This window comes from Hemitrygon akajei, chromosome 4 (genome assembly GCF_048418815.1).
Source record: "Hemitrygon akajei chromosome 4, sHemAka1.3, whole genome shotgun sequence".
Lineage (NCBI taxonomy): Eukaryota > Metazoa > Chordata > Chondrichthyes > Myliobatiformes > Dasyatidae > Hemitrygon > Hemitrygon akajei.
In genome coordinates this window covers 170,858,943-171,414,420 of record NC_133127.1, presented here as the reverse complement: position 1 = coordinate 171,414,420, position 555,478 = coordinate 170,858,943, and the positions used below count along the sequence as shown (strand labels likewise).

The 555,478-nt window shown below is 40.9% G+C and overlaps 10 protein-coding genes across 24 annotated transcripts in view; 3 read left to right on the top strand and 7 right to left on the bottom strand.

Annotated features, from left to right (window-relative positions):
* gpr143 (G protein-coupled receptor 143) overlaps positions 1-2,602 on the bottom strand; it is an 84,456-nt gene extending 81,854 nt beyond the window's left edge. The window contains exon 1 of one of the 2 annotated variants that reach the window (XM_073043998.1): positions 2,320-2,602. In XM_073043998.1, the coding sequence (XP_072900099.1) occupies positions 2,320-2,578 (259 nt within the window). In that variant the 5' untranslated portion in view covers positions 2,579-2,602. The remainder of the gene's footprint in view (positions 1-2,319) is intronic. The other variant, XM_073043997.1, reaches the window with a different exon arrangement.
* A 9,963-nt stretch (positions 2,603-12,565) lies between these two features.
* On the bottom strand, positions 12,566-47,988 carry LOC140726948 (transmembrane protein 272-like). Of its 2 annotated transcripts, XM_073043992.1 has the most exons (5): positions 47,687-47,988; positions 31,027-31,134; positions 27,436-27,495; positions 25,049-25,131; positions 12,566-17,615 (listed from the first exon to the last, which is right to left on the bottom strand). In XM_073043992.1, the coding sequence occupies exons 2-5, from the start codon at positions 31,082-31,084 to the stop codon at positions 17,253-17,255; spliced, it is 564 nt and encodes a 187-aa protein (XP_072900093.1). In that variant the 5' UTR covers positions 31,085-31,134; positions 47,687-47,988; the 3' UTR covers positions 12,566-17,252. The 2 variants fall into 2 exon arrangements, with proteins under 2 accessions (XP_072900093.1, XP_072900094.1); XM_073043993.1 differs by lacking the exon at positions 27,436-27,495.
* Positions 47,989-90,957: 42,969 nt separating this feature from the next.
* LOC140726037 (copper-transporting ATPase 2-like) lies at positions 90,958-182,252 on the bottom strand. The gene is made up of 20 exons (XM_073041932.1): positions 181,964-182,252; positions 163,483-163,704; positions 160,573-160,700; positions 154,461-154,622; positions 152,737-152,813; positions 152,476-152,647; positions 147,560-147,793; positions 146,095-146,186; positions 133,689-133,816; positions 128,173-128,327; positions 127,185-127,319; positions 124,578-124,772; positions 122,799-122,981; positions 115,500-115,677; positions 115,164-115,310; positions 113,499-113,641; positions 109,112-109,315; positions 108,819-108,936; positions 92,477-92,579; positions 90,958-91,071 (listed from the first exon to the last, which is right to left on the bottom strand). The coding sequence occupies exons 1-20, from the start codon at positions 182,250-182,252 to the stop codon at positions 91,029-91,031; spliced, it is 3,108 nt and encodes a 1,035-aa protein (XP_072898033.1). The 3' UTR covers positions 90,958-91,028.
* Positions 182,253-214,896: 32,644 nt separating this feature from the next.
* LOC140726945 (copper-transporting ATPase 2-like) lies at positions 214,897-328,716 on the bottom strand. Of its 3 annotated transcripts, none has more exons than XM_073043983.1 (21): positions 328,652-328,716; positions 290,286-291,513; positions 286,748-286,975; positions 280,753-280,913; positions 278,819-278,980; positions 276,511-276,587; positions 276,250-276,421; positions 269,888-270,121; positions 268,496-268,587; positions 262,653-262,780; positions 254,347-254,501; positions 251,909-252,043; positions 238,827-239,021; positions 235,823-236,005; positions 234,810-235,011; positions 234,005-234,151; positions 232,866-233,008; positions 225,124-225,327; positions 224,886-225,003; positions 220,133-220,235; positions 214,897-215,540 (listed from the first exon to the last, which is right to left on the bottom strand). In XM_073043983.1, exons 1-21 carry the CDS (start codon positions 328,706-328,708, stop codon positions 215,276-215,278), a joined length of 4,389 nt encoding a protein of 1,462 aa, XP_072900084.1. In that variant the 5' UTR covers positions 328,709-328,716; the 3' UTR covers positions 214,897-215,275. The 3 variants fall into 3 exon arrangements, with proteins under 3 accessions (XP_072900084.1, XP_072900083.1, XP_072900082.1); XM_073043982.1 differs by having other exon boundaries at positions 328,209-328,706; XM_073043981.1 differs by lacking the exon at positions 328,652-328,716 and adding an exon at positions 302,346-302,681.
* Positions 328,717-328,816: 100 nt separating this feature from the next.
* On the top strand, positions 328,817-338,853 carry alg11 (ALG11 alpha-1,2-mannosyltransferase). Its single transcript, XM_073043991.1, has 4 exons — positions 328,817-329,028; positions 335,081-335,314; positions 336,357-337,282; positions 338,385-338,853. The coding sequence occupies exons 1-4, from the start codon at positions 328,991-328,993 to the stop codon at positions 338,660-338,662; spliced, it is 1,476 nt and encodes a 491-aa protein (XP_072900092.1). The 5' UTR covers positions 328,817-328,990; the 3' UTR covers positions 338,663-338,853.
* Positions 338,854-339,185: 332 nt separating this feature from the next.
* LOC140726946 (serine/threonine-protein kinase Nek5-like) lies at positions 339,186-386,726 on the bottom strand. 6 transcript variants are annotated; one of them, XM_073043984.1, is made up of 22 exons: positions 386,633-386,726; positions 378,639-378,779; positions 377,353-377,449; positions 376,426-376,523; positions 368,190-368,273; positions 367,285-367,355; positions 365,023-365,109; positions 362,529-362,583; positions 360,931-361,131; positions 360,482-360,566; positions 359,761-359,885; positions 358,223-358,407; positions 357,629-357,707; positions 357,418-357,528; positions 355,404-355,487; positions 353,128-353,232; positions 350,294-350,368; positions 350,088-350,153; positions 346,575-346,716; positions 343,557-343,709; positions 342,118-342,235; positions 339,186-341,355 (listed from the first exon to the last, which is right to left on the bottom strand). In XM_073043984.1, the coding sequence occupies exons 2-22, from the start codon at positions 378,753-378,755 to the stop codon at positions 341,076-341,078; spliced, it is 2,418 nt and encodes an 805-aa protein (XP_072900085.1). In that variant the 5' UTR covers positions 378,756-378,779; positions 386,633-386,726; the 3' UTR covers positions 339,186-341,075. The 6 variants fall into 6 exon arrangements, with proteins under 6 accessions (XP_072900085.1, XP_072900086.1, XP_072900088.1 ...); XM_073043985.1 differs by having other exon boundaries at positions 386,637-386,700; XM_073043987.1 differs by lacking the exon at positions 353,128-353,232.
* A 1,343-nt stretch (positions 386,727-388,069) lies between these two features.
* nek3 (NIMA related kinase 3) lies at positions 388,070-426,194 on the bottom strand. Of its 4 annotated transcripts, XM_073043979.1 has the most exons (17): positions 426,034-426,043; positions 424,578-424,616; positions 423,063-423,193; positions 420,445-420,538; positions 415,845-415,942; positions 414,520-414,603; positions 414,194-414,261; positions 412,051-412,137; positions 410,334-410,388; positions 405,957-406,157; positions 405,777-405,855; positions 405,621-405,682; positions 402,874-402,985; positions 402,195-402,350; positions 401,982-402,116; positions 391,180-391,306; positions 388,070-389,460 (listed from the first exon to the last, which is right to left on the bottom strand). In XM_073043979.1, exons 3-17 carry the CDS (start codon positions 423,180-423,182, stop codon positions 389,391-389,393), a joined length of 1,548 nt encoding a protein of 515 aa, XP_072900080.1. In that variant the 5' UTR covers positions 423,183-423,193; positions 424,578-424,616; positions 426,034-426,043; the 3' UTR covers positions 388,070-389,390. The 4 variants fall into 4 exon arrangements, with proteins under 4 accessions (XP_072900080.1, XP_072900077.1, XP_072900081.1 ...); XM_073043976.1 differs by lacking the exon at positions 424,578-424,616 and having other exon boundaries at positions 426,034-426,194; XM_073043980.1 differs by lacking the exon at positions 424,578-424,616 and having other exon boundaries at positions 426,025-426,064.
* Positions 426,195-431,176: 4,982 nt separating this feature from the next.
* LOC140726943 (cytoskeleton-associated protein 2) lies at positions 431,177-454,661 on the bottom strand. The gene is made up of 9 exons (XM_073043975.1): positions 454,333-454,661; positions 454,070-454,160; positions 448,278-448,344; positions 444,097-445,064; positions 441,265-441,451; positions 437,260-437,430; positions 434,545-434,617; positions 432,969-433,515; positions 431,177-432,619 (listed from the first exon to the last, which is right to left on the bottom strand). Exons 1-9 carry the CDS (start codon positions 454,391-454,393, stop codon positions 432,376-432,378), a joined length of 2,409 nt encoding a protein of 802 aa, XP_072900076.1. The 5' UTR covers positions 454,394-454,661; the 3' UTR covers positions 431,177-432,375.
* A 3,142-nt stretch (positions 454,662-457,803) lies between these two features.
* Positions 457,804-519,573, top strand: vps36 (vacuolar protein sorting 36 homolog). 2 transcript variants are annotated; one of them, XM_073043974.1, is made up of 14 exons: positions 457,804-457,947; positions 467,420-467,488; positions 473,442-473,512; positions 486,059-486,173; positions 495,088-495,177; positions 496,233-496,319; positions 503,123-503,155; positions 505,322-505,399; positions 507,343-507,477; positions 509,731-509,796; positions 510,371-510,435; positions 515,814-515,898; positions 516,730-516,806; positions 516,889-519,573. In XM_073043974.1, exons 1-14 carry the CDS (start codon positions 457,852-457,854, stop codon positions 516,980-516,982), a joined length of 1,161 nt encoding a protein of 386 aa, XP_072900075.1. In that variant the 5' UTR covers positions 457,804-457,851; the 3' UTR covers positions 516,983-519,573. The 2 variants fall into 2 exon arrangements, 1 of the variants encoding a protein (XP_072900075.1); XR_012098764.1 differs by lacking the exons at positions 516,730-516,806; positions 516,889-519,573 and adding an exon at positions 513,147-513,456.
* Positions 519,574-533,265: 13,692 nt separating this feature from the next.
* Positions 533,266-552,566, top strand: thsd1 (thrombospondin, type I, domain containing 1). 2 transcript variants are annotated; one of them, XM_073043972.1, is made up of 5 exons: positions 533,266-533,412; positions 534,028-534,182; positions 542,168-543,118; positions 544,633-544,800; positions 547,830-552,566. In XM_073043972.1, the coding sequence occupies exons 2-5, from the start codon at positions 534,113-534,115 to the stop codon at positions 549,320-549,322; spliced, it is 2,682 nt and encodes an 893-aa protein (XP_072900073.1). In that variant the 5' UTR covers positions 533,266-533,412; positions 534,028-534,112; the 3' UTR covers positions 549,323-552,566. The 2 variants fall into 2 exon arrangements, with proteins under 2 accessions (XP_072900073.1, XP_072900074.1); XM_073043973.1 differs by having other exon boundaries at positions 533,266-533,419.
* Positions 552,567-555,478: the final 2,912 nt, after the last annotated feature.

The window sequence follows — 555,478 nt, the reverse complement described above, 5'->3', positions numbered from 1 at the left end:
AGAAACATAGAAAACCTACAGCACAATACAGGCCCTTTGGCCCACAAGGTTGTGCTGAACATGTCCCTACCTTAGAAATTACTAGGCTTACCCATAGTCCTCTATTTTTCCAAGCTCCATGTACCTATCCAAAAGTCTCTTAAAAGACCCTATTGTATCCGCCTCCACCACCGTTGCCGGCAGCCCATTCCACGCACTCACCACTCTCTGAGTAAAAAACTTACCCCTGACATCTCCTCTGTACCTATTCCCCAGCACCTTAACCCTGTGTCCTCTTGTGGCAACCTTTTCAGCCCTGGGAAAAAGCCTCTGACTATCACATGATCAATGCCTCGCATCATCTTATACACCTCTATCAGGTCACCTCAAGGCCAAGTTCACTCAACCTATTCTCATAAGGCATGCTCCCCAATCCAGGCAACATCCTTGAAAATTTCCTCTGCACCCTTTCTATGGTTTCCACATCCTTCCTGTAGTGAGGTGACCAGAACTGAGTACAGTACTCCAAGTGGGGTCTGATCATGGTGCTATATAGCTGCAACATCATCTCTTGGCTCCTAAATTCATTTCCACAATTGATGAAGGCCAATACACCATACGCCTTCTTAACCACGGAGCCAACCTGCGTAGCAGCTTTGAGTGTTCTATGGACTCGGACCCCAAGATCCCTCTGATCCTCCACACTGCCAAAACTTGAGCCATTAATGCTATATTCTGCCATCATATTTGACCTACCAAAATGAACCACCTCACACTGATTTAGGTTGAACTCCATCTGCCACTTCTCCACCCAGTTTTGCATCCTATCAATGTCCCGCAGTAACCTCTGTCAGCCCTCCACACTATCCACAACACCCCCAACCTTTGTGTCATCAGCAAACTTACTAACCCATCTCTCCACTTCCTCATCGACGTCATTTATAAAAATCACAAAGAGTAAGGGTCCCAGAACAGATCCCTGAGGCACTGCACTGGTCACCGATCTCCATGCAGAATATGACCCGCCTACAACCACTCTTTGCCTTCTGTGGGCAAGCCTGTTCTGGATCCACAAAGCAATGTCTCCTTGGATCCCATGCTTCCTTACTTTCTCAATAAGCCATGCATGGGGTACCTTATCAAATGCCTTGCTGAAATCCATATACACAACATCTACTGCTCTGCCTTCATCAATGTGTTTACTCACATCCTCAAAAAATTCAATCATACATCTGCATCGTCATCAACTCCACTCCACCCCAGATTCTACCACTCGCCTCTACACTGGGGGCAACTTACAGTGGCCAGTTAACCTACAAACCTGTACCTCCTTGGATGAGAACTGGAGGAAAGGCACTCAAACTGAAATTAAGGTCAGGATTAAACCCATATCTCTAATACTGTAAGGTACCTACTCACTGTGATGACCAGTGGGTAAAATCTAACAGCTCCATTCCCATGTAACCTCCAAGGCTACTCATCTTGGACCATCTGAACCATCTGATAACTCCATCACTGAACAGTTCCCATTGTTTACTTTCAAGGGCTCATCATCTCATGTTTTTGACATCTATTGCATATTTATTTATTGTTTCCTATTTTTCTTTTGTATTTTCTTGGATTTACTGGGCATGCCCGGGAGGAAGTGAGTCTCAGGGTTGTATATGGTAACATCTATGTACTTTGATAATAAATTTGCTTTGAACTTTTTGATCCTGAGAAGGGCAACTGGCCCAGTGAGCTCCCTTATAGTTGGAGTTTGTAGAGTATGATCATTTCCTTATGAAGCAATTATGACCCAGAGTTGTGTTGCACGATTGTGAAGCAGGCGGTGAAGGCTTGGTCAAAGTGCCTGCTGGCAATATTCTTACTTGGCCATTCTGATGGCTTTCTCTAGACCAGGCGAATGAAAACAAATGTTCAATCAGGTCTACAAGCCCCTCCCCTCCACAGCGCCAAATATCTGCCTGGTGGCCTGAGATTCGATGGAAATCCTCGGTTTCCACAAACCCCCATAAGACCAGCAGTTAAAATAATACCCCCTTTTCACCCAACTCTCTATTGGCATTTTACTCCCAAATTTCGGAACCTGAGGCATCAACCCCACACAGCACGTTTACACTCTACAGGGTTGACAAGCTGGCAACATTAGAAGCATTTCTAGCAGATATCCACACACCAGAAAATTTACCCGTTTTTTTTAAACCAGCATATATTCGGTGGACTAAATGTTGCGGCGTGACTAACTAAGTAGCAGCATCGACATAAAGTACTGAAGACGTCCGCTATAATATTTTCTACAACTTAAAAACTTTGATTGAAAGTAAAGGTGGGACCTACCTACACAGCCTAAGATGTCACAGATATTGATGATGAGCAGGATTCGAGAAGATGCTGATGGCTTCTGCAGAGGGTACTGGCTGAACCTGCGGTAGCTGAACCTCCGTTTTGGCAAGATCTGAATAAGTGTGCCCACAAGACTCAGACTGGCGCTGGCAACGCAGATGCCGTTGAAAAAATCAGATTGAAAACCGAGGACGAAATCGGTGGCCGGGTCCCGAGTGGGACAGCAAAAAGTTTCCAGGCGTGGAGAAGCCATAGGGGACCAGGCGGACAGAGCGAGCGAGAGGATCATGAACCGCCCCTCTCCTGGATCACGGGACGAACATCATGTGTATTCTCTCAAGTCTCATCACAATCTCACTCGCTGAGTCAACTCTCTTTTAAGTGACTGGGAAAAAAAAACATTAGATCCCTTTGATAGACCGCGATTCCCGAGACTCTTTGTAGTACCAGAACTCTAAGGATCATTCGTTACTTTATAATTACGCGTGAATCCCCATGATAAACTTGTTCAGCCTTAGGGTAAGATGACAATGGCCGGGCCACCGTTGGTGAAGGGAGGTGAGGCGGACTTCCACGTTCCTGATGTAATGATTTTAATGAATGAGATGCATCAAAGAACAATAAATAGTAAATTGATGTAGTTGGGGCCTTAAAAGGGTTATGAAGGCGGGTGCCTCTCATTTACTGTATTGTCAAAGCTCATCTTTTTAAATGTTTAAGTGTCTCTCTTCAAATCATCTGGACAAACCGAGAAATCTTTAGTTGCGGAAATAGTGAATAATTTGAATGAGGAATGTACTATATATTCATCTTCTTAAAACTAAAAGCGCCACTGTAAATGGGGGAATTTTGAAAGAACACTTCAAACGTTTGAATAAACGATTACAATGTGAGTATTGTGTACACATCCCAAGCTAAAGGCCTCGTGTGCAATCACAAGTTTATTAAGCGAATATGTTAACTGCAGTTTGTAAGAGCCATGGAATGCGGCCATATTTTAAATTGATCACTTCAGTGGTAAAACTATCTTTTGAGCTACGTTAAGTGGAAGTCTTTCGGGCCGTTATTTGTGCCAGGCTTAGTGCTTTCTTCACACACATTGTGACTTGAAATATTGGCGCCAACGCTTTTTATTAGTAGGTATGATCCAGTTACAAAAAAAAAGGCTGGAGAAGAGTGCCTCAGAGAGGGCAGAGCCAGGGATCTTCTCCACAGAATGACAACAGTGTGGTGTAAATCTCCTGTGAGGCATGGATTAGATAATGCACGGGCAATAAATGGCCAGGTTTCCACTACCTCTCGGCAGTTTGCGAGTCTCGATTCTATTCATTTAAGTAAAACATAGTTTACACTTGTAGGTGTGAATAGTTGGAAACGACTTGGAGATGAGTTACCTGAATTCCTCTTCCTACTATTCCCCAACACTTAAGATGCTCTAAAGCCTGTATACCAATTTGCCCCAAAGGTTACCCATTGCTCCAGAATTTACTGACCTGTATGGGCTCTAGGTGGGCAAAATCTTAGTATTAAAATTGAAATTAGTGAACCCTACTGCACCAAAACCAATCATTTCAGGCCACTGTGTCTATGCTGGCCATTAAGAACTTATCTACAGTGAGGCCATTTACCAGCACTCTCCACCCTCTATGCAGCAGAGAACACAGGCCATTTGGCCCATCTCATCCATGCTACCCATGTTATCTAACTGGGTTAGTCCCATTTGGCTCATATTCCCTCTATACCATTTCTAGCCATGTGTCTTAACCATATAACAATTACAGCACGGAAACAGGCCATCTCGGCCCTTCTAGTCTGTGCTGAACACTTACTCTCACCTAGTCCCACTGACCCGCACTCAGCCCATAACCCTCCATTCCTTTCCTGTCCATATACCTATCCAATTTTACTTTAAATGACAATACCGAACCTGCCTCTACCACTTCTACTGGAAGCTCGTTCCACACAGCTACCACTCTCTAAGTAAAGAAGTTCCCCCTCATGTTACCCTTAAACTTTTGCCCCCTAACTCTCAACTCATGTCCTCTTGTTTGAATCTCCCCTACTCTCAATGGAAAAAGCCTATCCATGTCAACTCTATCTATCCCTCTCATAATTTTAAAGACCTCTATCAAGTCCCCCCTCAACCTTCTATGCTCCAAAGAATAAAGACCTAACTTGTTCAACCTTTCCCTGTAACTTAGGTGCTGAAACCCAGGTAACATTCTAGTAAATCTTCTCTGTACTCTCTCTAATTTGTTGACATCTTTCCTATAATTCGGTGACCAGAACTGTACACAATACTCCAAATTCAGCCTTACCAATGCCTTGTACAATTTTAACATTACATTCCAACTCCTATACTCAATGCTCTGATTTATAAAGGCCAACATACCAAAAGCTTTCTTCACCACCCTATCCACATGAGATTCCACCTTTAGGGAACTATGCACCACTATTTCTAGATCACTCTGTTCTACTGCATCCTTCAATGTCCTACCATTTACCACGTCTAATCCTGATGAAGGGTCTCGGCCCGAAACGTCGACAGTGCTTCTCCTTATAGATGCTGCCTGGCCTGCTGTGTTCCACCAGCATTTTGTGTGTGTCATTTACCACGTATGTCCTATTTGGATGATTCCTACCAAAATGTAGCACCTCACACTTATCAGCATTAAACTCCATCTGCCATCGTTCAGCCCACTCTTCAAACTGGCCTAATTCACTCTGCAAGCTTTGAAAACCTATTTCATTACCCACAATACCACCTACCTTAGTATCATCTGCATACTTACTAATCCAATTTACCACCCCATCATCCAGATCATTAATGTATATGACAAACAACATTGGACCCAGTACAGATCCCTGAGGCACAGCACTAGTCACTGGCCTCCAACCTGACAAACAGTTATCTACCACTACTCTCTGGCATCTCCCATCCAGCCACTGTTGAATCCATTTTACTACTTCAATATTAATACCTAACGATTGAACCTTCCTAACTAACCTTCCGTGCGGAACCTTGTCAAAGGCCTTACTGAAGTCCATATAGACAACATCCACTGCTTTACCCTCGTCAACTTTCCTAGTAACCTCTTCAAAAAATTCAGTAAGATTTGTCAAACGTGACAAATGTCTTTCTAAATTTTTTTTTTAATCTCAAGACTGTACCCTCCTCTACCACTTCCTCTTGCAATTCATTGCATGTACATATCATCCTCTGTTTAAAGAAGTTGCCCTTTAAGTCCTTTTTGAAATCTTTCCCTTGTCATCTTAACCCCATGCACTCTAGTTTTGGACTTAAATACCCTGGGGAAAAGACTATGGTCATTTGTCTTTTCTTTGCCCTTCATGATCCTTAAAAAAACTCCCAAAAGGTCACCCATCAGCCCCCGGGGAAGAGGTCATATCTTTCCAGCCTTTCCTAATATTTTAAACCCTACAATATCAGTAATACCTTCAAATCTTTTAGACCATAAAACCATAAGATATAGAAGCAGAATTAGGCCATTTGGCCCATCAAGTCTGCTCCACCATTTCATCATGGTGGATCCAATATTCCTCCCAGCCCCAGTCTCCTGCCTTCTCCCAGTATCCCCTCATGCCCTGACTGTCAAGGATCTATCAGCCTCTGACTTAAATATACATAAAGACTTGGCCTTCGCAGCTGCATGTGGCAAAGAATTCCACAGATTCACCACTCTCTGGCTAAAGAAATTCCTCCTCATCTCTGTTGTAAAAGAAGGTCCCTCTATTCTGAGGTTGTGTCCTCTGATTTTAGACTCACCCACTGCAGGAATCATGCTCTCCATATCCACTCTCAAAGCCTTTCAGCATTCGATAGGTTTCAATGAAGTTATCCTTTATTCTTCTGAATTCCAGTGAATGCAGCCCTGGATCCATCAAACGCTCTTCATATGACAAGCCATTCAATCCTGGAACATTTTCATGCTCCTCCGTTGAACCCACTCCAGTTTCAGCACATTCTTTCAAAGATAAGGAGCCAAAAATCTACTCACAATACTCCAAGTGAGGCCTCACCAGTGCTTTATGAAGTCTCACCATTACATCCTTGCTTCTAGTCCTCTTGAAATGAATGCTAACATCACACTTGCCTTCCTCACCACAGGCTCAATCTGCAAATTACCCTTTAGGGAATCCTGCACAAGGACTCCCAAGTTCCTTCGTGCCTCAGATTTTTTTGGTATTTTCTTTCCATTTAGAAAATAGTCAACCCTTTAACTTCTACTAAAGTGCATGACCATACAGTTCCTGAACCTGTATTCCATTTGCCATTCTTTGCCCATTCTCCTAATCTGTCAGTGTCCTTCTGTAGCATCTTTACTTCCTTAAAATTACCTGTCCTTCCACCTATCTTCATATCATCTGTAAACTTTGCAACAAAGCCATCAATTCCATCATCCAAAACATTGACATATAATGTAAAAAGAATCAGTCCCAACATGGACTCCTGTGAAACACCAATAGTCACCTGCAGTTAACCAGAAGAGGCTCCCTTTATTCCCACTCTTTGCCTCCCGCCAGTCAGCCACTGCTTTATCCGTGCTAGAATCTATCCTGTAATACCATGGGCTCGTAGCTTGTTAAGCAGCCTCATGTGTGGCACCTTGTCAAAGGCCTTCTGAAAATCCAAGTACAGAACATCAACTGATTCTCCTTTGTCTATTCTGCTTGTTATTTCTTCAAAGAATTCCAGCAGATTTGTCAGGCAAAATTTTTGGCCTATTTTATCATGTGCCCCTGAGATCTCATCTTTAATAATCAACTCCAACATCTTCTGAACCACTGAGGCCAGAAAACTTGTCTATAGTTTCTTTTCTTCTGCCTCTCTCCATTCTTGAAGAGTGAAATGACATTTGCAATTTTCCAGTCTTCAGGACCCATCCCAAAATCTAGTGATTCTTGAAAGATTATTACTAATGCCTCAATGATATCTTCAGCCACCTCTTTCGGAACCTTGGGGTGTACACCATCTGGTCCAGGTGACTTATCTACCTTCAGACTTTTCAGTTTCCCAAGAACCTTCTCTAGTTATGGTAACTTCACACAATTCATGAGCCCTGACACCATACTGCTAGTGCCTTACACAGTGAAAACTGATGTAAAATATTCATTCCGTTCATCCACCATTTCATTGTTCCCCCATTACTACCTCTCCAGCATCATTTTCCAGCGGTTCGATATTCACTCTCACCTTTTGCACTTTATATGAAGAAACTTTTGGTATCGTTTTTAAAATTATTGGCTTACTTATTTTTGTATTTCATCTTTTGCTTTTTGATGACTTTTTTGTTTGCTTTCTGTTGGTTTTTAAAAGCATCCCAATTCTCCTACTTCCCACTATTTTTTGCATTATTATATGTCCTCTTTTTGGCTTATATGTTGGCTTTGATTTCCCTTGTTTGCCGTGGTTGAGTCAACTTTTCTTTATAATACTTCTTCCTCTTTGGGATGTATATATCCCGTGCCTTCCAAATCGCTTCCAGAAACTCCAGCCATTGCTGCTCTGCCATCATCCCTGCCAGTGTTCTTTTCCAATCATTTCTGGCCAACTCCTCTCTCATGCCTCTGTAATTCCCTTTACTCCACTATAAAATGGATACATCTGATCTTAGCTTTTCTTTCTCAAATTTCAGGGTGAATTCAATCATATTATGATCACTTTCCTCTAAGGGTTCCTTTACCTTAAGCTCTCTAATCAATTTTGGTTTACTGCACAACACCCAATCCAGAATAGCTGATCCCCTAGTGGGCTCAACCATGAGCTGCTCTAAAAGCCATCTCATAGGAATCTTGTAAGCCTTCCTGGAATCTGGCACCAACCTGATTTTACTAATCTACTTGCACATTGAAATCTCCCATGACTATTGAACATGACCTTTTTGGCATGCATTTTCTATCCTGTTGTAATTTGTAGACCACATCCTTACTACTGTTTTGAGGGTCTTTACACAAGTCCCATCAAAGTCTTTTTATCCTTGCAGTTCCTTAGTTCTATCCACAATGATGTAACACCTTCTGATCCTGTCACCTCTTTCTAATGACTTGGTTTCATTTTTCACCAACAGAGCAACACCACCCCCTCTACCTTCCTGCCCGTCTTTTCAATACAATGTGTATCCTCCGACATTAAGCTCCCAGCTATATTCTTGTTTCAGCCATGATTCAATGATGCCTACAACATCATATCTGCCAATCTGTAGCTGTGCTGCAAGTTCACCTACCTTATCCCGTATACTGCACACATTCAAATATAACACCTTCAGTTCTGTATTCACCCCTTTAAATGTGATCTCCTTTTACGTTGCAGCTCATCCTGTTGACTGCAATTTTGCCCTGTCAACAGCCTCTCCTCACTACACATTGCTTCTGTTTGTAAACCAGCTACCTCATCTTCAGCACTATCATCCATCTTTCCTACGATATTTCTTGCATTGAAATATATACAGCTTGGGACACTAGTCGCACCATGCTCAGTCTTTTGATTCCCAACTTTTGTGTCCTTTCCAGTTTAATGACATCCTTCCTATAGCAAGGTGACTAAAATATGGCTTTATAAACATAGCTCTAACATTTCAATACTTCCTGAAAGTTGCAGAGTCTCTGCCTCCATCCCCATTCAGGCAGTGTGCTCAGATACCAATCACTCCTTGGATGCAAAAACTCTTCCTTGCATCATTTCTAACCTCTTACCCTATACTAATGCCTTCTGGTTTAAGATGCAAAATCCTGGAAGAACTCAATGAGTTAGGCTGCATCCAAAGGAGGGAAATGGACTGTTGACTTTTCTGGTTGAGAACACTTCATCAGGACTGGAAAGAAAGGGAGGAGATAGCTGGTATAATAGGGTGAAGGGATGGGGTGAAGCAAGAACTGTTGGGTGATAGGTGAGGGAGAGGTGACAAGTAGGGAAGGGAGGAGGAGTGGGGAAATGATGTCAGTCCTGGGAGATGTCTGGTATAAATAAATATTTCAAACAACCCCAAGGTCAAGTTTGGTGTGAAGTTATAGAGTATTACAGCACAGAAACAGGCCCTTTGGTCCAACTATTATCCTGCCTAGTCCCATCAACCTGCACATGGACCTGCCCCTCTCATACTCCTCCCATTCATGTACCTATGTATGTTGCATTTTCATTTGTTCCGTGTCTTCTATAAAGGCTTTCTGTTCTTATAAATCGCAGAAAGGTCCAAATTCCTTCTCCATCAGTCATATTACTTGTTGATGACTATGTTCCAAAATGAGGTTCCACTTGATCATCCATCTGACCTTGACATAATGGTCATTTTGATGGTTTGACTACTAAACAGTTCAAGTTAATATTTACTGCCCAGCTTTACAAAGGACAATATGGTTTATGTAGTTTAGTCCTACACCTGTTGACCACCTTATAATGATATAGAGCTTGTAAGGCAAAAAATATTAGTGATGTGCATCAATGCCTACTTGGCATAAGTTAGCAAGACAAAAAGTGCAATATTAATTACACTTAATTCAAAGATTTGATTGGGGAAATTACAATCCCATTGAAGCATGAAATGGAAACGACAAACCGAACAATCAAGTTCCAGATCAAAAGAAACCCAAGGTATTGCACTTAACCAGTACAACATACAATCTCAGGCAACACTTTCTATTTACCCTACTTGGTTATTTTCTGCCTGTTTCCACCCAATTTCCTCACAATTGTTTCTGTGCATCATGCTGCTCACGTCCTGTAATACCTACGCCCTACAAACGCGCAGTAGAGAGCATCCTAACATGTTGCAGCATCTCACAGGGCAGAAAATACACTGCTGAGCACAGAAAGGCTCTACAACCTGTAGTTAAATACTGCCCGACACATCACCGGCACCAGCCTACCTGCCACCAAGGTTGTATATACAGAAAGATGCTGGGAAAAGGCCAGCAGCATCATGAAGTGCTCATGGACTGTTTTCCCCACTTCCATCTGGAAGGAGGCTACATCGCATCGGAGCCAGGAGCACCAAACTCAAAAGCAGTTACTTTCCCCAAGTAGTAAGACTGATCAATATCTCCAGCCAATAACCACGAACCCATCACCACCACTATTTTATCATTTCCTGCCAGTCACCTTGCGTACAGACACTCTTTCACCTTATGGACATATAGTCAATGTATGTAAGCTATCTTCTGTACTTATATTTATTGTGTGTTTATTATTATGTTCTTTAACTAATAATGTATTTACTGCAGCAGAAAAGGAGAAACAATATTTTGTTGTCCTTTACACTTGTGTACTGGACATAAACAATCGTGAATCTTGAATGCTACTCAGATCAAGCTGACATTTACTGGCTAGCGTTATAAAGGACAGAATAGTTTATGTAGTTCAATGCTACACGATGACATTTCTGACCACCTTCTATCATATTTGCTTAGCAAGCTCTATAAGTATTAATGGTCTGCATCAATGCTGACTTGGCAGAGGTCAACAAGACAAAAAGCCAAATTGCAATATTAATTTCACTTAATTCAAAGTCCTGATTGGGGAAGCTACAAACCCATTGAAGTGTGAAATGGAAATGACAAACCGAATGATCAAGTTCCAGATCAAAAGAAACCCAAGGTACAATATTATTGCATTTAGCCAGTACAACATATGATATATACGTATACTGTAGTTTATTTAATTATTTATTGTTATTTTTCCTCTTCTTCTAGATTATGTATTACAAATGTATTATAACAAGTTTCACGACGCATGTTGGTGATTTTAAACCTGATTCTGATCTCTGGCAGCACTCTCTATTTACGCCACAGATATTCTCTTTTTTTAAAATTAGTTTTTTTATACATTTTCTACATAGCTACAGATAAAAAACCCCAGGTCAAAATGAAGAACATTGATACAGTGCAAAAATAAACATACAATAATAATATGATACAAAGAAAGATAATTGAGAAAGCACCCAAATTGAAGACATGTAAAATTAGTATCCTCCCCAAGCCCTGCAACTAAAAAAGCTCCAGACCAACCACAACACAATATAGAGAATATAAATCAGGACAATCAAACCCCCAAAACTGTAAATACACTTAGCAACAGAAGATATTGATGCCTACTACCAAAAAAAAAGAAAAAGGAGCTGAAAGCAAGGGACTGAAAAAAAACCCTACTCAAGAGGAAGGTTATGAAAGTACTCAATAAAAGGTCCCTAGACCTTATGGAACTTTAAATCCGAATTAAGAACTGAATAATGAATTTTTTCAAGGTCTAAGCAGGCCATAATATCGTTAAGCCATTGAGCATGCGTGCGCAGGCAACATCTCTCCATCTAAGGAGGATTAAACATCTAGCCAGGAGAGAGGCAAAAGATAATATTTGACACTTAGTCGAACTCAGACGTAAATCTGTCTCACCCCAGAAACCAAACAAAGCAATTAAAGGGTTAGGTTCTAGGTGGTGATTCAGAATATGCGATAACGTTATGAAGACATCTTTCCAAAATTTCTCCAAGCTAGGACAAAGCCAGTACATATGAATGAGAGAGGCCTCGCCCCTTTTGCATTTATCACAAAGCGGACTAATGTTAGGGTAAAATCGAGATAATTTAGATTTAGACATATGGGCTCTATGAACAATCTTAAACTGTAAAAGGCAATGGCGAGCACAAAGAGAGGTTGAATTAACCGATTTGAGAATCGAGTCCCAAGTCTCATCAGATAAGGAGGTATTTAAATCATGCTCCCATGCCATTTTAATTTTATCCACAGGGGCACGTCGTAAGGCTGCTAATTTATCACAAATAAATGATATTACACCTTTACCTAGTGGATTAATAGAAAGAAATAATTCCATACCATTTTTCTCAGGCATTTCAGGGAAGTAAGGAATTAAAGGAGTAATAAAGTGTCTAATTTGGAGATATCTAAAAAAATGAGCATTGGGTAGATTGAACTTAGCAGAGAGCTGTTGAAAAGAAGCGAAGCGATTATCAATAAAAAGATCTTCAAAATGCCTAATGCCCTTCCTATACCAATCATGGAATGCTGAGTCATACGTAGCAGGTAAAAAAAGGTGATTATGTAAGATAGGGCTAGAAAAGGAAAAACCATGGAAACCATAGAATTTCCTAAACTGAAGCCACAGATATTCTCTGCACATTTTCACCCTATTTCCCCACAATAGTTTCTGTGCATCGTGCTGGTATACCAACAATGAATTGCAAGGACAAAAACCACAGCACCAGTACAATCCAGAGAAGGTTTTATTTACTGTTACATTGAGCCTAGCCATCGTGTATAAAGTCATTCTGTCAAACAAAGGGATGTTAAAAAGCATACTTTAAGTCTGAAGCATTGAAATACAACATCAGCTTCCAACAATAATTACAAATGTAATGTGACAATACATTCCCTTGAAATATTAAATTTGTAAATTTTTGACAATGTAAAAATGTGAAATACCCCACAAAGAAAGATGTTCAGACCTGTTTAATGAAATAAACCCTATTTGAATATGTTTAATAGCTTTTAGTTTCAAACCAAGTTGAATATTTTCACATTGTGTCTACTATTTGAACAGCTACCCAAAAAGTAGAGAAGAGAATATATTGACTTTGCAGTATTGCACTGCAATGATTATATAGTAAGATCGCTTCAAGTTTGAACCATCTCAGGAAATACCTCACAATTGAAGCAAATTGTGTACTCCTGCAACTTCACACCATTTTAGAAAAAGACATCTTCACTGGTTTACAAAGTTGAAATATGAAATATGTAGAATTAAAATATGTTAACATACATGCAGGATATATGTCTTGACTTTATGACATGCCTAGCGTGCACTAAAACATCTATTAAAAATTACATGAACTTCAATTTTCTTTTTACTCTGATTGTTGTCACAGCTTAAAAATACTGATACCAAAAACAACCACAACCCTCAACAAGATGGATAAAACTGGGGATAACCATATCAAAATTCAACATGTCAAGAAAGTCAAATTGATCAGAATGCATGCACAAACCTTACAGGAAGCAGCACATATACCCTTCAACATAAACACAATAAAATAACCATTACCAGTGTGCCTGTACTTAACAGTCAATATCAGAAATATCACCAGGAACTTAACCATACTACTCACAGAGAATTGTTCGATATAAACAATCGCTTTCATTTTTTTTGATATAAATAATAATTCTTTTCCATACTGCAATAAAGCCAAAAACATCCAGTGGAGGGAAGTGTATTTTCAACTTTCTTTTTTGATTATTAGGTTGTAATTCATGTTGCTTGTGAAGGGGAGGGGTTGGTGTAGTCATGGACAAGAGCTGCTATGTGAAGCATAATTGCTGGCGGCTAATAAATGGAGCAGCGATAAAAAAAATTATGGAAGCAAATTGGTACATTGAAATTATTTAAATAATCTGTTCAGACTGCTGAAAGTCCATCATTTTTAATGAACAGCTGGTGAAGTATAATGACCATTGATTTGAAAGTAGTTATTACACACACCACTGATTGCAACTGAGGTTAGGACCAATTGCTCTAACTATCCACGCTTCCTTCTCATATAAAAAGGGTTATTTGTAGCAAGTGCATTATGAATGAGAGTGGCATATACTTTGTTTTGCTTTTGATGAGGTGCAGCATAGTGAGGGGGTGTTCATTGTCCTAACACTGTGTGGAAGAGCCGCTCAATTTGTCTCATACCTCTTGCTCTTTCCCATAACTCTGCCAATGTCCTATTTTTAATATTTATCTTACTTCTTTTCAAACTGTTTCATTCTCTATTTCAGGCACTAAATTTCAGATCACACTAACTTGCATGTATGTTTTTCTGATGAAGTCGCTGAATCTTTAGCAAATGAAACAAGTTCTCTGGTCACTAATACTTCTGCCATGGGTAGATTCCTTTCTGATCAAAATCCTATCTGTTTGAACAGCTCATCAAACATCTTAACTGTCTTTGGTTTTAACTATCAACTCAAATCATTAATTATGTTACTCTCTCTCCAAAGATGCTGCCTGACCTACTGACTACTTCCACTACTTTATATTTTTATCTCGGATTTCCAGCATCTGCAGTAATTTGGGTGCTGAATCAGAGATGTATGCCTTTGACATCTCTATGTAGTAGAAGACTTCACTTTATTTATTCATTCACAGGAAGTGGTCGCACTGACAATGCCAGCTTTTATTTGCCTTTCTGTAATTGCCATGGATAGGAATCAACTGTATTGTCATATTTATTCAATATAATCCAGACTGAGGGAGAATGGCAGATTTCCTTCCATGAACAGCATTAGTGCAGCAGAGGGGTTATTAGTTTGTGCTGTGTTTACTGTGACTGAAACTATATATTTTTTTTCAATTCTGAAATTAGTTTAATTTAAATACCCAGTTACCATGGTGGGTTTCAAATTCATGTCTCTGCAGAGAATTTTTCTCCCCGGTGGAGTAATCAAGAATAATGGGATATAATGTTTAAATCAGAGCTCTGCTCTCAGGACCCATTAAGGAAGCTTGCCTACTGCGTACATTTTGTTGATTTAAGTCATTCCAAGTGATCATGGGCACTGACTCAATTGGACCATTCAATACAGATATCAATAGACTTTATCAGTTAATAACTTCAAAGAATATAAAGCTAAGGCAGGCAATATTATTATTAAATTTATGTTTAATGTGGTCATCTAGGATTGGCTCACTTTAATCTTAATTGTCACATTAGCCAATAAAAATATTTCTTAAGACTGACATAATAAAACAGTGATATGTCTCACTGTGTCTTCAATCACAGCTTTTGTGTCAAATGAAACACAAGACTGTAGATGCTGAAATCTGGAGCAATAAAAATCCCAGCTTTTAGAAAAAATTCTGAGGGTCGTCTGTGGAGGCAAAGGATGGTCACCATTTCAGGTGATGACCCTACATCAGAATAGTTGAGTTCACATGTTGTTGAAAAATGATTACAGGTGCATTTCATCTGCACGTGTGACATGGATTACACCGTAATCTCAGTAACTGAAACTATTTTTCAAGGACTTTGAACAACTATCATTTATCAAGACCTTGTACGCCCTCTCATTACCTTCCATCCACAACCTTATGCAGCCGGATATCTCTGCTGTTAATCCAAAGACAAGTTTGAATGCTATCAAATTGAAATGATTACATAAACTTGGAATTAAGATCTGCTGGCCTTTCTAATACAGTGATAATGAAACTGATGGATTGTTTGAGGTGCTCATCTGGTTCACTGATAACCATCAGGGCAGAAATCTGCCATCCTTACACATCCGGCCTACATCTTACACCAGATCCCACGTGTAGTTGACCCTTAACTTTCTCCTCAGTTCAGGGACAATTAGGGATCAACAATATATGCTAGTATTGCCAGTGATGTCTACACTCTGAATGAATAAAAATTGATTACCTACACATGAGGAGTGTTTGATATCTCTAGAGTACTCGTTAGAATTTAGAAGAATGAGGGGTTATCTCATTGAAACCTATTGAGCGTAAGAGGGCCTATACAGAGTGGATGTGGAGAGGATCTTTCCAATAGTGGGGAGTCTAGGGCAAGATGGTACAGCCTCAGAATGCAGGGGCCATAGCCTCTGAGACTACTTTGCTACTGCTGGACAGTTATAGATTTGAGCACAAGTCTCAAGAGGACTTAATCTTAGCACTACCACAAGAGCCACTGTTGACATCGTAAAGAGTTAATTTGAGCTGGCTAACAGCTTAAAAAGTCTGTCTTTGAAGAGTAGTATATAGCACAGGAACTTTAGGGTTAAAATCCTTAAACTACCAGGTATAGGGCTCGGCCACTCCCCTGCCAGTATCACAATGAGCATTGGGAACTTCAAGTACTCCAGGTCTACCCCATCAGCAAGCTTCTGATTGGCAGAGTAGTTGGACCTGGTGTAGACTGCGTTATGCCCTGCTACAGAAAGGTATCGGAGTTGGTTCACGAAGACATCGTGCAGTCCAACAGCAAGTGATTGTTTTGGAGGTTTCTCTTGTGATCGCAAAACCCTGGTGGACAATGATAATGTAAAATGCTGTGAGTCTGTTTCCCTTGTTTATTGGTGAGACAGGCAGCAAGGGAGCTCGTGGCCTTAATTCCTTAATTGTAGTGAAGCCTAGACCTCAAGCCGCGGGCTTGTCTGTTGCAGCAGTTAACACCATAGGTGGTGTAGTATGGCATCCATGCTGGTTGGGACTGACCCCTCCTGTCAGTGCTGCTATCCAGTTTTCAATGATTGTGCGCATGACTGTCTTCATCTGTGGACTGCTGAGAACTTCTTGCTCTTGCAGATAATCCCCATGCACCATCAATTTACAGGACATATCACTCAACTACTTGGACTATATATAGAAACATTTTATGTGTGTCTGTATGTTTACTTGTTATCTTATATGTGCCTTGTGCTGTGTATGACTGTTGGGACTGTGTTTTGCACCTTGGCCCCAGAGAAATACTGTTTCATTTGGCTGGATTCATGTATGGCTGAATGATAATTAAACTTGAACCTGAATATCGGACTGGTATAAATCACAGCCTGTGCCTTTAATAATTGACTCATAATGTACGCTCATTTTAGATTGTCCCCATATGGTTTGACTTCATTTGAACCAAATCAATAAAGCAGTCACCAAAGATACAGAAGGAGCATGCAAATACAGTGACAAACTTCAAACAAGATTGGAAAAGGGCACAGAGATAGATGCTTCATACATGACTGCGCATGCTTAAAATCTAGCCCCACCTTCTCATATCTTTAAAATTTATGTGGCAAGGCACATCAGAGAAGATAGTTATCATGGCCAGACCTGAAATACCAGGAATGGATGAACCAATTCTGAGTTCTTAAAATTGGCATTTTAATTAAAGCAGGAATTTTCTTGATCGCCAAATGCTTGATTTTCAGTCTTCTTCTGAATCGTCACCTGACTTTGAAAAAGAAATTATACAGCAACTGCAGAGTACCAAAAGGCCTAAAACTGTATGACTTATGATCAGAACAACGACCGAGAATATGTACACTGTTTTGTCACAGTAATCTTGTGGCTGATGAAAAGGTGGAATGAAATTTGGCAGAAACACAGAGAAAACCCAGCAATTCCCCAGTATAAACCAGACAAAGAGGAACAGACTGAGGGTGATATGGATGTAATATCTGTGCAGATTTTGTCGCCAAGGATACTCGTCGTCATCATCGTCACCGATCATGACTGACTTGTTAAGGAGGCGTCTCATTTTTGTGGAATCATACAGGAGGAAGGAGACCTGTGTGGTTAGAAAAGCAGAACAGACAATGTCAGACAGACAGAATTGTCTAATCAATCAGTACAACACTTGGTACTGACTTCATGAACATCAGCAAAGTAGTTTAGAGGATGTGTCTGTCTGAATATGTATGAAATACGATATAAAACAAGAAAAAAAATAAGACCATAGAACACAGGAGCAGAATTAGGTCATACTGTCCATTGTGTTTGCTTCATCATGGCTGATTCGTTATACCTTTCAACTCCATTCTCCTGCCTTCTCCCTGTAAGCTTTGTTGCCATAACCTTTCTCTTGCCCTCCACGGCCACCATCGGCAATGAACTCCAGATTCATCACCCCACCCACTGGCTCGAGGAATTTCCCCTCTTCTCTTCTAAAGGGACTTCCTGATATTCTAAGTCTGTGCTCTGCCTCTGACTCCCCCGCTATAGGAAACATCTTCTCCACGTCCACTCTATCAAGGCCTTTCAATATTCCATAGGTTTCAATGAGATACCCCACACATTCCAGTGAACACTGAGTACAAGTCCTTAGCCATAAAATGATCCTCATACTTAACCCTTTCATTCCGGGGATTATTCTTGTGAGCCTCCTTGCTAGCATATCTTTTATTAGATAAGGGACACAACCAATGGATTCATCTCATGTTCTCAATATTTATTGCTTATTTATTTTTGATTATTATGACTTTTTTTCTTTCTTTTTGTATTTGTACAGTTTGTTGTATTTTTCACATTGGTTGTCTGTCCTGTTGGGCGCAGTCTTTTATTGACTGTATTATGTTTACTGTATTTACTGTGAATGCCCACAAGAAAATGGTTGTGACATATATGTACTTTGATAATAAACTTACTTTGAACTTTCAAATCAGTTCACCATACTCCAAGCCCAGTCCTTTTAAAGCATTATATCCTTGCAGTTATATTCTAGTCCTCTTGAAATGAATGCTAACATTGCATCGACCTTCCTCATCAACTGCAAGTTAAACTTTAGAGAATCCTGCATGAGGACTCCCAAGTCCCTTTGCACTTTTGGTTTCTGTTTAGAAAACATTCCTTCTATCAAAGTGCATGGCCGTACTCTTCCCGAGACTGTTCAACCTGCCACTTGCTTGCCTATTCTCCTAATCCTTCTGCAGACTGCCTGCTTCCTCAAACACTACCTGTCCCTCCGCCTATCTCTGTATCATCCTCAAACTTGGCCGAAGAGGTATCAATCATTGACATATAACGTGAAAAGAAGCAGTCCCACCCAACACCGTCCCCCGCAGAACACCATTAATGAATGGCAGCCAACCAGAAAATTAGACAACAAATTAGATTTAACCATTCGACAAAAAGATAAATATAGACTTCCAATAATATAGCTGGATTTTTATCTGTCTTTTAAATTTTTCTTAATGGTGATTGCATTTGTCAAGTGGAAAGCAATTAAACAGAAATGTATTGCTTAGTTAATTCCCAGAACATGGATCTCTCTGGCAAGGCCGTTTTTATTGCTCATTCTAACCGACCAACAACAGATCGGCTTACTGCACTATTTCAGGAGGACGTTGGAAGGTCAACTATTTTAATGAAGCTCCTACTGGATGAAGATTTCAGAATGTTTCCCTGAAGGACAAGAGGGGTTTCACAACAATAAGGTAATTTCATAGTTAAGATTAGCTTCCTTTGTCATATGTACATCAAAGCATGCAGTCAAATGCTTCACTTGCACCATCATTTACGATGTTTTGGGGCAGCTTGCAGGCGTCACCATGCATCCATTGCTAACAATCTACTAATCGTAACCCGTACTCCTTTGGAATGTGAGAGGAAACCAGAACACCCTGAGGAAACCCTGATGCACATGGTCATGGGGAGAATGTTTAAAATCCTTACAGACAGCAGTGAGAATTGAACCTCGATCTTCCGATCACAGTGCTGGAATACCATAACACCACCGACAACAGCTACTTATTCCAGATTTACTTACTTAAATTCTGCATCTGCCAGGCTGGAATTCAAACTCATGACTCTGTTACTCATCCGAATCCCTAGATACCAGTCCAGTAACCCTGGCATGATGCTACCACAGGTTAAAAAAACATGGCAAAAATCACTTATGGCATTATCGGGAACAATTCCTGTTAGAGATGTAAATGAAAAAGCCCAGCTGTCAGTTTGCACCAGGTAAGTCCCCATGTAGCCAACCAAAAGAAATCTAGTTACATTTTAGGAAAGCCTTTAGAATTTACCTCAAAATCTGCAGATGTGATATATCCGCACACAATACTATTCCCCAGCCTTCCCCAAATGTTTCTACTTCCATTAGACTATAAGACATAGGAGCAGAATGAGGCTATTTGACCTATTGAGTCTGCTCTACCATTCAATCATGGCTGATCCTTTTTTCCCCTCCTCATCCCCACTCCCCGGCCTTCTCCCCGTAACGTTTGATGCCGTGTCATTCAAGAATCTATCAATCTCTGCCTTGAATACACCCAGTGATCTGGTCTCCACAGCTGCCTATGGTCACAAACTCCACAAATTCGCCACTTCCTGGTTAAATACATTTCTCCACATCTGTGTTTTAAATAGATGCCACTCTATCTGGAGGCTGTGCCCTCTTGTCCTAGACTCCCCCACTATCAGAAACCTCCTTTCCACATCTACTCTGTTTAGGTCTTCCAACCTTTGAAAGGTTTCAATGAGATTCCCCCCTCATCCTTCTAAATTCCAGTGAGTACAGACCCATCAAACGTTCCTCATATGATAACCCTTTCATTCCCAGAATCATCCTTGTGAACCTCCTCTGAACCCTCTCCAAAGCCAGCACATATTTTCTTAAATAAGGAGCAGAAAATTTCACAATACTCGAGGTGAGGCCTCACCAGTGCCTTACAAAGCCTCAGCATCACATCTCTGCTCTCGTATTCTAGACCTCTTGAAATGAATGCTAACATCGCAACACACACAAAATGCTGGTGGAACACAGCAGGCCAGGCAGCATCTATAAGGAGAAGCACTGTCGACGTTTCGGGCTGAGTGCTTCTCCTTAAAGATGCTACCTGGCCTTCTGCGTTCCACCAGCATTTTGTGTGTGTTGTTTGAATTTCCAGCATCTGCAGACTTCATGTTTGCTAACATTGCATCTGCCTTCCTCGTCACCAACTTAACCTACAAGTTAATCTTTAAGGTGTTCTGCACAAGGACTCCCAAGTCCCTTTGCATCTCAGATTTTTGGATTTTCTCCCCGTTTAGAAAATAGTATGCACATTTATTTCTACTACATTTTCCAACACTATTTCATTTGCCACTTTCTTGTCCATTCTCCTAATCTGTTTAAGTCCTTCTGCAGCCTACCTGTTTCCTCAACACTACCTGCCCCACCACCAATCTTCGTATCATCTGCAAACCTGGCAACAAAGCCAAATATTCCATCTTCTAAATCATTGATGTACAGCAGAAGCAGCCCCAACACCGATCCCTACAGAACACCACTAGTCACTGGCAGCCAACCAGAAAAGGATCCTTTTATTCCCACCCGCTGCCTCCTATACCAATAGTCAATGCTCTAACCATGCCAATAATTTTCCTGTAATACCATGGGCCCTTAACTTGGTAAGCAGCCTCATGTGTGGCACCTTGTCAAAGGTCTTCTGAAAGTCCAAATATACAACATCCACCGCATCCCCTTTATCTATCCTACTTGTAATCTCCTCAAAGAATTCTAACAGGTTCGTCAGGCAAGATTTTATCTTAAAGAGACCATGCTGACTTTTCCCGTTGTAACTGCTTCAGTGGTAAACAAGACTAGCCTAGAAGTATCTGTACATTGCTGTTCTATCCCTCCATTTCCTACTACTGTACATCTTCCAAGCTGGTCAGCTGTGGTGGAGAAACTGATCGCCCAGCACCACATTTTTGACCAACATGGGATTCAATATCTAAGAAGAGCAAAATATAAATAAACACCAGGGAGTAGCTTCATGACTCTAGGTCTCATTAACACATGTCTGAACCCAGGCTTGTGCAGTAGTTTCCAGTAACAACCTCCGCAGGACTCTTTTCTCGTTGCGATCAGGAAGGCGGTACAGGAGGCTTAGGCCCTACACCACTAGATTCAGGAACAATTACTACCCCTCAACTATCAGGTTGTTGAACTGCAGTGAATAACTTCACTCACCCCATCACCGATTTGATTCCACAATCTATGGACTCACTTTCAAGGGCTCCACAACTCATGTTCTCAATATTTATTTATTTTTTAGTTGTTAGTTTGCATTTTTCTTTTTTGTATTTGCACAATTTATTGTCTTCTGCACATTGGTTGTTTGTCTGTCTATGCTGTGAGCAGCTTTTCATCGATTCTATTGTTTTTTTGCATAGAAAAGCCTATAAAGGGTGTAGATATGGCAAAGTCCCGTACGGATACAGCTCTCCCCACCATTGAGCACAGCTACACAGAGCGATGCTGGAGGAAAGCAGCATCCATAATCAAGGAGCCCCACCATCCAGGCCATGCTCTCTTCTCGGTGCTGCCCTCAGGAAGGAAGTACAGCAGTCTCAGGACCCACACCATCAGCTTCAGGAACAGTTATTACCCCTCAAACAACAGCTCTTGAAGTAGAGGGGATAACTTGACTCAAATTCACTCGCCCCATCACTAAACTGTTCTCACAACCTACAGACTCTCTTTTATTGACTCTTCATCTCATATTCTCAATATTTATTGCTAATTTATTTTTCCCCTCTTTCCTTTTGTATTTGCACAGTTTGTTGTTTTTTTTTGCATATTGGTTGTTTGTCCGTCCTGGTGAGTGTGGACTTTCATTGCCTGCAAGAAAATTAATCTCAGGGTTGTATATAGTGACGTATATGTATTTTGATAATAAATCTACTTTCAACTTTGAATTACTAATTTCAGAAATGGGGGTGTACTTCTAGATCATTTACTTTAATGCTTGAAGGTCCTCTTAGTTGGACCATGGATTACACTGGGTAAAGCACATATTTTCTCTGACTTTAAATAGCCAACTTCCAGATAATACAGGATTCCAACAATTGATATGTAGCATTTTGAACAGAGAACACAGAAGAGGGCATGGTATTAAAAAAAAGCATCCACTTTATCATCTCTACCCTGTTATGAACATTTTTTGGAGTGAGTACTCCAAGTGCCCCTTTTTGCACATTTAATCAGTCTGGGTTTACTAGCTCTTCACAAAGAACACACACCCTCTCCCCAAAGGAATGCACTTTGATTCTTTCATTTAATTTTGTCTGACCAGTTTAAGTACAAGAAACAAATGGAGGGACCGGGCAGAGGGACAAAAGGAGGACCTCACCCCCAAAACAATACACATTGTATTTGACAAACACAAGAAAATCTGCAGATGCTGGAAATCCAAGCAACACACACAAAATGCTGGAGGAACTCAGCAGGTCAGGCAGAGTCTATCCAAAAGAGTCGACGTTTCGGTCCAGGTCCCTTCATTGAGACTGAAAGAAAGATGAGAAGTCAGAGTCACAAAGTGGGGGGAAGGGAGGGAGTACTAGGTGGTAGGTGAAACCGAGAGGGGGAGGGGCTGAAGTAAAGAGCTGGGAAGTTAATTGGTGAAAGAGATAAAGGGCTGGAGTAGAGGAAATCTGTTAGGAGAGGACAGACCACCATGGAAGAAAGGGAAGGGAGAGGAGCACCAGAGGCAAGTGATGGGCAGGAAGGGAAAAAGGTAAGAGGGGAAAATGGGAATGGGGAATGGTGAAGGAGAGTGGGTGTCAATTACTGGAAGTCTGAGAAATCGGTGTTCATGCCATCATGTTGGAGGCTACCCAGATGGAATACAAGGTTCTGGTCCTCCAACCCGAGTGTGGTCTCATTGTGGCAGTAGAGGAGGCCTTGGACTGACATGTTGGAATGGGAATGGGAAGTAGAATTGAAATGGGAGGCCACAGGAGATCCAGCTTTTTCTGGCACAATTGATATGTAGCTTTTTTCTGGTAAGTGCTCAGCGAAGCAGTCTCTCAGTCTATGTCGGGTACCTCCTTTCTCGACTTCTCTATCTCTTTCTCTGGAGATAGTTTTTTCTACTGATATCTTTTATAAACCCACTGATTCTCCCAGCTACTTTGACTACAACTCTTCCCACCTTGGCACTTGTAAAAATGTCATCCCCTTCTCTCAGTTCCTCCATCTTCACCGCATCTGTTCTCAAGATGAGGCTTTTCATTCCAGAACTAATGAAATGTCCTCCTTCTTCAAAGAAAGAGGCTTGCTTTCCTCCACCATCAATGCTGCTCTCAACCTCATCCGTTCCATTTTGCATACATCAGCTCTCACCCCGTCCTCTCACCACCCCACCAAGGATAGGGTTCCTCTTCTCCTCACCTACCACCCTATTTAGCCACTACGTCCAGCACATAATTCTCCGTAACTTCTGCCATCTCCAACAGGATCCCACCTCCAAGCACATCTTACCCTGCCCCCCACTCTGCACAAGGATTGCTCCTTACGCTACTGCCTTGTCTGTTCGTCCCTCCCCACTTTCCTCCTTCCTGCTTTTTATCCTTGCAAGTGGAAAAAGTGCCACACCTGCCTCTACACCTCCTCCCTCACTACCATTCAGGGGCCCAAACAGTCCTTACAAGTGAGGCAACACTTCACCTGTGAGTCTGTTGGTGTCATCTGCTGTATTCAGTGCTCTCGGTGTGGCCTCCTGTATATCGATAAGATCCAATGTAGGTCGAGAGACCACTTCGCTGAGCATCTACGACCCGTCCACCAGAGAAAGCAGGATCTCCTGATGGCCACCCACTTCAATTCTACTTCCCATTCCCATTTCCGACATGTCAGTTCACGGCCTCCTCTACTGCCACAATGAGGCTACACTCGGGTTGAAGGAGCAGAACCTTATATTCCCTCTGGGTAGCCTCCAACCTGATGGCATGAACATTGATTTCTCAAACTTGCATTAATTCCCCCCCCACACTCTCCTTCACCATTCTCCATTCCCATTTCCCACTCTCACCTCATCTCCTCACCTGCCCATCACCTCCCACTGGTGCTCCTCCCCCTTCCCTTCTTCCATGGTCTTCTACTCTCTCCTATCAGATCCCCCCTTCTCCAGCCCTTTCTCTTTCACCTGTCAACTTCCAGCTCTTTACTTCACCCCTCCTCCCCTCCTGGTTTCACCTATCACCTACCACCTTGTACTTCTTCCTCCCCTCCCCTCACCTTCTTACTCTGACTTCTCATCCTTTTCTCCCCCAGTCCCAATGACTGAAACATCGACGGTTTCCTCTTTTCCATAGATGCTGCCTGGTCTGCTGAGTTCCTCCAGTGTTTTGTGTGTGTTGCTGGAATGATGTATTTGACTTTAAGTATTCCAGACTAGTTACAATTACATTTGCTTCACAAACTGTTGACTTGGTTTTGCACTCACACTGTACCTTCAAACTGCCAATGATTCCTCCAACCAGCAAATACAGTGGGATCAATGGCTGAATGGGGCAGCTATCCAAGAACTTCATTCCTGAAATATATAATCAGGACAGAGATTATCAGCAAGTTGTGAGTTTTATTGCTCACTGTACACACCATCATCGAGTGTTCAGTTTTCCTTTCAAAACGGATCTTGCTTAAAATCTTCCCAATAGTATTGAAGTATCATGCACATTTAGTGTGGGGAATGTTATCAATTGTTCCATTTCAGAATTCTTCCTAGTATTAATCAGTAACTATCACTCACAGCTCGATGAACTGTGGAGAGCATTCTAACTGGTTGCATCACCATCTGGCGCAGTGGGGCCACTGCACAGGATAGAGAAAAAGCTGCAAAATGTGTAGCCTCCTGCCATCAGGGACATCTCGAAAAGGAAATGCCTCAAAAATACAGCATCGATTGTTTAAGCATCCCGTCCATTACCCCCATCAGGGAGGAGGCAGGGGAGCCTGAAGACACACACTCAGCATTTTAGGAACAGCTTCTACCCTTTACCGTCAGAGTTCTGAACAGTCAATGAACCCATGAACACTACCTCGTTCGTATCGCTTGTTCTTTTCACTGCTTGCTTATTTAATTTAATATATAGTTCTTTTTGTAATGTATAGTATGTTTTTACCCTGTACTGCTGCCAAAAACCAACTAGTTTCATGACATATGTCAGTGATTCTGATTCTAGAACTGAAATTGGTTTGTTATTGTCACATGTGCCTAGATACAGTGAAAAGCTTGTCTTGCATACTAGTCTTACAGACTATTCATTCTTTTCCCTTGTCCTCAGGTTGTACAAGGTAAAACAATAATAGAATGCAGAATAAAGTGTAACAGCTGCAGAGTAAGTGTAGAGCAGGCAAACATAATGTCCAAATAAGATATATTTTAGAAAGAAGCATCTCAAAGATATATAAAATTATTGAGGTAAAGCCACAACCTCCACAGACAGATGAAATAAGACCCCACTGCCACCTACTGTCATTTTCATGGTCTTTTGCTTGAAATTGAATTCGTGAAAGACAAGAAGTTCTTGATCACTAAAACAATTTGTATCAATAAGATTCCGTTTATAAGGTGGCGGGGTGGAAATACACAAAGGAGGTGTAAGGCGCTCTTTCCCTCCGTGAGCCTGCAGGTCACACTTGGACAAGGTGTAGCATCTGTGGAGCCCCCCAGTTAGGGACATGTAAAGCCATGGGAGCAGGTGGTGGGTGGTCGTATGAGCAGCTGGTGCATGTCACAAATCCTGGTTATGCGACCACTGACGCCAGGCAGACAATCTCTGAAGAGTGTTGATAATGGCTGGAGACACATATCTTGTAAAGACCCTGCTCAGAAGAAGGCAATGGCACACAACTTCTGTAGAAAAGTTTGTCAAGAATAATCACAGTCATGGCCGTGATCGCCCATGTCATACGACATGGCACATAATGATGATGATGATGATTTTATATAATTTCCCCAAAACTGTTAGCAGCTTTCCATTCAACTGCCAGGGGAGCCCACCCACCCATTCAGGAAGTTTGATTGGGATTCCTTCACAAAAGTGTAGTCATCCTCAGTGATGCTCAAATCAGGGTAAGGAAATCCATTTCATGCTACCCTAAGCTTCATAAATTAAAAAACTAAACATTTTCCCACTAACATTTAATGTGAACACCTAATCTGCAATGTATTTGCCTATTACATGATGATTTCTTAAAATACAAGGCCAGGCATCCAGGAATAACATTGACAGAAAGCCCTAACTATGGTTGCACTCATGTGGAAGTACTTCTGTTACTGCTTTCATATAAAAATTCCTTATTTTACATTTCCTTCCTGCTGGTAGCTCAGGAAGCTGCATTAACCCCAATTCTCTGACTAAAAATATCACCCAGGAAGCAGATCAAAGCATTTTCATGCCACTGTTGTACTGTATACCCAAGCAGATCAAAACTATTTCTCCACAAAGATACATACTTGGAGACACAATCATTGCTCATCTATTTCAAATTTCTCAGGGTATTCGGCCCATCAAGTCCAAGACAGCTCTCTGAGTATTTCTATTCCCCCACTCAGTGCCTTGTACCCATTCTCTCTCACATGCCCATCCCTTCATCCTGATTCCCTGATACTCTGTACTTAATTAAAACAGGGAATTAAAACCTTGACAAACTGAAACTGATTAACTGCAGGTTTGAATTGCTGGCAGGTACATTGCAGGTTCATTTAAATCAAAATGCTAACAATTTCAGTTTAATAATAAGACTGAAGCTTACATAATAAAGCGAACATCATAAAATACAGAATACACTTTATTTATTCTAATACAATGCCCAAAGAAATAAAGTTCCTTACCCACAAAAGCCATTGACAGAGGTAGAGCAAGGAAAGCAAGTAGACCAAAGATAAAGCAAGCTGTAGATGCAGATAGAAAAGAGATGAAAAACTTTATGGTGTTATTATTTAGAAATAAAACATCCAGGAAATCAAGGTTAGTAAAGTCTGCTTCATATATTCAACATCCATCAAATTTGTCCAGAAAATACATTCTTAAGAATCAGGTTTCAATAAGGGAGAAAATGTTACAACCTTTCTCTAACATAATATTTTTCCCAAACACAGCCAATCAACTAGTTACACTACCCTATTTTTGAGCTACCACATCTACTCCTGTTCTCTCTACAATTTAACCACCATCTTCTCAAACCTCTGTCCAACTGCATCCTTCCCCCGATACTAGAACCTAGTATCATGAAGCTGGAGGAGCTCAGTGGGCCCCACAGCATTTACGGAAGGCAATTACCAGTTAGTTATTCATTGTACTGAACAAATGAAGTGTCAAAGCTTGTTCTTGTCATTTGCAAGTACAGAGGTGAAGGACGCCCTAATAGTCTTAAGAAAGACACAGGTTCCAGCCCTGATATATTTACTTCAGAGAACATGAAAGGACAGATATAGTACAATAGGCAGAACTTACACGTCACGGCTGAAAATCAGGGGTTTTGTCAATTAGATTAAATACAGTTGAACTGTTTTCATAACAAAAGAAAAAGATCCCTTTAAATTGGATAGTACACAAAAGATGAGACTCTCACTGATTAGATAGACATTTTAATGGAATTCCTTGCAAAGGTTTGATTGTGGTCATAGACTGAATCCCAAAGGAGTTTTTATTACTGTGATCTTTGACTGCAATGAGAATGCAGAACTACTTTACAGAATATCATTAAAGGTACTCGGATGGAGTTTTGCATTGTTTCCTTCGATCATGTTGGTTGCAAGTTATCTGTCAAAATATTAACAGTATTGAGATTTGGCATTTTAGGGACATATATTCTAATACATTCACCACTATTGAAGGAAAGAGGCAATCGATGAAACGTTATTAAATAAAGAGTCAAACATGGTGATCAATGATTCACCATCAATTTCAATGTTGTTTATGGATTTACTGTAATGTATTCTAGATACTGAAGGAATGGATAAAACTCTTTTTATGTCATTGGCATCTGCTGTAACATCGCATTTCTTAGTGATTCCTCTATTGATATTAAAAGAGTTCTTGAAATCAGTAGAAAGATGACAGCTGAATATTAAAGTTCTGAAGATTTCCTTCTACCATAAAGAAGATAATTGGGTCATTAATAAACCTAGGTTAGAGTTTGTTGAGCCTAACATGATTGACAAATCTACCCTGGGCCAGCTCTGCATATGTAAGGCATGGCCATACCAGCTTCAGACAGGTGTCTCTGCTATCTGCTCAGAAGAGCACATTAAATGATTTTATTCACGATGGGGCATTCCTAGGTACATCACTTTACCAATTTTAACTCCCTGCTCATTCAGCTCCCACCAGGTGGGTAAGGTCTAAAAATCGCCTCTGATTTGAACAGCACCGCAATCAAATATGCTGTTGCACTCTTACAAATTAAAACTGGAGGTAACTTCAGAACACAAATTTAGAATAGAAACCATTTTCAATATCTATCAGGTTGATAGACATTTCTTTCTGAATGTACACATTTAATCTGGCACAATTTTGATGTTTAAAACCACTGTCTCAACCAGCTTCTAAACATTCCCTTTTCCAGGCTTTTCGTTTTATTCTCCACATTATGTGTGCACCTGCACAAAACCAGAAAGCGTCCTCCCTCCTGACAGACCCCTCACCTTTCTATTTCATCCTGCTTTCAGTAAGCGAGCAACTGACAATAGGTTTCCTATGTATCCAAACCATTTATTTCCATGGTTACCAAGCATTTTTTTAATCTATGTGATCTATTTTCTCATTATCCTATGATCGAGTTTTATTCTGCTGCAGTGTACATTAATGTCTGATGTACTATGGCCAACATCAGTAAAGAATCCTCGTCCATGCAGAATATAATCTCTAAAACTATAACACACAGGAACGGAATTACACCATTTGGCCCATCGAGTCTGCTCCACCATCCCATCATGGCTGATTTATTAATCCTCTAAACCCCATTTTCCTCCCTTCTCTTCCTAACCTTTGACATCCTGACTAATCAAGACCTTATCAACCTCATCTTTAAGTATACCCACTGACTTGGCCTCTGCAGCCATTTGTGGCAATGATTCCCACAGATTCACCACCCTCTGGCTAAAGAAATTGCTCCTCTTCTCCGTTCTAAAAAGATGTCCTTGTATTCCGGACCTCTTCCCTCACCGATATACAACCTTCCTACAATCTGTAAAGCACATTAAGTGTATTTAACCAGCCAGTGACATAAAATTGCTTCATGATGCTACTTGTAGTTGGTTTTCATGTTGTTGTCTTCACGTAGTTTTTAATGAAGTTCCCTGTGAATTTCCCTAATGATCAACTCTAAGCAAATACACTCAGTGGCCACTTTATTAGGTACACCTGTACACATGCTCATTAATGCAAATATATCTAATCAGCCAGTCTTGTGGCATGAAAGCATGCAGACCTGGTCCAGAGGTTCAGTTGTTGTTCAGACCAAATATCAGAATGGGTAAGAAATATGACCTAAGTGACTTTGACTGTGGAATGATTGTTGGTGCCAGACAGGGTGGTTTGAGTATCTCAGAAACTGCTAATCTCCTGGGGTTTTCACATACACCAGCCTTTATAGTTTACAGAGAAAGGTGTGAGAAACAAAACACATGCAGTGAGTTCCAGTTCTGTGAGTAAAAACCCTTGTTAATGAGAGAGGTCAGAGGAGAATGGCCAGACAGGTTGAAGCTGACAGGAGGGTGACAGTAACTGCAATAACCACACGTCACAGCAGTAGTGTGCTGACGAACATCTCCGATCCTTGAGGTGGATGGGCTACAGTGGCAGAAGACCAGAAACATACACTCAGTGGCTATTTTGTTAGGTACCGGAGGTGTGCCTAATGTTTGTGAAACATGAGCAATAGTTTTCATCCTAAAACCCAACCTGCACATGATGCTTTGCTTCTGCCCCACTGTAGTCTTATTGGAGACTGGTAATTGGTCTTCAAATAAACCTCCAATGGCCTTCTAAAATTATGCACCACTTACTAATGGACTGCTATCATCTTGAGTCCATTAGAAGTGATTATTTAAGGTCATATTACCAGATCAAGTTGGACTCAAAATTACTCAGACTGTTGTAAGGATAAATAATAAGTATGAAAGTTAATACTGCTCCTTAACTGTCTGTCACGTCTGAATCCTAGTGATCCAATGTACTTCCATATCCAGTTCCACCAGAACTTGTTTAGAATCCTAAAGCATATTTTAGCAGGATTGTTTATCCTGTTTCTACCATTAACTATAACCTGTATCCAGTAGTGGAAATCAGGATTATGCTGTAGAGATAGCCCAAGTGTGAGGTATTCCCGAAGGCAGGCTCTGGCGATAATCATTTTAAGGAATATGTAATATTTCTAATTGTTTTATTATAACCAATAAAGATAAATATTTCATGCTTACCATTGCTGGCAATTTTTGAAATGCATCGATGACAAGCCTTTTCCACACCGGCTGACATTTTCCCAGACCTTTGCTAGTCCACGGTGTTTCTTTAAAACAAAGATGTTTCTGGAAAAAAATGACAGTTTAAAACATTAATTCTACAAATATATTCTAAACATATTGATATTAATTAAATTAGTGCTAGTATTCTTGACTCAGAAACATTTAATTTCATGTTATTGTTTTCAGTATTTTCTATCATTCTTACTTTGAACTGCAAATCTCCTATTTCAGGGTTGAAGACCCAACTCCCTATGACTGAGAATTACACTCAGTGGCCACTTTATTAGGTACACCTGTACACATGATCGTTAATACAATCAATCATGTGGCAATAACTCAAACAGCCATTGTTGGCAGAATCTCAGATGGTGATGAGAGGGCATACAGGAGTGCAATATACCAGCTAGTCAAGTGGTGTTTCAGCAACAACCTCACGCTCAATGTCATTAAGACCAAAGAGCTGATTGTGGACTTCAGGAAGGGTAAGATGAAGGAATACACACCAGTCTTTATAGAGAGATCAGGGGTGGAGAGGGTGGGCAATTTTAAGTTCCTGGGTGTTAACATCTCAGAGGACCTAACCTGGTCCGACATATTGATGCAACTATAAAAAGGAAAGACAGCAGCTATATTTCATTAGGAGTTTGAAGAGATTGGTAATGTCACCTAAAATACTCAAATTTTTCTATAGATGTGCCTTGGAGAGCATTCTGATAGGCTGCATCACTGTCTAGTATGGAATGGGGTGGGGGGGAGGGAAACTGCATAGGATTGAAGTAAGCTGCAGGAAGTGACAAAATTAGTCAGCTCTGTCACAGGTACTAGCTTCTGTAGATAGATAGATAGATAGATAGATAGATACTTTATTCATCCCCATGGGGAAATTCAACTTTTTTTTTCCAATGTCCCATACACTTGTTGTAGCAAAACTAATTACATACAATACTTAACTCAGTAAAAAAAATATGATATGCATCTAAATCACCGTCTCAAAAAGCATTAATAGCTTTTAAAAAGTTCTTAAGTCCTGGAGGTAGAATTGTAAAGCCTAATGGCATTGGGGAGTATTGACCTCTTCATCCTGTCTGAGGAGCATTGCATCGATAGTAACCTGTCACTGAAACTGCTTCTCTGTCTCTGGATGGTGCTATGTAGAGGATGTTCAGAGTTATCCATAATTGACCGTAGCCTACTCAGCGCCCTTCGCTCAGCTACCGATGTTAAACTCTCCAGTACTTTGCCCACGACAGAGCCCGCCTTCCTTACCAGCTTATTAAGACGTGAGGCATCCCTCTTCTTAATGCTTCCTCCCCAACACACCACCACAAAGAAGAGGGCGCTCTCCACAACTGACCTATAGAACATCTTCAGCATCTCACTACAGACATTGAATGACGCCAACCTTCTTAGGAAGTACATTCGACTCTGTGCCTTCCTGCACAAGGCATCTGTGTTGGCAGTCCAGTCAAGCTTCTCGTCTAACTGTACTCCCAGATACTTGTAGGTCTTAACCTGCTCCACACGTTCTCCATTAATGATCACTGGCTCCATATGGGGCCTAGATCTCCTAAAGTCCACCACCATCTCCTTGGTCTTGGTGATATTGAGACGCAGGTAGTTTGAGTTGCACCATATCACAAAGTCCTGTATCAGTTTCCTATACTCCTCCTCCTGTCCATTCCTGACACACCCCACTATGGCCGTGTCATCAGCGAACTTCTGCACATGGCAGGACTCTGAGTTATATTGGAAGTCTGATGTGTACAGGGTGAACAGGACCGGAGAGAGTACGGTTTCCTGTGGCGCCCCTGTGCTGCTGACCACCGTGTCAGACCTACAGTCTCCCAACCGCACATACTGAGGTCTATCTGTCAAGTAGTCCACTATCCAATCCACCATGTGAGAGTCTACTCCCATCTCCGTTAGTTTGTGCCTTAAGATCTTGGGCTGGATGGTGTTAAAGGCACTAGAGAAGTCAAGGAATGTAATCCTCACAGCACAACTGACCCCCTCTAGGTGAGAGAGTGATTTGTGCAGCAAATACGTGATAGCATCCTCCACTCCCACCTTCTCCTTATACGCAAACTGAAGAGGATCCTGGGCGTGCCTGGTTTGTGGCCTCAGATTCTGTATTATCAGCCGCTCCATGGTCTTCATCACGTGCGACGTCAAGGCAACAGGTCTGAAGTCATTCAACTCCTTTGGTTGTGGTTTCTTCGGTACCGGGACAATACAGGACGTCTTCCACTGTCTGGGTACTCTTCTCTGCTCCAGGCTCATGTTGAAGATGCGCTGTAGTGGTTCTCCCAGCTCAGTAGCACAGGCCCTCAGTAATCGTGGGGAAACTCCATCCGGTCCAGCCGCCTTGCTGGTACAGATCTTCCTCAGTTGACCTTCCACCTGTGCAGCTGTAATCCTGGGCGTGGGCAAGGTCTCCTGTGATTGGCTATTTTCCTGTGAGGGAAGTAAGCCTGGTGTGGATTTCTGCGGTGAGGATGAGATTGAGCTGTCGAACCTGTTGAAGAAGTTGTTCAGCTGGTTCGCTTTCTCCACATCTCCACTTATGTTCGCCCTCCGCTTTGCACCGCATCCAGTGATGATCTTCATCCCATCCCACACCTCCTTCATGCTTTTTTTCTGCAGCTTTAGTTCTAGCTTCCTCCTATACTGCTCCTTTGCCCCCCTCATCTGTACTCTGAGTTCCTTCTGAACTCTTTTAAGCTCCATCCGATCACCATCTTTAAAGGCCCTCTTCTTCTGGTTTAGGAGGCCTTTGATGTGACTAGTGATCCAGGGCTTATTATTGGGATAGCAGCGAACAGTTCTAACAGGGACAACTGCATCCACACAAAAGTTAATATAGTCCGTTGTGCATTCAGTGACCTCCTCAACGCCCCCACAGAGCCCCCCTTGCAGTACATCCCAGTTAGTAGTACCGAAGCAGTCTCTCAGGGCCTGTTCAGCTTCAGGAGTCCACTTCCTAAAAGAGCGTGTGGTAGTGGGATGCCTCATCACAATTGATTTGTAGTATTTGTACACAATTGTAGTATCCAAGACATCTTCAAGGAGCGGTGTCTCAAAAAGGCAGCATCCATCATTAAGGACCCCATCGCCCAGGACATGCCCTCTTCTCACTGTTACCATCAGCAAGGAGGTACAGAGGCCTGAAGGCACACACTCAGCGATTCAGGAACAGCTTCCTCCCCTCTGCCATCTGATTCCTAAACAGACATTGAACCTTGAACATTACCTTACAGTTTTTATTTCTGCATTTGCACTACTTACTTTACTTAACCATTTGATAAATAAATAAAGATAGATGAATGTATAAATATATATATACACACACACTTACTGTAATTCAGTTATTATATTATCACAAATTATATTGTACTGTTGCTACAAAGTTAACAAATTTCACGACATATGCTAGTGATATTAAACCCGATTCTAATGCATAAAAGCATGCAGACATGATCAAGAGGTTTAGTTGTTGTTCAGACTAGACATCTGAATGGGGAAGAAATGTGATGTAAGTGACTTTGACTGTGGAATGATTGTTGATGCCATATGGGGTGGTTTGAGTATCTATCCACACTATCCACAACACCCCCAACCTTTGTGTCATCAGCAAATTTACTAACTCATCCCTCCACTTCCTCATCCAGGTCATTTATAAAATTCATGAAGAGAAGGGGTCCCAGAACAGATCCCAGAGGCACACCACTGGTCACTGACTCCATGTAGAATATGACATTTAGAACCATTCTTTGCCTTCTGTGGGCAAGCCAGTTCTGGATCCACAAAGCAATGTCCCCTTGAATCCCATGCCTGCTTACTTTCTCAATAAGCCTTGCATGGGGTACCTTATCAAATGCCTTGCTGAAATCCATATATACTACATCTACTGCTCTACCTTCATCAATGTGTTTAGTCACATCCTCAAAAAATTCAATCAGGCACGTAAGGCATGACCTGCCTTTGACAAAGCCATGTTGACTACTCCTAATCATATTATGCCTCTCCAAATGTTCATACATCCTGCCTCTCAGGATCTTCTCCATCAACTTACCAACCACTGAAGACTCACTGGTCAATGATTTCCTGGGCTATCTCTACTCCCTTTCTTGAATAAAGGAACAACATCTGCAACCCTCCAATCCTCCGGAACCTCTCCCATCTCCATTGATGATGCAAAGATCATCGCCAGAGGCTCAGCAATCTCCTCTCTTGCTTCTCACAGAAGCCTGGGGTACATCTCGTCCGTTCCTGGTGACTTATCTAACTTGATGCTTTCCAAAACCTCCAGCACATCCTCTTTTGTAATATCTACATGTTCAAGCTTTTTATTCCACTGTAAGTCATCCCTACAATCGCCAAGATACTTTTCCGTAGTGAATACTGAAGCAAAGCATTCATTAAGTACCTCTGCTATCTCCTTTGGTTCCACACACACTTTTCCACTGTCACATTTGATTTGTCCTATTCTCTCATGTCTTATCCTCTTGCTCGACACAAACATGTAATATGCCTTGGGGTTTTCCTTAATCCTGTCCATCAAGGCCTTCTCATGGCCTCTTTTGGTGCTCTTAATTTTATTCTTAAGCTCCTTCCTGCTAGCCTTATAATCTTCTAGATCACTATCATTACCTAGTTTTTGAACCTTTTGTAAGCTCTTCTTCTTGACTATATTTACAACAGCCTGTATACACCACGGTTCCTGTACCCTACCATCCTTTCCCTGTCTCACTGGAACGTACCTATACAGAAGCCCACGGAAATATTCCTTGAACAATTACCACGTCTTCTGTACATTTCCCTGAAAACATCTGTTCCCAATTTATGCTTCCAAGTTCCTGCCTGACAGTCTCATCTGATAGCCCTTACTCCAATTAAATGCTTTCCTAACTTGTTTGTTCCTACCCCTCTCCAATGCTATGGTAAAGGAGATAGAATCTCCAAAATGCTCTCCCACTGAGAGATCTGACACCTGACCAAGTTCATTTCCCAATACCAGATCAAGTACAGTCTCTCCTCTTGTAGGCTTATCTACATAGTGTCAAGAAACCTTCCTGAACACACCTAACAAACTCCACCCCATCTAAACCCCTTGCTCTAGGAAGATGCCAATCAATATTTGGGAAATTAAGATCTCCCACCACGACAACCCTGTTATTATTACACGTTTCAAAAATCTGTCTCCCTATCTGCTCCTCGATGTCCCTGTTACTATTGGGTGGTCTATAAAAAACACCCAGTCGAGTTATTGACCCCTTCCTATTCCTAACTTCCACCCACAGAGACTCTGTAGACAATCCCTCCATGACTTCCTCCTTTTCTGCAGCCGTGACACTATCTCTAATCAACAGTGCCATGCCCCCACCTCTTTTGCCTCCCTCCCTGTCCTTTCTGAAACATCTAAAACCTGGCACACAAAGTAACCATTCCTGCCCCTGAGCCATCCAAGTCTCTGTAATGGCCACAACTTCATAGCTCCATGTACTGATCCACACTCCAAGTTCATCTGCTTTGTTCATAATACTTCTTGCATTAAAATAGACACATCTCAAACCATTGGTCTGAACGCATCCCTTCCCTATCCTATCCTCCCTCACACGCTATCTCCAAGCTTTCTCTATTTGTGAGCCAACCACCTCGACCTCCATCTCTTCAATTCAGTTCCAACCCCCCAGCAATTCTAGTTTAAACTCTCCCCAGTAACCTTAGCAAATCTCCCCACCAGGATATTGGTCCCCTGGGATTCAAGTGCAACCTGTCCTTTTTGTACAGGTCACACCTGCCCCAAAAGAGGTCCCAATGATCCAGAAATCTGAATCCTGGCCCCCTGCTCCAATCCCTCAGCCACACATTTATCTCCACCTCATTCTATTCCTATACTCACTGACACATGGCAGAGGTAGTAATTCCAAGATTACTACTTTTGTGGTCCTACTTCTCAACTTCCTTCCTAGCTCCCTGTAATCTGCTTTCAGGACCTCCTCCCTTTTCCTACCTATGTCGTTGGTACCAATATGTACTATTGGTACCAATACCTCTGGCTGTTCTCCTTCCCACTGAAGGATATTGTGGACATGATCAGCAACATTCCAGACCCAGGCATCTGGGAGGTATACTACCATCCATGTTTCTTTCCTGCATCCACAGAATCGCCTATCTGACCCCCTCACTATAGAGTCCCCTTTCACTACTACCATCCTCTTCCTTTCCCTATCCTTCTGAGCCACAGGGCCAGACTCTGTTACTTTCCCCAGGCAGGCCAATTTCCCTCGGGATCAATAAAGTATGTCTGTCTGTCTGTCAACAATACTCAAACAGGAGTACTCATTGTTAAGGGGGACAGCCACAAGGGTACTCTCTAGTATCTGACATTGCCCTTCCCTCTCCTGACTGTTACCTACTTATTTGTCTCCCAAGGCCCCGGTGTGACTACCTGCCTATAGCTCCTATCTATCACCTCCTCACTGTCCCTGACCAGACGAACGTCATCGAGCTGCACCTCCAGTTCCCTAACACGGTCCCTAAGGAGCTGCAGCTCAACGCACCTGGTGCAGATGTGGCCATCTGGGAGGCTGGGAGTCTCCAAGATTTCCCACATCTGACACCAAGCACAGAACACCGGTCTCACACACATACTTCCTGTCTGTATTCTACACAGGCATCCTACCTTGCCTCGACTCGCTAGTGCCTAAGCCCCATGGAACCAAACCACTCCTACTCCGTTGTCTAGTCCTCTGATACCTGTTCTATAAAGCTGTCTCCTTTTAAACTCTTCTCATTGTTCTAACTGGCTGACGTCCACGTGCTTGCACTGTGGATATTTCGCTGGACTGTGCAAACTTTCCCAATACTGTGACTTTAGAGATGGACTTTCTGATGCATTAATGTACAGGCTTGTATGTGGTATGCAAAGTCAAAGCACTCAGAAGGTGCTACTGTCAGAAAGAGACCTAAGCTTAGAATGGGCATTTATGGACAAGGCCGCAGAGAGAGTGTGCAAGTCTGATCAGAATCATTAACCAAAGAGAAAATAAAAAGAGAGTGAAAAGTTCCAAACACAAACCTAGGTAAATCCATAAAATGAATGAATACGAAGCTGAATCGGACAACACAGAGTCTGAGAAAGGTGAGCTGTCATGCCTAGAACTGTATAGCATTACTGAAGCAGAGCGCAACATCATCTGGATCACAATAGATGTGTCTGGAGGAAAAACGAAAATGGAGCTCAATACAGGGTCAGCTTTGTCTATAATTCCAGAGGCTGACTACAACAGTCTGTTTTCTAGGATACCATTAGAAAAGACCTCAGTGATGCTAAAGACCTACACTGGTGAAAAAGTGTCTCCCAAAGGCAAACTGAAAATAATTGTGACATATGGAAGCAAAACACAGCAGTTAGAGTTTTATGTGTTAAAAAGTGGAGGGCCAGCACTTTTCGGACATGAATGGTTCAGAAAAATCTGACTAGACTTGCACACAATCAAAGCTCCCAGTCTGGCATCAACCGCCAACTGCAGCCCATATGGTAGCACTAACCAGAGACTGGCACTGCTGCTTAATGCTAATGAGAAGGGGTTTGAGAAGGGGGTTGATAAACTCAAAGGCATGAAGACCAGAATTGAACTGGATGAAGCAGCAACGCCAGGATGCCATAAAGCGTGACCAGTGCCTTACACACTACATGCTAAAGCAGATGCTGAACTGCAGAGCTAGGAGGCATCTGGCAATCTCTCCAAGACTGAATGGAGCAATTAGGCCAAACCCATTGACCTGGTGATCAAGAAAGGGAACACTGGAGCTGTTTGCATATGCAGAGACTTTAAAGTGAGCAAAAACCTTGTGCTGTGTACTGTGCAGTATCCCCCGTCACGAATAGAAGACATTCTTTGGATCTTTGGCAGACAGGGAGAGGCTTTCAAAGATTGACTTTTAAACAAACCTATCTACAAATGGAGATTGAGGAGACAAGCAGGAAGTTCCTCACAATCAACACTCACAAGGGTGTAATCATCTCATCTTTGGCATTGTATCAGCTCCAGTAATTTGACAGAGCAATGGACCAAGTGCTCTAAGATATCCCAGGAACACAATGTTACCTTGATGACATCATAGTGACTGGCAAGAATGATGAGGAGCACCTCCAGAACCTTGGTAAAGTGCTTACCAGGCTGGGTGAGTATAGTCTGTGTGCAAAGAGAGAGAAATGTGAGTTTTTCAAGAATGAAAATCTCATATTGTGGACATGTCATTGACAAGCATTCAATCTTCACTTAAGTCACAAGTGAAGATTGAAGCAGTGCTGCAGGCACCCGAACAGGAAAATGTATCACAACTGAGGTCATACTTGGGCCATGTAAACTACTACCGCCAGTTTCTCCCGGACTTTGCTACAGTGCTGCACCCATTGAACTCACTGTTGAATACAGGGTCAAAGTGGGATGGTCAGAAAGATGTAAAAGAGCATTCAAGGAAACAAAGAGATGAACTGCTCACCCATTATGACCCTCCTTACCCAAAAAACTGGTATGTGATGCGTCCCCTATGGCATTGGAGCTATTTTGTCACACATTATGTAAGATGGATCTGAATGCCCAGTCGTATTCCCCTCAAGATCACTGATGAGTGTGGAATGCAACAACACACAGATCAACCAAGACTAATAGTGGGAATAAAGAAGTTCCACCATTCCCTCTACAGACAAAAGTTTATACTAGTGACAGATCACCAGCCCCTTTTTTCCACTTTCAATCCCAGTGCTGTCCGCTACCCGGTTGCAACATTGGTATTTTTTCCTAAGAAGCCCACTCTTATGACATAGAATTCAAGTGTACCAAACAACACAGCAACACTGACAGCTTGGCACATCTTCCACTATTGACAACTGAAGAAGAAAAGTCTTCATACTGTGACCCAGCAGAAGTGTTCCACACCGCATTGGTGGACAAGTTGCTGGTAACAAATTCTGAAACACAAAGAGAAACAAGGATTGAACTGACATTGTCAGAAGTCTATGACATCACCATGCAAGGATGAGAACAACTGTTTGTATGTCAAAGAAAGCTGATGTGTGGATCTCGTGTTGTGTTTCCCTCTAAACTGCGCAGCATGGTGTTAGGGAATCTGCCTGAAGGACACCTGGGTACAGTCGAGATGAAGAGTCTCGCCCGGAGCCATGTGTGGTGGCTGGGAATAGTCAGATTGAAGACTTGATCCAAAAGCTGTTTGGGATGCCAAAAAGTTCAAAATACAATCCCACAGGTACCATTACACCCATGGGAGTGACCGTCATCACCACGGCAATGAGTACATATTGACTTTGCTGGGCCATTCATGGACTCCATGTTTCCGACTGCTGTGGATGCTCATTCAAACCGGCCTGAGGTAATACCTCAGCAAAGACTGTTTGCATTATAAGGGCTGTCTTCCACAGGAATGGCATACCTGAACAAATTGTGAGTGACAACGGATCACAATGCAGAACATTCATGAAGAAAAATGGCATCAAACATTTCAAATCAGCTCCTCACTACCAGCAATGAATGGGTTAGCTGAAAGGTTTATCCAAACCTTCAAGAAGTCCATTAAAGGGATGGACCAGGGGGACATTTCTCTACAGCACAAGGTGGACAAACCCCCTTTTGTGCATCAGAACTCTGTTCATGTGACAAGAAATCAAGCACCTGCAAAGCTGTTCATGAGCAGGAATCTGAGATCTCCTGAAACCAGACCTCTGGAGGGAAGTGCAGAATAAACAGTTCAGCCAGTTAACAAGTAAATCAACAAGGAACTTTCAGGTTGGTCGGGAAGTCCTAGCATGTGATTACTGAGAAGACAAGTGGACACCTGGTAGGATAGATACAAGAACTGGGGCACTGATATACACAGTGGATGTTGGAGATCGTACATGGAGAGGTTATGTGGAGCAGATACTGGACACTATGCTGAAGGTCACACCTGAATCAACTGCATTCAACAAGGTGGACACATTGCAGCCGCCGGACTTACCCCAGTGACGATTATGTCACAAACAGCAACATGACACCTGCAACAGAGAAAGTTGTCTTTGATAAGCCACCGGCCAAACCTGGTGCCACTCCACAGGTCCAAAGGCACTATCCTGAAAGAATCAAAGCGCCACCCAAAAGACTGGATCTTTAGTGTAGTGAAGTTAGTTATGGATTGTTATTGTGGAAACATATTTATTTGAGTTTGGTTTGTTAAAGGGAAATTGAACATTTTGTGACATAGACCATTTTATGGTATGTTAAGCTAAAAGGGGAGGAAGTGTAATGTATGGATCTATTTCTTTTAGTGCAATGACCCTCCTTAGAACTGATTATTCACTGATAACTCTACGCATGCACATTGATCTCTCTCTCACTACAATGTGAATACACCAGTTAAAGCCACCTCTGTGTGTGTGCCTTTATTTAATTGATATGTAGTTGTACACACACAACAAAGAGCCCTTGAGAGTGAGTCCATAGTTTGTGAGAGTTCAGCTATAGGGCAAGTGTAATTGAGTGGTTATCTCCTCTGGTTCAAGGGCCCGATGGTTGAGGGGTAGTAACTGTTCCTGCACCTGGTGGGATGAGTCCTGAGGCTCCTGTACCTTCTTCCTGCAGGCAGGTGCAAGAGAAGAGTGGGATCTGCATGCTGGGGGTCTCTGATGTTGGATGCTGCTTTCCTGCGACATCACTCCATGTAGATGGGCTCAATGGTGGGGAGGGCTTTACCTGTGATGGGCTGGGCCGTATCCACTGCTTTCTGCAGTATTTTCCATTTTCCACAAAAAACAATTCTGAGGAAGCAACACTTTAAAAAAAAACTGTCATTTTTTTCCTCACTAGAAAGAAAATGAACATAATTTTCAAAAACTGCAGACAGACCATTTCCACTCAGTTCCACCCTTCCCACTCAGATGGATGAACATCACAGACACATCTTCAAGTGTGTGAATTGAATAATTGATTCAGAAGTAATTGGTTGCCATGCACAGAAGCGAATAAACCACGCGGTATGCACTTTGAATGCGGCTAGGCATGCCAGCATTTCAAAGATCTGTTCTAGACGTCTTTAGTTACAGTCAAGGCACGGAATTTAATTGTAGCTGAATTTGCTATGGATTCAAAATGCTGGGCATCGTGCCAAACTTAAGTGAAAAAAAGCTTCATTTCAGTCACATTGCTGTTTGAACATCATCCAAGAAACCAGTTACATAACGAAGGCTACCTAACCGAGTCTGACACACTGGTATCTATTGTTGTTCCTCCATCACTTCTCATCCCTGTGCTGCCACTGTCCGAGAATGTGACATCATGTCCCACATCAGAGCTCTGGACATCCAAAACTCCTAAGTCGCAGTTCTCTTGCAGACTGCATCTGATTTTCCTCTAGGATTTCTCTGTATTTTGCTGCATTCATTTTACCCTCTACCTTCAAAAGCCTTCCAGGGCCTGCTGCAGTGAAGCATCCCCACAGCATGATGCAGCCACCACCATGCTTCATGGTAGGGATGGTGTGTTTTTGATGTTGTGCAGTGTTTGGCTTATGCCAAACGTAGAGTTTAGTCTGATGGTTCAAAATTTAAAAGTTCAAACTTTGTTTCATCAGACCATAGAATTTTCTTCCAGCTGACTTCAGTCCTCCACATGACTTCTAGCAAGCTCTAGCCAAGGTTTCATACAAGTTTCCTCCCACCCCCAGGAGTGGCTTTCTCCTTACCACTCTCCCATAAAGCTGTGACTGGTTAAACACCTGGGCAGCAGTTGCTGTATGTGCGGTCTCCCCCATCTCGGCCTCTTAAGCTTGTAACTCCTCCGGCATGCTATAGGTCTCTTGGTGGCCTCCCTCCCTCAGCCCCTTCTTGCACAATCACTCAGTTTTTGAGGACGACCTGTTCTAGGCAGGTTTACAGCTGTGCCATATTCTTTCCATTTCTTGATAATTGACTTAACTGTACTCCAAGGGATATTCAGTGACTTGGAAATGTTCTTGTTTCCATCTCCTGACTTGTGCTTTTCAATAACCATTTCAGGGGGTTGCTTGGCATAGTCTTTTGTCTACATGGTGTAGTTTTAGCCAGGATTTAACTCACCAGTAGTTGACCTTCCAGATACAATGCATTTTCACTACAATCAATTGAAACAACTTGATTGCACACAGGTGATCTCCATTTAACTAATTATGTGGCTTTTAAAACCAATTGGCTGCATCAGGGATGATCTGGCATGTCATATTAAAGGGGGTGAATACTTATGCAATCAATTATTTTGTGTTTTATCTTTCTAATTAATTTAGATTATTTTGCAGAGACCTGGTTTCACTTTGACACCAAAGAGGCTTTTTCTGCTGATGAGTGTCAAAAAAATCAAATTAAGTCCACAATGATTCCACAATGTGATCCACAGTGAACAATAAAACATGAAAACTTCTGGGGGGGGGGTGAATACTTTTTATAGCACTGTACATTCAATTTCCACCCCAGATAAGCTCTAGTTTTCTTTGATTTTTAAAAAAAGTTAAGTAATACCATTAGGGTTAGGTTAACACGAGGAAATCTGCAGATGCTGGAAATTCAAACAACAACACACGCAAAATGCTGGTGGAACACAGCAGGCCAGGCAGCATCTATAGGGAGAAGCACTGTCGACGTTTCAGGCCAAGACCCTTCGTCAGGACTAACCAAAAGGAAAGATACCTGACGAAGGGTCTCGGCCCGAAACGTTGACAGCGCTTCTCCCTATAGATGCCGCCTAGCCTGCTGTGTTCTACCAGCATTTTGTGAGGGTTAGGGTTAGTAATGCCATTGTCTTCGGCAGAAAAGGAACTTTGATGTTTCAGGTTGAAACCCTCCATCAGGACCCCTATAGTACTGATGCAAAGCTGCAGAGGGTTGCAAACTCAGCCAGCTCCGTCATCATCACTAGTCTCCCCGGCATCGAAAGGCAATGCCTCAAAATGGCAGTATCCATCATTAGGGACTCCTATCACCCAGGAATGTCCTCTTCTCATTGCTACTATCAAAGAGGTACAGACACATACTCAAGGTTTTAGGGACAGCTTCTTCCCCTCTGCTGTCAGATTTCTAAACGGCAATGAATCAATCCATGAACACTACCTCACGATTTTTGCCTTCAGTTTACACTATGTATTTAAGTTAATTTTTAAACTATAGTTCTTATTGTAACTTATAATTTTTTATGTATTGTGGTCTTATTGTATTGCACTGTACTGCTAACACAAAACAACAAATTACACACCATATGTAAGTGAAACTAAACCTGATTCTGATCTGAAATGTTGACAGTCCCTTTCCTCCCACAGATGCTGCTTGACCTGCTGAGTTCTTCCAGTGGATTGTTTGTTGTTCTAGGTTCTGGAATCTACAGTCTCCATGGCTACATTTTCTTTTCATTGTTCTGAACTCGTTCCTTCAGCAACCATCCCATACGGTTCTCTGGCTGGTATCTCGGTGAATTAAATTGTTTTAGAGTAAAAAACAGAAATTGTTGTTCACACTCGGCAGATCAGGCTGCATGTGTGGAAAGCAGATTTATTGCTTCAAGTGAAAAATCTTCCAAGAGACTTCAGCTGAAACATTAACTCAGGGAACTGAGGGCTATAACAACTGGCACTGTAAAGGAGATCAGACCTAACCAGAGCAGCCATAATCATACAAGCACAGGCTTGAAGGGCTGAGTGGCCTACATCTGCTTCTACTTTCTTATATTCTTTGTTTCTCTTTTCATAGATGCTGCTTGGCCTGCTGAATATTTCTGGAATGTTCTTTTTTTAATTTCAGATTTCCAGCAAGTGGTGTTTTCAACACCCATAGATGTTTCAGAGCTCTGATGTCTTACCTGATGCTTTGCTGAATCCTCGGCCCCACCTTCACTGCATCGGTACAGGTGGCTTTTCACCTCGGTACCTTTCTCTCCACTCAGCCATTCGACTGCTTACACTGCCTGTCGTCTCAAGACGATGCCAGATTAATGCTCTCCATACAATCTTGCACCTTCTCCCCACTGGAAAACTGCACCTATCCAGAATCCTGCTGCCAGTATCCCAACCTGCACCAAGCTTTGCTTTACTATCACCATTGTGCTTATATGCTTAACCTGTCTTAAAAATTCCTTCCCTTCTCCAGCTGTATAGTGTGTCATTGTCTCATCAAGGACTCTTTGATAATACCTTGCTGGCCCATTAACTCTATCACATAAAAGTAGGTGCAGAGGAATGTCACGGCCTTCCGAGCTCCCCTTCAATATAGAACATTACAGGCCCTTTGGCCCACATTGCTATGCCAACCTTTTAACCTACTCTAAAATCAATCTAACCCTTCTCTTTTAGATAGCCTTCGATTTTTCTGTCAGCCACAGGCCTGTCCAAGAGTTCCTTAAATGCCTCTAATGTATCTGCCTCAACCACCACCCCTGGCAGGGTGTGCCACACACCCGCCACTCTCTGTGTAAAGAACTAACTCCTGATATCCTCCCCATACTTTTCTCCACTCGCCTTAAAATTATGCACCCTCCCCCCAAGTATTGGCCATTTCTGTGCAGGGAAATAGTCTCTTGCTATCCACTCAATCTATGCCTCTTATCATCCTGTACATCTCTTTCAAGTCACCTCTCATCCTCCTTCACTCCAATGAGAAAAGCCCCTTTGCACTCAACCCATCATAATGGAATGCGTGGAATGGGCTGCTGGCGGATGCGGAAACGATAGGGTCTTTTAACTTACCCCTGGATGGCTACCTGGAGCTTAGAAAAATAGAGGGCTATGGGTAAAGTTTAGGTAGTTCTAAGGTAGGGACATGTTTGGCCCAGTTTTATGTACATATTGTGTACAGTATTGTGCTGTATGTTTTCTATAAGACATGCTTTCTGATCCAGGCAGCATCCTGGTAAATCTCCTCTGCATCCTCTCTAAAGTTTCCACATCCTTCCTACAACTTTGGGGGACCTATGAACGTGGACCCCAACTTCCCTCTGTTCTGTCGCATTCCCAGGATCCTGCCATTAACCCTCTATTGTATTCCAGCTTTTAAACTCGTCCTGTTACTTCACTGCCGACTCAAACCCCTGGAATTACCCACCCCATTTCCTCAGTAGTGGTTCAAATTTGCACTTCAGGAAAGACAGTTTGTTTTAAACTTCAAGTGTGATGATCCATAATAATCAAACCATTGAACTAATTTAACAGTTCTTATTCCTCGCTAATTCTAACTTCACCTTTGATTTGCATTGAATTCACCTGAATATTTACAGTCCAATATTTCCACTACAATTTAATTAACTGACATCGAAAATATTCCAAAAGTCCCACTGGTGCCAAGACATTACAGTTAGCGTTTCCCTGTCTTTCCAAACATCAATTCCCTGACAGACCTGGTGCTGGTCAGTTGGTGATTCTCACTGAAGTCCTATAACTAACGACCTAGGTACTTGTTGCAAACTTCACGTACAGTGATGGTTAATGAGCAGGAAGCAGAATCCCTGGAAGGAATATGTAAAGTTAGAACATACGCCCGGCAACGTCTTGTAACCACCCCGATCGAGACTAACCTAAAGTGCTTTTAGCAACCATCCCACATATTCGAATTTTGCAAAATATTTACAAGGTCGCAGTTTCCCGACGCAGATTAGAATGCAGTAACAAAATGCTGGAGGAACTCAGCAGGCCAGGCAGCATCTCTGGAAAAAGACCCTCCATCCGACCCTTTATGTGTTGCTTGGATTTCCAACAACTGCGGATTTGCTCATGCCTGGGATTAGAATGCAAGGAATTGCTTTTGCGTAAACTTAAACCAATCCTTTCCTATTCCCAACTCTAGGCAGGTTTCTTTTTTTAACCATACAAGCTGTTCGTAAAACCCGGGTACTGAGCATTCTGTGAATCGGTTCAGAGTCACGAATTGGACCAAGTATTTCAGTGGAAAAGTCTGTACCGTGTTGGGGTTTCAAGCGCCGACTTGCAGTGGTGAACCTTTACAAATTGTTTTCAACAACTCGCTGACTTTAGAATGAAGTTCATTAAATGTAAAGCGCAAACCGAAGAGGGCGAATTAAAAACAATTCTATACCCCGCGAAGACGGTCGGCTTTTGATGTGGTTCTCATCTGCCCCGGTACAGAAGAGAGGCTTTTTTTTTGGGTACTATATTCACATTATATATTTTTTGTCCGTATATGTGGACGTCTGACTGAATTAGCACTGGGAATTGACCAGCACCATCAGAAATCCTAGCTTATTGGGGGCGATTTTCCTTTCCTCCTGCAGAATACTGCGGAACAGTCCCCGCCTGAAAGTCCAGAAATTGTTCCCGCGTTCTCTTGCATTGTTATTTGGAGTGGAAGTGAAGTGACGACCCTGGGGTTAGCAAGCAATGATGACAAGCCCCAGAAGCAGCAGAACGGAAAGATTCCTGCGTGTAAAGATAACCCCACAAGTAAAGCAGAGAAACAGTTGGTCCTTTCCCTTTCACTTACCCGGGCATCCAGCCGACTCTCATTTCTATAACAAATCCCAAGAGTGGAACTGTGTACAATGTCAGCAGCCGTAACAGTCCCGCTCTGCAGTTTCCACTCGCTTACCTTGATAGCTCTTTTGAAGGTTGTAAGGTAAACTGCGTAGATTTAAAGAAGGTTAATTCTTAAGGATACCAAAGGAGTAGTAAATAACTGGAACTGCTCTTTGTAGTTTGTAGACGCCTTTAGCTTCGGATTGTAGACACATTCAAAACTTGCACCTTATCTCTTCTGATCTTTCTTTTAATCCTAGCCCTTTAAATGGCTCACTAGTAATCCGACCCTCGCGCCGCTTCTTCTACTCTCAGCTGAGGGTCGGCACGGGCTTCTGCCGATGTTGCAAACATATCTCCCGCTGATAGACAGCGGTCTCAGCCAACACTGAGCTCAGGAAAATGCTGATCAGTCGCCAGCGAAGAGTCACTAGGGGGCAGCGTAGGGCAACATAACCCGAAAGCTACCGAAGCCAAATCTGATCCCAATCATTGACTGAACCCCAAACCAGGTAAAAGATGACCACTCGCTGAGGACTGTAGGTACTGTGGGCGTCCAATCACCCCCAATAAGCTAGGATTTCTGATGGTGATTGTCTGCCAAAACAGTACTTATTACAGGAAAATCAAAATGCAAGAAAATTTTGTTACATTGCAACTTCATGTAGCTTCTTTTGTTTTGTATTGTGTCTAACTGATATCTCTGGGTAGGAATAAATACTCTTTCCATTGTGCCTTTGGTTTCTTTGTCAGAGTCCTCTTTCCAGATTGCCTGAGAGAATTCTGGGGAACTCCGAATGCACAGGAACATAAAACATGTTTTTACAAAACATTGCAGTGGAACGAGTAAGTTTTAAAATGAACCCAAGATAACTACCTACCTGTGATGCACAGCATGATTTTTTCTTTGTAAATGGAGAGAGAGACGTTTGACTTTAACAAAAAAGACAGAAAAATGAACAAAATTCATGGGTTCATAAGCAGTGAGTACTGGGTGATTATAAAATGAATGCAAACAAAACGAGCAGAAATGGCTGGCTACACTGGAGAGACAGACACATTTGATTGCACAACAAACAACTGGGTGATATAAAATGAATGAATTGAGTAGTATTTTGAAGCAAATTAAATAACCAATTCAAAACCAGTGCCAGTGTTGCTGAGTGCAATAGGGCAAAAAGCAGATAATTTGCTTAGAAGTTTCACTGTTCCAACCAAACCAGCTGAAATGAGCTTTACTGATATCATGAACATAATGCAGGAACATTTAGAACCAAAACCATTGTTGATTTCGGAATGCTTTAGGTTTCATAGGTTGAACCTAAAGGAAGGGGAGTCCATTTCAGTTTCATGACTGCATTGAAGAAGTTGTCTGAGCATTGCCAGTTCAGTGTTGGGCTTAATGAAACACGGAGAACATTATTTAGTTTGTGGAACCTTACAAGAATGCAGTTAAAAACAACTCGTAATTGAAGCACAACTCACATTTAAAAGAGCAGTTGAAATTGCTGTATCAATGGAAACAGCAGTCAGAGATGCAATTGAGTTGCAGTCAGGAATGAAAGTGAGCATGAACAAAATTACAACATCTAAACAAATTGTGTTACTGTTGTGGTCGGGGTTCACATACACCAGACCAATGCAGGTTTAAAGGTAAAACTTGCAGAAAATGCAACAACTAGGACAAATACAAAGAGTATGTTGGTCAGTCAAAAATAAATGGACTGCACAGGAAAGAGAAAAAGACAAGAAGTCAAGCTGTAGTTTCAAAAACTGCAGTAATCTGCATGTCTTTGATGAAAAATCTGATAACGTTGAGAGTGATACAGGACTAGGTAGCCTTGGGATTTACAATGTGAAAACTAACAACAGATAAGCAATATGGCTTACACTGGAAGTGAACAGCAAATTAATTAAAATGGAATTGGACAATGGTTCTGCTGTTTTGGTCATTCAAATGAGTTTGAGTGGCATTTCAGACTCTGAACTGAAGCCTGCAGATATCGAAAGAAGAACTTACACTGGGGAAAAGATAAGTCCTGTGGGAATGACATGCATAACAGTGGAATACAATAACCAACAAGCCACATTGGGTTTGTATGTGGCAAAAACAGGAGGACTAGCATTGTGGGGGCATGATTGGCTGAGACAACAAGAACTTGATTGGAAATCCATCCACCATTTGCATGCCACATCCCCTGCAATGGAGTCAATTGAAGGTAAATTAAGAAAGGAACTGGATGATGCCATAGCAGTGTTCAAGGATGGCACTGGAAAACTCAAACACATCAAGGGTAAAATAGCGTGAAATGAAAATGCCACGTCCAAGTTTTACAAAACCATCCAGTTCCTTGTACCATCCATGAATAAACAGTCTGTGAGCTAGACTGCATGGAGGCTGAAGGGATTTTTTTCTGAGGTTGAGTGGAGCCCATGGGCAATGCCAGTGGTCCCAGTAGCTAAGAAGAATGGGTCTGTCAGGATTTGTAGTGATTTTAAGGTCACCGTCAACCCAGAACTGAAAGTAGACCAATACCCTCTGTCCAGGATAGAAGATACCTTTGCAAACCTTTTTGGAGGGAAACACTTAAGAAAAGTGGACTTAACTGAGGCCTGTCTACAGATGAGGATAGAAGAAGAGTCCAATGTGCTTCTCCCTATAAACACTCACAAAGGACTTCAGTGCTAAAATAGACTGAGTTTTGGAGTAGCGTCTGCACCTTCACCCTGGCAGAAAGTGATGGACCAGGTGCTGCAAGGCTGCCCAGGCACTCAGTGTTACGGGAAGACATCATTGTTACCATTGAGGATGACAAGAAACATCTCTAAAATCTCAAGACAGTTTTAGAAAGGTTAGAAAACTATGGGGTCAGAGCACAATGCAGCAAGCGTGCATTCTTTAAACCAAGCATCAGTTACCGTGGCCACAGTATTGATGCACGAGGATTACACAAATGTGCTGAGAAGATTCAAGCAGAAAGGGTAAGATGTGTCACAGTTGTGGCCCTTTTTAGGATTTTCAATTACTATTACAGGTTCCTTCCAAATCCCCCACACCTTTATTGCAGGAAAGGGAAAACTTCCTAAGGTTGTAACGGGAGCTCCATCATTCGATCTCACTGTCTTGGAAATTCATTGCGTGGTGACAGTCTCCGACAGAAGAGCAAGTTAGTTGCATTTGAATGGGTGCAGTTGTCATCGGTGACGAACTCGGACAATTCGCACTCGTTTGTCAATCACACTTTATTTACTCGTGCACGTGGACAACAGCTCAGTCTCTGTCACTGACCTGTTTTATAATTACAGCGCAAGATTGTCCATTTTTATACAGATATTGATCCAGTAGAAATTTTATGCACTTCACAGTCCCATTACTTGCATATTTGAGTACCAATCATAATACATATTCCAGATGTTAATAACCAATATAATCTACACAGTAAAGACCAGTATTATTTGAGAATTAGTAAAATAACTTTAAATAGCTTTCCAAATAAGTAACTAAGTAACTGTCCAATAGCTAGTGTGCCTTACAGTCCTTCATTTGTGATCTTGTCTAGGTATGCCAGTGATCTTTGGTCCCAGGCTTGGACAAAGGGAAGTTATGTTCAGCTTGAGTGACTGTACAATGTCTACACCCAGTCTCTGTCAGCACATTATCTTAAATCTTGCCCTGCTGCAACTTCGATACAACACCTACAATGACCACATGTTGTGAAACGTATTATTTTGTCACAGAAGTATAGTGCATGACATAATTAAATTAAATAAATAAATATATATATACTGTGCAAAAGAGTACAGTGAGGAATAGTTCATGAATCCCATTCGGAAATATGATGGCAGAGGGAAATAAACTGTTCCTAAAATGTTGGGTATGTATCTTCAGGCTCCTGTACCTCTTCCCTCATGGTCGTAATGACCTGGAGTAGATGAGAGTGGGAAATTCTGGATGACAGGGTGGTGTGGAGGTGGGGAGGGAGAACAACCATTTATTGACCAAACTCTGAGGGCATGACTGTGAGTACTACTGGGTATTGAACCTGTTGGATAGAATCCTAGAGTCATAGATCACTGGAGCTCAGAAACAGGCCCATTGGCCCATCTAGTCTATGCTGATCTGATGGGCTGAATCATTGTGGACAGTTCTTGTTGCCCCATTATAGAAAGGATGTTGAGTCTTTGGAGAAGGTGCAGAAGAGGTTTACTAGAATGCTGCAATGATTGGAGGGCATATGCTATAATGAGAGGTTGGACAAACTTGGGTTGTTTTCTCTGGAGCACAGAGACTGCGGGGTGATCTGATAAAAGTCTATAAGGTTGTGGGAAGCATAGATAGAGTAGACAGACCATATCTTTTTCCAAGGGTTGAAGTGACTAATACCAGAAGGCATGCATTTAAGGTGAGAGGAGGAGATGGAGCAGCAGAGAATGTTGGTGCCTGGAATGCACTGCCTGGGGTGGTGGTAGAGGCAGAAACATTTTAAGAGACGTTTAGATTGACACATGAATGTGAGAAAAGTGGAGGGATATGGACCTTGTGTAGGCAGAAGAGATTAGTTACCCATTTTATTACAAATTTAATGGGTTTGGCACAACATTGTGGATGAAGTTCCTGTTCCTATGCTGTACTGTTCTATATTCTATGAACCAGTATTCTGCCTAGTCCTGTTGACCTCCACTTGGGCCATCGTTCTTCATACTCCTGCTATCCATATATAATACTTAAACAAACTCCTCCTAAGTGTTGAAATCAAACTTGAATTCCCCACCCTCAATGGCAACTGGTTCCACATTTTCACCATCCTTTAAGTGAAGGAGCTCCCCCTCATGTTCCCGGTAAACATTTCACCTTTCACCTTTAACTCATGTCATCTAGTTCCAGTCTCACCCAACTTCAGTGAAGAAAGCCTACTTGCACTTACCCTAACTATGAGGAGGCCCTCTGTTGGGTAGATGGGTCTCGAGTGACCATGGATATTGCATTCACAGTTTATAATTTTAGATGAATTAGCATTTGAAGTTATTGATAACATGTAGCGTGTCATGGATTAGAAACAGGAGACATTGGGAACAATCAGCAGATTAGAAGCTGATAAAAGAAGAATAGAACCAACAGTTCAGTTTGACAGCCCTTCAGGAAACCCGTGTCATCTTCAAAGGAAATTGAGCAGTGAGAGAATCAGCTGCTGTATTAGTGGGTTCTCTGGGCAAATCTGTGTGGAGGGTGATTCAACAGGGGAGAGACATGTTGTGGTGAGGATGGACTAGCTTTTTCAGTTTAGAAAGAAATATTTCAGGTAAAGTGCACTTATTCCCAATTCCATAGAGTTTTACAATTCCCAACTACACAATTTACTCTCACCCAGCACCTTCAGGGCCCCTTGTTAGACAATGGTCTAAGCATGTCCCACCATGCTAACCATACTGCAATCCCAGTCCCTAATACTACACATGTTGAACCCTTCCTTTACCCTGTACCACAAAATATATGACTATACCCTTAAGAGAAGCTGCAGATGGTAAAAATCCTGAGTAACACACATAAAATGCTGGAGGAAATCAGCAAGTCAGGCAGCATCTATGGAGAAGAATAAAAAGTTTATGTTTTGCACCAAGACCCAGTCCTGATGAAGGGTCTCGCCCCAAAATATCGTATCTTTATTCCTCTCCTTAGATGCTGTCTGACCTGCTGAGATCCTCCAAGATATGTGACCAGGCTGTGTCCTCCAATGGTCACAGACCTGACTGGGGAAAGGCCTTTGTGTACCAAAGTATGCAGGCTGATACTATTGTTCATGCCTTGTGTATAACAGAATACTGCAGGGAGGACCAATGCATCTAAGGTACTTTGACTCACTGTGCCTGGAGCAATTACTAGATTTACACCACTTTATTTTTCCCTAAAGTGTCCACATAAAATACTTTGACTGTTGTTTTACTGCAGACAAATGCAATGATGAAATGCACAAAATCTCATTAGCAGTGAGATGATTAGCCAGCCTGTTTTGTGGTAGTTTGTGGGGGAGAAATATTACAAATGACAATAGTAAACTTCCTGTTAATGCTCCAAGCAACACACACAAAATGCTGCAAGTCAGGCAGCATCTGTGGAAATGAATAAACAGTCAACATTTTGGGCCGAGACCCTTTGTCAGGACTAGAAAGGAAGGGAGAAGAAGCCAGAATAAGAAGGTGGGGGAGAAGGGAAGGAGTACAAGCTGGAAGCCAGGTGGGTGGGGGAGGGGGGATGAAGTGAGAAGCTGGGAGGTGATAGGTGGAAAAGGTAAAGGGCTGATGAAGAAGGAGTCTGACAGGAGAGGAGAAGGGAAAAGGTTAGAGGGCAGTCAGAGTGGGGAAGTGAAGAAGACAGGAGGGGGAGGGGGAAAATTACCAGAAGTTAGAGAGATCAGTGTCAACATCTCTGAAGATCTACCCTGGGCCCAAAATATTGTTGCAATTACAAAGCAGGAGGCACAACAGTGGCTATATTTCATTAGGAGTTTGAGGAGATTTGGTACGTGGAACTCCTTCAAGATTCAGGATTGTTTATTGTCATTCATCAGTGACCGAGTGTAAAGGAGAACAAAATGATTGTTACTCCAGATCTGATGCAGCATAAAAAAACACAATAAAACAAATACAATCAATGTAAATACATAAGTTTATCTTATATACATGAACTGATTGTATGTACTTAAAGTGACATACAATATCTGTACAGAAGCTGACTGACAGGAAATGATAAAGTAGTGGTAGTGGGAGTGTTGTTAATAGGTGCAGTTGCTGATCAGCCTGCTGGCTTGGGGGAGGTAACTGTTTCTGAGTCTGATGGTCCTGGCATGGACTCTGTGTCACGTCTTCCCTGATGGAGTATAAATAATAATCTAAAACAGTTTTTAGAATTTAGAATTTATTTAAATCTTACATCCATCCCACACCGTGAGGGAGTAAAAACCTTTGCACTATGACTCCGTCACAATGTACAGACACGTGAATTTAAAAGTCTAATGGCTTGTAGAAAGAAGCTGTCCCATAGCCTGTTAGTCATGGCTTTAGTGCTGCGGTACCATTGCCAGACGGAAGCAGCTGAAGCGGTTTATGGTTGGGGTGGCTGGTGTCCCTGATGATCTTCCAGGCCTTCTTTACACACCTGCTGCTGTAAATATCCTCAACGGAGGGAAGTTCACATTCACAGATGCACTGTATTGTCCATACCACTCTCTGAAGTGCCCAACCATTGAGGTTGGTGCAGTTCCTGTACCCAGTGGTGATACAGCCAGTCAGGATGCTCTCAATGGTGCCCCGGTAGAAGGTCTTGAGGATTTGGGGGTTCATGCTGAACTTCTTCAGTCGCCTGAGGGTAAAGAGACGCTGTTGTGCTTGTTTTGCCACAAAGCCAGTGTGTACAGTCCAGGTGAGATCATCAGTGATGTATATACCAAGGAACTTGAAACTACTCACCCTCTCAACTGCAGACAAAAACTACAGAACACAATAATAAAAACACAATAAATATAAATACTGTACATAAAATAGCTTATGTGCATAGATTGATATTATTTACATATCTACAAAGTGATGCTAGGTACAGGAGCGTCTGACAGAGGTATGCAAGGATGCATGCCAAGTTCTCTCCCTATGGTCCTTATTATTGTTTGTCTTCTACTTACTGCCCCATCACCATGTGATAACTCACTCACACAACTGCAAAGTATGGGTTTATTACACTGGTAGAAGCCATACTATTGATTTCTGCTACAAAATCTCCAAACAAGCATTCATAAGTAATAGGAAATCTAGCTCTGCTTATTCCAAGTTGCTAAGCAACAGAAAATGAGGATGAGGGACGCTGTTTATGGAACAGCAAGGATCTTTTAGTTAATGGCTCTTCACCAATCTGTTTCAGGGTTTGTGCCGTTTTTCAGTGAGTGAAAAACACTCTTGGTAGGGTGCAGCTTTAGCAACCAAATTTTTTTCAGTAAGTTTGAAAAGCATTAAAGTGAATTTCCTCCTGTAAAATCTGAACCATTTTTTCATGACTGTAATTGAACCAGAGACACTCACTAGCACAATTTAACAAAGTTTAAAGTAGATTTATTATTACAGTATATGTTGCCATATACTACCTTGAAATTCATTTTCTTGCAGACATTCACAGTAGAACAAAGAAATACAATGGAATCAATGAAAAACTACATGTAGAAATTGTGATAAGTTAAAGGCCAATTACCTTGTGCTTACCATGGGAATGATGCATTAGAATCCCATTTCTAAAAGATGAGTGTGGCTATAAATAATTGCACATTTTGTAGACAGATGTAAATCTACGTTCATCATACCCGATTCTGTAGAAACATGATCTAAAACATTCTGCCATATTTTAACTGAACAGCAGTCAATTGCTTTAAGATCCTAAGTTGCTTGGTTATTAATCAGATAAGAGACCCCTGCCTGAAGCAAGTATGGAGAGGTTCGTAAACAAGTGGGCTGCTTGCAACTTAAGTAGACCCTTGGAGATTGGTAGAAGACATTCTCCTTTCTAGAATCTAACGATGTCAGATAATGTTACAATGATTATGCAACACCCACAAAATACTGCAGGTCAGGCAGCATCTATGGAAAAGAGTAAACAGTTGACATTTTGGACTGAGACCCTTCATCAGAATAAGAAGGTGGGGAGAGAGGAGGAAGAAGTACAATGATTATATTCTGTCTAAATGATTTCTGCAGTGTGAATACAATATGAACTGTATGTGGGCGTTTCGAGAATAAAATTGGTCAGGGCACCAGGGAGAACTTCTCTATTTTCTGAAATATTGCTTCAGGTGAGAGCAGATTGAGGCTCAGTTTATAATTTCATCTGAGAAATGAAAATATGTTCTTAAATATCAATAACGCTCAAATGTAGATGAATTTCGGTAGATGTTTCCCTTTTCCTGCCATGGTTTTTTTAATAAGTTGTTTATGGATACTCTATTTATTTTGTCCATATTTTCAAAGGGGATTATTTTCTGAAGTGACAAGCTCAGTGTAGCTTGAAATTCATCTTACCGCAGTTTACACTGTTACTGCAGAGAGTTTCAATTTTTTTTACAAAGTAATCAGTCAATTAGCAATAGAAGTGCTTAAAGGTAAGAACAGAGTAGATTAAATTGGCAATCACAGGATATGAAAATTGCTTGGTCAATATTGTCATATGAAACCTAGGATTATGTTATTAGAGATCTGTGTTTATCTCAGCATTTTATTGTGATGTGACTATAGTCCTCTTATGCACATGTGAATGTGCATCTGGAGAATCCAATATTAATTTCCCTTTATATATATTCTGGCACTGTACCAAGGCCCATACCAGATTTACATTTTTTCAGGAAGTATAATTATTCTGTACAGAGACTGCGGTATTTCCTCCTGTACTGACTGAGCACTAGCTCTGTGAGGAATTCAACAGCAAACTGGAAATAAGGCTTCATCGAATATTCGTCAAGATTCACAGCAGGGTATCTTTTCAGCGGGTTTCCCATCCCCCAGCAGCTGGCTTGGTGCACCAATTGCGTTGTTGGTGGGGAAGTGGGCAAGAAGCAAACGGCAGGTAAGGGAGGAGAAATAGGAGCATGACATGGCCGTTGTTTTAGGAAGATGGGAAAATTGATGAATTATGGGAATCAGATTGAGTTGAAAATTTATAAGGCTAGTTCTTGGGATGACTATTCCAGGCCACACAGAGGCAAGCTTGTTCAGCCTGGAGAAACCACGTTGTTTCTTCTGTACCACAGGTCATGCTGTGAGTGCAACTACTTCATGGATCCTGCTCTTCTCACCTGTTTATGTGTCGGCATTCTGGATCTCTGGGAAATAGGCAGCAGAAAACAAACCGGAAAACATGAAAACATACATGCGCTTTAAAGGCAAATTAAAGAGCAAGCTGATCCTTGCTGTCCCAACCCATGGCCATCAGAACTGGAAATCAGTTAATTGGAGTACAATTTGAAACTTAAACTGTATTTTTTTCCACAGTGCATTTGTGGGCTTTAAAGTTATCCCTGTTGTTGTTTATAAATCCCAATTTAATTCCTATTGTGCTTCTTCTGCATTAGTTCAGCAAAGTTTTTCACAACAATGACCCTGTTGAAAATGAAACTTTAGGAAACTGTAATTACATACATTCATTTTCCCAATGAATAACTATAAAATGTTAGTTAAATCTAATGTGTGTCAAAAGTACACTACGTGGTATACCAAGTCCTTGAAAGGTATACTTAACATTGCTTTCTCTTAAATGGAGAAAAGAAACACATAAACAATCTGCCTACATACATAAATTCATACTTTCAGTTAATGATTGAACATACAAAGTTGCAATAATTAGCTAATAATTAACAGAAATACATATACATGGTTATATTGTGTTAATCACAATTACCTCTTTGATTATTTCTTAAGGCTCTCTGTCATTGTGCCTCCTCTTTCACATCATCTTATCTCCTGACTTCTGTTCTGCTTCCTGTGATTTCAGAGGGTTCCTCTTTCCTGCCCCCCCCTTAAAATTAACACCCATGATGTACTCATTCTGAGTCACCCGAAGGACTCTCAGTCTATCTCAGACTCTTCAATCTATCTTGCCGCATTTCAGTTAGGCTGCATCAGGCTGACCTTAGTAAACTTCCGGACTGCAGATGCAGGAATCTAGAGCAAACAGGTAAAGTTGGAGGAATTCAGTAGGTCAGGCAACATTTATGGAAAGAAATGTTTTGGGTTGCAGTCCTTCATCTCTAGTCCAGATTATGGTTGTCATTCCAAAATGTCAGCTCTCCATAGGTATTGTCTGACCTGCCGAATTCCTCCATCTTTTTGTTAGTAAATTCATACCTATTGTGCTTGTCTCATAAGATCTCTCACATTGCATTGCAGTCCTCTCTTAATGGATCCAAATGGTTCTGCACTTGTTTCAGCCCATTCAGAAATAGTGTTAGCAACAGAAGTATTGTAGACAAGAAGTTCTTCTCCATATTGTATGGCCCAAGCTCAGTTCAAAGTAACTCACTACACTGTTCTGTACAGAACCTTTTGCCTTTCACCTCATTTGTAGATTCTTGTAATGACACAATCATTATCCCAAAATTTCACTGAACAGGCTCACTCATCTGCCCAAAAGACGATGGTGTTCTTTTAATTGCTTGCTACTAACTTTGGCAAATAGTGCAATTTACCATGATAAACGATAAAACAATTGAAAAATGAACTACCCTCAATCATTATCTGCTGCCTCCTATCACCTCGCCAATTTCAAGTCCAATTTGCCAGTTAGTCCTGGATCCATGTGCTCTTACCTTGTTGGACAAGGAATCATCAAGTCATAGAAGGCCTTACATGCAGCCTACTCTCTTCAACACACTTACCTCTTCAAAACTCATCCAATTGCCTTCCTCTTTTTGTGTACAGCCATGATCATCAGTCTTGTTCTTCCCATGGATTTCAACTATATTATTTGCCCAGAAACATCTTCTGTCATTTCATATACAACGCAAATGTTTGTCATCACTTGTAACTCCTAAGCTTATTGACCTATCTGGCTTATCCACAGCTTGTCATGATCACTTCTCTACATAGAAAACCCCACTCTCTATTAACTTTGGGCTGAATTGCCGACTCACTCGAGCAGCAACATCCCAACCTTAGCATCGGTAATATTGGTATAGGCTCTTTGATTCAAACCAGCTACAAAATATCTTGCTTGAAGGCAGTTAACTAAAATCGCAATGACATATCAGAGATGTGGCACATTCATAAAGTATATTTATAATTAGATGCACTTCAACATGCGATGGCATGGTAGTGTAGTGGATAGCACCACGCTCTACAGCACCAGTGACCTGGGTTCAACTCCTGCTACTGTCGGTAAGGAATTAGTACATTTTCCCCGTGACCGCATGGGTTTCTTCTGGGTAGATAGATAGATAGATACTTTATTCATCCCCATGGGGAAATTCAACATTTTTTCCAATGTCCCATACACTTGTTGTAGCAAAACTAATTACATACAATACTTAACTCAGTAACAGTACTCCAGTTTCCTTCAACATTCCAAAGACGTACTGGTTGGCAGATTAATAGGTCATTGTAAATTGTTATGTGATTAGACTAGGATTAAATGGAGTGATTGCTGGGCAGTGGGGCTCAAAGGGTCGGAAGGGCCTACTCCATGGTGTATGTAATAGAATAAATGCAGGTGTTATAATGGGAATATTAACAGTTAAGAATATAAGAGTTGGAAATGGTTCTGAAACCTCAAATAATAATTAACTAATGTAATGTAACATAAGGGATATGGTCCAGGTGCAGGGCAGTGGGACTAGGCAGAAAAATGGTTTGGCACAGCCAAGAAGGGCCAAAAGTCCTATTTCTGTGCTGTAATGTTCTATGGTTCTATAAGGAGTGCCCCTAGAGTTAGATTAGAGCCACAAGGTAAGGATACAGCTATATGAAACCCCAGGTAAGATAACACTTGAAATATTATATTCATTTCTGGTTGCCTCATTATATGAACAATGTGGAAGCTTTAGAGAGGATGCCGAGGAGATTTACCAGGATGCTGACTAGAGTAGAGAGCATGTCTTATTGAAGAAAGGCTGAGTGAGCAAGGGCTTTTCCCTTTGGAGTGAGGGAGGATGAGAGGTGAGTTGATAGAGGCATACAAAATGATGAGGCATAGATTAAGTGGACAGCCAGAGAGATCTTTCCAAGACAGAACTGGCTAATACAAGGTGATTAGAGGAAAGCATAGGGAGAGTGTCAAAGGTCGATTTTTTACACAAAGAATGATAAGCACATGGAACACACTGCCAGAGATGATGGTGGAGGAAGAAACATCAGGGCTATTTAAGAGACTATTAGATAAGGCAGATGGATGAAAGAAAAATGGAGGGCATGTGAGAGGGAGGAATTAGGTTGATCATGGAGCAGGTTAAAGGGTTGGCACATCACTGTGGGCTGAAGGACCTGTAGTGTGCTGAAATGTTCTACACTTCAGAATCAGAATCAGGTTTATTATCACCGGCATGTGACGTGGAATTTGTTAATTTAGCAGCAACAGTTCAATGCAATGCATAATCTAGAAGAGAAAAATAAATAAATAAAATAAGAAAAAGTAATAGTAAGTAAACAAGTAAATCAATTACAGTACACATATATTGAATAGATTTTTAAAAACATGTAAAAGAAAGAAATACTGTATATTAAAAAAAGTGAGGTAGTGTCCAAGGATTCAATGTCCATTTAGGAATCAGATGGCAGAGGGGAAGGAGCTGTTCCTGAATCGCTGAGTGTGTACCTTCAGGCTTCTGTACCTCCTACCTGATGGTATCAGTGAGAAAAGGGCATGTCCTGGGTGCTGGAGGTCCTTAATAATGGACGCTGCCTTTCTCAGACACCGCTCCCTGAAGATGTCCTGGATACTTTGTAGGCTAGTATCCAAGATGGAGCTGACTAGGTTTACAATGCTCTGCAACTTCTTTTGGTCCTGTGCAGTAGCCCCCCCCATACCAGTCAGTGATGCAGCCTGTCAGAATGCTCTCCACAGTACAACTACAGAAGTTTTTGAGTGTATTTGTTGACATGCCAAATCTCTTTAAACTCCTAATAAAGTATAGACGCTGTCTTGCCTTCTTTATAACTACATCGATATGTTGAGACCAGGTTAGATCCTCGGAGATCTTGACACCCAGGAACTTGAAGCTGCTCACTCTCTCTACTTCAGATCCCTCTATGAGGATTGGTGTGTGTTCCTTCATCTTACCCTTCCTGAAGTCCACAATTAGCTCTTTCATCTTACTGATATTGAGTGCCCGGTTGTTGCTGCAGCACCATTCCATTAGTTGGCATATCTCACTCCTGTACGCCCTCTTGTCACCACTTGAAATTCTACCAACAATGGTTGTATCGTCAACAAATTTGTAGATGGTATTTGAGCTATGCCTAGCCACACAGTCATGTGTATATAGAGAGTAGAGCAGTGGGCTAAGCACACACCCTGAGGTGCGTCAGTGTTGATCGTCAGTGAGGAGGATATCACCAATCCGCACAGACTGTGGTCTTCTGGTTAGGAAGTCGAGGATTCAATTGCAGAGAAAGGTACAGAGGCCTAGGTTAACTTATGATTTGGCCTCCAGTTATCTAGCTAAAAGTTGAAAATCTTGCTTAACTTATGCACAACCACCAGTAGAGTTGCTATAAAAACTGCTTAATTATTATATGAACCAACTAGTTTGTTATTATACTTCTCTGAAAGCAACCTACCCTTCCTGCTTTCTCAGACCTAAAGTGATTCCTAGACTAAACGATTCAATTGTCCTACAAGGGCTTTTTGAATGATCCATTAATAAAAAAATGACCATGTCAGAGCTCAGCAGGCCCCAGATCTTCTTTTATGGGCATCCAGACATGACCAATAAGTGCAGCCTGGACGGTTTTGCCCTCATTCTGAGAACAAATTACCTCCTAGATGATAGAAGTTGCAAACTATTTCTAATCCTCCTACTTCCTCAATGCTTCTTCTCCCATCTCCATAATCTCCCTTACGGTGTTTTCGAGATTCTTATCCTGACAGGAACATCCTGTCATATCTTCTGTGAGGGAGAGCTGTTGGTAAACGCACTCCTAGCACACATGCATTTACACACACACAAACGTTGCCTTGCCATTCTGTTGTCATTGCACTGAATGCACGCACTTCAATGCTTCCCTGATATATTCTTGCGATGGGTCCTAAACCGAACCGATGCGTTCGGTTTGGCTTTGTGGTGCCTTTCCCATCATACACGGCGGAATATTCCATTTCTTTAGCAAAGGGGATATGTATATATTGTTTGTATACTGTATTGAAGGTAAATATTTCTGTTTATTTAGCAACGATTGGAACTACATTGTGACTACATTCTAATTCATATGTAGTCATAAATTAACTTCATTGGTAATTAAAGATGGTCTGTCCTGGTACCAAATAAGTAGGAGCTCAACACTCTGTGAGGGAGAGAGATTGGGGCTGGCAGGAGCTCACACTGGATAAAAACAGTATGGAGCTATTACTGTGTTTTTGGGTAGATATATTTTTATAAATATTAGCAGTTTTCTTTTTGTCAATTTTGCTGATGTTTGTAAGTTTGATTTTTGATATACCTATTAAACACCCTGGCACTAAAGTGCTAAGCGACTCCAGCCATTTTTCCATTCGGTCAAATCCCATATATTTAACATCTTCTTCAGCAAATTCAGCCAGTTTTGCAAGTTCATAGTGTTTGAAACTCACTTATTCCTTGTCTCTGCTGTACATTGCTGCTGGTTCAGTGTGGTGCTGCTCTGTCAGGATCATTTCTCTAGATCCCTAGATCTTTAAGGGCCTTGGGATAGTTCCCTCATTATCCAAATACTGTGCCTTTAGCCTTTCTTAATCAACCAATAATTCCACTTCAAGCCAGACTCTGTTACTGATAGCACTCTTCAGAATTCAAAGCTTTTGAACAATGCATGGCTGTGTTTCACAATAGGACCACTTAGCTTCCTTGTTCGTACACCCACACACAGATACACATTTACATCGGTAGATTGCAGCCTCTCCTGATATGTTAGAAAAGAAAATTACAGTTTCCAACTGTCATTAGCTGATATTGAAGCATTTACCTCATAAAGCGAAGTAATCAAGAGGAAATCATTGTGACAATGAGTCCACTTGGACTCGAAAAGTAATTTAATCAAATGATCCTGACTGCCTTATTTAAAGAACAGAACAGTACTCATGCTATTCTGTGAGAACACTTCACTACAACAAGTGTATGGGACATTGGAAAAAAGTTGAATTTCCCCATGGGGATGAATAAAGTATCTATCTATCTATCTATCTACATGTCCAGGTATTGTGACTTTTATTAGAACTGATCGTGGTGTAAATAACCAAAGTTACTTAGCTTTAGCTTTTAGTATTTTCAGAATAAGATGCAGTAATAGTGACACTAAAAATATTCCACTAATCACATTTGAAATATTGATTAAAACACTAATTAGCAACATAATCATTGCAAAGTGGTGCATTAGAAGATTGTCTGAAATCATGGAAAAGATACAACTTATTCATTTCTCAGAAAATGTGTAAAGTGATGGATAAATTAATGGATTTCTTCATCTCTGTGATAGTCATCCATCCTGCTTCTTCTATTGTCATTCCTGGCCATCTCTTCATACCCCGATTGTCATACTTTTTACCTTTCTTTAGTTCACAAGCTCTTTCCCATATTCTCCATGAAATATAATTCTGGCTTCCCAATTTCCCTCATCTTTTGAGTACACATGGTTCACAACAGCCTTTCTTCCTATCGTGCTTGGTCAAGCTATTTCTCCTGCTCCTCTGTTTGTCAGTATTCTCCACATCCATAGGTTGAATTTCCTCTGGGCTTCTCCCGCTTTGCTGCTGCAACTTTGATGCCAACTCTGTTTACAAGCAGAAATATTACCCGTGTTGAAGTAACAGCCGTGGAACATAAATAAGCCTGTAGAAATCCCCAGTACAAATCGTCTTTCATATCTCATAGTGTCATAAAGTTATAGCACAGAAACAGGCCCCTCAGCTCAACTCATGCTGACCAAGTTACCTGTCCCAGTTTCTCCCATTTGCCTGCATTTGGTCCATATCTCTCTAAACTTTTTTTTATGCACGTACCTGTCCAAACAAAATTGTACCCACATTGACCAGTTCCTCTTGCAGTTCATTCCACAAACCCAGCACCCTCGATGTGAAAATGTCATCCTCAAGCAGCTTTTAAATCTTTCCCCTCTCACTGTAAATCTATGCCCTCTAGTTTTAGACTCTCCTACCCCAGGGAAAGACTGTATTATCTATTATCATATTATCTATTCCTGTTGTCTATTTAATAATCTCTATAAGTCACGCCTCTGCTTCCCTTTCTCTGCAGACACACCGCTGTCTGTAAGGAGCTTGTATGTTCTCCCCATGACTGTGTGAGCTTCCTCCCACAGTGCAAAGATGTGCCAGTTGGTAGGTGAATTGGTCATGGTTAATTGTCCTGCGATTAGGCTAGGGTTGCTGGGCAGCACGACTCAGAGAGCTGGGTGGGCCAATTCAATGCTGCATCCCAACAAATAAATAAAGTCCCAGTTTGTCCAGTCACTCTAATAACTGAGGCCCTCAAGCCCCAGTAACATCCTTGTTAATCTTTTCTGCACCCATTTGAGATTCGACACACTAAAGTGGCGTCGTCTGCAAACTTGTAGATGGAGTTAAATCAGAATCTGTCCACACAGACAGGGGTGTTTGGGGTGTCGAAGTAGATGTAGCCTTGTGGAGCATGGTAGAGGTGTTGCTGCCAATCCTTGCTGATTGAAGTCTGTTGAAATGGAAATCAAGGATCCAAAGCAAAGGGAGGTGCTGAGTCCCAGGTCTTGCAGTTTGGAGATGAGTTTTCTTGGAATTCGAAATCTTAAATCGAAGCAAGAGGCGGAGAGTGAAGAAGTAAAGGCATCTCAGAGAGAAACCATTTTTTTAAACTGATCGGGGAAAAGAGGCTAGACTGCGCAGGCACGTGATGTAGCGCGCCAAAGCTTTAAAAAAATACCACCATATATAGCGGCCATCGTTGGAGTGGACTGAGTCAGAGTGGGACGGCTTTGGCTCAACAGGCGTTGGCGTGAACAGGCAGAGGCAAGGGTAGGTTCCCGTAAGTTTTGTTTTGTTTGTTTAGAGTAGAGAGAATGCCAGGCAGGATGTTGGAATGCTTCTCTTGCAGGATGTGGGAAGTCAGGGTGACCTCCGGTCTCCCTGACAACGACACCTGCAAGAAGTGCATCCAGCTGCAGCTCCTAACAAACCGCGTTAGGGAACTGGAGCAGGAGCTGGATGACCTCCGGATCATTTGGGAGAATGAGGAATTCATAGATAGTAGCTACAGGGAGGCAGTTACACCAAAGGAGCAGCACACAGGTAATTGGGTTACCATCAGGCGAGGGAAGGGGAAAGGGCAGGCAGAGCAGGGCTCCCCTGTGGCCATTCCCCTCAACAACAAGTATACCGATTTGGATACTGTTGTGGGGGATGACTTATCTGGGACAAGCTGTAGAAGCTGGATCTCTGGCACTGAATCTGGTTCTGCAGTGCAGAAGGGAGGGGGGAAGAAGAGGAGAGTGGTAGTGATAGGGGACTCGATAGTTCGAGGTACAGACAGGAGGTTCTGTGGTCACGACAGAGACTCCCGGATGGTTTGTTGCCTCCTGGGTGCCAGGTTCAAGGATGTCTCTGTTTGCGTGCACAGCATTCTGAAATGGGAGGGTAAGACTTGTTCTAGAGCAGCTCCAGCCTATGGTTAGGCCACACTTAGACCCCCTCCAGTTCGCCTATCAGCCCCGACTAGGAGATGACGATGCCATCGTCTACCTGCTGAACCGTGTCTACGCCCACCTGGACAAGCCGGCGAGCACTGTGAGGGTCATGTTTTTTGACTTCTCCAGTGCGTTCAACACCATCCGCCCTGCTCTGCTGGGTGAGAAGCTGACAGTGATGCAGGTGGATGCTTCCCTGGTGTCATGGATTATTGATTAACTGACTGGCAGACCACAGTACATGCGCTTGCAACACTGTGTGTCAGACAGAGTGGTCAGCAGCACTGGGGCTCCACAGGGGATTGTCCTGTCTCCCTTCCTCTTCACCATCTACACCTCGGACTTCAGCTACAACACAGAGTCTTGCCATCTTCAGAAGTTTTCTGATGACTCTAGTTGGATGCATCAGCAAGGGAGATGAGGCAGAGTACAGAGCGATGGTGGGAAACTTTGTCACATGGTGCGAGCAGAATCATCTGCAGCTTAATGTGAAAAAACCTAAGGAGCTGGTGGTGAACTTGAGGAGGGCTAAGGCACTGGTGACCCCTGTTTACATCCAAGGGATCAGTGTGGACATAGTAGAGGATTACAAATACCTGGGGATACGAATTGACAATAAACTGGACTGGTCAAAGAACACTGAGGCTGTCTACAAGAAGGGTCAGAGCCGTCTCTATTTCCTGAGGAGACAGAGGTCCTTTAACATCTGCCAGACGATGCTGAGGATGTTCTATGAGGCTGTGGTGGCCAGTGCTATCATGTTTGCTGTTGTGTGTTGGGGCAGTAGACTGAGTGTAGCAGACACCAACAGAATCAACAAACTCATTCGTAAGGCCAGTGATGTTGTGGGGGTGGAACTGGACTCTCTGACGGTGGTGTCTGAAAAGAGGATGCTGTCCAAATTGCATGCCATCTTGGACAATGACTCTCATCCACTCCATAATGTACTGGTTAGGCACAGGAGTACATTCAGCCAGAGACTCATTCCACCAAGATGTAACACTGAGCGTCATAGGAAGTCATTCCTATCTGTGGCCATCAAACTTTACAACTCCTCCCTCGGAGTGTCAGACACCCTGAGCCAATAGGCTGGTCCTGGACTTATTTCCACTTGGCATGATTAACTTATTATTATTTAATTATTTATGGTTTTATATTGCTATATTTCTACACTATCCTTGGTTGGTGCGGCTGTAACGAAACCCAATTTCCCTCGGGATCAATTAAGTATGTCTGTCTGTCTGTCTAAGAATAGGATGCTCTGGAGGATGAACACATGGCTGAGGAACTGGTGTAGGGGGCAGGGTTTCAGATTTCAGGATCATTGGGACCTCTTCTGGGGTAGGTGGGACCTGTACAAGAGAGGTGGGCTACACCTGAACTACAGGGGGACCAATATCGTTGCAGGGAGGTTTGTTAGTGCTATTGGGGGGGGGGGCATTAAACTAGATTTGTAGGGGGATGGGAACCACAGTGCCAGAGTAGATAGTAGAGCGGGTGTGAAAATAAATGATGTTAAAGTTTCATGCAAAGTCACAAATAGAAGGGTTGTGTGTGGTGGTAATAATCTTCTGAGGTGTGTCTATTTCAATGCGAGGAGTATTGCGGGAAAGGCTGACAAGCTGAGGGCATGGATTGACACATGAATTATGACATTATAGCCATTAGTGAAACTTGGCTACAGGAGGGGCAGGACTGGCAGCTTAATGTTCCAGGGTTCTGATGTTTCAGATGTGACAGAGGCAGAGGGATGAAGGGTGGGGGGGTGGCATTGCTTGTCAGGGAAAATGTTATAGCAGGACAGGACAGATTAGAGGGCTTGTCTACCGAGGCCATATGGGTGGAGCTGAGAAACAGAAAAAGTATGACCACATTAATGGAGTTGTATTATAGACCACCCAATAGTCAGTGAGAATTAGAGGAGCAAATCTGCAGAGAGATAGCAGACAAATGCAGGAAACATAAAGTTGTGATAGTAGGGGATTTTAATTTTCCACATATTGATTGGGACTCTCATACTGTTAAAGGTCTAGACGGGTTAGAGTTTGTAAAATGTGTTCAGGAAAGTTTTCTAAATCAATATATAGAGGTATCGACCAGAGAGGATGCAATATTAGATCTTCTATTAGGAAATGAGTTAGGACAGGTGACGGAAGTGTGTGTAGGGGAACACTTTGGTTCCAGTAATCATAACGTCATTAGTTTCAACTTGATCATGGATAAAGATAGATCTGGTCCTCGGGTTGAGGTTCTAAACTGGAAAAAGGCCAAATTTGAAGAAATGAGAAAGGATCTAAAAAGCTTGGATTGGGGCAGGTTGTTCTCTGGCAAGGATGTGATTGGTAAGTGGGAGGCCTTCAAAGGAGAAATTTTGAGAGTGCAGTTTGTATGTTCCAGTCAGGATTAAAGGCAAAGTGAATAAGAATAAGGAACCTTGGTTCTCTAGAGATATTGGAACTCTGATAAAGAAGAAGAGAGAGATGTATGACATGTATAGGAAACAGGGAGCAAATAAGGTACTTGAGGAGTATAAAAAGTGCAAAAAAATACTTAAGAAAGAAATCAGGAGGGCTAAAAGAAGACATGAGGTAGCTTTGGCAGTCAAGGTGAAGGATAATCCAAGGAGCTTCTACAGGTATATTAAGAGCAAAAGGATAGTAAGGGATAAAATTGATTCTCTTGAAGGTCAAAGTGGTCGGCTATGTATGGAACCAAAAGAAATGGTGGAGATCTTAAATGGGTTTTCTGCATCTATATTTACTAAGAAAACTGGCATGGAGTCAATGGAAATAAGGCAAGCAAGTAATGAGGTCATGGAACCTATACAAATTGAAGAGGAGGAGGTGCTTGCTATCTTGAGGCAAATCAGAGTAGATAAATCCCCAGGACCTGACAGGATATTCCCTCGGACCTTGAAAGGGGCTAGTGTTGAAACTGCAGGGGCCCTGGCAGATATATTTAAAATGTCGGTATCTATGGGTGAGGTGCCAAAGGATTGGAGGATAGCTCATGTTGTTCCATTGTTTAAAAAAGGCTCTAAAAGAAATCCGGGAAATTATAGGCCTGTAAGTTTGACGTTGGTAGTAGACAAATTATTGGAAGAAATACTAAGAGATAGGATCTATAAGTATTTAGATAAACAGGGACTTATTAGGGAGAGTCAACATGATTTTGTGCATGGTAGGTCATGTTTAACAAAACTATTAGAGACAAATCTATTAGAGTTTTTTGAGGAGGTTTGCAAGGAAAGTGGATGAAGGGAAGGCAGTGGATGTTGTCTACATGGACTTCAGTAAGGCCTTTGACAAGGTCCCACATGGGAGGTTAGTTAGGAAGATCCAGTCACTAGGTGTACATGGTGAGGTAGTAAATTGGATTAGACATTGGATCAATAGGAGAAGTCAGAGAGTGGTAGTGGAGCATTGCTTCTCTGAGTGGAGTCCTATGACTAGTGGTGTGCCACAGGGATCAGTGCTGGGTCCATTGTTATTTGTCATCTATATCAGTGATCTGGATGATAATGTGGTAAATTGGATCAGCAAATTTGCTGATGATACAAAGTTTGGAGGTGTAGTGGACAGTATGGAAGGTTTTCAAAGCTTGCAGAGGGATCTGGACCAGCTGGAAAAATGGGCTGAAAAATGGCAGATGGAGTTTAATACAGACAAGTGTGAGGTATTGCACTTTGGAAGGAAAAACCAAGGTAGAAAATACAAGGTAAATGATAGGGCACAGAGGAGTGCAGTAGAACAGAGGGATCTAGGAATACAGATACAAAATTCCCTAAAAGTAGCATCACAGGTAGATAGGGTAGTAAAGGGAGCTTTTGGTATATTGGCCTTTATAAATCAAAGTATTGAGTATAAGAGTTGGAATGTTATGGTAGGGTTATGTAAGGCATTGGTGAGGCTGAATTTAGATAGATAGATAGATAGATAGATACTTTATTCATCCCCATGGGGAAATTCAACTTTTTTTCCAATGTCCCATACACTTGTTGTAGCAAAACTAATTACATACAATACTTAACTCAGTAAAAAAATATGATATGCATCTAAATCACCATCTCAAAAAGCATTGATAATAGCTTTTAAAAAGTTCTTAAGTCCTGGCGGTTGAATTGTAAAGCCTAATGGCATTGGGGAGTATTGACCTCTTCATCCTGTCTGAGGAGCATTGCATCGATAGTAACCTGTCACTGAAACTGCTTCTCTGTCTCTGGATGGTGCTATGTAGAGGATGTTCAGAGTTATCCATAATTGACCGTAGCCTACTCAGCGCCCTTCGCTCAGCTACCGATGTTAAACTCTCCAGTACTTTGCCCACGACAGAGCCCGCCTTCCTTACCAGCTTATTAAGACGTGAGGCGTCCCTCTTCTTAATGCTTCCTCCCCAACACGCCACCACAAAGAAGAGGGCACTCTCCACAACTGACCTATAGAACATCTTCAGCATCTCACTACAGACATTGAATGACGCCAACCTTCTTAGGAAGTACATTCGACTCTGTGCCTTCCTGCACAAGGCATCTGTGTTGGCAGTCCAGTCAAGCTTCTCGTCTAACTGTACTCCCAGATACTTGTAGGTCTTAACCTGCTCCACACATTCTCCATTAATGATCACTGGCTCCATATGAGGCCTAGATCTCCTAAAGTCCACCACCATCTCCTTGGTCTTGGTGATATTGAGACGCAGGTAGTTTGAGTTGCACCATATCACAAAGTCCTGTATCAGTTTCCTATACTCCTCCTCCTATCCATTCCTGACACACCCCACTATGGCCGTGTCATCAGCAAACTTCTGCACATGGCAGGACTCTGAGTTATATTGGAGTATTGTGTGCAGTTTTGGTCACCGAATTACAGGAACGATATTAATAAGGTTGAAAGAGTGCAGAGAGGGTTTACAAGGATGTTGCCGGGACTTGAGAAACTGAGTTACAGAGAAAGGTTAAATAGGTTAGGACTTTATTCCCTGGAACTTAGAAGAATGAGGGGAGATTTGATAGAGGTATATAAAATTATGATGGGTATAGATAGAGTTAATGCAAGCAGGCTTTTTCCACTGAGGCTAGAGGACATGGGTTAAAGGAGAAGGGGGAAAAGTTTAAAGGGAACATTATGGGGGGCTTCTTCACACAGAGAGTGGTGGGGGTGAGCTGCCAGATGAAATGGTAAATGCAGGCTCACTTTTAACATTTAAGAAAAACTTGGACAGGTACATGGATGAGAGGGGTATGGGGGGATATGGTCCAGGTGCAGGTCAGTGGGACTAGGAAGAAAAATGGTTTGGCACAGTCAAGAAGGGCCAAAAGACCTGTTTCTGTGCTGTAATGTTCTATGGTTCTATGTTCTATGGAATTATAGTTTTGAAGGTGGAGCAGTAGACAATAAACAATGGTCTAATATAGATGTCTTTACTGTCCAGGTGATCCAGAGATATGTGTTGAGCCAGGGAGATGACGTCCACCATGGATTTCATTTAGTGGTAAATAATTTCAGTGTGTTACCATTGTATGGGAGGCTGGAGATGATGTGTGCCATGATAAAACAGTTCATGATAATGAACAACAGTGGACCCAGTACCGATCCCTGCATTACATCACTGGTCACCCATTGCCTCATTAACCTGGATTCCACATGATCAACTTGCCATGCAGAATCTTCTCAAAAGTCTTGCTAATGTCCATGTAGACAACGTCTATTACCTTGCTCATAATTAATCCTCTTGGCCACTTCAGAAAACTCAATCAACTTTGTGATTGATGCACACAACCATGCTGTCTATTCCTAATCAGTTTGCCTTAATAGTACCCTTAATAGCAAAATGTTACCACTCACAAAAATTCATTAAAATGGAAGCACATCAGTTTCTCCGTGTGTTATAGAGTCAATATCCTATTTGCTTTAAATGTTCTGTTATTGATTCCTTTCACCACTTCTCTGCACTGCTAGAAGAGAACGTTACTGTAACAAGCATTGCTTTATTTTGTTTCATAACAATAAAATTAAAATTGGCTTTTTATCACATTGCATTATCAATATTGTCTGTGGAATCACAAGTGAATCCCTCGTGATGCAAAAAAAAGAAAACATGGTGAGAACTAATGATATGACATAACACAACCCCAGTGCTTAAATAATATTTTAAACCAAAAACAGAACAGTAGAGCACAGAAACAAGCCCTTCAAATCACGAAGTCCATGCTGAGCGTGATGCCAAATTAAACTAATTGCTTCTGCCTGTACATTATGCACATCCCTCCATTCTTTGCATATTCAAGTGTCTATTTAAAAACCACTTAAACACCATTATTGTATTTGTTTCCACCATCAACCCTGGCAGTGTGATCCAGACACCTATCACTCCTATCTCATCTTTTTTAAACATTCCCTCTCTCACCTTAAAGCTATGCTTCCTGCTACTTGAATTTCTACGGTCTGAAAAAGATTCAGACTGTCTACCCTATCTCTGTCTTTCTTCAATTTATAAACGTTCTTTGTGTCTCTCCTCAGCCTCTGACATGTCAGAGAAAACAGTTCACATTTACCCAATTCCTAATTAAGGCTAATAGCCTGTAATATAGGCAGCATTCTGGTAAGTCTCTTCTCACACTATTCAAACTGACCCCATCCTTTCTGTAATGGGGTGACCAGAACTGCAGACAATACCTAAAGTGTGACTTAGCCAAAGTTTACTCTCTTACTGAATCTTAAAGTTCAAAACAAATATATCATCAAATATATATCACCATATACTTCCCTGAGATTCATTTTAGATCATAAGGCATAGGAGCTGAAATAGGACATCTGGCCCATCAAGTCTGCTCTGCCATTTCATCTTGGCTAATTTATTATCCCTCTCAACCCCATTCTCCTTTGACGCCCTGACAAATCAAGAACCTCTGTGACTTACTGAACTCAATGACTTGGCCTCCACAACTATCTGTGGCAGTGAATTCCATAGATCGACAACCTTTGCTAAAGAAGTTCCTCCTCATCTCTGTTCTAAATGTATGTCACTCTGAGGCTGTATTACCTAGTCTGAGACTCACACACTATAGGAAACATCCTCTCCACATCCATTCTATCTACCCCTTCCAATATTCGATAGGTTTCAATTAGATCTGACCCTCTCCTCCATTCTCCTAAAATCTAGCAAGTACTGGCCCAGATCCATCAAACGTTCCTCATACATTAAACTTTTCATTCCCAGAATCATTTTCATGAACCTCCTCTGGACCCTCTCCAACGTCCGCACATTTTTTCCTCAGATAATGGGTTCAAAACTGCTCACAATATTCCAAATGCAGTCTGGCCAATGTTTTACAAAGACTCAGCATTCTGTTGTTGCTCTTATATTCTATTGCTTTCAAAATGAATGTTAAGATTGCATTTGCCTACTTTACTACCAACACAACCCATAAGTTAACTTTAGGAAATCCTGCACAAGGACTCCCAAGACCCTTTGCACCAACAATTTTTGAATTTTCTCTCTGTTTAGAAGAGCCTTTTATTTCTTCTACCAAAGTGCATGGCCATACACTTCCCAACACTGTATTCCATCTGCCATTTCTGCCCATTCTCCTAATCTCTCTAAGCCCTTCTATAGCCTCCCTACTTCCTCAAAACTACCTGCCCTTTTTGGAGAATAACGTTGCAACGTTTGCTATGTGGCCAGCCTTGTGTTTGCTATTTGCTATGTATCCAATTTATTGGCCAGAATGTAATCTCTGTATTGCCTCTGTACTATTGAACGCATCAGTGCCTTAAGAATGTGGCTAACAGTGAAAGTAAGCATGTAGAGATAACAGTGGTAGACAGGGTTGTGGAGTGGTGTGATGGTATGAAAACCAATCAAAGCCGGGAAGGGGGACACGTGTTCCAAGGAGTAGACTAGACAGGATCATGCGATGGTGTGATGATATGAAAACCAGTCAAGGCACTAGAACAAGTATATGCTAATGTAACTGAGATAAGAAAGTACTATAAAGAATACTGTGTACTAGGCTCGGTGGGCAATTAGTGACACACTCATTAATTGTCTCAGCTTTTGTTTGCAAATAAAGGCTTAAACTTCTTGAAGAATCTTCTGCGTCTCCTGGTTATTTCAAGAAACCACAACACCCTCCACCTACCTTTGTATCATCTGCAAGCTCGCAACAAAGCCATTAATTCTGTCATCCAAGTCATTGACATACAAAAAGCGATCCCAACACAAAACCTTGTAGAACACACAAAATGCTGGCAGAACTCAGCAGGCCAGATAGCATCTATGGGAGGAGGTTATAATGTCGCTTCGGGCCGAAACCCTTCATCAGGAGTGAAGTAACATGGGATGGTCGAGGGGGGATAAGAAGTGGGGGGAGGGATAAAGTAGAGAGTTGGGAAGTGATAGGCTGGAGGGAAATGGGCTGGGGGAAGGTGGAGAATTATGGGAAATAAAAGAGAAAGAAAGGTAGGGCTGGGGGGAGAGATTATAGTGAGGGGGGAAAAAGAGAAAGAGAACCAGACTAAAATAATAGATAGGGATGGGGGTAAGGGGGGGGCAGGGGTATCAACGGAGGTCAGTGAATTGGATGTTCATGCCGGCAGGAAGGAGGCTACCTAGGCGGGAGATTAGGTATTGCTCCATCGACCTGCGTGTGGCCTCATCTTGACGGTAGAGGAGGCCATGGACAGACATGTCAGAGTGGGAGTGGTCTGTGGAATTGAAGTGTGTGGCCACAGGGAGATCCCGCCACTGTTGGAGGACTGAGCGCCGGTGTTCGGCAAAACGGTCTCCCAGTCTGCGGCGGGTCTCCCCAATGTATAAATGGCCACATCGGGAGCATCAGATACAGTATATCACACCAGTTGACTCGCAGGTGAAGTGGTGCCTCACCTGAAAGGACTGTCTGGGGCCTGGGATGGTGGTGAGGGAAGAAGTGTGGGGGCAGGTTTAGCACTTCTTCCGTTTGCAGGGATGAGTGCCCGGAGGGAGGACTGTGGGGAGGGATGGGGGGGGGATGAATGGACAAGGGGGTCGCGTAGGGAGCGATCCCTGCGGAAAGCCCTGCTGAAGGGTTTCGGCCTGAAACGTCATTATTACCTCCTCCCATAGATGCTGTCTGGCCTGCTGAGTTCTGCCAGCATTTTGTGTTTTTTATTTATTTCCAGCATCTGCAGATTCACTCCTGTTGCCCTTGTAGAACACCATTAGTTACCAGCAGCCAACCAGAAAAGGCTTGTCCAAACCCTTATCCATTCCTGGTGAAAGGTCTACCTTCAGACCTTTCAGCTTCCCAAGCACTGTCTCCCTATTAATAGCAATTGAACTCACTTCTGCCTCCTAACACTCTCAAATTTCTGGCATTCTGCTTGTATCATCCACAGTAAAGACTGACACAAAATACTTATTAAGTTCATCTGCCATTTCTTTGTCCCCCATTACTACCTCTCCAGCATCTTTTTCCAGTGGTCCAATGTCCACCCATGCCTTTCTTTTGCTTTGACATATCTGAAAAAACTTGTGGTATCCTTTTCTATACTATTGCCTAACTTACCTTCATATTTCATCTTTTCTTGCCTTGTCTTTTTTAGTTGCCCTCTGTGTTATAACATAGTTCAGTGAATGCCCAAAAGAACAATGGTAATAGGAGAATTGATAGTTAGGGGGACAAACAGGAATTTCTGTGGCCATGAAAGAGATGCCAGGATGGTGTGTTAGGGTCCAGCTTGTCTCAGAGCAGCTGTAGATGATTCTCAAGAGGGAGGGTAAGCAGACAAAGGTTAAGGGGGAAGAGGTCCTGCACAGTGAGTATAGGGAGTTAGGGAAGTGGCTGAAGAATAGGACTTCCAGTGTAATCTCTGGATTATTCCCAGTACCACATGCTAGTCAGGACAGGAATAGGATGATAGAACAAATGAATGAGTAGCTGAGGAGTGGTGCAAGGGGCAAGGTTTCAGATTTCTGGGTCATTGGGATCTCTTTTGGGGAAGATATGACCTAGACAAAAAGGACGTGAGGAACATTCTGCAGCTTTGGGCCTGTACTCACTGGAATTTAGAAGAATGTGTTGGGATCTCATTGAAACCTACCAAATGTTGAAAGGACTAGATAGGGTGGATGTGGAGAGGAAGTTTCCTATGGTGGAGGTGTCCAGAACTAGAGGGCACAGTCTCAAAATTGAGGGGTGACCCTTTAGAGCAGAGGTTAGGAGGAATTCTTTCAGCCAGAGAGTGGTGAATCTGTGGAATGCTCTGCCACCTGACTGTGATGGATGCCAAGTCCATGCATATATTTAAAGCAGAAGTTGATAGCTTCCTGATTGGTCCAGACATCAAAGGATATGGTGAGAAGGCAAGTGTATGGGGCTGAGTGGGATCTGGGATCAGCCATGATGGAATGCTGGAGCATAGTCAATGGGCTGAATGGCCTAATTCTGCTCCTATGTCTTATAGTCTTATGGGCATGAAACACTTTGTATTTTTTTGTGTGTGAAGCATCAAATATGTGTTTCTAATTTAAGGCTTTCATCTCTACAGATGAATGGTTAACAGAGGATTTGACTATTATAATGTAGTGACAATATATTTAAATTTTAAATAATGGAAGTCATTTTGGGAAGGTGCAACAGTGGACCGATAACTGTCTGTGAACCTCAGAAGTTACAGCTAATTATTCCAGGTAAACGTATACAGCAATAAATGTGGATGAAACTAATTTGTACAATGCTAATCCATCAGCTACCAATCCAAATGTTTGATTTCTGATAACCTTCTCTTATAGAAATCTCCAAAGCATTTCTTAATCATCTTGACAATCCAAGAGCACTGGACTTCTAATTTCATGGGTGTACAAGTCAGTTGCTACAACCTGGCCTTGTATGTTAATTCTTTAAACCGTGATATTACCTTAAAACTGCTCCTGTCTGAAGGTGAAGACTGAGCTTGGGAGTTTCAGCTCAAGGGTAGAACAGCTCTGAGGAATGAAGAATTAATACAGTGATTTAATGAAAGGTGTTTTTATAATGTACTGAGATGACAGCCTCAGTGGAAATAGTTTTGGCTATTGAAAAGGGAACATAATTATTGTACAATTGTCACTTAGGACAGTTGGACAATAGAAATATCACCATGCCTCAAACAATTCAATAGGTATTATGCTTAATTGCAGTAATCAAAATCTATTCATAATTTTAAATGCCACAACAGCATTTAGTTAACTAAGCATATTCTATAGAATGATCAATTTGTCACCTATACTTATTTCATTCACGATAGAGCTATAACCTATGAATCACCATAATTAATCATGGCAAGTGCAGTCATTAGGTATTAGAAATGATGAAAAATAAAAGTAGCAACACTTAATGAACTGTTTATCCCTTTAATGATTCAGCCTCCAATGAAACATGCTTCATTGAAAAGGGAACAAACTAGAAGAGGTGTTAGCCACTTTCATCAGGCTAGTGTAAAGTGCTGCAGCTAACAGAGCTGCTAGCCTTGAGTGCTGTGTGTGAACTTCACATGTTCTCTTTGTGACTACATGGATTTTCTGGGTGATCCAATATCCACTCACATTCTAAAAAAGTTAAGGTTGGTAGCACAAGGATGACTGTAAATTGCCTCTCATGTGCAGGTGAGTAGATAATAGGGGTTGATGGGCAGCACAATCTCAGTGGGTCAAGTAGCATGTATCTCTACTTCCCCATGACTCCTATAATTCTAAAGTTCTGATGATTCCATACTTACACTGTCACAGAATGAGTCTGCTGATCAATCAAAATGATTCGTTATTGAGTGTTTTCCTGAAGATCATGTTCATCATTATGATAAGCACTGAAGAGTGTTTAGGGACAGGGAAATCCATTAGCACAATTAACACAACCTTATTTCCATATAGGTTCAACTCAAGGTTTAAATCTAATACCATATATACTGATTATTCGTCTCCTCAGAAGTAGGGTTTATCTTGAATTCATTTACTTTCATGCCATTAACTGATTTGTTATTCTAAAAATTAGAACATAATTACCAAATAAATAGTAGAAATAGATACAAGTTGGAAGTTTTCCACCTATTACTTCTCACTTTAATACTTCATTGTCCTCCCCCACCCACCCACCTACCCACTCACACAGTCTCATCTATCATCTGCCAACTTGTACTTCTTCCACTCCTCCCTCCACCTTATTCTACCTCCTTCCTTCTTACTTTTCAGATCTTATGAAAGGTCTCAGCCTGAAAAGTTGACTGTTTAGATGCTACATAACTTGCTGAGTTCCTCCAGCATTCTGTGTGTGTTGCTCAAGAATTCCAGCACCTGCAGAATCTTTTGTGAGTTGAAGTGGATCATACACACCTTGAAGTTGCTTCTCATTATTGAAGATCGTGATTGATCATATACCTTTGGTTCACTTTCCTGTTCGAGCCCTATACTTGGTGCTCTGATTCAAAATCATCAACCAGAAATGTTGAACCTGTTTCATCCCAATCCTACCCTCTGCCTTTATTTCTTGACTCTCTTCTCTGAGGAAACAGCTTGCTAAGATCTACACAATTAATATCATATATTTTAATGAAAACATCTTACTAGAGATAAAATTGGCTCTGGCAGTTCAATCAAAAACAAAGGAACCAAAATTAATTCATGCACGAAAGAAAATGTAATTTCCGTTACAGTTGTCCATTCTATTCTCCTATTGTAGGTGTTTGCCCTGAAACATCTAATACAGAAATGCACTGTAACTCCCATATCATTTTCCTTTCCCTATAACCTAGTAGGCCAGACTGTGCAGAATTACATGGACATCAGTAACAAATTACATGAAGAAGCTTAACTGCTCTTCACTGCCACTCTCTCAGAGCAATTCCACCTTCTGCTACTGAGACTAACATGTTTCTCAGTTATGAAGGAGTGCTTTAGACCCAAGGTATTAATTATTTCTCTCTCTAGTGATGCTGCCTGAGCTGCTGAGTTTTCCAGCATTTTCTGTTCTTATTTTAAAGTTTCAACACCCGCATTTTTTTTTGATTTTCACACCAGTTCGGAGTTTACAAATATGCTAATACTTCCAACAATATAGAAAAAGAAAGCTAAATAATACAATTGCCCAGCATGTTTCATATTGCCTTTGGCTATTTCACAGCGATTGTGTTTCCTTGTGTTGTTTTGCTTGCAATATGCTTGTGGATTCATGGTTTTCTATATGGCAGGGATCACCACCAGCTGTAATTTCAACTTTGATGTGATTTCAACTCAAGTTTTCGGGAGCTCTTCTGCTAACCTAATAAAAGATAAACAAGAAACTTCTTCCCAATGTGTATGTTACATTCTAAGCATGCTACTGTTTAGACACAGGAAATATCTTATGCAAGATGTTGTACTTATGTATACAAAGGATTCAGCAGATGCTGGAAGGTTTGAGCAACACATACAAAAAGTCCTGCTGAAGGGCCTCAGGTGGAAGCATCAACTGTTTATCCCTTTCCATAGATGCTGCCTGACTTGCTGAGTTCCTCCAGTATGTTGTGTGTGTTGTTGTACATATGTATTCCTTGATCGGTGCCAATTATAATAATATATAAAATATAGCTCTCCACAAGATAATGTTTTTTTACTCCACTCTTTCACTGACTACTCTTTTACATAGAATATAGAACATTACAGTACCTTTTACCCTACTGTAAGATCAATCTAACCCTTACTGCCTACACAGCTATCCATTTTTCTCTCACGCATGTGTCTATCCAAGAGCTTCTTAAATGTCCCGAATGAATCTGCTGCTGGAGGGCATTCTATGCACCCACTACTCTCTGCTTTTTCCACTGAGGTTGGGTGAGACTAAAACTAGAGCCATGGGTTAAGGCTGAAAGGTGAAATGTTTAAAGAGAACATGAGGGGGAAATTCTTGACTCAGAGGGTGGTGAGAAAGTGGATCAGCCTGCCAGTGGAAGTGGTGGATGCAGGTTTGATTTCGACATTTAAGAGAAATTTGGATAAGTGCATGAATGGAAGTAGAATGGAGGGTTATGGTCTGGGTGCAAGTTGATGGGACTGGGCAGATTGATGGCTTGGCATGGACTGGATGGGCCAAAAGGCCTGTTTCTGTGCTATATTTAGAGTTCTATGACTCTACACACTGAGGGAACAAACATAAACCACAGGAATCCTGAGAAAAGCAAGTACACTTTGCACTAAAAATAATAATGTCACACTTAAAATGTTGTTTTGAGTTATTAAAGGAGGGATTCTCTACACCCTAGAGTCTAGGGGTACACTGCTTTGAATGATTAATTAACCATCTCGGTTGTTATAATGATCAAACATCTAACAAATCATTCACTAACTTCTTACTGGCACAATGTGTGGTGTAAAAAACTTGCCAGTCTCTGAGAGTTTGGCAAATAGATGACACCAGCTTTAAAGGCTTCACTCCACCACCCAGCCCCACCCTACCACCTCCACTCTGACTATTGTTTTGAGCCCTCGGCTTTTGTATGAGAAATTGAATAGATAATGATTTACACATTGCATGTTAGTTCACTGAACATGAACAATCCCATTTCGTGGGAAATTATAGACCAGTGAGTCTTACTTCGGTGGTTGGTAAATTCATGGAGAAGATCCTGAGAGGCAGGATTTATGAACATTTGGAGAGACATAATATGATTAGAAATAGTCAGCATGGTTTTGTCAAAGGCAGGTCATGCCTTACGAGCCTGATTGAAATTTTTGAGGATGTGACTAAACACATTGATGAAGGTAGAGCAGTAGATATAGTGTATATGGATTTCAGCAAGGCTTTTGATAAGGTACCCCATGCAAGGCTTGAGAAAATAAGGAGGCATGGGATCCTAGGGGACATTGCTTTGTGGATCCAGAACTGGCTTGCCCACAGAAGACAAAGAGTAGTTGTAGACGGATTATATTCTGCATGGAGGTCAGTGACCAATGGTATGCCTCAGAGATCTGTTCTAGGACCCCTACTCTTTGTGATTTTTATAAATGACCTGGATGAGGAAGTGGAGGGATGTGTTCATAAATTTGCTGATGACACAAAGGTTGAGGGTGTTGTGGATAGTGTGGAGGGCTGTCAGAGGTTACAGTGAGACTTTGATAGGATGCAGGACTGGTCTGAGAAGTGGCAGATGGCTTTCAACCCAGATAAGTGTGAGGTGGTTCATTTTGGTAGTTCAAATATGATGGCAGAATATATCATTAATGGCTCGAGTCTTGGCAGGATCAGAGGGATCTTGGGGTCCAAGTCCATAGGACACTCAAAGCTGCTGTGCAGGTTGACTCTGTGGTTAAGAAGGTGTACGGTGCATTGGCCTTCATCAATCATGGCATTGAGTTGAGGAGCTGAGAGGTAATGTTGCAGTTATTTAGGACCCCGGTCAGACCCCACTTGGAGTACTGTGCTCAATTCTGGTCGCTTTACTATAGGAAGGATGTGGAAGCCATAGAAAGGGTGTAGAGGAGATTTACAAGGACGTTGCCTGGATTGGGGAGCATACCTTATGAGAATAGGTTGAGTGAAGTTGGCCTTTTCTCCTTGGAGTGACGGAGAATGAGAGGTGACCTGACAGAGGTGTACAAGATGTTGAGAGGCATGGATCGTGTGGGTAGTCAGAGGCTTTTTCCCAGGGCTGCAATGGCTAGCACGAGAGGGCATAGTTTTAAGGTGCTTGGAGGTAGGTTCAGAGGAGATGTCAGGGATAAGTTTTTTTTACGCAGAGAGTGGAGAGTGCGTGGAATGGGCTGCCGGTGGCAGTGATGGTGACAAAAACGATAGGCTCTTTTAAGAGGCTCCTGGATAGGTACATGGCGCTGCGAAAAACAGAGGGCTAAGGGTAAGCCTAGGTAATTTCTCAGGTAAGGACATGTTCGGCACAGCTTTGTGGGCCAAAGGGCCTGTATTGTGCTGTAGGTTTTCTATGTTTCTATATTTCTCTATGTTTCTATTAAAAATAAATGCTGCAAAATATTTCCAGTGTCAATATCTAAATATATTACTTCTTTATTCTAATATTCTTCAGTGATACACAAATCAGGAAATCAAACAAAATTTCCTGATTGCAAACCACAGTTAAGAAACTCCAAGGGTAAAAAGACCCTAATGGGAGTTGTAGACTGGCCGCTGAATAGTAGCTAGGATGTGCAATACAAATTATAATGAGAGATAGAAAGGGTATTGTTACAAGCATCATGGGGGATTTGAATATGCAGATAGCCTGGGAAACCCAGGTTGGTACTAGATCCCAAGAGAGAGAATTTATAGGATGCCTATGATATGGCATTTTAGAACAGCTTGTGATCAAGCCTCCAGAGTAAAAGCAATACTGGATCTGGTGTTGTGCAATGCATTAGATTTGATTAGGGACCATAAGGTAAAGGAACTCATATGATAGAATTCACCCTGCAGTTTGAGAGGGAGAATTGTAACATTATATACATTGATATCACAGTTGAATAAAAATAACTACAATATCATGAGAGAGGAGCTGGCCAAGGTTGATTGGGAGGGACTCTAGCAGGGATGACAGTAGAGCAGTAATGGTTGGAGTTTCTGGGAGTAATTTGGAAGATGCAGGATTGGGTCATTCCAAAGAAGAATTCTAGAGTGAGGATGAGGCAACTGTGGTTGCCGAGGGAAGTCAAAAACAGCATAAAAGTAAAAGAATGGGTATACAATATAACAAATGGAAGTTGGCATCTAGTTGAATTGGGAAGCTTTTAAAAACCCACAGAAGGCAATTAAAAGAGCAGTAAGGAGAAAAAAGATGACAAATGAAGGTAAGCTAGCTAATAATATAAAAGAGACTTTTCAGATATATAAAAGAGGGTCAAGAGTGGACATCGGACTGCTGGAAAATGATGCTGGAGATGTAGTAATGGGGAACAAAGAAATAGCAGAGGAACTGAATAAGTATTTTGCATCATTGTTCACTGTAGAAAACACCAGTTGCACGCCAAAAATTTAAGAGGATCAGGGTGGCAGAATGGAGTGTAGTCACTATTACCATGGAGAAGGTGTCTTGGAAGCTGAAAGGTTTGAAGGTATATATGCAAGTCACCTGAACCAGGTGAACTACATCCCAGGGTTCTGAAGGAGGTAATTGAGGAGACTGTGGAGGCATTAAGTAATTATCTTTCAAGAATCACTAGATTCCGGAATGGGTTTCAGAGAACCGGAAAAATCATAAACGCCACTCCATTCTTTAAGGAGAGGCAAAACATAGGAAATTATAGGCCAGTTAACCAGACTTCAGTGCTTGGAAAGATGTTAGAGTGTTATTACGGATGAGGTTTTGGACTACAATGAAGTAGGATGATGTCTGCATGCTTTCTCTTAAAGGGAAATCTTGTCTGACAAATCTATTGAATTCTTTGAGGAAATAATGGGCAGGATAGACAAAAGAGAGTCAAAGGAACTAGCTGACAGGCAGAAGGCAAAGAGTGACAATAAAATGGGCCATTCCTGGTTGGCTGCCATTGGGGCAGTTTTGGGTCCACTACTTTTTATGTTGTATGTTAATGATTTGGATGATGAAAGTCATGTTTTTGTGGCAAGTTTGAGGATGATACATAGATAGGTGGAGGAGCAGGTAGTGTTGAGAAAGCAGGAAGTCTGCAGAAAGACTCAGGCATATTAGGAGATGGGCAAAGAAGGGGCAGATTGTGGTGGTTCAGTCTGAAGTCTGTGGTCCGGTCCACGTACTCCACACTCTGGGTTTTCCAGCGGTCCCTTGCTGCGGTTGGACTTAACTAGAAACACCTGAGGCTCATATTTGAAATGGGAATGTAAGTGGCCCTGGTATTGAGTGTGGTTGGGGGTTGTCTTGTCAAGATACTCATGGCACAGATGGCTGGTGGAAGGCTAGAATTGACTCTTGCCATCCTTGGGGCTGTGTTGGAGAACCATGGCTTCTGGGAGCCTTGCTGGTAGTAGTCGGAGCGGTCATTGTGGTATGGATTCAGCTGTTTCCTAGGCTAGCTGGGTGGCCATCAGCCACTCTGAGCTAGGTAGGGATCTGGTTGCTTCTGTAGCCAGCCAAGGCTGCCGGCTGTAATGGCTACTTGGAGCTACCCTGATGCAGAGGTGGAACTGTCTGTTGTTCCTTGGTGTTTGTCTCTTCCTGTCCTTGCCCCTGTGGGGTAAGTCTGGCTGTTCTGCTGTTGCCCTGTGGGGGGATCTGTCTTGCCTTGTCCTTGCCTCTGTGGGGTAAGTCAGGCTGTTCTGCTGTTGCCCTGTGGGGGGAATCTGTCTTGTCTTTGCCTCTGTTGGGTAGGTCAGGCTGTTCTGCTGTTACCTGACGGATGGTCCTGCCCCACCTTGGTGTGGAGTTATAGATGAGTCCCTGCTTGTTGGTGGATAAGTCCTGGCTCTATCTCTGTGTACTGTCCTGTCCCATGTCAGTGCCTTGTTAAAGATGAGTCCCAGCTTGTTGGAGGACAAGTCCTGGCTCCATGTTGATGTACAGTTCCTAGTCTACCCCTAGCTCCAGCCTCCGAGTTCCCCAAGATCCAAGTCTGCAGCCTCCAGCCTCGACCCAAGCCTCAAGACTCCAAGTCCCTATCCAAGCCTTGTCACGTCCTCGCCTGGGTTTGGGGGTCCAAGCCCAAGGCAAGACCCAGGTTTTGGGTCCTTGTCCAGTCTCGGGCTCGGAATCCATCCCAGGCTCCTTGTTCCCAGTCCCTCGTCCTGGTCCAGCTTCCCCTGCCTAGACTGCATCCCATCCCGTCCTTGGGTTCCGTCTCGTCCTGTTTCCGGGACTCCAGTGTCTGTGTCCTGCAGCTGGGTCCTGATTCAACACTGACTCGTGACACAGATGGAACATAGAAGGCAAGTGTATGATCCTGTACTTTGCAAGAAAGAATAAAGGTGCAGGCTATTTTCAAAATGGGAAGCAAATTCAGAAATTGGAAGTGCGAATGTTAACTTCCAGGTTCAGCTGGTAGTAAGGAAGGCAAATATAATGTTACCATATAACCATATAACAATCACAGCATGGAAACAGGCCATTCCGGCCCTCTTTGTCCGTGCCGAACTCTTAATCTCACCTAGTCCCACCTACCCGCACTCAGCCCATAACCCTCCACTCCTTTCCTGTCCATATACCTATCCAATTTTACCTTAAATGACACAACTGAACTGGCCTCTACTACTTCTACAGGAAGCTCATTCCACACAGCTATCACTCTCTGAGTAAAGAAATACCCCCTCGTGTTTCCCTTAAACTTTTGCCCCCTAACTCTCAAATCATGTCCTCTCGTTTGAATCTCCCCTACTCTCAATGGAAACAGCCTATTCACGTCAACTCTATCTATCCCTCTCAACATTTTAAATACCTCGATCAAATCCCCCCTCAACCTTCTACGCTCCAATGAATAGAGACCTAACTTGTTCAACCTTTCTCTGTAACTTAAGTGCTGAAACCCAGGTAACATCCTAGTAAATCGTCTCTGCACTCTCTCTAATTTATTGATATCTTTCCTATAATTCCGTGACCAGAACTGTACACAATATTCCAAATTTGGCCTTACCAATGCCTTGTACAATTTTAACATTACATCCCAACTTCTGTACTCAATGCTCTGATTTATAAAGGCCAGCGTTCCAAAAGCCTTCTTCACCACCCTATCTACATGAGACTCCACCTTCAGGGAACTATGCACTGTTATTCCTAGATCTCTCTGTTCCACTGCATTCCTCATTGCCCTACCATTTACCCTGTATGTTCTATTTGGATTATTCCTGCCAAAATGTAGAACCTCACACTTCTCAGCATTAAACTCCATCTGCCAACGTTCAGCCCATTCTTCTAACCGGCATAAATCTCCCTGCAAGCTTTGAAAACCCACCTCATTATCCACAACACCTCCTACCTTAGTATCATCAGCATACTTACTAATCCAATTTATCACCCCATCATCCAGATCATTTATGTATATTACAAACAACATTGGGCCCAAAACAGATCCCTGAGGCACCCCGCTAGTCACCAGCCTCCATCCCGATAAACAATTATCCACCACTACTCTCTGGCATCTCCCATCTAGCCACTGTTGAATCCATTTTATTACTCCAGCATTAATACCTAACGACTGAACCTTCTTAACTAACCTTCCATGTGGAACTTTGTCAAAGGCCTTGCTGAAGTCCATATAGACTACATCCACTGCCTTACCCTCGTCAACATTCCTCGTAACTACTTCAAAAAATTCAATAAGGTTTGTCAAACATGACCTTCCACGCACAAATCCATGCTGGCTACTCCTAATCAGATCCTGTCTATCCAGATAATTATAAATACTATCTCTAAGAATACTTTCCATTAATTTACCCACCACTGATGTCAAACTGACAGGTCTATAATTGCCAGGCTTACTTCTAGAACCCTTTTTAAACAATGGAACCACATGAGCAATACGCGAATCCTCCGGCACAATCCCCGTTTCTAATGACATCTGAAAGATCTCCGTCAGAGCTCCTGCTATCTCTACACAAACTTCCCTCAAGGTCCTGGGGAACATCCGGTCAGGACCCGGAGATTTATCCACTTTTAAATTTCTTAAAAGCGCCAGTACTTCCACCTCTTTAATTGTCATAGGTTCCATAACTTCCTTACTTGTTTCCCACACCTTACACCATTCAATATCCTTCTCCTTAGTGAATACCGAAGAGAAGAAATCGTTCAAAATCTCTCCCATCTCCCTCGGCTCCACACATAGCTGACCACCCTGATTCTCTAAGGGACCAATTTTATCCCTCACTATCCTCTTGCTTTTAATATAACTGTAGAAGCCTTTCGGATTTACTTCCACCTTATTTGCCAAACCAAACTCGTAACTTCTTTTAGCTTTTCTAATCTCTTTCTTAAGTTTCCTTTTACATTCTTTATATTCCTCGAGCAATTCCTTTACTCCATGCTGCCTATATCTATTGTAGACATCCCTCTTTTTTCGAACCAAGTTTCTAATATCCCTTGAAAACCATGGCGCTTTCAAACCTTTAACCTTTCCTTTCAACCGAACAGGAACATAAAGATTCTGTACCCTCATAATTTCACCCTTAAATGACCTCCATTTCTCTATTACATCCTTCCCATAAAACAACTTGACCCAATCCACTCTCTCTAAATCCTTGCGCATCTCCTCAAAGTTAGCCTTTCTCCAATCAAAAATCTCAACTCTAGGTCCAGTCCTGTCCTTCTCCATAATTATATTGAAGCTAATGCTATTGTGATCACTGGACCCGAAGTGCTCCCCAACACATACATCTGTCAGCTGACCTATCGCATTCCCTAACAGGAGATCCAACACTGCCCCATCTCTAGTCGGTACTTCTATGTATTGTTGCAAAAAACTATCCTGCACACATTTCACAAACTCTAAACCATCCAGCCCTTTTACAGAATGAGCTTCCCAATCTATGTGTGGAAAATTAAAATCTCCCACAATCACCACCTTGTGTTTACTACAAATATCTGCTATCTCCTTACACATTTGCTCTTCCAACTCACGCTCCCCATTAGGTGGCCTATAATACACTCCTATCAGTGTTACTACACCTTTCCCATTCCTCAATTCCATCCAAATAGCCTCCCTAGAGGAGCTCTGTAATCTATCCTTCCAAAGCACCGCCATAAGATTTTCTCGGACAAGCAATGCAACACCTCCTCCTCTGGCCCCTCCTACTCTATCACACCTGAAGCAACTAAATCCAGGAATAGTTAGTTGCCAATCACACCCTTCCTGCAACCATGTTTCACTAATAGCTACAACATCATAATTCCAGGTATCAATCCACACTTTAAGCTCATCCACCTTTCTTACAATGCTCCTAGCATTAAAATAGATACATTTAAGATACTCTCCACCTCCTCCTCTCTTTTCATCCCTAGCAATGCATTCAAATTTATTATCCTTTTCTTTCTTCTCCCCTACAACTTCGGGCTGAGCGCATCCCTTCTCCATCACCTGCCTTTCCTCCCTCACACACTGTCTACTTACTTGCTCTACTGGTGAACTAACTTCCTCTCTCATAGTTTCCTCAAATTGATTTCCGCCCCCCCATCTTACTAGTTTAAAGTCTGCCCTGTAGCCCTAGCAAACCTCCCCGCTAGGATATTGGTCCCCCAGGATTCAAGTGTAACCCGTCCTTCTTGAACAGGTCACGCCTGCCCCAGAAGAGGTCCCAATGATCCAGAAACTTGAATCCCTGCCCCCTGCTCCAATCCCTCAACCACGCATTCATCCTCCACCTAATTCCATTCCTACTCTCACTGTCGCGTGGCACAGGCAGTAATCCCGAGATTACTACCTTTGCGGTCCTTCTTCTTAACTGCCTTCCTAACTCCCTATACTCTCGTTTCAGGACCTCTTCCCCTTTCCTACCTATGTCATTGGTACCTACATGTACCACAACCTCTGGCTCCTCACCCTCCCACTTCAGGATATCTTGGACGCGATCAGAAACATCCCGGACCCTGGCACCAGGGAGGCAAACTACCATCCGGGACTCCCGATCACCTCCACAGAACCGCCTGTCTGAACCCCTGACTATTGAGTCCCCTATTACTATGGTCCTCTTTCTTCTATCCCTACCCTTCTGAGCTACAGGGCCGTCCTCTGTGCCGGAGGCCCGGCCACTGTCACTTCCTCCAGGTAGGCTGTCCCCCCCAACAGTACTCAAACATGAGTACTTATTGTCAAGGGGTACAGCCACTGGGGTACTCTCTAGTACCTGCCCCTTCCCCTTCCTGACCGTGACCCACCTATCTGCCTCCCGTGGCCCCGGAGTGACCACCTGCCTGTAACTCCTCTCTATCACCTCCTCACTCTCCCTGACCAGGCGAAGGTCATCGAGCTGCAGCTCCAGTTCCCTAACTCGGTCCCTCAGGAGCTGTAGTTCGACACACCTGGCGCAGATGTGGACGTCCGGGAGGCTCAGAGACTCCAGGACCTCCCACATCCGACACCGAGAACAACAAGCTGCCCTCACACTCATACTTCCCGAATAACTGAATGTTAACATTCATTTAAAGGGGACTAAAATATGAAAGCAAGGATGTAACATTGAGGCTTTATAAGGTATTGGTCAGACCACATTTGGAGTTTTGTTAGCAGTTTTGTGCCCCATATCTAATAAAGGATGTGCTGGCATTGGAGAGGGTTCAGCAAGGTTCATGAGAATAATCCCAGGAATGAAAGGGTTAACACATGAGGAGCGTTTGATGACTCTGGACCTGTACTTGCTGGAGTATAGCATTGCTAGATCATATTGAAAACTATCAAATATTGAAAGGCCTGGATAGACTGGAAATGGAGAGAATGTTTTCAATAGTGGGAGAGTCTAAGTCTACAGGGCACAATCTCAAAATACAAGGAGATCCCTTTAGAAGAGATAAAAATTATTTTTAGCCAAAGGGAGGTAAATCTGTGAAATTCATTGTGGTTTAAGTCTTTGGGTATAGGTATTTGATTAGTAAGGGTGTCATACAGTAGGTAATGGGGAGAAGGCATGAGAATAGGAGTTCTGAGGAAAAGTCAATCAGCCTGATTGAATGACAGAGCAGACTCAATGGGCCAAATGGCCTAATTCTCCTTCTATGTTTTATGGTCTAAAATGAAAGGAATTATCTATGTTTCCTGTTTTTCATTACTGGTATGAACCACTTGTTCTCAGGCATTCCTGGCAAAAGAGCCATGATTTATTTCCTCTCTAGTTGTGAGGAGGGCAAGATGCCTGCAGGTGATTTTTTAAATACATATATATGTGGGGTAGCCATTGTATACTATTACTTAGTGGGGTCTTGGTCAAATTCAAGGTATCCAGAAACCAGGATATGCCTGGCAGACCTGGCACAAAATGCCTGTGGACCAAATTACAGATACAGTTTGAAAACACTTGCATATATATGCAAGCACACACTACTTCCTCAGTCAGGTTTCCCCAATTTATTTCCTTGCCTGATTTGGTCTAACATACCATTTAGTTAAAAAGCAGAATTTTTTTCTTCATTATTCAAGAGGTTGCTGCAGATCTGAACATGGTGCAGGTACTCTCCACGTTATGACTGAGTTCGTTCCTGAGAACTACTCATAACTTGAACTGTTCCTAAGTTGGAATAAATACAAAGTATGTGGGACAGGATAAACATTTGAACAGAACACAAACAGCACAGAAAAAGCAGCAACCAGCAGTCTCATCGAGTGAGCAAGTGAATCTGCTTAGTGCTCTCAGCTTGGCCAATAATTGTTGCAGTTTGAGGTAATGGCATGCAGAAATGCCCTGTTTCCACATGGCACAAAATGCCAGCAACCCTGCAAATCTATCCCATCTATCCGGCTAGTCTATTAAATCCTTGTATGTAGAGTGTGTATAAAGTTAACCATTTGCAACCTGAGAAGAACTTGTAAATTTTGAGAGTTGACTACAATAATATCTTGGTTACATTCTTAAATATAGAAAACATTATTAACATTTGATTAGTTAAAAAGGTGAAGTAGAAAGTACCCTTATGAATATCAATGATTTCTATAGCTAATGTACACAGAAAATCACTCTATTCAGAAATGAATTGAATCAATTTGAAATCTGAGTAAAATATTAAAATAAGTTTTATTGCAGTTTCATGCAATACAGACTTCCAAGGAGTAAAGTATTTAGCATTAATTAAGACTAGAATGGTCTTCACAAACTTAAACTTCAGAAAACTACTGTTTCAGAAAGCTTGTGTATATTTATGTAAAAACATACTTCATTTATAAAACAGTTTAGTCTTCATAAGTTCACACTGTACCAATATATTTTCTCAATTCATAGTCTTTATCAATCCTTAGACACAAGCTCTTCATTTTACCCTCCAGCCAGCAGAGGCCATTCATCACATTCATCCTGAAGACTTATTCTCTGATTTGATAATTTTTCATTTTAGTGAATTAAGAGAATAATATATTTTAATTGGGCGCAGATATTGAACTTTGGAGAATCCTTTGATTCCTTTCATCAATTTTAAATGGATGCAGTTGGTGTTGCCTTATGTTTGATTATCAAGCTTTTCTATGTTTGGCTTCCTGTAGCTGAAATTGAAAATAACAAGATTGTAATTACATTTAAGATTATGGATGGAAAAATCTTCTATTTTAATCACCAAATAGGTGCAATTATCTTAAAATAAAATTAAACAGTGACACTGTACTCTAATTTTAAATAAATAGTACCCAATCAATTGTCCAACTCAATATTGATGGATACAGCACGCGTTATGTCTGCATTCATCATTTATCCTATTCCAAACTCCATGGAATGAGTTTAAGAACTGGAAATGAAGAGCAGGTGCAAGAAGGAAGGAAATACCTCCTTTTTTTCAACAGTGCAGGACACTAATGAGTAAAATACAAAAGTCCAATAGAATTATGGATTTTAATGCATAGTTAGAATGTGTAACTTCTATTCTTAGAATTGAGGCAGATACAATACGGTCTTTTAAGAGACTCTTAGATAGCTTTGAAATATAGAGGGATATGCAGTAGGCAGTTTCTAGAGTAGGTTACATGGTTGGCATAACATTGTGGGCTGAAGGGCCTGTAATTTGCTGTAGATTTTTATGCTCTATGCTTTATTTCCATCCCTAAACATAAAATATTTACTTAATTCCACCAAACCTAATAACTTCAGAGAGAATTTTATGTACAGCCTTTAACTGTCCATATTCACTTCATCACACTTAAATGGCAGATTTTACTTTCTATAAACATTTCCCTTGCATGGAAAGTCAATTAATACATCCTACGAGACAATTAAACATTTCAGTATGATCATAAATGTAGTTCTACCACTTGGCTAGACAAAGATGAGCATGACATTGCCAACACAACAGATGAATGTTCATGTTAATTGGTGCTTATTGAAAACTTCAGAAATGGATCAGATCAAAGAAGGTATTATGCGATCAATTTCCCTGCCAGTTGATATGTAGTTCAAGGGAAGGTCCATTTTGTCACTAATATTCTAGTTAGTTGTATATTCAGGGAGATATCCCTCTAATTGTAACAAAAGAAATATATGTTGGGTATCTGGCATTTGTGCTCAAAATTTTTCAGACCAGCCACCAGTAGTGAATATTCAAAAGGATTCTGCTATTTGGGATATGCTACCATTGTAAAAATATAATTCTGTATGTTACCAGTCTACATTCAAAATGTTAAAGTTGAGTAAATAATCAGCAACAGACACTGTTGTTCATGGTTTATTACCATTTTTGTGTTTAAAAACTTTAAAGAGAAGAAGTAGATTCTCTTCTGAAGATCTGTGGAAATGAATAATGATCTTTACAATTCCTAATTACAGCTTCCATATGGTTCAGTTTAGTCAATTACAATTGTTACCTTTCAAAGTGTTTCAAAATACCCAAGTGTTTCAAAATCATAAATCAGTGAATTTAAGCAGACTCATTATGAGAAAAAGTTAAGTACAGTTACTTACAGTTTTAACAATAATGAAGAAACCACCACAGAAACAGAGGAAGCAGCCATTGCAGCAGAACCCATCCATGGCTGTAAAACTAGGCCCAAAGGCAAAAAAACACCTGGAAAACACAGAAGACAGTAATCTCTCTCTCAATCTCTCTGTATGTTATATAGACACACACACACACACCACCACCCCCCCCCCCCCAATCCAGCCATCACTGCGTTCAGTTAGAGAGAACGCACACAAGCAGACTGATATGAAGAATGCTGTGAGGAAATGGAACCAGTGACTGAGGTCAAAAGAAGAACCTTACTTGCCTACAAGAATGATTCCAACCTCAGAATCTGAGTTGTTCTTAAAGCTGCAAAGGTGGTCCAGAAAACTGCTCACCGCTACACCAACTACTGCCTGAGCTTGTGCAGCAGACACAGGAGTTGCACAAGGTATGTATGAAGGCATTGACAAGGCTATAGGCCCCTTTGTCAGCATGACCACCCGTCTGAAGTCCATGACTGGAGAATTCATACCTGATCAAGCCAAGCAGCTTCAATGTTGGGTTGAGCACTATGTAGAGTTGTACTCAGCCCAGAATCTGGTCACAAGCCCTGCACTTGAGGCTATCCCAGATCTACCAGTCACGGAAGAGCTAGATGCAATGGAAGAACTCAGCAAAGTCATTGACCATCTTGCTTGTGTGAATGCCCCTGGAAATTATGGTATCCCTCCATAAGTTTTGAAGAGTGGCAAACCAGCATTGCTGCAACATCTTCATGAGCTCCTCTGTCTTTGATGGGAGAGAGGCTATGCCAGTGGTCCCCAACCACCGGGCCATGAAGCATGTGCTACCAGGCTGCGAGAAAACGATATGAGTCAGCTGCACCTTTCTTCATTCCGTCACACCCACTGTTGAACTTGAACGCACGCGAGGTCATCCGTCACCTAAACGTAGTGATACCCTAGCGCCAGGGATCACTGGTTGGCATCGGGTAACCAGCCACCCCGTGTGGCCAGCGAGAAGTTCCGTTGCTACTGGCCTGGAGCATGGACAGATGGGTGCTGCCTCTAAACCTGTTTAGCACACCGAATGTTTGTGGGGAACCCGGTGCTAAAATTTGGCAGATGACGTAATTCAGGCTCAGGGTTTCATAAGTAGCAGAGCAGCTACCTCACTGCAATCTACTGAAAGTCATCCCTCGAGCCAAACTTTTGTTGGCCAATAGATCCTACCTATCTACAAGGGGAGGGGGGGGGGAGGGTGGGTGCGCATGCCCTGTCGCACTCCTTGCTCGGTTGGTCGCTCTTTCCGGACTGCGACCGCCACGGCCCCGGTACGGGGACCTCTGGCCCTTACCTTGTCCTCTCACTGGTGTGTTGCAATGATTTTATATGTTCATATGAGGAAAATATGCGCTGTGTGTTTAATATCAAAACGTTACTTAAAATGTGATGATGCTATTGACTTATAAGTGAGTTATAATTGATTTATCACTATATTCATGCGAGGAATATATGTGCTGTGTGTTTACTATTAAATTCGTTAGATAAACCCTTTTAGAAATGAAATTGGGTGTATTAGCCACTTATAAGTGACTTATAGTTGACTTATCACCTATATTCTGGTCGTGATTAACACCTCCCCCCCACCGGTCAGCCGGTCCGCAAGAATATTGTCAATATTAAACTGGTCCGCGGTGTTAAAAAGGTTGGTGACCCCAGGGTTATGCAAAACAAGACATGTGAGCTTCAAACATTGTCCACTTGTACAAGAACAAGGGTGATCACAGTAACTGTAACAACTACTGTGGCATCTCCCTCCTCAGCATTGTGGAAAAAACCTTTGTCCAAGTCAATTTGCATGGCTGCAGCATCTTGCTCAAGGTGTCTCCCCAGAGTTGCAGTGTGGTTTCAGAGCAGGCAGGTATACAGTAGATATGATCTTCTCATTATGCCAGCTTCAGGAGAAATGTCAAGAGCAGCAAAAAAAAAACTCTTCATTGCATTCATTGACTTGACAAAGGCATTTCATCTGGTCAACAGAAGTGGGCTCTTCAGGTTGCTGCAGAAGATAGACTACCCTCCAACCTGCTGTCCATGATCACTTCCATGAAGACATGCACAGTACTGTTTGCTTTAACAATGCAATTTCAAAAGCCTTCCCAGTGAGAAGTGGAATAAAGCATGGCTGCATTCTGGCATTGACACTCTTCAGCATCGTCTTCTCTATGTGCTTCAGTATGCTTCTGGAGAATGCGCAGAGGGAATCTACCTACATACCAGAGCTGATCACAAACTCAATATTACTTGCCTTCGCTCCAAGACCAAGATCCGAGAGGTTTGTTTCAGTGAGCTGTTGTTCGCCAGTGATGCAGCATTGACCTCCCACACAAAAACTGCAGCATCTCATCGACCATGCTGCAAGGAGTTTGTACACACACATACACATATACAAACTCATATACATATGCACACACACATACATATACACAGCAGTAGGCAGAGGGGGTGGCATGGCTCTGCTGGTAAAGAATGGCATCAGAACAGTAGAAAGATATGACAAAGGATCAGAAGATGTTGAGTTAAGAAACTGCAAGGGTAAATAAAACCCTGACAGCAGTTAAACACAGGCCTCCCAACAGTAACTGGAATATGAACCACAGATTACAACAGGAAAAAGAAAGACCTGTCAAAAGGGCAATGTTATGATAGTCATGGGAGATTTCAACATGCAGGTCAATTGAGAAAATCAGGTTGGTAATGGATCTCAAAAGAATGAATTTGTTGAATGTAAATGAGATGACTTTTTAGAGCAGCTTGTCGTTGAGCTTACTAGGGATCAGTTATACTGGATTGGGTGTTATGTAATGAACCAGAGGTGGTTAGGGAGCTTAAGGTAAAAGAAACCTTAAGAGGCAGTGATCACAATATGACTGAGTACAACTTGAAATCTGATAGGGAGAAAGTAAAGTCTGACAAAGCAGTATTTGAGTAGAGTAAAGGAAATTGCTGTGGTATGAGTGAGGAGTTGGCCAAAGTAAATTGGAAGGAGATGCTGTCAAGGATGACAGTGGAGCAGCAATGGTGTGACTTTCTGTAAAAAATGAGGAAGGTGCAGGATAAATGTATTCCAAAAATGAAGAAACACTTAAGTGGCAAAACAGTTCAACAGTGGCTGACAATGGAAAGTCAAAGCTAACATAAAAGCAAAAGAGAAGGCATACAAGAAAGCATAAATTAGTGGACAGATAGAGGATTAGGAAGCTTTTAAAAACCTACAGGGAGAAATTAAAGAATCTTTAGGAGGGAAAAGATTAAAAATGAAAGCAAGCTAGCAAACAATATCAAAGTCGATAGTGAAAGCTTTCTCAAGTATGTAAAAAAAAATAGAGAGATGACAGCGGATTATAGGACCACTAGAAAATAAGGCTGGAGAAATAATAACGGGGAACAAGGAGATGGCAGATGAACTAAGTGAGTATTTTTCATCAGTCTTCACTGTGGAAGACACTAGCAGTGTGCCAGATGTTGAAGGCTGTGAGGGAAAAGAAGTAGGTGCAGTTACTATCACAAGGGAGAAGATACTCAAAAAGTTGAAAGACCTAAGGATACATAGGTCACTTGGACCTGATGAACTGCACCCTAGCATTCTGAAAGAAGTAGCGGTAGAGATTTTAGAGACATTTGTAATGATCTTTCAAAAATCATTAGACTCTGGCATAGTGCCAGACGGCTAGAAAGTTGCAAATGTCACTCCATTCATTAAGAAAGGAGGAAGGCAGCAGAAAGAAAATTATAGACGTTAGCCTGACCTCAGTGGTTGGGAAGATGTTGGAGTCAATTGCTAAGGATGAGGTTATGGAGTACTTAGTGACATAGGACAAGATAGGTCAAAGTCAGCATGGTTTCCTTCAGGGAAAATCTTGCCTAATGTTGGAATTCTTTGAGGAGATTACAAGTAGGCTAGATGAAGGGGATGTAGTGGATGTTGTATATTTGGACTTTAAGAAGGCCTTTGACAAAGTGCCACACATGAAGCTGCTTACCAAGTTAAGTGCCCATGGTATTACAGGAAAGTTACTGACATTGTTAGAGCATTGGCTGATTGGTAGGAGGCAGTGAACGGGAATAAAAGGATCCTGTTCTGCTTGGCTACCAGTGACTAGGGATCGGTGTTGGGGCTGCTTCTGCTGTATATCAATGATTTAGAAGATGGAATAGATGGCTTTGTTGCCAAGTTTGCAGATAATACAAAGATTGGTGGTGGGGCAGGTAGTGTTGAGGAAACAGGTAAGCTGCAGAAGGACTTAGACAGATTAGGAGAATGGCAAATTAAATACAATGTTGGAAATGCAAGGTTATGCACTTTGGTAGCAGAAATAAATGTGCAGACCATTTTTTAAACAGAGAGAAAATGTAAAAATCTGAGATGCAGAGGGACTTGCGAGTCCTTGTGCAGAACACCTTAAAGGTTAACTTGCAGGTAGAATTGGTGGTGAGGAAGGCAAATGCTATGTTAACATTCATTTCAAGAGGTCTAGAATACAAGAGCAGGGGTGTGATGCTTAGGCTTTATAAGGCACTCATGAGGCCTCACCTTGAATATTGTGAACAGTTTGGGCTCCTCATCTAAGAAAAGATGTGCTGGCATTGGAGAGAGTCCAGAGGAGGCGCACAAGGATGATTCCAGGAATGAAAGGGTTATCGTACGAGGAATGTTTGATAGCTCTGGGTCTGTACTCATTGGAACTTAAGATGAGGTGGATCTCATTGAAACCTTTTGAATGTTGAAAGGCCTAGACAGAGTAGATGTGGAAAGGATGTTTCTCATGATGGGGGAGTCTCGGACAAAAGAGCACAGCCTCTGGATAGGGGGGTGTCCATTTAAAAGGGAGGCAGAGAGCTTCCTTTAGCCAGAGGGTGGTGAATTTGTGGAATTTATCACAGGTAGTTGTGGAGGTCAGGTCATTGGGTATACTTAAGGTAGAGATTGATCAGTTCTTGATTGGACTTGGCATCAAAGGTTATGGGGAGAATGCTGGGAAATGGGGCTGAGGAGGGGAAAAAAGTATCATCCATAAATGAATGGCAGAGCAGACTCAATGGGCCAGATGGCCTAATTCTGCTCCTATGTCTTAGGGTCTTATACATTTTTGCTCACCCCTGATGAGTGCTGTGTATGTGTATTTTTCCTTCAATCTCAGGTCCTCTACCAGAGGCCTGGGAGTTTGAGAGCTCAGCGCTGTTCCTAGTAGTGCACTCTTCTGGACTGAAATCTCAGGTGTTGTTCCCAGGATTTGTTGGAACCACTCTCCCAGTGCAGGTGTCACAGCCCAAGTGCTCCTATCACCACTGGGATTACAGTGGCTTTAACTTGCACCCCTTTCTATCTGCTCTTTCAAGTTCTGGTATTTCTCCAGCTTCTGATATTTTTTTCTTCCTGATGTTACTGTCATCCATGTTTGCCACACCTATTACCATTGCTTTCTTCTGCTCCTTGTCCAGTATTACTATGTCTGGTTGGTTGGCCAGTACCTGCTTATCAGTCTGTATTTGGAAGTCCCACAGGATCTTAGCTCTGTCATTCTCCACGACCTTCTCGAGTGTTTCCCATTTGGATTTGTGAGTGTTCAATCCATACTTAGCACAGATACTCCTGTACATGTTTCCTGCAACACCCGATGTATGTGTGTGTATATGTACACACACACATAGATTTTCATGCATATATATTTGCAGACATATTTACCTACAAACATGCATGCACACTTACAAACGCAGATACACATACATATACATATTTATATTCGGCCGCATATTTACGCACACATACACATATACACAGACCTACACAGGCAAATATAAAAATACATATACCTTCACACATGCATACATATGTAATGCCCTGTTTAATATTTCTATCGCTATGCTGTTTAGTGTTTCATTTTAGCAGTTTTCTGCAAAAGCAGTGTGTCCTGCTGGTACAAGGTTTTGGTTTTGGCTAAAGTTAAGACCTGCTCGTCAACTTAGGAATGTGGTGTCACCCAATCAGGATTGTGGGATCTGGAGAAGGTTCTAAAGAGCGGGCCAGAGAAAGGATTGTGATGGATAGTAGTCTGGTTTGGGGTCTTTTTGGTGGGAGCTGTAGAGTGGGACAGAAGGGAAGATGCTACAGAATGCCATGGGAAGGAGAGTTCTCATTGCAAGAAGGGTTTTGAGCAGATGAATGGCTCCAAGGAGGAGGGCCAATACTCCTGACAGAGCCAGTTTGTTTCAGATGGACATCAAGGGAAGTTCGGATTGTGGCAATTTCTTCCAGTTCATCTGTGAAAAAAATCACTCTTCTTTTCTCTTTTCTCTTCTCAAGGGACTGGGGTCCTGTTGGAGTATGTGATCTACAGCTGCAGCTCAAGCTACAGTTCTTCACGGGTGTAGCCTGGAAGACGTGTGCCGTCGGGTGCGGCCCTGTGGATGATCTGACTTCTTGCCAATGTCGCTGACTGAAGTGTCATGGGAGATCGAAACATTGAGACAGCAGGCAGGGGGTGTAAGCTGCTGTCGAAAGAAGGCCCCTGCACTAAAGAGATCTCTCACTCTCTCTCTCTTAATGGTGAGTAAGAGTTTGGTGGTCCTCGAGTTGGGGAACTCGGACAAGCAATGCGGCAGATTGTAACTCTTAAATAGCAAGCTGTTGATCTCCCCTCCCAATGTTGCAGGAGCAATATCTCTCTCCTTCCCTACTGAAAGAGAGAGCCTGTCTGAGATGTCAAAGTGTTCGGATGGACAATACTTTGTGGATCATAGTCCCTTTGGCAGCTTTGCTATTGCTGCATGGTGCGTGATGGGGAGTTGATGCTTTTGCTGGAGGGAGAGGAGAGGGGGAAGGGTGATGCTTCTGCTGCTGCTTGTGTGTGGAAGTGGGGGATTGGGTGTAGAGTTCTAACATTTTTCTGTCATTTATTCTTTGTGGTTTTTTCTGTTTTGTGGATGTTCACAAAGAGTAAGAGTTTCAAGTTGTATACTCTAAACATACTCTGATATTAAATTGAAGCATTGAACTCGTCTACATCATTACACACACACATACATATGCACCCATATATAGTCACATACATATACACATCCACACATATATACACATATACAAATGCACATTGATATTCTTGCACATATATATATATATATATATATATATATATATATATATATATATATACACACACAGATACATATTTACACATAGTTACATATGTACTCATACATATACACACACATTGTGTGGGTAAATATGTGTACACACACATATACATGTAAACGCATACATTTACAGACATTTATAAACACATATACTCACACTCAAATATTTGCCTACACATATACATACTTACACATAAATTTACATGCTCACATATACATATACATAGTTATACACACATATATAAATATACACATATACAAATGTGTGTATACATATACACACATACATGTACACACAGATATCCACTTACATATTTAGACATACATATTTGCATATGCACACCTAAACGTGCATAAATACATATATATACATATACACACATGTACTCACAAATATATACATATAAGGCTATTTTCAAACAAATTTTCAACGGTCCTGGAGGAGCGTTGTTTTGGTTTTACTGTGTACTGTACCAGCACTTTATGGTCGAAATGACAATAGACTTGACTTGACTTGATATACATATTTACATACATATACATATTTACACACAAACATATATACACACAAAGTATATAAATGTATAGACACACACAAATATTAACACATGTACATACTGTATATGCACACATTACATATATGTCCACACATGTACATATATACACATATACATATACACTCATGCTGTATATACATGTATAGACAAATATAAATACACACATCTACATATGTGCCCAAACAAGTGTATACACACAAATATACACATGATTATACAGTACATAATTAGACACAAACACATACAGACACATGCATACTCACATGCAACACATATATACTGTACATGTAGACATACATATACATACACAGGTGCATCATATACTTATATAAAGTACCCACATACATATGTTGGTCTCCTCTCTCACTGTTGCAGAAGAGACATCTTTCTGTGAGATGTCGAAGTGTTAGGATGAACATAGTTTTAGAAGGACTCTAGATCATAATTTCTTTGCTATTGCTGTATGGTGTGTGGTGGGGAGTTGATACTTTTGTTGGAGCAAGTGGGATGAGGGAGGGAATTGATGTTTTCGCTGCTACTTGTGCATCGGAGGGGGATGGGGTCTTTGGGGTTTGAACATTTTTCTTCATTCATTCTTTGGTTTTTCTGTTTCGTGGGTGTCTGCAAAGAGTAAGAATTTCAAGTTGTATACTAGAACATAGAACTTAGAAAGCTACAGCACATTACAGGCCCTTTGGCCCACAATGTTGGGCCGATCATGTAACCTACTCTAGAAACGCCTAGAATTACCTTACCACATAGCCCTCTAATTTTCTAAGCTCTATGTACCTATCTAAGAGACTCTTAAAAGACCCTATTTTATTTGCCTCTATTCTAAAAATAGAAGTTACACATTCTAACTATGCATTAAAATCCATAATTCTATTGGACTTTTGTATTTCACTCATTAGTTTCCTATACTGTTGTAAAAAAGGAAGAATTTCCTTCCCTCTTGCACCTGTTCTTCATTTCCACCACTGTCGTCAGCAGTGCATTCCACACACCCACCAATCTCTGTGTTAAAAATTTTCCGACATCCGCTCTGTACCTGCTTCCAAGCACCTTAAAACTATGCCCCCTTGTGTTAGCCATTTCAGCCCTGAGAAAAAGCCTCTGGACATCCACACAATCAATGCCTCTCATCATCTTATACACCTCTATCAGGTCACTTCGCGTCCTCCATCGCTCCAAGGAGAAAAGGCCAAGTTCACTCCACCTCTTCTCATAAGGCATGCTTTCCAATCTCGGCAACGTCCTTGTAAATCTTCTCTGCACTCTCTCTAGAGTATCCACATCCTTCCTGTAGTGAGGTGACCAGAGCTGAACACAGTAGTCCAAGTGGGGTCTAAGGTCTTACATAGTTGTAACATTACCACAGGGCTCTTGAACTCAATCCCACGGTGTGAAAGCCAACACATCATATGCCTACTTAACAACATTGTCCTTTGAGTGTCCTATGGACATGGTCCCCAAGATCTCTCTGATCGTCCACATAAGCCTACACATATACACACACACACACAAATATACACTAATATACAGACATACTTGCACATGCCTACATAGGCACACATTTATACATATATGCATACATGCATAAAAATACACAGATACACATATACATGCACACTTATGCATGCACATATGCATACTCATATCTGCATGTAAACACACATATTTACAACCATGTGCATACACACACTCATGGATGTTTGCACACACACATACTTATACATATTTACATGCACACTCATACATACACATATATACATAACATTCATATTTACACATGCATACACACGTATATATAGACACATATACGTACCTACACATACATACTTAGACAGATTTATGCATATACATATGTACAGACATATATACAACACATTGACACAAAGGCATGCATATCCACTCACATATATATACACATACATTTACTTATATACATATGCACAACCCAAAACCCATATATACACACATATACACATATGCATACGTACACATTCACACACACACACACATAATTTACACATACATATACACACACATGCACGTATATACAAATTTAAATGCACATGCACATAAATATTTACATACAGAAATGGGAGGAGCTAAAAATGGCACCGGAGTTTTTTGTGGACTTGGGCAACTTCTTCCAGTTCATCCGCAAAACAGTTTAATTTCTTCTCTTTTCATGTATTTTCCAAGGCAGCTGGGGTCCTGTCAGAGTCCATGATCTACAGTTGTACTGGGTATGTCCCTGTAGATAACCTGATTCCTCACCGATCTCACTGACTAAAGCAACATGGGAGATTGAAACATCGAGATAGCAGGCAGGCAATGTACACTGCTGTCAATAGAAGGCCCCTGCACCTGTGATTTCTCCCTCTCTCTCTTTTGACAGTCAGTTGGCCCTCGAGTCGGGGAACTCGGACAAGTGTCGTGGCAGATTGTAACATCAGAACAGTGTGCTGTTGGTCTCCCCTCTTGTTACTGCAGCAGCGATACTTCACTCTCCCTCACTACTGAAAGAGAGAACCTGCCTGAGTTGCCTATGTGTTGGGATGGACAGTAGTTTTTGACTGACTCTAGATCATAATCTCTTTGCTATTGCTGCATGGTGTGTGCTGGTGAGTCAATGCTTTTTCTGGAGCAGGTGGGGTGAGGGTGAGTGTTGATGCTTTTGCTGCTGCTTGTGTGTGGGGGGGATGGGGCTTTGGGGTTCGAACATTTTTCTGCCATTCATTCTTCGAGTATTTTTCTGTTTTGCGGATGTCTGTGAAGAGTTAGATTTTCAGGTTGTATACTGTACACATTCTCTGATATTAAATAGAGCCATTAAATGTGTACATATACATAGTTACATACACACACATACAGATGTACCCATATTCATGCACACATGTATACTAACATACATATGTACATATACAGTCACATACACATACATGCACACACATATATGCATATACAGACACACATATACACATACACGTGCATATGCATATATAGACATATGCATACATATACAGATATTCACGCAATACATAAACATAATTACACACACATACACAAATACATATATACATATTTACTCACACACACAAATGCATATTTGTATACACATACATATTTACACACTTACAAACATACACATATACATACTTACACATACATTCTCATATATTTACACACATACATATATGTACATATACATATACACACTCATACATTTATATACTTCTACACATATATTTACACAAGCATACATATTTGCACACTCATACACATACATACACACACCTATACATATACACATACACGGACACACATACACAGATATACACTTATCCATAGACACACACATATTTATACACACATCCATGTACCTATACATAAATACACAGCGCACAGTGCATATATACACACACACTTACACACATATACAAATTCACTAACACATACATACTTAGAGTCAAACACATATTTACATACACATATACATTTATACATATATACACACATACATATTTACACACATATATACTCACATACATAGAAACATAGAAAACCTACAGCACAATACAGGCCCTTTGGCCCACAAAGCTGTGCTGAACATGTTCCTACCTTAGAAATTACTAGGTTCACCTATAGCCCTCTATTTTTCTAAGTTCCATGTACCTATCCAAAAGTCTCTTAAAAGACCCTATTGTATCCGCCTCCATCACCGCTGCTGGCAGCCCATTCCACGCACTCACCACTTTCAGAGTAAAAAAACGTACCCCTGATATCTCCTCTGTACCTACTCCCAAGCACCTTAAACCTGTGCCCTCTTGTGGCAGCCATTTCAGCCCTGGGGAAAAAGCCTCTGACTATCCACACAATCAATGCCTCTCATCATTTTATACACCTCTCCACAGAGAAAAGGCCAAGTACACTCAACCTGTTTTCATAAGGTATGCTCCTCAATCCAGGCAATATCCTTGTAAATCTCCTCTACACCCTTCCTATAGTTTACACATTCTACCTGTAGTGAGGCAACCAGAACTGAGCACAGTACCCCAAGTGGGGCCTGACCAGGGTCCTATATAGCTGCAACATTACCTCTCAGCTCCTAAACTCAATTCCATGACTGATGAAGGCCAATACACCGTACACCTTCTTAACCACAGAGTCAAACTACGCAGCTGCTTTGAGCGTCCTATGGATTTGGACCCCAAGATCCCTCTGATCCTCCACACTGCCAAGAGTCTTACCATTAATACACACACATATAAAACTTACACATATACAAATTCACACACATATACATACTTAGACATAGACATTCACACATATATATTTACAGACACATAAATACACATATACATAATTATGCATAATTACACAAACATATTTACAGATATACATTTACAGACATTTTTACAAACTCACATACATACACACATGTGCATATACATTTACACACATTTTCACATTTAAACACAAACACCTATGTTTACAGAGATACATATACATACAATTCTACAATAATTACACACACATACATATTTACAGAAATACACACATTTAGACATATAAACACAAGCATTTCCAATGCACATCCACACACACACACACACACACACACACACACACACACACACACACACACACACACACACACACACACACACACACACACACACACACACACACACACACACACACACACACACACACACACACACACACACACACACACACACACACACACACACACACACACACACACACACACACAATGTTTTTTGGTGTTTGGCTTATGCCAAACATAGTGTTTAATCTGATGGTCAAAAAACTCAATTTTAGTTTCATCAGACTATAGAACCTCTTTTCAGCTGACTTCAGAGACTCTCACATGCCTTGTGGCAAACTCTGAGATTTCATGTGATTTCTTTCCAACAGTGGCTTTCTGTTTGCCACTCTCCTATAAAGCTGAGACTGGTGAAGCACCTGGGTAATGGTTATTGTATGTGCAGTCTCTCCCATCTCAGCCACTGAAGCTTATAACTCCTCCAGAGTTATTATAGGTTGCTTGGTGGCTTCCCTCACTAGTCTGCTTCTTGCACAGTCACTCAGTTTTTGAGGATGGCCTGCTCTAGGCAGATTTACAGCTGTGCCATATTCTTTCCATTTCTTGATAATTGACCCAACTGTACTCCAAGGGATATTCAGTGACTTGAAAATGTTCTTGTATCCATCTCCTGACTTGTGCTTTTCAAAAACCTTTTCACAGAGTTGCTTGGAGTGTAATTTTGTCTTCATTGTGTAGTGTTTTTGCCAGGATACTGACTCACCAGCAGTTGGACCTTCCAGATACAGCTGTATTTTCACTACAATCAATGGACACACCTTGACTGCATCCAGGTCTCCAAAAGCAGATCTCTATTTAACTAATTATGTGACTTCTAAAACCAACTGGCTATAGCAGTTATGATTTGCTGTGTCATATTAAAGAGGGGGAGTGTGAATACTTATCAGTTACTTTGTGTTTTATATTTGTAATTAATTTAGATCACTTTATAGAGATCTGTTTTCACTTTGACACAAGTCTTGTTCTGTTGATGTGTGTCAAAAAAGCCAAATTGAATCCTGTGATTCAATGCTATAAAACAAAAAAAAAAGAAAACTTCCAAGTTGGGTGAATACTTTTTATAGGCACTGTATATGCCAAAATGGAACTGTAACGTAGAGCCTTGCACTCTGCTGCAGGTTTCTCCATGATATCATGCTGAATAAAAGGTATCACCACTTGAAGTCATCTCTAAAAACAAGCACACATATACATACATACAGTGGCATGCAAAAGTGGAAGCACATCATATGTAGCTCTGATGAGAAAGCCAAGTCTGTTGCTTTCATCTCTCACATGTCCTTCCAGCTAATTTTCCTTCTTTATATGCTTTCCCACCACATACATTGGCCGTGCTTAGCCAGGAAGACAGCTTTGCACTTCTGTCTGACTCTTCTCATTGCCGCTCTGGAATTATGACCTTCTGCCAGGTGGGTCCACTTGTTTCCAGACCTACCTGGGACTCCTTTACCATAGAGACTGACGTTACTGATACACCTTTGGACACTGAGCCACTTCTTATCATCGACATGATGGTTTGCTTGAGCTTATTCATGGTTGTTAGTGAGACCTCATAGACAGTGAGCCACGCGAGGTAGGAGTCCAAACTGCAAGCACCAGGGCTTTAGTTTTCCAGACAGCAAGGTCTTGTCGATGTTATCCCGGCCATTGGTGACGTGTTGCTTCAGTTGCTGCAACTGCTCTTTGTCCGTGAGGCTGGCATTGTACCATCAACCCAGGCTTTTGACAGGCTGTTGGAATTGGGTCATCACCAATGAAGAACTTTGTCTTTCAGCATTCCCTTGAGACTATGGAGATACTTTGTGACTAGCTGGGTTTGATTTTCACACATATGTACTTACACTTATATACAAGGGTGTTTATTAGTTGCATCAAAAATCATTCAAACAAAAATTAAATAATGTACTTAACTTAAGTCTACACATGGATTAGAACACGATGCACCCCACAATGTAGTTACAATCATGTTACAAAATAACCAGAAGTATAAAAACAAGATATGCACATCCCCATTACTAAAGAAAAGGCATATTCCACCATGTAATGGGAAAGGCACCACAGAGCCAACCCTAGTGCATCAGCTCAATTTAGGATCCATTATGAAAATATACCAAGGAAGTGCATGCACACAGTGCAACAACAACAGAATGGTATGGTGTGGTGTAGTGTAGTGTGGTGCGGTGGTGGGGGAGGGGGAGAGGGAGAGAGAAAGATTTTTATTTTGTAAATAAGCGAAATCTTCCACTTGTGCAATACCTTCAAGATGATTTCTTTTCAACATTTTCTTGCCCCAATAATCTTATAACACACAGATGTTTGGTTACCCATTGAAACTAACTTTAGAAATTATCCTTCTGCAAAATGGAATAAAACAACTGCTATGCATCTCACAAATGTTAGTATTCCTGCACCTACTACCCTCAACCTAATGGGCTACCAACTACAAGGTAGGGAACAAATAGCATTAGTTAACAATCCGTTTTCTAGTGAAAAAGCTGTAAGTCCTGAAAGTTTCACATACATGCTAAATTTTACAGTACTTGTATGAATCTACATGATATAAAAGTAACTATCATAGAAAGGGAGAAATAGCATTCGGTGGAAAAATAAAATTAAGTTCAATATGCCAATTTTTGCAACAATTACATTTGCTGCTATGATCACATTAAAGAATGTAGGTGTAAATAGAAATTATTTGGCATTCTCTACAGCATAGATTGTGCTATAATATTGTTGTATGGCAGTTCCAGTTAAAGTAGCATGCCAACATATGTCTGATAAAGATGTAAAAGATTTAAAGATACAGTCGGCCCTCCTTATCTGCAGGGGATTGGTTCTGGGACCCCCCGCAGATACCAAAAATTGGGGATGCTCAAGTCCCTTATTTAACCTGTCTTAATGTGGTGGACTTTAGGACCCAGCGGAGCTCCAGACCTTATTTAACATGTTTCAGTGTGGTGGACTTTAGAACCCGCCGCCCGTGGCTGCTGCTGTTTCTGTTTCGTTAACGGAAAGTGATCAAGATTGAAAATAAAGTAGAAATAATAAAGCAATCGGAAAGAGGTGAAACACCATCAGTTATTGGAAAAGTGTTAGGCTGCAGTTGGTCAACGATTGGAACAATAGTAAAGGATAAATTGAGAATAATGGAGTATGTGAAAGGCCCTGCCCCAATGAAAGCTACAATTATTACTAAGCAATGCAGTGGTTTAATTATGGAGATACATATGTTTCTTAAGTGTTTTATATACATAGAAAGGTAAAATATATACTATATACTAAGACAAATATTTGACTGACGCTAAATAATACTGGATGTACCTGTTCTGACTTACTTATAATACCTAATACAAAGTAAATGCTACGTAAATAGTTGTTATACTGTATTGTTAAAGGAATAATGACAAGAAAAAAAGTCTGTACATGCTCAAACAACGAGTGCTGGAGAGAGAACATCCGGGTTTTCCCGATTCGCAGTTGGTTGAATCTGCACATGCGGAACCCGTGGATAAGGAGGGCCGACTGTAATTGTCTTTTATAAGAAGATCACTAGAAACTGCCAAACAGTAGGTAAATTTTATAGGCATGTAATCTAATGCAGTACTGCATTTCACTCCTGATCGACCGTTGCAGAGACTGCACTCCCCCACTCCTCTCTACATCTCCAATTCTCTATCAAAATTTATCTGGGGACCAAGCTAGCATCCAAGTTGTACAGATTTGTAATGGTTTGTGCTACTCTGGTGCAATGGAATGTTTGATTGGTATCCAAAACTTTCTAGTATTATAGAAAATCACAACAAAATCTGGAGCAAACTATGTTTTTAATGTATTGCTCACTTCTCATCAGCTCCCAACATTAGTCCTTTCCCCATTAATACTTTGGAAATGGTTTAAAATATTCTATTAATTAACTTTAAGGGGAGAATGGTTTAAATAAAACATAAAAATAGAAAAAGCATACACTTACCAGCAGCAATAGGGATTCCAACCAGATTAAAAATTAATGCAAAAATAAAATTTATTCGAATGCGAGAAACAGTTTCTTTTGATAATTTGATGCTAGCCACAACATCTAGGAGATTGTTCTGGAAGTAAAAAGCAGAATGCATGTCATCACAGAATTTATATTAAGCAAATAGAAGGCACATTTAAATACTGAATTTCAATTCATTATTTACCTTCAGGCCATTATTTGATAATATAGACAATAAAGTATCAATTCTGTATTACATTAACATTAATTAGTTAACATTTGCTCACTCTCATCAGCACAACATCCGCTGCTTCAATAGCTACATCTGTGCCAGATCCAATGGCAATTCCCACATCAGCTTTTGCCAGGACGGGAGAGTCATTTATACCATCACCAACCATTGCGACCGTTTTACCCTGATCCTGAATCTCTTGAACTTTAGCTACTTTTTGTGGGGGAAGAACTTCTGCAAACACTTTCTTGATGCCAACCTTAAAAATAGAAAACACTTCTAAAAATAGAGATATTATTCTTTTTCTTAATAACAGAAAAACTTTTTTATAGCGATTAAATAATCCTTTAATTGAGTGAAGTAAATCATTCATCCAGTTTTCATACTGTGCAAAGGTCTTAGCAACGTGAAATATTTTTACAAGGCCTCCACAGAGGCTGGATCTCAACATCGTCAAGCAAGCTAGAAAGCCAAAGTCTGTAAAAGAACTGTGCCAAATATAACAAGATGCTCGGAACAACCAACCTGTTGATTTACTTATGAAACTGCAGGACAGTATACCTAAAAGAATTGATGCAGTTTTAAAGGCAAAGGGTGGTCACACAAGATATTGATTTGATTTAGCTTTTTTTTTACTGTTTATTGTGCTTTATAGTAATTTTTGATACTGCTTACTTTGCTTTATGGGAAGTTTTTAATTCATTATTTTTGAAAGCATTATCATTTTACAGATTTTTTTACATGTGCCTAAGACTTCTGCACAGTACTGTACTGTATGTCTGATTATCTAGAACAAATATTTGCTTGAAAGTAGGACTTTAAATGAACACTGCCTCCTTCAAGGAGATGAATATACAGTTTATACAAACATTAAAAACAAGAAGATAAATAGGGGCACGGTAGGATCACCCAGGGACAAAGAAGGGAATATATGCCTAACGCCAGAGGAAGCAGGATAAACAGGTACTTTGCATTGGTACTCACCAAGAAGGACATGAAGAATTGCGAGATCAGGGAGGGGAATGCTGATATTCTAGGATATGTTGATATCAAGGAGGAGAAGAACACTAAGATATATAAGTCTTCGGGGTCTTTATAGTATCTAACCCAGGTTATTGAAAGACGCAAAAGAAGAAATTGCTGGGACCTCAGCAGAGATCTCTGTATCCTCTTTAACCACAGGCAAGGTAAATTCTTTTATTGTCACTTGTACTGGGGTACAGTGAAAAATGTGTTAAGTTCCATTCATACATTATCAGTTTATTAAAACAGTGTATTGAGGTAGTACAAGGCATAATGAAAATAGAGTGCAGAACAAAGTACTACAGAGATAGTAACACACAGAAAATTCTACAGGAACGCAACAGTGCTGTGTAGGTAGACAATAAGGCACAAGATCTGGATAGACAGGGTCTGATTAGGAACAGTCAACATGGATTTGTGTGTGGAAGGTCATGCTTGATAAATCTTATTGAATTTTTTGAAGAGGTTACTAGGAAAGTTGACAAGGGTAAATCAGTGAATGTTGTCTATATGGACTTCAGTAAGACCTTTGACAAGGTTCCACATGGAAGGTTAGTTAGGAAGGTTCAATCGTTAGGTATTAATATTGAAGTAGTAAAATGGATTCAACAGTAGCTGGATGGGAGATGCCAGAAAGTAGTGGTGGATAACTGTTTGTCAGATTGGAGGCCGATGACCAGTGGTGTGCCTCAGGGATCTGTACTGGGTCCAATGTTGTTTGTCATATACATTAATGATCTGGATGATGGGGTGGTAAATTGGATTAGTGAGTATGCAGATGATACTAAGATAGGTGGTGTTGTGGATAATGAAGTAGGTTTTCAAAGCCTGCAGAGAGATTTAGGCCAGTTAGAAGAGTGGGCTGAAAGATGGCAGATGAAGTTTAATGCTAATAAGTATGAAGTGCTACATTTTGGTAGGAACAATCAAAATAAGACATACATGGTAAATGGTAGAGCATTGAAGAATGCAGTAGAACAGAGTGATCTATGAATAATGGTGCATAGTTCCCTGAAGGTGGAATCTCATGTGGATAGGGTGGTGAAGAAAGATTTTGGTATGCTGGCCTTTATAAATCTGAGCATTGAGTATAGGAGTTGGGATGCAATGTTAAAATTGTACAAGGCATCGGTAAGGCCAAATTTGGAGTATTGTGTACAGTTCTGGTCACCGAATTATAGGGAAGATGTCAACAAAATGGAGAGAGTACAGAGAAGATTTACTAGAATGTTACCTGGGTTTCAGCACCCAAGTTACAGAGAAAGGCTGAACAAGTTAGGTCTTTATTCTTTGGAGTGTAGAAGGTTGAGGGGGGACTTGATAGAGGTATTTAAAATTATGAGGGGGATAGATAGTTGACGTGGATAGGCTTTTTCCATTGAGAGTAGGGGAGATTCAAACAAGAGGACATGAGTTGAGAGTTAGGGGGCAAAAGTTTAGGGGTAACATGAGGGGGAACTTCTTTACTTAGAGAGTGGTAGCTGTGTGGAACGAGCTTCCAGTAGAAGTGGTAGAGGCAGGTTCGATATTGTCATTTAAAGTAAAATTGATAGGTATATGAACAGGAAAGGAATGGAGGGTTATGGGCTGAGTGCAGGTTGGTGGGACTAAGTGAGAGTAAGCGTTCGGCACAGACTAGAAGGGCAGAGATGGCCTGTTTCCATGCTGTAATTGTTATATGGTTATATTATAACCAGAAAGTTTGTAAAGACAAGAGTCTATCTGATTGCACTAGGGAACTGCTCAAGTCTTATTACAGCTGAATATAAGCTGTCCTTGAGCCTGGTGGTACATGCTTTCAGTTTCATGAATCTTCTATCTGATGGGAAGGGGGAGAATAATGTCTGGGATGGCTGGGTCTTTGATTATGTTGGCTTTTTACTGAGCCGATGAGAAATGTGCACAGAGACAAAGGAGGAGAGCTAGTTCCCATATTGAACTGAGCTATGTCCACCATTTTTTTTTTGCAGTTTCTTGCAGTTACAGGCAAAGCAGTTGTCATACCATGCCATGATGCATCTGGATAAGATGCTTTCTATAATGCTTCAATAAAAAATGGTGAATTTTAAAGGGGACATGCCAAAGTTCTAGAGCCTCCTGAGGAAAAGTAAGAGGCACCGGTGAGCTTTCTTAGCTGCTCTGTTACCATGTTATACATCCAGGCTATTGCTGATGTTCACTCCTTGGAACCCGGACTCTGCACCACTGATGTGCACTGCCCCTTTCTGAAGTCAATGATTAGGTCATTTATTTTGCTGACTTGAGGGAAAAGTCGTTGTCATGACACCATGTCATTAGGCTTCTGGTTTTCCTCCTGTACTCTGAGATATGGCCTACTCTGATAGTATTATCTGCAAAGTTGCAAATGGAGCTAAAGCAGAATCTGGCTTGAGCATATAGGAAGTAGAATAAGATACAAAAAATAAGCACAGACATCATGGGCCAAAGGACCTGTACTTACATGTTCATAAGGAATTTTAATGCTTATGTAGTCTCCTCTGCTGGAATTTAGTAAGAAGACAGTTAAGAAGATTAGTTTAAAAATACTAGGAAATGCATGGTGTAACTCGACTGGAAATTTACTTTTACTGTGGCAATAATGGCCTACATACGAGGTACACTATTGTCCAAATGGAAGAAGCCAGAATAAGAAGGTGGTGAGAAGGGAAGGAGTACAAGCTGGAAGGTGATAGGTGAAGCCAAATGAGGGGGAGCAGGTAATTGGAGGAGGGGAATTGAAGTAAGAAGCTAGGAAATGATGGGTGGAAAAGGTAAAGGGCTGAAGAAGAAGGAAACTGATTGGAGAGAATGGACCATAGGAGAAAGGGGAGCAGCAGCGGTACACATTTCTACCAGATAATATATGAGTTTTGTCAAGACAGATACCCAGAGGAAGTATCTGCTTGTGGAGCTATTTAGAAATAGAGGCTATACTATCAGAATAAGGAGTTACCCATTACAATTATGAGGAATTTCTTCTCACAGATGGTTCTGAATTTTTAGAATACGCCACTCAGGACTGCTGTGAAGGCTAGACTAAATATAATTAAATATATTCAAAGTTGAAGCAGACAGATCGTTAATCTCTAATACAGTGTTGGTTTATGAGGAAAGGGCAGGAAAGTAAAGATATGATCTTATTAAATGGCAGAATAAGTTATGAACTTTTTTTTTTGAATGGAGGTGCCATCCAGGTTGTTAGGTGTTCTGCAGTATCAAGAGTAAACATTAATTGAACAATGAACAGTCCTGAGGCAGATTCCTTCACAGTTGTTGTTTGACACACTGAGTTTCTCCAGCAGACTGTTTGTTGCTGCAGATTCCAATTTCTGCTGTGTGCCATTAGTTTAAAACAGAAGGAAAACAGTTTCAAATACAGTCACGTACATGGAGAGCAAAAAGATGTTTTTAATACCTACCTGGCGAGCAACTGCAGTTGCTACTTTGAGGTTATCACCCGTTAGAAGAACCACATCCACTCCCATATTTTCTAAAATGCTCACAGCCACTGCAGCTTCAGGTTTGATTGTATCTGCAATTACTATTATCCCACATAGCGTACCTTTCCAGAGAAAAACATATTTTATAGATGATTAGAAAATGCAAAAAATTTTCAGAAATAAAGTGTCAGCTCTATTTGTATCTCCTTAAAGTAATTCAAACTTAGTTTATTCAATATTAATCATCATAGTTGCCTAAATATTTACTTGCCAACAAGTTTAGACTAGCTTTCATCTTTTTTTTTAGTTATCACATACCCTCAGTTGCTGCTTCATTAGGTATACCTGCTATTAATGCAAATATCTAATCAGTCATTCAAATGGCAGCAACTCAACATATAAAAGCATGCACACATGATCAAGAGATTCAGTTGTTGACATCAGAATAGGGAAGAAATGTGATCTAAATTACTTTAACCTTGGACCGATTGTTGGTGCAAGAAAGGAAGGTTTGAGTATCTTTGAAACTGTGTATCTCCTGGGACTTTCACACATAATAATCTCTAGTTTACAGAGAATGTTGTGAAAACCAGAAACATACAATGAGCAGCAGTTCTGTGGGTGAAAAGAGGGCTGATAAGAGGACTTGAGTGGGAGGTCAGGGAGAATAGCCAGACTGGGAAAAGCTGAAAAGAAAGCAACAGTATCTCAACCATCTGTTACAACAGCAGTGTGCAGAAGAGCATTTCCAAATGCACAACATGTCAGACCTGAAACTAGATGTGCCACAGCAGCAAAAGACCATGAACAGTTGCCATTTTATTAAATACCTTCAGCTAATTCACAAAATATTAGCAATCAATAATATAATATCATTTTAAACCTATAACTTTATGAAGATTCATAAAACATCCAGGAAGATTCCAAAAGTCCAGTTTTAATTTGTAATTTTCCCTACTTTTTCTCTTGCTTTCACATGGCTATTCCTAGACTCATTTATTTTTCACATTCTTTTGAGATTTTCTTTGCAGAGCTTTGCCAGGTGTTTTTGCTCATTAACTTCTCTGTACTAAAGTATTGGACCTTTACACTGTACGTAAAGGTACTTCCTTTCCCCCATGGTTGCCCCGCTTCAGCTGTTGTGTTTTCTCAGAAATAGAATATCTGACTGACTGGGCTTAAACCTATTACCTTTGTAGGTTCCTAGCCTCATCATCCTATTTAAAAAGTCAGCTTACCTCGTGGAAATGATGAGGTGCCTGTGCCCTATCCCATTTCAGTTACATCATATGTGCGGATTGAAAACATGTTGGGGTTGGATTTGAGGCTACTTAATTCAACAATTGACATATCATTCTTTTGGGGTGTAGGAGTTCACTCAAAGTTTAGTTTGGCATTAGTACCTACAGTTAACAGTTACTGACAATATTAGTTACTTGTATATCTGTTGATCAGTGCAACAGTTGATATGCACAGTGTTGCTATTTTTCACAATTCAACCAAAAATGAAAAAATGTTAAACTAAATGAAATCATGCAGGTGCCAATTGTTTTGGATAATGATCTGTATTCTCAATGTGACACAGCCTAAGTTGGAAATTATATTTTAGCAATTCCTTCTCTGGGCTAATTGTATTAGCTTTACCATTAATAGTAACCATCACTGCAGTCTCTCCTTTAACTTCATGGTCAACCATAGCCTCGTCAAAATCACTCTCAACATGTAAACCATTGCGTGTCATCCACTCTCGGTTTCCGATCAACACAGAGTAGATCTGAGAAGTTTCTGCACCTGCAAATGAGATAAAGTTCATTGAATTAACTTACTTGCCGCACTTGCACTTGTTCCCCCATCTTTTACAAAGTTTTTGATGCACTTGGTGCATTTTTTGCCCATTTGTGGATTATTCTCCAAATACTTACTGTAGTCACAAATCTGTCTTCATTCAAATAAATACAAATTTAGAAGTAAAATATTTACCTTTATTTATTTGTGAGAACACCGCAGCATATGAATTATTAATCTGTTTTTGCTTTCTGTTAGGACTCAGTTCACTTTTCATTAACACGGTTTCAATGCTGGTAACTTTGCAGCTGATGCCACAGCCTGCCACCGACTGAAAATCCATACAGTAACCAAGCACATCTGTGCCAAGTTCCTGAAAAAGTAAGAAAAACTTCATATCAATATAATTGTTAATATAATGCCAAACTTCCTTGAAATGCAATACAAATAATATTTTATTGCATTTTTAAGTTAACAAACATCCCAAAAATCCAACACCTGTATAAAGAACAAAGAGGTGCTAATAATTCACAACTAATTCAGAGAGGATGACTGTAAATGAAAATTTAAGGAAAAACAGTAGAAGCTAGAGATCTGGAATTAAAATACAAAATGTTGGAGACAGTCAGATTCATACGGCTTTGATCCAAGCCTCTTTCAGAAGTTAAGAAAGGCATAAAAATTGTTGCTTCGTGATCAGTTTATTAAGCACTAACAGAACAAAGAGAATTGGAAATATAGAACCACAAAAGTTTAGTAGCTAAGAACAGTCTAAAAAGAATAAAGAAAGATGGCGAGCCTTTGTGTTCAGCTCTTTTTATACTACTGATAAGAAACATTCCATTCAAATTTGTAGGTAAGAGTTAAACAATCAGATAATCCCTTTTTTCAGGTCCTTTCCATGCTTTGTTTGGCCCATCCGGTGGCAACCTTGCCATTTCTTTAGCTTCTGTCTGTTTTTTCGAGGCCAAGTTGCTAGCTCAATGCTCTAGCCAGCGTGGATGGAAAGGATGCAAGGAGCTAGCCATATTTAAACCCAAGACTCTTTTTCCGAAATGTAGTGCTGAAACCACTACACCACCGGCATACACATATATAAAAAAACAAGCAGCTAATTATTAAACTGCACAGAAAATAACAATTATATAGTCTAATCCTATGAACACTTAGTACATCAGGCAGCATCTGTGAAGTAAAAGCACTTAATGTTTCAAATCTAGGACCAATCATCATCAGAGAAGTTGGAAAAACTTGTGCTGTTTTCTCCAAGGGACACTGAGGGGAGACAGTAAAAGTTTACAAGATTATGAGAAGTATAGAAAGACAGCTGGTATCTTTTTTGGGGATTTAATTAATACTCGAGGGCATGCATTTAAGGTGAGATGTGTGAAACAAGTTTTATGCATACAAGTGGATGGGTGGGACAAGTTTATTTTTTTAACAGAGAGTGGTGGAGGCAAATACAAGACTCTTAAGAGACTCTTAGATAGGCTATAAGTTTGCGAGATGATACCACAGCTGTGGCTGTATCTCAAAAAATGATGAATCATAGTACAGCAAGGAGCGAGAGAACTTAGTAACTTTGTGTCATGACAACAACTTTTCCCTCAATGTCAAACAAAAATTCTAGTCGTTGACTTCTAGAAATGGGCAGTGCACATGCTCCCATCTTCATCGACAGTGCTGAGGTTGAGAGGGTTAAGAATTTCAATTTCCTGGGAGTGAGCATCACCAATAGCCTGTTCTAGTCTAACCATGTAGGTGCCACAGTCAAGAAAGCTCACCAATGTCTCTTCTTCCTCAGAAGACTAGAGAAATTTGGCATGTCCCTTACGAATTTCTGTCAATGACCTACAGCAAGCATCCTATCTGAATGCAAGACAGTTTAATATGGCAATGGTTCAAGAAACTGCAGAGAGATGTGGACACAACTCAGCACATCACAGAAACCAGCCTCTCCTACATGGTTTATATCTCTCGCTGCCTGAGTAGCGCAGCCAGCATAATCAAAAGCTCCATCCATGCTGGACATTCTTTGTTCTCTTCTCTCCCATCAGGCAGAAAGCACGAAAGTCTGAAACACATACTAACAGGCTCAGGGACAGCTTCTACCCTGCTGTTATAAGTCTACTGAACAGTTTCCTAATAGGTTAAGAAGTTATCTTGACCTCACAATCTACCTCATTATGATCTTGCACCTTGTTGTCTGTCTGCACTGCACTTTCTCTGCAGTTGTTGCACTTCATTCTGCATTGTTATTGTTTTATTTCAATGCATTGTGTAATGATTTGATCTGTATATATGACAACAATAAACCAATTCCAATCATAAATGCGCAGAGAATGGCGGGATATGGGCATCATGTAGGCAGAGAGGATCAGTTTAGTCAGATTTTAGTTTAATTAGTTTTGCACAACACCATGGGCTGAAAGATAAGTTCCTATATTGTTCTGTGATCTGTCAGAGGTGATTAAAGGAATAAATGAAGAAACAAATTTTCTGATATCACTATAAAGGAAATGAAGAATAAAAATATACTTGAATAGCTCAAATTTTAACATGGTGAAAGAAAAAAAAAATGTATATATGGATCTTTAGACACCGAATAAGAATGGTATTTGGAGTTTAATACATATGGGCATGCTTAAACACTTAGAAATGTTACTGAATTTGTACAACCTATTATTTCAGCTTCAACTGAAACATTCTATGCAACTCAGTGTAACCCAGTATAACATTCGTATTGATTAAAAGGCAGAGACAATTTATTAGAATCAGATCTGGAATGTGCTAGCATAGTTCTGAAAATTGAAGACACAACAGATTTTATAAAGCCAAAATCTGGAGCAACAATTGATCTGCTGGATGAACTCATCAGATGGAGCAGGATCTGTGGAGGATGAAGAAACTGTTAATGTTTGGATCGAGACTCTACATCAGGACTGAGAGTAGAAAGGGAAGATAATGAGCATAGGAAAGAGACAGAGAGCAGTAAGACCAGGGCCAGTGGGTGATTGGTAGATGGAGGAGGGACGAAGGATAACAGGTCTGATACAGTGTCTTACCCTACAGAATCTTCTCAACACACTGAGCTCCACTGGCAGATAATTGCTTGAAAATATGAAGTTGCACTACATGAAAAATAAAGATGGAGAGATCAGGAACTGAGATTGGTAGGTGCTGAGGTGGAAACTAAAGAAAGCAACTGCTTGTTGAAGGCAGAGTCCAGAATTATCCTCACCTCAATAAGAATAAAATATTCCAACATAAACAGAGCTCTCATTAATTAACCTGCACAATATTCAAAATAGCATTGGGCCAATAAATAATCAGCTGGAGCAATTCAGTGACTCAAGCAGCATCTGTGGAGGAAAGGAAATCTTGATAAATTCAGGTCAAAACCCTGTTACAGGAGTGTTGACATTTTGGGTAAAAACCCTGCAGATTGTTTGTTGCTCCAGATTCTAGTATCTGTCATCTCCGGTGCATTCATAACATTATTCCAACAGGTTCTCAGTGATTCCTATGGCTAAAATTAAACCCACCATAAAATCACCAAATAAAATATATGATTTTAGTGAGAAATTCACAGTGGCTTGAAAAAGTATTCACTCCTCACAACTATTTTCATATTTTACTGTCTCATTTTCTAAATTTAAAATATATTGAAGTAGGATTTTGAGCTAATTTACATCATTATGCATCATGTCAAATCAAAAGAAAAACTCCAAAACACTGTAAACATTTACTAAAAACTAAAAACCAAAATTGTGAGGCTATAAAAAGTATTCATCCATTTTGCTAACTTTCCTCAGGTGCAGAAAATTGACAGACAGAGAGACATACTTTATTGATCCCGAGGCAAATTGGGTTTCATTACAGTCACACCAACCAAGAATAGTGTAGAAATATAGCAATATAAAACCATAAATAATTAAATAATAATAAGTAAATTATTCCAAGTGGAAATAAGTCCAGGACCAGCCTATTGGCTCAGGGTGTCTGACACTCCGAGGGAGGAGTTGTAAAGTTTGATGGCCACAGGCAAGAATGACTTCCTATGACGCTCAGTGTTGCATCTCGGTGGAAGGAGTCTCTGGCTGAACGTACTCCTGTGCCTAACCAGTACATTACGGAGTAGATGGGAGACATTGTCCAAGATGGCATGCAACTTGGACAGCATCCCCTTTTCAGACACCACCGTCAGAGAGTCCAGTTCCACCCCCACAACATCACTGGCCTTACGAATGAGTTTGTTGATTCTGTTGGTGTCTGCTACCCTCAGCCTGCTGCCCCAGCACACAACAGCAAACATGATAGCACTGGCCACCACAGACTTGTAGAACAACCTCAGCATCGTCCGGCAGATGTTAAAGGACCTCAGTCTACTCAGGAAGTAGAGTCGGCTCTGACCCTTCTTGTAGACAGCCTCAGTGTTCTTTGACCAGTCCAGTTTATTGTCAATTCATATCCCCAGGTATTTGTAATCCTCCACCATGTCCACACTGACCCCTTGGATGGAAAAAAGGATCACCGGTGCCTTAGCCCTCCTCAGGTCCACCACCAGCTCCTTAGTCTTTTTCACATTAAGCTGCAGATGATTCTGCTCACACCATGTGACAAAGTTTCCTGCCATAGCTCTGTACTCCACCTCATCTCCCTTGCTGATGCATCCAACTATGGCAGAGTCATCAGAAAACTTCTGAAGATGGCAAGACTCTGTGCAGTAGTTGAAGTCCGAGGTGTAGATGGTGAAGAGAAAGGGAGACAGGACGGTCCCCTGTGGAGCCCCAGTGCTACTCTATCTGACACACAGTGTTGCAAGCGCATGTACTGTGGTCTGCCAGTCAGGTGATCAATAATCCATGACACCAGGGAAGCATCCACCTGCATCACTGTCAGTTTCTCACCCAGCAGAGCAGGGCGGATGGTGCTGAACGCACTGGAGAAGTCAAAAAAACATGACACTCACAGTGCTCGCTGGTTTGTCCAGGTATTACCTTAACAACTCACTCACCCAATTTGTTGATGTAAAAAATTGGAGGATCACTTGCTTTCATTGAATTCATAAGAATAAATACCAAGCCCACCCCCTCAAGGTCCAACAGTATGGTAGATTTTCAAAAGACCAAACCAAAATGAGACAAAAGAGCATTTAAGACAAGTCATCATTATCATCATCATTATGTGACATGTTGTATGAAGTGGGCAAGTATGGTATCATGAATATGATTATTTTTGGCAAATTTTTCTACATAAGTGATTTGCCTTTATCTGGGCAGTGTTTTTACAAGATGGGTGGCCCCATCTGTAATTAATACTCTTCAGAGATTGTCTAGCCTCAGTGGTCTCATAACCAGACTTGTAATATGCTATAGCTGTTCATATAACCTTCCACCATTGCTCTCATGGCTTCATGTGACCCTGATTGTTGGACTAAACAAGTGTTACACTTTGCCCAAGGATGACCTGCAGGCTAGCACTTTACGCCTCCTTTGATAGAGATGTATCTCCACCTTGCCACTGTCCCTGTCACATCAGGGAAATTATCATTGAGAAGCACAAATCTGAAGAAAATACAAGACCATCTAAAAGGAACTGAATATACTACCGAGCTCAGTGCAGTCCAGCATGAAGAAGTGGAAAACATATGAAACTGCAGCCATTGCTGATAGGTCAGGCTACCCCTCCAAACTCAGTCGCCAGAGAAGAATGGCTCTTGTACCAAAGAGTACTGTGATGCCGACAGCCACTCTGAGCAAGGTGCAGAAGTCAATGGCTGCAAGTGGAGATGAAGTTCATGGCTCCACAGCCTCTAAAGTCTTGCGCAACAAGGGTATTTATGGAAGAATAGTAAGGAAGAAGCCCTGGCTAAAAAAAAACAAGCATATATATCCCTGCCCATAAAGCCTTTGCAAAGAGTCACTTAGAAGATACTGAACAGATGTGGAAGTAGGTCTTGTGGTCAGATGAGACGAAAGTGGAACTTCTTGGCCTCAATACTAAGCTGTATGTGTGTGACACAAACCTAATATTGCATGTCGGCAGGAAACATCAGCCCTGAAAGCTTAAACTGGGGAGCAAGTTCATCTCACAGCAGGATAATGATCCAAAGTATATTGCCAGAGCAACCATGGAGTGGCTTCAAATGAAGAAAATTAACATCTTTGAGTTACCCAGTCAGAGTCCTGACATTAACCTGATCAAACATCTCTGGCAAGACCTCAAAATTGCTGTCCACCTGCACTCTCCAACAAACCTGGCAAAACTTGAGCAAATTTGCAAAGAGAAATGAGCAAACCTTGCTCCATCAGTTGTACAAAGCTAATAGCAACTTATCCAAAAAGACTACTGGCTGTAATAGCTGTGAGAGCTTCAACTAAGTGCTGAGCAATGGAGGATGAATATATTTGAACTGTTGACATTTCAGTCTTTGAATTTTAGTTTTTCATCCTTTACAATTTTTCCTGTTTTTGGGCTTGTTACGTACCCCGTAACTGGGTCACTTACCAGCAAAGATAGAGAGGTCCGTTGAAGTCTGATGGTACTATTTCTAACAGTATTTATTGGTAAAAATACACAAAAATAATATCAATGCAACCATACAGATAATATACGTCGTCAATACTAAATCTAAAAGCGCGGGTATACTAATAATCAATAAGAAATAACTCTATCGTTGTCTAGGGGATAATGTATTGTCCGATGGAAATATAAAAGTCACTCAAGTTCATTCAAGCTGCAGGCTGCAGCCTTTGGTTGGAGTCAAGAGAGAGAGTGTAAAACTTGCCCATTCCTTTTATGATGTCAATCCTTTGAGAGTCATTGGGGCTGATTTCTCCTTTGTTTTAGCTAAAGCCGTTCTTCCGTGGTAAGGCCCACCAATTCCGAGGCAAATGGAAAAGGACGCACGTGGGCTTTCCACCGGCTTTCGCTATTACACTGTTACAGGATTTCTAACGTTTCTTCTGGTGCGTCTAAAGGGGCTGTTCCCCAGACCCTCTTTAATTCTGACTCACAGGGTCTCAGATGTCAATCAGGTTGGAAGGATGCAATCCCTCAACCAGCCCACTTTTGGTCATTCCCTGAGGGCTTCAAATAAATAGCACAGTACTCAATACACAATTCCGTCTCCAAGAGACAATGGCCATTTCCCGTGGCTTTGTATCGCTGAGGGGCCAGGACATTCCAAACATCTCTCTCTCATTTCCTGGGTCTCCTGACCTGAATTAATAGCGATCTTGCGATCCTCAAAAAGGAGGGGGCTACTTTGGACCCTTCGGCCCCTCAGAGTTGGGGGCACAGGCGTAACAGGCTCTACTGTGAAAAAAGGAGCATGTGATTTACAAATGAAAATTCTCTTAAATTGCTCAAAACCACTGCTTGTAATACTCATTTATGTGAGCAAAAGACTGGAGGCTGAATACTTTTACCAGACACTGTAGATTCAGCTAAGAAACTGAGAGAAGCTGTGAAAAAATATCTGAGACTTACTTCTTTACAATATTTGGTGATAGCACTTCCAAGGGGATGTTCACTACCAGATTCTGCGGTGCCAACAACTGCAAGAAGCTTCTTCAGTGGTAGTTCAGCTACATCTCTCAGTACAAGAACCCTAATTACTTTAGGAGTACCATGTGTAATTGTACCAGTCTTGTCAAACATCACCACGTTTATCTAGAGACAAAAGCTCTTTTCAGTACAGTAGAATAATCAAAGCTGTCAAATGCAAGCTATTTTTTTCTAATAGAAATTAAAGACCTTTCAGGAAGAGTTATAATTATAGGATTCCACATAATGAGATACAAGGAATGGTACATGGGAATAAGGAAATTGCAGAGAAAATGAGCAAGTATTTTGTTAGCAAACACGAGGAAATCTGCAGATGCTGGAAATTCAAACAACAACACACAAAATGCTGGTGGAACACAACAGGCCAGGCAGCATCTATAGGGAGAAGCGCTGTCGATGTTTCGGGCCGAGACCCTTCGTCAGGACTCACAAATTCATTGAATTCCTGACAAAGGGTCTCGGCCCGAAACGTCGACAGCGTTTCTCCCTATAGATGCTGCCTGGCCTGCTGTGTTCCACCAGCATTTTGTGTGTTGTAAGTATTTTGTTTCTTGCTTCATGTAAGATGACACAGAAGAGTTCCCAGAAAGAGTGTAGAACAGTAGAACTAGAGTGAATGAAGTACTCAAATTAATGTTAATGTGGAGAGTATGTTTCCTATGATGGGAAATCTAAGACCGGAGGGGACAGCCTCAGAATAGAGGAACATCCTTTTAGATGGGAGATGAGAAGGGATTTCTTTAGCTAGAGAGTGGTAGATCTGTGGAATTCATTGCTACAGGCAGCTCTAGAGACTATATTTAAGGCAGATGTTGATAGATTCTTGATTATTCAGGGTATGAAAGGAAATGGGGACAAGGCAGGACATTGGGGCTGAGGGGAAAATTAGATCAGCCATGATGAAATGGTGGAGCAGACTCAATGGGCTTAATTTGCTCCTATATCTTATGGTCTTATTAATTAACAAAAAAGTGTACTGAAAAGTTGATTGCACTGTAAGCCAATCAGTTCCCCAAGTTCTCCTGACCTACACCCCAAGGTTTTGAAAGACTGCTTAGTAAATAGCAGGTGTACTTGACTTCTTCCAAAATCCCATGGATTCTAGGATAATTTCACAAACATGAAGCAAGCAAATATAACTCCATTATTTAAGATAGAAGAGAGAGAAAAGGGAAATATAAACCAGTAAGAATAATTTGAGTAGTAGGGAAAATGATAGAAGCTATTTTTAAGTAATTAGCAGCAAAGTATAATAACAGGATTGAACACAATTTATGTGAATTTTCAAGGGGTAATCCCATTTGACGCATTGGTTAGAGACCTTTGATGACATCTTGCGAGGAGTAATCAGTGGGATGTGATGTATCAACACTGTAAACTTTTGGCAATTATAGTACCTGCTGTGGATTGAGGACATTTTTCAACAGTAGGAATACATGGAATAGATTAAGAGATCATAACAATGTTGAGTGACAAAGTATTAGTGAGACCCACTTGCTCACAATCAATATCAATAATTTGGATGAGAGGATCAAGTGTGAATCATCTACATTACTGATAACACAAAATCAAGGGCAATGCTGGCCCTTTATCTTCTCCTTCTCCACAGCCCTGTAAATAATGAGTTTTATTATCTTTTGACCAAATGCCCATCAGAATGTTCCTCCAGTGTGACAAAGGTAATTGTTTACAGCCACTGACCTTGTGTGCCATCTCTAGTGGTTCTCCACCTTTGATCAGAATGCCATTTTGAGCACCGATGCCTGTTCCCACCATGACAGCTGTAGGTACAGCTAGTCCCAGAGCACAGGGGCATGCAATAGACAATACAGTAATGGAAGTCTTAAAAGCGAATCTAACTATCAGCTCAGCTTTAGAAATATTTTTGTTGTATCCCTAAAAACAAATCAAGGAGGTCATTTAATGTCATAGAATCAAAGAAGGATTATAAGACAAACACTATTCAGTCCATGTATTCGTGCTGTAAAACCAAAACACAATACCCAATCCAAGTCCATCTCCTAGCATCTGATCCATAGCTATACAGGTCACAGTTTTTCAAATGCACACCAAGCATTGTATTAATGTGGTGAAGGTTTCAGCCTCTACCATTATTTTTGGCACTACGTTCCCTATCAAACTCTGGGTGAAAAGAACTGCACATTTTCCCTCAAATCCTACAAATTACATTAAATTTATGCCCATTGACTTTTGCCTCATCATCTGAATATTATATGTTCTTGATACCTGCTAGGTACAGGTATCAATTTTTAAGCAACATTTTGATGACAGACTGCCATCTTCATCAGGAATGATGTCTAGGCATGTCTAGTCCAGTGGTATATACACTCCCGGCATCTGTCCCTCCTGATTGGTTAGTCCTCAAGCAATCAGTTTTCCGTTGTACCATCTCATTTACAATTGAAATCTACTTCTTACTTAGAACTAGACCTTCATCTTTGTTAAAATTCTTTTTCTCTCGTTTTATTTCAATGGCTTCCTTCACTAGCTGATCCCAAAAGCCACTGGCGTGACACAGTAGTTTTGACCGAAAGTTAATTCTATGGCCATTGCAATGCAATGTTCTTCATATCTGAAAGCAAAACAAGTTCTTCTAATTTATTCTGTTTTGTTACCTTATTTTATACACGTCAAAAGTAGTTTTACTCAGCCCCTAAGAAAATTATGCCAGCTTTCTAATTTTTCTACACAGGTGAAGTTTTAAATCTTGACAACATCTTGAGTACTTCCTCAGTGCAATACTTTCATTATACTTTATTGTCACCAAACAATTGATACTAGAGCGTACAATCATCACAGTGATATTTGTTTCTGCGATTCGCGCTCCCAGAAGTACAAATTGATGTAAATATAATAAAAATTTAAATTATAAATCATAATTAGAAAAATAGAAAAGGGAAAGTAAGGTAGTGCAAGTCAGGTCCAGATATTTGGAAGGTACATCTCAGATCCAGGTCAGGATCTGTTCAGCAGTCTTATCACAGTTGGAAAGAAGCTATTCCAGATCTGAATGTACAACTGTATACTATATGCAATCTGCAGCTAACAAAGATTGTCTAAAAGATACTGGCCTAATTTCCTTGCTACTAAATTCTGTGGCTCAATTAACAAAGGAAGGAATCTGGTATGCCTTCATAAAACACATTACTGTATCTACTTTTTAAAGATCTGTGGATGTATACTCCAAGTTTCTTTTGTTTCTCTACACTTTCAATGTCTTTCCCTTTACTCTCTACCCCTTAGATTTTGTATCATATGCAAATGCATCAAATTAATACTCAATGCCAATGGTTCAATTAACATCAATTCAGTGAGCACTGCATTATTACAGTGTTACAATAAGGAATGTAAGACCTCATGTTGTAATATTTGTTATTACATTATTTGGCAGCAAGCTACTTCAAATTACTTTATCTCATCTAAAGGTAGAGGCATGTCCAAATGTCAACCGATGCAACATCCTTTTCCAGTCTTAGCCTTGCTAAGTAATGTTGATATTGTCTGAAGTACAAAGTTTGTATTTGTATAACAGCTTTTTATTATAATTCTATGATTTAGACACTTAAAAACACCTTTAAGTTTTACCAAGATAAGTTGAATAAGCAGTAACACCGTTAAAATATGAAAAGATTCTCACCAATACACTATGCACCTGAGGATGGTCAAGGGAACGCTAGTAACTTGGGCAACAATTTAAAGAATGAACAGAGTAAGAATTAGATGTGATGCAATTTGGTATGACAAAGTGATGGGTGAATCTTGTTCTGATACTAAAACTGTTAGAAAACTCACCACCTATTTGAAAAAACTTTATTGAAACAGGTAATAACTAGCAAAAATCTTCAGTTGACACCATCTTATACTAATTAACTTCCTTCCTGGGATTGGTATAGGAAATTTCAAGTACAAGCTCTCAATGATGCACCACTCAGAGACATCAAAGGCTTTGAAGAATCACGCAATTTTTTTTAAACATCTGTGTTTTATTTGGCAATCAAGTAAATCTGGATGACTAGGATAATTTCTCCAAAGTCTAATTCTCTATTTGCTTGTAAGGAATATTTTGTTAAAAAATCAACCAAGAAGCTGCTTCTCTTATGATGGCTAGTGTATTATTTTGTTGACTTTGATGTACACGCATTTCAATGGTTCAATAGTTCCATCTAATATTAGAGAATGTATACAATATACAACTTGAAATTCTTATTTTTCACAGCCATCCATGAAACAGAAGAAAAACCCCAAAACAAATGACAGAAAAAATGTTAAAACCCCATTTTTACTTACTGCCAAGTTCTTTTTCATGATGTCAAAATTAACAAAACCAATGATAATCCAGACAGTGAGTGTAATCAAAGACATGAGGACAATAAAGGGAACAAAATATCCACTTAGTTTATCTGCAAGCTGTTGAATGGGAGCCTAAAAAGTCAAGAAATATTGTATTTAAAATTTATAAAATAAGCTGAAAGTTAAAAATTGTACTCTTGTATGGGAAAAAAATCTATGGAAACCAGTTTAATTTACCGTACTTGTTTTATCTTTAACTTCCCTCCTTCATTCACTGTCAAATTATTAATGCCATTCTGGATGAGAGTAGTTTTTAAATACTTTATGCATTGATTTCATTACTTCTTGGGTAATCATCAATGTTATCTAAAGTCCCCTGATTCTGTGCAATAGCTTTTAATCAAACTACTTATGAAAAAGATTTATAATTGCTGAGATATTTTTTGATTTAAGAATGTTTTTCTTGACAGTATATAGCACATGCTAGTAAACATCAAGTCTAATAGCAAGACAGCGTCAACATAATCTGTAAACCTCAAGAGCACATCACCACCAATCTGCAGATTATTGTCAAAGCACAGAAGTAAACTTAGAGATACCTATGGGGATTTGAATTGAAGATACCTCTGTTCTTCCATACAGCTAAGAATCCTGATGTTAACCTTGTCCTTTGCCTTCAAGTTTAATCTTCCAAAGTGTATTACTTTATATGCTTCTGGGTTGAACTCCAACTGACTCTTCTCAGCACAGCTCTGCACCCTGCCAATGTTCTTTTATAACCTACACACATATTTCTACACTATCCATCTGCAAACCTATTAACCCAACATTCAATTTTCTGATCCAAGTTGTTTATAAAATTCACAAAGAGTGAATATTATACAGTTAGAAGTCAGGATTGAACCTAGCTGCACCACTGTGTAGCTCCTGATCATGTTTCGTATAACTAGACTCTAACTTCATAGCACAAAAGTGTCAGATTTACCTTTGATGTCTGTGCTTCTTCTACTAGTTTAACGATCTGTGACAAGGTTGTGTCTGAACCCACATGGGTAGCTTGAATCAGCAGAGCCCCCTGTATATTAATAGAACTAGCAATCACTATACTTCCTACTCCTTTTACAACTGGCATAGGCTCTCCTGAAAAACAAAACCATGAAGTAATCATGGAGAACATAAATATGTAGTTTTACTTCTATACTTAGTACACTTCAGCAAAATACAAAGTCAAAACAATAATATAAACTATGCTGAACATAGGTTAGCTATGTAACAGTCTGCTTTGAGAGAGAACCAGTACATTTTATAAAGATTCAGACACTTGGGACTCACACCTTCAAGATGATCTTACAGAAGAAGGTAAAATTCTTAATAATGAAATATGTTTATCTGGAGTACCATCTAAATTAAACTATACAGATAACACAATGTGGCACAGATGAGTCAAATAGGTAAAATACAAATGTTGATAATGAGGAATGTCTTCCTCATACAAAAGTCAATAATCACCATACACTTAACTTGTGTTCTCAGCAAAGCCTTTTCCCTCCAATCTCAAAATCCCTTGCCCATCTTGAACAATAGTTATTGGATTGTATACTTAATTTTTGAAAACAATTCAGTAGTTTGCATACTTTAATGGTTTTTGAACTTTTTAAAAATGTTTCTGATGTTAGAAACTTAATTTGTTGCAGCTTTGGCAGTAGCTAAGTCAGGGGTATGATGTGATGGCTGTCATTTATTTTATTTAATTTAAAGATAGTGTGGAATAGGCCCTTCCATCTCTTTGAGCGACATCGCCCAGCAACTCACCTATTTAACCCTAGCCTAATCACAGGATAATTTACAATGACCAATTAACCTACTAATTTGGACTGTGGAAGGAAACTGGAGCACCCGGAGAAAACCCACACATTCCATGAAGGGAACGTACAGACTCCTTACAGATGACATCAGAATTGAACTCCAAAGTCCTACATTCTGAGCAGTAATTGCGTCATGCTAACCACTACACGACCGTGATCTCTTTCAACTTTGGGACTGAGAATGGTGCCACCCTATTTATACACTAAATAACCCAGTGTGAACCTTCTGGGGATAAGCATAGAGAGTACATTGGACAATAGAGGATAAAGGCAATGATTACTGGAATTCCTGAAATTTTGAAGCATTTATTTAAGTCTACAAAATAAATACATCCTACTTAGGGACCAATTCATTGCAAAATTCTGTAGATTGATATGTACCCAAATAACTATGAGCTCTATGTATGCTTAAAACAATTGAGTAGGATGAGCAGATAATGCACTCTGCTGTGAACATCAATTCCCACAGGTAGAATAATTGAAGAGTCTGGAGTGTTAAATATGGTAAAATGTGAGGTACTATTCTACAGCCATCACTGAGATTCACAAATTTAAAAATGGTATGTACAATATTCCCATTATGTAAAATAATATCATCTACTTTGGAAAACTTAGCATAATCTTTTGCATTCAGAAAATCAAATTACTAAAAAAAACTGAACAAGCAATTGGCCCAGGATGACACAATGGTGCAACTAAGTGCAAATACAAATCTCATTACTTGGAGGTCCAAATTACAGTACTATGCAAAAGTCTTAGTAATCCTAGATTTTTATATAAATTTTGTTTTAAATTTTTTTTGTCTTTTGCATTAGGGTGTCAGTGTAAAAGAGCAAATTTTAGATTTCCAAGCATTTATTTTCCAAAAAATTAAATGTTAGAGAAATTTTTGTATTTTGTTAAAGAAAGTAACATATTAAATAATAGACTACATTTCAAATAAAAACTTTATTATGTTGTAGGTATATAGCCCAGTGCATGATTAAACAAAGGTAACTAAGAGGATGTTAATGAACAATGACATAATGAATTGAATGAACTAAACTGATTAATTGAAACAGAACCAGATGTAGAAGGAATCAAACTGGGTGATGGACAATCAAACTAAAAGATGGGGGTATGGCACATGTGACAGTTTAACCTTCAAATTATCAATTCTTACATCATAGCAACAGTAAGCATTGCAACAAGGCACAAGATGGTCAACTTGCATCTGCAAGGTTTCTCCCTAGCAGAAATTTTGCAGCAGACAGGAGTTTCAAGATGTGCTGTTCAAGCTCTTTTGAAGAAGCACAAAGAAACGAGCAAGGTTGAAAACCAGAAATGCAGTGGTTGGCCATGGATATTGAATGCAACAGATGAGACATTCTTTCTAAATTGATAGAAGTCCAGCACTGCTATCAGCTTCGAACTCACAGAAGCCACTGGAAATTATGAACACCCCTCTGCAGTGGACAAGTCAACGTTTAAATTTCAAAGTAAACTTATTATCTAAGCACATATATGTCACCATATACCACTCTGAAATACATTTTCTTGCAAGCGCTCTCAATAAATCCATAATAGAACAATAACCATAATAGAATCAATGCAAGACCACCCCAACTTGAACATTCAACCAGCGTACAAACTTGAATACAGGTGTTCCCCGCTTTACGAAAATTCGTTTTACGCCACTTCGCTTTTACGAAAGACCTACATTAGTACCTGTTTTTGCTAACCGAAAGAAATCTGAAGAGGATTTTTGCTTTTACGAAAAAGGCACCCGCTTTAAGCTTGTGTTTACCCCGAGAAAGACTACCATGACCGTGAAGTCTTGCGCAGGCAGGCATGTGCGCATGTGTGTGCGTGCCGAGTTTTTCCTATAAATTGGTTTTGGCTAAATCTTCCCGTTTCTGGTAAGTGAAACTACACTGTACATACATTATTTCTACTTTATATACACTGTGCATTTATCATATCATTCCTGCTTTTACTATATGTTAGTGTTATTGTAGGTTTTATGTGTGATTTGGTAGGTTATTTTTTGGGTCTGGGAATGCTCAACAATTTTTCCCATATAAATTAATGGTAATTGCTTCTTCACTTTTGACATTTCAGCTTACAAAAGGTTTCATAGGAACGCTCTACTTTCAGATAGCAGGGGAAACCTGTATGGCATTAGAGCTGTGCTTAGTCACACACTGATAAGTGTAAAGCCAGTAGAGCAGGGGGCTAAGCACACTACCTTGTGGTTCACCTGTGCTGATAGAAATTGTGGAGGAGATATTGTTGCCAATCTGAATTAACTACGATAAGTGAGGAAATTGACAATCCAATTCCACAAGGTCTTGAATCTTCATTAGTTTTGAGGGGATGATGGTATTGGATGCCAAGCTGCTTTTAATAAAGAGCATCCTAATGTATGCATCTTGGAAAAGTTGCTGCTAAAAAGCCACTCCTCCAAAATGGAAACAAAGCCAAGAGACTCACCTGTACACAAAAACACAAGGACTGGTGTGCTGAACAATGGTGGAAAGGACTCTGGACCGACAAATGAAAATTTGAAATATTTGACTCAAACAGGAGGCAGTTTATTTGTAGAGCACTGTATGAATGAATGTCTGCAGCCAACAGTAAGGCACAGTGGAGGTTCCCTGCAGGTTTGAGGCTGCTTTTCTGCAAATGGAGTTGGTGATCTGGTTAGAAATAATAGAATCCTTAATGCTGTGAAGTATAAGTGGATTGTTATTCATCAGGCAATACTATCATGGGGGCATTTGATCAGTACCAACTTCATTCTGCAACAGGATAATGACCATGAGCACATGGCCACAGTCATAAAGAACTATCTTTATGGAAGTGAAAAGAACAAGGAGTTCTGCAACAGATGGCATTTTCTCCACAGAGCCCTGATCTCAACATCATCGAGGCTGTCTAAGATTACCTGGAGAGACAGAAGCAAGTGAGACAGCCAAAGTCTGTAGAAAAACTGAGGCAAGTTCTCCAAGATGCTTGGAACATCTACCAGCCAATTGTCTTATAAAACTGCATGAGTGTACCTAAGAGAATTGATGGTTTTAATTGTTACTGTAGAAAATAAAATGTTTTGTACTCTCATTTTAAAATGTTATACAGTATTGTGCAGAAGTCTTAGGCACATGAAAACATTCTGTAAAATATAATGAAATGACAAAAATTCTAAATATCAAAAAATACCATAAAGAGCAGTAAGCAGTAAAAAAACTAAATCAAATCAATTTTTGGTGTGACCACCCTTTGCCTTTAAAACTGCATTGATTCTCTTAGGTACATTTTAAAGGTAAGATTGATTTGATTTAGTTTTTTTTTACTGCTTACTGCTCTTTATGGTCCTTTTTGATATTTAGAATTTTTTCATTTTATTATATTTTACAGAATGTTGTTCATGTGCCTAAGACTTCTGCACAATACTGTATAACATTTTTAAATGAGTACAAAACATTTTATTTTCTACAGTGAAGATGATTCCTGAAATACTAGAAGTTTTGACTGGTGGTTAGAGTTGTGAGAGATCAATCACCTGAGCCTCAGGATATCGTCGTAGGGATATCTCAAGTCAGTGTACTAGGGTCAACAATCTTCAGCTACTTCTTCCCATCATTAAGTCATAAGTAAGTACGTACCTGATAATTGCACAATGTTCAAATCCATTTACAACTCCTCAGTAAATGAACGAGTCCATAGCTGCATGCAGCAAGGTTTAGACCTTAGGTTTTAGGTGGCAGTAAATATGATCTAGAGAAAGCCTAACCAGCTGAAACACAGATATTCAGTGTATTATCATCTCTGGGTTTTATACTATAAATATTCTGTAGTAGACTCTATTGAAGAGAACCTTCACTTCTTCGGCTACAATAGCAGGTCACAAACTGATACCTTCATTATTTATAAAGCATGAGCATGGTGCATGATCCACTTGTAGATCCAACAACTCTCACCATCCAGAACAAAATGGTCTTGTTGATTGATGTAGTAGTAGTTAATAGTGTTGTTCCTGCGCCACTCAGCGACTCCCACGTGTGAGGAATTCACATACTGTACAAGGAGAGTAATCAATAAAGTTGAGTTGAATATCCTGCAAGGCTGGTGTCCTGGTGTGCTATGTACTCTCCCTCAATACCAAACTCAGCAATTGGTACCACTGACCCCAACTACTGGCATGTTGGCAATAACATGAAACTCCTACAAAATGTCCAAGCGCAATTTGCTGGACTGCTCCTACAAAACCATGATCTCTACCACCAGCATATGCATGGGAACTCCACTAACTCCAAAACTGACACCACTCTTGACTTGGAAATATATCGACATTCCTTCTTTATTGCTTGCCCTAGATCCTGAAAGTCTCTTCCCAACAATTCTATAGGAGTTTCTTCACCAGAGAGGCTACAGTAAATAATAAGGCAGCTCAGTACTAATTCCTCAAAAAACTACTAGGACTGGGCAACAAATGGTGGCCTTGCCAGCAAAACCTAGATTCTGAAAATTTAAATCCCCACTAAATTGCTTTTAATTTTTTAGGTATTTGTTTTATGACAGTCAATATTATGACATCTTTAAAAGACTCAGAAAGAAACATTGTAAGCCCAGTGAATTAAAAAAAAATAAAACATACCAGTAATGAGAGATTCGTCTGCCATAGAGGAACCTTCCAATACTTTTCCATCAACAGGAAATTTGCCACCGGGAACAATCTTTATAATATCACCTCTTTGGACTAAATCCACAGCTACTTGCTCCTCACTAAAAGAATTAAAATAAAGGAGAATATTTATGCTTGGAGGTAGCAGTTTGCAAAATGTTCTCAGAAAATTGTAATTTCTGATATAAACTATGTAATTTTTCACTACCATTATCAAATACAAAAGACTTGCAGGATAAAACAAATGATTAATATAATACAAGTAAATCCTACTATAGAAATGTTTCTTGGACTTCAAAAACAGGCGTATACGACCATAAGACATAAGAGCAGAATTAGGTCATTTGGCCCATCGAGTCTACTCTGCCATTTAATCATGGCTGATCCTTTTGTCCCCTCCTCAGTCCCACTCCCCAGTCTTCAATCCGTAACCTTTAATGGCATGGCCAATCAAGAATCTATCAATCTCCGCCTTAAATACACTCAATGACCTGCCCTCCACAGCTGTCTGTGGTTACAAATTCCACAAATTCATCACCCTCTGGCTAAAGAAATTTCTCCACATCTTTGTTTGAAATGGATGGCCCTCTATCCTGAGGCTGTGTCCTCTTGTCCTACACTGCCCCACCATGGGAAACATCCTTCCCACATCTATACTGTCTAGGCCTTTCAACATTCAAAAGGTTTCAATGAAATCCCCCAACACTGCATTTTCCAACATTCTATTTCATTTGCCATTTCTTGTCCATGCTCCTCATCTGTCCCTGCCCTTCTGCAGCCTAGCTGTTTCCTCAACATTACCTGCCCCTCCACCAATCTCCATATCGTCTGCAAACTTGGCAACAAAGCCAAGAAGTAATCCCAGCACTGACTCCTGTGGAACACAACTACTCACTGGCAGCCAATCAGAAAAGGATCCTTTTATTCCCACTGGCTGCCTGCTACCAATCAGCCAATGCTCCAACCATGGCAGTAACTTTCCTGTAATATCATGGGCTCTTAACTTGGTAAGCAGCTTCACGTGTGGTACCTTGTCAAAGGCCTTCTGAAAATCCAAATTTACAACATCCACTGCATCCCTTTTATCCATCCTACATGTAAACTTGTCAAAGAATTCCAACAGGTTCGTCAGGCAAGATTTTCCCTTAAGGATACCATGCTGACTTTGTCCTATCTTGTCCTATAACAACTTCATCCTTAAAAATTGACTCCGACATCTTCCCAACCACTGAGGTTGGGCTAACCAGTCTATAATTTCCTTTCTACTGTTTTCCTCCTCCTTAAAGAGTGGAGTGAAGTCAATTCTGCACATTCCTCATTTTCCCCAGAAAACACACCACTACTGCTCTGCTGTCATCCCTGCCAGCATCTCCTTCCAATTTACTTTGGCCAACTCCTCTCTCATACCACTGTAACTTCCTTTACTCCACTGAAATACTGCTAGGTCAGACTATACTTTCTCCCTATCAAATTTCAAATTGAACTCAATCATATTGTGATCATTGCCTCCTAAGGGGTTCTTGAACTTAAGCTCCCTAATTGCTTCCAGTTCATTACATAACACCCAATTCAGTATTGCTGATCCCCTAGTAGACTCAATGACAAACTACTCTAAAATGCCACCTCGTAGTCATTAAGCATATTCACTCTCTCGAGATCAATTACCAAGCTAATTTTCCCAACTTATCTGCATGTTAAATTCTCGCATGACTATCATAACATTGCCCTTCTGACATGCCTTTTCTATTTGTCCATTGTATTCTGTAGTCCACATCCCAGCTACTGTTCGGAGGCACTGCCGTCAGAGTCTTTTTACCTTTGCAGTTTCTTAACTCAACCTACACGGATTCAACATCTTCCCATCTGACGTCACATCTTTCTGATGATTGATGCCATTCTTTATCAGCAGAGCTATGCCATGCCTTCTGCCTACCTTCCAATTCCTCTGATACAGTGTGTAACCGTGAACATCCAGCTCCCAACTACACCATCCTACAGCCATGGACACAACATCATACCCGACAATCTGCAAAATTGCAACAAGATCATCCACCTTATTTTTTATACTCCTGCATTGAGATATAACACTTTGAGTACTGTATTTGCTACCCATTTTGATTCTGCATCCTTAATGACTCATACTCACCCTACTGGCTGCAATCTTGTCCTATCATCTACCTGCCCTTCCCAACCGTCTGACTGCATGCTACCTTTGCTTTGTTTTATAAATCATCTGTCCTACCCTGAGCCCCTGCATTCTGGTTCCCATCTCCCTGCCAAATAAGTTTAAAAACATAAATTAGTTTTATGTGATTGATTGACTCTACATCAGATGGAGAAACACTTCGGACTTTTTGGGGATATTCAAGCGCTGGCTAAATAAAGGAGGTGTATAACAGATATAGGAAGCAAGGAGCAAATGGGTGCTTGAGGAGTACAAGAAATACAAAAAAACACAATTGGGAAATTATGAAGGCTCAAAGAAGGCATGAGTTTGCACTGGTAGTCAAGGTGAAGGGTTTCTATAGGAATACTAAGAGCAAAAGGATAGCAAGGTACAACATTGCTCCATTTGAAGATCAATGTGGTCAGCTATGCATGGAGCCAAAAGAGATGCTGGGGGGGGGGGGGAGGAATACTAAATGGATTTTTTGTATCTGTATTTACTGAGGAAATGGTCCAAAGGCTGTAGAACTGAGCCAAAACAGTAGTGAGGTCAAGGACTGTATACAGATTACTAAGGAGGAGGTGCTTGCTGTTTTCAGGCAAATTAGGGTGGGTAGATCCCCAGGGTCTAACAAGGTGTTCCCTCAGAACCTTTTGGAGTCTAGTGTAGGGACCCTAGCAGAGATACTTAAAATATTCTTAGACACAGGTGAGGTGCAGGTGGACTAGAGGATAGCTAATGTTCCATTGTTCAAGAAAAGCTCTAAGAATATGCAGGAAACTTATAGGCTGGTGAGCCTGACATCAGTAATGGGTGAAGTATTAGAAGATATTCTAAGGAACCGGATAGACAATTTGGATAGACAAGGACTGCTTCGGGATAGTCACCACGACTTTGTGTGTGGTAGGTCATGTCCAGGTCTGAAGGCAGATAAATCATCTGGATCCTATGGTCTACACCCCGAGGTTCTGAAAGAGGGGGCTGGAGAAATTGTGGAGACATTAGTATTGATCTTTCAAGGATCCCTAAATTCTGGCATGGTTCCTGAAGAATAGAAATCTGAATATGTCACTCCACTCAAGAAGGGAGACAGGCAGAAGAAAGGGAATTATAGGCCAGTTAGTGTAACCTCAGTGGTTGGCAAGATGTTGGAGTTGATTGTTAAGGATGTGGTTTTGGGGTACTTGGAGGCACATGATAAAATAGGCCGAAGTCAACATGGGAAAATTTTGTGTGATAAATCTGTTGGAATTCTTTGAAGAAGTAACAACATGATAGACAAAGGAGAATCAGTGGGTGTTGGGTACTTGAATTTTCAGAAGGCTTTGACAAGGTGCCACACATGAAACTCCTTAACAAGTTACGAGCCCAAAACAGGAAAGATTCTAGCATGGATAAAACAGTGGTTGATTGGCAAAAGGCAAAGTTTGGAAATAAAGGGATCCTTTTCTGGTTGGCTGCCAATGACAAGTGGTATTCCACAGGGGTCTATGTTGGGATCGATTCTTTTTATATTATATGTCAATGATTTGGGTCTTGGAATTGGTGGCTTTGATGCAAAGTTTGAAGACAATATGAAGCTAGCAGGAGGGGCAGTTAGTGTTGAGAAGTAGAGAGGCTATAGAAGGACTCAGACCGATTAGGAGAATGGGCAAAGATATGGCAGAAGGAATACTGTGTCGGGAAATTCATAGTCATGCACTTTTGTAGAAGTAATAGTGTACATTATTTTCTAAATGGAGAGAAAATTCAAAAATCGAGGGTAAAGGGATTTTGGAGTTCTCGTGCAGAATTCCTTAAAGGTTGATTTTCAGGTTGAGTTGGTGGTGAGGAAGGCAAATGCAATGTTAGCATTCATTTTGAGAGGACTAGAATATAATTAATTTGAGGCTTTATAAAGCACTGCTAAGGCCTCACTTCTCGAGTATTATGGGCAGCTTTAGGCCCCTTATCTAAGAAACATGTTCTGACAGTGGATGGGGTTTTAAAGGAGGTTCACGAGAATGATTCTGGGTATGAAAGATTTGACATATGATCACTGATTGATGGATCTGAGCCTCTACCCACTGGAATTCAGAATGATGAAAGACCTTGATACAGTGGATGTGGAGAGGATGTTTCCTATAGTGGGAAAGTCTAAAACATGAGGGCACAACCTCAGACCAAAGGAACATTCATGTAGAATGGAGGATGAGGAGAAATTTCCTTAGCCAGAGAATGGAGAATCTGTGGAATTCATTGCAAAAGACAGCTGTGGAGCCCAAATCGCTGGGTATATTTAAGGCAGAAGTTGGTAGGTTCTTAATAAATAAGGGCATGAAGGGTTATGGGGAAAAGACAGGAGATTAGGGGCTGAGTCAGAAATAGATCAGCCCTGATGAAATGGCAGATTAGAGTCGACGGACCAAATAGCCTAATACTGCTCCTATATCTATGGTCTTATGGTCTAACCAATCTTATAGAATTTTTCAAGGATGCTACTGGGAAAGTTGATGAAGGAAATGCAGCGGACGTTGTCTACATGGACTTAAGGGAGACTTATGCAAAGTCCAGCATGGGAGACGATCAAGAGGTTCTACTTTGAGAGGACAAATCAGGGTATGTCTTACATAGTGAATGGTAGGATGGAGAAGAATGTGATAGAATAAAGGCATCACAGGTAGATAAAGAGAGCCTTTGACACATGACCTTCATAAATCAGAGTATTGAGCACAGAGGTTGGAATGTTATGTTGAAATTGTATAAGATGTTGATGAGGCAAAATTTGGAGTACTTCAGTATTAATCTACAGGAAAGATAATACTAAGATTGAAATGGTACACAGCAGATGCTGTCAGGACTTGAGGACCTGAGTTATTGGGCAAGGTTCAATAGGTTGAGACTTCTTTCCCTTGACATAGGAGAATAGGGGATATTTGACAGAGGTATACAAAGTGGAGAGAAAGGTTGGGTGAGACTAGAACTAGAGGTCATCTGTATAGAGACTTTGTTTGAAAAGTCATCATTATGCATTTATTGTTTTCAATTTATTGAATGTTTTGTATTTTATACCCCCCAGGCAATAGGGTTAGCAATTCTCATATTTCAAAAAAAAATCATCTGAAGTTACTAGTGAAAATTGCAACCAAGAATTATAATCCTATTGAATATTTAGTTCAAATTTCAAATTGCAGAATATATCTGTTTTTCTTATATACTCTGATGGATTCAACTGTTTAATTGTCATTTTCTTTGCAGTTTAACAATTAATTATCTGCTTGTAAAGGCATCTGCTGTGATGCCTTTATCTGGTCATCTTTATATGCATAAAAATTTAAAATGCCTCTAGTGTAAAGTACAACCACCGGAAAGCCCAGAAAGCTCTGCATTAAAGTGTCTTTCACATTGGTTAACTTTTTACTGCAGTATTGACTAAATACTTCCTAATTAGAGTGGAATCTTTCTTATCTCCATGGGTATACATGTAGCTGTTATATGCTAAGCACAATCTTCAGATCCTCTCTTTTTCAAGTAGTAAGACTCTCTGTCTCTGTTCTATTCCTGTCCCCTTTGTTCTATCAACTTTTAATAAAATGATTACGAAACAACAGGTTTTACGCCTCATTACTGACTTCTAAAGAAGTTTGGATTAAAACTCCAGAATCCAACAATTTTGGCATAGTCAGCAGGATATTCTGGAGTTTAAAAATTGTTACATTTAAAGACAAAGAACTGGGAATTTTTAGTGCTCAATTAATGGGGTGAGAACTTCCTCTTTTCTGAAAGAAAAGTTTTGGCTTCGAATATCAGATGGAAATTAGGATTGGGAATTGCAGTGTTGCTGCTGAAAAAGGAGAAACAACTGTAGTGATGTTGGTTGCAATCTATTTTTATCATGGTCCAGATCAGTTCCCCTTTAAATTTAGTTAGGTTGCGTTATGATCCGGACTATTGACTCCTTGTTCCCTTCTAATTCTGTTTCTCGTGTCCCTTGAGCTTGGCCATTAAGGTAATTTACTCTTGACCCGAACCAGCAGCTTATAAGCCTCTGGCTTTAGCCGTTCGGGGCGAGAGTGTTATGAAGTATTAGCAAGTCACCGTCGCTACGACAAGCCAGAGTTATCTAGCCTGCATCGGAGTGCCGGCAATTCGTCTTCCTTCGCCAGAGTGGGTCCGGGCAAGGTCAAACTGCCAGGGATGAGTTGAAGGTGGGGGCCTGACTCGATGTTCATGCCCCTTGTCCATGTCTACCCCTCGAAGAAGAGTCCTGGCTCGGTGCCTGAGTTGAAGGCAGAGTCCTGGCTCAATGTTCATGCCCAGAGTCTGTGTCTACCCCTCAAAGAAGAGTCCTGGCTTGGTGCCTGAGTTGAAGGTGGAGTCCTGGCTCGACGTTCCTGTCCTACCTTTGAAAGTCCACGTTCTGGCTGCGGCGAATCAAGGTCCGAGTCTCCAAGTCCAAGGTCTGCGATGATCCAAGTTCCCAATGTCCAGGTCCAAGGTCTGCGATGATCCATGTTCCCAGTGTCTGTGGTGAACTACATATACCTGTCTGGACACGCCCCCTGCTGACTGCTCCTGTGGCTCCTCCCACAGACCCCTGTATAAAGGTGATGGAGGCCTGAGCCCGGCCCTCATTCTCCAGGATGTAGTATGGTGGTCAACTACTGCTTGTTCTTTATTCCAGTCAATAAAAGCCGATATCTCGCCTTTACGTCTCAGAGAGAGTTATTGATGGTGCATCAGTGTCTTAAGTTATGGCCACGGCGATCCAAGTTCCCAGTCTCCAGGTCCAAGGTCCACGGTGATCCAAGTTCCCAGTCTCCAGGTCCAAGGTCCGCAGCAGTCCAAGTTCCCCATCTCCAAGTCCAAGGTCCATGGCGGTCCCAGTCATGGCCGCAACGATCCAAGTTCCCAATGTCCAAGTCCAAGTTCCGCGGCAGTCCATGTTCCCAGTGTCTAAATCATGGCCGCGGCAATCTAAGTTCCCAGTTTCCAAGTCCAAGGTCTGCAGCAGTCCATGTCCCTAGTCTCCTAGTCCGAGGTTCGTGTTCCTCTTTGTTCTCTTTGATTTCCCGGTTCTCTGTGGAGCGAGTAATAAACGCTATTTTATTGAACCTTAAAAAGAAGTGTTTGTGTCCTGCTTGTGGGTCCTCTCCCAGCACCCTTGCCCCCACCTTGTGACAATTTTGTCCTAATCTATTCAATTACGATCTATTTTGGTTGCGCAGCCATCTATTTTGATACCTGCTGAAAATAGCTGTTGTATCAATCTATTTGTGCAACAACCAGTCAAATATTTGAACAAAATGGTAATTCAATCGTGCGCTGTACAGAGTTTCAAAGCGAACTGAAACAAAATGTAAAAGTATGGCTGCTACTTTAAATGGACAGTCCTGTTAGTGGTGCTACTGCTGGTGCTCTGTCCTAAGGCTTCCACTGGCTTCTGAAGCTCCATCTGAGGAATTACAGCTCACATTGGACAGTTTCCTTATACAAAACCACCATCCAACTCCAGAGGAGTACAGCCTACAGCAGACAGACTCCAAGAACAAAGATACCGTCTGAACTCTGAGAAATTATAGGATGGACATAACATGGAGTCTACAGTGATCTGTAGTGACTCAAGTGAGAATACAGTGATGGAACAATAAGATTGACAGCTATATCACAGCTTGCTCCAATAAAGACCAAGGGATTGAAGACACACAGGACTGAGGATGAAACCATTGTTAATCAGTGTATTGACAAGCTAGTGGCAGATCCATCAACTATTGCTCAATCACTCAACAGTCTGCTGAAGGACAGTAAGTGCTCAAAGGACCCTGTGATTCTTAATGAAGAGCACCTGAAAGTGTTTAAAACTTTAAAGGTGATGTTGCATTAAGAACTCCTGATACAGGTAGACAATTCACCTTGCAAGTCAATGAGAAACACATGATCATAGTTTTAATTCCAAGAACATGGAGACTGACAGCGTGCTGTTGGTTATTACTCTGTTGATGATCCGATTCTATACACTGATGGCTCCTCAATGATTGAGGAATTCAAATGGTGATTTTTGGAACTGAAGTGCTGGCATCGGGAAGCATGGCTCTTAGTGCCTCTATGCAACAAGCAGAACTAAAATCTATGATTGAAGCCTGGAAGTTGGCAGAAGAAAGATCAGCTAATATCTACACTGATTCTCAAAATGCTTTTGGAGTTGTTCATGACTTTGGAAACCTATGGAGACAAAGAGGATTTCTTACGGCTGTTGGAACCCGAATCAAAATGTCCAACTTGTTCAAGAACTTATGGATTGCCATCAGAATTTGCTGTACTAAAATGTAAGTGACTACAAAAGAAAACCATGGAAATGTACTTGTGGAAGAAATTGCAAAAAAGAGACCGCATGGAAAGGAATAAAAAACTTAAAATAAGTATCAAGAACATATGCAGTGAACCCCACAAGTGGAATTATGGAAACAAAGTTGAACTCTGTATCACTGATAAACATACATGAAATATGGCACTAGTCCTAGTACTAGTAGCCCCTACTATATGTTGTTTCCTTATCTGGCACAGCAGGTACCTTCCCTAGGACACATTGGACTGCAAAAGATTCTCCTAATGGCAATTGGATCTAAAGTTCAGAGCACTAGCCTGAAAAATGTTTAAGCCAGAAAACAAATACTGAAGCAGTGGAAAAATTACCACAATTAAATGTTCCTGCCCCACTTGCAAATGGATTACATATCTTTATCAATGTGTCAAGGATACTCAGAAGTAATGGTAACAGTGAACAAGTTTTCAAGATGGGTGGAAGCTATTATTACACACAGAAAGCCACTGCCACCCACTTAACAAAAACTCTGATCGAGGACAATATTCCTAGATAGGGATTGCCATGTCACATTGACTGACTAAGGAATACATTTTATGTGGAGCTTTTGTCAGGAATAATATTGATCAATGGACATTGAATGGTCTTTTCATTGTCACATTGCACAGTCATCAAGCCAAGTTGAATGAATGGAACCATCAAACAATGACTGATTAAGTATCAAGAGGAAGGTGTACTGTGGGTTACAGCTCTTCCTATGGTCAATACGATTCTGCAGCTTGAGAAGATCCAACAGGAAGAGGACACATCCTGGTGGGAAGGTCCTTATCAAGTGCTGTTAATTGCCAACCCAATGGAAGTTGGAAGGTAAAAAGTAAAAAAAGTAAGTGGATACATGCCTGCCAGTGGTTTCTGACAAGGACAATAAACACTGTAGTTACTGTGCTAGTAACCTCTCGCTCATAGTGTCTACGTTTCTGGGCTACAGTGAGCAAATCATTAACCAGCCAGAAGACTTCATGCAAGTTGACATCTACTGAACATTCTTAAGTTTATTGTAATATTATTATTTGTTGTTATATTTTTGCCAATTTCCCCCATCATAATGTACCAGTTTACGTGATTCATAATGTATACTTGTATTATTGATGATCAGAAATATTACAACTCAACAAAATTACTGTCAAATAATAAGAAACTAAATGTTCAAAGAATAATATGTACTTTGTGTGGAAATGGAACCAACATCTCTCTTCCACGTAATTGGTTAGGATCTTTTTATTAAGGGTATGTTTTTTCTGCCATGATACATACACATACCTTACATTTATCTCCTGATTTAGAAGTAATTAGACTTTTCAGAAGGAGATTGTTTCACATCAATTTTATTCCCATTTTATAGAACATAGAAAATCTACAGTACATTACTGGCCCTTCGGCCCATAATGTTGTGCCAACCATGTAACCTATTCTAGAAGCTATCTAGAATTTCTCTACCACATAGCCCTCTATTTTTCTAAGCTCAATGTACCTATCCAAGAATCTCTTAAAAGATCCTTTGTATCTGCCTCTACCACCTATGCTGGCAGTGCATTCCATGCACCCACCACTCCCTGTGTGAAAAACATACCTCTGACATCCTCCTTGTACCTACTTCCAAGCACCTTAAAACTATGTCCCCTCATGTTAGCCATTTCAGCCCTGGGAAAAAGCCTCTGGCTATCCACACTATCAATGCCTCTCATCATCTTATACACCTCTATCAGGTCACCTCTCATCCTTCATCGCTCCAAGGAGAAAAGGTCAAGTTCACTCAGCCTATTCTCATAAGGCAACATCCTTGTAAATCTCCACTGCACTCTCTCTATAACGTCCACACCCTTCCTGTAATGAGGTGACCAGAACTGAATACACTACTCCAAGTGAGGTCGAACTAAGGTCTTATATAGCTGTAACATTACCTCATGACTCTTGAACTCTGTTCCACAGTAGATGAGAGCCAACACACGATATGCCTTCTTAACAACACTGTCAACCTGTGTAGCAGCTTTGAGTCTCCTATGGATCTCGCTGATCCTCCATACTCCCTATAGTCTTACCATTAATATTATATTCTGTCTTCAAATTTGACCTATCGAAATAAACCACTTCACACTTATCTGGGTTGAACTCCATCTGCCACTTATCAGCCCAGTTCTGCATCCTATCAATGTTCTGCTGTAACCTCTGACAACCCTCCAGACTATCCATGGCACCCCAACTTTTGTTTCAGCAAACTTACTAACCCACCCTTCTACTTCCTCATCCAGGCCATTATACAAATCACAAAGCGGAGGGGTCCCAGAACAGATGCCTGCAGAACATCACTGGAATATGAATAGGAATATGGCATTGCAAGGAGTACAAGAGAGATTAAAAACATTGATGTAGCATTAGAAACAATAAGCGATGGCCCTTCTGAAACTTTTGGAAAAGTAACAACAGAAATGGTCACCATGCATAAGATGGTCCTTCAAAATCTTACGACATTAGAACTTCTCTTAGCAGTTAAGAGGACATGTCCAGTTATAGGCAAGTAGTGCTATATACCTGGTGAGTCTGAAGACATAACTAATTTGGCTGATCATATTCATAAAGAAGCAGCTAAAATACAACAATCTGATGGATTCATTAAAGTCTCAGAAGCTGGGAGTAATCAATATTTCAAGTCATAATAGTCATACTAAAATACCTTATCATAATTTAATATTTTTTACTTGTTTAAAGGCAACCATTAACAGAATATTTCATACTCACATAAGTGTGCCTACTAATCTGCCTAACTATGACATAATCATATAAATACTTTGAAGAATATATACCCTTTGATATTTCATAACGTATGCAGTCTTTTGATTATTTCAAATGTAATGTAGTTGCGACGTCTTTCTACCTCTGAATTTTCAGATGTAATGATTCTAAACGTTGAGTTTTAGAATCAAAGAGAGGATTGTTGGATCCGATAGATAGTCATTTTTTTTGCGGCTTAATAATTATCTGCTTGTATTTAAGTAGTCTTTATCTGCATAACAGTTTAATATACCTCTAGCAGTTATACGAAGTGTAACAACTGGAAAGTTCTGGAAGCTCTGCATTAAGTGAATAAGTGGTTTTCTCATTGGTTTAATGTGTTAATTACAGTATTGACTAAGTGACTGGATTATTATTATCTCTAGATTAGAATGGAATTTTTCTAATCTCTATGGGCATAAAAGTAGCTGTTTAGACTAGGCATCTTCTTTAAGTAGTAAACCCCTGTCACTCTTCTTTCCCTGTTCCCTTTGTTCATTCAAATCTTAATTGTGAAGCAGCAAGTTTGATGCCTTGTTCATAACTTATACAAGAACCTTGGGTATAAACACCAGAATCCAACAGCCCTAAACAAATTATCTTGATTATTACTGGGGGAAGTATTGAGACTAGCCACTTTCCTATCATATACATGAGTGTATGGGAAATTGTATCATGAGTCAACAGCTATCATTCGATTGCAGTTTCCAGTTAGCCTACATAATGAAGTTGTAATAGCCTAAGTGCAAATTGACTAATCACTGTACAAACACATTGAATGCTATGTATTGGGTGGTGTAGCCAGAGAGGAATAAAAGTGTTAAAACAATGAAAGTAAGACTGTAACATTCTTTTCTTTTTCACACACTTTTATTCTGTAACTATTTGAAAACACAATAAAAAAAAAGTTTAAAAAAAAATAAAAAACAAGAGTAGCATGTCTTGGCCAGTTGTGGAAATGCTTTTAATACCTCAAAATAAACTTTATTCATAAAATTATTTACAAGAATAAAAAAAAAGACTGTAACATTCTAGATTATAGAGAGCCATTGCAACAGTTTGGATTCAAATTGTTAATTTACCCCAGTATAGAGTTGTCTGGTCCCAGTGCTACCACTGTAGCCTCTATAGCTTGAAGGGAAAGGAGTTTAGCCAATGCTTCAGAAGTCTTACTCTACAATACAGGAAACTGATGTTATCATAAGATAATTGTATTTGTTTATATTATCCTCTTACACGCCCCCCACCTCATTCCCAAATCTCTCCTTATTTCCTATTAAAACCTCTCAAAGATATACATTTCTTGCCTTTGATACCTATTTTGATCAATTACCAGGCATATACAAGTTTGGCAATAACATTGCTCTAACAAAGACTGCAGAAACTGCAAAGAGTTGTGGACATGGCTCAGCACATCACTGAAACCAGCCCTTTCTCCATGGTTTCTGTCTATTCTTTTCACTGTCGAGGTAAAGCAGCCACATCATCAAAGGCTTTACTCATTCTGGACATTCTCTCTTATCCCCCATTCAATCAGGCAGACAACCCAAAAGGCTGAAAGCACAAAGTACCAGACTCAAGGACTGCTTCTATCCTGCTTTTATAGGACTGTTGAATGATTAGCAGTATAATAAGGTGGACTTGACCTCGATTGATTTTATTGTGGTCTTGCGCGTTATTGTCTGCCTGCGCTGCATTTTATCTGTAATTCTAACATTTCACTTAGCATTTTTTCTCTCTTTATACCACCTCAGTGCACTGATGCAATGAAATGATCTGTATGGTTGGCATTCAAAGCAATGTTTTTCATTGAAACTCAGAATATGTCAAAATAATAAACCAATTTATCTATTTACCAATTTCTTCTCTCTAAATTACTTCTTTTTTACTTTCCTGCCTTAAGAGAATTGCCAATTTGAGAGTATGACAGGCATAATATATAGCTACATGGCATTGGTACTGAATGTATGGTGTGCTGGTTGGCTGGCAGGAGGCTGCATCTCAATAATTTATACCAGCAGACTTTGAAAGTGATGACCATCAGAATAAAATAACAGGAATAACAGGTTCATCTAATGCACCACAAAGGCCAAACCACCTTATGTTTTTCCATTAGTCAGGAAAAATAAAGTAAACTGATATGAAATTAGAAGTTAGAATTCTCCCACTGATTTTGTGTCTTTGAATTAAGTAGAGAGAGAAAAAATTAGGAAACACTCGCACAATTTAATTACCCATATAAGAACATAAATAATTTCAAGAATAAGAACTTTATGGTCTTGCTGGCTTCTGCAATCCAAAATGTTAATAATATTTACTGTCAAGAATATCACTAGTAATAGTCATTTTAGCATCTTAAAAGCCAAGATTGGCAACAATAAAATTATATAACCCATAAACATTAATGGCTTCAGAAGAGCAAAAAGTAAAATTTAACATAACCAAATGGAGTAAAGGTTCATTGTGGTTTACACACTGAATAACAAGTAAGAAATATTTTCAACTGGAAATGACTCTACCCAGTAAATTATTTGAATGAAGAATTACCTTTGTTACATGCTCCAGCCATCTCCCCAAGGCAATGAAGACAAACAGCATTGGTGGAGTATCAAAGAAAGTCACTGGACTTTGTTCTGCCCTTTCAGCGATGGCCACAATCAGTATTACACAGGAGTACAGATATGCAGCGGTAGTTGCCAGAACGATGAGCACATCCATATTGGCAGTTTTATGCTTTAGAGACTTATAAGTTTGAATGTAGAAGTACCATCCTCCAATAAACTTAAAAAATATATATTAATTGAAATATTTTAACAATTAAATGTATGGAATACAGAACAGCAACTTTCATCAGGCAGCTATACGCTTCCTATATTTTATTCCCAAGCTATGTATTAGAACTTCTATTAGCAGTGAAGGATACGTAATTTTCTACAATTTATTTTTGAGTGTAAAATGTAAAAATATTCTCTTGAAAATTCAAGAACAAAGCTACAGCTGATCCAATATCTGAAATGTTTATTCAAAGTGAATACTTACGTTTTCCAAACACCTTTCTAAAATACAATTTAATGAAGATATTAATACATCAATTTAAATTTAACTAATTTAAAGTATTATAAAATATCATATATTACAAAGTTAAGTTACTGATTTTCACATTTGAATATGTGAAAATTAATTAAGAAAGACCGAGATACCAATGAGCAAAATTTATTTACAGATTATTTCTGGTCACCAGATAAATCATACCTATTACAATACATGATGATTTATAAGATTTATTTTTTAATTAGTGGGAATGAGAGTATCTTGTTACTACACTGTTGAATAAATAAGTTCCAGACCATCTCGTAATTTTCAGGAAATAGTTCACTTCTTAAGGCACAATTTTGACAAGCAGAAGAAAGACCATAAGACATAGGAGCAGAATCAGGCCATTTGGCTCATTGAATCTGCTCCGCCATTCAGTCATTGCTGATCCTTTTCTCCTGTCCACAATCCCACGCCACAGCCTTCTCTCCATCACCTTTGATGCCATGGTCAATCAAGAACTCATCAAGCACTGCCTTAAGTAGACCCAAAGAGCTGACCTCCACAGCTGCCTGTGGTAATAAATTTCACCACCCTCTGCCTAAAGAAATTTCTCTGCATCTCTGTTTTAAATGGACACCCCTCTATCCTGAGGCTGCACCCTCTTGTCCCAGACTCCCCCACCATTGGAAACATCCTTTCCACATCTACTCTGTCTAGGCCTTTCGACATTCGAAAGGTTTCAATGAGATCTCCCCTCATCCTTCTAAATTTCAGTGAGTATTGACTCAGAGATATCAAATGTTCCTTGTACGACAACCCTTTCACTCCCAGAATCATCCTTGTGAACCTTCTCTGAACCTTCCCCAATGCCAGCACAACTTTTCTTAGATGAGGAGCCCAAAACTGTTCACAATAGTCAAGAGGAGGCCTCATCAGTGCCTTATAAAGCCTCAGCATTAAATCCCTGCTCTTGTATTCTAGATCTCTCGAAATGAATGCTAACATTGCATTTGTCTTCCTCACCACTGACTCTACCTGCAAGTTAACCTTTAGGTTGTTCTGTACAACGACTCCCAAATCCGTTTGCTTCTCAGATTTTTCGATTTTCTCCCCATTTAGAAAATAGTCTGCATATTTATTTCTACTACCAAAGTGCATGACCACGCATTTTCCAACATTGTATTTCATTTGTCACTATCTTGCCCATTCTCCTAATCTGTCTAAGTCCTTCTGTAGCCTACCTGTTTCCATAACACTACCTGCTCCTTCACCAATCTTTGTATCATCTGCAAACTTGGCAACAAAGCCATCAATCCCATCATCTAAATCTAAATTTATATACAGCATAAAAAGAAGCATTCCCAGCATCGACTCCTGGAGTACACAATTACTCACCAGCAGCCAACCACTCGCTGCTTCCAACCAATCAGCCAAAGCTGTAAACATGCAGTAACTTTCCTGTAATACCATGGACTCATAACTTGGTAAGCAGCCTTGTGCATGGCACCTTGTCAAAGTCTTTAGAAAGTCCAAATGTACAACACCCACTGCATCCCTATTATCAATCCTACTTGTAATCTCCTCAAAAAATGGAAAAAGCAGTTGTTCATGACTGCCTTCTGCATGTGTTAGATCAGCATTAGGAGAATGAGCAGAGGGAACACAGAGTTGAATAAGTGGCTGGATGAAGAAGGGAAGCAGATCTCTAAGTATGAGGTCATTTACCGCTTATAGAGTCATGGAATATTTGAGGAGGAATGTGCCCACCTTGACTTCAGTGAGGCATTTGAATTTCCAGAAGAGCCTGCTCACTGAAATTTAGCAGCTGGTCCAGAACAACCTCAGAACAGTCCAGGGACTTGATTGCCAGAGGATGTAGGGGTGGCCCATGGTAATGTATCCTTACTCTTGGGACTTGTGCTTGACTGAAGATAGGGAAATTTTCAGTATATTGTCATGTGTTGTCCACTGTGATGTAAATGGAATGACTGAAATCCCTCTTTAAAGAGAACTAACTATGTTTCCAACTCCCTTGCCAGAGATCTCCAGAGGAAGAAAGCACACAGCTTTGTTGGGGTTACAAACTTCATGTAAGTTGCTTAGTGGGCATGATTTATCTATCTACTTCACTCTGTATCAAAATGAAGGAGACCTTATCTCCTCAGTGTCCAGCTGGCACATGACCTTAGGCATCTTCGAGGGCTATGGGTAACCCGAAGTAATTTCTAAAGTACATGTTCAGCCCAGCATTATGGACCAAAGGGCCTGTATTGTGCTGTAGGTTTTCTGTTTCTAATTCCAACAGGTTTGTCAGGCAAGATTTTCCCTGAAGGAAACCATGCTGACTTTGTCCTATCTTGTCCTGTGTCACCAAGTACTCCATAACCTCACCCTTAGCAATTGACTGTTAACATCTTCCCAACCACTGAGATCAGGCTAACTGGTCTATAATTTCCTTTCTGCTGCCTTCCTGCTTTCTTAAAGAGCGGAGTACTGTTTGCAATTTTCCAGTCCTCTGGCACCATGCCAGAGTCCAATGATTTTTGAAAGATCATTACTAGTACCTCCACAATTTCTACCACTACCTCTTTCAAAACCCAAGGGTGAAGTTCATCTTGTCCAGATGTTTTATGTACCCTTAGGTCTTTCAGCTTTTTGAGCACCTTCTCCTTTGTAACAGTAACTGCACTCACTTCTCCTTCACACCCTTCAACATCGGGCACCCTGCTAGTGTCTTCCACAGTGAAATCTGATGCAAAATACTCACTTAGTTCATCTGCCATCTCCTTGGCCCCCAACATTTTTTCTCCAGCCTCATTTTCTAGCAGTCCTATATCTACTGTCATCTCTCTTTTATTTTTTACATACTTTTAAAAAGCTTTTACTATCCACTTTGATATTGAAAGTCTGCTTTCACATTTCATCATTTCCCTCCTAATGATTCTTTTAGTTGCTCTCTGTCAGGCTTTAAAAGCTTCCCAATCCTCTATCTTCACAGTAATTTTTGCTTTGTTATACGCACTCTCTTTTGCTTCTGCAATAGCTTTGACTTCCTGTGTCAGCCATGTTTGTACTATTTTGCCATTTGAGTATTCCATTGATTTTGGAATACATCTATCCTGCACTTTCCTCATTTTTCCCAGCAACTCTCGCCACTGCTGCTCTGCTTCTCATCCCTGCCAGCACCACCTTCCAACTTACTTTGGCCAACTCCTCTCTGATACCGCTGTAATTTCCCTCACTCCACTGAACTACGCTGTCAGATTTCACTTTCTTCCTATCGAATTATAATTTGAACTCTGTCATATTGTGATCACTGCCTTCTATGGGTTCTTTTACCTTAAACTTCCTAATCACCTCTGGTTCATTACATAACACCCAATCCAGCATAGCTGATCCCCTAGTAGGCTCAATGACAAACTGCTCTTAGTTCAAAAACAATGCAAGATACATTTCATTTCTCCACTGTGTCTGCACTTAAATTTCATAGCCATTGTCAAACTATCTATGGCCCTTGGGACAATTCTTATCATGATTTGCCATATTCTGTAACTACAGAAAATACTATTCAATCAATTTTAAGAATAGCAATAAGATTGACTCATCACATTTTCCTATTTAAGACATTTCCATTTACTTCTTTTTCTGACTTTTACTATATCTTGAGCAGTCCTGCTGCACCATAATTGTGGCTTTGATTGAATTCCATGGGCCAATGGCTTCATAGTAAACTCTTACTAAGGAGTTTATCAAGCACAAATTGCATTACATTGGTAAAATTTTTACAATAAACACATGATTTAACACAAATAAAACTCAAGGATTCTAGATATAATGAAAAGAAAAGTGCAGAAAAATTCCAAATACCCTCTAATTGATTACAACATTTGGAAATTGAATCACCATTTGGCTCACTGATAGATATTTCATGAGGTCCTTTCCAGCCCACAGAAGGCCTGGTATCCATGGCTCCCTTTCAACTGAGCAGAACCCTTGTTCCCCTTCTCCCTTTCAACTCACTGAAACCTCATGGTAATCATACATAAACATGATTTCATGCATAGTATTACAGCTGATATTAGTTTGTCCTTGCAAAGTCACCCAATGTATATGTAATTTTAGCAATGGTATCTGAAAAAAAATCGATTGGAAATGTTCTACCAGAAAAGCAAAACTCAAGTCAATCAATCATCATTACTCCCTTCATTTTTATTGAAAGAGCCAAGGGGCAGTGAAGCAAAGATTCAAAGGGAGGTACATGAGTGGAGGTTGCCAATGGAAAAGCTTGTATTACTAATTTAGTTAAAAGGTTTATTTTAAATAACAAAATTCCAGTCCTACACTAAAAAGCATGGGAATACAGGTTCAATTTGACTGTGCTATGTTCAATATTTGAGCTGTTATATATAAACCCAGTGCCAACTCACCTGGACAGGAGTACAAAGAACAAAGAAAACCAAATTAAGAATTGATAACCCAGGAATAATATTTTGTTCAAGAGCTCTGGACCCACCATAGTTGTCCATTATCATTACGTATATCATTAGACCAAAAACAGGAATGCCAAAAACAAGGCTAAGCAAGAAGGACTTCCTCCACCTAAAATTTACATGAAAACAAAAGTATAATTATGATTCAGGGTAAATTAATGATTTCTATTGTTTAAAGAAATTCATAAACAGGCTTACTGTTTTATCTCCTCTTTATGGTCCAGATTATGTACTGCTGACTGGCTTTTGACTACAGATGCACTGTAGCCAAGCCCCTGTAATGGAAATGAAGTTCAGTAAGTAAGATAAAATGACGTGTAATCAAGGACAGTGAACTAAACTGATTAACATACATCTTCAATGAAAGACTAAATGAATAAGACCTGTGATAAGGGTAACATACATGATCCGTTTTCTCCATTTATTGTCATTTTAAGAAGACATGTTTAAACAAGGTGCTGAGAAACCTAATAAAAGTGAAAATGGGATAGATTAAAATAGTAATAATGATAAAATAATTAAATGCAAATAAGAGTAAATGAGAGGCTGGCTAGGACATCAAAAGTAGGTGAGATATTTAGAAAATGAAATATCAAAAGCTGATAACAAGAGAGTTGCTAAAAGATCTGATGAGAGGGTTGCTAATTTGATGATCAAAAATAAAATCTGCAGATTTAGTCTCCTCTTTAAAGGAAGAGTATTGTTATCTTTGCTGCTGTGCAGCGATGGATCATAAATTAATTCTAAGATGAGGTAAGTGTCCATTGAGGAAAAATGGTGCAGATTTGTCCTACACGCTCTGTAGTTTAGAAGATCGAGTGGTTGCCTCATGGAGATGGATAGCATTCAAGGGACTTGGTAGGGATATTTTCCCTAGTGGGAGGCTCCAGAAACAGAAGACATTTTTTCAGAATAAAGAGACTGCCAAAATAGTAAGAGGCGGAAGAGTGTTCTAATTACAAGTATTTGGAATTCTCTAGTGAATAGTGAATATTAGGCACATTCAGTACAAAAGCAGATGGATTTTTATACTTCAATGTGGCCAAGTGTTATAGGGATCATTAAGGTAAGTATAGTTGAGGCACAATGAGAAGAAAATCAGAGTGACGATTGAGTTGGGAGACTAAAATAAGTACAACTATGAAGAAAGAAAGAAAAATTTTAAAAGGAAGATAAAATATTGAATATTGGATATATGAAAGAAAGAACACCAAGGAAAAAATGAAAATGGATGCATGTGAGGAGTTAAAACACCAAGCTTACAAGGGCACCCTTGTAGTCAGAAGAGATGGGATTTGCAAAGCAATCATACAGGATACTTTTATTCTCCTCTGAAAAGGAACCACAAACTGAGCAATGAAATGTGATAGACTAAGGAAAGTACAGAGAAATTAGTCATAAAGAAGGAACGTTTAGGATCAGGACACTAATGTGGGAGAAAATAAATGTACAGATATTGGATCTGTTTTAATCAAAGGAAAGAAAGACTTACATTTATGTTGCATCTTTAACTACACCAAGACCTTTGATACTGTAAACCCAAAAAATGCAGCAGGCAGTCTATGCCAAGCATAGTCTCAAAATCAGATATTCAATCACAGAATTTGATTTTGTGAATGGTTGAAGAATTATCATTCACCAGGACACCACAGAATATCCATTGTATTCTGGAACCTTTTCTACCCACTTGAAGGGAGTAATAGCCTCAATTTAATGTTGCTAGACAGGAGGAAGCAAATATTGAGGCTAAGAGAGGGAAGTGAGACCGAGTAGTACTTTATCATTGTAAAGAGATGAGAGCTGAACTGTACTAAATGTGGCTTTATTACAGCCAAATGCATTGGAGCCAAATAAAGCTCTACAAATTCAAAAGGGCAATAGATATTAATAGTAACTAACATAAATTTCAGAACTGGATCTACCTCAATTATTCTGATGACATCGCGTGGTCCCAGTAATTCTGGATCTAGCTTAATGTGGGCTTTTTTAGTGGCAAGATTCACTGACACATGCAAAATCCCATCAACTCTATTTAATTTGGATTCAATATTGTGAACACAAGAAGCACAATTCATTCCTGTAATCTAAAAGAGACAAGTAATGTTGCAAAAGAAAAGAGAACTTATGATTGAGAAAAAATTGCTTATATTATTTATTAATTATTCATTACTTAATCCAACTGTAAAATCAAAGAGATCATAAAATAATCTGTCAAATTATGCAACATGCTAAAAAATGAATTTACAACTACCTGTAGATAAAAAAAAGATTCTGCAGATGCTGGAAATCTTGATCAACACACAGAAAATGTTGGAGGAATTCAGCAAGTCAGTCAGCATCTATGGAGAGGAATAAACAGTTTTCATTTCGGGCAGAGACCCTTCATGCAGTCCTGATGAAATACCTTTTCCTGTTTATTCTACGGTTTATTCCCTTCCATAAATGCTGCCTGAATTGCTGAGCTCCTCCAGCATCTTGTGTGTTACACTACCTGTCAACTTTAAGAAAATCTATAACAATAAGAACACCAATGTTGAGAGCTCATTTAGACAGCACAAGCATTGATTTATTTACTCTGCAATTTTCTTCAGAAGCTAACCAAGGTCAGTTTATTCTAAGGTCTGTCAATGGTGCTTCATTCATGCTCTTCCTTGCATCTCACCCAGAAGGCTCATAATACCATGCTGAGCCACACAGTAAACCACTAAAGACAATAATGAAGAAAGCACCTTATAATGAATTATGTCTTAAAACATAGGGTTATTATACCAAGCCATCATCCATTATGTTTCATGAAAACATAGGAAAATAAAGGTAGGTGTGGACCACTTAGCTCATAAACCTGGCTATACTCTATATAACAAAAGATTATCTGGCCCCAGCATCATCTCTCACAATAAGCACCAGTCCTGATTGAAGGGTCTGCTGTAGAAACGCTGAGCAGCTTCAAGATACTGGGTATCAAAATCTCAGAGGATGCAATAATGAATAAGACATACAAGCGTTTCTAACTTCATTATAAGTGTAATGAGATTTGGCATGACATTGCAATTTCAGAAAGAAAGCATTTTGACTGGTGGCATCGCAGCCTAGGAATGCATGTGTCTACAGGGTGTGGTGGTGGACTCATCCAGTCTCATCATGTGTACAGCTGTCCGCACATCAAGGATATCTACAAGAGAATATATCTCAGGAAGGTGACATCCATCATTAAGGACCCCTAACACCCGGGCAACACACATCTCAATGTTCAATAATAGTTTCTTCCCCACACCATCAGGCTCTTGAACTGACCTGAAAAATTCTAATACTACTTTAAGTATATTTCCTGCACTAATGTTGTTTTAATGTCAATATAATTTTGTCATGTTAGTTATGTATAATTTATGTTAATTTATGTCTGCAACATTTGTAAATAATACTGTGCTACTGCTGCAAAAAAGCTCATTCTCATGACATTTATACACTGAGTGTGCATGGCCATGACAATAAACTTGAACGTGTGGTAGAGAACTCCAGGGATATATCCTCTAGGAGATGACTAACCCCATCACATAACTATAGCCTCATGTTTGAGATTCTCCTACAAGCAGAAACAATCCATTATCTATCCTGTCATGCCTCCTATGGATCATATACTATACATTTCACTGAGCATCTCTCCTAAATCCAAATTAATATAGATCTAATTTCTTTAGACACTTATAATAGTCATTTCAGGGACTAGCCTAATTAATCCATTTTGGACTGTCTCCAATGCTACCATATCCCTTCTTAAATAAGGAGACCAAGACTTACTATTTGGGTCTTAGCAATTTGTTGCACTTGCCTGCTAACTCATTGTGATTCCTGCAGAAGAACACCTAGATTCCTTTGTACCTCGTTCATCTGCAACCTTTCTCCATTTAGTTAATAGTAATGGAGTCATTAAGCTGATGCAGCACAAAAACAAACCATTTAGCCCTCCATGCCTATGTTAACCTTTTCTCCCCATCTACACTAATCCCATTTGCCTGCATTTGATCTGTATGCTTCTACACCTTTTTAATTAAGTGCCTGGTTAAATGTCTTTTAAGACAATGATTGTATTTGACTCCAGAATCAGAATCAATTCCTTTGGCACTAAGTTCCAGATATCAGCACTCTCTGGATAAAAAAAACACCTTTTCCTCAAATCCCTTTAAAACTACTACTTCTCATCTTAAAACTGAGCCTTCTTGTTCTTGATGGACTGCCATCGGCTGCTTTTAGATTCCTCTAATTGAAGTATATAACACCACATGTGCCTACATTACACTCCATCGGCCAAGTTTCCAATAACTCACTCAGCCTATTTATATCCAGTCCCAACATAACCTCCCACTTAAGGTAGATGAACTTGTAACACAGTTGTAGCTTGGCATGTATGATGTTGTAGGCATCACTGAATCATGGTGGGAAAAAAAGATTATAGCTGCGAGCTTAATGTTGAAAGACACACCTTGTATCTAAAGGGCAGGTAGGAAGGCAGAGGAGGCGGTGTTACCCGTTTGGTAAAAATGAAATCAAATCATTAAAAAGAGGTGACACAGGGTCAGAAGGTGTTGAATCATTGTGGATAGAGCTAAGGAATGCAAGAGTAAAAAGACCCTGATGGGAATTGTATACAGACCCCAACACAGTAGTAAGGATGTGGTCTACAAATTACAATGGGAGATAGAAATTGCATGCTAAAAGGGCAATGTTACAATAGTCATGGGGGGTTTCAATACATAAGTAGATTGGGAAAATCTGGTTGCTGCTGGATTCCAGGAAGGGAAATTTCTAGACTGCCTGCAAGACAGCTTCTTTGAGCAGCTAGTGTTTGAGCCCACTAGGGGATCAGCTATGCCGGATTGAGTGTTGTGCAATGAACCAGAATTGATTAGAGAGCTTAAGGTAAAAGGACCCTTAGCAGAAAGTGATCATAATATCAAATTCAGCCTGAAATTTGAGAAGGAGAAGCTAAAGTCAGACATATCAGTATTACAGTGGAGTAAAGGGAATTACAGAAGCATGAGAGAGCAGTTAGCTAGAATTGATTGGAAAAGAACACTGGCAGGGATGATGGTAGAGCAGCAATGGCCAGAAATTCTGAAAGCAATTTGAAGGCACAGCATATATACATCCCAAAGAGGAAGAAGTATTCTAAAGGCAAGATGACAAATGAAGTCAAAGCCAATGAGAGGGCATATAATAGAGCAAAGTAAGAGGATAGGGATGCTTTTAAAAACCAACAGAAGGCAACTAAAAAAGTTATTAAGGAGATAAAGATGGAATACAAGGTAAACTAGTGAATAAAATCAAAGAGGATACAAAAAGTTTCTTCAGATATGTAAAGTGTAAAAGAGAGGTGATGGTGGATATCAGACCACTGGAAAACGATGCTAAAGATGAAGTAGTGGGGGACAAGGGAATAACAGATGAACTTAATATGTATTTTGCATCAGTCTTCACAGTGGAAGACAGTAGCAGTATGGTGGAAGTTCCAAGTGTCAGTGGTCATGAAGTGTGTGAAGTTACCATTACTTGAAAGAAGGTTCTTGGGAAACTGAAAGGTCTCAAGGTAGATAAGACACCTGGACCAGATGGCGTACACCCCAGGGTTCTGAAGAAGGTGGCTAAAGAGATTGTGAAGGCATTAGTCGTCATTTTACAAGAATCACTAGATTCTGGAATGGTTCTGTAAGACTGGAAAATTACAAATGTCACTCCATTCTTCAAGAAAGGAGAGAGGCAGAAGAAAGGAAACTTTAGGCCAGTTAGCCTATCCTCAGTGGTTAGGATGTTGGAGTCAATTATTAAGGATAAGCTCTCAGGGCACTTGGAGGCACAGGACAAAATAGGCTGTAGTCAGCATCGTTTCCTCAAGAGAAAATCTTGTCTGACAAATCTGTTGAAATTCTTTTAAGAATTAGTAAATTTGCTGATTACACAAAGGTTGGGGGTGTTGTGGATAGTGTGGAGGGCTGTCAGAGGTTACAGAGGGACATTGATAAGATGCAAAACTGGGCTGAGAAATGGCAGTTGGAGTTCAACCCAGATAAGTGTGAGGTGGTTCATTTTGGTAGGTCAAATATGATGGAAGAATATAGTATTAATGGTAAGACTCTTGGCAGTGTGAAGGATCAGACGGATCTTGGGGTCTGAGTCCAAAGGACACTCAAAGCTGCTGCGCAGATTGGATCTGTAATTAAGAAGGCATGTGGTGCATTAGCCTTCATCAATCATGGGATTGGATTTAGGAGCCGAGAGGTAATGTTGCAGCAATATAAGACCCTGGTTAGACCCCACTTGGAGTACTGTGTTCAGTTCTGGTCGCCTCACTACAGGAAGGATGTGGAAACCAAAGGCTGCTTAACAAGCTCAAACCCATGATATTACAGGAAAGATTCTCGCATAGATAAAGCAGTGGCTGATTGGCATGAGGCAAAGATTGGGAATAAAGGGAGCCTTTTCTGGTTAGCTGCCAGGGTCTGTGTTGGGACCCATTATTTTTACGTTATATGTCAATGATTTGGATGATGGAATTGATAGCTTTGTTGCAAAATTTGCAGATGGTATGAAGATAGGTGGGGGGCAGGTAGTTTTGAGGAAGTAGAGGGGCTACAGAAGAACTTAGACAGATTAGGAGAATGGGCAAAGAAATGACAAACGGAATACAGTGTTGGGAAATGTATGGTCATGCACTTTGGTAAAAGAAATGAAAGGGTTGATTATTTTCTAAATGGACAGGAAATACAAAAAGGGACTTGGGAGTCCTTATGCTGGATTCCCTAAAGGTTAGTTTGCAGGCTGAGTCTGGGGTGAGGAAGTCAAATATGATGTTAGAATTCATTTCAAGAGGACTAGAATATAAAAGCAAGTCTGTAATGTTGAGACTTGATAAAGCATTGGCGAGGCCTCTCTTTGGAATATTGGGAACAGTTTTTGGCCCTTTATCTTAGAAAGGATATGCTGAAACTGGAGAAGGTTCAAAGGAGGTTCACATAAATGATTCCAGGATTGAATGGCTTGTCATAGGAAGAGTATTTGATGGCTCTGGATCTGTACTCACTAGAATCCAGAAGAATGAGGGGTGACCTCATTGAAACCTATCAAATGGTAAAAGTCCTTGATAGAGTGGATGTGGAGAGGATGGTTCCTATGGTGCGAGAGTCTAAGACCAGAGGACACCAATTCAGAATAGAGGGGCATCCCTTTAGAATGGAGATGAGGAAGAATTTCATTAGCCAGAGAGTGATGAATCTGTAGAATTCTTTCCCGCAAACAGCTGTGGAGGCCAAGTCTTTATGAATATTTAAGACAGGACAATAAATTCTTGAATGGTCAGGGCATGAAGGGATATGGGAAGAAGGCAGAAGATTGGGGCTGAGAGGAAAATTGGATTAGCCATGATGAAATGCATGATGAAAAGCAGACTCGATGGATCAAATGGCCTAACACTGCTCCAATATATCTTATGGTCTTAAGTTGATTTCATCAGCAAACTTGAAGTTTCAGTAAAAAAAATCTGATTGGCTTCTGTCACAAGACACACATAATCTTGGACCTTTAAACTTACCACACCACTAGTTTAATATCAAAGAGGCAAAGTGAAATTCTATTTCTGACTTTTAAAAAGTATATACTTGTCATATATACTAAGTGGATGTGGCAAGGCCAGTATGTCACCTGATCAGCCTGGCACCCTAGGCCAATTCAGAGGACAGATCAGGTAAGGATTCCCTAAAGGATGTTAATAACCTGAAAGGTTTTTACAGTGGCCTGTTCACTTTCACAAAAGTATCATACTTTCTGCCCTGGATTTCTTTATTTATCTTTGTTGATGTTGCAGAATTAGAACACATGTCTCTAGACAATAGCCCAAGCCTCAGGATTTTAGTTCAGTCAATTAACCATGGTACTACCAGACTCCCTGGAAACACATTCCATAGGAAGTTGATATAGTATTTTTTAACCATGTTATTGAATCCAATATCATTAGTTACTTCATAGAATATAAAACATACTTACACTGAGTTCCAAGTTTCCAGCTGAAGACATATCTTCTATTACAGTCGCACCAAAACCTAAATCTTTGATTAATTCTGCAATGGCAGTAGGTTGGATGATATCTGGGTTATATTTTACTTCTGCTTTTCCTGCCATTAGTGCTACCAGAATGGAATGTATACCTAAAAGACACCCACTATGTTTAAAATGTTATTTCACATTAAGGATAAATCATAAACACGTATGAGAAGTGAAAAGGGTCACAAAATGTGCAAAATAAGACAAGTAGCTGTCCCTCACATTGACAGTGTGATATAGGGAAAATTTAAGGTAGATTTAGGACAATATTCTGAGGAATCCCTGCAGAAATTCCTCGAGTGCCATCCAATACACCTTCCTTCAACCAGTAGATCGATTTCTGCTTAATTTGCATTGAGTTTTTACCATGACTCAGTAAAATTGTGCTCTCTAGTCCAAATCTGGTGCTCTCACTTTAACCGTGGAAATTCAGCTCCTTGCCCATGATTGAACCAAGGCAATAATGCAGTCTTATTAACTTGTTGAACACAAATTGAACATTAATTAACAGATTATCAGTAATTCATTTACTGTACATGTAGCTTCACTTTAAAGATTACAATAAACTAAAACAATGACAATTGGCCAGATTAAATATGTCCTATTTCTTGTGAAAGGACACAATTATTTTTCTAGTTTGTAAGTTAATTTACAAACTTTAGTTTAACAAACAGGATGCAAGTGTTCACTGCTTTTACTGAAACCAAAATACACAACCATTTCTTGATACTATATGACTTGAAGGGTCATCAGAAGGCCGTGACTGATTACCCTACAGGCAATTCAGGTTGACAGTGGCTGCAAACATTCTGACTTAATATGTTGTAGTAACATTTTGAGTTCTGCTATGATTGAAGATGGGAAGGCTCATGAATACTTCTCCTCCTGTTAGCTGTTTAATTGTCTTCCAATAGACACATTGTAAAAATTACTGAACAGATTCTGAGGTTGCATGTAATCTTGAGTTATTGTTTCAGGATTATTTGTAAGAACACCTGGCTCTTCTTGCACTATATTGCTCAATGAATTGAGTTGGTGTAATGGTTTGATGGAATCCAAGAATCTATAACCTATTGAAAAGTCAGACACTTAGGCAGAAAGGGCTGGGGCAGGGGCTGGTTCTGTTGGTAAAAAGATGAAATCAAATTATTAGCAGAGAAGTGAGATTCTCTACAAGTAGTTAATGTGATTTTAATTTTCTAAATTGCCTCCATTAAATTGGAAAGTAGAAGATTGTTTCTTTATTCTCAAATGTTGTGAACTGCTGAAAACTTGAAGTCAATTAGCTTAATATCTTCACAATAGCCTTTTCTTAGTTATAAAAACAGAAGCTATTACATGGCAGAATTAAAATTCTATATCATTGTCTTATGATGTGAGTTTTGGTCTTCAGGATCCTGTACCTCTACCTTGACAGTGGAAACAAGAACAGGATATGCCTCCGATAGTAAAGATTCTTAATGAAGGATGCAGCCTTCTTGAGGCACCACCTCTTAAAAATGTCCTCTGTTGTGGGGAGCGTTTGCCCACTGGCTGAGTCCTGTTAACCCCAACACATTTGCAGTTAGAAAAGTTCAAAGTAATGAGGCAAGTCATCGCATTTCACCAAACTATTGTTGCTCTTTAGGGAACATTTGTTGTGGATAATGGGGAACAGGTAGACGTACCAAACCTGGATTTCCATAAAGCATCTGTTAAGATGCCCCATTAAAGTTAAAGAAAAACTCATGGCATGTAATGTAACATAGTGGCATGGACATAAGATTCACTGGGTGACAGGAAACGGAATAGCATAAATGAACCTTCTTTTGGTTGGAAAATTGTAACAACTGGTATGCCACTGGGATCAGTGCTGGGTCTCAGCTTTCTATACTTGACGTAAATGGTTTCTATGAAGCTACTTCAATGAAAATATGTTAACTAACTTTGCTGATGACACTCAGGCAGGTAGTAAAACAAATTGGGAAACCGTCATAAGGAGGCTACAAAAGAAAATAGATTGGGTAAGTGGGTGGCCAAATATCTGGCAAGTGTGAGAAAATGTATATTTTTGCAATAAAAAATTGCATGTTATTTGTAAGAGACTGTAGAGATATGTGCAGAGCTACCTTGGTGTCCCATTGTATGAATTGCAAAAGGCTAGGGCACAGGTACACAAAGCAGTTAGAAAACCTTACAGAATACTACCAGTTATTGTTAAGGAAATTGAATATAAAAGTATAAGGCCTCAGTTACATAGGACACTGTTGAAACACCTGGAATATTTGTACTGTATTGGTCTCATTAATTTAAGTGCATTAGTGCTTTGGAAGTTCAAAGAAGGTTTATTAGACTTGTACCTACAATAGGTGGGTTGTCTTGTGAAAGAAGGTTTCAATCATATCAATGAAAAACTCTGCTGACCATCAACCACTCATTTACACAAATATTAAACTATTCCCACTTTTTTCATTCTCTTTACATTATCATAAATTGCCCCCAGATTCTACCATTCACCTACACAAGGGACAACTTGCATTGACTGACTAACCTACCAAATCATAAGTCATTGGGATATAGCATGGAGAATCCCAAGACAGGAAAAGTAAGGGTTGTTATTGCCAGACTTCCAGCATCATCAAGCTGTCAGCTCTCTACATATAATGCAATAATAAGTTAGCACTGATTCAATTAGCACCTTTGTTTCTGGGAATGTATACCGAGTTCCAAGCAGGATACATATGGACCTGTGACCTTCTGATCCAGAAGTGAAAGTGACATCAGTTGTACTTTATTGAAATCTAGACTGTTATTCTTTTCAACTACAACTGACATATATCACTAAATTATTGACCAGTTAAAATCATTTCTTACCTTCTTCTTTTTGAAGATTTCTTTCAATATTGGCAATACAGGAAGCACAAGTCATACCAGTGATCTGTAGGAAACATTTTTCTGTTGCCACATGGTCTTCATTATTTTGCTTATTGGATCTGGTCTTGGATGGTAGAAACTCATGATCATTGGATGGCAAAATTTGATTCTTCCTATCAGCAGACCGTTCATTGTTTGTTGGTGTGGAATGACTTGGAGACTCTGTTAAAATAATGACAATAATCATGTCACCAGTATCCATGGTTTGGGACGCATAAAAGTACACGATCAGAATAACATTACTTTCTCCAAAAGCTGATTTATGGAATGAAATAATTTACATGAATTTGCAGGAACAAGTGAAGCAAACACAACAATAAAGGAGTTCATCCCTGCTTTCTGGCAGAAGCAGACTAAATGTGTAGTTGAAAGGGCAAGTTTCAAATACAGCTCAGGTTCGAATATTCCATACAGCTCCTAACATATACCACTGGTTTTGGCAATGGGATGGGCATTCAACAGTTTCATGAAAGCTGTATCCCTGAATGCAAATGAGGATCTTACACATCAAAATAAATTTTCAATAAGATAGATTAGCTCATTTGGGAGGATGAAATGGACCTCTAGTTGTCTGGAAAATCATGCCAAAAGTCTCCTGAATGTTTCTCCTTTCCCTCCTCAAAAGTCCCTTTTAAAACAACATTTTGGCATTGGCATGAAAATAAATGGTCAGGGAAATATAGTGGAAGATACAAAAGCTGTGGCCTCAGTTCCACTGACCCAGATTCAATCCAAATTTGTGTGGAGTTCTCACATGTTCTCTGTGACTGTGCAGATTTCCTCTAGTGCTCGAGACAATAAGACAATAAGGTAGATTGCCTTGGATACTGTTGTGAGGGATGACCCCCACCCCCCAAGGGGAAAGTTACAGAGATCAGGTTAATGGCACTGAGCATGGGTCAATGGTGCAGAAGGGAAAGAGGGAGAAGAGGGGAGAGGTAAGTGGTAGGGGGCTCAATAATCAAGGGAACAGACAGAAGGTTCTGTGGACGTGAATGGGACACCCAAATGGTATGTTGTCTCCCAGGTGCCAGGGTTAGGGACGTCTCGGATCATGTCCACAGCATTTTGGAGAGAGAGAACAGCCATATATTTTGGTACATATTGGTATCAATGACATAGGAAAGAAAAGCAAAGAGGTCCTGAAAAGAGAATTTAGAGAGCCAGGTAGAACGCTGAGAAGCAGGACCTCCAGGGTAGTAATTTCTGGATTGCTGCTTGTGCCATGCGCCACAGAACGGTAGAAACAGGATGATTTGGCAGATTAATGCGTGGCTGAGAAGCTGCTGCAGGGGGAGGTGTGACCTGTTCAAAAGTGACAGATAGCACCTGAACCCGAGGGGAAACCAATGTTCACGTGGGCAGGTTTGTTAGAGCTTTTGGAGAGGGTTTAAACTAATTTGGTATGGGTTGGGATCAGGATTGAATGGACTCAGGAAAGGATGGAAGGTAAAAAAGCAAAGATAATGTGCAGTCAGACTGTCAGGAAGGGCAGACAGATGATAGGACAGAATCAAAGAGGGTAGCAAATACAGGACTTAAAGTCAAAGATGAAGCCACACTCAGATTGGAGGAACAACACCTTATATTCCATCTGGGTAGCCTCCAACCTGATGGCATGAACATTATTTCTCTAACTTCTGTTAATGCCCCCCCTCCCCTTCTTACCACATCACTTATTTATTTATTTATTTATTTATTATTCCTCTCTTCCCCCCCCCCCCCCCACTTTTTCTCCTCTCTCTGCCCCTCTCACAATCACTCCTTGCCTGCTCTCCATCTCCCTCTGGTGCTCCCCTCCCCCTTTCTTTCTCCCTAGGCCTCCCATCCCATGATCCTTTACCTTCTCCAGCTGTGTATCCCTTTTGCCAATCAACTTTCCAGCTCTTGGCTTCATTCCTCCCCCTCCTGTCTTCTCCTATCATTTTGGATCTCCCTCCTCTCCCTCCCACTTTCAAATCTCTTACTATTTTTTCTTTCAGTTAGTCCTGACGAAGGGTCCCGGCCCGAAACATCCACTAAACTTCTTCCTATAGATGCTGCCTGGCCTGCTGCATACCGCCAGCATTTTGTGTGTGTTACAGGACTTAAGGTGTTATATCTCAATGCACGGAGTATAGGAAATAAGGTGGATGATCTTGTTGCACAATTACAGATTGTCAGATATGATATTGTGGTCATCACTGAACTGTGGCTGAAGGAACGTTGTAGTTGGGAGCTGAATGTCCAAGATTGCATGTTGTATCGAAGGAATAGGAAGGTGGACAGAGGGGGTGGTTTGGCTCTGCTGGTAAAAAATGGCATCAAATCAGTAGAAAGATGTGACATAGAATCAGAAGATGTTGAATCCTTGTGGGTTGAGTTAAGAAATTGCAAGGATAAAAAGACCCTGATGGCAGTTACATACAGGACTCCCAATAGTATCTGGGATGTGGACCACAGGAAATAGAAAAGGCAAGTCAAAGGGGCAATGTTATAATAGTCATGGGAGATTTTAATATGCAGGTCGATTGGGGAAATCAGTTTGGCAATGGTTCTCAAGAGAGTGAGTTTGTTGAATGCCTACGAGATAGCTTTTTAGAGCAGTTTGTCATCGAGCCAAATAGGGGATCAACTACACTGGATTAGATGTTACGTAATGAACCGGAGGTGATTAGGGAGTGCAAGGTAAAAAAACCCCTAGAAGGCAGGATCACAGTATGCTTGAGTTCAACTTGAAATTTGATAGGAAGAAAGTAAAGACTGGCGTAGCAGTATTACAATGGAATCAGAATCAGATTTATTATCACCGGCATGTGACGTGAAATTTGTTAACTTAGCAGCAGCAGTTCAATGCAATACATGATCAAGCAGAGAGAGAAAAAAAATAATAAACAAAATAAAATATAATAATAAATAAACAAGTAAATCAATTAAGCATATTGAATAGATTATTAAAAATGTGCAAAAGCAGAAATATTGTATATTAAAAAAGTGAGGTAGTGTCCTAAGCTTCAATGTCCATTTAGGAATCGGATGGCATAGGGGAAGACGATGTTCCTGAATTGCTGAGTGTGTGCCTTCAGGTTTCTGTATCTCCTACCTGAGAAAAAGGGTATGCCCTGGGTGCTGAAGGTCCTTAATAATGGACACTGCCTTTCTGAGACACCGCTCCTGAAAGAGGTCCTGGGTACTTATCCACTTCAGTGGCAAGAACAGGAAGGCAGATTACTATCTGAATGGTGTCAAGTTAGGAAAAAGGGAAGTACAATGAGATCTAGGTGTCCTTGTTCATCAGTCACTGAAAGTAAGTATGCAGGTACAGCAGGTAGTGAAGAAAGCTAATGGCATGTTGGTCTTCATAACAAGGGAAGTTGAGTATAGGAGCAAAGAGGTCCTTCTGCAGTTGTACAGGGACCTGATGAGACCACACCTGGAGTATTGTGTGCAGTTTTGGTCTCCAAATTTGAGGAAGGACATTCTTGCTATTGAGCGAGTGCAGCATAGGTTCATGAGATTAATTTCTGGGATGGCGAGACTGTCATATGTTGAAAGATTGGAGCGACTGGGCTTGTATACACTGGAATTTGGAAGGATGAGAGGGGATCTGATTGAAACATATAAGATTATTAAGGGATTGGACACGCTAGAGGCAGAAAACATGTTCCTGATGTTGGGGGAGTCCAGAACCAGAGGCCACAGTTTAAGAATAAGGGGTAGGCCATTTAGAATGGAGGTGACGAAGAACTTTTTCACCCAGAGAGTTGTGGATCTGTGGAATGCTCTGCCTCAGAAGGCAGTGGAGGCCAATTCTTTGTATGCTTTCAAAAAAGAGTTAGATAGAGCTCTTAAAGATAGCTGAGTCAAGGGATATGGGGAGAAGGCAAGAACGGGGTATTGAATGTGAATGATCAGTCATGATCACAGTGAATGGCGGTGCTGGCTCAAAGGGCCAAATGGCCTACTCCTGCACCTATTGTCTATTGTCTACTTTGTAGGCTAGTGCCCAAGAAAAAGCTGACTAGATTTACAACCTTCTGCAGCTTCTTTTGGTTCTGTGCAGTAGCCCCTCCATACTAGACAGTGATGCAGCCTGTCAGAATGCTCTCCACGGTACAACTATAGAAGTTTTTGAGTGTATTTGTTACAGTGGTATGAGACAGGAGTTGGCCAAAGTAAATTGGAAGGAGATGCTTGCAGGGATGACAGAAGAGCTGCAATGATGTGAGTTTCTAGGGAAAATAAGGAAGGTGTAGGATAGAAGTATTCCAAAAACAAATAAATATTCAAATGGCAAAATAGTACAACCATGGCTGTTAAGGGAAGTCAAAGCCAATGTAAAAGCAAAAGGGAGGGCATACAACAAAGCAAAAATTAGTGGGAAGACAGAGGTATGGGAAGCTTTTAAAATCCTACAGAGAGCAACTAAAGGAATCATTAAGAGGGAAAAAGTGAAATATGAAAGCTACTAAAAAGTATCATGGTGAAAATAAAAGGCTTTTACAAGTATATAAAAAAATAAAAGAGAGATGAGCATGGACATAGGACCGTTAGAAAATGAGGCCAGAGAAATAATAATGGGGGTCAAGGAGATGGCAGATGAATTAAATGAGTATTTTTGCATCAGTCTTCATTGTGGAAGACACTAGCAGTGTGCCAGATGTTGAAGGGTGGAGAACTGAGTGCAATTACTATTACAAATGAGAAGGCTGAAAGACCTAAGGGTACATAAGTCACCTTGACATGATGAACTTCACCCTTGGGTTCTGAAAGCAGTAGTGGTAGAGATAGTGGAAGCATTAGTAATGAATCTTTCAAAAATCATTGGACTCGGGCATGGTGCCAGAGGACTGGAAAATTGCAAGCATCTTTGTAACATCTGAAAACTTGGCCACAAAACCATTGGTTTTGTCATCCAAATTATTGACATATAATGTGCAAAAATGTCTCAACACTGAATCCTGTGGAACACCACTAGTCATTGGCAATCAACACTGAACCCTGTGGAACACCACTAGTCATTGGCAACCAACCAGAAAAGGCCCCTTTCATTCCCACACTGCATCCAATCGGCCAATCTTCTCTCCGTGCTTGCATCTTTTCTGTAATACCATGGGCTCTTATCTTGTTCAGTACCTTGTCAAAGGTCTTCTGAAAATCCAAATTGACAACATCCACTGACTCTCCTTTGTCTATCCTGCCTATTATTTCCTCAAAGAACTTGTCAAGCAAGGTTCTCCCTTAAGGAAACCCTGCTTACTTTGGCCTATTTTATCATGTGCCTCTAAGTACCCCAAACCTCATTCTTAATAATAGACTCTAACAACCACTGAAGTCAGGCTAACTGGCCTAAAATTTCCTCTTTTGCTTCCTTCCTTCTTAAAGAGTGTAGAGAAATTTGTAATTTTCCAGTCCTCTGGAACCATTCCAGAATGTCATGATTCTTGAAAGATCATTACTAATATCCCCACAAGAAGCTAATGGTAGAATATGGGGAGTAGACAGGAATGTGGTAAGATTAAATGGGATTAGTGTCAGATCAGGTAACGATTAGAGGAAATGGGTACTTGATGGTTAGCACTAACTCACTGGTCTAAAGAGCCTGTTTCTGTGTTTTATGATGAAGGCTGCCTACTCCTCAAATATCAGTAAGTGCTCAGTGCCCTTTCCCACTTCCAAGTGTGGTTTGGGAGTTGAGATACCTCAGATTCAAACATTATGCTGCATTTCACATACCGTCCTGCTGTACACTTGTATTAAGCCCTACTGAGACCTGTCCCACTTTAAGATAGGCTCTTTTATGTATATCCATCCGATTTACTTACAAAGATGCATCATAAATATCACTTGAAACTTTACCTTTAAAAATGATTTCATTACCATTGTCCAATGTGAAAATACTTAAAATGTAATTAAGCAGAAAGTCAAAAGTTCAGTTATCCTACCATACAGAGAGGTACTATTCCCCATTGTATCTATGACACTTCAGAATTTCTGAGTTTATAAATGATGTATTGAAGCTATTTGTTCCCCGTTTTTTGAATGGTGATATTTTGTTCAACTGTGCTTCTTTTCTTTGAGAGGTCCTGCTCTGATGTGGTGCACAATTAAGTATAAATCCTCCAATGCCAATGATCACATCATTGGTTGTATTACACAAATGTTTTTAAGTACTCCAACTTGCAGATATAGACATGGTTTTGATGGAAATTGAAGCTGTCTCATTTTATTTCACTTGGAAAGAAGCCATTAAATTTCTTCAGTGTTTTTAATGGCGCACCAGTCAAGGAAGGTTCATTTTCCACAATATTTTTCTGTTCCTGAAATACACTTCTGTTGACTTTTGACAACTTCTTTAATATTAGCAATGCAAGTCAAGCCTTCAATGTATTGCCTCCGTGTAGTCAACAAGAAGTAGCTGTTAGTATCTGAGTAGAATAGGCACCTGAATGTATATAAAAAAAGTTTTATGTTATTTCAAAGAATCATTTAAAAATAGTCAGATGCCTTAGTTTTGATATCAGGAACACAGTGGACAGTTTCAGACCATTCTATGACTTTACTCCAATGCTCATTAGTAACTGGAAGATGCCACTGATGAGGGGATTTGGGTTTGATTCCTGAAAACAGTATTAGTTAAGAGTGGTGATGATGAGGGTGATAGTAAAAGTTGAAATCTAGAATCTAGATCAGAGGGAGGAAAGCTCAAAAAAAAGCATTGGCCACCAACTATGAATGTAGATATTTTTAAAGAAAATAGAATTAAGATTGCTAAATCTTTTTAAAAACCTATAAATTTATCTGTTAAATTATAGTTAATCTGATAAAACAACTGGAAGCAATGCAATATATTCCCATAGATCTGCCAGGACTACTTAATGGCAAAAATGTCTATATCTACAAATTTTGACTCATTTGATACGGCACTTGTCCAGCTCTTTTAGAAGTATTGATTGAACTAACATTGTTTACCAAGGACAACATTCTATATTTACATGCATCTGTGAGCAAAATGGTAGAGACTGGCCATTATGGTCTACATATGAAGTTTCATGCCAAATGAACGGAACCAAATTTGAGAAAGGGGTTACATGCACAAATCTAGCTATATCAAGTGTGAGACACAAGTGATTCTGAAGATGCTGGAAATCTTGAGCATCACACACAAAATGCTGGAGGCACTCGGCATCTACAATGAAGGGTCTTAACCTGAAACATCATCTATTAATTTCCCTCCATAGAAGTTGCCCAACCTGCTAGTTCCTCACATGTGAGGACCTGATAATAAATTTCCAGACATTTCTCTTAAAACTTTACAAGGCCACCTGATCTGAGGCCATGCTACTTGATTCCAGTTTAGCTCATGCACAGCTGTCCATTAGGCACCTATTTCCCAAATTACCAACATACCATATGCAACACAAAGACAGTCTCTGCATGGTAATCATAGACAACCATTGAAGTCTGATCAATCCTGACAAATGCAGGTTAATTCTGTCCCTCAGAATATTTTCCAATAATTTCCCCACAACTAATGCTAGTATCATTAGAGAGCAATTATTTCACTTCTCTGTCATAATCATAAACAGCCAATGAAACAAGTGGCTCTAATATCTACCATAATGAAGTAACTTCAAGAGGCAGGTCATGGCACGTATGAACTCCCGCTTTCTCAACATTAACCCATTGCATTTTGCCTACCATTGAAACAGGTCTATGATGGATACCTTCTCTTCGGTCCTACTCTCATCCCTGGAGGATCTGGACAGTAAAGACACCTACAATAGACTATTGTTCTGCTTTCAATACTATTATTCCAATCAAACTCATCACCAAATTCTGGCCCCTGGGAGTTAATGCCTCCCTCTGCAGCTGAATTCTTGAAAAAGAAAATCAGATCACAATCAATAAGGATAGGCAGCAACGCCCCCTCCACAATTATTTTAAACACTGGTGCTCCACAAGGTTGCATCCTCTGTCCCCTAATCTACTTCCTTTACACTCGACTAGGTTCTGCTCTAACTTCATCTACAAGCTTGCAGATACCACAGTAGTGGGCCACTTCTCATATAATAAGTTGGAGAACAGGAAGGAGATAAAGAATTCAGTGACATCATTACCCAAAGAAATTGGCAGTAGCAGAACATTGCATTCTCAATGGCCATAGGATGGACTTCAATGGCACAAAACTACTGTGTCGTGTCAATGGCTTTTTCATCACCAGGTAAAGGAAGCCATTGCAATAAAACTAGAAAAAAGGAATTTTAACAAAGGCAAAGTTCTCACTCTAAGTAAGAACTGGAGTTCAATTGTAAACAAGGTGGGACAGCAGAAACCTGATTTGATGAGGACTAACTGATCAGGAGAGATCAAGGATAGGGGTATATATACCACCAGACTAGACATCATCCCTGCTGAAGAGGCAGAGTTTGTCATCAAAATGTCAGTTAAAATCGATAACTGTACCTGGCTGGAAGCCCAAGAACGGTTTATTCATGAGTGACATCCTGTCATGACAACATCCTTACATCCTTTCCCTCAATGTCAACAAAAGAGCTGGACACGTTCATGTCACAGCCAAAACATCGCACCAACACTTCAACTTCCTCAGAAGGATTGAGAAATTTGGCAAGTTCAGTTCGACTCTTACCATTTTCTATTGATGTACCAGAGAAAGCATTGTTTGGATGTATAATGGCTTACTATTCCAGCTTCTCTGCATGTGACCACAAGAAGCTCAGAGAATTGTGAACACAGCTTAGCACATCATAGGAACTAGCCTCCATTCTTTGCATTCTGCCTTTCATTATGCTGGCTGCCTCAGAAAAACAACCAGCATAATAAAAGACCCCACCTTCCCCGAACATTCTCTCTTCTCCTCTCTCCCAGTGGGCAGAAGATACAAAAGCCTGAAAGCATATATCACCAGGCTTAATGAAAGCTTCTTTCCAACGATAAGATGAACTCTTGGCCTCACAATCTACTTTGTTGGGATCTTGCAGATTGCCAGGTATAATGTTGTAGCCATCACTGAATCTTGGCTGAAGGATGGAACTGAATGGCCAAGGTTACACATTATATTGGAGGGATAGGAAGATAAGTAGAGGGAGTGGTGTGGCTCTATTGGTAAAGAATGGTATCAAATCAGAAGATGTTGAATCCTCGTGGGTTGAGTTAAGAAACTGCAAGGGTAAATAGACCCTGATGGCAGATATACAACAGTGGCTGGGAGGTGGACCACAGATTACAACAGGAAATAGAAAAGGGCAATATTATGGCAGTCTATGAGATATTAACATGAAGTTTGATTTGGAAAATCAGGTTGGTAATGGATCTCAAAAGAGTGAGTTTGTTGAATTCCTAAGAGATGGCTTTTTAGAGCAGTTTGTCATTGAGCCTACTAGGGAATTAGCTATACTGGATTGAGTGTTACGTAATGAACTGGAGGCAATTAGGGAACTTAAGGTAGTAGAACCCTTAGGAATCAGTGATTACAATATGATTGAATTCAACTTGAAATGCGATAAGAAGAAACTAAAGTCTGATGTAGCAGTATTTCAGTGGAGTAAGGGAAATTACAGTGGTATGAGAGAGGAGTTGGCCAAAGTAAATTGGAAGGAACTGCTGGCAGGGATGTCAGCAGAGCAGCAATGGTATGCGTTTCTGGGAAAAATGAGGAAGGTGCAGGACATATGTATTCTGAAAATGAAGAAATACTCAAATGGTAACATAGTACAACTATGGCTGACAAGGGAAGTCAAAGCTATTGTAAAAACAAAAGAAAGGGCATTCAACAAAGCAAAAATTAGTGGGAAGATAGGGGATTAGGAAGTTTTTAAAAACCTAAAGAGCAACTGAAAAAATCATTAGAAGGTAAATGATGAAATATGAAAGTGAGATAGCAAATGATATCAGTGAATAGTATAAGTTTTTTCAAGTATGTTAAAAATAAAAAAGAAATGAGAGTGCATATAGGACCGCTAGAAAATGAGGTAGGAGAAATATTAACGGGGGACAAGGGGATGGCTGATGAACTAAATGAGTATTTTGCATCAGTCTTCACTGTGGAAGACATTAGCAATATGCCTAATGTTGTAGTGTGTGAAGGAAAAGAAGTGGGTGCAGCTACTATTACAAGAGAGAAGGTGCTCAAAAAGCTGAAAGACCTAAAGGTACATAAGTCACTTGGACCTGATGAACTGCACCCCAGGGTTCTGAAAGAAGTAGCGGTACAGATTGTAGAGACATTAGTAATGATCTTTCAAAAATCATTGGACACTGGCATGGTATCAGAGGACTGGAAATTTGTAAATGACAATCCACTCTTTGAGAAAGGAGAAAGGCAGCAGAAAGGAAATTATAGACCAGTTAGCCTGATCTCAGTGGTTGGGAATTTGTTAGTCAATTGTTAAGGACGAGGTGATGGAGTACTTGGTGACACAGGACAAGATAGTCCAAAGTCAGCATGGTTTCCTTCAGGGAAAATCCTGCCTGACAAACCTGTTGGAATTTTTTGAGGAGATTACAAGTTGGATAGATAAAGGGGATGCAGTAGATGTTGTATATTTGGACTTTCAGAAAGCCTTTGACATGGTGCCACACATGAGGCTGCTTACCAAGTTAGGAGCCCATGGAATTACAGGAGAGTTACTAACATGGTTAGAACCATGGCCGATTGGTAGGAGGCAGCAAATGGGAATAAAAGGATCCTTTTCTGGCTGGCTGCCAGTGACTAGTGGTATTCTGCAGGAGTCGGTGTTGGGACCACTTCTTTTTATGCTGTATATAAATGATTTAGATGATGTAAATGATGGCTCTGTTGCCAAGTTTGTAAATGATACGAAGATTGGTGGAGGGGCAGGTAGTGTTGAGGAAACAGGCAGGCTGCAGAAGGACTTAGACAAATTAGGAGAATGGGCAAGAAAGTGGTAAATGAAATATAATGTTGGAAAATGTATGGTCATGCACTTTGGTAGTAGAAGTAAATGTGCAGACCATTTTCTAAACGGGGAAAAAATCCAATAATCTGAGATGCAAAGGGACTTGGGAGTCCTTGTGCAGAACATGCTAAGGATTAATTTACAGGTAGAGTTGGTGGTGAGGAAGGCAAATGCCATGTTAGCATTCATTTCAAGAGGTCTAGGATACAAGTGCAGGGATGTGATGCTTGATCAGGCACTGGTGAGGCCTCACCTTGAGTACTGTGAACAGTTTTGGGCCCCTCATCTTAGAAAGGATGTGCTGGCATTGGAGACGGTCCAGAGGAGGTTCACAAGGATGATTCCAGGAATGAAAGGGTTATCATACAAGGAATGTTTGATGGCTCTGGGTCTGTACTCGCTAGAATTCAGAAGGATAAGGAGGGATCTCATTGAAATCTTTCATATGTTGAAAGGCCTAGACAGAGTAGATGTAGAAAGGATGTTTCCCATAGTGGGAGGGTCTAGGACAAGAGGGCACAGTCTCAGGATAGAGGAGCTTTCAAAACAGAGATGCAGAGAAATTACTTTAGCCAAAAGGTGGTGAATTTGTGGAATTTGTTACCACATACAGCTGTGGAGGCCAGGTCGTTGGGTGTATTTAAGACAGAGATTGATAGGTTCTTTAATGGGGATGGCACCAAAGGTTACGGGGAGAAGGCCGGGAACTGGGGTTGAGGAGGAGAGAAAAAAAGGATCAACCAGGTGGAGCAGGCTCAATGGGCCAGTTGGCCTAATTCTGCTCCTATGTCTTATGGTTTTAAGGTCTTGCACTTTATCGTTTATCTGCGCTGCACTTTTACAGCAGTCTTTACACTTAATTCTGAGTGTTACTGTTTTACCATATTCTAGCTGTGTAATGTTTTGATCTCCAAAAACAGTATGCAAGACAAGCATTCCACTGTATCTTGGTACACATAGTAATAATAAACCAATCCCAATAAAACAGGATAAATTAACCAACCATGGCTTCATGAAAGGGACATAATTTCTCTTCAGTTTATTAGAGCTCTTTGAGGAAATATCAGCTAGTGTGGATAGAGGGGAATGAGTACATGTAGTACCTGTGAATTTTCAGAAGGCATTTGACAAGAAGCCACATTAAAAATTAATTTAGATTTGGTATTACAGCAAAAAGTTAAAGTTAACAAAAGTTAATGTGACTAGGAAATTCACTAATTATTTAAATGGGGAAAACACTTCAGAACACTGGAGCACATAGAAATTTAAGCATCCTTGTAAATGAAGCACAAAAAGGGGCCATACAGATGAAGCAATAAATTTGGGAACTACTATTACACTGTCCAAGACACAATTGCGGCTACATCTTGAGGATTATTTTCATTTCTGGGCACTGTTCTAAAGAAAAGTACATTACCGTTTGAACTGTCTCCTCAACAGCATTCTGGGGACATCATCAGCTGACGGACGGCACAGTTGAAGGTGCTTCGCCTCCTTCTTAATGTGCCTCAGGTACAGACCTTTCCCTCCCGCAAGAGAAGTAATGGTGCCCCTCTGACAGTCGGGGTGTGTCAGCGATCCCTGGCGACCGTAGGCATCAGCTTTGTGAGTGGGGACGTCCGCAGAGCAGCAGCTCCACCCGCCCGGTAACGGCCGCTCCCCGGGCAAAGCGATTTAATTTACCGCGCGGCGTTCCAGAGCTCCTCGCGGCCCGGCGTCGCCCAAACTCGCGGACTGAACGTGGGGCGCAAGGGCACCGCCGAATATCCATTTGAGCTTACGGTAAATGCCAAAAATACTGCACGGGCGATTGTCTCTTATCCATACCATGTCAGGTGTTGTCGGGTTAAAAAGCACTTTGTTCCAAAAGTGTAGGCCTGCACCCTATGGTAAGAAATGGTGGGAAAATTAATCACTGCAGGAGATTTGCTTTTGGAGGTGATTGTGGCTTCAGGACTCAGGATGTCAGCAGTCAGACGCAGACTTGGAACGAACATTAACATTAAAACTATAACGTAAAATGCTGGCAATACTTGGCAACGACAGGGAGAGAAACAGATTTAACACTTTGGCCAGTGACCTCTCATTCATGTGATGAAGCATTTGCCCCTGCTGTTGAAAGTCATGGGTAGATGCAGTGGGAGTGGACCAGTCTTTCAAGCACAGCATATACTCTCATACACTGCGAGCAGCAGGTGCTGGTCGTGAAGGAAATCACTTTCTATGATTCAATTAAGTGGGTTGGTATTAAACCAAGATAGGACATTGTTTTGAACCCCTTCACTCTCCACCTATGTGACATGACTTGCTAGGTAGTTCCAGCATTTTTTATGCACTTTTGTTTTTAAAGGGTTGTGTATTTATTATGTTTGATTAAGCATTCTTGTTCATTTAAATAATTCATTATGGGATATATGTAAAAATACGCTACATGTGATAAGTGCCCGCCTCACTTAAAGTAAAAACGAAGTACACACATTTATCTCCTGGTTCCTTGTTTTCCTTTCAATTAGCCATTTTATGTTTTGGAGTTAGAAAACATACCAGTGATGACAAAGTATTTTTAAAATGAACCCGAACCAACTGCCTACCTGTTGAAGCGCAGTGAAACATTTGAGTTTTTTTTTAAAAAGTGCAGCTAGAAACAGTTGAGTAAAAAAAAGAGCACAGCATGTGCCCATCAGAAAAATTGACAGACACAGGAGATTTTTTTTTTAAAAAAGGCAAGAAACTGATGAGTTCATGGGTTAATAAACAGTGAGCATTAGGTGATAGTAACATAAAGATTTTCACTCCTCATGTATGTGAAGGATATAAGAAATAGTCAATTCAATTCAATAATCCTGAAAAACAGAAGAAATAGCTGACTACATTGGAAAGACTGATGTGTTTGATTACACAACAAATAACTGGATATTGTTTACAGAGCAGATTGAGCAGTATTTTGAAGTAAATTAGATAGCCAGTGAGAAGCATATGTCGGTTTTGCTGAGTGGATTGGATTTAAAGGCATACAGTTTGCTTAGATGTTTAACTGCTCCAACCAAACCAGCCAAAATGAGCTGTGCTGATATCATGAAGGTACTGTAGAAACATTTAGACCTGAAGCCATTATTGATTGCAGAACACTTTAGGTTTCATAAGCGGAATCAAAAGGAAGAGTCCAGTGTATGTGGTTAAATGAAGAAGCTGTCCGAGCATTGTCAGTTCACTGACGAGCTTAATGATACACTGAAAAATCATTTAGTTTGGGGAAATTTTACAAGAAAGCATTCAAAATCGGCTCCTAACTGAAACACAGCGTACATTTAAAAGAGTAGTTGAAATTGCTCTATCAATGGAAACAGCAGACAAAGGCACAACTGAGTTGCAGTCAGGAATGAAAATGAGCATGAACAAAATTGCAATGTCTAAACAGAAACCGACCTGGCCGAACAAATCATGTTAACATTGTGACAGGGGTTCACATACACCAGACCAATGCAGAATTAAAGGCAAAGTTTGCAGAAGATGCAACAGAAGAGGACACTTTACAAAGAGTATGTCCGGCAGCCAAAAATAAATGGACTACACAGGGAAGAGAAACAGATAAGTTCCAGTTTCAAAAAGAGCACTAATCTGCATTTTGCTGATGAAAAATCTGATAATGATGAGAGTGACACAGGACTAGGTAGCCTTGAGATTTATAATGTGAAAGCTAACAATAGACAAACAATATGGCTTACACCAGAAGTGAACAGCAAATTAATTAAAATTGAATTAGACACTGGCTCGGCAGTTTCAGTCATTCCACAGAATGAGTGAACAGCATTTCAAAGATACTAAACTGAAGCATGTAGATATCCAGCTAAGATCTTATACTGCAGAAAAGATCATTCCTGTGGGAATGACATTTGTAACAGTGAAATACAACAACTAACAAGCCACATTGGGCTTGTATATGGTAAAAATAGGAGGGCCAGCATTGTGGGGACATGATTGTCTGAGAGAACTACAACTTGATTGGAAATCCATCCACCCTGAAATAGAGTCAACTGAAGGTGAATTAAGAAAGATATTGGATGATGCCACAACTGTTTCCATGCTGTAGATCATGAACTAACAGAGAGCAAACAGGTGTTGGTGCCAACCCTTGTGCCTCTGATTGGAAAGCATGTTGGACCAAGGAAGGATCGTGTTATTCAGAGGAATCTTGAAAGTGCTGAAAACAAAGGAATAACTACAACAGTTTTTGTAGACAACATATGTACTGTAAGAAAGATTCTGATATGTTAATCAGGCAGTTACTTGCGAAATGTGGCTTGGTTTTAAGCTAGAAGAGAGTTTAAGGAGCTTCAGGAAAATTTGCAAGTATTAGACTATTGTGAGTATAAAGAACCAGAATCTTTTCCACGTGCATTAAAGTTATTGCATGAACTTCAAGTGTGAGACAAAAAGCTGCTTGTAAAAGTAGATGCAAAGACCAAAGCCCAGCTGGATGAATGGAAGGCCAAAAAGAAAGGGGTCAGTGGAGATGTGAAAACAGAGGATCCATCAGATGATGTTGTGGATGAGGAAACCAAGGAGAGAGATCAGATTGTAAAGGGAACAATAGAAGGATTAATAAGTGAATACTCCAGTGAACTAAATGCATTTCTCCAAGATCAGGATGCGCAAACTAGACGAAGAAAAAGGAAGAAGAGAGGTGTCCAGAGCTGCAAACTGCAGTACAACCACAATGAAGGAGGGCCCAGACCTGAGCTTGTTTTCACAGGCACAAGTTCCACCTTCCAAGTTGAAGGTCTTGTCAGGAAAGACGTCATCCTACGTGTAAGAAATCCTCCAGTGCGTTTAAATCTTTAGGTCTGAATGGGAGAATTTAAAATTTATTATGTTGTGGATGTCTGTATAGAAGTTGTATTATATAGTATATTGTACATATAGTTAAGATGCATTCTACATTGAGTTGGAGTTTATAGCTAAGCAGGGTTGTTATGTGCTTAATATTTCAGCAATATTGTAAATATATTGTTTAAGGATCCTTGTTCATTTAAATAATTATGAGTTATATGTAAAAATACTTGAATTGCATATGTTGTGACACTACCTACCACATGATAAGTGCATGCCTTGCTTACTGTAAAAATGAAATACATACGTTTATCTATTGGCTCCTTGTTTTTCTATCAATTCAATTTTTGTTTTGGAATTACAAAACACAACATTGAAAAAGGTAGTTGCTTTCTCAGTCATGGCCAGTGAGCATTTTTTCTTTAGTATAAAATCAATATTGGTACGTTGGAAATATTTTTTGGCTTCTTCAAGTTGAGTATGTTTTTCTTTTTGTAAAACTTACATCTGTCACAGCAGTGATGAGTTCTGGAGCAAATGTCAGGACCAAAAGATCTGCTTTAACCTTGTCTTCAGTGTATTTATTGTTTCAGCTGGGTTTCTGAGAAGCAAGACAAAATGGCAGTCATACCCCTTAGTTGGGAGTCACAATAATCCCAGTAAAGCACACAGTTTTTGTGTTCCTCATGGAGCTGCCCTTATGCTTACCGGCAACACAAACGGTATGGCTGTGAAATATATGTTCTTTGATTATATGACTTCTGAATATTCAGTTGGATCAAGGTGTGGAAGCATTGAGGAGCACTGTTCATGTGATAGCTGGATAGCAAGGTGGGTGAGTGAGATTATTTGATAAATAGGCTTTGAAAGGTCTTTCTCATTTCCACGTTACTAAAAGAGCTCTTCTCCTTGCAAACCTTTAAATAGTGAAGGTCAATTTCATTAACTTGTGTCATTAACATTTCTGTGATGCTGACTATTCTAATTATTAAGCATCAGCTTTATAAACAAACAGTACTTCCCTTCACTTGTGAATATTGATTTTTAAGATTTTGCACTCCTTTGATGTGTAGAGTTTAAAAGACCAGTTTTGGCGTATTGTTCTATCTTTTTGAAATCTCAAACATTACTTCTGATGTTGACTGACAATTTTGGGAAGCTGTGTGATCAAATTACATAATACATGACTGTACAGTGCTTGTCAAATTTTGGACTGTCAGTATTTTTAGTTGCACAATTGTAAGCTAATGTTATTTTAAGAATTACATCTTACAATATTAATAAATTGCAAATATTTGTTCTGGTTGTAAGCTATTGATTCACTGTATCTAATCATCTGACATATATAGCATCTTAATTAACACTGTCAATTAAAACAAATCAAGATATTTGGAAGTAAAGGTCCTATATAGTTCACTGAGGATGTAATTTAGTGCATACTAAATATTGCATCATGAAACAATAAAATTCAACGAATTCAAGTATCATTACAACACTGGTCAGAGTACTGGCTTGTATGCAAATCAGGAGATGCATTAGAACAGATTGCTACATTGCTATTTGCTGTGGTGGCTATATTTTTTTTTAATTAGTAGCTCACCCACAAGGTTCACACATTTATATAAAGATAATCTTCTCCAAGGAAAATGACCTTTTCATGATGGAGAACCTTGTGAGTTCCCGGGATCCCGAGAACAATGCTATCTAGAGCTTAGCTCTTGGTAGGGTCACATGGCAGTATGTTCAAGGGGAAGGTTCCAGACAAAGAACGATCCAATAAAGATGTCAGCTGTGGAGCTGGCGGAAGCTGATGACACATCACAACGGCACTGAAGGCAGAGGAAGGCCGCAACAATGAAGTGTCTTGCATGTCATGTCGCAGAATACTGACTCCGATCTTTCAAGGACTGTGTGGTGGCTGCCTATGCAACAGGCTCCCCATGTTAAATAAAATCATGTACAGGCATTCTCCATTAAGAGAATAACGCCTTGGGAGAGCATCATATTCAACTCAAATAGTAACACTACTTTTCAGATATTAAGTCTGTCAGCATGTTTTATGAACTTGAAATAATGTTGGATATTAATGAAGAATGTCACAATTGCTTATTTGTTGTTGTTCAGTTGTTAAGTCGAGTCCAACTCTTCATGACCTCATGGACTCCTGTACACCAAGCCTTCTTGTTGGGAACTGCTTCTCTAAGATCCCCCTAGGTCATACGCATTGTCTGAGTAATATTATCCATCATCATAGCCTCCGTTGTCCTCTGCTTTTACTTTCTGCTTTACCTAACATGAGAGTCTTCTTCAAGGAACCCTGTCTTCTCATGATGCTGCCAAAATATTTGAGCTTTTGTCTCACAATCAAGCTTCCTAGTGAGCAGCCTAGCTGTATTTCTTCAAGTATTAACTTGTTGGATCTTCTTGCTGTCCAATGAACTTTTTTAACACTTACCTTCCGCATCCAAGTTCAAAGCCATCAATTCTTTTGTATTTAGTCTACTAATAGTCCAACTCTCACAGCCATACATCACAACTGGAAATACCATAGACTTGACTATACCGATCTTCATAGACAATTTTGTGTCTCTGCTCTTCAGTATTTTAATCTAAATTTGCCTTTACTGCCCTCCCCAGAAGTAAGCACCAATTAATTTTGTGGCTGCAGTTACCATCTATAGAAATCTTTGAAGTGAGAAAGACAAAATCTGTCACTGCTTCCACTTCCTTTCCATTTATTACCATGAAGTTAGTAGGGCTGGTCGACATAATCTTGGTTTTCTTAATTTTAAGCAAAAAGCCAGCTTTTGCACTTTCTTCTTTCACTTTGATTAGAAGCTTCTTTAGATCCTCCTCACTTACAGCCATTAGAGAAGTATCATCTGCATATCTGAGGTTGTTAATATTTTGTCCGGCAATTTTGATTCCAACATTTGAGTCCTTTAGACCAGCATTCCTCATGATGTGTTCAGCGTATAGATTAAATAAGTAGGCAAATCAGGAGATGCATATTAATTAACACTCAGTATAATAATATTTATAATAGCCAAACTATATTATGTAATTTGATACACCCTAATATACACCTATCCACATTGTGGAAAGAACCTCACAAGAGTGGGCATAATTAGTGTTTATCTGAAGTTGATCCTGCAGATTTGACAGAAGTCCTCTTGAATCCTCATTTATCTGGCCAGACGTTGACTGGCCTCATCACATTTTTTGGTAATTTTTCGCAACAATCCAGAATTCTCAAATTAAAACACAATTTTGCAAATCACTGAGGAGGCACCAGCTTCCCAAATGTTATTCAGAAGTTTTATTTATAAAACCACACACAATAAATTGGTTTTGCTTAAACTGGGAATTTGTCAGCAACCAGCAATGAGAGATGACAAAACTAATGAGGGAGAAAATTGATTCTTAAGAGAAAATTGGCAAGTAATATCAAAACAAACAGCAAGTACCTTTATGGATATACTAAAAGGAAGAGGGTAGTTAAGCTAAGTGTGGACCCCTGGAGGTGAGACTGGGGAATTAATAAGAAGAAACCTTCTTCTTATATGATTTATAATTTAAACTAATACTTTAGACTTCATAGTGTAGGACACTACAAATATATGAAAGATAACAGATGGGATTGTTGCAAACTGCATGAAAAAAAATTGTTACAAACCCTATCATAAGGAACAAGGTATTGGAAAAACTAACAGGATTAAAGCAGACAATCCACAAGGACTCAGTAGCCTGCATCAAAGTTAAAATTTATTATCAAACTACATATATGTCACAATATCCAACTCTGAGATTAATTTTCTTGTGGGCATACTCAATAAATAATCAAATCAGTGATAGACCATGGCAACTAGGCATAGATCCAGTGTGCAAAAGACAACAAATTGTGCAAACACAAAAAGAAAGGAACAACAATAATATTAATAAATAAATAAGAAATAAATATCGAGAACATAAGATGAAAAGTCCTTGAAAGTGAGTTCATAGTTTGTGGGAACATTTCAGTGATGGGGCAAATGAAGTTGAGTGATGTTATCCCTTTGGTTCAAGAGCCTGATGGTTAAGGAGCAATAACTGTCCCTGAACCTGGTGGTGTGAGTTCTGAGGCTTCTTTATCTTTTTCCTGATGGCAGTAGCGAGAAGAGAGCGTGACCTCAGTGGTGGGGGCCTCTGATGATGAATGCTGCTCTCCAATGACAATACTCCTCATAGATGTGCTCAATGGTGAGGAAGGTTTTAGCCATGATGGACTGGGCCATATTCACTACTTCTTATAGATTTTCCATTCAAGGGCATTGGTATTGAGGCATCCATTGAAGTTTTTCAAAGTTCCTGTATAGGCCAATGAATTAAAAAAATTCAAATATAGCTTTCTTCAAGAAAGGAGGGAGACAAAAGGTGGAAAACTATAATCCATTTACATCTTGTTAGCAAGATGCTGGAGTCTCTAATTAAAGACAATATTATTTAGAGAAGCTTAATACAATTGAACCAATACAATATTGCTTTATGAAAAGGGAAGATTAAGTTTGCTAGAGTTCTTTGAGGAGGTGACAAGCTGATCGTTACAGTCAAAAGAAAGAAACATTTAGAGATATACTACAGTATTAATATTTCCAAATGGGATTTGACAAGCTGTCACATAAAACCTTGTGCCAGGAAGTCAAAGCATTTGAGTAAGTGTGTTTACATGGAAAGACACTTTCCATGAGCATTTGAGTAAGTGTGTTCACATGAAAAACAAGGACTCACTGACTTTAGAACCATGATCAAAAAGAGATCATTGCTCATGTGCAGTCTGAAAAGGTTTAAGTGTAAAGCACAAACCAAAAAGGGTAAATTAAAGAATAAGAACAATATTTACACTCGAGGGGAGGGGAGGTCTATGCCTCTCTGTTCCCCAGTACAGAAGAGAAGCTTCTTGTTGTACTGTAAAGTTTGATATTTTTCCGCAAAGTTGGGTTCCTGACTGAAATAGCACTGGGAACTGACCCACAGAAATCCTAAATGAAGTTAATGGCGATGATTGTTGACATTTGGGGTTGACAGTTGCTTTCCTCACATAGATGCTACTTGACTCGCTGAGGTAGAATAGAATAGAGTCATGGAACAGTATAGCACAGAAGCAGAAATGCCAAACCTGCTTTTAGAGCAGAAGTAGAAGCAGAAAGCAGAAATGCCAAGCCAAATCTGCTTAGTCCCATCAACCTGCACCAGGACCATAGCCCTTCATGCACCCATCCATGTACCTATCAACCCTGAGATTCAACCTATCCAAATTCCTCTTAAATGCTGAAATCGACTCCACATCCACTACTTGCTCTAGCAGCTTATTCCACACTCTCAGCGCCCTCTGAGTGAAGTTTCCCCTCATTTTCCTGTGGAAATATATTTGAAACTTTGCATATTTTTATGTATTTAATCATGTAAATTTACAAAATGGAACTTGTATAATCCCAGAGTGCTAAGTGTGTACGTAATAGGAGGTAAGTAATGTTCTGATCATTGTGCATTGTGTAACTAAGGGAAGATTGCTATATTGTGTGGCTTTGACTACTGCAGATGACTCCCAGAACAGTTAACAGTCAAAGAATAGCCTGAAAACTTACATAAAAATGAACTTGGTAAGTTGTAAAACAGAAGTCCCAGCCATCTGGGGAGTGGAGGTGGTCTTCTCCTTGCAAGTAATAATCATGCCTTTGAACAGATCCTCTCTGTTTATTGGTTTTCTGTTATAACACCTAGCAAAAGGTACCCAACATTTCCCTTAAACATTTCACCTTTCACCCTTAACCCATGATATCTAGTTCTAATCCCACCCAACCTCAGTGGGAAAAAAGCCTGCTTGCATTTACCCTATTTATACCCTCATAATTTTGTAAACCTCTATTAAATCTCCCATCAATCTGCTATATTTTAGAGAATAAAGTCCTAACCTATTCAACCTTTCCCTATAACTCAAGTCTTCAAGACACAGCAACATCCTTGTAAGTTTTCACTGCACCCTTTTCAATCTTATTGATATCTTTCCTGTAGGTAGGTGACCAAAATTGCACACAATACTCCAAGTCAGGCCTCACCAATGTCATACAACTTCAACACAACATCCCAAGCCCTGTACTCAATAATTGATATATAAAAGCCAATGTGCCAAAAGCTTTCCTTATGACCGTATCTACCTGTGGTGCAACTTCCAAAGAATTATGGACCTGTATTCCCAGATCCATCTGTCCTACTGTACTCCTCATTGCTCTGCCTCTTTGCCTCTACCATGTAAGATCCACATTGGTTGATCCTCCCTAAGTGCAACACCTCATACATGTCAGCATTAAGTTCCATCTGCCATTTTTCAACCCATTTTTCCAGCTGGTCCAGATACCTCTGCAAGCTTTGACTATCTTCCTCACTCTCCACTACACCCCCAATCTTGGTGTCATCCACAAATTTGCTGATCCACTTTACCACATCATCACCCAGATTGTTGATATAAATGATAAACAATGGACCCACCACCGATCAAATTTTAACAAAGACAAAAGTCTCGCACTAAGTAAGAATTGGAATTTGATTGTAGACAGGTGGGAGAACAAAAACCTGATTGGATGAGGACTAACCAGTCAGGAGAGACGGACTACAGGGGTATAAATACCACCAGACTAGACATGCCCAGACATAATCTTTGATGATGAAGGCAGAGTTTGTCATCAAAATGTCAGTTACAATTGATACCTGTACCTGGCAGAAAGCCCGAAAAGGCTTTACTTGTCATATACACCGGGAAAGCACCAGATCATTTTTCCTATTGATGTTGTTTTCTTTTGAATTAAATGGTGCATATCTAATGAATATTTCTTCCATTGGTGGATTACTGCTTTGGAGCCGCACTGGAGTTTCAGGTTAAGTTAAGTGCTCAGGCACTGTAATGTTCTGTAATTTGAATTGGAGACCAAAGTGCTTCAGGTGCAGTGTCAGCTGTCCATGGTACCTGTGAACATGCAGTTCCTGGCAATCTGTATCCTTGGTAACAGTGCGAAAGAATTCAGGATTATTGCTGCAAAGAAATCCTGCAAAACTGGTTAATTCAGACTGAGTTCAATTCTGAAAGGACTTGGTTGAAAAAAGTGAGCACCTGAAGTTCATACCAGCACTGAATGAATTTTAAGCTTCAACCTGTTTAAGGACTTCACCAAAGAAAACATTCCAAACTCCATTCCCACTGACCGATCAATTATGTGCTTGAAAGTCATTTTCTGAATGCGGTAACTCACAGAAGTGATAAAAGCACACATGTATCTGTGAAAGGCTTGAATCCTCTCCAATTGGTGCTATTACTTAATATTGCAATATTGTTGTAATGTCTTTTTTATTTCTGTTGTACTTTTCAGGAAATGGCTTATTGGAACTTTTTTCATCAAAAGTATCATTCACTAGAATAATCTATTGTGTGGATGGGTCTAGTTTCTAGTTGTTATTTATTTAATCTGATTCGGATTACATGCATTTATTGATCTTGTCCTTGGACTGACTCAACAGAATCATATTGCCAAAGCATATGTCTGGATGTAAACCACTGTGCTTCTATGCTGCCTTTCTGCTGGCTGTAGCCCATCCACTTTAAGTTTGATGTGTTGTGCATTTAAAGATGCTCTTCTGCACACCATTGTTGTAATGCATGGCTAGTGGAGTTACTGTCACCTTCATGTCAGCTTGAATCAGTCTAGAATTCTCCTCCGACCTCTCTCATTAACAAGGTGTTTTTGACCACAGAACTGTCACTTAGTGGTTGTTTTTTTTTTGTTTTTCACACCATTCTCTGTAAACTCTAGAGATTGCTGTGCATGAAAGTCCCAGGATGTCATCATTTTCTGAGATACTCAAACCACCCTGTTTGGCATCAACAATCATTCCATGGTCAAAGTTACATAGATTACATTTCTTCTCCATTCTGACATTTGATCGGAAAAAAACAACTGAAATTCTTGACCTTGTCTGCATGCTTTTATGCATTGAGTTGCTGTCACATCATTGGCTGATTAGATATTTGCATTAACAAACAGGTGAACAGGTGTACCTAATGAAGTATTCACTGAGTATATGTCTGAACGATGTAGAGAGGAACATACAAAAAGGTGCCTTGTAGACTAAGTGGTAGAATAATTCCAGAGACTTAACTATTACAGAAGATACCAAGACAGGGACTCGGTGAAGAATTTGCCTGATTCATCAAAGCAGGTTTCATTGCTTGAAACTAAATTATTAAGGTTGGAATCATTTGAAATTATTTGCAACTAATAAAGGAATATAGTTGTTCAGCAAAGACATTGTCCTCTTTTCAAAAGCTGCATTGAATTAACAATAATGCTTTCAGATGCTTTTTTGATTGCAGAATATATAACCGGTAGAATGTTTTTTTTACTTCATTATCATGCTGTTAGCTTTGCTTAATGAAGCAAAAAAAGGTATCTCACGGTATTTCTGTGGTGATGATTGCACTATTCAAAGTTCAGAGTTTTTGAACAATGCGCCCACACATTGATACAATTGAAAACTGACAAATGATGGCCTCTGCTGAGATTTAGAAAAGAAAATGATAGCTTCAAACTGTCATCAGCTGATACTGAAACAGTTAAAATAAAGATGAGAAATCAAAGGGAACCCATTGTGACAATTAATCTACTTGAACTGGGGAAGTAATTTAATCAAATTATCCTGACTGCCTTATTTAAAGAACAGTACAGTGCTCATGTTAATCTGTGAGATCATGTAACACATTCAGATATTTCTGCTTTAATCAGTTGGATATTGTAATTGATTGCAGTCTATGTAATAATTCAATGGTCAAATAATATATCAATTAAGTGACTATGCTTCCTCCATTACACAACGCTAATTTTTAGTGATCAAAATATGATGTTATAATAATACTAAAAGCGATTTATCAAGCACATGGGCAATGTATGTTTGGAATAGTAATTAATTACACCAATTAACTATAAACAATACACAATGGACTATTGAAAGTGGGGCTAAATTAATGGAAATGGTGCAATTAACTTGTTTCCTTTAAAATTTCTAGTGACAATGAACAGCTTCCATTCCCAATTCTGGTTACCCTCTCATTTCTTCACTTCCCCTCATCTATGTAAGGTTCCCCTCCTCCTTCCCTTTGTCTCATGGTCCACTGTCCTCTTTTACATTTCTTCCACAGTCCATTGACTTCTCCCCTTAGATTCCTTCTTCTTCAACCCTTTACCTCTTCGACTTGACACATAATTCTTACATCATTCCGTCTCCCCACCCACCTACCTTTCTGCTCAACTGGTCTTGGCTTTCACCTGTTAGCTCCTCTCCACCCCGCCCCCTTATTCTGTCAAGTACAGTAGATACCAATCAATTGTGTGAAAATATCAGTGCATTCAGGAGAAGATTGTTAAAGTTGGTAAAATAACAAGAATCTAGTACACACAGCTTGTGACATTGAATATTTTTACAACTAGCTTATATCTTTTCTGGTTGAACTCCATCTACCTCTTCTCAGTCTAGCTCTGTATCCTCTCAGTGCTCCATTGTAACCAACAACAACCTTCTACACGATCCATAACTCAACCAACCACATTGACGCCTGAAAATTTATCAATCCACCCTTCCACTTCCTCATTCAAGTAATTTATAAAATCACAATAGAACAGATCCCTACAGAAAACCACTGGTCTCAAACCTCCAAACAGATTACACTCCTTTTATAACCACCACCAGTCATCTATGAGCAAGGCAATTATGATTAACACTTGCAACCATCCACTCATCTGGTACGACTCTTGTGGCCAGTGGAGAAGCAAAGATCATTGCCAAAGGCACAGCAATCTTTTCCCCTGCTTCCTTTACTAACCTGGATATATCCTGTCCAGCCCTGTCTTCAAATGTTTTTCAAAAGTTCCAGCACATCCTCTTTCTTAATGAAAACATGCTTCATTAAAGTTGGAGAGTCAAGTTAACTAAACAATTGCAATGCAATGTAATTATGCCACAAGGATTCCAAATTTCTTTTCTTGCTGTGGTTTCTTCATGAGTAGAAATCTGGGACATGTCCTTTTCCTGTTATTAGCATCAGGGAGGAGGTATAGGAACCTGAAGACCCATGTTCATAGATTTAGGAAGAGTTTCTTCCCCTACACCATCAGATTTCTAATTACTCCATAAATACTATATTGTTCCATTTCTGCACAATTAATTTATTTTGTAATTCATAGTAATTTTGTGTCTTTGCACAGTGCTGCTGTCATGAAACAACACACTTCACAACATATAAGTCAGTGAAAATAAATCTGAATCTGAGTCTAATACTGAACAACTTAGGTACAATAACAATAATTCTGTGATATTCCAATATCACTTTTCTTCTGAATGTTTTACTGTATCTTCACTAAGAGTTCTGAAATACCTCATGTATGGGTCTTTGATTATGTTGGCTGCTCTCCCAAGGCAGTGAGAAGTATAGATGGAATCCTTGGAGAGGAAGTGTTTCCATAATGTACTCAGCTGTGTCCACAGTTCTCTAAGTTTTCTTATGGTGTTGGGTTGAGCAATTACAATACCAAGCTGTGATGCATTCAGATTGGATACTTTTTATGGCGCATTTATAAAATATTGGTGTGGGTAAATGGGGACCTGCTATATTTCCTTAGCCTTCCACTGATTTAGAGATGTGGTGTACTTTCTTGGCCATAGTGTCTATGTGGGTAGACTAGGTTCAAGCTATTGGTGATGTTAGCTTATGTAATGAATGGTTGCCACAGGCAGCTGTGGAGGCCAAGTCTTTACATATATTTAAGGCAGAGGTTAATGGATTCTCGACTGGTCAGGGCATGAAGGGGTATGAGAAGAAGGCAGGAGATTGGGACTGAGAGGAAAAATGGATCAGCCATGATGAAATGATGGAGCAGACTCGATGGGTCAAATGGCCTAATTCTGCTCCTAGAACTTATGGTCTTATGCTGAAAGCTGGGAGATGATTTTGAAAGAGGCTAGCATTATTAACAGCTTTAAGTATTTCAGATTTTAGCAACTGTTCTAGTTTTCTTTTGAATTCAATGTTGAAACATTTAACTTTCTCATACTTCTTTAATCAAGTTGTTTACTGAAAAGTTATTCGAGCTTCTTTAGAGGGCACCATTATCGTGAACTGAAATGTCAGTGCTGAAGGAAATACAGTCACTCTCTTTCAGTAGCAGGACTGACTAGTTTGTACTGGATTTAATCTGGATGCTAGGACAGAAAGGAAGGGAAATGCTGTGAGCAAAACAGTTTGATATTTATGATGCGTAATTACAGTAATTCAGATCTATTGATTCATTGTGTTGCATGCCATGACAGCATTTAATTAACAAAATGTGTTCTGCAAAAAGGTCATTTTGTCACCAACCTGAACATTATTCATGGAAGAACAATAACCCATGAATCATTGTAGTTAACCATAGCACATGAAAGTACTAGGTACCAAAAAGATGCATAATAAACATATCAATATTCTGAGCTGTTTACCTTTGGATGTACTTCACATTTAAAAAAAACAGACAAGAGTCAGATGAGTTGTGTCGCATTTGTGCTGAAGTAACTATATGTTGTTTTGATACACAACTGGGGTCTCAATGCCAGCATGTACTGCCCTGGAACTGGCTGTGCTACATACGATACCATAATCCGTGGCTTCCTGACTTTGCCAGTAAGGTGTGAAAAGTGTGTTTGTTACCAAGGTCTTGTAGCGGTGTGCTACACGCAGCGCTAAAATAACGACACGGAGTCGGTAAACTGCAGTCAAAGATAAAGTTTATTCCAACTTCACAGTCTTGCTTTAAAGCCTCCCTCCCCCGCCTGGAGAGGCATGTACTGACACCGCCTCAGGCTTTCTCCCTTTGTTCCGGACCTAGCCTTTGTGCCTGCACGCTGGCTAATTGTCAGCCGGTTCGAGTGTGCTAGTAATTGGGTTGCCACAGTCTGGTCTTTGTTGCCGTGGTTCATTCAGCAAGCTGTTTCCAAGGTAAACATTTAGGAAAATCACTAACTTGGTGAAAGATATCCTTTGACTGTCTGAAATTTGCTGGTCTTCCAGGGCCACAGAATTTATGCATGACTGATGTTGCAGAACCATGTAATGGGGAAGCCTGAAACTTGTTACAGTCACCAGAGTCTCTAAATGGTTTAAGGCCCTGCCCCCATTGTGCAATGGAGAGCTGGCAACCGTGTAAAAACCCATGGATTGTTTTCTCAGAGAATACATGTAGAAGAAAATTAGTATCATGCTGAAGAAATGTATTTAAAGATTAACTTTCTTGTCACTTGTGCAATGAAACATCAAAATCTTGCAGTGAATGTGCCATTTGCATTAAAGACCAACCCAGGAGGACTTCCGGTAAGATGGCGATTGTTTAGCTTTAGTTCCGTTACTGTCGCTATCTTTGCACTAAATGTCTCCATTTTTTAAACCTTAGTTAGGAATTATTTCGGTATCTCTTACTTGCCTGTGAACATATCTAACTTACAATGTCTAGCAAGAGTTCTAAATCCGGGAGAAAAGAAGCTATGACGCCCTCGGACGAGACCTTGGTTGCGCTCGGAAAGCTCCGAGACGAAATTTTAAAGGAATTTAAAACCGCTTTCAAACAGTTGGAAGACAAACTGGATCGGATCAACGATAAAGTGGACAAGCATGCTGAACACTTATCTCGCATCGATTCGACTTCTGAAGATTTAGAAAGTCGTGTTCGATACTTGGAGACTCTCTGTTTCAGCTTAGAGGAAAAATCTAACAAACTCCTTTCCAAAATGGTGGATCTCGAAAATCGCAGCAGACGCTGCAATCTTAGAATTCTTGGATTGCCAGAGGCGACCGAACAGGGATCAACCGTGAAGTTTTTCGCCAAGTTTCTCTGTGAGATATTCGGGAAAGATTTGCTTCCGAATCCGCCCGAGCTCGAGCGGGCACACAGAGTTTACGTTCCCCCGGAATTCTGGGCTCCCGTCCGCGACCAGTAATCTTGTGTTTCCATCAATACCAGGTAAAACACAGTCTGATCGTAGAGGCGCGTTGCAGGGGGTCTCTTCCTTTCCAGGATACAACCATTCGCTTTGTGGAAGATTTTGCACCCCAGACCTTAAAGATGCGCGCTGAGTTTAAAGGCGTAATGAAAGTGCTGTTTGATCATGGTTTTAAACCTTCCCTTCGCAACCCTGCTGATCTACGAATCAAGCTTAATACTGGAAAATACAAATGGCTCAGGTCGGTGAAGGAAGCTGAAGCATTTGTGGCAAGTCTTCCGGCTATCCTGTCATCTTCGGAATCTGATCGGACCTCCTAAAATGGTGGATAAGTACTCCTCGTAGTAAAATTACTTTTTCTGGACTCAGACTTCACTTGAATCACTCAGACACTATTCATTGAAACTCTAAGGGCTGTTGACAATCTCTCCCGGGATTTGGTGTGTGTGTAATCTATTTTTACTCTTGTATAACCTTATCTACAGAGTTTTACAACTGACTCTAACTTGTTTTGGAGGTTTGAAGTCTTTAGTGAAGGCCTCCTTGTTTGTTGGTTCACAGTTTAATTGCTGATTTATTTTTCCTTTTTTTATATTTATTTATTTTATCTTTTTTTTCCTTTCTTCACCCCTTTTTTCTAATCTCTGAATTTTTTTCTCTCCTCTGTAAATGGTTGATAAATACTCGTCTTGAATTTATAATTTTCCCCTCCTCTCTTTTTCCCCTTTCTCTTACTTTATTCTATAATTTTTCGCGGGTAGGTCAGTTTTGGTTTTCTTCCGATTTTCTCTGTATTAAGTTTTATATTTCTGCAGAAGGTGTTCTAATCTGTAGTTATATTTTCTAGTGCATAAACTAGTTACTATTTGCTATAGTATTTATACGGAACTGTTGTCAATGACACAGATCTGGAAGTTGTATTTGGGTTAATTTTTTTGGTAGAGCTAGCTACTTGTTTTGGTAGCTGTCTAGTTTTGGGTTGTGTGGGTGAGGTGGATTTTCCAGTTCCAACATCACTCACTGTATTTATTGTTTCTCTTTATTGCTCAGGACATGTATATGTTTTGATTTTACGAATCTATGTTTACATCTCTGCTCCCAGACTGCTAGTGTACTGCTTGACTTTTTATATGCCTGCTGCCTTTTATGCATTAGTAATTGATAATGGCTAGTGCACTTAAATTCGTGAGCTGGAATGTAAAGGGATTGAATCACCCTGTTAAAAGGAGGAAGGTATTCTCACATATCAAACATCTCAAAGCTGACATTGCTTTCCTTCAAGAAACTCATATTCGTTGTTTTGATAACTCCCAGCTTCTGTCAAAGTGGGCGGGTCAGCATTTTCATTCATCCTTTGCCGCTAAAGCTAGGGGAGTCTCCATTCTTATTAACTCAAATATTTCTTTTGAACTCCATAATAAAATATCTGATACAAATGGCCGTTTTATTATTGTTTCTGGTAAACTATATAACACTAAAGTTGCACTAGCAAACCTGTATGCCCCCAACTTTGATGATGTTAACTTTTTTGAACGGTTTATTTCCTCACTACCAGACTTAAACTCATACTCTCTTATACTGGGTGGTGACTTCAACTGTTGGTTGGATCCTAAACTGGATCGATCGTCCTCTGTTACCAGATCACCTACTAAATCTGCCTTAGCTATCCAGTCGTTTCTCTCTAATTTTGGTATCTCTGATATATGGCGTTTCCTCCATCCTACGGAGAGAGATTATTCTTTTTTCTCACATGTTCACCATACCTTCACTAGAATTGACTATTTCTTACTCGATAACCAACTTATCCCATTTGCCCACTCTTGTGACTATCAGAGTATACTGATTTCTTTATTTCTTTTCTTTTCAAATCTTTTTATTAATTTTTTAAGAAAAACATAAGAAAAATATTAGTACAGAACATTTGAGAGTACATAATAGATTAATTAACAATCAAATATGTATTAATCAATACATAGAGTCTCTCAAACTCATAGTATAATGTAAAGGAATTAAGAAAAAAAAAGAAACCCCCCCCCAAAAAAAAACAACTAAAAAAAAAACTAAAAAAAAACTAACCAACATGGGCAATCGCATAATGTTAAATACATACAGCAGTGCCAATGACTCCCAACCTCCATCCACACAATTCAGGATAGTAACAATAAGGTTCAGGATCAGACCATTTAATTCATATGAAAATGTTGAATAAATGGTCTCCAAGTTTCCTCAAATTTAACTGAAGAATCAAAAACCAGTATACTGATTTCTGACCATGCCCCAATTACCCTCTCTCTGAACTTTCCTGGTCTCCCTCAGAGGAATAAACACTGGCGGTTTGATTCAACTTTATTATTGGATGATGATTTTGTAAAATTTATTAAGGATCAGATAACCTTTTATTTTAACACTAATACATCACCTGAAGTGCCATCCCAGATTGTCTGGGATGCCATGAAAGCATATCTGAGGGGTCAAATAATCTCTTACACAGCAAATCTCAACAGAAGATCCCGTGCAGATCGATCAGACCTCATTAACCAGATTAAAGATTTGGATCAAATATATGCCCAAACTAAGAACCCTGAATTATACAAGAAGTGCGTTGAACTCCAAACTAAATTTAACCTTCTGTCCACTCAACCTGTCGAACGCCAACTTCTCGAAAGCAAGAGTCGCTTTTACATTCGTGGGGATAAGTCTAGTAAATTCCTAGCCAATCAGCTGAGGCGTTCCAAAGCCAAACAACATATTACAAAGATCCGGAAAGAGAACGGAGACTTTACATCGGATCATTTAGAAATTAATGACGCATTTAAAAATTTTTATTCTCGGCTTTATTCCTCTGAATCTCTGAATGACAATATCTCTGTTGATCAATTTTTACAGAATCTGAATATCCCCTCACTCTCATCTGATTTCAAAGCCAAACTCAATGCGCCTATATCATCAGAAGAAATATCTTTTTGCAATTTCTGCACTGTCCTCAGGGAAATCTCCTGGACCTGATGGGTTCCCTGTAGAATTTTATAAATCATTTTCTTCACTTCTTTCTCCTCAGTTACTTTAAGTATTATCTGACTTGTTTAATTACGGCAAATTGCCACCCTCTTTCAATGAGGCATCTATTATTCTTCTTTTAAAAAAGGGCAAAGACCCAACAGAGTGTTCCTCGTACAGGCCGATCTCTCTGCTCAATGTTGATGTAAAGAGCTTAGCTAAAGTGTTGGCTCATAGATTAGAAACCGTTATTCCCTCCATTATCTCTGATGACCAAACAGGCTTTATTAAAAACCATCTCCCTTTTTTTAACATTCGGCGTCTATTTAATATTTTATACTCAGCTCCAACTGGGACTCCTGAATGTGTTATTTCCCTCGATGCGGAGAAAGCATTTGATCGTATAGAGTGGAACTACCTTTTTGCAGTCTTAGAAAAATTTGACCTCGGCCAAAGTTTCATCTCTTGGATCCAATTGCTGTACCTGTGTCCTACTGCTTCTGTTCTAACTAATTTTCAGAAATCCCAAGTATTCAATCTCAAACGTGGCACCCGTCAGGGATGCCCCTTAAGTCCCTTTCTCTTTGATTTGGCTATAGAACCTCTGGCGATAGCATTTCGAAACTGTCCTGAATTGACCGGGATTTGGAGAGGGGGTGTTGAGCATAAAGTTTCTCTCTATGCTGATGACTTATTACTCTTTCTCTCAAATCCGTCTACATCCTTACCTCTAATGTTTTCAGTTCTTGACCAGTTTAGCCAGATCTCTGGCTATAAACTTAATTTACATAAGAGTGAACTTTTCCCAATTAATAAAGAAGCACAAGAACTAATATTTCATGATCTCCCTTTTAAAGTAGTCCATAATCAATTTAATTATCTTGGAATTACAGTCACAAGGAAGTTTAAAGATCTCTTTCGTGAAAACTTTGTCAATCTTTCATATGCTATAAAACAGAGTCTGGTACAATGGTCACCTCTATCTATGTCTTTGGTAGGTCGTATTAATGTTGTTAAAATATATGTTCTCCCCAAATTTTTATACTTATTTCAATCTATCCCAATTTTTATTCCTAAATCTTTTTTTGATTCCTTAGACTCTATTATTTTGTCATATCTGTGGCAGAATAAGCGCTCTAGAATTAATAAAATCCACCTCCAAAAATCTAAAAAAGAGGGTGGCATGGCTTTACCTAACTTTCGCTTATATTATTGGGCAGCTAATATACGTTGTGCTACCTTCTGGTCTTTCTTCCACGGCCAACCCGAGTGCCCTAACTGGGTGGCAATGGAGTTGAGCTCCACTAAAGAATTATCTATATCTACACTTCTTGGCTCTGCACTCCCTAGCAGTCTGCCCAGATCAATAGCTAATCCTCTCGTTAGACACACTTTGCGTATATGGGCTCAGTTTAGGAAATGCTATGGTTTCCAGGGGTTTTCCGTTTCTAGCCCTGTCGCACATAATCACCTTTTTTTACCTACTACGTACGATTCAGCATTCCATGTTTGGTATAGGAAGGGCATTAGACATTTTGAAGATCTTTTCATTGATAATCGCTTCGCTTCTTTTCAGCAGCTCTCTGTTAAGTTCAACCTGCCTAACGCTCACTTTTTCAGATATCTCCAAATCCGACACTTTATTGCTCCTTTAATTCCTAACTTTCCTGAAATGCCTGTGAAAATTGCTATGGACCTATTTCTTTCCATTAATCCACTAGGTAAAGGTTTAATATCAATTATCCGAGATAAACTAGCAGCCTTACGACGGGCCCCTGTGGATAAAATCAAAATGGCCTGGAAGCAGGATTTAAATATCTCCTTATCCGAGGAGAGCTGGGACTCAGTTCTCAAATCGGTTAACTCAACCTCTCTTTATGCTCGCCATTGCCTTTTACAGTTTAAGATTGTTCATAGAGCCCATATGTCTAAATCTAAACTATCTTGATTCTACCCTGGCATTAGTCCGCTCTGTGATAAATGCAAGAGGGGCGTGGCCTCTCTCATCCATATGTACTGGCTCTGTCCTAGCTTGGAGAAATTCTGGAAAGATGTCTTCACTACATTATCGGGTGTTCTGAATCAGCACCTAGAACCTAACCCCTTAATTGCTCTGTTCGGTTTTTGGGGCGAGACAGATTTATGTCTGGGTCTGACCAAATGCCGAATACTATCCTTTGCCTCTCTCCTGGCTAGATGCTTGATCCTCCTTAGATGGAGAGATGTTGCCCCGCCCACTCATGCGCAATGGCTTAACGACATTATGGCCTGCTTGGACCTCGAAAAAATTCATTATTCAGTTCTTAATTCGGATCTAAAGTTCCATAAGGTCTGGGGACCTTTTATCGAGTACTTTCATAACCTTCCTCTTGACTAGGGTTTTTTCTTTTTCTTTTTTTTTCTTTTTTTCGGTCCCTTGCTTTCAGCTCCCTTTTTTTTCTGGTAGTAGGCATTATTATCTCTGTTGCTAAGTGTATTCACAGTCTGGGAGTTTGACTGTCCTGACCTATACTCTTTATACTGTGTTGTGGTCGGTCTGGAGTTGTTGTTTTTTATTTTGTGTTGTGGGGCCTGGGGAGGACACTAAGCTTACTTATCTTTAATTTAGGTGCTTTTTTGTTCAATTCTCTTCCTTTGTAGCATATTGTTATTGTATGCTTAATTTTGCACTGTATTAATGCTCCTCATTGGGATTTGGGGTTTTTAATTTGTAAAATGTTTTGAAAAACTAATAAAAAAATGTAAAAAAAAAGACCAACCCATTCAAGGATGTGCTAGGCCAGCTCGGAAGTGTTACTTTATTTTGTTTTAGTGATGGGGTAGGCCCTTCCAGCCATACTGCCCCTCAGCCCCCAATTAGGTTATCCCCCTAACCTAATTACGGGACGATTAACTTACCCAGTCCACCTTTGGACTGTGGGAGGAAGTCAGAGCACCCAGGGAAAACCCACGTACAGAGACTCCATTCAGGACGGTGCTGGAATTGAACACTGAACTCTGAAATGCCCCAAGCTGTAATAACGTTGTGCTAACCACTACACTACCCATTCCCCCAAAACAGGAAATGCTCAGCAAGTTAGACAGTCTGTGGAAAGGGAAACTGAGTTAACGTTGCAGACGAAGAACCCTTTGTCAGAACTGAAAACTTAAGAAAATGGTAGTATCGAAGTGTGGGGAGGGTGGGGAATGGTTTGAATAGGACAAAGGAAATTGTAGTGTGAAGTCAGCATTATTCTAGTAATCAAATGATTGTAGAACCATCTAGATGAACCCCTCTCCTATCTTCTCTTCAATATAAGTTTGTGTTTTCTCACTTTCCCTGTTATGTTGAAGAATCTTGCACCTGAGAGTGTAACTCTGCTTCTCTTTTCACAGATGTTACCTGTCCCGCTGAGCTTTCCCAGCATTTTCTGTTTAGATTTTCTGGTCTTCTTTTGTTTCCCCTACTGTGGGGTTCCAAGAAGAGATCTCTCTGGAGTCCTGATGAAGGCTATTGGTCCAAGACGTTGACTGTTTACTCTTTTCCATATATACTGCCTGGCCTGTGGAGTTCCTCCAGTATTTTGTGTGTGTCGCTTGGATTTCCAGCATCTGCAGATTTTCTCATCTCTGGAGAAGTATTGTTTTGTCTCTGGACATTGAAAACACAAAAATTTCATGACAAAGTCAAGAGTGACCAAACACCACTTAGGTATTTGAGCTGACAGCCGGTATCTATTTCTCAGGTCAAATTTAGAGTTATCATTGACAATTAAGAATAATTCCAGGATGAGTCCTATTTATAACTGGATTGGGTTTAGTCCCTATTAACCTTACTGGAAAGATAATGCATTCCAAGATGTCTGCAAGGTTAATCTTGAGCTTTCATTTGCATTAGTAGTCATAGAAACATAGAAACATAGAAAATAGGTGCAGGAGTAGGCCATTCGGCCCTTCAAACCTGCACCGCCATTCAGTATGATCATGGCTGATCATCCAACTCAGAACCCTGTATCTGCTTTCTCTCCATACCCCCGATCCCTTTAGCCACAAGGGCCATATCTAACTTCCACTTGAATATAGCCAATGAACCGGCCTCAACTGTTTCCTGTGGCAGAGAATTCTACAGATTTACCACTCTCTGTGTGAAGAAGTTTTTCCTCATCTCGGTCCTAAAAGGCTTCCCCTTTATCCTTAAACTGTGACCCCTCGTTCTGGACTTCCCCAACATCGGAAACAATCTTCCTGCATCTAGCCTGTCCAATCCCTTTAGAATTTTATACATTTCAATAAGATCCCCCCTCAATCTTCTAAATTCCAGTGAGTATAAGCCTAGTCGATCCAGTCTTTCTTCATATGAAAGTCCTGCCATCCCAGGAATCAATCTGGTGAACCTTCTTTGTACTCCCTCTATGGCAAGAATGTCTTTCCTCAGATTAGGGGACCAAAACTGCACACAGTACTCTAAGTGCGGTCTCACCAAGGCCTTGTACAACTGTAGTAGAACCTCCCTGCTCCTGTACTCAAATCCTTTTGCTATGAATGCCAACATACCATTTGCCTTTTTTACTGCCTGCTGTACCTGCATGTCCACCTTCAATGACTGGTGTACAATGACACCCAGGTCTCGTTGCATCTCCCCTTTTCCTAATCGGCCACCGTTTAGATAATAATCTGTTTTCCTGTTCTTGCAACCAAAGTGGATAACCTCACATTTATCCACATTAAATTGCATCTGCCATGAATTTGCCCACTCACCTAACATATCCAAGTCACCCTGCATCCCCTTAGCATCATCCTCACAGCTAACACCGCCTCCCAGCTTCGTGTCATCTGCAAACTTGGAGATGCTGCATTTAATGCCCTCGTCTAAATCATTAATATATATTGTAAACAACTGGGGTCCCAGCACTGAGCCTTGTGGTACCCCACTAGTCACTGCCTGCCATTCTGAAAAGGTCCCTGAGGCACACCACTAGTCACCGGCCTCCAACATGACAAACAGTTATGCACCACTACTCTTTATGAGTCATAGTGTGAAAACCCTTAATCAAAGTTTCTCCATCACTTGAGAGTCGCTTTTACAGTAATAAGATAATTAATATAATATATAAGGAATCGGATTGTCAATTGAAAGGGCTATTCTAATATCCTAACACAAATTGATAAGACAGTATTATATTATTTCTTACAACTTCAGTTTAAGGGATAGGTGCTCCTAAAAGAACGGGTTCTGGAACTCAAGTTCTTAAGTTCTGGAACTTAAGTTGTGCAAATGCACAAACAGAAGGATTTTTGAATACAGGAAAAAGATAAGAAAGAAAGGAGGAGAGAGAGAGGGGGAGGAGAGAGAGAGGGGGAGGAGAGAGAGAGGGGGAGGAGAGAGAGAAGAAAAAAGAAAAAAAAGCACAGGAACAGCCCCTATGTTGTGTTAAAATAATTAAACTAGTAATTAAGTACCTAAATGAAACAAGTCCCTTCAAAGTTTTTTGGAAAACCCATGGTTTTCAAGGGATATTGGAAACTTGGTTAGGAAAAAGAGTGATATCTACAATAAATATAGGCAGCATGGAGTAAATGAGATGCTCAAGGAATATAAAGAATGTAAGAAGAATCTTAAGAAAGAAATTAGAAAAGCTAAAAGAAGATACGATGTTGCTTTGGCAAGTAAGGTGAAAATAAATCCGAAGGGTTCCTACAGTTATATTAATAGCAAAAGGATAGTGAGGGATAAAATTGGTCCCTTAGAGAATCAGAGTGGACAGCTATGTGTGGAGTCGAAAGAGATGGGGGAGATTTTGAACAATTTCTTTTCTTTGGTATTCACTAAGGAGAAGGATATTGAATTGTGTAAGGTAAGGGAAACAAGTAGGGAAGTTATGGAAACTATGATGATTAAAGAGGAGGAAGTACTGGTGCTTTTAAGGAATATAAAAGTGGATAAATCTCCGGATCCTGACAGGATATTCCCTAGGACCTTAAGGGAAGTTAGTGTAGAAATAGCAGGGGCTCTGACAGAAATATTTCAAACGTCATTAGAAATGGGGATGGTGCCGGAGGATTGGTGTATTGCTCATGTGGTTCCATTGTTTAAAAAGGGTTCAAAGAGTAAACCTAGCAATTATAGGCCTGTCAGTTTGATGTCAGTGGTGGGTAAATTAATGGAAAGAATTCTTAGAGATGGTATATATAATTATCTGGATAGACAGGGTCTGATTAGGAACAGTCAACATGGATTTGTGCATAGAAGGTCATGTTTCAAATCTTATTGCATCTTTTGAAGAGGTTACGAGGAAACTTGATGAGGGTAAAGCAGTGGATGTTGTCTATATGGACTTCAGTAAGGCCTTTGACAAGGTTCCACACGGAAGGTTAGTTGGGAAGGTTCAATCGTTAGGTATTAATATTGAAGTAATAAAATGGATTCAACAGTGGCTGGATGGGAGATGCCAAAGAGTAGTGGTGCATAACTGTTTGTCAGGTTGGAGCCCGGTGACTAGTGTTGTGCCTCAGGGATCTGTACTGGGTCCAATGTTGTTTGTCATATACATTAATGATCTGGATGATGGGGTGGTAAATTGGATTAGTAAGTATGCAAATGATACTAAGATAGGTGGCGTTGTGGATAATGAAGTAGGTTTTCAAAGCTTGCAGAGAGATTTAGGCCAGTTAGAAGAGTGGGCTGAACAATGGCAGATGGAGTTTAATGCTGATAAGTGTGAGTTACTACATTTTGGTAGAAATAATCCAAATAGGATATACGTGGTAAATGGTAGGGCATTGAAGAATGCAGTAGAACAGAGTGATTTAGGAATAATGGTGCATAGTTCCCTGAAGGTGGAATCTCATGTGGATAGGGTAGTGAAGAAAGCTTTTGGTATGTTGGCCTTTATAAATCAGAGCATTGAGTATAGGAGTTGGGATGTAATGTTAAAATTGTACAAGGCACTGGTAAGGCCGAATTTGGAGTATTGTGTACAGTTCTGGTCACCGAATTATAGGAAAGATGTCAACAAAATGGAGAGAGTACAGAGTAGATTTACTAGAATATTACCTGGGTTTCAGCACCTAAATTACAGGGAAAGGTTGAACAAGTTAGGTCTTTATTCTTTGGAGCGTAGAAGGTTGAAGGGGGACTTGATAGAGGTATTTAAAATTATGAGGGGGATAGATAGAGTGGATGTGGATAGGCTTTTTCCATTGAGAGTAGGGGAGATTCAAACAAGAGGACATGAGTTGAGAGTTCGGGGGCAAAAGTTTAAGGGTAACACGAGGGGGAATTTCTTTACTCAGAGAGTGGTAGCTGTGTGGAACGAGCTTCCAGTAGAAGTAGTAGAGGCAGGTTCGGTATTGTCATTTAAAGTAAAATTGGATAGGTATATGGACAGGAAAGGAATGGAGGGTTATGGGCTGAGTGCAGGTCAGTGGGTCTAGTTGAGAGTAAGCATTCGGCACGGACTAGAAGGGCCGAGATGGCCTGTTTCCGTGCTGTAATTGTTGTATGGTTATTCTTCCTACACAATATCCACATCCCTTCATTCTCTGCACATTCCACTGCCTGTCTGAAACTCTCTTGAAAGCCTTATATTATATTTGCCTCCACCAGCAGCACATTCTTGGCACTCACCATTCTCTGTGTGGAAAAAAAACTTGTTCCATGCATCTCTTTTGAACTCACTAAATACATTACCTACAGTATTAGACAATTCGACCCTAAAGAAAAAAGTTACTGACTTCCTTTTAGACCATGAGACATAGGAGCAGAATTAGGCCATCAGCCCATTGAGTCTGCTCTGCCAATCCATCATGACCAATCCCAGATCCCACTCAACCTCATACACCTGCCTTCTTGCTATATCTTCTGATGCCCCGACTGAGCAGAAAACAATGAACTTCTGCCTTAAATATACCCATGGACTTGGCCTCCACCACAGGTTGTGGCAGAGCATTCTGCAGATTCACTACTCTCTGGCTAAAATAATTCCTCCTTCCCTCTCTGTACTAAAAGACCATCCCTTAATTTTGAGGTTGTGCCCTCAAATTCTGGATACCCCCACCATAGGAAACATCCTCTCCACATCCACCCTATCTAGTCCTTTCAACATTCAGTAGGTTTCAATGAGATTGCCACACATTTTTCTAATTTCCCCTGAGTACAGGCCCAAAGCTACCAAATGCTCTTTATATGTTAACCCCTTTATTCCCAGAATCATCCTCATGAATCTCCTCTAGACTCTCTCCAATGATAGCACATCCTTTCTGAGATATGGGACCCAATACTGTTGACAATACTCCAAGTGTGGCCTGACTAGTGTCTTATAAAGGCTCAGCATTATCTCTTTGCTTTTATATTTTATTCATCTTGAAATAAATGCCAACATTAGATTTGCCTTTTTTACCACAGACTTAACCTGTAAATTAACGTTCTGGGAGTCTGGCATGAGGACTCCTATGTCCCTCTGCACCTCTGATGTTTGAACCTTCTCCTCATTTATATAATAGTCTGCACTATTGTTCCTTTTACCAAAATGCATTATCATACATTTCCCAACACTGTATTCCATCTGCCACTTTTTTAACCTATTCTTTCAATTTGTCTGAGCCCTGCTGGAAATGCATTACTACCTCAGCACTACCTACCCGTCCACCTATCTTCGAATCATCCTCAAACTTTGCCACGAAGCCATCAATTCCATTATTTAAATCATTGTCAAACAATGTGAAAAGTAGCGGTTCCAATACTGACCCCTGAGGAACACCACTTGCCACTGGCAGCAAACCAGAAAAGGCCCCTTTTATTCCCACCCACTGCCTCCTGCCCATCAGCCATTCCTCTGTCCATGCCAGTATCTTCCCTGTAATGCCCCCAAGCCATGAGAATACTGAACTCCCTGCCACCACCCGGATCTCAGCACGTATGAGGTGCCAGTAGTGTATACTGTTTACTTTTTGACTTGTGCCTTATTATTTGTTAATTTACTCTATTTGTGGTAATATTACCATTGTGGTGTTATTGACTTACATTGCACAAATGAGAAAATCTGTAGATGCTGGAAGGTGTCGTTCCTCGATCCTAAGTGTGGCCTCAGCACAACAGTGGAGGAGGCCATGGATGGACATGTCAGAATGGGAATGGGAAGTAGAATTAAAATGGGTGGCCACTGGGAGATGGAGCGTAGATGTTCTGCAAAGCTGTCTCCCAATCTACTTCAGGTCTATCCTTCCATCCCCTCCACTTTCTGCTATCCACGGGGATTGTTCCCTACCCGACTCACTTGTCCATTCATCCCTCCCCACTAATCTCCCTCCTGACTCTTATCCTTACAAGATGAACAAGTGCTACATCTGCCCCTACGCCTCCTCCCTCACTACCATCCAGGGCCCTAAACAGTCCTTCCAGGTGAGGCAACACTTCACCTGTGAGTCTATTGGGGTCATTTACTGTTTTTGGTGCCCCCGGTGTGGCCTCCAGTACATTGGTGAGACCCGATGTAGATTGGGAGACCGCTTCACCGAGCATCCGCCAGAACAAGCAGGATCTCCCCATGGCCACCCATTTTAATTTTAATTCCACTTCCCATTCCCATTCCGATATGTCCATCCATGGCCGCCTCTACTGTTGTGATGAAACCACATTTAGGTTGGAGGAACAGTACCATATATTCCGTTTGGGTAGCCTCCAAATTGATGGCATGAACATTGATTTCTCAAACTTCTCGTAATGCCCCCCAAACCCCCTCCCCTCTCCATTTCCCATCCCTTTTTCCCTCTCTCACCTCATCTCACCAATCAACTTCCCAGCACTTTACTTCATCCCACCCCCTCCAGGTTTCACCTATCACCTGGTGTTTCTCTCTCCCCTTCCCCCACCTTTTAAATCTACTCCTCCGCTTTTTCTTCTCCAGGACTGCCAAAGGGTTTTGGCCTGAAACGTCGACTCTACTTTTCTCCATAGATGCTGCCTGGCCTGCTGAGTTCCTCCAGAATTTTATTTGTGTTGCTAAAACTTTACATTTGATCTCCCGAAGTCCAACACCTCACATTTGGCTAGATTAAACTAATCTGTCATTTCTTGCCCATATCAATATCTGATCTGCATACCGCTTTATCCATTACCCACAAAATCAATAATCTTTATATCAACTGCTAACTTATTATCTCTATTTTCACACAGGTCATATTATATATATGCTGTTTATAACAAACAAGAGAAGTCCTAGTATAGGTCCCTCTGGAGGACTACTGGAATAAGCTCTGTCAACCATTACCGTCTTTCTTCTGTGGCAAGCCAATTCTGAATTCAAACAGCCAATTCACTGTGGATCCTATGCATCTTAATATTCTGGATAAGCACCCCATAAAGGACCTTGTCAAGAAAAGGGGTGAGAGGGTAACCAAACTGGGGAATGGAAAAAGAAGCAAGAAGGGGAATATATAACTTTTTGCATCAATTATAATGGTAATTTTTTAACTGTTTACACCTACTTCAAAAGATCCAATATTGTAAATTGTACTTTAAGGACATAAATATGCCTTTTACATAATCTGCGATTTGGATTTCATGACTTTTTTTAAACACTGAGATTCTATATTTCAAATGCTGAGGATATTATACACTGCTGAAATATATCATTCAGCTATTACATAATTGTTCTTTCCCTTTACTGCGTAAACTATCAAAATCTGTTGTAACATTTCCCAAGATTTTTTTATTCTAAAGGTTACAACTGCTTCACTCAGCTGGACATTTTAATTTAGCATAGCAAAATTAAACAGAAATTTCTCGTCAACTCTTTAAGAAATAGAAGCATTATTTTGTGTAATGCCAGCTTACGCTGCTCAGAGGTCGACCTATAATATCAAGCCTTAAAGAAAAACTTTTGTTTTAAGTAACTGTGTTATAAACTAGACTATAACAGCCTTTGGAACTTGAACTTTTTAGAATTAATTTGTTGAAAATCAAACTGGGAAGTTCCTTGCTTTCAGAAATAGAACATATTGTCATGTTGGACAACAAGAACACAAAACACAAAACTTCACATTTTTAGAAAAATAATTTATAAATATTCTTCATTAATATGCACCCCAAAATGTGTATTTCCTACTGATATAATTCTAGAAATACTGCATATTATGTCAATTCATTCATGATCTGTTGATTAAGAAACATTTTAGGTACTGTTTAGAATTTAACAACCAAAACACTGCACTTATCTGCATGTTTGAAAGCAAACAATGTCATGAGTACAAGACAATTGAGCATTTGTTTGAGGTTGAGACTACTGAAAGTTAATTATATCAACCTCAGGACCAATGTTCCCTCTAAACTGTGTGCATGTGGACATTCACGCATCTTTAGCTACTAGTGCACAAAGGATTTTAAACTGTGCACAAAAGGCTGTCACTCTGGCATGTTAAGTATATTTCACAATCGTAACAATCACATTTCTTTTTCCAGTTTCTGATGCAGAAGTGTTGACAACATGGAGTTTGCAATGATTTGTCTGCAGGTTTTAGAACTGGCTTATGTAGGAAGAAGGGACTTGTTTTTATTGAAGAAATTATCCAGTGCACACATGTTGTTGTCACTGGGCAAAAAAATTGCACAGCACAGAATTTTTGCACACACTGGTCATTACAAATTAGAGGGAACATTGTTCAGGACATAACTGTAGGAGCCTTCCTGGACAGTATCTTCAGCCTAACCATCTTCACCTGCTTCAACAAGAAATAATTTTCAACATTTGTAAGTTAAAAATGAAAAACTGTTCAATCCATTCAAATTTCTCATAGAAAGCAATCTATTCCAGCACTTAAACGGAAAATGCTATATATTTTACGGCATTTTACGTAAAATGCTGTATATTTTACGGCAAAATATTTTTTATATTTTATATTAAACGGAAAATGCAACTACTCAAGCAGCATCTGTGGATCGTGAAAAAAGTTAACATTTCAGATTAGGGGCTCTTCTTTTGACTTCCTGAATTTCCCAGTTCAGAATGCAAAATCTTAATCGATCTCCCTTGCTACAGATCCCACTTCACTAGCTGAGTGCTTCCTGCATTTTTTGCTTCTGTTGCAGATTCCAGCATCTGCAGTTCTGTTTTCCAATCTATGGCAGCATGAATAAGACTTGGACAACAAGCTAACAAGGATGCATATTCAGTAAATATCATTTGCATTGCAAAACCGTCAGGCAATGTTCGTCAGCAACACTTGATATTGAACAACTTTACTGTTTCTGCCTCCCTCCCCCCATCTACATCCTGGGAATGTATTATTGACTAGAAGCAACACTGGGCCAACCACAGAAATATGGTGAGAGATCAGAGTTGGGTATCCTGTCGTAAGCAACTCACATCCTGATACCCTAAGCCATCAACTATAAGGCACAAGTCAGGAGTATGATAGCATATTCTCCATCATACTTGCCTGGATGAGTGCAGCTCCAACAGCACCCAGAGATCAGGATAAAGCAGTCTGCTTGAATGCCATTTCATCCACCACACGAGCATTCATTCCCTCCACATCTGGCTGTAGTAAGTACCAAATACAGAGTATTCTGCAAGTCATTTCAAAAGCACCTCTACAATCCACCACCATCACCAACCAGGAGAAAAAGGGCAGCAGGTACATGGGAACACCACCAGCTCCCATTTCCCTCCAAGTCAACCCAGAAGGATGGCAGCAGTTCAAGAAGACATCTCACCACCTCTGACGGATGAGCAGCAACTTCCAAATCCAAAACAAAAAAAAACGTTTATAACTGTCTTTATTATGATGCGTCCTTCAACAGCCTCATTACTACTTTGGAACCTGATCCATGAAGAAGATCAAACCTGAGTAGCTTTCAGGAAATTTGCACTTGTGGCAACATTAAAGGGATATGTTGCCACTGTACTATTATCACATATCACAGACTACAGCTATCGGCATTCAATGTTTAAAGATTGGCATTAGTTGTCACACGTACATAGAAATATACAGTGAAATGCATTCTTTGTGTCAATGACCAACACAGTCTGACGAACTGTTGGGGACAGCCTGCAAGTATCACCATACTTCCGGTGCCAAAGTAGCATGCCCACAAATTATTAACTCTAACCCATACATTTTGTGATGTAGGAGAAAACTAGAGCACCGGGAGAAAATCCACGTGGTCACAGGATGAATATGCAAACTCCTTATAGCCAGTGGCAGGAGTTGAACCCTAATCGCTGGCACTGTAAAACATTGTTCTAACCACTATGCTACTGTGTCACCACCCTCCTGTTAACTAGTTCTTGAATGTGCTGTTTCAAATATATATGCCACAAAATATCTCCAGTGTCAGGGTCTGATGTGTGTTATTTCTTCATTCTAACATGTTCTTCAGGAATTTAATTTTGTAGAGCTTTGCACCTGAGGAAAGCTGACAAAAGGAAGAAATTAGCTATATTCTTTCCTGTTCTTCCTGTTTTTCTCCATTCACAGTCTCTTAAAGTCAAAGATTACTTGATTCCACTCCAGTTTCCGAGGAGGCAAATATGGGACCAGCAGACTGCCTCAGGTCGTTTTTGGGAAAGGCAGGTGGGTAGTTTGTGAGTTGCTGTGCTCCTTCCACTATTACACAGGGCTTCCTTGTTCAATGCATGAACTTGAGGTCCTCAGCGCCATCTGGAATGTTCCCTCTCTGTTTTGAGCAATCATAGCCAACAGATTCCAATGACCAGGTGGGCCTATTTTACGTTTTCTTTCAAGGAGACTTGGGTAACATCATTTTCCCATTCCTTCTGTGTATCTGTTAATCTTTAGCTATGACAGAGTTTGGAACCATCTGTTCCCAGAGTCTGGTGTGAACAATATGCCCTGCCCAGGGAGACACAGTTTGTAGTTACCATGATTGCATGTATCTTCATTTTTGAAGATAATAATGAATACAGGATCTCTGAGGTTCTCAGCAGAAAGAAGAGATTAAGTTATGAATTTATGACCAAGAGAAGTTTTTAGAAGAATATCACCAATTTGAGCACATGCTCTCAGAAAGATTTGCCGCCATTGTCATAAGACCTTGTTCTTCACCTGGGCCTTGGCCTTTATGATTACGTGTCTGTCCAATATGAAGCTGAGGCTAAACTCAACAATTTGTTGTGGATTCAAGTCAAGGATAATTGAATCTAGGAGTGAGGATGCTTTAAAATGCTTTTGTCAGTGGATGCTGAGTACATTTCTGAACTTGGTAACTTCATCTCCGTTCAGCCCAGGTACTAACCATTAACAAGCACAATTCAGTCAGTGAAGAACACATTAGATGTTTTTCTCAACTGTATGGCTCCCAAATTTTGTTCAGAAATGAGGAATGGTGAATAAAAGATTTAACTTAGTTTTAAAAACAGGAAGCTAATCAATTGCAGCACACAAAATGCCAAAGGAACTCAGCAGTTAAGTTCCTCCAGCATTTTGTGTATTGCTCTGGATTTCTACTAATCATTTATACTAATTTAAACTGTTTATGCAAATTTTTCATCTGGTGACTTAAAACAATAAGGAGGTATTGATGCACCATCAATAACTCTTGGAGATGTGAGGCAAGAGATAGGCTTTTATTATCTGGAAGAGAGCACTATCAGCAGCAAGAGACCATCACACAACATCCTGGAGACTGAGGGAGGAGCAGTACCTCCAATCGCCTTTATACAGGGGTCTGTGGAGGAGCCACAGGAGCAGTCAGCAGGGGGCGTGTCCAGACAGGTATATGTAGTTCACCACATTCACCCCCCCCCCTTTGTTTTAAAAGAGAGTCCCCATGGGGCGAAGTTTCTTACAAGTATATTTACAGGTTAAGTCTATCAGGTGGTCGAATCTGTCACTGTGATCTACGTAGCACCGGTGGTGATTGCACCGGTGACGGTGGTTGTGCTGGCTCTGGCCTGACTTGAGGTGTCAGCACATTAGACGTCAGTGATCCCTCATGCGTGTGCGAGGCACCCGGTATGGGAGTGTCGTGAGGAGTCTGTGTAGGGCTTGGTGTGCGCGGTGTCAGGTGGGTATATACCTCGGTGGGTACAGGGTTCATAGTTACCGTGCAGTGTTCGGGGTAGTGGTCTGCTGCTCCTGCGGGCGCCAGGTCACAGACAGAAACCATGTCCTCCCACCCATCAGGTAAGACCACGTAGGCATACTGGGGGTTCGCATGTAGTAGGTGAACCCTCTCGACCAGCGGGGAGTATTTATTGCTCCTTGCATGTGTCCGGAGCAGCACTGGCCCTGGGGATGTCAGCCAAGCTGGTAGGGTGGTCCCAGTGGCAGACTTCCCGGGAAAAGAAAAGAGGCGCTCATGAGGGGTGGCTTTGGTGGACGTACATAACAGGGAGCGGATGGAGTGGAGTGCCTCGGGGAGGACCTCCTGCCAGTATTGAGAAATATACCTGAAATATAATCACTATGTACTAGCTATTTACTATACTATGTAATCACTTCTAGGTACTGAATATTACTATGTATTATTTTACTAGACACATTTTGCTATGTATTGTTTTACTAGATAACTTGAATTCTCTTAGCTACATACTGTGGCAGTTAAAGAACACCTGTTTAGCTAGCAGCACTAATTAGCTGAAATGTACTCCATGTATTACACTCAGCCTTTGTTTAGTACGAGATAACGGTGGCGGACAGGATGGTATGAACAGGAAATGTAATGTGAGGGAGGTTGTCTGGAAAAATAACCTTGGCCAGGAATAGGGCCCCAATGCGAACTGGAGAGAAATACTGGTGGCGCACCGAGAGCTAGGCAAGAGCGATTGATTAGTTAATGAATAGATGATATGCAATTAAAAATTGATTGGGTATGCTAATAAAACCGAAATGTAACTGAGATAAGAAATTACTATAAAGAATGCTGTACACCGGAGCTCGGGGGGCTTTCGGTGACAAGTTCATTGATTGCCTCAGCCTTTGTTTGCAAATAAAGGTTTAAATTTCTCGAAGAATTGTCTGCGTCTCCTGGTCATTTCAAGTAACCATGACACCAGTGAGAGACTGGCAACCCCTTTGACTTAAGGGCTAAAAGTGTGGCCTTCCACACGGTGGCATTCTCCCTCTCCACTTGTCCATTTCCCTGGGGATTATAGCTCGTGGTCCTACTAGTAGCAATGCCCCTAGCCAGCAGGTACTGGCACAGCTCGTCACTCATAAAGGAGGACCCTCCATCACTATGGATATAGCAGGGATATCCGAACAGAGTGAAGAGCTGGCGCAGGGCTTTTATGACAGACGTGGCAGTGGTATCGGGGCAGGGGATGGCAAAGGGGAACTGCGAGTACTTGTCGATTATGTTGAGAAAGTAGACATTGCGGTTGGTGGAGGGAAGGGGGGCCTTAAAGCCAACACTCAGTCGCTCAAAGGGGCGGGTGGCCTTGATAAGTTGCGCCTTTTCAGGGCGGTAGAAGTGCGGTTTGCACTCAGCGCAGACTTGGCAGTCCTTGGTCATCGTCCTGATGTCCTCAAGGGAGTAAGGCAGGTTCCGGGCTTTCACGAAATGGTAAAATCGGGTGACCCCTGGGTGGCAAAGATCTGCATGGGGGGCGTATAGCTGGTCGAGCTGCGTGCTGGCACATGCTCCCCGGGATAGGGCATCAGGGGGCTCATTGAGCCTTCCAGGCCGGTACAGGATATCATAGTTGTAGGTGGAGAGTTCTATTCTCCACCGCAAAATTTTATCATTTTTGATTTTGCCCCGCTGTTGGTTGCTAAACATTAACACAACTGAGCGCTGGTCGGTCAGCAAGGTGAATCTTTTGCCGGTGAGATAGTGCCTCCAGTGCCTAATAGCTTCCACTGTGACCTGGGCTTCTTTCTTCACCGCGGAGTGCCGAATTTCAGGGCCTTGAAGGGTACGAGAGAAGAATGCTACCGGTCTTCCTGCCTGATTGAGGGTAGCAGCCAGCGCGAAGTTGGAGGCGTCACTCTCTACTTGGAAGGGAATGGTCTCGTCCATCGCATGCATCGTTGCTTTGGCAATGTCCCCTTTAGTGCGGCTGAAGGCCGCACGGGCCTCAGCTGAGAGGGGAAATGTGGTGGACTTGACCAGGGGGTGGGCCTTGTCTGCGTAATGAGGGACCCATTGGGCGTAATAGGAAAAGAAGCCCAGACACCGTTTGAGGGCTCTGAGGGTGGTGGGAAGAGGGAGTTCCAACAGGGGGCGCATACGGTCGGGATCAGGGCCAATGACCCCGTTTTCCACGACATACCCAAGGATAGCGAGTCGGGTGGTTCCGAACACACACTTGTCCCTGTTATAGGTAAGGTTCAGAGCTTTGGCCACTTGAAAAAATCGTTGGAGGTTGGTGTTGTGATCCTGCCAGTCATGACTGCAGATGGTGATGTTATCCAGATATAGAAATGTGGCCTTCAGTTGGCACTGGTCCACCATCCAGTCCATTTCCCTCTGGAAGACAGAGACATCATTCGTGACCCCGAAATGGAACATGCAGGAAGTGATAGAGCCTGCCGCCTGCCTCGAAGGGGAGCTGGTGGTAAGCGGATTTCAGATCTATGGTCGAGTACACCTTGTACTGAGCTATCTGATTGACCCATATCCGCGATGCGGGGTAGGGGGTACACATCAAGCTGTGTGAACCTATTGATGGTCTGGCTATAGTCCATGACCATCCTATTTTTCTGCCCAGTCCGAACAACGACCACCTGGGCCCTCCAAGGACTTGTGCTTGGCTCGATGATCCCCTCCCCGAGCAGCCGCTGCACCTCCGACTGAATGAAGGCCCTGTCCCCCGCGCTGTACCCCCTGCTTTTAGTTGCCACAGGTTTACAGTCGGGGGGTCAGGTTGGCAAACAGTGGTGGGGGAGGGATCTTGAGGGTGGAGAGGCTGCAAGTGGTGTCAGTAGCGCGGCTGTTGGCATGGTGCTGGGTGGGATGTGCTGGTCGGTGTGTGTGTGTGCTCAGTATATGACGAAGTCCCACAAAACTGAGGATTCCTGACAGTGAGTGGTGGGAGGGGCCCATCATACACCATTGTCACACTTTTTAGGTGGCTCTGGAAGTCCAGCCCCAATAGCACAGGCGCACACAGTTGAGGCATGACCAGTAGCGCAAAGTTCCGATATTCTTTGCCCTGCACCACCAATGTCGCTACACAACCCACCCGGATGTCTGTGGAATGCGACCCAGAAGCCATGGTGACCCTCTGGCTTACCGGCCGTGTCACGAGTCCGCAGCGTTGCACCGTGTCCGGGTCAATAAAACTCTCAGTGCTGCCCGTATCAAACAGGCAGCTAGTCCTGTGCCCCTCCACCAGGATGTCCATCATTGACCTTGCAAGCTGGTGTGGGGCGCTTTGGTTGAGGGTTATGGAGGCCAGAGTTGAATCGCCGTCTTGGTGCCCGGTAAGCACCCGTGGGTTGGAGGCGGGGTGAGGTGGTGCCGACAAAGATGGCCGCCCCCATGCCTCGCACGAAGCGGGCAGGCAAGATGGCGGCAACCAAGATGGCGACCCTCATGCCTCGCACGCGGCACTGCTCGACCCTGCTCGTGGTTTAGACTTACAGACCTTGGCGAAATGGCCCTTCTTTCTGCAGCTGGAGCAGGTAGCTTCTCGGGCCGGGCAGCGTCTTCGGGGCTGCTTTTCGAGTCCGCAGAAGTAACACTGCGCGGACTTGCAACTGGCAGCAGCTGAGGTCGATTGGCCGGGTGGTGGGGTCTGCGGCGTCCACGGGGCCGGTGGGAGATCACGCGGTTGGACAGCGTCAGCGTTGTGCAGTTCGGCCTCCAGCGTGTCGGCCAGCTCGATCGCCGAGCGTAAGGGAAGATCGGCGTTTTCCAGCAGCCGCTGGCGCACGTACACTGACCTGATCCCCGTAACGAAGGCGTCTCGTACCAGGAGCTCCACATGCTGTTCCACCATCAGTCCTCTGCAGTCGCAGGCCCACACGAGTGTTTGTAGGGCCCGGACAAACTCAGCGCTCGACTCTCCGGCCCGCTGCCGCCGCGTCGCTAAACGATGTCTTGCGTAGACGATGTTCACCAGCCACAGGTACTGTCTTTTGAGGGCATCCAGTGCCCCTTGATAGGTCGGCAGGTCTCTGATGAGCGAGTATACCCTCGGACTGACCTTGGAGAGGAGGATTTTGTGCATGATAGCAGGCTCAGTCACGGGAATCTCTTCCAGGTACGATTGGAAGCATGCAAGCCAGAGTTCAAAGGCAATAGCTGCTTTTGGGGCTTGCGGATCAATGTCCAATTTTTCCGGACGTAAAATACTCTCCATGTTTTAAAATTCCAGCTAATAAAATTGATGCACCGTCAATAACTCTTGGAGATGTGAGGCGAGAGATAGGCTTTTATTAGCTGGAAGAGAGCACTATCAGCAGCAAGAGACCATCACACAACATCCTGGAGACTGAGGGAGGAGCAGTGCCTCCAATCGCCTTTATACAGGGGTCTGTGGGAGGAGCCACAGGAGCAGTCAGCGGGGGGGGGGGGGGGGGCGTGTCCAGACAGGTGTATGTAGTTCACCACAGGTATAAGCATTGTTTTTAGGAGTCTTAAAAATAAAATAGAGGGTAATCTTTAAAGATATTGATATTTATACTGGCTAACGTTTAATGGAATTCTGTTTGTTCAGTATTGCATTGTACATGGTGTGAAGTCTAAAGTAACAAAATTGTTAGGCTTTGTTGAGGTTTTATGCACTACTGACTTTAAAAGACTAATTAGCATTAACTAAGTATAAAATGTCTTTTTCACAAACTTAAACCTTTAAAAAGTGTTCTTACACAATTTAGTTTAAAGCACATGATGGTCAATAAAGCAGCTTGGTACAAATGCATGGAAAACATCAAATAAAGGTATATGTGATGAGCAATTTAGCTACAGTTGACCCTTTAATGAGGTCCTGGCTGAATGGAACTATGGGTTTTGTAGATTTATTTCTTCAGTTCATAATCTTCATAAATCTTTAGATGGAATGCTCTTCATTTTGTTCTCTAACCAGCAAAGACCATTCTTCATTTTCTTCATGAGCAGATACACTCTGATTTGATCGCTTATCAGATGTTAATGATAATCGACTGACACGTCTTAATCGTTCCCAGGCCCTGAGCCTCCGAGAGTCTGGACGCCTGTTGTCCATTCCTATATGAATACTAATTTGTGATGGTGTAAACTGCTTCATGTGGCCTTGTGCTTGAGATTCAAGTTTTTCTGTATCTGGCTTCTTGTAGCTAAAATTGAAAATATTAAGACAGTGAATAAGACAATATTACATTTTAATCATCAAGTACATTTTCAATGCATTTTCTGAAGTTTAGAAGAATAAGAGGGGTATCTAATCAAAACCTATTAAATATTGAAAGGCCTAGACAGAATGGATGTGGAGGGAATGTTTCCTACAGTGGGGGAATCTAGGACTAGAGGGCATAACTTCAGAATACAGGATACCCCTTTAGAACAGAGGTGAGGAGGAAATTCCTTGGTCAGCAGGTGTTGAATCTGTGGAATTCACTGCTACAGAAGGCTGTGGAGGCCAAGTCATTGGGTATATTTACAGCGGAGGTTGATATGCACCTGGTTAGTAACGGTGTCAGAGGTTACAGGGTGAAGGCAGGAGAATGGGGTTGAGAGGATAATAAATCAGTTATGATGGAATGGCAGAGCAGACTCGATGAGCTGAATGGCCTAATTCTACTCGTATATCTTATGGTTATTTTCAATACTGAAAATCAATTATGTACATCAACATTTATCTGATTGAAGAAAAATCTGTTGGCGATACAAAATAGTGCAGATGCTGGAATATGTAGCGAAAAATAAAATTCTGGAAATTTTGTTGAAGTAGCCTGCAACTTATGTAATAACTGTAAGTCTAAACCTGGTCACACTGATGTAGAGAAGGCTGCATCAAGCATCAAATACTATAGAGTAGATTGAAGACGATGCATGTGAATTTCTCCCTCTCTGGTAGTGCTGATAATAGCCCTGGAAGATGGCAAGGGAGGCAGCGTTAGGACAGATATTGTAGCTCGTACAGTTGCAGGGGTAAGTGCCAGGGGAGGGACCAGCAAACCAGGGATTTACAAATTGGTCTTAGAAATGCATGGTGAAGGTGTGTCCTGTGGTGGGATCGCATAGCTGCTGGCAGAAATGGTGAAGAATGATAAACTAGATGTGGAGGCTGATGGAGTCTGTCTCTACCTCCACTCTCCTATTCCCCAAGGTGCCTCCATGTACCCATCACCCCTTCCTGACGTGGTCCACCTACCACCTGCCAGCTCCTACCTCATCCAAACCCATCACCTCTGTATATTATCTTTCCTCTCCACTCCCAGTCCTGATGCAGGGTCTCGACCCAGAACATCAGCAATCCCTCTGTTTCCGCAGATGCTGCTGACCCTCTGATTTTCTCCACCAGCTTGCGTTTTGCTCAGTTGATCAATTTATATTTATAGTGATAAGCAAAACATAATCCATAGGTTTTATTTTCCCTCAGTTCCACTGTATTTATATTTGTGATTTCTCCCACATTAAACACAATGGTATAAGTTTTAAGAACATGAAATGTGAGATGCATGCCAGGAAATCAATTTTAAAAAAGGAAAAAAAGAATTCATCTTCTCAATGTGACAGAAAATCCATCAAATCTCTTTAGAATAGTCTATTTTTGCTCATGCTCACAGCACTGAATACATCTATATTTTAACCTTGAGGGCTAAAATGCCTGTCACTGTAATGGTGATCATTTTTAAACTTTATTGTTAACAGTTTCAAATAACCTAATTATTTCAAAGTCGGATGTGTTGCATAAATTACCTATCCATCCTCACATCAGCAGGTTTAACATTTGGCTCATGTTGTGAAATCTGTTAACTTTACAGCAGCAGTACAATGAAATAGATGATAAATATAGGGAGAAATACTGGCAGAAATGGTGAAGAATGATATGCTAGATGTGGAGTCTGACGGAGTCCATCTCTACCATCAGTAATCCCTCTGCCTCCACTAATGCCGCTGACCTAACGAGCAGTTATTTATATATATATAAAATAGTTAAAATAAATAGTGCAAAAAAACAGAAATTACAAAAAGTAGTGAGTAGTGTTCATGGGTTCAATGTCCACTTATAAATCAGATGGCAGAGCGGAAGAAGCTGTTCTTGAATCGCTGACTGTGTGCCTTCAGGCTTCTGTACCTCTTTCCCGATGGTAACAGTGTGAAGAGGGCATGTGCTGGGTTGTGGGGGTCTGTAATGATGGACGCCACCTTCCTAAGTCACCGCTCTTTGAAGATGTCTTGGATATTACAGTGGCCAGTACCCATGATGAACTGACTAGTTTTTACATGTTTCTGCAACTTACTAAGATCTTGAGCATTAGCTCCACCCCCCAGTAGTAGGCAGTGATGCTCTAGTCAGAATGCTCGCTACAGTACATCTGTAGAAGTTTTTGAGTGTTTTAGTTGACAAACCAAATCTCCCCAAACTCCTAACGAAACCTAGCCATTGTCTTGCCTATATAGTTGCATTAATGTGTTGCGCCCAGATTAGGTCCTCAGAGGTTTGACACCCAGGAACTTGAATTTGCTCACTCTCTCCACTTCTGATCCCTCTATGAGGACTTGTGTATACTCCCTCATCTTACCCTTTCTGAAGTCCACAACCAGCTCTTTGGTCTTGCTGATGTTGAGTGCAAGGTTGTTGCTGCAACACCACTAAACGAACTGGTACACCTTGCTCCTGTACGCCCTCTCGTCACCATCAGTAATTCTGCCAACAAAGGGTGTATCACCAGAACAGTTATAGATGCTCTTTGAGTTATGCCTAGCCACACAGTCATGGGTGTAGAGAGAGTAGAGCAGTGGGCTAAGCACACATCCCTGTGGTTTGACAGTGCTGATTGTCAGTGAGGTGGAAATGTTATTTCCAGTCCACACAGATTGTGGTCTTCTGATTAGGATGTTGAGGATCCAGTTGCAGAGGGAGGGACACAGGCCTAGGTTCTGTAGCCTTTCGATCAGAACTGTAGGAATGATGGTTGAAATGCCGAGCTATAGTCAATAAACAGCATCCTGACAGAGGTACTTGAATTGTCCAGATGATCCAAGGCCACGTGGAGAGCCATTGAGATCACTTCTGCTGTAGACCCATTGTGGCAAAAGGCAAATTTCACTGGACCCAGGTCCTTCCTGAGACAGGTGTTAATTCTAGCTATGACCAACCTCTCAAAACATTTCTTCACTGTAAGTGTGAGTGTTACTGGACGATAGTCGTTGAGGCAGCTCAAGCTGCTCTTCTTGGGCACTGGTATAATTGTTGACCTTTTGAAGCAGGTGGGCACTTCTGACTGTAGTGAGAAATTGAAAATGTCTTTGAGCACCAGCTGGTTGGCACAGGTTTTCAGTGCCTTACCAAGTACTCAATCGGGCCCTGCCGCCTTGAGAGTGTTCATCCTCTTGACTGACTTCGGCCTCCGAAACAGAGATCACAGGGTCAACAGATGCTGCAGGGATCCTCACAGCATGATTCAACTGTAGCTTATTTCCACAAAGTTATTTTGTACTCAGTAATGCCAGTCCATTATTGCTTGCATTGAAATAAATAAACATTTCAGTTTGATTGCAAAGTTTGTGAGGTGTTGCACTTTGATAAGATCAACCAGGGTAGGTCTTACACAGTGAATGGTAGGGCACTGAACATAGAACATAGAATATAGAAATCTACAGTACATTACAGGCCCTTTGGCCCACAATGCTGTGTCGACCAAGTAACCTACTCTAGAAACTGCCTGGAATTACCCTACCGCATAGCCCTCTGAAGAATGCTGCAGAACAAGGGATCGAGAATACTGGTCCAAAATTCATTGAAAGTGGTGTCACAGGTTGACAAGGTTGTAAAGAAAGCTTTTGGCACATTGGCCTTCATAAATCAAAGTACTGAGTACAGGAGATGGGATGTTACGTTGATGTTGTATACGATGTTGGTAAGGCCTAGTTTGGAGTATTGTGTGCAGTTTTGGTCATCTATCTACTATAAGGTTGAAAGAAGACAGAGAAAATTTACAAGGATGTTGCCAGATCCGGAGGACCTGAGTTGTAAGGAAAAATTAAATAAGTTAGTACTTTATTCCTCAGAATGTAGAAGACTGAGGGGAAATTTGATAGAGGTATACAAAATTATGAGGGAAAAAGATAGGGTAAATGCAAACTGCCTTTTACCCCTGAAGTTGGGTGAGACTAAAATGGGTTAAGGGTAAAAGTTGAAAAGTTTAAGGGAACATGAGGGGAAACTTCTTCACTCAAAGAGTTGTGAGAGTGTGGAACAAGCTGCCAGCGTAAGTGGTGCAAACGAGCTCAATTTCAATGTTTAAGAGTAGTTTGGATAGGTACATGGATGGTAGAGGTATGAAGGGCTATGGTCCTGGTGCAGGTCAATGGGGGTAGGCTGTTTAAATGGTTCAGAATGGACTAGATGGGCCAAATGGATAATGAAAGTCTATGATGTGATCAGGTGTGTCATAAATCCAGAGAGAGATCACGAAGGACAAGGATAGAAGGACAGAAGGTGCTTCATGGTGACAGACAGGCTCTCTGCATCGTTTATTAAGATCACTTCAGAATTGTAGCCTCCGATTCCATGTATAATGATTTATTATTGAATTAAAGGTGAAGCCCAGTTATCCACAACAACCTGTAATTCATCATTATCTTTCAAAATGCAAAAAGAGTATTTTTCAGCCTTTTTAAATTGTCAATTTGTTTGAGAAACATCATATATTATTTCTTACTAGCTGACTGAACATTGTAAAATTGTTATGCTACTTACAGTTTTAACAATAATGAAGAAACCACCACAGAAACAGAGGAAGCAGCCATTGCAGCAGAACCCATCCATGGCTGTAAAACTAGGCCCAAAGGCAAAAACACACCTGGAAAACACACAGCATATTTGAAATATAAAACAATGAATCATTAAGGAAGTTACCCCCATTTTACATTGAAGTGAAATCTAGCCATATGCATACTAGCAGTTAACAACACAAATCGAAGGAAAGAGCTCCTCTCTGACTTCAAACCAAACATGGATTCCAGAGGCAGCTTTACTGGGCATCAACATAGGAAACATTGCTTATTTATCTGCAAGTGAAAAATCATAATCTTGACACCATTTTATTTAGTTACAGAATTATTTACAGGTTTTGCATATCGAATGGTGGTCATGCATCCATGACAGGAAACCTATGCGGGAGAGTTTTTAAAAGAGGAAAAGCCATTGCACTGGAGCAATGGATCTCAGAAGTCTGGTCCAGTGGTACAAACAAGTATCACAAACTGGTGTCTTCCTTGGTTGCAGTAAATGACCATGCCATATTCTATTCCTTGTCATGCCCTTAGCTCTCCACGGAGCGTTGCAGTATCTCCTTCCTGGCTGTTGGATCTCACTGTAGATCTCATCTGCCCAGCCCGCCGGAGCTGACTTTGCCTGCTAGGACAGGCACGTCCCTATCTCACCGGGATATGAGGCTGCCGGCCACCCTCACGTGGTTTAGCCCACCTTTCGAAGCAGTGTACTGGGGCTTGGCTGTGGTCACGTGCAAACAGCTACTTGGAGCCACAGGTGTGAGCTAAGTATCCAGTGGGGACCAAAGGCAAGTGAGCTGCCCCCTTCACCAGAGGTGATACACCTCCCTGGACACCCCGGGAGAGTTGCATATCACAATATATTGTTTCTATATTCTCTCTGTTAACATCTGTGGCAGTTCAACAAAATAATTTAATTCTTTACATTGCAAATGTGACAGAATGTTTAACATGTTTGTTATACAAGTGACAAAAGAAATAACATCATACACCATTGTAATGCAATGATAAATATGTTTTACAGCACTTAATAGAATTAATTACAATATTTCAATAATGCAAACACACTTTAAATTCCACTTCCCATTCCCATTCCGATATGTCAATCCAGGGCCTCCTCTACTGTTGCAATGAGGCCACACTCAGGTTGGAGAAACAGCACCTTGTATTTCATCTGGGTAGCTTCCAACCTGATGGCATGAACATCGATTTCTCAAACTTCCAGTAAGCCCCCCCACTTCCCCATTCCACATCCTCTTTTCCCTCTCTCACCTTATTTCCTTGTCTGCCCAACAGCTCCCTCTGGTGCTCCTCCCTCTCTTCTTTCTTGCATGGCCTTCTGTCCCCATGTATCTATCGGACTGCCCCTTCTCCAGACCTTTGTCTCTTTCAACAATCAACTTCCCAGCTATTTACTTCATTCCCCCCCCCACCCCGGTTTCACCCATCACGTTGTGTTTCTCTTTCCCATCCCACCTTTTAAATCTACTTCTCATCTTTTTTTCTCCAGTCCTGCCAAAGGGTCTCAGCCTGAAACGTCGACTGTACTCTTTTCCATAGGTGCTGCCTGGCCTGCTGAGTTTCTTCCAGCATTTTGTACGTGTTGCTTGGATTTCTAGCATCTACAGATTCTGTCTTGTTTTTAATTTCTTTCTCCCCATAATTTTATAACATAGAGAGACTCTTGCCTCCTTATTAAAACTATCCCTAGAAGAAATCCATTCTCATAGTGGAACTATATAGGACTGATCATGTAAACTTCTTATGTACTGGATCCAGTGTATCCTGCATAACTCTCCGTCTCATGAGTATTGCATACAAGATAATCAACTCTACTTGTTGTGTCCGTGTACATTTACATATCAATTAAAGCACTGTGGTGAACTACATATACCTGTCTGGACACGCCCCCGCTGACTGCTCCTGTGGCTCCTCCCACAGACCCCTGTATAAAGGTGATGGAGGTCTGAGCCCGGCCTCTCAGTCTCCAGGATGTAGTATGGTGGTCACTCACTGCTTGTTCCTTCTTCCAGTCAATAAAAGCCGATACCTCGCTTTTACGTCTCAGAGTGAGTTATTGATGGTGCATCAAGCATGCACAAGGAAGATGGCTTTAACTGGTGTATTCACTTTGAGGGGAGAAAGAGAGAGAGAGAGAGAGCAACGCACATGCATAGACAACACTGCATGCGCATGATGCACCATCAATAACTCACTCTGAAACGTAAAGGCGAGGTATTGGCTTTTATTGACTGGAAGAAGGAACAAGCAGTGATTGACCACCATACTACATCCTGGAGACAAAGAGCCCGGGCTCAGACCTCCATCACCTTTATACAGGGGTCTGTGGGAGGAGCCACAGGAGCAGTCAGCAGGGGGCGTGTCCAGACAGATATATGTAGTTCACCACAGCGCAGAAAGCAGATCATTACATAGTACTAAAGGGGGGGCATTGCTCTAAAAGAAATTGTTTCATACATTACACTTCATCTTCTTTAGATTAATGCAACATAAAACTGTATATGTACAAAACATTCCATTTCTCTTTCACAAACCCATATTTCAAATAAACATACTATTTTTCTTCATGAATAATCAGAATTCTTCTGACATACATTGTGATCACTCACAATTTGTTTGGGTAGGCCATTTTTGGCGAAGATAGGCCTCAGAGTGGAGGCAGTATTTGCTGAGGTGGTTGCCTTCATTGGTCTAACCTCCAGCCACTTCAAATGAGCATCCACGCAATCAGGAACATGGAGTCCATGAATGGCCCAGCAAAGACAATATGTACTTTTTGCCACGGTGATGATGACCACTTCCACAGGTGTAATGGTGCTTGTGGGGGTGCATTTTGAACTTTTTGGCATCCCGAATAGCTTTTGGACAAGCTTTCAATCTGTTTATCTATTCCCAGCCTCCGCACATAGCTGCGGGTGAGACTCTTCATCTTGACTGTACACAGGTGTCTTTGTGCAGATTTTCTAACACTCTGGTGCACAGTTTTGAGGGAACTACATCACGAGATCCAGACATCAGTGTTCTTTAACATACCGACAGTTGGTCTCGTCTCGCTGAGAACTCTTGAATCATAGGGTTACCATGATCTGGCCATCCTTATGTGGTGATTTCATAGGCTTTTGACAATGTTGGGTTATTCCTTGTTTCCCTTTGTATTTCGGAATTTGTTGCCAGCAACTGGTCCACCAATGTGGTGTGGAAGACTTCTGTTGGATCACAGTATGAAGACTTTTCTTCTTTGGTTGCCAAGAACAGAAGATGTGTAAAGCCATCAGCATTGCCAAGAGTTTGGTACCCTTGAACTCTATGTCATAAGAGTGGGTTCCCAGGAATAGTGCCCAATGTTGTAACCGGGTAGCGGTCATCACTGGAATTCTCTTCCTGGGATTGGAAATGGACACAAGGGGCTGGTGATCTGTCACTAGCATAAACCTTTGACTGTAGAGGTAGTGGTGGAAGTTTTTTTATTTTGCATACTAGACTAAGGGTCTCTTAGTCAATCTGTGTGTAGATGCGTTCTGCGTTGGTCAGTGATCTTGAAGCAAATGCAATCGGGCATTCAGATCCATCTTTCATAATGTGTGATAAAATGGTTCCAATGCCATAAGGGGATGCATCACACACCAGTCTGATGGGCGGGGATGAGTCATAATGGGTGAGCAGTTCATCGGATGTTATTAGTCTCTTTGTTTCCTTGAATACTTTTTCAGATCTTTCTGATCTTTCCCACTTTGCTCCTGTCTGTAGTAGTGCGTTCAATGGATGCAATGTTTGGGAAAACTGGTGGTAGTAGTTTACATGGCCCAAGTATGACCTGAGTTGTGAGACATTTTCCAGTTTGGGTGCCTGTAGCACTACTTCAATCTTCTCTTGTGACTTATGTAAGCCATGCATGTCTATGACATGCTCACAGTATGAGAATTCATTCTTGAAAAACTCACATTTCTCTCTCTTTGCATGCAGACTATACTCATTCAGCCTGGTAAGTACTTTACCAAGGTTCTGGAGGTGCTCTTCATCATTTTTGCCAGACACAATGATGTCAACAAGGTAACATTGTGTTCCTGGGATATCTTGGAGTATTTGGTCCATTGCTCTTTGCCAAATTGCTGGAGCTGATGCAACGCCAAAGATGAGACGATTATACTGGAATAGTCTCTTGTGAGTGCTGATTGTGAAGAACTTCCTGCTTGACTACTCAATCTCCATTTGCAGATAGGCTTGTGACAAATCAATCTTTGAAAACCTCTCCCCACCTGCCAAAGATGCAAAAATGTCTTTTACTCATGGCAGAGGATACTATATAAAATGCAGCACTGCATATGGTTTTGCAGAGGTTACTAAGTTGCCTAAGAGACTGTACAGTCTTGGGCCCATGAAGCTAAGAAGCGTAGGGGCTTCCTTTTGCTCTTCCACATTGTTTGCGTTACAATACAGTTCCACCTTCTCGATATACAACTCCCAGCCTTCCATTAGTGCTATCAAATTCATCAACTTTTCCTACTGAAGCCATCAGCACATTATTTTTGCAGTTCTATGTGGTTTCAATCCTCTGTTAATTTCTCACTGGTTCCTATCCCAGTTTCCTTCCCTTTATAGCTTGAGCAGCCTTTGAATGTACAAAGTTATTAATTGCTTATAAAATGAACAAATCATTAAAATAAAGAAGTAAAATGTAAAAAAGAACCTCTACTCACCAGCAGCAATAGGAATTCCTACCAGGTTATAAATTAAGGCAAATATAAAATTTATTCTAATTCGACTAACTGTCTTTTTTGATAAATCAATGCTCGCCACAACATCCAGGAGGTCATTCTAGGGGCAAAAGACAGGATGCGTATCACCACAAATTACAAAAGAAGTAAAGAGAAGGTAATGAAAATAAAAGAACTATTCAAATATTATATGCATGCTGCTTATTGAACATTTGCTCACCCTAATAAGTACAACATCCGCTGCTTCAATTGCCACGTCTGTGCCTGTTCCAATGGCGATTCCCACATCAGCTTTAGCCAAGGCAGGTGAATCATTCACCCCATCTCCAACCATTGCAACTATTTTACCCTGATCCTGAAGCTCCTGAATTTTGGCTACTTTATGTGAGGGAAGAACTTCTGCAAACACTTTCTTGATGCCAACCTTAAAGAATGAAAAAAAAAGGTAAAGAACAGAGAAATACATTTTTAGCCATAAATAAAATGTTTCTTTATATTTTGTGAATCATGTCCTTAAACCCAGTAAATAGGTCTGTGATTTTCCAAATATGTACAATTACAGTACTGTGCAAGTGTCTCTTAGGCATATATATATATATATATATATATATCTTGGGTGCCTAAGACTTTCGCACAGTACTGTTTTGTCTACAAGGAGCAGAAAACAAGTTTGTAAATCTGGCAGGAGCAAAGAATATTGGGAATAACGAGGGTGGAGCGCCACAGGAGGCGTATTGGACAGGTGGCAGAGAAGGTGCGCCAGGGGTGAGGGATGGCATGGGTGCAGACGCACCAGCCCTGAGACACCAGGCAAGGTCATTTGATTGCAAACAATAGGCTTATTGATCTATACAGAATGTCTCTCTGTTGCATCCCACTCCCTCAACTCTCCCTTCCCTTTTCCCAAACCATGATTCTCCGCTCCCTGCCGCCTTCCCACTCAAAGTCCACAAAACAGATCCAGATCAGAATCAGGTTTATCAGCACTCATGTATGTCATGAAATTTGTTTTTTTTTCTTTTTGGCAGTAGTATATAAGACCATAAGACTATAAGGTATAGGAGCAGAATTAGGCCATTTGTTCCTTCGAGTCTCTCTGCCATTTCATCATTGCTAATCCAATTTTCCTCTCAGCCCTGATCTCCTGCCTTTCCATTGTATCCCTTCATGCTCTAAACAATCAAAAATCTGTCAACCTCTGCTTTAAATATCCATAAAGACTTGGCCTCCACAGCTTTCTGTGGCAACAAATTCCACAGATTCACCACTCTCTGGCTAAAGACACCACCCCTTATTCTTCTGAATCCTAGTGAATACGGGCCCAGAACCATTAAACGCTCTGCGTATGACAAGCCATTCAATCCAGGAATGTTCATGGTCTTCTGCTGCTGTAGCCCCTCCACTTTAAGGTTCGCTGTGTTGTGGTGTGTGCTCAGAGATGCTCTTCTGCACCCCACTGTTATAACTCGTGGTTTATTGAGTTACTATCACCTTCCTGTCAACCTGAACCAGTCTGGCCATTCTCCTCTGACCTCTCTCATTAACAAGGCAACTTTGTCCACACAATTGCCACTCACAGGACTTTTTTTTTGTTTTTTTGCACCATTCTCTGTAAACTCTACAGACTGTTGTTCATGAAAACTCCAGGAGGTCAGCAGTTTCTAAGATACTCAAACCACCCTGTTTAGCACCAACAATCATTCCATAGTCAAAGTCACTTAGATTTCTTCCCCACTCTGATGTTTGGTTTGAACATCAACTGAACCACTTGACCATGTCTGGATGCTTTTAGGCACTGGGTTGCTGGCTGATCAGATATTTGTATTAACGAGCAGGTCTACAGGTACACCTAATAAAGTGGCACTGAATGTACTATGCCGCCTTGCTTTAAGGTCTACAGGTACACCTGTCTACAGGTACAGGTCTACAGGTACAGGTCTACAGGTACACCTAATAAAGTGGCACTGAATGTACTATGCCGCCTTGCTTTAAGCACCACCTCCTTGGGAAAATAACTATGTGTTTTCATCTGGTGTATGTCACTCATGATCTTATATACCTCTATCAGGTTACCCCTTAATCTCCTCTGTTCTAGTCTATACAACTTCTTATAATTTAGCGTCCCAAATCCAGGCAACATCCTGGTAAAGTGCTCCTGTGCACTCTTTCTAGTTTAATGACATACTTCCGATAATGGAGTGACCAAAACTGTTCATAATACCACAAGTGAGCCCTTGCCATCATCTTGTATAACTGCAACGTAACTTCCCAACTTGTACACTCAATGCCCTGACTGCTTCACCACCCTATCAACCTGTGATTCTGCTTTCAAGGAACTATGCATTTGCATCCTCTGTTTATAACGCACGCCACGACCCTGTACTGTATAGATCCTGGTTTGAGTTAGATTTCATTTGGTACATAACTTGTAGCATTCCTGCTTGGAGGTAATAGGCTTTGAGCTGAGCTATGGGGTGATGGCATTCTCAAAGTTCAAGGTTCAAAAATTTGAAGTATATATTTTCTTGCAGGCATACTCAATAAATCAAATAACCATAACAGAACCAAATGAAAGACAGCACCAATTGGGTATACAACTAGTGTGCCAAAGACTACAAACTTTGCAAATGCATAAAGAAGAAATAATAATAATAATAAATAAATAAGTAATAAATATCAAGACCATGAGATGAAGAGACCTTGAAAGTGAGTCCATAGGTTGTGAGAACATTTCAGTGACGGGGCAAGTGAAGTTGAGTGAAGCTATCCCCTTTCAGCATCTTTGTTTTGTGGCTGCCTGTAAGGAGATGAATCTCAAGGTTGTATAATGTATTCATACTTTGATAATAAATGTACTTTCAACTTAGAACTTTGACTTCCCCTTCCTGAAGTCTACAATCAATGCTTTGGTCTTCCAAACATTGAGTACAAGGTTGTTGTGACTCCACTCAACCAGTTGATCTAACTCGCTCCTGTACGCCTCCTCGTCACCATCTGTAGATGCTGTTTGAACTATACCTAGCCAGACAGTCGTGGGGTAGAGAGAGTAGAGCAGCATGCTAAGCATGCATTTTTGATGTGCACCAGTGTTGACTGTCAAGAGAGGTGGCAATGTTATTTCCAATCCGCGCAGTCTGTGCTCTCCCATTGAGGAAGTCAAGGATCCAGTTGCAGACGGAGGTATAGAGGCCAAGGTTTTGGAGCTTGTTGATTTGAACTGAGGATATAATTGTGTTGAACGCTGACTGTAATCAATAAACAGTAGCCTGACATAGGTATTACTATTGTCTAGGTGATCCAGATGAGTGTATAGCCAGAGAGATTGCATCCACTATAAACCTCTTGTGGTTATTGGCAATTTGCTGTGGGTCCAAGTCCTTGATTAGTCTGGAGCTGAATTGGCCATGACCAGCTCTCAAAGCACTTCACCACAGTAGAAGCAAATGCAATTGAAAGAGAGCCATTAAGGCATCTCACCCTGCTCTTCTTGGGCACTGTATGATTGTAGCCCTTTTGACTACAGCAGTGAGAGATTGAAGGTGTCCTTGAACACACCTGCCAGTTGACTGGCGTAGGTTTTCAGAGCTCTACCAGGTATACCATCAGGACCTGACACCTTGCAAGGGTTCACCCTCTTGAAAGATGTTCTGACATTGGTCTCTAAGGCAGAGATCACAGAGGCCTGGAAGCATTAGATTTTACATTTCTTTTCCATGTTCATCAACTTACTTGTGCTGTCACCTTTCAGGGATGTTTGGATTTGTACACCAGAGTCCCTCTATTTCTCAATATGCTCTAGGGCCCTACCAATCATTGTGTATGTTCAGCAATTATTTGTTCTCCCAGTGTGAAATATTACTGTTCGACAGAGGTCAAATCTAGAAAAGTAGGAACATACAGCTCATAGTCATGGAGCAACTAAAAAAATCATTAAGAAGGTAAAGATGGAATACAAAAGTAAGCTAGCCAATAATATTAAAGAGGATATGAGAAGTTTCTTCAAATACATAAAGTGTAAAAGAGAAGCAAGAGTGGATATCAGACCGCTAGAAAACGATGCTGGAGAGGTAGTAATGGGGGGACAACAAAATGGCAGACAAACTAAGTATTTTGCTTCAATCTTCGCTGTGGAGGACACTAGCAATATGGTGGAAGATCCAGGTATCAGGGGCCATCGAGTGTATGAAGTTACCATTACTAGGGAGAAAATTCTTGTGAAACTGAAAGGTCTGAAGGTAAGTCACCTGGACCAGATGGTGTATACTCCAGCATTCTGAAGGTGATCGTTGAAGGGATTGTGGAGACATTAGTAATGATCTTTCAAGAATCACTGGATTCCGGAATGGTTCCGGAAGACTGAAAAATTGCAAGTGTCACTCCACTCTTCAAGAAGGGAGAGAGGCAGAAGACAGGAAATTAGAGGCCAGTTAGTCTGACCTCAGTGGTTGTGAAGATGTTGGAGTTGATTGCTAAGGATGTGGCTTTGGGGTACTTGGAGGCACATGATAAAATAGGCCATAGACAGAAAAATTTACTCAAGGGAAAGTTTTGCCTGACAAATCTGTTGGAATTCTTTGAGGAAATAAAAAGCAGGACAGACAAACGAGATGTTGTGTTGTGTTCTTGGATTTCCAGAAGGCCTTTGACAAGGTGCCATACATGAGGCTGCTTAACAAGCTGCAAGCCCATGATATCACAAGAAAGATTCTAGCTCGGATAAAGCAGCGGCTCATTGGCAGCAGGCAAAGAATGGGAATGACGGGAGCCTTTTCTGGTTGGCTGCTGGTGACTACTGATGTTCCACAGGAGCCTCTGTTGGGACCGATTATATTTATGTTATATGTCAATGATTTGGTTGGTGGAATTGATGGATTTGTTGCAAATTTTGTAGACAATACAAAGATAGGTGGAGGGGCAAGTAGTTTGGAGGAAATAGGCTACAGAAGGACTTAGACAGATCAGGAGAATGAACAGAGAAGTGGCAGATGGTACCATAGTGGTACTTTGGCAGAAGAAATAAAAAGGTAGACTATTTTTTTAATGGAGAGAAAATCCAAAAATCTGAGGCGCAAAGGGATTTGGGAGTCCTTGTGCAGGATTCCCTAAAGGATAATTTGCAGATTTAGTCTGTGGTGAGGAAGGCAAATGCAATGTTAGAATTCATTTCAAGAGGACTAGAATATAAAAGCAAGTCTTTAATGTTGAGTTTTTATAAAGCACTGGAGAGGCCTCCCTTGGAGTATTGTGAGCAGTTTTGGGCCCTTTAGTTTAGAACAGATGTACTGAAATTGGAGAGGGTTAAAAAAAAACCCATGAACATTATTTAGGCACATGAATGAAGGAAAAAAGGACAGTTATGCGAGAGGGAAAGTTAGCTTCATCTTGGCACAGGTTAAAAGTTCAGCGAATCATTGTGAGCCTAAGGGCCTGTACTGTGCTGTACTGTTCTATGTTCTACATTCTGCAGGTTTATGATCAGGAGCAACAGATTTAAGAACGTCAGAGGCATCTTTTTCATGCAAAGGGTGGTGCACGTTTGGAATGAGGGGTCAGTAATAGTGATTGGGCACATTAGCAACATTTAAAAGTTATCTAGATAAGTACATAGATAAGAGCATAGGATATGCTCTTTGGGTGACTTCCCTGTTTCTACTGCCTGCCTTTTGCTTTTGCATGGAGCATTCAATAGTATGACACAGGTACAGGGCTTTGGCCCATGACGTCTGTGCGAAGCATTCTAGACACCTGTCCTACAAGATATGCCTTGCAAACCTCCTTTAACCTTTTGCTCTCCCACCTTATAACCTCTAGTGTCTGACATTTCCACCCTATGAAAAAAGACTTACCATATCTATGCCTCCTATAAGTTGATATAATGTACTTTTATCAGTTTGTCCCTCAGCCTTTGAAACTTTACAACGGTGATTAAAAATCAGAAGCAAAAGTAAATTATAGTAAGACACACAAAATGCTGGAGGAACTCAGCAGGTCAGGCCACACCTGCAGGGGAGGTTTCGTGTTTATAATCATCTTTATTCTGATGCTGTCCTGATGATGCATCTCAGCCTGAAAAGTCTTGACTGTTTGTTTCCCTCCATAGATGCTGCCTGAATTGCTGAGTTCCTCTAGCACTTTATGCATCTTGCTTAAGATTTGCAGCATCTGCAGAAATCTCTTGCATCTTTTATTCTGTGCTATCTACATTTCAATTGGACTTGCTTAAAGATAAATCTATCATCGTCAGTCCCTACTTGCAGCCTCTTGAACTGGAACCTCCTCAACCTCAGGCATGTTGGCAGTTTAGTGGAAGAGGGCAAGACACACAAAATGCTTGGAGTTCCAGCATCAGCAGGTTTTGGATCCAGCTTGGTAAGTCTCAGCTCTAACAGTGGGATAGCTTATTACTCAATGCTGCTGGATAAGGTGTCTGTGTGAGAACGTCCTAACTCCCTCGCTGTTCTGCCTCTGCCCTCTCCCTTGAGACTGCTGGAGGATGTTACTGGAGTTCTGCAATTTATGGATTGGACCGGATTCTTTTCAAGTTTATATCTTTTACATTCTGTGTTTTTGCCAGGTGTTTCTTGTTTCCAACTGAATAATTTAAATTTGGTGCTTTCTGTAAGGTTTTATTGTGTGATGGGGGGAGAATTTCGGTTTGTTCTCACATTTTGCCAGATCTGTTTTACTGGTGGGGGGGGGGGGGGGGGAATTGATGTTCTTTTTGCCATAGCACAATCTAAATTTGGCGCGATCTTTAAGTGTTTCATTGTACGGGGATTTGGAGTTTGATGCTCTAACAGTTTGTCCAATTAGTTTTTCTGCATGGGGGGTAGCTGATGCTCTTGTTCCCATTGCATAATGTAATTTTTTTTGTGCGGGGAGGGTTGAACGACCTCCTTGCTTTTCTTTGCTTTGTAGCTATTTGGTGAGGACAAATCTCAGAGTTATATAGTGCATACATACTTTGATAATAAATGAACCTTTCAACCTTTTTATCCTATTGCATTTGTATTTTAGATAAAAGATGAAGTCAATGCATCGGGTTATTCTTTAGTGCTCAGAGACAATTCTAATCAACATATCAACAGACCTTTATCGTTAAGCTAATTTCTTGGCTGCATACTAGGATGGGGTGCTTTGAGAATTGGAAAGGGCTTTTAAATCGAAGAAAGTCAAAGAACTGCAGATGCTGAAAATCTGCAATAAAAAGCGGAGAATGCTGAGAACACTCGGTTCAAGCAGATCTATGAAAAGAGAAACTGAGTAAAGATTGAGAAAGAGAGAAAACAAGTAGCATGTCACTTCAACTTCCCTTCCCATAAAGACCTGTCTGTCCTTTTCCTTCTCCACTGCTGCGATGAGGCCAAGCTGGAAAAAGAATACCTCGTATTCCATGTGAGTAGCCTACAGCCCAGTGGTATGAATACTGAATCTTCCAATTTCAGTTAAATCATGTCCCCGGAGTTCTTTTCACATTCTTTCTGGGCCACTTGTTCTTGCTCCCTTTGTTCAACTGTCACAGTTCCTTGTGCACATCACCCCAACACCTGTCCACCTGGGTTTCTTCTCCCTGGTCTACCCTCCATATATCCCCCACCATCTAGGTCCCTCTGACCATCATCCTCTTCACCTGGCTCGACTTAGCAGCTACTGTCTCACCCCACCCTCTCAGAGTTTTATACCTGCTACCTCCCCTCCAAATGACCCAAAATGTTGACTAGCTCTTTGTCCCCACAGATGTTGCCTGACCCGTTGAGTTTCCTCAGCCATTCTGTTTTGTGCTAAACCTTTTTAGAGGTAGCACAAGAAAGATAAAATTCTTGTGCAGAAATCAAAAACTGGGATTTAAATATATCTCATTTTCTGGGCCAAAGGGCATATTCCTGTGCTGTACTGTTTTATAATTAATTAAAAGCAGGGCATTCTGTATGTGAGGAGCAATGAGATATTATTGACAGGTACCTGGCTGGCAATTGCTGCTGCTGTTTTGCAGTTGTCCCCTGTTAAGAGCACCACATTTACTCCCATACTTTGCAAGGTGCACACAGCCAGGGCTGCTTCGGGTTTGACAGTATCTGCAATTGCAATCATCCCACACAGCGCACCTTTCCAGAAAGAACACAGTTGATACAACATGGAAATATAAGAAAAATACAGACATAAACTTTCAAACTTTATACTGACCCAAAGTGATTTAAACTTTATATGGATTCAGTAAGTAGTTCAATATTAGTCATCATCTTTTACTGATTTATTATTTCTGTCAAATTGGGATAATAACTGACTCATTATATAATATCTCTCTCTCTCTCTCTCTCTCTCTCTCTCTCTCTCTCTCTCTCCCTCTCCCTCTCCCTCTCCCTCTCCCTCTCCCTCTCCCTCTCCCTCTCCCTCTCTCTCTCTCTCGCCACTTTATTACATTCAGGATGTACCTAATAAAGTAGTCACTGAGTATATACAGAATATTTTAAACTCAGTACAACCATAAATTCCTTAGTCTCCATCAAGTCCCAACATATTATATTTATCTAAAATTTCCAGTTCATTTTTTTTTTCACTCTCTTATTTGGACTCATTTCATATGAACCTTCCCAGTATTAGCAGTTTCTGAATTCTTTTGTGAAACTTTCTTTGCTCATTTATTCAATAACGACTCCCTGAACTCAGTCCCATGAGTAATGCAGTAAAAGCAATTCTACATCCCCCCCTCCCCGGGGCCTTTGCTGTGTTTGATCCCTTAAACCTGTCAGTTCCCCCAGGCCTGGAAGTGGTGAATGTGGGTTCGATTTCAACATTTAGGAGAAATTTGGATAGTTACATGCATGGGAGGGGTATGGATGAGCTATGGTCCCAGTGCAGATTGATGGGACTAGGCAGACAAATAGATTGCACAGACGAGATGGCCCAAAGGGCCTGTTTCTGTGCTGTACTTCATGACCATGAGCCTACATGAAATTATTCAAGATGTGTCAAATAAATTTTGCCTAAATCGCCTACTGGGATAGTTGGGATTGTTGCCATTCCTTTTGCATTATAATTTACAATCTTAATCATGTTCTGCTGTAAATTAACTATTGCAAGTCCATGGTTGGATTGATTACCATCAATTGCCACCAGCACTGCAGTCTGTCCTTTAGTTTCATGATTAATCATAGCCTCATCAACATCAATTCCAACATGCAATCCATTGCGCATCATCCACTCCCGGTTTCCAATGGACACAGAGTAGACCTGGGAAGCCACTGCACCTAAAGATGACAAAAAGTTTAATTCATTCCTCCATTACTCACCAAGTAGTATCATTGTGATCTTTAAGTGACATCTGAGTCAAAAGGATGTCAAAAAATTGCTAAGGAAGACAGGTATTCAGTAATATGGAGAAGAGTTAGAATGCTGCTCTTCTTGCATTATGAACACAAGAGATTCTGCAAAATGCTGGAAATCCAGAGTAACATTCACAAAATGCCAGAAGAACTCAGCAGGTCAGGCAGCATCTATAGAAAGGAATAAAGAGATGACTTTTTGGGCTAACACCCTTCATTGGGACCTTTCATGAGTCTTGAAGTATCTGGGCCCAAAACGTCGACTGTTTATTCATTTTCATAGATGCTGCCTGACCTGCAGAACTCCTCCAGCAATGTGTGTGTGTTGCTCTTCTATGTATTTCCTTCCTGATTTTTTGTGAGAAGTTTCAACAACTTTGTGGGCTTTAGTATCAAATGGTGGACCCTTTCTCATATCACATATTCTTATGGGCTCGACAATGACAAAGATCGTTATTTTAAACCAGAGGCTTTCACTGGCAAAAATGAAGTTGCAATAGCTTCACTATATTAAGTTTACTGGTGCCATGAATCTGACTTCATCCAAAAAAGAGTATTGCAAATTTAGAAGTAAAATAATTACCTTCTCCTTCAGTAATCTGCGAGAACGGTGTGGCAGGTGAGTCAGTAAACCGTATTAAATGTGTGCTTTGTTCCCCTTGTTTGTTGAGATTTCGTTCACTTTCCCTCAACACTGTTTCAATATTGGTAATTTTGCAGCTAATGCCACAGCCCGGAACAGACTGAAAGTCCGTACAGTACCCAAGCACGTCTGTCCCAAGTTCCTGAAATAGACAGAAAAACTTTACCGTAAGACAAGTTGATGTTAAATCCATACAGCCATTGCTGGAAATCTGAAATAAAACAGAAAATGGTGGAGAAACTAACTAAGGTAGTTCAGGAAAAGTATAAAGGAAGAAATAAATTTCATGGTGGCCTACTATGGGAAATGAAAACTAAATATATTCCCTGAATAGCAAAACTTTGATGAGACCCAAAAAGAGATTTAAAAAACTGATTGTTGGTCCATAAATCCTGAAAGGATATAGAAATGTGAATTTGCTCTGTGTTTAAAACACACAGGCATTGAACATATGTTGCTGAATTTGTAAATCCTATGAGTTCAGCCAGATCTGAAGTATTCCATGCAATTCAGGGTAATTCAGTATAAGAAAATATTAGTAATATTTAGTACTATTTATAGGATATTAGAACTAGATCTGAAATTAGCCAATATAGTTAGGACAAAAGGTTTGAAAATCTGTAGTTACAAGTTACTCACTCTTCATGGTGGAATTGAGGGTGGAAAGGCAGGAACAGAGATTGGTGGTGGTAGGAAGATGGAGTGGGAGAAGACTTCTGGTTTTTTGTTATTTTTTTGAAAGCTGAGCCTGGTATTATCTTCACCTTTACAAGAAGAGAATGGTTGAAAAAGAGAAGATAGCTTATATGCTACTTTACAGAGTATTTAAAATAACATTGGATCAACACTTCCATAGATACTCCTGCCAATAATCCTATAAAAAGTATTTTATAGGTCTATTTAAAATTGATTGAGAGATTAGTGGAAGCTTTGAGGGAATGTCCATGACTTACTTCTTTACAATATTTAGTGATGGCATTTCCAAGAGGATGTTCACTGCTGGCTTCTGCAGTGCCAACAACTGCAAGCAGTTTCTTCAGTGGCAGTTCAGCTAGATCTCTCAGTATGAGAACCCTCATTACCTTTGGAACACCATGTGTAATTGTACCAGTCTTGTCAAACATCACCACTTTTATCTAGAGACACAATAGCTGTATTCAGTACAACAAAATAAGTTCACAAATGCAAGTTATCATTTTTTATCAGTTTCAATTTTCAGTCGCTCCTCTAAAGTATAAGAATATTAAACCACATAACAAGATTAGATGATAAAAATTAAATTCTATCTTGTATGTTTTAGCAACTCACTCAGCACCCCCAGACATAGTAAAGAAATCACTGCTGCTTTGACAACTCAAAAAGAACCAAGCTCTATTTAAAACTGAGTAGGATTCTGCAAATAGATCTTATAAGCCATCACTGTAAAAGTCATGATGAATAGAACGTTAAAGCTGGCCAAGAGATGGAAGTAATAGGAAGTGTCATATGATTTCTGATTTAACAGAGTCAAAGTCATACAATATAGAAACAAAACCTTTGAGCCACCACATCCAAGATGACCATCATTGAATTTGGTTTATTATTGTCACATATACCAAGTTACAGTGAAAAACCTGTCTTGCAATCCATACAAATCAATTCATTAAAATGGTGCATTTAAGGAAACAATACAGTCAGCCCTCCTTAACCATGGGTTCTGCATGTGCGGATTCAACCAATCGCGGATCGGGAAAACCCGGAAATTGAGCATTGTTTGCCTCGCGTCTTGTTCGTTCGCTACTTGTGCTGTGAGCGACAGGAAGGAGTTTAAGGCTAGTAAGGGATGGCTGGCTTGCTATGTAAAGTGCTACAGCCTCAAGAACTTAAAGATCATGGCAGAATCAGGATCAGCTGATGCCGAGGCGGCATCACTGTTCCCAGAAGAGCTACAATGGTTGTGTCTGTACTGAACATGTACAGACTTTTCTTTCAGTCATTATTCCCTAAACAATATGGTATAACAACTATTTACATAGCATTTACATTGCATTAGGTATTATAAGTAATCTAGAGATGATTTAAAGTATACGGCAGGATGTGTGTAGGTTATATGCAAATACTACGCCATTTTATATAAGGGATTTGAGCATCTGCGTTTTTTGGTATCCACATGGGGTCCTGGAACCAATCCCCCATGGATAAAGAGGGCCAACTGTAACAGAGTGCAGAATAAAGTGTTACAGTCATAGAGAAAGCACAGTGCAGGTAGGCAGGAAGAGTAGGGTTACGACAAGGTGGACTGTGAGGTCAAGAATCCATCTTATTGTATTTGGGAACCATTCAATATTCTTATAACAGGGTACAGGCTGTCCTTGAGCCTGGGTATATGTGCTTTCAGGCTTTTGTATGTTCTGCCCAGTGGGATGGGAAGTAAGGAGAATGCCTGCGGATGGTGGGATCTTTGATTATGCTGCCTGCTTGAATGAAGTAGTGTTAAGTATAGACAGAGTCCATGGAGAAGACAGGTTTCTGTGATGTGCCGTGGTGTGTCCACCACTCTTTGCAGTTTCTTGTGGTCATGGAGAGAGCAGTTGAACACCAAGCCGACATGCCAAATTTATTTAGCCTCCTGAGGAAGTAGAGGCACTGGCGAGCTTTCTCAGCCATGGCATCAGCTTGGAACTCTCAACCCTCTCAATTAACCTCAGCACCTCTGATGTAAACAGGAGCACGTGCACCATTCCACCTTCCTGAAGTCAATGATCGGCTCTTTTGCTTTGCTGACCATGAAAGAAAGGTTGGTGTGACGACACCATGTCACTGGGCTTCTATCTCCTTCCTGTACTCTGACTTATCATTACTTTTGAGATATAGCCCACGATGGTGGTATCACCTGCAAACTTATAGATGAAGTCAGAATGGAATCTGGCCACGCAGTACTAAATCTATCCCCCCAGATCTTGAAACTATGTTCCCTAGTTCTAGTCCAACTATCTTTCGTAGTCTTATATGTTTCTATAAGATTGCCTCTCATTCTTCTGAATTCGAATGAGTATAATCCCAAATGACTTAATCGCTCCTCATAGGCTAACTCCCTCTTCTCTGGAGTCAATCTGGTGAACCTCCTCTGCACTGCCTCCAAACCCAATATACCCTTCCTCAAGTAAGGAGAACAGAACTGCACACGGTACTCCAGGTGTGGTCTCACCAGTACCCTGTACAGTTGCAGCATAACCTCCCTGCTCTTAAGTTCAATTCCTTTAGCAACGAAGGCCAACATTCCATTTGCCTTCTTGATAACTTGGTGCACCTGAAAACCAACCTTTTGCAATTCATACACAAACATTCCCAAGTACCCTGCAGTCTTACACCATATAAAAAAATATAATCTGATCTTCTATTTTCACTTCCAAAATGGATGACCTCGCCTTTACCAACATTGTACTCCATCTGCCGGAACGTTGCCCACTTACTTAGCCTATCTACATCTCTCTACAGTCTCTCCACATCCTCTATGCAATTTGCTTTTCCCACAAGTTACTATCATCAACAACCTTAGACATATTGCATCCAGTCTCTTCTTCCCACACTATAACTTCCCTTGTTGGTTAGGATGTCTATCTAAACTAATCCCACTTGCCCCCATTTATTCCATACTCCTCTGTGTCCTGCTTATTCAAAACCCTGTAACGATGCCTCTCAAATTTTGTTACTGTTCCTGCCTCCACCACCTCCTCTGGTAGCTCATTCCAGATTCCAACAAGGCTTTGGTATCTGGAATGAGCAGCCAGAGGTTGTTTTTCTGTTAGATCTGCTTTAAACTTCCTTCCGCTCATCATAAATTAATGCCCTATGGTATTAAAAAAAAAAACCCTTGGTTGCTCATCAAAATATTCACCCAGTGCTTTTGCTGGTGAAAAAAAAATCTATTACTTTTCATGGAGGTTTTTTTTATTTGACCACTTTCCAGCCACTGACCTTGTGTGCCATCTCCAGTGGTTCTCCACCCTTGATGAGAATGCCATTTTGAGCCCCCACACCTGTACCCACCATCACAGCTGTTGGCGTCGCCAGTCCCAGGGAACATGGACATGCAATAGACAAAACTGTAATGGAGGTCTGAAATGCAAACCGGATGATCAGCTCAGCTTTAGAAATATTCTTGTTGTAGCCCTAAGAAAGGGAGAGTCAAAAACATAATATAATGAGTCAACACACAGTATAAACCCAGACAACGTTGAATGCATTTTGATGAACACTAGGCTAGAAACTTACTCGTACAGCTCCAACAACAAAACAAGTGAAACTGAGGTTAACACAGATCTGAGCAGTTTTGCAGATGCTGGAATCTGCAGCGACAAAGAACCTGGAGGAAATCAGTAGGTCTGGCAGCAGTTGCGGAGGGAAATGAACAGCCAACATTTTGGGTCGAGACCCTTCTCGATTCTACACACATTTCACCTGCGGGGTGTTTCTCTTCATTTCCCAGTGAGATCTTTGTTATTCCAAATTCTATTTTTCCCCACTGTGAAACTCAACTTGATGCTGTCAACATTATCCTCGCCAATTTTTATTGATGTCCTATATCAAGCATCCTCTCTGGATGCATTACAGCTTGGTATGGCAACTGCTCTAACCAAAACTGTAAGAAATTGTAGAGAGTTGTCAATGCGGCTCAGTCCATCTGAGAACCAGCCTCTCCTCCGTTGACTTTGTCTATGCTCCCTACTGTCTTAGGAAAGCAGCCAACATAGTCAAGGACCCCTCCCACCCTAACCATTCTCTCTTCTCCTCCCTCTGGGCAGAAGATACAAAAACTTGAGAACACATATTACCAGGCTCAAGGACCTTCTATCCTGCTATTATAACTTGTGAACGGACCTTTTTATCTATCTATCTATCTATCTATCTATTTATTTATTATGCAGTTTCTACAACACTACAGCAAAAAAAACCCCAAAAACAGAATAGGAAATTAATACTGTGCAAGATAAACATACAATAATAATATAATTCACAATAGTAATTGAAAAAGCACCTTAATTAAAGTCATGTAAAGTTAGTGTTCCCCCCCCCCCCACCCCGCAAAGAAAAAAACTCTGGACCAACCACAGCAAAATGTAGGAGATATAGATCAGAACATTCAAACCCCCAAAACTGTAAATACAAGTAAAAACAGAAGATAATAATGCCTACTACCAAAAAAAAGCTGAAAGTAAGGGACTGAAAAAAAACTTAATCAGAAGAAAGGTTTTATGAAAATATTCAATAAAAGGTCCCCAGACCTTATGAAACTTTATGTCCGAATTAAAAATCGAGTAGTGAATTTTTTCAAGGTCTAAACAGGACATAATATCATTGAGTCATTGAGCGTGCGTGGGTGGGGAAACATCTCTCCATCTAAGAAGAATTAGACGTCTAGCCAGAAGAGAAGCAAAGGATAGTGTTCGCCATTTAGTCGAGCTCATATGTTTATCCATCTCACCCAAGGAACCAAAAAGAGCAATCAGAGGGTTGGGTTCTAAGTGGCAATTCAGAATATGAAATAAAGTTAGGAAAACATCTCTCCAAAATTTCTCTAGACTAGGGCAGGTCCAGTACATATGAATGAGAGAAGCCTCGCCACTTTTGCATTTATCACAAAGAGGACTAATATTAGGGTAAAATCGAGACAATTTAGATTTGGACATATGAGCTCTATGCACAATCTTAAACTGTAAAAGACAGTGGCGAGCACAAAGAGAAGTTGAGTTAACTGACTTGAGAATCGAGTCCCAAACCACATCAGATAAGGGAATATTTAAGTCATGCTCCCAAGCCATTCTGATTTTATTCAAAGGGTGCTAATTTATCACAAATAAAAGATATTAAGTCTTTACCCAATGTATTAATAGAAAGAAACTAGTCCATAGCGTTTTTCTCAGGCATCTCAGGAAAGTTGGGTAATAAAGGATTAATGAAGTGTCTAATTTGGAGATATCTAAAGAAATGGGCATTAGGTAGATTAAACTTAGCAGAAAGTTGTTGAAAAGATGCGAAACGATTATCAATGAAAAGATCTTCAAAATACCTAATGCCCTTTCTATACCAATCATAGAATGTTGAATCGTGCATAGAAGGTAAAAAAAAGATTATGTAAAATAGGACTAGAAAGGGAAAAACCATAGAAACCATAAATTTCCTAAACTGGGCCCATATTCGCAGAGTATGTCTAACAAGAGGATTAACAATTAGTCCAGGCAAACTACTAGGGAGTGCAGATCCAAGAAGTGCAGAGATAGATAGATCCTTAGTGGAATTCAGCTCCATTGCTACCCATTTAGGGCAGTCAGACTGGCTATGAAAAAAAGACCAGAAGGTAAGACAACGAATGTTAGCTGTCCAATAATATAAGCGAAAATTAGGTAATCCCATACTGCCTTCTTTTTCAGATTTTTGAAGGTAAGCTTTATTAATTCTAGAACACTTACCCTTCCACAAATAGGACAAAATAATAGAGTCTAAGAAATCAAAAAAGGTTTTAGAAATAAAAATTGGAATAGATTGAAATAAGTATAAAAATTTAGGGAGAATATACATTTTAATAACATTAACACGACCTACCAATGACATAGATAAAGGTGACCATTGTGACAAACTCTGTTTTGTAGAATGCAAAAGATTGGCAAAATTTTTGAGAAAAAGATCCTTAAAATTCCTTGTAACTGTAATACCAAGATAGGTAAATTGATTATCAACTACTTTAAAGGGAAGGTCGTGAAATACTAATGCTTGTGCTTCTTTATTAATTGGAAAAAGTTCACTCTTATGAAGATTAAGTTTATAAATTGATATAAATTAAATTGATCAAGAAGAGAAAACATTGGAGGTAAGGATGTGGACGGATTTGAAAGAAAAAGTAGTAAATCGTCAGCTTAAAGAGAAAATTTATGCTCAACACCCCCCCTCCAGATCCCTGTCAATTCAGGACAGCTTCGAAATGCAATCGCCAGAGGCTCTACAGCCAATTAAAAAAAGAGAGGGACTTAAGGGGCATCCTTGAGGGTGCCATGTTTAAGGCTAAACGACTGGGATTGCTGAGAGTTAGTCAGAACAGAAGTGGTAGGACATAAATTTAGCTATTTGATCCAAGAGATAAAACTTTGACTGAGGTCAAATTTTTCTAAAACTGCAAAAAGGTAGTTCCACTCTATATGATCAAACGCTTTCTCCGCATCGAGAGAAATAACGCATTCAGGAGTCCCAATTGAAGGCAAGTATAAAATATTAAATAAACGCCGTATATTAAAAAAGGAAGACGATTTTAAATAAAACCAGTTTGATCATCAGAGATAATAGAGGGTATAACATTTTCTAATCTATGGGCCAAAATTTTAACATCAACATTAAGCAAAGAAATCGGCCTGTAAGAGGAGCACTCTGTTGGATCTTTGCCCTTTTTGAATAAAAGGATAGTACATGCCTCATTAAATGAAGGTGGCAATTTACCATAGTTGAACAAATCAGATAGTACTGAGAGTAGCTGAGATGAGAGAAGTGAAGAGAATGATTTATAGAATTCTACAGGGAACCCATCAGGTCTGGGAGATTTGCCTGACGACAGTGCAGAAATAGCAAAAGATACTTCTTCTAGTGATATAGGCTCATTAAGTTTTGCTTTGGAATCAGATGAAAGTGAAGGGATATTCAAGCTATTTAAAAAAAGGTCAACAGAAATATTATCATTCAGGGATTCGGAGGAATAAAGCCGAGAATAAAAATTCTTAAATGAGTCATTAATTTCTGAGTGATTCGATGTAATATCCCCATTCTCCTTCCCAATCTTTGTAATATGTTGTTTAGCTTTAGAGCGTATCAACTGACTAACTAGAAACTTGCCAGATTTGTCACCGTGAATATATACCGACTCTTACTTTCAAGAAGTTGACATTCAACTGGTTGAGCGGAGAGAAGGTCAAATTTAGTTCTACACACTTCTTGTATAATTCCGGGTTTTTAGTCTGAGCATATAGTTGATCTAATACTTTAATCTGATTAATCAAATCTAATCGCTCTGAACGGGACTTTCTATTAAGATTCACTGTATATGAAATTATTTGACCCCTCAAATATACTTTCATAGCATCCCAGACAATATGTGATGAAATTTCAGATGACATATTGGTGTTTAGGAAAAAAGTTATCTGATCCTTAATAAATTTTACAAAATCATCATCCAATAATAAAGTCGGGTTAAAACGCCAATGTTTATTCCTCTGAAGGAGACCAGGAAGATTTAGAGACAAGGTGACTGGGGCATGATCGGAAATCAGCATACTCGGATAATCACAAGAGTGAACAAATGAAATAAGTTGATTATCAATTAAAAAATAGTCAATTCTAGTGAAAAAAAAGAATAATCTCTCTCAGTAGGATGAAGGAAACGCCATATATCTGAGATACCATAATTAGAAAGAAAAGAGTGAATAGCTAAAGCAGATTTAGTTGGTAATCTAGGGACAGAGGACGATCGATCCAAAGCTGGGTCTAACCAGCAATTAAAGTCGCCACCCAGTATAAGAGAATATAGATTCTGATCTGGTAATAAGGTAAAACAGCGTTCAAAAAAGTTAACATCGTCAAAATTGGGAGCATACAGATTAGCTAGTACTACTTTAGTATTATATAATTTGCCAGAAACAATAATAAAGCAGCCATTTGTATCAGATATCTTACTATGGAGTTCAAAAGGAACATTTGAGTTGATAAGAATAGAAACCCCCCCCCCCCCCCTAGCTTTGGCCGGGAAGGATGAATGAAAATGCTGACCCACCCACCTTGACATAAGCCGAGAATTATCAAAACTACGAATATGAGTTTCTTGGAGGAAGGCAATGTCAGCTTTAAGTTGCTTAATATGGGAGAAGACCTTCCTTCTTTTAACAGGATGATTCAATCCCTTTACATTCCAGCTCACAAATTTCAAGGAACTAACTATTATCAAATGTTAAAACATAAAAGGTAGTAAGCATATATAAGGTCAAACAATACAAAAGCAGCTTGGAAGCAAGAATATAAACATAAATCAATAAAATCAGGACACAGACAAGTCCTGAATAACAAGGAAAAACTAAAAAACAAATAGATAGTGTTGGTACTGGAGAACCCACCCCACCCGCGCAACTCAAAACTAGATGGCTACCCAAGAAAAATGACACCCCAAAAACCAGCTTCCAGTTCCGTGACATTGACATAAGCTCCGTGTAAATAATATAGAAAAGACTAACTAACTTATGCACTACAAATCAGAATTACAAATAGAAACAACTTCATCAGAAAGAATATAAAACTTAATACAAAATAATAATCAAGAAATAATCTACCCGCGAGAAACTATGAAAAAATTGGAAAAAAAAGTAAATTTGGAAGAAAAAAACGGGGAAAAAAAGAAGGGAAATTTTATATATAAAGAAAGTACATAACAGCCATTTAAAAAAAAAGCAGGTCTTATACAATAAATTGACAGGGAGACCTTCAATAAAAAATCTAAGTCTCCCAAATAAGCTAAGACCAATTGTAGTTCTCTATAAAGTTATTCAAAAGTGAACTAAATTATACAAATGAAATCTGAGTCCACAGGAAAGCATTTTATTTAAATCGTCTATTGAAGAAAATCACACCAAGTCCAAGGAGAGACCGACTAAAACCCTTTGGATTCTCAGTAGTTAAGGACTAAATTACTCAAATAGAATCTGAGTTCGCAAAAAAGACTTTATTTTCAAAAAGTACTTATCAGCCATTTTGGAAAGTCAAACGGGGTCTGAAGAAGTCAAGCTGGTTGAGAGATCTTCAACAAACATCTCAGCCTCTCTAACTAAACCACTTATAATCCCCAGTAGTAAGCGTAATTCGAAGATCAGCAGGATTACGAAGAGAAGGTTTGAATCCACAATTGAAGAGTTCCTTCATAACGCCTTTGTACTCGGCACACATCTTCAGAATCTGGGGAGCATAGTCTTCCATGATACAAATGGTATTATTTCGAAAAGTTAGAGTGCCTCTCCGGCGTGCCTCCATAATCAGATGGTTTTTAACCTGATATCGATGAAAGCACAGGATAACTGGCCGTGCTCTAGAACCTAAAACAACTCGAGGGACATGAACTCTGTGGGCTCTTTCTAGCTTGGGTGGAGTCGGAAGAAATTCTTTCCCGAAAATCTCACGAAGGAAAGAAGAGAAAAATTCAACAGAAGAACCCGTTTCAGTGGCCTCTGGCAAACCGAGAATTCGCAGATTGCAGCGCCTGCTCTGATTTTTGAGATCCACCAACTTGGAGGTAAGTTTGCTGTTTTGCTCCGTTAAGTTAGACAAAGAGTTTCCAGCTGCTGAACGCGGAGTTTTAAATCTTCAGAGGTTAGGTTGATGCGAGATAAATGTTCAGCTTGATCATCCACTCTGGCGTTAATCTGGTCCAATTTTGACTCCAGCTGACTAATAGAGGCTCTAAATTCAGTCTTGATATCAGATAGACTGTCTTGTCGATTCTGTTCCAGGATAGAGAGAATCTCGGCAGACAGAGACGTGGAAGCTTCTTTTTTCCCAGATTTAGGAATCTTTGTAGTCATTGTGAGATAGACGTACTCGCAGGCAGATAAGAAAAAACAGATAAATTGACGAACTAAGATTTAAAAAGGGAGATACACAGTGCAAAGGTAAGAAATGTAACGGAGCGAAAGTTTGAAGCGACTAAGCGATCGCCATCTTACCGGAAGTCCCCCTTTTTTTTAGCAATAAAGATGAACTCTTTATCTCTCAGTCTACCTTATCATGGCCATAGCACTTTATTTACCTACCTGCACTGCACTTTCTCCATCACATAACACTATACTCTGGATCCTGGTTGTTTTTTTTCCCCATTTGTACTGTCTGAATATACTTATGTATGGACTGACCTGTCTGGATAACGTGCAAACAAAAGCTCTTCATGATATATGTGACAATAATAAGCCAAATGTATCTTACTTGCTTTATCCTTGAGATCAAGATCACGGTACTTCTCCATCTCCTGTCCTCAAGATTATTCCAGGCTGCTGCAGCTGACTTCTGCTATATCTCACAAGTTCCTGCCTACCGCTGTATAACTGAGGCCACCAGACTCCATGTCCAAGGGAAGAAGACAACATCTACTCTGCCTTCAGCTCAGAGTAACAGCCAGTGGCTTGCATTGCAAATTTCTCCAAAATGCAAATATTCATAGACCTTACAGAATTATTCATAGTCTTTACAGAAGCAAGCTCTGAAGCCTCCAGGCAGGTGTTTGAGGTTACAGCTCTGGAGATCCTCCAAGGCTCTCTGAATAAACAAATGCCCCCCCTCCCCCCCCCCCCCCCCCCCCCCATTGCCACTGACTTTTACAAGCCACTTCAGACTGCTCTGATACTACCCTGGGCATATTATCCTTGCCTCTTCTCTTTTCCCCTTATCACACACCACAATAGCTTGCCCTCTCTTCCAGCACTCTAGAATCCATTCTTCCCCCAGTAATCTGTGCCTATATTTGTTAGAGTTTTATTTAGATAGATAGATAGATAGATAGATACTTTATTCATCCCCATGGGGAAATTCAACTTTTTTCCAATGTCCCATACACTTGTTGTAGCAAAACTAATTACATTCAATACTTAACTCAGTAAAAAATATGATATGCATCTAAATCACTATCTCATAAAGCATTAATAATAGCTTTTAAAAAGTTCTTAAGTCCTGGCGGTAGAATTGTAAAGCCTAATGGCATAGGGGAGTATTGACCTCTTCATCCTGTCTGAGGAGCATTGTATCGATAGTAACCTGTCGCTGAAACTGCTTCTCTGTCTCTGGATGGTGCTATGTAGAGGATGTTCAGAGTTATCCATAATTGACCGTAGCCTACTCAGCGCCCTTCGCTCAGCTACCAATGTTAAACTCTCCAGTACTTTGCCCACGACAGAGCCTGCCTTCCTTACCAGCTTATTAAGACGTGAGGCGTCCCTCTTCTTAATGCTTCCTCCCCAACACGCCACCACAAAGAAGAGGGCGCTCTCCACAACTGACCTATAGAACATCTTCAGCATCTCACTACAGACATTGAATGACGCCAACCTTCTTAGGAAGTACAGTCGACTCTGTGCCTTCCTGCACAAGGCATCTGTGTTGGCAGTCCAGTCTAGCTTCTCGTCTAACTGTACTCCCAGGTACTTGTAGGTCTTAACCTGCTGCACACATTCTCCATTAATGATCACTGGCTCCATATGAGGCCTAGATCTCCTAAAGTCCACCACCATCTCCTTGGTCTTGGTGATATTGAGACGCAGGTAGTTTGAGTTGCACCATATCACAAAGTCCTGTATCAGTTTCCTATACTCCTCCTCCTGTCCATTCCTGACACACCCCACTATGGCCGTGTCATCAGCGAACTTCTGCACATGGCAGGACTCCGAGTTATATTGGAAGTCTGATGTGTACAGGGTGAACAGGACCGGAGAGAGTACGGTTCCCTGCGGCGCTCCTGTGCTGCTGACCACCGTGTCAGACCTACAGTCTCCCAACCGCACATACTGAGGTCTATCTGTCAAGTAGTCCACTATCCAATCCACCCTTTAAGAACTACCTAAAAGGACTGCAGCCATTTGATTACATAGCAACATCCACAAGAATGTGCAAAAACAGGAATAGGGAACACCTTGCTCAAATGGACAATACAACTGTCAACAAGGGATTACTTAGAGAAACAAGACAACACAGTTCTGTGAATCTGGCAGTACAAGTTTATGCCGGAAATGTGGTTTTCACACGATGCATTAGTGTGACCCACAATGCTGCTTTAATGTCAAAAGCACGGAGCAATCTCTAGGCCATAAGATAACCAACGCTACTGGGCAATTATACTTTGCCACCACACTTATTGACAGGCAGTATTAGCAAATTCTGCAGCTGGGCTTATTCACCTGACCCTGTTAGGTTGCAGAAGTTATTAGAAATTAAACATTTGACAAGGATTATTTTATGTTTGACTCAATTTTCATATCAAAATGCAATGCCCCAAAAATCATAATAGTCCTTGAACCCTGGACATTTGATTCTTAAGAGAAAATGAACTTACAAACAAAATCTCCCACCAAAAGCAGATCATGCAGTAAAATATAGGCAGGAGGAAATAGTTTAGGTAATGCAGAAGAATTTGCACTGAAACTATATTTACACAGTACGAAGACTTTAACAGCCAATAACCATGAAAGGTGTAGGAACCACAACAGCCAATTTGAATACAGTAAAGCTCCAGAAACAGTAAATGCCAGATCATTTGTTTTAAACAACACTTGTAGGATGAATACTACTGTGTGTTTCTGGCAATGTTGGAAGGAATTTAACACCACTGGAGATGTAGATGGGGCCTTGATTTAATGTTGCATTATGAATAACAGTCATTCAGACAGCAGAGTTCCTGGTGCTAACTGTCAGATGCTATCAAGTCTGAAGTGCTTGAGGTGTAAAACTGGTATATATTTTACAGTGAAACATGAACATTTATACATGTTTACTGTAAATTGGCATTTTGTTTAGCATTTGACGTGATATTTTGACTGTTTTCCTTTCTACAGATCCTGTCTGACTAGCCATTAATGAATTTTTTATCTCAGATTTCCAACACCTGTGGGTTTTTGATTTTTATCAGCCCAATTTGGTCTCACACAACCTCAGTGGAAAAAGCCTGCTTGAATTTACCCTATTTATATCCCTCAATTTCGTATACCTCTATCAAATCTTCCCTCAGTCTTCTCCATTTTTGGAATAAAGTCCTAACCTATTCAACCTTTCTCTACAACTCAGGTCCTTACATCTTTCCTGTAGGTAGATGATCAAAACTGCGCACAATACTCCAAATTAGGCCCTACTAACATCTTAAAAAATTTCAAAAAAACATCACAACACCTGTACTCAAAACATTGATTTATGAAGGCCAATGAGCCAAAATCTTTCTACCTGTGACACTATCTTCACGAATGGATCTGTATTCCCAGAACCCTCCATTCTGCAACACTCCTCAGTACCCTACCACTCACCATGTAATACCTAGCCCAGTTAGTCATTCCAAGCAGCAACAACTCACTCTTGTCTCCATTAACTTCCATCTGCCATTTTTCAGCCCATTTCACCAGCTGGACCAGATTCTGCTGCAAGCTTTGATAGTCTTCTTCGCAATCCAATACACCCCCAACTTTGGTGTTATCCACAAATATGCTGATTCACATTACCACATTATTATCCAGTTCGTTGATATAGATGATAATCAACAATGGACCCAGCACCAATCCCTACAGCACACTACTAGTTACAGGCCTCCAGTCAGAGGGGCAACCACCTACTACCACTCTCTGCCTTCTTCCTCAAAGCCAATGTCTAATCCAATTTACTTCCTCATCTAGAATGCTAAGCAACTGAAACTTCTTGACCAAGCTTCTATGTGAGATCTTGTCAAAGGCCTTGCTAAAGTCCATGTAGACAACATCCACTGGCTTGCCTTCATCAACCTTCCTAGTAACTTCTTCAAAAAACTGTATCAGATTGGTAGACACAACTTAACATGCACCAAGTCATGTTGAGTATCCTTATCACAAACAGGAGAAAACCTGTAGATGCTGGAAATCCGAGCAACACAAACAAAATGCTGGAGAAACTCAGCAGGCCGGGCAGCATCTATGGATAAGAGTACAGTCAAAGTTTCTGGTTGAAGTCCTTTGACTATTCCTAATCAGTCTCCTTCAGTCCCTCAGTGTAACTTACAATAATTCCCCACTAGTGATATTAGGCTCACCGGCCTATAATTTCCTGGTTATTCTTAGAACACTTCTTAAACAACGGAACAACATTAGTCATCCTCCAAGCCTCCAGCACCTCACCCCATGGCGAAGGAGGTGTTAAATATCTCTGCTATATGTCAGTCATTGGCTTCTTCTTGTGCCAAAGTGACAGTGGAGGAGCAACACCTTATATTCCATCTGGGTACCCTCCAACCTGATGGTATGAATATTGATTTCTCCTGGTAAACAAATTTTGCTCCCCCCCCCAACTTCCACTCTGACCTTTTACCTCTTCTTACCTGGGTCTTCTCCTCCTTCTCTTTCTCCTATGCTCCACTCTCCTCTCCTATCAGATTCCTTCTTCTCCAGCCATTGACTTTGCCCACCCACCTGGCTTCACCTATCGCCTTCCAGCTAGGCCTCCTCTCCCTCCCTCCATCTTTTTATTATGTACTCTTCTTGTACATAAGAGTACAGGAAGTACTCTCCCTGAAGAAGAGGCTCGGCCTGAACCATCAACTATCTATTCATTCCCATGTATGCTGCCTGACCCGTTGAGTTCCTCCAGCATTTTGTGTGTGTTGCAGAATTTCTCGAGTTTATGATTTGCTGTTCCAATCTCAAACCATGGACCAGACCTATCCTTTTCCATAATTACCTTAAAACTAATTGTATTATGACCAATAGATACAAAGTGTTCCCCACAAACTTATGTCATTATCCTGTCTCATTCCCTAGTAGCAGATCCACCATCGCACGCCCTCTCGTTGGGACATGTATGTATTGCTTAAGGAAACTTCCCTGAACACATTTTATAAACTCTATCTCATCCAGCCCTTTTACGGTATGGGAGTCCCAGTCAATAGGTAGAAAGCTAAAATAGCCTATCACAATCTTATGTTTCTGCGATCTCTCTACAAATTTGCTCCTCTAAATCCCATGGACTATTTGGTGGTCTATAATATAATCCCATTAATCGGAATCAGGTTAATTATCACCAGCATGTGTTGTGAAATTAACTTAGCAGCAGCAGTTTGATGCAACACATAATATAGAAGAAAAAAGTAAAACAAAATAATAATAATAAATAAATAAATTACAGTATATGTATATTAAATAGATTAAAATCGTGTAAAAAAACAGAAATAATATATATCAAAAAAATGAGGTAGTGTCCAAGGATTCCATTTTGGAATCGGATGGCAGAGGGGAAGAAGCTGTTCCTGGAATCGCTGAGTGTGTGCCTTCAGGCTTCTGTACCTCCTGCCTGATGGTAACAGTGAGAAACGGGCATGCCCAGGGTGCTGGGGGTCCTTAATAATGGATGCTGCCTTTCTGAGACACCGCTCCTTGAAGATGTCCTGGGTACTTTGTAGGCTAGTACCCAAGATGGAGCTGACTAGATTTACAACCCTCTGCAGCTTCATAACATCCTGTGCAGTGCCCCCCTCCCCCATACCAGACTGTGATGCAGCCTGTCAGAATGCTCTCCACGGAACATCTATAGAAGTTTTTGAGTGTATTTGTTAACATACCAAATCTCTTCAAACTCCTAATGAAGTATAGCCGCTGTCCTACATAAATGTAGTCATACCTTTCCTATTCCTCACTAGATGAGCTCTCCAGTCTGTCCCCATTGAGCACTGCCGTGACATTTTCCCTGACTAATAATGCCACCCCTCCCTCTTTAACCCTTCCCGTTCTACCATGTCTAAAAAAATGGAACCCCAGATCATTGAGCTGCCAGTCCTGCAGCCAGTTTTCACTAATGACTACAATGTCATAATTCTGTGTTGATCCACACCCTAAGCTCATCGGCCTTTCGTGCAATATTCCTTGCACTGAAACATACTCAGCTCAGAACATTAGTCACACCATGCTCAACCTTTTAATACCTGACTTTGTATTTAGACTTAACAATATCTTTCTCCACAACAACTCCACTATCTGTTCTGGTACTCAGGTTCCAATCCTTCTGTAACTCTAGTAAACCTTCCCACTAAGATATTAGTCCCCCTCCAGTGCAGGTGCAAACCATTCCTTCTGTACAGGTCCCACCTTGTGTACTGTTCTATGTTTACTGGTTTCAGTTGTCATCCTAGATTTACAAAGAGCGCCATAAAATAAGGCATTGTCTAAAAGTTTTACAAAACAGTGGCATTTACTTTACCCTTACATTAAACCAAGTTGCACAAAGCCTTAGAGCCTGACGCTCTGTAGTAGCAGATCCTAGAGGCTACTTACCGACAAATGTGTTTTCATGGAGTCGAAGTTAACAAAACCAATGATGATCCAAGTGATGAGAGTAACCACAGAAAGGATAACAATAAAAGGAATAAAATATCCACTCAATTTATCTGCAAGTTGCTGAATTGGTGCCTGCAAAAATCATAAAATGAAATACAAATTTAAGATATATTTTCATGTTGAAAATATATTACTGCCAATTTCCATGAAGATTATTATCTATATTGTTTTTATCTTTGTCTTCTGACTCTCCATTCTCTGCCAATTTCATACAATATACCAGAAGAGAACAGGAGTTTTAATAATTAATGCAGTACTAAAACATCAGAAGAATTTTGGTGTCCAAATGTAGTTGTTTAAACTGCTAATACTTTGCATAAAAATTTGAAACTAAATCTCTAATGTTAGCACTCTGTGTCTTTTGTTTTTAATGTCTCACACAGGAAGGATGTAAAATTTCTGCATTGTTTGTAACAACTTATAATTCTCCAAAATGAGATCATAAGAGTTAAAAATTAAAAAGAACCGAGTCTTAATTCTTAAATAGAAAAGAGTCATGCTCACACAGATACATTTAGATTTCAATATAAGCACACAATTGTGATTTCATTGTTACTTTGAATTTAAATAACTTGAACATGATCATAGTTGCAGTGTTTATTTCCTAATAGAAATTCTAACACTGCAGATACTCAGATGAAATTACTTATTTCAGATTAATTGAGTATATTGTGAACACTCAACATCATAAACTAAGAACAAATTACTTGGATCTAGAACTAGGTTTTTATTAGAACTGGAATATAACCACGTCCAAGACAAGATGTGGGTGTCTGAATTTCAGAGTACCATCGCAGTTTGCTGTGACGACCTCATTACAAAGCTGTGGATTCTAGTCATAGCTTCAGAGGTAAATTGAGGGGTCCTGGCAAAAGAACAAGATTTGGCAGGTTGTAACATCTATGATACATCCAGGGGTGGATGCAAGACAATGATTTTGAGGTCAGTGGCAATATGTTGACACACTGTTTGCTTCAAGCTTTATTCAAAGATTCAGCAATCTTAGTCCAAGGCTGCCTCTTTTGTGTCCTGTCTCATTTCAAATGGATTCTGGCATACAACTGTGATGATGTCATCAGGCTGGCTGGGCAGCTGATCACATTAAGGAATTTTCGCAGCCGGTAAACCTGGAAGGGAAGGGCTAAGATTTCCAGCATCTGTGGAGTTTTTATGTTTCAGAATAAGAATTCAATTTATTATCACTGACATATGCCATTAAATTTGTCATTTTATTTATATATAATGTATTATATAAAATACAGTGCATTATATTAATAAATATATAAAAAATAAATAAGTATTTCAAAAAAAGTAATGAGGTAATGTTCATGGGTTCATATTTAGGGAAAATCTAATTTTAATTAATTGATAAACCTTCTTCAAATCATAGAACATTAATGTATGATAAAGTGAGAAGTTGAAAAGTTACTATAAATATTAAAGAACTCCATTTCCGTTCATTGGGTCCATGGTTCCTGTGTTCCCTTTTCACTTTCAGGGGCCCACCCTCCCTTTATACTTATCTGGTTTACTGAAATTTTTATTATTTACTATTTGCATTATAAATATATCGTAATTTATTATAATACCCTGTATCAACAAAAAAAAGAATTAAAAGTGAGTTGGGTGTCAACTGAAATAACATCCAATAGTTGGGAAATCTTCCAGAGCCCTGAGCATGCTCGATTATTGAGGCATTACTGTACTAAACATACTCTGGTTATTTTCCTCATGTTGAAGAAGAGTAAATGGAAATTGAATTTAGGTGTGCACAATCATGACCAGCTGAGCAAGAAGGACCTGCTTTCTGTGGCAGAGAAATTAACAAGTAGCAAGCATAATCGACGGGGGGGTTTTCATCCAAAGGATAGAGGATGCCTGGATCTCACTGCCTGAAACAGTGGTGGAATCAGCAACACTCATCAGTTTCATTAAAAATGAAAACTGGCAAGGATTTGCAATGGGTGGGTGAGCACATTCCAAGTTGTGAAGGTAAACATTATCTCCAGTGACTCTTCTACATTCATCGACCTTAAAATTTGCAAAAATTGTATTGTTAATAGGAGCCAAAAATACTTATGAAGTCTTGCTCTAAATTTACAACATGATTTTACAGCCATAACATTGAAATGGACAGAGTTAACGGTTTAAGTTGACTACTGACCGTATATTAACTTTCTCTTTCAGATGCTGCCGAACCTGAGTATTTCCAGCAAATTCGGATTTTATTTCAGACTCCCATTGATGAGCATATCATGTTTTTATATTTTAATTGTACAGTTTAATTACAAGTGGATCACTTTTCAATATCTACTGTTGATGAGTAAGAGATACAACTGGACATTAAGTGGATAGCCCAAAGGTGTCAGGTTTACCTTTGATGTCTGTGCTTCCTCTACTAGTTTAACGATCTGTGACAAGGTTGTGTCTGAACCCACATGGGTAGCTTGAATCAGCAGAGTCCCCTGTGCATTAATGGAACCAGCAATCACTACACTTCCTGCCCTTTTGACAACTGGCATGGGTTCACCTAAAAAAACACAATTGTGCACAGTGTGAATCAATGGTGTTAATTCCCTCCTCAATATACATACATTTTAGATTTGAGCAAACATGAAGTCTAGAGAAGAACATAAACTAAGCTCAACCAAGCGTATACTTTACTGGTGTGCTTGTCGAGAAACATTAAAAACATTCATATGCTGGAAAGAATCCATGAGTTCCAAATAAAGGCTGCAGACACTTGAGACTCCCACCTGAAGAAAAGAAAGCTCTAGGGATACAAGTACTTATATCCCTTAACGACAACAAAGGGACAGGAGGTGAGGGAACGCCTCACTTCTTTGTATGGGGCACGGAGTACAAGAGCTGAGTCAGCTATACAAGGCATTTGTGAGACTGCACCTGGAATGCTGTGAGCAGAACTAATTGTCATACTATAGAGAATATATAGACACAAGAGACTGCAGTTGCCTGTAAAGTGGAGCAATAAACAACCTGTTGGAGGAACTCAGCAGGTCAAGAAGCATCTGAGAGAGAAAAGGAACTGTCAACGTGTCAGGTCAAAACCCTGCATCATGATTCAAAGGACTCAACCCTGCACCAGTCCTGAAGTAGGGTTTCAACCTAACATCTGACAATTCCTTTCTTCCCAAAGATGCTTCTTGATCTGCTGAGTTCCTCCAGCAGGTTGTTTATTGCAAGGTAACAAGAGGTGATTAATTAGAAAAATTGCAAAAAAGATTTCACAAGAATTTTGCCGAAACTGGAGGGACTGAGCTACAAAGAGAGAATAATAGCTTGGGGACATTTTCTCTGAAGTGATGGAGTTTAAGTGATGACCTAATAGAGGCTAATAAAATCATGAAGGACATAGATCAGGTGGACAGGCACAGTATTTTCTCAAGGTAAGGATGTCTATATCCACTTAAGGTGAGAGGGGCAAGTTTTCAGTGGACCTGACGGGCAAGTTTTTCCACAGAGAGGTTGGTGGGTACATGGAATGGGCTACCAAAGAAAATGGTAGATATGGACAGAATTCTTGATGATTCAGTATGTTTAGTTGATATTTTATATAAACTAAACTGTAAACACAACACAGGGAACACAAGTTATAAGTGTTAAAAAGCAAATGTCAGCATTCAGGAATTTAAGTTTCATACAAAAACCAGTAATTGAACTAATTTTTCACATGGAATAATAGAAGCGAAATCTCAAGATTCACAGAGATAATGGGTGTCACTACAATGAGAATGCTGGGAGGAAATTACAATCAATTTGGGTGGGTGAATTAAACGATATCAAATCATTCTAACATCCATATTCTTCTCAACAAGACCAGCCTAAGTTGTTCTTGCTCTGTGTTTAAATGCATTGCAAATTTACTAACTTGTTAAGGCAATTAAATAGTTCAAACACTTTTATATTCTATGTGAATGTTTTGAAAGTCCCTCGTTGTTAGAAAACTACAGCCAACTAAGCCAGGAACTTTCCTACCAGAATTTCTCTCAGCCTCAATCCTAAGAACAGCACCATTTTTGTACAGTTAGCTATGGTTGGGAAATCTGCACTAGTTAAGTACAGACAGTAAGGAGGACAGTGGTGGGTGTGGTCTGGGCCATTACTACAGACGGTTTCATACTACTTTGAAGCTATTACTCATAAATCTACTGAAATACTAAGCTAAATTTCCAAATAAATCTTTTGGCTGATATATATCCAAGTAACTATCAATTCCAATAATTCAAAATATTGAGTAGATTATTTAGATAGAGTCACCACCATAATCACCAGGAATTGAGTAATGAAAAGTATTGTGACACTCTGGGGCATGGCCAACAGCTTGCTCCAGCATTCCTAACAGCCAGTGCTACTTATTGTTCTTGTTTTAAAATGCATTTGTGGAATTATGGTGAGATGTTCAAGTACATTTATTGTTACCTTTTAGCTCAGGTGATACAGTTGTTTGCTTGTGGGTCACTCTGACTGTAACCGGGGTGTGTAACAATCACCTCCCCCATCTGTATGTGACTTAGTTGGTTCTCACTGAGCGATGGTGCTCTCTCTGTTATTGTGTTTGTCGCAATGAGAACAGCAGTTGAGATAAACGAGCTCTTCTTGTCTGGCATCATGGACCGAATGCTCATCAAAGTTTAATAAATATAAAATTTCCAAAATGGAGAATATTCCATTATCACCTAAGGGATTTCTTCATCAAATTTGACTTGTTTAAAAATGTTTACTAAGCAGTTTCAATAAAATAGCACTGTACTGTATCTAAGCATCTTTTCAATTTTTATTACCCAGGACTCCAATACGGTACTTAATAATTTAAGAAAATAGCAGCAGATGCAGAAATATTTTATTCCTGCAATTAAAGTGATTCTTAAAGCACTAAAAGATTAGATGACTAGACTAATCATTTCAGTGTTCACTACTGTGTGGAACAGGTCATTGAGAATTAAACTAGATCAATCGACCATCCAATTAAATGAAACCTCAAGACCAGACTTAACTCACCACACTTGTGATCCTACAAATATCCAGTCTCTCAAATATGAAAACTAATTGCCTAGCAATCTTTAGTTGAACATTATTTCCTTATTTAAACATTTGTTTTTGACATTGTAAAAGTAGGAATGCAGTAGACTGGGTTTGTAACTCATTCTGTTCATCTGCAGCAGATCATATGACATACTTAAGATGGAGATTGAGGCACTGAGGGTTTTAGCACAGAAGAGTTGAATCCAGCACAGATCAGCTACGGTCCATTTTGAGCCTTTCTAGGGCTTGGTGTCCTGTTCCCAATCCTATTTTCTTTTACTCTTGTGTTTAGATTAGTACTGCGAGCAAAGCTGCCTCCTGGTGACTTCAGCAACCCAAGAGTCAAACCGACCTGCAGTGCTTTCTGTATAAAATTTGTATATGCTTCCCGTGACCCTGTGTGTTTCCTTCAGGTGGATGGGTTTTCTCCCACGCCCACTGAGTGTGGGTGAGCAGCAGAGTCTGCGGTGAACTGATGAGAGTATGGAGAGGGCAGGGTGGCAGGATGGAGGTACGTCTCTACCAAGGGAGGTGTAAAATGCCCCTTCCCTCCGCCAGCCTGCAGGTCACCCTTGGGCAAAGTGCAGCACCTGCTTAGCCCCCCGATCAGGGTCCCGTGTAGCTATGGGAGCAGGTGGTGGATTGTCGTATGAGCATAGGCATATTACAAGTCCTGGTTACGTGACCACTGACGCCAGGCAGACAATCTCTGAAGCATATCTCTAGGCCTCATATGGAGCCAGTGATCATTAATGGAGAATGTGTGGAGCAGGTTAAGACCTACAAATATCTGGGAGTACAGTTAGACGAGAAGCTAGACTGGACTGCCAACACAGATGTCTTGTGCAGGAAGGCACAGAGTCGACTGTACTTCCTTAGAAGGTTGGCATCATTCAATGTCTGTAGTGAGATGCTGAAGATGTTCTATAGGTCAGTTGTGGAGAGCGCCCTCTTCTTTGTGGTGGCGTGTTGGGGAGGAAGCATTAAGAAGAGGGACGCCTCACGTCTTAATAAGCTGGTAAGGAAGGCGGGCTCTGTCGTGGGCAAAGTACTGGAGAGTTTAACATCCGTAGCTGAGCGAAGGGCGCTGAGTAGGCTACGGTCAATTATGGAAAACTCTGAACATCCTCTACATAGCACCATCCAGAGACAGAGAAGCAGTTTCAGCGACAGGTTACTATCGATGCAATGCTCCTCAGACAGGATGAAGAGGTCAATACGCCCCAATGCCATTAGGCTTTACAATTCAACCGCCAGGACTTAAGAACCTTTTAAAAGCTATTATTAATGCTTTTTGAGATAGTGATTTAGATGCATATCATATTTTTTACTGAGTTAAGTATTGTATGTAATTAGTTTTGCTAAAACAAGTGTATGGGACATTGGAAAAAAAGTTGAATTTCCCCATGGGGATGAATAAAGTATCTATCTATCTACCTATCTATCTATTGTAATGGCTGGGGCCACTCGTCTTGTAAAGACATTGCCCAGAAGGTGGTAATGGCAAACCACTTCTGTAGAAAAATTTTCCAAGAACAGTCATGATCAACAGATGGAAGATCATGGCATCCACATCAGATGGCACAGCACATAATGATGATGGAGGAGAGGGTGTGTTTAGGAAAAATTAGTGAGGAATGGGAGTGCTTTGTGAGCTAGCAGAGACTTGATGGACTGAAATGGCCACTTTCTATGTTGTAAGGAAATATGGAAGTATACTTATCTGCTTTGTATTGGTATACAAGCAGGGAGAACCAAGAGGAAAAATTAAGATGGAGATATGAAGAGGCGGAGTGAGTGATGATGGAGCTAAACAGAAGTTCCTTTGCTTGCATCTTCGGAAACAGCTTCATTTCTATCTTTGATATCTCCTTTCTCCCTTTTCAAGATTTTTTTGAAGACCCTGACCTGGAGTTACCCTCTGACTTAGGTTCTTCGCTCTCGGGGCCTCATGACCGTCTCTTTTTCGATATGCCAAGGACGTGGCCGAGAAGACTAGGGCACCTTCAGGGTGCTGGATTTTCGTGGCTCTGGAGGCGGGCTGATTCAAGGCCGGTGCTGCCGCTGCCAACGACTGATGTGTCGCGGGAGAACAAGGAAGACCGGAAGCAGCGGGCGTGCTGCTGGCTGTGTGCCCAGAGCATTGAGCTCGGAAAAAGCCACGCAGCAGTCTTTTAACACCATAAGTCAGTGAGTTGTTTTGTTGTGACTCCCCTCTCACTGTGAAACGAGACATCTCTTTTTCCCCTTATTAAGGAGAGAGAGAGCCTATGGTGTGTCGAATTACTGGGTGAATGAGTGGTCTTTGAGGTACTGCAAGTTTGTGTCTTTACTGATGCTTTGCTGCACACTTGAGTGCTTGGTGGGGGGGAGTCCTTGCTTTGTTGCTGCTTATGCATGGGGGGGGAGCTGGGGGGGCTTTGGGGTTCTACCATTTAACTGTCACTCATTCTTTGGGGCTCTCTTCTGTTTTTGTGGATGTTTGTGAAGAAAAAGAATTTCAGGATGTATATTTTGTATACATTTCTCTGCCATTAAATGTACCCATTGAAACATAAAATACATATCTAAATGATTACGACAAAGAGTATAATAATGATGATGGAGTGAAATTCATATGAAACGTGAATACTGCAGTTATTGTGTAACGTGATTCAGAATATGTGAATAACTAGTGATGTTTCATTATTACAACTAAATGTCCACAGTTGAAAATGACTGCAGAACAATGAAACGGTAACAATCAGGCAGGTAGCAACAGTCTGAGGATCAAAGGAAGACTTTGATTCTTATTCAGAACACAGGTTAGTGGCAAATGATATTACATTTGAGAAAAATGCAAGTATATTGCTTGTTATTTTGGGTCCTGCAGATTTTTGACTTCTTAGAAATTGGTGCAATCCTGTACAGAACTGCTTTCACATGTGTCATAGTGAAGTGGAATCAGCATCATTTTCTGGTTGTGGCTGGTGTCCACTTGAAGTAACTAGAAATGCTTACAACACAGCTGACCACCACCGACAGAAATATCAATTTTCAGATGCATCTCTTTAATCGGTAACCAGGTGACTATCGAATGCTATTCAGTATCGTTAAAAGTGTACTTAGGCATTCATCCGGGTGTCTGTGCCTTTAAGTGGAGATGGTGATGTCATGACGCATGCGCGGGATAGCGTGGAGACCATTTTGCTTTCGGCTGCCAAAGCTGGTAGGGCGTTGGAATCAAGTTCCCCCAGAGCTACTGGGCTTGGTGAGGAAAGGTGAGCATTAATTTACAATATCCACGTGAATTCGTTTATGTTTGTTGGTGACTTGAGAATATCGGTAATTTGACAATGTTTTACATGTGGATGCTTTAGATTTTCATGAGTAAAGAACTCGACGCTGGATAGCGTGGCTTGCAAAGTTCCTCACCGGCCAAGTAGGTCAGTCTTCCTGTAATTTAACTACCAGGCAATATCTTGTAAAAGTTGTGCCAAAGTGTACCTTCTGCCTAACTTTACTGTATCATGACTGATTGTGCATGTAACCGTGTAACGTGAATGTTTAGTCTCCGTTCAGGGGTTCAGCGCGTGTGTTCTAAAAAGTAGTAGATGTCTTAGATGAGATGTATTCACTTACATTTTTCACTGCTATGTATAAGATACAGGGTTGGGGGGATTCTAATGTTGTTTGTATTGTGTTTCTTCAGAATTGCCACTACCGTATTAGTACTGCATTAGTTTTGTGGGATTTTCTTTGTATTTTTATACTGCATACGCAATTGCTGGAGACACAAGTGTGTGGGTCGAAGGTTAAATGGAGACTGTAATGGCAGGACCTGATTGTAAAGTCGTTCGTTTTGTTTTAAGACCCACTTCAGGCACTTAAACATCTAAAACAGATAAAGGAATTAAAACCCAAAAAAGTAGTTGTTGTCCTGAGTGTGTACTGTTCCCCAGGCCACAACAAATCGATTACTTCTCCAGATAACAAATCTTAGTTTATTTCACACAAATTTGAGCTCTTGTAGAAATAAAATAAGATCCAACATACTTTGTCCTCATTATATCTTCCTGCAACAAACAAATGTCAGTGCAAACCTTTAGGAAGGCCTGAACGAAAAAGGATTTAAATCCGTTCCTACTGCCCATAAGTTGCCTCCGTTTCCCCTTGCATACCAGAATGCAATTCACACAAAACCTGCCAATTTGCTGTTAAATCATTAATCAATTCGGTACAGTACAATAACACAGAGGTGCAAAGGTTAGACTGCCAACAGTTCCAGTGACTCAGGTTCAATCCTAATCTTGGATGCGGCTCATGTGAAGATTGAACTTTCTCCCTGTAACCACAAGTCCATTTCCACCCCCACATCCCCAATCCAAAAGATGTACTTGGTAGGTAAATCAGTTAATGTAATATTACTTCTAGAGCAAGTAGTGGTGGGAGAGTATATGAGAGAAACTAGGTTACAGGGAATTAAATGAAAGAAATGGCTTGATGGGATTGCTCTGATATAAAGCATAGAATTGATGAACTCAGTGGCCTCCTCCTATGTTGTAAGAAGGTAGAAACTGCAAAATGCCTTGCCTAATTTGTCCTCTTGGGTTTCCAAAACTGCATCAATTGAGAGATCTTGATAATTAGATTTATGTTCTGCGGATAAAGTGATATCCAAAGCTCCTATGAATTTCTGAAGAGATCATCAAGCTTAAGGGACCTTTGACCTACAGGGTACAAGGAGAAAATTGCACATTCAAATAGACCATCATGAGTTCAGCACCACCAGTAGATGTTCTTTTAAAATCAAAGCTCAAAGACGGAAGACTTTTCTTCTGTTCTTGATACTGATGTGGTGACAGATGGCACCAGAGAGTTGGCCTATGATTGGACAAATCTTACTATTTTTGTTCATTGGCATAAGTAGGCAGGATAAGCACCCAAACGTATTCTGGGAATGAACATTTTGACTTCAGTTAATAACCATTAAGCTCTATGTTGACAAGTGGTTAGATGAATTTAAGCAAAAACAATGCACTGAATTGAGATGTGGAACTCATTGTGCTTATCTGCCTTGGGTTGCTGTATGCAGACCTCTCAGTATATATACAAGTGGGTGGGGGGAATAAAGATGGCACCATACAGATGAACAGCACCTTTTCCTGTTTTACTTTATCAAATGACATTCCTTTGGACTTTTTGACATGTATGGTACACTCAAAAACAAATAGTTTTCATAAAACATGGCAACCTTTTCTGCAGTATGTAGATGTAAACCTGTCTGCTATACTAATAAGGGCTTTTGTATAGGATGTTGTGGTGATGTCTATATTTTGATGGAACTGTTCTGATAGCTGATATCTGTGGGGGGAAGAAATGTAAATGTATCTGGAAATTGGAAATTTTGTTATGCTGAACAAATTTTTAATAATAATAATAATAATAATAATAATAATAATAATAATAATAATAATAATTATTATTATTATTATTATTATTATTATTATTATTATTATTATTTAAAAATGGGGACTATAAACACAGCTATTACTAAATATATTGGCCTGGGAAAAACATGTCATTACAGGGAGACAATGAATTGACATTTTTAAATGCAAGACATGGGGAGAAATCCAGCACATGAATCAGAACATACCTGTAATGAGAGATTCGTCTGCCATAGAGGAACCTTCCACTACCTTTCCATCCACAGGAAACTTGCCACCGGGGACGACCTTTATAACATCACCTCTTTGGACCAGTTCCACAGCTACCTGCTCCTCACTGAACCAAAAGAAAACAAAATCAAAGACAAAACGAAAGAGAAATACTGAAGGAACTCAGCAAGTCAGGCAGCAACTGCGGAGAGGATTAGAGTCAAAGTTCTGGGCCAAGACTCTTCCATCAGGACTGGAAAGGAAGGGGGAGGAAGCCAGAGTAGGAAGGTGGAGGAGAAGGGGAAGGGAAACAAGCTAGAAGAGGTTTGGTGACGTCGGGTAAGAGGGAAAGTAGATGGGTGGGAGAGAGGGACTGAAGTAAAAACTGGTGGAAAAGATAACAGATTGAAGAAGGAGAAATCTGATAGGAGAGCAGAGTGGACCGTTGGAGAAAGGAAAGGAGGAGGGACACCGGAGGAAGGTGACGGGCAGGTGAGGAGAAGAGGTACAAAGGGAGCCAGAATGGGGAACAAAGTTAAAGATTTTATACTTATGTAGTACAAAAGTTCTGAAAGCTGCTAATAATGATATACATGTCATCCTCCCTGTCTGTTAATGAATACAAAGATATTATGAACTTGAACAAATGGCTGATTTAGCCCATTGTACAGCATTAATCACCTGCTGGTTTCAGAAATACCATCTAGGTTCCAGCACCTGAGGCATGTAAGTTTATTGAATTCCATGAGAATACATTGAGAAATGGGTTAATGGCCCCTTAAAAAATACTCTCTGTATTTTTTCTTTGACTCACATGATTAGTTTCTAATATCGAATATGAAGGATAAGAACTTGTTTCTTGGAGTAAGAAAAACCCAGAAGCACAAAGACCGTGTATTGAATTCAGTCAAGAAGTTGGACACAATGATGACAACAAGCGTCTCAGTGCATGACTTGTGGAAAAATATAAAATCCACGCTTTTAACCTAATCAGCCCAACAGTAGCAGAAAAGGTTTGTGTTAGACGAGTTTTAAATCTGCCCAATATTGTTTCACTTATTCATGGGATGAACCAGCATTTAATTGCCTATCTATCATTGCTCGTGAGAAGGTGGTGGTAAGCTGCCTTTGTGAACCATGAGGTGTAGGTGTATCCTTGATGCTGTTAGGGAGTGGGTGGCAGCCCATCAGAACAGTGTGTAGCTTGGAGGACAACTTCCAGCTGTTACTATGCTTTTGCTGCCCTTGTCTTTCCAGCTGCTAGCAGATGTGTGTTTGGAATGGCTACGGGGAGAAGGCAGGAGAATGGGGGCTGAGAGCAGGTCTAATAGCCAAACAGTCTAATTCTGCTCCTGGGTCTTACTGTGCCGTCTAATTATAGTGTAAAGGAATGTGGATAACTGCTATTTGTTATTTATAGGAGGTATTGTGAGAAGATTGTGCATTTCTGAAGCACGAGTTTGGCTGCTACTGCAGTATAGTAATAAAGAAGTGCTGCATTATCAGAAGTGCCAAGCCATACATTTCCATAACATATACTTATGAACTCCGCCTCATTAAGCAAATTATTTCTAATGTAGCATAGTGGTGCCTGGTGTGTGATATATACATCATGTTGGTAGATAGCCTGGTCTCCATCAGCACAGCCTTTTCACTGGTACTTGTGTCATTTCCTTTCCTGTTTCTGCTCATGATCAGCCTCAACATGATAGATTGTGAGAATGGATCAAGAAGATCGGGATGGGAGGAAATTACCTGTATATCACAGCTGCAAACAGAAGCACCAAAGCGTAAAAAAGGGTATTTTCTTCCAAATGTTTGTTTCAGAATCAGAATCTGGTTTACCACCACCGACATGTTGCAAAATATGTTCAATCAAAGAATCATTTGAACAAGTGATGTGAAGGAATCTGCTCTCTTTTTTAAAGTCTTGATTAAGTGGCTTATGTTAAGTCAGATGCTTAATGGTGGAAGATCTGGAAGCCAGCATTTGCTTTCGCTAATTTGTTAGTTGCTCACCAGTGTTATTTTGGGGCAATCACAACTGCTGTCAACACCATCTTCCTCATTTACACTACATTTCCAGCCCATGAGCCAAACCAACATCTTTTCACTCCACTATCGCCAAAAGTAAATCCATCCAGTTAACTTTAATTATTTTAGTGAAATAGCACGAACACGTACATGCAGACATGAGCAGGAGGGAAGAACATTCCATGCTACTTCTAGTGATCTGGTGAAAGTGGTGCCATCATTTCTTCTTCTCCTGAGACTGTCCAGGATTCCCCTAGCCCACAGTCTCCTTCATCACTGGCAGTCTCTTTCTTCCACTCCAGTGCGGTGACTGTTGAAGGCAATGTGGGATCTGCAGATCCAATCACATGTAAGACAGGAGGGGCTGGGCAGATGCAGGTGAGATGAGAGATGGTTAAGCTGAATTTCTGTGTGTACCTGATGAAGGGATTCAATGATATCCCATTTTCAGCAGACATGGCCTAGAGATTCGAACATGTCAGTGAGGATGTTACACCTTTTCAAGAAGAATCATTTCTACTGTCCACCAGGTACCCTTGCCATGACAATTCAGAACAGAGTGTTTGTTTCAAGAATTTACTGTAGTTACAAATGACTTGCCCTGCTCTTTGTATCCAAATAAGTGTAACTGGGGCCTGTGTGTTTAGGCTTGTTGGCATGGGAGAGGAAGCCACTACTGAAACATGAGAGATTCCGCAGATGCTAAAAATCTTGAGCAACAAACTCAAGATGCTGGAGGAACTCAGCAAGTCAGGCAGCATCTATGCACAGTATCGCAAAAGGCTGCAGAGTATTTTGGACTCAGCTAACTCCCTCATGGCACAACCCACCCTGCCATCAAGGGAAATGCCTCAAGAAGGTGGCATCCATTATTAAACACCTTCACCATCCGGGACATACCATTCTCACATTACGACCATCAATGAGGATGTACAGGAGCCTAAAGACACACACTTAGTGTTTTAAGGAACAGATTCTTACCCTCTACCATCAGATTTCTGAACAGATTTATAACTCACGAACACTACCTCTTCATTCATTTCTTCCACTTCATTTAACTTACAGTAATTTTTTATGCTTTGCACTGGAGCACTGCCACAGAACAACAAATTTCACAACATATGTCAATGATAATGAACCTGATTCTGATTCTAAGAAACAACTCGATCTGTAAAGCTAGTAGTTGTCTTCCAATTGGATAGAATTAGATTCCACTGAAATAACTTAATTAAACGCATTTCACTGTATTGTATAAAATGTTAATGTTTAAGGTGAAAATTAAGCAAGAATGTAGATTAGAAGGAAAAGCAAATGATCAGGAAATGATGACTGATGAAAATAGCAGGTACCTCATCTGCAAGATTTGAATAATTTCGCCCCTATTTTTTGAGTATAAACTCAGTGGCTACTTTATTAGATACACATGTACACCTGTGTGTTCATGTAAATATTTAATCAGCCAATCATGTTGTAGCAACTCAATGCTTAAAAGCATGCAGACGTGGTCAAGAGGTTCAGTTGTTGTTCAGACCAAACATCAGAATGGGGAATAAATGTGACCTAAGTGACTTTGACCGTGGAATGATTGTTGGTGGCGGTTTGAATATCTCAAAAAACTGCTGCTCTCCTGGAACTTTCACGTACAGCAGTCTCTGGAGTTTACAGAGAATGGTGTGCAAAACAAAAACCATCCAGTGAACATCAAGTGAACCTCGTCGAACCTTGAAGTGGATGGGCTATAGAGCAGAAGACTACTCCGGGTTTCACTCTGGTACGTAATACAGGGCCACTGACTGTACGTAAAGAGACAAGAGAACATGCAACTAATGCTTTGCAACAGGTTGTAGATGATCAATGCTTCACGTGGTTGCTGAAATTACATTTTCACATAGCAATTAGATTACAAAGGACAATGTTATTTTCAATTACACTGAACTGTGAAATTAATTGCATTAAGTAGGCACAGACTATTAAGTAATGGGTATAATTATGATGCATCCCGCACTTAAACAATCGACTGATGTTTAATGACCAAGCCCACATAAAAGGAGATAGTAGATAGCTAGCATTTTCCATGTAACTGAACGCAACCAGGAATGAGCACATTAAAAACAGGAATTAAGCAAAGAACATTGGAGAAGTCCAACATAAACTTCAAAACATTATTCATCTGCTTAAACTTCATTTCTAGCCTAAGGTCCAGTTATCTTTTGAGATTTATTTGGAACAAGTAAATGAACTGTTTCCAATGGGGAGGTGTTAAGATGTGCATGGTATTTATTCTCATTTTAACTCCGGTCTATGTATGTCTGAGAAGTAATCTCTCTGATTTACCACACATATGGTAGAATCAATAATTTGCCTTATAATCTACTGAATGGAGCTGGTGATGTGATAACTGAGGATTATTATGACCTTTACACTTTCCAGTATCAAAGCCAATGCATAAAACATTATATTTTATCCATATTTTATTCACTAGGTGCCAACATGGAGTCATAGAACACTATAGTACAGAAACAGGTCTTTCTGCCCATTTAGTCTATGCCGAACCATTAATCTGCCTAGTCCCATCGATCTGCACCCAGACCATAGCATATCGCTGAAGATCTAACCTAGACCCAACATATTGATCAATTATGAAGAAGGCACTCTAGAAGCTATATTTCACTAGGAGTTTGAGGTGATTTGATATGTCACTATGGGCTCTAATGAATTTCTACAAATATATCATGGAGAGTACTCTGATTTATTTTATCACCGTCTGGTATGGAGGCTCCAATGCACAGGATCGAAAAAGCCGGCAGAGGGTTGTAGACTCAGCCAGTTCCATCATGGGCACTAGCCTCCTCACCATTGAGAACATCTTCAAAAGCCAATGCCTCTGTAAGCTGGCATCCATTATTAAGGACCCTCACCATTAAGGACATCCCCCTTCTCATTGTCACCATCAGGGACGAGATACAGGAGGTTGAAGACTTGCACTCAATGTTTTAGGAACAGCGTCTTCCCCTCAGCCATCAGATTTCTGAACGGACTGTGAACACTACCTCACCTTTTGATCTCTTTATGCACTACTTATTTTTTCCAATATATTCTGATTGTAACTTCTAGTAATTTTTGTGTATTGAACTATATCTCTGCACAAAATAACAAATTTCACAACGTATGTCAGTGATAATAAACCTGATTCTGAGTCTGATTTTGATTCTGAATAGGCATTTACAGAATCTACATGGCTTTGGGAACCTACAATATGTTATTTGAATGCTTTCTCTTACTTCCAGCACATAGCGCTATTTCTCTGTAAGTCCTATCAGTTAATAAAATGCTTTTAATGCCTTTTTTAAAAAAAAGTTAATAGTGAACTGCAACTGAACATCACAACCCGCAGAAAATATCCAATTGTTTTGATCTCAAACAGGAGAATGATGAGGCTCGTAAAAAAAACAGTGGTCCGCCTAACTAACATTCCTTCAAGGCCTTAAGAAACAAGCCTAATTTATGGTAATTCCATATTACAAGCAAAGGTATTGAGACTAAGCTCTTTCATGACTTGTGGCTAATAGGTGTAGGGGTCCCTGCATAACAGGTCAACATGCACCGTTCTCGTGCAGTTACTAGTTGGAAGTTGATGGAGCCTAAGGGCAAGTTATCATCTTCTGTACATGTCAGAGAGCAGTAAAGTGGAAAACAATGTAAACAGAACTATAACATATCACATTGGGGCATTGATCTAAATAAAAGTTTTGTTCCAAATATTTGTAAGAGGCTATTACAACAGGTTGAATTCAGTATGTTCTTTTACCCCAGTATTGAATTGTCTGGTCCCAGGGTTACCACTGTTGCCTCTGTAGCTTGAAGGGATAGCAGCTTAGCAAGAGCTTCTGAAGTCTTACTCTATAATAAAAAATAATCTGTTAGAATTCTGAAAAGTTTTATTAAGGAAACTCTTACCCCATTATGCTCCCTTACATCCACTTCATTCTCAACTCCCCTCCTGATTTCTTGTTGGTGTCTCCTAGATATTTGGAAGAATGAGGGGAGATTTTATTGAAACCTCCCCTTATTGAAAGGCCTAGATAGAGTGGACAAGGAGAGGATGTTTCCTATAGTGAGGAAGTCTAGGACCAGAGGGCACAGTTTCAGAATAGAAGGGCATCCCCTTAGAACAGAGATTAGAGTAATTTTTTTAGTCAGAGGCTGGTGAATCTGTGGATTCATTGTCACAGACAGCTGTACAGGCCATGTCATTGGGTATGTTTGAAGCAGAGGTTGATAGGTTCTTGATTAGTAAGGGGATCCAAAAAAAATTGGATAGGTATATGGACAGGAAAGAAATGGAGGGTTATGGGCTGAGTGCAGGTCAGTGGGACTAGGTGAGAGTAAGCGTTCGGCACGGACTAGAAGGGCCGAGATGGCCTGTTTCCGTGCTGTAATTGTTATATGGTTATATGGATCAAAGGCTATGGAGAGAAGGTAGGAGAATGGGGTTGAGAGGGATAATAAATCAGCCATGATGAAATGGCGGAGCGGTCTCAATGGGTCGAATGGCCTAACTTTTCTCCGGTGTCTTATGGTCTTGTATGCAAACTTCATCCAAGTTAATCCCCATGTTGGATTCTTTTGGCAGTCCTGCTGAAGGGTTTTGACCCGAATGTCAACAGTACTCTTTTCCATAGATGCTGCCTGGCCTGCTGAGTTCCTCCAGCATTTTGTGTGTGTTGCTTGGATTTCCAGTGTCTGCAGATTTTCTCTTGTTTGTGATTGGATCCCCCATATTGGATACCCATTTGTCCAGTGTACCAGATCTATCCAAATAACTGCACTAGCATTGCCATCACTTTACACCCGTCTCGTGTGATTTCTGAACTCTGGTCAGCAAAGGTTTTAAAACAGCTTAATAACTGTATTAATACTACATAAAATAGGAGAGGTGTTTTGTTGGGTTGGTAAAAGGCTCCATTGTACCAATTTGTCCTAGCAGATTTTAACAGTGATTAGGTTTGTAAAGGAAAGTTCACACAATTTAATCGCCATGTTGGAAAGCTCATATGACCAGGAATATGAACATTTTGACACCCTGATGACAAGAAGAACTGTTAGCAACAATATATGAACCATGAGATTCATAAAACTGAAATAATAAGTAATTTAAAAGGAACACAGAGGAACTGGAAATATACAAATGAAGAATTACCTTTGCTACATGCTCCAGCCATCTCCCCAAGGCGATGAAGACAAACAGCATTGGTGGAGTATCAAAGAAAGTCACTGGACTTTGTTCTGCCCGTTCAGCGATGGCCACAATCAGTATTACACAGGAGTACAGATATGCAATGGTAGTTGCCAGAACGATTAGCACATCCATATTGGCAGTTTTATGCTTTAGAGACTTGTAGGCTTGTACGTAGAAGTACCATCCTCCAATAAACTAGGAAAATATATGACAAATAGGAGTCTACTTCAGTGAAATATATGGAATATACGTAGGACAGAAAATTGCTCTTCAGTGAACATAGAACAGTGAAACACACACAAAAATGCTGGAGGAACTCCGTAGGTCAGGCAGCATCTATGGAGAGGAATAAACTGTCAATGTTTTGGGTCAAGACCCTTCATCAGCACAGTTACTTTGGCCCACAATTTTATGCTGATCGTTTAACCTACTTCTAAATCAATATTTGCTCTTGCATAGCCCTCCATTTTTCTTTCATCCATGTGCCTATCTTAAAAGTCTCTTAAATGTATCTAATTCATCAGCCTCTACCATCACCCTGACAGTGTGTTCCATCCACCCACCACTCTTTGTGTAAAAAACCCTGCCTCTGACATCCCACATACACTTTCTTCCAATCACCTTCAAATTATGCCCTCTTGCATTAGCCACTTACACCTTGGGTAAAAGGTGCTGACTGTCTACTCTAGCAATGCCTCTTGTCATATCAAGTCACCCCTCATCCTCCTTTACTCCAAAGAGAAAAGCCATAGTTCACTCAACCTTCCCTCATGAGACATACTCACTAATCCAGACGTCATGCTGTTAAGTTTCTCCACCCTCTCTAAAGCTTCCACATCTTTCCTACAATAAGGCAACCAGAATTGAATACAATACTGCAGATGTGGCCTAACCAGAGTTTCATAGAGCTGCAAAATTACATTGGAGGCCTTGAATTCAAACTCCCCCGCCCCAAATGATGAAGGCCAATGCACCATATGCTTTCTTAATCACCATATCAACTCCATCTGACACTTCTCAGCATGGCTCTGTAGACTATCAATGTCCTATTGTAACCTACGACACCTTCTACACTATCCACAACATCTCTAACTTTCGTGTCATCTGCAAACTTACTAACTCACCCTTCCACTTCCTCATCCAAGTCATTTATAAAAATCACAAAGAGCAGAAGTCCCAGAACAGCTCTCTGTGGAAAACCACTTGTCACCAGTGTCCAGGCAGAATACACTCCAACTACTACCACCTTCTGTCTTCGGTGAACAAGTCAATTCCAAATCCATGCAGCCAAGTTTCCCTGAATCCCTGCCTCCTGCCCTTCTGTATGAACCTATCATGGGAAACCCTGTCAAATGCCTTACTAATACCCATATTAACCACATTACTGCTCTCGCTTCATCAATTTGTTTTTTAACTTACTAAAAAAATTTCAATCAGGCTCATGAAACTTACAAGTCGACATTGACCCACACTAATCAGCCAATCCTTCTCCAATTGCTCATAAATCATGACGGTAAGAACCCTCTACAATAAATTGCCCATACTGACACAAGACTCACTGATCGGTAATTCTAGGATTATCCCTATTACCAGTCTTGAACAAAGGAATAATATTTGCTATCCATAATCTTCTGGCAATGCTGCTGCAGCCAGTGGGGATGCAAAGATTATTACCAAAGGCACAGCAATCTCTTCCCTCACTTTCTGTAGTTATCTGCGGTATATGCCATCCAGTCCCAGTAACTTATCTATCCTAATGTTTTTCAAAAGTTCCAACACATCCTCTTTCCTAACATTGACATGTTCCAGTACGTCAGTCTGTTTTACACTGTCCTCACTTTCATCAAGGTCCCTCTCACTGGTGAATACTGAAGCAAAGTATTGATTTAGTACCCACCTACCTCGTCCAACTGCAGGCACGCTTGCTCTTTTAACCCTGTTTGGTCCTACCCTCAATCTAGTCATCATCACGTTCTTCACGCATGTGTAGAATGCCTGGGGTTCTCCTGAATCCTGCTCTCCAAGGCCTTTTCCTTGTCCCTTTGAGCTCTTCTTACTCTTTCCATAAATAATCCTCTTTCTACAACCTTTTATTTCCATGAACATTTCTAAGAATTTCAATTAACAATGGAATGCAATCGTTTTTCCTGCTTAATTTCTTTCTTATACACAAAATGTGTTGGCGTGTGGCCAAGGGGTTAAGGCGTTGGTCTAGTGATCTGAAGGTTGTTAGTTCGAGCTTCAGCTAAGACAACGTGTTGTGTCCTTGAGCATGGTCTCTCGAGACTAACGGATGCCTATATATACACAAAATATTTTCACATGGGCATTCTGGATCAAGGCCAGTGTTTCATCCAGTCTTGGAGCATCTTTTTTTAAAATTAAGTTCCTAAATCTGTTTAACTAAAGGCTTTGGTGGATTCTAACATAGCCCATTGTTTGTTTAAATGCTTCTAATCAACAGAAATTCAACCATTAGAAATCAAAATTACTGACGTTCACATCAAAACCTGTAACACACCAGCCAATTAAATATAACCCATCTTTCTGTGAGCAAAGTTACTGCAAAATTTAAATATAATAAAAAATATTCTTTATCATTAAAGAATTATCTGTGACTTGCAACATATATATGATGATTTCTGAGTAAGAGATGAAGATATTGACCCATTGAATTACAATGAAACTTCGGTACAAAATGGTCACCTGGTTAGAGACACTGCTTTTCATTTACTGTATAGATTATTAGAATCACCAACTAAATTAAACATTTTCCAGTCCTCCAGGACCATGCCAGAGTCTAACGATTTTTGAAAGATCATTACTAATGCCTCCAAAATCTCTACCACTACTTCTTTCAGAACCCTAGGATGCAGTTCATCTGGTCTAGGTGACACCCTCTCCCTTGTAATAGTAACTGCACTCATTTCTCTTCCCTCACACACTTTAACACTTGGCACACTGCTAGTGTCTTCCACAGTGAAGACTGATGCAAAATACTCATTTAGTTCATCTGCTATCTCCTTGTGCCCCGTTAATATTTTGTTGGCCTCATTTTCTAGTGTTCCTATATTCACTCTCTTCTCGCTTTTATTTTTTAATTTGGTAGGGCTAAAAAAGGTTGGGAACACTGGTCTAACCCGAGGAAACAGCAGAGTTAACTAATGAATGCGCATGAACTTGAAAAGCTGTTGTGCTCTCAAAAGTCAGTTTAGAAACGTTCACTAGCTAGCAGCAGAAAGTACGTGCTCAGAGATAACCACAAGAGATTCTGCAGATGCTGGAAATCCAGAGCAACACACACACACAATACTGGAGAGACTCTGCAGGTCAGGCAGCATCCATGGAGGGGAACAAACAGGACTGATGAAGGGTCTTACCCAAAATATTAACTGCTTATTCTTCTCCATAGATGCTGCCCAACCCACTGAGTTCCTCCAGCAGTTTGTGTCCTAATGAAGGGTCTCGACCTGAAACGTTGACAGTTTATTCCCCTCCATAAATGCTGTCTCTGCCAAGAGGATCACAACCTTGTAGTGGTTTTGAGGCTTTCATGCCTCAATGACCCAAGAGCTATCTATGTTGGCTGGAGCCAGGGTTTTATGCTTTGGTTCTTGGTAGGGTCACCCATGCCAAACAGGTCAAAGATAGACTAGAGAATACATCACAACATTCCAGTGCAAAAATCTTTACTTTTCTACCTTTGTTTCACTCTCAAACCATGTGACTGTTTTTGAAAGCAGCCTTGATTTATTTACAAGAACCATTATCTTCATTGTTATCTCCCGTTGGGAAGCTTTTCAAGTACCTAACAAGTCAAATACAAGTTGAACTGGGCAGTTGACATTTTCAAGATAGAATATAGAATTCTAATCACACTGATCCCAATCCATACTAATTATTCTAATCCCAATGTATCCAGTTATTCAAAAGAATAATCTAATAATGTTAGACACTAAGGTAAGTGTAGTGATTATATAAAACAGATTCCAAGAATGCGTAGTTAATGGCCTGCTGATGATGAATTTTGAAAACAAAATATTAGATCAGTAAGACCAGCACTTATTTGGAGCCTTTCACAACCAGAGCTGTCACAAAGCACTTTACAATATCTTGAAAGTGTTATGACAGCTGCAATATTGAAAATATGGCAACTAATTTTCAAAGAGTGTGTTCCCATGAACAGCAATATGATAATGACAATATAATTTCTTTTAGCAACGTTAATTGAAGGATATATACTGGTCAGGGTACAGGGATAATGCATTTGTTCTTTAATTAGTGTCTTAGGTCTATTATCTTTGGCTCAAAGATCATCCCATTAATAAGATAGAACTACTGATTGTTACATTCCAGAAATTTTAATATATTAAAACTTCTGGAATATAACTTCAACATGCAACCAGATTTCTACCCACTGAAACCTAGACCGATACGAAAACACTTTTAAAAATGTACTGGAACAGAAGGCCATTTGGACCCACCCATACTAACTCTGCTGCTTGATTAAGATAATGGTTGATCCAATGTTAGCTTCAACACCATTTCCCCATATCCATAAAGTTTAAATGAAGAGGATTATAGAGCATGTATTGGTCCCATAACATCGTGTAAACATCCTCTGTGCAGAGTAGATGTTCACATTTAAATAATATAAATTAGAGTATTAAGTAAGCATTTTAGAACTCGAAATGTCAGCTAAAGCTTTGGAAGGAACCATCTTCGTTAATCATTAAACACCTTTCTAAAATAATTAATGAGAAAAGGATGTTAGGTCAGTAGGAAGTGATCTCAAATAAATAAACAGAACTTTGTGGTTTTGACAGATTAGATACCAATTATCCTGACTGAGGAATCTATAGCCAAGGCAACACGAGTGAATCTGCAGATGCTGGAAATAAATAAAAACACAAAATGCTGGCAGAACTCAGCAGGCCAGACAGCATCTATGGGAGGAGGTAGTGACGACGTTTCGAGCCGAAACCCTTCATCAGGGGTGAAGTAACATGGGATGGTCGAGGGGGGATAAGAGGTGGGGAGAGGGATAAAGTAGAGAGCTGGGAAGTGATAGGCTGGAGGGAAATGGACTGGGGGAAGGTGGAGAATTATGGGAAATAAAAGAGAAAGAAAGGTAGTGCTGGGGGGAGATTGTAGTGAGGGGGGAAAAAGAGAGAGAAAGAGAACCAGACTAAAATTATAGATAGGGACACCTAGGTCAATACCTTATCTCCCGCCTAGGTAGCCTCCTGCCTGCCGGCATAAACATTCAACTCACCGACCTCCATTGATACCCCTGCCCCCCATACCCCATCCCTATCTATAATTTTAGTCTGGTTCTCTTTCTCTCTCTTTTCCCCCCTCACTACAATCTCCCCCCAGCCCTACCTTTCTTTCTCTTTTATTTCCCACAATTCTCCACCTTCCCCCTAGCCCATTTCCCTCCAGCCTATCACTTCCCAGCTCTCTACTTCATCCCTCCCCCCACTTCTTATCCCCACTCGACCATCCCATGTTACTTCACTCCTGATGAAGGGTTTCGGCCCGAAACGTCGTCACTACCTCCTCCCATAGATGCTGTCTGGCCTGCTGAGTTCTGCCAGCATTTTGTGTTTTTAATTTATAGTCAAGGTTCCCAGTCTCTGAATAAAGGATAGGCCACTTAGGACTGTGTTGAGAGGAAACTCCGTCACTCAAAAAGAAGAGAATCTTTGGAATACTCTGTCCTAGAGGGCTGTGAAAGTTCAGTCATTGATTCAAAGCAGAGATCAATAGAATTATGGTATTAAGTTAGTCAAGGGATAGAGCAGGAAAATGCTGTTGATATTGAAGATCAGCCATAATGTTTTTGAAAAGCAGAGATTCAAGGGTACAAAAAGGCCCTTTTCATCTCCTATTTCTCATATGCTTATGCTCTTAAGAACCCAATGTTTGCTTCTATTTAGTCCATGTATCTAGAATTTTAGTTTTTCCTTGCAAAGCCACGAGATGAGCATTTAATATCAGCAATAACACCTCAACATGCAATTTTTTTAAAATCCCAACGGAGAAGCAGTGGTCATGTCAGGCAGGTCAGCCAGGTCAAATTATTTTCATTTTCTTTACTTATATTGGAGAGACTTCAGAGCAATACAGCTAGAATTTAAATCAATTCATAGAAGGTGAAGGTGAGGGGACTTTTGTTATTAAACTGTTGAAAAGGTTGATTTTGAACAACTGATTTCTTATACTACAGTAACATTTACATCTAATTTGAACTGTCCTGTGCCCAATACTTCAGCAGGATCACCAGATCCCTTCTGCATTTTCCAAAAAATTTCACTCACCTGAACAGGAGTACACAGAACAAAGAAAGCCAGATTGAGAATCGATAAACCCGGAATAATATTTTGTTCCGGAGGCATGGAGCCACTGTGCTTGTCCATCACTATCATGTATATCATTAGGCCAAAGACAGGGATGCCAAAAATAAGGCTAAACAAGAAGGACTTCCTCCACCTTAAATGGACACAAGAACAATAACATATTATCACTCAAACTAAACTGATATTTCCTCTTTCCATTAAGAAAGATATTAATTGGCTTACTGTCTTATTTCCTCTTTATGATCCAGATTGTGTACTGCTGTATCTCTTTTGACCAAAGATGCTCCAAAGCCAAGTCCCTAAAATAAAATAGCTGTTTCAGTAGGTACAATCCAGGCACAGTCACAGAACTAGAGGCTTGCTTATCCTTGCACACCTTCATTAACAAATTAAATGGCAAAGATAACCATACATGACCAATCAGCACAATTTGTTTGGCCACATCCAACAAATTAAGAAGTTCCCTTACCTTTCCAATTTCTCAGTAGGAAAATAATATTGTACTATAAACTGTATTTTCAGAAAGCCATACAGAAGGAATTAGGAAACTAAATAAGTAAACAGCAGAAGTAAGCCAGGTAGATAGAGACCAGTGAGCCTTGTGAAAATGACGGAGAAATCATTGGGGAAAACCCTAAGGGGTAGGATTGAAAGTCTTGGTGGTAGCTGGTGAAGGGCAGTGGTTAAAGCATGATCCTCTGGTAAGTGATGTACTGCAGGGATCAGTTCCTTGTGATATATATCAATGGCCTGGATGTGAATGTAGGATAGGAAATACAAATGGAAAGTTTGCAGAGAGCAGAGTTAGTGGTGCTGTGGATAGTGAGGAAGGTTGTCTAAAGTTACAGCAAGATACGGATCAGATGGAAAGGTGAGTTGACAACTGGTAGATGAAACTTAATCCTGACAAGAGCAAGCTGATGCATTTCGGGAGGTCAAACAGGGTGCAGATGTATACAGTAAAATGTAAGGGGCTAAGCAATGTTGCTGAATGGAGGGACCTCAGTGTTCAAAGTTCCCTGAAAGTGGCAACACAGGTCGATAAGTTGGTGAAGAATGCAAGTGGCATGCTTAACTTTCTAGGTGTGTTCAATGTTGCAATTTTACAAAACGCTTATAGTGCATTTTGAGTATTGTGTGCCGTTCTGCTTGCCACAATGTACAAAAGACGTGGTTGAGCGGAAAGAGTGCACAGTAGACTCACCAAGATTTGCCTGTGTTAGATGACTTTAACTTGTGAAAGGCTGGAGAGGCTAGGTTTGATTTCGTTGGAGCAAAGGAGGCTCAGGCTCAACCTGATAAGGATATGTACAGTATGTAAAATAAGGAAAGGCGTGGATAGGATCAAAAGTCAGAATCTTTTCCCCATGTTTGTGGCATTAGTGTTATCAAAACCAAGAGGGCATAAGTTTAGGACTGAAGAAGGGTCTCAGCCCGAAACGTTAACTGTTTATTCATTCCCATAGATGCTGCCTGACATACTCAGTTCCTCCAGCATTTTGTGTGGGTTGCTTTGGATTTCCAGCATCGGCAGAATTTCTTGGGCATAGGTTTAAGATGTAAAGGAAGAAGTTTTGAAAAGAATTTGAGGGAAAAATTGTTTCCCCGAATGTTTTTAATACCTGGAACTCACTGCCAGCAGAGGTAGTGGAATCAGATACAATCCCATTTAAGAAATACTTAGAGATGCACTTAAAGGCATTGAAGGATGTCGACCTAATGCAGGAAATGGAATCAATGTAGATGGGAGAAAAAGTCAGCTAGGGTATGGTGAACTGAAAGCCATTTTCTGTGCTATACAATTCTTTGACTATGACTCTCTGTTATACACAGACTGGTTATCAGTTACATACTGTAATTTGTTTCTGTGCGGTCAGTTGAGGGATATCTATTTTATTTGCTTCTGCTTTCATGAAGATGTGTTTACTCTGTGGTAGGTGAAGGATCTGCCAGAGGCTGGATTAACATGCAATGGGAAAACACTAAAGAGGACTTGATCATCCTCTGGAATATTTTCCTTTCGTTTGAAGGGATTTATGGTTCCAATCTAATGTTTCTTCTCAATGATGGGTCCCTGTAATTGTGCAACCTTTCCTCAGCACTGCACTATAGTTTGTATTCAGTTAGTGAAATTACCCACTATAAACCATAGGTGACACCGTAAATTTAAACACCACAGAGTCAAAGGGCAAGCGGCTGAAGAATAGCTGAGTGAAGGCAGATATCCTGAGAAAAGAGGATGGCATTTTGCCATGTGGAAAATGTTTATGATGACTTTATATAAGATTGAAAAATAAAATGAGGTAAAACACCAAAGGTGAAGATGAGTAGAGCCTTGTCATCAACGCAAAGAAGAAGGGATGGAAATAGACCTCTGGAACTCTGATCAACATGGCTTCACTGCCTCTCAATGCATTCCCACATTATTGCAGGAGCAGAATAAAACAAGTTAAATCATGAGCCTTGAGGTAATCAAAGGGTATATACACTCTACACTTGATTATTTTCAGCCTTTCAGAATTAGACTTACCTCAATTATTCTGATGACATCACGTGGGCCCAATTTCTCTGGATCCAGTTGGATGTAGGCTTTGCTGGTGGCAAGGGCTACTGACACATACAAAATGCCGTCAGCTCTTGTTAAGTTTGATTCAATATCGTGAACACAAGAAGCACAAGTCATTCCTGTAACCTAAAAGTATAGGTTATATTGCAAAGAACCTTTTTATGAGAAGACAATGCTAACATGGTTAATTTAATATTCAGGATCTATATACATCATGAAGATGGTATTTATTAACGGGATGAAAGCACGGATATACCAGGCACCAATGTGACACAGTAGCACACACATAGCACTGTTGTAACACAGCTCCAATGGCCTGGCCTCAGTCAGTGCATGAGAGCAGGATTATGTGAAATTTGCATGTACTTCCTACAGCCATGTGGTCTCAATAATCCCAATATTTCCACTGGGTGCTTCAATTTCCTCCCACATCCCAAAGCTGTGCTAGGTTAACCTGCCTCTGCAAATCACTTTCGCATAGGATACTAGGACAAGTAAGACAAATACGTTGCAGGGAAAGTGTGCGAAAATAGAACTAATAACATAAGAAATAGGATCAGGAGCAGGCCATCTGGCCCGTCGAGCCCACTCCACCATTCAATAAGATCGTGGCTGATCTGACCATCTCCACATACCTGCCTTTCTTCCATAACCCTTAATTCCCCTACTATGCAAAAATCTATCCAGCCTTGTCTCAAATATATTTACTGAGGTAGCCTCTACTGCTTCATTGGGCAGAGAATTTCACAGATTCACCACTCTCTGGGAAAAGCAGTTCCTCGTCATCTCCATCCTAAATCTACTTCCCCAAATCTTGAGGCTATGTCCCCTAGTTCTAGTCTCACCTACCAGTGGAAACAACTTTCTTATCTATCCCTTTCATAACTTTATATGTTTCTATAAGATCTCCTCTCATTCTTCTGAATTCCAGACAGTACAGTCCCAGGTGACTCATTCTCTCCTTATAGTCTAATCCCCTTATCTCTGGAATCAACCTGGTGAACCTCCTCTGCACCGACTCCAAAGTATCCTTCCTCAAGTAAAGAGACTAGAACTGCACGCAATACTCCAGGTGCAGCCTCACCAGTACCCTGTACAGTTGCAGCATAGCCTCCTTGCTCTGAAATTCAATCCGTCTAGCAATGAAGGCCAACATTCCATTTGCCTTCTTGATAGCCTGCTGCAATAAAATGGTTTTACTCTGTGAGATAGCACAAGTCCCATCGGCTGACAGAATATATTCCACTTGACAGTAAGAGTGTGGAATTCCTTCTGTCAAGAGAAATACAGCATGATAGAATATTGACACAAAGACTTCTGAAACAGGAGAGAACAAAATCATGAAGATATTCTGTCCAACAGCAGTAAATTATGCTGGAATGAATTTCCAGCGCAATCTCTAATTATTGTCTGGTTTAAACAATGTAAAGAAAAATATAAAATATATCAACATTGTAGCCCTAGACAGGCAGATTGCACACTGTTTTCATAATTCTGTTTTGGTTAACTCTGTCTCTCGCTCCACAGGTATCGACCGATCTATAGTATTTCCTGAAATGTCTGTTTTCTTTTCAAATTTTTAACACCCTGGAGATTTTTTACTTTTCAATTCATTCATTCTTGACACATTCAGAACTGGCTTGAAAGTTGGAAGCAGAGGGTGGTGATTAAAGTTTGTCAGAATGGAAGTTGGTGAGTAATGGTGTGATGGATCAGTGTTGGGACCCTCACTACTGGTATTTTTAAATAAATGATGTGGATGCATATGCACAAAGCTTGATTATAAGTCTGCAGATGACATGAAAACCAGTTTAACTAACGATTACTCAAGATAATTTAAAATAACGTTAATGGACCCAGTACCATCAGTCATTACACAGAACATAAAAAATACTTACATTGAGTTCTAGGTTTCCAGCTGAAGATGTGTCTTCTATCATAGTAGCACCAAATCCTAAATCTTTGATTAATTCTGCAATAGCAGTAGGTTGGATGATATCCGGGTTATATTTTATTTCTGCTTTTCCTGCCATTAGTGCTACCAGAACGGAATGTATACCTAAAAGACACCCACTATGTTTAAAATGCTATTTCATATGCAGTCAGAAAACAGCTGGCAAAATGAGCTGAGCTGTTTACAAAAATAAAAAGTTTGCTTTATTTGTCAAATGTACATCGAAACATCAAAACATACAGTGAAATGCGTCATTTGCATCCAATCAAATCAGGGAGGATTGTGTTAGTGGCAGCCCAGAAGTGTCATTATACTTCTGGCAATGATATGCATGCCCCACAACTTACTAACCCTAACCCTACATGGATGCCTTTGAGATTTGGGAGGAAACCAGAAACCCAAAGGAAAGTCACGTGGTCATGGGGAGAATGTACAAACTCCTTACAGACAGGTGATCGCTGGCGTTGTAAAAGTGATTGAGCTAACTGCTATACTACCATGCCACCCTAAAAAAAAGCCACACTTCCTGAAAATCTGTAAAATATATGGGAAATGAAAAAAAGGTTCATCAAACTATGACTCTACGAATGTGCAAAGCAAGGCCAACAACCTCCTCCCCAAAACCTGATAAAGTGACGAATGATGGTTGGACACATGACATTGTCCTGAGGAGTCCCTGCAGAAATATCCTGTGGCTGAAATAATGTCATCCAACAAGTACATCTTCCTTTGTGCCGGGAATGATTTCACCCAGTGGATAACTTTCCCGTTGACTCACAATGACTTAATTTTACCAGGGTTCAGTAAAGCAGATTACAATGGACTGATGAGGTCACCGACAGCCATTTTGGACTTGACCTATGCAGTAATGGTTATTGATGAGCCTGGGAGGCTAACAGGAAGGTACGAGTTTCTGACTTTGTCACATTATTGCTTGACTTGCCTGTGAAACAAATGATTCAATTTTAGACCTGTCTGCAGAGGTTAGAGTGGAGGAATTTGCAGGGGTCAACTAGACTGGGTCATGTTATGTCAGAATCAAATGGATGAGAAATACAGAGGCATCTATCTAGTTTAACCAATACATTTTATTCCAGTTATTTGCTACAACCAACTTGTTTGCTATACTGTCTGAGAATGTAGTTAATACTTATGGTAAATGTGGAGGCACAGAATGGATAGGAATATCATCATTTCTGTACCTCCAACAATCTAGAATAATAGTCTAATACATTACGGAAACAGGCCCTTCACCCCAACTACTCCATGCCAACCAAGATGCCTACCTAAACTGGTCCCACTTACCTATGTTTCGCCCATATCCCTTTAGACCAGGGGTTCCCAGCCTTTGTTATGCCATGGACCAATAGCATTAAGCAAGAGGTCCATGTACCCCAGGTTGAGAACCCCTGCCCTAGACAATCCCTATCCATGTAATTACCCAAATGTCTTTTTAATGTTGTTATTGGACCTGCCTCAAATGCTTTATCTAGCAGCTTGTTCCATTTATTCATCACCCACTGTGTGAGTATGTTGCTCCACAGGTCCCTTTAAAAATTTTCCTCTCCCACCTTAAACCTATGCCCTCTAGTTTACGGCTCCCTTTCCCTGGGAAAAAAAAATTTACCCCATCACCTACCCTATCTATGCACCTTGTGATTTTATACACCTTCATGAGGTTAACCTCAGTCTCCTAAGCCCCAAGCAATAAAGTCCTGGTCTGCCCAACCTCTCATATAACCAAGGCCCTTCAGTCTTGACATTTCCATAAATCTTCCTTGCACTCTTTCCAGCTTAATGACGTCTTTCCTATAACAGTGACCGAAACCATTCAAGTGCAGACTATCCAACACCTTGTACAACTGCAACATAACAACCCAAGTTTCAATACCCAATACCCTGACTGACGAAGGCCAGTGTGCCAAATGCTTTGTTTATCTCCATTTACCTTTGAGGCCAACGTCAATGAAAATAATCATAATTTGGATAATTGATTGAATGAATCTGACTTCCTTAAATTCCATAATAGGACCCAAGCTCATATATTGGTAATATTACCCGAAAACTTCTGCATTTTTTAGGCACACAGTAGACAAACATGAGAGCATACTTCAAATTAAAGTTAAAGCAGAAAAAAATGGTAAAAAGACAAACTGAAAGTGCTTGATCTGAATGTAAGCAACATTCACAATCAGATAGGTTAATCAGTGACACAGATAGGTATTAAGGATATGATCCAATATTTAACAGGCTTATGGTTCCAAAGTGACCAGGATTTGGATTCCAGGATTCTTAATGTTTTGAAGAAATAGACAAAAAGGGTGAGGAAGAAGATTACACCTGATATAGAATAAGAGTCATATAACAACACAACAAGGATATAGGTACTTCAGCCCAGAAAGAGAATGCCACCACAGTACCCATCCAGTTTGCCCTAATTCCCTGCATTGTGCTCACACTTGTCTAAAACCATCCATTCCATGTCAAAATGCTTCTTATACTATTGCTTGTGCGTCAGCCACTTCCCCGGCAGCTCATCCCATACTCAGTGTGAAGTAGGTCCTCCTCAGGTCTCTTCTAGACCATTCCCTCTCACCCTAAAACAAGTCCCCCGAAATGTGGACTCTCTTACTTTCAGATGCCCCAGTCCACAGATTAAGGCAAGCTTTTGTTCTACATCCTGCAACCAGGTCAACACTATTTTGCATGTAAATTCAGGAGCTTTTATAATGAAAGATAAAGCATACAGCAATAAATGATGGGATAATTTGACTGGGCATTGATTAACCAAGTGATATTGTTAGAATTTCTCCTCCCTACTTTTAGAAGTGCCAATGGACTTGAACTTGGAGCCAGAGCCTCAATTTAGTGTTTAATCCAGAAGTTGAAATGTTAAAGAAACAAGGCAATGTAGCTTTACCTTCGTTCTAAACTAAATATCACAGGATTATACATGTATTGACCAGTGTATTGACACTGACATTAACAGTACCTGTATAATCAAATATTTTGAAAAGCAAATACTGATGTTACTTTGGTACATTGTTATTGAACACACCCAAAACAAGGTCAGAGCGGCAATGCTTGAAAGTTAAAGCAACATCAAAGTGTTGGCCTTTAAATTTCCGATGCAGAGTTGGGACTACTGCAAGTTGTCCCCAAAGTGCCTTATGAAGAGTGTGAAGTACTATACAATATAACTACTTTCATGTTATGATTTGCTAAAAAATCTAAGTTTTCTAAATCATTTTCTGGATCATTGGGATCTCTTCTGGAGAAGGTATGACCTGTACAAAAAATGAACGGTTACAGCTGGACCTGAGGTGGACTGAATTCTTTGCAAACATGTTTGCTAGAGCTGTTGGGGAGAGTTTAAGCTAAATTGGCAGCAGTGATAGGGTTGAGGATGGGACAGTTGGTATACAAGTCACTATAACCTGTAGTGAGAATGTGAGGAAGGCCAGGCAGATGACAGGGCAAAATTGCAGTCGGTGGGATAAGGTGAAGTATAATATGAAGGCAAATTTGATCAGGGTGATAAATACAGGACTGAAGGGATATTTGAACGCACACAGTGTATAAAATAAGATAGATGATCTTGTAGCACAGTTCGAGATTGGCAAATATGACATTGTGGGCATCACTAAGATGTGGCTGAAAGAAGATCTTAGTAGCTTAACATCCAAGGATACACCTTGTATTGAAGGGACAGGCAAGTAGGCAGAGGGAGTAGGGTGACTCTGTTGGTCAAAAAAAGAAATTAAATCCTTCGAAAGAAGTGACGCAGGATCAGAAGATGCAGAATCCTTGGGTGTAGACTTAAGAAACCGTAAGGGTAAAAAGACCCAGATGGGAGTTATATACAGAAACTAAACAATAGCCAGGATGTAGAATTTCAATGGGAAATAGAAAAGGCATGTAATAAGGGCCATATTATGATAGTCATAGAGATTTCAATATGTAGGTAAATTGGGAAAAGCAGGCTGGTGCTGGATCCCAAGAGGAATTTTCAGAATGCCTATGAGATGGCTCTTTAGAGCAACGTGGTTGAGCCCACTAGGGGAAAGGCAATTCTAGACTGGGTTCTGAACAATGAACAAGGTTTGATTAGGGAGTTTAATGTAACGGAACCCTTGGGGAAACAATGATCATAATAGGATGAAATACACCCTGCAGTTTGAGAGGGATAAGACAGAGTCAGATGTATCAGTATTACAGAGGAGTAAAAGAAATTACAGAGGCATGAGAGAGGAGCTGGCCAAAGTCAATTGGAAGGGGACACTGGTAGGGATGATGGCAGAACAGCAATGGTTGGAGTTTCTGGGGGTAATTCAGAAGGTGCAATATGGATACATCACAAAGATGAAGCAGTATTCTAAAGGGAGGATGAGGCAACTACATCTGAAAGGAAAGTCAAAGACAGCATAAAAGCAAAAGAGAGGATGTATAAGATAGCAAACATTTGTGGGAAGTTAGAAGATTGAGAATCGATTAAAAATCAACAGAGAACAACTAAAAAAAACATAACGAGAGAAACGATAAAATACGAAGGAAAGATAGAGAATAATATCAAAGAGGATGCCAAAAGTTTTTCAGATACAGGAAGAGTAAAAGAGAGGTGAAAGTGGGTATTGGACCATTGGAAAATGACAGTGGAGAGGTAGTAATGGGAAACAAAGGAATGGCGGATTAACCTAATGAGTATCTTGCGCCAGTCTTCACTATGGAAGACACTAGCAGTATACCAGAAATTTGAGAGCATCAGGGGGCAGACATGAATGTAGTTGATATTACTGAGGAGAAGGTGCTTGGGAAACTGAAAGGTCTGAAGGTAGATAAGTCATCTGAACCAGATAGACTACACCCCAGGGTTCTGAAAGAGGTAGTTGAAGAGAATGTGGAGGCATTAGTAATTATCTTTCAAGAATTACTGGATTCTGCCATGGTTCCAGAGGACTACAAAAATGGCAAATGTTACTCCACCCACTATATGAAAAGGAAGGGAGACAGAAGAACAGAAATCATAGACCAATTAGCCTGACTTCAGTGGCTAGGAAGATGCTAGAGTCCATTACTAAGAATGAGGTTTTGGGGTATTTAGAGGCACATGATAAAGAAGACCAAAGCCAATATTGTTTCTTTGAGGGGAAATCTTGCCTGACAAATTTGTTGGAATTCTCTATGGAAAATACAGGCAGGATAGACAAAGGAGAGTCAGTTATTTATTTGGATTTTCAGATCTTTGACAGAGTGCTGTACATGAGGCTGTTAAACAAGATAAGAGCCTGTACTATTACAAGAAAGATATTAGCATTGATAAAAAAAAATTGTCTGGTGACAGGGGGCAAAGTGTCAGAATAAAGGGTGCCTATTCTGGCTAGCTACCAGTATCAAGTGTGTTTCACAGGGGCCAGTATTACGACTGCTTCTTTTCATGTTATACATCAACAATTTGGATGATGGAATTGATGACTTTGTGGCCAAATTTGCAGATGATTCAAAGATCGATAGACGGCCAGGTAGTGTTGAAGGAGCAGGACATCTGCAGAAGGACTTGGACATAGTAGATGCGGAGACAATGTTTCCTATAGTGGGTGAGTCTAGGACCAAGTGACACAGCCTCAGTACAAAGAGACGACCATTTAGAATTGAAAGAAGAAGCAATTTCTTTAGTCAGAGGGCGGAGAATCTGTGGAATTCATTGCCATGTCATTATGAATATTTAAAGCAGAGTGTGATAGGTCCTTGGTTAGTCAAGGTATCAAAGGTTACAGGGAGAAGGCTACAGAGGTTACAGAGAATGAGGTTGAAAGGGAAAGTAAATCAGCCAAGGCCGAGTGGCCTAATTCTGCTTATGTTCTACAGCTGGATAAACTATACAATTAGTTCATACTGACTGGTAAACATTACTACATGGCCAGCAGAAAATCATTGCTTACCTTCTTCTTTTTGAAGATTTCTTTCAATGTTGGCAACACAAGAAGCACAAGTCATACCAGTGATCTGTAGGAAACATTTTTCTTTTGCCACATGGTCTTCATTATTTTGGTTATTGGATCTGGTTCTGGACGGTAGAAACTCAAGGGCATAATCTTTAGATGGCAAAGCTTGATTCTTCCTTTCAGCAGACTGTTCATTGTTTGTTGCATTGGAATGACTTGAAGACTCTGTTAAAATAATGAAAAAGAGTCATTCATGCCACCAGCATCTATAATCTAGGAGACACAAATATCTCTGATCAAAGAGGGATGTTACCAAAGCTTTTGACGGAAAGGAAAATTATGCTTGAATTTTCAGGAAGACAAGAAGTTAACACAGCAAAGTGGAACTTCACCTCTACTTTCTAGTAGGAGGAGACTAGTTCAATGGCTAAAGGGGAGAGGTTCTGTTTTCCGCAGAGTTTCAACAAATACAACTGTTATGTGCTCACAGTTTGAACACGGGACAGTGGGATGATGTAATGGTCTTGTGAGTGGGGTGATGTTATGTCACGTGATGGCAGGTTCCAAACAGTATTTAAACCAAAACCCGCAACTGTGACGCAGTTCTCATTTTTATTTTTGTGCAACGTTGTTACTGTTGGTCGGAGGTGTGAGGCTCCACCGTTTTGTTTGCTGCACGTTTATTTTTCCCTTACAGTCCAGTATCGGAGAGTGAAGGCATTACCAGAGTTATCCGAGTTCAAAGGATTGGATAAAGTTAATGTCGTTAGCATTTTGGGGAATGATAGACCTTTGTGACTTTGTTCAGGAATTGTGGCATGCACGTTTGAGTCGAACCCCTGCAAGGTCAGGAAGATTTGTGCCGTGACCACCCTCCAGACTTCCTTTTACTTCTTCATGATTTCTGTGAACAAGGCATCTACCAGCTGTGGGATCAGCAGATTCGTTTTTACTTCGAAGGAATCGTTGTTTCAGGGAATTCTCTCCTTACTGACTGTATAAATCACATGGACTTCTATAATTTATCACTTTAAGTCTGTGCTTGGATGAGAACTCGTTAAGAACAGTTTCTAAGTTTGACTGTGAGATATTGCCGCCTAACTGTTAACTTCTGGTTAAGTTAGTCATTTGTTTACTTTTCTAAGTTTTGAGCAGAGGTTAATAAATCTCGGGATTTGTGTTAAACCCTGTCTCCGTTTCATATTCATTGCTGCTTCATTCGTAACACAACTATGTAATGCTATGTAATGGAGTAGACTTCTTGCAAACTCACATGAAAGCCTTGTCCATGAACAGTGCTGCTTTCTCAATTTTTCAACCCCACTAAAATCTACCGCCTTGTTGGCCACAGGACCAAATCGCTGTCCCAGGAAGATACTATTCAAACAAGTGCAAAGTGGTGAATTTTAGAAAGATGTATCAGAGCAGGACATACACACTAATCGGCAGAGTTCTGAGGAGCATTGTTTAAAAGAGAGACCTTGGTATATAATTATATTGTTCCCTGAACATGGTAAAACATGAGGACAGGTTTGAAAGAAAGCAATGGCATGTTTGCATTTGTGGGCTGTGTTGGAGATGACAATAGTTGGGACATGATGTTACAACTGCACAAAACATGGGTGACACTTCACTTGAGGTACTGCGGGCAATTCTGTTAACATGTTATGTGAATAATGTGATTAAGATAAAGAAGGTGCAGATAAGATTCACAAAGACATTAACAGCACTGGAGAGAATGGATAGGCTGAGACCAATTCCCCTGAGTGAAGGAGACTGAGATGTGATCTTATAGAGGATCACAAAATCATGTGGGACATGATAACAGGGATTATCACAGTCTTTTTTTTCCCCATGGTAGGGAAGTCTAAATTAGTGGTGTAAGTTTAAGATGAAAGAAGACTTAAAAGTCACTTGAGGGGCTAGCTTTCAAGAGGGTGGTGTGTATATGGAATGAGGAGCCAGTGGAAGTGGCAGAGACAGGTACAATATTTAAACTGATACACGGATAGGAAAGGTTTAGAGGAATATGGGCTAAACACAGGCAAATAGGACTAGCTCAGGAGGGCATCTTGATTAGCATGGATGAGTTGGGCTGTAAAACTCTATAACATTAACCAAGATCTTACAACATCGATCGAAGAATGATGAAATTTTCACTGGACCAGTGAGGAGGATGAAGGCAGCCTCCCGTTAAATAAAAGATGTTTCATAATGTAAGAAAAATCAGGGTGGCTCAGTGGCACAGCTCGTAGATCTGCTGCCTCACCCTGTTGTGACCTGGGTTCCAGCCTGAGCTTTGGACTTTGTCTATGTGGAGTTTGCACATACTCTGTATGATGAATTGTGTTTTGTCCAGGTATTCCAATTTCCTCCCATATTGCTGAAGTATGCAGGTCGTTAGGTTAACTGGCTGCTGTATATTGCCTTTCTGTATAACTAAATGGCAGGATTTGAGGGTGTGGGGGAATGAGACGGAGTTGATAAGAATGTGGGGAATAAAATAGGTTAACGTAAGTCTGGCAGATTTCTACAGATGTACCGTGTGGAGCAATCTGCCTGGCTGCATCAGCAGCTGGTATGGAAGCGCCAATGCACAGAGTCGGAAAATGCTGCCGAGGCTTGTAAACTCAGCCGGCGCCATCATGGCACAAGAAACCCTTCCATCAGGGACATCTTTAACAGGGGATGCCTGAAGAAGGCGGCGTTCAGCATTAAAAACATCTGTCAAGGCAGTGCCCTCGTCTCATTGCTCCTCTCATCAGGAAGACACACACTCAACATTTTAGGAGCAGCCTCTTCTCCTCTGCCATCAGATTACTGAACGGGCCATGAATCCATGAACACTTACTCATTTTTGCTCTGTTTTTGCACTACTTATGTAGAGTCGTAGAGAAATACAGCACAGAAACAGGCCCTTTGGCCCATCTAGTTTATTTTTTATATATATTTATTGCAACTTAGTCATTTTATACATATCACACTATACTGCTGCTGTAAAGAAACAAATTTCATGACATATTTCAGTGATAATAAACCTGATTCTGATTCAAATTCTGAGGTATGGTCAACACAGGCTCAGTGGGCCGAATGGCCTGTTTCACTGCTGTATCTCTCTATGACTGACAAGCAGGAGACCTGTTGAGGTTTCATAGGAAAATCATAACCATCCTCTGCTGAACTTACCTGTTTTTCCTTTCATGAGACATCAAAACCAACTTCTTGGCATTTATCTGGAAACAGGTTTACAGAAAAAGACTATTTGCACTAAAATGCTATGAACTGCTCTGTACCCTCCTCCAGTAACTCAGGTTCCAAACTTATGCTGGTGAGCAGCATTTCACATTGACCTCATTCCTCACCTCTGCTCCACCCGTCTGCCTACTTTTAAGATGGATTCCTTCTTTGGACCTCCATCAAAACTCTTGTGAGAAATGAACCTCAGATGCTCCTTACTCTTAATAAATGCTTTACTAGAACAATGAAAATATTATTCAACAATCAGTAGCAGCCAAGTCAAAATTTAATATCCTACCAGACACAGAGGCAATAAATCCCATCTCATTTATGGCAGTTTTCAGTTCCTCTGAGTTTGTTAATGCTGGGTCAAAGTGGATTGTTGCTTGCTCTTCGGCTGGTGAAACTTCAATTGATTTCACCCCTTTTCTTTTGGAGATCTCACTCTCTATAGACTGGATGCAAAAATTATGAGCTATTCCTCCAATGTTGAAAGCAGTTGTGATGGTGGAAGTTTGAAAGTGCTTTTGAGAACTACCATTTGGCTCGTGTATTAATGGTGTCAGTGGAATTGACAAAAAAGGCTCACTTCTCATTTCCATTCCATTTGGAAGATATACTTTAAATTTTCCTGGTGGTAAAGCCTCTATAGCTGATTTTAATGATGTTGGATTAGTCAAGAGAGGATCATACTTTGCAATAGCTTTTTTTTCCTCCAAGGACACTGTGATACTCTGCACTCCTGGGAGCTCGCTGATATTCCCTTCAATGTTAGAGACACAGGACTTGCAATGCATCCCCTCTATGCAGAAAGTTACTGTCATGGGGTTCCTGACAGAATGTGATGCCACCTTCTTTGATTTCACTGGTTTATTTTGTTTACCATCTTGTGAGCTGTTCACACCTCGTTTTAAAGAGCTTGTCCTGCTCTTGATCGTGGCTTGAAAACCCGCGTCATTAATTTGGTTTTGAAGCTCTTCGGGTTGAATCACCTGAGGCTGGTAAATTATAACTGCTTCTTGGTTGTTAAGGGAGACTGTGACTCGATTCACACCATGCAGCTTTCCGATTTTGTTTTCAATTGAGCTTACACAAGAATGGCAAGTCATGCCTTCCACCTTCATTTTCACCGTTGCTTCAATGGGTAAATGAACTTTCTTCTCAAGCAGTGGTGGATCTTGATTAGAGAGAAATGCTTCAAAGCCCATGTCATCAATTGCCTCACATATCTGTTGAGCGGTGATTATCGTTGGTTCATACTGCACCAGAGCAGTATTGTGTTTGAGAGAGATCCTAATACTAACAATGCCATTCTGTTTAGAAATGTGTCCCTCTATTGACTGCACACATGACTGGCAAGTCATGCCAACAATATTGATATAGACATTGCTGATCCCAACTGGTAAAGGAAATAGTTCACTCAGGTTGGCCTCCAGTCCAACGTTATTGATGCTGTACCGCAAAGACTTTGGGCTTTGTTCTGTAGGAGTGTAGACAAGAGTATCATTGTGTTTCCCTAAAGGCACCTGAAAGAAACAAATGGTACAAGGTTATTTCAGAGGTTGCTTACCTCCAGGGCAACACAAAAGGCTGCAAATCATAAAGGCAAGAAAGTCCGCAGACACTGGAAATCCAAAGTAACGCACACAAAATGCTGGAGGAACTCAGCAAGCCAGGCAGCAGCTATGGAAAGGAGTAGGCAGTCGATGTTGCAGACTGAGACCCTTCTACAGGATTGTAAAGGAAGGGGAAGATGCCAGAGTAAAAAAGGAGGGGGAGGGGAAGGATGATAGCTGGAAGGTGATAGGTGGGTAGGAAAGGTAAAGTGCTGGAGAGGAAGGTGTCTGATAGGAGAGGAGAGAGAACCACAGGAGAAAGGAAAGAAGGAGGGGTCCCATGGGGAGGGGATAGGAAGGTGAGAAGAGGTAAGAGGCCAAAGTGGAGAATAGAAAAAGAGGAGGGGGGAGAGAAATCGCTTTTTATCGATATATATGCCATCGGGTTGGAGGCTACCCTGACGGAATATTACATGTTTCTCCTCCACCCTGAGGGTGACCTCATCTTGGCACAAGAGGAGGCCATGGACCAACATGTCAGAACGGGAGTGGGAACTGGAATTAAAATATTTGGCCACCAGAAAGTTCCACTTTTGGCAGAGGAGCTGCAGGAAGCGATCCCCCAACTTACAACTGGACTCACCAATGTAGAGAAGGCCACATTGGGAGCACTGAACACAATAGCAGATTCGCAGGTGAAGTGTTTGCCTCACATGGAAGGACTGTTTGGGGCCCTGAATGGAGGTGAGTGGGCTGATGCTGGGATCTGCAGCAACAAATAATCTGCTGGAGGAATTTAGCAGATCGAGCAGCATCTCATGGGAGGGGGAAAGGGGGTGAGGGTGGTGGAATGATTAATGCTTTGGGTCAAAACCCTGTATCAATCCTTTCTTGAAGAGTGAAGTGACATTTGCAATTTTCCAATTCTCTGGAACCATGCCAGAATCTAGCAATTCTTCAAAGATCATTACTAATCCCTCCACGACCAGCTACCTCTTTCAGAACCCTGTGTGTATTCCATCTGGTCCAGGTGACTTATCCATCTTCAGACTTTTCAGCTTCCCAAGCACCTTCTCCCTAATAATAGCAATTGCACTCACTTTTGCCCCCGATGCACTCTCACACTTCCAGCATACTGCAAGTGTCACATTATTGGCCACATATTTCATCTTATCCTCCTTATGGTTTTATTAGTTGCCTTCTCAAACAAGAGAAAATCTGCAGATGCATGAAATCCAAGCAACACACACATTACGCTGGAGGAACTCAGCAGGCCAGACAGCATCTAGAAGAGTACAGTCTATTTCTCCTTCATCTATGTGTTTATCCAAGAGTCTCTTAAGTGCCCATAATGTATCTGCTTCTGCCACTACCCCTGGCAGTGTGTTCCATGCACCCATGTCTCTCTGTGCAGAAAACTTAACTCTGACATGTAGCCTGTGCTTCAAAAGGTCAGCGATACTTTCAGATACGGATCCTGATGTGCATCATCTGCTCTCCTCATTGAAACAGGAGGACTGAAAATTACAGATCATGATGAAGTGCTGTGGTCCCACCACATCATGTGGATACTGACCTCAGAGCAGCTCGATCTGTTCTAAAGGCACTTAATCTGGAAGCAAGGCACAATGGTGCAGGTTGTCCTCACTGTGAAGGAAGGAACATCTCCACAGGGACTGTGTGTTGTGGCCGCCGCTAACACTACTGACAAGAACAGATGTACATGTCGTAAGTAGACTCAGTAAAGATGAGCTTGAGTAGGCATTTCTCTCCTTTCAGTTTCTAACCATCACCCAGAGCCCGGTTTGACGGAGCTATTTTTGGGACATTCTTGGTGACATACCCCATCCAGAATATTTTTTGTGCATTTGCTTCACTGGTGTCTTTTTCAAGCAGACTCTTTTCATACCACATGGAAAGACCATTCAGCCTATGAAATTCATGCCAATTTACTGTAACCCATTCACACTTATATATCCATCACACCCCCCTCATCTATCCCAACTCCATCTCAAATCTTCTGCCACCCAGTTAATCTACTAGCACATCACAAGGCCATAGGAGGAAACCAGATCACTTGGAAGAAATGGACATACTGTCCATGGCTGCATCAAACTGTGCCTAAATTCAGTTTTCACAAACACCAGGCATCACTAACAAATGCTTTGGGAACCACACAACAAGATCTACCATCTCCTTTCCACAGGGTCTGGAACACTGCCTGATTATTGCAATCAAGGGTGTTCTTCTGCAGACTTTTCTACAAGGGATAAATGGTAAGGACTGAGGTTCTCCTCCAATGCTATGAAGAATGAGTCTGGCCACATTGCCACAAAATGATTCCTTAATTTGGATCCTGTCAGATGGTGATATCCTGTTTTTCAAGCATTCTCTCATTTGACAAAATGCCTCCTTGTCAGGGTTTTCAGACAAGTACCAAGACATTACATGATTGGTGGTGGAAAGGACATTTCCCATCAAATCCTTCATGCAAAGCCAATGTCTCAACACCAATGTACGCTCTCCTCAGGGTTTAAAGTTCCAAGTAAATTTATTATGAATGTACTTATATGTCACCATATACTACCCTGAGATTCATTTCCTTGCAGGCATTCACAGTAGAACTGAGAAATACAATAGAATCAATGAAAAACTGCACACAAAAATCGACAAACAAGCAATTTGTAAAAGAAATAAACTCTGCAAATAAAAAGTAGCAAAAAATACTGAGAATAGGAGTTGTAGAGTCCTTGAAAATGAGTCCATAGGTTATGAAATCAGTTCAGCATTGAGGTGAATGAGGTTAACCACACTTGGTTCATGGGCCTGATAGTTGAAGGGAAATAACTGTTGTTGAAGCTGGTGGTGTGGAACCTAAGGCCTTTGTACCTCCTTCCCAATGGCACTAGTGAAAAGAGAGCCTGGCCTCATTAGTGAGAGTTCCTGATAAAGAATACTGCTTTCTTGTGGCAATGTTCCATGATCAAGGTGGATGCGGTGTATCTCTTTCTGCTTACCAAGAGCTTTTTGTAAGAGATGCTTTAGTATTCACCAAAGCTCATCCTAAATTCATGCATAACACAGGACTTGGCACTTTTTCTGGCTGTTGCCAAGGAAACATGCTGAAAAAAACATTAACTGCAGCTGGAAGATTATCATTTCATTCGAAGATGACTTCTGGGCTGCCCAAGACTTGCTGGTCTTCAGATGCAAGGTGGTGCTCATGAACAAATGCTATAAACAGGAATATCCTGGGTGTAGAACTAAATGCTGAGGGATGCAATGAAGCTTGCTATGGCCACTGCAGAGACTCTTTTGGGAACGGCCACAGTTAGAGGCTGGAACTAATGAAAAAAAAGCCTTCAACTTTTTTCACAAGGAATAAATATGACATTTTAAAAAGCCTTAAAATTAATCTTGATTGTATGAATGGTTACTTACAAATGTACTGTAATTTGTGAATGAATGCTTTTAATTTGAAATAAAGATGACCCACAGTGATTTTTTTTTACAGCTACCAGGCTGAGCAATAATTACCAATGCTCACATCCAAAACAGAACAAATTTACCCTTGGTTGTTTTTATCTTTTAAAAAAATGTAATTGCCTAACATAATAGTTCTCAAATGGTTAAACTGGATAGATAAGGAAATCAGAAATGTAATTGCTGAAGCTCATTATATTTTTTGTTCATATAATTAAAGTAATTATGACATACTGGTTCTCAAATAATGGTAGAGCTCCTGGGTTTTTCACCTTTAATCTCCATTCACAAGCTGAACTGTAATTTCCCCAAGTGCATTGTCATTCAGACTAAAGGCTTCTAAAATTACTCTAACTCAGTATTACATATTCCCTTAAACATAAAGCAATTAAAGTTCTAAATACTTTTCCAAACTTCGGAAATGATGTAATACCTAATGATGCAAATGCTGGCTCCTGGTAACTTTAATAAGTCAAATTCAATTATTTTACGGCATTACTAAATTTTCTGTATATTTTAGGGAATGTTTTCTGTGATTCTGTTTGCTTTCAATATTAAGGACTGACAAGAGTGTTCTGCTTATATTACAGAAGTTTAAAAGATAGTAAGATGTGCCTTTGGGATGGTTCCATTTTTTCAGTGCAGACTACAAAACTCTGATCTTGATCATAGTTGTGAGAGAAAAAGACTATTAGATAGATAGATAGATAGATAGATAGATAGATAGATACTTTATTCATCCCCATGGGGAAATTCAACATTTTTTCCAATGTCCCATACACTTGTTGTAGCAAAAGCTAATTACATACAATACTTAACTCAGTAATAATATGAAATGCATCTAAATCACTAACTCAAAAAGCATTAATAATAGCTTTAAAAAAAAGTTCTTAAAGTCCTGGCAGTTGAATTGTAAAGCCTAATGGCATTGGGGAGTATTGACCTCTTCATCCTGTCTGAGGAGCATTGCATCGATAGTTCACATAACTGGTTTAAGGTGAGAGGAGGCAGATTGAAAAGATACCTGAGGGGCAAGTTTTCACTCAACTTTAACAAATAAGGTCTTGAAAGAAGTAGACCACGTGTAAGTAGATGTGCAGTTCAAATCAGCATCATGATCGCCACAGACCTCATGAACCAAGGGGCCAGCTGCTATACAATTCTATGCTTGATGTTTAGTACAAGGTTCCATATATTTCTATTTATTAAGGGAATCAAGGAATGTGTACAGAATACAGCCATAATCTTGAATGGTAGAACAGAACTGAGAGACCAGATAGCCTACTTCTGCTTCTGTTTCTCATGTTGTGTATTCTTAACACTGTCAGGTCACTGCTAGAGTATCGAGTCCAATTCTGGACCCCTTATTTAAGAAAGGATGTGTTGGCATTGGAGAAGATCCAGAGGATATTCATGAGAATAATCCCAGGAATGAAAGGGTTAATGCATAAGGAGTGTTTGAGGGCTCTAGGTCTGTACTTGCTGGAGTTTAGAAGAATAAGGGGAGAGTTCATTGAAACTCGTCAAATATTGAAAAGCCTAGGTAGAGTGGACATTGAGAGGATGTTTCCTATAGTGAGGGAGTCTAAGACGAGAGGACACAGCCTCAGAACAGAAGGATGTCTCTTTGGAGCTGAAATGAGGAGGAATTTCTTTAGCCAGAGGATAGATTAGTAAGAACATCAAATGTTACAGAGGGAAGGCAGGCGAATGGAATTGAGAGTGATAATAAATTAGTCATGATGGAATGGCAGAATGGATGATGGCTGAATGGCCTAACTCTGCTCCAACGTCCTTTGGTCTAAGTGGGAAACTCTGGAATGGTTCTAGGGCTGAGGAGTTTCAGCTAAAGGATAGACTACAAAAGCTAAAAACAATCACACAGTGGGTAGCCATGAATTTGAACACACTTTCTGAAAGGGTGGTAGAAACGGAATTAATCTGAGCAGTCAGGAGGTGGATGGGAACAGAAGAAGAAATAATGTGCAGAGTTATGGAGAAAAAGTGAATAACTGTCTACTGGGAGATAGTAGTGATTCCATGGGCCAAATGGCCTCCTTCTGTGCCATAATACTTCCATAATTATTTGACAACTCATATAATGATACAGTATGGAAACAAGCCATCCATCCAACTCAGCCAAGTCAAGTTGACCCTTCATTATTAATACCATCATCTAGTATGTAGTCCACAGCACCCTACACACCATCCCCTGCCATGCCCAAGCCTATTCAATTCAAGTACTCAACTAGACACTTCCTAAATGCTGTCAGAGATCCTTCCTCAACCACTTTCTCAGGCAGTATATTCCATTTAGCTATCACTCTTTAGGTGAAGAAGGTCTTCCTCATATCTCTTCCCCATTACTCTAAAGCTGTGGTTCATCTAGCTCTGATAAGGGGGAAATATTTCTGCATCTGCCCTGTCTAAAGCCCTCAAAAATTTATATGCTTTAATTATGTTCCCTCTTAACTGCCTCTGCTCCAGGGAGAACAGACCTAAATGATAGAGTCTCTGATCATAATTGATTTGCGAATTGTTCCATCCCAGGCAACATCCTGGTGAATCACCACTACATTCTCTTTATCGTATACTTTTCATTCCTTTCAAAGCAGAACTGTACTTCACTTTCCAAAGCATATGACTGTGAATCACTGATTCCAAAATGTGACTATTATATGTGTTGGCATCTGAGACAACTATATTTGAAAAGTTGTTGAACTGCAGATGCTATAAATTCAAAACAAAAAGAGAGTGCTGGAATATTCAACAGATCAGGCAGCTCCTATAGAGAGTGAAAGAATGTTACAGGTCAATGACTCTTCATTAGAACATTAACCCACAAAATTCTCCAGGCCTACTGTGTAGTTCCTTGAATCAGTTAAAGGAACATACGCTTCGCATTACTTATTCCTACACTTTGCGTGAGAGGTAGGAACTGTGTAAATTCAACGGAAGAGAAAGCATTGATAAAGTATTGAAAACCCACCATATAATCAGCAATAGAATTTCAAAGGTTTAGCACAATGTTCTGCAGACTCAGACAGAAATTTTCCAAATATACAGAATCCTTCAGCTTTATTTAGCTTCATGTATATTAAGACATCATGAATAACATGATGCACAGAGCAAACTTCTACAAACAGCCCTTTGATAATGAGAAAAGAATACCATAAAATAGGAGCAGGATTAGGCCACTTAGTCACCCCACTGTTCAACATGATCACTGCTGATCTGTGCTGGCCTTATCTCCTTATCTGGTCAGTTCCCCATGATCCTCAATTCCTCAGTTTGCCATACATTTATCAATCTACACTCTCAATATATCTATTGAGCTAGCCTCTAGCACTCTCAGTTTTAAATAATTGGGCCCTGATTTTGTAGTATTAGCCCACTGTTTTATGCTCAATTCTCTGAAATGGGTCTTGAACCCAAAACTTTCTCATTCAGAGGCAAGAGTAGTATAAATTGATGCGTGATTGACAATGTTATTCCAGTGAGCTTCTCATAACAAGAGAAGCTAGACACTTTGGACTTATATTCCTTGGAGTTTAAAAGAATGGTGGGTGACCTTATTCAGACATGAAGGATCCTAAGGGGTTCTTGGCCGGGTAGATATTGAAATGTTTCCATAAGTAGGTGGGTTATGAACAAAGGACAAAGTTTTTAAAAAAAGAGGTCAGTCATTTAAAATTGTATCTTCTCTTAGAGTGTAGAGAGTCGCTGGAATTTTCTTCCAGTAAGGGTGGTGGACATCAGATCATTAGATATATTTAAGGTGAAGGATAAATATTTGAAAGATAGAGGAATTCAGGGTTATGGGGGACTGGCACAGAAGAGGTGTTGAATCCCGCAGACTGGTCATGATCATTATTGAGAAGCCTGGTGGCTTATTTCTATCCTAATTTTGGGCTCTTGACAATGATATATTAAAATAACCATCAACTTCTCAGTTGAGAGGACATTTAGGAAGCAGCAATAAATGCAGATCTTGTTAACGATATTCACATGACATAAAGGAATAAAAGAAAACAATCTATGGTCTTTAGAAATAGGTGAAAGTGCATCCAATTGCTCAGGGTTCATCCTGAGAGTCAAGTGTTTAGTTTTACATTTCTGGTTTCTAAATTACATGCTTATATTGATTTGTTTCAGTTCACTAAATTGATTGCAAGAAAATGACAATGGAAAGGGAAAATATCCTTAAGGACAAACAAGACGCACACACAAAATGCTGGAGGAACTCAGCAGGCCAGGCAGCATCTACAGAAAAGAGTACAGTCGACATTTCAGGCTGAGACCCTTCATCAGGATCCTTAAGGGAGAAGTTCTTCGAGTTGTCAATTCCCTTTCATCATTAAATGTGCTTACTCTGAAGCCTCTCTTACTTTTCTGGTCCAACCTGCAGGCTCCACTACCAAAACTCCTATATAAAACATTATCCCTTCATTAACCTATTAATACATTTCCCAATTTCTGTGGAGTATAACACCATCAAAGCAAAAATATCAGGAGAAAAGCTGACAAAATCTTTGTAAAATTAGGTCAAAAAGCAATCTATTAATTGGAAAAAATTAGTGATACAGAATGTAACAAAGCCTTACATTTAGTAAAAAAAAATTAACTGTTCAGACAGAGTAAATATGGTAAAAATATCAAAGATGCATAAAAGAACTGCAGTATCATTTGGACTGCTACATGTTCTCAAAATAATTGAAAGCAGATTTTGATGCTTCACAGAATTCTGTTTTGAGAATGCCTCTGTTAATATGATGATTATTTGGACAAATGCACCGCATATAAATTTTACACGTAGGTTGAAAGCAGATGAAATCCAATGCCAGCAAATGTGAGCAGATACATGGAAAGGCTTGTTGATATGAGACAGCAGAGGAATTTGGCTGAGGTTCAGAAGATTTTAAAAGCAGAACATAAATCACATAAGGTCACTGAAAAGCCGACAGACAATGGTTTTACTGCAAAATAACATGGAAAACACAAGATAAAATGAAATGGTAAACCAGTAGAAAGATTGAAATCAGGGTGCTATATGCAGTTTGGGGCACCATGTTGAGGCCTTAAACAGAAAGGAAAGGCAGATTCATTAGACTACTCACTGAAAGGAAGAAAATTTGAATATTTGGAAAAACTGAGGCTACCTTCATTAGAACACCAACACTTATGATACATCAAACTATACAGCACAGCACAGACCTTTCGGCCCACATTGTTCTGCCTACCTTTTAACTTACTCCAAATTCAGATAAACCCTTTCCTCCCACAAAGCACTCTATTTTTCTTTCATGCACGTGCCTATTTTCGAGTCTCTTAAATGTCTCGAATGTATCTGCCTCTGCCACCAGCTGGGGCAGTGCTTTCTATGCACTTTCCACTCTCTGTGTGAAAAACCTACCTCTGACACCCCCTATACTTCCGTCCAACAACCTTAAAATGATATCCTCTCCGTACTTCTAGCACCATCAACACCTCAATTAGAAAACAGACTGGACAGTAAACTAAGGGCTAATTCAGTCCTTCACCTTATTCAAGGCCAACCAGCTACCATGAGTCATTGTCTTTATTTTCATCCTTTTTTATTTCAGTCATTTTATAATAATTTCTTGTCTCAGTTGTAGATTTGAAAAGTGGACCTTGCTCTAACATCCACTTTAGATGGAACATTCTTCTTAAGTTAAGCATCTGTCCTGCAGCACTCCACTAAAAGGATGTCAAACACTATTGGACTTTTTTAAATTTTTCTCTTTTGTTCCCTTTGTTTCGACTCTACCTTTTTGTAATTGTTTATGATGACCCTCGTTGGGCACTGGTCATAATTTGGCACTTTTAAAGTCCTGAAGGGTATTTGTTTTTTTACAATTCTAACCATTAGCATTTGACTAAAACATAAAGCATCACAGAAAGCAGTTACCATAGTTCTCCTTTGTTCTGTCCTTTACCCACTAACCAGCCCTAGTATCAGTGGACTTTTGACTATTGGTTTTGATCTTCTAGGACATGGAGTAATGACATTAATAAGTAACTTCACATAAAGAGCTGAATATTTTTCTCCAATAAATAATAGACCTTAATCTATATTAAACATATCAAAGTGATCATTGCTTGCCATAAGTGATATGTTACTTACTATTGTAATTGTTTGTAAGCTTTTATATGATGTTATTTAGAGATTTGTTTATTTGTTTATCTGCAGTAAACTACATAAGACCATAGGACCCTAAGATACAAGAGCTGAATTAGGCCAGTCAGTCCATTGTGTCTGTTCCACCATTCAATCATGCCTGTTTTTTTCTTTAGTCATCTCTATTCTCCCACCTTCTCCATGTAACCCTTACCAAATCAGGTTCTCAATATTACTTTTATTTGCATGGTATGTCTTATTCTCCACATTGATGTTTGTCCATCTTTATGCATAGTTTTTCATAAAAATTTTTTTATCTTTTGTTCTTGTAAATGCCTGCAAAAAAAAATCTCGAGGTAGTATATGTTATGGGCAGCAAGGTAACATAGCAGTTAATATAATGGTTTACAGTGTGAGCAATTAGGGCTCAATTCCTGCCGCTATCTGTGAGGAGTTTGTATATTCTCAATATGACTGCGAGAGTCTCCTACAGATGTTCCAGTTTCTTCCCACATTCCAAAGGCGGGGGGGATTAGCAGGTTGTGGCCATGCTATGTTGGCACCAGTAGCATGGTGAAATTTGTGGAGTACCCCCAGCACATCCTCAGACTGCGTTGGTCATTGATGCCAATAACTCATTTCACTGTATGTTTCAATGTACATGTGACAAATAAAGTTAATCTTTGATCTATTCTTTAACATATATGTACTTTAATAATACGTTTATTTTGAACTTCAAAATTTGAATCAAGAAACTATCAATCTCTACCCTAAATACACTTTGCCTCCTCAGCCCTCTGTGGCACAGAATTCCACAGACTTACTACCTTCTGGCTGAGGAAATTTCTCAGTTCTAAAGAGAAATCCCTTTATTCTAATCTCAGGCTTCCTACGAATTGAAACATCCTCTCCACACCTACTCTGTCCAGGCCTTTCAGCTACAATGCTGCATGCTGCAATACTGTCAGATAAGTTGGGTTACAATCATAGATGCTGAAAATTCAACTGAAATAGAAATCACTTGTTAAATACTGAATATTGAACATTGTTGAAAGAAATTCTTTCCATGTACAGTAACAGTCAAGAAAGCAATTGCAAGGCATCTGGATTTCACTTCACAGTGATAAGCCACCCTCGACACCATCCGAACATGATCCACATAAAATGGTATGGCACTAACCTGAGCTGAATTTGCCTCCTCTTTGCTAGAATCACACATCTGTGAAACGTTGCTTTTGTCACAGAGCAGCAAATCTTTATTCCTTCCACGCTGCGCCCAAGTGCTTGTAGTGACAGGTGACTGAAGTGCATTTCCAGAAACTGGAGGTGAAGTATCATTGTCACTCAGTTCAGAACCCATGCTATCTGCCTTGGCTTGGTCTTGAACCTCATTGTGTGTGGTTTCTTTTCTAGATCCTTTCATTGCTGCTTTCTCAACCACTCAGTGAAAGCACAAAATATCAAAATCTCGGTGTACCCTTTGACAAGAAAGAACTCCTGCTATGAAGTCCAGGTAAATGGAATGATTTGAGTTGTTAGTTGTTAAACAAATACAACAAACTGCACACAGACTCCACCCACTTCAGTCATTGGCTTCTTTGCACTATGCTTTCAATGACCTGCCTCCAGTGCTATTAATCTTTGTACACCACAGGTCAAACTGAAAGCTGTTTATTGTATCTGATATCTGAAACAAGGGGAAAACATTGTGCAAAGGTGCCTCAGTCTGTCACCATACAATACTTTGTGCAATTCATTGCTACAGTATTAGTAATTAAGCTGTGAAAGAATTTCAAACCTTGGCTGTGATAGATTTAATTAAAACACAGTTCAGTTTTAATGCCCACAATTAAGAAGCAATATCAAACTAAATTTAAATCATAGGACTTAATAAACAGATTTTCCATCAGAAAGCATGATGAAGACTCTGTTTCAATTATCTTGAAGTTCGAGTTAAATGTGAATTGTTTGTATTCAAAGCAGTCACTTGAGTCCAATCTTGAGTGATATAGTTAAAAAAGGTTTCTTAAGCAACAGAAGGTGCAGGTTAGCAACTCCAAATAAACACATGGTGGATCCTGTAATAAGAACTTTTAACTGTTTCAGGAAGGAACATTATACTAATTGACTCACAGAGCAAAAGAAATTTAAGCACACAGCTTCAAACTGATTGCAACGCCCAAACATCCAGAAACAATGCAATTGATTGAAATACAGTCAATATGTTAAGATTAGCTTTATTTGTCACCTGTACATCAAAACATACAATAAAATGTGTCATTTGCATCAAATGAAATCAGCCAGAATTGTGCTGAGCAGTCTGCAAGTTTTACCATGCTTCCAGTGTCAACATAGCATGCCCACAACTCACTAACCATGACTAGTCTTTGGAATTTGGGAGGGAACTGGAACACCCAGAGGAAACCCACACAGTCATGGGGAGAACATACAAACTCCTTACAGTCAGCAGCAGGAATCAAACCCCGATCGGTGATCGCTGACACTGTAATAGCATTATGCTAGATGCCACCCCTAATGTCAAAGTTCACGTTGCTTGCCATTTAAATGATGATGGCTCTTTAAGTTACTTGATTAATAAGTGGCCAGATGTATCAGCAGGGAACAGTGTCTAGTTCAAATTAAAAAGAGCCTGCACTTCTTAAAGGAAAGGCTCATGGAGAAATTGATGGTAATCATGCAGAGTGATTCGGACCCAAGAACCTTTGAAATTAAGAAACAGGGGAAAGAGAGAGTTTCAAGGTTTTGGGTCCGTACACTGGAGGTCTTGGTGGATTAAGTGAAAAGTGAAAGAGGTAGCCTATATTGTCAAAAACATCTGTACTCGCTGGAGAGGAGATTGAGGATCTCACTGAAACCTACTGAATATTGAAGGGCCTAGATACAGCAGATGTGGAGAGGATGTTTCCAATAAGACCATAAGATATAACAGCAGAATTAGGCCATTTGATCCATCAAGTCTGCTCTGTCATTTCATCATGGCTGATCCATTTCCTCTCAGTCCCAGTCTCTTGCCTTCTCCCTGTAATCCTTCATGCACTGACTAATCAAGAACCTGTCAACATCTGCCTTAAATATACCCAGTGACTTGGCCTCCGTGGCTGCCTTTGCCAATGAATTCCACGCCCTGGCTAAAGAAATTCCTCCTCATCTCCATTCTAAATGGACATCCCTCTATTCTGAGGCTGTGTCCTCTGGTTCTGGACTCCCCCATCATAGGAAACATCATCTCCACATCCATTCTACAGAAGTCTTCCAACATTTGATAGATTTCAGTGAGATCCCGCCTCATTCTTCTGAATTCCGGTGAGTACAGGCCCAGGGTCATCAAATGCACCGCATATGATAGTGGAGGAGTCTAGGACCAGGGGCACAGGCCTCAGAATAGAAGGACATTCCTTTAGAATGGAGATGAGGAAAAATCTTTTTAGCCAGAGAGTGGTGAATCTATAGAACTCATTGCCATTGACATCTGTGGAGGTCAAGTCATTGGGTATATTTAAATTGGAGGTTGATAGGTTCTTGACTAGTAAGAGTCAAAGGTTACAGGGAGAAGACAGGAGAATGAAGTTGAAAGGGAGAATAAATCAGCCATGATCAAATCGAGGTGCAGACCCAGTGGGGCAAATGTCCTTATTCTGCTCCTATGTCTTATGGTCTTCAAAAGCAGCAGAAGCATGCAGCCACAGAGGTTAACACCGGTAATCAATCCCAGAGATCCTGTATGAATCCACAAAAAGTTAAATTGCCTTACCTCAGTAGTCAGAGAGAGTGAATATCACCTCCCACCAGCTCCACTACTGACTACTGGTCACTTCATCAGACTTCAGTCTACAACCTATCAATCAGGACTCAGACTCAACATTCTTCTGTTCAATCCCATCCTCAGAGTCCCACCAGTGCTGCACATCTCACCCCACAACTAACAGCAAGCACACACTACCTGCTGTTCATTCATGAGCGAGATATCATGAAATAGTTAATGGCATTCATTAAAATACCCTTCTCACTTCCGGGACACAGCAGCACAGATCGTAGAACAAACTCCAGGAAGTCCTAATCTCCATGGAGGGGATAATGCTATTCATTAATGGGGTATCTGTAGCTGAAGCTGTGATCAGGACTGGGCTGAAATCATCCAAGGTGCTTAATAATGCTTAATCCTTTTTCTCACTTCACTGCTACCCCATAATCGCACTCTCTTCATATTAATAAAGTTACAGATGGCATAAATGCACACTTCCTAGATTTGCTAAGTCTCCCCATTCCAACCTTGTGTGCAAAGGAACTGCAACCTGTCCAAGCAGTGGAAGAACAGGTCAGAAACACTGGTAATGCAATCCCCCTGTCATTCAATGCCACTTTAATACCCACAGAACCTTATACTAACAATAAACGGTGAGAGAGTAATTGTAGGTGCTGGTGATCTAATCTCTCTGTCCACTTAATCATCAGAGAGAAATCAGATCAATTATCCACCAAAACTGTGTCCTTAAAAAAAACCCACCATGTTTCTACCTAGTCCCATCTACCTGCACCAAAGCTCTCCATATCTTACCTATCCAAATTTCTCTAAAATGATACAACAAAACTAGTACCCTCCACTTCTTTTGGCTGCTCGTTCCACACTTGCATCCCCTCTAAGTGAAGAAATCCCCCCCTTAGATTCCCCGTAAATATTTCACCTTTCACCCTAAACCATATATGTCAAACTCAAGGCCCGCGGGCCAAATCCGGCCCACGGTGGAATTATCTTTGGCCCGCGAGATAATATCTAATTACTATTAAAGCTGGCCCCAGTAATCGAAGCGCCTATGGCGTATGATATGGCTAATGCTGAGTTTATTCAGGTACCAGGTTTTCAGGGTTTTTAGTGTTTATTCGGCAGTCTTCTTCATAAGAAACGGAATTTGTAAAGTGAAACACTTTGTAGTTATAGCAGAGACTGAGACACATGAGAGCAGGCTGAAAAAACGGAGGCAACGAAAGCTGCGTTCGCACGCGTCCGACTGATCCAGCCCGCATGAAGCTGCACTTTGCTCAATCCGGCCCGTGACCTAAAATGAGTTTGACACCCCTGCCCTAAACCTATGACCGGTAGTTGTAGTCAATCTTGTATCGCTTCAGTTACTTCTTTTCTGTCTGAATAAAGGAGCACCCAGCTGAAGGGGAGCCACAGCCTGTTGAAGAATTGTTGTAAGCTGTAACGTGAGACACCAGTTTATGGTGATGTAAATAAATAAGCAAATGCTAATTATAAAACAAAGCAAAATCACATACCTATAATAAAGCAATGCAAATGATATCTTCATTGATAAAACTTGCTTTCAAACGTAGGTATACCAAAAAGCCTTTTGGTTTGAATATTTCCATCTGCTACTTCTGTTGCCATCCATAAAATTAATTTTTATTGGTCTTCTGTGTCATGAGCCTTAATTGTAACCATCTCCTTTTACTAACAAGACCTTTGATCTGTATCTATTACAATCAAACCTCCACTGTATGAAAGTGTGCACAGAGTTCATGAAGAACCTGGATAAAACACGATATCTGCCACTAAAGCACCATTCAATTTTCCTCGTGCTCACCACACAAAGGGAACTAATTTAATTACTGTTGGTAATTATGAAGCCTTATGATTAGGGAAGTCTAACTGTTTAGGAGTAGATAATTATCACAGCACAAAAGGCACCACGCAACCTACTGAGTCCGCGCCCACTAATCTAAAACGATAAAGCTAAGTCATTGAGTCCTCAGGTGCTACAGCACAGAAACCGGCCCTTCAGCCTTTCTAGTCTGTGCCAGCCTGGTCTTCTGCCTAGTCCAATCTACCTGCATCATAACCCTCCATACCTTCCTCATCCATGTACCTTTCCAAACTACTCTTAAATGTTGCAACTGAATTCACATTGGCCACTTCTGCTGGCTGCTTGCTCCAGACTCACTCAATCTTTTGAGAGAAGAGGTTTCCCCTCAGATTCCACTTAAATATTTCGCCTTACACCCTAAACCTTAGATCTCAAGTTCCAGTCTCTCCCATCCTGATGGGAAAAATCCTGCATGTGTTCACCCTATCTATAACCCTCTTAATTTTGTAGAACTCTACAAGATCTCCCCTCATTCTCCTGCTCTCCTGGGAATAAAGTCCTCACCTATTCAAAATTTTCCTCAATGCACTCAAGTTCCAGCAATATCCTTGTAAATCTTCCAAGCTTATATCTTTCCTGTAAGCAGCTGACCAGAGCTGCACACAATACTTCAAATTAGGCTTCGACAACATCTTATACTATACAACATCAGCATAACATCACAACTCCAGTTTACCACATTATCATCTAAATAATTAATGCAGATGATAAACAACAACAGATCCGTCACCGATCCCTGCAGCACACCACTAGTCACAGGCTTCCAGTCAGTGAGGCAACCATCTACTACCAAACTCTGTCTTCTTGTGATAAGCCAAAGTTGAATTCCATTGACTACTTCATCCTAAATACCGAGCACCTTAACCTTCTGGACCAGCCTCTCATGCAGGATGCTGTCAAATGCCTTGCTAATGTCCATTTAAACAACTTCCACCACCTCCTCTTCACCAACCTTCCATGTAATCTTCTCGAAAAACTCTATAAAATTGGTTAGACATGACCTGTCATACACAAAGCCATGTTAACTATCTCTAATCAGGACCTGCCTATTCAAATACTTGTATATCCTGTCCCTTAGAATACGTATGAATAATTTACCCACGTCTGACTTCAGGCTCACCAGCCTATAACTTTGAGGCTTAGTTACTGAGCCAGATCAGAGGAATCCGCAGTCTGGGATGAGGAGGACCGGTGAGGCAAGGACTGCCAACAAAGAACTTAATCAGATGTCAGGCTCAGAAAATACTAAGTTGGAGTCATGGATAAATGAAATTGAGGCTTCTGCTAAGAAATGATTACTCGGAACCAAAATGAAGAAGAATGAAACTAAGACCTCTGAATTCCAGAATTAGCACCACATTGACTCCAGCCCTGCCCCTTTGAGCCTGGATTGTGATTCCATAGTCTCATAGTCAGTCACTTTACCTTAGTTCCTTGGGGATCTTCCTTCCCCAGCTTCCAGCTTTATGATCCTCCATTCCTGCACAGCACATTTCAACCTCTTCCCCAAGATCCACAAGCATAACTGTCCTGGTAGACTCTTTGTTTCTGTGGGTTTAAAGTAGTCTGAGCCTTTTCTTCCTAATTAATTCCACTTTGTCTCGGTGCCCTTCCCCTTATATTTCTGACACCTCCGTTTCCTTTTAACACATCTGCATTTCAAGCTTTTCCAAATGGCACATCTTCACTGTGGATCCCCAGTCCCTCTATTGCCTTCATCCCATAGCACAATAGGTGAGGGTTCATTGCTTTGTACTTCTACAAAGATTAAATACTCACCTCTACCATCTTTGCCTGGCTGAAGTCACTTTTTCACATTAAATAACTTCTCCTTTAATCTGTCCTTGAAGTCAAAGGAGCACCTACTGTAACTCACATGGTCCACACTATGACTGTTTTTTCATTGGACACATGAAACAGTCATTCTTTAAGTTCTATCCAAATCCAAAGCAGAAATTCAGTGTGATTTTTACATCAGAGCAGCCAAATGACAACTTAGATGAAAATTTATGTTCAATTGTAAAGGCAAGCCTAAGCTTGCAGGGGCTGTGAGTTCAATTTTGCTTTGCACATGTCCCTTTTTGGTTGTGGGCTCCAATATTATTCTAAAGGTGCCTCAGTCCAGGCACAGGGAATAGAACCATCGTTTCGACACTTTGCAGCCTTCAGGATTTAACACTCTACAAAGAACAAAGTAAATTTATTATCAAAATACATATATGTCATCATATACAACCCTGATATTCATTTTCTTGTGGGCGTACTCAGCAAATCCAAGAACCATATTAGAATCAATGAAAGACCATGCTCAACAGGACAGACTAGTAATAAATGTGAAAAAGGCAACAAACTGTGCAAATATGAAAGAGAAATAGTAATAATAAGTAGACAAGCAATAAATATTGGGAACATGAGATGAAGCTTCCTTGAAAGTGAATCAATAGGCTGTGGGAACAGTTCAGTGATAGGGCAAGTGAAGTTGAGTGAAGTTATCCCACCAGTTCAAGAGCCTGATGGTTGAGGGGTAATAACTGTTCCTGAATCTGGTAGCGTCAGTCCAGAGGCTCCTGTACCTTCATCCTAATGGCAGCAGCAAAAAGAGAGCATGACCTGAGTGGTGGGAGTCCTTGGTGATGGATGCTGCTTTCCTGCGACAGTGCTCCATGTAGATGTGCTCAGTGGTGGGGAGGGCTTTACCTGCGATGCACTGGCCATATCCATTACCTTTTGTAAGATTTTCTGTTTAAGGACATTGGTGTTTCCATACCAGGCTGTGATGCAACTAGTCAACAAACTCTCACCAACACATCTATAGAAATTTGTCCAATTTTTAGATGTCATGCCGAATCCTCACAAACTTCTAAGGAAGGAGAGGCACTGACATGCTTCACAATTGCATTCACATGCTGGACCCTGGACTGGTTTAGAAAAGTTGTAGGAAATTTTCCCTCTGATACAACATCTTGCCCTCAGTTCCTTGATCTTGTTGTCCAGTGACTGCACACTTGCTGACAAGATGCTGGGTAGAGGGGGTCTCATTCCTCTGTATTTCAGTCTGGCTTGGAGTTCCACACCCCCCCCCCCCCCCCCACCGCCTCGCTTCCAGCCATGGCAATGAACCTCCATCCACTTAGGACCATAGAGCCGAGCTTCAGAATATAAGGACATTCCTTTAGGGCAGAGATGTGGAGGAATTTCTTCAGCCAGAGGGTGAAGAAACTGTGGAATTCATTGCCTTAGACAGCTGTGGAGTCCAAGTCATTGGATATGTTTAAAGCAGAAGTTGATAGGTTCTTGGTTAATAAGGGTGTCAAAGGATACAGGGAGAAAGCAGGGGTTGAGAGGGATAATCAATTAACCATAATCCAATAATGGAGCAGGCACGATGGGACAAATTGCCTAATTCTGCTCCCATGACTTATGGTCTTATGTGTCCTTGGCCTGAAACATTGATTCTGTTTATATCCACAAAGATGGTGTTTACCCTGGTCAGTACTCCAGCATTTTCTATTTGTCCATGAAGGTGTTTACTTTCTACAATAACTCCACTTGTTTCTCCACTTCTCACACAACCATCTATGTAGCCTATCAAACGTCTGCTCCAATCATTATTGCTTTTAATTGATTCTACTGCTTAGTAGTTCAGTGTGAAAAGATCTTCCCTTTTCTGCCCTACTCTGCCCCACCTCCTGTAAATCTCTTCCAAATTGATAAAAAAAAATCCCCAGTAACCAAAAAATAAAATCCAAGCTCAGAGACATACATAAATCTTAAACTTTTAAAAATTCATGTTGCATTGTAGGTTGTACATTTACTGTTGGAGAACTTTTAAAATCATAATCATGCCAATTTTCTGAGTTGTCTAATTCTATTTGCACAAATACCGCCAATTAAGTATTAAGTGCTTACATGTGCACACAGTGCCCTTTATATTCATTAACCATGAATAGAACAGATAAAAACTCAAAATTATAAGATAAGATCATAAGATATAGGAGCAGAATTAGACCATTCAGCACACCGATTCTGCTCCACCATTCAATTATGGCTCATTTATTTTTCCCCTCAACCCCATTTTCCAAATGAACCTATGAACCAATGAGCTCACCTTCAGGGACTCTTCATTTCACGACACTTATTATTTATTTATTTATTTATTTATTATTATTCCTTTCTTTTTGTATTTGTGCAGTTTGTTGTCTTTTGCATACTGGTTGAATGCCCAAGTTGGTACAATCTTTCATTGATTCATTATGCTTATTATTCTATAGATTTATTGAGTATGCCCACAAGAAAATGAATCTCGGGGTTGCACATGGTGACATATATGTACTTTCATAATAAATTTACGTTGAGCTTTAATGAAAGAGATTTGTTAGGGAATTTAAGGTAAAAGAATCGAATCATCAAGCTTGCTGATGACACAACACTGGTTGACCTCATCAACAACGATGACTAGACGGCTTTCAAAGAGGAGGTAAAGCAGCTAGCTGGCAGAATGGTGCGAACACAACAACTTGAACCTCAACATGGACAGGACCAAAAGATGATTGTAAACTTTAGGAAGGTGCAGGCTGACCACTCCAAGTTGCACATAAATGGCTCCTCCATGGAGAGAGTTAGGAGCATCAAGTTTCCAGGAGTGTACATAACAGACAATCTCACCTGATCCCTGAATTTCACATCTTTAGTCAAGAAAGCACATCAATGTCCCAACTTCCTGAGGAGATTGAGGCAAATGCGGTTCTCCCCTTGCCCAAATGCCCTCCACCCCCACCAACATCCTAGCCAATTTTTAAGGGAGCACCATTGAGAGTGTCCTGACCAGCTACATCACTGTCTGGTACTGGAACTGCAAGACATCACAAAGGATTGTGAAGACAGCTGAAAGGATCATCAGGATCTCTCTTCTACTCATCAGAGATAGTTATCAACAGCACTGCACACAGAGGGCCCTTAGTATTTTCAGGGATCAGGGATCCCTCCCATCCATCCAACAATCTCTTTGGCCCCCTACCATCAGGCAGGAGATACCATAGTATTAGGACAAGGACTGTTAGGACAGGAAACAGCTTCTTCACCCAAGCCGTGAGACTACTGAACTCCCTGTCACCACCCAGGTCTCACCACGTATTAAGCACCAGTGGCATTAGACTGCTTTCTTTTTTAACTTGTGTCGTAAAATGCACTTTATTATTTGTTCATTTATTCATGGTAATATTGCTTTATGTGTTGTGTGAGAATTATACAAACTGTGTTGTGCACCTTGGTCTGGGGGAATATTGTTTTGATTGGCGGTATAGATGTTTACTGTTGAATGACAATTAAGTTGAACTTGAACTTGAACAGTGTGGGAAGTTAGAGGGTAGTAAAGCTTTTAAAAAACAATAGAAGGCACCTAAAAAAGCAATGAGAGAAAAGATGAAGTGTGGAGGTAAGTCATCCAATAATATAAAAGAGAAGACCAAAATATTTGCAACAAACTAGACTGCTACTGCCCACACGATGACAATAAATCAGACTATTGAACTAATAGCTAAAGCAATGGAATACATCCAATGGAAAATAACAACTGAACCGGATAATAATGAAATTTTAAATCCAATACACATTTAAACTGTGTACTCTAAGTATTCACACAATTCCAAACAGAATTGAAAAACTTTAAGATTAAGACAAAAAAGTCAAACATGAAGAAATAAACTCACTCTGAAAATGGATGGTCTTGATTGCCTTGTGATGAATAAACTACCATACATGTTTACAGAAAGCAAAGCCTTCTAATACAAAGTTTCACAACATACATCCAACAGTAAGTACAGAAATTATGTTAACAAAAAGCATCACAGCACTGATCTGATAAATCGGATGAATATTAGACTCACATGATTATCAGCATGAGAAACCCATTACCAAAACAGTCAAGTCATTTATTTGGTTGCCACTATCACAAGAGCGCTCAGCTAGGAAATGAATGACGACTCATGGGGAATTGGGGGCAAACTTCACACTGAGTGACTTCTGCAGTAAGCTGTGCTAAATGGTTTTAAAACAAGTCTAATGCCACTAGAGTGTTGGTGACTGAATATGTAGTTGCATGAAATGCTGGAATGTGAGTTAGCATCATTAAACTCTTCTCAACTAAATTTCTACTTCACCTTTGGCTTTATATCATTACAGAGGAAGAGGAGGGGTTTGGATGGATGGAAGAAATTGAAATGCGATTAGGGTCTTAGCAGAGGAGTAATACTACAGAAATGATATACAAATGCCTGTACTTGCATTTTTAAATTCTCCATGCTTGTTCTGCCTGGGCTGATTAAAAGGTAGATGAGGTCACCTCAATATAGGAAGGATATGGAACCTTTAGAGAGGATGCAGAGGAGATTTACCAGGATTAGAGCATGATTTATGAGGATAGATTGAGCAAGCTAGGGCTTTTCTCTTTGAAATGAAGGAGGATGAGAAGTGTCCTAACAGAGCTCTACAAGATGATAAGAAGCGTGGACAGAGTGGACAGCCAAAGATATTTTCCCAGGGCAGGTGGCTAATACAGGGGGCAATAACTTTAAGGTCATTGGAGGAAAGTTTAGAAGGGATGTCAGAGGTAGTTTTCTTACAGAGTGGTAGGTGTGTGGATCGCGTTGCCAGACATGGTGGTAAAGGCAGGAACATAAGAGACATTTAAGAGAATCTCCAGAAGGATTAAAGAAAAACAGGGGGCTAAGTGGGAAAGTATACCTGTTACCTACTGCATTTGAGTTCACAGAATGTCATGAACCTTGGAGAACTGATTTGGTATTGCCTGAATGGGCTTTTTTTTTGAGAGGTTTGGTATGGATCCCTGTAAACACTGGGTGGATAAATCTTGAATGGGGAGATTTCTATCATGTGGGCCCCATGGCTGCCTCCATACTTTGGGTCCATCCCAATCCAGGAAGAGGTGTTTAAAATGTCAATGAATTGCCTTTGCCACAGAGTTTTGATTGCAAAACAAAAATATTGTATTTACAAGAGAGGTGCAGAATTAAGTGTGATCAGTATGTTAAGTAATAACTGACACTGGTGTTGAGCACCCTGGTAAAGAATGCATTTTGAGTGCCGGCCCTCTAAGCCATCGTTACGGGGAAAAGGGTTTTGTTAATTTTAGCCTTATTAGTCTAAAAAACAATTATTGTTTTTTCAGATTCAGGTTAATTTATTTACATGTGTACATTGAAACATACAGTGAAATGTGTCACTTACATTAACAACCAACACAACCCAGCCCACAAGTGTCGCCTCACATTCCATTGACAACATATCAAGTACAGTGTTCAGCAGAACAACACAAGCTGCGACGACAGCAAAGCCAGACCCTTTTCTCACCTTCCCATCCAAATCATAAAAATTACCTTTATGCAACACCAGTTTAGTACATTACAAACGTACTTAACGTGAACTACACATAACTTACAGGACATAATATTAGTGCAATGGTTTGAGGTGGTGTTGGGCTTTTTCAGGTCAGACAAGTGATGGGAAGAGCAGTTTTTTTAGACCAATGAAGCTGAATTATTAATATCATTTGAGGGAGCTTTACAACAGAACAACATCTCTTATGCTGGAGAAATCCCACCAGAAAATCAGGAGATAATTCCTACCAGGTGCTTAGAATGTCAAAAAAAAAATGCATGCAATTTGCTCTACTTCAGAGAAAACCTATATTCATCTGCACAGCTTTTCACTGTTGTGAGAAGGGATTTCTGGGCATTATATTTTTGAGTTTGTGAGAAGGTCACAGTATTTGTTCAATGTTCAACCTTCACATCATCCCTTAAGAATATAATTTATTTTGCAATCCATTCTTTTGTTCAATCCTTATTGAAATGAAGGTCACTGATGTTCTATCAAAGTACAATCAATGAACAAATGAACAAAAGACTGGCTCTGTTCAGACTATCTTGTAAAATAAAAATACATGGCAATGAAATAACTGAGCACCAAAGACATCAAAGTTAGAAAATTCAAAGTAAATTTATTATCAAGTACAGACACGTTACCACTTACTACCTTGAGATTCATTTTCTTGCGGGCATTTACATGAAAGTAAAGACATACTATAGAATTTATGAAAATCTATACATGGACAAAGACTGACAAATGACCAATGTGCAAAATAAGATAAAATATTAAACATGGGTCTGTAGGTCATAGAGTCAGGTCAGAGTTGTGGTGAGTGAAGTTATCCACATTGGTTCAGGAGCCTGATGGTAGCAGGGTAATAACTGCTCCTGAACCTGGTGGTGTGGGATATAAGGCTTCTATACCTCCTGCCTGATAGTAGTAGCAAGAAGATAGCATGGTCTGGATGTTGGGGGTCTTTGATGATGGATGCTACTTTCTTCTGGCAGAACTCCATGTAGAAATGCTCACTGATGGGGAGAACTTTGCCTGTGATGGACTGGGCTGTGTTCACCACTTTCTGTAGTCTTTTCCATTCCTGAGCATTTGTGTTTCCATACCAGGCCATGATGTAACCAGTCAGGATAGACTCCACTGTGCATCTATAGAAGTTTGTTTATGTTTTTGATGACATGCTGAATCTAGGCAAACTTCTAAGAAAGTAGAGGAACTCGCGTGTCTTCTTTCTGCTGGTCCCAGGGCAGATCTTCTGATATGTTAATACAGAGGAATTTAAAGCTACTGACCCCTTCTACCTCTGATCCCCTGATGATCACCTCTTTGGTGTTGCTGGCTTTGAGTGACAGGTTGTTGTTGTGGCACCACTCAATCAGATTTTCAATCTCCAGAATCAGAATCCCTCCAGTGTTCTGATTTGTCACCACCATTGATTCAATCAACAACAGTGGTATCGTCAACACACTTAAATATGGCATTGGAGATTCAGATTCGGATCTGTACTTAGCCACACAATCGTAGGCGTAAAGTGAGTAAAACAGAGAGCTTGTGGTGCATCTGTGCTGATGGTAAATGTGGAGGAGATGTTGTTGCTAATCCATACAAACTGAGGTCTACTGGTGAGGAAATCAAAGAGGAGATATAGAGGCCCAGGTCTTGGAGCTTAGTGGTGAGCTTCCATTGAATGATAATGTTGAATGCTGAGCTGTGGTCAATGACGAACATCCAGTTGTATTCATCCTTATTGTCCACATGTTCCAGGATGAGTGAAGAGCCAATGAAATGGCACCTGCTATTGACCAGTTGTGATAGTAGGCAAATTGGTGTGGATCTCGGTCATTCCTCAGACAGGAGTTGATGTTCTTCATGACAAATCTCCCAAAGCACTTCATCACAGTGGAGTTAAGTGCTACTGTGTGATATTCACTGAGGCGGGTTACCATGTTCTTGGGAACTTCTTGAAGCCTGCATGAAGCAGGTGGGTACCCATGCTTCTGAAGCGAGAGGTTGAAAATGTCCATAAACACTCCAGGCACCTTATTAGAACTGGTCTGCAGTACCATGCCAGTTGATTAGCACAGGTCTTCAGTACTTGGCCAGGTATGCTGTCTGGGCCAAATGTTTTCCATTGATCCACCCTCCTGAAGGATGCTCCCATGGCAGCCTCAGAGACTGAGGTCACACGGTCGTTGGTAGCTGTTATCTATCTATGGAAGTTCATCTCAGGTTAAAATGAACTAAATTTTAACTACAGTTCTATGATTCATCTTGTCATACAGCAAGAAAACTGGAAGATAGCTAATTTCCTTATCAAGGGTAAGCCAGGTAACTACAGGCCTATGAGCCTCATGTCAGTGGTAGGGGAGTTGGTGGAGAAAACCCCAAGGGGAAGGATTTATATACATTTGGAAAAGCTGTGGCTGATCAGGAATAGTCAGCATGGCTTTAGAATCCCTGAATTCTCATCCATTTTGTGTCAAATGGGATTAAAGATAAATTCTGCATGCATTCAGGAATGTGCAACTTGTATCTTTGTTTAAAGAGCCACTCAAGAGCTGCAATGATGGTGTAAGTATGGAGAAAGGTTCGGGTTGTGGAGGTGAGGGGGTAGGGTATGATGTTTGGAGGCGAGAAGCTATAGCAGTTCAAGATTATAACTAGAATTGACTTTGTTACTCTAGCTAGAGAAGGAAAAAGCCACCCAGAAACCATGCTAGCAACTGCTACATAACGTGTCCTATTGGCAAATGCATGCACAGTGGTTAGCTCAGAGTACATTTCAGCAAACACTAACCATTCTCTGGCAGAGAAAAACAAATAGAAAGGCATGTAAAGGCATCCGGTAAGGCATAATGGCTGAAAATATAATAATAACTTATTTATAGAGCACTTTTCCTACAAGTGATGTAGTTCAAATTGCTTTAGAGTGGGATAAAGTGCAAACATAAAAATAAAAGATTAAATGATTTTACTTAAAAGGAAGGTTAAATAAATAGCTCTGTGCTGGTGTTTAAAAGTGTCGACTCAGTCTGCAGCTCTGATAGTTTTAGATGTATTTCCACAGTTTAGGAGCGTAGTTAAAATAAAAGCTGACCTGCCAATTTTCTCTTGAGGGAGATGGTTTAAATTTAAGAGACCTGAGAGCTCGAGCAGGATTATAAAATAAAAGCAATTCTACGGCGTACTGCAGGAAATATTGTTTAAGATCTAGCTACAAAACATCAGAGAAAAAACAGTGTAATCTCTACTACAAACACGAGGAAATCTGCAGATGCTGGAAATTCAAACAACACACACAAAATGACATTCGTCAGGACTGACGAAGGGTCTCGGCCCGAAACGTCGACAGCGCTTCTCCCTATAGATGCTGCCTGGCCTGCTGTGTTCCACCAGCAATTTGTGTGTGTTGTCATCTATACTAAATGGATTCTCCTTTTATATACACTATGTAGTTATAGGGTCAGAGTCAAGTAATTACACAGCCAGAAATGGGCCCCTTCGGCCCAGCTCTTTTTTGCCTGCCTACACTAATCGCATTTGCCTTCACAAAGTCCATATACTTCTGTGCCTTGCCTATGTAAATGCCTGTCTAGATGTCTTTTAAACATAGTGACTGCATCTGACTCTAATGAGTTTCACATACCAACCATTCATTGATAAAGTCCATTCCTCTCAAATCCCCTTTTAAACTCTTTCCTCTTATCTTAAACCTATATGCTCTCTTGTTTTTGATACCTCAAATGGAAAGAAATTCTGACTATTTTGTTCATTAGTTATGTGCCTTGTTGTATGACATGGGTGATCATGGTCTTTCCATGACCATGGCAGATTTTTCTACAGAAGTGGCTTGCCAATTCTGACCAGTGTCTTTACAAGATGGGTGACTGCACCCATTATCTAAACTCTTCTGAGATTGTCTGCCTGGCATCAGTGGTCACATAACCAAGACTTGTGATGTGCACCAGCTGCTCATATAACCACCCCCATGGCTTCAGGTGACCCTGAGCGGGAGGCTAAGCAGCTGCTACACCATGTCCAAGGATGACCTGCAGGCTAGTGGAGGGAAGGAATGCCTTACACCTCCTTTGTTAGAGACGTATCTCTACCCCTCCACCCACCTGACTTTTTACCATATCAATACCTCTCATAATTTTATTTACCTTTCTCAGCTCAGTCATGTTAGGGAAACAGGAGCTATGGAATTATGTAAATATAGCATATATTATTTCAAACAAGAACCAGCCTTCACCGTCTTCAGTTCTTAATAAAAATTACAAGCAGTAATCAATTTGAAGATAAAAGGACGGCCTTGTAACCAAACACTACTCTCTACAGAGCACTGGCTGCTAAGAAATATGGATTGCGAAGTGAAATGACCGTGACACCTTTTGGCATGCATCAACTAAATGTAAAACTATAAGAAAGAATTAGTCAATTCAGCCCATTGAGTCTGGTCTGCCATTCGATCAAAGCTGATCTATTGTCAAATAGTCAATGGTTCCGACTGACAGCCTACTCCGTCAGTGTAGAAACACATGCAAGTGCAATGCCCAGGGCTTTAACCATTGATAGTGGCTACTAACGAGGATACCTTGGTTCTTCTGTCACTGCGAGGTACAGGGTTATGTTAATTGGTCTGCATCACAGCGGGAAACAGTGGCTAAGTTATTTGCACCATCATGACTGAGATCAAGTATGGTGCAGACCAGACTTCCATCGTCACTTAAAGATTAGCTTTATTTGTCACATGTACATCAAAACATTTAATTTTATCAACAAACAGCATGGTCTGAATATGTGCTGGGGGCAGCACACAAGTGTCGCCATGCTTCTGGCACCAACAGACTATCCCTTAATAATCCAAACGGCTTTTTGGAATTTAGGAGGAAACTGGAGCATTCAGAGGAAACCCAGCCTTCACGGAAGAGAAAGTACAAACTCCTTATAGACAACGGCAGGAATTGAACCCTGCTCATGGGCACTGTAAAGCATTACACTAGCCACTACACTATCGGGCCACCCTTAACACATTAAACATGGTCACAGGCATATATGATCAACCACAAGTTGGAACATACATGTATTCAGACAGTCAATCCTCAAAGCATTAATCTTCAGTATAGGATGTCTGTGCTGAGACCATCTGTGTGAATTCCTTTGTCCCAGCAAATGTGTTTGAACATTCAGAGATGTCTCCCATTGTATGTAACTCAAGAGACACATTGTCAGACTCAAAATATTGAAGTAAGCAATATCATAGTAACTATTGAAATTGTATTGAATTAGCCGCTGTTACCTTTGATCTTAAGGGTATAAAAAATGATTTTCTTTGAGTTTAGGGGAAGCTACCCAGAGGGTTTCCAGGAATACAGACTGAAATAACACCAGCTTCAGCATCTCTTCAGTGACTCTGATTACAATCACAGTAGCCCATCAGCCTCCTTTGCTCCAGGAAAAACAAACCAAATCTATCTAATTTCTTCCCACAACCTAAATTTCCCTGGCGACATCTTGGTGAACTTCCCAAAGCCTGCCCCCCTCTAGCAGGTTCAATTCAGGAGTGTGCTGGAATGCTATCTATGTGCTTCGAAGTGTGCAGTTCCAATACTCAAGAAGCTGGACACCATACAAGACGTAGCAGTTCGCTTGATATGCAACCCAACCCATCACACCACAACCATTCACTCACTCCACCCCAATGCACAGCTGCAGTAGTTTATACTCTCCACAGGATGCTCTGAAGCGACTCACCAAACTTGTTAGACAGCTGTGTCAACAGAACTACAAACGCAGCAATGCCATTGCTTGAACGTGGCCCTGCAAACTATGCACCAATCTGACTTGGAAATATTTTATCATTGCTGTTGGATCAAAGTTCTAGAAATTGCTCTCTAATAGAATTGTGCATCTACCCACACCTCAAACTCTGAAGGAAACAGTGAAAATAACATGACAACTAGGACTTGAGTTATTTTTACAGGATTCCCTACATCCTACTCTCATGAATATGATGACTGAGGAGATATCCCCACAAATGTTTTCTCTTAAGTTGTTAGCACTAATATGCCTTGCAATAGTTGACTACATGGATCATCTCATTTATTCTTTTTAATGTCCCTTTTAGAGTGCTCTATAAATACTACACTGTACTTAGAAACAGAAACAAGTTTGTGGCAGGTGCGATGTACAACTACTTCCAGATGAACACAACTTTAAGACCAACTATTGCAAAAGTATTAGGTTATTTCAATGAAAAGTATTAGGTTTTAATAGCATCCTGCAAAGAAGTTCAAACAGTGCTGTAAACCTTTTTGTAAACTGACATACATCTCCGCATGGTGTCAATTCAATTGGGATCTGTTACACCTCGGAGTCAAAGGCAAAAAGGGTTCCAATTCACCTGTGGACCCGAAGCATTCAAGTTAGTTGGGAATCTCTGATCAACAATGTGGATATTACACAGGTAAGACGTCAGACTAGAACACATTATAAAATGTATCTATTTGAGTATCAGGTTTACCTGATATAAAGTAGACAAAAATTTCATTTCTCTATCATCTTCTTCAAACATTTCCCACACAACCTGTATTTTCTGATTAGTGATATCTCCTTCTGCATATTCAGCATGCTCTATATAATGCCATTAATCTAAATGTTGTCTTCTAAGCTTAATCCTTAAGTTTGAAACTGGAATATCACTATGCCTTAATTAGTTTCCTGAATATTCTTGAATAATATATCCACTGGGTTTTTCCATCCCCAGACTAAAGAGCTCCAGGCTTTCCAATACCACAGAACTCAGTTACTCTAAATTATGCATTTACTGCTCTTTTCTGTACTGATTCCAACATTTGGATACCATGCTCTAATACAACAATTGGAAACATAAGCACAGATGTACTTGCAACCTTTACCCAGGAACCTACATTTACCCAGCACCTGTAATATATACAGTGAGCATGATCCAGTAGTCAGAAGTATATGCAGAGGAGTATATTAGATGAGATGGGAAAATCTTATTTATTGTGAGGTTATTTACAAGAGGCAGAGGATGTTGAGGATGGAGTTTCACAGCATATGTCATGGGATACTGCCAAAGATAAAGCAGCCATTTGGGATGTTAAACAGTGAACAGAAGATGTTCAGGTTGGGAGATGCTAACAACTGTAAGAGGATGATTTTCTCCTAGATCTAGGGTGCGTTTTCTCAGGAACTGAGATCAGAAGGAATTTCTTTGCCTGCGGGGCTGTGATTTTGGAAATTCTCTACCTCAGAAGGCTAAAGTTAATAGATCACATTCTGTATTGAAGGCATGTTGGAATCTAGAAAAGTCAAAGAGTAAGAGGATCAGGTCAAAAGATTCCAAAGATCAGCAATAATCTTATTGAACGCTAGAGAAACCTGAGAGTCATGTGACTTTTCCCAGTCCATATTTTTTCTGTTATTTTAAGGGATAGGTGAAAATACAAACACCCACCTTCTGAAATTATATTCTTTATACCTGACTAAATATTTCAAGGCCTTAGCAGCTTTCATTAGTTTTGACAACCATTGAACTTTTGGTTTCAATGCAATATATATTAATGTTCTTTCACTCTTCACTCTCGTCTCAACGTTCTGTATTTATTCAATTTAAATTGCACTTCAGAATCAGAATCAGGTTTATTATCACCGGCATGTGATGAGAAATTTTTTAACATAGCATGAGCAGTTCAATGCAATACATAATATAGGAGAGAGAAAAAAAAAAAAAAATCACTCAATCAATTACAGTACAGTATGCCTATATTTAGATTTAAAAATGTGCAAAAATCAGAAATACTGTATATTACAAAATGAGGTAGTGATCAAGGGTTCAATGTCCATTTAGGAATCGGATGGCAGAGGGGAAGAAGCTGTTCCTGAATTGCTGAGTGTGTGCCTTCAGGCTTCTGTACCTCCTACCTGATGGTATCAGTGAGAAAAGGGCATGCCCTGGGTGCTGGAGGTCCTTAATAATGGACGCTGCCTTTCTGAGACACCGCTCCCTAAAGATGTCCTGGGTGCTTTGTAGGCTGTCTAGATTTACAACCCTCTGCAGCTTCTTTCGGTTCTGTGCAGTGGCCCACCCCCCCCCCCAATGCCAGACAGTGATGCAGCCTGTCAGAATGGTCTCCACAGTACAACTACAGAAGTTCTTGAGTGTATTTGTTGACATGCCAAATCTCTTCAAACTCCTAATAAAGTATAGCCTCTGTCTTGCCGTCTTTATAACTGCATCAACATGTTGGGACCAGGTTAGATTCTCAGAGATCTTGATACTCAGGAACTTGAAACTGCTCACTCTCTCCACTTCTGATCCCTCTATGAGGATTGGTATGTGTTCCTTTGTCTTACCCTTCCTGATGTCAACATCAGCTCTTTTGTCTTACTGACGTTGAGTGCCAGGTTGTTGCTGTGGCACCACTCCACTAGTTGACACGCTATTTAAAGACAAATGTTTCAGATTTTTGTGTATGCCTTGCATTTCCCTAATGTTTACACTCTGGATTTAGAGACATCTGCAAACCTGCATGTTTCCTTCATACCCAGCTTCAATCATCTCTACAATTCAGGGGTATGAATGGCTCAGTGGAAGAACGGCTGATCTATGCAATGGTACCTATTCCCAAGGTTGTAGAATGTATTTAATTTTATACTCAGCACAATAGAGTAAAAGAATCTGCAAATATTGCCTGTTTTTGAGAAGCATATCCCAGATTCATATTTGCAACAAATGCAAAAATAACATGTTTGAAATCAAATCTGTTTATTTAAATATTCAAGCATGGTGAAAAACATAAACATCAGGATGAATCAGTGTTAGGTAATATTATTTTCAAAATATATATGATATCCAAAATGTTTCTGAATGGTAAATCTGTCATTTATCTAATCTTTGCCCTTGAGACTACAGACAAAGCCATCAATTACTTGGAGTAACACAGACAAAATGCAGGAGGAACTCAGCAGGATAGGCAGCATCTATGGAAAAGAGCAAAGAGTTGATGTTCAGGAGTGAGACCCTTCATCAGGACTCGATTGAAGGTCCTGATGAAGAGTCTCACCCCTGAACATCAACTCTTTGCTCTTTTCCATAGGTGCTGCCTATCCTGTTGAGTTCCTCCAGCATTTTGAGTGTGTTGCTTTGGATTTCCAGCATCTGCAGATATTCTCTTGTTTGTGTTTGAATTATTTAGAGTATCCTCTGCTCCAGTAGAAACTGCAGTCGTATCATAGCAACTGCATACCTAGCATAAAAGCAACATTTTGTGGATGCTTTTTTGTTTTGTTCAGAAAATCAGAATGAAAGATGCCAACAATATGAATCCTGAATGAAAATCACAGAAAAAATGTTTGCAACAGATTTTAGATTTGAAATTGACTTTAGAACTAATGAAGTAAGAATTGCTACCTTATAAATACTGTGAATTTTTGATCTGCTATATATTCATACTCAGCTTTTTTCAAGAAGCCAATTCTCCAAGCCACCTAACTCTTTTTTTTTTAATAAATTTTTTTATTGAATTTTCAAAAGAGCCACCTAACTCTTGATCTCCTTTTAAGATTTAGCTGTGTAGTCACCTGGATGAGGTGTGGTTTCAGGTAATTGGTGAGGACATAGCAGTAGAATATAATGGGACAAACAAGAAGGTCATCTGCTTTGATAGAAAAATTGGAAAAGCAGAGCAATTTTTAAATGGAGAAAGACAGAAATATATCCGTGTTCACACAGATCTGAGTGTCTGTGTATGAAACACAACATGTATAAACGGCACGCATTCATGACAAGAGGAATTGGGCACAAGATATCAGGTTTCAATTACATAGGATCATTTCTGCAGTATTCTGCACAATCTGATCTCCCTGTCCAAAGATATAATTGCCATTGAGGGAGTAGAGTGTAATTATTCCAAATGTATTCCAAGAATTCTAGGTTTTATTATATGAGACGATAGTAAGTAGACTGGGTTCATATGCCGTTGAGTTTAGAATGAGAATGAGAAGTCATCTCGTTCAAATTCTTAAAAGGGTTCAACCTGGTAAACAAAGAGATAATGCTTCCACTGGTTGGAGTGTCAGAAAATGAGGAGTGGGTCATACAGGACAGACAGAAGACATTTATCCATCTAAAGCAGGGGTTCCCAACCTTTTTTATGCCATGGGGGTAAATACCATTAAGTAAGGGGTTCATGCACCCCAGGTTAGGAACCCCAATCTAGAGTAGTGAATCTTTGGAATTCTTAACTCAAGAAGGTTTCAGTTGTTGAGTATATTCATGGCCTAGATCGAACATTTTGAGGTATCAGGGGCAACCAAAAGTTGTAGGGTATTGTAGGAAAGTGGTGCTAATGTGAAAGGCAACCTATGATCTTATCAAATGGCAGAACAAGCAGAAGAGATAAATGGCGTACTCCTGCTTATATTACTTTTGTTCTTATTTGGCCTTTTACTATTACTATGACTGAAAACCTCGAGATTATTTTTAACCCTGCCTCCATCTCATATCTTCTTTCAGTGCAATTGAGCAAAGACTTTACTTTCTGCGAAGGCTGAAGAGAGCTGGACTGTGCACATCCATACTCACGACGTTCTGAAGATGTGCAATGGAGAGCATCCCAAAAAGCTGCATCACAGCATGGCACAGAAACTGCAATGCTGCGGACATGAAGGCTATACAACTGGTAGTCAAAACTGCCCAGTGCATCACTGGCACCATCAAGGACATACTGTATATACAGAAAGGTGCCAGGTAAAGGCTAGCAATATCATAAAGTATCCCACCTACCCTGCTCATGGACTGTTTGTCCCACTCCCATCAAGGAGGAGGCAATGTAGCACCCATGCCAGGACCACCAGAATCAAAAACAGTTACTTTCCTTCAGAGTAAGACTGATTGACACCTCCACCCACTAACACCCATTACTTCATTATTTCCTATCAGAGTCACCTTATGTACAGATTCTCCTATACCTAGCAACACTTTATGGACATACAATCAATCTATGTATATAATCTATTTTATGTATTTATATAACACACACAAAATGCTGGTGGAACGCAGCAGGAAGTACAGTCGACGTTTCGAGCCAAGACCCCAGTCCCGATGAAGGGCCTCGGCCCTGAAACGTCGACTGTACTTCCTCCCTATAGATGCTGCCTGGCTTGCTGCGTTCCACCAGCATTTTGTGTGTGTTGCTGGAATTTCCAGCATTTGCAGATTTCCTCATGTTTGCGTTATGTATTTATATTTTGTGTATTTTTTATTATTGTTTTCTTTATCTTACTGTGTTTTTATTGTGCTACATCATATCCAGAAGAACAATAATTTGGTTCTCTTTTACACTTATGTATTGGAAATGACACTAAACAATCCTGAACCTTAAGAAATATTAAGAAAAGATGGTGGGCAACAAGAGAGCAATCTTCTGAGAACCATGACATACACAGATTCCTCAGTCCTAGTGCAGAATTCTGATAAAGTTCTTAAAGGGCCTGAGAGGTTGGAGGATTTGTCAGTGAAGAGTCCAGAAGGAGAGTACGCCGTCCCACAATAAAGTGAAAACCAATTAGGAATGAGATCTGGAGAAATTTCAATGCTCAGAGGCTAGCAAGTCTTTGGAATTCTTTATGTTAAACAGTTCATTAAAAACAGAGACTGACAAATTTCTAGGTATGAAGGGACATGGGGACATTGCAGGAAAATGTTGCTCGAAATGGAAGAACAGCCAAAAAAACTTACAGAGCAGACTGAAGGTATCACACAGTTTATTCCTGTTCTGCATTTTTATCTTATTTTAAGACTCATAGGGCTGCTCCTAATTCTCAAATTTTGTTGAAATCCACATGCCCCACTCTGATGAGAAGTAAGATCTCAGGGGTTGCTTGAACCCACTTGCAGGAGCATTCTCAAGAACATCTCAGCAATGACTGCCCATGGTACGAATGACGTTGATTCTATCTGACAGCAAACTAGAAAATACAGGTGACCTCCTACATTATAGCCAATTAGAGAAGGAAATTCACTCGTATAGAATTCACAAATCACTACTTAGTATTTTAAATTATGGAATAAAATTTGCTCACAGAACTTTTGAAGGGAAAAGTAGACCAACAAAAAAAAATGTTTTATTTTATTTAAATTTTTTTCAGCTTGCTTTCCTTCATGGACGCATCACACCTTATGTTACAGAAAACTATGGCCCCATTTTCTACAAATGTAAACCTGCCCCCCCCCCCCCCACCACCAGTATGATGCAGAGATGTCCTGTAAAAGCAGAAGGTTCTAGAAATACACAGCAGGTTAGACAGTATCTGTTAGGAAAAAAAATTGGGTGAGGGTCAGGTCATGCCTGATTAAGTTTCTCAAGGAGGTGACAAAATAAATTGATGAAGGTAGATTGGTAGATGTGGTGTATATGGATTTTAGAGAGGCACTTGACAAAATTCCCCATGGCAGGTCCATCCACAAAGTGATGAGGCATGGGATCCATAGAAAGTTGCCTACTTGCATTTGGAATTGGCTTGCCCACAGAAGGCAGAGGGTCGTAGCAGACAGAGCATACTCCGCCTGGAGGTTGATAACTAGTGGTGTTCCACAGGGATCTGTTCTGGAACTGCTGCTCTTGTGATTTTTATAAATGACCTGGATGAGGAAGTGGAAGGATGGATTAGCAAGTTTACAGATGACATGAAGGTTGATGGTGTTGTGGGTAGCACAGAAGGTTGTTGTAGGTTAGAACGGGATGTAAATAGATCTGGGTGTAGAAGTGGAAGATGGAGTTGAACCTAGAGAAGAGTACAATGATACACTTTGAAGATTGTACTTGAAGGTGTCAGGCAGTCACCTCCCAGTTTCCACCCAGCGAACAGGAGTCACATGCCACTCATTTCCAACTGATCACCTGCAGCCTATTAAAACCCAGCTCTCATCCACAATCCTCGGTCACTTGTTTGAACCATCCAACCTCAACCAAATACCTTGTTGCTTTGTCATGTTTAGTATCTGGTCTCTCGTTTTGCGGCCACCCCCACCCCGGCTTGTAATTTTGCAGTTTATTATTAAACTACTGCTGTGTTTGGGTCAAGTCTCCCCAACATTTCCTGACAGGAGGTAGAGTACAAGTTAAATGGCATAGTTCTTAGCATTGTGGAGGAACAGAAAGAAGGTTGCTGTGCAAGTTGATAGGGTGGTTAAAAAGATGCATGGTGTTCTGGCCTTCATTAGCTGAGTGAATGAATTCAAGAGCTGTGAGTTAATGATGCAACTCTATAAAACTCTGGGTAGACCACACTTGGAGTATTGTGTTCAGTTCCGGTTGCTTCATTACAGGAAGGATGTGGAAACTTTATGGAGGGTGCAGAGGAGATCTACCAGGATGCTGCTTGACTAGAGAACACGACTTTAAGGAAAGGTCGAGCAAGCTGGAGTTTTATACTTTTGAAGCCAGAGAATGAGAAGCAACTTGATAGTGGTGTAAAAATTTCTGAGAGGCATAGATAGAGTGGGAAGCCAGCATCTTTCACTTAGGGGACAATGGCCAGTCCCAGAGGATATACACTAAAGGTGAGTGGAAGAAAGGTTAGGTATGAGGTCAAAGGTAGGTTTTTTTAAACAGGGTAATAGGTTCTGGAGCACTCTGCTGGGGTGAGGCTGATCTGATGCAATAGGGACACTTAAGAGTTATGGATTAGATTAATAGGTTAGCACAACATTGAGGGCCAAATGTGCTGTGTTCTCCCAAAGTAGAGGGCAGAAACCACTGAATAAAGTTTTTTGTTTAATCTTAGCCAATCTATCTTGTCCAGCTTTGCAGCCACCCCGTCCAATTAGCAGTCGAATGGAAATACAACAGATGGAACCTGGAGCAATACACAAAATGCTGGAGGAACTCAGCAGGTCGGGCCCTTTTGTGGAGAGAAATAGGCAGTGGATATTCCGAGTGCAGACGCTTCACCTTGTCTAGTCCAGATGAAGGGTCTCTGCCCGCATCTTCGGCAGTCCATTTCCCTCCACAGATGCTGCCTGACCCCCAGAGTTCCTCCGGCATCTCAGTTGTGGTAATCAAACGTCAAGAGAGTTGTATGTCAACGTAAAAGCCACAAGAGCTGAGAGCAGTCCTGCAGGAATCCGGATTTTTTTTTACAGATAAGAACACAAAGTCACAACCTCCTGAGGAAGGGGCGAACATGTCCGAAGTGCCGCAATTGTCACCATCTTCAAAAAGGGGATTGCGGATTTAACTTTATAAACAAAGCAGTGCCACTCTCCAAGATTCAAAACTCCCAAACGTTGACATGATGGTGTAAAGATATGGCATGCGGGGCATTTTTTTAAACTGCAGAAATTACGACGGGACTGAAAGCGGTCGGCGAGTCGTCCCGGTCACCGGTCACTCACCCACATCCGATCAGCGGACCGCGCCCGGCCGTCCAGAGCGAGCGGGCGTGACGCCATCGCGCCGGTCGGAGCGAGCGGGCGTGACGCCATCGCGCCGGTCGGAGCGAGCGGGCGTGACGTCACCGCGCCGTGCGCCCCTGCCCGTGACGTCACCGCCAGCTTCTGCACTCGGGGGATGCTGGTTTAACTACCACCTTTCCTTTTTTTTTTAATTGTTGCGACAATAGTTCTGCGGGAATAAATTTTTACAATATATAATCTTTAGAAAAATTATCTAGCGTACATCTGGAGGTCGGAGAGAAGGTCCGGGTCGGAGGTGAACCTGCCGTGCTGTCACCGATGGCTGCGAGTGGCTGGTGTGTGTGTGAGTTTCTGAGGTGAGGAAAGGGGAGCGGGGGCTTCGCTCTTCGGCCGGGCAGCCACCGTGTGTCTGGGGTTGGTGTAGCCGCTCGGTTGCTTCAGCTGTGATGCATCATTCATGGAGAACTGAGCTCACTGCAAATACGGAAACACCAGGGATTCTGCAGATGCTGAAAATCTAGAGCAATACGCTTAAAGCAATGGGGTAATTGGCCTGATGGCGGGTCGACTGTTCATTTCCTTCCACAGATGAGATCCTTCAGTATTTTACATACATAATATAAAATTGAATTTTGCATTAAGACCCTTCTGCCCACGATGTTGTGCGGTTAAGTTCAAGTTTAATTATCATTCAACTATAAATAAATGTAGCCAAACGCAATAGCGTTCCTCTGGGGCCAAGGTGCAGAACACATTGCCCACAGCACCCTGCTCATAGCTCGTAGCAATTTGAGGCCCTTTGTTGGTCAGGGTCAACCATGGATATTGCATCCTAGCTGTCTTCATGATATGCAAGGCAGGGCAGTACAATGTGGAGAGCAAGCTGTTGCCCGTGTAGCAGATTCCCCCTCTCCACGCAGCTGATGGATCCAAAGGAATGGCAGATACCAATACAGTTTGGCACCGGCGGCAATGCAGGAGTTGTCAGTCAGTGTTGAACTCAATTTAGGACTGCCTTCCAGACTCAAAGCCTTCCCCATGAGTGGGTATAGCTGAAAGGCAGCGGAGGTTTGAGGTCAACATTTTCTTTCTCCTAGATGAGCTGCCAACCGTAGCTGATGAACCCCATCTGCTCCAAGTCGTTGGTTTTAAGGCACCAGTAACCTGCCGTTACCCGACTGGTGATTCACCTCCAGGCAGAAAATGGCCCATTTAATACCAGCCTGTGCCTTAGGAAGCTAATTCTGAATCCACACAGCTAGGCTTCCCTGGACCCCATGCCTCCTGACTCTGAATAAGCCTGCCATGGGGAATCTTGTCGAACACCTTGCTAAAGTCCATGTACACTACTCCACTGCTCTACCTTCATCAATTTGTTTTGCCACTTCCATGAAAAAGTCAGTCAAGCTCATAAAGCATGATCTGACTCTCACAAAGTCACGTTGAATATCCCCAGTCAGACTATGCTTCTCCAAATGCTTGTAAATCCTGTCTCTAAGAGTCATCTCCGATAGTTTGCCTACCACTAATGTAAGACTTACTGCTCCATAATACCCAGGATTATCCTTGTTATCTTTCGGAGTGTGATGCTGCTGTAAACACTGAACAAGAGTCTGGTGTGAGAGAAGAGAAGTGTTCAATTCCGGGGTAGGAGAGTTGGATAGGTTGGCTTTGTGTGATCTCTCTACTCTTTGCATGTCTTGTACTACATGAGAACAGATGCTATTGTAAATACAAGGTCAGTTGGTATCTGTGGAAAGAGAGAGAAAGTTAACTTTTCAGGTCCTGAATCTTTAACTGTCTTTTTCTGTCCTCAGAGGCTGCCAAACCTGCTGAGTGCTTCCAACATTTTCAGTTTATAGTTCAGATGTTTAGAATTTGATGATTTATTTTGTTTTCATTTTTCTATTGCCAAATGAGGCATTGTAGTTCTAAATATTGATGATCCAGTTCTTTATCAATGACGTTTCTCGTTAGCCAATTGCTCTTGTCAGGCATGAACCTTATTTGGCATATGATTATTTGTATTTGTGTACTGAAGGCTGGAAAATTGCAAATGTCACTTGACTTTTTAAGAAGGGAGGGAGGCCGAAGAAAGGAAATTATAGGCCAGTTAGCCTGACTTCAGTGGTTGGAAAGATGTTGGAGTCCATTTTTAAGGATGAAGTTTTGGGTTACTTGGAGGCAAGTGATAAAATAGGCCAAAGTCAGCACATTTTTCCAAAGAGGAAATCTTGCCTGATAAATCTGTTTGAATTCTTTGTTGAAATTACATGCAGGATTGACAAAGGAGAGTCAGTGGATGTTCTTTGTTTGGAATTTTCAGAAGATCTTTGACAAGGTGCCGCACATGAGGCTGCTTAACAAAATAAGAGCCTGTGGTGTTATGGGAAAGGTACGAGAATGGATAGAAGATTAGCTGACTGGCAGGAGGCAAAGAATAGAAATAAAGGGGGCCTTTTCTGGTTGGCTGCCGGTAACAAGTGGTGTGCCGCTGGGGTGGTGTTCAGACCACTTCTTTTCACATTATACTGTATGCCAGTGAATTGAATGAATGAGTTGATAGTTTGTGGATGATGCAAAGATAGGTGGAAGGGCAGAAACTGTTGAGAAAAAAAGGGTGTCTGCAGAAGGACTTGAACAGATTGGAGGAATGTTCAAAGAAGTGGAAGATGGAATATAGTGTATGGAAGTGTATGATTGTGCACTCTGGCAGAAGGAATAAAGGAGTGGACTGTTTTGTAAATGGGAAAAAAATTCAAAAAATCAGAGGTATAAAGGAACGTGAGAGTCATCATGCAGGATTTCCTAAAGGTTAACTTGCAGGCTGAGTCGGTGGGAAGGAAAGCAAATGCAATGTTAGCATTCATTTCGAGAGAACTAGAATATAAGAACAAGAATGAAATGCTGAGGCTTTATAAGGCATGGGTCAGATCGCACTTGGAGTACTGTAAGCAATTTTGGGCCCCTTATCTAAGAAAAGATGTGCTGGTATTGAAGAGAATCTGGAGGAGGTTCACGAGATCGATTCCAGGAATAAAGAGGTTTATATGAAGAACATCTGATGGTTCTGGGCCTGTACTCACTGGAGTTTAGAAGAATGAGGTGGGATCTCATTGAAATCTATCAAATATTGAAAGGTCTGGATAAAATGGATGTGAAGAAGATTCCTATAGTCGGGAGTCTTAGAACCAGAGGGCACAGCCTGAGAACTGAGGGACATCCACTTAGAACAGAGATAAGGAAATTTTTCTTTAGCCAGAGGGTGGTGAACTTGTTGAATTCTTTGCCATAGATTGCTGTGCGGGCCAATTCATTGGGTATATTTGAGGCAGAGGTTGATAGGTTCTTGATTAATCAGTGCATCAAAGGTTAAGGGGAGAAAGCAGGAGAATGGGTTTGAGAGAGATACTAAACCAGTTATAATGGAATAGCAGAGCAGACTGGATGTGCTGAATGGCCTAATTCTGCTCCTGGGTCTTATGGTCTTACAACGATTGCATGTACTGAGATGCAGTGAAATCAAGGCATCTGTACAGAACATTTCAAAGCACAAGTTCTTCGAGGTAGTACAAGGGAAAAGCCATCATGCGAAGTATAGTGTTATGCTTATGGTTAAGGAGAAAAGGCAGGTGTTACCACATGAGAATTGATTTTAAAATTTGCTGAGTCCTTGGTAGTATATTGGTTATATTCCCGCCTAACATGTTCTCCACTGGGGAGGTGCAATTTTGGGGTGCTTAGCTGGCAAGCAGTCTTGTGAAAGGGAGATCTGAATGTGTAAGTCTCTCCCTGCCAGTACATAGCCTCCCCAACAGCAAGCCTCATGTAGTGACTCCTGGCTGGCGACACGCAGAAACTGAACTCCTTTCAGACACAGGCTAAACTACAGAGGACCTCCTGTACACGGAGCGCGCAGGCCCACCAGTGTGTAGACACACCATGGTGTTCATGAACCAGGTCCCCAGCTATAGGTGAATAGCTTGTGAGCAGCCTTAGGAGAGACGAAGGCTATGGGTGTAACCCAGACATGTGGAGTGGAGCCCCTACGACGGCTGGACGTCACTGAACATCCTTCCAGCAGCTCCTGCAGCCAAGCTGGTGCCAAACATATTGCTTCATAAGCTTTCGTCTGGACGACACTGGTGAGGCCGAGGGGGGGATTTTGACGACTGAGCATCTCAGGATCTCAGTATCTTCCACCCATGATGATGATCAGCCATTGTCCTTCAAGACATTCAGATGCCAACCAGTTGATGATATGTTTCCCCCGCTATCCGAAGGTAGACCGTTCCTATGAAACGGTTCGTAAGCCGGAATGTGGTAAAGTGAATAAGCAATTACCATTTATTAATATGGGAAAAACTTGTGAGCGTTCCCAGACCCAAAAAATAACCTACCAAATCATGCCAAATAACACATAAAACCTAAAATAACAGTAACATATAGTAAAAGCAGGAATGATATGATAAATACACAGCCTATATAAAGTAGAAATACTTCTCTGCAATCATTGCAGCACTGTCTAGCGTAGCGTATAATCTCACTACGTAGCGGAAGCAGTCTCTCCAGTAACCTTTAAGCTATGAAGCTGCAAATCATACCAAATAACACATAAAAATACACAGCCTATATAAAGTAGAAATAATGTATGTACAATGTAGTTTCACTTACCGGAATTGGGAAGACAGCGAGCACACTAATGATGATGATGTGTTAGGCTGAGTCGTCGAAGGTTGGGGTGCTCAGCGATTCTTTTCCAATAAATTGCAGTTTCATCATAGTTAAACACTTGCTTATACGAATAGCCACCTTCTGTAATTATTTTCTCCAGTTCTGCTGGGAACTTTTCGGCAGCTTCAGTATCAGCCGAAGCACTCTCTTCGGTAAACTTTAAGCTATGAAGCTGCCCTCGCCTCAGAAACTGATCAAACCACCCATGGCTACCTTTAAATTCCACTTTTGCAACACTTCCATCACCATTGTCCAGTGCTTTCTGTTTCAGCTTATTAAAAAGACTGACTGATTTCTCCTTAAGTGTAAGATAGCTTAACGGAACACCACGCTTTGTACACCCATCAATCCACTCAAGCAATAGACTTTCCATTCTATCCATTATTGGATGCTAACTAAGAGACCACTTTGCTACGAGCAGAACCAACAGTAACATCGGCAGCTTTCAAGATTCTTACTCTCTGCGTATAAATACTGTAGGGCGAATGGTGGAAGCTGGCCAAATTCAACGCGTGAACAATGTCCTTACTTTGTTCACCACAATCGAAACGCTTAATTATGTCTAGTTTTACGCTAAGTGTAACACCCTTACAAGCTCTTTTAGGCTTTTCCAAAACCTTAGAACTCATCTTGCTAAGGGATGCACAAAATAAATCGACACGTGTTTAGGCAATGCCAGCTAGAATGCAGTTCCGAGGGAGGAGCTTGGCTGCTCGGGGCGTGCGCTGCCTTTTCTCGTAACAGTGAAAACACCCTCTGTTAACGAAAACGGTTAACTAATGTAGGTCTTTCGTAACAGTGAGGTGTCGTAAAGCGAACATTCGAAAAATGGGGGCCACCTGTACTTGTACAAATAGAATTAGACAATTCAGAAAATTGTCATGATTATGATTCAAAAAATTCTCCAACAGTATGTTTAATGTATTCTGAGACTATCCATGTACAGTTTAGCTACTCAGATTTAACTTTCCACTCTGTCTGATGACTATGACATCGTAGTTGCAGGCTCTTAATAGTGTGCATACTCACTTCATACCTATACAAATCTTTCCATCCAGGGATCTGAACTTTGAGGACAAGTTTGTTAAATTCCACAGCAGCAAACCGGGTGCAGGAGGTCAATCAGCACCTGTGGATGGAAATAGTCAATGTTTTGGGCTGAGACTCTTCATTGGGACTCGACCTGAAATGTCGACTATCCACTATTCACTACAAAAGCTGTCTGATCTGCTGAGTTCCTCCAGCGCCTTGTTTGTTACTATGGATTCCAGTATCTGCAGTCTCTTCTGTGTCCATTTGGAGGAGTTCTGTGTTATTTAGCTGAATTTAAATTCCACAGATGAATGTGTTGGGAATTTATCCATGTGGACAGTACCACCACATCCTGCCTTCTTACAGTGATTGCTTCTGAATTTTACGAGTATACTACTAAAATATATTTTTAGGTACTTTGGGCAAATTACAAGAGATGGTTGATTTCCTTAGACCACTTCTGAGTAAGAGGGTTAATACAAAGCAGTTCCAATAAATTCAAAAACTTCTGTGTGTCTTTGCAAGTGAGCCAACCTCAGGGGAGAGGTTACAAATAGTGTGGCAAGAAAATTCCATTTTCTAATGTCTAAGATTTTTACATCTGTGATACAAACATTGATATTGTTTTTCTCCCCCTATTAGGTTTATGTTTTCGTTAATCACTCCCATGCTTTTTGTAACCACTGGTTTACTGTTTGCCCTCATCGTTATTTTGCTATACATCCGATTCTGGGTCTGTTCAAAGAAGAAAGCATCTCAAACTCCAGGAAACAATGTCAAGAAATCTTTGGCAGTAGCATTCTTTCACCCTTACTGCAATGCTGGGGGTGGAGGAGAAAGGGTGTTATGGTGTGCAATAAGAGCATTACAGGAAAGGTGAGTTACTTCATATGGAGTCTCGATTTGGCATTTTTGATAAAAATGCATCTTAACATTTGGAAAGTATTTTCTAAAAGATTAATTAAATTATAAAAATATTTTGTTTAATTGTGACTGCAGGTAAAAAGCGAACTTATAGCCCATTGATAACTTTTTATAGTATTCAAATCAACTTATGACCTTGTTTTTCCCTACACATGATCTCTTCCAGCCCAACAATGTGTCTGTGTCTCTGCATAGAATAAATGTGTTTCTATCATGCATTTATAACCGTAGCTCTGTCAAAAGATTACTGTGGGCTATACTGCACTGAAGCAGACCTCACAGTTTTTGCTGCACTTCTGAGTTACTGTAGTAGTAAAATTACACTCGTAATGCATAACAGAAACATGTTTGAGCCTGCATAGCGTGTTATTGATGGCTTCCAGACATTCCTCTCTGTCCTCTATCTGCAGGCTACTCTTTACAATAAAAATAATTTTAAAAATCAAAGAACACTTATATAGGGTGAAAAAGCAATCTGCTGGAGGAACCTTGCAGATCAAGCAGCAGCTATGATAGGAAAGGACTTCGAACTGAAAGGATGCTGAGTTTTGAACCAAAATATCAACAGTTCCTTTCTTCCTACAGATGGTGCTTGAGCCACTGAGTTCCTCCAGAAAATTGTTTGTGCTTCAGATTCCAGCATCACCAGTCTTTCTTTCGTGTCAGCTTAAGAAATTAATGCTATTAGAATGAAAATTCATGAATCGAACATTCACAATTCAAGGAATATCTAAATAGTACAAATGTCATTGAAAGCTGTTGCAGATTTCTGCTGCATATATATTTAAATAAGTGAAATTATGGTTCTATGAATTAATTCTGCATAACTAAAATTACCACCAACATGCATTTATCATAAATGTTGCTAATGTATGCTTGCTATGTATCAAAATCATCAAGTGTGCTATAAAGTGTCTTCTATAATATGCCTGCACTTACAAAAATGATACATTTTGTTAGTCATGTTCTAATTTTTATGTTTTGGGATTCACAGATACAACAATATTAAAATTATCATTTACACTGGAGATTATGATGTTACAGATCAAGAAATACTGGCTGGAGCATACAGACGATTCAATATCAAACTACCCCAACCTGTTCAATTTATTTTTCTTGAAAAGCGGTATCTTGTGGAAGCTAAGTTTTATCCATATTTTACACTGCTAGGTCAAAGTTTGGGATCTGTTTTGCTTGGATGGGAGGCCCTTATGAAGTATGTTCCTGATATTTGTATAGATTCCATGGGCTATGCATATGTGCTTCCTCTCTTCAAGTACTTAGGTGGTTGCCAAGTAGCATGCTATGTTCACTATCCAACCATTAGCACGGACATGCTCTCTGTGGTGAAGGACAGGAACCGAAGATTTAACAATGCAGCTTTTATATCAAATAATCCTGTCCTGAGCAATCTCAAACTCGTGTACTATCATATTTTTGCCATGCTATATGGATTGGTTGGTTCCTGCAGTGACATTATAATGGTAAATTCCACATGGACTCTGAATCATATTCTCGCTCTTTGGAAAGCAGGTGATCGAACCCACGTTGTCTATCCGCCTTGTGATGTTCAGACATTGTTAAATATTCCATTAGGAGATGACCGTAACAACACAGAACATTCCATTGTTTCAATTGGGCAGTTTCGGCCAGAGAAGGACCACGCTCTACAAATTAAAGCTTTCCATCAGTTCCTTCAGAAATATACTCAGAAGTGCAGTGTGAAACTAATACTGATTGGAGGGTGCCGTAATGCTGAGGATGAAGAGCGAGTATCTTGCCTAAAAAAACTCTGTGAGAATTTAGAGGTAAAAGAGAAAGTTGAGTTTAAGATTAACATTTCATTTGAAGAACTTAAAAAACAACTGTCTGAAGCTACTATTGGTCTGCATACCATGTGGAATGAACATTTTGGTATAGGTGAGCATGTTATATAATTATGTACATCTCGGCTGTGATTTTTGCAAGTTTCTTTTAACTTGGACCATTTTAAAGAACCTGGCATGCACTTTACGGTTATATAAAATTTAATGCTTAAAGTATTATAGACTCATGGTGTGCTTTTTGAGATATTTAGCATTAAATGCTTAAGGGATTGCCTATAAATTTAGTCTTAACTACAACTTAAGCTTCAAAACAAAACTACATGGATAAGTAACATTTTTATGTTTATGGAATAGTAAATCAGTGCAACTGAAATAAATACAGATGAGCATATAAACAATAGGACAACAAATTTCCCTTTCTCCATGTCTCTCCATCCTAGAACAAATGCCCTGTTAAATCCCAACTCCATAATAGCAAAAAATAAATCTACCTGAGTCATAATTGATTTTCACACTGTAATTGTGTTTGCATGTTATTTTAAAGGTACTAGGTGATGAACAATTTAGGTATGTAGTTTCTTTTTGCAATTTGACTTTCTGCATATTAATAATACAGCTGTTAAACAAGAAGTTGCATCAGGTGCTAACTAATCCCCTTTGCAGTTCATTCAGTAGGACCAATAGACTGAGGCTGAATTGCTTTCTTTGAGGTATTTAAATGTGGTTGTGGTGGCACTTCTTAATCTGTTGGGAAATGCAGCAAAATCCCATCCCTTCATTCAACAGGAGCAATTGAAAAGAAAGATGCGATGTGACCAAAAGATTAAAATTTCAGTTAGTTAAGAAAAATAAGTTAAAAAAAATTGAGGCTAGACTAAAACTGGGAAATTTGGAACATGTGGTTTGAATCAACTTTTGATATCTTTTTGTACTACCATGTAGTCCTGGTATAAGTCTATGGATAGGTATTGAATCACCACGAAGATTCTGTATCGAGAGAGCCTAGAAATAGGTTGCTTTAAAAGGAAGGGATTTATGGAATGGGAATTTGTAGTCTACAACTGTCCACTGTAGTGTTCTAAAATACTAATTTTGCAAAAAACTATTAAGTTCCTAATGCTATGATAATGAATGTGCTTTTGTCACTGCATTATTGAACTGCCTCGTCAATCATTTTCTCACCTTTTTTTATATAGGTGTTGTGGAATGTATGGCTGCAGGAACCATTATTCTGGCCCATAACTCAGGCGGGCCCAAGCTTGACATTGTGGTACCTTATGATGGAGATAAAACAGGTTTCTTGGCAGACAGTGAAGAAAGTTATGCTGATGCTATGAATACTATTCTAACACTATCACCTGAAAAGAGAATGGGAATGAGAAAGAATGCACGCCAGTCTGTGAGCAGATTCTCCGACCATGAGTTTGAAATATCATTTATATCTGCTTTGGAACCTTTCTTTAGCCCAAGATGATTACTAAATGTGTCTAAATAATGGCTCAAGCTAAGATAATTATTAAATAATATTTGTAAAATAGGGAGTCTCTCCTTATTCTCCATCCTAAGGGAGGAGAGGCAAAACGATGCACAATATTATATAATAGTTTGTATATATTTGAGAATGTTTACATTTTGTTCATCAATAAATATGACCATAAAAAAGTCCTATTCAGATCAGGCATTTAATTTATTTTCAAGTTCATTTGCCTTGTTTGCTGTTTCAGTAGCGATATAAACAACTTGACATAAGGAAGTGTAAAGATAATAACAACTGCTAAGAGTACAATAGCCATAAAACTTGGATTATAAAGGTAAGTATATCACCATTGTTGGATGAAGGTCAGATAGATGCTGATTTGTGAGATGCAGAAGGTCTTGCCAGGTCTAAAATCATGTACCTAATATTGAGTTGTTAATCTGCTGAAGCTGCAGCACAGAAGATACAAGCAGCATGCAAAAACAGATTTAGTTACAAATGATAACAGACAATTGAACAGTTACCGGGAGGCAGTATCTCTTTTATTTATTGAATGGCAGACCCAGGAATGGGAGTGCTAAAGTTAATACAGAGACATTTGCAATTACAGTGGATTCCAGTTCATTGGGGAACATCAGGACCAGTACATTTTGGTAAAAAATTACGTAATTAAATGAAATATGGAATAACTTAGAATACTACCAATATTACTACAGTACCCTAAAACTGTGTATTAGTTGCTAATTGCTATTGATGGAGGAATTCACCCAGTGTACACTGTGTGTTCTTTTGAATGACTGTAAATGAACAATATCAGCATGGACATCAAGTGAGGATAATGGACTACCTTTATTCAATGTTTTTAATGATTCCATCCTCCAAATCCTCAATTTCATTGTAACATTCAAGATGATTGTCAATACCTTCAAATTCTTAATGGTTCCTAACTTGTTGAAGTAGTGAAATCATTTTACTTTCACTCCCAGCTATTTCTGGCATCTCCATGCCTGAATGCTTGAAACCACAGTGACAAAAATCACTACTGTTTGTATATGCAACTGGTATTATTTAAAACCTGTTCACTTGAAGCATGATGTAGTATCTAATGGCCACATAAGTGCACATGACTAATGCTAGTTAGAAACTGTTCAGCAACAGTCTCCTGACCCAACTAACTGGAAAAGTGTTCCAAATAAATGAAAGAAATCCAGCTATTTTCTCTAATAGTTCTTGTTAAGATTTGTTCCAAATAACCGGCTGTCCCCCATTAACCGATGGCACAATTAACCTGAATCCACTGTATATTCAGCCAGTAGGGCTTGTAAGTTGTTGCAATCTGAATTACACTGACTGGGGAACAGCTGACTGCCCATAATGGTGGTGTGGTGGTAATCTCTTACTTATCCTCATTTGGTGTCAACCAAATTGCATTTTGGAGGAAAATTGCAGCTAAAATGTCTTGAATATTTGCTGTATTCTATTGTTTCAGAAAGTCTTAATTTTTTAAAGTTCAAAGTTTGAACTTTAAATTTGCTTTTTGAATGTTTGCTGGCAAAGTCTGCTTCACATCACTTCTTGTATGCCTAGTTCTGAGTGCTCAGAACCATTCCTATTGTATCCCAATGAGCATAATTGTGGTGCCACATGACACAGTACGTGTCCCCGGTGTGACATTGGGACTTTACTCCAGCAAGCACTATTCATTGATCACCTCTGGCAGTGTTGCCAAAAATAGCTGCTTTTGCCACTGATTACTCCTGCAAATGTCACTGGATCCATAACTCACAGTGTGTGTGGTGGGCACGAACAAGAAAAAAGTTTTTAAAAATGAATATTTGTAAGAAGAGGGCTGTTAATTTTAAGTCCTGTTCTCACAAGATGGCAATGGGTGCAAGATGTGTAGTTGCAGCGACAGCAGTACCTCACAGCTGAATCGTGCATTCATACACCAGAAGATGCTTCCATCAGACAGATTATGATTAACTGTCCTATAATTGGTATTAAATTTAATAGTTCTTTAAAGGTGCCAATCAAATCTATTTAAAAATCTTTATGAACAGGCTCAATGGCATGTTTTCTAAAAAAAATATTGAGACTAAATAAGGAAATTCCATGTGATGAGTAGGCAAGCAGACCTAAAACTGTTTCTGCTAAGGTGGCATCTTTGCTAATTTTTTCCAGATATGACCATACTTACATATGTTTACTCACTGGGGAGAAACATAAAATAATTATATATTCATCTGATGCAGATTGGATGGTCTGTTCAGTTGGTTACTGCAAGTGAAAGTCAAAATAGAAAATATGCAAGTAACAGCTTGAGGAATTAAGTTTTTGTTTAAAATAATCAAAATTCTAGATTTGGGATGTTTGGAATGACATTCTAGTTCATTGGCTGTAGAGTATATAACTACCCATAAACATTCTCAGGAAGTTGCATTTTGTTCTGTGCAATCTTAACTGAATCAGGTACAGGCATTTTGTTTTGATCACAGCATTGTTCTGGCTTGCTTTCAGTATTGAGGGCATTCATTTCCGTGTGATCCTCACTCTCCTCTCCCTGTCCACCATGTACACTTTGACTAGCTCCTTTCCCTTCATTATTATCAGCTCCTGCTGGTTCACCAATTAGTTCTTGCAAGGACTCCACCAGCTGTTCTGTGAGTTCATCTTCTGATTCTTCAAAATTTCTAAAGAATAAATATTCATAGAAATGTCACAATAATATAAGGTTGTACATTACAACATTGAAAAATGTTGGCAAGTCAGTGCAAAATAGTCCATTGTAACACTTCATAACTACTGAATCTTAAAACTCAAAATGAAGCTAGAGCCGTATTTTTTTTAATTGGATCATTTCCAAAGCAATTGTGACCTGTGTAAAATCTGAAATACTTCAAGGTCACTGTGAAAGACATGGATTTTATGTAGAGTCATTCTGTTCTTCCTGGGGAAAATGGCAATGCAAGAGTAATTTTATCCTATACGTATCTCCCCATGTGAAAATCCTGCATCAGAATACATTCATATAGCTTAATTTAGTGTGGCTTTGGAATGTAATTGCCCAAACATGTTAAAGTGCATGGAAGTAATAGGCTCTTTTGACCCACCAAGTCTGTGTTGACAATCAAGCACGCATTCTCCCCATATTCCCATTCACTCCCCTAGAGACTATTCACCAACTTGGGCATCCTGCACATTTTTGGGTGTGGGATGGAACCTACATGGGCATGGAGGGATTGTGCAAATGCCTAGTGGACAACACCAAGGGTCAGGATTAAACCTGGCTTACTGGAGCTGTGAAGCAGAAAATCCACTCGCTGTCTTTAAATGCTGCTTAAATTACCTTTGCTCCAGTTGTACTTAAAGAAGGTTGGGATAAGAGTCATTTGGAGCATAAAGACTGACATTTGACAAGTTTTGGTAGGCTAACAGTAAAAGGAAATGCTTACGTGTCATCATCATCAGATCTGGGCTCCAGTCGTTCATTATCTATTTCGATGTCAGAGACAGAATTTGATTCAGAATCACTGTTCTCCTCTGTTGGTCTCAAAGGAGTTGATTTACCATCTATTGAACCAAAACATGGGTGAATCAATAATAGGCATGTATTAAAAGGCAACAAAAGACTAAATGGAGCGAAGGCTTAATTTGGGATACAGTGAACACAGGTTTTCTCTTTTCTCTGTTGTAGGAAAATCCAGTACCATATGAAAAGGCAATTACTTCACTTCTGTGCCAATAATTACTTTTACTACTTCAAACCAAATCACTAAATTAATCACCAAGTACTTTATTCTGTATAATTGTTGAATGTCATTTTTATTGCACGTAGTGACAACACACTACAGAAATTACTAAAGCATTCTGTTAGCTTTCCCAATTCTATGTTACACCTCTGTACTGGCCTTTTGCAAAAAAAATGCATTTTACTGTGCATCTCAGATTAATATCTCATTGATGACACAGTTCCTCCAAATGTGTAGTATATTTCCAATGCAGTGCTAACAAGGTTACCGTAAGAATCAATTAAAATTACGAATCAACTTTATTTATCGTATAGATTTACAGGTATTAGGAAATTGCTGCAGAATCTCTTGTGTTTCTTGTTAATATTTTATTCAATCAGTGCTAGAGAATCAATATCAGTTTCTGTTCCCGTATCCATTCTATCACTTCTGGAAAACTCCAGAGATTCAAAGAATTGTCTTTGCCCATCTCCTATTTTGCATCTTCATGAAACAACACCAGTTTTCACATCTATACTAACAGCATCTATCTGAACCTTACACCATCTGTCTTTATCCCTCCTCTGTCCCTAGATTGTCAGACATACAGTACAAAATGGGCAGAAATGTCCTTAAATACAGAAAAATCTGAAGCCATTGACTTTGGTTTACTGTATCTTCCTAGCAACCATACAAACTTATCCTTCTCAATTTGCAATTACAATGGAGGGTGTGATATGCATATCTGTGCTCTTTACACTATTGCTAAGATTAACTAATTTCAGCTCCTGAACATCACATATCTTTGCCCTATATTTGGAGAGATACACATATTTCAAGGCTTCTGAAAGGAAGGTGTTTTCGGAAATAGGCTGTAAGGTTGGGCTAATGATCTTTATACTTAATGTTAAGTGTTCAGATTTGGATAAACAGTTTTTCAAAAATAATACGATACACATTTCTTTGTACATTTTGTTGTTATTAAAGCAGGGATGTAGTTCACATTTTCTAAATTAATTCAGATTTTTTAAAAAATGTCACAAATTTATGTTTTACTAGTACATAATTTAGAACTTACAATGTTTTTCTGATTAAAATTTATCTCACTGTAATTAAATTCCACTTTACTGTAATATCTACTTAAATGCAAAATTTTTCTTTACCAATGTTGTCTGCAGAAACAGTCAGACCAACTGAAGACAGTTCAGCAGCCATTAGTGCATTCAGCAGAGTATCAGGTCGTTTCAGTTCCCATTGATTCCTGTTTCTTGAAACATCTGCTTCCATCACAATGACCCGGTCAACTGCAGAAGTAGCTAAATAAAGGAGAAATTAAGTGCAGCAACAGTCATATAGAGTCATACATTGCTATAAGTTTTCTGGGGAAAGAAGCTCTGTGGCATGTCACAATTTTTATAACATAGAAAACCTACAGCACAATACAGGCCCTTCGGCCCACGAAGTTGTGCTGAACATGTCCCTACATTAGAAATTACTAGGCTTACCTATAGCCCTCTATTTTTCTAAGCTCCATGTACCTATCCAAAAGTCTCTTAAAAGACCCTATCGTATCTGCCTCCACCACCGTTGCCGGCAGCCCATTTCACGCACTCACCACTCTCTAAGTAAAAAAACTTACCCCTGACATCTCTTCTGTACCTACTCCCCTGCACCTTAAACCTGTGTCCTCTTGTGGCAAACATTTCAGCCCTGGGAAAAAGCCTCTGACTATCCACACAATCAATGTCTCTCATCTTATACACCTCTATCAAGACACCTCTCATCCTCCGTCGCTCCAAAGAGAAAAGGCCAAGTTCACTCAACCTATTCTCATAAGGCATGCTCCCCAATCCAGGCAACATCCTTGTAAATCTCCTCTGCATCCTTTCTATGGTTTCCACATCCTTCCTGTAGAAAGGTGACCAGAATTGAGCACAGTACTCCAAGTGGGGTCTGACCAGGGTCCTATATAGCTGCCACATTACCTCTCAGCTCCTAAATTCAATTCCGTGATTGATGAAGGCCAATACACTGTACACCTTCTTAACCACAGAGTCAAACTGCGCTGCTGCTTTGAGCATCCCATAGACTCGGACCCCAAGATCCCTCTGATTCTTCACACTGCCAAGAGTCTTACCATTAATACTATATTCTGCCATCATATTTGACCTATCAAAATGAACCACCTCACAGTTATCTGGGTTGAACTCCATCTGCCACTTCTCAGCCCAGTTTTGCATCCTATCAATGTCCTGCTATAACCTCTGATAGCCCTCCACACTATCCACAACACCTCCAACCTTTGTGTCATCAGCAAATTTACTAACCCATCCCTCCACTTCTTCATCCAGGTCATTTATAAAATTCACGAAGAGTAAGGGTCCCAGAACAGATCCCTGAGGCACAACACTGGTCACCGACCTCCATGCAGAATATGACCCGTCTACAACCACTCTTTGCCTTCTGTGGGCAAGCCAGTTCTGGATTCACAAAGCAATGTCCCCTTGGATCCCATGCCTCCTTGCTTTCTCAATAAGCCTTGCATGGGATACCTTATCAAATGCCTTGCTGAAATTCATATACACTACATCTACTGCTCTTCCTTCATCAATGTGTTTAGTCACATCCTCAAAAAATTCAATCAGGCTTGTGAGGCATAACCTGCCCTTTACAAAGCCATGCTGACTATTCCTAATCATATTATATCTCTCCAAATGTTCATAAATCCTGCCTCTCAGGATCTTCTCCATCAACTTACCAACCACTGACTCACTGGTCTATAATTTCCTGGGCTATCTCTACTCCCTTTCTTGAATAAAGGAACAACATCCACAACCCTCCAATCCTCCGGAACCTCTCCCATCCCCATTAATGGTGCAAAGATCATCGCCAGAAGCTCAGCAATCTCCTCCCTCGCCTCCCACAGTAGCCTGGGGTATGTCTCACCCGGTCCTGGCAATTTATCCAACTTGATACTTTCCAAAAGCTCCAGCCCATCCTCTTTCTTAATATCTATATGCTCAAGCTTTTCAGTCTGCTGCAAGTCATCACTACAATCACCAAGATCCTTTTCCATAGTGAATACTGAAGTAAAGTATTCATTAAGTACCTCTGCTATTTCCTCCAGTTCCATACATACTTTCCCACTGTCACATTTGACAGGTCCTATTCTTTCACGTCTTATCCTCTTGCTCTTCACATACTTGTAGAATGCCTTGGGGTTTTCCTTAATCCTGCCTGCCGAGGCCTTCTCATGGCCCCTTCTGGCTCTCCTAATTTCCTTCTTAAGCTCCTTCCTATTAGCCTTATAATCTTCTAGATCTCTAACATTACCTAGCTCTCTGAACCTTTCGTAAGCTTTTCTTCTTGACTAGATTTATTACAGCCTTTGTACACTATGGTTCCTGTATCCTACCATAACTTCCCTGTGTCATTGGAATGTACCTATGCAGAACTCCACACAAATATCAACTGAACATTTACCACATTTCTTCCGTACTTTTCCCTGACAACATCTGCTTCCAATTTCCTGCCTGATAGCCTCATAATTCCTTTACTCCAATTAAACGCTTTTCTAACTTGTCTGTTCCTTTCTCTCTCCAATGCTATGGTAAAGGAGACAGAATTGTGATCACTATCTCCAAAATGCTCTCCCACTGAGAGATCTGACACCTGACCAGTTGTTAACTAACTCAAAATTTTGAAGTCACAAATTGCTGTAAGTGTGACCCAAGACAGAATAATGAGGCACCTATGGCTTTTGTGAATGATGTCTTTGTTCTTAAGCAGCAACATTGGAGGACTGTAAGAGAAACAGAAGAATAGAATAGAAATAGAGTGAATTAGATTCAAATCGGAAACTTAACAAATTATTTTTCAGGACCTAGACACTGCTGGTGAGGCAAGTATTTATTGTCCATTCCCAAAAGTCCTTGAGAAGGTGGTGATCATCTTTCTTATAGCACTCTCTTGTTCAACTTAATAACTTAACAATCTAATAACATAGGGAAACATATTAGATACCCAATGTTAGACTAAAATTGTTACATTTCATTCAGTTATATTAATTAACAGTTTAACTATTAGAAACTGTTGATTGTTAAATAATGGTACTAATATGGGAATTAGAAACACATCAATAGAGTAGAGTAAAATGAATGAACAGTAAAATTATTATGTACCTTCCATGTGAGAAGATGTAACTTCCAAAGTTTTACTTGCTAGGTCATCCATAAAACTTCCTGCCTCGATGAACTGCCATTTCTTTTGTTTAAGGTTGTTACCTTCCTTGTGGGTCAGTCTCTTGTTTAAAAGATCCAATTCCTAAAATATATTAGCATATAAAGCATCTTTGCTAATTTATCTTTTAGAATAATTATCTCAAATTCAAGGCAGTATTATAATCTTGGTGAATTTTAGATTTGTGGAAATTCATGGCACCAAAGAAAGACATTCCACTCCTCATATACTTGCTTACCAGAAATGGATTTCTGGTTAATCTCATTTCCCAAGTTTTGGTTATAGCCCTTCTGATATGGCTCTCAAAGGTTTCATACTGTATGTTTTAAAGTGAGGTGCAGCTTTCTCCTTTTATCCTGCAAGTTCCAGACTCATTGACTATTTTTCAACTCTCCTCAAATTCTTTGACTGAGTGAATTAAAATGTACCCTTCTAGGTTACTGACATTTCTGCAAAGGGAAATATGCCTTTTGAGTTCGGCTTGCCTGGGCTCTTCATTATTCCTCACAATTAAATTGTCAGAAGTTGATGAGTTGAGCTGAAAGGCCTGTTTTCTATGACTTCTACCAGTTGGAATGTCAGGCTACAATTATGTTAGTTTGATGCCACTTAATGCAGTTTTGGTTACCATGCTTTAGAAATCTGTGCTTAAGCTAGAGAGTCCTCCTAGACCGGAGGATTTGAGTTATAAGGAGAGACTGGATAGGCTTGGACTGATTACCCTGGAAAGAAGGAAGGGTGAGATGTGACCTTATAGTTTATAAAACTATGAGGGCCATAAGGTTGAGGTTGATAAGAGCAGTCTTTTCCCCCGAATAGATTAATCTAGAACTAGAAAGCATTGGTTCACAGTGAGGGGAAAGATTTAAAGTGATCTAAGAGGCAAGTTTTTCCATACAGATGGGGATGGGTATATTGAACCAAGGGTACAATTACAATGTTTAAAAAGCATTTAGCCAGGTAAAAGGATAGGAAAGGTTTAGAGGGATACATGCCAAATGGGATTAGCTCAGATGGGCGACTTAGTTGGCATGGACAAGTTTGGACAAAGGACCGGATTTTGTGCTATAAAACTCCAGATGTATAAAAAAAGATGGTGGTGGTGCTGGTGCTGGTGAAGGAATGGATTGGGGCAAAGACAATGCCTGTGATAATTTGAGGCCATGGTTTCAGTGGGGATCATAGGGGAAGTTAAAGAATTTTAAAGAAGGGTAACATTTTGGTGCTTTGCAAATAGCAGGTCAAGACATAGTCTAATGTATAGGAAAATACTCTCAAAAGACCGAGCCTGGCCAACCTCTCCCTGTATCTCAGGCACCTAGTCCTGGCAGCGTCCTTGTAAATCTTTGCTGCACTCTTTTCAATTTTACCACAACTTTCCAAAAACAGGGTGACCAAAAGTGTAGAAGGTACTCCAACTTTAACCTCACCAACGACTTATACAACCACAACAATGTCCCAGTTCCTATACTCAGTGCCCTGATGAACGCCAGCATGTTAAATGCCTTTTTCACCACCCTATCTACCTGTGATGCCCCTTGCAACAAACTGTGCACTCTATTCCTCAGTTCCTATGTTCCATTACACTCCCTATAGTGCCCTACTATTCAGAGTATGTCCTATATTGGTTTGACTGTCCAAGAATGCATCACTTTACACTTCTCTGTATTGAAATCCATTTGCTAGTTCTCAGCCCACTTCCTTTCTGATCAAGATTCCCCTGTAAGCTATGATAACATTCTTCACTGTCAACAATACCTCCTAATTTTTTACCATCCACAAACTTACTGATTGGGCCTTGTGTATTTCCACCCAATTCATTTGTATAAATAACAAATAGCAAGAGTACCAAAACTGACCACTGCAGTACACTATTAGTCACTGGCCTCCATTCCAAGGGAAAACCTTCAAACATCACTCTCTGTTTCCCAACTCTGAACTAATATTGAATCCACTTAACTAACTCTCCCTGGATTCTTTGAGAACAAACCTTCTACAGCTCATCATGCTAGAACGTGTCGAAAGCCTTGCAAAAGTCCAAATATACAGCCTCCACTGTCCTAGCCTCATCTATCTTTGTGGATACCTCTTTAAAAAACTAAAAAAGACACGTTATACACTACTTCCCTTGCACTAAGCCATGCAGATCCCTAATCAGAATGTCTATCCAAATGCCAGCAGATCCTGTCTTCAGAATTCCCTCCAGTAAATTCCCCACCACTTATGTCATACTGACCAGCCTGTAGTTTCCAAGCTTGGCCTTGCTACACTTCATAAACAAAGGAACAACATTAGCCACCTTCCATTTAATCCTTGGGAACTTCACCAGTGCTTAATGCTTAAACAAATATCTCTATGAGGGCATTTACAATTTCTTTTCTTTTACAATTTCTATGGTAGGGATTTAACCACCTTAAAAATGGCAGCCATCACCTATGGGTCGAGAATCAGGTGGCCCTGTTAATCTCTAGTGGACCTACTCTCTCCTCAACCATCATTATACTCATAACATAGCTACAGAAAGCTCTTGAGAATTTCCTGAAACTTTCCTACCAGGATCATCTTATTCCCTCTTCCTGGCCTCGTGATTTCCCTCTTAAAAGAAATCTTAATCCTTTTTAAATTCTTCACGGGATTTCCTCATCCCTGACTTCCTAAACCCAATGCAGGGCACACTATCCTTGTTCAATCTAGGGGAAAGAGAGACTGAGAGCAGAAGTGTGCGAAGTAGCTGAGATACAGTCAAAGGTTCTCTCCATTATGGTGGAGGGAAAACAACCATTCTTTTTAAGTATCTTCTGTTACTTTTGGAAGAGTACCTTTATAATTCATTGGAAAGATGTTACTCATTGTCAGATTTGTCTCAGAAAATAAACAAAGTGACTGAAATTCTGCAAACTTTACTCAATGTGAGCATTGGGTCACTTCCGGATCAGTGAGAATAAGAGTGTTGTCAATGAATCATATGTAGATGGACAGCTGCTTGCATCTGACTTACAATCCAAGCCTTAGGTAAAATTTAAGCATGGTTGCTTTAACTTGGTAAGTGGGAAGACCAGGCCAAATACCCTAATATGTCCTTCTGATTGTCTTGTTAGGAGTTTTCTTCACTAAATCCAACCACTCTGAACACATCACATTTGCTGGTGGAGGCCATGTTAATCCTCCAAGTATTTTAGAGCAAAATGCCTGCTAAAATTTAAGAATTTGTGAGCTTTTCCTTACTAGTCATCCTCTTTATTTTAGATTGCTCAAGATATTATATTTTAAGAGAATGGTTATTAATCTATTCAGGGGAAAAGGCTGTGCTTATCAACCTTATCTATGGCCCTCATAGTTTTATAAACCTCTATAAGGTCATATCTCACCATTCCCTCTTTCCAGGGAATCAGTACACTTTAAGAGGGTCCACACTAATTTTTTCTTTTAGAAGACATAACAGCCATTTCCTTTACCTCCTTTTGCTGGGAATCTTCATGATGCAGTTCTCCATCCAGCCGTATTTCAAACTTTATACCACCCTTTTGAGGAAGAGAAGTTTTGTGTGACTATTTATTATGAAACATTAGATTATTGCCTTTCAAATATACTGCATCAGGAATCCACTACGAACAGTGACATACTCCAAAGTATTGCCAGGAAATGTGAGTTCACAATTCACCTTGTGTTCTTGTTCTACTTCTTCACTTTCCAATGGATGATGAAATCTCATCTGTTTCAGTTCTTCCTCAATAACCTAGGAAGTGTAAAATATATTGAATAGTTGAGTAAAAAATTCAGAACACGAGAGAACGTGTTTCTATTGTATAACTATTTTGTTAATGTGTTTATGGCCTGGAGTTCATTTTGATTCATGATCTAAATTTACAATTTTGGGAGGAAGAAAACACGATAAACCATGAAATTCTCTTTATATGTTATTTTTGTGCAGTTTCTTTTAAATGGAATGACTGAAACTTATCCAACACTGTATCATTGAACCTGGGCAATCAGACACACTTCTGCACATGCACTCTCACTTCTGTTTTCCATTGAAATTTTGAAGAGAAATATGTACAGACAGAATATTAGTTTACAAGATTATGTTCAGTAGCAATGACAGTGAAACTGGTAATCAGCTTCATTATTCTAAGAAATCTTGTAAGAATTTGGAACGGTAAGAAATCTCTTGATTTTTACAGATATATATACAGTATGCACAGTACTGTATGTTTAAAGAACCTGAAATTCATGAAAGTTCAAGAATCTTCCTACCATAATAATGGAAAAGGCCATGAAGAGCATAACGACAACATTATTTGTCATTACATTATCATTCCAAATACTGCTGAACATATCTTGTAAACTAATCTGTACATATTTCTCTTCAAAAGTCTTAGGTAAAAATCTAGGGTGCCTAAGACTTTTGCACAGTACTGTATTTGTCAGCATAGAGCAGAGAGAGAATTTGTAAATCTGTTGGGAGCGAAGGATGTTGGAAATCGCGAGGCTGGAGCCCCATGGGAGGGATGTGGACCGGTGGCAAAGAAGCAGTGCCAGGAATGGAGGGGGCGGGGGCGGGGTGTGGGTGCAGACACACCCAGCCCTGAGACAGCAGGCAAGGTCATTTGATTCTAAGCAATTAGTTTATTGATCATTACAAATCTGTCTCTGGTGCTTACTGCTCCCTCCCCTCTCCCTTCCCCTTTCTCCAACCATGATTTCCCTCTCCCTATCCCCTTCCCACTTTCTGTCTACAATAGAGACCCAAATCAGAATCAAGTTTATTATCACTCACATATGTCACGAAATTTGTTTTTTTTTGTGGCAGCAGTACAGTGCAATACATAAAATTACTACAAAAGTCTTAGGCCCCTTAGCTATATATATGTTTCCATGCCTTTTGCACAGTACTGTATCTAATCTTCCTTTGGCACAATGTTAAGGCTTTGAAAAATGAATTAAAATTTGCATATTTTGGTTCCTTCTTGCTGTCTATGTGAATCCTTTAATATGATTGTTATTCAGCTGGCTTGATGACACCAGAGCTACAAGGTGCATAAGTTCTTACAAACTGTCACCTGATTCCAGCAGCACTAGCAAAAGAAAGTTCCTACCAAAGGGATTGCAAGAGAGATTGCCAAAGAGATTACGGAATTGATGGCTTTGTGGCCATGTTTGCAGATGATACAAAGACAGGAGGCAGAGAAGGTAGTCTTGTAGAAGCAGTTGGAAAGATTAGGAGCAAACACGAGGAAATCTACAGATGCTGGAAATTCAAACAACAACACACACAAAATGCTGGTAGACCCTTCGTCCTTCGAGACGAAGGGTCTCAGCCCGAAACGTCAGCAGCGCTTCTCCCTATAGATGCTGCCTAGCCTGCTGTGGAAAGATTAGGAGAATGGGCAAGGAAGTGGCAGATGGAATACAAGGTTGGGAACTGTATGATCACACATCTTGGTAGAAGGAACCAAGGCATAAGACTACTTTCTAAACAGGGAGCAAATTCGGAAATTGGAGGTGCAAAGGGACTTGGAAGTCTTAGTGCAACATTCCTAAAGATTAACTTGCAGGTTGAGTCAGTAGTAAAGAAGGAACATGCAATATTGGCATTCATTTTATGAGTATTAGTGAAAAAAAGCAAGGATGGAATGCTGAGATGTAATAAGGCATTGGTTAGACTGCATTTGGGACATTGTGAGCAGTTTTGGGCCCATATTTAAAAAAGGATATACGGGCAATGGAGATGGTCCAGAGAAGTTTACAAGAATGAAAGAATTAACATATAGGGAGTGTTTGATGGTTCTGGACCTGTACTCACTAGATTTTAGAAGACATGAGGGGTGAATTTCATTGAAACTTACCAAATATTGAAAGGCCTGGATAGAGTGGATATGGAGAGGATGTATCCAATTGCAGGAGATTCTAGGACCAGAGTGCACAGCCTCAGGATAGAAGAGTGTCCCCTTAGAACAGGGATGAGGAGGAATTTCTTTAGCCAGGGGTGGTGAATCTGTGGAATTCATTGCCACAGACTGATGTGGAGGCCAAGTCAATCGGTATATTTAAAGTACAGGTGGATAGGTTCTTGATTCAGAAGAGTGTCAAAGGTTACAGGAGAAGGCAGGGGAACAAGGTAGAGAGGGAAAATAAATCTACCATGATGTGATGGTGTAGCATACTCAATGGGCTGAATGGCCTAATTCTGCTCCTGTTTTATGGTCTTATAGAACTTAGTGACGATCTTTCAGCTCAGCAGTGAACTCAGATTCTGGGACTTTCAGAAAGAAGCTACTCATACCTCAGACCTATGGAAATTGTATTCTTGGAAATAAGGCTGGACTTTACAGGACACTGAGAATTACTGAAAATCAAATGTTAGAATATGAAACTCACCACTTTTGAATAATTGATTTAAAAACTACTCAGCTAATGTACCTTGTTAAATTTCATTGGATTAAAACTAAGTAAATTATTAAATATAATAGCAACTTCAGTATTAATCTTCACTACCTGACCAGGATCTTTCTCTTTGCTGAGCTCCTGAAGATAAGCCATTTCGTCTCTGGGACTTGCTTGGTTGATATCATACGTCTCACTTGAAACACAAGTGTGATTCTAGAATGCATGTAATCAGAAGAGAATCAGTGCTACTATATTCCTCTATTTTCTCCCAAAAGAAACTACAAAATGCTAAATGCAGGAGCGAATATTATGCTAGTCTTTATTGCAGGAAGATAAGAGTCCAGGAACATGGATATCTTCTTGTAGATACATAGGGTGTTGGTAAAATCCCAAATGGAGTTCTGTGTGCTTTATCTGAGGAAAGGTATGCTTGATATAAATGAGTACAAAGAAGCTTAACTACTCTGATTCCTGTGGTGGCAGAAATGGTGAAAGATTCAGCATGTCATCTAAAGCTTTGACAAACTTCTATAGATGCAAGGTGGAGAGTATACTGACTGGTTATATCATGGCCTAGTATGGAAACACCAATGCCTTTGAATGGAAAATCCTCCAAAAAGTAGTGGAATCAGCCCATCAACTCGAGAAATTCTGCAGATGCTGGAAATCCAAAGCAACATGCACAAAATACTGGAGGAACTCACCATGTCAGGCAGCATCTATGGAAATGAATGAAGAGTCGACGTTTTGGGCCAAGTCCTGAAGAAACAATGTCTATCTACTCATTTCCATTGATGCTGCCTGACATGCTGAGTTCCTCCAACATATTGAATACAGCCCAATCCATCGCACGTAAAGCCCTCCCTGCAATGACCTCATCTACAATGAGTGCTATCTCAGAAAAGCTGTATCCATCATCAAGGATACAGGTCATCCAGATCATGGTCTCTTCTCACTGCTGTCATCACAGGAGCCTTGGGTCCTACACCACTCATTTCAGGAACAGTTATTACTCTTCAACCATCAGGCTCCTGAACCAGAGTGAATAAAATCACCCACCCCAACACTGAACTGATTCCACAAATTATGGACTCAATTTCAAGGACACTGCAGCTCATGTTCTCAATATTTGTTACTTACTTATGTATTTATTATTATTTTGTCTTTCTTTTTGTATTTGGACAATTTGTTGTCATTTGCACATTGGTTATTTGTCTGTCTTTGTGTGCAGTTTTTCTTTGATTCTGTGTTACTGTGTGTTTACTGTGAATGCCCACAAGAAAATGTATCTCAGGTTAGTTTATGATGACCTGTATGTACTTTGAGAGATTGGGTTGGTTGGGCCTGTTTTCACTGAAATATACAAGAATAACAGGAGCTCTCATAGAAACCTATGAATTTGTAACAGGACCAGACACATGAGATACAGGAAGATGTCTTTGAGTCCAGAACTAGGAGTCATAGTGGGATATGGAGCATACAATTCGGAATCAAGATAAAGATACATTTCTTCACAGGCCATTTCTTAAGGGATGATAAGATATAGATAGATATGTAGGAACTGGGTACCTAAGTTCATGATCAATGATGACCACATTGAATAGTTGAATGGGGCTCAGGGGCAAAATGGGGTTTGCCCACAGATTCTTCAGTAATATTCTGAGCTTGAAGGCAGCATTGCAGATTAGGAAAAGGTAGGGTAAGTGTCATTTGTTGTCTTCCTGACATGCCAACTTGTATTAGAGCAGAGATTGATTAAATCTAGGCTGACAGAGCTAACTACAAGTCCCTAACAATATATGGTACACTTAGTAAAGCATAATATAGTGCAGAAACACTATAATAATTCCATTCCTGTAGAAATATTACTATATGAGTTCCCTTATTATCAATGAAGTGTGTAAACATCCCACAGACATTTTCATGTTAATAGACTAACAATGAAGAGGATGTGTATGATATGGGTGGTGTGGACAAGGTGCTGAATATTCTTAGTGCCTAATTCAACAAGAATATTTTGCACATCTCCTTAAAGCAACATTATTGAAATAATATATAGGACAGCAAGTTAAAATATCTCATAGCGGTTTATAAAAAAAACTTAATCAGAAATGGATTCCTTTGTTCATTTTATTTTCTAACCTGCTGTAAGAGGTGAAAATATGAAACTATTGTGGTGGGAGGACTAAAATATACTTCACAACAGCTATTCCTGAATCCTGGGGAGACAGAAAGCCAGGTAGCCAAATTATCATAATTAAGATAAATGATGTTGAACGGTTCAAAGGCACCAATCTGTGTCACAGTGTTTTATAGCGTGGTTCAGCTTATGTTAACATATATCAAATTGATGTTACACGTCTGCAAATAGTTCCACTCCTTACCTCCTGTTCTTCTATTTTTTCTTTAATTTCTTTCACCTCATACTGATACTGTTGCCTTATTTCCTTAAGTTGCTGACAATATTCCTGAGAAATAACAAATCAGTGCTTGAAAACTATACTCCTTCTATGTTAGTCATAAAGAAAATGCCATTGACATCTATTAAGATCCTGAGATTCTGTGCATGCTTCCTAGAAAATAGTTCCTAGGAAAATTTAGATAAAGTAAGATTTCCTGAAATCTTTGCAATGCACAGCATTGTGACTGAATTACAGATTTGCTCAACATGGCAATTAGTTATAATGCACAATGGAGATTCCGTGGTGAAGATAGAGTAAATTCTAACAAGCCATGGAGTCATAGAGAGATATGGCACAGAATTGGGGCATTTTGCCCACTAAGTCTGTGCCAACTAGCAAACATTCACTTTTATGTCAGTCCTATCCTAACTCACTTGATTCTCTCCAAGTTCCCAATAGAAACAACACCAAGTCACCTAACCCCACATCCCCCTCCCCGACCCCATGATTCTACACACCAGAGGCAATTCACAGTGGCCAATTATCGTACCCACCTGTATACTTTAGGGATGTGGGAGTAAACCAAAACACCTGGGAAAACTCATGTGGTCACAGGGAAAAGTACAAACTCCGTACGGGATTAAAACAAAATTGCTGCAACTGTGAGATGCCGGCTCTACTAGCTTTGCCTCCGTGCTATCCTGAGGTCTTAAGTACATACTGTACTTCTTGCTCTGACGCAAGTCCAAATACGCCATTGTGCTTATTGCAAGCTAACTTCAGTTCCCTAAGTGACACAAGACATAATTTCAAGCACCATACTTTCATTTACTGGTGAAGGATACTTTATACATTCCAGTATCTTATCTTGAACATCAACAAAGTGATGTACAGTATAACTATCATACGGTTTTCTGTGTCACTGCGATTTTATTCAAGGTATGAATTAGTGGGGCCCCAAAATAATTATTTGTCAAGCAAGGCTTTGGAATTGTGGATTAAATTAATTCAATTTCTGGTGCTCCACACAAAACTATATTGTCTAACTCCATATATAAGGAAGACAGACACATATGTTTTGGTCCTGTTCTGTACTGAAACATTTCTGGAAGTCTATTTTCTCTACAATTTCTTAAGTTTTAAAAATTAATTTACAACCTAATAAATTGGCAGTTTTATTTGGTATAATCCCTCAATATATTCATGGTATTTCTTCATCAGACCAACATGGAATTGCATCTGTTACATTATTGGCCAGAAGGGCTATTTTGTTGAAGTGGAAAGATGTTTCTGCTCCTACTTTGATACAATGGTTTTCTCAGGTGATGTTGTCTTAGTTTGGAGAAAATCAGAAGTCGAACTTTCTGAGAAAAGGTGGGGTTCATTTGCCTGCTACTATCATTTGATTGAGTTAATTAATATGGTCTTCCGATTTTTCTTTAAGTAGATTTGAGTTGGCGGATTGATGTTTTTTTATGGAAGCTCGTATGATGTATAGCTCTGGGGTTGTGCTCCCAATGGGGTTTTTTTGTTTGTTTGTTTTTTTTTCAGCTAGTAGGGGTTTTTTTTTAGTTAGTAGGGGTTCATTTTTTCCTTCTTTCTCTTTCAAAAAAATATTCTTATCACTTTATTTTCTCTTATTATTATTGATATATTGCTTAGCTTTGTTAATCAGTTATTTGCTAATTTAATTCCTTATTGTATATAATGACATATTGACTTAATGTATCTTTTTTTGATAATTTTCAATAATAATTAATAAAAAGATTTTTAAAATGAAATAAGGAACAGTGCACTACAAGTAATTTTGATTGGTGTGTGGTGCTAGCAAATTTTTGTGGATAACAAAAACAAAGAGTTTTATAATACAGCTTAAATTCATCCCTGAGTCTGATTTTTCACTTAGTTGAGAACAATTGACCCATAAAATCCATTCCATTTCACTGCACTGCATTCACATTCAAGTGAGTAACTTCCAGCTTCTTAAGTGGCTTACCTCGTCATTTGTTCCTTTTTTCTTTCCTTTCTCATCAGAATGCTGTCTAGCCTGTACATCGGGATACTGTTTTCGATGACTAGAAGGGTCTGATGATGGTGGGCGTATACCCTGTAGCATACGTGCCATAAATCAAAGTAATAGAAACTTTTTCATTAGAAGTAGTAACAAAACTATTTCCACATGATCAATTTCAAATATAGCTACTTACCAATTGTTTCTCTACTTTAATCTTATATTGTTGTGCTTCCATTTTCCTTTGAATGTATTGTTCGTGTGCCACATGTGGCCTGAAACAACAAACCTGGGGATGTTTATCAGGGTTTTTTCTATTGGACTCATTTGCTCTATTAATTAACTCCCATGTCCCCAATTGAAATTGAGAAATGAAAAACAGAATTACTTTTCATTCACAATAAACCAAATGAAGACCTGGAAGACCTATTTTGCTACAAGATGCATATTATTTCATTTTGCAAACATCCATTGCAGAAGTAATTATACACAGAGATATCAGCGTAGCTGATCACAATCTCAGTTGAAAATGTAGCCCAACCTTTTGGCAGCTCTACTTCACCTACAGAGTGAATGATTTCCCAAGGCAGGAGGATCATTCTGTGAAGGACACTACTGTGGTTAGCTTCAAAGAAACTTCTCTATTTTAAAAAAATGACGAAAGCAACACTTAACTGCCTTCTGAAAAATGCATGCAAAGTATTATTTCAAAATGCAGTTTGGTCTTTAGGCTCAAAATCTTTAATTTTTTACAGATATACAGTAATTGGTAAAGAATACAGATGTGTACCATTGGATTGCATCATGATTCACCCTCTGTCTATGATCTTCAATTAAACAGTTGAAATTGGGCACGGGTGAAGCTAAGTGTTCATTTCGTCTGTTCTCCAAGTAATCTAGATAACCATGATAATGTCCGTATCGTCCATCAGACTTGGGAGACTGTGGTTTCACAGGTGATAGGTGGTTAAATTGCTGCAGGGATATTTAACAAAACTGTTTTAATTTTTTCATTTTAATAATAATTATGTTCTAGAATCAGAATTTAATTACGTCTGAATTTAATCAATAAACAGTTGCAATAAATCATTTTTATCGAATTCCCTGCAAACAGAGAAGGTAGACTAGCTGCATTACATCTTCTTTAGTGAGCGCAAAATATTGTCCCCCCCCCTTTGGAAATGCTGTGGATTATCATTATTATAAGTTCTATTAAGAGACATACTAAGCATGTAACTTATGGTATAATGAATTACCTTGAAGTATTGAACTTCTGTTGGCAAATAATAACTCACAATATACAACCATAATGTAAAGGATAGTCATGAAGTGCTTGGGTGTCGTGGGGATTCATAGTGTTCCAGTTATTGAACCAGGATCTGGCATTTGGATATGCATTTAGAGGTACAATATTACATCGAACCTCAACAGCTGGGGAATTCTGCACAATTGAATTGCTTCCCATATTTCCATTTTTTTCTCCAGAATGACCTACTGAAATTATTTTATTACAGTGCAGAACAGGCCCTTCTGGCCCAGTGAGCCATGCCACCCTGCAATCTACTCATTTAACACCAGCCTAATCACAGGACAATTTACAATGATCAATTAACTTACTAATCGGTATGTCTTTGGACTGTGGGAGGAAACCAGAGTACCTGGTGGAAACACATGCAGTCACGGGGAGAACAAACAAACATTTTACAGATGGCGCTGGAACTGAACCCTGAACTCGAACGCCCCCCCCAAGCTGTAATAGCATTGTACTACTGTGCCCCCCCTTTCTAGGATATAAACTTGGTAAAAATACTGATTGTCTCTGAAAGACCAACCCTATGTCCCCGCCGTGTGAGGTGGAAATGGGTAAGAATGGCCAACAGGGTTCTTGTGAAGCTGTATCGGGCAATCCCCATGTATAGTGGATACAGAAACATCCACACCAACCATACCATCAACTTTGGTTGATGCAAACAGGAGGCCTATGCTCCATTGGGAGTTAAAAGCCCAAGAAGAAGAAAAAGTAGTAAAATAATGTTAACGATTAGGAGACCAGACTATGATAAAACCCTTGTGTGGTTTATTACTGTGATTAGGGAAAGGAGCATCCTTAACATGTCTGACTACACATTACAGAAGTAAAGACCATTCAGAAATATTTCATTTTCTGCAAGACACTTGGAAGTGTCTTGGGCTCATTATAGGCTCCATATGTACACTTGGTATTTAAGTTATTACAATCCTGATTCCTTGGTATAAATAATTTCCACTGGACCACAGTTGTGATCTTTGTCAGTATGCGTGAGTACACGCAGACCCTTTATACTGTACCTTGATATTTGGTCTGTTAACCACTCCTGCTGGCTTCCATCTACAATGAGCTGGTAGCAGTTTCTTATTCACACATTGCTTCATTGGTTTCTTCACATCACATTTACCTTTTTGTATCTTTGGAGCTTGCAGGCAAAGACAATAATGGACAATGGATTAATAACTGACGTATTTCCAAATGTTTTACAGTATATTTCATACATCATCTCTTCCTTTCTGTCAATTACAAAAAAACCACCCAGATAGAAGGCGTCGTAACATAATTCATTTGAAATATATTTTTGAACAGCTTACGAAGTTATTAAGTTTTAAAACTTGGTACATGTTGAGTAAATGACAAAAGTAGCAAGAATTGGCTCAGTCAATGTCAGTATCTCCCAGGCTGCTGGGTTACAAGTTAAAGAGAGGTTTCAGAGGAGGGAGTTGCTTCCTACCTAGCTAGTCCATTCTATAAATACCACAGGGGGAAAATGAATACGTAATAATGACAAATACCATATTACAGTTTTGTTAATTAAATCAATGCAATCACAATTAGGAGAGTCAGAAAATGCAATATGACTATTTAACGCTACTGTGCAAAGTCAAAATAAACAGTCCCAATCTAATTCAACTCCAACACTCAACCCTTCCATCCACTTAATCTAATGAATTCCTGACAGCATTGCATAGGCCAGTAAATGCTGAGGCACATTTAGTTAAAAATAAAGTGCTGTTCTACCTGGTCTTGGGGTAGTCTTAGTAGGTCTGGGTGATGACGACTTCCTTCCATGAATGACTGTATGGCTGAATTCTTCCTTTAACAGCTGGAAACATAATACAAACACAGATGTTGTTTATTTTACTGACAGAAATATGACCAAAATGTTGAAGATCCAGAGCAAAATTCAATTCACTGTGATGTTATTTTCCCTTATACAAATCTTATCATGATTAAATTGGTCAGTTTTTAAAGCAGCTTCTAGTTTTCGAATTAATAATTCAGGGATGTCCATGGGAGATGAATTGTTAATTACATTATGATATTTTGCAATAAAAATATAAAATATTCCAATTCATTGCATTAGGACCTCTAGATAGTGTTCATGTTTTTAGCTTAAAATGGACAATAAATAAAACTTAATGTAGATATATTGAAAGTAAAATAAAATAAAATTAACAGAATCTTACCTCAGGACTTAGGTATTTTCTGATACGCTTTTCTAAGAATGGCTTTTTTAATATTGAATTGATAGATGGTCTGTCACGGGGATTAACTTTAAATAGCTGAGCCAACAAGATCCGCAGGTCATAAGAGTATCTGGGATGTATTGGCGCATAGTGACCTTTGCAGATCTTCACCACTAACTGATGTAAATTAGTGCCCTCAAACTGCAAAATAAAATCACTGAAATCTTACCCCAAAATGTGATCAACGTTAGTATAAATAATACCAGTCTGCTCATCCGCAATGCATTATTACACGCATACCTTCATGTGCTCAATCTAAATCAATTCAGCTCTTTAGTTACGGTACATCCCAACACCAGAAAGTACAGTTTATCATTGAAAAAACACAAAGGGTATAGTGATGGTAGAAATACTAATAAAGAAAACTAAAGCCCGCGGCAAATTCATTGCTTGCAGGTTCGGGGGTGTCATTTCAATCGAGGAACATGCTTGGTCCAGCTCATTATCTGCTGCCTTGATTTTCCCAGCCATCTTTACATTTTGCTCTGCATTTAATTTATTTGGCCTCGTGACCTTGCAGCCAATCTACTAAGCAGAGTGATCCATAGACAGCAGCACCTCTCAGATGGCAGATTCCATGGACCTGTCTTCTGGCTTTTTTACATCTTGCCATGATCAACAGTCTTTGAACAGGTTTTAAATGTTTCCGAAGATCAGAGACACTAAAAACCATCTAAATATTCTTAAATCTTTGCAAAATAAAAACAATCTACTGAAGATGTGTTTAACTGTTAGAAATTAATTAATAACATTGGTATTAAATAATAGAATTAGAAATCAATTTATCTTCTCAATCAACACGAGCAACTCATGCAAACCAATGGAGTGGTTTTCCATTGTGCCAGTCCACTGCGTCACACAGCAGTCGGGTCAGATGTGGAGTCCATCTGGCCTCTTCAGTTGAGGACACCTTGGCTTTGCCTTTGGATTCAGTGCTGAATCAAGCGGCAACGTGCAGGTTAGATGAACCAGGATTAGACTTCCAGCACATTAATTTAATTTAATTTATTTGTTTATTTACAGTGCGGAACAAGCCCTGAAGTTAACAGCTATAATTAAGTGGCCGAAATTCTTGAGATCAAAACTGCACTCTTTACAAAAAAAATGTTCGTTCATGGATGAGTAACGTCGCTGGGAAGTACAGCATTTATTGTGGCAATATTTAATTCTCTTAGGAAAGCAATTGCGAACCTTGAGTTCTGAGGGTATATGTAGTCAAAGTATTATAATATTACTGTTAGGTAGAGTTTCAACATTTCGTTGCCCAACTCTATTTAATTTGTAAAATCTTGGAAATGATTTAAGCACTATTTCATGCTAGTGGGAAGGAATAGAATTGTACTTAAATAAACATGTTTTGCATTTATATCGCAAACAAGAGAAAATCTGCAGATGCTGGAAATCTGAACAATACACACAAAATGCTGGAGGAACTTTGCATTTATATTCTTGAATTGATGGTGCACTGGCTATTTAGCATTCAAAGTTGCACATAAAAATGCATCATTGATATTAATTCTGATAACCATGGTACTTACTGGATGGTTCAGAGTGGATAACTCGTATAGGACACATCCAAGAGACCAAATATCACTATAAAAATCAAAAATAATTTCACAAACAATGAGAAAAGAAATCCATATAAAAGATTTAACTATAAATATAAATAATTGTGTTCAAAGAGTGCTAATTCAGTACAGAAGACTTCAATATAGTTGTGATGTTATTCCAAGAAAGGCCTTTACATGGTTTAACTTCACTGCAATATGTATTTTAAGGCAACATGTACAAACAAGCTGGAGGAACTCAACAGGTCGGACAGCATTCGTGGAAACAAGCAGTCAAAGTTTCGGGCCGAGAGCCCCAGTTTCCACGGATGCTGCTCAACCTGCTGAGTCCCTCCAGCTTGTTTGAACGTGTTGCTTTGACCACAGCATCTGCAGTGTACTTTGTATATTTTAAGGCATTGCCTTTGAATACAAGTGAATGCATTGATCATCATAAGGTCACAGTAGACCAGCCCCTGATAAATATTCTATTTAGTTTTGCCACCGATCTAATAAAATAACTACAGTCAGACAAAATTGTTTAATACTTTATTTCAATTTCTGCCTAATCTCTTTGCATGTTACACTTTGATTTTAAAAGATTCTATTTAAATGTAAAATATTTTCTTTTGCCATTATGTGATCAAAGTTTTAGGGAAATGAATCCTACAAGGTGTATCCTCACTGGCATATGGTTGAAAGCTAAGAGGATGCTCAGCTTGCATGGATAATATTTTAGCAACCCTCAGAAGTAGTCAGTTTTGTGATATGGACAGGGTGAGGAGGCACCAAGGCACAGCTCTGATGCTTTCCGTGTGGAGTTCACAGGATTTGCAGACCGTGTGTATTTTAACCAGGTGCTCCAGTTTCATCCCAACACCCAAAGTCATGTGTAGCAAGTAATTAGGAAGGCAAATTGTATTTTAGTCTTTAACACAAAGAAACTTAAGTACTGGAGTAACGACATATTACTACAATTATATAAAAACTTGATCAGGCTGTGCCTGGAATATTGTGCATCATTTTGGTTTCCTTACCTATAGAAAGACTATACCTACTATAAAGACATTGCTGTGAAGATTTACTGAACAGGTAGCAACAGTGGCTGGTTTGCCATACCAGGAACGATTGAGTAGATTATGGAAGTACATCTTCATCCCTTATCAGTAAAGCCTGTTACCACTTATCATGTCAACTAAAATGAGAATTTATTGACTGACTACATCATAGTAGGGCATAACACCAATGCCCTTGAACAGAAAAAGACTAAAAAATAGTAGATATAGCCCAGCCCATCATGGGTAAAGCCCTCTCCTCCATTAAGCACATCCCCATGGAGTACTGTCACAGAAAAGTAGCATCCATCATCAGAGACCCCCACCATCCAAGCCATGCTCTCCTCACTGCTGGCATCAAAAAGGAGGTACAGGAGCCTCAGGACCCACACCACCAGGTTCAAGAAAAGCTATCCCCTCGATCATCAGGCTCTTGAACCAGAGGGGATAACTTTACTCAACTTCACTTCCCCAACACTGAAGAGTTCCTACAACCCATGGAGTATCTATCAAGGACTCTTCATCTCATGTTCTTGATATTATTTTGCTTGTTTTTTTTCTGTTGTTTCTTTGTATTTACTGTGAATACCCCCAAGAAAAATGAATCTCGGGGTTCTATATGGTGACCTGTATGCACTTTGATAATCAATTTATTTTGAACTGTGAAATTTGATCATCTACTAGGCTCTATCTCAAAAGTAATCCCTCATCTTCTTCACCTGACTCCATCTGCCCATCATCCTCCACCTCTGCTGGCTCCTTCTCTCTTCTCTCTACTGACTATGCTTCTTTTATACAATTAGTCCCCATACAGGATCTCATCCAGAATCTCAACCATCTCCTTGCCTCAACAGAGGCTGCCTGATCTGCTGGGTTCCTCCAAGCATTTGTATTTTGCTCCTTATTCCAGCACCTGCAATACCTCCAGATCAGGGATAGGCTATTCAAGGGCTGAGATGAGGAGAAATTTCTTCTTGTTGAGGGAGGTGAATCTTTGGACTTCTCTATTCTTGAAGGCTGTGGAGGTTCAGTCACTGAGTTCATTAATTCAGGAAAGAAATAGATAGGTTCCTAGATATTAAGGGAATGAATAGATATGTGGATAGCACATTGATGTAGATCACTTATGATCACAAAGAATGGTACAGAAGGCTCACGGGGCCAGATTATCTACTGCTCCTTTTTCTAATGTTCTTATTGTTTACATTTGAATTATCTTCTCACTGGCCTGTAATTGATGAATCTTCCAATTTCAGAGAGGGATCTGAACTGCGATAACTTATTACCCTATTCACTGACTGGACTTAACTGAATCAATGCTGAACCAAATTTAGACCATAATATGTTTGCACTCGAATATTTTATGGTCAAAATTGGGTGATACTGAATAAAAGGTGATACTGGCAGAAGGATAAATGCAAAATACTCACGTTTTGTTGTTGTATGGTCGATTTTCACATATTTCAGGAGATAAATAGTATGGTGTTCCTATGCACGTATGTGCTAACTCCATGGTACTACAAGAAGAATGCAAAACAGGAAACCAAAATGGGAAAAACTAGCAACACAGTTATATGATGCAACATAAATAATTTGACATCTTTGAGCCACAGTATACATTTTAATATAAAACCACTCTCTGGAATAAAAATCAATTTGATTAGCGGCTTAATTAATTCAAATATTGGAAAAACTATTACGTGGCTCACAGCAACCTTACAAGCACTGATATCTGTAACACACTCCCATGGAGGTTTTCCTGAATAGTAGAAAACAAAATAATTCAAATAACAGTGTGTTATTAGTTAGTGCATTACTTTTACATAATCTGTTGTTGTTACAATTACCGGTAATTAATTCAATCACCACCTCAACACCAACACCAGCTCTATAGCAAAGAAAGCCCAGCAGCGTCTCTACTTTTTGCAAAGGCTGAGGAAAGTCCATTTCCCACCCTCTATCCTCATCACATTCTACAGGGGTTGTATTGAGAGCATCCTGAGCAGCTGCATCACTGCCTGGTTCGGAAATTGCACCATCTCGGATCGCAAGACCCTGCAGCGGATAGTGAGGTCAGCTGAGAAGATCATCGGGGTCTCTCTTCCCGCCATCATGGACATTTACACTACACACTGCATCCTCAAAGGAAACAGCATTATGAAGGACCCCATGCACCCCTCATACAATCTCTTCTCCCTCCTGCCATCTGGGAAAAGGCTCCGAAGCATTCGGGCTCTTACGACCAGACTATGTAACAGTTTCTTCCCCCAAGCTATCAGTCCCCTCAATACCCGAAGCCTGGACTGACACCTTGCCATACTGTCCTGTTTATTATTTATTGTAAATGCCTGCACTGTTTTTGTGCACTTTATGCAGTCCTGTGTAGGTCTGTAGTCTAGTATAGCTTTCTCTGTGTTGTTTTTTTATTACGTAGTTCAGTCTAGTTTTTTGTATTGTGTCATGTAACACCATGGTCCTGAAAAACATTGTCTCATTTTTACTGTGTACTGTACCAGCAGTTATGGTCGAAATGACAATAAAAGAGACTTGACTTGACTTGATAATTAATTTCATGGAAATGATTTTCATTTGTATCATGACAGCAATTCAATATTAGACTATGTGGAAGTAATATAATGGTCTACAATCAAATATTCTAAAAACAGAATAAACATCAGACTTGAGCTGAAGAAAAATTTTCCTGTTACTGAAAAATGTGATCCATTGTCAATAACAGACTACTGCTTCGTGGGTTCAAAGATAAAATTTAAAGCTGATTTTTGATTTCCAGTTTTGTTGACATTACAAATTCTTATGGGGAACAGATCTTCAGCATTTTGTATTAAGTATAAAACTACTTTTAAAATATCTTAACTACAATACAAGTCAAGAGGAAAAACTGCCTCAGAATCTCAGAGCATTTTCCCCATCTGCAAGAATTTTTCCAAGTGGTTGTAAAATGAAATTGAAAGGACACCTGATTCTTCAGCACTTTAGTTAAATGTCATTTAAAATTACTTTTGTAGACCCATAGACCTAACATCTTGCTTCTATGTATGAAATATGATTTAGCTTTAATATGTTTCAATATTTTTCCATTCAAAAAATTGAATTAAAATGATAATCCTGTTTACATTGTAGGAATCAAAAACTTGAACTGACACAACTTCTATGTTTTTATGGCAATTAGCAAAATGTGCAAAGTTAATGTACAAAGTGAGGTTCTCTTATAACCAGTGGTTGGAACAGCGTGTAGGAATAATTTAGATCTAATGTAAAATCTGGTTTTGTCATTTGAAAGAACACTTGCCTTTTGTCTATAACAGATTAATTTTCTCATCCACAGCCCTCAATGACTCATTTACAATTACTTGCGAAACCATCTTCCACCACTTTGTTAGGAGGAACATTACAGATTATGACAATGTTTGGAGTTAAAATAATTCTCCTCACCTATTTTCTCATTGGTTTGATTTAAAATCAGTTGTTGATTCATTCATCAAGGGAATAGATTTTCTCTATTTATGTCAAACGTTCCTGTCAACATGTTGAGTTATCTCTAAGCATACCTGATTTAACTTTTTTAACTTCCCTTCATAATTGAAGGCCATGGTATATCTTAGTTGAATTTTCCTGTATGCATTCCATTAGATTATTTGCATAAGAAAACAGTCATCTCAAAGACAACTTACTTGTTCAACGTGCGTGCTATTCCAAAGTCTCCTAGTTTTGCAGATTTTCCATTATTACAAAGAAAAATGTTCTAAGAATGAAAATGTTATTATTTTTCATACAAATATTCATGACAAAGACAGTACACTCACAAGAAAATTGTGACCATTATTTTCTAGTGTGAAAAACTAATGAGTAATTCCAGTCATGAAATTCACTATTTTTCCCAAATCCCAATTAATATCACAAAGTCAAAAGAAAAGAAGGAACATTAACATAGTTGCACTGTGTTTAATGCATTGGAACTGAAAGGTTTTGTATCACCACGATGAAATGAGGTATTGAAAAAATGGTCGCTCTTTATCAGGAGTGGCCATTGGAATATTGTCCTGAGGCCAGTGATATTCTAGTGGTATTAATTTATGACTTATTTCACTTGCTACTCCCAACATAAGGAAGTAGCAAGCAGTTTTGAACAGAAAAAGAATACACAGGTAAGAAACTCACAGGAGTACAGATATTTTAGGATTGTATACATTTCAGAAAGTCTTGTTAGCTTAATAATAAACTGAGTGTGGCACAACACAGTCTCCTAGAATGGCTTTTAATTAAACCATTCACATTTATTAATTTGAAATCTAATAATTGCTAAAAATGATTACAGATACAATTATATTTCTAGATACTATTTCACTACAAACATTTCAAGTATATTTAATTTTGATTAACAATTGACATACCATCAAATATTTAGAATGATAAGATATTTTAAAGGTAAAATATTCTGGAAAAAAACTCAAAATGCTTCCAATGGAATTTAACAAATCTGCTTATTATTATTATTATTATTATTATTATTATTATTATTATTATTATTATTATTATTATTATTATTATTATTATTATTATTTTCTTCACCTTTTACCTGTGTTTTAATGTCCCGGTGCAGGATCTTCCTATCATGAATGTGCTTCAGTCCCAAACAGATTTGTACAAACCAGTCCAAGACCTAATGGAAAGGTTAGCAAAGTACCATTTAGGTTTCACATTTAATTCAAGAACAATCAACTGTGAAAACATTAATAAGTGTCATTTTAGCAGTTACCCCACTTTCCTTCCCTGTACCCACATCCTCTCCCCTGGACTGGTCAAAATTTGAAAACTTGGCATTCTGGCTCCAACCTGCCTTCTTCCCATCCAGCCTCATGTAGGTTCCAAACTTAAAGAAGGTGGGAGTCTAAACATACAACTTAAAGTGTAACACTCATAAAACACTGGAGGAACTCAGCAAGTCAGGCAGCATCTTTGGAGGGGAATATTCTATGGAGATGACATTTCTGGGTGAGAGCCTTCTTGAGTATTTAGGACTCACTTTGGTTTGGAATGTTCTTGCTCACATCTATTGTTTGCATTATTTGTGTTTTTTCTCTTTATCTGCATATTGGGCATTGGTCTTTATTTTTTTTAATTTGGGTTTCTTGCTTTGTGGCTGCCTGTAAGCAAACAAATCTCAAGGTTGTATAATTTATGCATTTATTGATAATAAAAGTCATTTAAAACTTTGGAGATTTCCAGCATCTGCAGAATCTCATGTTTACAAATTAAAATTGTAACCCATTAGCCTTATTGATATGGAAGTACAACATTCACTTCAATCCAGCAGCAGAATCAAGGCAGCAAAGGCTGGCCTTGTAGAATGACATTCTCACAGCTGGCGAAGTTGCTGCCTCACCATGACCTAGGTCTGATTCTGACCTTATTTTCCAAAGTACTGCCTGGTTCTCTGCTTACCTCTCACATCCCAAAAGTTTGCATGTTGAGAGATTAATTGGCCACTATAAATTACCCTTGGTGTCTGTTGATAAAATCTGGGGAGTTGGCGGTAACATGGGGAAAATGAAATGGGTTAAGATATGATCAGTGTAAAAATGGATGTTTGGTGGTTGGTGCAGACTGGCAGCCAAAGGGTCTCTTTCTGTACTGTACCTATCCATGACACAATGAGAATATCGTCTGAGCTTGGCCTTCCACAATTGTCATGGAAAGCTGCCCACTTTATAAGTCTTCTTTCCACCTCCTGTGAGACTGATAACTAACAACTTTTGTTTTGATTGTCTGCTGACCTGCAGTCTGGTGTTAGATGAGGGCGTCGGCACATGTCAGATGTGGGTCATGGGTCTTTGATTAAATGGAAGTCTGCCTTGGAATCTGTAGGGTGTATAAGATATTTGGCTTTGCCTTGTTCTTCCAGTCTGCAAACCCAGCAGTCACCTTCCCTTTCAAATTAGTCTTGGCATCCTCCCTGTCACCTGAACAAGAGTGAAAATCAAAATACCACAGGCATCAAATAATGAAGTTCTGAAAATGATTCAGCATCAGTGCAGACTGAGGGAGAATTAATATTTCAAGTCCATAACCCTTCATCAGAATTGGAAGATACCTGAGGAGACTTGTTAGATAGTACATGCACAAGAGATGCGTGTGCAATTTTTGTTGCCCTGTTTCAGAAAGGATGTGGAGGCATTGGAAAGGATACAGAAGAGTTTGACTGGGATGCTGACTGGATTAGAAGGAGAAGGAGAGGTTGGACACACTTGGGTTATTTTCTCTGAAGCATTAGTGGCAGAGGGGAGATTGACTGAAGTTTATAAATTTATAAAAGGTATCAGTAGACAGTCAGAATCTTTCTCCCAGAGTAGATGTTACAAGACACACCCAGAGGCTCAGCCCTCAATCGTAAGCTCAGCAGAGATATGGTCAGGCATTTTGTTTTGTGCTCAATTCTCGTTCCAGTTTCATACCGTGTCTCTATCCTTGCCTCAGATACTCCAGCATTTGGGTCCAAACCATCCTTTATCAAGGTCTCTCATCACAGTATGATTGAGCCTAAATATGGATCCAGCAGGGTATCAATGTCTTTCATCTACAGTGGCCAGCCACAGTGAAAAGATTTCCAGACAGAGCCTGGAGATGCACAGCCTCCAGGCTGCCGTGCGTCAACTTCCACCAGAAGGAAGGCAGAGTCACTTGGATGAACCTGTCAGTCACTCTGTGGAGCCAATATATCCGGGTTCTTGCCATAGCTTCCTCACTCAATGCTCATTAGTGTTCCAACTCCAGCCGTCCCAGTTCCCTTCACAGCACAGAAAGGTGGCCTTCATGATCTCCCTCTAGACCGGGAGAGCCCCCCTGGGCCTCTGTGCATTGGCAGTGAAGGTCAGAGATTTGTTCAGACTCAGAGAAATTCATGGCCACTACGAGGAAGATGTTCCATCCCCAGTGGAGCCAGATGAAGGTGAAGACTGCCTGAAGAAGATCTGACAGGATGGATGGTCAGCGGCTATGCTATTGAGTTCCAGACTTTGGCCCAAGAGGGTGGTTGGAACAGGGAAGCCTTAGCCACTCTATACCACCACAGACTCCAGGACAAACTAAAGGATGCCATCACCTTAAGAGAGCCAGTAAGGGTTCTCATCGACCTGTCCATCCGCCTCGGTAATCGTCTGGCGAATCATAAGAGGGACTACATCATGAGGCCGAAGAGGGCTAACCCAAGCCTGGCCCCAACCCATCACGGTTCCACCCCCCTTGATCTCAGACCATGATCAGCCCCTCTCCTGCTCGGGGCTCAGTCAGCCCCACGCAGATCAGTTACACAAGGCTCTCCGCCGATGAGAGGTCCTGACGTCAGAATCGAGGCTAATGCTAATGCTAATACTGCAGGGAAGCCCGTCACCTGCGGGCCAAACATCCAAAGCTGCAGCCATCAGGACAACTGGTAAGACTGTCCTGTGCTGGGAGGACTGTGTCAGAAACAGCCTCCACTCCCAACCCTAAGGATTCAAGCGTCAGGCTGAAGTAATAACAGAAGACAGATCTCCTGGGGTAATAAGAGAGGACAGGTGAAGGCTTTGGAGGACTCTGGGGCAGCTGGTAATTACCTGGACTTGAGGACTTCCTGTTGACTCAATATATCACTGCAAGAGTTGAACCAGTCCATGTCCACAACTGTCTTGGATGGCCAACCACTAGGTTCCAGGCAGATTCAGCAACAGACTGTGGTGTTGCAGATGAAGATAGGCTATCATGTGGAAGACACTAGTTTCTATATTGTTGACGCTCCTCTCATACCCCTGATCCTCGGGCACTGTTGGCTTCCCAGCATAACCCATCTGTGGACTGGAGGGAGGGGAGAATCATTGCTTGGTCCAGCTAACAGGGTATGTTTGCAGTGTGGTGTTTCAGCACCCAGACTCTCCCAAGACCAACTTCCAGCAAGGGGACAGACTTTAGTGCGAGGTAACCCGAAGTCTAAGGGATCCAACCACCAGGTCCCAAATAAAGGAAAGACTCCTAAATGTAAACCCTTGGAGCCTGCTTCTGGGGGCACAAGGACCATCTCTATCACCTTGTTGCCATTGCCTAAGGATACAACAGGGTCCAGTGAACCTAGGGAGGAGACTCGGAGGTCAGTCAAACCAGCCCTGCCACCTAAGAAGCCTCAGGAGTCATCCACGAAGGAAGGTTCAGAAGAACTTGCAACACCCAGTCTGATCGAAGTTCCTTCCGTATACAAGGACTTGGAAAAGGTCTTCAGAAAGGGAAAGCTTTGACTCTTCCACCACACTGACCCTACGACTGTGCTATAGATCTTCTGCCAGTTTCTTGTCCTCCATGGAGGCCGATTATATGTGCTCTCAGATCCAGAGAGAAGCGCAATGTAAGAGAATATAAAGGAGAGTCTTGCTGTGGGATTCATTTGGTCCTCCACCTCATGAGCTGCCGCAGGCTTCTTCTTCGTACAAAAGAAGGACAGGACCCTGCAGTCATGCATTGACTATAAAGGATTAAACCACATAACAGCCAAGAATCGTTACCCCCTTTCAACTCGTGAATACTCCCTGAAATGATTCTCCAAGGGGCAAGGGTATTTACTAGATTAGGCCTGCAGGGTGCATGCAATCTGGTCCATATAAAGGAAGGTGATGAGTGGAAGAATGCTTTCAATACATCGACAGGGCACTATGAGTACCTGGTAATCCCATCCAGCAGATTTCAGGCCTTTATAAACAACGTGCTCCAGGATACTCTCCATAAGTACGCCATTGTCTACTTCGATGATATCCTAATTTTCTCAAAGTCCACAGAGAAGTATGTCACTTACATCAGGGATATTTTAAAGAGACTTCTAGACCATGGACTTTACGTCAAGCGAGAGAAGTCTGAATTTCACATGATGACCATTTCATTCGTGGATTTCATCATCTCCCATGCAATCTCAAGATGGACCCTACCAAAACCCAAGCAGTCAGAGATTGGTCACAACCATCCAATGTCAAACAAGTCCAATGATTCCTGGGGTTTGTTAACGTTTACCGGAAGTTCATCAGGAACTCCAGCTCAGTGGCAGCTCCACTGCGGACTCTGAGAAAACCACGGGCTCCTTTATCTGGACTACTGAAGCAGAGGCTGCTTTCGCAGAGCTCAAGCAACGGTTCACACAGGCTCCCATCCTGGTTTCACCTAACCGGATCTTCCCTTCATTGTGGAGGTGGACGCTTCGGACATCAGATTGGGTCCAACGTTGTCTCAACGGCCGCCTTCAGCCAATTACCTCAACCTGTGCGCATTCTACTCCAGGTGGCTATGCCCAGCAGAGAGAATCTACGACATCGGGAATTGGGAGCCTCGAGCAGTTAAGTTGGCATTAGAGGAATGGCATCACTGGCTTGAGGGGGCCACGAACTCATCTATTGCTTGGACAGACCACAAGAACCCAGCTTATATTCAGAAGGCCAAGCATCTGAGTTCCAGGCAGGCCAGGTGGTCTATTTCCTTTAACCGTTTTAACTTTGTCCTGACATATCAATCGGAGTCAAAGAATCAAAAACCAGATGCATTGTCTCATTATTTGAATGAACCCAAAGGAGAGAATCAGCTTGCCACTATTTTGCCCCAAGCTAAGTTGATAGCGCCAATCAGTTGAGTATTCACATGGCCCCAGTACAAGGGAAGACTTCTAAGGATGGTCCTCCATGTTGACTGCTTGTCCCAAGCTGCATCAGGTCACAGATACTTCAGTGTGGACATTAATCAAGAATGACTGCTCACCCAGGGATTCCCAGGATGCTCGAGTTCATCAAGACAAGGTATTGGTGGCATGGAATGTCAAACAAGGCTCGATAATATGAACAGGCATCTGAGGTGTGCGCTCAGAACAAGGAGCCACATACCCATCCTCAAGGGTTCCTCCATCCTCTACCAGTTCTATACAGACCATGGGCGCACATCTCCATGGACTTTGTCACAGATCTTCTGCCTTCCAAGCGGAAGACCATCATCATGGCAATTACCGAACAGTATTCAAAAGGCCTGCAAATTCATTGCCTTGGACAATGCCACCATCTGCAGTGGAGATGGCCAAAATTGTCCTGGACCAGGTTTTCAGAATCCATGGATTTCCAGTAGGCATTGTCATGGATCACGGTCCATAATTCATATCCTGTTTCTGGAGGGTATTCTGTAAACTGATTGGGGGCAACAGCATGTCTCTCCCTGGGTTTCGCCCACAAGTCCAACGGCCAAACAGAGAGGGTCAACCAAGGTTTGGAACAAACCCTAAGATGCCTGGCCTCAGGAAGACCTGAGGAAAGGTACAATCATCTGATGTGGGTAGAGGTCACCCTCAACACTTGACAGCATTCAGCACACGGTCGAGTGCCAACTTGGGTATTCTCTGCCACTCTTCCCTGAACAAAAGGCCAAGGTTGGGGCTCCTGTGGCTGAAGATCTTGTGCAACACTGCAAGCAGAAATGGACCAGGGCAAGGCAGATTTTGCTGGACTCTATCTGGAGGGTGGAGACCAAGGCTAATCGAAGAAGAAGACAGGAACCCGCCTTGTAACCTGGACTAACAGGTCTGGTGGTCCACTCAGGATTTGCCTCTCGGGGTGGAGTCTAGAAAGTTGGCGCCTAAGTTCATTGGACCCTTTAAGGTCCTCAAGAAAGTAAACCCAGTGGCTTACATCTTGCAGCTCCCCAAGACCCTGAAGATCAATCCCACTTTCCACATCTCCAAATCAAAACCTGCCAGAATCAGTCCCTTAGCCCCACCACCACCAGGTTTATCAATGGGGAATGTGGTCTTCATGGTGAGCAGAAATTTGGACTCATGAACTGTTCAGGATATTCAGAAATACCTTATGGACTGGGAGGGATTTGGACCCAAGGAAAGGTGCTGGATGCCTGAAAAGGACATCTTGGATCCGGTTCTCATCCATTACTACCATCAGCATCTCTCCAGGCAGTCGGCCTTAGGGGAGGGCGTCCTGGTAAGACAAGCACCCAACCATGCCAGCTTCCAGGGCTTAGAAGCTCAAACTTCCCAGAGTAACTGACGCAGCACCTTTAAGGGTTCAGGACATTCCCGTTAAATGGCAATCATGTTTTGCTGCCAATTTCAGTATTTATGGAGCACCTGAAATGAGGTTCAATGCTCAATCATAAGCTCAACTAGAGATATTGTCTAGTGTATTGTTTTATGCTCTTTTCTTGTTCCAGTTTCATAACGTGTCCTGATCCTTGACTCAGATGCTCCAGCATTTGGGACCTCACCATCCTTCATCAAGCATTTTGTGTGTGTTGCTTGGATTTCCAGCATCTGCAGTTTTCTCTTGTTTGAGAATAGTTGTGTTTGCTTTTAGATAGACACATGAATATGGAGAGAATGGAGAATTAAGCTATTTCTTTTACTTCTTCTTTCAATTATGATACTGCTTCTATTGGAAACTGCAATTTACATGTTGATGGTGTTTTCAGGCTGATTCAGCAATCTGGCGCTTTGCTGTCTCTGAGGGAGTTCTGAAAGAGTGTTCAGCCAAGGGCAAGAAGCCTGGAGATAGGGTGCAACCCCTTGATCGACTTCATTTCTTGATGATTAAAGTAGCGAGCAAGATTGAAATCAACAGGGATGATAGTGGTAGACAAGCGGGTATTTAGCGTCATCTGCTTTTATTTGACCAGTCCCTCTCTCCCTCTTGCTCACTGCCCCTGAATGAAGGTGACTGTGGTTGACCAGTCCCTCTCTCCCTCTTGCTCACTGCCCCTGCATGAAGGTGACTGTGGTTGACCAGTTTCCCTCTCCCTATTGCTCACTGCTCCTGAATGAACCTGTGGTTGACCAGTCTCTCTCTCCCTATTGCTCACTGCTCCTGAATGAACCTGTGGTTGACCAGTCCCTCTCTCCCTCTTGCTCGCTGCCCCTGAATGAACCTGTGGTTGACCAGTCCCTCTCTCCCTCTTGCTCACTGCTCCTGAGTGAACCTGTGGTTGACCGGTCCCTCTCTCCCTATTGCTCACTGCTCCTGAGTGAACCTGTGGTTGACCGGTCCCTCTCTCCCTCTTGCTCGCTGCCCCTGAATGAAGGTGCCTGTGGTTGACCAGTCCCTCTCTCCCTCTTGCTTGCTGCCCCTGAATGAAGGTGCCTGTGGTTGACCAGTCTCTCTCTCTCCAACCTGCTAGACGCTGCTGGAGGATGGTGCCAGAATCTTGGGTCTTGGGTAAGGTTTAGTAAATGCAATTTGTGAATTGGACTCTATAGTTCATGCGATGACATGTTTCTGGTTTTGATAACTCCTGTTTTCATTGCCATTTTATGTGATTTTGCTCAGGGCAGACTGGCTCTGTGGCCTGCAGTCAACGAACAACACAGTGCTGCATTGAACTGGACTCAACTAAACGGAACATTTCTAGACTGTTTCGATTATGTTGTGGTTTGATGGTTCATATTCTGTGTTTTTTTGCTCGCTTTTGCCGTTTGCGTTATTCGTTCCTCTTTTGCATGTTGGGTGTTTGGTGGGTTCCATGGTGTTTCTTTGTTTCATGGCTGTCTGTGGGAAGACAGATCTCGGGGTTGTGTACTGCATTCATACTTTGGTAATAAATGTACTTTGAATCTTGAATTTGGAATGTGCATGGAGAAGGGATGAGTTTAATTTGGCACTGTTTTCAGCACAGACATACTGAGCTGAGCATCCTGTTCCTGTGCTGTACTATTCCATGCCCTATTTAAACCTAGTGGATCCAGGATTTCTTCCCGTGCCCCACATCCTACTGCATGCCTCATGTCTACCCACCAAATCAAGAGCAGATTTAGACCCTACCTGGTCCTCTTCAAACCAAACACCTTGTTGCATATTGACTCTGTGCATCAGGTCACCACCATCACAGTACTCCATTACTATGTATAGGTTTTGTCTCTCTGCAAATGAGATACAAATTATTCCTTTTATGAATTACATCCATGGCTTTTAAAGGGAGATTTATTTAACTAACATTATCCATATGGCTTTAAATGAAATTTAAGAAAGCAGTCAAGAAGAAAAATTATTCGACCAACAAACAACAGATTGTGGTAATTAATTTTAATTTTAGGCTGTGCTTAAACAAGTAGGAGCCAGGATAAGTCAAAAACTCAACTGTGCAGACTTTCACTAAAGCCACGGCATCAATATATTTTGGTAGGAAGTGACGACTGGAGTCCAGATCATGGGAAGCTCAGAGGGTTTTTGTAGATTCTGGAATGGGGTTCTGGATGCCATTTATGGGAATCTGGACCACGGGAGACCTAAACATTCCGTGGATTGATCAAGACAACAATCACAGCTGGCCCACAGAGGAAGTTACTTTATCGTTCATATAAAATACAAATGCGTGAGGGTCTCTCCAGCTTCTGAAGCACAGCACCTATAAAATTGGACTCTAAACACAAATATATGTTCAAGTCCATTAACACAAAATATAGTCATACAGTTTTAATGCAATCTTTTTTCATACTTAAAGGACTGGGGTCAGCTCTTTATCCTAACATATTGTTTTGCAAAGGAGGAAGGAGAAGGAGGGTTGGTGCCAAACATCAATTCAGTCAAGATATTTTAGCCGAGCAGGACACTTGCTGTGAAATAGAAGCAATGGGGCGATGTATCACAAATGGTTGGTTGTCTTTACCCACATGATGGAAATCAGTATTTTAAAGCACCAGTTAACTGAAAATATACTACAGTCATCTGAAAAGAAAGAAAAAAAGAGACCTTCAAATGAATCCAGAAGTGTAACAATGTTAGGATGCTTCATTTTTTCCATAAGCACCACTTCTTTAAAAGAAGCTTCTCTTTCTTTCTGGCGCATCTGGGAGTAAAAATATATAACATTTTTAATTTACAAAAACAGAAAATCATGCAAGTACTCAGCAACTCAGATGGACAGAGGAAAAGAGTTAATTTTTCAGGTCACTAACCTCCTACTGAAGATGCTGGAAAACCTTCAGGACATATTTTTATAGTCCTGGTAGGTCAAATACAGAATATAATATAGTATTAATGGTAAGACTCTTGGCAGTGTGGAGGATCAGAGGGATCTTGGGGTCTGAGTCCATAGAACACTCAAGGCTGCTGCGCAGGTTGACTCTGTGATTAAGAAGGCTTTTTCCCAGGGTTGGAATGGCTAGCACGAGAGGGCATGGTTTTAAGGTGCTTGGAAGTAGAGAGGAAATATCAAGGGTAATTTTTTTATGCAGAGAGTGGTGAGTGCGTGGAATGGGCTGCAGGCAACGGTGGTGGAGGCAGATATGATAGGGTCTTTTAAGAGACTCCTGGATGGGTACATGGAGCTCAGAAAAATAGAGGGCTATGGGTAACCCCAGGTAATTTCTAAGGTAAGGACATGTTCAGCACAGCTTTGTGGACCGAAGGGCCTGTATCGTGCAGTAGGTTTTCTATGTTTCTATGAAAAGAGGACTGGGCAGAGAGCGGGTGCAGGACATTTTGATCTAGGACTGTGAGAGTGCCATTTCTGCTGTACACAACACCCAAAGCTTCATGCGTAGTATAACAGGAAATTCCCAGCTCTTCGCATGCCCGTAGGCATTTCATCCATGATCACCCATAATAGCAGTAAATCTAAAAAGGGTGGAGGAGAACCAGAAGCAAGGGGAGTGTGGTGGGTTGGTAGGCGAGGGCTAAACAGAACACCACGGAGTGGGGGGGGGGGGGCAGGTTCCTATTGGTGATGGTAATGGTCATAGAGAAGTTTCATGATGCAGGAAAGAAGATAAGGTTAGGCAAAGACTAGGAGATAGTCAGAAAGAATGGGGAGAAGACCAGAAAGCAGAAATGAAGACCAGAGAGATTGTTCAAAAGATCATAGAGAACCACTTTAATATGTTTCACCAGTTAGGTAATTATTACAAATGCAAACCACATATAATCTGTATAATTTTTGCCTTATTGGCAGGAAACAACTGGTTTCTTTCATTAAATGTCTTACATTTAAACATATTTTCAGTCGAGAGTAGATTTATTTTGGACGTCACCCTCACCTTTGCCATTTTGATCTGTTTTATCACAACCTGTGTGCTGTCACCTTTGGCTTTAACCAAGAAAGCTTTTCCAAACGCTCCTTCACCAATCTGCCTGATAACATCATATTTATCCATTGTGGTCGATCATCTGTAAGAAACCTAAAGCAAAATATACATCTTTTAATTGCAAATCTGAAGATCATTTATACGCAGACACAAGATACAGAAGATACTGGAATCTGAACAAACACCAAAAACTCTGTTGGAGGAACCAAACAGGTTGAGCATCATCAATGGTGGGAAAGGACTTGTACTTGTTTCACGTCGAAACCCTGCCTCAGGACTGAAAATGGAGAGGGAAGGTAGCCAGTCTAAAGAAGGGACAGGCAGAGGTGAAACAGGGGCCAGCAGGGACTGGTGGACTGAGGAAGGCTGAAGAAGGACTGGAAGTGAATCAGAAAGGAAGGTTGCGGGGGGTGGTTCAGGGGGTAATAATGAGCAGACCAGGAAGTCATGGGGGGGCAGTCCCTGCAGAAAGGAGTAGGCACAGAAGATATAGGTAGCAGTGGGTTTCAGAGCAACTGGCACCCTCACACTAACCACATCTCCTCCACACCAATATCCTTCCTTCCTTCTTCTACAGGAACCATTTCCTCTGTGACTGTTTGATCTGCTCATCCATTTCTACCCACCACTCCATGAGCCCAGGCACTTCTCCCTACCCCACAGGAGGTGCAATATTTGTTTTGGCAGCTCCTTCCTAACATAGGGACCTAAACAGGCCTTCCAGCTGATGCATGGGCTTCCTCCAACTTGTCTACTGCACTCTTCTACATCTCAGATTCTTCAACTGGTTCTCCATTTAGAAAATGTTCTACACTTCTATTCCTCCCACCAAATGCATGACCATACACTTCCCGGCACTGTATTTATCTGGCGCTTCTTTGCCCATTCTGCTAATTTGTCCAAGTCCTTCTGCAGCCTCCCTGTTTCCTCAACACTACCTGCTCTACCACCTACCTTCATATCATCTGCAAACTTGACCACAAAGTCATCAATTCCATCATCCAAATCATTGACATACAATGTAAAAAGAAGCGGTCCCAACACTGACACCTGTGGAACACCACTATGCATAAGCAGCCAATCAGAAAAGGCTCCCTTTATGTTGACTCTTTGCCTTCTGCCAATCAGCCACTGCTCTATCCATGCTAGTACCTCTCCTGTAATACCATGGGATCTTATTTTGCTAAGCAGGCTGTGGTGAACTAGATATACCTGTCTGACTGCTCCTGTGGCTCCTCCCACAGACCCTGCTGACTGCTCCTGTGGCTCCTCCCACAGACCCCTGTATAAAGGCGACTGTGGGCTGCTGCTCTCCCTCATTTTCCCTAGGATGTAATGCTGTTTATTCTTCCAGTCAATAAAAGCCGATATCTCGCTTCCTAAGTCTCAGCGTGAGTTATTGATGGTGCATCACAGGCTCATGTGTGGGACCTTGTTAACAGCCTTCAGAAAGTACACAACATCTTTTGCCTATTCTGCTTGGTGTTTCCTCAAAGAGTTCATACAGATCTATCACACAAATTCTTCCCTTAAGGAAAGCATGCTGACATTGGCCGATTTTGCTATGCGCCTCCAAATACCCCAAAACCTCATCCTTAATAATTGACTCCAACATCTTCCGAATCACTGAGGTCAAGCTAACTGGCCTATAGTTTCCTTTCTTCTGCCTCTCTCCCTTCTTGAAGAGTGGTGTAATATTTACAATTTTCTGGTCCTCTGGAACCATTCCAGAATCTAGTAATTATTGAAAGATCATTACTAATGCCTCCACAATCTCTTCAGCCACCTCTTTCAGAACCCTGGGGTGTGATCCATCTGGTCCAGGTGAATTACCTACCTTCAGACCTTTCAGCTTCCCAAACACCTTCTCCATAGTAATAGCAACAGCACTCACTTCTGCCCCCTGACACTCCTGAACTTCTGGCATACGGCTAGTATCTTCCACAGTGAAGACATGCAAAATACTTATTTGGTACATTTGCCGTTTCCTTGTCCCCCATTACTACCTCTCCAATGTGATTTTCTAGTGGTCTGATATCTTTTACTTTTTATTTATCTGGGAAAAAATTTTTGGTATCCCCTTTGATATTATTGGCTATCTTACTTCCATATTTCATCTTTTCCCTCATGGCTTTTTAGTTGCCTTCTGATAAAAGCTTCCCAATCCTCTAACTTCTCACTAATCTTGCTCTATTAAACCCCCTCTCTATCCTGCACCTTCCGAATTTGCATTTACAAATTCCCCTTCTTGGGGTCCAGCACCTACCTGATTTTCCCAATCTGCCTGCATATTGAAATCCCCCATGACTATCGTAACATTGCCCTTTTGACATGCATTTTCTAGCTCCCATTTTGTAGCCCACATCCTGACTACTGATTGGAGACCTGTATATAACTCCCACCAGGGGCTTTTTATGCTTGAAGTTCTTTAATTCTACTCACAATGATTGTACATCTTGTGAGTCTATGTCACCTCTTTCAAAGTTTTGGTTTTGTTTTTACCAGCAAAGCCATGCCACCCTCCTCTGCCTACCTGCCTGTCCTTTCAATACAATGTAAATAATAAAAGGGTACATGGATGGGAGGGGTATGGAGGGCTATGGTCCAGGTGCGGGTTGATGGTACGAGGGATATTAATGGTTCAGCATGGAGCAGATGGACCGTTTCTGTGCTGTAGTGTTCTGCGACCCTATAAGACTCTACATAGGGGCTACTTTATTAGATACACCTGTACTCCTGCTTGTTAATGCAAATGCCTGATCAGTCAATCATGTGGCAGCAACTCAACACATAAAAGCATGTAGACAAGGTCAAGGGGTTCTGTTTTTGTTCAGATCAAACATCAGAATGGAGAAGAAATGTGGCTTTGAGCATGGAATGATTGTTGGTGCCGGATGAGGTGGTTTCAGTATCTCAGAAACTGCTGATTTCCTGGGAACAGTCTCCAGAATTTACTGACAATGGTACGGAAACAAAAAAAAAAAAATCCGCTGGGTGGCAGTTCTGTGGGCTAAAATGCCTTGTAAATGAGAGAGGTCAGAGGAGAATGACCAGACTGGTTCAAGCTGGCAAATGGGCAACAGTAAGTCAAATAACCACAGGTTACAACAGTGGTGAGCAAAGGAGCATCTCTGAAGCAACACACCTTGAGGTGGAAGGGCTAGAGCAGCAGAAAACCAGACTGTCTTCCAGTCCTGTACCTAATAAAGTGGCCACTGAGTGTATTTAAGTATAACCCATGAAGCAGATCCAATTTTGGCAATGCACTATGGACTAACACTATTAAAATATAAAGCCCAGAATAATAGTACCTTTTCATTGAAACAAGCAGAACTGACCATGGCCAATCCACTCATTTTAGGCCTTGCTTCCCAATATAATTTATTTTACTAAATCGTAACAAAAGTTTATGGTAGCAGCAGCTCATAATAAGGAGAGAATAAGCAACAGCAATAGATGATAATTCCAAATAGCTCTTGCATTTTTGGGAAATAAAATACAAGGTTTGGGCACACTGCTCCCTCTAAGCCTCAGGGGTGCGTGGCCGCGGGCAGTAACTGAAATGCTCCTGCTCAAAAGCTGTTGTTGCCACCTAGCTGAAACTTGCTTTGATATAACGTTAGTATACTTTTTAGATAATATAGACGTTGATCCAGTATTGCAAAGAGCAAGTTAATGAATGTAACGATCCAATCAGCAACTACTGCCTGAAGATTTTAACAAATCCACAATATCCACGATTACTGAGGGCCTGTGCAACTGAACTGGGAGAACCACTACAGCGCATCTTCAACATGAGTCTAGATCAGAGAAGAGTACCCAGACAGTGGAAAACATCTTGTATTGTCCCGGTACCGAAGAAACCACAACCAAAGGAGTTGAATGACTTCAGACCTGTTGCCTTGACGTCGCACGTGATGAAGACCATGGAGCGGCTGATAATACAGAATCTGAGGCCACAAACCAGGCACGCCCGGGATCCGCTTCAGTTTGCGTATAAGGAGAAGGTGGGAGTGGAGGATGCTATCACGTATTTGCTGCACAAATCACTCTCTCACCTAGATGGGGTCAGTTGTGCTGTGAGGATTACATTCCTTGACTTCTCTAGTGCCTTTAACACCATCCAGCCCAAGATCTTAAAGCACAAACTAACGGAGATGGGAGTAGACTCTCACATGGTGGATTGGATAGTGGACTACTTGACAGATAGACCTCAGTATGTGCGGTTGGGAGACTGTAGGTCTGACACAGTGGTCAGCAGCACAGGAGCGCCACAGGGAACCGTACTCTCTCCGGTCCTGTTCACCCTGTACACATCTGACTTCCAATATAACTCGGAGTCCTGCCATGTGCAGAAGTTCGCTGATGACACGGCCATAGTGGGGTGTGTCAGGAATGGACAGGAGGAGGAGTATAGGAAACTGATACAGGACTTTGTGATATGGTGCAACTCAAACTACCTGCGTCTCAATGTCACCAAGACCAAGGAGATGGTGGTGGACTTTAGGAGATCTAGGCCTCATATGGAGCCAGTGATCATTAATGGAGAATGTGTGGAGCAGGTTAAGACCTACAAGTATCTGGGAGTACAGTTGGACGAGAAGCTAGACTGGACTGCCAACACAGATGCCTTGTGCAGGAAGGCACAGAGTCGACTGTACTTCCTTAGAAGGTTGGCGTCATTCAATGTCTGCAGTGAGATGCTGATGATGTTCTATAGGTCAGTTGTTGAGAGCGCCCTCTTCTTTGTGGTGGCGTGTTGGGGAGGAAGCATTAAGAAGAAGGACGCCTCACGTCTTAATAAGCTGATAAGGAAGGCGGGCTCTGTCGTGGGCAAAGTACTGGAGAGTTTAACATCGGTAGCTGAGCGAAGGGCGCTGAGTAGGCTACGGTCAATTATGGAAAACCCTGAACATCCTCTACATAGCACCATCCAGAGACAGAGAAGCAGTTTCAGCGACAGGTTACTGTCGATGCAATGCTCCTCAGACAGGATGAAGAGGTCAATACTCCCCAATGCCATTAGGCTTTACAATTCACCTGCCAGGACTTAAGAACTTTTTTTTTTTTTTTTTTTTTTTTTTTTTTTTTTTTTTTTTTTTTTTAAAGCTATTATTAATGCTTTTTGAGTTAGTGATTTAGATGCATATCATATTATTACTGAGTTAAGTATTGTATGTAAGGAGTTTTTGCTACAACAAGTGTATGGGACATTGGAAAAAATGTTGAATTTCCCCATGGGGATGAATAAAGTATCTATCTATCTATCTATCTATCTATCTATCGAGTAGAGTTAACCGTCCTTAACTATGTTTTTGAAGATATGGCATCTCTTTGTAAATTCTTTCAGAAAAGCTGTTTGAATACAATTGAAGCTCTTCAGCAGGCAAAATCAAAAAATTAAAAAGTTACGGTCACAGTATCTTGGCAACGCCGCTTATTGAAGTGAATAAGTAAAAGATCTGCTTGTATCTATAATTTCTGATGTCGAGATCGCCCCTATTATTCGATTTATTCCGTGTGTGTAATCACTTAGATAATAGATTTCCTGACGATGAGTTTAGAGAAAGGCGAGCTTTTGACCCTGTTGTTATTGCAAACGCTACCGATTATGAATTTGGAAAAGAGAATGTTGTACGACTGACAAAAAAATAACTCAGCTACTATTACGAACTACGACGAAAGCGTTGCCTCAAAATCACTGATTACAAATTTCCCGTTCCTGAGAAAGTTAAGTTTGGTTCAATTAAGACGTTCACTGTTACATGCTTGGAAATGAAGCCTTTGAAGAACTGCCAATTCTTGGCGATATCATTATAACATTTCAAGCTTCTAGTGCTGACTGAAGTATGAATTCAATCAAATGTAAATCCAAAAACAGACTAGAAGTTAAACATTTCGATGACCTAATGGGGTTTAAGGCGTATATTTCATCTGGAAGCGAAATTAATCTGGATAAAGTTCATAGACAATGGACTTGCAATGAAGAAAGTCGAGAAAAAGGGGTCGAAACGTGAAAGATTTTCTTTATTGTACTGTATTTAATTATATCTTTCAATTAATCAATAAAATCAAAAGTATGTGATATTTTAAATTTAATCCAAATATTACAATTTTAAAATCCTTTAAAGGGCCGCGCAGATTTCAGGCCAGGTAAAAAATTGGTACCCAGAACAATGGTTGGCCCGTGCAGCTGTAAAAAATAACAAATTAAAGGGAACATCGTTGGACGTTGAAGAATTATTGTCTTGGTGATGTAACAAGCAGAGGAAGGCAGGCAGTAATAAACACAAAGCAATTCATCTGGAGATCCAAGATGGAGCGGGTCAGATGGACCAGCATGCACAAGTCCCTGGACAACGGGAGCAAAAACGTCCCCAATGTCGCCCTCACCCTGATGGCCAGCTTCATGTGTGGCTGCATCAAGTTGTGTGTGGATCCCAGGTACGTGGGCACCCAGTACCACTATGTGCCCAGGTTCTACCTGTTGCCCTGGTTACGAAGGATGGGTCTGGCCCCCTTACCACGCAACACCCCTGACAGCTGGTCGTTGCCGCCATACCTGTCGTTTGTAGAGAAGTTCTTAAAGGTCAATGCCTTTGACCACAGGGCCATCAGGCAGTGGTCAGCACGTAAGGTCCTGCAGGCTCTGAAGGAGAAGGACATGAAGGACACAGTGGGTTGGTTCCCTGAGCAGACTGTCCAGTTCATCTGGCAAAATGCCTCATCGCCAGACCTCACCAACAGACACCAAGACCTCGCCTGGCTGGCGGTGAGAGGGGCCCTCCCAGTCCGATCCCTCCTGTACGCCCGGAACGTCGCCTCCACACCTCTCTGCCCACGAGAGGACTGCAGTGAGGAGGAGTCAGTGACCCATCTCTTTGCACACTGTGGGTTCGCGGAGAAGGTGTGGAGGAGGATGGAAGGGACAGTGTCGAGGTTCATCCCCAGAAGCTGCGTAACAGAGGACTTTCTGATCTACGGGCTGTTCCCGGGGTCCCACACCGAGACCAACATCCGCTGCTACTGGCAGATCATCAACTCGGTGAAAGACGCTCTTTGATCGGCCTGAAACTTGATGGTCTACCAGCACATGGAGATGTCCGTGGGGGAATGCTGCCAACTGGCTCATTCTCGGCTGCAGGAGTACGTGCTGAGGGACGCACTCAAACTTGGTGCAGCCACCGCAAGGGCCCGGTGGGGAAGGACCACAGTTTAGGGTTCTTCTCCCGCGGGAGTTGAGGGGTAGAGGGTGGGGTGTATACCCCTGAACAAGAGTATGTAAATATGAAGTAACAGAGTGCCACCTGGGTGGCTAAAGTGTGGGAATGCAAAGACCGTAATGGAATGCAGACCAGGCAGCATCTATAGGGAGAAGCGCTGTCGACGTTTCGGGCCGAGACCCTTCGAAGGGTCTGCTGTGTTCCACCAGCATTTTGTGTGTGTTGTTTGAATTTCCAGCATCTGCAGATTTCCTCGTGTTTGCTCTTATTGAACATAATTTTATTTTTGAATAAAGTATATTTTGTTTAAAAAAAACTGTTTCAGATTAGGTTTTTTAGGAGTTTGAGGTTAAACCTATTTACCCCTAACAATTATCCTGATAAACAAATGTCGAAATCGGGACTAATCTGAAGATTACACTTCGCAGTTTTAGATTAGTTTTTAATGTTGCTCCCCCCGGGATTACTGCGACCTCGCCAACCAACTGCTCCAGTTTACAAAACAACGGGATTAGTTACTCTGCCTTGTGCTGTTTACCAGTTGTCGATAACAATTCCAGCCCTGCTGTCTGCAGACCGACAGGTTTCTCGGGCATAAAATGATTTGCGCCAAGTCTATCCCGGGCGGTTACCATGACGACTGACAAACAAAAGACTCCCGTGCACCAGCACACCCGAAGTTCGGTTTTAAACCAACACCTACTGAAGTTTACCGGTACTTACTGACCACCAAAACCATCCGAGCGGTTATCCTTCGTGAGTTTCCCACACCCCAGCCTCTCCGGTCAAAAGATCAAGCCGTTCATCGGCGTCCCTGGAGAAGGAGACCGAGCAACCTGGGTCTTGGAGTCCCAGGGACTATGGGTGCAAGGAAACCAAGGTTGCTGATCTACAGAGAACTACAACCTCCGACATGCATTGCAACTAGGAATCGTGAGTCCTGTCGCTCTGATTGCCCAATCAGAAAGTGGAGAAGAAACAAGTTCATTATTATCATAGGTGTACATAAACAAGGAATAAATGCCACGAAAAATGACATTTTATGGCAGCAACGTAATACAGTGTCGCCTTACGAGGGAAAATAATCAACTTGAAACATTAACCATATTTTCCTCTGCGGTTGCTGTCTGATTTGCTGGGTATTTTCGATGTTTCAGGCTGAGACCCTGCATCAGATAGATAGATACTTTATTCATCCCCATGGGGAAATTCAACATTTTTTCCAATGTCCCATACACTTGTTGTAGCAAAAACTCATTACATACAATACTTAACTCAGTAATAATATGATATGCATCTAAATCACTAACTCAAAAAGCATTAATAATAGCTTTAAAAAAAAGTTCTTAAGTCCTGGCAGTTGAATTGTAAAGCCTAATGGCATTGGGGAGTATTGACCTCTTCATCCTGTCTGAGGAGCATTGCATCGACAGTAACCTGTCACTGAAACTGCTTCTCTGTCTCTGGATGGTGCTATGTAGAGGATGTTCAGAGTTTTCCATAATTGACCGTAGCCTACTCAGCGCCCTTCGCTCAGCTACCGATGTTAAACTCTCCAGTACTTTGCCCACGACAGAGCCCGCCTTCCTTATCAGCTTATTAAGACGTGAGGCGTCCTTCTTCTTAATGCTTCCTCCCCAACACGCCACCACAAAGAAGAGGGCGCTCTCAACAACTGACCTATAGAACATCTTCAGCATCTCACTGCAGACATTGAATGACGCCAACCTTCTAAGGAAGTACAGTCGACTCTGTGCCTTCCTGCACAAGGCATCTGTGTTGGCAGTCGACTCTTTATTGCTTTCCATAGATGCTGCCTGGCCTGCTGAGTTCCTTCACCAATTTGAGTGTGCTCTTTGGATTTCCAGCATATTCAGTACAGAGTACATCCACGACGGGTGCAAGTTGGTCATTAATTTATTTTGTAGCATTTTAGTTTACTTTGACAATGAAGTTCATATTTCCTGACTGACAGCAACCAACAGACTTTCACAAATTCGTCAGCAGAGAGTGTCACAATGCGGCATCATTTTCAGCATGCTGCTCTCTGCTGCATATCTGTGGGATCTGTGAGCGTGATAGGCAATGAGAAGGCTCTTCAACTATACTGGAGTTCTCATAGACTCTAATCGGAAACATTAAAGACCCAGGACCTGTAGATTAGATTGTAATAATTCATTTTAATCAAGAGCATTGAATAGTGTTCCAAAATGAGAATAACATTTGGCACGTGATTACAAAGTAAATTTCACCAGCACAGCACTAAAAGTAATTTCAAGTGATCCAGTATTTACGCCCATGAGAAGTTACTAATGTAGTCCAATAAATACTCCTGTTAATGGGCAATAACTTAACACATTGTTGATTTGGAAAATAAAATGTCTAAATAGTGGATTTATTTTCTCTGGCAACTTTTTGATATGTCCATGACTGCATTGGTGACCCTTAATTTTATCCCTTTTTACAGATTTTTCTTCTTGGAAACAATGATAGTTTCCTGTAATTGTAGTTTAGATGTTAAGTACAATATCCCTGGATGGTTGAAAGACTGGCATGTGACATTTCCCATATTTCATGGAGATATCTAGGAAAACCAAATAAAGCCAGCCTCATTTCCCCCATGCTGCACACAAAACAGTGGAGGAACTCAGCAGGCCAGGCAGTATCTATGGAAAGGAATAAAGAGTCAATGTTTCAGGCTGAAGAAGTGTCGACTCTTTATTCATTTCCATAGATGCTGCCTGGCCTGCTGAGTTCCTCCGCCATTTTGGCAGCATCTGCAGAATCTTGTGTTAATTAATTTTTCTCTCGCTGATGCGTTTTTTTTAATCCACCAAGTATATTCATTTCCTGAGGTTCCTTTTATACAAACAACCTTTATTCGGAATAAATAAAAACAACATTAAGGTATTGCTCCAGTGTCTTGTGTGAGTACTCAGGACTGTGCCTTCTGCAGGAGGCCCAGGTAGCAGTGCAGCTTTGGAAAAGAGCAAACAATCAAAACACGAACAGAGAGAACACGGAGTAAAGAAGAATGAAGGTTCTGGCACCTGTAACAGATCAGAGAGATGGGGCTAATTAGGAGCAAAGGGTGAGAGGGAGATGTCGTTCAAGGGCAGAAAACAAATTCTTAGTATTGTTGGTCAATGAGATGAAAAGTCGAAGAGTGCAGTGAGAAGTGGAGTTCATAAAATCAATATTGTCTTTAATTCACAGCTTTTCCAGAGAACGTTCAGTTTAAGTTAATAAACTGACTACCGTTATTGCAGGGAAACAATTCTCAACATCTTAAGATTCAACAGGGATTTCTTTATTAAAATAAAAAGTTAAACAAACTTTAATTACTAACTAAAAATTAGAAGACTACTAATCCTCCCCGTTTTGAGCCCAATTTTCTTTATGGATTTCAACCAGGCATTTGGCTAACAACATACAACTGATGACTAATAGGATTTAATTGAAAAAGAAAGTAACATTTTCATTAAAGATTATTCTCCAGCAGCCTCTTCATTTCATCCACCCAGTCTGGCTTGTCTGCTTCTTCAAAGTCCCTGTAAGAGAGCAGAAAGCTCCATATAAACATTGACAGTATTTTATTCAATCTGGATCATATTGAGAGTTGGACAGATAGCTGTGCCTCTGGCATCATTTCAGATGACTCCTGATGAAGCCCTGCCTTCATAGGGATTAAGCCATGGGAATCCGAACAGTGCTCTAGAATTCCAGTGCATTCAGGTGCAACATGAAGTTACAGAATACACACCTGCTACTCTCCAAAACCCCCTAATGTTGAACCTTGCTGACCTACTTGAAAAATGATATAACACATTAAGCAAAAAAAAATCAGAAACGTGGGTGCACGACAATGGGGAAAAATGGCATTGCTTCACATCTGCCATCTGCCAGGAGGTACAGAAGCCTGACGTCCCACATCACCACTTTCAGGTTTAAGACACTTCCCTTCAGTCATTTGGCTCCTGAACTAACCTGCACAAGCCCGCCTCAGCAGCAACACCATGACAACTTCACACTACAATAATGTAATTTATGCTTTTCCTGTAAATATTCCTTACATGATGCTTTGTGCTTGTGATGCTGCTGCAAGTAATGTTTTCATTGCAGATGTGTATCTGTGCATATGACAACCAGCTTGACTTCAGTAGATGGTTGAGATGGCACGGAGCTGGTGACGTGATGGTGGGATAGTGAGAGGACTATCAAGTGGGTTGTTGCACTTCAGAATCGTATTGGAACTATTTCTAGTTTATATGAAAAGCATAGTTTAAGAAGGCTCCTTAAGATAGTTATAACTGGGGGGTAGTAGCAGGGATAAGCTGTACTAGCTATTAGATGCTCTCAATGGCGTGCATGTCAAATAGCCTCTGACAACCAAGTCCAGCTTCTGGGCTCCAAATGTAGCTTAGCTACCAAGCCCGACAGAACCATTTCTACTGATAAAGGGCAAAGGCGGGTTACTGGTGCCTCAAGCAGATGAGGCTTGTCAGCCAAGGTTGGCAGCCCATCTAGGAGAAGGAAAACTCTGATCTCAAACCTCTATTTGCCTTGCAGCTATACCCATTTATGATGACGGCATCAGAAGTAAAGTCCATGGAAAAATCCAAAGCTTGAGTCCCCAAGCAGTCCTTCATTGTTCAATGCTGACTGGCAACTCCCACAATGCCGACTGGCCAAAAAGTATCGGTCTTTGCCATTCCTTTGGTGGTGAGGAGCAGCCCGCTACATGGGCAACAGCTTGTTCTCCATATCGTACTGCCCTGGCTTTCATACTGACCTGTGTATCACGTAGTCAGCTGGGACACAACATCCATGGTCCACCCCAACCAATGTAGAGCCTCAAATTAAGAAATTTCATTCAGCTGGACAGCCTAGAAAAGCCAATGGATTGGAGGGAAGTAGCTTAGGAATTACAGAATGACTGGGGCAACAGGATGTTGCAATTTCTGGTTATTTATATCTTTTTGGAGGGAATGGCCTTGTCCCCTGTAATTATCTTGTAATATTGGGACTAAATAAGTTGCCCAAGGTTTGCAAGTCAAACCAATGAAACAATCAGGTGAATCTGGAGATAATTACCACAAGGAGATTGAGATAAATACCGACAGCAACCCCAATGTTAGCTCTGATCTCCCTTTTAAGAGTCCTTCCAGAGGGGCAAAAATACTTTTGCTCACTGTCCCATGCTGTCAGTTCCTTTTAATGAAGGTGGTGAGGAGTTTGCTTACCATTGCCTGAATCATTTTTGAACTTACGTGTCTTCATCATCAGATCTGGGTTCAAATCTGTCTGGATCCACCTCAGTAGTTTCTATTTCACCATCAACATCATCAGCCTTTCCGGTGTCAGCTGAGAGTGGGCCAATGTGATAGGTTCCTGACACTGGAAAAACAAGGCTCTGTTAAATGAGGATCAAATTGAAATATTAATGGCAGAAGATCACGTTCCAAGCGATTGCTAACATTTAATACACTCAGCCCTTGTTTGCTGATTTGTCATCGATAGATCCACCTACTCATGAAGTCAGCCAGGTACTTCTGGAAACATCGGCAAACGCTGCACCGCCCAGGACAGCTTCTTCTCCATGTCCGTGTGATATGGGGACATCCACCTGAGGCTTCCCAGGAGGGGGCACCATGTGACCATGTGTTAGGAGAGACCAGATTAGATGGAGTGTGAACAGAGCCGTGCAGGTGTTCTGAATGGTCTCGTAGCTCTCAGACAAAGCACAGATTTTGTCTGACTCGCTGAGCGTTTACAGCACTTTCTGCTTGTTTGTCACTAGTGAGAGCAGAACCTATGGAAATTGAAAAGCTTTCGATTTATAGAGAGCATTAAGATAACGGTTGCTATGGAGACCACAGGGAATCTCAGCCAAGCACCACTCTCCCTCATTCCCACAAAGAATGTTTAAAGCTTTCTGAGCTGGGGTTTAAAATCAGGGAAGACCACTCATATTTTCGTGCTATTTTTATATTTACATACAAAATTTATATACAGTGGATTCCGGTTAATTTGGACACATTGGGACCAGTACATTTTGGCCTAGTTAAGCGGCTGTCCAATTAGCAGAAGTTTCATGGAAATAGTTAATTAGGTATAAAAAAGACAAACTACCATTTAACTGAGTAAAAAAAAACGTATTTAAAAGAAATCGAAAACAAACTGGAACACCACCAAAACTGCCTGTATTAGTTCCTAATAGTTGTCGACAGAGAGATTCATCCAGCGTTTACAGACACGTTCTTTTGATTTGAGTGTAAAATATCAAATTCAGCACAGACACCTAGTGCAGATAATGGGCTGCTTTCATACAATGTTTAGGATGATTGCATCCTCCAAATCTCCATTTTCATTGTAACATTCAAGATGAGACTGTCAATACCTTCAAATTCTTTGTAGTTCCTAGCTTGTTAAAGTAGTGAAATTGTTTCACTTCCACTCTTGGCCATTTCTAGCATCTCCAAGCCTGAATGTTTGAAACTGCAGTGAGCAAAACAATTTTCAATTGTCTTACTGCTTATTTCTCACCAACTATCAGTGACAAAAATCACGACTTTTTGAACACAAACACACACAACTGACACAACTCAAAAACTATTTGTTCTAAGCACGGCGAGGTGTCTAATGGCCACACAAGTTCATGCGACTGAAGCTAGTTAGAAAATGTTTGGCAACAGACTCTGTCCCAATTAAGTGGCATAGTGTCTCAAATAAACAAAGGGAACCCCAGCTGTTTTCCCAATTGTTTCTTTAGTTCTTTAAGAGTTGTCCCAAATAAGTGGCTGCCCCAATTAGCCGAAGGGACAATTAACCAGAATCCACTAGGTTTTGCTTTAGTTTTACATTTCCAGGATTGCTTCTAATGTTTTCTTATTATGGCCTTTCTCTTCCCAAAAATGTTCCGTGTCAGTTTGTGTTGAAAATGAAAACAACTTTTTTAAAGTGTTTGCAGAAGTTGGTTTAGTTACAACACGCATTAAGTACAGGGTTAAACTCTCACAAAGTGCTTCAGCGAATCTTAACCTTACTTTGATTTTTTTTAAGAAATACAACCACACGTCCATATTGAATATACAAAATATTTATTGCCTGCTTTGGAGTGGTAAGAAATGGTTCTGCTGAAACTTGCTGACATTCATATATTCCATATGATTTACAAAAGGGATATAATTACTAGAATGATGAGATGAAATGATATCTCCTCTGTAATGTGCATTGGATGCAACATTAAAGAATAAATTGAATCTGTCCACCTCAACTTCTCCTCTAGTAAGAGGTTTCATTTGTCAAATTTACCATGCCATACCAGTAAATTCCAAAATTGTACAGTAGGGTAGGAACTGTGACAATAGATTGTCATGAAACATTAGGCCTGAAAAAAGATTCTGTGAGTCAGTATTAATGATTTATTAACAGGCACATAAACACAACAACCAAAAGACAGGCAGTTAAATTTTTAATGTCCCCAGTTCATCTCTTACCATTTACTTTGAGATGAACCAAAAAAATTAAATGTGGTTTTCAGTCATCTAATAGTTTCTCGGTTCCTTTACACCAACTTGTTGTTCATTTCTTCCTTGTAAGGTGAAACATGGGTACAACAGTCGGACATTCAATCTAATCTGCAACCACTTATCATCAGGAGACCACAGTCAGTGAGAATCAGAAATAACATCTCCTCCTCACTCACGATCAACGCTTCAAAGATTCATGCTTAGCCCCTTCTCTGTCCTCTCTACACCACGGATGTGTGGCTAGGCACAGCACAAACACCAAAAAAATACGCCAATGACACAAATGTTGTTGGCGGAATCTCAGATGGTGATAAGGAGATGTGCAGGAGTGAGTTAGATAAATAGCAACCTTAAACTCAATATCAGTAAGACCAAGAAATTGATTGTGGACTTCAGGAAGTGGAAGTCACACACCAGACATTTTTTGAGATGTCAGTGGTGAAAAAAGGTGAGGAATTTCAAGTTGCTGGGTGTCAACATCTCTGAACATCTATCCTGAGGCCAACAAATTGAAGAAGGCATGCCACTGGCTACACTTCATTAGGAATTTGAGAAGATTTGAGAGTATTCTAACCAGTTATATCAGCATCTGGAAATAAGTGGCCAATGCTTAGGATTGGAAAAAAAAAAGCTGCAGCAGGTTGTAAATCAGCCAGTTCCATCATGGGCACTGGCCTCCCAAGCATTGAGGGCATCTTCAAAAGGTGATGCATCGGAAAGGTGGCATCCATCATTAACGACCGCCACCAACCATGACATGCCCTTTTCTCCTTACTACCATCATAGAGGAGGTACAGGAGCCCAAAGACATACACACAAATTTTAAGAACAGTTTCTTTCCCTTCCCTCCAAGAAGACCACAACCTTGTCTTTGGGTTTAGAAGCTTGCATGCCTCAATGACCTGGAGAGCTAGGTTGGCTCAAGTCAGGTCTTTTTTGTTTTGGGTGTTGGTAGGGTCACCCATGCCAAACAGGTCAAAGGGTGGTCCACCAGTCCTCCAGGTTCGGGGGTTCAGCTCAGGCCTAATAATCCTGACTGGTAGAACAAAACTGTTACGGAAACAGCAATGAAGAATCCTTCTATATCTGAGTGAGACCACCTGAGTCTCCACCCAGGACTTGTATGACTGATAGTAGTGAGAACTGAGAAGAAGCTACTGACATGATGAAGGAAGCACCAAACACCGCCAGAGATGGAGGACCTTCATTGCTGCCCTAAATGCCAGCAGCGTAACGGGCAGTAAGTAAGCTTTTCCCTCCATCATCAGATTTCTGAACTGTCCGTGGACACTACCTCAATATTTCTGCTGTACTTTTTAATTGTAATTCAGAGTATATTTTAATGTATTGTGTTACACTGCTGCTGCAGAACAGATTTCACCACATGTATCAGAGATAATAAATCTGATACTGATATTTACTCCAGATACTTTAAATTGTTCCACAGCCCATGTTACTCCACTTACCTTAGTTTGCCCCACAGCCTGTGCTACTCCTGTCTAACAGAAAGTGATTGCTACGTTCAGTAATTTCACTTTATTTGGAATTCAGGGATTTTTTGGGGGGGAGGTGTGAGTTGAAGATTTTCACTGCCTTTTGTACAAAGGCCAGAATGGCTTGGCTGTAATTTTAAAGTTCTGATCATATGTTTCAGCTTCCATCAAAAGTACCTTGCACCTCCCTGATCAAATCCTCAAATCAGTTTAAATACGGCAATTCCATCACTAGGGTGTCGCCAGAGCTGAGGGGCTTGAGATATGAACAGAGACTTCACAGGCTGAGACTGTTCCTAGAGTACAAGCTGAGGGCTGATCTCAATGGGGTCCATAAAATCATTAGGGGCATACACAAGGTGAATGGCCACAGTCTTTTTCTAAAACTACAGCCACCCAAAAGGGAATTTTTAGACCTTAAGACCATAACACATAGGAGTAGAATTAATTCATTCGGCCCACTGAGTCTGCTCCACCATTCAATCATGGCTGACTTACTTTTCCTCTCAACCTCATTCTCCTACCTTCTCCTTTCTAAACAAGAACTTATCTATCTCCGCTTTAAGTATACCCAGTGCCTTGGCCTCCACATCCATCTGTGCAATGAATTCCACAGATTCACCACCCTTTGGTTGAAGAAATTCCTCCTCATCCCTGATCTACAATGACATTGTGAGACCCTTCTATTCTGAAGCTGTGCACTCTGGGTTTTAGACTCGCCTGCTATTGGAAACATCCTCTCCACATCCACTTAATTTAGCCCCTTCAATACTTGGGAGGTTTCAAAGAGATCCCGCTATTATGTTTTGTAACTTCTAAACATTAAACTAATTCAAAGGAAGACATGGGAGTCCAAAATGTGGTTCTAAATTCATGTTTACTTTAAGCGAGGCACACACATATCACGTGGTAGTATGACGACATATGCAATCATGTATTTATGCATATAACTTGTAATGAATTATTTGAACAAAAAAGAATGCTTAATCAACTAATATATATACACACAAGATTACTCAAACATTACATAAATATTAAATACATAACACCCCCCCTCAATCTTCTAAATTCCAGTGAGTACAACCCCAGAGACATCAAACTCTCCTCATACATTAACCTTCTCATTCCCAGGATTATTCTTATAAACTTTCTCTGGACCCTCTCTAATGCTAGCACATCTTTTCTTAGATATGGGGCCCGAAACTGCTCACAGTACTCCACAAGTGTTTTGACCAATGCTTTATAAAGTCTCAACATTTTATCATTGTTTTTATATTCTAGTCCTTGCAAAATAAATGTTGTTTTTCCATACAGAGAATGGGAGGTAGACGGAGTGAACTGTCAGAGGAAGTGGTATAAGTGGGTAAAGTTACATTTAAAGACCACGTACATGAATAGGTACGTAGAGAGGAAAACTTTACAGGAATATAGGTAATAACGCAAGCAATCCAGGCCACCCAAAGATACTTTGGATGGGTTGGATAGAACGACCCATATCCATGTTGTACAACTCTAATTTAATCCTTTAAACTCCAATATCATTCTTGTGAACCTCTGTTGTACCCCATCAGGGTTAATATATCACTCCTGAAGTTTGGTGATTCTATACGAGTCTGTTCAGCCCACATAAAAACCTGTGACATTCTTACAGCAGTTGTAGGAGTTTCTATTGCTCACATTTCTTTAAACATCTATTCTACCTTAATATAAAAGGCTACCTGCAGCCTATTCTGCTCTCTCTATAACCACAAGGTTTCTTTGGAAGGTAATTATACTGTTGTAGCAGAACTACTGTACTGTAATTTGAAAAATAAATCAATTTGCAAATCTCTTTTGCTGCTGTTTGCTAAATTTTCCTGACATGGAAATATATTCCTGTTACCTCGTTATCTGGACTAAGTTCTGGAGCTCCGTCCCCAACACTATGGAGGCAAGTGTTTCAGAAGGACTGGATCAGTTCAAGAAGGCAACTTGCCGCCACTTACTCGAAGGGCAGCCGGGCAAGAGCATTCAACCCTAGCACCGGTCCGGCGACGGCCTGACCTTGGGGTTGGACAGCTGTGTACGTACATGGAACAGTGGGGGAGAGGGACGGGGTTTGCTTTGCTGTCGGTGTTTGGTTGAGCCATGTGTGGTTCTGCTGATCATCGTGGGCATGCAATGTTGTCGCAGAGTATGTGGGTGTGGTGTGGGCTGACTCCAGCACATCCTGTATGTGTGATAATCAATCTGAATCCAAATGCAGCTCTGGCCAGGGAGGGCCACATTGTGGAAAACAGAATAAATACAAATTATATTGATTGCTGGTTTATAACAATTTCTGTGTTATTTTATTCTCTGTATCTTCATTCATTCTTCTTTTAAGATTCTTATTCCTATCTCAACATACGAATCAATCTAATCTACATGAATATAGGATAAGGGGTTCGTTAATGTGATTCAAATATAATGTATTTGGTATTATATCTTTCATTTGTTTTATAATATGTATTTTCTTGGACTCTGTATTCTTCTATGTAGAAATTAATAAAAATATTGAAAAAGAAAAAAGATACTTTGAAGTTGGTTCATTTTTTTGTCAAGTGGCAACATTGAGCAGTTACTGAGGCTTGGAGAAGATTGCGACTGCAGGGGGTGGGGTGTATAAAAAGCATTGGGCTGCTGTGCAAATGCTGGAAAAAAAGGTGGATAATTACAAGCATGTGGCTCCTTTTACAGACAAGCAAACAACAAGAAAGGGCAGAAATCTCCCAGATTATGCAGAGGCAGAGAAAATGTACTGGGCACAATCCAAGTTTGAGATGGCAACAGCTGAAAAAACACATCTCAGGCCCAACAGCGATGCAGTTTGTACCAAAGACAAAGACAGCCCCTGGGGAGGCAATGAGAGGAGTTGGGCATGTTGTATTATTTATTTTAGAATTATTATACATTTACTTTATTGTTTACAAATGACTGGAGATTCCATTGGAATCTTCATGTTTTTAAAAAAGTATTTGAAATGTGTCTCACTGTAGTTGTTGCTTCCCAGTGAATCTCAGACTCAACCCACACAAAATACTCCAGCGCCGATATATTTCAGACTATATCTGTTGGATATGGATGGACCATCATTCACGCTTGAACTTAGCCAGGGTACAGAATTCTGAAAATGACATTGTCAAGTCACCAAATCGAGACCTTACCACCGTGATGAGTACAGAAATCGACCACAGTCTAGTCCAGGGTTAACCCTAGTGTTACAGGGCACAGGATTATTGCCAAATTCGCTGCATAGCTTAGCCCAGCAATGGATAAATGGAAAACAATAGACTCTGGTTAATTGGGCCATTGGTTAATTGTGGCAGCTGCTTATTTGGGACAACTCTTTAAGAACAGTGGTGTGTGGCCAAGTGGTTAAGGTGTTGGACCGGCGATATGAAGGTCATGAGTTCGAGCCCCAACCAAGGCAACATGTTGTGTTCTTGAGCAAGGCACTTAACCACACACTGCTCCAGTCCACCCATCTGAAAATGGGTACCGGCAAAATGCTGGGAGTTAACGGAGTCTCGTACTCTCAGTCACTTCACGCCATGGAAACCGGCATAAGCACCGGTTGAGTCTATAAGGCTCGGGACAGACTTTAACTTTAACTAACTTTAAGAACAAAAGCCAATCCGGAAACTAGCTGTGATTCCCTTTGTTTATTTGGGACACAATGCTGCTCAAATGGGGCAGGAGACTGTTGCAGAATAATATCTCGCACTAGAAGTGTGCACTAATGTGTCTGTTAAGACACTACACCACACTTAGAGTGAACAGTTTTTAAATGGTGAAAGTTGCATGCACTTCTGTTCAAAAATTAGTGATTTTGTCATTGATAGTTGGCAGCAAATAAGCAATAAGACAGTTCAGAACCATTTTGTTCACTGCAGTTTCAAGCATTCAGAAATGGCTGGGAGTGAAAATTAAGCCGTTTCACTACTTCAATAAGTTAGAAACTATGAAAAATTTGAACGTATCTACAATTATCTCGAATGTTACAATGAAAATGTAGATTTGGAGGATGCAATCATCGAAAGCATTGTATGAAGGCAGCCCATTATCCACACTAGGTGTCTGCACTAATTTTCATTTACAGTTAAAAGTACACGGTAGCATGTAGAGACACTGGATTAATTCCTCAGCTGATAAAAATTAGGAGCGAAAGCACAGTTTTAAGGTACTATATTAGTACTGGTAGTGTTCTAATTTATTTTGTATTTCATTTAAATACAAATTTTTTTACAAGTTAAATGGTAGTCTGTCTCTTTAACTATTTCCATAAAAACTTCAGCTATTTGGGGCAGCTGCTTAATTGAGCCAAATGAACTGGTCCCAATGTGCCGCAATTACCCCGGAATCCACTGTGTTTGATAGAAACTGTTAATAAAAGATGCCAGCTCCACCTAGTGGAGAAGCAGCTAAATATACTCACTCTCAATCTTTGTACAGTATGATGCAGTGCCACATTTATCATAGCTTTGGTACAACTAGATTGGCCTCAATAAAAGTCCAAAGTCACAAAGAAATAGTTCTTGATTGCACCAAGCCATTCAGACATTGTAATTTAAATATTTACTGGGAGTGCATTTTGTGCCGGTATTCTGTGTGCTTTAAAATGAAGAGATTGAACATTAACCATAATCAGAAATCCTAATTCTGATGGATATTTTCAAATCCTTACATTTAGCAGACCTTCAGCTGAGGAGATTGGGGGTGTAAAAGATGGTTCATCAAGCCTGTTTGGCAACTCTTGGAATGACTACACAACAGTCTCCACGTCAACTCATTAACTTAAAGGTATCAATCAAACCTTCTAAGCCTTTATTGATAACTAAATCAAATTAATATGAAAAGTTTTAAAACAGAAAGCTACTAGTTCTTTTTAACTAGTAATAAAATCCGAAGTTGCTAGAAACATTGTTCTTAAATTGAATGGTTATTCATGACATTGCAATAATAAATCAGGGCTATAGTACTAAATGTATTCTGCTAGTTAATGGTGACAGTAACATTATGAAATGTACTAAAATTTAAACAATTCTGCCTAAATGAAGAAGTCCCTGTCAAGTATTGTGAATCACCTCACAGAGGGGTGGAGAGAAAAGTTAACCAGGAGAGAAAGGAGAACGGGGTCGGGATTGAGCAGGCATGGCTAATGAACGACTAGAGGAGTCTGAACGTACCATTGTCAGTGAGCTGAGGACAATTTTTTTCCACGGAAAAAAGTGAGCTTGAATGGGGGGGGGGGGGGAGGAATAATTGGGGAAGCGTAAAATGGATAGTGATCACTTGCCTACATTTGAGGAAGTGGTCATAGAAAACCCACCTGAGATACCGTAGTTGAAGTGAAAGTGGAAAAGGGGTGTTTTATGGATAATTTATACCAATATTAATCTTCAGTGGCTCAAAAATCATATTCTGCTCATTTAGAACATGCAAAGTTGTTAAAATAACTTTAATTTTGTTGTGTCTGGACTTTATTGTGTAGAGTCACGAGGGAGGCAAAACCCTCAAGGTGATCTCACTACTTTAATTCCAGGACTCCGTTTAAATAACCCAAGAGGGCTTCCTCCTGAAACTGGCAGTACAGTGAAAGGAATGGGATCTGGTCAGCACTCTTGACAGTGGAATGGCTATTGAACTGGAGGATCAGAGGGATCCTGGGGTCCGAGTCCATAGGACACTCAAAGCTGCTGCGCAGGTTGACTCTGTGGTTAACAAGGCATACGGTGTATTGGCCTTCATCAATAGTGGGATTGAGTTTAAGAGCCGAGAGGTAATGTTACAGCTATCTAGGACCCTGGTCAGACCCCACTTGGAGTACTGTGCTCAGTTCTGATCGCCTCACTACAGGGAGGATGTGGAAACCATAGAAAGGGTGCAGAGGAGATTTACAGGGATGTTGGCTGGATTGGGGAGCATGCCTTCTGAGAATAGGCTGAATGAACTCGGCCTCTTTTCCTTGGAGCAATGGAGGATGAGAGGTGATCTGATAAGATGATGTGAGGCATTTCATGTGGATAGTCAGAGGCTTTTTCCCAGGGATGAAATGGCTAGCACGAGAGGGCCACAATTTTAAGGTGTTTGGAAGTAGAGAGGAGATATCAGGTGTAAGTTTCTTTATGCAGAGAGTGGTCAGTGTGTGGAATAGGCTGCTGGTGACAGTGGTGGAGGCGGATACGATAGGGTCTTTCAAGAGACTCCTGGACGGGTATATGGAGATCAGAAAAAGAGGGCTATGGGTAAACCTAGGTAATTTCTCAGGTAAGGAGATGTTCGGCACAGCTTTGTGGGCCGAAGAGCCTGTATTGTGCTGTAGGTTTTCTACATTTCTCAATGATTAGTGACTCCTTGTGCTGAGAGAGGACGCACAGCAGCTGGATAACTCCATAACAGCACATCAAGACACTTGAGCTGACCACATTGTGTTGGTGTTGTGAAACCTGGTGTTGTTTTCTAACTGAGAAAGTACATGGGTTCAAGGAAACGTACTCAAATCGGGAATTAATCACCTATAACGCTTGATGAGAAACATTCTCAGGCCAATTAATTGTAAGATTCAATGGAGGGGGGATGCACAAAATGCAATTAGTTTTTTATTGAGATAAATTTCATTAGCACCATTAGCAGAAATGTGTAACCAGACACAACTGCCACTTTTGGCAGAAAAGTAAATAATCCATTATGTAGTTACAAAAATCTGTCAGAAAGATCTGAGGATTTAATGACCAATAAAGGAAAGAAAAATTATGGAAAAGAGCAAGCAGTCGACATTTCGGGCTGAGACCCTTTGTCAGGACTGTTTGAAGGGCCACGATGAAGGATCTCAGCCTGAAACATTGACTATTTACTCTTTTCCATAGATGCTGCCTGACCTGCCAAGTTCCTCCCGCATTTTGTGTGTGTTGCTTGGATTTCCAGCATCTGCAGATTTTCTCTTGTTAAATAAAAATAATTAGAACAGAACTCCAAGCAAAACAGATAACAGAAAAGAATTTTAAGCATTTTAAACCCATTTCTTACCTCCTCTATTTACTGTGTAGGTCTTAGAAGCCAAGTTGATGTTAATATTTTGCAAGAAATTCATTACTGTCTCAGGAGGCTCTTGGTTCCATTGTTTTCGCAGATTGGATTTAGGATAAACTGTCACGCTGTCACCTAATGAACAGCAACATATCAGCATCTCCGTAGAAAACCTGAACATTCCCATAAAAATTGTACAAGAGTCAGATTTACCACAGCTAACTTCCTCAGCAGGGACACTGGATGACAGCGGCGCATTCTCAAGGATCCCTAACACTGTGTCCGGACGGAATTCATTCCACTTCTTTCGAGCATGCACGTTGGAGGCTTTGCTACTCTGAATTATCACTTGGTTTCCCTTTGGCGTTGCTATGAATGAAGTAAAAAAAAAGAAAATAAAGATCAGAATGCAAGGAAAAGGATGCTTTGTTCCAATATACACAATCCATGTACAATTTTATTCTGTTATGGATTTTAAACCCACCTGTTTAAATTTGAGAGAAAGAGCTGCATTAATTGTGCTAACCAACTTGTATCTAATCAGATATGTGCAATAACTCATTGTACATTTAAAAAAATATACAGATCATGACATGGTATATATAATTTCAACAACGGGAATAGTTGTTTTCTACACAGAACGCATTCAGGAGACAAATGTACAGAACAAAACAGAAAATAGGACTTAAAAATAAAAAGACCAAAAGCAAATGTACCAGAAATAATTAAATTAGACCGCCTTAAATTATGAAAAATATGTACATGTCATAAGTGGCATCACCAAGGTAAGTTTAAAATCTGTGCAATCTATAAATGATGCCAGGTAATAGTGAACAGTTTACACATTTGGAAGTTTAGGTGAACAGATCAGGGAGAATAAAAACTACCTTACCTTCCATTTGCGAAGCTGTCTCTTCCAGTGTCTTTCGTGCCAGGCTCTTGGCAATGTTTTCCCCTTCGGCCAGATTCCACCTCTGAATATCTGGAAGTACCTCTGAAGTCTCCTTAAGAGAGGAATTATCAAACAAACAGGTGCTGAATTCCAAAACTAACATCTCCCGTGACACACCATTCTCTGAATATCTCAGTATCATTGTCAAAACATTCACAACGCTGCGGAGGGTCACTAAAGCCCCACATCAGTGAGGAAAGCAGCTCTGAGCAAGTAGTGTTTCCAAATCTTGGTGCACTTCACAATAATGGTGCTCGGAGGGAATTAGCTGAAACTAGCCACACTAGAGCAGTGATCTAAGAACACTGAATTGACCAGGGATTGTCCTACACTTGTCCCATGATTTATGTTAATTAACTGTTCATTGTCAATTTGCATAATCCCATCTTTCTGTATAACTGAGAATACAAATTCTTCTCCCAAGACATCTGGTTTTCCCCAAACATCAGTTATATCCTCTAATGTGGTGTGTGTTATTTTCCAAGACCTTACTTCAGTTTAGGAAGAGGTGGGAAGAGACCACAAAAATTTGGGTTCGATATTTATTTTTCAGGGTACTGACATAGCCAGCATTCACTGGCCATCGATAATTACCCTGAAAAGGTAGCGAGGACCCGCCTTCTTACTCCAATGCTGTCCTTCAAATGAATCTTATTTTGTTATTTAGATATACAGTTTGGTAACAAGCCCTTACGGCTCAACGTGCCCCTGTCACCCAATTACATCCATGTGACCAATTGACCTACTAACCACGTAGGTCTTTGGAATGAGGCAGGAAACTGGAGCACAAGAGGAAACCCACACAGCCATGGGGAGAACTTCTTACAGACAGCAGCGGGAATCGAACCCGTGATAAAGCGTTACACTGACCGCTATACTACTGTGCCCTCCCTGAGGTGCTATTAAAGATTCAGAACAACTATGAAGGTACAGTGATCATCTCCAGGATGTAGAAGCTTTAGAGAAAGTGCAAAGAGAATTTACCAGGATGCTGCCTGGACTGGAGAGCATGTCTGACAAAGGACAGGTTGAACGAACTGGAGCTCTTCGTTTTGGAGCAAAGGGGGATGAGAAATGACTGCTGTAGAAGTTGATAAGAGGCATGGATTGAGTGCACAATCAGAGACTTTCTCCCGCTAACACGAGGGGGCATAATTTTAAGGAGGAAAGTATCAGGGTGTTGACAGAGATTGTTTTTTTTTATACAGAGAGTATATGCAAGTCAAGTTTATTGTCATTTTGACTATAAACTGCTGGTACAGTACACAGTAAAAACGAAACAATGTTCCCCCAGGACCCTGGTGCTACAGAGTACTAACTCAGCAAGATGACATCAGTGACCAATGGCAACGTTTGCAGGCAGCTCACAAAACTACTAGATAGTCTAACAGATATGCTTGTTCTGAACTGCGATCGCTGCAGTCTGCAACTTCCCTTTTAAGGAGGTACTTTTGATCTGACTAAACTGTCTGGCACTTCTGCAATCTCTTGGGGAATTTGACGAACTAGATTCCCGAGAGCGCAATAGTGGAAGACGAACACGTGGTCGGCTCCATTATTAAGTGCCGATTAGGGCATCTAGCAAGGTTAAAATTGTGGAGGATAAGAGTGGAAACCGAACTGGTGGTCAGCACTGTCTGCCTGCATTTGACCAGTCTCCCTCACTTCTCGCTGCTTTCGTCGGGCAGGAGGTGCAGGAGTCCTGGGTCCCACACCGCCAAGTTTGGGACCAGCTGTTACCTTGCAACCATCAGGCTTCTGGACCAGCTTCTCTCGCCTCCGCGCTGAACGGGCTCCGCAGCCATGGACTCACTTCCAGGGAACTCTACACTTCATATTCCATGTGTTTTTGTTTTTTTTTTCATTATTTGCTCAATTTATTTGTGAAACAGAGACAGCTTTTTCTCCCTTATTAGGGAGAGAGGGAGCCTGTGGTATGTCGAATACCGGGTGAACGAGCAGTCTTCGGGGTACTGCAAGTCTGTCTTTGTTGATGCTTTGCTGCACGCTTGAGTGCTTGGTGGGGGCGCCGATGCTTTTTTTAAACTGGTGGGGGAGGGGGATTGTTTCTTTGCTGCTGCTTACGTGTGAGAGGGGGGAGCTGGGGGGGGGGGCTTTGGGGTTCTAACATTTAACTGTCATTCATTCCTTGGAGCACTCCACTGTTTTCATGGATGGTTGCGAAGAAAAAGAATTTCACGATGTATATTGTATACATTTCTGTGACATTAAATGCACCTTTGAAACCTTCGATTTGTCCTCATTTGCAAATTGGATATGTGGCCGTCTTTGTTGTGTGAATTCTACTGTGTTTCTTTGTTTTATGGCTGCCTGCAAGAAGACGAATCTCAAGATTGTATATAGTATACGTACTTCAATAATAAATAGGAACTTCAATGGGTGTGTGGAATGTCCTGCCAGGGGTGGTGCTGGAGGCAGGTACATTAGAGGCATTTAAAAAACTCTTAAATAGGCACATGGATGATCAAGAAATGAAGGGCTATCTAAGAGGGAAAGGTCAGATTGAGCTTAGAGTAGGTTAAAAGATCAGCACAACTTTGTGTGCTGGAGGACATGTAATGTTCTACGTTCCATGTTATACTTACTCTTCAAACGTCTAAGCATTTGTACTTTGCATGTTTTTGTACTTTAAGATTAGAGCGTATTTACCAAGAACTCATACAAACCTTGTTTCCCTTGCTTCCACCTGCACAGGAGGACAGTTCTTCACACGTACTTGATATACTGGCTGAAAAAGATTAATAGATGCTGATCTGCACACGGAATAAATCTCACCATTGTTAGAAAATGTGTAACAGTACATCTTTAAAATTATTAAGTACCTTTCTGTACTTTCTTTTGCTTGGGTTGTGCAGATCTTTTCTTTTTTGCTGTCAGTTCACTAAACTCCTCTTTCATCATCTGTGAAAAACATTGAATAAAATGAGCCAAAATGCTGAAAATTTACAGCACAAGAATGGCCCTTTAAATAATAATTTTTTTTAAAAACTAGATCGTCTTACCTCAGGTGATAAAAAATTGCTAATTAGCTTAGAAAAGCAATGCCTAGCAAGAATGGTGTTAACAGAAGGACGATCCTTTGGGTTTCTTTTGAACATTTGTTTTATGATATAATGTAGTTCATAAGAGTAATGCCTTGGGATTGGAGAGTAAGAGCCTTTACAGATCTTCAGTATGAGATTCTTCCAACTATTAGACTGGAACTGATAAAGCAAAATAGTTAAAATCATTTAATTTGCACTATGTCATAAATATTTTACAAAATAATTAGAACACATTATAATATTAAAAGAGTACTTCATTCGATTGAGCATTTTGTTTCACTTTGTCAAAGGATATAGCCGTTATTTTTGCTATTCGCCTCCAGCTGTTCTAGCTCGTGAAACCCTGGAAGAGAAATTTACCTTTGATCACTGGTACTAAACACATACGAGCATCAGCTGTGAACCCACAGAAAGGAAACCCGAACTCTTGGTTCTGTACACCGCAGAGAGAGTGGCCCCTACAGATTCACCTGCTCAGAACCACAAACTGTAGGCTACAGTGCACTATAGTGAACTCGAGCCTGGCTGCCAGGCGCAGCAATAACTTCATAAATGGCCTCACTTTGAGTTCCCGAGAAGACACTGGAACATCACATTGCGCAAAGGGAGAGTTTAAAAGAAGCAAGTTGGGACACTCGGCATACTTCCCGCGCTGCAGTTCCCAAGCAGGTATTGGATTGATAGAGGGAGAGAAGAGTTTAAAAGAAGCAAATGGGGGCAGTCAGCACCTTTTCGCATGTCACAGTTCCTGAGCAGACACTGGATTGCACATAATTAGGTACTTGGCAAGGTCCAATAAAAACAAGTTAGATTAAAGCGGGACACCCATTGTATGAATGGGCCAACGTTAGAGGGGGAGTTGAGGCTTTGGCTCATCAAGGCTTTGGCAAATAGAGGCATTGGCCGCAGGTAGATGTTTTTCTGTATCTAATCTTCATTTCTTATTGCATATTTAGAGCAGTGCAGATGCCAGACAGGATAGAATGCTCCTCTTGCAAGAGTAGTGGGAAAATGGAAGATAGGGAAAACTTTAAAAAGCAACAAAGAATCACTAAGTGGGCAATAAAAAAAGGCAAGATAAATTATGAAAATAAACTAGCTCAAAATATGAAAATGGATAGTAAAAGATTTTATAGTTCTATAAAGCGGGAAAGGGTGGCTAAACTGAGCATAGGTCCCTTGAAGGAAGAGAAAGAAGAATTGAGGAAGGATATGCCGGCTTTGGAGGCAGTGCAGAGGAGGTTCACTAGGTTGATTTCAGAGATGAGGGGGTTAGACTATGAGGAAAGATTAAGTCACCTTGGATTGTACTTGCTGGAATTCAGAAGAATGAGAGGAGATCTTATAGAAACATATAAAATTCTGAAAGGGATAGGTAAGATAGAGGCAGGTAAGTTGTTTCCACTGGTAGATGAGACTAGAACTAGGGGACATAGCCTCCAGATTTGGGTGAGTAGAGTTAGGACAGAGATGAGGAGGAACTGCTTTTCCCAGAGAGTGGTGAATCTGTGGAATTCTCTGCCAGATGAAGCAGTGGAAGCTACCTCAGTAAATATATTTAAGACCAGATTTTTGCCTAGTAGGGGAATTAAGGGTTATGGGGAAAAGGCAGGTAGGTGGCGATGAATCCGTGGTCAGATCAGCCATGGTGGGGCAGGCCCAATGGGCCAGAATGCCTACTGCTGCTCCTATTTCTTATGCTCTTATGTGGTAAGCAGAGGAACCCTCACATGTCTCTGCCAGCAACACCTGCAGGAAGTGCATCCAGCTGCAGCTTTTAACAGACTGTATTAAGGAGCTGGAACTGGAACTGGATGAACTCCGGATTATTTGGGAAGCTGAGGGGTTGTTAAGTAGGACACCCAGGGAAGTAGTTACACCCAAGGTGCACGACACTGGTAACTAGGTGACCTTCAGGAGGGGGAAAGGGGATAGGCAGCCAGTGAAGAGTACCCCTGTGGCCGTTCCCCTCAACAACAACACTTTGGATACTGTTTGACCTAGCGGCAGAAAGCCAAAGCGGTCTGGCCTATAACCAAACACAGATGAAGACAAGGCAGTGGATGTCTTCTACATGAACTTTATCAAAACTTTTGACAAGGTCCCACATGGAAGGTTAGTCAAGAAGGTTCAATCATTTGCAATTGAAGATAAGATTGTAAATTGGATTAGACATAGGCATTGCAGGAAAAGCCAGAGAGTGCTTTTTTCTTTTTCTTTTTACAATATTTTTATTCAGAAGAAAAAAAAACAAGATTTACAGAGTGCAACACATAGATACATCTCAACATAACTTGTGTACATTCATATATTGTAATAAAATTGATCAAAATGCTATAGCATAACACATAAAGGTATACCACTCTGTAAACAAAGATTTAAAGATAAGTCATACATCATAAAAGAAATTTTTTATATAAAAAAAGTCAACCCCCTACCAACTACCAAAGAAAAAAGCTGATGGATGACAATGGATAATTAGAAAAAAAAGACATATTCACTTAAGAAGAGGAGATAAAAATATACATAAAAGTCTGAGCACTGTTAAACTTTATAAATTGGAAAAGTAATTTAGGAAAGGTCCCCAATATCATAAAAAGATTGTTTTGAATTTAAGACTGAGCAGCGGATCTTTTCTAAATTTAAATAAGACATAATATCACGTAGCCATTGAAGATGTGTAGGAGGGGGAGAGTGCTAATAGATGGTTGCCCCTCTGACTGCTGGTCTGTGATTAATGATGTGCCACAGATCAGTGTTGGGTCCATTGTCGTTTGTCATCTACAAACGTCTACATCAACGATCTGGATGATAATGTGGTGAACTGGATCAGTAAATTTGCAGATGACACCAAGATTGGGGAGTGCAGACAGCGAGAAAGACTATCACAGCTTGCAGCAGGTTCTGCACCAGCTGAAAAAATGAGCTGAAAAATGGTAGACGGAATTTTATGCAGACAAGTGTTAAGTGTTGCACTCTGCGTGGGCCAACCAGGTTAGGCCTTACATGGTGATCAGCAGAGCACTGAGGTGTGCGGTATAACAGAGGCATCTGGGAATATAGATCCATAATTCCTTGAAAATTGTGTCACAGGTAGATAGGGTTGTAAAGAAAGCTTTTGGCACAATGGCCCTTAAAAACCAATGAATTGAGTACACGAGTTGCGATGTAATGTTGAAATTGTGTAAGACATTGTTGAGGCCCAATTTGGTGTATTGTCCGCAGTTTTGGTCACCAACCTACAGGAAGACTGTAAGTAAGATTGAATGAGTGTAGAGAAATTTTACAATGATGCTGCCTGAACTTGAGGACCTGAATTATAAGAAAAGGTTGAATAGGTTAGGACTTTATTCCCTAGACCCTAGACGATTGAGAGGCGATTTGATAGAGTTATACAAAATTATGAGTTTAGTTAGGATAAATGCAATAGGCTTTTTCTACAGAGGTTAGACAAGACTACAACTTAAGGTCATGGGTTAAGGGCAAAATATGAAATATTTGAGGGGAATTTCTTCACTCAGGGAGTGGTGAGGGTGTGGAACAAACTGCCAGCACAAGTGATGGATGTGTTGTCGATCTCAACACTCAAAAGAAATTTGGATAGGTACGTGGATGGGAAGGGTATGGAGGGCTATGGTCCAGGTTGATAGTGAGGGATATTAACAGTTCAGCATGGAGCAGATGGGCCTGTTTTTGTGCTGTAGTGTTCCATGACTATAAAACTCCAGGGCGAAAGCTGCAATTGTACACGGAAGGTGAAAGCAAAACTGCACACAGCTCAAATATCACAAACACTCAGTGGCCACTTTTATTAGATGCACCTGTACACCTGCTCGTTAATACAAATATCTAATCAGCCAATCATGTGACAGCAACTCTATGCATAAAAGCATGCAGACATGGTCAAGAGGTTCAGTTCTTGTTCAGACCAAACATCAGAATAGCTAAGAAATGTGACCTGAGTAATTTTGACTGTGAAATGACTGTTGGTGCCATTTGGGATAGTTTGAGTATCTCAAAAATTGCTGGTCTCCTGGTAAACCGCAGACTCTGTAGTGAAATCTCTCTCTCCCCAGCTGCCATTTGTACTGAACTGCTGACATTCTGCTCCATTGACTTCAGTGGGACCAAGAATATTGAAGACCAAATAGCAACTAAAAGTTTCTTGAGTGTTCCATGCCATCAATGCCCTTTTCCCTTTCAACCCATGAGGTTAGATTTGAAGATAACTATGTTAAACTATACCAGGTAAGATAACTATGTTAAACTTTACCAGATACCTCAGCTGCTTTCCCTGCTTACAAAAGCACATCAATCATCATAAAACTTACTTACAGGATGTCGCAGGGTACAGATTTCATACAGGACACATCCCAAGGCCCAGATGTCACTAAAACAGTACAAGAGATGCATTTGAAAATGCTGTTACAATCAAATAAAAGCACATTTATGTCTTCATTAGCGTACTCTTCCTAAAGAAACCTTTGCTTCAATAACTAGTTCTGGAGTGAGATATACCAGTTGGTTGAGTGGTGTTGCAGCAACAACCTTGACTCAATGCCAGTAAGACCAAAGAGCTGATTGTGGACTTCAGAAAGAATAAGATGAGGGAACACACACCAATCCTCATAGAGGGATCAGAAGTGGAGAGGGTGAGCAATTTCAAGTTCCTGGGTGTTAATATCTCTGAGGACCTAACATATCAACGCAGTTACACAAAAAGTAAGACAGCGGCTATACTTCATTAGGAGTTTAAGGAGATTAGGCATAGCCCCTAAGGTTTTGAAAATGTCTGTGGAGGTACCGTGAAGAGCATTCTGACTGGCTGCATCACCGTCTGGTTTGAGGGGGAGGGGTAAATGCAGAGGATCGAAGTGAACTGCAGTAAGTTGTAAAATTAGTCATGGGTACTAGCCTCCGTAGTATCCAAGACATCTTCAAGGAGCAATGCCTCAAACGCAGCGTCCATCATTAAGGACCCCACCACCCAGGACAAGCCCTCTTCTCATTGTTACCCATCAGGAAGAGGGGTACAGAAGCCTGAAGCCAAACACGTAGCAATTCAGGAACAGCTTCCTCCCCCCTGCCGTACAAGTTCTAAATGGACATTGAACCCATCAACACTACCTCACTACCTTTATTATTTCTGTTCCTGCACTACTTATTTAACTATTTGATATGCATTATATAATTACTGCAATACAGTGTTCTTTTTTACATTTATTATGTATTGCAATGTACTGCTGTCTCAAAGTCCACGATTTCGTGATATATGCCTGCGATATTAAACCTGATTCTGACTCTAGTTCTAATGAAAATGCTGTAGCTGGGAGTCGGAGGTATCAATATTTTTCAACCAACTCATCCAAAATGAAAGCTAATGGCAATGCCATTAAGCACTTTTCTTCCCCCACCCCCAACCCAACCGATGTAACCCAAGTCTCAACTTAATGGACAGACTGGTCTGACTCTGCACCTACATCCTATGGCCTATGGTCATGGCCAATTGTGCTCTTACCCACCATCCAAACATTTATGTTCTGGTAAAGGTCACCTGTTACTTATTCTATCAAGAATCCAGATATGCCTATGATGCCACAGAGGATGATTTGTGTTATTTCTGCCCTAAATAATTAAACAAATACAGTCACCGTTCCTTTCACAAAATGGAAACTTAGTTATTGCCTTGCACAACAAAGGATCATCACAATGGGCTGAATAGCCTTCTGTTTGCTCTAAGTTTGAAAGACCTGTTTACTTTTCCAGACTAATGGTGACTGCATAACAACGGATTTGGAAACTGACATCTCAGCGTAAATGGAGACCCCCCCCTGTTGAGCTGAAATTATGCTCTGCTTGAAGATATGGGTGGAACGACCTCCTTCCATGTCATAAAGAAATGAGAGTAAGATACGAGCTATCTTAAGTATTTGTCTCTTTTGTGTGCTGCTTGTCATCTGAGGCTTTAAAAATGAAATCCATCCTAGAAAAGTATATCGCCCGTAACAGGATCAGCTCCTGCCCTTCATCTCAAGTGCATGCAAATACAAACCTTTTATTATTGTATGGCTTATTCTCCCAGATTTCTGGAGATACATAGTACGGTGTTCCAACGTAGGTATGAGCAAAAGCCATGGGGCTGTAGACAGGAAAGAAATATTACGGTAAGAAAACAATTTTTGAATTCAGAAGAATTGCAGAGTATATAACATTCAAGGCTATTTGGTACAAGTCTGAGCAGCTGAAGGGGAGTCAGAGGGTCTCGGCCCAAAACGTTGACTGCACTTTTTTCTATAGATGTTGCCTGGCCTGCTGAGTTCCTCCAGCATTTTGTGTGTGTTGAGCAGCTGCTTCAAGCAAACAGATGATCCCTTTTACTGCTGTAACATCTTATGACTCTTTTATTCTGAAGATTTGAAGATTAGTTTTATTTGTCACACGAACTGACTCTACAACCTATAGACTCTCTTTCAAGGACTCTACAAGTCATGTTCTCAATATTATTGATGTACTTATTTATTATATGTTTTTGTAGTTGCACACTTTGTCTTCTTTTGCTCTTTTCTGTCTTTGGTGTGTGTAGTTTTTCATTGATCCTATTATATTTTTTTGGCTCTGCCTCGTCTGCATCAGTTCAGATCAGTGAGGATTATGACGGGCAACCCACAGGTGTCATTGTGCTTGCAAAGCCATCACAACATGCCCACAACTCCGTAGCCCCAACTGTACATCGTTAGGGTTAGGGTTAGGTTTAAGCCATCACAACATGCCCACAACTCCGTAGCCCCAACTGTACATCGTTAGGGTTAGGGTTAGGTTTAAGCCATCACAACATGCCCACAACTCCGTAGCCCCAACTGTACATCGTTAGGGTTAGGGTTAGGTTTAAGCCATCACAACATGCCCACAACTCCGTAGCCCCAACTGTACATCGTTAGGGTTAGGGTTAGGTTTAAGCCATCACAACATGCCCACAACTCCGTAGCCCCAACTGTACATCGTTAGGGTTAGGGTTAGGTTTAAGCCATCACAACATGCCCACAACTCCGTAGCCCCAACTGTACATCGTTAGGGTTAGGTTTAGGTTGAGATTATGCGGGCAGTGGGCGAACCAGCCCTCTTGTGCTTTTTGATCTCGTCACTTGAGATTCAGTTTCACGCGACCCTTCCACTTTGATCTGGCCCACGCCTTCATTGACCAGGTCCAACCCTTGCCTTTGTTGAATCTTGACCCTCTTGACATAGGATATCCGGCTTGTGGGGGTTTATCAAGGTTCTGTGCCAATTTTCACCAATTTGGGTTTGAATATCTAGGCTTTCTTATTGGCCAGTCGTGGGCCAGGAGAATGAAGAGCGTGTCATTGTAAGGTTAGGTTGAGATTATGCGGGCAGTGGGCGAATCAGCCCTCTTGTGCTTTTTGATCTCGTCACTTGAGATTCAGTTTCACGCGACCCTGCCACTTTGATCTGGCCCACGCCTTCATTAACCAGGTCCAACACTTGCCTTTGTTGAAACTTGCCCCTCTTGACATAGGACATTGGGTTTGTGGGGGTTTAGCAAGGGTTAATCGGGGCATGCTTAGGGTTTGTGGGGCTGACGACAGGGTTAATCGGGACATGCCTAGGGTTTGTGGGGGTGTGTTCCTCTTTTGGACTTTAGGATTAGGTTTGAGTGTTGGGCTGGTGGATGTATATGTGTGGCTGGCATTAGGGTTAGGGTTAGGTTGAGATTATGCGGGCAGTGGGCAAATCAGCCCTCTTGTGCTTTTTGATCTCGTCACTTGAGATTCAGTTTCACGCAACCCTGCCACTTTGATCTGGCCCACGCCTTCATTGACCAGGTCCAACCCTTGCCTTTGTTGAATCTTGCCCGGTTTCGGTTTCGGTTAGGGTTAGGGTTAGGGTTAAGCCATCACAGCATGCCCACAACTCCGTAGCTCCAACTGTACGTCTTCAGAATGTGGAAAGAAACTAGGGAACCCAAAGGAAACCTATGCAGTCACGGAGAAAACGTGAACACCTTACAGACAATGGTGGGAACTGAACCCCGATCGTACAACTAGCACAATAATAGACTAATGCTGCCAGACCGCCCACCTATGCAAGCTGACTCATGCAGCATGGTTCTCAAGGTTTGTCAAAAGATCTGTGATCAAAAGCATCAACTCGAGTCCCTGACGTCACTTGGAATTTACCTGTTCAGAAGGTGAGCAGATCCAAAGTCTCCCAGCTTAACCACTCCAATTTTAGTGAGGAAAATATTCTGAATTTTGAAATCAAGCAAAGGTAAATTATTTGATTATAATATTCTAAAATATTATATTCCATAATTCATTGAAGGTAATACTGCTTTTTAAGTAATGAATTCAATAAACCTGCCAATTAACACTGCCACGCATTTCTACTTTCACATTTTGAAAATAGACTAAAAAAACCATGGATCTGGCAGAATTATATTATTTTTAGCAAAATCCACATTCTCTGTTTAATTTATTTTTAAGCTTTGAAAAGGCACACTTGCCTTAGCTTTAATATCTCTGTGTAGAACTCGTTTGTCGTGAATGTGCTTCATTCCAAGACAGATTTGTACAAACAGATTCAGTACCTGTAGGAACATTAGGAAATTCAGTGTATCTGGGCAAAAACATCATGAGAAATAACTGTATATTCCAGTAAAATTACCTTGTCGTAACACAGAAACCCTAGTGCGGATTAAGCCTCTTCTATCATTTAATGAGATCATAGTTAGCGACTGGTCATCTGACCCAAGACCAGAGGGACCCAAGTCATGTTTAGGCTGGGTATCAAAAAGATTAAAAGTCTGTGGCTCAGGTCAGATTCCAACTGGCCTTGGTAGTCAGGTTTTAATTTCTAAAGTATTCTTTCATGTCCAGGATTCCCAATACAGAGTATCCATAAGTATTTTTGTTATCAGTTCCCACTTCTCAGCATTCTAAATTCCCTGGAATACAACCCAACCCTCGTTTGTGTAAACTATTCCTGTAATTGGTTCAAAATTGCTTGCTAATTAAAATTATTAATTTAAAAAATAAGTTTTGATATTTCTGCTTAATCACGTCTACAACAAATGCACTTTTTACACCCCAGTTTGTTGCCTGTGTTTCTCCCAATATCAATGAGTCAGAGCATTTTGACTTGGTGCAAACTGGAGCCACACTGATGAGACAGCTCTGATGTAACAAGTTTCACTTGTGGGGAAAGTCCATCTGTCCACTGGCGGATGCTAGGAATCCCCTAAAGCCTGTGTCTGACAGCACTGATATGGAAAATCCAGGCTGCTGAGATCATTACAGAGTTGAGGGCAATTTCCAAGCCAATCAATAGAAATCTAAAGGGCTGACTGGAAAGCCTCATCCAATGTGAAGGGTTGATTTTTTCAAGCGTCAATGGCCTCAGGGAAGTTAGAAGTGCGATCAACAAGAGGTGGAGGCTTTGGGATCCTTTTCGCATTGCACTGAGCAGCTTAGAGAATTACTCACAGGCAGTCTGGAACCTCAAAAGTGCAAAAGATCTCAGCAAGACATGGTCATTTCAATGAGGATGTGTTATCTCACCTCCAACCTCTGATTGATGCAGTTTTATTCCCAGACATTCCTGAAACATAGAAACATAGAAAATAGGTGCAGCAGTAGGCCATTTGGCCCTTCGAGCCTCCACCACCATTCAGTATGATCATGGCTGATCATTCAACTCAGAACCCTGTACCTGCCTTCTCTCCATACCCCCTGATCCCTTTAGGGGCAGTGAAATTGAATATAATTTATTCTGGCTAATTCTGCTCTCCTAATATCAGAGTCCACTTCAATTGTAACAGATCATGTATACCATTTCTTCTGGGAATAGTTTTCCTTTTTGCTGCAGAAGTTTCTGTGTGAGATCGCCACCATCACAATATTCCATGACTATATAGAGATGCCCTTCAACTGTAAAAGAAAAATTATCCTTGTAATGTTTAATGTGATGTATAGGACAAACTAAATTTTAAAGGATCTGTGACGCAAATTGGCTGTTTGTCACTCTTTCTGTAAGGTTCTTCATTGATTCTTAGATTTACCGTGAATGCCGGCAAGAAAATCAATCTCAGGGTCACTCAGTGGCCACTTTATTAGGCTCATTAATGCAACTATCTAATCAGCCACACTCAATGCATAACAGCATGCAGACATGGTCAAGAGGGTTAGATGTTCTCCAGAACACCTGAATGGGGAAGAAATGTAACTTTGACTGTGGAATGATTGTTGGTGCCAGACGGGGTGATTTGAGTTTCTCAGACACTGCTGAACTCCTGGGGTTTTCACACAAGGCATTCTCGGAGAAAGGTGCAAAAAACAACCAAAACACATCGGTGAGCAGCAGTTCTGTGGGTGTAAATGCCTTGTTAACGGAAAAGGTGAGAAGAGAATATGGCCAGATCGGTTCAAGCTAACAGGAAGGCGACAATAGCTCAAGTAACCACGTGTTACAACAGAGGTGCGAAGAGCATCTCTGAACCCACAACACTTCAACACTTGAAGTGGATGGGCTACAGCAGCAACAGACCATGAACATACACTCAGTGGCAACTTTGTTAGCTACAGCAGGTGCCTTATAAAGCAGCCATTAAAACATATAGTGGCATATACGTACTTTGATAATAAATTTACTTTGACTGAGGTACTGTCCCTGTTGAAGTGAACTTTTGCAGTCTTATTATAGAAATTAATTTTTTCTACAAAAATTATAAAATACACTGGTCCAGAAATTCCATTGCCAATTAGTAGCACTAAACCGAATACATCATCACGTCATCCCAGGAAACGAATGCTTTTTGTGTTGAGAAAACAGTAAAGTGATCACCTGATTAAACTTGGAGGAGTTGTTTCCAAGATTGAAGTCTCATAACTACATATAAAATAGGTGTTAATAAATCAAATAGGGAACTCAGGAGACACTTCCTAACCCAAAGGTACCTGAACTGGTTAGCATAAACACACTTGATGGAATCCTGATACAAAGTTCAAGGTAAATTTATTATCAAAGTGTGCATATATATCACCATTTACAATCCTGAGATTCCTTGTCTTGCAGGCATAATCAAAAAATCCATAATAGAGTAATAACAATAATAGATTCAATGAAAGACCACACCAACTTGGGCATTCAACCAGTGCACAAAAGACAACAAACTGCAAATACAAAAAGAAAGAATAGGAATAAATAAATAAATAAGCAATAAATATCAAGAACATGATATGAAAAGTCCTTGAAAGTGAGTCTATAGGTTGTGGGTCTCTCACAGCCTCATCCTACCCTGCTACTTTGAAAAACGCCATGCCCTTCTCTCAATTCCTCTATCTCCACCGCATCTGCTCTCAGGATGAAGCTTTTCATTCTAGAACGAAGGAGATGTCCTCCTTTTTCAAAGAAAGAGGCTTCCCTTCCTCCACCATCAATGCTGCCCCTCAACCGCATCTCTTCCATTTCATGCACATCTGCTCTTACCCCATCCACCCGTCAAGCTACCAGGGGTAGGTTTCCTCTTGCCCTCACCTAGCACCCTACCAGCCTCTGCATCCAGCACATAATTCTCCGAAACTTCCACCACCTCCACTGGATCCCACCAGCAAACATATCTTCCCCAACCCTCCCACAACTTTCTGCTTTCCACAGGGATCGCTCCCTACGCAACTTCCTTGTCCATTCGTCCCTCCCCACTGATCTCCCTCCCGGCACTTATCCTTGCAAGCATAACAAGTGCTTCATCTGTCCCTACTACCATTCACCTCCCTCACTACCATTCAGGGCCCCAAAACGGTCCTTCCAGATGAGGCGAGACTTCACCTGTGAGTCTGCTGGGGTCAGATACTGTGTTCTGTGCCCCCGGCGTGGCCTCCTGTATATCAATGAGACCCGACGTAGACTGGGAGACTGCTTCACTGAGCATTTATGCTCTGTCTGCCAGAACAAGTGGGATCTCCCAGTGGCCACCCTTTTAATTCCACTTTCCATTCCCATTCTGATACGTCCATCCATGGCCTCCACTGCCGGGATAAGGCCACACTTAGGTTGGAGGAACAACACATTGTATTCTGTTTGGAATGATGGCATGAACAGCAATTTCTTAAAGTTCCAGTAATGCCTCCCCCCCCCCGCCCCACTTCACCATTTCCCGTCTCCTTGTCCCTCTCTTATGTTATCTCCTTGCCCACCCCTCGCCTCCCTCTGGTGCTCCTCCCCTCCCCCTTCCTCTTTCTTCCATGGCCTTCTGTCTCTTCCACCAATCAACTTCCCAGCTCTTTGCTTCATCCCTCTCAGACAGACAGACATACTTTATTGATCCCGAGGGAAACTGGGTTTCGTTACAACTGTGCCAACCAAGAATAGTGTAGAAATATAGCAATATAAAACCATAAATAATCAAATAAAAATAAGTGGAAATAAGTCCAGGACCAGCCTATTGGCTCAGGGTGTCTGACACTCCGAGGGAGGAGTTGTAAAGTTTGATGGCCACAGGCAGGAATGACTTCCTATGACACTCAGTGTTACATCTCGGTGGAATGAGTCTCTGGCTGAATGTACTCCTGTGCCTAACCAGTACATTATGGAGTGGATAGGAGTCATTGTCCAAGATGGCATGCAACTTGGACAGCATCCTCTTTTCAGACACCGTCAGAAAGTCCAGTTCCACCCCCACAACATCACTGGCCTTACAAATGAGTTTGTTGATTCTGTTGGTGTCTGCTACCCTCAGCCTGCTGCCCCAGCACACAACAGCAAACATGATAGCACTGGCCACCACAGACTCGTAGAACATCCTCAGCATCGTCCAGCAGATGTTAAAAGACCTCAGTCTCCTCAGGAAATAGAGATGGCTCTGATCCTTCTTGTAGACAGCCTCAGTGTTCTTTGACCAGTCCAGTTTATTGTCCATTCGTATCCCCAGGTATTTGTAATCCTGCACCATGTCCACACTGACCCCTTGGATGGAAACAGGGGTCACCGGTGCCTTAGCTCTCCTCAGGTCCACCACCAGCTCCTTAGTCTTTTTCACATTAAGCTGCAGATGATTCTGCTCACACCATGTGATAAAGATTCCCACCGTAGCCCTGTACTCAGCCTCATCTCCCTTGCTGATGCATCCAACTATGGCAGAGTCATCAGAAAATTTCTGAAGAAGGCAAGACTCTGTGCAGTAGTTGAAGTCCGAGTTGTAGATGGTGACGAGAAAGGGAGACAGGACAGTCCCCTGTGGAGCCCCAGTGCTGCTGACCACACTATCTGACACACAGTGTTGCAAGTGCATATACTGTGGTCTGCCAGTCAGGTAATCAATAATCCATGACACTAGGGAAGCATCCACCTGCATCACTGTCAGCTTCTCACCCAGCAGAGCAGGGCGGATGGTGTTGAACGCACTGGAGAAGTCAAAAAACATGACCCTCACAGTGCTCGCCGGCTTGTCCAGGTGGGCGTAGACACGGTTCAGCAGGTAGATGATGGCATCCTCAACTCCTAGTCGGGGCTGATAGGTGAACTGGAGGGGTCTAAGTGTGGCCTAACCATAGGCCAGAGCTGCTCTAGAACAAGTCTCTCCAGGGTCTTCATGATGTGGGAGGTCAATGCCACTGGTCTGTAGTCATTGGAGCCACTGGGTCGCGGCGTCTTCGGTACAGGGACGAGGCAGGACGTCTTCCACAGTACAGGAACCCTCTGGAGACTCAGGCTCAGGTTGAAGACATGGTGAAGTACCCCACATAGCTGGCGGGCACAGACTTTGAGCACCCTGGGGCTGACACCATCCGGGCCTGCAGCCTTGCTTGGGTGGTAGTTGGTGGTACTCCCACCAAGTTCTACCTATCACCTGGCATCTCTCTCTCTCCCCTGCCCCGAATCTTTCAAATCTACTCCTCAGCTTTTTTCCCTCCATTCTTGCTGATGGGTCTCGGCCCGAAACGTCACCTGTACTTTTTTCTCATAGATGCTGGCCGGCCTGCTGAGTTCCTCCAGCATTTTGTGTGTGTTGTCCATAAGTTGTGGGAATATTTCAGTGTTGGGGTGAGTGAAGTAATCTTCTCTGGATCAAGAGTCCAATGGTTGAGGGGTAATAACTGTTCCTGAACCTGGTGGTGCGAGTCCTGTAGCTCCTGTACCTTCTTCCTGATGGTAGCAGCAAGGAAAGAGCATGGAATTGGGTGGTGGAGGTCCCTGATGATGGATGCTGCTTTCCTGTGACAACACTCCTGTACGTGTGCTCCATGGTGGGGCTATAATGGATAATAATATAAGACCCAAATGGTGCACAAATAGCAAGGACCTGTCATGAGAAAACGCCTATTTCTGTGCTGAAAGAACTATTAAATCCAGTCCTTTCAGTGGCATTCAATAGGAAAATGAGGACATTTACCAAAATAAAATCTTAGGAAGAATGCTTTCACAAATCACTCACCTTCAAATGAGTCCACAAATGCAACTATGTTGGGATGCTTCATTTTGGCAAGGAGTATGGCTTCTCTCCTTGATTGCTGTAGTCCTGTAGGATTCTAAACAAATACAGTAAAAAGAATGTAGCCACATTTGGCTTGGGAAAGATATTACGTGAAGTATATTAATAATGTTTCTTACTTGTTTGGAATAATAGATACAACTAAATCAATTGTACCCTACCCTACTATTAGGATCACTGGAACAAAAACAGCAAATGCTGGAAACACTTTTACTTTTTTTTATTATTTGCACGACTTCAAGTTTCAAGTTCAATTTATTATCAAAGAATGTACAAATTATACAGCCTTGAGATTTGCTTGCTCCACAGATAGCCACAAAGTAAGAAAACTGAAAAAACTCAATTGAAGAAAAAAAGAATAAAAAAAATAAAAGACCAACTCTCAATGTGCGAGACAAAGAAAAAATATAAAAAATGCAAACAATTGAAGCGAACAACAGCATTCCAAACCAAAAGTGAGTCCTCAGATCTGAACCCTAGAACAGCCCAGAGTAGGCCCAAAGCCTCACTTATCATTAGTGGCATAGAGCACAGCAGCCGGGGCAGTCCTCAGCCTCAGTACCATGGAGATGACTATCATGGAGAATGAGCAAATTCGGCTCTTGGCTCGACCAACACACTGTCTTTTCAGTCTATCTGGTCCAGTGTTTAAATTGACCAAATAACAGAACAGCGAAAAGCTCTGGTGCCCCGGAGAGAGGAGTGAAGATCACAGAGAGAGAGCGAAATTGGCTCTTGCCTCTGACCTGGGCTTGCGTTTAAATCTCTAAAACAGTATATTGTACCTCACACTAGGATTCAGACACTGCTGCTGTGAAAGGCTCTAGGCCTAAACCACACCACCCAGTGATTCACTCTGGGCCCAGATTTCGTCGCCTAGCCCGAAGCCGCTCTCAAGCTCTTCAAATCAGTTCAGCGCCCAGAGCAATTCAAACCTCGTTCCTGGACCAGTTGTACAGGCATCAGAACTCCATCTGCAACACACCAGCTCCCCTCATCCCCCAAACTCACCTCACCACCGCTCACCCTTTCATTGCTTGTGGCAATAATTTAACACAACTTATTCCAGGAAACGTATTTTTAGTCAGAGTTTTCAGTTTTTTGACCACTGGAAAGTAGCGCCATTTTAACCAGATAACCCACACTATATGCTGGAGGATCTCAGCAGGCCAGGCAACTTCTATGGAAATGATTAAACAGAGGTCCTCCAGCATTTTCTGTGTGTTGCTTGGATTTCCAGCAGCTGCAGATTTTCGCTTCCATCTTAACCAGAAGCCATCTTAAAAAGACTATTCTTCTTTTGCACATTGGTTGTGTGTCAGTCTTTGTTTTTTATAGTTTTCAAAAATTCTATTGTGCTTCTTTACTTTCTCGTAAATGCCTCAAAGTAGTATACAGTGAAGTATACATACTTTGATAAGAAATTTACTTTGAACTTTCAGTGTTCTAACAAATGGTCTTTGCCCTGAAATGTTAATTTTGTTTCTCTATCCACTGATACCTGCTGAGCTTTTCTAACATTGTCTGTTTTGTTGAGATTTCCAGTATCTCCAGTGGTTTTCACTTACTGCGTTTGCATCAACTCCATGTAACCAGTCAACATATTATTCTCTAACTCAGTCAGTTGCACTTGCTATGCCATGATGTTTGCACGTTTAAAGTCAAAGAGCCAACGTGAGGTATTAGTATATTAATTGTTTCTCCTTCCACAGAAGCTGCCTGATCTGTTGATGAATTTTCTGGTTTTATTTCAGATTTCTGTGAAAGTCGAATCTGGATAAACTCACTCAGAAACCGTATAAGTATTTTACTTTATTCAAAGCCCCCCAGGGCAATTCAGTTAGTCGCTCAAACTGGAACAGTCTGTGACTGTTTCTGCTCGGTCCACCAACTGACAGTCAGGTCCTCTTACAGAATCGATATAGTTGCTCAGATACCCCCACACGTACCAAACTGGAGCCAGCCTTACAGTATGACAGTACAGAGAGACAAATTACAGAACAGATATAATGGCTCAGATACGCAGAACAGGCTGGAGCAGTCTTACTTGTGTGCATGACTGCACAAAGAAACAAGGACCCTGAAACACTGTCTAACTCCAAGAAGAAATATGGCTCAGCATGGCTTAGCACATCTGTTGATCATCAGCGGTTTCTTACAGAAAAGCAGGCTGCTGTTGTTTAACTGACCGTGTTAACCCTTTACATACTTTATCATTTTCAGGCTTTAGGTCAGGGGTTCCCAACCTTTCTTATACCATAGACACCTAGCATCAACTGATGGGTCCACCCCGCTCTAATTTAATTCATTTCATTTGTTTCCCAGGGCAGTCTGTCAATAATAGGAAATGCTGTCAACAAGGGCTGATGGCACAGCACTGGAGATTAATTTGGTCTCCAACATGTCCGATGCCACATCAATATGGCTGCATTTTATCATCTGCTTTACTTAGCTCTTAATCCAGTGTTGATTTGCAATATTGTTCCATGGATGAAAGGGAAGGGACACAAAGAGGGAATATCCCCAACAACGAGTTAAGTATAAGCTCACATCACCTTTACCTTTGAAAGATGAATTTCTTTCATCACATATTGACGATTTTCATTACGAGCTTGGACCAAAAGTGCTCTGCCAAATGAACCTTCCCCAATAACTTTCAGTACCTTGTAACTGTCCATCATAAAACATCTGTCTGGAAAAAAAATTGCATTTTTATTTTAACTGGGTAACCAATTTGCATGATAGCAAAATCTTCATAAGTCATTCTATTAAGTCCAAGCTACTGTACAATCATTATATGTACGAAAATTACTCATTCCTCGCAGATCTAATTACACTCAGTGGCCACTATATTAGGTACACCTGCTCATTAGTGTACATATCCAATCAGCCAAACACGTGACAGCATCTCAATGCATAAAAGCAGCAGACGTGGTCAAGAGGTTTAGTTGTTGTTCAGATCAAACATCAGAATGGGGAAGAAATGTGATCTAAGTGACTTTGACCATGGAATGATTGTTGGTGCCAGATGGGGTGCTTTGAGTATCTCAGACACTGCTGGTCTCCTCGGATTTTTAGGCACAATAGTCTCTAGAGATGAGAGAGAATGGTGTGAAAAAAATCCAGTGAGCAGCAGTTCTGTAGGCGAAAATGCCTTTGTAGTAAGAGGTCAGAGGAGAATGTCCAGATTGGCGACAGTAACTCAAATAACCACGTGTTCTAACACTGGTGTGCTGAAGAGCACCTCTGAATGCACAACACATAGAAACTTGAAGCAGATGGGCTACAGTGCATAAGGTAGCCTTCCGCGTGCTTACATTGACAACAGTTTTGGACCCCTTATCTTAGAAAGGATGTGTTTAAAGGAGGTTCACAAAAATGATTCCAGAATTGAAAGGCTTGTCACATGAAGAGCGTTAAATGGCTCTAGGCCTGTATTCACTAGAATTCAGAGGAATGAGGGGTGACCTCATTGAAACCTATCGAATGATGAAAAATCTTGATAGAGTGGATGTGGAGAGGATGTTTCCTATGGTGGGAGTCTAAGACCAGAGGACACAACCCCTAAATTGAGGGGCAGCCTTTTAGAATGGAAATGAGGAGGAATTTCTTGTGGTGAGTCTGTGGAATTCATTGACACAGGCAGCTGTGGAGGCCAAGTCTTTACAAATATTTAAGGCAGTGGTTGATAAGATTCTTGATTGGTCAAGGTACGAAGGGATACGGGGAGAAGGCAGGAGATTAGGGCTGGAAGGAAAATTGGATCAGCCATGATGAAATGGCAGAGCAGAGTCGATGGGCCAAATGGCTTAATTCTGCTCCTATATCTTATTGAGGTACCAAATCAAGGAGTCACTTTATTAAAGTTCCTACATGAGTGTAAGTTCAGAGGAGCTGTACCAGCGTACAACTGGCTGTTCTGTGACATAAGGGGAACAACTTTGACCTCCTCCAGTACATATAGATACTTGCTTTATTTTTAAACTGTACTGTCACTTCTGCAGCATTGAAAGTGGTGAACCAGTGCGTGAATTACCGCGGAACAGAATGGGCTTCTATGAAAATTTCTCATTTACCAGCATGAAAGGGAATTCATTGTCTCTCTCACAGGAACCCTGGAAGAATTCAGAAGACTCAAATTACTGCGGGGATGGTGGATTTTTATTTTCAGTGAATATTATAACAGTAATTGGGCATTTACAGTAAGTCACGTTTTTCTTTTCCTTACAGGTTTAAAGTCCAATAGAACTTCAATGTTACATAAAAATTATGAGCTGAATTTAACGGAGCAACGGGCTGAAGTGTGCTCAGCATGTTGAATGAGAGAGGCTTGAAATTTCATTGCAAAACAAAGGGAGAAGTGATGACGCTTTTGCATTAACAGATAGCCAAAGCCCATTCTGACTTCTCTGGCCAATGCACAATTCTGAATCGCCGTGAAAAGAAGTTCCCTACGACAGGATTCCTCCCTCGCCCGCAGCACATTTATTGGACGGATTCCTGCAACGACTACCTTCCAGTACATAAACTGGCTGCCACGTTTTCAACATTACCAGCCAAACTTCTAAAATCATATCTAGCGATCACAAATATTCGGTACACACTTAAATTGCAACCCGAATACAAAGCTGAGGGCAGAGTTAAAAATGCACTTTTCGGCTGCCAGTGACAAAGTTCATCCAAGCAGGAAGCTTCCTCCATACTCTTCCCGGCACCTCATTTGTTAATGCCCCGCCTCTTTACGGGGAGTGGGGGGGGGGGGGAAGAAAGAAGAGGTTTCCCCCTCAATAAAGTCGATTTGATACCTGCGTAACCACGAAATCTCTGCAGGTCAATAGATAAATTGTGAGACAGCTTGGTGTTAAAGGACAATAACTGTTGAAAATATTAGAACAGCTGTAACGCGAAACAGACACACCCTAAAAGGCCGCTGCTCCCTCACCCAGGACTAATTGTGTACCTGAATGCCTGAACTAGACATAAAAGGGAGCTGGTATTAAGGCCGAGGCGTTGGCGTCCAGATAAACTATTTCAGACAAAGACACATAATGCTAAAGGTGTCAGGACGAGGGCTCGCAAAGCCTTTTAGTACCAAAACGGTGATATAATTTGGTAGCGCCTATCAGCGTTAAGCCCAACAGGTGGAGTGATCCACTCAGTCAGCAATGGAAAGTCTACGAGAGGATACTTTTTGTTAAGGAGAGGATGTAAACTTTCTAATATAAGAGGGGGTGGAAAACAACAATTAAAAAATTCCATAAACTTTTCTAAATAGAACTCCTGGAATCAGAACTAGGCTGATAAAAGGCAGCTGGCGTTTGCCATCTCCACCTTTCCAGTCTGTCCGGGGTGGGTATATACGCCCTAAAGGCGTTAATTTCTAGCAGCAGGTCCTGGCGCTGCCCGCGATCTCATACAATGAAACAAAGAGGCTTCACTGAAACCGTCCTCAGATCCCACGCTCCCTCGCTGCCCGCGAAATACTGTAAACTATCCAATCAAATACAAATAAAACATTCAAACCGCTCGTACTCCACCCGTGGACCAATTTCAAGAGCCGGAAATAAGAGGCATTTGAGGTCAGAGCGGGCGGTCCCACCGTCACGTGGCCGGGGTACCCGGAAATTGTGTTCTGTCTGTTTGGATCACGTAACGGGTTTTTGCTGGTTATTTGTCGCCAGATAGCGCGACGGTTTTCAGGCGACGAGCAGATGCAGTGTTAACCTAAAACCGGCAAAAGCTTCCGAGCAGTCTGCGCAACTGAGCTATCAGTTCTGTAAAAGCAGCATCTCACTACCCGTTTCACTTTGAAGTGGGATGAAGTTGCTGGAAGTGACGTGCACAAAGTTAGTGAAGTTCATTCAAGTCTGAGTTCCCTTTGCCGCTCAGACCCCCTACCACCTAAAGTCATTCATTGCAAGTGGAGGGCCTATTTTTTCTCCATTATTTAAATTCAAATTTCTACAGCTCCACCTTCCTCTGCCCAGTTTTCCTTCCCTTTCTGGCTGATGCGAGCATGAATTACTTTGTAATGTTCATTTTCTTCTCGGTAATTGTTGCGTTTACTATGTAGTCCCTTCAGCTCGGTTAAGCAGATAAACATTTGTTGCTCGTTCGGTCCCATTCCACCACTTAATTCCCCGGAAAGTTGATCTGTCTTCAGCTTATCAATCACAACGATCCACGACCACGAATTCTTACCTATGCCGCGGACAATTCACATCGGCCAACTAAATCACCGCACGGAATGTCTTTGAGCTGCGGGAAGAAACTAGAATTCTTGGGGAAATGGACGCAGACACGGGGAGTACCTGTAACGTTCTTACATCAGCACCTGAGGTCAGGATTGCATCTGTGTCACTGGAACACCATCTGCTGTCCTCATTTGATAATATTGATAGGTAAAGGACCCGAATCTGTACCGTTTGACTCCATGAATATGCTTTTGATCATCTTTGCCGTGAATTGGCAAATTCGACCCATTCAACTCTGGTCTTAAATTGTTTAAAAAAAAAGGGGGTGATGATCAGAAGAAAGAACACAGAGCTGAAACGGCCAATACCAAATTGTTGAGATTCTGATCCAAGGGACCTGTGGGTGAGACCATAAGATATAGGAGCAGAAGTAGGCCATTCGGCCCATCGAGTCTGCTCCGCCATTCAATCATGGGCTGATCCAATTCTTCCAGTCAACACCACTCCCCTGCCTTCTCCCCATACCCTTTGACGTCTCAACTAATCAAGAAACTACCTTTGTCTTAAAAACACCCAATGACTTGGCCTCCACAGCCACTCCTGGCAACAAATTCCACAGATTTACCACCCTCTGACCAAAGCAATTTCTCTGCATCTCAGTTCTAAAAGGACATCCTTCAATCCAGAGGTCCTGCCCTCTTGACCTAGAATCTCCTATCATGGGAAATAACTTTGCCATTTCTAATCCATTCAGCCGTTTTAACGTTCGGAGTGTTTCTATGAGCTCCCCCCTCATTCTCCTGAACTCCAGGGAACACAGCCCAAGAGCTGCCAGACGTTCCTCATATGGTAACCCTTTCATTCCTGGAATCTTTCTCGTGAGCAAAGATACTTATTACCAAAGCCAGAAATGAGTCAGAATCCACAACAGCAATCTCAATTATACCATAGAGAGAGAAAAATAGTTATAATAAGCAAGCAATAACAGTAGAAATGTCATTTCAGGGTTTGAGAGGGGAGTTAATTAAAATCAGTTCAAAATCTAGTCAAAAAAGAAAGCAAATAGATCATAAGATGTAGGAGCAGAATTAGGCTGCTCTGCCATTTCATCATGGCTAATCCATTTCCCTCCCAGCCTCAGACTCCTGCCTTCTCCCTGTATCCTTTCATGCCCTGACTAATCGAGAATCTATCAACCTTTGCCTTAAATATACCCGATGACCTGGCCTCCACAGCCACCTGTGGCAATTAATTCCACAGATTCACCACCCTCTGGTTAAAGAAATTCATCATCTCCCTTCTAAATGGGTATCCCTGTATTCTGAGGCTGTGTCCCCACCTTAAAAAACACACCCTCTGCATCCATTCTATTGAATCCTTTCAACATCCATTAAGTTTCAATGAGATTCCCCCTTCGTCCCTCTGCATTCCACTGAGTACAGGCCAGAAGCCATAAAATACTCCTCATATAAGCCTTTCAGTTCGGGAATTATTTTCATGAACCTCCTTTGAACCCTCTCCAATGTCAGTACAACCTTTCTTAAATAAGAACTGCTCACAATACACTAAGTGAAGCCTCACCAGTGCTTTATAAAGTCTCAACATTACCTCCTTGCTTTTATATTCCAATTCTCTCAAAATGAATGCTAACATATTTGCCTTCCTCATCCCCAACTCAACCTGCAAATTAACCTGTAGGGAATCCTGCATGAGGACTCTCAAGTCCCTATACAACTGAGATTTTTAAACTTTCTCTCCATTTGGAAAACAGTCTACACATTTATTCCTTCTACCATAGTGAATGACTATACACTTCCCAACATTGTATGCCATCTGCCACTTCTTTACCCATTCTCCTAATCCAAGTCCTTCCTTCTCCCCCCCCCCCCCCACCCCCCGCTTCCTCAAAACTACCTACCCTTCCACCTATCTTCGTATCATCTGCAACTTGGCCACAAAACTATCAGATCCATTATTCAAATAATTGACTTATAACATAAAAAGCTGTCCCAACATAGACTCCTGTGGAACACCACTAGTCACCGGCAGCCAACCAGACAAGGCTCCCTTTATTCCCTCTCTTTGCCTCTTGTCAATCAACCAATACTCTATCTATGCTGGCTGTCATCCTTCCTGTAATAGCACGAGCTCTTAACTGGGATATATGGACTAGGATGCTTTGTATGTAGGAGATGAGGTTGAAATAGTCACCATCTCTGCTGAGGATTTAATTGCATAATATTTCATATTACAGAGGATTACAATAATTGTAACCAGCTATGGGATTGATTCCTCTCCTTTGACAGATGGCTGATGTCAAATTATTTCCTACCTGGAATGTTTATGATCATGGAGAAGTTGAGCCGAGGGGAGTTTTGGTGAATATAGCATTTCAAGAAGCAGTGATGTGGGTATGTGCAAATAGTGAGTAAGCAACTATTTTGTAATAAAACCACTGTGATAATGGAAAGTCAAGAGATTTTAAAGCAATGATTGAAAGAATTAACATTACAAATTGGTAATACACACACAATGCTAGAACTCAGCTGGCCAGGCAGCATCAATGGAAAAGAGTAAACAGTCAAGGTTTTGGGCTGAGTCCCTTCATCAGGACTCTTGTTTATAATTACAAATTGGTTTCTATTTCCTGAACAGTAGCAAGGAAATTGATAGAAGTTGCTGCAAATAGTTTCCTCGAACCAAGCCAAAGTTGTACAACACAAACACCCTTCAGTTCACCACAACCATATCAATCCTATTACCCTTCTACAATCATCCCATTCACCTGGACCAGGACTACATCTTTCTATGCCTTGCCAATTTCAGGGTCCGTCTAAATGTTTAATACATTGCAATGACTTTCAGACATTAACCACTATTTGTGGGGAAAAAACTTTTCCATCAAATCCCATTCTCTCTTTAAATCAATGTCCTATTGTTGACAGCCTGATAAGGTATGGAAAGACTTGAGACAATATTCTGGACTTGCAGTTGATGCCAGTTTCCTGTTGGTCCTGTCATCCACTTATCCCCACCCTTAATTTGAAAACAATAAATACAAAAGTATCTGAAAACAGTTGACACTGCAGCGAAGGTTTAAGTTAACAAAAAAAAATTGCAGATGCTGGAAATACAAAATAAAAATGCATGAAACACTTATTTTTGTAATTGCCTGCCCCAGTGTATTGTGAATTCTGACAAACTTTGTTGGACCTCAATCATTGGCTTTTGCTTTCTCCACTGATGTTATCTAAACTGACGAGATTCCCCCACCCCCCCCAATCACATTTACTTCAGCAAAAAAAGTGTCAGATTTCTTAGCCTTGGTACAATATTCCAGAGGGAATGGACAATGATTGTACATTCAGGCCATGAAATGGTGCATCACTGCAGGGGCAGGTAGACACAGAGGCCAGTCTGATAGCTACTTCAAAGTCCAGAATAAACATGCTCTCCAAGTGGAAACGAGAGACTGAAGGTATGTGGAAATCTGACATGCGCAAACACTCAGCTGCATGCATGAATAATACTGGTGAAACTCAGGTCAGACAGCATAAATTGATAGGAAGTGGAAGTGGACTGTCAGCATTTTGGGTCAAACCCTTCATCAGTACTGATGAAGAATCTTGACCTGAAATGTTGACTGTCCACTTCCCTCCATTTCAGTTCAAGACTCATCAGTACTGGACTCACAATTTTGAACACCCATTTCCCTCCATTAATGCTGCCTGTGCTACTGAGTTCCTCCAGATTAATGTAAATTATTCTCAAACTGCCGAGCGCATTATTGGAGCCTCCCTGCCCTCTATTGTGGACCTGTACTCTTCCAGGTTGAAGAAGAGGGCGGGGAACATCATAAAGGACTCCTCCCATCCTGCGCATGGACTGTTTGATCTGCTTCCACCTGGTAGGCGCTTCAGATCCCTCCAGACTAAGACTAATAGGCACTGGAGAAGTTTTTTCCCTACTGCGGTCACTTTGCTGAACAGTTAACTGCCGGTTAACTGTCGGCTAACTATTACTTGGATTGCACTACCTGTATGTATAATCTATATTTTCATTTATATTTATCATTATTATTGTTATGAGCAGAGAGACAACATCTGCCGGAAGTAAATTCCTTGTATGTGCATAGGTACTTGGCGATTAAAGTCTGATTCTGATTCTGATAAGGGACTTGTGCTAAAATAGCACTAATGTAACTCTACTCCATCTATCGTTGTCACAAGAGAAAACCCAATCAGATAGAATTGATCTAACCGATTAACAGTATAAATATTGTCAAACAGATCCTGGTGAAAGCTGACTACCGTAGAAAACCTTGCTGGGCCATATTTATTCTGACCCCACTGGATACTTAAATTGTCATTTTGGGGGAGGAAGGACTATAGCCGTCCATTTACTTCAAGTACTTACTCAGGGTGGCAAGTTCAGCTGATAACAATAAACAATACTCAAAGAAAATGCATCACACACGAGGGTTACAGAGCTGTCATTAAACAAAGACTTTACAAAACATAGAATAAATACAAAAGATCATTTTCATTCCAAGACAAATACAACACCAAGATTAAATGCTTGAATTATTAGCACTCAAGACATGAAAGATTATAGAACAGTGTGTACAAAAATGTTATAGGAGACATTAAAAGAATGATGTTTCATAAGAAAAGAATTTAGATAGAAAAAAAATAGAACTGCTCCCCCAGGTGATGCATTGACAGCTCTCCATCATCCTTGATGCCTCAGCCACAACTGAAAAGTTAAAGTCAGATAGTCCAATGATTTATGCTTTTGTTTTGCACTTTAAAAGCATCCCTCAAGTGGAAAATTAAAGAGGAAAAAGAAAAGGATGCTGGCACTCAATGACAAGTCTGAGAGAAAATAAACTCATTTCTTCTTCAGTTTAAATTCTGACACATGGAAATGCACAGTTTAGCACTGAGAGCAAACAACTGAACCACCATTTTTGATATAATTTTGGAAATGTTTTTTTTTAAATCTAGTGTTAAATTTTCTCAAGACAAGGCTAAAATAAGATGAAAGGGTTTTAAAATATTTGTACCTGTTTCAAATTCATATCGACTTCAACTCAACCACAGCACAACATTTTAAAGACAAACTAGAACAACATTTTAAAATTTAACAAGTTTTATAACATACCTATATATTCTGGGAAGTTTTATTAAAATTTAACTCCTCCATCCCTCCCATGCCCAGAATCCATGTTCAATAGCTTCCAAGCACAAGTTGCTATATATTGAAAATAAAAACTGTTTGAGGTTACAGATCATGTGCCAAAAAGTGTTTAAAAACATTAAAATCTGGCTAGTTTTTTTTTCCTTGGTGAATGGGTTGCAAAGGAGGATGAGGTTACTACAACAAATATATGCAGCTATTTAATAAAGTGTTTTTTTGTTAAATATGACACAAATGATGGCAGGGTTTTAGAGCTAGGCAGCAGGGTGGGAAAGTTTGACTGTAGATTTGAGATCAAGAAATTAATCTAAGTTCCAATGGAGACAGCAGGAGGAATAATTCTATGTTTAGTGCAGTGTAATACTATCAAAGAACCCTGCTTTAGTGAATACAAATGATAGGAAAATTGTGAAACTTAATGAACTGCATTTTAACCAAATGCTGCTAAAAGGTGCTTTTATTAACAGTTAAAATTCCTTCTTCAGTTCATTGAAGTGTTAGTATATTCTTGCAGTGCGTCATTCATCCTGAACACATAGGCAGTAGAAGCATCTCCCAAATGTTGCAAATCATCCAAGGACAGAACACAGGGATCGTGGTCTTGCAGCATTAGAGGCAGCTGGGAAGATCCTTGTTCAATGCGCCGAGAGCGCCTTACGGGAGTCAGAAACTTCAAATCTTTGATCTCGGAATTGCTGTTTTCCTGATGAACTGGATTCTTAGCACTGCAGGAGGAGAGGTTTGTAAACCAAGTGAACAAACTTCATCATAGTCATAATAAATCAGTTACAGAGTCAATAGCAATCACAGGATACACAAACACAAGAGATTCTGCAGGACACACAAATGCACATGCTGAAGGAACTCAGCAGGTCAGGCAGCTACAATGGAAGGAAATAGTCATTGAAATAGTCTTGGCCTGAAATGTCAAACCAGTTATTTCCCTCCATAGATGATATGCTACGAGTTTCTCTGTCATTTTATGCATGTTGCATAGGACAAGATGTACAAGGATGCTATATGCAAATTATTTGCTATAAAACAAAAGCAGCTAAAATTCAAGCATTTTCTTACCTTTTCTGTTTAGGTGTTGCTTTCACATTATACTTCACAGATGACCCTCCATTTTTCATTTTACTTGGTGTCATCATTTGCTTTAGTGGGGTCTTCATGTCTTCAATTTTAATGTTTTTAATCATTTCAATCTCTTTAATCCCATAATCACTATCTGACTGGGCCCCACAGACTTCATCCTCAACACCCTCCACTATTTGCCCCAGGGGAGGCAGCTGCTCTTTGGCTGCAGGCTTCATCTCTTGCTCTGTGGGGAGTTCCTTTGCATTAGGCACAGATTCCAGTCCAGTGGCATCTTCGTCCTTTCTGGAAATGTTCTGTTCATCATTTGTGGACGGACAGATTTTCTGCTCCTCAGCAGGGAGGAGATTCTCAGGATCATTTGTAGAGTGCTCACTTTCTTCTGTAGGCAGCCTCTGTTCACCATTTTCCTCTTCCACTTCTTTCTCCTCCATTTCCTTCTCCTCTGGAGCTTCTTGCTCAGTCACGTTTTCTAATGACAGTTCTGGATTTTGCCCTTCTCCATCCTCCTCTCTTTTGCTTTTATCTTGGACACAAGAGACAGTATTATTAGTCAGATTTGTACTGTGATCCCCAAGGCATCTAGTGCATCATTAAAACATAGAACAGTTCAGCACACTACAGACCCTTCAGTCCTGGATGTTGTGCCCATCTATAAAAGCCTACTACCTGATCAGTCCAACTCTTCCCACCTATGCAGCCCATAGTGTTCCGTTTTATTTAAAAAACATCATATGCCCATTTAAGAAACTCCTAAATGTCACTATTTTGTCTCATGAGGAAAAGTTGAGAGAGTTAGGGCCTTTCTTCAGACATTCCACATATTAAAAAAAAGTTGAGTTTTAAATATCATTTTCTTGAATAATTATCCACCACATTTCCTTACAACTCACTCTGTTACTCTTCATGAGAAAGGAACTGAGACCAGATTATTGGACTTCTTACAAATAAATATTCAGTTTCAATTCAGTCTGATTTGTTGGAAACACAGATGAAGAAAAATGGATGATATAGGAATATTAAAACACTTGGCTTCACCAGAATATTGCTGCGATAATAAAAATTACACTCATTTCTGGATCTCAATTGTAACTGGACTTCTGATTTATCTATTAACAGATTCTATTAATGTTATTAAATACAATCAGTGCCCAAATCATATGTGATGCAACTATCTTGCTTGTACTAAGCTTCTGCTTGGTACTTTGATTTTAAGGGAATCTTTAAAATAACAAGTTACCAAAAATAAGCAAAATGAGGACAGTAAAGTACAAATTGAAAGGAAGCAAGTGAGCAGGTATTTCAGGCAAATCCACACATTAATTCTAGGACGGAAATATTTGGGTTAGCAACAGAAAAAGTAATAAATATTGCAGATAACCAATTGTTTATGCAGGAATGAAAACAAAAGCCAAGACTGCACCATTGTTTAAATTATTTATTTAGAGAATGATGTGGATATTCTGGTGAATTAGGAGATGTGTGCGTAGGAGGCTCACTGGTGATGCCCTGCCCGTTCAGCCAGAATGTACACTTGCACTAAGTCCTAACTCACCATCACATGGTTTCTTCGGAGTCTTGGTGTTTCTCAAAATATCTGCCAGTGTATTACGCAGTTCTTCTGCAGGCTGAAAGAAAAATAAAAGTGGTGTAAAAATCACTGCTACAATTCTCATGGTACCAGAAATTCAAGTTACATTCTCAGGTCAGACTTGTCTCAGCAATATCTCTGCAAAGGAATGGACCAAGTGGCATTCACAGTGTGCCTTATACTGCAGTCTCCTCCCCATTGTTAGTTAGTGACACTGTAGGAAGGGCAAATTCAAAGTCACTTGGATCACATTTCTTAAACAAGAAAAAATCTGCAGATGCTGGAAATCCAAAGCAATACACGCAAATGCTGGAGGAACTCAGCAGGCCAGGCAGAATCTATGGGGAAAAAGTACAGTTGATGTCTTGGCCTGAAACATGGACTGCAATTCCACCCCTCCCCCACAGAAGCTGGCGGGCATGCTGAGTTCCTCCAGCACTGTGTTGCTTAGATCACATTGCTTCCCCATTCTGATGTTTGGTCTGAACAGCTACTGAACCTCTTGACCATGTCAATGTGCTTTATTCAGTGAGTTGCTGCCACATGATCAGCCAATTAGATATCTACATTAACAAGGTGTACCTAATAAAGTGTACACCGATTGCATTTTGTTCAGCAAACTGATTTTCCTCATTATCATGCTAATAACATTAAACCACAAATTGTATGGCTACACGCGCTCTTTTCTGCATGTATTATTCTCAATGAGAGAACTAATTCCCTCGGTAGGGAGCTCAATACTGCAGTAACTTGAGAGCAATTCATATATCCACCCAAGTGTCTTTAAACATTATAATTGTACCTGCCCCCACCATTTCCTCTGGCAGCTTGTTCCATGTACCCAACACCCTCTATTTGGGAAAAACTTGGCTCCAAGGTCCCCTTAAACATTTTCCTTCTAAACACAAAGCTATGCCCTCCAGTTTCAGACTCCCCTACCCTGGGGAAAAATTGACCTATTTATCCTCACTGTTTTAGAGACTTCGACAAGATCTCTCTGCCTCTTTCACGGCAGAGAAAACAATCCCACCTTATTCAGTCACTCCCCAATCCAAGTAGATATTTTCTGTGCCCTCTTTAGCTCAATCACACCTTTCCTATAGCAGGGCAACCAGAACTGCAGTACTAACTGCAGTTTGACCAACACCTTGTTTTGTTGTAATACAATGCCCTGACTATTTTCAGTGATTAGACTGCTGATAAAGGGGAACCAGTGGATGTGGTGTATTTGGACTTCCAAAAGGCATTTGACAAGGTGCCACACCAAAGATTATTACTTAAAGTAAAAAATCATGGGATTGGGGATAATATTCTGGCATGGGTGGAGGATTGGCTTTCTAACAGAAGACAGAGAGTTGGGATAAATGGTTTATTCTCAGACTGGCAGTTGGTGACTACTGGTGTTCCAGAGGGGTCGGTGTTGGGACCCCAACTCTTTACAATCTGTATTAATGATTTGGAGAAAGGGACTAAGTGCAACGTATCGAAGTTTGCTGATGACACAAAGATGGGAGGGAGTGTAATGAATGCGAAGGACATTGAAACCCTGCAGGGGGACATAGATAGGCTGAGTGATTGGGCAGACATTTGGCAGATGAAATATAATACTGACAAGTGTGAGGTCTTGCACTTTGGCAGGAAAAATAATAGAGCAAGTTATTATCTAAATGGAGAGAAACTGGAAAGTGCTTCTGTGCAAAGGGATCTGGGGGTCCTGGTGCAGGAAACACAAAAAGTTAGTATGCAAGTGCAGCAGGTGGTCAAGAAGGCCAATGGAATGCTGGCTTTTATTGCTAGGGGGATGGAGTATAAGAACAGGGAGGTCTTACTGCAGTTGTACCGGGTATTGGTGAGACCACACCTGGAGTACTGCATGCAGTTCTGGTGTCCATATTTAAGAAAGGACATACTGGCTCTCGAGGCAGTGCAGAGAAGGTTCACTAGGTTAATTCCGGGGATGGGTGGGTTGATGTATGATGAGAGGTTGAGTAGATTGGGACTCTACTCATTGGAGTTCCGAAGAATGAGAGGCGATCTTATTGAAACATATAAGATTGTGAAGGGGCTTGATCGGGTGGATGCGGGGAGAATGTTCCCAATGATGGGTGAAACTAGGACTAGGGGGCATAATCTTAAAATAAGGGGATGCCGTTCCAGGACTGAGATGCGGAGAAATTTCTTCACTCAGAGGGTAGTGGGGCTGTGGAATTTGCTGCCCCAGAGAGCTGTGGAAGCTACTACACTCAATAAATTCAAAACGGAGATAGACATTTTCCTGGATAAAAATGGCATTAGGGGATACAGTGAGCGAGCAGGTAAGTGGACATGAGGCTAGGTTTAGATCAGCCATGTGATCTCCTAGACCAGTTTTCGATAGCCTGGATGGGTTGGAGAGGAATTTTCCAGATTTTTTCCCTGGGTTTTTTCCCCCCGGGTGATCACATGGGTTTGGGCAGGATGAATAATAAAATAAAATGGGCGGCATGATGCCCTGTTGGTTGGCACTGTTGCCTTGTGGGATTCGGTGAAAACTAGAGTTAACATTGGATCAGCCATGATCTTGTTGAATGGCGGAGCAGGCTTGAGGGGCCGATTGGCCTACTCCTGCTCCTATCTCTTATGTTCTTATGTTCTAAATATTCTGTCTACCGCAGGTTGCAGAAGTAGAGGCAACAATACCTGTGCTCCGGTTCTGACGGCTTGTTCATAAACAGCCATCACGTCGTGGACAGATCCTTTGCGCTGCTCAAGGTAGGCGAGGCAGATCCAGTACCTTGCAAACTTCTTAGCCTTAGGGACACTCTCAGTAAAATTCTCAAGAGTCTGCAAAATATCTTCACGTGGGCAACCCTGAAAAAAACGAGTCAAAACAATTCAGATCTGAGACAACGAGTAAACTGCTGGAGAAACTCAGGTTGAGCAGCATCTGTAGGATGCAAGGAATTATCAGCGCCGAGTTAAAACCATGCATCTGTTATCTGCAGATGCAAAATATCTGCTTGTGCATTCCCAGCTGCAAATTAACCAGGCTTAGAAACAAACTTTGAAGTGAGAAATATTTTAAGTTATCAGAATATATCTGAACATATCACCACATATGCAAACATACTGTAAACGTACCCAAGGAATGTTACAGTAGAACTATGAACTTGGACATTGCCATTTCTGGCATAATGACACGCAGTGGCCACTTTATTAGGCACACTGTTCGTCAATACAAATTTTAATCTGCCAATGCACAAAAACATTTCAAGAGGTTCAGTTTGTTTTGCAGACCAAACACCACAAAAAAAGGGGAAGAAATGTGATCTTAAGTGATTTTGACCATGGAATGGATGATTGTTGGTGCCAGACTGGGTGGTTTGAGTATCTCAGAAACTGCTGATCTCTTGGTTTTCATGCACAACAGTCTAGAGTTTACAGAGAACGGCATTAAAAAAAAAATTCCAGAGTGCAGCAGTTTGATGGTCAAAAACATTTTGTTAATGAGAGGGGTCAGAGGAGAATGGCCAGATTGGTTCAAGCTGACCAGGAAAGTAACTCATCACCACATGTTAAAACAATGGTATGCAGAAGAGCATCACTCACTGGACCACACGTCGAACCTTAAAGTGGATGGGCTATAGCAGCAGAAGACCATGAACACACTCTCAGTGGCCACTTTATTAGGTAAAAGACATGTAATGAAGTGGCCACTGAGTGCAGGTCAAATTTTCCCTTCCCCCAAAGTCTCCATTCTTGCTGTGGTACAAAATAAAGGCCAATTTTTTTTTTTTTAAAAAAGGCTTTCATCTCACAACAAAAAACTACATTATTGGCATCACCAGATGTTGGAGTTGCAAACTAAAAGACTTGATATTGGGGTGGGGGGGGGAATTCCCAGACATATAACACAACTCTTCCCTTAGGAAAGCTATTGGAAACCTATGTAGTGTCCTACTTGGGGCCAGAACAGTTACTTAATAATTATTAAAGTATCCCCACATTAGAAGGGAGATGGGTAGAGGAATCACCCGAGTAGTTGAAAGGTTAAGACAAAGTAGAAAGTTACATGAGAAAATAAAAAGAATTACTATTAAACTATTAGATGAACTCTGCTATCTTAATAAAAAGCTTTTACTGCTCAGGATCTTGCAGAGGCTGATTGGGTGAGATTGTTTGTAGGGAAAGGGGCATCTACTGGAAAGTGGTTTTGGAGGCTTTAAAGTGCATTCTTTCTTCCATGTCTTCTGTTCTCTATTACATCCCCTCTTCTCTAGCCCTGCATCTTTCTCCAGTCAACCTTACAGCTCTTTACTTCATCCCCCCCTTCAGGTTTCATCTATCACCTTGTGTTTCACTCTCTTCCCCCCCCCCCCCACCACCCCCTTTAAAATCTACTCATTTTTTTCCCTCCAGTCCTGAAGGGTCTCAGCCCAAAATGTCGCAAAAATGTCGATTGTACTCTTTTCCATAGATGCTGCCTGGCCTGCTGAGTTCTTCCAGCATTTTGTATGCATTGCCTGGATTTCCAGCATCTGTAGGATTTCTTGTACTTGTGATTAAATTGTATTTATTTACAATACCCGGTATTCACCAGGGCCTGACCTGATTAACTTGCAGACCTTCTGGGAAGCTAGAGGGGAAATAAAAATGTGCTGGCCCTTGTTGTTTTACTTCATCTCTGGCTACAGGTGAGGTTCCAGAGGACTGGAGAGTGTTTAGTATGGTACCATCATTCAAAATAGCAAAGAGCCAGGAAACGACAAGCCGATGATTCTGACAGCAGCAGTGGGTAAATTGCTGAAGGGATTCTGAGGGACAGGATCCACTAATGTTTGGAGACAGGGCCTGTTTCAGGACAATCTGCACAAATCTGTGTGTGGAAAGACATGTCTGATGAATTTCTTGGCATTCTTCAAGAGGGTAACCAGGCAGGTAGGGCAGTGGTGGTTGTCTGTATAGACATTAGCAAGGCCCTTGACAAGGTCCATTATGACAGGCTAGTCTGGAAGGTTAGATCATATAGGATCTAGGAGGGATAGTGGATTGGATTCACGATTGGCTCAATGTTAGGATACTGAGGCGATGGTTGAGGGCAGTGATGCACCATCAATAACTCTAGGAGACTGGAAGTGAACGATAGGCTTTTATTAACAGTGAAAATGGAACACGACCATGTCGAAGACTGAGGGAGGAGCAGTGCCCCAATCGCCTTTATACAGGGGTCTGTGGGAGGAGCCACAGGAGCAGTCAGCAGAGGGGCGTGTCCAGACAGGTATACATAGTTTACCACAGGCAGTTTCTTGAAATGGAGGCCTATGACTAGTAGTGTGCCACAGGGCACAGTGTAGGGACCTACTTTTTGTAATTTAGATACATGACTTTGATACAGATGCACAAGGCATGGTTTGCAAATCTGCAGATAGTAAAACAGGTGTACAAGTGGATGTTCATTGGATAGGTATTTGAACCAAGGATTAGCAAATGGCTTTCAGTCTCGATAAATGGTATGATCTACCCAATCTAGATCTGGGTAGATCAGACCAGAGTTGGACTTGTACAGTGAATGTTAGAGTCCTGGGGAGTGTTATGGAACAGAAAGACCCAGATGAGCATGTGCATAGATCCCTGAAAGTGACATCGCAGGCTGTTAAGGTGAAAAGGCTGCATTTGGCAGATTGGCCTTCATCAGTCAGGGCACCCGGTACAAGAGCTGGGAAGTCATGTTCCAGTTATACCAGACAATAGTGAGGGCCCAAAAATGGGACAGTTTTGGTCGCACTGTCCCATGGTAGCATAGCAGTTAGTGCAACACTATTACTGCTCTGTACACTCTGATGTACGAAGTTCAATTACGGCACTGTCTACAAGGAATTTGTACTTTCTCCTCATGAACCATATGGGTTTCCTCCTACAGTCCAAAGACATACCAATAGTAGGTTAACTGGTAATTAGAGATTATCCTGTGATTAGGCTGGTGTGAAATAGATGGATTGCACGGCAGTGTAGCTTGTTGAAGTGGCTGTTCCATTCTGTATCTTTAAATAAAAATAAAAGAAATAAGGAAAGACATTCCTAAAATAGAAAGCGTGCAGAAAAGATTTACCACAATGTTGCCAGAACTTGGGGGCCTGAGTTTCGAGGATAGGTTGCGTAGAATGGGACTTTACTCAGTCTCCCTGTTCCAGGGAATAGTGACCTAACAGAGATACTGTATATACTATCGTGAAGGGAATAGACCAGATGAAAGGACATTTTTTCTTCCCCACCCCCCCAAGAGAAGGGAAGTTAAACACAAGGCAACATTGGTTTAAGATGAAAGGCAGGAGATTTAGAAGGGATATCAAGGGATCTTCAAGTAAAGTGTGGTGTGTATTTGGAGTGGACTGCCAGCAATAGTGATTACATGCAAAAGGATGGTGTGTATTTGGAATGAATGCCAGCAAGTAATTGGGCACATTAGTAACATTTAAAAGTCATTTAGCCAAGTTCATAGATTGGAGAGGCAGAGAGGGCGACAGGCCAAATTCCCAGGAGGTAGGATCAGCTTGTAGGGCAGCACATTTGGCATGGATGAGCTGGGCAGAGGGAGTGTTTAATGACCTTTGCAAGAGGAAATGTTGTTCACAAGTCAATATTACACTTAGTCCCTCCCACCTGAGGTTCTATACTAAGTGCAACTGTATAAAAAGCTGTAATTACCTCATTAATCCGATTCAGAAACTCAGAGAGAGACTGGTTTATTTTGTTCACGAGTTCACTCTGATTTTCTTCTTCCACAATTGTCGTCCAAAGTGATTTCACTGGCTCTTCTGCAGATTTCTTTTTCTGCAAGGGCATCGTTTCTGGTCGTTTTCCTAACTTCTCCTTTGACATTAGTAGTGTTCTCCTGCAGAACAAAATTGTTAAATGAGCCAAAATATACCAGTGCAGACTTTGCACAGTAGTGTACGGTTTACACAACGCTTTACAGTACAGGCAACCCAGGATCAAGTCCTGCGCTGCCTACAAGGAGTTTGCACGTTCTCCCCATGACCGTGTGGGTTTTCTAGAGGTGCTCCGGTTTCCTCACAGTCCAAAGACTAGTTGGCAGGTTAATTGGTCACTGTAAACTGTCCCGTGAATTAGGCTAGAATTAAATGGTGGGGGGGGGGGGGGGGGGGGGGAGGAATTTCTGGGCAGCATGGCTCAAAAGGGATGGAAAGGCCTACTGTGCTCCATCCAAATAAAATCTTTGGCATTTTAAGTTTCAGCCTTCAGAAAATTCTCAAACCCATAACCTACAGTAAGAGTTGCTCAGCTTGGAAATAGGCCATTTGGCCCACTGCATCTGTGCTGGCCATTATGCCCATGTATATTAATACCACCTGTGTGCATTAATTCTGTATCCCTTCGGGCCTTGTCATTCAAGTACCTGTCCAGATGCATCTTAAATGTTACACTTCCTGTCTCCACCACCTCCTTTGGCAGCTCACGATGGATGCCAACTATTCTGAAAATGTCATTCCTGTGCTGAACTATGTATACCTGTCTGGACACGGCCCCCCTCCCCCCCCACTGACTGCTCCTGTGGCTCCTCCCACAGACCCCTGTATAAAGGCGATTGGAGGCACTGCTCCTCCCTCAGTCTCCAGGATGTTGTGTGGTGGTCTCTTGCTGCTGACAGTGCTTTCTTCCAGCTAATAAAAGCCTATCTCTCGCCTCACGTCTCCGAGAGTTATTGATGGTGCATCAATTCCTCAGGAACTCTTGCTCATTTTAAAATTACACCCTATAGTTTCAGAGACCACTGCCACGGGAACCAGACCATCTACCTTGCCTGCCATAATTTTAATATCTCTTTCATGGCACTTCAGCCTCGCCTGATCCAGGAAACCGGACCCAGCAGCCAATCAATCTTTCATTGTAACTCGAGCCCTTCAATCCAGACAATGCCCTTGTTAATCTTTTCTGTACCTCATCTAGCTTCACCACACAGTTCTAGTAGTTTGGTGACCAGAACTGTATGCAGTATTCTAAGCGTGGCATAACCAATACTTTGCACAACTATGTCAAAACTCGTATCCAATCCCTTGTCGATGAAGGCAAGCACAGTAATACACCTCATTCACCTTTGTAGTCATGGTCAGGTAAGCATGTACATACCCCAAGCTCTCTGTTCTACACCACTCTCCATGACCCTACCTTTACTATATAGGTCCTGGCGATGGTTTAACTTCCCAAAATGTGAAGTGATGCATTTTGAGCTAGAATTTGTTTTTCATCCCCTTACTCACTGCCCCAGTTGAAGGAGACACTATTGTAATGTTACAAGACCACACCCCTCCCTCACCATCACTATACTAGCAACTTTGGAGTTATCTGTCAATACATTGGACAAAGTCATCAGGTGCAGGAGAAAAGCTGCTAACTACATGTTCCCTGCCAAATCACACACCATTCCATCTTTGAAGTCATACTGGCACTTAGGCATCCAAATTCTTGGAATCTTGAGGTGCAGTACCTTCATCAGAAGGATTATAAAGATTCAGTGCTCACCACCACCTTCAAGGCCATTAGGGATACAATAACTGCTAGCCTTGCCAGTGATGAAGGAATGAAAGGAATGATGGCTCTGGGTCTGCATTCACTGGAGTTTAGAAGAATGGTGGGGGAGGGGCATCTCATTGAAATCTACCAAATATTGAAAGGCCTACATAGAGTGGACAAGGTGAAGACATTTCCAATAGTGACAGAATCATAGGACCAGAGGGCACAGCCTTAAAACAGAATGACATCCCTTTAGAATGGAGAGGAGGAGGAATTTCTTTGGTCACGGGGTGGTGAATCTGTGGAATTCGTTATGACAGACAGCTGTGGAGGTCAAGTCATTGGGTATATTTAAAAGTGGAGCTTGGTGGGTTCCTAATTAGAAAGGGTGTCAAAGCTTAAGGGGAGAGGACATTCTGCTCTCCAACGGCCATTAAATTGGACTGCATCTGTGGCAACGAAATACTCGGCGGGAGTACAGAAACGGACGGAATCACGGATGCCACCATTCAGCCATTTGTTTCTGTAACAGATGATTTTCCCCCCCCCAAGGCATCGGACTACCAACCTACTGCCCTCTGCTGTGCCTATTGTCTTGTTTATAATTCATTGTAATGCCTGCACTGTTCTGTGTACTTCATGCAGTCCTGGGTAAGTCTGTAGTCTAGTGTAGTTTTTGTGTTGGTTTACGTAGTTCAGTGCAGTTTTTGTATTGTTCATGTAGCACCATGGTCCTGTAAAACGTTGTCTCGTTTTTACTGTGTACTGTACCAGCAGTTATGGTCGAAATGACAATAAAAAGTGACTTGACATGAGAATAGGGTTGAGAGGGAAGATAAAACAGCCATGATCAAATGGCAGGGCAGAGCAGACTCAATCGGCTGAATGTCCTAATTTTGCTCTTATGTCTTAAAAACTAACTGATTAAAAATAGCCATCAAGGTTAATGACACACAATTACCATATTCTGAATATAAAGAATGAATAATCAGAGAAAATATTTACCTTTTATCTGCTGGAGGCTCACCATCTTTTATGGGTTTATGGCTGCCTTGATGTTTTGAAAGCTTCCACGCTGGGGGTCTTGCAGGTAAGTCTTTGGGGGCTTTATGGGAGGATGCAGCAATTCTCTTTGTTGTGATTGTTTGAGTTGCCACTATTTCAGGGTCACCTTTCCCAGACTGTTTAAAATCTATTTTGATGTTTAGCACATCGGCTGTGGTTGCCCTTTGCTTTGTTGCAATACTGCGAGCAGAAGCTGCTGTTAATCTCCTTTCTTTATTATGGGGTGTATTATTCCAGATCTTCCGAACAGGCTGCACATTTTCCACCCCTTTCGGCCTCGGCTTGTGCAGCTTGTCCTGAGATTCTTTATTTCGTACCTCCGTATCAGAGAGACTTGCCACTGCATCAGACTTCTCCCTCGTCTCACTCTGCTGAGAAGCTGATCTGAAGGACTGGATTTTGGATTGTACAATTTTACCACGAAATGAACCCAACACAGGCTTCTTAAAAGTGGAAGGCGGCAGCTTTGGATTATTGCCCTTCTCAGCTATCGATTTAACCTGCTTGTTTTTCATCGCAAAGAATGATTGGCTAAGTGTGGCATTCTGTGCTCTTGGTTTTATATTGCCCCTTTGCTCCACGAGTGAATTGTGCTTTTGGTTCAATGGCATTTTCTCCGGTTCCATTGATTTTTGGAGAGACATTCCAGTTTTGCTCAGAGCAACACTGTTGTCTTCTTTTGATTTTTGTTCTACTTTTGAATGGTCCTCTTGGACTGATGATGGCAGGTTTTCAGGTTGAGTGATTTGGTTGGCAGGCATTTTAGCTCTAAAATTAACTGAGTTAGTTCTCTGTATGGATGGCTTTTCTCTTTGCTTTGATAAAGTTGACCCAGATCGGATACAGGATTCGGATTCAGAATGGTTTGGAACAGCTTTTTTTGGCTCCAGCCGTTTGCCTTCAGATACCTAAAACAAGATACTTAGATGTATTAATTTCACTTTTCTGAACAGAAATTTACAGTGTAGCAGCTATAAAACTTGTCATGTCATATCATCCAAAAACAGAGTCATTATTCTAATCCTACTTCTGAGCTCTTGGTCTAGAGTCTTGAAATTACAGATGTTCTTGTCAAAGTAATTTAAATAAAATGACAAGTTCAGTGTCTGTCATCAGATTATAGGATCTAGGACTAGACCAAGACAATCTTCCCAATTCTCCTCCAATCCTTTTACCACTTATTAAATCTATGCAACTTGATACTCATTATCACCTCCATTAGATCTGAATTCATTCTCTGGAGCTTCCTACTGGGAAAACAGACCAAAGGCTTTGCACTGATTAAAATGGACAGAAAACTTTTTTCAAGTTTTTAAAAATAGTAACAGATATCCAATAATTCACATTATAGAACAGTACCATACAGGAATAAGCCCTTGGCCCACAATGTACATATTGAATACAGTGCCAAATTTAACTAACCCATGCTGCCTGCAATGTATTGCTTATTCCTCCAGATTCACGTGTCAATTTAACAGTTTATGTTGTACCTGCTTGCACCACTCTCTCAGCAGCTCTTTCCAGATACCCATCCCTGAATACAAAGCTTTTCCCCTTTCACTAAAGTTACATTCTTGAGTGTCTGACATTTCTACCTTGGGAAAAAAAGCCAACTATCTACACTATCTTTGGCTCTCATGATTTTTTTTTTAAAAAATACTTCTATCCTTTCAGTCTCTGATGCTCCAGAGGGGGGGAAAAAAATCCAAGTTTGCCCAAACTCTTACTTCTCATACCCTCTAATTCAGTCAGCATCCTGGTAAAACCTCCTCTCCACACACCCCAAGCTTCCACGTCCTTCCTGGAATTGCATTTGTCACCACTTTGAATCTGTAGTTCCCATTTCTTTCACTGTGTATTGTAAATCAAAATTCTTTATAGTTTTAATGTAATGATCGGAAAGGGAGGGGGAGGTAGTTGCTGGGAATGTGGTCTGGGAGCTGTTACGAATGTGAAGCAACTCTGAGGGGCCGAAGGGTACAAAGTCGCCCCCTCCTTTTTGAGAATCGCAAGATCGCTATTAATTCGGGTCTGGGACCCAGGAAATGAGAGAGAGAGACACGCAGAATACACAGGGTTTGGAATGTGTCCTGGCCTCAGCGGAACTGATCCACTGATAACGGCCATTGTCTCTCGGAGACGGAATTGTGTATTGAGTACTATACTATTCATTGAAAACCCTCAGGGGACAACCAGAGTGGGCTGGTTGAGGGATTGCATCATCCCAAACTGATTGACATCTGAGACCCCGTGAGTAAGGATAAAAGAGGGTCTGGGGAACAACCCCTTTAGACGCAACAGGAGAAACGCTAGAAATCCCGTGATAGCGTTTTATAGCAAAGGCCGGTGAGAGCTCGTGTGCCTCACGAGCCAGGGTGGTGGGCTCATCACGGAAGAACGGTTTAGCTAAAGGAGAGGCCACAAGTGAAAGGCCACGACAACGAGACTCCTGACGGATCGAAATCATAAAAGGAAAGTCGGCAAGTTTTTTCTCCAAATCTCTCTCTCTCTCTCCAACCATTGCAACACAGCGGTCCCCAACGGCTGCAGCCTGCATGAACTGAGTGAACTTTATATTTCCATCGGACAATACATTATCCCCTAGACAACAATAGAGCTTATTTCTTATTGATTATTATTATGCCCACACTTTTAGATTTAGTATTGATGACGTATATTATCTGCATATTTGCATTGATATTATTTTTGTGTATTTTTACTAATAAATATTGTTAAAAATAGTACCATCAGATTTCAACGGACGTCTCCATCTTTGCTGGTAAGTGACCCAGTTACGGGGTACGTAACAGAGCCAAAGGAGCAGTAACCAAAAAAAAAGTTTGGGAATCACTGCTGTAGATTATATTAGTAGCTCTCCCCAAATTCACTACCATCTGCATCTTTCTCTTTAGTATGGATGAAAAAAAAATGTTCTTTTAGGACCCTGTCCATGTTTTCTACTCTATTACACGGCTCTTCAGTCCCAAACAACTTTCCCATTCCTCTGAGCAGGAATTTTTCTTCCAGGAGGGAACAGTAGTCCTCAGGGTCCCCCATCCACAGCTATCCTCTTGCTCTTGATACATTTATGGAATACCTTGAAATTCCTCATATTCTTGCCAAGGATATCTTCCAGCCTTTTTGTACCCTCCCTCTTTCTCTCAAGTTCTCTCCTACATCCTCTATACTCCGCCAGGACTTCACTCAATTCCAGTTGCCTCTGCTTGTCATATGGTTATTCTCCCCCCCACCCCACCGATCAAAAGCTTCAATATCCTTTGTCATCCAAAGTTCCCTAATCAACTTTGACCTTCATCCTTATCAGAACAAAATAGCACAATACTTAACTATCTTTCAGAATAAAACACCCTTTGTCAGATGCTATTTTACCCAAGCATCTACTCATCACCTTTACTCTACGAAAATCAGCCTCCCCCCACCCCACTCATTTAGGACCAACTCAAAGACAAACCTTGCCGCCTTTCCCAGCTATGAAACTTCCATGTACGTGGTCTGTTCCCAAAGTGTTGCCCCATTCACCCAGATTCATTTTCCAGGATCAAGTTCCCCAAGATCCAATTTCCTCATATACAATAAATTACAAACTTAACAAGGCAGAAAGATAATACAATCCTTCCAACTTCTCCAGTCATCCAAAATAATTTATTTTATTCCCGTTTTTTAAAAAAAAACTCAGGCTAGTAAAACTACCAAGCTTTATCAAAGGCTTCTCTCTATAGAGATAAAATATTATGTTTTGCGTATAGCTGTTGAGATGTTGTAGTACTAGGAAATTAACATTCTAAATACCTTATGCTTGCAAAAATAATCAAATACAATTTTTTATAACATTGTTAATATTTCATTGAAGTTGACAGCAATCCATCAATAAATCTAGACTAACATTCTGAAACAAAGTGACAGAAGCATCTCTGATGGATTCTATCTGATGACAGATTTTACATCACTATTTAAATCACATGGATTCTTAGGTACTGTTCATCATGAATGGAACTCATTACTCTAAAGCTAGAGATTAACCCTCAAATGTACAAGGTATAACATGAAGCTTCTATTGATGCAATAATTAACAAAGTTTTTCTTTGATTTCTGTTACCCACCGTTGTTTCCTTCTGCCATTTAGCAACCCGAACTTTTTCAAAGTTTGTCTTGTCTTTCAGGCAGACCCTACAAGTAAAATGATTTGTATAATCAGAAAAGCATTTGTCACCACTTCTTGTTTCCAAAATTTCTCATGTACTTGCCATTTTAAAAAATTAGAAATTTCAATTTCCTAGTAATGACATCACAATGATGACATATCATGCATCTACATCAAATGAGGGGGAGGCTACAAAATTGCCACACATTCATAGGTACTATTTATAAGCCAGATAAATTAAGTTGCGAAGTTACTTTAAGTGGACCAACAAATCTGCATCAAAAGATTCAGAAGCAGAAATATTAAGGTCAGACAACACACCTGAAGCTTGAATACTCTAGAGTCATACAGCACAGTAACAAGCCTGTCAGTCTTCCGAGACTATGGTGTAAATGGCCAATCACCTTTTTTCAAATTTTGTTTCTACTTGCCTACATTCCAAGTCAATTTACAGTGTCTAATTACCCTTCAAACTTGCTCATGTTTGAAACATTGGCAGGAATATTGACACTTGTGGTCAGAGTGGTAGACTCCACTGGAGGTCCTAATTGAAGCTGCTAAGTAACTGTGTCACCATACAACACCATGGCATAAAATTGCCAACGATGGGCAGGGAAGGATCAGACAGAGCGAAAGAAAAGAGACCAAAAGACATTAAAAATTCCAAATAGTGGCAATGCCAGCTGAGAGACCATGAGAAAGGCTATAGAACATGCAACACCGAGGAAATGAATGAAATCCAAGAGGAATTAACAAATGGAGATTGAAAACATCGACAGTATAGTATTGTGAGATGCAAGATTAGATTACAAGACCATCTAAAATTGTTGAAATCATTTTTGAGATCAGAAAGCTGAAAGTATGCCAAGTCTGAAGATGAGATGGTGTTCCTCAAGGCAACAATGAGCTTTGTTGAATAATGTTGCCAAACGAAGGGAGAGGTCAGTGTCAGAACAAAATGGGAATTAAAATGATGGGCCTTGCAGACTGAGGTGCTCAGCAGGTGATTACAATCTGTATGTACGTTTTCCCTTCCCATTGTAAAAGACCATGTTGTACACTGTACTCCCTCTTCACAAGATTAAAATACACTGTTCTACTTGCAAAAATCATGCAGGTGATTACAATCTGTATGTACGTTTTCCCTTCCCATTGTAAAAGACCATGTTGTACACTGTACTCCCTCTTCACAAGATTTAAAATACACTGTTCTACTTGCAAAAATCATGCAGGTCTCAGCACAGTAGGAAGGGAGGAAGTAAGAAGTGCATCTCCTGTAGTTGTTTGGGGAGGTGTCATGCGAAGGGGAAAAGGGTATTACCTCTGATTTTGGGACAATGGGACTAAGTAACTAAACAAGATTAGCCACATGTGCAGAAGCTTAGAAAGCCAATATGATCCCATTTGAGATTTACAGAATTTTGAGAGATATTGGCAGGATAGCTACTGAGAGACAAGTTTCCTTTAGCTCAAGGATTTACACAAGAACATAAAAGCAGAGCAACTTATTTGGTCCTACCAGCATATTCCATTGTTCAAAAACCATGGCTGTTCCAAATGGCCTCAACCTTCAAAAACTACTTGACACCATCCCAAGTCAAATGTCTATCCCATCTAGAACTGGGGGATGTTGTTTCAGAAGGGGATCAGTTACTCAAGACTGAGATGAATAATTTCTTAATGCAGAGGTGGTCAAAACGTCTTTATCCAGAGGACTGTGGCAAGCGTAACTGGTCGCGAGAATCAGTACATATAGGGTGGAATGCAAAAGAGGATCTGAGGTACAGCCATGATCTCAATGAAGCTTCTTCCCCCACTGCCATCGGATTTCTAAATAGACATTGAACCCAACCTCGCTACTTTATTTCTGGGTTTTCTTGTACAACTTTTAACTCAACCATATTGTACTGCAATTCAGTTTTACCCCCCTCCATTTATCTACCATGCATTTCATTGTACTACTGCCATAAACTAATCTCATGCCATATGCCAGTGATATTAAACCGGATTCTGATTGATGAATTGCAGATTAGAAACAAGAATGCACTGAGCCAACTTTACTTTATGGAATATGGACACTGCAGGTGAAGCCAGCATATGTTATCCATTCATTATTACTCCAAGGTGGAATGGCATACTAGATGCACTGGAAAATAATGAAATTTCCTTCTCTGAAGAACATCAAAAACCAGGTGAGTTCCTGTTTTTTAAAAAAAAATTAAACATTGATGGCCTGGCAGCTCCATTCTTATTGATTGAGACCAGCACTCTTAATCACATTTCTTCTGCTTTTACAATTTCCTCATGCTTTAATTCAAATCCAGCATGATCATTGACTAATTTTTGTCTAAAGATCGATGATCCAGGACCTTGAGCACGACAGTACATACTGGACTCGTGCTTCTGCATTTCAAATCAATGGTTTCAGAAAAAAGTACAAGGAAGACAGCATGAGAAACGATTAGAGCATTGAACAGTGGGCACAAATATGCAAGAAAAATGCTCAGTCATAATAGACTCTAAATCTTAAAATGCTCTACTTCAATGAGACCTGACACATTCTGAACCAATCATTCAAAGCTAGATTCATTAATGTTTGCTATCCCCAAGCAACTCCCCCCCCCCCCCCAATTTCAAAGCTGTTGTAATCATCTCACTTCTATGGTTGCCTTCAACAGTAACCTTCTCAATGCGTCATTGTTCTGAAAGGATCCAGCCTGCACAGCTTACATTCAATTTTCGCTGCCTCTGGAGTTCCTCTCTGGATTGCACTCCCCCTCTCACCTTGAGAATGCAAGTTCCACCTCATGGACAATGTGCTCACAGTCATCGCAAACTCAGTGAGAAATAAACATCACTGCACGTTTTAAAGTAATTCTCAACCAACTCCAACAAATCAAGTTATTTTATGTCAACATACCTCCAATAATAATTTCTTCTACCAAACTCACAGATCATTTCCAAGTGTTCTTGGAACACATGATAGAGGTGTACAAGATATTAAGAGGAATAGACAGAGTGGACAGCCAGCGCCTCTTCCCCAGGGCACCACTGCTCAGTACAAGAGGACATGGCTTTAAGGTAAGGGGAGGGAAGTTCAAGGGGGATACAAGAGGAAGGTTTTTCCACTCAGAGAGTGGTTGGTGCGTGGAATGCACTGCCTGAGTCAGTGGTGGAGGCAGATACACTAGTGAAGTTTAAGAGACTACTAGACAGATATATGGAGGAATTTAAGGTGGGGGGGGGGGTATATGGGAGGCAGGGTTTGAAGGACGGCACAACATTGTGGGCCAAAGGGCCTGTAATGTGCTGCACTATTCTATGTTCTATAGAGTTCAGTTCTTGATCGCATTCTATTCCTTGTCTAAATGTTCTGTTTCCTACGTATGCTAACTTTCGCATGCTGCAAGTGTCTTTTACTCAGGGTGCAGAAAAATATTTTGGAACTTGGCACTAGCAGAGTTGAAATCCTACTGATCTCCCCCAGAAAAAAAGTTACCCTCAGGAGTTAATCTCATTTCATTTTCTAGAGCCCTGTAAATCTTGAAACTTGGTGAAAGGCTGGATGAAAGATGCAAATCAATCCTTCGCCAAGATTCTCCACTTCCAAGTTTGAAATCCTGCTTCAACAGGTGTCGGTGCTAACCGACACCTGAAGAACAGGAGCAAAGTAGCAATGTGAAGATCCAAGTCAAATGTGTAACCAATGTCAGGGACCAGATCCACCTATTCAGGTTCAGTGTAGCATCCTTCACAGACAAAGAAGCTACACCCATCATTCCCACCCAATGTACTACTCTCACCTTTAAAAGACTCTGGGATGAGGTAATTTAAGTGCAGTTAATTTCAAACCTAGAGCAGGATTCTTTGAAATGTCTGCTTGTTATGTTTCTACAGTTCATCTTTTGCTCCATGAAAACAGAAGATTTGTGAAAAAACACAAGGAAATCTGCAGATGCTGGAAATTCAAACAACACACACAAAATGCTGGTGGAACACAGCAGGCCAGGCAGCATCTATAGGGAGAAGCGCTGTCGACATTTCGGGCCGAGACCCTTTGTCAGGACTAAATGAAAGGAAAGATACTAAGAGATTTGAAAGTAGTGGGGGGAGGGGGAAAATGCGAAATGATAGAAGACCGGAGGGGGTGGGAGGAAGCTAAGAGCTGGAAAGGTGATTGGCAAAAGTGATACACAGCTGGAGAAGGGAAAGGATCATGGGACGGGAGGCCTAGGGAGAAAGGGGGAGGGGAGCACCAGAGGGAGATGGAGAACAGGCAGAGAGAGAGAAAAAAAAACAAACAACTAAATATGTCAGGATGGGGTAAGAAGGGGAGGAGGGGCATTAACAGAAGTTAGAGAAGTCAATGTTCATGCCATCAGGTTGGAGGCTACCCAGCTGGTATATAAGGTGTTGTTCCTCCAACCTGAGTGTGGCTTCATCTTGACAGTAGAGGAGGCCATGGATAGACATATCAGAATGGGAATGGGACGTGGAATTAAAATGTGTGGCGGTCTCGGCCCAAAATGTCGACAGCGCTTCTCCCTATAGATGCTGCCTGGCCTGCTGTGTTCCACCAGCATTTTGTGTGTGAGAAGTTTTGTTTTTAATGAGTGCTATTATTATTGGCTGTAATATGATGTAAAGTTCCACACACGAAGTGCTGGAGAACCCTTCATCAAGACTGAAGGGTCTCAGCCTGAAAGGTGGACTGTTTACTTGATGCTGCTGGGCCTGCCGAGTTCTCCAGCATTTTGCGTGTGGTGCTTTGGATTTCCAGCATCTGCAGACTTTCTCAAGTTTATGTTGGAAAATTCTCCTTCTTAAAACCACAAGATGAAAACTTTACATTCTGTAGCTCCACTCCATGGACCCAAAAGGGCACAGTGCAGGTTTCCTTCATAGTCTCTTGCATCACCATTATACTAAAGAAATAGTAGCTTGCCATTACCATCACTAGATTCATGAACAAAAAACAGTTCAGCCAATCAGAAATCTCAATGTTGTGTTGCACTGCTTACATTAGTAATCAAACGCTCAATTCAGCTAATCCCTGTCTACCCAGTCCTCCCATTTCCTAAATATCATGAACCCCTGCTTGGCATCCCATTCTAGGCGCCCACCGCTAAAAAAAATACCTTGCCGCCGTTATCTCATTTGAACCAACCCATTCTCACCTTAAATGCATGCCATCTGTTACTTGAGATGTCAACACTGCTAAAAAGAAAATGACTACTCTATGCACCTCAATCTTATAAGCCTCTATCAGATCTCCCCGCAGCTCCCCAAAACGTAGGAATAAGTCCACTATTTGAGCAGTGAAATGACCAACCCGCGTTTATGATTTTTCAAATATTAATTACAGAGGTTGCCCACTACACACAATGTTTTAAAACCTACAATATTTGCAAATTACAATAAAATTTCAGACTAACAGCTGTTATTCCACTGTCCAAATAAAGCGGGAGGAACTGAACTAAGATTTCGGAATGTTCATCCGAGGCATTGACATTGCGGGAGATTGAGTCACACAAGGCAGAGCGAGCCGGCACGCTGCAGTTTCCCATTCAAAATAACTACAAGAGAAGCGCTTCTGCACCTTGATTGATAGCTTATTAAGGCTCATCACTGTAACGACGAAGGCGCTTAAATTTTTTTTCGCGTGTGAAGTATTTGGGACAGAGCTGCAACAGTTTAAAAAGAACGCAAAAAGCGTTATACACAGGTGCAAATCTTTATAATCCAAATCACCTGCTCTCCAAACGGCTCCTTGCTTGGGCTGCCACGCTGTTCGCGTACTTTTTCCTCTGAATATATTCCTCTAATTTCTGACGTCTTTGTTCTCCATGGAAAGAGAGAGAAAAAAAATTCAAGTTACCAATTTCGAAACAAGATGTGTATTAATCTGCAACAATTCAAATACAGAAGCGGCGACTATCAGCTGATCGATGGTCTTAAAAGAGCAGAGCAGTTTATAACCAACACAGAGCAACCAGACACATATTGACGACTACCTTGATAGGATATCAACTCCCAAGGCTTTCCCACAGTATGACTACTCGTGACGGTGGCCATGTCACCGTTTTATACCGAAATTTGTCCCCGACTCTTGTCGATCCGAACCGCCGCTTGCTGCTCTCTGGGATTTGATTTTTCGCTCCCTACAGATGATTGGTTATTCCGTTCCAGAATTAGCTCAAACTGACCAATCAAGGATTTCGCCCCAACATGATAATGCACAGGCGCATGCATGGCCTTGAGATATTATTTGAATAATGATGTAAGAGGGTTCTGAAATAGAATGCGGTGTTGCGAAAAAAGGAATATTCAGCATTTCATATTCTCCAGCTCTGCCAACCCGCTTCTTCGCTATTTGAACGTTAAATGAAATGACTCAGGCCCCGCATTGTGATTGGAGCGTTTTTTGCGAGATGGTAATCACGTGATACTCAGACAACTCTTTTGAAAAGCAACAAAAGCTTTTTTTTGAAAAACTGATCAGGAGGTGACGAATGAAAACTGGCAGAGAGAGAGAGAGAGTTGAAAATGTGGGATGCAGATAGCGTGGATGCTGGAAATCTGAAATAAAACTGGTAATGTTGGCGGTATTTAGCTGGTCAGTTGCTTCTTGGAGCTCTCGTTGGGCTTTTAAAACAACCGACCTGACCAGAGATTCATTCCGGTATGTCCAAGATGTCTTCTTCATTTAACCACGATTTCCACTCACTCTCCCCCCCCCCCCCCCCCAACCTACATACATATACACACACACACAAACAAACAACCAGGACAGAGCAGCCGTTTCAATTCAAATTTCCAGCATCTGTTGTTTGTTCATTTTCAAACAAGCCCAGTTGATTGGTTCCCAACTGTATGCAGAGGCTGTAGTCTTGTCAACAAAGTACAGTACTACTGTTGCTAACCCCACCCAGGCTACTCCAACCACACCCACCGAACCTCTAGCATCAACAAGTACATGGGAACAATTTCCCTTCCTCCTCACCCACTGTGTGATTTTCCTGTGATTTCAGTCTCTTGAGGCTGATGTGAAATCATCCGGGGGGGGGGGGGTGAACCCATAAGAAGCATCTGGTCCAGATGGGGTACCTAGGCGAGTACTAAAGACCTGTGCTGATCAACTGGCTGGAGTGTTCACTGAGATCTTTAACCTCTCACCTTGGCACTCTGAAATACCCACCTGCTTCAAGCAGGCTACAATTATACTGGTGCCCCAGAAGAATGTGGGAACCTGCCTCAATGACTACAATCCAGTAGCACTTGCATCCATGGTGATGAAGTGCTTCGAGAGCTTAGTGATGAAACATATCACCTCCTGCTTGAGGAGTGACTTGGATCCACTCCAATCTGCCTCCAATACCATTTCACTCAACCATGGAACCTCCCGACAGTGAAGATGCATACATCAGGATGCCCTTCATTGACTCCAGCTCGGCATTCAATACTATCATACCCTCAAAATTAATCAATAAGCTTTGAGTCCTAGGCCTCAATACCTCCCTGTGCATCTGGATCTCAATCTCCTCACTGGCAGATGTCAGTCGGATCAGATTTGCAACAGCATCTCCTCCACAATCTCCATCACCAGAAGCGCGCCGCAAGGCTGTGTGCTTAGCCCCCTGCTCGACTAGATTATACTTATGACTGTGTTGCTAAGCACAGCTGCAATGCCATATTTCAGTTTGCTGAATGCACCACTATAATTGGTTGAATCTAAGGAGGTAATGAATCAGCATATAGGAGGGAGATTGAAAGTCTGGCTGAGTGGTGCCACCACAACAACCTGTCTCTCAATCTCGGCAAGACCAAGGAGCTGATGATTGACTTCAGGAGGAGTAAACCAGAGGCCCATGAGCCAGTCCTCATCGGAGGATCAGAGGTAGAGAGGGTCAGCAGCTTTAAATTCCTCAGTGTTATCATTACACGAGATCTGTCTTGTGTCATTATGAAGAAAGCATGGCAGCGCCACTTTTCTCAGAAGTCTGCAAACATTCAGCATGTCATCTAAAACTTAGACAAACTTCTACAGATGTGCAGTGGAGAGTATATTGACTGGGTGCATCACAGCCCGGTATGGAAACACCAGTGCCCTTGAACAGAAAATCTGACAAAAAGTAGAGGATAAGGCCCAGTCCATCACAGAAAAAAAACCCTCCTCACCATTGAGCATATCGACGCAGAATGCTGCTACAGGAAAGCAGCATCCATCACCAAGGACCCCCACCATCCAGGCCATGCTCTCTTCTCATGGCCACCATGAGGAAGGAGGTTCAGGAGCCACAGGACCCATATCACCAGGTTTGGGAACAGATATCACCACTGAGTAATCAGAAAGGATAACTTCACTCACCCCAACACTGAACTGTTCCCACAACCTATGGACTCACTTTCATAGACACTTCATCTCATGTTCTCAATATTTTGCTTATTTATCTATTATCATTTTCTTTCTGTATTTTCACAGTGTTGTTTTTGCATATTTGTTGTTTGTCTTGTGTGCAGTTTTTCATTGATTCTATTGTGTTTCTTTGTACTTACTATGAATGCCTGCAAGAAAATGAACCTCAGTGTAGTCTATGGTGACATATATGTACTTCGATAATAAATTGATTTTGAATTTGAACTTTGATCCTGACTTGGTAATATAGTGATGATACTTCATTATGGTTGGGTCTAAATCCTAGCGTTCCCAGTTCTCTTTACCATGCTCCCTTAAAACTTGGATCTCTTTCCTACACTTCACTTTAAACATCAGGTCACAGTATGGCATGGTTTAAAAAAAATTAAATAGGTGTTGGAATATTATTAAAATAGCATCCAATATTCTGGAAAATCTTCTTGTCTAGTATCCAAGTCTGAGCATGCATTAACAGATCTAATCTTACGCACAGTGAATGTATTCAGATTCAGATTTATTTATCACACGTACATTGAAACATACAGTAAAATGCATCATTTGTGTTAACAACCAACAGAACCTAAACCTAAAACCATGCTGGGGACAGCTCGCAAATGTCGCCACTTATCTGGAGCCAACATGACATGACCAAAATGTTCCGCAGAATGGCGTATTGGAATTGGTTTATTATGGTCAAGTGTACCAAAATACAGCGGAAAAACTTATTTTGCAAGCTATCCGTTGAGATTACTTAGGTACATTGAGGTAGTACAACGGAAAGCAGAATGCAGCATTAGTTGCAGGGAAAGTACTGACAAAAGGGAGACAATGAGGTGCAAGGGGCCGTGACCGTGTAGATGGGGAAGTGAAGACACTGCAGTGCTCCTTTACCAAAGCGAAAATTCGTAAATCAAGGAATAACTCTCCGCAGTTAGAAATGATAGTAAAGATAATTTGGGAGAGCTCTGTAACCGAATGTGGCCCAAGCAGGGAGGTGCACTGGTTGCTCTATTACAGTGGGAGAACTGTGCTGCCGCTGATCAGCAGGTGGCGGTGTCGCTGGCGTCGCTCGAGCCGGAAGTGAGCGGGGCCTGGAGGGTCCGTGGGCCGGCCTGTTATGGACCGGTTTGTGTGGACTAGTGGCCTGCTGGAGATTAACGAGACCCTGGTGATCCAGCAGCGCGGAGTCCGTTTATACGATGGCGACGAAAAGGTAAAGTGAGTGGGGCTTCGTTGGTCGGGCCCGGCCACTCCAAGTGTACGCGAGCCTCAGGCGGAATTAGGCCTGGTTTTGGCCTCAAGATAATCAAAGTTTTGATTTTTCCTTAGATGAAATAGCTTTAAACGATTAGCGACTAAGCAAAACCTTTGATTAAATCTACCTGTCTTTTTGTCATTGGAAAAGCCCGAGGTAAAGAGAAACTGGTAACTTCAGTCTAAAAGTCAGAATGTGAGATGCTGTAACCTGAAGGAATGGTGATGTAGGGACAATGGTGTTTCTAGTGGAGGAGCCAACATATCTTAATGTACACTAAAGCTGTGGACTTCATTATAGTCTGATTATAGCTATCAACAATAAATAATTCAAACACTGTTCTCTCTTCCCTCTTGACCCAACTTACTTTTAACATTTACAAACAAGCTGAATGAACTCAGCAGGTTAGGCAGCATCAGTTGAAACGAGCAGTCAACGTTTTGGGCCGAGACCCTTCGTCAGGACTGAAGAAGGAGGGGCAGGGGCCCTATAAAGAAGTTGGGGGGTGTGTGGAAGGTGCCAGGTGAAAAACCAATCAGTGTTTGAATTATTTATTGTTGAAAGCTATAATCAGACTATAATAAAGTCCACAGCTTTAGTGGACATTAAGATATTTTGGCTCCTGCACTAGCAACACCATTGTCCCTGAATCACCATTCCTTCAGGTTACATATTGATTTTAAGGACCCTGCCCCCTCCTTCCTCAGTCCTGATGAAGGATCTCGGCCCGAAACGTTCACTGCTCGTTTCAGCGGATGCTGCCTGACCTGCTGAGTTCACCCAGCATGTTTGTACGTGTTGATTTGACCACAACATCTGCAGTGTACTTTGTGTTTACTTTTAACATTCAAAGTTAAAAGTAAAATTTATTATCAGAGTATTTACATGTCACCACATACAACCCTGAGGTTCTTTTTTCCTGCGGGCATACTCAGCAAATCTATAGGACTGTAAATGTAAGCAAGATCAGTGAAAGAGCAAGAGCATAGAAGACAACAAACCGTGCAAATGCAAATATAAACAAATAGCTATAAATAACAGGAGTATGAAATAACAAGATAAAGAATCCTTCAAGAGAGATCACTAGTTGTGGGACCATCTTAATAGATGAGTGTAGTTATCCTCTTGTGTTCAAGAGCCTGATGGTTGAGGTGTGGTAACTATTCTTTAACCTGGTGGTGTTAGTCCTGATGGCAGCAGCGAGAAGAGAGCACAGCCTGGGTGGTGAGGATCTTTGATGATGGATGCTGCTTTCTTGCAACAATGTTTCATGTAGATGTGCTCAATGGTTGGGAGGGTTTTACCTGTGACGTACTGGGATGAATCCTCTACCTTTAGTAGTATTTTCAGCTCAAAGGCATTGGTGTTCCCATACCAGGCGGTAACACATCCAGTCAGCACACTTTCCACTGCCCATTTATAGAAATCAGTCAAGAATTTGATGACATGCGGAATCTCCGCAGACTCCAAAGGAAGTAGAGGTGCTGTTGTGCTTTATTTGTAGTTACATTTATATGATGGGTCCTGAGCAGGTCCTCTGAGATATTGACTCACAGGAATTTAAAGTCACTGATGTTCTCTACCTCTGATCCTCCGATCAGGACTTTGGTTTGCCTCTCCTGAAGTCTACAATCTTGGTGACATTGAGAGGTTGTTGTTATGACACCACTCAGCCAGATTTTCAGTCTTTTCATAAGAAACATTAGGGGCTTACATATCAGAAGCATACATATACCAACACATAACTGTGGCGCTGTTACAGAGCTGCTATCATATGTGTGACCTGGGCTTGATTCTGATCTATGATACTGTGAGAGCAAGTTTGGACAGGTGAGTTTACGATAGCAAACTGGTTAAGGTGACCTAAAGCTTTCTCTCTTTTCCTGTTTTAACACTAAACATTAACTCCCTTTTTTCAAGAGACACATGGGACTACAGATGCTGCAATATGCAGCAAAAAAAAAGAATTGCTGGAAGAACGCAGCAGGTCGAGCAGTTTCTGTGGAGACAAATGGATGGCTGATGTTTTAGGTCAAGACCCTGCACCAGAGATGAGATGAGAGAGGGAATGATGGGCAAATGGTGCCAGGGTGCGCAGAGGGGGTAAAGACGGAAGCTGGTAGTGACAAGTGAAATCAGATTTGGGGAAGAAAGGGGGTTAAGCAGGTGGAGCCTTATTGGGGTGGGAAATGTGACAAGCTGAAAGGTGATAAGTAGAGCCAGATTAGGGAGGGATGGTCTGCAAATGGGACTAGTTTCAGGTAACTCGCACCCCCTGTGTTCCTTTTTCACCCCAACCAGTCCACCCTTGTTTTCTTTCCCCTTTTTCACCTTTTTCATTCTCCTCAATACCTCAATCCATTGTCCTCCCCTATCTGGTTCTACTTGCCCCTCATCCACACACCTATCTGCCTGGGTTTCTTCTTTGGCCTACCCTTCCTCTTTCTTCTCCCACCCAGTTCCATCTGCTTATCTTCTCTTTCTTACCTGGTTACACATCACCTTCCAGGTCCACCTCTCCTCCCCCTCCCTCACCTGGCTCCATCTGCCCATCATAAGATATAAGAATAGAATTAGGCCAATTGGCCCATCAAGTCTTCAATACCATTCATTCATGACTGAGTTTTTCAACCCCATTCTCCTTCCTTCTTCCTTAACCTTTTACGGATCAACAACCTATCAATCACTTCTTTAATAAATGTAATGATCTGGCTTGCATTGTCTTCTATGGCAATGAATTCCACAGATTCACCACCCCTCTGACTGAAGAAATTCCTCCTCATCTCATTTTAAAAGGACACTAATTTATTCAGAGGCCATGCTCTTGGATCATGGAGTCTCCATGTCCATTCTCTCCCAGGCTTTTCAGTAGGCTTCTCATCCTCTATACTCCATTAGCCCAGGGACATCAGACACTCCTCATATATGAACACTTTCACTCTTGGCATCATTCTTATGAACCCCTAGGGCCAGTACACCCTTCGTTCCTCAGTCTCACCTGATCCCTCCTATCACCTACCAGTCCGTGACTCATCCCTGCCTCTCATCAATTGTACCAGCTGCCTTCCCTCTGCACTCTCAGTCCTGATGCAGGATCTCAAACCAAAGCGTTGATCATGCACAGGACTGAAAGTGCAGAGGGAAGTCAGACAGTATAATGAGATGAGAAGGTAGGTTGAGACAGGGACTATAAGGTTTTTGCCTTCACAGATGCTGCTTGACCTGCTTAACTCCTCCAGCAGTTTCTTTTTAATTCCCCTTCTCAGATGTTGCCCAGCCTGCTGAGTGTTTCCAGTATTTTCTATTGTTTCAGATTTCCAGCATCTGTAATTTTTTTAATTGTTAGTAGCTGTTGTCTTCAAACTAGATGTGCATTGGCCCACTTTTGACCTCTGGCTTTCAAAGGCAATAATTACAATATTTTGTCCCTTTTATCGTGGGCCTGCGTACACAGGGTATAAATTGAAAATTAGTTTTAACAGCGGCACAGTATATTGCAAACTGATGGAACTGCCTTCTGCAGCGCGCAGGCTGAGGAGAAAACCTGGCAGATTACATTTGATCTTTGATAATGGTCAGCGCAATTGCTTTACAGCGCCACCAATCACAGTAGGGGTCAGATTCACACCCCAGTCCGTAAAAAGCTCATATGTTGTCCCCACGACTGTGTGGAGTTCCTTCCACATTCCAGTTTGGGTTAGTGAGTTGTGGGCATGCTGTGTTGGCACCAGAAGCACGGCTCTCAGCATGATCCTTGAACCATGTGTTTTGATGTTTCAATGTACATGTGACAAATAAAACTAATCTTTTAAAAACTCTTTATCAGTCTTCCTGAAGGCTAGGGGTTCCCAATCTGGGGTCCATGGACACCTCAGTTAATAGTCCTTCTGCCTTGGTGTTAAGTTTGTTATTGTTACAAGTACCGAATCGGAGTGAAAAAAGTTTTTCATGCCATCCAGACAGATCATGCCATATATAAATACATTGAGGTAGTAAAGAGAAAAGCAGAATACAGAATATAGTTAAAGTTGTATTGGTGAAGTTTCTTGGTTGTAGCGTCTATGTTGCTGGCCCAGGACAAATTTTGGGTGAAATTTATACTTAGGAGCTCACAGCCATTTCCACCTCAGCACCATCAATACAGATAGGCTTATACTCCAAAAATGTTAATAACTATTTCCTTCATTTTCCTGACATTGATATTGTCTTGACACCTTGCCACTAGGCTTAGTATCTCTTTCCTGTTTTCCATCTCATCATTGTTTGAGATCTGGCTCTTTATGGTGGTGTCATCTGCAAACTTATAGATGGAGTTCAAGCAGAATCTGGCCACGCAGTCATGGAGGTATGGGGAGTAAAGTAGTGGTCTGAAGCTGCAGCCTTGTGAGGCACTGGTGATGAGGATAATTGTGGAGGAGATGCTGTTGCTTATCCTTACTGATTGTGCCATGGTAGCATGACGCTATTACAGCTTGGGACATCTCTGTTGGGAGTTTAATTCTGGTGTCTTCTGTAAGAAACTTTGTATGTTCTTTCCTGTGGCCACGTGTGTTTCCTCCAGGTGCTCTGGTTCCCTTCCACAGTTCAAAGACATAATGGTTAGTAGGTTAATTGGTCATGGTAAATTGTCCTGTGATTAGGCTAGTGTTTGAACTAATGCGGCAGGGAAATGGGAAACAGTATGATAGAGCAGAGGATGAGCCAACAGGTTTACAAGTAGATGATGGATGCAACATGAATGTAAGGAAGGACAAGCCAATGATTGGGTACAAATGCAGACAGAGCAAAGAGATAAATTGTACCACAGAGGCAAAATTCAAAAGGGTGAAGAATGCAGGACTGAAGGTGCTGTATTTAAATGCGTGTAGCATTCAGAATAAGGTAGACGAACCTTGTGGCGCAATTAGAGGTTGGTTGGTATGACATTGTGGGAATCACCGAGTTGAGGCTGAAAGAAGACCATAGTTGAGAGCTTAACATCAAAGGGCTTAACATTTGTTTTGAAAGGACGGGCAGGAAGGCATAGGTGTTGGTGTGGGTCAGTTGGTACGAGAAGGAATTACATCTTTAGAAAGAGGTGACAAAGGGTCAGCTTATGCCAAGGAAAGGGCACGAGGTAGCAAAAGTGAGTGGGAAGTTGGATGATTGAGAAGCTTTTAAAATCCAACAAAAGGCAACTAACAAAGCTTTAAGAAGCAGAAAAGAAACTAGCCAATAATATAAAGCAGGATACCAAAAGTTTTTTCAGCTATATAAAGAGTAAAAGGGAGGTGAGAGTTGGACCATTGGAAAATGATGCTGGTGAGGTAGTAATGGGAGAAACAAAGAAAAATGGCAGATGAACTTAATGGGTACTTTGCATCTGTCTTCACTGTGGAAGACATGAGCAGTGTGCCAGAGGTCCATGAGTGTCGGAGCAGGAGTGAGTGTCATTGCTATTACAAAGGGTAAAGTGCTAGGCAAACTGAAACAAGTGCATTGGTCATGATCTTTCAAGAATCACTTGATTCTGGCATGGTTCCGGAGGACTAGAACATTGCAAATGTCACTCCACTCTTTAAGAAGGGAGGAAGGCAGAAGTAAGGAAATTATAGGCCAGTTGGCATAATCTCAGTGGTTTGGAAAGTGTTGGAGTTTATTATTAAGGCTGAGGTTTTGAGGTACTTGGAGACTAATGATAAAATAAGTCAAAGTCAGCATGATTTCTGTAAAGCAAAATCTTGCTTGACAAATCTGCTAAGAGTTCTTCAAGGAAGCAACAAGCCGGGTGGACAAAGGAGAGGTAGTGGGTGTCATTTATTTGGATTTCCAGAAGGCATTTGATAAGGTGCCACACATGAGATGCTTAACAAGATAAATTTTATGGCATTACTGGAAAGATATTGGCATGGATAGAGGAATGACTGACAGGCAGGAGGCAGCGAGTGGGAATAAAAGGGGCCTTTTCTTGTTTTCCACCAGTGACTGGTGGTGTTCCTCGAGAGTCAGTATTGTGACCACTACTTTTCACATTGCTTGTCAATGTTTTGGGGAGAAGGTTCAAGCATCAGAGGTGCAGAGGGACTTGGGCGTCCTTGTGCAGAACTCCCAGAAGGTTAATTTACAGGTTGAGTCTGTAGTAAAGAGGGCAAATGCAATGTTGACATCTATTCAAGGGGAATAGAACATAAAAGCAAGGAGATAATGCTGAGCCTTTATATGACACTAGTCAGGCTGCACTTGGAGTATTACCAACAGTTCTGGGCCCCATATCTCAGAAAGGATGTATTGTCATTGGAGAGAGTCCAGAGGAGGTTCACAAAGATGATTCCAAGAATGAAGGGGTTAACAGATGAGGAGTGTTTGGCAGCTTTGGGCCTGTACTCACTAGAATTTAGAAGAATGCAGAGGGATCTCATTGAAACCTACCGAATGTTGAAAGGACTAGATAAGGTGGATGTGAAAAGGATGTTTCCTCTGGTGGTGGTATCTAGAACTAGAGGACACAGTCTCAAAATTGAGGGGCGGCCTTTTCGAACAAAGGTAAGGAAGAATTTTTTAGCCGGAGAGTAGTAAATCTGAGGAATGCTCTGCCACTGACAATGGTGGAGGCCAAGTCTGTGCGTTTATCTGAAGTGGAAGGTAATCGTTTCCTGATCGGTCAAAGGATATGGTGAGAAGGCAAGTGTATGGGGTTGAGTGGGATCTAGGATCAGCCATGATGGAATGGTGCAGCAGACTTGATGGGCTGAATGGCCTAATTCTGCTCCTATGTGTTCTGGTATTAAATAGGTAGGTTGCTGGGTGGTGTGGCTTGTTGTGTCGGAAGATTCTAGTCCATGCCGCATCTCTAAATAAAATGTTAATAACCAACTCCTTCATCTTACTGATATTGAGGGCAAAGGTGTTGTCATGACACCATGCCACTAGGCTCTATATCTCCTTCCTGTTCTCCATCTCATCGTTGTTTGAGATCTGACCCTTTACAATGGTGTCATCTGCAAACTTACAGATGGATTTCGAGCAGAACCTGGCCACTCATTCATGGGGATGTGGGGAGTGAAGTAGGTGGCTGAAGACACAGCCTTGTGGGGCACTGGTGATGAGGATTGGTGATTGTGGAAGAGGTGTTGTTGCTTATCCTTACTGATTGTGGCCTGTAGGTCAGGACGTCAAGGAACCGTTTGCAGAGGGGAGTGCAGAGTCCTTGGTTCAGGAGTCTGAAAACAGGTTTGTTTGGAATTATAATGTTACAGGAGGTATAGTCAGTAACTTGGATTGTGACACAAGTGCCTTTGTTATGCAGACACTCCACAGATGGCTGTAGTATTAAGGAAACCGTGCCTGTTATGCACCTGTTAAGGTGGTGGTTGAATTGCATTTAGTTGAAGTAATCTGGGAGGCTGAGTTGATGCATGCTGTTTTGAAGTACCTCATGATGATGATGTCAGAGCCACCGGGATGTAGTCATTAAGGCGCTTTTCCTTATTTTTCTTTGGCACCAGCATGATAGTGGTCTTCAAAACCTGGGCCTCTATCTCCCTCTGCAACTGGATCCTTGTCTCCCTCATCGGGAGATCACAGTCAGTGCGGATTGGAAATAGCATCTCCTTGCTGACGATCAACAAGGATGCATGCTTAGCCCACTGCTCTACACTACGACTGTGTGGCTAGGCACAGCTCAAATGTCATCAGAAATTTGCCGACGACACAACTACTGTTGGCAGAATTTCAGGTGGTGACGAGGAGGCGTATGGGAGCGAGAACGATCAGCTGATTGAGTAGTGTTGCAACAGCAACCTTGCACTCAACATTGGTAGGACCAAGGAATTGACTGTGGGCTTTAGGAAGGGGAGGTTGAGGTCCCGATCAAGGGATCAGCAGTCGAAAGTGTGAGCAGTTTCAAGTTCCTGGGTGTCAGCATTTCTGCAAATCTGTCCTGGACCCAACATATTGATACAATTACAAAGAAGATATGACAGCAGCTATATTTTATTAGGATTTTGAGGGAACTCTTTATGTCACCAAAGACTCTTACACTTATCTACAGATGTACTGTGGAGAGCAGTCTAGCTAGTTGCATCGCTGTCTGATATGGAGGAGCCACTGCATAGGATCGGAAAAAGTTGCAGGAAGTTGTAAACTCTGCCAGCTCCCTCATGGGCACGATCCTCCCCAGCATCAAGGACACCTTCAAAAGGCGATGCCTCAAAAAAGAGGCCTCCATCACGCAGGGCATGCCCTCTTCACACTGTTACCATCAAGGAGGAGCTACAGGAGCCTGAAGACACACACTCAACATTTCAGGAACAGCTTCTTCCCATCCACCATAAGATTTCTGAATGGACAATGAATCCTCGCTTTTTTATTTATTTATTTTTTCTCTTTTTACACTAATTATTTAATTTAATAATATATATATAGAATAATTTATAGTTTTAATTATGTATTGCAATGTATTATTTTTGCAACAAGTTTCATGCCAAATGCCAGTGTTATTAAACCTGATCTTGATTCTGATTCATTACTAGGTATTAGTTTCTATTTTAAAAGTTGTGAAAGGTAGCCTGCTTCTTGTTCTTTGAGAGTGCTGCAGAAGCCGCGTATGTAAGAATCTGTATTCTGTTGTTTGCTCAGTGATGAGTACTGTCAGACTGGTATGCAGGGTTTTTATTTGGATCAGTGTGTGACCACCAGGTGGCATCATGGAACGATGCTAACCTGTGCAAATATTTTGATCAGCAATTTCACTATGTTGGAATAACAGAAATTACTTATTTCAGTTACCTTTAATTTATAACATCATAGTTGTATTGTTTAATTTAGTTTTCAGCTGGATATTTCATTCTGCAGTACTTAGGGAAGAGCTTACAACCATGTGTGCTTTCCAAATAAATTCAGTTTTTATTCGGATATCTACATATTATCAACATTTGACTAATAAAAGGGAATATTCCTACACTCTGGGGGGATTTGCAAGCTGCTTTGTGTTTTCTCCTTAGGAGTTTTAAAGAAACAGTTTTTACATTAGATAAATTGTGTTTGTCATGAAGCCTTCAAAAGTAAATCAAACTTGTATGAACGGGAATAGATGTTATCATGTGAGAGATATTAGTAAGAGAGGTTTGTGTTTTTTGTTTTCCAGATTGAAAAGGAAAAAAATGAGATTATTAACAGTGAATTAGTATTTAATAGTCAATTGTCTTTTCAATCATATCTTTGCTGTTAAAGATCTCTTCTGGAATACTTAATTATCTGCTTGTATGATATTTTCATCTAAAGTTATGTAAGTTAATTTTTTTTTAAATTACACTATTAAATCTATTACACATTACAGCTACAAAATAGTCTTACCATAGTCCCTGGTAACACAGTGCATAACAGTTTTCTGTTGTTCATTGACCGTGCTCCAAGCTTTATAGAAAAATTAATTGTAATTTCTTTATTGCAGACACAATTTGACTTGGGAACCCTTCTTCTTAGCACACACAGATTACTTTGGAGAGACCACAAAAGAACTGTAAGTTTCTTGAATGTAATTTTAATTGATATGTGCAAGGTTAATTTTTTAATTTAAAATAAAATGTTTACTTTCTGGTGGAACTCTGCACGTCAGGCAGTATCTGTGGAATTGGCATTTTGGGCTGAGACGTTTCATCAGGACTGGAAAAGGAAGGGGGCAGAGCCAGATTAAGAAGGTTGGGGAGGGGAAGGAGTACAAGCTGGCAAGTTGTAGCCACTGCGGCCTCCTCTACATTGATGAGACCTGACACAAGTTGGGAGACTGCTTTGTCAAGCATCATCACTCTATTCTCCTCAAAAGGCAGGATTGCCTGGTGGCAACCCATTTTAATTTGACTTCCCATTTGCATTCTGACATGATTGTCCATGGCCTGAGGTTGGAGGAGCAACACCTCATATTCCATCTCACTACCTCCAACCTGATGGCACAAACATCACTTTCTCCAACTTCTGGTAATTTCTCCCCCTCCCTCCCTCCCTCCCTCATTTTCCATTCCGCATTCTGGATTCCCTCTCACCCCTTTTCTTCTTACCTGCCCATCTTCTCCCTCTGGTTCCACCCCTCATTTCCTTTTTTTTCCATGGCCCACTATCCTCTCTTATTAGATTGCATCTTCTTCAGACCTTTATCTCTTCCATCTATCCCTCTCAACTTCTGATTTAATCCCCCCTTCCATACCCATCACCTGCTAGCTTGTACTTCTAACCCACCCACCTTCTTATTCTGGTTTCTGCCCCTTTCTTTGCAATCCTGATGAAGTGTCTCAGCCTGAAATGTTGAATATCATGCAAAAATGAGGAGGGCCTTAAAACTCTCTGCTTCTTTTTGGACAGCAGACCCAACCAGTTCCCCTCCACCGCCACTCTCGTCCGTCTGACTCTCAACAATTTCTCCTTCAGTTCCTCCCACTTCCTTCAAATCCAAGGTGTAGCCATGGGCTGTCAGGTGGGTCCCAACTATGCCTGCCTTTTTATCGGCTACGTGGAACAGTATATATTCCAAGCCTACACTGGCATTGCTCCCTAACTCTTCTTATGGTACATTGACGACTGTATTGGAGCTGCTTCCTGCACCCATGCTGTGCTTGTCAATTTCACAAAATTTGCCTCCAACTTCTACCCTGCCCTCAAATTTACTGATCCATTTCTAGCATCTCTCTCCCCTTTCTCAATCTCTCTGTCTCCATCTCTGGAGACAGTCTACTAACATATTTTATAAACACACTGACTCTCACAACTATCTTGATTATACCTCTTCCCACCCTGTCACTTGTAAAAACGCTATTCCCTTTTCTCATTTCCTCCTCCTTGGCTGCACCTGCTCTCAGGATTTGGCTTTTCATTCCCGAAAGAAGGAAATGTCCTCCTCCTTCAAAGAAAGGGCTTCCCTTCCTCCATCATCTACACTGCCCTCACCAGAATCCCTTCCATTTGCACAAATGTGCTCTCACTCCATCCTCCTGCCACCACACCAGGGTTCCTCTTGTCCTCACCTGCCACCCCACAAGCCTCCACATCCAGCACATAATTCTCTGTAATTTCCGCCACCTCCAATGGGATCCCACCACCAAGCACACCTTTCCCTCCCACCCCCTATTTTCTGGAGGGATCACTCCCTCCATGACTCCTTTGCCCACACGTCCGTCCCCACTGATCTCCCTCCCAGCACTTACCTTGCAAGCAAGACAAGTGCCACACCTGCCCCTACACCTCCATGACTACCATAGTGCCCCAAACAGTCCCTCCAGGTGAGGTGACACTTCGCAGGTGAGTCTGCTGGAGTCATTTACTGTATTAGGTGCTCCAGGTGTGGCCTGCTGTTTATCGGTGAGACCTGATGTAGATTGGGAGGCCGCTTTGTCGAGCACCTTTGCTCCATCTGCCACAAAAGGTAAGATTTCCTGGTGGCCACCCATTTCAATTTCACTTCCCATACAATCTGGTAGCCTCCAATCTGATGGCATGAACATCGATTTCTCAAACTTCTGCTATTTACCCCCCACCGTTCCCCATTCTCTCTCACACCTCTTCTTACCTGCCCATCATTTCCCTCTGGTGTTTCTCCCCCTTCCCTTTCTTTCATGGTCTTCTGTCTCCTATCAGATACCCTCTTCTCCAGTCCTTTATCTCTTCCGCTAATCTACATCCCAGCTCTTTGCTTCATCCCCTCCCCCTCTTCTGGTCTTACCTATCTGCCCCCTTGTACTACTTCCTCCCCTCCCCCACCTTATTCTGACTTCTACCCCCTTCCTTTCCCGTCCTCATGAAGGGTCTCAGCCCATTTATTCCCATCTATAGTTACTGCCTGACCTCCTCCAGCACATTGTGTGTATTGCTTTATATTTCCAGCATCTGCAGTACTTCTTGTGTCAATGAAACGTTGAGTTCTTATTCCCCTCCATTGATGCTGCCTGACTTGCTGAGTTCCTCCAGCATTTTGTGTGTGTTTCTCTGGATTTCCAGCATCTACAGAATCGCTTGTGTTCATGTTTACTTTCTGAAAAGTTGCTAATTGAAGTTCTGAGTTGCTTTGTGGAAATGTGAAACAGCGATAATAGGAGCTTTTGGAACTAGTGTCCGTATCCTGGTCAAGGGGATTGGTTTTAAATTGAGAAGAGAGGATCAGTAAGGGAGTTCACTAGTGAAGCAGCTGCTGGCACGATTGATATGTACGATGGCAGCATTGAAGGACTACAGAAATTTTAGAAAGGTGTAGGATGAGGGTGGTGCAGTAGCAAAGCGGTTAGCATAATGCTATTACAGCATCAGCGATCACGAATTGGGTTTTGATTCCCACTTCTGTCTGTAAGGAGTTTGCACATTCTCCCCAGGACCACATGGGTTTCCCCTGGGTGCTCCTGTTCCTCACCCATTCCGAAGATGTAATAGAGTTAGGGTTAGTTAGGGCATGCTGTGTCCGCATCAGAAGCATGGTGTCACTTGTGGGCTGCTCAGCCCCATCCTTGCTGATTTGAATTGTTGCAGACATCACATTTCACTGTATGTTTCAATGTACAGTCTTAAAATCTGTGAATTTAGAAATTGTAGATTCCAGACGTGATCAGCCCACACGGGCATGAGGAGTGACCAGAACTGTGTGTGTGTATCACAAACGGATGCCGAAGTTTTAGATGAAGTCAACCCTTTAGACTACAAGAGAAGTCAAACCTCAAGATGATAAGTACAGGGTTTCAGTAGCACATGAACTGCACCAGGACAGCGATAGGTGATTTTAAGTGATGGAGTGGATGTGTGGTTAGAATCTTTACAGAGTCAGACCAAATGGTAGCCTTGCAAGTGATCCACTTCAGCATGTCACCATTACTGTGGAGGGAGATGCAGGCGTATTCTTGGTTTTTTTAGAGAGGATTAATGATTGCACCTTCATTTCCCAGTACTGAAGGAAATTTCTGCTTACCTGGGACAGTCTTGTCAGACAAACCAAATGATTAATCAGAGAGGAGCAGTCAAGAAAAGTGCTGAAGAAGGGTCAGATATCATCACTAAAGACATGAAACATGATTTTGCAGTGCCAAATGATTCCTAGGGTATAGGAATAAGGCAGAAAGGTGGATTTCTAATGTACAGTCAGCCCGGAACTTCTTAACAATGAGCCAGCTCGACGGTCTTTACAGCCATTTTCTGTTCCTGCTTCTTCGTTCTTATGGATGGGGAGCCATAGTGATCTTGTCTCTGGCACTGAGACTGGTGCTGTGGCTCAGAAGAGCAGAGAGAAGAGGACTGCAGCATTGATAGGAGATTCCTTAGTTCTGTGGGCGCGATAGAGACAATCGGATGGTATGTTGCATCCCTGGTGCCAGGATCAGGGATGTCTCGGATCACGTCCGTGGCACTCTCATGGGTAAGGGTGAGGAGCTGGAAGTCTTGGTACATATTGGCGCCAATGACATAGGTAGACAAGGTGAGGAGGTCCTTAAGAGAGATCTTAGGGAGCTACATAGAAAGCTGAGAAACTGGACCTCCAGGGTAGTAATCTCTGGATTGCTGCCTGTGCTACGTACCAGTGACAGTAAGAATAGGATGATTTGGCAGGTGAATGCATAGCTAAGGAACTAATGCAGGGGGCAGGGGTTCAGATATATGAATCATTGGGATTTCTTCTGGGCAAACTATGTCCCAATTTCCCTCGGGATCAATAAAGTATGTCTGTCTGTCTGACCTGTACAAAAGAAACAGGATATCGAAAAGCGGCCGGTCGTGAGGCCCTGAGAGCGTGTCTCATTCCCACAAAGAACCAAAGTCAGAGGGTAACTCCAGGTCAGGGTCTTCAAAAGAACCTTGAAAGGGAAATAAAGAGATATCAAAGATGGAAATAGAGCCATTTCCAAAGATGGAAGCAAATGAGTCGCCGTTTAGCGCCATCATAACTAAGCTCTGCCCATTACATCTACTGCAAGGGTGTCGTGTTGAGACTTTATAAAGTCCTGGTGAGGCCTCACTTGGAGTATTGTGAGCAGTTTTGAGCCCCTTATCTCAGAATGGATGTGCTGAAACTGGAGAGGATTCAAAGAAGGTTCACGAAAATGATTCCAAGATTGAACGGTCTGTCATAAGAAGAGTGTTTATTGGCTTTGGACTTGTATTCGCTAGAATTCGGAAGAATGAGGTGTGAGCTCATTGAAACCTATTGAATAGTGAAAGGCCTTGATAGAGTGGATGTGGAGAGGATGTTTCCTATGGTGGGAATATCTAAAACCAGAGGATATCACCTCAGAATAGAGGCATTTAAGTCGGACATGAGGGGGAATTTCTTCAGCCAGAGAGTGGTGAATCTGTGGAATTTGTTGCCACAGGCAGCTGTGGAGGTCAAGTCTCTATTTATATTTAAGGCAGAAATTGACAGATGCTTGATTGGTCAGGGCATGAAGGGATACAGGGAGAAAGCAGGAGATTGGGGCTGAGAGGAAAAATAGATCAGCTGTGGTAAAATGGCAGAGCAGACTCAGTGGGCCAACTGACCCAATTCTGCTCCAGAATCTTATGGTCTTACTGTCAAATCTTATGGTCATGAAGGGGTAGCTGGTAGGTGAGGAGACCAAGTATGGATCTTTAACAAGATCTGGGAAGAGAGGATATTACAGTTGTTTCAGTATTCATATACAGGTGAGGGCAGTATCATCCAGTTAGTTGATAGAGAACCAGTTTGGAATGCTAGAAGTTGGATGGTCTGTCCTCTTGAGCTGAAGGGAGGAGGGTGACATGTCTTTGTAATATACATACAATAAACTGTAAGATTTATAACACTTGTACAACCCAAGGATTGTGCTCCCATTGACAAAGACATCAAAAGTCAGCTCAGTGTCATTACTTGGGTTTACTTCTGTGGTCTCATGAAAATGTCTAAAATTTAATTACCATGGTAAGTTTTTATTCATATTTATATTTGTGTAGTATAGAAAATGATCATTTTACTGAATGCAGTTTTTATAGGCTAAGGTAATCAGATACTGCGTATTGGAGGACATCATCCTCAGCTGATATACTTGTAGATTCATTGTTTACCCTCTTTTTGCCTGGAGGCAAGTTGCTCACTTCACTCAGACAATCACAACACATTGTCTTATGCAAATAATAAAATTACAACATTGAGATAGTACTTTTGCATCAATTTATTTATTAGTCACAATGTATTATTTTCAGTTTTACATTTATAAAAATCAAAATGTTGCTGAGAAGTCAAGTTCAAAATGCTGGAAAATGAAATAAAAACAGGAAATGCTAGAGTGCATGTTGACAGGTAGAGAGAGGTAGATAATACTTTCAAAAATGTGGGAAGATCAGCTTCCTGATTTTATTTTTTATTTGAGTATTTCCAGAATCTTGCAGCTTTTTTTGCTGAAGGGAAGTAGATCTCTGCATATTGTTAAACCAAATTGAAGAATTGTTGAAGTTTAGGTACTAAATTATTTCTTCTTTTTCTTTAAATGCAGGATTGTTGCATCACGTTGCCCCTGTCACAGATTGTTTTCTTTGAAGAACAAGCCGCTGGAATAGGAAAAAGGTCAGATATTGAACATGTCAATAAACTTATCTTCTCCATCCCTTATCCTGTAAATCACTGGATCCAATCCAAAGAACCAGGGGTTTCAATGGAAGCATTTTTATGAGATATTGGCTTGAATTGTTAATAGGAAAATGCCTCCAGTGCTGTGTGGACAACATTTCCTACAGAGTTGTGAACAAGTTGGGGATTCCTGTGCATGCCAGAACAAGTTCTGAACTTCCTGGCTGCTGTTCTGCACCACTTGGCTTGATTTCCTTTCCTTAAAATATAACTTTATTTCCAAAATTTTCTAATGGTAATAAAAAATTATCAACTGAAAATATATAGACACAAGAGATTCTGCAGATGCTAGAAATTCTGTCAACACACATAAAATGCTGGAGGAGCTCAGCAGGTCAGGCAGCCTCTATGCAGGGAAATAAAAGTTCGACATTGGGGCAGAGACCCTTCGTCAATCTACTTTCCAAGAGATTTTAACGATTAGCTTTATTCGTCACATGTACATCGAAACATAGTGTCATTTTGTGTCAACAACCACATAATTTAAGGGGATGTGCTGGGGGTAGTCTGCAAGTGTCGCCATGTTTCTGGCACCAATTTAGCGTGCCCACATTTTACTAACCAATCAGTATGTCTTTTGGTTACTGCGGGTAGGGAAACTGGAGCACCTGGAGGAGACCCACACAGTCATGGGGAGAATGTATAAGCTCATTACAGCCAGTGATGGGAGTTGAACCCCGATCTTCCCATCACTGAGGCTGTAAAACAGTATGCAGGGCTGCCTACGTCTGCTGAACATTTTCAGCATTTTCTGTTTTTACTTCAGAGTTCCAGCATCTGCAGCATTTTGGCCAAATACAAACCCCATTTCCAGAAAAGTTGGGATATTTTCCAAAATGCAATAAAAACAAAAATCTGTGATATGTTAATTCACGTGAACCTTTATTTAACTGACAAAAGTACAAAGAAAAGATTTTCAATAGTTTTACTGACCAACTTAATTGTATTTTGTAAATATACACAAATTTAGAATTTGATGGCTGCAACACACTCAACAAAAGTTGGGACAGAGTTAAAATAAGATTGAAAAGTGCACAGAATATTCAAGTAACACCGGTTTGGAAGACTCCACATTAAGCAGGCTAATTGGTAGCAGGTGAGGTATCATGACTGGGTATAAAAGTAGCGTCCATCAAAGGCTCAGTCGTTGCAAGCAAGGATGGGTCGTGGCTCACCCCTTTGTGCCAAAATTCATGAGAGAATTGTTAGTCAGTTTAAAAGAAACATTTCTCAATGCAAGATTGCAGAGAATTTAGGTCTTTCAACATCTACAGTACATAATATTTTGAAAAGATTCAGAGAATTCAGAGATATCTCAGTGCGTAAAGGGCAAGGTGGGAAACCACTGTTGAATGCGCGTGATCTTCGAGCCCTCAGGCGGCACTGCCTAAGAAACCGTCATGCTACTGTGACAATTATAGCCACCTGGGCCCGGGAGTACGTCGGAAAACCATTGTCACTTAACACTGCACTTAACACTGTCACTGCATCCAGAAATGCAACTTGAAACTGTATTACGCAAGGAGGAAGCCATACATCAACTCTATGCAGAAACGCCGGCGAGTTCTCTGGGCCCGAGCTCATCTCAGATGGACCAAAAGACTGTGGAACCGTGCGCTGTGGTCAGATGAGTCCACATTTCAGCTAGTTTTCGGAAAAAACAGGCGTCGAGTTCTCCGTGCCAAAAATGAAAACGACCATCCTGATTGTTATCAGCGAAAGGTGCAAATGCCAGCATCTGTGATGGTATGGGGGTGCATCAGTGCCCACGGCATGGGTGAGTTGCATGTATGTGAAGGTACCATTGACTCTGAGGCATATATTAGCATTTTAGAGAGACATATGTTGCCATCAAGGCAACGTCTCTTCCCGGGATGTCCATGCTTATTTCAACAGACCACATTCTGCACGGGCTACAACAGCGTGGCTTTGTAGACACAATACATGGGTTTGACTGGCCTGCTGCCAGTCCAGATCTATCTCCTATTGAAAATGTATGGCGCATCATGAAGAGGAGAATCAGACAATGGAGACCACGGACTTTTGAGCAGCTGAAGTCTTATATCAAGCAAGAATGGACAAAATTTCCAATTGCAAATCTACTACAATTAGTATCCTCAGTTCCAAAACAATTAAAAAGTGCTATTAAAAGGAAAGGTGATGTAACACAATGGTAAACATGCCTCTGTCCCAACTTTTATTGAGTGTGTTGCAGCCATCAAATTCTAAATTTGTGTATATTTACAAAATACAATTAAGTTAGTCAGTAAAACTATTGAAAATCTTTTCTTTGTACTTTTGTCAGTTAAATAAAGGTTCACATGAATTAACATATCACAGATTTATGTTTTTATTGCATTTTGGAAAATATCCCAACTTTTCTGGAAATGGGGTTTGTAATTCATAGCCAGAAAAAAACAACCGACTGCTGGAGGAGCTCTGTGTGTTGAGCAGCTGAGGGGGAGTGGGGAATAGGAATTGTCAACATTATGGGTCGTGAGCCTGCGTCAGGACTGAGTGTGGAGAGGGAAGATAGTATAATGAGGGAAGGGAGGGGAGACAGAAGCTGGTGGGTGATAGGAATACAGAGAAGGGGTAAAAGATGAGCAGGAGCAGCGAGGTGGGGGCAGAAGAGAGCTGGAGTTGGGAGGCAGAGGCAGGTGGGTGATTGGTGAAAGCCAATGCCTCCTCTAGGGTATGCGCGCACACATCTTTTGCTTCTAACGCACGAAGGTATATAAACTCCACATAAAAGGTTGTCACCCTCTACCTCGTTGGTGTATAAGTATATTTCATGAACGTACGCAATCACATTTCCTTTTCCGCTTTCTGAGGTGAACGCTGTTGACAGCATGGAGTTTGCAATGATTCGTCTGCAGATTTTAGAACCAGCTTATAATTACTTTTTATTGAAGAAATGATTGATCCACTATGTCGAATTCCAAAGAAGCAAAGGGTATGAAGTGCAAGAGAATTGCTGGTTAATTTAAAGCAGAATGGCTTATTATCCTTGGAATAGCTTCAGGTTTACTTCCACTTAAACATTCAATGTGCACATGTTGTTGTCACTGGGCAAAAAATTGCACAACACAAGATTTTTGCGCACACTGGCCATTACAAATTAGAGGGAATATTGCTGGAAGCAGACAAGAAATAAAAAAAAGAGGCAGGTGGCGACAAGTGGGTGAAGTGCGGCGAGAGAGAGAGTGGATTTGGAGATTATAAACCAGACATACAGGCTACAAGTACTGCAATCTGATACAGTGCCCTGTAAAAGTATTCAGCCGTAACCCTTTGTTCACAGAAATGAGGATTACAACCATGGATTTTGATGAATTTAACTATGAATTTTTATTTGTGAATCCATGCTCCTTTTCTCAAAAGGAGAAAAATGAGAGCATGAAAAACTAAAATTTCAAAATCTGAAATGTCAGTATTGAACAGTATTCATTCCCTTTTGCTCAGTACTTGAATACTGAAATGTCAGTATTGAACCACCTCTCGCAGCTAATACAGCAGTAGTCTTCAGATGAGTCTCTATTAGCTTGTCTCAACATGATGGAGCAATATTTGACCATTCCTCCTTGCAAAATTGCTCAAGCTGTGCCAGGTTAGTTGGGGAGCGATGGTGGACAGCAAACTTGAGGTCTTGGTAGAGAAGTTTGATCGGGTTAAGGTCAGGAATCTGACTGGGTCACTCAAGGGCATCAATTTTCTTAATCTGAAGCAACTCCATGGTTGTTCTGGCAGTATGCTTTGAGTTGTACTGCTGGAAGACAAACTTTCTCCTCAGTTAAAGTTTTCTGGAAGGGCTAGTGGGTTTTTATCCAGGATCTCTGTATTTAGCAACATTCATCTTCCCATCAATCTTGACCTGATTTCCAGTCCCTGTTGCTGAAAAGCTTCCCCAACAGCATGATGCTACCTCCTCTATAGTTTACTGTAGGGATCGTGTTGCCTTTCTGATCCACAGTATTAGATTTACACCACACTGACAGCTTACTGTCAGGACCAATAAGTTCCACTTTAGTCTCATCCGTCCGCAAGACCTTTTTCCACATCTTTACTGTATCTTCTAAGTGATGCTTTGCAAAGTCTCTATGGCCAAGGGTATGTTTTTTTAAAGCCAGGGTTTCTTCCTTGCCACTCTTCCATAAATACCCTTTTTGTGCAAGGTCTTAGAGATTGAGGATCCATGAACTTCATCTCCAGTTGCAGCCTCTGGTTTCTGCTGCTCATTCCGAGAGACCGTTGGTGTCACAGTAGCCTCTCATATAAGAGCCATTCTTCTCCGGTGAGAAGTTTAGAGGGGCAGCCTGATCTAGGTGGTGTGGCTACAATTTCATATATTTCCACTTTTTCACAATGGACTAAACTGAGCTCTGAGTATGTTCAGTGCTTTTGAGATGGGCTTGTACCCTTCCCCAGATTTATGCTTCTCTATTATCATTTCCCTGACTTGTCTTGAACAAGTGGTTTGGATTGCTCTGTTCAAAATCTACTATTCTGTTGGGCCTTACAGAGAGAGGGGGTATTTATTCTTATGAATTTACTAAAAGCAGGTGATCCCCAATTTTCTACTTCAACAAATTGAATGAGTTGGTTAGGTAATATACAGTATATTGCATCTGAGGAATGTAGGCATAGTAATTACAAAGGGGATGAATACTTCGTCAGCCTCACAAAATTGTTTTTTTTTTAATTCTTGTAAATTGTTGAGAGGTTTTGGAACTTTGCTTTTGATTTGACATGATGCACAATGTTTTGTAGATTAGCTCAAACAAATTCTACTTCAGTATAATTTAAATTTAGAAAATGAGGCAGCAAAATGTGAAAGTAGTAGTGGGGGCTGAATACTTTGTCAAGGCACTGTAAGTAATGAAGGGGATAATAGGAACCATTCAAGGAGAGATAAAGGGCAAATGGAGCCAGATGGGTAAAATGTGTGGTTAGGAGGTTCTTGGAATCGGGAGCGAGAGGGAAGAAAATGGTGTGACATTATTTCACAGGTTCCACACTGAACCTGCTAATCAGAGTCATCATTGCATCAATGGTTGACGTGGCATGGTAGCATACAGTGCCAGCGGCCTGGGTTCAATTCCCACCGCTGTCTGTAAGGAGTTTTCATGTTCTGCCCGTGACCGTGTGGGCTTCCTCTGGGTCCTCTGGTTTCCTCCAACATTCCAAAGACGTACCGATTTGTTGGTTAACTGGTCAAATGGGTGTAATTGGGCTTGCTGGGCCTGAAGGACCGGTTACTGTGCTCTACTTGTAAATAATAAAGTAAGACAAATAAAATGGTTAACCCGTTTAAAAGCTGTTAATAAATCTGCTTAAAATCTGAAGTATTAGGCACTCAGTGTGTAATTATTTGCAGTTCAAGTGAGTAAAATGTTTATGTTGAATTTAGTAAGGTACAAATCAAATGTAATTAGAAGTCTTGACGAAGGGTCTCGGCCCGAAACATCGACAGTGCTTCACCCTATAGATGCTGCCTGGCCTGCTGTGTTCCACCAGCGTTTTGTGTGTGTTGTTAGAAGTTTAGTATTAACTGACACAATTCAGGCTCTTGTTGTTAGTGCTGGTACAGCAGACATTGGTCCTAATACAGTGATAATGGAGAACCAGGACATGTGAAAAAGGGGTAAAATCTGTGATTATGGAATGTCAAACCACCTTGTTAGATGTGAAGAAGTATAAAGTGTAAGTTGTAGTTATAATGTAATTGTTAAAAGTGATTGGTTATAGTCATAGTGATGTAGTTAATGTTTTTGAAATAGGACTATAATGGAAGTTATTCTTGTTCAGAAAATAAAGCAAAATGAACTGTAAAATAAAAACACAAGGTTTGCAGGATGATTTGTTTGAAAGATCATTCTGTTCTTTCACTATATCATTGGTAAGGTTTTCATTAATGCAAGCTTCTGTCTGCAAATTGAAGATTACCTTTCTGGAGATTACCTATACTTTACAGGGCTTAATGATGTGATTTCAGGAAAAAATATATTCACAAAATGCATTGTAATTATATTGGATGCAATCACTTAGTTTTGATTTTGATAATCACCACTTAGTTCTGAAACAATGTGACCCTTATTATCTAGCCTTAGATCCTAAATTTTTTTAAAAAGCCTTAAAATTATAAAGTTGATACTGAATTGATGAGAATATTGAAATCAATAGCAGATTAAAATCTGTTTTATTTTCATAGGTATTATTTCTGAAATAGTAACTATGGATAATAATTCATCGCTGTAGATTCTCTGTTTACAAAATCTTCTTACCTGTAGTGATAATATGGTGTGTTTCTTTTGGCAGCAAACCTGACTGAAGCAGTTGTTATGGTAGGAAGCGTGTGCTTTAACAAAGTTTTGAAGTAATTAATGAGTTTAGTTTATTATTCTTTTGGGAAGTGCCTGCAATATTTTGGCACTTGATCCCCTGGCTTTCCTAGATTAATTAGACTTTACGGAAAAGAAGGACGAATTGAGGGAGAGCTGATTGAACTGCAGTGTAAGGTTGATGTAGAGCAGGTGATCAAACTTGTTTTCAAGCCTGGAATTGACACAATTGCTATCAGTGTCAATATCAGTGCAACACCAGTGGTGAGGACCATGAACGTATGATCAAGGGAGGTAGAGGAGCATTTACAGGACTGCTTTGAGTCAGTGGACTGGTCCATATTCAGGGATTCACCTTCGAATCAATGAATATGCCACAGTTGTTACCAACTACATCAAGACCTGTGTAGATGAGTGTGTGCCTTTGAGAACACGCCAGACATACCCAAACCAAAAGCCGTGGATGAACCAAAAGATTTGTTGTCTGTTGAGGGCTGGACCTGTGGCATTTAAGACTGGCGATTCAAAATTAGAAGTCCAGGTATGACCTACAGAACAAACACGAGGAAATCTGCAGATGCTGGAAGTTCAAACAACAACACACACAAAATGCTGGTGGAACACAGCAGGCCAGGCAGCATCTATAGGGAGAAGCGCTGTCAACGTTTCGGGCCGAGACCCTTTGTCAGGACGCTATTTTGAGAGAGTAAAACCAATTCTGATTGAAGTTAGATATGGAAATGGATGCATTTCAGCTCTAGCAGGGTTGGCAGGCCACAACTTCCTGCAGGGCAAAAGGATCACCAGCTACTGCAGTACAGTCGGCCCTCCTTATCCGCGAGGGATTGGTTCCGGGATCCCTCTCGGATACCAAAAAACGTGGATGCCTCAGTCCCTTATTCAGCCTGTCTCAATACTGTGGACCTTAGGACCCAGTGGAACCCCAGGCCTTATTTAACCTGTCTCAGTGTGGTCGATGTTAGGACCTGGCATCGGAGCTCTGAATCCGCAGAGTTTCTGTTCACAAAAATAATCATGATCACGATTGAAAATAAAGTGGAAATAATAAAGCGATCGGAAAGAGGTGAAACGCCATCGGTCATTGTCAAAGCGTTAGGTCAACGATCGGAACAATTTTAAAGGATAAAGGGAGAAAGGTCCTGCCCCGATGAAAGCTACAATTATTACTAAGCAACGCAGTAGTTTAATTATTGGGTTTTGGGGCTTTGAGTTTTTTGATCCTCCACATCAACCCGGCCGGATGGAGAGTGCACTCGATAGCGGTCTGTCACTGGATCGAACTCAGGAACATACGTTCTTAAGTGTTTCATATGCATAGAAAGGTAAAATATATACTATATACTAAGACAAACGTTTGACTAACTGACGCTAAATAATACTGGATGTACCTGTTCTGACTTACTTAGTAAGAGAACTTCCAACTTTTTTTTGATCCCGATCCATGATAACCCACGCACATCCTCCTGTATACATTAAATCATCTCTAGATTACGTATAATACCTAATACAATGTAAATGCTATGTAAAATGGTTGTTATACTGCATTGTTTGGGGAATAATGACAAGAAAAAAACATCTATATATGTTCGAACAAGTGCTGGAAGAGCACTTCCGGGTTTTCTCAATTCGCGATTGGTTGAATTCGTGGATGCAGAACTCACTGATAAGGTGGGCCGACTGTATATATTAATGATTTGCAAATGACACAAGCTGGGTGGGACCCACTCTCCCTAGTCTCTACCCATGAAGATCGAGAAGGGCACAGATTCAACTGAACGTCAGTGACAAATTCAGCTGAACGTCATGGCACAAGCAAACACGCGGCATGCAAGGGAATCTCTGGAAGCATTGTTTTCCGCAAGCGATTCTATAATTAGACTTGCAGACCTCGATCCCCTCTATAAGTCAACGTGGGCAAAATTCTAGACAACGCAGAGTTCGCCAGGCAACCAATTGCCTACGTCACAATTGAGTTTCCACAATGACGACCAATCAACTGATTGATAAGTATATAAAGGCCAGGCATTTGGAGGACACACCAGAAGTGAACAGCACACTGATGATGTCTCCTCATATGTTGATGAAACGTTTGCGAATGGATTGCCTGGATCAGAGATCACCTCAACGCAACGTGGATAACCTGACATTTATCTGTGTGATTCTGTGCCAGCCCACTCCCTCAACCATTCCAAAACAGCCAGGAGCTTCTCTGCACTTCATCAATGCTCACCCTCCCACCCAGCTTGTCTCATCTGTAAATCATTAACATATACTGCAAGTAGCTGGGACCCTGGCACTGATCTCTGGGGTAGCTCACAAGTAATTGTCTTCTATTTTGAAAATACTTGTTTGTTCCTTCCCTTTATTACCTATCAGCCATCCAATTCTCTATCCAGATCAGCACACTATTTCCAATCTCACACTTTAATTCTGCATACTAATCTTTACTGAAAGCTCTCTGAAAGATTTGACATTGTAGCTACAAGTTTGTGAAGTGATTATTGATTGTAGATTTTTGGTCATTTTGAAGCCTAGATTTGTGAAGCTGTCACAGCCTTCGGTAGCATACTGTTAATGTTAATTGATGTGGGTACTGCATTGTCCTGAACTATGACAGTTGACATCTTGATGCTGGTGATTAATGTGAAGCTAGAGAGAGTCTGTTCCTTGGTATGAAATGCCTGTCAGCATCATCAGTATAGATTGACTTCCTTTTGAAAATTTGGTACATCTGCCAATTTGAAAATTTGGTAATTCAACTGCCAGGACTTAAGAACTTTTTTTTAAAGCTATTATTAATGCTTTTTGAGTTAGTGATTTAGATGCATATCATATTATTACTGAGTTAAGTATTGTATGTAATGAGTTTTTGCTACAACAAGTGTATGGGACATTGGAAAAAATGTTGAATTTCCCCATGGGGATGAATAAAGTATCTATCTATCTATCTATCTATCTATCATCTTTATGTTTGCTGTCAAGCAGGCCAGGCTTAACAACTTTTCACCAAATTTTGGGATGTTTGACAATGCAAGTTATTGTCGTCATCGTTAGATGACAATTGATGGAGGAAATGTAAAACCTTTGAGCCAGGAATATGTTACCATTTAGGGCTTTGAAGGAAAAATACTCGATAATGATTGCAGCAAGGTAACGATGTTTTGCAAAGTTGGTCTACTACCGAAATCTTACCTCCAACAGCCACGTTTTTACAGCACGCTGAGCACCAATGTTTTTGTTTTTGTCTTTAAGTCACTGAAAATTTTACCAGGTTATCGGTCTGCATTCCTGATTTACAGACAAGGCAATGGAGCAGTGTCATCAGAAGGTTTGCTTCAATCATAGTAGGATCTAAGGGGACAACAGTGGACAGGGAAGATTCATTCTGGCTGCTTTGTGAATTTGGAAAGAGAAAGAATTTTTTAAAATGCAGTGGACAGACAGCTGCTGCAAAGGATGTGTTAATGCAGTAATGGTTCAGAATCTAATAATGGAAGATTAGTTAGATGTATTGGACACAGGATGACAAATGCATTGAGAATAGGCATTAGACAATAGGTGCAGAAGTAGACCATTCGGCCCTTCAAGCCTGCACCGACCGCCATTCTGAGATCATGGCAGATCATCTACTATCAATACCCAGTTCCTGCCTTGTCCTCATATCCCTTGATTCCCCTATCCATAAGATACCTATCTAGCTCCTTCTTGAAAGCATCCAGAGAATTGGCCTCCACTACCTTCCGAGGCAGGTTGTAGATGTATTCTCTGACTGTAAGGTTTAATTGTTCTAATGCTCTCCTGGTCAACTTTGCACAATCCAAAACTTCAAATTCTGGTATCCAGAATGCTGGGATTCAGAAGAATGAAAGGAGATCTTATAGAAACATATAAAATTATGAAAGGGATTAATAAGAGAGGCAAGAAAGTTGTTTCCACTGGTAGGTGAGACTAGAACTAGGAGACATAGCCTCAAGATTTGGGGGAGTAGGTTTAGGATGGAGATGAGGAGGAACTGCTTTTCCCAGAGAGTGGTGAATCTGTGGAATTCTCTGCCCAATGAAGCAGTGGAGGCTACCTCAGTAAATATATTTAAGACAAGGTTGGATAGATTTTTGCATAGTAAGGGAATTAAAGGTTACGGGGAAAAGGCATGTAGGTGGAGATGAGTCCATGGTCAGATCAGCCATGATCTTATTGAGTAGCAGAGCAGGATCAATGGGCCAGATGGCCTACTCCTGTTCCTATTTCTTATGTTCTATGTTCTAACCTGGTGTAACTAATTCAGCTTTCAGATTCAGATTTATTTTTCACATGTACATCAAAACGTACAGTGATAGCAACATTTGCATTAACAATCAACACACCCAAGGATGTACTGGGGACAACGTATCATGCACACATTGTTCAACACAACATACAACACAGCAACACAAGCAACAGCAACAACGGAACAAAGCAAGACAACAGAAAAACAAACATGAAAAATTCTGCTGATGCTGGAAATCCAAAGCAGCTCACACAAAATGCTGGAGAAACTCAGCAGGCCAGGCAGCATCTATGGCAAAGAGTAAGCAGTTGATGTTTTGGGCCAAGACCTTTCATCAGAAAAATAAGCCCCTTTCCCATCCCCTCACATGCACACTAAAGGCTGATTTATACTTGTGCGTTGCATCTACGCCGTAGGTGTCATGTACCCTACGCCATAACTACACTGTACCCTACATAGTAGGGTGACATGCATCTCTCCAGAAAAGTTACTCACGCGTTGCGGCAACACAGACCGCAACAACTGTGATTGGTCCGCTTGGTAGCATCGCATTTCCTCCTACGTATTTCCGGTTGCTTCTTCTCTGCCATGTTTGTAGGCTGTTAGTACACCAATAGATGAACCAAATTGTCAAATCTACCTGCCAACATGCGAAAATGTTTGAAATGCATTTCCTCGTCCATGTCTCTCACGAAGAAACTCAACACAGTGGCATAGAAACCCCACCGCCAACTAGCGTTTTGGCGCACACCAAAGCATGCTCGCTACGGTGTAGAGTGATGCAGAAGTGAAAATCAGGGCTACGGTGCAGGCTGCGGTGTAGCCTGTACGCACAAGTATATATCAGCCTTAATAATTCCCATTCACCTATCAACCCTGTGTCCATTGACTTACTTTGAATTCAGTTCCAGCAATTTCAAAACTTGTCTTTGTTTCAAACCTTCCAGCCATTCTTCATCCATGCACTCCCCTGTACCCACCCCTCACCCCAAATATTTTGTAATCTCCTTCAGCCCAACAGTGTTCTTGAGGTCTTTTCATTCCTCTTGATCTTGAGTCCAGGCACACTCAGATCTTCCTGACTTCCTCTATCAATTGCCTTGAGCTGTGGAAATTTCTTCCATAATATTTTTGCCTCTTTGTCATTTCTTAAAACCTATCCATATCCATGATCACTATCCTGAACCCTATCTGGATGGTTATCAATTTTTAAAATTATCATTCTGGATATTTGATCATGTTAAAAGTGTTATATTTGCTCTGAATCTAAGCATTTGGTTGCTAATTTGCTGAAAGATTTGTCAGTTTAACAGATTGCAGCTTTAGAACAATGAACTTCAATGCTGCGTTACTCTATGGTGCATGATATGTTGCAATTCCACAGACAATTTATATTACAGTATCCTTTGTCTATTTCAGCAGGGGCTGTCTATGGTAGACTTTCTATGTAATCATCAAGAGTAGATTTCCATAGAAGAATTGCCAGTTTTGTTTCGTTCCCTGTTATTAAGAGTTAATATCCGTTTTCTCCGTACTTTAATGTCACAGACGTCCCATGCTGAGGAGAGTGAACCTTTGAACACTCATTTAAATGCAAGTTACAAAGTGGAATCATTTTTCCCCTTCTGAAGAAATGCTCAATGTTGCTGAACATCTTTAAGGCTGAACATCTGAACATCAAATCAAAATTGGGTTAATTTCTTTTGATTAGATTCTGTAAACTTCTGGCTAAATTTAGAAGGATGAACATCACAGAATCCCTCTGAGTATCTGCTGTCTCTACATTTATAACTGGGCAGTTTAAACTTCACTTAGTAAATGCCTAAAAACTGAACCTTTTTATTTTATTTCCAGTGCTAAGATAATAGTCCATCTTCACCCAGTTCCACCCAACAAAGAGCCTGGTCCATATCAGAGCAGCAAGTACACTTTCATCAAACTATCCTTCAGGGAACACGGACAGATTGAGGTAACTATAATACCTAGAGTTAAAATATTGTGTCAGTAATGGTGTGAATCTTGAGTATGGTGTTCTCCTAAGGGGTTGTCTGTTGCTGGGTCTTCAGGCGGCTGTAGAGGCTGATCTGGGATCCACATAATCCTGCCTCCTTTGCCACTTGCTCATCGCCAGAGGACTCAATCTGGGAAGTTAGGGTGGCTTCTCTTAATAGAGAAGGCCTGTGCGTGGCTTTGTTTAACGTGAGGAGGCTAATGTACGAGCAGCCACCACACTGTCATTGACAGATTGGGGTCAGGGTCCAGTGGCATGGAATGCAAGATGACTGGGGGCCCTTCTCTGCCGCAGCCTTCTTCCACCTTCCCTTCCATTGTGATGTGTCATCACCTACTGCCAGCTCCACTGTTGAGGTCTTGGTATTGTGTAAGACAATTCACCAATGCTTATATTTGTTAATGCTTCCAAAAAATTAAATTGAAGTATCAATTGTGGTATCTAGTACAGGGGCTCCATGGGTACAAATGATTGACTCACAAATCCAACTTTACACAAATTCTTCCGTACATTTTAAAGTATTTTTCAAACTAGTAGTAATAAATATTAATAGTATTATGAGTAGTAGTAGTAGTAGTAGTAGTAATAATAATAATAATAATAATAATAATAATAATAATACAATATTCCCTAGCATTCATTAATATCTGGACACAGTATCTATTCTACTAGTTTAATTATGGGTAGTGTTATAGTGATTATTTAGAGAATTATAGCAACTGTCAAAATGGTTGTTGTGATGCATTTAGTGTTGTAATGTAGTGGGCAGTGCTTGTCGCTCTCACTTTCAGCCTCCACTGCTGGCAAGCAGTCTTGTGAAAGGGAGATCTGAATGTGTAAGTCTCTCCCTGCCAGTATGTAGCCTCTCCCAACAGCAAGCCTCATGTCGTGCCTCCTCGCTGGTGACGTGCGGAAACTGAACTTCTTTCGGACTCAGGCTGAACTCCAGAGGTCGGGAAGGAGGTCTGGCCCTGGCACATGTAGCACACTGGCCCACTGGCATGTGGACGTGCCTTGGTGCTTGTGGAACAGTTCCCCAGCTATGGGTAAATAGCCCAACTGCCTCAGGCAAGATGAAGGCTATGGGAGTAAACCCAAACAGCAAATCTGGAGTGGAGACCCTAAGGCAGATGGACATCATTGAATATCCTTCCGACAGCTCCTGCAGCCAAGCTGGTGCCAAACATATTGTTTCATAAGCTTTCCTCTGGACTACACTGGTGAGGCCGAGAGGGGGACATCCCAGGATCTCAATACTTTCCGCCCAGGCTTATGATGATGATGATGATCACTCATTGTCCTTCGAGGAAGATGGATGCCAACCATAGCAGCTGATTGCAGTGCGATGCAATATGGGCCACTGTAGAAAATGGATGTTTCTGACTTGTGGAGAAATCAGCTCTTGGACATTTCTCAAGTGCCTTGTGTAGTGGACTTAACACTCAGACCTCTGGACCATTGATGCTGATATGCAGGTTGAAAAACCACCTAGCAGGATAATTAAATAAATCCAGAACTTTAAATGAATCAAATCTTTGTGATGGTTGGCATAAAACTCAATGGACCACCTTCGAAACACATATTTCTTCCTCGCCTTGTATGCTCCCGATCCCAATTCCCACTTTTCTTCGGTCCTCATCCAGCATGTATTTGTCAGCTGCACGTCCTCCTCCTGAGCTTAGAAGCTGCCTCATTCTTCTGTGTTCATCCACTACTCTCCTTGACATTTCCTTTTTAAGCTGAATGATATTATAAACAGTTTTTTTTTAAAGTTCCCTTGTGCCTGACCTGATTTTGATCTCCTTGGAACTAGCAGCCATTCCTTGGCTGACTGAGAGGGTTCTGTACTTTTAATTTCCTGCCATTACATACTGTTCAGGCTTCTCTGTCTACTCCAACAAGTTATCCTCTTCAGTTTTGCGCTTTACCTTCAAGTCAAGGTCAACTCAAAATACATTTATTATCAAAGTATGTATACTTAATACAACCTTGAGATTCATCACCTTACATTTAGCTACAAAACAATGAAACCCAGTAGAACCCATTAAAACAAAAGATGGTCAGACACCCAACGTGCAGAGAAAAAAAAACTTGCAAACGATATAAGTAAGCAAATAACATTCAGAACTGAAGTTCACAAAAGTGGGTTCATGCTGTGATAGTTGAAGGCCACAGCCACAGTTCAGTGTAATAGAAACATAGAAAATAGGTGCAGGAGTAGGCCATTTGGCCCTTCGAGCCTGCACCGCCATTCAATATGATCATGGCTGATCATCCAACTCAGAACCCTGTACCTGCTTGCTCTCCATACCCCCTGATCCCTTTAGCCACAAGGGCTATATCTAACTTCCTCTTAAATATAGCCAATGAACCGGCCTCAACTGTTTCCTGTGGCAGAGAATTCCACAGATTCACCACTCTCTGTGTGAAGAAGTTTTTCCTCATCTCAAAAGATGAGTAAACCTCCTGGAGTAACAAATTGAAGTTCAGTGCAGAGATGAGTAAACCTCGTGGAGCAGCAATTTGAACTGGCCTGTCCCTCCCTGTCCTTTTCGATCTGGCCAGGCACTTAAATCATCTAGACCTTTGCTCCTGGACCTGGCCCCTGCTGCTTCAGTACATTCTTGGGCTAGTGCCCCACCACCTCAATTCGGCTCGGCATTTAAATTGACCAAATCTTGGGTCTTCTACTGCCTTGACTCTGCGTAGGCTCTGCTCGCCGTGCCTCGGATCTGCCAAATCGAATTGCCTCCAAGTTTGCTCCAGGAATGGCTAAACATTGGCTCATTCCCCACTCTCTGACCCAGACCCCACTGCCTTGATTCAGCTCACGCCCAACTATGCCACAGTCAGCTGTACTGCATTTAAACAGCATTTCTCACAAATGTTCAGTCAAAACAATTGGAATATACAGTATAAATGAACTGATGCTTGTTAGTTTATCACTGGAATAATAATGTTTTATTCACTGCACCTTTTCATGTCTGTTCTATCCTTCCAAGCCATTTGTTAATGATTCCAGTCATAGTCAAGTTGAAGTTTATTCCTATCATAGTTTACACAGGTTATACATTATCTTTTGTAGCAACAGCACAGTACATTGCAAGACAAAGACAAACATAAATTAGCACAAACTTAAATAATATAATAGGAGACTAGTCACATGTCTCCTTCTCTACTTGGCTCCAGCTGTTAGAGATATCAATCTTCTTGAAGTCATAAACTTTCTTCAGCTATTGCATTTGATAATGCAAAAAGTTCCTCTCTGCGCCTTGTTTGGCAGATCGGGCAGCAACCTTGCTATTTCCTAAGCGCTTGTCTGTTTATGAGGTCGAGTTGCTAGTTCGACGCTCAACCCAGCACAGATGGAAAGCGTGCAGGGAGCCTGGTGAAGTCGGAGTGCAGATAGCACTACACCACCGACACGCACATTCCATTTGGTAGCGTGATACAAATTCACAACAGCGTATGAAAAGATATTTATCTTAAGATTATTAGAGCAGTTAATTATGAATTAGTATGGATACCATCTTGCTCCCGTATTTAATCATGCAGATACTCGAAATCCTGAGTAACATGTACAAAATGCTGGAGGAGCTCAGCAGCATCTACGGAAAGGAATAGTCTGTGCTTCAGGTTGAGACCCTTCATCAGGACTGGAAAGGAAGGGGGGGGAAAGCCAGAATAAGAAGGTGGGGGAGGGAAAGGAGCTGAAGCTCGATGGTGATGGGTGAAGCCAGGTGAGTGGGAAGGTAGGCAGGTGGGGGAGTGAGAATGAAGTGAGAAGTTGGGGAGTGATAAGTGGAAAAGGTAAGTGGCTGAAGAAGTCCCCCTTTCCCCTTTTCCCCCTTCCTTTGTAGTCCTGATGAAGAGTCTTGGCCAAAAACATCAACTGTTTATTCCTCTGCATAGATGCTGCATTTACCCATGTGGAAGCAGATTCTTCCCACACTGATAGACCCCCTAACATTGTAAAGTCTTAGTATTCTGTATTCCAGAGAAGGGCCTGTAAATAGTTCCATTACTTCTCACAACAGTCCAATGAATTATTGGCCCTTTCATGCTTTTGTTTCCTTTCATAATTGAAGAACACTGATGTATCTAAAGAAATGGTGGTGTCTATCTGAGTCTCCATTTACATTCCCCTTCTGCTTTTGTATTCTGCTCCTTCAGTAATGAATTCCACTGCCACTGTATTGTCTTCAGTGACTACAGAGACAGCATGTTTAAGTAACTTGCTAATTGTTATCAGGCGGGTGGGGAAAGTGGTAATGAACCTGGTTAGAGCAAAATAAAATGCTATCTAACAATGCAGTTTAGGTGCAAGGAACCTCTGTCTGCTGAGTAGATATGTTATCTAACATACATTGAACAGATATGTTCATACCATAGATTTTAATAAGCAAGGTCACATTCATTCCTGTGGTTAAAGCAAGCTGTTCATTATAGGAGCAGTACTATTTAATTTTAACTAAACATTTCCCGTTAAACTGAAGCTTTGTAATCATTGAAGTCTTACAAAATGGTTATTTCTAATTATCTTGATCTTTACATGTCCAAAATCTTATTCAGACTGTTCAAAAGTAATATTTAATGTGCTTTAAGTTTCAATAAGTAGACGTCGTGTTCCGCAGCTTACCTCTGATCTTGCCCTCACAGGACCAAATTGTATCTGATTTAAGATTACGAAGTGTTAAGCCTGTTGATGGGTAGAGGTAGATTCAGATGTGGGTACAGAACATTTTGATATCTATTGTTTAAATATTGCCACCCTGTCTGAAGGAGATCTGTCAAGGCCAGAGGGGGTGAACTGAACATGATGGAGACCCAAAGAAATACAGTGGTGCTAGAAAGTTTGTGAACCCTTTAGAACTTTCTCTATTTCTGCATAAATATGACCTAAAATGTGATCGGATCTTCACATGTCCTAAAACTAGATAAAACGAACCCACTGAAACAAATAACAAAAAAATTGTACTTTTTCATTTATTTATTGAGAAAAATGATCCAATATTACATGTATTTGTTGGAAAAATGATGTGAACCTTTGCTTTCAGTGTCTGACGTGAGCCCGACCCCTACCCCCATATAGCAATAGCTTCAATCAAAAGTTTCCAGTAACCATTGATCAGTACTGCACATCGGCTTGGAGGAATTTTAGGCCATTCTTCCTTACAAAACTGCTTCAACTCTGGGATGTTGGTGAGCTTCCTTGCATGAACTGCTTGCTTCACGTCCTTCCACAACATTTCTATGGGATTAAAGTCAGGACATTGACTCGGCCATTCCAAAACATGAAATTTCTTCTGCTTTTACTATTCTTTGCTAGACTGACTTGTGTGTTTAGGGTCCTCATCTTGCTCAATCACCCACTTTCTCTTGAACTTCAGTTCATGGACGAATACCCTGACATTTTCCTGGAGAATTTGCTGGTACGATTCAGAATTCATAGTTCCATCAATGATGGCAAGCCGTCCTGGTCCTGAGGCAGCTAAAAAGGCCCAAACCATGACACTGCCACCACCATGTTAACAAATCTCACGTCACATGCCGGTGATAATAAACCTGATTCTGATTCTGATTCACTAATGGGATGAGAGTCTTGTGCTGGAATGCAGCGTTTGCTTTTCGTCAAATATAATGCTTCTAATTTAAGCCAAAAAGTTCTATTTTGGACTCATCTGTCCACAGAATATTCTTCCAATAGCCTTAAGGCTTATCCATGTGGTCTTTAGCAAACTTTAAACGGGCAGCAATGCTTTTCTTGGAGAGTAGTGGCTTTCTCTTTGCAATCTTGCCACACAGACCATTGTTGTTCAATGTTTGCCTAATGGTAGACTCATAAACACTGACATTAGCCAGTGTTACAGCCATACAAGAGAGGCCTATAGCACCTTAGATGTTACCCTGGGGTTCTTTGTGACCTTGCTCTTGGAGTGATTTTGGTTGGTTGAGTTTTCTCCATATGTACACCAATCTGCCTGGCTGTGAATTGGTGGAGCCCAAACTCTTTAGAAATGCTTTTGTATTCTCTTGCAGCCTGGTGGGCATCAACAACTTTTTTCAGAAGTCCTCAGAAATCTCGTTTGATTGAGCTTGGCACACTTCCAAGTAACTCTGTGATGAAGATCTGACTTTGATAGTGAAGACCCAGGTTTATGTTCTTATGTCACACCTGATTGTCATCCCATTAATTGCAACACCTGACTCTAATTTCCCCTTTAAAGGAACTGATAATCCTAGAGGTTCACATACTTTTTCCAACAAATACGTGTAATATTAGATCATTTCCTCAATAAATAAATAAATGAACAAGTATAATGTTTTTGTGTTATTTATTTAATTGTGTAGGTTTTATCTAGTTTTAGGACACATGAAGATCTGATCACATTTTAAGTCATTTTTGTGCAGAAATAGAGAAAATTCTAGAGGGTTCACAAACTTTCTAGCACCACTGTAGTTGATGGTGACAATACTTGGAGGGCCATGGAACACTTAAGGACCTCGAAAATCATTTCTGGTAGAAGAGTTAAATGGCTGCTATTTTTTGGTTCTTCTTGTGCCACCAAGTTCTGACTTGGTTCTGTGGGATCTACTGAACTTTAGGAGTAAAACAGTGCCTATTTCCTTTCACTTTCTCCTGCTGGCCAAAAGGTTTGTATAATTATTTAAAATTGAAAGCAAAACAATTTGGAAATCAGAGTACAGGTGTCTCCCGCTTTCCGAAAGCTTACTTTGTGTCACTTCGCTTTTACGAAAGACCTACATTAGTACCTGTTTTCGCTAACCGAAAGAAATCCGAAGAGGATTTTTGCTTTTACGAGAAAAGGCACCCACTTTAAACTTGTGCTTACCCCGAGAAAGACTACCATGACCGTGAAGCCTTGCATGGGGTGGTGTGTGCGCATGTATGTACGTGTTGTTTTTTTTTCTACAAATCAGTTTTGGCTAAATCTTCCCGATTCTGATAAGTGAAACTACACTGTACATACATGTACAAACAAGCTGGATGAACTCAGCAGGTCGGGCAGCATCCGTTGAAACGAGCAGTCAACGTTTCGGGCTGAGACCCTTCGTCAGGACTTTGTCCTGGGCCCAAAACGTTGACTGCTCGTTTCAACGGATGCTGCCCGACCTGCTGAGTTCATCCAGCATGTTTGTACGTGTTGATTTGACCACAGCATCTGCAGTGTACTTTGTGTTTACTGTACATACGTTATTTCTGCTTTATATAGGCTGTGTATTTATCATATCATTCCTGCTTTTACTATACGTTTGTGTTATTTTAGGTTTTATGTGCTATTTGGTATGATTTGGTAGGTTATTTTTTTTGGTTCTGGGCGTGCTCAAAAATTTTTCCCATATAAATTAATAGACAATAGACAGTAGGTGCAGGAGTAGGCCATTTGGCCCTTCTAGCCAGCACCACCATTCACTGTGATCATGGCTGATCATACACAATCAGTACCCCGTTCCTGCCCTCTCCCCATATCCCTTGACCCCGCTATCTATAAGAGCTCTATCTAACTCTCTTGAATGTATCCAGAGACTTGGCCTCCACTGCCTTCTGGGGCAGAGCATTCCACATATCCACCACTCTCTGGGTGAAAAAGTTTTTCCGCATCTCTGTTCTAAATGGCCTATCCCTTATTCTTAAACTGTGGCCTCTAGTTCTGGACTCACCCATCAGCGGGAACGTGCTTCCTGCCTCCAGCGTGTCCAATCCCTTAATAATCTTATATGCTTCAATCAGATCCCCTCTCATCCTTCTAAATTCCAGTGTAATTGCTTCTTTGCTTTACGCCATTTCAGCTTACGAAAGGTTTCATAGGAACGCTCTACTCTCAGATAGCAGGGGAAACCTGTTTTTCATGTAGCGCAATGGACTCAAGTTCTCCATAAACTCATGTTCTCAGTATTATTTACTTTTTTTTGTATTTGCGCAGCGTCTTTTGCATATTGGTTGTTTGTCAGTCTTTGTAGTTCTTCATTGATTCTTTTTTTTTTGTCTGCTATGAATTTCTGCTAGGAAGTGAATCTCATGTTGGTAGTGTATGTACAATGAAGTATAGGATTGAGATTTTCAAAAGCTCATAAGAAGAAAGCTGATTGTTTAAGAGATTGAGGAATTAATGAGGTCTTGTACATATCTATGTTCTGTCCATATGATCAATGTTTACTCCCCAAGGTCTGACGTCTTATCTTGAACGACATACATAAAATACTGGAGGAATTCAGGTCGGGAAGCATCTATGGAAATGAATAAACAGTCGACGTTTCAGGCTAGACCAATCTTCAGGACTGGGAAGGAAAGGGGAAAACACCAGAATAAGAAGCTGGGGGGTTGGGGGAGGGAGAAGGAGGTTAGCTAGAAGGTGGTGGGTGAACCCTGGTGGATAGGAAAAGTAAAGGGCTGGAGGGGAAGGAGTCTGATCGGAAAGGAGAGTGGACCATGGAGATCACTTCAGCCTCGTTTCCATCTTGTTTATAGTTGAGTCTAATGATAAGTGATGGGTGGCTTCATAAAATGGACAAAATCACAGCCTCACCCTCTTCTGCCTTGTTTTCACTCTCTCGTTTTTGTCCATTTTGTCCTTTATCAGCTGGGATCCACACACCTGTCAAAAGACCAATTGTGGTAAATGGTGAGGAGCAGCCTGGGGAACAAGTCATGTGCATAGTTCTTAAATGATTTACACTAACCTCCAAATACCTGTAATTTACTGTGTCTAAGGCATTTTATATATAAAAGCAAGGGTCTTGATGTAATTGTTATAGTAGTTCAAACTGCAGGTCACAGTATGATATCTTAACAGCATTTGTGAAGTGGATTATGTATAGCTTTGATCAATATTTAATATTATTTTTACAGTTTTATAGACGACTAACAGAAGAATTATCTCAGAAGCGATGGGAGCATATTTCTGTATCACAGCCAATGCAGTCAGCTAGTAAACCACAAGTATGTACTATTGTGCTATTCCGTGATTTATTGTGATAAGACAAAAAAAGTGCATTAATATACTCAAGCCAATTTAGAACCTATATGCAACTAATCCTAGCCTTGAATCCGCTACACTGCTTTGTACCTGTTTCCTATTTGTGCTTTGCACTTTTAATGTATCGAGTTGTTATTTTTTCTTGTTTATTCAGCTGAATAATAATGCACTTCCATTTTATTATCAGGGTAAAGACAATTATAAGTACAGCAAAACTTTGGTCTGATGACATTTAAAACTCCATATATCAATAATGTACATTGTTTTTGTGTACTGTTGAGCATTGTTTCAACATGTGTCATGTTTGTACCACGGTTTTCAGCCAAGCTAATAATTTTGTAGTCACGTTCATTAATAAATAGATAACTTCAATTCAAGCTCTTAGAACTGAAAGAGAAGGAAAGGACTCCTTGTCCCATCTCACTAGATTAGATTTTCTCAAAGTTTAATAGTTCTTTCAGTAAGCAGACAGAGACAATTGTCTAGAAGGTCTGTTCAGAGATATCATTCTATTTAATGTAGTGACGAAGATTTAAGATTAATTTCTGAATTCTCTATACATAATGCCAGTGATGAGAATACAAAGCACAAGAGAGTCTGCAGATGCTGGATACTGTGAGTACCACACACAAAATGCTGGAGGACTGAAGAGAGCCCTAATGAGCCCTATTTATCTCTCTCCTTAGGTGCTGCCTGACCTGCTGAGTTCCTCCAGCATTTTGAGTGTGTTGCACATGAAAATACAAAACCTATATTTTGTGCTTCCCTCAGTTGTCACTGCATGGGCAACATGGTAGGGGCTTGAAAAGCATGAAAGCACCTTTGCTTGAAAGAGGATTAAGTTTAACTAAGTCTCAACGCTGGTTAGTAAAAATAACTGGCCTCCCTTTATATTGCATTTCCTCTGAGAGTTTTTAACAATCATAAATAGTAGGAAATATTTGCATTTGTGAAAGACCAAAAACAATGAATAGAAGATTTGTCCTGTAAAATAAATAAGAATGTCCTATTTTTACAGGCAGGAAGAGTGAGAGCTGTAGGAATTGTGGGTATTGAAAGGAAGCTGGAAGAGAGACGAAAGGAGACCGACAAAAACATCACTGAAGTAAGTTCTTCTAAATGTTCAAGGCCAGCCACACATCTGATTCTACTGAGACCATTTCCTGTACATTGCTGGCGTGAGTGCAGTGCTAAAGCAGGACTCTCTGTGGTGGTTACTGCCTGAAGAATCAGAGTGGGTGAATGGTATTTAAGAAGGGAATATTTTTTAATAATTCCATGTTTAGTTTGTACAAATAAGGTCGAAATTCCAAACTTTGTGCTTTCTAATCTACCGTAGAGACTTCAAAGAAAGTGAGATGTTAGCTGTTTAAACCAAGAAGACAATGCAGTTAGTGTAGCTGTTTGTTTCAGTGTCTCCGCAGCATAATGGAGGTGCAGGAGGTAAATTAACAGACTAGTAACTTAATGGTCAGTAATTATTACCCATCCTTTACTGCCCTGAACAAAATAGTAGTAAGCCACAATCTTGGACTCCACGATTCTATTGGGGAAGGAAATTCTAGTTTTCAGACCCACTGGCAAAGAATTTCCAATACGACGAATAAACTCTTCTCGGGCTTCCAGCAGGGTACAGGTATGGGTACGGGTATGGTACAGGTACTGGCTGGAAGCCCGAGAAGAGTTTATTTGTCATAAATGCAGGGAAAGCACCTGATCCTTTTTCAGTTTTCAGTATGTTTCCAGTTCAGGATGGTATGTGACTTAGAGGAGAAGACACAAGGTGTATCCATGTGCCTAAAACTATTGTTCTTAGTGGTAGAGGTCCTCCTGAAGCAACTTGGCCTCATAACTGCAGTGCATTTTGTAAATGATACACACTGCAGCCACTCTGCACTGGTGCTGAAGGAATGAATGTTTAGGGTGGTGGATGGAGTTCCAAACAAGTGAGCTGCTTTGCCTTTAATTATCTCAAGCAGACTCATCACGGCAAGTGGAAAGTATTCGATCACTTTCCTGTCTTGTGCCATGTAGATATTGATAAGATTTAGCGTGTCAAGAGATGAGTCATTTCCCATGTGATATCCAGCCTTTGAGCTGCTCTTGTAGCTGCATTGTTTATACGTCTGACTTTCTGGGCAATGGAAATCAGTGTGCTGGTGGTGGGATCTCAGTAAAAGTGCTACCAATCACTGTTAAAAGTACCTGGTACACTTGCTATTACCTGGCACAGTAACTGCACAAATGCAACTTGCCAGTTATCAGCCAATCAATGTTGCTGAATGCTCTTATGTGATATTTCATTTGCTGAAGGATTACCAACAGAATTGAACATTATGCTACCTTCATCAATCATCCCCTCTTCTGACTTTATGATAGAGAGAAAATTACTGCTGAATTAGCTGAAGATAGCTGTGCCCGGGAAACTGTCCTAGGCAACTCCTGCCGTGACTGACCTCCTCCAACAACAACAACCGTCTTCCTTTGTGTGAGGTATGACTCCAGCCACTAGAGTGTTTTCCCTTTCAGGCCCAAAGATTTCAGTTTTACTGAGGCTGCTTGAAACCACACTCAGTCAAATGCCACCAAGATGTCAAGGGCGGTGACGCTGCCTGTTAATGCTCATCTGATGGTGGACATTGAAATACCTGGAGAGGGCTGAATTGAGGACTCTGCCTTGGGGAATTCCTGTAGTGATGCCCTCACTGGTTAAACAGCAGTCATCCCCAACTCATTAGCTACATACACTTGGTGGCCACTTCCTTGGGTAAACCTGTGCGCCTGCTTGTTAATGCAAATATCAAATCAGCCAATCATGTGGCAGCAACTCAATGTATAAAAACATGCAAACAGATCACACACCAGAATGGGGAAGGAAGGTGATGTGATGTAAGTGATTTTGACCATGGAATAATTGTTGATGCCATATGGGGTGGTTTGAGTATCTGGGAATCTGTTGATGTCTAGGGATTTTTTTATGCACAGCAGTCTAGATAGAAAATAGTGCACAAAACAAAAAACATCCAGTGAGTGTCAGTTCTGTCAGTAAAACGCCTTCTTAATGAGAGTGGTCAGAAGTGAATGGCCAGACTGGTTCAAACTGACAGGAAAGTGATAGTAACTCAAATAAACAGGCATTACAACAATGGAGTGCAGAAGGGCATCTCTGAATGCACAACACGTCAAACCTTGTGTACAGCAGCAGAAGACCACACTGGGTTCCACTCCTGGACTTAATAAAGTGGCTACTCAGTGTACCGGGCAGATTTGCATCTTTACTACTATTGATTGTCCACAACACCTCATGGAATGGAGCTGTCAGATTTGCCCTTTGTTTTTCTGATTTAACTTTCTTTTGAAGCAACGTGACACAATAGTTCAATAGTTCCATTTAATATCAGAGAACATATTAAATATACAATTCTTACTCTCTACAGTCATCCTCGAAATAAGAAAAACCCCAAAAGAATGAATGGCAGAAAAAAGATGTAAGAAGCCCGATGCCCCCCCCCCCTTCCCACACACAAACAGCACCAACTCTCCCCACTCCCCTTCCCAAAATTATTCTGGCATAAAGCATCAGCATTCCCGCCACCCACCATGCAAACAATAGCAAAATAAGATGACAAATGTTATCATGTTTTACGGGGTTAAAGTACAATGTACTCCAAAAGATAAAACAAGCAACACTTTATTATAAAAATAATCTGTTTGCTGAATTTCTTTTTAAATCCTTTTGTTATGACAAGCTATTTTGTTTTACTGGATGTATTGTGTCATATTTAGTGACCCCCCCCCCCCCCCCCCAGGTTTTAGTAAAGGTTTCCTGCCGGCCCTGTTTGTCACTGATAAGAATCCTGCTGTTTATCAGAGGAAGTTCCTGTTAGGTGTGTGCCTATTCTCCTTTGTTCATGGAATCTCTCTGAACAATTCTGTCATGGTGTAACCGAAGTAGACTATTTAGTGGGCGTTTAAAGGAAAAATAGTCCTGCAACTTTCCACGAGGCTTTCAGTTTATCATCCCAAAGAATTCTTGGCATTTATATTTATTTTTGCTTCAAAAATTTGTAATGTTCTATAATGCGATTTAGAGGCATGTTGAGATTTTTAATAAGGAATAAGAAATAGCTTATACATTATGACTGTTGGTATATGCACTTTATTAGGTACAGGAATAGAACCCGTTGTGTTCTTCTGCTGCTGTAGCCCATCCACTTCAAGGTTCATTGTGCTGTGTGTTCAGAGATGTTCTTCTGCACACCACTGTTGTAGCACGTGGTTATTTGAATTACTGTCGCCTTCCTGTCAGCTTGAACCAGTCTGGCCATTCCCCTCTGACCTCTCTCAACAATAAGGTGTTTCCACCCACAGAACTGCTGCTTGCTGGATGTTTGTTGTTTTTTGCATCATGCTCTGTAAACTCTAGAGACTGCTGTGCATGAAAATCCCAGGAGATCAGCAGTTTCTGAGGTACTCAAACCACCCCATCTGGCACCAACAATCTTTCAAAGTCACTTAGATCATGTTTCTTTCCCATTCTGTTATTTGGTCTCAGCAACAATCGAATCTCTTGACATTGTCTATATGTATTTATGGTGCTACCACATGATTGGCCAGTTAGGTATTTGCATTAACAAGCAAATAAAGTGGCCACTGAGTGTATGTTTTAAAAATATTATCTTGAAATTAAAATGTTACGGTATGATTTTTCATTTCAAATAACTGGAAATACATGGTTCTTATAGATTAATTTTATCGATCAGTAAGTGTATAATATTTAGCTAAAACATGAGGCTATTCATTTTCTTTAAATTGATGTTTAGTTTTATTTTGATTACCAGTGGTGCTTTTTATATTTATCATGTCCTTGTGAGATAGCTCCCAGAGCAGTCCTATCCCTTTACTTATTTTCCTGTAACTTATTTTCTTCTATATCCCCATCAACTCTACCCAGATTCTCCTGCCTAAGGGTAGTTTGCAGCATCCAATTACCTTATCGAACCAGCTGGTCCGTGGAATGTGGGAGGAACCCACACACCACAGGGAGACCGTGCAGAGTGCACACAAACACCACAGGAGGTCAGGGGTGAACATGGCTCATTTTGCTGCATCACTGTTCTGCCTAGAATTATCTTAAGGAATTTCTAAATGCAGGTTGCTAGAGTAGTATATTGGACTGGATTGAGCTCAATCCAGCCTGCGTGGCAAGAGTGGCATGATTTTTTTAAGGTATAGCGAAGCCCTCGGGTCTTGCTGTTGTAGCTGTCCCATGAAGAGTAACCGGGCTTCAGGTATCACACTCAGATCATCCTGATGGCAGTTTTGGCAGCTCATTGTGACCACAAGCTATTGATCCATGCACCAATGCAGGAGCACTCGTACATTGTTATAATTCACAAGAAATTCTGGATTTATTGAACAATAGTCTGCAACAACTGAGCCCTGACTCAGACTCAATTTTGTACAGAACCATTGCCTGCAGTTCAGCAGCTTCTAGTAGACCATTGCATTTCTCCAGCATTGTAGCAGCTGATAGGTTCTTCTGCACCAGTGCATGTTTCAGTAAGATTGTGGAGTACCGTTTCTTGGCACCACTACCCTCTGTTTACTCTTCCCTTAGGATTCCTTAATGTTGATAGTTCACAAAAGAGTACACTGTATATATATATATATATATATTAATGAGGTAAATTGTAGTGATCATATTTCTACAAATAGCTCATGGCAGGGGAGCTGTTGGTAGAATATTTGAAGGTTCAATCCCTGCCTTCAGGCTTAAAGTCCTATTATCTAGGTTGACATTTCAGGGTATCACTGAAGGACCACTGCTTTGTTAAAAAACGCATTCCTTTTGAGGACCAGTTACATCAAAATCCTCTGTCTTCACTCCATAAGCAGTAGTCTGCAAGCAAAGCAGGAATATATTTTTAATTTCATGGCCCTCGGATATCAACTTAACCAAATCATCTAGGCATTTACCTCATTGTCTTTGTAGAATCATGCAGTATGCAAGTTGCAAGTGCATTTACCTTGCTTCAAGAAACACTCGTGCAGCAGTAATTGAGAATGTAACACCTCGGGGAGAATTCTCCTTGACTCATAATTTTTTTTAAAAAATTCTGTTTCCTGGAGAAAGATGTGTTTTTTTTTTCATTTCTAAATGGAGTCTCATGTTGCTACTGTGGTGTTATTTGTTTCCTCTTTCAAGCTGTTCACACATAACAAACCAGATTTCACTGTACGATGCATTTCTCTATATGTTTCAATGTACATGTGGTAACTAAAGCTGAATCCGAATCATTCGGTGCTTGCTTTTATGTGAAAGTGCATGTTATTGTTATAAATATTAAACTTCTCCCTTTCAGGGAAGCATAATGAGAATTTGCTTGAAATAGTGTGCTTTCTCATATGAGTGTAAAGTGTAGAACAGGAATGCATCCTGTGAGTGATTTTGCAATGCTATTGGAATTATTTGTATTTCCCTTTGAATCTAAATTGTTTATTTTTTTAAAAAGATTTATAACTTTATTTTTCATTCTTGAGCCCAACTTTAAAACATGTTTTACAAATCTGCCTCAAAAATCACCATCTATCTACCCTACAAAAAAAAAGTTTTTGCCCTGAAACTCCCCATATTTGTCCTACTAGAAAACAATAGTTTCCTGCAATTAGAAAATGGTAAAATGATGCCATGGATAGTTCCTTTTTGTTCAAGCTGTTCACAACTTGACGTTTCCTCCATTACTGCAATTAATTGCTTTTTAAAATTGATTCCAATATATTTAGCTTTATCGCTCTGCTTGAAATTTCAAATACTGTGTTACTTACAAGTTGAAGCATCTCTTGGTATCCATTTTTAATTTGCCTTTCTTACACCTGCTTTCCACCATCCAACTATTATATAATTTAAATCAGAATTCCAAATTATACAAGGGGTGATTGATAAGTTCGTGGCCTAAGGTAGAAGGGGTCAATTTTAGAAAGCCTAGCACATTTTTCAACATAGTCCCCTCCGACATGTACACACTTAGTCCAGCGGTTGTGGAGCATACGGATCTTGGACCTCCAGAAAGTGTCCACCCCTCGTATTCATAAGTTAGAAAACAGGAGCAAGATCCACTTAGCTATTCAATTTTGTCCTGCCACCCAATAAGATTGAGACTGAATTAATTGTAGCTGAGTTCTACATTCCCACTTAACCCCAATAATTTTCTTTTCCTGTTCATCAATAACCTATCTGCCTTTGTTAAAAATATTCAAAGATTCTACTTCCACCACCCTTTAAGGAAGAGGGATCCTAAGGTTAGTTGCCCTATGAGAGGGGAAGAAGCACCTATCAGTGTCTTAATTAAGCAAATCCTTATTTTTAAACAGAGACCCCCCCCCCCAGTTCGAGATTCTTTTGCAATCTCTGTTTATCCACCCTGTCAAGACTCTGTTAACTCCCAGCTGACACAACCCTGACCTGTCCAACCTGCCCTCATAAGGCAAACCATCCCATTCCTTCCTGGTGAAAATTCTCTGAACTGCTTCCAACCCGCTCACATCCTTTGCCGTTGCACTTAACTCACCTTTATGCCTCTATTTTGGCAACCCTAGGACTCTTAAAGCTTTTATGATCATTGATTCCAATGCAGGGACAGACCTCATGACATTTTCACAAAGTTTCTGGCACATGAATGTTTCCCGTATCTCTCAGCAACCAAAATCAGTCACTTTATTTGAGGTGTGATCTGGCGGGAGTACTCGGTCAACATTCTGTTCACATTTTACAGTCATATTTCTGACCTTTAACCTTTATACAATTAATTACGGCACTGTTGTGATTTTTAAAAAAAAATAATTATGACTACTACTGACTGCAGAAGTTTGATTGTAAGCTGAGTTTCTTCCCACTTCTTTTTCTAGGCTTTTGAAGATCTCGATAAGTTAATGAAAAAGGTGAGTTATCGTCATCTTTCACGTGAGCTGATATTACCTAAAGCTTAAATAACTATCTCAAATCAATTACTGAAAATGTGAATACTGTAAGTGCTGGAAGGTTACAGCTGGTCAGGCATTATCGGGCCCTTTGGCTCATTTAGTCTGCGCCAAACCAATAGTTGGACTGGTCCCATCAACCTGAATCCGGACCATAGCCCTCCATATCCCTCCCTTCCAGGTACCTATCACAATTTCTTTTAATTGTTGAAACTAAACCCACATCCACCAGTTGCACTGCCAGGATGTTACACACTCTCACTACCCTCTGAGTGAAGAAGTTCCCCTCATGTTCCCCTTAAACATTTCACCTTTAACCTATGACCTCGAGTTGTAGTCTCACCCAACCTCAGTGGAAAAAGCTTGTTTGCATTTACCCTTTCTATACCCCTCATATTTTTGTACACCTCTATCAAATCTCCACTCAGCCTTTTAGGGAATAAATTTTTATCCTGTTCAACCTTTCCCAATAACTGAGGTCCCAGCAACATCCTTGTAAAATTTTCTCTGCTATTTCAATCTTATTTACATCTTTCTTGTAGGTAGGTGACCATAACTGCACACAATACTTCAAATGAGGCCTTACCCACATCTTATATAATTTAAAAATTGGACCCCAACTCCTGTATGCAATACACTGATTTATTATTATGCCAAAAGCTTTCTTTATGACCCTATCTAGCTGTGATGTCACTTTAAATTAATTATGAATCTCTATTTTCAGATCCCTCTGTTCTACCACACCCTAGCAGTGTAAGACCTACAATGGTTGGTACTTCCAAAGTGCAGCACCTCACACTTGTCTGGATTAAATTCCATTAGCGATTTTACAGCCCATTTTTCCAGCTGGTCCATATCCTTCTGCAAGCCATGATAGCCTTCCTTGCTGTCCACTACAACCACAATCTTGGTATTGTCCACAAATTTGCTGATCCGGTTTACCACGTTATCTTTCAGATTGTTGATATAAATGACAAATAACAATGGGCCCAGCACCAATCCCTTTGGCACAGCACTAGTCACAGGCCTCCAGTCAGTGTGGCAACCACCTACTACCACTCTCTGGCTTCTCCCATAAAGGCAAAGTCTAATTCAATTTACTACCTCATCTTGAATGCCGAGCAACTGAAGCTTCTTGACCAACCTCCCATGTGGGACCTTGTCAAATGCCTTGCTAAAATCCATGTAGACAACATCCACTGCCTTGCCTTCATCAACCTTCATGGCAACTTCCTCAAAAAAAGATTTGTTAGACACAATTTACCATGCACAAAGCCATGTCAACAATCCTTGATCAGTACCTGTCTATCCAAATACTTAAATACCTAGTCCCTCAGAATAATTTACAATATCTTTCCCACTACTGATGTCAGGCTCACTGGCCTCTAATTTCCTTGCTTATTCTTAGAGTCTTTCTTAAACAATGGAACAACATTAGCTATTCTCCAATCTACACCCATGGCTAAGGATGCTTTAGATATCTCTGCTAGGGCCCCTGTAGTTTCTGCATTAGCCTCCCACAGGGTCTCAGAGAACACCTTGGGGATTTATCCATCCTAATTTGCCTCAGTATAGCAAACACCCTCACCTACGTAATCTGTATAGGGTCCATGACCTAGCTGCAGCATTTCCTCTCATCTATAGACAGTGTCTATCTCCCGAGTGTATACACATACAAAAAATCCATTTAAGGTCTCCCCCATCTCTTTCAAAATACTGAATGCTTCCAGTGATTGATACGTTACATTAAGTACTTAAATAAGCTGTGAAAGGAATTACTTGAATCTCAGCATACTTTTAAACATACTGTAGCTTTAAGATGAGAGGGGGAAAGTTTAAAGGGGTTGTACCGGGCAGTGTTTTTTTTTACACGGGGAGTAGTAGATTCTTGGAATGCATTGCAAGTGTGGAAGCAGTGATGTTCAAGAGGCTTTTAGACAGGGGCATATCAATAGCAATTCATCAGTGTTTCCAGCATTTTCTGCTCATGTTTTTTTTATGTGCAGCATACTCTGTTCAGTTTTCAAATTTTCAGCACCTGCAAAATTTTTTTCAAATGTTCAGCTACCAGTAGATTATAGAATATGTTCAGTGTAAATTAAGTGACCAAAATGCATTCTTTTGTAGGCCAAGGAGATGGTTGACTTGTCAAAGTCAATAGCAAACAAAATCAAAGAGAAGCAGGGAGATATTTCTGAGGATGAGGTAAGAAGTATATCAAAAAATCTTTTAGAATCTTAGTTGATTTCAAAGTCATATTTGAAAACTATCATCAATCGAGTTAGCCTGCTGGTGACATCAGCGCCGGACTTCAGAAGCGAAGGCTCCCAAGTTCGAACCCAGTCGGCCTCCCCCGGGCATGCTTTCCATCCGCGCTGGATTGAGCACGGAGCTAGCCACTCGGCCTCGTAAAAAAGCAAGGGTCGAGTCAGGAACGTTCATATCGTGACCCGGTTAATCTGAAAGGAGATCAATCCTGACACTACACGCCAGACTATCTGGTGTGACACGCTATGAAATGGAAATCAATCAAGTTTGTTGAGAGAAATGTTATTTTACGTATCTGATCTAAGTAAATTAGCCAATTTGCTCAATGTACTTCTTTTGCTAATTTTGATGGGATATTACAGAGTTTTATAAAATTGTGTATGTTAGTAATACTTGTTGGTTTGTACAATATCACCCTTCTCTGAGCTTGAATAAGAGGTGAATAAGTTTCAGCTAGAATTGATAACGTCAAATTTCAATTAGCCTCCATTGGAGTGGAGGTTAAATTGAGTAAAGCTTATTTCAAGGAAGAAAGAAAAGCTAACAGTAAGTGACAAAAGCAAAGGAACAATTTCACTGCCCATTCTTTGAAGTGACAAAGCACAATCACCTTGGGTCCCACACCACCAAGTTCAGGAACAGTAATCACCCGTCAACCATCAGGCTCCTGAACCAGAGAGGGTAACTTCACAAACCCCAACATTGAACTGATACCACAACCTATGGACTCACCTTCAAGGACTCAACAACTCATGTTCTCAATATTTATTACCTATTTTTTTTAATTATTATTTTTTATTTTTGGATTTGCACAATTTGTTGTCTTTTGCACATTGGATGTTTGTCCACCTTTGCAGTTTTTCATTGATTTTGTTGTGTTTCTTTGTAATTGCTGTGATTGTCTGCAGGAAGGTGAATCTCAGGATAGTAGTTGGTGACATACATGTACTTTGATAACAAATTTACTTTGAACTTTGATAAAGAGGTCAGAGAAAACCAGAGCAACACAAACGACCAGCCGAAAGATTTTGGCTCGAAACATCGACCGTACTTTTTTCCATAGATGCTGCCTGGCCTGCCGAGCTCCTCCAGCATTTTGTGTGTGTTGCTCAGATTTCCAGCGTCTGCAGATTTTCTTGTTAGAGAAAACCAGATACCTGACAAAATACTTGAACTTTATTGTTGTTGCCAACCAATTGTCAGTCTTAACAAAGATTACTTCCGTGGTTTGCAAAGACTTCTCGGCGCAATGACATTAACCATATAGACACAGCTCAGCACATCACAGAAACCAGCCTACCCTCTATGGATTCGGTCTGTACCTCTCACTCCATCAGTCAGGTAGCCAGCATAATCAAAGACTCCATTCACCCCAGACATATAAAAACTTGAAAGCTTATACCACAGGCTGAAGTACCACTTCCACTGTTGTCAGAATTGTGAACAATATGATGGACTCTGGACTACCTCGTTGTGATCTTGGTCTTCATTATTTACCTGCACTGTATTTTCTCTGGAGCTTTTGCACTTTATTTTGTGTTGTTATTATTTTACCTTGTTTTAACTCAAAGCATTCGGTAAGGGTTTTGATCTGTAGGAACAATATGCAGGAGAAGTTTTTCACTGTAGCTTGGTAGATATGACAGTAAGAAACTAATACCGATATACTGTAGGTTCATGTGAAGCGATGAGATGAAATTTACTCATAAATAGCATCAGATCAACTGAACCCAGTGGAAAGATTTTTTTCCTCTGTCACATCTGTTTCTTAAAATCTAGAATAAAGTTCAAACACGTGAAATTTTATCCAGCCTCTTACATGAAACACAAATCTATATAAAGAAATGTGAAACTAAAAAAATGTGTTTTCTATTGCATAGACGATCCGTTTCAAATCCTATCTGTTGAGCATGGGAATAGCTAATCCAGTTACCAGAGAAACGCATGGATCTGGAACACATTATCACATGCAACTGGCGAAACAGCTGGCAGGAATGTTGCAAGCTCCATTAGAGGTAAATGCATTTTTGTTTCTTCCCACCACACACACTAGCATTCTACTGAATAATTTTCTGACGCTCAAAATAAAATCATCACTAGACTAAAAATTGTAAAGCATTTATAGAAAAATTATAATAATATAATACCCACCCACACATCACAGGTGCATCGGGCGGCAACCTTGCCGTTTCTTATGCGTTTGTCTGTTTTACGAGGCAGAGTTGCTAGCTTGAGGCTCGACCCGACGTGGCTGGAAAGCGTGCAGGGAGCCGGCCGGATTCAAAGCCGGGACGACTCGCCTCGAAGTCCGGTGCAGGTGCCACTACACCACCAGCCGGCATATAAAAATAATACAAAGCACTAAATGCTTTACTAAATCTTACAGGATTCTCGGCTCAGCAAGTCGAGCTACTGTCTCGTGCTCCACTGATCTCCGATGCTGACAGTGTGTATGGAATTTCCAGTCTTTCTGCAACTGCATGGGTTTCCTCCGTGTGTTCCAGTTTCATCTGCATTGGCAACAATGTGCAGGTTAATGGTTAATTGAGCACTGTGAATGTCCCGAGTGTGGATATGAGTGACAGAATCTGAAGGGAGTTGATGGGAATGTGGGAGTGTCAAAGTAACTGTTGTCACCAAAAATAAAGTAACTAAAATAACAGCACAGAATGCACGCACTCTTACGACTCAAGAATTCCTTTTATTATACTTGTGCACAAGAAGGACAGCATGGCCCCCTTTCACCCACACTGTTCTGAAGCCCGAACAGAAAACTGCTCTCTCTATACAGAATTGGCTTATCGGCTATGGATATTGATCATTGTAAAATGTATCTGTTTGAATTCCTTATTCGCAAGATCAATTGCCATTCACAACAGAGATGCTAAAGTCAATCGAAACTTAAAGCAGACATTTGAAGATATTTTGAAGTTACGCTAGTAAAGACAATAAAGCTTTAGTTGTTGGGTATGTTTCGCATCCTTCTGTTATTTCGTCTGTCTCCGGCATCCCCTGTTGTGTAAAGGGATGCTATGGTTTAGGAAAACCTTTCTGGAAAAGTCTTGTTTGTCTTGTGGACACACTGCCAGTCACCCCAGCCCATCTTGTCTGCAGTAAACAGGGGTGTCTCTGGTGACCTCACTTGACTACAGCTGCCCCAATCTATTATTGTCTTGCTGCAACTTCCACAGGAGAATAAAATGGATTAGGTATATGATTAGTGTAAAAATGAGTATTTGATGGTAGTCACTGGCAGTGGGCCAAAGGGCCTGTTTCTATAATATATCTCACCTTGATATTTCTAAGTTTCATGATGTAACCAATATTATTTGACAGTGGTGCCACTCGTAATCCCAAGACTCATCCATATTCTATACCCACGTACAAATTGATCTCACATTTTTATGTCCAGTCAACTTCCCAGCCCTATAATTTACCCTCCCCTTCTGATGGTTTCACCTATCACCTACCACCTTCCTCCCCTCCCTCCACCTTCTTGCTCTGGCTTCTCATCCTTTTTTCCAGTCCCGTTGAAGGGTCTTGGCCTGAAATGTCAACTAATTACTTTTTCCCATAGATGCTGCCTGGCCTGCTGAGTTCCTCCAGCATTTTGTGTGTGATGCCTGGATTTCCAGCATTGGCAGGTTTTCTTGTGTTACAAATCTTTGCTGCTATATCCTAGAATACAATAAAAGTAATGCTTTTGATTTAGTCAGTCACCACAAGTATGTGGCAGTGATTGTAAACTGCTGGACGTTGAAAAAGGGTATTCTCTGCCCCATGAAAATGTAAACTATTAGAGCAGCATTACATTCCCACTGTACAGCATATTAGAAGATTAATTTGGAATCAATATAGTGTCAAATACATAGTTGATATAAAATAGAAAAAGCAGAGTTGTTGAGCATTTCTCACAAAATGCTGGAGGAACTCAGCAGGTGAGGCAGCATCAATGGAGGGAAATGAACACTCGATGTTTCAAGCCAGGACCCTTCCTCAGGACTGGAAAGGAAGGGGGAAGAGCCAGAGTAAGGTGGGGGGAGGAGAGGGAGTACGAGCTGACAAGTGATAAGTGAGACCAGGTGAGGGGGAAGGTGGGTTGGTGGGGGAGAGGTGTTAAGTAGAAGCTGGGAGGTGAGAGGTGGAAAGGGGTAAAGGGCTGAGGAGGAAGGAACCCAACAGGAGAAGAGAGTGGCCACAGGAGAAAATAAAGGAAGAGGGAAACTAGGAGTGAGAAGTGTGTAAGAAAATACTCTTCATCTTGACAGGAACAAGGTGGAATGATGGCACTGACAGAGGTCTACTGTTTAACAAACCGTGCTCGAGGAATGGAGGTAATACCATAATGTGCAAATAGAAATGTAATGTTCACATAGATATAAAATATCAAACTTGCCATTGCAATGTAAACTAGATCAACTAAAGCATCTAAAACTGACATCGGTTGCTTAAGAGGTTTTTACACCCAGGCATGAAGGCAGATGGTTATAAGCAATTATTGTATTTTGTTGTTATTGATCAGCACTGAAGTGTTGCAGGTCATTGAACGGATCTCTCTTCCCAGGGTAAGACACCTGAAGAGTCAGATGAGGGTGCCTCAAATACAACCCCTCCAGTACTCACTGAAGGCAATTTTGCCTCTCTGTTGAGAGTTTAAGTTCTACCATCTATTTTGCCTCTTTACAAGATTTCCTCCCTGATGTTATTTAGGAACACATCATCTGAACGGAGAGCTGGCGCCTGCTGTTTTGAATTGACAAACTATTTTAAAACTAAAATCCAGAGTGTGCCAAGTATCATCAAGTATCAATATCCATTTTATGACTTTGTATTTTAAAATCGTAAGGCAGTGTTTTTCTCTGTTTAACTTCAGTTCCTTTAGTAATTATTGTATCTTGTTTCCATCAGCTTCTCTCACCAGAAGATTTAGTGAATGCTTGCAAAATGTTTGAGGCACTGAAGTTACCAATGAGGCAAGTGGACGTATGTCCATATTAATTATGCATGCGCTCAGTAGATTAAAATGGCAACAGCTGATGCATTTCTTTCCACATTCAATTATGAGTTTGTGGTAATTCAACTGACTTTATGTTGAATGAATTTGGCTTCTTCCATCTTTTGTTTGTTATTTTATACATCACAGCACTACTGAAACCAATAACATAGTTTGCTGAATTGACACATACAATTGGAGCATTTGTTTGTTAAAAAATTAGAAAATGATTGAAGCAAGATACTAATTCTGTCACAGAATATTCCTGCAGTGTGGATCATTTTGATACTGTATTTGACTTTTAAGAGATGAGGGAAGAACCGAAGACAGATATGCACAAATTGGGACAAATGTAGTTTAAGGCTTTTCAGTCTCAGTTAAGGTAAATGGAAATCTTTTCAAAAGCACTTGGGTGGAAAGTGGCATTGAGGAAGGAAAAAGTGGAATAACGAAATATAATTCTTAGAGGGAACTGGGGAAGGGGATGTCAAAAACAGGTACCTGTGTGAATTGGTGGATGAGTAATAAATTATTGTTGACAGGAATTATCCTCAGGAACCTGGATATATGTCAAGGAAGGGATGGGAAGAGAAGGAAATAAATAAAGTTAGGAGGAGATGGAATTGAAAGCACACTGGGAAATGGTTCCAATTTCAGACGAGAGTAAGAAATTGCATCAGTGTTCTCCAGGAAGATAAGTACATGAAAGTAGGAATATTATAAAGAATGTTTCTGATTTCCTGCCAAATGGAGACATAGTCAGGACAGATTTGGGTACATGTAATAAATTGGAGGAAGTATGGGAAGTCAGGAGAGAGGTTATTCAATATAAACCTGTCCAACATAACAAAAGAGGAAGTAATAATGTACAATATCAGATTACACCAGAGTTTAAAGGAGAAGCAGAAGGCATCCAGGAGTTGGATGTAGTGGTTACTCATGTCCATAAGTAAAAGGCAGTGGTTAGGTGTGTGGTCATAGGTCAACAGTGAATGAAACCATTCCATATGGCAAGAACTGGCCAACATTTAGCACAATCCTGTTTGTTGAACCTGGGGTGAAGGTGGAAGCAAACCTCAGAGGGCCAGAGATTGATGAACACATTAATAGGAGGAAGAAAAGCAGTGATAATCCAGAATGTAATAGTTTGATATTCAGTGCTGATGTCTTAGTGAATTTGAATTAACTTTATTACTTACATCCTTCATATACATGAGGAGTAAAAATCTTTATGTTACATCTCCATTCAGCTGTGCAATTATAGTAATTTATAATAAATACTATGTATGGCAGGATAGTCAGTATAACATAGAAATACAGTTGCGTCAGCATGAATTAAGCAGTCTGATGGCAGACGGTTTTAATCTCTCCCTCTCACAATGTAGAGTGTCCTCCTGCTTCAAAACATCCACCATTGTCCCTGTACCTAATGTATGATTTTTAATAAGACATCAGTGTACTGTTCATTGTGTCGTAGATTTATGAACAGCCTCGCAAAGCAGAGGTTTGTTTCCCAAGCAACAAGTGCCACTCTTGTCTATAAGCTTAATGACAATGTCAGGGTTAGTTGGGAAAGGAGTGACTGTTGCTTGTTCAGGTGTTGGTAGACCGAAGTGAACAATAGGAGTAATTGATTTATTATTGTCATATGTACTGAGATACAGCGAAAGGCTTGTCTTGCAAACTGTGCACATTGGTCCAATTATTACACAGTGCATTAAGGTAGAACAGGGTAAAACAATAACAATGTAAAATAAAGAGGAAGAGCTACAGATAAAATGCAATGCAATAATAAAGTGTGACCTCATAATGAGGTAGATTATGCAGTAAAGAGTTCAATTTATTATACTGGGAAATTATTTACAACAACTGGATAAAAGTTGTTATTGAACCTGGTGGTACATGCTTTGAGGCGTTTGTACCTTCTGCCCAATGGGAAAGGGGAGAGAGAGAATATCCAGTGTGCAAGGGCTCTTTGATTATACTGAGGCAGTGAGAAATGTAGACAGTCTCTGTAGAGGGGAGGTTGATTTCCATGATGTGCTGATCTGTGTCCACAACACTCTGCAATTTCTTGCAATCATGTACAGAGCAGTTGCTATTATACATCTAGATAAAATGCTTCCTATAGCGCATCAGTAAAAGTTGGTAAGGGACAATGGGGAAGTGCCAAATTTCTTCAGCCTCTTGAGCAGGTGGGTCCATAAGATTGTCATAGCCAAGAGATGTAGTGGGGATGGAGAGCATTCTGACAGGCTGTGTCACTGTCTGGTATGGAAGGGCTACAGCACAGGACCGGAAGAAGCTGCAGAGGGTTGTAAATCTAGTCAGCTTCATCTTGGATACTAGCCTACTAAGTACCCAGGACGTCTTTAGGGAGCGGTGTCTCAGAAAGGCAGCGTCCATTATTAAGGACCCCCGCACCCAGGGCATGCCCTTTTCTCACTGTTACCATCAGGTAGGAGGTACAGGAGCCTGAAGGCACACACTCAGTGATTCAGAAACAGCTTCTTCCCCTCTGCCATCCGATTCGTAAATGGACTTTGAATCTTTGGACACTACCTCACTTTTTTAATATATTGTATTTCTGCTTTTGCACGTTTTTTAAATCTATTCAATATACATAATTGATTTACTTGTTTATTTATTATTGTTATGTTTTATTTATTATTATTTTGTTTTCTCTGTTAGATTATGTATTGCATTGAACTGCTGCTGCTAAGTTAACACATTTGACGTCACATGCCGGTGGTGATAAATCTGGTTCTGATTCTGATAAGCACCCAATACCTATTAAATGCTCTCAGTGGTGTGCGTCTCAAATGGCCTCTGACAATCAAGTCCAGCTCCTGGCCTTCACGTGTGGCTTAGCTGCTAAGCCCAGTGGAACCATTTCTACCGACAGGAGAAGTGGTTTCTGGTGCCTCAAACCAGTTACTTCAGGCGACACACACAAAATGCTGGAGGAACTCAGCAGGCTAGGCAGCATCTATGGAAAAAGGTACATTCGACATTTCTGGCTGAGACCCTTGGGCAGGACTGGAGAAGAGAAGATGAGGAGTAGGTTTATAAGGTGGGGGAGGAGAGAAAGAAACACGATAAAGAGCTGGGAAGTTGATTGGTGAAAGAGATACAGGGCTGGAGAAGGGGGAGTCCAATTGGAGAGAACAGAAGGCCATGGAACAAATAAAAGGGGGAAGGAACACCAGAGGGAGGTGATGGGTGGGCAAGGAGATGTGGTCAGAGAGGGAAAAGTGGTTGGGGAGTGGTAAAGTGAGGGGAGGACATTTGAGAAATTGATGTTCATGTCATCAGGTTGGAGGCTACCCAAATAGAATATAAGGTGGTGTTCCTCCAACCTGAGTGTGGCCTCATCATGACCTTAGAGGAGACCGTAGATGGGAAGTGGAATTAAAATGGGTGACCATTGGGGATCCCACTTCTTCTGGCAGACGGAGTGTAGATGCTGGGTGAAGCGGTCTCCCAATCTATGTCGGGTCTCACCAATATACGGGAGGCCACACTGGAAGCATCTGATACAGTAGGTGACCCCAGGAGGTTCGCAGGTGAAGTGTCGCCTCGCCTGGAAGGACTGTTTGAGGCCCTGAATGATAGTGAGGGAGGAGGTATAGGGGCAGGTGTAGCACTTGTTCCCTTTGCATGGATAAGTGCCAGGAGGGAGATCAATGAGAAGGGACAAATGGACCAGGAAATTGCGCAGGGCTGAAAGCAGAAAATGGGGGAGGGAAAGATGTGCTTGGTGGTGGAATCCCATTGGAGATTCCGGAAGTTCTGGAAAATTATGTGCTGGACACAGAGGCTGGTGTGGTGCTTCCCTCTGATGCTTCTCCACCCTTTTCTTTCTTCCATGGCTTTCTGCTCTCTCTTACCAGACTCCCCCTTCTCCAGTCTTGTTTCTCTTCCAACAATCAACTTCCCAGCTCTTTACTTCATCCCTTCCCCTCCCCCACCTTTTAAATCTACTTCTCATCTTTTTTCCCCAGTCCTGCCAAAGGGTCTTGGCCCGAAACATTGCCTGAACTTTTATCCATGGATACTGCCTGGCCTGCTGAGTTCCTCCAGATTTCCAGCATCTGCAGATTTTCTCTTGTTTGTGATTTGATTACTTCGGGCAGATGGGTCTCATCAGCTGTGGTTGGCAGCTTATCTAGGAGGAGGAAATTTCTGATCACAAGCCCCCGCTGCCTGCAGCTATATCCACTCATGGGGAAGGCTTTGGGAGTAAACCCCAAAGAAAAATCTGGAGCTGGAGTCCCTAAGGCAGATCTACGTTGAGTTCAACGCTGACTGGCAACTCCTGTAACACCGTTGGTGCTAAGCTGTATCAGTGTCTGCCGTTCCTTTGGATTCGTCTGCTGCGTGGAGAGGGGGAGTCTGCTACGTGGACAACAGCTTGCTCTCCGTATCACACTGCCGTGGCCTGCATATCACATAGACAGCTAGGACGCAATATCCATGGTCGACCTTAATGAACGGAGGAAGTAGAGGCATTGCTGAGCTTTCTTGGCTGAATTGTCTACATAGTTGGACCAGAAAAGTATTGGTGATCACTTCTAGGAACTTGAAGCTGTCAACCCATTCGACCTCTACACTGTTGATGCAGTCAGAAGCATCCCCCACCGCCCCCCTCCACCACTGAAGTCAATGACCTGTTCTTCCATTTTGCGAGAAAGGTTGGGGTGGCTGTTACCATGCTGAAACTTCCCCATGAAAATTCAGTGCAGGGTAAATTGGAGATTCTTGTTGAGAAAATGAGGCTTGCCATCTGTAGAAGTGTTTGAGCCACATCAGTGAGTGAACACCCCAATCATGGGAAACAGTCACTGAACAGCAGCAGAATGTTATAGCTGTATTGATTCCAATTTTTGTTTAATATTTATTCATGTGGCATTGGCATAGTCCAGTTGTGAAAAGAATAAATGGATCATATAGTGAACTACAGAGACTACAGGTCCAGCTTCAGTCTCTGTTTGTGTCTCCAGAGTTGGGAGGTGAAATGACCAGCCACTGTGGCCTGCTGAAAAGCAATGCCAAAATGAAGTTGAGCTCCGTGGTTGAATCTGCTACTCATACAGACTGTCGAAGTTTGGGTGCAGATTGCATTCACTCAGTTTCACCAGAGATTGACAGCTTCAGAACAGGGGAGAGGAATGGGAAGGGACTGATTTCAGATGCTGAAAAGTTGCCCTAATAACCATTTATCTCCCTGTTTCTTTGTCCTCCAAATATAGTGGAGTAGGTGGCTTTCATGTGTGTGAGAATGAAACAAATATGGCAGATTCTGTTGATTTTATGGTTTTTAATATCCTTAATAAAACAGATTTACTTTTCCTGCAGATTGCGTGTTTTTGATAGTGGAGTAATGGTGGTTCAACTACAGTCTCATAATGAAGATGAAATGATCACATCAGCTCTGGACACTGTAAGGCATTTCCCATTTAAGAATAAGTATGCTAATGAATACCCTGAGATTAGTTTTGTTCACAAACGAATGCTAAGTACAGGCAATGATCTATCTAGGCATAAACGACAACATGATCTGAGAACCAGTTAGGTGCCATTTACACTCACTGTCCACTTTATTGGCTACACCTGTACACCTGCTCGTTCATGCAGATATCTGATCAGCCAATCATGTGGCAGCAAGTCAACGCATAAAAGAATGCAAACACAGTCAAGAGGTCCAGTTGTTGTTCAGACCAAACATCAGAATGGGGAGGAAATGTGATCTAAGTGACTTGGACCATCGAATGATTGGTGGTATCAGTACAAGTATCTCGGAACTGCTGATCTCCTGGGATTTTCAGGCACAGCAGTCTCTAAAGTTTACAGAGAATGGTGTGAAAAACAAAAACATCCAGTGAATGGTGGTTCTGTGGGGAAAAATGCCTTGTTAATGAGAGAGGTCAGAAGAGAATGGCCAGACTGGTTCAAGCTGACAGGAAGGTGACTCTAACTGAAATAACCACACGTTACAACTTGTGGTGTGCAGAAGAACATCTATGAAATCACAACACATTGAACCTTGAAGTCGATGGTTGCACGAAAATCCTGTGTCAAAATGTCTTTAGAGTATTTCCCTCCAAAGGGAAATGTAACATTTGTTGTTTGTTTGCTCTTTATCGGTGAAATCGATACTCAGCATGTTAATAAGTGATCAGAAGTGTATAAATGTAAGTTAATGCTCTTTTTATATCTGTCAGCTTACCACCTGACCAACTACTTATAGAGTTTCCATTCTTTTTGGACACAGGTGTCACAGAAAGGGTCCCTTAGTTCTGAAGAGTATGCTAAACTTGTGGGCATTTCAGTGCTACTGGCCAAAGAAAGGTGAGAAATTACTACTGAAATCTGTATTCTGAGAACTGCGCTGAACACTGTTATGCATCTTCCTCTTTATTTTTAAATTTAGGCTACTGCTTGCAGAGAAGTTTGGACACCTTTGTCGCGATGATTCTGTTGAATGCCTGCGATTTTATCCAAATTTGTTTTTGACACAAGACTGAAAGCTCACCGATAAAAACCAACAGTATTTTGCTCAGAGCCAGTGACTGCGCTGTGAATGACAGACTGCTGAACGTCACAGATTTAAACTCAAGACGCTCTTCAAAATCATCTTCATGGAAAGATACAGCTGGTGGGAGCTAAACAGCCTGCAGGACTCTGTAAATGTGAAAGAGGCAAAAACAAGTGTATGAGTTTCATCAGTTTATAGATATTGTGTTTTTCTGATGGTTTCATCTGAATGAAGGTAAATCTTATGATGCAAGTCCTCCACAAGTTTGAATTGTTAACATCCTGCATACTAAGAATTTTTCTATTGTGCATTTATAATAAAGAAATATCCTTTTTTATGTTCTAGAAGTAATTGGTTTGGTTTGGTATTTCAAATTCATCTGTAGGAATTTACATAGTTTTTATAAAGCATGATTTAGTTTTTTTCACGTTATTTTATTTTTCCCTTTTTAATTCTGTCTTTCTGGTTTATTGCTTTCATCTTCTGCTCTATCCCTCAGTTTTGTTGCATTTTCTTCTTCGCCGCTTTCATTTCTTTTTGCATGTGATGAGGAAAAATTATCAAAAGAAATCTAAGACTCAGTCAAAAAGGAAGTTGTAGAGGCAGCTGAATCAATGTGAGTTTTGGAAGAAGTGTCTGAGAGACCTGAAGTCAAAGGAAGGGGAGGATCTTGACAGAAAGGAAATGGAAGCGAAGTGTCCAAATCACTGGGGACAGGGAGGGGTTGAATGAAGAAAGGCGAACAAATGGAGAAGCAGGACGTGGCCAAGGCTGAGTGTTAGACAAGTCCAGATCCAGCAAAGGATATGATGAATTTCACTTCTAAATGCAGTGATTGTCTTTTAGTGTTACAGGAGTTTGGTGCCTGAATTCACTTTTTTAGCTTCAGTTGATGAGTGACTTTAAATCAGTTCCTTACGGCAAAGTTCCAAATTGATATTGGGGATGATCCAGTGGGTTAAAGCTGTAAGAGTCTGATGCACAGATAATGCTAAATACTGGTTCAGTAGGATTAGGTAGGTAAATTAGGTCAAAGGAAATTGGACTCTCCATGAGATAACAAAGCAGGCATGTTTAATTTGTAACATAGGGTTTACCTGTAAGCCCTCTAACCGGGCATTTTGATCTCCTCGTTTTGAATGTGACTTACTCGGATCTTGTGAACCTGAAGCTTTTATAAGGACTTGCATTTTAGTACTGTGTTGTACATCAGAGCATCAACATCAACAAGTTACTTCTGACAGAAGTTAAAATGTGCACTACTTTATGAGGATATTGATTTAATTATAAATGACATATTACATAGCCATATTATCAGTGAAAGGTTTGGGCAGCTTTATTTATTAGATTTACTATATCAGTGCTCCTGACTGGAACCATCCTGCTTACAGTGCAGAATTCATATCACGGTGAGGACATGCTTGTCTGTGATCCTTTAGCCAAACACTCAGTGTCCAGTATAGCAGGAAATTCTCATACTTGTTATGCAAACGCAGATTTGAACTTCTTTTGCTTTACGCTGCCTCCTTCACTCCCACTTTGCTATGCTGCAGTGTATTTATTGTAAAAGAAACGGGTGGCATGTTTTGATATCTGCAAATTATTTAAGACGTAGCACTTTAATAAAGGTGATTGCTGCTATGGAAACATAAAATTAACAGTGCATTATTCAAGTCATCTTGGGTATTCCCCCCCCCCCCCTTGGGGTGGTTAGTATGAAGAGAGCATTTTAAGCTCCTCCATGTAATAAAGATAACTACTTGCCTCCATGATTTTATGTTGTAATTCTGTATTTCCTTTAAACATACCCACCCACGCCCATTATGTCTGAAAAATAATCCTCATTCATATTGTGAAACATAAAGACATGAGCTTAGCCCACCAAAAAATGAGGCCAGTGAGAGTTGTACAACTGCGGAGCCGAAAAGGACCGAGAACAAGCTGATTCGTGGAAAAGACCAGAGACGAGATGAACGATTCCATCTCGGAGCAGCAAGGAAAATCAAGGTGAACGCGGTGGGCATCGGCAATGGAGAGGTCAGCGTGTTCGGCCCCCGATCTGCAGCGCTACGACTCTGCTTGGCGGTCACAAGGTCTGAGTTCGGGCGGCTGCTTTCCCTGTACGCAGACAAAAAGATGTTTCTGATATTCTGACATGTATGTGATTATTGGACTGTACTTTATACTGGTTTCCTTCAAAATGTCACTGTTTTCTTTCTTGTAGCTGATTGCCGGGTGGGTGATCTGTTAATTTTTTTGTGTGTAAGAGGGGGTTTGGGGGTCTGGTGCTCTTGCCACTGTCCTTTTCTGCAAGTGAGGGGGGTTGGGACCATTATTATTGCTAATTATTTGCTGTGAGGGAGGGGGGATTTTGGGGTCTACGAGTTTTGTTTCTTTTTCATGCGGGGGTTTGATATCTTTTCTTTCATCAACATCCATGGTCTTTCTGCATATAATGGCTGTCTGGAGTAGACAAATATCAGAGTTAATCGTACTTGCATACTTCGACAATACTTTGAATTGACTAATGCAATATGCCTTTTTCATAATTGTACAGAATAAAACACTATTTGAATTGAATTGACTTTATTACTTCATGTACATGAGGTGCCAGCCTCGTGAAACTGCAACACAGGATTACATAATGCTAACTATAAACAATAAACAGAACTCGGGGGTATCACAGTTGTCTCAGCTGTCAGAAGGAGCTGGCTACAATTGAAAGTCCCAGCATGGAAGTGTTAAAAAAAACATTGTTGTATTCACAGCTTGGTTCCGCCAGAGTGTGAAGTGATGCATTGTGGGAAGGTAAACTGGAGCTGGACCTACACAGTGATTGGCAGGGCCTTGAGGCAAGTTATTCAACAGAGACACCTCGAGTACAAGTAGATGGTTCCCTGGAAGTGGCAGCACAGGTACACAATGGTGAAAAAGATGTATAACATGTTTGCTTGCATCAGCTGAGGCATAATTGTTATTTCATGTTATGGTTGTATGAAATATTGGCTAAGCCACACATGGAGAATTGTGTACAGTGCTGGACACCGCACTGGAGGAAAGATGGTGATTAAGCTATAAGAGGCTGCAGGAAAGGTTCTCAAGTATGTTGCCTGGATTGGAGGACTTGAATTATAATTCACTGTTACGGTGCTGGTGTTTAGGGCAGCAATGAAAGTGCTTCATCTCCGTCCTTGGCCATCTTCTCAAGTCCCAGGTGGAGACTCAGGAATACTGTAGAGGGTTTCTTCATTGTTGTTTCTGTAACAGTTTTGTTTGACCCTTCAGGGCTGTTAGCCCTCAGCTGAACCATGAACCTAGAGAACCGGAGGACCACTCTTAGTCTGGCCTCTACCCTTTGATCTGTTAGGCATGGGTGACCCTACCAACAGTCAAAGCATAAAGCCCTAACTCCAGCCAGCATAGTTGTCCAGGTCATCGAGGCACACAAGCCTCCAAACCACGACAAGTTTGTGGTCCTCTTGAAGGTTTGAGTTATACTTTACTTTTTTTTACTTTATTGTCACCAAACAATTGATACTAGAGCGTACAATCATCACAGCGATATTTGATTCTGCGCTTCGCACTCCCTGAAGTACAAATCGAATTAAATATAATAAAAATTTAAATCATAATTAGAAAATAGAAAAGGGAAAGTAAGGTAGTGCAAGTCAAGTCCGGGTATTTGGAAGGTACGGCCCAGATCCGGGTCGGGATCTGTTCAGCAGTCTTATCACAGTTGGAAAGAAGTGAATAGGCTAGGCCTGTTCTCCATGGAGCAAAGGACCCTGAGGTGACAAGATGGTTATCTAAAATCATGAGAACCATATAGAGGGTAGATAGAGGCAGCTTTCCATGGTCAGGCTGTCTAGAACTACAGGGAGGAGTTTTAAAGAAAATCCAACGGATAATATTTTTGTATAAAGAGTACCTGGTATCTGGAATGACGTGACAGACGAGGTGATGAACTAGGAACTGTAACAAAGTTTGTGGGACATTTGGACAGGACAGCATTAAGAGATATGGAATAATGCATGAAAGTAGGATTAGTACATGTAGGCATGATGGCCATCATAAATATAGCTTCTGTGCTGTTCCATTCTATGATTCATCTCGGCTTCCTGCTGAAATCGCTACCATCACATAAACCAGTCTTTGGTCAATTTGATTTGTTCAATGTTAACATTTCAAGTAGTTTCCAAGTGCTTAAAAGGATGTATAAACTGGGAATTGCCAGCTGCCTATAAAGTTTGTTGTTCTGTCTCTTCAGACAAGGCACAACCTATCTGCACTGTCAGCTCAGCTTTGCCCGGATTATCGTATGGATGAACTGGTTTAAAAATTCTCAAGCCAAGTGCCTTTGCATTTCCCAAGGGCAAGTACATAAGTTCCTGGAAACTCCACTAAGCGGAATTGCTTGTCACAACTATTCCCCTTACTTCCTGTTACTTGAACATACTCATTCAGCTTCCTCTTAAAGACATGGAGCAATCTCACTAAACATCCTGTCTATCTGTTTGAGATGGTGTTGACTCTTCAAAGAAGTCCTTCCTGTCACTTAAACCTGATACTTCTATTTTGAATTGAACTGCTTCTTGTGTATGCTCAGTTAGCCTGTCTCACTTAACAGAATCTACTTCTTCCATCATTCTCTTCCCTTTAAGGCTTTAGATATCACCTGAAAGTCAGTTCACCTTTGATGCAAAAAATACAAATTTATTCTGTGTCCTAAGGTAAAGTTGGATTATGTTCTGGTCTTTTCAAGAAGTTCAATATCCTTCCTAATATGAAAGGACTAAAACTGGATGACCTCATCAAGGCAATAATTTTTTATATATTTGTATGCAACTATTCTAGCTGCTATCTCCATTTTTTTTAAAGGGTGTCACACCAGATATTGTCTGACGTGTAGTGTCAGGGTTGGTCTCCTTTCGGATTAACCGGGTCACGATATGAACGTTCCTGGCTCGACCCTTGTTTTTTTTAACGAGGCCAAGTAGCTAGCTCAACGCTCAACCCAGCACAGATGGAAAGCGTGCTCGGGGGTGGCCCGACTTGGATTCGAACTCGGGAACCTTCGCTCCGGAGTCCGGCGCTGATGCCATTTCACCACCAGCTGGCCTATCTCCAAATAATTGTAATTGATAAACATAAGTTGTGGTTTTGTCCGTGGTATCGTGCATGACAGATGATTCTCTTTTTATCAGGATATAAATCTTAGTAAGGATTTTGCCTAACTGATAGTATTCCCTTGTAAATTGTTTTATTGGTTGTATGTATCAAGTTACAGTGAATACTGTTGGTTTGTATGCCATCTATACAGATCACTACATCACGTTTTTACTTTGAGGTAATACAATGGAAAAACAATAACAATGCAGAATAAAGTGTTAGGATCATAGAGAAAGTGCAGTGCAGGCAGACAATAAGGTGCAGGGCCATAATGAGATAACGTGTAAGGTCAAGAGTCTATCATCATACTAGTGGGTTGTTCACTCATAAGAGAGGGATAGAAGTGGCCCTTGAACCCAGTGGTATGTGCCCTTAGGCTTTTGTATCTTCTGCCTGATGGAAGCAGGGAGAAGAGAGAAAATCTGGGGTGGCAGGGGCCTCTGATTGTGTTGGCAGTTTTGCCAAGTTAGCAGGAAGTATAGACTGAGCCCATGGAGGAGAGGCTGGTTTCCATAATCTGCGAGCAGAGCCCCCACCTTTTTGCTTGTTTCCAAGTGGCTGGAGTTTGTGGGTGCAGAGACTTAAGGTAAAAGTCTAGGCTGAGGAGCCAGTGTGAGATTCTACATTGCTAAAGATTTTGGAGGATGTAATAGGCCAGAACCCTTCAATTACCCTTCTGCTGGATGTTAAAGATCTTCACATTACTTAGAAGAACAAGGGAAAGGGGACTGTCCTCAGAAAGGGGCCTGTCCTCAGCTAAGGTCACTAAAGCAGATATCTGATTATTAACAAATTTCTATTGATGGCTTTTGTTCTACGGGTATTGTTCCACTACACTTCAAAGATTACCTCACTGAATAGCATTGGCAATATATTATTAATTGTGAAACCATGACTATAAGTCTGCTGAGATCTGAAGCAGAAGAAAGTGCTGTATATTAATCATTTTACCACCACTATCTGGTGAGGACATAAATAAAGAGAATCAATAATTTATTAGAATAACTTAATTGGATTTATAATTATAATTACAATTATAATTCAAGAATTCCATTTGGTTGCTAAAACTGGAATCTGACTTTTAATTCCATTTCACAATTGAGAATTGGGGAAAACATTTAATCTCTTGAACCTTTTTCAGCAGATGACTGCTGGACATAGAACTATGTTTTCACAAGTGTACTTAATGTCTTGGGGATTGATTTTTGCTAATTATTATAAAACTAATATGGTTTTGAAGTGAAATGTATCCATTCTAACCCATCTATTATAAGCCCTTGTGAGCTCATTAATAATGAAAAATAAAATGAAAAATATCTCTAATGAACTAAATGAAGTTAACTTACTTCAAGTGTAGAACTGCGGTGTTGCTAGTTTTGGCCAATCATCCATTTTCACTGTGATGATAACTATATAATTGAGACTATTTCTGAGATGACTAAGTTCTAAGCAACTCTGGAACAGTGGGGCGACAAGAATGATAAAGAGCATGTCTGCTACATTCATGGCTCTTTGATAAATTCCTGCATGGCTGTTTCAACAATCCATTTCTCAAACCCTGAAGAAATCAAATGAGATTTCATGATGGTGTGGGACAGGAAACATCGGTTTGCAGGAGCTGCTGAACTAAAAGAAAGCAAGGAACACAGATCCGGGAAAAGTTCTGTCTACACGGGCATGGGCTTATTCCTCCTCAATCATTACTGAATTAAGGTATTATTTTACTGAATAATGTTAACTAATTTTAAAATAGATTTAATAATTGAACCACAAATTGCGATTTTGTATAATAACCATGTGCAAGATTTTTCATCTACCAAGCTTTAACAAACTTGATTGTGAGTAAGACATTCAGACAATTAACATGAATTTTACCTCTTCCGACTCTCCGCATCTCTTTGGCCATAACTTTCAAGAGGAAGGAAATGCTGCTTTCAAAATTATCTATACTTTCACAAAGTCTTCTTTGATGTCAGTAAACGAGGCCACATTGTTTCTGAAGGCGCCAACGCCCTACAGTACTTCCCACCTCCCCTAAGCACAACTGACAAAATGACCTTTAAGAGGAACCCACATGCTAACCTTATCCTGAAGTAAATTGTGCCCAAATTGCCGATTCCTCATTGCACAAATGAAGGACTGTACACTGAATATCTGTTGTGACTACTCAGTATAATTATGCAGCACTGTTGTCCCACAGATCTTGGTGAACAAACTCCTACTCCTGAGATGTAAACTCCTAAATGCATCTCTGTGCGATGGGTGTTGGACTTCCTAACCCACAGACCGCAGATAGTCTGGATGCACAACCACTCCTCCATCAGCACCATCGTCAGCACTGTGTGCTGAGCCAATTGCTGTACTCTTTGCTCACGTGCGACTGCACGGCCAAACACCTGAGTATTCACAAAGTACACTGCAGATGTTGTGCTCAAATCAACATGTACAAAGGCTGGATGAACTCAGCAGGTCAGGCAGCATCCGTTGAAATGAGCAGTCGACGTTTCGGGCCGAGACCCTTCGTCAGGACGTTGAACCACTCATTTCAACGGATGCTGCCCGCCCTGCTGAGTTCAGCCAGCTTTTGTACCCGAGTATTCACATTGCCAAGTTCACACGGCAGTGGAGGGGCTCATCACCAACTGTGATGAGATGGCCTGCAGAGAAGAGGTGGAAGAGCTTGATGACTGGTGCCAGGCAAATAACCTTCCTCAATGCAAACAAAAGAAAGGAAAGGTTATTGACTTCAGGGGAACTCACACCGTTCACTCCCCTCTCAATGGAAATTTCAAACAGTTTCAAGCTCCTGGGATTCTACATCTCTCAATTCTCATGAAGCTATGGCACATCTTACGAAGAAAGCTCACCCGTGCCTCTACTTACTGAGGAGGCTGAAAGAGCTGGACTATGCTCACCAATCCTCACACCCTTCTATGGACACGCAGTAGAGAGCATCCTAACATGCTGCATCACTGCGTGGTACGGAAATTGCACTGCGGCCGACAGGAAGGCTCTACAACGGGTAGTCAAAACTGAAGTATTCCACCCACCCAGCTCATGGACTGTTTGTCCCACTCCCCTCAGACAGGAGGCTACACAGTGATACGCAGGCTACATCGCCAGAGTGATGCTCCAATATGGTGGTTTTGTCAAAACTCATGTTTCCCCAGCGCTCAAACCCTGAATGTACATTCTCTGAAGAAATCAAATCAAATTTCATGATTATGTGGGATAGGAAACATCGGTTAGCAGGAGTAAAGATTAGGGAATAATTGTGTCTGCATGAGTTAATGATTCTGAGTTAAGGTATTAATTTCCTGAATCATGTTAGAGAGCTAGGTAGAAATCTGAAAAGTAGGACCTCCAGGGTAGTAATTTCTGGATGGCTGCCTGTGCCATGCCACAGTGAGGGTAGAAACAGGACGATTTGGCAGATTAATGTGTGGCTGAGAAGCTGGTGCAGGGGGCAGGGCTTCAGGTTTTTGTATCATTGGGATCTCGTCTGGGGGAGGTAGGACCTGTTGATAAGTGAGGGGTTGCGCCTGATCCTAAAGGGGACCAATGTGCTCACGGGCAGGTTTGTTAGAGTTGTTGAGGAGGGTTTAAACTAATTTGGCAGGGGGGTGGGAACCGGAGTGAAGGGACTCAGGATAGGACAGATGGTAAAAAAGCAAAGGTAGTATGCTGTCAGACTGTCAGAAAGGGCAGGCAGATAATGGGACAAAATTGCAGCCAGCAGGGTGACTATCAGTAAAATAGGGATGCAGAATCAAGAAGAGTAGCAAATACAGTATTTAAAGTGTTATATCACAATACACGGAGTATTAGAAATAAGGTGGATGATCTTGTTGCACTATTACAGATTGTCAGATATGATGTTGTGCCCATCACTGAATCGTGGCTGAAGGATGGTTGTAGATGGGAGCAGAATGTCGTATCGGAGGAATAGGAAGGTGGACAGAGGGGGTGGTTTGGCTCTAAAGAATGGCATCAAATCAGTAGGAAGATGTGACATAGGATCAGAAGATGTTGAATCCTTGTGGGTTGAGTTAGGAAACTGCAAGGGTAAATGAACCCTGATGGCAGTTATATACAGGCCGCCCAACAGTAGCTGGAATGTGGAGCATAGATTACAACAGGAAATAGAAAAGACATGTCAAAAGGGCAATGTTAAGATAGTCATTGGGGATTTCAACATACAGGTTGATTGGGAAAATCAGGTTGGTAATGGATCTCAAGAGAGTGAGTTTGTTGAATGCCTTTAAGATGGCTTTTTAGAGCAGTTTGTCATTGAGCCTACTAGGGGATCAGCTATACTGGATTGGGTATTATGTAATGAACTGGAGGTGATTAGGGGGCTTAAAGTAAAAGAACCCTTAGGAAGCAGTGATCACAAACTGATCGAGTTCAACTTGAAATTTGATGGGAAGAAAGTAAAGTCTGGTGTAGCAGTATTTCAATGGAGTAAAGGAAATTACAGTGGTATGAGAGAGGAGTTAGCCGAAGTAAAGTTGAAGGAGAAGCTGGCAGAAATGACAGCAGAGTAGTAATGGCATGAGTTTCTGGGAAAAAATGAAGAAGGTGCAAGATAGATATATTCCAAAAATGAAGAAATACTCAAATGACAAAATTCTACAACTGTGGCTGACAAGCAAAATCAAAGTGAATGTAAAAGCAGAAGAGAGGGCATACAACAAAGCAAAAATCAGCAGTAAGGCAGAGCATTGGGAAGCTTTTAAATACCTACTGAGGGCAACTAAAATAATCATTAGGAGGGAAAAGATGAAATATGAAAGCAAGCTAGCAAACAGTATCCAAGTGGATTGTAAAAGCTTTTTCAAGTGTATTTTTAAAAAAATCAGAGAGAAATGAGAGTGGATATAGGACCAGAAGAAAATGAGGCTGGAGAAATAATGACGGGGGACAAGGAGATAGCTGATGAACTAAATGAGTATTTTGCATCAGTCTTCACTGTGGAAGACACTAGTGTGCCAGATGTTGAAGGGTGTTAGGGAAGAGAAGTGAGAACAGTTAATATTATAAGAAAGAAGGTGCACAAATAACTGAAAGATCTAAAGGTGCATAAGTCACCCAGACCAGGTAAACTGAAACCTAGGGTTCTGAAAGATGTAGCGGTAGAGATCTTGGTGGCATTAGTAATGATCTTTCAAAAATCGTTGGACTCTGGCATTGTGACTGGAAAATTGCAAATGTCACTCCACGCTTTAAGAAAGGAGGAAGGCAGCAGAATGGACCTCAGCCTGACCTCAGTGGTTAAGAAGATGTTGGAGTCAATTGTTAAGGATGAGGCTATGGTGTACTTGGGGACACAGGATAAGATAGGACAAAGTCAGTATGGTTTCCTTAAGGGAAAATCTTGCCTTACAACCTTTTTGGAAATCTTTGAGGAGATTACAAGTAGGATAGTTAAAGGGGATGCCATGGATGTTGTATATTTGGACTTTCATGCGGTCTTTGACAAGGTGCCACACATGAGTCTGCTTACCAAGTTAAAAGCTCATGGTATTACAGGAAAGTTAGTGACATGGTTAGAGCATTGGCTGATTGGTAGGAGGCAGTGAGTGGGAATAAAAGGATCCTTTCCTGGTTGCCTGGCAGTGACTTGTGGTGTTCTGTAGGGGTTGGTGTTGGGACTGCTTCTTTTCATACTGTAAATCAATGATTTAAATGATGGAATAGATCATTGCCAAGTTTGCAGATGATACGAAGATTGGTGGAGTGCAGGTAGTGTTGAGGAAACAGGTAGGCTGTAGAAAGACTTAGACAAGTCAGGTGAATGGGCAATGCACGGTCATGCACATCGGTAGTAGAAATAAATGTGCAGACTATTTTCTAAACGGGAAAAAAATCCAAAAATCTGAGATGCAAAGCGGCTTGAGAGTCTTTGTGCACAGTACCCTAAAAGTTAACTTACAGGTAAAGTGAGCAAGGGAAAAGCAAATTTAGCATTCATTTTAAGAAGTCTAGAATGCAAGTGCAGAGATGTGACGCTGAGGCTTTATAAGGCACAGGTGAGGCTTCACCTTGAGTATTGTGAACAGTTTTGGGCTGCTCATCTAAGAAAAAGTGTGCTGGCATTGGGCAGGGTTCAGAGGAAGTTCACAAGGATGATTCTGGGAATGAAAGGGTTATCGTACGAGGAACGTTTGATAGCTCTGTGTCTGCGTTCGCTGGAATTTAGAAGGATGGGGTGGGGTGGGGGGTGGATCTCATTGAAATCTTTCGAACGTTGAAAGGCCTAGACAGAGTAGTTGTGGAAAGGATGTTTCCCATGGTGGGGGAGTTTAGGACAAGACGGCACAGCCTCAGGATAGCGTCTATTTAAAACAGAGGCGCAGATAAATTTCTTTAGCCAGAGGGTGGTGAATTTGTGGAATTCATTACCACAGGCAGCTGTGGAGACCAGTTTGTTGGATGTATTTAAGGCAGAGCTTGATTGGTTCTTGATTGGACACGACATCAAAGGTTTCGGGGAGAAGGCCGGGGAGTGGGGCTGAGGAGGGATGGTTGACCAGCCATGTTGGAATGGTGGAACAGACTCGACAGGCCAAGTGGTCTAACTCTGCTCCTACATCTTATGGACCTTAAATGCCGTCCTTTCTATTTACCTACGGCGTTCTCCTCCATACTCCTGGCCGCAGTTTACCTGTCACCAGCAGCCAACTATCATCAGGCGCTTGAGATACTGCGTGCAGTCTCCAAACAAGCAACAAGACGCATTTCAAATCATAGTCGGGGACTTTAACCAGGCTTGTTTGAGAAAACCCTGCCCAGTTATCATCAGCATATAACCACAGGTCACACACTGCACCACTGTTACACTCAGATAAGGAATGCCTACCGTTCCATACCCAGACCGCATTTCTGCAAATCTGATCACTTGGCTGTCCCTCTCTTACCTGCGTACAGACAGGTGCTAAAGAACATATCTCCGGAGTTTAGGACAACAAAAAGAGGTGGCTGCCGGAGGCAAAGGAGCAGCGACGGGACTGCTTCGAGTCGGTGGATTGGGCCGTGTTCACCTCATCCGTGGATATGAATGAATAGACCGTGGTTGCCACGGACTTTATTAAAACAGTTGTAGACGAATGTGTCCCCGCCTTCCCCAACCAGAAGCCCTGGATGAACCACGGGACTTGAAACCTGCTGGAGTCCAGATCAGGTGCATTCAAATATGGTGACCAAGACAGTTACAAGGGGACCAGGTACGATCTCCGGAAAGCTATCCCACGGGTGAAGTGGCAATTCAACCTCTTATAAAGTTAAATCAGGTGCCAACAGGGCTTCGCTTCCACATGCGCTCAGTGCCTTCCGATGAAGGGCCTTTACCCGAAATGTCGACTGTACGATTTTCCATAGAAGTTGCCCGGCCTGCTGAGTTCCTCCAGCATTTTATGTGTTGCTTGGATTTCCAGCATCTGCAGATTTTTTTCTTATTTGTCAATGCCTTCTATGCTTGACCGTCGAAACAGAGAGGAGCCGTCACAAGCTCCCACAGCCCCCGATGATCCTGTTATTTCAGACTCTGAGGCCGACTTGCGAGCAGCCTTCAGGAGGGTGAACCCGCGAAAATCATCCAGCCCAGTCGGGCTACCTGGCCAGGTACTAAAGACCTGTGCTGATCAGCTGGCTGGGGTGTTTACTGAGATCTTTAACCCCTCGCTTCGGCAGTCTGAGGTACCCATCTGTTTCAAGCAGCCTTCCATTATTCCGGTGCCTAAGAAGAACGTGGTAACCTGCCTCAATAACTATCATTTAGTAGCGCTTACATCCGCAGTGACGAAGTCTTTCGAGGGGTTGGCGATGAAAAATATCAACTCCTGCCTGAAAAGCGACTTTGATCTGTTCCAGCTCAACAATGGAACATCTGGGCAGCATGCATCAGGGTGCCTCTTCATCGACTATAGCTCGACATTCAACACACCATTCCCTCAAAACCAATCAATAAGTTTCGAGACCTTTACCTCCTTGTGCAATGTATCCTCGATTTCCTCAATTACAGATCCCAGTCAGTTCGGATTGGCAACAAGACCAAGGAGCTGATTATTAACTTCAGGAGGAGGATTGGAGGTGCATCTAAATTCCTCGGTGCTACTATTTCGGAGGGCCTGTCCTGGGCCCAGCAAGTAGGTGCAATTACGAAGAAAACACGGTTGCGCTTTCTACTTCCTTAGAAGTTAGCGAAGATTGGAAACGACATTTTAAACTTTGACAAACGTTTATAGATGTGTAGTTGAGAATATATTGATCGGTTGCGTCACAGTCAGGTAAGGAAACACTTGAGCGGAAAATCCTACCAAAAGTAGCGGCCCTCTTCATCACAAGTAAAACCTTGCCCACTATTGAGCACATCTACACGAAGCGTTATTGCAGGAAAGCAGCATCCATCATCAGGGATTCACACCACCCAGGACGTGCTCTCCTCTCGTTACCATCAGGAAAAAGATAGAGAGCCTCGGACTCACACCACCAGGTTTAGGAACAGTAGTTACCCCTCACCCATCAGGCTTTTGAACCAGAGGGGATAACTTCACTCAACTTCATTTGCCACGTCATGGGATCCAGGGAAGTTTGGCCTGGTGGATTCAGAAATGGCTTGCCTGCAGAAAGCAGAGGGTCGTGGTGGAGGGAGTACATTCGGATTGGAGGGTTGTGACTAGTGGTGTCCCACAAGGATCGGTTCTGGGAACATTACTTTTCGTGATTTTTATTAACGACCTGGATGTGGGAGTAGAAGGGTGGGTTGGCAAGTTTGCAGACGACGCAAAGGTTGGTGGTATTGTAGATAGTGTAGAGGATTGTCGAAGATTGCAGAGAGACATTGATAGGATGCAGAAGTAGGCTGAGAAGTGGCAGATGGAGTTCAACCCGGAGAAGTGTGAGGTGGTACACTTTGGAAGGACAAACTCCAAGGCAGAGTACAAAGTAAATGGCAGGATACTTGATAGTGTGGAGGAGCAGAGGGATCTGGGGGGTATATGTCCACAGATTCCTGGAAGTTGCCTCACAGGTAGATAGAGTAGTTAGGAAAGCTTATGGGGTGTTAGCTTTCATAAGTCGAGGGAGAGAGTTTAAGAGTCGCGATGTAATGATGAATCTCTATAAAACTCTGGTTAGGCCACACTTAGAGCACTGTGTCTAATTCTGGTTGCCTCACTATAGGAAGAATGTGGAAGCATTGGAAAGGGTACAGAGGAGATTTACCAGAATGTCTGCAACACACACAAAATGCTGGTGGAACGCAGCAGGTTAGGCAGCATCTATAGGGAGAAGCGCTGTCGACGTTTCGGGCCGAGACCCTTCGTCAGGAATTTAAGGGGGTGGGGTTACATGGGAGGCAGCATTTAAATGTCGGCACAACATTGTGGGCCGAAGGGCCTGTACTGTGCTCTACTATTCTATGTTCTATGTTGTTCTATGTCAATACAGATCCATTCTCATCCTTTGCAACAGGTTTTCATTCGTCCCACGCTTAAATTTACTGTACATCAACTGAACCTCTGCTCCTCCTCGTGTTTCTCAAGCTTTCGTGACCTTTTAGAACATTACAGCACAGTACAGGCCGTTCGGCCCATCAATTTGCGCTGCTATTAGATCAATCTAACCCTTCCCTCCTACATAGCCCTCCATTTTTTCTGTCATCCGTGTGCCTGTCTGAGTCTCTTAAATGTCCCTGAAGCCTCCACCACCGGTCCTGGCAAGGCATTCCACGCAACCACCACTCTCCGTGTAAAAACTTATCTCTGAAATTCCCTTATACTTTCCTCCTAACACCTTAAAATTACGTCCCCTCGTATTTGCCATTTCCGCCCTAGGAAAACGTCTCTGGCTACCCATTCGATCTCTGTTCTCTATCATATTGTGTACCTCTCTCAACCTCCTTCGCTCCAAAACAAAAACCATAGCTCGTTCAGCATATCCTCATAAGATACTTTCATTAATCATTTATTCAACTGAACTCACAGCCCACCTTCAAAGCGCTTCCTCCGTTTTCCCGCAGAGTCGATCTACCTACTCTCTGTCAAAAAAATCTACCCAATTAAAACCAGATTATTTCCGCTTCCCGCTCCACACTGCCAAGTGTGTGGCTTTATTTATTCACACGCTGCCTCTTAACGTGTCCTCTGCAGACACTCCGCCGTTTCTACCCCATCCATCACCAGCCCCGATAGAAACTGACCACTTACAATCTCTGCTTTGATTAAACTATCGCCCGTCCGTCAGAGAGAGAGAGAAAGAGAAACGAATTCCCTCCTTAGTAATGTTCTTTTAAATGCGACTCTAGCTCAGTCCAGTTGCTACGACAAACTATTTATCCACCCTCGATGATTAACTCATTCCAAGCTCTTGCTCATTCCAATTCAGTTCCACATGAGGAGGCACTGCCTTGATGAATTGTCTCCAATCTGTAAACGACAATTCCATTCGAAAAGTCCTCAGTCATCTGCATTATTGCGGCTTAGCTGGGCACTCTATTCCTGGACTTTGTTCTGCCCTGCATCGAAATCAGCCACCGTGTTTTCCACACAGTTGAACAGCAATTAAAAGTCATCGTTGCCCTGACAGCAAAATGGAATAAAATGATCGGAATTGAAAGAACACCTTGATAAAAGGAAAAGCAACGAACTGATGAAAGTCGGTGGGTCGGGCAGCATCTGTGGTGGAAAATGGACAGTCGGCGTTTCAGGTCGAGACCGTTTCTCGGGACGGAGAGATAAAGGGAGATTACTAGTGTAAAAAAAAGGTGAGGGATAGTAGATGAGAGGAGAGTTAAGTCTTAAAATATAACCAAAGTTTCGCGTATATAAATACGCCTACTTCAACTGTGGGCATTGGAATTGTTTTGTGACTCATTTCCAGCCGCAGTCTGTATTACTGTCTTCCATTTTTGTCCACTGTGTATATAGATTGGGAGAGCTGGTACTGGAGCGTATATTGACAATATGTCACTCTTAGCAAGGCTCCAAATCATGTACCGATTCCTCATTCCAGTAATTCCAGAACGGAAATGTCGGCGAAGTCTGCACTCGCACCGCCCATTATAGCCCCGCTTAAGAAAAACACTTTGACCGTGCTTGAGAACAGGGAAGCTGGCAGACAGCTCCGATCCTGTTATATGGGAATACTAGGGGCTGTGGGGGCAAAGTCGGACTGTTCCGCTCAGAAGAGGAGGAGGAGGACCTGGACCAGAAGACGAGAGACTGGCACAGAGAGAACCACAGGAAAAGAGTCAGTGGTAGACCGAAATTGTACGATACAATGTTAGAGAGACCTAGAGAGTCACACCCTGTGTTGCCTGAATGGTCAGACAGACATACCTAAAGACCCGGACTGTCCGACAGATAGACCCAGAAAACCGGACTGTCAGAGACATAGACCAGAGACGCGGACTGTCAGACAAGACAGCAGGCTCAGAGAACCGGACTGTCAGAGACACTGAGGCGCAGCGACCAGAACCATCCGACGTATAGATGGAGAGACCCGGAGTGCTAGAATGGCAGACAGAGACATTCAGAGAGCCGGACTGTGGAACAGGCGGAGAGAGCCAGGAATCCGAACTGCCCAACAGACAGCGCTTACTCGATGGGTTTCAGATCCGCTTGGGATCCTCGGGTGAAAATCGTCCAGTTGTCACAATTAATTTGAATTTGAGCCTTGTCACAAGAAGTGGCACGGTTAGCTTCTAAATTTACCGTAGCTGTTAAACCATTTCGCTGTTTTCCGGCAGATTAGCAGCACCTTTACCGCCGCTCTGATGACTTTCGTTACAGGCTTGGATTCGCATTCGATTACATTTAGCGGTCCGTGGTGTTAAGTGGTCCTGATGTGTTTTGACTTTTTTAGGGCGTGGGTGTGGATTGGGAAGCATCGCAATCACCATGAGGGCCTGAGACATGCCGGGTGACAAGTTCACGAGTTCGACTTCGGAATGAAACGTCCGCCGCGGCGAAGTCCTGCAGCTTCCTCGCATGTTCTGCTGCTGGTATTCTGTGGATGTGGTGAGTGCATAACATCCGAGGGGGATTATACTACAGCTGTGTATATATATGTCATCAGACCAGAAGAGATGGGAGCAGAATTAGACCCATCGAGTCTGCTCTGCCATTTCATCACGGCCGATCCATTTTTCTCTCAACCCCATTCTTCTGTCTTCTCCCCATAACTTTTCATACCCTGGCTAGTCAATAACCTTTCGATCTCAATCTTAATGACCTGGCTTCCACAGCCACCTGAGGCAATGAATTCCACAGATTCACCACCTTCTGGCTATGGTCCCAGTGCAGGTGATGGGAGAAGGTAGTCTGAATAGTTCGGAGTGGACTAGATGGACAATAGTTTCTATGGCTCTAAAGTAATTCTTGCACATATCCATTCTAAATGGACATCCTTCTATTCTGAAGCTGTGTCCTCTGGTCCTTGACTCACCCACTATAGGAAACATCCTCTCCACATCCACTCTATATAGGCATTTCAATGTTTGATAGGTTTCAATGAGATCCCACCTTATTCTTCTAAATTCTACAGAATAATGATCCAGAGCCATCAATCAGTCCTCATACAATAAGCCTTTCATTCTCAGAATCATTCCTGCGAACCTTCTCCAACGTCCGCATATCCTTTATTAAATAAGGTGCCCAAAACTGCTCACAATACTCCAAGTGAGGCCTCACCAGTGCCCTTTAAAGCCTCAGCATTACATTCTTGCTTTTATATTCTAGTCCTCTGAAACTTCACATTTGTCTTCCTCAACACCAGCTCAGCCTGCAAATTAACTTTTAGGGAATGTTGCACAAAGACTCCGAAGTCCCTTTGTACCTTGGATTTTTGAATTTTCTCCCCATTTGGAAAGATTGGTCTATGCTTTTATTCTTTCTACCACAGTGCATGACCAAACATTTCCCTACACAATATTCCATTTGCCACCTTTTTGCTCATTATCCTAATGTGCTCAAGTCCTTCTCCAGCCTCCCTGCTTCCTCAATGCTACCTGCCTTCACCGATCTTTGTATCATCCACAAACATGGCCACAGAGCCATCAATTCCATCTTCCAAAGCACTGGCATACAACGTAAAACGAAGCAGACCCAACACCTACCCCTGAGGGTCATCACTAATCATCAGCACCCAATCAGAAAGGGCTCCCTTTATTCCCACTCTTTGCCCCCTGCCAGTCAGCCAATCTTCTATCCATGCTACTCTCTTTCCTGTAATACCCCCAGCCCCATGCGTGGCACCTTGTCAAAGGTCTTCTGAAAATCCAAGTACACAATGGTGGTGGCATCTGTTAGTCTCGCGAGACCATGGATCTGCACCTGGAATGGTTTCCAAGGCGCAGGCCTGGGCAAGGTTTTATGGAAGACCGGCAGTTGCCCATGCAGCAAATCTCCCCTCTCCATGGCACCGATGTTGTCCAAGGGAAGGGCAAGGGCTGATACAGCTTGGCACCAGTGTCGTCGCAGGAGTTGCCAGAACGAGGTTGAAGGCAACGTTGGACTGCCTTAGGGACTCCAGCTCTGGATTTGTCCTCAGGGTTTACTCCCGAAGCCTTTCCCATGTGTGGTTATGGGCGCAAGGCAGTGGAGGTTTGAAATCAAAGTTTTCCCTCTCTTAGATGGACTGCCTTCCCAGGCTGACGAGCTCCATCTACTCAAAGCACTGGTTTTAAGGTGCCAGGACCCGCCTTCGCCCCTTCTCCTGTCAGTAGAAACAGTTCCGCCGGGATTTGAGGCTAAGCCACACAAGAAGGCCAGGAATTGGATCTGGTTGTCAGAGGCTATTTGAGTCGCATGCTGTGAGGAACAATTTTAGGTAGTGGGAGCTTGTCCCCACTACCACTCCACGGCTTGACAACCTTAGGAACCAATATCCCCCACCAGTTCTGCTTTGTCTATCCTTCTTGTTATTTCCTCAAAGAATTCTAACAGATTGGTTATACAAGGCTTTCCAGTACAAAAACCATGCTGACTTTGGCCGATTTTATCATGTGCTTCCAAGTACCCCAAAACCTCATCCTTAACAATCAACTCTGACATCTTCCCAACCACTGAGTTCAGGCTAACTGGCCTATAATTTCTGACATGTTGGTCCATGACCTCCTCTTTTGCCCAATGTGTCGGTCCATGGCCTATTCTTGCACCAAGATGAGGCCACCCTCAGGGTACAGGAGCAAAATCTTATATTCTGTCTGGGTAGCCTCCAACCTGACAGCATGAATATTGATTTCTCCTTCTGGTGAACAAATCCCCCCCACCCTTCCTCTATTTCCCACCCTAAATGTTAGCTTCTCACCTGTCTATTATTTCCACCTGTGTCCCCTCCTCCCTCCCTTGACACTTCGTCACTATTGAAACCAATGAAACCAATAGCTGATTCACACAATAGCAATACTGACAAGGTGATCTACCCAAGTGATAATGAGTGAGGAATAACCACAGGACAGTGATGAACTGCCCTGCAGTTTTAAATGATGCAATGGAATGCTTAACATTCACAGAGAGAGCAAGATAGCCTAGGTGTTTAAGTCAAAACACTGTGCCTTGGCAGTGCAACGCACCGTAGTTTACTTAAGTACCCACTCAGCCTCTTGTACTCAAATCACCAGAATTCGACTTGATTCCAAACTCTCTACTTTAGATGTGGAAGTGATGAACAATAGACCAAGACATTATATCTATTGTATAGCTATAATTAAGAAACATTGATTTAGTTATTTTGGTTATATTTTTATTGGGAATAACTGATATTATTTATAAAATGTAGGATGAATGAAGGAAATCGAATACATTTTTGTCAGAGTTACACACAAAAAATGATGGAGGTCCCCAACAGATCAGGCATCATCTATGTAGGGCAATAAACAGTCAAAGTTTAGTGCCAAGACCCTTCATCAGGGCTTAGTCCCTCTGTAGATGCTGCCTGACCTGTTGATTACCTCCAGCATTTTGTGTTCGTTGCTCTGGGTATTCAGAAACTATAGAACCTCTTCTGTTTATATTTTTGTCAGCCCATGGCTTCTTGCCAATATTCTCAGCTGCTAGCTATTGAAGCCAAGTTGTTACACCAGAGATTATCAGCTATGTTACTAGCTTTGTTAAAAGCAACTGATTGTAATTTAAGTATATTTCACAGAAGCCATCATATAAGCAAAACAAAATTATAATTCTTAAGTACTCTAGTGGTCTACAAATTGATCCTTTTAAAAAGATGGGCATAAACTTAGAATTATGATCAGTTTATAGTATTCTGACCAATAATTCAATGAACGATCAAGCAGAAAACTTCGAAGGTTTTGGAAAATGAAATGGACAATTACTGGCACTGGTGGTTACGATGAAAACGAGTTGTAGTTGTGGCATGCCTTGAAAGAACTTAACAAACAGGAATAGGAATTACCACAAAGCCACTCAAGCTTAGTGCTTTCTGTTGAACAAGTTTATGGTTGTAATTGTGTATTACTTAGTAATATTGGCTATTTCCTTGCTGTGATCCTTAATTGGTTCCATGCCAATGGTTTGTTGACTTGTATAAATTTCAGACTGCACAAACATCTTCTGAGGTGGGATTGTATTTTCTGTGGTAGGAAAATTAGATGTGTCCAAGAAGAATTTATTTCACAATAGCTGGACAGGCAGATTAGGGGAGAGGGCATGTTGGATACTGAACCTGGTCAGGTGATAGATCTCTCGGTGCATGAGCATTTCTGTGATAGTGACCACAACTTTCTGACCTTTACCATAGCCATGGACAGGGATAGGAGGAGATGGTATGAGAAAATATTTAATTGGGGGATGGTGAATTATGATGCTATTAGGCAGAGCATAAGTTGAGAACAGCTATCAGAGAAATGCACAACAGAAATGTGGAGGTTATTTAGAAAACAATTACATGGGGTTCTGGATATCTTTTAACTCAGGGAAAAGATTGAAGGAACTGTGGTTGATAAGAGATAAGGAACACCTAGTCAAGAGGAAGAAGGAATCATATTTAAAGTTGAAGAAGGAAGGATCGGACAGGACACTGGATAGCCAGGAAGGAGCTTAAGAATAGATTTAAGATAGTTAGAAAGGGTAAGAAAAAGCCTTGGAGAGTTAGATTAAGGAAAACCCCTAAGGTGTTCCAATGTACATGAAGAACAGGAGTATGACTAGAGTGAGGTTATCAATAAGGGATTGAAAAGGAAACATGTGCCTGGAGTCAGAAGAAGTAGTGGAGGTTTTTAATGAATACTTTGCTTTAATATTCACCAAGGAGAGGGACCTTGACAAATGTAAGGACAGTGTAAAACAGGCTGATATTCTGGAATATATCAACATTAAGAATGAGGATGTGCTGGAACTTCTGAAAAACATAAGGATAGATAAGCCCCAGGGGCCAGACAGAATATGTGCCAGGTTACTATAGGAAGCTGGGGAAGAGATTGCTCCAAGTTTGGTGATGATCTTTGCATTCTCACTGGCCACAGAGTAGTACCAGATGATTAAAGGGTGGCAAATATCATTCCTTGGTTAAAGGACGGTATTGGGATAACCCTGGGAATTGTAGAACAGTGAGTCTTATGTAGGTGGTGGGCAAAATACCGGAGAGCAGTCTTAGAGATAGGAGTTATGACCATTTAGAGAAGCATAAACTGATTGGAGCTAGTCAGCATGGCTTTGTTGGGAACAGGTCATGCATTATGAGCCTGATCTAAGTGACAAAACAAAATGGTAAAGGTAGAGTGGTGGATATGGTGTATATGGATATTAGAAAGGTATTTAATAAGGTTCATTCAGAAAGTCAGGAGGAATGGGATACTGTTAAACTTGGCTACGTGGTTACAGAATATGCTTGCTCACAGAAGACAGAGGATGGTCACACGTGGAGTGTGTTTGGCCCAGAGGCTGGTGACCGGTGGTGTTCTGCAAGGATCTGTTCTCGGACAACATCTGTGATTTTTATGGATGAGATGGGATGGAGTGGAGGGATGGGTTAGAAAGTTTGTAGATGGCATGACAGTTGGTGGTGGTGGAATGTGTAGAAGGTTGGCATAGGTTACAAAAGGACATCAACAGGACGCAGAGCAGGGTGGAGAAGTGGCAGATGGCGTTCAATCTGGAAAAGTTTAATGTAATACACTTTGGAAGGTCAAACTTGAAGTCAGTACAGTGTAAGTTGTAGGATTCATTTCTTCGGATTCAACTCCTGCTGCTGAAAGTGGTTTCCCAACTTCACCCCAACCTTAACTGGCGTCTTCATTCCTTCCAACTCAATTACATCAATTACTACCTATGTTACATCTGACATCCCCTACATTACCTCATCATTCACCACTAGATCTGACTCCCGCATCTTCCACCTCACAGCCCCTTCTCCACCCCAGCATACTCCTACTCACCTCAATGGCCAACAGCCTTCTTTAATCCAAAATTCTCAGTCTCCATCCACACCTCATGAAAGCACAAGGAGTTTATACACTGTGTTGTCTCTTGAATATGATCTCATAGCTGTCACCACTGTCTCCTCCTCTGATTCTGCCTACTTCAGACCTCTTCCCTTTTGCTCTCTCTTTCATCCCACACCCTTATCCATTTGAACTATTTTCATGATAATGAATTTCAGTGACATTTGTAATGGACTTAAATAAGGTAATGCACCATTGCAGAGGTATCTAAAAGCAGACAGGTTAGGTTTAAGGTAAGGGGTGGAAGGTTTAGAGAAGATCTGAGGCAGAACGTTTTCACCCGGGTGTAGCTTCAGCTGGAATGCACTTTCTAAGTGGGTGGTAGAGGCACAGTATTACAACGTTTAAGGAGTATCTTCTTCTTCTTGTCCTCTTGGGCCATTCACACCCAGTGGAGCATAAGCCATGGATGACCTCCCATCTCCATTGTCCAAAGTCGATGGTATGGTTGGATTTCATAAATGTTTCTGTGATCCATTGCACTGTCCTGGGGATTGGCCTGTACAGTTTCACCGGAGCCTTGTTGGCTGGCCTTACCCGTTTCCACCTCTCATGATGGGATTTTGAGAGGCAAGGAACATCTAGGTAGGCACTTAAACCAACGATGCATAGAACAGTTTGACCCTTGTGCTGGTAAAGGGATTAATATTGATAGGTACTTGATGGATAGCATGGGCATGATGAGCAGAATGGCTTCATTCCATGTTATATGGCCCTGTGACAGCTGTTATCCAATTCCCTTTTGAAGGTCATAGTGGATCCATCATCTTTGTAGACAGCGATTTTCAGATTTCAGTACACAAACCATAAAAATAGTTTTTCTTCCTTTTGCATGCTTAATTCCCCTGCTTTATGCTATACTTGTGATGTGTATACTTGTGTTTACATGCAACGAAATAGACATCCCATATACACTCTGTCCAGGTCCCGATAATTTTATATACAATATGGAAGCTGTTGCCATGAAGGAGAAAGGACAGGAGCCTCAGGACTCACACCAGTAGGTTCAGGAACAGTTACTACCCCTCAACCATCTGGCTCTTGAACCAAAAGAGGTAACTTCACTTGCCCCATCATTGAAATGTTCCCACAACCTATGGACTCACTTTCAAGGATTCTTCATCTCAGCTTGATATTTATTATTACTATTGTTATTTTTTCTTTTGCATTTGCAAAATCTGTTGTCCTTTGCACATTAATTGTTCGTCCATCCTGTTGGGTGGTCTTTCATTGATTCTATTATGGTTATTATTCTATAATGCATTTACTGTGAATGCCCACAAGAAAATGAATCTCAGAGTCGTACATGGTGTCATATATGTACTTTGATAATAAATTTACTTTGAACTTTGACATCTCAGCCTTCTCATCTCCAAATCAGTCCCAAGTTCTCTATCATTGTAGCTGTAATCCACCATCCAGGAACTATCAGTGTTTGGATCCCCTCCAATGTTTTCACATCTGTTCTATAATGTGGTGACCAGAACTGAACACAATACTCTAGCTGAGGCTGAACAAATGCTTTATAAAGGTTCACTTGACTTCCTTGCATTTATATTCTCCATGCATTGTTTCCATCTGGCCTCACTTTGCTTAAACAATTTTTTTCCCTTGTTAACTACCACCTGATATCTGACATTGTCTTCTCCAAAGCTCATTGCCCTGTGTTACCGAGACTTCCCTTTGGATTTCTTTTGTCCCGTATGCAATCGCTGGTAGAAGACTATCTCAACCACCCATAAGACCATTGAATGACCAAAGCCACTTCACTTTCAAGCTTGTGGTTAGTCTAGGCAGAACATCTGATAATCTGTTATCTGACAATTTGTAAATCCCAATAATTGGGCACGCAGTTCTCCTGGTAATGTTTGCTGCCCACGGGTACCAAGGGTACTATGCTCTCTATATAGTTAGGGGGTGTCCTGCTTCTATACTCAATTCAGTTCACTTCAAAATACTAAAAACTATTTCACTACTTGAAAAAGTATACTAAGCAACTTTAAAAAAATATGGTCAACTAAATTGTTTTGGGTTATGAGTAACATGCAATAGTTCAAAGTTCAAAGTAAAATTTATTATCAAAGTACATTTATATCACCATATACTACCAAGATTCATTTTTCTTGCAGGCTCTCACAGTAGAACACAGAGATACAATAGAACCAATGAAAAATGACACATAACCACAATGTAAAACGACAGACTGTGCAAATGCAACTAAATTATAAATAAGTATTTACTGCAAGTAAATACATGCAGTACAGACATACTGAGAACATGAATTATAGAGTTCTTGAACGTGAGTCCATAAATTGTGGGATGAGTTCAGAGTTAAAGTGAGTGAAGTTATCACGTTGATTCAGGTGCCCGATGGTTAAGGGGTAATAACTGTGCCCGGGCCTGTGGTGTTTGACTTAAGGTTTTACTCCGGAAAATCAAGTCCTGCGTTACCAAAGGCCGGAAGTGTGCCGAGGATTTTCACTGGGATTTTACATTAATTCAAGCAAATAAATATCTACATTCTATTCTCTCTTTAAATTTCAGCTGTTTTTGCCGAAGTCCGTTATCGACTTTCCGGACAACCTTGGCACGTGGCTCTGAGCAACCAGACCGTTCGTGTTGACTTCAAAGATCTGAACGCGACGAGCTCACACAACTTAACCCTGTCACTCGTAGACGTCCAGAGAAACCAAACTGTCGCCACCAAGCTGATCCCCGGAAACCAATCCCGGGGCTTTGTGGAGTTCGAGTGTTTTCATTTCACTTACGCTGGCAGCTTCCAGTTTAGGCTGATCGATTTCGCAGGCAACGACACAGCCCGGTGGACAAGCGACATACTGCAGGTCCGCTGGCCGGTCTTCGGAATTGAATTGGAGAGGGAAAGTAACTCATCTAGCCACTTCCAGGTCCATGCCTTTACTCCCGAGTATTTATGTCCTTGGAGAGTAACCACCTTATTTCTGGACACTGTTATGATTGATTTTAATGGATCTGGAACTTACAATACCAACAACACTTTGACACCAACGATAAGTAAAACAATTGAGCTTGCCAATTCTCAGAGGTTGGATTTTGATTGCACTGGTTTCAACCAAAGCACATCCCTAAAGATTTCCCTGAGATCTCCGTACACAAATTCCGTGATCGCTTCCACAGAACCGCTGGTATTTGCTCAGAGTATCGGTTATGAAGTGTTGGTGGATCATCCGAGGACGGCTGCGTGCGACTCGGCGGCGGAGGTCCGAATAGTGGCACCCCCTTGCGTCCGATTACAGGGCAAAGTGACCGTGTATAGAAAACAGGCGGGTGCCGCGTTCGGAAGAGAGGCTTTGGTAGCTGAGAAGTGGCTGCGCCCCAGGGAAAACACAACCGAATTCAACTGCTCGCTGTTTGATTTTGGGAAGCAGAACTACTGCTTCGAGTATGTTAGCATTCGGAATCACAGCCACACTTTCACCAGCCCGGAGAAATGTGTCACTCTTGAGAGACCGGCAGGTTGGTGTCACACTAGGAGAACGTATACAAATCCCCCCCCCCCCCCCTTTCTGTTGCTTTAATGCACCGACTTAAAAAAAACGACTGTTCAGTGATACATGTTACACAACATATAAAACTATCAGATTGTCTAAAATAATTAAACTATATTCGGCTGATCAAACTACTCCTTAACTAACAATGTGCTATATTGTTCAGTAAATGGTCCGTGATTAATCAAAAGAATCAACATTTTGGCGCCAAATTGAATAGGTCAAACAAAACTACCCCACTTAATGATCTTCACTCTAATGTTTAAAATCGATTACCCTTTAGTACAAGTAATAAAGGCGTAGACTGTTTTCTAAACGAGGAGAACACTCAGAAGTCAAGAGTTGCAAAGGGACTTGGGAGTTCTTGCGCAGGACTCTAAAGATTATCTTGCAATTTGAGTCTGTGGTAAGGAAGGCAAATGCAATGTTCGCATTCATTTCGAGAGAACTAGCACTTAAGAGTAAAGGTGATGCAAATGCTTTATAAGGCATTGGTCAGAGCACATTTAGAGTATTGTGAGCAGCTTTGGGTCCCTTTTCTAAGAAAAGATCTGCGGGCATTGGAGAGAGCCCGGAGGAGGTTCGCTACAATGATTCTGAGAATGAATGAATGAATGCGTTTGATGGCTCTGAGCTGGAGTTAGGAAGCGTGAAAGGGGAATGGCACTGAAACCTATCAAATATTGAAAGGCCTAGATAGAGTGGATGTAGAGAGAATGTTTTCAATAGTGGATGAGTCAAGAACCTCAGAACAGAAATGAGAAGGAATTTCTTTAGTCAGCAGGTGGTGAATCAGTGGAATTCATTGCCTGTAGAGGCCAAGTCCCTGTCCGTATTTAAAGCTCAGGTTGACCTACTTTGAATTTGAGGCTGAAGCAAAGTGAAATTTTTGGAAGGCCTCGGTGATCGCTGGAGTCCCATGGACTCTCCATCAATCCTCCCAAATGTCCATTCGCCATTTCTAATGGCTGCGAAGTAAGTTGCAGCAATCCCAAGTCCTGACATGACACTTTCCCAGAAATAGAACTCTGGGTACAAGACTCCAGCACACTGCGTCTGTAAGGGAACATGGTGGGACGTGTTTGCACTAGGAATTGTTGTAATTCCAGGGGGTCACTGCATCAGGAATAAAAACCCTCTCCAATTTTCCAACTGCTTAACATAAATCTCCAGTGTGGTGCTATTAATGTTGCTGATATTGTCAGCGATCTCAGCACAAACTAGCAATCAGATAATGAACCTTGATTTTCTTTGCATTCAGTGCATTTATTGAATTTGCCTTTCAGGGGGTTACAAAAAAGTTGTTTTTAATCACATGGGTCAGCATAAGGCAAGAAATAATACATATTTCTTCAGTCAATTGCCCTGGCGGTATTTAGATATGAGGTAGTAGGCAGCAGAATGAATTTAATCAATAAAATGTCGATAGCCAAACATGTACGATGGGAAGAGTAAAATAACCACACTTTGTGAAATTTGCAGAAAGAGAGAGTGTTTGGATGTCCTGGAGTCCGTGTAGTGTCACATGCGGTGACGGAGTGCGCGAAAGGTACCGACAGTGCGTCTCCTCCTCCTCCTCCTCCTCAGGGACAATGGGGTGCAACGGAGAGGAGCGAGAAGTTTCCCTCTGTTCACTTGTGGATTGTGCGGGTAAGTAAACACGGCAACTCTGAATGTTCCACTTCAGAAAACATTCAAAACTATCTCATCTTTACACACACAAAATGCTGGAGGAACTCAGCTGGTCAGGCAGCATTTATGGAGGGAAATAAACATTTGACGTTCGGGCCGAGACTTTATCTGATCTTTGTTTCCTATCCACATTGCAGGAATCTGCTTAATTAGCTCTTGTAATGGGTGACTCACAGTGACAGACATGGGTAACCTGGGTTAGTCAATGTTTATATCGGAGATTAAGATTGGCTATGTGATGGGAAATGGAAGAATATTGAACCGTTGAAAGGGAAAGAGTGAAACACCAATGGGTTCACATGGTAACAAAGGGTACAATGGACAGAATTTGGTGATTCTAACAATGCATTGCAAAAAAGTTCAAGGACCAAGTTTAAAATGGCAGGTGCAAGTGTTATCCTAGTTCTTTCAAATTGAAGCTTAAGCATTATTTCAATCATTATGTTTGAAGATTAATAGGCTACTTCTTGTGGAGAAGATAGTATTCCATTCATACAAGTTATTATATGGTTTTAAACACTTCACTTGGATTGATTATTCTTTAAGATTATGTTGGTAATCATGATGTTGTTTAGAAAAACAATCTATTTGTTATCCTTTTGCATTTGTACAGAGCACTGGTGAAACCACACCTGGAGTATTGTGTACAGTTTTGGTCTCCAGGATTAAGGAAGGACATCCTGGCTGTAGAGGAAGTGCAGAGTAGATTCACAAGGTTAATTCCTGGGATGTCCGGACTGTCTTACGCAGAGAGGTTAGAGAGACTGGGCTTGTACATGCTGGAATTAAGGAGATTGAAAGGGGATCTGATTGCAACATATAAGATTATTAAGGGATTGGACAAGATAGAGGCAGGAAATATGTTCCAGATGCTGGGAGAGTCCAGTACCAGAGGGCATGGTTAAAGAATAAGGGGTAGGTCATTCAGGACAGAGTTAAGGAAAAACTTCTTCTCCCAGAGAGTTGTGGGGGTGTGGAATGCACTGCCTCAGAAGGCAGTGGAGGCCAATTCTCTGGATGCTTTCAAGAAGGAGCTAGATAGGTATCTTATGGATAAGGGAATCAAGGGATATGGGGACAAGGCAGGAACCAGGTATTGATAGTAGATGATCAGCCATGATCTCAGAATGGTGGTGCAGGCTCGAAGGGCCGAATGGTCTACTTCTGCACCTATTGTCTATTGTCTATTGTCTATTTGATGTGTGAGTGACAATTAATTGTGCCCAATTTATTTTAGGTCAGTATATTTTGAAGTTTGGGAGGGAGGGAATTTAGTGGAGAGTACTTAATGAAAAAAGAAACTCAGAGAGCTATAGAAAGGAACCGTCTGAAGTTAAGTCATGAAAAGACACAGCACAGAAAAAGGTAATAAACACAAGAGATTTTGAAGAGGCTGAAAATCTTGAGCAACACACACAAAAAATAGGAGGAACTCAGCAGGTTAGGCAACACTTAATAAGAGGAACAAAGAGCTGATATTTTGGGTCAGGAAGGTCATTTGGCTTAAATTGAAATGGCGCATTGGCACAGCTAGTAGAACTGCTGCCTCACTGCCCCAGAGACCCAGGTTCCTGGGGTGCTGTCTGTTCGGAATTTGCACGTGACTAAGTGAGCTTCCTCAGGATGCTTCAGTTTCCGACTATGTCCCAAGAAGCACGAGCTGATAGGTTAAATAGCCTCTGAAAATTGTCCCTAGTGTGTAGGTGAGTGGTAGATTTCAGGAGGAATTGATGTGAATGTGGGATTAGTGAAGGATTAATTAAAATTGGTGGTTGATCATCAGCATGGACTCAATGGGCAGCAAAGGTCTGCTCCCATTCAGACTCTTTGAAAAAAACATCATCCAAATAATGTCATTCTTTTCCATTACCATGTAGATTTTCTTCCCGCAAGGATTCACCAAATTCCCCAGTGAAAGTTCTAATTAAACTCACTTCTATTTACACATTGCTAATTATAACAATTATTTGCATTAAAATGCTTTTGTCTGCAATGTCACTCTGGATATGTAGCATAAGTAATATTCCTACTAACAGAAACAATTTCTCCAAACTGTATACCAATTTCCCTACCACATGTGAAGATCTCTGTTAAACCACTCCCTATATTTTGGTTGGTGCCATTGTATGCAAGCTGTATTCAGTGACAGAAGATGAATTTGAAAGGACATGGGATGCTTAAGTTAACTCTTGCAAATCATGTAGAGAAGTGGTGTTAATATGGTAATAAGAAATATCGATATTTCAACACAGATACTTACTATGACCTCTGTTCCACAATGGAACTTCTTTATTATCATCGCTATGACAGGGTTGGGGTGTGGGGGAGAAAAGACAAAACACATGGGATAAGGAATGAAGAAAAATGACACTATAGAACCGATTTTTGAATTCGTTTTCTTATCTCTGACAATTGTCTAAATATCTCTGGACTCCTCTATTTTTAGTCAACTGAAGCAATCAAGTACTGCCACAGAAAACTTGAATTCCCATGAGTACACATAGAAGGTGAAGGCTGAGGTGCGGAGAATCAAATAGAATGACTTGAGATTCCCAAAGGAATTTAGGGGTGGATAGATTTAAGTTATATCTTCTTTCAGGGTCAGTCTAGAACAAACTCATATTTGCCTTATTATTTAAGATGGGCTGAAGAGTGTTAATATCATGAACCAAGCAGTTTTTCAAAAGGGAGTGGAAATCTGAAATATTTCCCCATGAAAATGTATCGAATTCTAGAACGACCAGAGCACGGGCTGTTCAGCCCATCATGTCTAAAGAAGCTCACTAATTTCTTCCCTCGCCTTTTCTCCATTGATGCTCAGTCAATTAAAAATATACAGACTGAGGTCAATAAATTTTGTTAAGGCTAATGAGGCAATAAAAGTAGTTTACACAGTCTTGTTTAATGGAATAACAAAATTGATGGTCAAAACTTTTCCAAGGGTTTTCAAAATGCGTTTAGTGAATTCAATGTCTTTTATGTTACAGAACGGGGATCTGGAGTTCCTGGGAAAGGACATAAAACTGGCAATATAGTGACAATCACTGGCATTTTATTCTGTTTGATAATAATCATAGCCACCATAGCAATCACTATTCGGACAAAGCTACCATGTAAAGAACGGAATTTGAATAGCACAGTGAGGCATGATCCAGTACCTTCACATAACTTCAGGAATGCGCTTGAAGAAGAAAGGAATTTCTGTGAACTAAACCATCAACGTGACATTTTAACTGATAACATGCCCTCGGCCCTTGTGGAAGATAGCGTGAGCATTCCACTGGCTCACAGGAGGAGCCAGCATTTTGTTGCCCATCAGGAGACGTTACCAGAGGAAAATCTTGGACTGCAGGGCGCCCATAAAGTGATTCCCCCTATATTTGGATACCGTTTAGCACACCAGCAATTGAAAGAAATGAAGAAGAAAGGGATAACGGAAGCAACCCAAGTTTACCATGTTACACAGCACCCTTTAGACGATACGATCATGAATGAAGGAGGAGCTCTGGCTACAGAGACAGACCAAGCTAAAACCAGCTCTGTTATAGTGCCCTCTTTGGACATGGAAAGCAGTGCAGAAAGTAACCTGAACAGGTTCCGTATCAAATCTCCATTTTCGGATCAAAATCCAATGTACTGCAAACAACAAATAGACACAATGTGTCATAGAAGAGACCCAATGGTTGCACCTTTTCCAGAATCGCCAAATGACTTTAATCTGTCTGTATCTGTTTGCGGAGGAAATAATAAAACACTCCCGAACAGACCAGGAAAGTTCAGGCATTATGACAAAATAACCGAGAGAGAAATGCTTGAGAGAGGATACATCAGAGACCCTGATTTTAGAAGGACATCCAGCTTCAGTGAATGTAGAACCAGCAAGTATTACAGAGAAAGAAGTATGTCGTCCTGCACACAGAAGCTTCCATCCCTACAGCACTCAAGAGGTATTGACAAGGCAGCAGCTGGGAGTGAAAGATGTAGTAATAACAGACCTGGAGTTCACTATAGGACTAATGGCAGCACTGCACGAAACCCTAGCTGGAACTCCAGTGCATTCATCTCAGAGTCTTCAAAACAACTCATGAGAGGCGGTCAAGCTGGAGCCTGGACGAATAAAGCCAATCCAGCCAATGATCGCCCCATTGCAACTTGTGTTTTTAGTGAGTTAGAAACTTACACAGGCAGAAGGAAGGCAAGAACCCCAACCAATGAAAGTAAATTATCCACTAATCCCAGTCCTGAGAAGCATTCTCAGTGGAAGTATCCAAGGAGTAATCCATTGCCTCGCCATCACTACCGACAAGATCGCTGCCAAAGCTTCCCTTCCGACCCAAACTTCCTCCATTATGACAATTCTGGTTTTGAGTTAACTGCTTCAGAGCAGCAGATAATAGACCTGCCTACCCACTTTGGTTCACATGTTATAGGTGATGAGGAGGACACTAGCACTTTAAGCAGTGAAAGGCTGGTAATCTGAGGACCTTGTCATCTCTATCAATGACCTGGATGATAATGTTGTAAACTGGATCAGCAAATTTGTTGATAGCACCAAGACTGAGGGTGTAGTGGACAGCGAGGAGGACTATCAAAGCTTGCAGTGGGATATGGACCAGCTGGACAAATGGGTTGAAAGGTTAATGCAAACAAGTATGAGTTGTTGCACTTTGGGAGGACCATCCAGGGCAGGTGAGTGGTAGGGCACTGATGAGTGTGGTAGAACCGAGAGAACTAGGAATACAGATCCATAATTCTTTGAAAGTGGCATCACAGTTAGATAGGGTTGTAAAGAAAGATTTTAGCACCTTGGCCTTCATAAATCAATGTATTGAGTACAAGAGTTGGGGTGTTATGTTGAAATTGTGTAAGACTTTGGTGAGGCCTAATTTGGCCTTTTGTGTCCAGGTTTGGTCACCTACCTACAGGAAAGATGTAGGTAAGATTGAATGAGTGCAGAGAAAATTTACAAGGATGTTGCCAAGACTTGAGGACCTAAGCTATAGGGAAAAGTTGAACAGGTTAGGACTTTATTCCCTAGAATGTACCTACAAGACTGAGGGGATATTTGATTGAGGCATGCAAAATTATGAGGGGTATAGATAGGGTAAATGCAAGCAGGTTTTTTCCACGGAGATTGTGTGAGTCTACAACTAGACGTTATGGGTTAAGGTGAAAGGTGAAATGTTTAGGGGGAACATGAGGGGGACTTCTTCACTCAGAGGGCAGTGTGATTGTGTAGTGAGCTGGCAACAAGAGTGGTGGATGCGGGGTCGATTTCACCATTGAAGAGAAATTTGGATAGATACATAGATAGGAGGGGTATGGAGGGCCATAGTCCAGGTGCAGATTGATGGGACCAGACAGATTAATGGTTCTGCACAGACTAGATGGGATGAAGGGCCTGTTTCTATGCTGTAGTCTTCTATGACTCTATGGCTATCTTGAAAACGGAAGAGTTTGTATAAATTAATTGTGAGTCATGCCCTTTTGCAATTTCCGTCTACTATTGCTGGATATTTGAGTAAATTCAGTTTAACCATCTGGAATCCAATTTACTATTGCCATACTTAGGGTATGGGTCACATTATCTCTTGGGAGTGAAAATAGATTCAATGCCAAAAGCCTTTCAGTCCATCCATTGTATTAAACCCAGTTCTGAGTTCAACTAGGGTGAAGTGTTTTTGACATGGCATTGCACTGGGGAGAGGAAACAAAATTGAAAATTATTTGGACAATCAGAACAAAAAATGCTGGAAATGCTCAGCAGGTCAGTCAGCATTCATGGAGGGTTAAGGTTTCAGGCCAAAGGTTTTTCCCTACATGTGACCTTGTTTCCACATCAGGTACGTATATAACCAATCCCTTTAGACAACTTGCACAGGATTTAAATAAAAGCTCTCCCACCACCAGCCACATCTTCCCATGTCTCACAACCCCCCCCCCCCCCACTCACTTCTGCTTTCCACAGGGATCACACTCTTTGACTCCTTGAGTCTGCTCACCTCTTCCCAGCCACCTACCCATCCTCTGATACTTTCTCCTATAATCATAGCAAGTGCAACACTTTCTCACCTACTACCAACCAGAGACTTAAACTTCTGTTCCATATGAGGCAGTGATGCACGTACACTCCCTCCAACCTGATCTTTTGCATTCTGTGCCTTTGAAGTGGCCTCCTCTGTGTTGGTGAGACCGCTTTGTACTCTGCCTGCAACAGCCATCTTGACATTCCAGCCACATGTCATTTTAAATTCTCTTCCCCTTCCCATTCCTATTCCCACACTGACCTGTCTATCCGTGGACCTCCACTGCAAGATGTGGCCAAACACACTAACTGGAAGAACAGCACCTCATATCCTTGTTGGGTAGCCCACACCTCAACGTGAATGTAGAATTTTTCATTTTAAGTAACTCACCCCCCACCATGTTACTTTTCCACACCCACCAGTTTGCCCAGAGTCTCCCTCCCTTTGTTCACCTTTTCCAGCCTTCCCCTCTGGTTACCGGGACTCATTCACCTCCCCCGTTGGGTTCCATCTATCTACCACCCACATACCTATTTACCTGGTTTCTGTTCGCTTTTCCTACTGTATTCCCCATCGGGCTCCAACTGCCCATCACCCCTCCCTTACCTCTGTCCACCTATCACTTGTTGTCTCTACCCTTCCCTTCCCCTCCCTTCTCCCACCTGACTCCATCTGCCCATCACCCCTCCCTTACCTCTGTCCACCTATCACTTGTTGTCTCTACCCTTCCCTTCTCCCACCTGACTCCATCTGCCCATCACCCCTCCCTTACCTCTGTCCACCTATCACTTGTTGTCTCTACCCTTCCCTTCCCCTCCCCTCTTCCACCTGACTGCATCTGCCCATCACCCCTCCCTTACCTCTGTCCACCTATCACTTGTTGTCTCTACCCTTCCCTTCCCCTCCCCTCTTCCACCTGACTCCATCTGCCTATGATATTTTCCACTTATCTCTTTCCAGCTAACCTCTGTCTCGGCACTCCCTCCCTGCCTTTCCCTTATGTAGCTTTATCTGTCCATCATCGCCCTCTAATAGCCACTGTCTCACCCCTCGCTCTCATTTCTATATCCCTCTCTCTACGTTCTCAGTCCTGACACAGGGTTATGACCCAAAACACCGACCATCTCTTTGCCTCCACAGATGCTGCTCGACCCACTCAGTTTTTCCTTAAGTTTAGTTATTTAAAAAAAGCGTACCCGCTGAGTATATTCTCAGTCTTGTGTGCTACTGATAATTAGTGATTATTCTAGGGACAGTGGTGCTTCAAACATTGACTTAATTTTATCAAATTGTAAGCAGCTAGTTGAATTTCTGTAAAATTTTGCATATCATGGATTTTCTAAGTCCGTGTTTCTGGAGTTTAAATGTGTGTTTCAGTTCTACACTATGTCTCCCATTTGCAGAAATGAATTCTAAGGTGCAAAGTTCTGAAGCTGTAATGTCCAATGATATGATTAAGTAACACAATTTGTAACACAACTATTTTCCAACTCTTAAACCCTAAACTCGAGGCATCTATAAGTTTGGAGCCTCCGTCCACCAGTGTACATTAAAGTGCCGGATGGATGAGGATTGGGGATTTGTTTATTGTAATGCGTGGATCCCCATGGAGATGAGACCTCTAAGTAAGGGTCAGACGATTAGAGACACTTAGATATATTTAATTAATGAAATAAAATAAAATTTACTTTAAAAATACTGGAAGTAAAAATGTAAGGTTTGTTAAGAAACTTGAAACTGTTATACATTAATTAAAAATAAATATGAAATGGAACAAAGAAAAAGAACCTTCACTTGACATTATACTGAAGGCTAGTGACATCGAAAGATGTGTTAGATTCACCAGCCATAGTTGATGTGTGATTAAGTGGTGTCTCCAGCCTCTCAGTTAGGTCTTGTACTGTGCTCCTACTGCAAAACACGTATCAGTGATAATGAACCTGATTCTGACCTATCGATAATTTCATCATGGCAGGGAGGTTTAATGCACCTCCATTTGACCTCCTGGGAATTCCGTATGTCTATAATGCAATGGATAGATGAAGCTGCAGTGGCTGGGGCACGTGATAAGGATGCCCCCATGTCGGCTACCCCGCAGAGTGTTATACAGCCAGCTACATCATGGTCGATGCTCAGCTGGAGGGACGAAGAAGTGCTATAAGGATAAGATGAAGAATGCTTTAAGGAAGTGGAAGATCAGACTCGAGGACCTGGAGGATGTTGCTGCTGACCGTACCACTTGGCGACAGCTGCGTAGGGACAGGTTTCGTATTCTGGAGAATGAAAAAACAAGCAGAAGAGAACCAGGAGAAATGCAGCCATGGTTGCCACCACTACCACATATACATGTCCCACCTGCAATAGAGCTTGGGGTCCAGGATAGGACTGTATTGTCATCAAAGATCTCACCATTAAAGGGGTGGATGTTGTCATTGGATTTTGATAGACAATTGAAGAAGAAGAGTAGATGAACAAGTTATAAATGGGCTCACCTAAGAGAATTTATGGCTAAAGAATGATATAGCTTATTATGACCTTATTGCTTTACTATCAGGATAGCTTCCTAAATTTCCTTACAGCTTCTCTCAAGAACTCTTTCCCTAAAGCCTTCTCTCCTCAAAATCCATTTCTTTCTTTTGTTTTGCATCTGTTCCGCAGCCCCTTTCGATTGTGCATCTCTGGATTGATTATTAATGAGATGCAGAATGTAAAAAGGTAAGAGAATTAACAAGCACCACTTTTAAAGTGGAGTGACTGATCTCATTTGGGATTGCTACCAATGACATTATTGTTCCATTTTTTAAAGTCTATTGAATATTATTTAATGCCACAATGAATTTTCTGCTTCGTAGGCCCAGATATCAAACAAAATTTGTTACTGAATCACATCAAGTAGGCAAACAAAATTTTGGCTTAAGTATGTTCAGAAGGACCTTAAGATAAGAGAAAAAGAGATGACAAGGTTTAGGAAAGAAATTCCAAAGCCTAGGGATTGAGTAGCTGACGGCATGGCCACCATTGGTGGAGATGATGAGGAGACCAGAATTAGATGTGCCCATATTTCAGAAGGTTGTGTGGGGTTGGAAGAGCTTAAGAGTTGTTGTTAAAACATTCAGGTTAATGATGGGAAACACATTGGACAAGACTCCTCAGGATTATACATTATTAGTATCAAATTCACAGATCAATGCACAATCCTTGTACCACTACTTGGTTTCTGCTGTTTATATGGGACGAGTCAACTCCACAAGCAGAAACTTTCCTCGTTGTCGTTAAATTACACATTTACTCCAGCTTAATCAGGAAACTAAGCTGAAGTAAATGTGTTATTTAGCAACAATAATAAATGCAAACTCTTCTCAAGATGTAGGGGCAGTATTTTTCGCCAGAGGGTGGTGAATCTATGGCATTCGTTGCCTGTGGAGGCCAAGTCATTTGGTATATTTAAAGTGGAGGTTGATAGGTTCCTGATTAGTCAGGGCATCAAAGATAATGGGGAGAGGACAGGAGAATGGGATTGAGAGGGATCAACGAGCAGATTCAATGGATCGAATGTCCTAATTCTGCTCTTATGTCTTATGGAAATATGCTTGAAGGTAATGGCTTGAATAGTCCAGGCATCACAACATTTAAGTTTAAGGAGAGGATTTTTAAAAATCTTATTGATTGCACTCAACCTTTTTCCCCTTTGTCCCTCCCTTTATGTGCCAATTAAATTTTCTCCTTTCTCGAAAGGGAGCAGACTGTACTGTTTAATACACCAACTTTGTTATGGAATTAATAGACTTTCTGCTTGTCTGTTTAGTATGACAACAAAACAGACAGACACTATTTACCAGTTATCCTTTATTTGACCTTGATGTACTAAAATGGAGATCGTGTGCAGTGGTTTGCTTTCCTATGCAGTCTGAATCATACTGCTTTTGGTTGGTGAATGAAAATAAACCCTCCAAAGCTGACACAGTGTACAACTGCGTTGTCACTTCTTTCATGGTTGAATTGTCATGGTTAATTTTCAAAAACATTAGTATTAGTTGTATGGATATATATTTTCATATTATGAAAAATGTGATATCACATGTAAATGGCAAACATAAAGAAATTCACACTGGATAAATTGTTATGACTAGCAGTCTTTAATGAGTTGTCAGGTAGCTGAATCCTAAAACTTTGTCCCCTCAATTAGCTCACAGTCCCTGAATTTCATTGTAAAATTTGGCTGTATGACAGTCAATAAACGTCAGTTTCAACATTTCTTTAAATCCATCTTGAGGTCACAATTTAAGTGGTTCTCTGTAAGAAGGAGAAATAAACATAAAAGCATCCTGAAGCATTGCTCTTTGGATATGGCATTAAAAACTGCACCCAATCCCCCAGCTGAGATTGATTCTTTCTCAGTATTTCAACGCTTCTATAACATCCTCAGCAAACAGCACAGAATGGGAGATGGCCACTTGTCAATGAGCAGTGATTTAGAGGAAAATGTAAAATCACAGATAACCCTAAGGTCAAGTGTTTGGAATATATTACATAATGTCATTTAATACATGTTTATGTATATTATTAAACATTACTTATGTATGTGCATTATACATGACATATCTGATAGA

Bases quoted from the DNA above. Each gene is read 5' to 3' on its own strand.
- alg11 (XM_073043991.1), top strand. From the start codon at position 328,991: ATGGCTGCGAGTGGCTGGTGTGTGTGTGAGTTTCTGAG. The intron at 335,315-336,356 runs GTGAGTTACTTC...TGGGATTCACAG, and splicing joins ATAAGAGCATTACAGGAAAG to ATACAACAATATTAAAATTA. The intron at 337,283-338,384 runs GTGAGCATGTTA...TTTTTTATATAG, and splicing joins GAATGAACATTTTGGTATAG to GTGTTGTGGAATGTATGGCT.
- vps36 (XM_073043974.1), top strand. From the start codon at position 457,852: ATGGACCGGTTTGTGTGGACTAGTGGCCTGCTGGAGATTAACGAGACC. The intron at 486,174-495,087 runs GTAACTATAATA...TTATTTTTACAG, and splicing joins GGGAACACGGACAGATTGAG to TTTTATAGACGACTAACAGA. The intron at 509,797-510,370 runs GTAATACCATAA...TGTTTCCATCAG, and splicing joins ACCGTGCTCGAGGAATGGAG to CTTCTCTCACCAGAAGATTT.
- LOC140726945 (XM_073043981.1), bottom strand. From the start codon at position 302,588: ATGAAAGGATCTAGAAAAGAAACCACACACAATGAGGTTCAAGACCAA. The intron at 278,981-280,752 runs GTAAGTATTTTT...CTATACTTTTAG, and splicing joins CTGGAAACCTAGAACTCAAT to GTTACAGGAATGACTTGTGC. The intron at 234,152-234,809 runs GTAATTATTTTA...TGTCATCTTTAG, and splicing joins GCAGATTACTGAAGGAGAAG to GTGCAGTGGCTTCCCAGGTC.
- thsd1 (XM_073043972.1), top strand. From the start codon at position 534,113: ATGAAACGTCCGCCGCGGCGAAGTCCTGCAGCTTCCTCGCATGTTCTG. The intron at 534,183-542,167 runs GTGAGTGCATAA...TTTAAATTTCAG, and splicing joins GCTGGTATTCTGTGGATGTG to CTGTTTTTGCCGAAGTCCGT. The intron at 544,801-547,829 runs GTAAGTAAACAC...TTTATGTTACAG, and splicing joins TTCACTTGTGGATTGTGCGG to AACGGGGATCTGGAGTTCCT.
- LOC140726037 (XM_073041932.1), bottom strand. From the start codon at position 182,252: ATGAGGAATGCTGGTCTAAAGGACTCAAATGTTGGAATCAAAATTGCC. The intron at 160,701-163,482 runs GTAAGAAATGAT...CACTAATGGCAG, and splicing joins AAATCTTCAAAAAGAAGAAG to GAAAAGCAGAAGTAAAATAT. The intron at 146,187-147,559 runs GTAATTCTTCAT...CCTGTATTGTAG, and splicing joins GGCTGGAGCATGTAACAAAG to AGTAAGACTTCTGAAGCATT.
- LOC140726943 (XM_073043975.1), bottom strand. From the start codon at position 454,393: ATGGCCACCGTCACGAGTAGTCATACTGTGGGAAAGCCTTGGGAGTTG. The intron at 437,431-441,264 runs GTAATTACAGCT...CGTTTTTTTCAG, and splicing joins TTCTGAATCGGATTAATGAG to GGTTGCCCACGTGAAGATAT. The intron at 433,516-434,544 runs GTGAGTTAGGAC...CTTGTGTCCAAG, and splicing joins TCCGAAGAAACCATGTGATG to ATAAAAGCAAAAGAGAGGAG.
- LOC140726948 (XM_073043992.1), bottom strand. From the start codon at position 31,084: ATGTCAGCCGGTGTGGAAAAGGCTTGTCATCGATGCATTTCAAAAATT. The intron at 27,496-31,026 runs GTAAGCATGAAA...CTGCATCTACAG, and splicing joins TTCAAAAATTGCCAGCAATG to CTTGCTTTATCTTTGGTCTA. The intron at 25,132-27,435 runs GTAAGGAACTTT...TATATATTTCAG, and splicing joins TCTGTCAATGGCTTTTGTGG to GAATGAAGTTCTTGGATAGC.
- LOC140726946 (XM_073043984.1), bottom strand. From the start codon at position 378,755: ATGGATAAATATGATGTTATCAGGCAGATTGGTGAAGGAGCGTTTGGA. The intron at 357,529-357,628 runs GTAAGTAGCTAT...CGTATGCTACAG, and splicing joins TTAAAGTAGAGAAACAATTG to GGTATACGCCCACCATCATC. The intron at 343,710-346,574 runs GTACATAATAAT...TCCTTTATTTAG, and splicing joins TACATCTTCTCACATGGAAG to CTACTTCTGCAGTTGACCGG.
- nek3 (XM_073043976.1), bottom strand. From the start codon at position 423,182: ATGATGGACAGTTACAAGGTACTGAAAGTTATTGGGGAAGGTTCATTT. The intron at 420,539-423,062 runs GTAAAGGTGATG...GTATTTGTTTAG, and splicing joins AAGAAATTCATCTTTCAAAG to AATCCTACAGGACTACAGCA. The intron at 412,138-414,193 runs GTAAATTCCAAG...TCCTGTCTACAG, and splicing joins TCTGCTCACCTTCTGAACAG to CCCCATGGCTTTTGCTCATA.